Raw genomic sequence first — 576,716 nt, 5'->3', positions numbered from 1 at the left:
CCAACCACAACTTAACTGCATGGGAAGCAGAGTTTTGCTGTGTGCCCTAGGCAAAAAACTGGTGAGGAAACACGTAGCATTATTTTGGCTGCATCCTCTGAAACTTAAATGACATGCCTATTTACTGGAGCTGGGTTTCTTGAGAAACTCTCTCAACACAGTTTTGCTTTTAGTTTAATAAAACATTGAACATGTGTCAAAATGTTTTCCATCACCAGCATTAGGGTGCTCCAATGTTTGCTGTTATTATGGATAATATAGTCTAGCTCCTCTTGGGTTTTGTACTCCACTGGAGAGCCGTACACATGCTTTTGCAAACCAATATAATTATTGGTGCTTTGAGGCTTATTGACGTATAGACTGGCACATGTTTTTCACTTGTTCTGTTAAATTTTCTTACCCCAAATTTGAGGTGAGAAGGGCAGAGGCCTTGCATTCAGTGTTTTTACCAGAGTCTGGCACACAGAAGATCCCAATACATATTTGTACATTAAATAAATTTATCATCATCCACTTGAGAAGGTGGCAGTCGAGATGGGAAGCTTCCCAGGTGGCACTAGTGGTAAAGAACCTGCCTGTCAGTGCAGGAGACACAAGAAATGTGGGTTCGATCCCTGGGTTGGGAAGATCCCCTGGAGAAGGGCATGGTCACCTGCTCCAGTATTCTTGCCTGGAGAGTCAGTCCCAAGGACAGAGGAGCCTGGTGGGCTACAGTCCATAGGGTTGCAAAGAGTTGGACATAACTGAAGTGGCATAGCATGCACGCATGCACAGTTGAGACAGAAGGGAAATTCTTGGGATTCCTGGTGCCTTTGATTCTGTTTATGCCCTTAAACACTGGGGCAGAACACAAGTACCTCTTCCCTTTTCTCTCTTATTTTTCTCCCAGGGCCAAATATAGACATAACAGTTTTTAGTTGACATCAGGGTGACTATGCTCGAATTCCTTAGAAGTCAGGCAAAATTCTTTCCCTTTTTAAATGCCTGATATATGTAAGAGAACCACTTATCAAAAGTAATAAGGAACTCTCTTTTCACTGGAACCTATATAAGTACAAGGAAACTTTTTACATGTATACAAACTGGAAGCAGTTAATAGTGTTTCATTGGTAAACCCAAATCTTTCCAATGAAAGCCTTCATAAAAAGCATCAAGACCACTCTGTTCCACTCTGGATTTCCAGCCAAAATTAATTAGGGCCTAATCAAGAGAAGCACTCACCTTGACTTTCAATGAGCCATAGATAAATAATGAACTAAGTTTTGCTTGATGATAAAAGAGCTTAAAGAGAAAGAAGGTATGAGGCTTAATATTTGGTTTGGAAACCTAGGGCCCATCTCTGTATTTGTCCTCTGCATATCTCTCTGTAAAGCCTCATCATGGCCCTCTGATGTGTCAAGAAAGAGCGTGGGCTAAAAATGTAGGTTTAGATAAAGGTGAATGGGGTTATATTTCTGTCTTTGAGAACAACATGTATGAGACAATCATTCTCTTTTTTAAAAAGCATTTTATTTTGTTTTGGGTGATAGCCAATTAATATTGTTTTGATAGTTTCAGATGAACAGCAAAGAACTCATCCATACACATACATGAATCCATTCTCCCCCAAACTCTCCACCTATCAAGGCTGCTACAGAATTGAGCAGAATTTCAGGTGCTATAGAGTAGGTCCTTGTTGGTTTTTCATTTAAAATACAATAGTGTGTACATGGGGCTTCCCTGATAGCTCAGTTGGTAAAGAATACGCCTGCAATGCAGGAGACCCCAGTTCGATTCCTGGGTTGGGGAGATCCCCTGGAGAAGGGAAAGGCTACCCACTCCAATATTCTGGCCTAGAAAATTCCATGGACTGTGTAGTCCATGGGGTCGGAAAGAGTCGAACACGACTGAGCGACTTTCACTCACTCACTCACTCGGTGTGTACATGTGCATCCCACAAACTTACGGTTACCAGTGGAAAGGACGGGAGGAAGGGATAGTTAGAGAGTTTGGAATGGACAGGACAACCAATCTCTTTTAACAAACCATCTCCAGCAGCCACTGGGAGAAACCATTGCTGGGGGTGACGAGCTATAGTTCTGGACCTTTCTGCACTGAGATTTTGATCATAAAACATTTTTTTTTCCCTTCTAAACTCAGAAGGGCACTTTAATCACAAAATTAGCCAGTTCATATCTCTTTATTATATGCATTTCATTGTGCTTCATATAAAGAACTTTGATTTCAGCTCAAAATAACTCTTGTTGATGCATCTTTTAATAATAAGGCAAAGCATTTATTTATCGAAAGGAGTCCATACGGTGATTTTCATAATTCAAAAAACTGAGTTACAAGTTACTTATTTGGTATGAGAACTTAACCAGTGGACAAGAAATATTGATTCTACAGGTCAAGTTCACATGAGACAGACATGCTGGATCTGAGTGAGAAGTTTGTGGGTTTGGAGTTATCATTTCTCTTTCAACCATGTCCTATTTGGAAGAGGGTAATAGTGGCCAACAGATCTTTTGTTTAGCGCTTCTTATATATAGTAAAATACTGTAATTTAACAGCTTGCTGGGGGAACAAGAATTTGTTCCAGTTCCTGATTTAAATGTTTATGCTAATTGCTATTTATTGGCCCAGATGCAAATGATAGGTTGGCCAAAGTGAAATTTTATGACGAGCAAACTCCCCCCTTTTGTGCAAATTGAAAAAGTGAAACAAGAGGAGGATGAAATGAGCCGAAGATGGTCTTAATGGCTGCTTTTTAATGGGGAAGATAAAATTAAGACTGATTTACGTGGCCAACTCCCCTGTTTTCTCTTATCAGCTCATTTGGCAGGAAAAATGGAAAAGTAATTGTTCCTCTTTCAATGTGGGCCTCAAACCATTATTTATTGGCTGAAATTAATCGCTGTTTATCCTTCATTCACGTGGAAACCGCTCTATCAGCATTATGAATCCCAGCAACTCAACTAGTCCCTTGCAATTTAGTCGACAGCAAGCTCCAATGCTGATGAGGCGTGCCTTAATTTTCTGGGCTGTGGGAGTTAATGAAGACTCCTTTCCGAGGTGGACATATTTGTATTTCTACAACATTAATAACAAAGATCACACTTTCTCTTTGGCAGCAAATAAACTTTTTCAAAAAAAAAAAAGAGGAAAAATGATTGAAAGAATGGTGCTGGGAGGGGAGGGTGGGAAGGAAATAGAATCATGAAGCCGATGTGTTTTTCCTTCAAGTCCATCTAATTGTACAGAGATGTGTAGAGACTTGGAGGGTTATATGTGGACGCAAGTGCTCCTGGGAATATCCTACCAATTGGTAAAGGTGAAATGAAGATGCTGTGGAAGCCACGCATCCAAGAAGAATAACTTCTTAGTTCCTTTTTGCTTCCGCTTTGCCTCTTCTCAACAGTGCTTGATGCATGTAATTGACAGCCTGTGGTTTTTCTGGGGCAGAGTTTCCTGGATTGCCTCCTGCTCTTGCTCAAGGGACCATCTGGAACTGACAGCCTGTCCTCCAGACTCATATCTGCCTCTTTCCAATCAACCAGTCAATCATCAAGCATTCGTGCACACCTTCTGTGCCCAACAGGCCTCCTTTGCTGTGGGATAAGCAGGCAGAGCCAGAGTGCCCTCTGTGTCAACCAGAAGCACAGCGATGTGTCAAGCATCAAATTAAACCTCTAGGAAACTCTTATGGGGGTTGAAATTGCAGGGTTTTCAGAGACACACAGGGTCTTTCTGTGGGTTCCTGTGAATCCCACCTCTGGCATTTTCCTGCCAAATCTAAGCTTTGCACTCTTGCCTGATATTCTAAAGTTGTAATCTAGTAGAATACACGAGGAAATGCTTTTATGAATGCCCAACTTCAACAGTCAGAATTTGAACTACTTTACCACATAGTAGCTTTTTAAAGATTTGCTATTAGAATGCAATTGATTCACAACGTTGTGTTATTTTCAGGTGTATAGCAAAGTGCATCAGTTATACATATATTCACTCATTTTTAGAGTCTTTCCCCATATGGGCTATTACAGAATATTGAGTAGAGTTCTTTGTGCAATACAGTAAGTCCTTATTAGCTATCTGTTTTATGTATAGTAATGTGTATATGGGCGTCATGAGTGGTGCAGTGGTAAAGAATCTGCCTTCCAATGCAGGAGATACAGGAGACATGGATTTGATCCATGAGTTGGGAAGATCCCCTGGAGAAGGAACTCCCCTGGAGGAGGTCCTGACAACCTTATGGACTGTAGCTCGCCAGGCTTCTCTGTCCATGAAGATCCCGTGGAAAATGTCATGAGGTCGCAAAAGAGTTGGACACGACTGAGCACACACAAATACACACACAAACGCACACACACACACACACAATGTGTACAAGTCAATCCCAGTCTACCAATTTATCCCTCCCGACACTTACCCCTTGGTAACAATAGGCTTGTTGTTTTCTACATCTGTGACTCTACTTTTTTGTAGATAAGTTCATTTGTATCCTTTTCTTAGATTCCACATATAAGCAATATCATGCCACACAGTAGCTTAAAAAAGGCTGTGAGCATAGATTCTCACTTAAAATTTTTTTGTTTGGCTTTCAATTTTTTTTCTGAGTGGAAAACAAATAGCATATTTCCTTCAACTTCATAATGACTTTTAAATATAACTGAGCTATAACTGTATGTACATTTTATCTTGCTTTTAAAATCATTTATTTATTGCTTAATTCAACAATATTTAATGACCCCATGGTATGTGCCAAATACTTTCGAGGCAGGCAAGGATGAACCAAGGAGACAAAAGTTCGTGCCTCCATGGAACCTGCATTGTAGTAAATTCTTAATGATATGAGAATATCTCATGGCTTTAAATTATCCATCTTCATAATTATGAATAGCCACATGTTAGTCCATTTATATAACATTTACTTAATTTCCTATAATAGCAAGTCACTAATTTGCTATTGTAAATAATTCAGTGATAGACATCTTTATGTGTATCTGTTTTCTAATCTGATTATTCCCTTAGGATGTCCAGATCCTCTGAGGTCTAATTTAAGCTCTCAGCCTGACTGTACACCAGAATCACAACATCCAGTGTCCTTGGTGGGGTTCAGGCGTAAGTATTTCTAACAGTCAGACTAATTTTAGAATATTATCTAATTATGCTCATGCAGTGTCATTTTGATTTTGTTTTCAATTGCATACTTACAGACTTACTATGTTTATATATTACTTATAATATTTGTAATAGGTATGATGTCAAGTTTCTCTGGTTGTTAATATTGCTGTATATAATAAAACCACTGTTGAACAGCTGTTCTATTGATAAGTTCCGGTAGATGCTGGTACAGTCTTTCTTGTCCTGCTAGAACTCGTATTTTAAATGAAATGCTACTAGAAGAATGATGCACACTTTGCAAGTGAAAAGAAAAAAAGACTTACGTTTATCTCAACAGTTTCTCACCTTCCTTCAGAAGAATTTTCTCAAGTTATATTGCAAAATTGATTTTAGAATCCATATTATGGATTTTTATATACTGATGCTCTCTTTCAACTATTTCTATTGACTCTCCACTCACACTTAACTGTATTAAAAAATAAACAAGCCAAATCATCAATCTTAGTAATTCATAAGATGCTAAAAAAAATAAAATCCTATTTCTAAGTAAGACTTTTCTAATTTGTGAACAAGATAACCATTTAGATTATTAGGTTCGCGATTAAGAGTGGTAGTAAGTTTGTGTGAGTGTGGTAAAATAGGGAAGTTATTGCCTGTGAGAGATTTGAAATCTAACACCTTGGAATTGTTTCAGAAAAATTACATCCTAGCCTGATTTTTAAAAAATTGAGATGTCTTACAATAAAAAAGCAGAGACAAAATAATCATTTGGATTTGAAATTTTGAAAGTATGAATATAGTAAACAAACAAACAAACAAACAAACCTTGGAGATCCATCCATCAATTGATGACTAAATTCACTTAAATCTGCCTGAGAGCCAAGACCAAAAATGGGAAATCTATAGCTCTTATTAGTCTAATGAAGTATAAGATCTTTCAGAAAAGCAGTCTTCCCTCTGGCAGGTTTTATGAAGTGCTATAGTCAAAGCACCTTTGAAGTTAAAGTGGAAGGTGTTTTCTGAGAGTCAGAAAAATTTCCCAAACCTCTCCAGACTTTCTATTCTATTTTGCTTCTCATTTTCTTAATCACTTGTGTTTTCCTCTTTATAATTTGGCATTTCTTGGTTGATTTTTAAGTGCTGCCATTAAAAATGGGTAGACTGACTCCTCAGGATGGCTCCACCTCTGTCTTCCAGGCTCTTGAGCTGTTCAGTGTAAATGCAGAGAATTCACCAGAAAGCAGGTATAAACAATTCACTTTACCTTAACTTAAAGGATCATAAAAATAAACACCTAGGCAAATATAACTATTCAAGTTTCTAGCAGTCATCATCCTGCCCTATATAATTCCTGTATCTCTCTGGTAGTAATGAATCAGAAGCCCAATAGATACTTGTACTTTTCTTTGAATATCCTTAAAGAAGGCTTCACCAGCCCTTTACCTTTCTTTTGACCCTACCTAAAAGATGGGTCTTCATCTAAAAGAATACTTGTCATTTATTTAACCTAATTGCACAGCAAACTATCTGGTGTATGATAGAGTTTCAAAAATATATATTAAAGAGTGGTGCAACCAAGAACCAAGAATATAAAAGGTGCAACTCCATGATCTCTAACCCTTAAATTTATGGTCAATTGGAGTTCAAACAAATGAAAACAACTCTATATCCATCAACTGGTGAATGTATAATAGAATATATTCTAGCTAAACAAAGGAATATTACTTAGCAACAAAAAGGCAAGAACTACAGATACAGACTGCAAAATGGATGAACCCACAAAATATTATGCTAAGTGAAAGAAACCTAAATAGAAGACCACTCACTGAATGATTCTGTTTATACAAGATGTCCAACAAAAGGCAGCTCTAACAGGAAGTAGCTTAGCAGTTGCATGGACTCAGGGTGGGTGGAAATAAAGAATGACCAAAAATGGGCATAAACAGCCTTTTGGGAATGAGAAATGTTCTAAAATTGTACTGTGGTGACAGTTGCCCAATTCTGTAAATATATTAAAAGTCATTGAATTGTATATTTTAAATGGGCAATTTGTACTTCAATAAACCTGTCATAAAAAGAGAAGGGGTGGGAGAGAGAAGGACTGGGAGTTTGGGATTTGCAGAAGCAAACTATTTATATAGGATGGATAAACTACAAGGTCCTACTGCATAGCACAGGGAACTATATTAAATATCCTGCGATAAAACATGGTGGAAAAGAATGCAAAAAAGAAAAAAAAAAAAAAATATATATATATATATATGTATGTATAACAGAGCCACTTTGCTTAGATCAACTATACTTAAATTTTTTTAAAAATTGGAAAAATCAAAGAAAAAATAAATAAAAAGTGAAAGAATACTATCTTCCTAAGGCTGATCTAAGTTTCACACATTCTCCATCATTCAGATCCTGTCCTTTTATTCCATGAATGCAGTTATCATTGATGTTTATCTATTTGATTTGAATATGTCACTATATATTCATTTACTCAAGGAATAGTTATTGCTCATCTAATATGTGCCAGCCCATGATCTGGATTCAGGGGTGCAGCAATGAACAATAGAGTCGTTAGGGAGCTTCCGTTTCAGTGTGGAAAACAGATCCTAAATGAGCGAACAGGACCATCACTGCCTACATTGAAGAGCAAGTTTCTGCCACTAATTTGCAGTGGTCCTCTAGGTGGCCATTTCATCTTCTAGGAATCATTTGCTTCATCTGTGAAATAGGAATTATAAAATCTGTGCTGCTTGCACATAGGACGTTTGAAGAGAATCAAATGAGATGCGTCCTAAAGTTGTTAGAAATACTACACATTTAAGGTGATAACATCTCTGCATATTCAAAGTGTACCAAGCCAATGATTCAATAGAAATGTAAGCAATCACTTGAAATTTCCATGAATCTGGCACCAGAGAGACTTGTTCTCATTCCCATTTCTCAGTTATGTGCTAACTTTTAGTAATGGTGCTAAATTGAATATTTTATCAAAATAGTCACGAGTATCCTTCAAAGTAGTTATAAAATTATCTTCTCCTAACTATGTTTATATTTATATTATATACTCATATAAACTAAATATTTATATTATATACTTATATAAGCTAAATATAAACTTATATAAATATGTTTCTTAAGTTACCTTAAGAAACAGAAGGGCTTCCCCATGAGCCAGATGAAATGATCTTTTGTGAAAATTTAATTTTTTATTTTATATTGGAGTGTAGTTGATTTTCAATGTTGTATTAGTTTCATGTGTACAAAGTGATTCAGTTCTACATGTACCCATTCTTTTCAAGTTCTTTTCCCATATAAGTTATTACAAAATATTGAACAGCATTTCCTGTGCTATACAGTAGGTCCTTTTTGGTTATCTATTTTATATATAGTAGTGTGTGTATGTTAATCTAAAACTCCAAATTTATGAAATACCCTTTATATTTGAGGTACTCACTTAGAAAATAATAAAGGAAACAATTTGCTAAATTCACAGTTTTTCCATCTTAGAACTTTGAGTTTAAATAGCTTGTATGGAAAGCGTTTTTTTACATGGGCCATGTTTAGGAAAAAAACACATCCATCCTTAAAAAATAAAACACAAAATTTTTTTTTTATTGGAGAGAGGAGATTTGTATAGTTTTACAGTTTATCTCTTGGGTCTATTTAATTTTTTTGGAGTTTAAAAATTATTGCCCTGGACACCCCTGTTCTCTTTTTGGATTCCTTTATTTAACCTTTGAATTGAGTAAATAGTTGTCTAGGTTTTGTGACAGTTACAAAGATTAAAGCTGACCTTTACATTTTCCTTTTGCAAAGTCAAAACTTTGGTCACTTTGCCTTTTTAATATGAGATGATTACATAAGATTGATCCAGCTACAAATGATGTAGGAATTTAAGGGTCTCATTGAGGTTAGTTTCTATTAATTAATTATCAGGTGCATCAATTACACTATAAGTGATAATTAGCCTTTTCTGTGACCTATTACTGGTTTTCTCATTGGTTTCATAATTTCTGCAAATGAATATTTAAGCTGGAAACTTTAAAAAGCTACCTGTATTAGTAAAATGTCCTACATTACTCAGAAGTTTTAAAAGTGCTTGATAAGCTGTCAAATGATGATATGACTATAGATTGATAACAGCATTATTATATATTCAATTTTGTTTGCTGATTTATTTGCAAACAGCATCCTCACTATTAAATCATGTTGCTGCTGCTGCTAAGTCACTTCAGTCGTGTCCGACTCTGTGCGATCCTATAGACGGCAGCCCACCAGGCTCCCCCATCCCTGGGATTCTCCAGGCAAGAGTACTGGAGTGGGTGTCATCGCCTTCTCCAAGCTTTGCACTATTCCTCCATTGTCTGCTAACTTCTTTTTCTTGAAATTCTCTTCCACTTTCCTTTCCAATACCACCTTTGTCTATTCTGATTTGAAAACATGCATGTCCTCAGTATTCTGTCTTTGGATTATCTCTTTTTTTTCTGTTTGCTTTTCACAGATTCTTTTTTCTTTAACAATCACTTTCATTTCCTAATAAGTCTCTTGAAATAATTTATTTTACATGTAATTCACTTTTTTTTATTTGTCAGTTCAGGGAGTTTTAAAGTATCATTGGAGTGAAGCATCCAGAGAAGTATCCAACTTCTCTGTGGATTCAACTCCTGAAAAATCACTTTCTCTATGTCCTAGAAAACTTTCCTGTATCTTTAAAAGTGAAAAGTGAAAGTGTTAATTGTTTACTCACACCTGACTCTTTGCGACCCCATGGATGGTAGACTTTCAGGCTCCTCTGTTCATGGAATTCCCCAGGCAAGAATACTGGAGGGGGTGACCATTCCCTTCTCCAGGGGGATCTTCCCAACACAGGGATCGAATCTGGGTCTCCTGCATTGCAGGCAGACTCTTCACCATCTGAGCCACCTTAAAACCCTCCTTCATACTTGCTGGGACTCGTTGCAGCAGTCTGCTAACTGGTATCACCTTTGCAACATCCAAATTTCTTAAGCTGGCATTCTAATTTCATTCACGATCTAGCTTCAACTGACTTTCCAGACTTCTTCCCTATTCATTTTCTATGGTCCAGCCAAACAAAGTTCACCTTTTCGTAAACTATTTCAAGATTTGTGTTTCTTTGTTTATCCATTGACCTTTGCCTTTAATGTGTTCATCACTCTTTCAAACTGAAATACCATTTTCTTCAAGTTCCACACAAATACCACCACTTTCATGAAGCCAATGTGCTCTCCTCTCACTTTGCATTTCTACAGAAACTTATATGTCTTCAATGGCTCTCGTTCCATACAGACTAATACAGTGGCTGTATGTATGCATAGCATCTCCCCCTTTGCCCTTGGGGACTGTGTCTCTCACTGGCTGTCTCCAGTACACAACTGTTGAATGACTAAATCTCTTAATCATGTCATTGGGTCTGATGTTGTGATTATCTTTAGACAATTAGTCATCAGGCCAACTTCAGTGAGCCATCCCATTGGATTTCCTGGATCAGCCGTTCCTAAAGATGAAAGGCTGAGTATTCAGTAATAGTGCTAATATTTTCCTGGACCACATACATTGAAGAGAAAAGCAGAAATAGCCCTCTAGGGAATTTTGAAATGTTCTTGAAGGATGTTAAATGAATATAGGTACCTCCAGGCTTTTAAAAATTGTCTTCTGATACATGAAAAATGCCCATGCAAATTAAAAATCTATCATTCAGGGGATCCTAATGGGAGCAAGACCCGTGGAGGTAAAACACACAATGTAACGTTGCAAGAGACTTCAGAGCAAAATGCAATGGCACCTTGGGACCTGAAGCAAATAAACTTCAGTGAGAACAATTATCAATTATGTCAAGACACGCTCACCCATTATCGCTCCTCTTTGCAAGGACAGGACATGGGCTGCCGGGTCTCTCTTTGAGTTGGATGATTGCATTTGCCTGAGGTGGTCATACACTTAACTTGTTAACTATGGCCTCATTTTAGAATATTAAAAATAATGTTATTTCTTGTTTTCAGAGAGATGCTGCCCTTTGTACCTGATATGTAGGAGATCAGCTATTATTGAAAAACTGCAGAGAGAAGATAGGCATAATACAAACCCTGAGATGTGGAAAATACCACATGAGACAGGAATTACATTAAAGTCCAATTTATAGGGGAAAAAAGGCAAAAGTGAGGCAGTGGGTGCTTTCAAATGATGATTCAGATAACTGGCCTCATCATATTTTAACTTTTTATGATTGACTATTTCAAGTTCCTAGTCTTGCTTGTGTAAATCTATATATGAGAACAGAGGTTAAGACAACTTTGTCTTTTTGTACATGAAACCTCAGTTGTCGATAACCTCAAAGATCTGCTGCCAATTACGTTAACTCTCACCCCACTCTGATCCCTAAGGTGTATTCCTGAGACTCATGAATTCTTTCTTGTACTTTTACGGTTGGAAAATAACTTCTCACATCTGAAAGGAAATTTAGTTCTAGAGTATGTAACTTAGAATATATATTACAGAATTTTCTTTTTTAGCAATTCTGTGATGTCTTTCATATACCATATAATTCACTCATTTAAAGTGTACAATGCAATGGATTTTAGTATATTTACAGATATGTGCAATCATCAACAGAGTCAATTTTAAAACATTTTCATCATCTCCAAAAGAAATGTATACCTTTCAGCTTATCATTCTTCCACCCACCTCTTCCATCTCTCCTCCATCCCTAGGCAAACCAGTAATTTACTGTATGTGTCTATAAATTTCTCTATTCTGGATTTTCATATGAATAAATCATAGAAAATATGATCTTTTGTGGCTGGTGTATTCCACTTAGCATATTTTTGAGGATCTTCCAAGTTGTAGCATATATCAATACAGTCATTCCTTTTTATGGCTGAATAATGTTCCACCGTATGGCTTCCACTGTGGTTCAGCAATAAAGAATCCGCCTGCAATGGAGGAAGTACAGGAGATGCCAGTTTGATCCCTGGGTTGGGAAAAGCCCCTGCAGGAGGAAATGGCAACCCACTCCAGTATTCTTGTGGGGACAATCCCATGGACAGAGGAGCCTGGTGGGCTACAGTCCATGGGGTCACAAAGAGTCAGACACAACTGAACACTAGCATGAATATCCCACTGTATGGAGACATATATATACTGTATTGATTTTGGCTGGTGGACATTTGGGTTGTTTTGCTTCTAGTTTTCAGCTTCCACAGTAGCTCAGTGGTAAAGAATCTGCCTGCAATGCAGGAAACACAGGGTATGTGGGTTTGATCCCTGGGTCAGGAAGTTCCCCCAGAGGAGGAAATGGCAACCCACTCCATTATTCTCCACTTTTGGCTATTATAAATAATACTGACCTAAACCATAATCTACAACTTCTTGCATGGGTATATTTTCATTTCTCTTGAGTATAGGCAGACCTTGGAGATACTGCACGTTTGGTTCCAGAGCGCTATAATAAAGTCAATATCGCAAAAAAGCAAGTCACAAACTTTTTGCTCTCCCAGTGCATATAAAAGTTATGCTTACCCTGTACTGTGGGCTTCACAGATGGCACTAGTGGTAAAGAACCCACCTGCCAATGCAGGAGACGTAAGAGATGAGGGATTGATCCCTGGGTTGGGAAGATCCCCTGCAGGAGGGCATGGCAACCTACTCCACTATTCTTGCCGAGAGAATCCCATGGACAGAGGAGCCTGGTGGGCTATGGTCCATACGGTTGCAAAGAATCACACACACTGAGCGATTGAACAGAGGCACCCTGTACTGTAGTCTATGAAGTAAAAGTGTAGACTAACACTATGTCTAAAAAAGTACATATCTTAATTAAAAAATGCTTTTTGCTGAAAAATGCAAACTGTCATCTGAAAATGCAATGCAATATAATGAGGTCTGCCTGTATATATGTAGAAGTGGAATTGCTAGATCATATGCTAAGTCTATGTTTAATCATTCAAGAAATCACCAGAATGTCATCCAAAGCAGCTGCACCATTTTGCTTTCCCATCAACAGCGCATGGGGGTAATGGTGTCTACTCATTCTTGACAACCTTTGTCATTGTTCGACTTTTTTGATTCTAGCCATTCCTATGGATGTGAAGTGATGTCTCATCGTGGTATTGATTTGTGGTTCCCTGACAATTAATGATGTTGAACTGTCTTCACTCACAATGCTGTTACAATGAAATGTACGGGTTTTTTCCCCCATATCAACCAATTCTCCAGCTCTCCAGACACCAATTCAATTCTGACACTAATTACCTAGAGATAACACAGGTTAAGGGCTCAGTCCCACTAGATTGCTACCACATCAGACAGCTAATCACAAGTTTCACATTGCCACCTGTACTTCTGACCAACTGGCTATAAATCAGGGGTTCCCACAGCCTACTCCCTCTCTTAAAGTTTATTAGAAAATGGCTCATAGAACTCAAGGAAACACTTTACTTACTATCACTAACTTATTAAAAAAGATGTTGTAGAGGATATAAATGAACAGTCACATGAGAAGGTAGATAGGATGAGATTCAGAAAGGCCCCAAACACAGGAGCTTCTATTCTGTCTCAGGGATGTGTTCATCAACCCAGAAGCTCTTTAAAGCCTGTTGTTTAGGGATTTTTTTACAGAGTTTCCATCTTGCAGGCATCAATCTCTAGCTCCAGCCCTCTCATCTGAGGTTGGGGATGAGACTGAAAGTTCCAAGCTTCTAATCAAGGTTTGGTCTTCTTGGTGACAATCCCCCATCCTGAAGCTATCAAGGGATCCACCAAGAATTGCCTCAGTAGAAACAAAAGATGCTTCTATCACTGAGGAAATTCCAAGGGTTTTAGAAACTCTTGAGTCAGAAACAAGGGCAAAAACTAAAATATATATATTTTATTATATCACAATATCTCTGATATGGAGCATCTTTTCATCTGCTTTTTGGCCATTTGTATATATTCCTTGGAGAAATGTCCATTAGATGCTATGTCCATGTTTAAATTAAATTCTTTTTATTATTGAGTTATAAGTGTCCTACGTAATATTCTGCATGTCAGGCCATTAATGGTTATATGATTTGAGAATATTTTCTTTCTTTCTGTTGTTTTATTTTAGTTTCCTGATATTTCCATTGAAAAAACAAAAGCTTTTAATTTTGATGAAATTCAATGTATCTATTTTTTTTCATTTTTGCACATGATTTTGATCTTGTATCTAAGAACTTTCTGACAAGTTTAAGATAATTAAGATATACTTCTATATTTTTTTCTAAGAGATTTTATAGTTTTAGTTCTAACATTTAGTTCTTTGATTCGTTGAGTTAATTTTTATACAGTATAAGGTAAGGGTCTAACTTCATTCTTTTGCATATGGCTATCCCATTGTCTCACTTTTCACTTTCATGCATTGGAGAAGGAAATGGCAACCCACTGCAGTGTTCTTGCCTGGAGAATCCCAGGGACAAGGGAGCCTGGTGGGCTGCCGTCTCTGGGGTTGCACAGAATTGGACACGACTGAGCGACTTAGCAGCAGCAGCAGCAGCAGCATCTTATTGTTTCAGCACCATTTGCTGAAAAAAGCTAACTTTTCCCTATTGAATAGTCTTGTCATCCTCATTGAAAATTAAACTGGATGTGTCACTTTATTTATGGACTTTTAGTTCTATTCCATAGATATATATGCCTATTCATGTGCTAATACCACAGTGTCTTGATTACCATTGCTTTGCATTAAGTTTTGAAATCAGGGAGTGTAAGTCTTCAAACTTTGTGCTTCTTTTTCAGGATAATTTTGATAGAGATTGAGTTGAAGTTATAGATCAATTTGTGGCATATTGTCATCTTAATAGTGTTAGTTTTTCACTCCATGAACATGAGATTTTTTTCATTTATTTGGTCTTCTTAATAACTTTCAATATTTTTTGTAGTTTTCAGTGTATAAGGTTTGTGCTTCTTTTATCAAATTTATTCGTAAGCATTTCACTCTTTTTAAAAGCTGTTGTGGGGACTACTTTGCTGGTCCAATGGTTAAGAATCCACTTTCCAATGTAGGGGACATAGGCATGATCCCTAATTAGGGAACTCAGATCCCATATGCTGCTTGGAAACGGAGCCCATGTGCCACAACTAACGGAGCCCATGGGTAGTAGATTCATGGTGAGCTGAAGTGACAAAGGAAATATAGAAACAGGAAGCACAACTTTAATTCCATCATGGATAGATGCGCCTGTGAGCTGCAAAGAAGATCCCATGTGCTACAACTGATAACTGATGTGTCAAATAAATAAATATTTTTTAAAATGTTTTACAAAAATAAAGCTATTGTTAATGAAATTGTTTTCTTAATTTAATTTTCAGTTCACTGACATTTCAGTGAACTGAAATGTCATTGCCTGTTGTGTATTGATCTTGTATCCTCCAACCTTGCTGAATCATTTATTAGTTCTAATGGTTTTTTAGTGGATTACTTAGGACTTTCTGTGTACAAATGTGTATATGTGTGGATAGAGATAATTGTGCTTCTTCCTTTCTAATTGGAATTCTTTTATTTCTTTTTCTTGGTTAATTACCTCAGCTGGAACCTCTAGGACAAACGTTGAATGGCAGTTGCAAGAGCAGATATCCTCGTCTTGCTCCTGATCCAAAGGGAAAAGCACCAAGGCTTTCATCATTAAGTACAATGTTAACCATGGATTATTAGTCTGGAGTGTTTTTATCATCAAAAAATGTTGGACTTTGTTAAATATTTTCCCCTGTTTATTGAGATGACTGTGTAGCTTTGTTTTTTATTCTGTTGATATGATATTTTACACTGATGATTGATTTTGGATGTTAAACCAACATTTCATCCCTGGGATTAATCCTTCCTGGTTGTGGTGCATAGTTTTTTTATATGTTGCTGAATATACTGTAGACTTTACATTGGGCTTCATCCACTATATCAGTTCAGTTCAGTTCAGTCGCTCAGTCATGTCTGACTCTTGCAACCCCATGGACTGCAGCATACCAGGGTTCCCTGTCCATCACCAACTCCCAGAGCCTGTTCAAACTCATGTCCATTGAGTCGGTGATGCCATCCAACCATCTCATCCTCTGTCATCCCCTTCTCCTCCTGCCCTCATCTTTCCCAGCATCAGGGTCTTTTCCAATGAGTCAGTTCTTATATATATATAGTGGATGTATATATATATATATATATATATATATATATATATATATATATATATATATATCTGCTATATAGTGTGATCATATTCTTGACAGGATAGTGCTGCAAGAGAAATGTAGAAATTACACTAAAGGTTCTGAATTTTATATCTATTACAATCTATTAATATTATTTATTGACTTGAACCCTGATCATTATTGAAAAGACTTAGAATCCTTAAGGATTACAAGGGTGTTCACTTAATGGTCATTTACTGCATCTTTATCAATCCAAATCTCAAAACACATATGAGTAAAAAAGCCTAACCTACAACTTGCTAGAACATAGTAGATCCTCAGTACATATTAGTAGATTAATTAATTGATTAGTCTGTGTTTTTGCAGTTGGGTTAGGGAACAAGCAAGCATCTTGAGCACATCCATCAGCTTTCCATATAGAAAGCACTAGACTCGACAGGGAGTGGTGGGCTCGGAGAGTTGACCCGGAAAGCTAGAAGGAAAACAAAGTAAGCATGCCAAGTTCAGCTTCAAACTTCTTGGGTAGTAGATTCATGGTGAGCTGAAGTGACAAAGGAAATATAGAAACAGGAAGCACAACTTTAATTCCATCATGGATAGATGCCCTTCTTTGAGTTTCCACACTGTATAAGCCTCAGTCAAAACATTTACCACACCTCTCTTCTTGCCACTATAGAATGTCTGCACATCAGAAGTGCTTGACATATAGAAAAAGTGAAAGTGAAAGCAAAAGTCGCTCAGTCATGTCTGACTCTTTGTGACCCCATGGACTATACAGTCCCTGGAGTTCTCCAGGCCAGAATACTGGAGTGGGTAGCCTTTCCCTTCTCAGGGGATCTTCCCAACCCAGGAATCGAACCGGGGTCTCCTGCATTGTAGGCAGATTCTTTACCAATTGAGCTATCTGGGAAGCCCTATCATATAGAAAGTGTGCGATAATTACTCTCTGAATGAATGAATAGTAATCTGGTTGATGCATTGGGTGGGCAACAGTCAGAGAGTGGCCCTGACCAAGTAAAGCAAAGTACTTCCCAGAGAAAGAGTCAGACCTTTACAAATGATTTTTTTTAATAATAGCAGCTACTGTGATCAAATAATAGATTTTGATGAATTTGGCTTAAGTAGAAGTAAATTTTACCCCCTCTATGAGATTGTTTAGAATAATATGAACAATACCATTTTGTACTCCAAAGATCATACCACTGTGCTATAATCTTTTCCTCCCATTTTTAGAAAACAAAAACTAACTCTCATCTAACCCTCAAAAACTGTTTTTCAAGGTTAAAACATACACACAGAGATCAGGATTAAAGAAAGGATGCTTACACTTTTAATTAGGTCACTATAGTTTCCCAATTCCAGGACACTTTCAATTATAACAGATTTTTCCAGAATTAAAAAAAAAAAAAATATATATATATATATATATACGCATATATATATGTGCTTCCCTTGTGGCTCAGCTGGTAAAGAATCCTCCCGCAATGCAATGCAGGAGACCTGGCTTCAATCCTCTGGTTGGGAAGATCCCCTGGAGAAGGGGATCTTCTTTTATATCTAAATATAAAAAGCAATTGCAAGTTGGATCCTCATTTTGGAAATATCCACTTGCATTTTAAAAGCAAAGAAATATAGTCTGTCTTCACTTTTCAATTCATGAGATCACACTAGAAAATCAAATAGCATTTAAAACATGTGTTTAATGTGGTGTGTTTTTATGTTATGTCATATTACGATGGCAATGAGGTACTTTAATGATAATACTGATGACCATAGTACTCTTTAAATCTCACTTGGATACTTATCCAACAGGGTTTAACTTGTGGGTAAATAAGATGTCTGATTACATCTATGCAAACCAGTAGCAATTATTTTTGCCCTTCAGAAATAAGAGCTTCCCAGCTTTGTGTGGTTTCAAAGGAAAGCATTTTGGTCTTTTAAACACAATAACCAGCAGGCAGAAAATAGGACAACAGCATTTAAATTTCTGGGGGAAGGGGTTATCTCTGTTACATGGAGTCAGGGGAAGGATAGCATAGGGCTTCCAACATGGGTTTCTCTGGTTTACAATCTTGGTTCTCAGTTCTTTTGGTTTCATAGTTTTATTTTTTAAAAAATCAATAGAGGGAAATGTTTATCCTCTAAATACACTGTTCAGAAGCAGGGAGAATCCACTTGGGCTTAATAATATGTGTAAGAGATTTTCATTTCACTCAATGACTTCATAGCCTAAAACCTAAGGTAGTGAACACTTTGCATTTAAAGTATCTGAAAGTCCAGTGAAATTTTCATAAGTATCCATTCCTACCCCCCACATATCTACAAGAGATGTTCTAGTTAATCTTCTTTAAGGTCTTATTCACTTAATGGAAATGCTTAGCTGCATAATTGCTTTGAGCCTATTGCTATTCGGAATTGAAAATATAATAATCTAATGGTATTGTCTCTATAAGCGAATGAGAATTTCAGGAGTGGCTGTTGGTGCCACCCATGTGATCCAGAGAGGTTAATGCAGTTAAAGTTATTTCACAGTCCATTAAGGAGCTTACGGTGACCTCGCGACCTTTGCGCCAACAACACGGAATCCATTATCATCACAATGGAGGAGCAGTGGGTTCGGCTGACTTGACAATGGGCCCGGGAAATCCCAAGTTAGTACTTAGTTTAAAAAAATGCACTTTTCTTTCTGCTTCTTGGGTATGGCTATTAATATGCCCTCCTATAATTTGTAACATTAACATTGCTGAAGGTACAGAAAAGGACATTGAAATGAAGATGTCAAAACTGCTGACTTAGTTCAGTGCATGATAATATTGGCTATGCATTGAAGTAGTAGATATCTAGCAGGAAAATCAAGATGAAGAAAGTCAAGAACTCAGTTAAATTAATGATAAATTATCACAGGTTGTGAGATTCACTTAGGCAAATAATAGCTTTCCTCCATTTTTAATGTTACAATCTAAGATTGAATATATGAAGAGAAATAAACACTTTTAATTTACAAGTATAAATGTTATGAATAGCATGAATTAAAACAACATTAAAATATTTACTCTATCAAAGTCCAAATTTCAGAGAAATATGACACACCACATATTCTCAAGAACATGTCACCGTGACAAATAATATCACTCTACAGACACCAAACATTAATCCTTCTTCTGTATGTAATTTGGTGAAAGACATTCCTGTCATTCACATTTAAAAACAGGTTTCAAGCTTGGGGTTAAAAAATAAAGATTTTTATCAAACTACTGATTGGTATGAAAGTGTTAATTAGCATTTTTGCCCTCTATGAACTTGACTGCACAATAGTCTCCTTTGGAGAAATAATAAGCCAGAAATTTGAATCAGATATTGCAGTACTTTGTATCAATAGAAAAGAAATACTAGATCAAAGAATCCCTATGCCCCCCAAAATTGAACAAGATAGTCTCTAGAGAATAAACTTTCGATTGTAAACATATATTAGAAAAGATCCATTGATATTTCCAGAAACCCAAAAGCAGCATTTTAAAATAATTTAAGGAAAGCATTTAAAGGTAATTAAAGAATCCAGCAGTACATTTCAAAGATAGTTATTGCTGATGGAAGCTCACACATCTTAGCTCATTTAAACACAATAAGGTTTCAACACTTATTACAGCTCCAAATGCTGTAATATAATCACACTGAAAAACAGAAGCCAAGATCTTGAGTTAATTTTCAGGAGCACATTGTGATAATGTCTTTTTATGGTTTGCTATTTGAGAAAATAACTGAAAAAACAGGTATCACCTACTTCTGATAATTCAAAAGAAAATAATATGATCAAACAATATTTCCTAAGCATAGCTCTACTTGAGACCTATTTTAAGTATTCAAAGAATACATTCAATTTAGTATTTGAAACTGGTGTTAAAAACCTGTTTCAGAGTATTTAGAGATTAAAATAGAAGTGTCTCATCAGAGGTTTACATCAGGGTAGAATAAATATTCTTCAGAAATAATGTCATAGTAAGTATTTAATCATTTATTATTAAAGAAGTTCTACAGAAACTGTAGTCACTAAACATTAAGGTTTCCTAGATGCTGTTCCTAAAGGAGAATACAGTACTATTCAGTTTTAAATCTTTATGTGGTTTTTAAAATTCTTGAATGTCAAAACCAAGCAGAACTTTGTATTTAAAAAGTCATTGAATTTCATTCTGCAACTCATTATATAATTTACAAAGCAAAAACGGCTAGATAATACACTTTAGATCTGCTCTAGTTTATTAACCTGAAACATTTCGCATGATATTCACAGTTGTCAGGAAATTGTTTTTATTTGTTTCAGTGTTTTATCTAATTTCCATTGTAATACATCTCCTAGTAAGCATTTTATTACTTAAATGAGGCAGAATTTCAGACAAGAAGAGTAAAGGTACAGTTCGAGAAATTGGCAAATAGAAAAATAAAACACAATAAATGGATTAAAAAGTGTTATACACATACACACACAGACTGAATATATATATATATATATATATGTCTATATATATAAAGGTGAAGAGAGAATACCAAGTAGCTGTAGTTCGTAATTTCATGTGAGCAAACTATGTCCAATTTTGATGGGGTCCTAAGATACAATATATAAATGATTCTTCACAATTTGCAAAACAGAACATTAAAAATCATTCAAAATACATTAAGACATACAATGTACTTGCCACCAAAAATGGGCATAACCATTATTAGGCCGACTGTCTCATATTGTGATTGATGTTGTTATTGTTATTGGTATCAGCCTGATCAGACACTGAAGATTCAAACAATTCTTTAACTTTTCTTAGAAAACTACCGGTTCTGAAGGTGCTATTTTCCCAGAGTGTTGCTGGATAGGAGACTTCTCCTATCAAGAAATCTCTCTTCATGAAAGGAAGAATAACGGAAGAGAAAAAAAAAAGCATCAAAACTGTCAAAACATAAACCAAGGCTCTTCGGTAAGGAGTGTGTAGCAGAGTTAGTTTGCTGTTAGGATGCCTCTACTTGACTGAAGAGAAAGTTGTCGCTGAGAGGCTGGCAGAGAGCATGAAAGTGTAAACTGCGGCTCCAAAGTGAGGCTCAGACTTCAGGAGCCAAAAATAAACTGGTTCTTGGCTGAAAGACATAAGTGCAATTGTGAAATTGATATCCCTCCTTGGCCGAGTCCCAGACAATATGTTGCCTTTCGGGGGCTGATCAACGTGATTGATGTGATCTGTGAAATCCAGGGGGGGCACTCCCCTTTAATCAAACCCACCGTCCTCGACAGAAAGGCAGCTGTGGGCTAACAAGTTCTTCAAACTTCCTCCCTCTAGGTCTCCTTAGAAATCTGACAGTCCAGAAGGAGAAAAAGGTGGCAAAAACCAGCCACGGGATGACGAACTCCACCCTGGAATTAGAAGAGAGGGGAAAAAAAAAAAGACAAGCTATTGGGTAAGACATAAGATGGCAGCAACTGAACAGTTTATTGCTTTTCAAAGAGAAATTCAGACCTCTCTTTTAATGTCAAAACCAACTCACTACAGACATGTCGCTAAGTTGTTGGTTTTTTTTCCTAAAAATATAGAATTTTTTTTCTGTTTCTCTCTAGCAAGGATGATCAATGTGTCAGAGTTCACTTCCTTATTTTTTTTAAAAATTTCTCCCTTCAGTTTTCATGTTTGCATCATGTATTTTAAGACTTGTGGTAACTGGTCCCCAGAATAGCCTGTGAAGATAAATTCACAGAAAAACAGCCTAAAATCTTCCAGGGAGCAATATGAAGCAGATCTGCAGATCTGCCATGGGTATCAGTGTGGTGAATTCTAAGCACAAGTTACCTAGTCTTACAGTCATAATCACATATTCACACTCTCCTCAACAGCTGTTAATGAAGGAATAGGAATATCAAACTGGAGTTTTTGCATTTTCCTATGGTAAATGTTTCTAAACCTATAACAAATTGGTACCGATCATTTCTTCTAGAACCATCGTAATGACTCAAATTGATTTTAGCTTAAAAGATCAACACCAGGGTATAATTTACTTTTTCAGGGTTTCCTTTCATGTTGAAAGGCTTCCAAATTGGTTAACCTTACCACCCTCTCCTGCCCTGTTGTCCTATTTGCGCATAATATTCTGGTGCCAGATCGTCAGCTAATTATGTCACAAGCAATCAGCTAACAAAGCACAGGCCTCCTTGCCTGGAGAATGAACCTTGTTTCATAGATACTCCAAGGGAACAAAAAAAAAAAAAATAGACTCCTTTCATTAAAGAAATCTGGGGTGAGGGTTTTATTTAAGCAAACATTTCATGTCAGCACTGCTGTTTCCTGGCTATGGTAGGGATGTTGATTTGATGCTTGGTTATTTCTTAAGCAGCTGCACTGGGGTGGGGGGTGGGGCTGCAGGGGGAATGGTACCCTGGAGTGCCATGGAATCCATGGTTCATCTTGAAAGCACATATAGAAGAAAAACAAAGAAATGTTGATGATGGGAATTTACTTTCAAGGTCTTTCACTAAGTGGGATAAACTAAAATTGTAGATGAGTCTTAGGAGGGTCACGGAAACACTAAGGGATGTTCAGATTAGGAGTATGACAAAATCTTTAGAGGGCTTCCCAGGTGGTGCTAGTGGTAAAGAACCCACCTGCCAATGCAGGAGACATAAGAGGGGCAGGTTTGATCCCTGGGTTGGGAAGATCCCTTGGAGGAGGGCATGGCAATCCACTCCAGTATGCTTGCCTGGAGAATCCCATGAACAGAAGTCTGGGTTTCCCAGCTCGGTGACATGAAAGCTAAGAAACGACTAATATTCTCGAATATAAGACTTAGAAGAAATTAAAGAGATATGATCAACAGTTATAATTTCTACCATGATGGGGAAAATAGGGGGTAAATTTAAAGTGAATGAAAGGGATTGAGGGTAAAATCCTGACGTTGGACTAGACAGGGGAGAATGTTTGTAATGCTAAAGTTTATGACTATAAAAATTCTGAGACTATTTTTCCCTGGGGAGTTCTGAAAATAGAAGAGAAAACATGCATTTTGGTCCAGAATGATTGTTATGTCAACCTGCCTAAAGTCAAAGGAAGAAGTAACTAGAAATGTCCCTTCCTGCCTTTGCAAACAAGGTTATTGTGACATTAGCTTATATTCTTCCAATGAAAGAATATCAACTGGGAAAGGACAATTTGATTTTTGCTGATTGGATAGTGGATGAGTCTAAATTTTCCATTTGTAAATTGCACGCTCCATGGTAAATTTTCTTCAAAGGACTCTTCCTCTCTCCTCTAAAAATTAAAAAAGTCAACAGAGACACAGGAGCTAGACTCAGACCTTCCATGTGCTTCTCAGACCTGTGGTTGGGTAGCTGTTGTAGAGCTTCATCTTCATGGGGCTCTTGAGGTTTGATGCTTGGGAGAAAATCTAGGACTCATAAGACATTGAAATGATGCAATCATTCCCATTTTAGCATAAGTTTGGGGACTTTGTAGGCATTTAGATTTTTGTTCTCTTTTGATAACAGAAAGGAGAGAAGCAAAGATGGTCTAAAGTATTATAGTAGTTCATAATCCTATCTGGTTTGAGGCTGGAAATCTTTAAAGAAATGATCATTTTATACAATTTGCACGTGTGATGGCAATTATATTTTATTGCTGCTCTATTTGAAAACTCAAGAGGGCAAGGTACAATTGCATATCTGCAGTACATAAATTTTGAAATGAAATTTTTTAAAGTTTTACCAATTACAATATTTACACACACATATTAAACAGGTGTTTATATCTTCACACTGTAGTCAATACCCGAGTTCCTGGACTTAGAAACTCCTTAGGGTCCCTCAAGGACTCCCGGTCCTTGACTTTAGTGTTTTAGTCTCTAAGTCTCTTAGTCTTTTAGTCTCTATGACTCTTTTGCGACCCCATGGACTATAGCCCCCCAGGCTCCTCTGTCCATGGGATTTCCCAGGCAAGAATACTGGAGTGGGCTTCCATTTTTTTTCTCCAGGGGATTTTCCTGACGTAGGGGTCCAATTCACACCTCACGCCTTGGTAGGCAGATTTTTTACCACTGACCGAACAGGGAAGCCCCAGGCCTCAGCTTAGGAGTCTCTGTTCTAAAGAAACTAACAGTTGTCCTTTCAGTCATCTTCCCTTCTAGAAGGCACCATTGTCTTTGGTGGAGAAGAAAGTCTGTTTTTTAGGATGAGTTCAAATTTGAAATAAATAACTCTGCACTGATAGGAGATGGCTGGGAGTATAGAGAAAAATAATATGCTATCTACAGTGACAAATTTCACAGTTGTTTAACTGTGACCCATTTTAACCATTTTGGGGAAATGTACTTATGTAGCCACTAAAGTTAGAGATGAAAGAAATCAGCATCTAGAATCACTGAATTTATGTTTTCTCATAAATAAGCATCTTTTAAAAGGCACTTGCTCCTTGGAAGAAAAGCTATGACCAACCCATACAGCATACTAAAAAGCAGAGATGTTATTTTGCCAACAAAGGTCCATCTAGTCAAAGCTATGGCTTTTCCAGTAGCCGTGTATGGATGTGAGAGTTGGATGAGCACCAAAGAATTGATACTTTTGAATTGTGGTGTTACAGAAGACTCTTGAGAGTCCCTTGGACTGCAAGGAGACCCAACCAGTCAATCCTAAAGGAAATCAGTCCTGAATATTCATTGGAAGGCCTGATGCTGAAGCTGAAATTCCAATACTTTGGCCACCTGATGCGAAGAACTAACTCTTTGGAAAAGACCCTGATGCTGGGAAAGATTGAAGGCAGGAGGAGGAGGGGATGACAGAGAACGACATGGTTGGATGGCATCACCAACTCGATGGACATGAGTTTGAATAAGCTCCAGGAATTAGTGATGGACAGGGAACCCTGGCATGCTGTAGTCCATGGGGTTGCAAAGAATTGGATACGGCTGAGTGACTGAACTGAACTGAACTGATGTTTTTTCAAGATGTCTGTTTTTAAAATAATTTATTTATTTTTTGGTTGCACTGGGTCTTTGTTGCTGCCCATGCGCTTTCTCTGGTTGCAGAGAGCAGAGGTTACTGTCTCATTGTGGTGCACGGGCTTCTCACTGCAGTGGCTTCTCTTGTGGCAGAACATGGGATCTAGGGCATGCAGACTTTAGCAGTTGAGCCACACTGGCCTAGTTGCCCCGTGGCATGGCATGTGGAATCTCCCCTGACCAGGGATCGAATCTGTGTCCCCTGCATGGCAGGGGGACTCATCCACTGTACCACCAGGAAAAGTCCTCAAGATGTCTTTTAAAAAGCTAACACCTTATTTATTGCCTAGGTTTTACATCAAAGCTTAAAAGGTCTTCCTTCAGCCTCTGTCAGGCAGGCTTATTAGGAAGTGAGTAAATTTAATAAACACACAACTGCACTAAGTATGCATCACCTCATTTGCATGTCTGTGCAGGAACCAGTGCAGTCAGCGTGGGCAAACAGCTGTCTGCTGTGGGGTTTGCGTGGGTATGTAAATGAGGTTCTCAGAAAACAGCTCTCTATCCAGAGAGCAAGCCGCAGGCTGGAAGCGAGTTTCAGAAGCCACCCAAGACATCCTCAGGCACACCCCACTTAAAGCAACCCAGAGAGCGTGGTTAGTCTGCTTGTGAAGGTCTTTAGACAAGGTTAAGCCTCGAGAGTGGAATATATACACGTAAGGAAAAACGGCTTATGGTGTAGGTTTTTAAATTTGTAACTCTTCAGTCTGATAGAAGATACAGCATTCATTCAGGAAGGCTCATTGTTTCAAAAACTGGAACTGAAAGGGAAAGAGCGGGGGAGGGGGATAATAAATTAGGAGGTTGGGATTAACATATACACGCTACTACATACAAAACAGATAATCAAAAAGGACCTATTGTATAGCACAGGGACCTGTATTCAGCATTTTGCAATAATCTATAAGGGAAAAAAGTCTGAAAAAGAATGTAGATAGAGAGAGAGAGAGATTACTGAATCACTATGCTGCATACCTGAAACTAACTTGAAATTGTAAATCAACTATATATCAATTAAAAAAAACAGGATTCAAAGCTCATTTTGTAGCAGAATGAAACATCTAAATCAATTAGCTGCTACCTTTGCTTTCAACGATAATAAATATATGCCACATATATCATGTGGAGTATAATACAAAATAGAACCCCAATATCAGGAAAAGTAAGCAGGGTGGGGTCCTGTATATTATTTACACTTGATCTCTTGAGATTAGACCAGCTTTAGAAAAAAAGGGATAATCCTCTAGGAGACAAATGTGTAATTGAATCCTATAAACTTACCCTATTTCTGTAGTTGGTAATAAAGTGAAATTGAGCCAGAGAACTGTGTTTTCTTTCTGTAAAGAAATAAATAACAATGTGCAGGGTTTTGTTTGTTTTTTTGTCTTCAAACCACACAGCCTTTTATAGAAGAAAAAAAAAAAAGCAAAGTGTTAGAGTCTGTGGGGGATGGTGAAAGCTATCTTTATCTTTAATTTGAGTGAACAGTTTCATAATGTTGTTATACCAGAAAAATATAAGATAAACATTTCTAATATGAACCAGTTCAGCAAACCACACATGTAAATACATTTGCAATGATCGTACATTAATAGGAATGTTCACAGTTCTGCTAGTGTGCATTCATTGGAAATGCTTTCTCAGTGAATATTCCATTTAATAGTCTCAGTAGTGCCACACTCTGAAAGGTTTCGCATTCTGTTATGAGGGGGGAATCCTTCAATGGATGCTACAGACACCGTCTGATGCATAGTGGCTGAACGGGGCATATGCTGCCAAATTCCTATTTGTCCTTCATGTGAAGTCCATATTGACTGCTGCAAAAACTCTTTGTATGAGCTATTATTTTCAAATTGTTTCCCAACTTATACTGCAATTGAAAACTGGACAGCTTTTCAATTGCTCTCGCATTCCAATTGATTACCAATACAGTTGCTCAAAATTAAGAATATCAGTCTCTTCTCTTCCCTGGAATCATGTTCACTCCATGTGGCTTTCATTTAAATATTGCAGGACAGATTGTGCCTGACTCTGTGCTCAGAGAACGTCCAGGGCAGTCAATTAGATTTATTATCTCTTCTCTCAACTCTATGGTATGTATCGCTGTGAAAAATACCAAACCCCAGACATGATGTTGCCTTCGCTCCAAGGTCTCCTAGGATTGGTATCTGAGCTTCGTTTCTGCTGCGGCTCAAGGTTTGTGATGTATTCTTAGGGATGGGGTAGTTGTAATGATCAAATGACTAATACATTTCCTGAATAAATGTATTCTAGAAATGTTAGGTTACCAGATCAAATGAATAAATATTTATTGAGTGATTACTATGTATAAGGCACTTTGCTTGGCCCTGGAGGATGGGGTCAGGAGGGCACATTGAAACATTTGAAATTCTCAAAAATACTGAAAAGTGAAATCAATAGGAGAGAGGGAGTTCTTTAATTTGTCTAAGGTGTTTCTGAGTGCTTTCAAAAATCACTTTGGAAGTCCTCAGAGGTCCTGTGATCATTAATAATCGTCACCATTTTCAGATGGAACAATTCAAGAAAGGGAGAGGTTAAACACTTTTTTCAAGGTCACACAGCAGTACACATGCAAACGGGGAGACTGCTACTCCAAGCAGTTACCTCCTGGTTTGGTGTTTAAACAGCTTGGGAACAGTTCTTGGTGCTGGGGAACCAGGGAGGTCATGCTTTGGCTTGGCTGTGATTGCTAACTAGCATTTATAACATAATTAATTGACCTAAAACTGCTGGCATTTTAAATTACCATAATATAACTAGCCATAATATAACTATGGGGTGCTATCTGAGCAAATGCTTCTAATCCCTCTGCTTTCATAAGACTAAAGAAAAATAGTATAGTCTCTTCTTAATGTGTACTCTCCCCAACATTTTCTTGTGAAGATTTTCAAATACACAGAAAAATTGAAAGAATTTTACAGCAAATATCTGTATACCCATGACCTCAATATTATCATTTATATTTAATATACTGGCTTTGTAACATATCTATCCACTTTTCTATTCATCCATCAATCCATCTTCATTCTAGAAGCATTTTTAACATAGTCACTCAGGAGGTAGTATATTCAAGAATAGATGCCTTCTACCAGCTCCTGGATCAATGACCTACTCACTAGACCATGCCATCCACTCTCTTGTCAAAAGCTCAAGGTAAGTTTTTAATGATTACTCTAGCAACTAGTGGGCTTGGGTTTCCCTTGTGGCTCAGTTGGTAAGGAAACTGCCTGCAATGTGGGAGACTTGGGTTCTATCGCTGGGTTGGGAAAATCCCCTGGAGAAGAGAAAGGCTACTCACTCCAGTGTTCTGGCCCAGAGAATTCCATAAGCTGTATAATCCATGGGGTCGCAAAGAATCGGACACAACTAAATGACTTTCACTAGTAACTAGTTCTTAAGATGTGCATTTTAAATAGCTGAATATATGCCACAGTTACCACACTAACACCCATAATCTTATTTTATTTGGTTGTTTGATTAAACCTGCCCCCAAATCTTTTTCTTAGAAATAGCTTGAGGTCTGAGAAGCTGTTACATCAACTTCCTGATACTACTAATGTCTTAGCAGTCCATGGTTATATGCTTCTAGATATCCAACTACATTTCTATATTTGACCTGGTGGCTCAGAAGGTAAAGAATCCACCTGCAATACAGGAGACCCGGGTTCAATCCCTGGGTCGGGAAGATCCCCTGGAGAAGGGAATGGCTACCCACTCCAGTATTCTTGCCTGGGTAATTCCATAGACCAAGGAGCCAGGCAGGCTACAGTCCATAGAATCACAAAGTTGGACACAATTGAGCAGCTGACATTCTATGAAAACTTAACTAGGGAAAAACTCATTTATAATTCCATACATGAATCTTCACTTACTTCCATTTTGTCATTCATGTTGAAACTGAGTCCTCCTAAAATCAAATTCCTATGCTTATTTTGTAATTAACCTCTCTAACATTTTCTTTCTTTTCTTGTCCCACAACTCTTCCCCCTCAACACTGAGGAATATCAAGGAAAAGGGGGCATTATAGCTGAGCAGGACCCGATAGTGGCTTCCCAGGACAGACCCCTTGACGATATCCTCCACTGGCCTCTTATCTGGAGAAAAACTCTAGCCTCCTCAGCCTTCTCCAAGTTCCAAAGAGTAAACTTATCAGAGAAGTGATAAAATGCAGGAACAAAGGAAAACAGCCAAGCAAGACAAAATAAAAATAGTTTAGCCACTAAGCAAAATTAAAGACCTTTTAGTTCTTCCTCAAGGGCCAAAGATAATATTCTGAGCCATATCCTTTGAGTTGTTTTGCAGATACTGAAACCTCCACCAGATAGAAGGAGTTAATTGCATGATGACCACAAGCATGGTGGCCACCCCAGACCTGTTGAAACCAAAAGGTTGATAACATAAATTCCCCAAATACCACCTGGTTACACTCACAATCAACCAATCAGAGAATGCCCACAAGGTGATCAGGCACTCCAAAACTCTCTCCCTCATCCTGTTTTTAAAATCCTTCTCCTGGAAGTGATCAGGGTGTTCAAGGCTTTTGAGCACTAGCTGTCCATGCTCCTTGCTTGGTACTCTGCAATAAATGCTGCTTTTTTTTTTTTTTCACCACAACCCAGCAGATTGGCTTTACTTTGTGAGACAGAGCAGACCCAAGCTTGGTTCAGGAGCATTATTTTTTAGTTTTGTTTTAAAATCATAAATATGATAGTGCTTCTCAAAGAAAAAGAAAACCTGAGCAAAACAAAAATGCACAGAGCACTTACTTTAGAATCCTTCCTTCAAAGGAAAACTTTCCATTTTGCATTTTGATTTGTATTCTCCCTGCCTGAGATTACATTGCTTTGCAACTGTGCTTTTTCTCTTATTAGTAAATCTATTTCATGGTTTGTAAAGGATTCATGGAATTCCCAGGTAGCTCAGTGGTAGAGAATCCACCTGCCACAGAGGAGACATGGGTTGGATCCCTGGCTCAGCAATATCGCTTAGAGAAGGAAATGGCAACACCTGTCAGGGGAAGCACACTGATTGAAACCTTCCACCCTGGCCAGGCACCATAGTAACCATTTGCATGAGTTGTTTTACGACAGGAGGTCCTGGTAAGGAATACGGAACTAATAAGCCTCCGCTAACGGGAAGTGTTCGGGAAAGGTCAAAAGGAGACACCACAGGTCCAACCACCTCCCAGAATCCTTCTCGCTAGCATCCATCTTGGCTGAACAAGGCGTGCACCACCGGGAAGGACTCTGAGTCAGAATGATTGGCTAAAGACAACCCAGAAACTAATCCCATCACCATAAATCTGGAGACTGCAAACCAGGCGGCAGAGCAGTTCTCCTGGGCTCCCTTACCCTCCTGCTCTCCACCCAGGTGCCCTTTCCCAATAAAATCTCTTGCTTTGTCAGCACATGTGTCTCCTTGGACAATTCATTTCCAAGTGTTAGATAAGAGCCCAGTTTCGGGCCCTGGAAGGGGTCTCCGTTCCTGCAACACACCCACTCTAGTATTCTTGCCTGGAAAATCCCATAGAGAGGAGTCTGATGGGCTGCAGTCTATGGGGTGGCAAAGAGTCAGACACTACTTAGCAACTAAACAGCAAGAACAAAGTATTCATAGTTTCCCATCTAATGAGTGCATCATGTTTAATCAATCTCTTGTGGCTCAGCTGGCAATGAATCTGCCTGCCATGCGGGAGACCGGGGTTCTGTCCCTGGGTTGGGAAGGTCCCCTGGAGATGGAAACGGCTACCCCCTCCAGTATTCTGGCCTGGAGAATCCCACAGAGTGTATAGTCCGCGGGGTCTCAAAGAGTCAGACATGATTGAGCAACTTTCACTTTCACTTCACTTATGATGGATATTTAGTTTGTTTCTCTTTTTCAGTTATTATGAACAATGTCAAGTAGACAGTCTTGTTTTTTATATTTTGGCCTTTTTTTTGCTACATTTACAGAGGACAAATTTCTGAAACTGTGTGTGATGGAGACAATGAGAAGGGGGGATAGAGTCACTGGGGAAAGAGAGGCACCATTCATGAAGATGAGGGCTGAACTGAACTGAAAGCCCTGGGGAAGGATGAGATGATATCCTCTAGGGAAGAGCATGAAAGAGAACAGAGTCAAAACCCATGGGATGCTCCAACATTCAGGGGATTAGCCAAAGCAGAGAGGGTAAAGGAGCCCAAGCAGGAGAAGACAGACTGTGAGCTGAAAATCTAGGGCTTGTGATGTCTAGAAAACCTGTAGAAGAAAGTGTTTCAAAAAAGAAGTGGCCTAAGTGTCCAGTGTTGCTGGACAGAGGGACCAATTAAGATAAAGTCAGAATTGATTACTGAATTTGCTATGCAATTTATTTTTAAAGCTGCAAATGTCAAATATATATATGATAGAGATGATTGGTCCTTCTATTATTCAAATAAATAATTCAAAAGATGTAAACATTTTGTTTACTATATCACCAAAAAGGGCAAAGTGACAATGCGTGCGTGCTGTCACTTCAGTCTTGTCTGACTCTTTGCAACCCCATGGGCTATAGCCCGCCTGGCTTCTTTGTCCATGGGATTCTCCAGGCAAGAATACTGGAGTGGGTTGCCATGCCCTTCTCCAGAGTATCTTCCTGACCCAGGGATCAAACCCATGTCTTTTATATCTACCTGTATTGGCAAATGGGTTCTTTACCACTAGCGCCACCTGGGAAGCTCCTAAAGTAATAATATCTAATATTAATAAGAATGAGTGGAAATAAGCAATTTTATACAGTTGCTGCTTCCATTTTTTTTAATGTTGACAATTTGGACAATATCTAGCAAGATGTTTCATGTGTATAACTCAGTTCTGATTTTCTTCTTTAGGGATCTGATCCAATGCAGAAATGAGTCCAATTTAACCCCTTTTTCTACCCAACTACTACATCCACCTCCTAATTGATCCCTCAGATTTTGCTCTTAACTTCCTGTAGCCCATTCCTCATATTTCAGATGGAGTGAGCACTTGAAAATGAGTGTCAAATCCTATCATTCACCAGTCATTTTCAATGGTTTCCTGATGTAGATAGTATAAAACTCAGGCCCTTTCCCATCATCCATATTAATCAAAATTTTAGGAATGAAGACTTAACTGAAATAAAAAGGTGTTTATGTCAGATTTGTTATGTTGGCAGCACAGGACACAGATTCGAGAAGCATTACTGTTAGGGAAAGATGTGTGGAGTCTGGCTGCTTGCCACTCAAGAGTCAATAAACAGGCCAGGTTAGTGGAGAGGAAAGTTTGCTTTATTTCAGATATCAGCAACTGTGGGTGGGGGTGGGGGAGAGCGTACATCCGTTCAAAGGCTGATTCCCCCGCACTGGCAACCAGTGGGGCAAGAGCTTTTTATAGACAGAAGCCGGAGGATACAGCAGAAACAGCACAGTCATCTCTGGCGGTCATCTTCAAATTGGTCATTGGTGGTCTGACCAGTGTCATCTTGTTTGTTTTAGGCACAGTTAATCTTTAGTTCCAGGGTCCATTTGTTCACATCTCCCTGAAGCCAATTCTTGGAATTATGGCAGTTTATGTCGTGGGTACAGTCTGATCATCATGTAATTAACTTCTTCCACCTGGGCTTTCAGTATCTATAAGACAGCTCACCAGATATGGCTCAGAATATTATCTGTAGCCCTTAAGGAGGAACTAAAGGTCCTTGCTTATGCTTAATGACTACCTTAGTATTATTTTTAGTCTCCTTTGACTATTTTTCGTTGTTTCTGCATGTTCTCATTTCTCTGATTAAACTTATTCTTTGATTAGAGTCTTCCACAGGCAAAGGAGATGGGGCAGGAGTGGCTATTGTCCGGCCCCCTTTCACAACAAAACTGGGGAAGCTTATCAAGGAAAAGGTTACAGTTAGTTACATAAGATGGAGAAGGCAAAGGCACCCCACTCCAGTACTCTTGCCTGGAAAATCCCATGGACGGAGGAGCCTGGTAGGCTGCAGTCCATGGGGTCGTGAAGAATGGGACATGACTGAATGACTTCACTTTCACTTTTCACTTTCATGCATTGGAGAAGGAAATGGCAACCCACTCCAGTGTTCTTGCCTGGAGAATCCCAGGGATGGGGCAGCCTGGTGGGTTGCTGTCTATGGGTGACACGACTGAAGCGACTTAGCAGCAGCAGCAGCAGTTACATGACATGTTTATCAAGAACAATATCTGCAAGTGGTAAGAAATAAGGGTACTTGTTAAGTAAGGGTTGATTGGGGTCCAAAAAGTTTGCATAGTTACAAGAGGAGACCTTGGAACCAACCCTAAGATAGTGAGCTAGTAGGTGTCGTTCTGAATATGGCTGGTGGTGTCCTAAAGTCTGGGATTGTTCAACAAAGGTGTAAGTTCAGGTTCAAGAGGCGTGTCTGAGACCAGATTCTCAAACACTCCCCAACTCTGTTTTTGTAAGCTTAAACTGCAACTACTCCATTATAATTTCAGTTCATAACCATCTAACCAGTCCTATTTCCCAGGACTCTTTCTCATTTTCTTCTATAGATATCTTTTTCCTGAGAAATTTTTTCTATTTGACATTTCCTTGCAAAAGCCATACACTTTATTCAAGCTTATTATGTGAAACTGTAAAGAGCAATTTCTCATATTACAAAAATATTTTGGAAAATTTATTATAGCTTCTCTTGTGTTTAATGTCATTTATTATGCTGTGCAGTTTGTTCTATCTAGCTATACATGTGTCTATGTAGATTCTCTGTTTTCCATATGAGGGCTTATTAGAACTTTAACTTACTATCTTTTCAGAAATGTTAGCTCTTTCATTTACTAATCAGTTTTGCTGACTTTTCCCCCCAAATCACCATCTGCCTGCATGCATGCTCAGTTGTTTCAGCCATGTCTGACTCTTTGTGATCCCATGGACCGCAGCCATCCAGGCTCCTCCATCCATGAGATTTTCCAGGCAAGAATACTGGAGTGGGTTGCCATGCCCTTCTCCAGGGATCTTCCTGACCCAGAGATCGAACCTGCATCTCCTTCATTGCAGGCAGATTCTTTACTGCTGAACCACCTGGGAAGCCCAAATAACCATTTTGGGGGTTGTTATTGATTATTTCCACGTTATTGATTATTTCCACGTTCCATTATTGATTCCTTCTTTCCACTTAATTTTAATGTATTTTATAGTATGATATTTTACTCATTGTTCACATTTAATACTAAAATTATCTAAGGCTAAAGATTTTCTTTAAAATCTCTTGATCATATCAATATATAGTGTTTCTATTTTCACTGATTTGAAAATAATGTAAACTGTAAGTTGAGTTGTAACTTCCTTCTATGAAAAAAATCATTCTTGTTATTGTACAGAAAATAGTAGAGCAAAAGGATGATGGCAAAGTGACCAGGTGAGGTCATTGGTATAGCCCATGCCAGGTAGGTAGCATGCATGGAGTTGAGACATTTAGGAAAAGAAACAACTTTGAGAGAGATTTAGAAGGGTCACCAACTGATCAAGTTTTCATAACAACAAATTTTTATCACTTAAAAGCAGTCACTTTCTAGAACTTTTATTTATTATGCTCTAAAATATACTTTAGTATATCTTTCCAATTGCCTTCACAGTATCCATTTTCCTTCCTTTCTTGATAACATAATCTTGATTTTGGTAAATAGTATACCCAGAAGACACATTCCCATTTTCCATTGCTGTTAGAAGTGACCAAGTCAGTCAGCTCTGATCAATCTGACATAAATGGAAGTCTGCTGGGGTTTGCAGGAACTTTCGCTTTCCTAAGATAAGATAGAAAACCCTTACCTTTCTTTCCTGCCTTAGAAATGAATGTAATGTCTGGAGTTATAGCAGTCATTTTGTGACCAGGAGTTGAGAAGCATAAAGATGAACACCTCACCTTAAGAATGTCAGAGTAGAAAGGCAAGTTTGCCAAGCATCTGAACCTACACAGCAAATATCTACTAACAAACTTCTTGTGAGAGAAAATTAGATTCCTGTTTTTGTAACCCATTTTTGGGATTTATGTTACTTGCAATTGAACACTTATCAACAGATGCATATTTTTATTGCCAAGTATTCAACTTCCCAGTGAATACCCTCTATTCTATGAGACCTGGTTTTGCCTGCTGCATTTCTGCAAAGACCCTTCATGTAAAGAATACAAACCCTCAAAATGTGTGAGAGATTTCTGTATGTCCTACATATCGCTGCTAAAGTTACCCCATTCTCTTAAATTCTTGCAATATTTTCTCTAGCTTACGTGTCCTATCAATTTTGTCAACCAAGTCCCAAGGTTCTTTTTTTTTTTTTTTTTTTTGCTGTATTCTTCACCTCACGTGACCTGGGTAGTGGTTTCCCCACTGGTTGCCCCATTCCAGTCTTTCTATTTTCTCGACCAAGAGGTTTACTATTCCTCTGCCACCCAAGGCTTTCTATGCCATTATTTGATTCCTCTGCATATAACAGCAAAGATTACTCAGTATGTAAGAAATAAGCAAATTCTTCTGCATGGAATGCTCTGTCCTCTCCAATATCTTCATGATCTCCTTTTACAGTCTTGATTTTCACATGAATGCTTTATTCTAATCAAACTGTTTTTCTGCCCTAAGCACACTTATCAAACATACTTTCCTTTATATGAAACCCACCTTATCTTCTTTTTCCTCTTCAAATCCTACTCATTTTCCAAGATTCAGCTCAAATCCCACCGCCTCTGCCAAAGCTTTCTTGTTCACCACAACTTGATCTTCTCTGTCCTTCTCTTGAATCTTAGTTCTTAGTATCAGTATTATTTTCATCTTCCATCACCTCTGTTCATCTCTAATGTGCCTCAGCTATGTTGGACTAATCAACCATTCTCCAAACATACATTATCTTTCCTCAGTCTGTTCTTGCAGCCTGAAATGCCTTCTCTCCTCTTCCCTTATCAACCATGACCCCTGCTCAAATGCTTCTTTATTCTTAACTCTTTCTTCTTTCCTCTATTCAGATTACCAGATCTTCCCAGTAATTTGTCCATTATGCTGTTTTTCTTCATCTTATCAAAGTGCTATTTGTTCACATAATTTTTTCCTTATGAAGACTTACAGCTATTGAGACCCAGTAGAGCAAATGCTACATCCTTGGTGCATAATTCATCAAATCATATCTCTGTGAGAAGAAATTGTACTGATCACCTCATCCAAATCTCCAGTTTATAACAGGGTAATAAGCCTTCAGACAGGTAGTGACTTGTACAAACTCACAGAGTTCATTTCCACAGGAAGGCCCTATCCTGTGTCAGTGCTCCAGATAAAACAATGGAGAGACGGTTCCATCCCACAAGGAGCTGACAATTTGGTGATGATGTCAGACATTTAATTACTAAGTCATAACTTTATTTTTTAAAAGAAAAATTCTGAACATCGTGTTGTCCTATATATTTTCTAAAGTTTCCAAAATGCAACAGAAGATTAATTCTATTTGGAGGGACAATAGAGAATTTTTAAATGTTAGCAATAAATTAATTTCCTACTAATTTAAATTTTCAAAGAGATGACCCTTGAAAAATGAGCCACCAAGATCATCTGAATCAAATGATATTTGCAATATTATTTTCATTTTGCAAATTTCCCCATGGTTCATAAGTAGTACAAAATTAAACAGAATAAGCAAATGCATCATATTTTCATTTCAAATTAATGTGAATGTTGTTTATTCAGTGCTTGTTTGTTTTGAGAATAAAATAATTCTCATTCATGCCTCCATATTCATGTTTCAGTCCATCTACTCTTTATTTTACAAGAGAGACCATAATGGGAAATGCAAAAAACCCTTAATTATTTAGTTCTGCCTGTTGTTTATTTTTTCTAAAATGGTTTGGTGAATTTTTAGTGCAGTGATAATTATGATTAGGGGACATTCCTTTCTAGAGTCAGAATTAGATAATGGGCCATATGTGCCAACATCAAATTTTTCTTTAAACAGTTTCCTGTTTTTTTTTTACCACTTTCTTAAAGACTCACTTTATTTTGTTGTATAGTTGTGGATAGTGTCTACACCTGGTATATTATTGGTAATAAAAATTATTCTTATTTCTTTCATAACCATTACAGTAATTTCATATGTCTCAATATATTTCTTATAAATCTTTTTTTAAAATTAATTTATTTTGGCTGTGCCTTGCAGCTTGCAATATCTTAGTTTCCTGACCAGGGACTGAACTCACACTCTCTACTGGGAAAGCTCAAAGTCTTAACCTATGGGCCACCAGGGAATTCCCCATATGTCTCAATTTAAATTAAGTAAAACCTATAGTCGTTCATAGAAAAAAAAAAAAGAATTACCATTAGTCTAATTCAGAATTCAATGATTTTCTGATGATCAAATCCTGTTAGAGCTTAAAGAATCAATTTGATACAATTAAATATAACTTTGCAGTTTCTTCATCTGGTGCTATTTCTTTGCAGTAACTTAAATCTGGAACTACTCATATGTCATCATCTCCCTTCAACAGGACCCTAATTTAAGTGGTTGGTAAGAACAGTAGCTTTACTTATTATAATTTAGAAGCAAAGCTCTTTAAAAAGATGAGCACCTGATTTCTTTTACTTTAAACTCTTAGTGAACAAACTTTTAAAGGATACTGAATGCAGAATGGGGAGGCTGGTTTCTAAAATACTCAGCAATTGATTTTCGAGTTATTCTAGCTATTCATGCACTAAGGGCTTCCCCGATGGTTCAGCGGTAAAGAATCCACCTGCCAATGCAAGAGACATGGGTCTGATCCCTGGGTGGGGAAGATTCCCCTGAAGGAGGGCATTTCAACCCACTCCAGTATTCTTGCCTGGGACATCCAGGATAGAGGAGCCTGGCAGGCTTCAGTCCATGGGGTTGCAAAAGTGTTGGACATGACTGAGCACGCACTTATGCATTAAAACTGAAAATTAAATTGATCGATCAATAGTTACTAACATTGCTAGCTTTGGGGTAAGATTTATTAGAACTGAAAACTCTGAACTGGGTTTAGATCTATTTTGATCCTTGGTTAAAGGAATGGGTAATCATCCAAAGTGAATGCTAAAATTATTTGTAAGTGTACATCCCCCCAAGTTGCAAATAAATAGCTCAGAGGTATAGATTTGGGGCAGTTTAGATGATACGTCATAACTTGTCAAGCTCTGAATTGAGCAACAGGTGAGTAAACAGAATCAGAGGGATAATGAAACCTTGATTTTATTTAACCCACCCCAATATTTTTGTTCAGTTGCTCAGTCATGTCCAACTCTACAATCCCATGGATTGCAAGACACCAGGATTCCCTGTCCATCACCATCGCCTGAAGTTTGCACAAACTCATGTCCATTGAGTCAGTGATGCCATCTAGCCATCTTGTCCTCTGTCATCCCCTTCTCCTCCTGCCTTCAATTTTCCCCAGCATCAAGATCTTTTCCAATGAGTTGGCTCTTTGAATAAGGTGGCCAAAGGACTGGAGCTTCAGCTTGAGTATCAGTCCTTCCAATGAACATTCAAGGTTGATTTCCTTTAGAATTGACTGGTTTGATCTTCTTGTAGTCCAAGGGACTCTCAAGAGTCTTCTCCAGCACCACAGTTCAAAAGCATCAATTCTTCAACACTCAACCTTCTTTATGGTCCAACTCACATCCCATACATGACTACTGTAAAAACCATAGCTTTGACTAGATGGACCTTTGTTGGCAAAGTAATGTCTCTGCTTTTTAATACACTGCCTAGGTTTGTCATAGTTTTTCTTCCAAGGAGCAAGCATCCTTTAATTTCATGACTGCAGTCACCATCTGTGGTGATTTTTGGAGCACAAGAAAATAAAGTCTGTCACTTTATTTTCACTTTTTAACCCACCCCAATAATTTAGGACAATTTTTTAGTTTCATTCTCTCTGCTCATTTGTTTTGTTTGTTTGTGCTTTTTTTTTGGTGGTGGAAGAGCATTGGTTTTCTTAACTCTAGTTATCAGTGGGTTAGATGATTTAGTACAATTGGTACAAATGATCAAATGGTCTTATTTCACAAGTGGGGACTAGGCTAGCAATAATTTCACTGCCTGTAGATGTTTAGATGAACACAATCCTTATACATACAATTGATTAAAGAGCCAAAGAAAACTGGAACCCCTTTCATTATAGAAAAATGCAGCCACACACTAACCCAGAAGCTAGACTTTGATACTGAAGAAAGCAGCAGCAGCAGCAAACATCTCCATCCTTCTTGCATTTTTTAAAAACTTTGACTCACAAAATATCTGCAGTCATTCTTTAATCCACAATACATTTTAACTATTTTTAATCTACAGTAAATGTTTACAAATTAGTACGCCTGGAGGTGTAATTGTTTGAATTCCTTAAGATCAAGTAAACTAACTAACTAAATAAACTAAACTTCTCTTTCTCTTTCCTGAGCAGGTTAAGTTGAGCTAAACTGGAAAATGGATTTAAAATGCCACTTGTACTTGAATACATCTTTGATAAGAAAGTTGTAGCAGTTCATAGATTTTTTTTTTTTTTTTTTTTTTTTTGGTTTGTTTGTTTAACTCAGTGATCTCTCCTGCAGTCTGTTTTGTCTGTAGCAGCTGACAGTATCTCCGGGCACCTGGCTTTGTTAGATGGATTGGAATCTCCAACTTAGCCATTTGCTTGCAGGATGGCTACTTTCCCACCTCCTCCTCCCTCCTTCTTTCTCCCTTTTTTTTTCCTTTCTAATGATGTTACATTTGTCCAGCAGATGATGTAGAGCAAGCGGCGGAGGATGAACGGCTGGGCTCCATTGCTCCTCTCTTGGCAAGCGCTCACACTTCACACCAGCCCTCCTCAGCACCATTAATATTATATATAGATACCCTTGTCACCGATTTACCTTTGGCGATCCAAAATCAGGACGGCAGGGTGGAGGGTGTGTGAGGAGGGGGTGGAGGAAAGCCAGTTGATTTATTGTGGTGAATGTTAGGGAATAAAAAGGAGGTGATCAAATTTATATAAATGTCTTGACCTGTCTTCTTCAAAACCGCTTTTTGCTCATTTCAGTGCTTAAGCATTTTGTTGCCTGAAGCTAGAAAGCAGCAAGAAAGAGGAAGAATAAAAAACAAAATTAAGCACTGTATTGTTTTGTTATTTATTTATTCTCTTTATGTACTGGAAAATTGTTCAAGTTATCATCCATGTGTGAGCTTCAGGAGGGAATATGGAGATGGATTATTTCTTTAGACTGATAGGCTCCTGGTCTCCCTGTCCTGGTGCAAGCTGGCAGTAGATGAAGGCCTGAGAGTTTGTAGGCAGGGGTTTGAACCAACTGGCAAATATCATCTATCCCAGCTAATCTCCTTTAACCCAATCCAGAAAGGCTTCCTAGTAGATGAAAAGCACTTTATTAAATGTGGTTCCTGTTCTGAAGGTCAAGAGGAAGATATACTGTCTCAAGTACAGCGATAACATTTGCACAATCCTCCAAATTTCAGGCATGTTTGCTGTGGGTGGGTTGCCAATTTTTCAAACAAAATGAGAAGTAATTTCTCTTCAACTTATTTTTATCCTAAACTAAGGTCGTTAGCAAGGTTCGGAAGTTCTTTTCTATGTTTCTTGTGTGCGTGTGTGTGTCTTTCAGTAAATTTACTGTTCATTCTGTGAAGTTTTGTCAACCCTAGGACTCAGAACTTCTATTTCCCAGGGTGATACTAACCAATCCCCGTTAACTCATTTTGGACACTAATTGGAGAAAGTCTTTAATTGCAGTCTTCCTGTCTCATGCAGTGGCAAGAATTTTTGAATCCGCCAATATGTCCTTATTCAAGATTTGTTATTGAAACCGGTTGCTTAGTCAAAGAACATAATGAGACTTCCTTTCCATTTTTTCAAAGTACTCTTTAAAAATTTGTGTGACAGCTTTCTAAAGTACTTTTCATGTTTATTCCCTTTCCACAGAGACTCTCTATAGAATCAAAATCATTACACGACAGGTATACACAATAGAACCACTGACTAAACAGACATCGGTTGAATGAAAAGTAGAGAGTGAGGAGGTCATTACTGAAAATTCTACCTATTTACAGATCAAAATCATATTTACCTTCAGAAAAGCTTGGTGCTTGTAGCTTGAGATCTAAGAAAATTTTACTTGTGTTAGTTTGCATTTGTTGAAGGTCAATTATATGCAGACCTCAGGTACTGGTATTAGACTAACTCCTAATTTCACTAGTTAGATCTCTGCTCCTTTGTTCTAAGCCTTGTTGTGGTACCTTGGCTATATCTGCTTGCCCTAGCATCTATTCCCTTTTGTAAGTTAAAGCACAGATTGTAGGCATTTATGACACATGTATTTAAAGTAATATTTCTGAGTCCTTTATATTTTTGTGTATGAGTATGATTAATAAAAACTGTAGATTACCATGAATCTTTCTGAGACTGGAATGATAATTTTCACTAGCCATTCCTGTTTCAAAAGCTGCCTTGAAGTTTGAGAGTTTTCTCCAAAGTCTGTGCTCCACTTCTAAAATGGGGGGAGGGATAAATTGGGAGTTTGGGATTGATGTATTCATACTGCTATGTTTAAAATAGATAACCAACAAGGACCCACTATATAACACAGTGAAATCTGCTCAATAGTCTGTAATAGCCAAACTGGGAAATATATTTGAAAAAGAAGAGATACACATATATATATATAACTGAGTCACATGGCTGTACAATCAGTTTGCTGAAACTAACACAATATGGTTAATCAACTAAACTCTGATACAGAATAAAAATGAAAAATAAATTAAAAAAACATTCTTAAGGGAAATAAATGAATAAAAAAAAGCTGTGTGCTGGACTTCCCTGTTCATGGTTTGATTTTTGCAGTAGGTGACTCTGACCCATTATTTGAAGATATGTTCTAGGGCTTTCTAAACCTGACTGCTTTATCCTTCCTTCACAGAGGGGAATGGTGCGCCCCCAAGATTCCTGAGACTGACTGTGTCTATGGGGGTCAGGTAGTGCTGGGCCACCTTCAGAGAATGCCAGGTATTTAATGCAATCGATTCGATTCCCTCTTGGTTTGCTGCTGGGCTTCTGCAGACCTACCAATGATGGGATGTTTTCAGTTCTGCCCTTAGACCCAGGCAAGAGGGCCCTGTGTTTGCATCTTAGTATGCACAGGCGCGCTCAGTCGTTCAGTTGCGTCCTCCTCTTTGCAACCCCACAGACTGTAGCCCTCCAGGCTTTTCTGTCCACAGGACTTCCCAGGCAAGAATACTGGAGGGGGTTGCCTTTTCCTACTCCAGGAGATCTTCCTGACCCAGGGACGGAACCCATATCTCCTCTGTCTCCTGCATTAGCAAAAAGATGTAGCCACCTGGAAAGCGCCTGCATCTTGGCATATCGCAAACACTGAAATACAAGAACAATTTTATTTTTCCTAAGAAAGTGTTTTGAAGGATCTGTAACTAACTGAGCAGATGGGCATTACAGATGGAGCACCTTCTAGAGGAAGAGGTACTCGGTACCCCAGGTCAGAGCACAGAGCTAAGAGCATACAAGTGTCCACGAGGGAGAAGAGCCTGCCCTTGTGCTGGCTCGCCGGAGACAGCGAGGCTGATTTTGCTTAAACTGGGCTGCTCTAATTTCAAGGTGGGTGTCTAGACAGATATTTAGAACTGCCTGAGAATCTTGACTGAGAAAAATACGGGGCGGGGGACGTATCCCTCCCAGCACCCTCAAAGAGTTGGGTCTGGTCACTCTCCACTCTGTTTGGGCTGCTCCCTGCCCAGGTCTATGGTCCAGGTCTTGCCCCAACAGATCCTTGGTTCCATCAGGCTAGCAGCCAGTGGAGCAGCATCCCAAGGAGTGCGCTAAGCTCCCCAGGGTGGGAGCATCCAGATGGGAAAGTGGGCAAGGCCTTTGGGCAGAGCTTGAGTTATAACATTTAAACAGAAGATCTCTCTAGGATGTGAGCCTCCACCTCTCCTACTGCTTTGGGCCCCTTTTTAAATTCTTTCTAATTTTAAAGAATAATTTTATGCATTTGCTTTTTACTATATGCTAGGTCTTTGTTGCTGCGAGGGCTTTTTTCTAGTTGCAGCGAGGGGACTACTCTCTAGTTGTGGTTCTCAGGCTCCTCCTCGTAGCTCAGTTGGTAAAGAATCTGCCTGCAACGCAGGAGACCTGAGTTCGATCCCGGGTGAGGAAGATCCCCTGGAGAAGGAAATGGCAACCCACTCCAGTATTCTTGCCTGGAGAATCCCATGGACAGAGGAGCCTGGCAGGCTACAGTCCATGGGGTTGCAAGAGTCAGACACAACTGAGTGACTAAACGACCACCAGTGTTGCAGTGAGTGGGCTCTAGAGCCTGGGCATCCATAGCTGTGGCTCCTGGGCTCTAGGGCACAGACTCAATAGCTGTGGCCCACGGGCTTAGTTGCCCCTCGGCACGTGGGATCTTCCCGGACCAGGGATTGAGCCCATGTCTCTTGCTTTGGCAGGTGGATTCTTTACCACTGAGCCACCAGGAAGCCACCACAGATTTTAGAGGCGATCTTGAACTTTCTCAACCCCATCTGGATGCTGATTTTTCTGTCTTTGATAATAACCTTGCGATCTTTCTCTCTTCATGTCCTTGATTTCACTTTGCATTTGCATCTTTTATCTTCTCATGTGGGACCTTCATATTTCTGACTCAATCTTCCTGTGCTTAATGGCTTAATATTTCCTATACACTGCTTCCTGTCCTGGCCTAGGAATTGCACACTACGTACCCACTCTAAACAGTTTAGCTAAAGGAATCTACCATCCCCTTACTGCAGTTAACTTCACATGAGTATTCTTCTGGAATGAAAGGGATGGCAGGCCAGAATTCAGCAAAAAAGGAAGAAAGAAAAAAGGCAATCCCTACCAGGATGGTTTCTTCAACATCAGCCACATGCTTTTTGTTGTAATGGTTGATAACATTAATAGCAGTTCATGAATCATTCTTCAGGTACCAGAGTAGAACTTGGCTCAGGCCACCCTAACACTTAGAAGTTGAATGCTAAATGGCAGTGTAATATTAGGGACACTATTTAATTTACATTAAGCTGTCCTTGTTCGGTGGCTGTTCAATGGGGGTTCCCTGGGTGATTGTAAATGCAGGCAGCTAATGGTGCTGGCAACTTAGCCAACATTTTTGCTGTGGGAACAAAAGTTGCACTTGCAAACTGTTCACATTGACAGTAATCCACTTACTTCACAAAATCATTGCAAATTAAGTCAATAGGTCTTCAGACAAAATGAGTTAAGAGTCAATATAAAGAAACACCACCATTTCCCCCTGTTTATCACTTTTTTTTTTCAATATGGTGATCAAATCTGTTGTCTCCTTCTTAAAGACTAGAGAAAGGATGTTAATCAAATTTCCTCAACTTTTTAACAAATATTCGAACAAGCCTCACAACTTGTAAATGACGGTGGAGGCTTTCAGTCAAAGATTGAGCTTTCACTGAAGCATCAGAACCTCAAAGCTTATGTTCGAGGTCTCTGGAAGTGCTACTTGTTAAGGAAAAACTTGTTAAGGTTGTTGCCCACCAAAGAAGACCTCCTCTGAAAAATTATCTTAGGGCTAAAGAGAGCAGCTATTAGGTTGGTTGGTTGGGGTGGGGGGTGCGGATAGGAGGGTACATCTACTTGCATACCTATCTATCTCAGATGGTTGTTGCTTGCTTTCTATTTCCCAGTGTTTTTTTAGCACAGGTAGTGTTACCTCAGGGGTAGCTAGTATTATAGTCAGATCACAATTTACTATTGACTCTGCTATTCCCTAATGGCTCAGACTGAAAAGAATCTGCCTGCAATGCGGCAGACCTGGGTTTGATCCCTGGGCTGGGAACATCCCTTGGAGAAAGGAATGGCTACCCACTCTAGTATTCTTGCCTGGAGAATCTCACTGGACAGAGGAGCCTGGCAGGCTACAGTCCATGGGATTGCAAAGAGTCAGACACGACTGAGCGACGATCACTTTCTTTCCGATTTTCCCTAGACATGTGAACTGGGCATTCTCTTTGCCTCCTCTAAATTCTGGTCTTTCATTTCTAAACTAGAGATGATAGAATTTTCTTCATAAGGATGCTGAGAAGAATAAATGAGATCATTTGGGCTCAGCATGACAGAGAGCAAAATATATTAGAGGTAACTGAAGGTAGAAAGTGATGAAGAAAGGTAGGTGGTGATGAAGAAAGTTCTAAGAGAGTACAGTAAGTCACCTACATACGAATCTTCAAGTTGCAAACTTTCAAAGACACAAGCGTGCATTTCATCAGTGCCAGGTGTAAGCGAAACCGCAGCGTGCCCTCCCTCTCCTATCGCTGACGATCCTTCCCTCTACCGTCTCCCACCTCCTGTCTCCTCCAGTCAGCAGCTCTTCTAGCCCGTTCACTCGATGCCAGCCTCTCTATGCCATCTGTTGCACCATACTGCTCTGCTGTACTTTTCAAGGTACTGTACTGTAAGGTTAAAAATGTTTTCTTTAGTTTTGGTATGTTTGGTTCTTTATGTATTATTTATGTGAAAAGTATAATAAACCTACTATAGCAGGGGACTATATAACAGATCGTGTTAGTTGGGTACCTGGGCTAATTTTGTTGAACTTACAAACTCACTCTTGGAGGAGAACTCATTTGTACGTCGGGGACTTACTGTTTAGGTGCTCCTAAACCTTCTTCTCAGCTCTGTTACTACAGATCATGGTCTATATGCCCCCCAGCTGTGGTCTTTATCTTATTCAATTCTCTTCACCAATGTGTCCCGGTTTAATATAACATGTATACTGAAAGAGATCTTATGGTCTGTCTATCAGGAATTTACCTTATGCAGATATGATTTCTTCTAGGGGAATGTCACACATAAATACTCTCTTTATAGACAAGGGCAAAGACCTGGTCTGTCCTGCTCATTTCTAAATGCTCAGCACACAGATCAGTGCCTGGCATATGCTCAACAAATGTTTGTTACAAGAAATGAAAGATGCATAGACAATTTTGAGATGGGAGTATGGTTTAAAAGGCAGACAAAGCTACTGACATTGGGAAATTTCCATCCTTGCATTATGCCCTTCAGTTGGGACGGGCAACTTTTGTTATTTGTTTGAAAAAAGCAGTAATACTTTATAACATATAGGTCATTCTAAATGCATACATCTCACATTTAAAATAGAAAGAGGGAAAAAAGTCAACATGTCATTATAGGATATGAATTTAGCTGTGCTTGATATATCAAGTAATTATTGTTAATGTGATTAGAGATAAATTAATTTCCTTCAAATTTTGTTTATAATTTTTATAAATGTCTTTTGATGTTTTAAATGTTAATTTTGTTATGAAGTCAGTATATTTAGATTAGGGAATTAAACTGAATTAATTTCAATGCCCAAGATTCTTTATGGCCAGTCACAGTAGAAGTCTCCTCTTGCACTTTATAATCAGCCATAATTACAGGTTCTAACATGTTTATTTATTTATTTAAAGGTTTTTGTATTTTGAAGTATAAAACAATGCAAGGAATATATAAACTTGTGGCCAAGAAAAATAAAAACACACTGTGGTCACAAAAGTTACTCGTAGAGGTAACTAGGACATTATCTGTCTACCTACAGAAACAGATTCCTGAGGCTAAATGGATCTATCAGTAAAGAAAGATACATGTTTAAGTTGCAATATTATAATGCTATATATAAAAGAAAATAAGGAAATGATTTGTCAACCTGCATTGATGGCCATTTCTATTTCTTTGTTAAGCTACCGTGAAATTGGAGAACAGCTTTCTCAGTTCCTTTTCGGCATTCCAAAGGTGAATGGCCACAGTCAGAGAAGGAAAAAGGGATACTGAGAGATGGGAAGTATTGGAAGGAGATAGAATAATTGATGGAATTCACAGGAGAGGGAAAGAATCCTAATTGTATTAAGAACACAGCCAAATCAATGATCTCAAACAACAAAGTCATCTTACCCTCTAACACAGACAAAAGAATGGAAGGAGATATAGACATATTTGTTATGGAAAAGAAGGAAAATGAGAAAACTCTCAAGTGACTTTGTTCTCTTTGCTTCAAAGTTTCAATCAAGTTAATAAAGTTCATAGTAGCTTCTGTGGAACACTGGGCAGGGGGAGATGGGTGCAAGAGTTTAGGAATGAGTTGAAAATTTGAGAATTTATTTTGTAGATGCAGCCTTCATTGTTGTTTTTAGCCACTAAGTCATTTTTGACTCTGAGACCCCATGAACTATACAGCCCACCAGGCTTCTCTGTCCATGGGATGTTCCAGGCAAGAATCCTGGAGTGGGTTGCCATTTCCTTCTCCAGCGGATCTTCCTGACCCAGGGATTGAACCTGCATCTCCTGCATTGGCAGCCTGATTCTTTACTGCTGAGCCGCCAGGATGCAGCTTGAAAGTGAAAGTGAAAGTCGCTCAGTCGCTTCCAATTCGTTTTGACCCCATGGACTGTAACCTCTGTCCATGGAATTCTCCAGGCAGGAATACTGGAGTGGGTTGCCATTTCCTTCTCCGTGGGATCTTTTCAACCCAGGGATCAAACTGGTATCTCCCACATTGCAGGCAGACGCTTTGGCATCTGAGCTAACAACGATGAAGCCTAGTTTAATGCAGTTAGCTCAGAGAGGACCCAGCCTGTGCAATTCCAAACTTTACCAGTAATCTGTAATGGATCCAAATGAAAGGACAAGAAAATTTGAGTTAGATGAATCCATGTATAGGGATGGGACATAAATTCTAGCATAATAAATTGGGAGTAATCTAAAGTGCTGGTGATAAGAGAGTTGAAATAGTGTCTGGTAGCCAAATTAGGAGAGAAAATAAAAGTAGGAAGGACTTGGAGAATCTGAGAACCATGATATTTAAATGACTGGAGAACAAAGAGTCTGTTCAGTGGAAATATGGCAAGGTACCTGGTAAAAACAACCTGCTGTTGGTTAAAAAAAAAAAAAAAAAAGGTCAATTCCAGGATTTGCAATCATGGGAGTGGGTGGCTGACCTATGGTTGAAACAACTGCTAGAGTGGGGATCTCCTAATAGTTCCCTCTCTCCACTGGAGACAATGCTTGGGGTTGAGAACTTGGTGACAGAGGAGATGGTGACAAGCCATCCTTCAAACTCATTATTTCAGTTTTAGATTTTACCTTTCCATAAATGTTTATTTCTGTAGAATAAATAGAACTACACTTACATTCACAATTTGTGCTACTGGATCACATACTATCATGTCCCATGTTTTCCTTCTCATGGACCAGGAAAATACGCTGGGATGTTGAGGGTCATTTTATGCTATGGAAAAAGCGCTAGTTTATCTACATGCTACCTACTACCCCATATTCATGTAAGGTCACTGGATGATTCCACCGTTTTAAGCTCCTTGAAGGCAGAATCTATATTATTTTCTATGTTCCTGACACAGACTCTCTGACACTTAGGAAATAGTTGATTCATCTTTTAAAACCTTTATTGAGGTAAACTTGATTTACAATGTTGTGTTAATTCCTGCTGTATAGCAAAATGACTCAGCCGTACACACACATACTCTTTTTCATGTTCTCCTCCATCATGGTCCATCACTGGATATTGAATATAGCTCACTGTGCTATATAGTAGGACCTTGTTGTTTATCCATTCTATATATAAACAGTTTGCATCTGCTAATCCCAAACTCCCAATCCTTCCCTCCCGTACCCTTCCCCTTGACAACCATAAGCCTGCTCTCTATGTCTGTGAATTTGTTTCTGTTTCATTGATATGTTCCTTTGTGTCATATTTTAGATTCCTGATAAATTGTTGATGAAGAAAACATGGAATGAATGGATTAATTAAGGTCAACAGTATGGATGGAGCAGAAAAGAAAACTAAACCAAGTTTGGAGAAAGTGGAGAAATGAAGATAGAACTCAGTGGATGACATGCAGATGGAAAAAAAAAGTGGTCTAGTTAAGCGACTTGAACATCAAATGACAGAGTGTTATTGAATTCTATTTGCGGAAGGAGCAATGGGAAATGAAAAGAATTCAGGTGTTTCCCTTTAGTTCTGGGGACAGGGCACAAATAGTAACTAGAAAAGGTGGCAATAGAAGAACCCCCATCAAAGAAAGCTGTTGTTATAAACAGTGTGGAAGTCCTTCAAGGAGAAATGATTCATGGTAACGCTATGCACCTCTTGAAAGAATGTGACATTTTCCTTGGGACCTGGCAAAGTGTATATTTTAAGTTTGCCTGAGTGTGGCTTTGATCTTTCAAGAAGTCTAAAGGAAGATTAACGCGTGTTTACTAAATATTTCTGATAGAATTAATTTTTCAATCTTGTTCTTTATATTGCTGCAGTCTGCATAACTTGATTTAAAATTCTGGTCTCATGTGGCTAACTCCAAAGTACAATTTTGATTAATCAGAGAATTGGTTTAATCATTTGTTGCAAGAAATCATAAATTACTGCAGCTGAAGATTTCTACAACTGTCTCTTGAGCCAGGTATATTTTGGCCTGCTTCTAAATATTTGATACCTGTACCACACAATCGTGTTCAAATAGGACTGAATTATGTATAAGCTCTGAAATGAAAAATAAAACAATGGTATGGAGATTAGAAACAGGAAAACATATGAATTATATTAGGTTGTTATTGTCTTACCTAATGAAAGAAGGATAAAATGCACAATCATGGCAAATGCCAGAAGACTGGTTCATACAAGGGTGAAACTAAGAGATTTTATAAAGTGCAAAAGTTAAATGTAGAAAGTTCACAAATCATTGGCCTGTGACTCTTCAAATTCTGAATTTTTGCCTATAAATATCCACTAAGCAAGACAGACACCATTCTCCCATTATTATCATATTCTGTCCAACAGGACAGGTTATTAACTATTTGTTGTAGTCTAATACCAACCACCATAAAAATGGGTACAGTTGTAAGTGTAATATAACATCAAACAAGTTAAACAGCAGAATTAAAGTCTTGCCTTATAAAATATTCATAAAACAGGCTTCATTTGTTCTAACTAATGAGACAGCTGGTAAAACTCACTACAGTTCCTGACTGTGGGTTCCTCAAATCCACGGCCTCAAATTTGTGGGGCTTTAAGAAGAGATTCAGAATTCCTGAGAAAGTGGAATAAGCCATTTTTATTTTGAAGGGAAGTTTCACCCAAATAAATTTCAACTGTCAGATCCCGGTGACATGCAGCAAAAATGAATACCAAACTCATGTTATATATCATGGACCTTTTTATGAAGAATTTTGTTTCCTGTGATGGGTCAGATTTGTAGAAGGAAAGGACAGGAAATCAATGCTAAGAGGAAGAAATGCAATAAAAGTTGGCTTTGTCTTAAGCATGTTGTTTCCTTCCATTGAATCTTGGCATCAATAGATTTTGTTTCTTTCTATCTCATCACTGCAAATAGACTCTTCCTGTTGCTTCTGTGCCCCAGAAATACCCCAGCCTTGGAGGCTGTCACCAACATTTCAGAAGAATCTCTGGTTCACTTCTTTCTAAACTCACTCTGGGTATTGATTAATGGCTTCCCTGGTGGCTCAATGGGTAAAGAATCTGCCTGTAATGCAGGAGACCGGGGTTCGGTCCCTGGCTTGGGAAGATCCCCTAGAGAAGGAAATGGCAACCACTCCAGTATTCTTGCCTGGAGAATCCCATGGACAGAGGAGCCTGGCGGGCTACAGTCCATGGGTCGCAAGAGTTGGACACAACTTAGCAACTAAACCTCCAGCACCACGTGGTTCAGATCTAGGCTTGTGGGGGGCAATCTGCCCCCTTGGGGACACTTTGGATATCACAGTGAGAGGCAGGAGATGCCACTAGCATGTCATCGTTCAGCCCAAGGAGGTTAGATGTAGTCTACGTGGGTTGTTTATGCGTATGCTTTTTGCTTAAGTCCTTGAAATTATGGACTCTATATTATTATTATTACTATTATTATTTTGGCTGTGCCGAGTCTTAGTTGTGGCATAAGGGACATGTAGTTGCGACATGGGAGCTCTTAGCTGTAGCATGTGGGCTCTAGTTCCCTGACCAGGGATTGAACCTAAGCCCCCTGCATTAGGAGAGAGGAGTCTTAGCCATTGGACCCCCAGGGAAGTCTTGACCCTATACGACTCATTTTTGTTCCTCCAGCAGCCAACTCAACAAATATTCCTTGAATGAATGAAGAAGTGAATGAATGAGAAAAATAAGAAGTGTGTGTTGCGCTATAGATGATGTTTGATGGGATGAACATTTTCTTAAATTTATTCTACTTTAAATAAAAGATTGGAGGGATCCTATTGAACTTAAGATGTAGAGGAGTTACAAATATGTGAAGGGATAGGGAACACTTTTTTTTTCAAACAAGCTCTAAGATTTAGTTACTTCAAGAATCATGGACTCTTTGACACTTTTTGCAGTGAATGAAAATGGCCCAGGAAATGATTAGCTAACAAAAATCAAGAGGCTCTTCGATCCCCGCTTTTGAGAAAATCTGTTTTCTTATATGAGGACTATCAGAATTTGCTTCCATGACCTGAGACAGGAACATGTTCAGAATCTTAAAAGCAACTTGAAAGAAAACCTTTCTGGAAGCCTATTTCTGTCAGAATGCTGTAATTTCCTTTAGAAACTCCAGCTGTTGCACAGCACGCAGTTAAATTAAGTGTAAGCACTGTTAAATAGGAGGTAACCACTAGAATATTAAAAAAAAATATGACTAGCATCCAATGTTTTAATCAAATAATTTGCTAATCACTCAGTGTGGTGTAGTCTCCCAATCAGCCTCTTGGTTAACTCCATCCTCACTGTTTCCGTTCCTTCTCCTCCTCCTGTCCCTCCTCCTCTCTGCAGCCCCTAGCCCCTTATTTCTCTTTGCAGTGTTCCTGGGAGCCCATTAAGGAGTGCTTTAATCCAAGAGGATCTAGATGATCAAGAAAAATTAAGCTCCTAATAACAGCAAAATCGGAAGAAATTTGGACAAAATGACTCTCCGCATCACAGATTTTGTTTACTAGTGGGTAATTAATTCTCCACATATGTTGGGAACATCTGTCGCCGTGACCTGCCATCGGATCTGCGAAATGACTGCTGTGCAGTTTCCCCGTAGGTCATTAGCAGAGCTCTGAAAGGAACCGCCTTCCCCCTGCCCTCAGTCCGGGCAACTTTCTCTGAACTGGGAGGTTCTCCATCGAAGTTCCTCGGAGTGAGATGGCCTCCACGACTTTTCCTTCTGTCCCCCGGTGGGCGTCTCTGGCCACCTCTGGTTCTCCCCCAACTAGATGGGAAGCAATCAGAAAGCAGCTACCGGGTCAGAGGGAAAAAGAAACGGGTGCCCCGGGCGCTGGAGGAAGGCTTTCTAGGCTGTCTGGCTGGCTCCATGGAGGCAAACATCATCGAACACAGCTGAATGGGAGCCAGCAGAAATCTGGATGTTTCTGACTTGTGACTTCCCAGTCTAATTGGTGAGAAATTGGCCTCAGATTTCTAGGGTACCGTTGCCAAGAGACCTTGCCTTAATAGAAACTAAAGATGGCAAAGATTGGCTGGGAAGAGGCTTTGGCAGGTGCTAAGAAATGCCAGTCTTGGGTTGGCACTCGAGCAACTCCAAGCAAAAGAGAGGGGAGGGGAGGTTAGTGAGAAGAGGGGCGTGTTTGTCCCCTCACCATGAGGTTCTGATAAAAGGCCAGCTCTCCCCCTGGAGCCTTAAGGTTACTGAGTATCCTGGAAAACCAGAGATGAAAAAAAGCAGATAGAAATTTTAAAGAAAGATGGTGATAGGAGAAGGGACTCTACTGACCACTGATCAACTGAGTTATGAAACTTGCACACGTCCTCAGCTTCCTCAGTGCCCTGACACATATTTAGCCCACTTTCTCATTTGTTCACTTGCCTGTCCTTCACCAGTGCAGTAAACTTCTTAAATACTGGGAATTGGCCGTTTGCCTCTAAATATCTCTAGCATCTTACTATGTTCTCTGTTGCAGAGTGGATTCTCAAAAATGGGTGATAGGTGAAAAGGTGGATGCTACAGTCATTTCTCATTGTAATCCTGCAAAGTAGACATTCTTTCCATTCTTCTAATAAAGGAACCGAGACTCCGAGGGATCAAGGTGAGTCGGTGTCCCAACTCAGCTATGTCTGCTTTCAGTGTCTGTGCTTTGCTCAATTATATCGTTACCTGTTAATACAGCTGTTTCCTGTATTAATTCAGTTCTTTCCTGAAGGCTGGTGATTTCTCTAAGAAAAGAGAAAGATTTGAAAGTTCTAGTTAAGTGATTGAATTACTCTTATTAAAATATTTTTTAAAAGGCACTTACGCTGGCTTAAAACTGAGCATTCAGAAAACCAAGATCATGGCAAGTGGTCCCATAACCTCATGGCTAATAGAGGGAGAAACAGTGGAAATAGTGGCAGACTTTAATTTTGGGGGCTCCAAAATCACTGCAGATGGTGACTGCAGCCGTGAAATTAAAAGACGTTCGCTCCTAGGAGGAAAAGTTATGACCAACCTAGACAGCATGTTAAAAAGCAGAGGCATTGCCAACAAAGGTCTGTCTAGTCAAAGCTATGGTTTTTCCAGTAGTCATGTATGGATGTGAGAGTTGGACTATAAAGAAAGCTGAGCGCTGAAGAATTGATGCTTTTGAACTGTGGTGTTGGAGAAGACTCTTGAGAGTCCCTGAATGGAGATCCAACCAGCCCATCCTAAAGGAAACCAGTCCTGAATATTCATTGGAAGGACTGATGCTGAAGCTGAAAGTCCAGTACTTTGGCCACCTGATGCGAAGAACTTTAGTAGAAGCAACTGGGCTGCTCGTGAAGATACACGCTGAGCTAAAGGGGCTGGTGTACGCCTGAATAGGAAGCAGTAGCTAATTTACTGGGGCTATCTTAGACTCTCTAGTGCTCCCAGTGTCTGACTGAATGATTAGGCTTGTTATTGAGTAAATCATAAATAAACAAGTAAACAAATACTCAGTCAACTCTTAAATAGAATCATCTAATTGCTTCCTCAAATTACAGTTTCTTAGAGAACCTCTTACAGAAGTCCTGCTCAGTACATTGGCCAACTTTGCTGCCAGTCAGCAAGTATGGGGAAAGAGCACAGACCTTCCATATGCCCTTGCAGGGCACTCCCCCACATCTTTACGTGTTCACCAACCAGGAGGCTCTCCTGATCCTTTGGGGCTTTTTATGGAAGCTTCACTACATAGGTAAGGTTGATTAGCTCATTAGCCAACCTCCAGCTCTTCTCCCCTCTTTGGAGGTAGATGGGGTGGGATTCAAAGTTCTAACAGATTGTGAAAATAATAATAATAATAATAATAAACTGAAACCTCAATTAAATAGAGTGGATAGACCACAAGGGGGCGCTCTCACGCCCTTCAATAACAGTCCAACAGGAAGAAGACAGACTCCTCCTCCCTGGTAAATCTCAGCCAATGAAAAGCTGACTATTTGCTACAGTCTCTCAACTTGTTTTCCCCATCTGTGGGAGTTCTCCTCTTGCTGTGCAGGGACTTGTGTGTGGCTCGAAATTGTTGCAGACCCCAAACTGCAATCCTCTGCTTATCCCCAAATAAAGCCATCTTTACTGTAGAAATATCTGGCGGTCTATTTTTCAGGCTAAATCACATGGTTGGCTCTGTTGGCAAGCAGCTCCCATCCTTAGTGTTAGTTGCTCAGTCCTCTCCGACACTTTGTGACCCCATGGACTGTAGCCTGCCCGGCTCCTCTGTCTATGGGATTCTCTAGGCAAGAATACTGGAGTGGGTTGCCATTCCCTTCTTCAGGGGATCTTCCCGACCCAGGGATCAAAGCCAGGCCTCCCTCATTGCAGGTCAATTCCTTACCACCCGAGCCACCACGCGGTTGACTCTGTCCGCAATCAACTCCCATCCTTAAGTGCTTCCCAAAAGGCATCTCACTGACACAATGGAAGACACTTTCATCACCTATCATTTAGGAAATTTCAAGGGTTTTAGGAGCTCTGTGCCAGAAACAGGGATGAAGACCAAATATATATTTCTTAGAAATCATAATTCAGAGAGAGGCTTTGTCAGTTTAACCACAGACTTTAGCATCTTGACTCTTCAAACTGCATGTGAGATATGGGAATAAAGGGATTTCTACTTTTTATGGTCCAGCCATTCTCTAGTGCTTGTTTTATGCTAGTGTCTATAATTAATATCCAAATGTCTTGATGGATGTAAGGAAACTATTTAATTCAGTCTTTTGTAATCATTCCATTCATTTTATTCTTATAATTATGAGGGGCAGTATTAACTGAAAAATCCTCTCCTATTGGGATTAAGCCTGAGCTAAACAAAAACACAAACATCCTAGGACTAACTAAGAGGAAGCTATTTTCTGCAAAGGTGGTGGCGTTTGTAATGCAAACCAAGCTCTGCAGTGAGACATACAGTACCAGGGAATTCATGAATGCCTTGTGTCAAATGCAGTAAGGGCAAAGCCTTCCAAACAGGAAGGATATTCTCTTTTGAATAAAAGATAAGGAGAGGGATGTCTAGCTTATGCTAATTCCTTAGTCGGTGGTGGAGATACTGAAAAAGGAATGAAGCACCTGATGTCCACTGGTTCCAGCTGAGGAAGCCATCCTGCCAGCACCCAGGGTCACCACTGCCCAGCAAAGCTAGAGGAGTGCCAATTAATTGGTAGAATAAAGGAAGAGATGTATCCAGAACTGATGTGCAGATGTGAAGTTCAAGGATGCCTGATTGTGACAATGGAAAAGGAGGAGATGAAGGAATTGGGAAGAAGGGGCTGGAAATATGTACTGGGAACCCTCAACTTTCATAGTCCTGATGACCAAAGAGCCAGCTCAGTTCAATACGGAGTCCCAACCTCTGCCTTGTGCAGATTGAGACTTGTCCTACCCACCCTTCATCAAAGAACTTCAGAAGCCTCTATTAAACAAATGCTTTGGAGTAAAAGAGCAATTTGGTAACATTAAGCAAGGCAGGATTATGGCTAACCTTGTAGAAATGGCCACTCAGCTGTCAAAGGAGGTAACTAGTTGTCTATATCATTTTCAAATGAATAAATATTCAAGATGTGCCTCAAAAATATCCAGGGATTACACATATGATGGTATAGTGTAGTGGTTCTTGGTGAACTTCAGTTCAGTTCAGTTCAGTCACTCAGTTGTGAACAACTCTTTGCGATCCCATGGACCACAGCACGCCAGGCCTCCCTGTCCATCACCAACTCCTGGAGTTTACCCAAAGTCATGTTCATCGAGTCGGTGATGCCACCTAACCATCTCATCTTCTGTCATTGCTCTCTCAAAACATATGGATACGTTTTTATTCATTTATAGCAAAATATTTGCAACTACCATTTTATGTATTGAAGTCACTCAGTCCTGTCTGACTCTTTGTGACCCCACGGACTGTAGCCTACCAGGCTTCTCCATCCCTGGGATTTTCCAGGCAAGGGTACTGGAGTGGGTTGTCATTTCCTTCTCCAGGGGATCTTCCTGACCCAGGAATCGAACCCAGGTCTCCTGCATTGCAGGCAGACACTTTACCCTCTCAGCCACCAGGGAAGCCCTTTATGTATTGAAATACTTGAGAAATAATTGTATCCGAATTTTTTCTTGTAGATGCTAGATTCATATGAATAGAACATAAACTCGATGAGAGCAGGACTTGGCGATGGTGGTGGTGGTGGTGTGTTTGTGCACGTTTGTCCCACTGCTGTACTTAGAGTATCAAGCAGTGTCTGGCACTTGAAAGGCACTCAATAAATATTTATGGAATAAATGATTATTGAGTTATGAGATGGTATTGTGTTTATACCTGTCATTCTTATTCTATTTACATGATGAATTGCATTGATTGATTTTTTAATGTAAACCAAACTTGCATACCTGGCACAAATCCCACTTAGCAATCGAGCTAACACACTGAGCTAACCAACTCACATAATCGAGCTTTACTGATACTTTCAAGAATACAAGCAACCAAGAGGCACAAGCAGGGCAGAGAAAGGTCTGTGAAAACTCACAATTCCCCAGGCACGTCCTTCCTGCACTGACCACAAACTCTCTGGGCCAGAAGAATAGCTGAGGTCCTTAAGTGAAGCCAGTGGTTCATCTTACCAACTGGAACGTCTTTATGTTAGGGAATATCTCCATTTTATATCTCAAATGTTCTTATAGCCAAGGTGAGCTCTCTAGGGAGTCATGTCTCAAATATTACCAAATTATATATCAGGTTGTTTACCATAAGCAATTCTAAATCAGAGACATCTCCTAAAGAATGTTCCCTAGATAAAGACTTTACTCCCAACAAATATTATCAGTTTATTTACCAGGAGTTCCAGCTACACATACACACACACACACACACAAACACACACACACACACACACACACAGAAGGATTCAAGTCAAAAATCTTTTGTTAAAAAAAAAAAAAATCTTTTGTTAAAGAATTTCATATCTGTGTTCATGGTCTGAAATTTTCTTTCCTTTCAATGTCTTTGCTTCAAGTGAATACTGGATTCACAAAATAGTGGGTTTCCCCCTCTTTTATATTCTGAAAGAGTTTATGTAGCATTTGTGTCACATTTTTTTTAAATGTGTGTGAGTTTAGCAGAGAAGCCAGCATGGCATTTTCTTTGTGGGAAGGTTTTTTTTTAATTAATTAATTTTAATTGGAGGATAATTATTTTACAATATTATGGTGGTTTTTGCTATACATCAACATGAAAATTACAAATTCAATGTCTTTAACCAATATAGGACTAGACAGGTTTTCTATTTCTTCTTAAATTACTGTTGGTAATTAGTATCTTTCAAGGAATTTCTCCATTTTACATTAATTGTCAGATTTATTGCATTAAACTTATTTATAACACTCTCTTAATTTCTTTTTAATGTCTGAAGAATCTGTAGTTATATTCCTTCTTTCATTCTCAAATTTAGTAACTTGCATCTCTTTTATTTTTCATTGAGTCTAGCTAGAGAAATATTCCTTTCATTGATATTTGAAAGAAATGACTCTGATTCCATAGGTTTATCTCATTTTTAGTCTTCTGTTTCACCAATAGCCATTTCTGTCTTTATTTTCTTTCCTTCTTCTTACTTTGCATTTAAGATGAAAGCTTACATCTTTGATTTTAGCTCAGTTTTCTTTTCTAACAGAAGTATTTTAAACCATAAATTTCTCTCTAAACACTGCTTTAGCTACATCCAGTGTTAAACTGACTCTCTAGAAAAAAACAAGTTCTAGATTGTAGAATCTGTCAATATCTGTGGTATAAATATTTCCCCTGTGGTTAATTTCAACTTACCAATGTGATGTCATTGAATGCAAAGACAAGAACACATGCATGCAACCGGCTTTCATGAGTCAACATAAGCCAGTTTCAGCACACCACTGGCTGCATCACAAATGTTATGCTGTCTATTTCCACGCAGTTCAAACTATTTCTAATTTCTCTAGTGACATGTCCTTTGAGTTATGTAGACACATAGGTTATGTAAAAGTATATTGTTTATTTTCCAAATATTTGGGGATTCTAATTCTCTTGATATTTTCCCATTATTTCTAATCTAATTCTTTTTGGGCCAGAGAACATAATATATTTCAGTCCCTTCATGTTTACCTAGACTTATTTAGCAAAATATGGCCTAGCATACAGTTTAAGCAAGTGTTTTATGTGCACTTGAAAAGGGCGGGCATTCTCTCAGTGTTGAGTGGAGTGCTCTGTAATTACCAGTCAGAGCTAGTGGGTGATAGTGTTGAAGTCGCCTATATACCTAAGGATATTCTATTTCAGGGGTCAGCAAATTACCCTTGTATGACCTACAAGCTAAACATAATATTTACAGGTTGAAGGATTATTTAAAGTTTTGAACATACACAGAGAGAGAAAGACAATAAGTACTGAATGTGGTCAGCAAAGCCTAAAATATTTATTTTGGCATTTTAGAGTAAGTCCTACAATCTTTCTTAATCAGTTACCAAGAGAAGAATTTTGAAATTCTCAACCATAAATGAAATATTTATCATTCTACTTTTCTCTTTCTCTCTTTCCTTCTTTTTTCCTCTCTTTTTTGCATCCATTCAGGTACATACCTAACCCACCTCTTGAGAAACCTATATGCAAGTCAGGAAGCAACAGTTAGAACTGGACATGGACCAACAGACTGGTTCCAAATAGGAAAAGGAGAATGTTAAGGCTATATATTGTCACCCTGCTTATTTAACTTATATGTAGAGTACATCATGTGAAATGCCGGGCTGGAAGAAGCACAAGCTGGAATCAAAATTGCCAGGAGAAATATCAATAACCTCAGATATGCAGATGACACCACCCTTATGGCAGAAAGTGAAGAGGAACTAAACAGCCTCTTGGTAAAAGTGAAAGAGGAGAGTGAAAAAGTTGGCTTAAAGCTCAACACTCAGAAAACTAAGATCATGGCATCTGGTCCCATCACTTCATGAGAAATAGATGGGGAAACAGTGGAAACAGTGTCAGACTTTATTTTTTTGGGCTCCAAAATCACTGCAGATGATGATTCCAGCCATGAAATTAAAAGATGCTTACTCCTTGGAAGGAAAGTTATGACCAACCTAGACAGCATATTAAAAAGCAGAGACATTACTTTACCAACAAAGGTCTGTCTAGTCAAGGCTATGATTTTTCCACTGGTCATGTATGGATGTGAGAGTTGGACTGTGAAGAAAGCTGACCGCTGAAAAACTGATACTTTTGCACTGTGCTGTTGGAGAAGACTCTTGAGAGTCCCTTGGACTGCAAGGAGATCCAACCAGTCCATCCTGAGGGAGATCAGTCCTGGGTGTTCATTGGAAGGACTGATGCTGAAGCTGAAACTCAAATACTTTGGCCACCTCATGCGAAGAGTTGTCTCATTGGAAAAGACCCTGATGCTCGGAGGGATTGGGGGCAGGAGGAGAAGGGGACGACAGAGGATGAGATGGCTGGATGGTATCACCGACTCGATGGGCATGAGTTTGAGTAAACTCCGGGAGTTGGTGATGGACAGAGAGACCTGGCGTGCTGCGATTCATGGGGTCGCAAAGAGTCAGACACGACTGAGCGACTGAACTGAACTGAACTGAATGAATTAGCACTTTAGCATTAAGAAATGCTCTTTTTAACCCTGATAATATTTCTTTCTGGAAGATTACTTTGTCTGATATTAATATTTCCACTTTCGTTACACTAATATTTTTTCTATTCTTTTACTTTTATCCTTTTTATTTAAAGTGGGTTTCTTATAAACAACATACAGCTGAAACTTTCTTTTTTTATCTAGTGGAAAATGATTAACTTTTGATTAGATTGTTTAGATCTATAATTTGTTTTTTATTTGTCTCATCTTTTTTTGTTGTTGTTCTTAATTTTCTGTTTTCCTTGCTTTTTTGGGTTAAGTAGCATTGTATTTTTTCCTCCATTATTATCTCATTAGCTAAACTTATTTTTTAATGATTACTCTAGGATTTACAGTGTGCATCATTCTGTTATCACCTGTTATCACATATTACCTTCAAATACTATTATCCCACTTAACATTTAATGTAAGAATCTTAATATAATTCAAATTCTCCCTTCATTTATGCTATTGTCTTACATTATATTCTTATACATGTTACAAACTGCATAATATATTTTATGATTTTTGTTTTAAATGGACAATTATCCTTTAGAGAAATTTTTAAATGAGAAAGTTTATTTTATTCTTTTTCACATATTTCCCATTTCTGAATATCTTCGTATCTTCAGTTGATATGAGCTTTCATCTGGTGTAATTTCCTTGCTCCTAAAGAACTTGCCTTAATATTTATGTAGGGCAGGTCTGTTGGCAATACATTTTCTCTGCTTTTGTTTATCTTAGGTACTTCCCCCCCGCCTTAGGTTCTTTTTAAAATAAGTTAACATGTGTAAAGACATATCTTGTAATAGTGTCCTATATGTGATGAAATTTTGTAATATTTGGGGGTGTTTATTATGCATCAGACACTGTTCCAATTGTTTTGTTTAGTGCTGTCATTTAATTTTCCCATTAACCCTACGTGGTGGCAGTACTATGAATATTAATCCCATTTTGCAGATGGAGAAGGTGAGGTATAAGAAGATCAGGTAGAGGCTGAAGGCCATTAGAGCTTGTGTTCTTAAACAAAAAGACATACTACCACTCATATCTCTAAGGAAGGAGGGCAGACTGGGCCAACTCATGGCTGGAAAAGAGCTGAACTGAAAGGTTAAGGAAGGTTGACTGCATTACATGGTTGACTGCATTACATGGTTGGCTACATTATGTGAGCATAACTTTCTTCCCTTATTTTCATGTCTTCCTTGCAAACTTCCTCAAAGCACTGTCTTTCCATCTTGGATGTTGGGTCAATTTCTACAACGCCGAACACTGTGAAATATGAACAGAGAGGGAGCAGGTGCTAGAAGAATGTAGACCAGGTAAAGTTCAATATTTTGTTCCCCGAAGGCAGCTTGGCAACTTATCTGTTGACTTCTCAGACACATTCATGTCTAATTTTTATGCAAAATAGATAACTAATAAGGACCTACTGTATAGCACAAGACACTTTACTCAACACTCTGTAATGACCTGTATAAGAAAAGAATCTAAGAAAAAGTGGATATATGTATAACTGGTTCACTTTGCATACACCTGAAACTAACACAACATTGTAAATCAGCTATACACCAATAAAATTTTTAAAAAAAATTCGTTTCTCTCCTGTGTTTCTTGATCCTGAATTCAGCAAAAATTTTGTTTTTCATTTTGCTCTAAAACCAGGGAAGGAGAAAAGTAAGAAGGGAAGAGAATTGTTCCAATCATCCAGCTATACCTTCCAAACTCTGGTTAATGTGAACATTAAAAAAAAAAAAAAAGACGCTTACACAGATGTAGTTCTTCTGATAAATCACTATTTAATCAGTCATAATTTCACATTAAGTGCTGAATAAATGCCCTTTGTTTCATACTTAAACTGTCAGTGACTAACACAGGGAGAGCAGACTAGTGCCTATCATTAGAACAGGGGAAAATCAATACCATTTTTAATTAAAGGCGGGCTGAGCTGAGCTGTGAGACAAGCAAATCTCCTTGTCAGTTCATCTCCCCTTTAAACTCTTTCAGAAGTTCAGCTCCGAAGAGAAAAGGCGGCCAAATGCAGGCGCGGAGTGACACGATGCTTTGGGGGAGGAGGTGGGGGTGGGTGAGGCTGGAAGGGAGGCAGGGGAAGAAAAACAGAGGGGAACCCGGAGACTGTTCGCTTTTCCACGAGCCAGTCCCTTAGGGACCAGGTTGTGCATTGGATGTGTGCTTCGTCGCTCAGTCGTGTCTGATTCTTCGTGACGCCAAGGACTGTAGCCCGCCAGGCTCCTTCGTCCCTGGGATTCTCCAGGCAAGAGTACTGGGATGGGTAGCCATTCCCTCCTCCAGGAATCTTCCCGAATCAGGGATCGAACCTGGGTCTTCTGCATTACAGGCAGATTTTTTAACACGTTAGTCACTAGGGAAGCCCAGGGGCCATCTTAAGGTGTGATAAAATCGTGGATACTGGCCTACACTATGGAGATGATCTTTTTGCTCGCAGGCTAGGAGAGAAATAAAGGACAGCCAAACAATTCTCATCAGTCATATTTTATTATGGTTTAGAGGCCAGTGCTTGGCATTTTTTAAATAATCCCTTATCTATTACACTTTACAACTTTGGATATTCTTCCTTTGTAGAGCAAGGGTCCAGCAAGAGAGAAACTTCAGTCTTGTCTAACCGAAGAAAAAATGACCCTCCAACCCCTTGGCTGTATTCTGTGTGTTAGAAGCAGGTCAACAGGGAGCCCACCTTCAAGAGGAGGGAATTGCACACAGTTATGAGGAAAAGGAAGGGGGTCATTGAGGACCTGCCCTGAAAGCTACCTTCCAAAGACCCTGGTACAAGATAATTGTAGTCTATCTGAAGAAAGAATACATGTAAATTAGAGCCATATAAGAAAAAGAAAAGATAACATTTAATCCTAAAAGATGATACTATTAAAGTGCTGCACTCAATATGCCAGCAAATTTGGAAAACTCAGCAGTGGTCACTGGACTGGTAAAGCTCAGTTTTCATTCCAATTCCAAAGAAAGGCAATGCCAAAGAATGTTCAAACTACTGCATAGTTGCACTCATCTCACATGCTAGCAAAGTAATGCTCAAAATTCTCCAAGCCAGGCTTTAACAGTACGTGAACTGAGAACTTCCAGATGTTCAAATTGGATTTAGAAAAGACAGAGGAACCAGAGATCAAATTGCCAACATCCGTTGAATCATAGAAAAAGCTAGGGAGTTCCAGGAAAACATCTATTTCTGCTTTATTGATTACATTGTGTGGATCACAACAAACTGTGGAAAATTCTTAAAGAGATGGGAATACCAGATCACCTTACCTGCCTACTGAGAAATCTGTACATAGGTCAAGAAGAAACAGTTAGAGCTGGACATGGAACAGTGGACTGGTTCCAAACTGGGAAAGGAATGTGTCAAAGCTGTACATTGTGAAGCTGCTTATTTAACTTACATGCAGAGTACATCATGTGAAATGCCGGGCTGGAAGAAGTACAAGTTGGAATCAAGATTGCCGGGAGAAATATCAGTAACCTCACATATGCAGATGACACCACCCTTATGGAAGAAAGTGAAGAGGAACAAAAGGGCCTCTTGATAAAAGTGAAAGAGGAGAGTGAAAAAGCTGGCTTAAAACTCAGCATTCAAAAAACTAAGATCATGGCATGTGGTCCTATCACTTCATGGCAAATAGATGGGGAAACAGTGACAGACTTTATCTTCTTGGGCTCCAAAATCACTGTAGATGGTGACTGCAGCCATGAAATTAAAAGATGCTTGCTCCTTGGAAGAAAAGCTATGACAAACATAGACAGTGCATTAAATAGCTGAGGCATTACTTGGCCAACAAAGGTCTGTCCAGTCAAAGCCATGGTTTTTCCAGTAGTCATGTATGGATATGAGAGTTGGGCCATAAAGAAAGCTGAGCACCAAAGAACTGATGTTTTTGAATTGTGGTGTTGAAGAAGACTCTTGAGAGTCTCTTGGACAGCAAGGAGATCAAACCAGTCAATCCTAAAGGAAATCAGTCCTGAATATTCATTGGAAGGACTGATGCTGAAGTTAAAGCTCCAATACTTTGGCCACTTGATGCAAAGAACTGACTTCTTAGAAAAGACCCTGATGCTGGGAAAGATTGAGGGCAGAAGAAGAAGGGGACAACAGAGGATGAGATGGTTGGATGGCATCACTGACTCAATGGACATGAGTTTGAGTAAACTCCGGGTATTGGTGATGGGCAGGGAAGCCTGACCTGCTGCAGTCCGCGGGGTTGTAAAGATTCAGACATGACTGAGTGACTGAACTGAACGGAACATTTAATCAAATTCTAAGGGTTTCCCTAGTGGCTCAGGGGTAGAGATTCTGCCTACCAGTGAAGGAGACGAAGGTTTGATCCCTGCATTAGGAAGATCCCCTGGAGAAGGGAATGGCAACCAACTCCAGTAGTCTTGCCTGGGAAAATCCATGGACAGAGAAGCCTAGCGGGCTACAGTCAGAGGGGTTACGAAAGGGTCAGACATGACTTAGTAACTAAACAAAAACAGTCAAATTCCCAAATAGGATACAGTCAGTGATTCTTGGGAGAGTCAGGAAAGACAGAAGTGACAGAGAAAGTAAATAATAAAGGCTGATGGCACTTTGATAAAGGTGCAAGGATATTCAGAATCCTCATTTCCTTCTGGATAAGTCAGAGTGATTTTCTAAAGGACGCTCAGGGGCTTCTCCCTAGTTTTCAGAGTTTTTCTCAGCTGCCTACTCACTTTCTGCTTATTTCCATTTCCTTCTTAGCCTGAGAAGTCCAGCTCAGGGTGTTTTACAGTCAGTGCTTTTACCGAAGAGGCTCTCTATATTTTTTCTTTTTCTTTTTTTTTTTTTTTAATTTTTATTTATAGTTATTTTTGGCTGTACTGGCTCTTCTTTGCTGTGAGAGCTTTTCTCTAGTTGCAGCGAGCGGAGGCTACTCTCTAGTTGTAATGCATGGCTTCTCATTGCAGTGGTTTCGCTTGTTGGGGAGCACAGGCTCCAGGATACGTGGGTTTCAGTATTGCAGCTGTGGACTCAGCAATTGTGGCCCCTTGGCACAGGCTCAATAGTCACGGTGCATGGGCTTAATCACTCCACAGCACATAGTATCTTCCCAGACAGGGACTGAACCCGTGTCTCCTGCGTTGGCAGGCAGATTCTTAACCACTGGGTCATCAGGGAAGTCCTCTATAAGATTTTAAGTAATAAAATAAATCCATTTCAGACTGGTTTAAGGACTATAAAAGGATCCAGTGGCAGTTCATTTAATTCAAAAGTCTAGAGATAAGTTAAAACATGGCCTGATCAAGAAACAGCTCCTGTTTCTGGAATTTTTTGATCTTCGTCCTCCTTAGTGTTTTGGCTTTATGTTTCGGCAGCTTCATCCTGGGATTCAGATGGCTGTTGACAGCAATCAGGGTAACACATGTCCTCAGTTCACATCCAGAAATCCTTGTAGGCTCGTCAGCCTGACTTGATGTATTGTTTTTGCATTAACCACTCATTCCTGCCCAAATCCCAAAGTTTCTGTGAAACCCAAATAAAATTGGCCCTATTTATGGGTTAAATTAACACCTTCAAACAGAACAAAATCCATTAGGAAATCAACAAATCAGTAGTGCACTTTTTAATTGTTGCTGTTAAACCGCTTTTGTAAAAGGTGGTTGGGAATTTCAGGTTTACTATCCTCAGATCCAGGCAAGGGAACCCTCACCCCCACCTAGCCCTCAGCAGCCCAATGTTCCCCACACCTGTTCAGGAGGGGCTTTCTTCAAAATTTCCCAAGTCTAGCTCTCCTGTCTGGGAGAGAAGAGGTGCCCAGAGCCCAGGCAGGGACCTGCGTGTTGCTTCTCCCTCTGGGGCGCTCTCTGATGAAGTGAAGCCTGTGAACCTTGTCAGCCAAGATGGTGACGACATGCTGAGTGCAATGACCCTCACTCACACAGGACGCAAGGAGGAATTAAGGACTCTAGGCTGCAATGGGGGCTCTAGGCTGCAGGACAGATCTCTTGTGTGCTCTCTGCTGTCAGCAACCAGGATGCTGACCTACCTCCTTACAAGCTTCATGCCACATGCCAGGCAGTCCTTGGGTGGTCCTTGTCCAGCCAAACCAACAGGCTCTTCCAGCAGCATGCCTTCTCCAGCCGACCTTCAGGAGAGAGAGACAGAAAACATTCCTTGTGGGCATGGAATCAATCGCTTTTCTCACAATGGCCACGGGTTGCAGTGAGAAGGCAGGGGTGTGGTCATCACTGAGGAATGCAGAAATGACAGCCAAAGGTTCACGAGCAGTCATGATCTGAAGATCTGTTCGTGTGTAAAATTCTGATTGCTCAATCTCGCATAACCTGAAAATAAAACATTGTTCATGTTTTCCTGCCCACAGTTTATGTCTTGCATTCATGGTCATCCTCGAAAAAGCTAAGTAACAACCTTTGACAGTCACTGTTAACTGACATTCATGGATGGCACCATGGATGCTGGTATTGAATAAATGGTATTATGGAACTGCAAAAGCAAAAATAACCTGTATTATTTCAAAACAAACAGATTCTGAAAAGTCATGGCATGACGAGTGATAACAGTATTGCTATGTTTTAGTAAATTAGCTCGAATGGAGCGTTTGACAATAAGGAAACAAAGGGATGATTTCTGGGCTTGAACAAGAATTGATGATACCTATACAGTAAGGAGAATCTCCGTGGGCCCTGATTGAATGGTAAAAGCGAGTGTGTAAGTACCTTTTCCCTCTTCATTATTTTAAATCTTCATTGATAGACCACTATATCTCACTCAACTCATGAATTTTCTAGTCAAATTGTTTATATAGACAGAAGCCCTATAAAATAAAACATTTGTCCCAGGTTCTACACACTTTAGGAACACCCTATATATCAGATTGCTATCTCTGGAGTGGCTAGTTAGTTGCCATGGAATTTAATGTGATATAACATAATATATTATATGATATCACAGGAAATAGTCACCCACTCCAGTATTCCTGCCTGGGAAATCCCAGGGACAGAGGAGTCTGGTGGGTCTCAATCCATCGGGTTGCAAATAGTCAGACACAACTGAGCAACTGAAGATGCAAACACTCATGATATTATTCTATTACATATTATATTCTATCCTAATATATTATGTCATATGATGTTATATTATATCACAGAATTCCTGAAGCTTGTAATACCCAAAGTATTAAACATATATATACATATGTATATATATATATATATATATATGTGTGTATATATATATAGTTATTGTTCAGTTGCTAAATTGTGTCATACTCTTTTCTGACCCCATGGACTGTAGCCCTGCAGGCCCCCCAGTCTATGGGATTTTTTACAGGCAAGGATATTCGAGTAGGTTGCCATTTCCTACTCCAGGGGATCTTCCCAACCCAGGGATTGAATCTGCGTCTCCTACAGGCTCAACCACAAAATTCTTAATGCTACAGTGCTGGTATTTTACTGATCACAAATTCTAATTCCCAGTGCCTACATGATCATCAGAACTTCCTGGTGGACCCCATGATCTCCTTTCAATACCAGCTCTACCTGCCCATTCTCACATGTAGGTATCCACTCTTCAAATCACAGCAGTCTCTCCTTCTTATGTTACCCCTTCCCCCACCTTTGCCATACTTTTCCTCAGCTCCCAATTTCCCACCTTATTCAAATACAACACTCTTTCAGGGATTGGCTCAAGTTCATCTTTTTTTTTTTTTTCTGTAAAACTTTGAATTGAGAAGTTGCAGTCCCCCTGAACAACCTAGAAATGGTGCTATCTCTTTGTTATACCAGTTCTGGGAAGATGAACCACAGAAGTGTTGCCAATTCCTGTTTTGTCTTAGGATTTTCTTTAATTGTTTATAGTATGCTCTATTCCCTTTCATATTGCTCTCAGCAACTGCACAAAATTGATTGCAGTATGTGTCTATTGATGTGTAGGTCAATGGATTGTCTGGAATTTTAGATGGGCCTTTGACCCAAGAGGTGATTGGATCAACCACAATTATCTTCATGGAGTCGGGTGAAGGGGTTGGGGATAAGATGTTATATGTGTGAATGTGTGAGTGAGTGAGAAGAAGGAGGGGAGAGAGAGAGAATATACGTGGCCACTGGATAATATTAAGTTGGCTAAAAAGTTCATTCTGGTTTTTCCATAATATCTTATGGACAAATCTGAATGAACTTTATGGCCAACCCAATACTATACAGCATTTGTTGATTTGTGAAGAGTGTCCCATTAATAGGTACACAGTAAAAGAAGATCTATAAACAAAAGCAAACTAACCAAAATAAACTTCCTCAGTGGATTTCTTATCATCTTTCTTCTGCAGTTATAGAATAAGACAATAGTTTCAGCTGATGTCAGCAGTAACTAGTCCCTAATTTTTAAAATTTTAAGATTAATTTCCATTAAATTCAATCTGGCAATACTCTAGTGGTTTAATTTTCTGATGAAAAGCACTGAAATCATTGACAGACACACCGCCTGTTATTTCGCTGTTGTTGTTTTATTTTGAGCATTTTCTTAATTTCTGGTACCTGTCATTCAGTTCTGTCTTCCTCCAACTTCTAGTACCTCAGTTAACTCTTTGTTAACTGAATACAGCATGTGTTGAATTATGGTGCTCTTTACTTTGCTGTCACATTTACCGGTAGTTTAATTTGCAAAAACAAGAACGTTTCTGGCTGTATCTCTTGTCAAGACACACATGCTACCAATTTTTTTGGTCAAATATGTTTACATTTCCCTCCCTGAACATTTCTCCTTCTCCATGTCAGTGGCTGGCAAAGATGTCTAGAGACATGTGGGCAACCTTCTCGTGTATTTACTTAAATAATGCAAAGGGCCTTCTGACATGTCAGGAGTGTCAAAGCAAAACTCTCAAAGTTCAAATGACTCAAGGGCCACGTTGGAGGCCCGGACACTGACTTCTCACTTTAGGCCTCACTGTCCCATCTCTCACCGCCAACAGGAGACAAGACACTGACCTGGGAGCTGGAGAAGCAAAGCAAAGGGCCCAGCACCAGTGTGGGTAGATGGATGAAATTTATGTCTTGGGTCAACACAATTCACACTGCCTCCTCCTCCCAGTTCTCCTCAGCCCCCCTAGTCTTGCTTGAATAGACAATGAATTTCCAGGGAGTGTTTTGCCTTTTGATCTCCTCACTGATCTAATGCAATTGTCCACCGGCAGAAGCGCTGCGAGGTGCAGAATAAAGTAATGAAGCTAATTTGATTTGCACTTCACCCCCACCCTTAAGATCTACATGTCTTTATTGTATTAGATTCCTAATGAGATTCTCTGTCTGCACTCCGGCAAGGACCCTGGAGCAGAGTGGCTGTGGGAGGGGTTCCTCTTAGGAGATTTTCCCCCATTTACATCCCATCTTTAATGGATATGGACCTGCCACCCCCGGAGTCAGTAGGTGATCGTCTTTCCCTTGCCGGACTCTCCTGGTAGGAAGTAGGGCAAGTGCCCACTGCGACAGAGAAGGGTGGGCTTCACCCCTTCGATTCCAAGGGGAGAAGCTGGATGAAAGGTCAGTCCTGGGCTGAACGGCTCACAGCAAGAGCTCCAAGCAAATTTTTAGTCTCAAACCCGTGTTTCAGAAAGAGATTTGCTCCTGGGATGGGAAGCCCTCCCTCTTCTGTGTTACCACCAGCGCTATAAATAGTGAATGACAAAAATAGCATTTCAAGGGTATTACCCAGGGCACCAACTTCCCTGAGCCATCTCAGTTGCCCTTGAGGTGGTTCTGTGGATCCCATATGATCTCCTGGCCGAAATCTGGCTGGAGAGGGACCATCTGAGCAAGACACACATTTGGAGCTTATTTAGGGGAACTCTGCCCCTAGTTCCTCCCCAACACCCATGATGAGCTTTAAACCATTTCATAAATGTCTATTTCTCTAGCCTCTCTTTATAGCCAGCAGAATTTTCTCGGTGCCATCCACATTACTCTTTTCTCCTTCTTCAGATCCAAAACATTTGCTTCACCCGTCTCAAATTACAACCTATGGCCAAGAACAGTGCGTGACGTCATTTTGCTTTTTTTAGTCGGAACGCTGCTTTTGAACTGGCTGGCACCAGTGCAGGAAACTGATTTAATTAACAGAGCACACTTAATGATACAGTTTAGTGAATTATTTTAAGAGCCGGGGTGGGGGTGGGAGACAAACATGGGTAATTCATCATTCACAAGTTTATTGTTCCAACATAAATGGGTTTTGGACGGTTTCAGAGATGTCGGGGGCGGGGCGGGGCTGGGCGTAGAAACTGGAGTGCTACCTAAAGAATCACTTTTTTAAAAGCAAACTTTGCTCGGTTTGTCTTAGGCCTCTCTCAGATCCTTTTGAAATCACGGGAGGAAAGGAGAAGGGAGGTGATTGGCATCATGACGACTTTTCTTGGTGGGGGGAGGAAGTAGTTTATGTCTAATCTAAGGTCTTTAAGAGGAATCTATCAGCTTTGGTTTGGCTCTCAGTGGACAGGTGTCTGTATCATAGAAGCACCATACATAATTCACCACCAGAGAGCCCCAGAACTTAGCGAGAAGGCTAAATTACCTGTCACTTCCAGAGGAGGTGTTCCCTTCGGGTCAAGGTTGAAAGCTCTGGTACACCCGCGTGAGGAGGGCACAGCAGCCCCTGTTTCAATGTCAGCACCGTTTCTCAGCTGTTGGGAATGCAAGCTGGCTATCTACCCCTGAAATTTGCCCAGCTCCTTCCTGGGGCCAATTAACATCCGATCACTCTGAAATCAGGTCGCAAAGAAGGAAGTGAGGTTGCTTATTTTAATGATCAGAGACCACTCTGTTTATGGCACATCGCGGAATGGGGGAGCATCGTACTCTGTTCACAGAGGGGTGAAGCTAGGGCTTCCCGCGTGAGCCATTGCAGCTGCCGCTGAATGCAAAAACGTCTCTTCATTACGGGGGACAGGACACCGAGCCTAGTCCCAGGCAGACTCTGACTCCCGAACACAGTTCATGAAAGGCAGGTGCCATCTGGCTGTCATTAAGCTGCGGGCTGTGCCTCTCTCCTTGATTGACTAGTGAATTGACTCTTTGATTGACAGGTGAAGTGGAGCCGGATGCAGCCTGCGTTAGGGACCCAGGAAGGGCTTGTGTTTCACCTCTGTAGTTTTAGGGTACCTGCTGGAGGCCTCGTGCATGCATGGGTTTCCCCTCAGATTTATCAACCTGTATTTCAGGAACTTTGTTTTGGAGGCAAGAAATACAAATAAAAATATATCATAAAACACGGACCCACCACACAAGTTGGGAGGTTGGGGAGGATGCTTATTTCCTGTAAGAAATATTCCCTAGGTTTAATTTTCAGGGCAGCAGGAGAAGGCTCATTGAATAGTATTTTTACCTTTTCTGTTACTTTAAGATGTTTTATATTTATGAGGCAAATTTGTAGTTTCAATTAAGAGTTGAGTTGTTAAAGTTCACTTCTAGTAAGATAAAAGGGTGAATGCTCAAGATTTCTGAGGGGTTTTACAAAGAAGAATGCTTTGTTATATTGACACCTTAATCAAATTAATAAAAATTGAATTTAAGCATCCACTCTGCAATACTTGAGAACCGTATTTGGTAAGGCAAAGTTATTGTGTTTGGTAATGCTGGAAGGAGAAAAATCATAGTCACAAACTTTTTTTAAAGGAAGAAGCAAAATGCAAGGCATTTGGGTGCCAGAATTATCAGATGTTGCTTGATAAGCATTTGCTGGATTTTGTAACTGAGAACTATTCGCCCCAACTTTGAAAAATCTTTTAGTGATTAAATTCAGATAGTTCTCAGCAGAGAAAATTTTCTCAGCTATAGCTCAGTAAAAAATAGTGTTTTCAAACTGTGTGGGGGGAAATTGTCATTTTAATTTGGTAAACTCAGGAGAAGCAGAAATTAAAAGCATTAATTAATTCAACAAAAACTATTTCTGTGTTTTCTAGTGGTACAAATTAATACTCTCTTCACAATTTTATTTTGGGATGATATACATACAATTAACGATGTTAAGAGCTAGTCTTTAATAGACATGTCTAATTTAGAAAAATGAATTAAATATCAAAAATTCTTGTTAACTGTTGATTTGAAAGTAAAAGCTCTTTTTTTCTCATTTACATAAATCATTTGTGTGAGTGTATACTTTATACATAGTTACACAGTATAAATTTTGTTTATATGCATATTCCAAGCTCTTGCTATATTTTTACTTCCAAATAATTCTGTACATAACCAGATGAAAATCATTTTAATTAAAAATTGTCTGAAATCAAACATCCCTTCTATACATATATGTATCTAGATAGATAGATATGGCACGTATAAGCCGCAGATTCCTAGGTTACCTCACAATAAAGTCACTTCTGGGTATGTGCATACATTTGATGTGGTTAATATGAAGTATTTATAATGGGGATTATTATACAGGATCATCTCAGGAAGTAGGATATGAAAGAAGAACTTTCTATTTCTATCATTTCAATACTAATTTCTCAGCTTAAGTATAAATGTTTGGAAAAGCTCACTTCATGCTTCTTGTTGCAATTTCTGGGGGTTAAAGGGTAAGTATATGGCAGCTCAGATCTGCTTTCTGTTTTGCAAGGGTGTCTGCAGCTCCTTTGTTTGGAAAAAGACTTGAATGGATTTTGTAACTGAAAATACCATCTGCATATACTGATAATACCTATATTTATGTTTCCCCTGTGGATTTCCCCCCTGAACTCCAAACTATTTACCAGACATCTCCACTTGAAAGTCCACATTTCAAATGCAACAAATTCAAAAATAAACTCATATTGTGAACTTATTTTCTCTTCCAAACCCGTTCTTCCTACAGACTTCCCCACTATAGTTAACAGCAAATCCTCAATAGACAACATACTATATATAGCAAATAATATTTAGTTAGCATCAATCCAAACTTGGGTCTTCCTTGATGTCTCTCTCACACTCTACATCTTCAGTGATGCAATTCTATTATCTTTAATTCCAGATCTATCTAGAATCCCATCACTCCTCATCAATTCTACCACTACCACCTCAGTCCAGGTCACCCTGTCTCTTCATGGATTGTACTAATCTCCTGATTGGTTTCCCACTTTTGTTTAACACCCCCACAGATACCATAGGTTCTATTTCACAACAGCAGCCAAACTGATCTCTTTTTGTTACTGAGTCCAAGGTCATACTGCTCACCACACAATGGGCCAGGAAATCGAGAGATGAGTTACTGGGGCAAGACGTAGCAATTCCATTTGGAAATCTAGCAGACTGAGAAAACAGTGGACAAGTGTCCCAAAGGCCCATTTTACCTGAGTTAGAATTCAGACTTCTTTTATACCAAAAGGAGAGGGCATGTGGTTAATTGTAAATATCTTCACATCAGAATCCTTTGTCCCTATAGCTGTCCATGTAGGTCTGGTCATGATGTTCCTGTAAACCTTCAGCAAGACATGTTCTTCTCTTTTCTGCAACTTTTTATCTTTATATGAATGGAAAATTGTTATGCCTTTAAAGGTCAGAGCCTTGAGAATGAATTTTCCTGCATATTTCAAGCTAAAAGCAACATCCTTATCTTGTAGCAAAAGCTATGGAATACACAGTATAAAGTAAAAGAAACAGATCTAACAGGGAGTCAGATTTGTTTTCTCCTACTAATTTTCAATGTAAGTTAAGATCATACCGCTCTTCTACTTGAAACCCTCCAATAGCACTCCTCATGCAGAGTAAAGGCAAATCTCTACATTTGTCTAGAACCCTCACCAGACCCACCTCCCTTCCCCCTGACCTTAGCTTCCACTGCTCTCCCTCCCAGCCCTCCAGGCCAGCTATCCCTTCTCTCCTTGGTTTGCACCAAACACAGCTCTCCCTCTGGACCATCAAGCCTTTCTTCCATCTTCCCTAGATAGCCGCAGAGCTCATCCTCTCATCTCCAAGACTTTGTTCAAATGACATCTTCTCAGGGATGCCCTCTCTCTCACCCTGTTCTCTGCTTTGCTTTGTTCTATAGCACTAACCATAATCTAATATAACTTGGCTATTTTCCTTACTGTCTTCCCACACTAGGATGCAAGCTCCCTGAATGCAGATAATTTGTTTATTCATTGCTCTGTCCCCAGGTCCTACCTGTGCCTGGAATATGACTGTTGATGTTGCTGAGTCACTAGGTCGTGCCTGACTGTTTATGACTCCATTGACTGTAGCCCATTCAACGTCTCTAGGTCTCCACTTGGTCTCTCTGCCATGGATTTCCCAGGCAAGAATACTGGAGTGGATTGCCATTTCCTTCTCCAAGGGATTTTCCCAACCCAAGGATCGAACCCACATCTCCTGCATTGGCAGGCAGATTCTTTACCACTAAGCCACCAGGGAAGCCCTGGAATATGGTAGCACTCAATAAATTATTGTTGAATGGATAAATGCATTTCCTTAAGCAAGTGTAAAACTGAGATCTGATTACTTCTATGGTGTATATGCTTTTGAATAGTATTTGAACATTTCTTTTTTAATGGACATAAAGTTGAGTCTGTTCTTTTTAGTATGCAGTTTTATGCATTTGGCAAATGCATATAAGTCACATAACCTCTACTTCAATCAAAATACAGATCAATTCTATTATACTTCAAAAAAATCCTTCATGCTTTCTCTTTCTAGTCAAACTTTTCCTCATCTTTAAACCCTGGCAACCATTGGTCTGCTCTTCATTCTATGGTTTTGCCTTTAGTAGAATGTCATATAAATGCAACCATACTGCATGTAGCCTTTTAGGTCTGGCTTCTTTCATTTAGCATGATACATTTGAACTTCAATCATGGCACTATAAATATTACTTGTTTGTTCCATTTCAGGATGAGTAGTACTCCAGTATGAATAAACCAGTTTGAGTTTTATGTATTTCCATGAGACCATGAGTAAAGGAAATACATCATCAAGTTTTGTATCACAAAATCAGTTCTCTATGAGAAGACACATACTTTTGTAAGCATTACAGAACTAAATTTAGTGCTTGCTTTAAAACCAAGTTTGGAAAAAAAGCTTAAGAAAATTAACGGTGATTTTCTTTGGTAAAAAACTTATTTTCTTTCTTCTAATTTTGTTGGTCTAGTTTTTTTTTTTTTAATAAAAGGCACAAACTGTTATAATAGAAAACTGTACTTTTGAAGAAAGATGGTACATGTTTATCAATATTAAAGTATTCAGGGGATATGATTTGGAGAAATGAAAACATACACTGTTTCCTTCTAAGTGGTATCAAACAATCTCAGTCAGCTACACTTTTAAAGAGAAATGAGAAAAAAATTGGGTTCAGCAAAAAGTTGACTGAACCCAAAGGAGAAAAATGGATGTTCACTTAAAGATCAAATTTACGACTTTTTTCAGCAACAGTTTTTATACCTTGCAATCAAGAACGCTGCTGCTTCTTTAAGAAGGGAGGGTCTCCAAACAGTTTATGAAGTAATAGATCATATATAAATAGGTTGTTTGCTCTCGGTACAGATGCCATCATTACTAACTACTTTCAGGCTCTTTGAGAGCTAAATAATTCTGTAATGCATCATTGAACATTTAGTTGCTTCATAGCAGATGGTTTCAGGGGTCCATCTGCTCACAGCAATGTTTTCAACAAGCCCCCTTCACCTTCACCAAAAGGTTCGGAAGCATTAGAATATTCATTCTCCACTACAGGTGCGTTTCCTTGGTTCCCCTGGATTAAGGAAAGGAGCCACTGTCTCCTTTACCCCCTGAAAGGAGATGCTGCTTCGTGTTAAGTGTAAGAAGTCTTACTGTGAGTGTCAGGGAAACAAGAGAAAGAGTATCTTGATTTAGAGAATTTTTAAACTCAGGTATTTTGTTACAGACTAAGTTATCGTGCGTGCGTGCGTGTGTGTGTGTGTGTGTGTGTGTGTGTGTGTGTGTGTATGCGCATCAGTGAATGTGTATTGATTGCTTTCCTGGACTGTGTTAAAAATGGATACTAGGCAGTCAACTTTGTTTCATTGTTTCTGCCCCTAATAAGTTCCTGTAGAGAATCAGCTTCTTTAGAATTTTCTGGGGGAAAGGTACATTCTTCTGCCTTTGAGGCCATGGGGGAGTCCCTTAGGCAAGGTCAGGGTGAACACAGGAAAGGCAAAAACTCTAGCTAAAACCATCTGGATAAGAACAAACTGAATATAATATCAGAATGCCGAGGCAATCTGGGAATACGAGTTATGGGGACACAGCTAGTTTTATTCCAGAAATCCCAAATGCCCCATTACCTATGTGATCACTGAAATTTGCAGTCAGACTGCTGGAGAAACAGCATGGTGACATGCAATGAATAAGACATGTTTTGCAGCTGCTCCCTAAATATGTAGGATCTTCTTTTCCAAATCGGAAAATACTAAGGAAAGGCAAAGTTGGTGATGGGGAAACACAGACCATTAAGCAGAAGACTTTTTTAAAAGACCACCAGAAAGTAGCAGTCCTCTTAGGCCGATTGGGTCAACAGACAGTCCTGATCCAAATACACAGAACACAGGGATTCAACATCGTGAACTACATTAATATCTTTCTGGTCTTGAATCATTAGAAAGTGGTCACTTTATCACCCATTTGTCAGCAAAAACAAAACAAAACAAAACAAAATCAGCACAGTGAAGAGCCTGTTATTTCAGAGAACTGTGTAAATGTTGAGAAGCCAAGAGTCCCCTGTGCATTCTGTTCAAGTAGCTGTATTTTAATTTTCTTTCTAGAAGGAACAAATGGATTCAGCTTAAGAGATTAGAGAAAATTGTTGGAGCTTTCCAAGTCAAATTTCAGAGAACTGTTTGAAGGCAATTTAATTATCTATTCTCTTTTTAAGAATACAAAATATTAGAGAAAATAAATATCTTTGTCTTATCAAAATGAATGGTACTTGGTCTGTGCAATTATTCTTGGTGGAAGTTCTAGTTTTATATTCATTCATGTGTTGTTAACATTTACTCAGTACCTACTAGGTGCTTATAGGAGAAGGCAATGGCACCCCACTCCAGTACTCTTGCTTGGAAAATCCCATGGACAGAGGAGCCTGGTGGGCTGTAGTCCATGGGGTCGCTAAGAGTCAGACACGACTGAGCGACTTCACTTTCATTTTTCACTTTCATGCACTGGAGAAGGACATGGCAACCCACTCCAGTGTTCTTGCCTGGAGAATCCCAGGGACGGGGGAGCCTGGTGGGCTGCCGTCTAGGGGGTCGCACAGAGTCAGACACGACTGAAGCGACTTAGCAGCAGCAGCAGCAGGTGCTTATAATTGGACAAGGTTTACAGAGGAGACTCTTTATTTTCAACCTTCCGGATCTTCCTGCTTTCTAAGCTGAGGCTCCTTTGCTAAATGCTTGGTGTCACAGGTGAATGATTTATTACCAGCCTCAAGTCTGAAGGAGTGGCCTGTGTTGGAAAACCGGAGTTAGCACATGGCTGATATCGACGTCCGTATCATCTTGATGATCCTGTCAAGAATATCCACTGAAATTGACTTTGCCATCACTCCTACTTTTGCCGTGAAAGCAGAAATACTATACTAGACATACTTTCTGTGTGGTGAAACTTCAAAATTCAGTTAATTTAATCCAATGTTCTTTTCTAGGCATTCATTGAATACTAAAGCGTAGTATTAGCTGTTAGCTCTATGAGGAGCCCAAATGAAGGCCAGGACCTGTTCCACACCCTCAAGTCATTTATAACCTGATTGGAGAAATAAGATAGATCTCCCTGGAACTGAAAGAAGCAACTGTAGGATGCAGTAAGGACTGGGGATACTCTAGACTGGAAAAAGGGGAAGGACAGTGGGGGAATCAGAAAAGCATCCTCTTCTCACGCCCTCATGGACTCTGTCAAACATTTGACTTCTTTAGAGAAGAAAGGGGGCAGACAAAGAGGCCTGGGTTCACCTTAAGGAATTTGGGATTGATTTTTTAAAATACGGAAGGAGCTGTTGATCTCTGTGTTTGATATGTATGGAGGCAGAGCCCTAAGTGAATACACAAAGACAGGAATAGATGTAATGAAGTCAAGGAATAGTTGAGGGTGGAGAGAGGGACTTAGGTGAGGCTAAAGGGCCATATTTTAGGGAATCGAGAAAGAGTTGGAATCTGAAAGTGGTTGGCCTTATATCATAACAATTGAATGTGGGCCACAGTTCAACACAGCACAACTGTTTGATACAGTCAAGACTGGCTGAGAGTCAGATCAGTTCAGGTGGTGAGAAGAACACCAGGGGCCCTCCTTATAATCAGTGTTTATTACAGTCTTTTAGCTTAAATAAAGAACACCGATCACTAAGGATCTGAAAGTAACACCTCAGAAAGCAGATTTGGTTTTAAAATATACAGATGTTATTTCAAGGTTAGAAGGAGGGAAATCACTTACTAGAAAGCATTTTTAAGAAAAGGACAATCAATATGAGTAGAGGGTTCACAGAATCAGGAGATCCTTTCCTTTTTCAGATAGAAAATAAATATACCAGCAAAAGAATTTAACTCTTCCAAAAGGTTTGAAGGCAATAAAACCAGTGATATGACTAGCAGAAGCATTCATTCTTCAGTGTGGATTTAGATATGTCCAGATTTTCATCCAGGGATTTTAAGGGATATTAGAAATTGAGTGACCTCAAAAAAAATGATATTTTAATTAACTTTTACATTGCTCTATCTACTTATCTAACTAAGGCCTACAGCTCTGTAAAGCTGGCAGTTCTGAAGAATAATGGCAGGAAACAGTGCCAAAGAAATGGTTTCATTTATTCAAAGCAGCTCAGTCCCGTTTTGAAAAGAAAGCTTATGCAGGACTCCTGTCCGTGAAACCAGCCCTAAAACAGGAGCTGCTTTAACTGATGCAGAGGAAACAAGCGCGACCTTCACTGCCTACTCTTAGCTCCCTTCCTGCAGATATCTTCCCAGAAACCCCAGTGCCGTCCAATAAGCACACCTGTATCTTCCTTTTATTCACCTTTGCAATAAAGGATTATATCTTGCATCATCTCCAGTAAAATATTCAGTCCCAGGCTATCATTAGCATTCAGTTTATTTGCAGAGTACAAAAATGGCTTTTTCTTAAGTACTCTAAGATTAATATGTTTTCTTTACAATATTTGTATAATAGTCCAAACATATGTATCTTTGTGCCAGCAAGAAAAACAAACAAGAAAGACACCGTTTTCCTTTTCGTTTTAAGTCGAGACAGAAGCCATTTAATTAAAGGCCATTGTCTAGAAATCCTATGTAAGCCAAGTGTATTTGTTTCCTAAAGCTGCTAGAAGGAAGTACCCACAAACGGGGTAGCTTTATAAAAACAGACATTTATTATCTCACAGAAGTTTGGGATCGAGGTTGCAGCAACCCTGATTCATTCTGAAGGCTTTTGCAGGGGACTCAGTCCATGCTTCTCCCTCAGCTTCTGGTGGCAATCTTTGGCCTTTGCTTAGCTTGTAGAGGCATCACCTGCTCTCTGCTTTCCTCTTTGTTTAGCATTTATTTATGCATATTAGTCTCTGTGGTCAAATTGTCCCTCTGGACATGAGGGGATGGGACTGGATGCCAAGATACTCATTTCTTGAAAGTTGAGTTTTAAGCCAGCTTTTTCAGTCTCCTCTTTCAGTTTCATCAAGAGACTCTTTAGTTCCAATTCACTTCCTGCCACAAGGGTGGTGTCATCTGCATATCTGAGCTTATTGATATTTCTCCCAGCAATCTTGATTCCAGCTTGTGCTTCATCCAGCCCAGCATTTCTCATGATGTACTCTGCATATAAGTTAAATAAGCAGGGTGACAACATACAGCCTTGACGTACTCCTTTCCCAGTTTGGAACCAGTCTGTTGTTCCATGTCCAGTTCTAACTGCTGCTTCCTGACCTGCATACAGGTTTCTCAAGAGACAGGTCAGGTGGTCTGGTATTCCCATCTCTTTAAGAATTTTCCATTGTTTGTTGTGATCCACACAGGCAAAGATTTTGGCATAGTCAATGAATAGAAGTAGATGTTTTTCTGGAACTCTCTTGCTTTTTCTAGGATCCAGCAGATATTGGCAGTCTGATCTCTGGTTCCTCTGTCTTTTCTAAATCCAGCTTGAACATCTGGAAGTTCTTGGCTCAGATGCTGCTGATGCTTGGCTTGGAGAATTTTCAACATTACCTTGCTAGAGTGTGAGATGAGTGCAATTATGTGGTAGTTTGAGCATTCTTTGGGATTGCCTTTCTTTGAGATTGGAATTAAAACTCACCATTTCCAGTCCTGTGGCCAGTGCTGTTTTCCAAATTTGCTGGCATATTGAGTGCAGCACTTTCATAGCATCATCTTTGAGGATATAAATAGCTCAACTGAAATTCTATCACCTCCACTAGCTTTTTCATAATGATGCTTCCTAAGGCCCACTTGACTTCACACTCCAAGATGTCTTGCTGTAGGTGAGTGATCACACCATCATGTTATCTGGGTCATGACAATCTTTTTGTATTTTTCTTCTGTGTATTCTTGCCACCTCTTTTTAATATCTTCTGCTTCTGCTAGGTCCATACCATTTCTGTCCTTTATTGTGCCCCCCTTTGTATGAATTGTTCCCTTGGTATTTCTAATTTTCTTGAAGAGATCTCTAGTCTTTCCCATTCTATTGTTTTCCTCTATTTCTTTGCACTTATCACTGAGGAAGATTTTCTTATCTCTCCTTGCTATTCTTTGGAATTCTGCATTTAGATGGATATATCTTTCCTTTTCTCTTTTGCCTTTAGCTTTTCTTCTTTTCTCAGTTATTTGTAAGACCTCCTCAGACAATCATTTTGTCTTTTTGCATTTCTTAACTCCAAATTAGCCTGAACATTTTAAAATGTTTTTTTCTTATAATTCTATAGTATTTTAGAATACTATATTATATATGTACATATACACATACATATCACTTTTCCTATTTTTTAAATTGAAATATACTTGGTTTATAATGTTGTGTTAGTTTTAGGTGTATAGAAAAGCAATTCAGTTTATACATATATATTACCTTTTTTAGATTCTTTTCTGTTATATGCTATTATAAGGTACTGAATATAGTTCCCTTAGCTATGCAATCGGTCCTTGTTGTTTATCTGTTTTAAATATAGTAGTGTGTATCTGTTAATCCCAAACTCCTCATTTATCCCACCCTTCTCCCTTTCCCCTTTGGTAATCATAGTTTGTTTTCTATGTCATCTTAACCTGACTCCATTTGCACTGACCCAATTTTCAAATAAGATCACATTGACAGACACTAAGGATTAGGACTTCAGCATACTTGGGAGTGTGGATACAATTCAACCCATAAGAAAGAGTTCTGTCTATTTCACTGCTGCTCTGTATATGGATCACTATATATCCCCACATGCAAAGGGAGAGACAGGTGCATAGTCACATAGGGTGGGACTTCCAGTGCCTAATTCAACAACAAATAGAAACGTATACGTGTTGCTAACCTGGAAAGCAGCCTTTAAAATATCTTTCAGGAATGATAGAATTGACATTCGGAGCAAGCTAAGATTAGACATTCAGTAAAAACGAAGAGACAAAAGTACTCCCAGGGACTTTTGGGATGTTTGCACAGGGTCTACTTGATCTCATGGCCATTTACACCTACAATTACGGTCCCGCACAAATGTTATTTTTTTAAAGTCTCTGTCTCTTAACCAGAAAACTTAGGGACAATATCAGCAGTTTTCTACTAAGCTTCATCTTTCCAAATGCCGCGGAGGGGCTTATCCCTGCCGCTGTTGGCTGCATTTGCCCTCCTCTCTGGGTGCCTCCTCTATCGTGCCTCCCTTGATTATTGAGAGACAATAATCAAGGGAGTGTGTTAGACCCTGGGGTTGTGAAGAAAATTAAGAGAAAACCTCATACAAGGGGCAGACAGGTAAATGGATGATTGAGATGAAATGGTTGGGGGACTTACTTGGTAGCCTAGTGGTCAAGGTTCTGAGTTTTCACTGCCATGGCCCAGATTCAGTCTCTGGTCAGGAAACTGAGACCCCACAAGCCATGAGGAGCAGACAAAAAAAAAAGATGAAGTGGAGAGTGGGTGCCTACCATGAACGTTGGTGATGGACAGGGAGGCCTGGCGTGCTGCGATTCATGGGGTTGCAAAGAGTCGGACACGACTGAGCGACTGAACTGAACTGAACTGAACTGACCATGAATGTGGCACCATGCCAGTCACTCTGAGATGACAGAAAGAGAAATCATTATTGTGCTGGGTTCAAGACACATACACCAACGTGTGAGGCAGAAGTACCACGGCTGTGAAATTCAAAAGCCCAGACTTCAAACCCTGATTTTGTCATTGAATGACTAGATCTCCGTGAGCAAATTATTCAGTATGTCTGACCATAAGTTAATTATTTTTAATTAATTTATTTTTTTAATGTGAGCTATTTTTAAAATCTTTATTGAATTTGTTACAATACTGCTTCTGATTTATGTTTCAGTTTTTTTTGGCCTCCAGGCATGTGGGATCTTAGTTCCTTGACCAGGGGTTGAACCTGCACCCTCTGTATTGGAAGGCAAAGTCTTAACCACTGGACCAACAGGAAGTCCTCCAGTTCATTCTTTGTGTGTAAATGGGTACCATCTTGCTTTCCTTGTGATTGTGGGAATGATTTGGAGCAGCCTCCTCAGTGACTCTCCAGGACCTGCTAGATTACAGGGACTGGGAAGAGTTCTAGAGAGTTTGACGGGGGAGCTGAGACAAGTCCATACTGAGAGATAATAAGCTATCAAGAGGAAGAGTGTATTTGAATATACAGTGAGTGATTTTTACTTGTTACGGAATTGGGGGAGGGAAATCACTAGGGCTTCACTGATAAGTGGTGGCTTCACAGGACCTAGACAACTACTTTGTGAATAGAAAAATATGGGGACAGCAGTGTTTATTTATCTAGAACATTCAGTTAACAAAAGATGCCCCACGGCACTTACTAGGTTGGCTAACAGATAGTGCATTTAGAAACACTTATAAAAATGAGACACTTATGGAAACGAGCCTTAGACAAAGAGCGACAGACTATCATGTACAAAATAAACTACAAGGACATATTGTACAACACAGGGAACGTAGCCAATATTTTATAATAATCATAAGTGGAGTATAACCTTTAAAAATTGTGAATTGGTATACTGTCCTCCTGAAGCTCATAAAATATTGTGAAGCTACTATACTTCAATTAAAAAATTAAATTAAAAAAAATAAAAATTTTAAAAATGAGAAATTTATAGAAATGAGCCCAAGGATATGAAAATTTATAAAGTTCTTACCTATAAGGTGCCACATAGAATTTTAGTTACTTGTCACACAATGAAGCAAAGAGAAACCTTTGAAACCAAATGGAACTTAGTGCCCTGAAAAGTCCACCATTGGCCAGCCCAAGATATGAGCATGTGTGAATTCATCACAATTTCAAAACAATCTAGCTTCAATTTTGTTAAACATAAGGTTTCCAAAAACCAAGCTCTCAAATAACATGACAAAGTTGTACTTTCGAAGCTACAAAACATGTCATGGGCAAATGACATCATTATTATTATTTGGTTCAAAACCATACTGAGTGCCTAACCTGCAATTCTACTACCAAAGAAGAGTTTCAATTCCTCTCTTACCCGGGAGAAGCTAATTCACCTCTGGCCTCCCAAAAAGAAATGAGTCTTTGCAAAATTTAGGACTACTACACAGGAGAACTGGTGATTTGATTTGAAATATTGCTATTTCTCTGTTTCTAAAATGTGAGTGAAAGAAATGGAAAGTAGTATAGGCATTTCCACTGTAATTTGTATTAAGACACATGGATTTTAATCCACACTCTGTAACCCTGTGTACCTCGCAGCTTTACGTGGCTCTCCATATAACCACAGAGCCAAATGAATAGTTTCAGAAAGTATCCAGATAAGCGACCCTTAAACTACCGTGATGATATCTCCTCTACTTGTGCTGATGGCGGTAAGGTAGCAGGGGTAACTTTAATGACATAGTCTGGTGATAACATAAGAAAAAGAAAATCATGAAATGAAGATAACAGGTTTTCACAGTTGCTGCCAACACCTTAGTCACATCTGTTATAACCACCACTTCATTCTCAGTTACTAATGCAGGCACAGACTGAGAGGACTCGATCTTAAAATCAGGCTCAGAGAACTCTTTGTAGATGGTTTCCTTGTGCTGCATATAAGGAGATCTAATTATATTTATGCTTCATTGATCATTCTCACTTCTTCGGAATACATTGGCTGCAAATTCGAAGGTTATTAGTGGGAAAAATGCTCTTTAAATAAGAAAACATCACTGCCAACAAATGGCTGACCTACATTCACAAAATGACTAAATTACAGTGATTAAATCTGAGGCAATTTAAACATTTTGTTACAATAGGAAATTGAGCTTCTTCCCATGTTTATTTGGTGGGACTAGCTGCTCATTTTAGCTTTTGACTCCATCTCTTTTCTCTCTAAAATTAGCAGGGCTTTGTTGTCTTAGAATAAGTAACAAAAAGGATGCTCACAGCTGAATTAAAACAATTTCTTCACTCAAAACAAAGTTTGATCCAGTCGGATGTGTGTGTACACTCCAAATTGCAAGAGATGATTGCCTGGCAAACCCGCATGGACATTCAGGCAGTCATGTTTACTATTTGGAGTATTTTATTTGGGTAAGTGGAGTCACTTGGTTTCTACCATTAGGCTTTGGATCATTCTGTAACTTCTTTCAGGGCCACAGTCAAAGGAACCTGCCTCTGGACCCTAAAGTAGGATTTAATCTCCTTTTAAAACCTTCTCCCTTCTCCCTGCTGCTTTTCATTTATATACAGAGAATGCCCAACAGGCTCTGACCGATGCCGCTTTTCTTAACATTTGCAGTCTACCAGTATTAGTGCAAACGGAATCAGAGTCATTTCTTTTTCAGTCTGCAATGCCCCTGGTGCCAGACCAGCTGGAGAGGGTGACATGGGCGAGGTGCCTGCTAATGTCAATGGCCCTTGGGTCTTTTCTCTAAAAGACATGGCAAGCAAACATGCCAAACGCTATCTATAAAAAGGTGCAGTGTCACCGCGGCAGAAAAGCACTCATGGTGTAGCGTGTCTGCCACCATGATTTTTGAGATCATGTAAGACTTGGAAAAGCACCAGTGGCAAGAACATTTGCCACTCTGAATCACGGGTCCCCTTTTCACAATACGATGGGGGAAGAACTAACAAAGCTTTTAATTCTTCTCTGCAAATGCATGCAGACAGAGGTCTAAGTCGTAACCATACAAAATGGATCATCTTAATTATTGTCTAAGTGGAGAGACAGGCAAGTTCAGGAGAAAGTCACTTTGGGGACCACTAAGGACCAGCTCTCTTTCCAAAAATAGTAACAAAGATGAATTGTCTACTTTATGATAGATACAATCTTTAGCTGGGTGAGGTAAATAGAAATCCTATAACTAATATGATAAAACCAAATGTGCTCTGAAAACCTCTGAACACCACTGATCTTTAGAAAGGGTCATCTCTTTTTTTTTTTTTTTTGCTGTTTCTTTTGTGTGTGTGTGTGTGATTGTTTCTATGAAACTAGGCTATTTTCACTATAAAAAGTATGAAAAACTTTAGCTATGCTTTAAAATATTAATTGCAGAACTGCTGTAGTTGTTTAACTATTCTAGGAGCTGTAACAAGTCTTGTTTCAAATAAGATAAAAGTAGGTGAATTTTGATGTCGCCATCAAATAAAGCATGCAAATATTTTCATGAATAGCGCTTTTCTAAGATTCACTCATAAAATTGAAAGATTTTCATTTAAATAGTATCCATTACACTAAAAGATAATAATGAACTTCTTTTTGCCTTTCTAGTGTGTTCACAAATTACTAAAAATGAAACATTATAAATGAATTCAAAGTAAAAAATCATAGTTCATAACAATTATAAAATAAATTTAGTTTGGAATTATGAACTTTAAAGGGGTAATATTAGCTTTTACAAAATACTTTTTAATTTCATGAGAAAATTAACAAAAGAGAAATTGAGATGATATAAATTAGTTTGTATTTTTAGTTATTCAAAGTTTGCTTTTTCATTTAAAATAGTCCCTTTCTTGAATTACATGATCACTTTCAGAATTCCCAACTATGTTCACAAGAAAATCATGTTACATTTTATCCTTACTCTAGCTAGTTGAAATTTTTTGTAATTACTTTGTGATAAGTTATTATTTTGTAATCACTCGATGTGATATTACAGAACAGAGTTGCCAGCCTCATAAAACCATTTCAACTGGAAATAATGCAATTTTGATTTGAACAAAATTTGAAAAATATTTTATGATTAACTTTTTTACTGTGCCTCTCAGTTCATTTACACAAAGTAGAATTTCTAAAAAGAAAATGATAATCTTAATTAAACTACAGTACTGTCAGTTACTTGAAATACACAGGATGCCGGCTTTAAAAAAGAAAAAATTAGGATGACTTAAAGTTTCAAACACTAAAGTGATGTTAAAGTGTGCTTTTTTTCTTGATGGAATGCATTTTAAAGTTTGGACCCTTCGTAGTAAAGAAGGGACTTATTGCCCAGTTGACATAGGCGGCAGCCCTTGTGTGCGGGCAGTGGGGGAAGGGGGCGAGGACCGAGGGAGCTCTGTTTTCATTTCCTTTTATTACTTGTGAAATGCTGTTCACCTTTAGTAGCCATCACTTTCTGTCTTAAATAGTTTGGCCCAACAACATCTGAAACCCCATAACCTCAATTTTTAAATGGTGAGCTTCTCTGGCCTAGTTGGGCTGTGACATTATTTCCTCTGCCTTCCGAGTTAAGAAAAATTACTTTGAGCAGGTCCTAGGCAAGGCGGGATTATGACATAATTGGAAGGAGCATGTTCCATTTCTCAGGAACCAGCCGGTATTCTCGGGGTGCGCGTGTTTTCCTTCCCCTTCCCCCATTTACACACGGGCCCTGTGTTCCTTTTGGAGAAAGACAAGACTTCTCAGCACCCAGTTCGCTTCCCATTTAATGAAGTTGTTAAAGTAGCAAGACTGACAGGTTAATTATCCTTTATAAAAGGGGGACAAATTGAACTGTGTCTTTCCATCATTTTTTGATATATCAAGAAGCTCGGAGGTGCCCAGATGCGGCTCCGGTGAATAGCGCAGCTAATCCACTCGGCAACTCTTCGTTGACCCCGCTCTGCCCGCCGGGGCCTCCCTCCATTGCAGCTGGGTTTTGTTTCCCATTCAACAGATTCCACTTTATTATAAATTCAGAAGGATTTTTCCCCCTTCTCTCTCCATATGTTGGCTGACAGCTCCCCTGAAATAACTGATGGCTAAATTTAAACTCTGATGAAAATTAACCCAAGTGTTAAATGCAAACAGGAGCTGCTTGGAAGAGAAAAGAGTTATCATGGTAGATGCCAAACAGTGGAAAATGTGTGTAAATTAATGGAGCCTCGCTGGTGACAAGCCGTCAGGCAGTTTGATGGCTCTTGCGAGCGTTTTAGTCCCACTGAAGTTGGCCAGAGGGCAGCACGGACAAGTCCTGCTTTTCAAAAAGACCGCGGGAAGCTTGACAGTAACGCTAACTAGATCATCGAAAGTTCATGGTCAAATAAGAGATTTTTTTTTTTTCTGCAAAGCTTTGCACTAAACAGTTTGCAGACAGGAGAGCCAGGAGTGAGACATCAAACTGCAAGTGCAGCAAAATGATCAAAAGAGGAAGAGGAAACCAGGGAGAAGTGATTTTAAAAACCAACTGACGAATTTGCTGATTTCCAAGTTAATACTGAGAAATTGGTTTCCTTAACAGTCATCAGCGTTTGACTTGAAACAGTTCCTGCTTAGAGAGCAATTCTTCGCTTGCTTTAGGCGTTTTCACAGAAATTACATTCGTATGTCTCAATTTTTCAGATTAAAATATGTGATTTTAGCGAAGTCTGTTGAAAATAAATGGGAATCTAATCAAATAGAACTCTGTTTTGTATAAGGATGTATCTGTGACACTCATAAAAAGGAAAAAAAAGTTCAGGTAGTCATTCATTTCTCCCCATGAATAAGGCAGTATTTTGCTTCTCTAAACATATAATAATATGCTCCTATTGCTTAATATTAGCAGGATAGAATGGTGAGGTCACCAAACCATGAAGCAGAAAAACTACTTTCAGTCCAGGCTTAATGTCTTAATAGTCAGTGACCTTGAATTGAATGAACCTCAGTTTACTCATTTGTAAATGGGAACAATAGTCACTATAAGATCAAATAGAACTCAGAAGGTGAACGCTAACTTTTCACCAAATGAGCCACAGGACACTTGAATCAACCAAAGGCAAGCATTTGGACATCAAAGAAGAATCCTGAGTGTGGGAGAATGAAATGAACACGAGATTTTGTCAGAAACGTCTAGGCTCTGTTGCCGCCAGGCTGCTTGTCCTTGGTCAATAGCAGAAAGGGGTGTCTAGCTCCCTCTCAGCTTATTGTGAGCACTGAGTGTGATAATGCATGTAAAATGCCTTCTCTGTAAACTGTAATCTTCTATAAAGCTATTAGCTTTATTTTATTGCCCCTCCTTCTAAACTTGTCCATCAAGGGAAGGCAGAATTCAAAGCCCACCTACCTCACCTCCTAGCTCTCCAAACTCCTTTGCTGTGTGTGCTCTCTCCCTCCAGAACTCAGCAGCCTGTGGTTAGAGGTCCAAGAGGGAGGTCCATATATATATATATATATATGTTTGTGTATATTTATATACACATACAGCTGATCGACTTGGTTGTACCTCAGAAACTAACACAACATTGTAAAGCAAATATGCTCCAATACAAAGTAAATTCATTAAAAATATAAAAGAAGATTGAGGTTTTGAAGGGTCAGCACATCAGAAAGACAATCAAATGTGGTAAGTGAAAATTTGAGTTCCCCAAGCTGGTATGGGACAAGATACATATTTTTTCCTATAACTTAATTCAATTCGTATCTTGACTCTCTTATTCCTTTTTTATGGCAAGAAACTTGATCTCATAATTCCAGGTCAGCTCATCAGATTTGCTCATCAGCTCATCGTGTATAGATCATGGTCATTTTAGATCCAAATTCAGGTAAGTTTAGGAATTTTTTTTTTTTTTTGCCCTTCTTCCTCCCACTCCTGGGGTTTTCATAGAGTCATGGCAGCATACAGTGGAGTTGGGGTATCTGGTCAACAGTTGGGATCGTCAGTTCAATATTGTACTACACTGAGATGTAACTTCTCCCAACTGTTTCTGTTTTTTTGTCTTTTTTTTTTTTTTTAGAGTAGTTTTAGGTCATGACAATACTGAAGGAAAGGTCCAGAGATTTCCCATAGACTTGTTGCCCCTACACAACATCCTCCACCAGGATGGAGCATTTGTGACAATTGATGAACCTACCCTGACACATTGTAATCACCCAAACTTCATAGTTTACCTTATGGTTCACTTTTGGGATTGTACACCTTACGGATTTGGGCAAATATATAATGACATTTGGGCTTCCCAGGTGGTGCTAGTGGTAAAGAACCCACCTGCCAATGCAGAAGATGTAAGAGATGAGGGTTTGAGCCCTGGGTCAGGAAGATCCCCTGGAGGAGGGCATGGCAACCCACTCCAGTATTTTTGCTGGAGAATCCCCTGGACAGAGAAGCCTGGTGGGCTACAGTCCATGGGGTCGCAAAGAGTCAGAGTGACTGTAGCGACTTAGCATGCATGCATCATAACATTTATCTATCATTATGATACCATTTAAGATACTATTCAAGTACAAGAAATCTCTGTGCAGGACTTCTGTGGTGATTTAGTGGCTAAGACTCCGTGCTCCCGGTGCAGGGGGGCCAGGATTTAAACCCTGGTCAGGGAACTAGATGCCACATGCCACAACTAAGGGTCCACATGCCTAAATTAGGGGATCCCGTGTACCACAGCTAGGATCAGGCACAGGCAAATAAAGGAAATATTTTTAGAAAAGAATCCTCTGTGCTTCACCCACTCATCTGCTCCCACCCCTAACAGTTTTTCAGGTGTGACATCTCTACATGGCATCTGTTGAGAGCTAACATCTGATCTTTCCTGGCTGGCCCTGACTGTGTCTTCTTTTTCAGCCTCTGCTCACAGTTTGCCTGTGCCCCTAGAGAACTACCAGCCTAGCTCAGCTTCCTCTGGGGCTAGGAGGGGCACAGGGGATTTTTGACACTTTCCTGCTAGTCGGGGGCTGCAGAAGATCCCACCGTCTCACTACTCCCTAGTAACACTTCAGCTAACATTATTCTAGTGTCCTGAGGCCATTCAGGTGGCAAGTTTCCTGTACAATACTTACTTCCTCTAGAGCACTAGATGGAAATTGAGTACTTAGCCAATGCCTTCAGATCCCCAAACAGGGAATTATTACCAGAGAGGCTGCTACCTTGCTTCTCCCAGGACACACACACATCTCATTTCTCTCCTTCCCATTCTTCTTCTTTCTCCTCTCCAGCTGGAATTTTTTTTCCCCCTTGGATAGGCAAACAAAACAAAACAAATTCTAAATCATCGTATATCTTTCCCAGCTTTTCCTATCTGATACTTGTTTTTTATGTTGCTAAGTCATGTCTGATACTTTGAGGCTTTTGAACAAACAAGATAAGAATCTGGTGTCTTCATTCATGAGGGGTTTCTCATGCAGTGGTTGACCCTCTGTCCTGCTGCTTACATTGGGGAAGGTCACAGGCAAGCACATCAATTAAATATTTTATTTATAGGTTAAAGTTTTAATGTTTCTATGCTTGCATTAGGCACAGGGGCAAGATCAGGATGACACAGTATTGAATAAAAGTAAATAAGAACTAGTTATAGAGAGAAAGGGTTGGTTAGAGAGAGAAAGAGTTGAAGACAGAGGGGAAGGAGAGTTAAGAAGACACAAAACTCTCCTTAAGATGAGTGCAGACTAAGTTGTGCGAGAGGAAGACAATCAGAAGGAATGAAATTGTGTTAAGACAGTGATGAATTTTAGTTACTACATCTAAAATGGAAGAGTTCTGCGTATTTCAGGCAAAGTGGATTCCTGAAATGGAGGGGAGGTAAGTCTTGGAATGGATGAAGTCACTTAATGTGAAGTTATAAAGTTAGAAAGTCAGTAATCCTCTGGACTTTGAGCGTGTTTGATTTATCACCCAATTCCTATGGCACCAATTATACTCATACATGTTTTAAAACTTGTCTTTTCTTGTGTAGTTAGTGTCATTTTATGAGTTAGGGAGCTATACAGAGTCATGTCCCTTGGAGTCAGAAACTATGCCTTTTCTTGTTCCCCAGATAAAATTATAAGATGTATCTATATCTAAATCCATATGCATATCTGTATCCATGTCTATCTTGCCAGGGAGTAAAATAAACCATAAACATTGCATTTCAGGTTGCAACACACACTGCATTTGGAGAGTCTATCTGCACCCTATCCACTACTTTGAAGTACCTACTTCCCTACATAACAAAGTTAGACCATCCAGCCTGATTTTGCTTCCTTGAGTTTCTAAACCACTTCACCTCCCAGAATAGAAGTTTGCTCCTAAGTGTGTGGTTGGTTTAGACAAGTGAGAACTAGGAGAGAAGTTTGTTGCTTGTGGTCGTTGTTCAGTCGCTAGGTTGTGTCCGACTCTTTGTGACCCCATGGACTGCAGCAGGCCAGGCTTCCCTGCGCATCACTATATTTGTGCTTGCCAGGTCATTAATATATTCTTGCACTTGACATAAGGGTTTTGAATTCATGACTTCGTTGGATTATATATCCATTTCTCAGTTCAAAGGGAATGAACAAACTGAAGAGCTAATGAAAGGAAAAACCCCAAACACCACTAGTCTTCTGGTTATCGCACCTGTCACAAATTCTATAGAGAGAGTCTTTTGTACAAAACAAGTTCTCAAAACAATTTGTATGGGGACTTCCCTGGTGGTCCAGCAGTTAAGACTCCATGCTTCCAAGGGACTTGGGTTCCATCCCAAGTCTAGCCCACATGCCACCTGGTGTAGCCAAAAAAAAAAATTATGTATGTGAAATATTTGACATCTCCTATTGTATCTTGCAATTTATATGTAATTTTGTAGGACAGACCTGATCATCTACCCACATTGGGAGAGTTATAAAGTAATTCTTTTTTCAACTACATAATGAATTGGTGCATGAGCAAATATAAATGCCTTCTTCCATTCAGAAGTTCTCAAGACAAGAAGCTCCATAAGATGTCAAGGGCATTTCCTCATTCTGCAAATGGCCAGAAAGATATATGCTTATTTTATGAAAGTGCTTCCCTCCACTTCCGGAGCCCTGCCTTGAATTAAAAGAGGCCAGAGTACCACTATCCACTTGGTTCTACATCCAAGAAGGCTTCTGGAGGCCCGTGCAGCACGAGGGCGGTGGGGGCTCTGGTGAGCAATTGTGGAAGAGGCCAGAGAGTGGTCCAGATGCCGGCAAACCCCCCGACCACTCCCCCCTCCCCGGGCCCACAGGAGTGATGGAAAGCTGCTGACATCTGACGGCCCTTTCAATGGCCTCTGCCAAGAGAACGGGGAGGGGCTTTGGTCCTCGGAGGACCCAACTCCACATCACAACTTGCACTAATTGGTCCTCTCGCTGGCCTCCGGCGGCGTCTGTGCGGCTGGCAGCGCGGCAGACCCAGCGCTGACTCCGCCCTTTAAAAAACAGAAATCTGCATCATCTACATTTTTTTTTTTAAGGTTTTGTTTTTTTCATGGAGCATCTTCGTTGTCTCAAACTTCAAACTTGGCGGGTCCCTCCTTTTCTCAGGAACACTGCAACTGTGCTTTATCGGTTTCTTGCAAACAATGTAAATTTCTGCTTGTAGATTCATTTCAGTTACACGTGTGACCTCTGTATCTTTTTTATTTAATTTTTCTAATTTCCCCAGTTTCTTTGAGAACAATTTTGTCTGACATACATTCATATGAATTTTAGATCAGTTATTTCAAAGTGTGCACAAATTATATATATTTCCCTATAACCAGGCACTGACAAAAGAATACTTAATATATCAATATTTAAGTATTCCAACATAAAAGGACTTTTTCCAACTTAATACTTTTTCTCACAAAAGGTGATCTATAATTGACATTCAGGCAATTATATGCATGTAGAAGCAGACACAGTCCCCAAACTGACCATAAGATAAACCAGCACACACATCCTTCTCCTGGATATAATTACATTTCCAGAGGCAAAGGGGTTCAAATGGGAACAATAAGTCAACTTCCTTATGAAATAAGGTACACAGACACAAACTAAGAAGGAGTGAAGGTGCCAAAGGTGAATCCCACAAATCTCCCTCCTTCTTGTCCTGAAAATGCACACATGGGCACTGTGAGCATGTGACACTCGACCAGCGTCGCTGGATGCCAGGCCCTGGCATGGAGGGGCAGTGCAGGCAGGGGCCCGTCCAGAGGGAGAGGTGGTGCAGGTTCCTGGAGGGACGTCTTATTTCACTTCATTATGTTCTACTGTGCTGCTCCACTATTTCGACTGTTCCACTGTTTTTGTAACTGGGGCGAAGTGGGAGGTTTAGCTAGTCTAAGGAACTCTTACCCCATAAACTATCTGAATGAAAGATTTTTTATTTACTCTTTTGCTAAACACAAAGACTGATTTCCATCTACAATTATTTTGTCAGGTGAGAAACAGTGAGTAAGCTGAAGGGAGGGCTGCAGCCTTGGCTCGGAAGGGACACTGTTGACAGTTGACACATGGCCTGGGGGGACGAGCCTGGGCCACAGCGGGATGGCCTGGTCAGCGGACCTGCTCCAGGAAGGCCCTGCAGCACCGCACGCACTGCTGGTAGATGGTCTCAAAGTCTGCGTCGTTGCCATAATAGGGATCTTCAATGATAAGTTGTTTTTGTGGATCATAGCTCCCGAGTAGTTTGATTTTCGCTCTGCAGTTTTTAACTTGATTACTTTTTCTATTCATATCTCTCAGATTGCTCTCATCCATACATAGTATATGGATGGATATGTACTATCTTCTTCTTTGGTAACCTGCTGGGCAATGTGACTCATGGGGATACCATGCTTCTTCATGCAAGCCTGCCCCCGATAATCAGGAGGGCTTCCTAGTTCATATGTGGATGTCGCTGCACTGTCTAGCCTCCAATTATCGGAAATGTTTTGATCAGTTACAAGTTTCCTGAAAACCGCTTCTGCGATGGGTGATCGACAGATGTTACCCAGACACATGAACAGCACCGACTTGGTCACCTGCTCAGCCATCTTCCCATGCGCGCAGAGGCGCCCAGTAATAACGTCCGTGACCTCTGTATCTTGAGTGATAAAAACGTCATGTCTGTCTCACGCGAGATTCGGCGTCTTTCGTAGATTCCCACCCCTTTCTGACGAGGACTAAGAGGAAGTCAGTACTTCAGATGCTCACCAGGGCTAAGGTTGCTGAGTGGCTATGAATTCTGCACACTTTTCTGCCTGTGGCATTTTCTGAGGACCCTGGACCATATAAACGTCCTTGTGCATTTTCCCTTATATACTTACAAGCCCACACATGCACACACACCAGCCCTGGCTGCAGGTGTGAGAAGATGGAAACCCACTTACCTGTGTTTTTGTTCTTTTTAAAAATTTTTTTATTTTATATTGGAGTATAGTTGATTTACTATGTTGTGTTCCAGATATACAGAAAAATTATTAGTTATACATATACATGTATTTATTTCTTTTCTCTTTTCTCATATAGGTCATTAAAGAATATTGAGTGGAGTTCCCTGTGCTCCTTGATGATTATCTATCTTATATATAGTAATGAGTATTTGTTCATCTCAAACTCCTAATTCATCCCTTACCAACCCCCCAAGTCTTTCCCTTTTAGTAACCCTAAGTTTGTTTTCTATGGCTGTGGGTCTGGAAATGACTTACTTCTAATAAGTCACACTATTGTCCTTTCCTAGAAGGTCCATCCCATTCAGGGATCTTAATAAAATAAAAGTCAAATACATTATGGTATAGTCATATAGTAGAATACCATGCAACCATTTAAAAACAGCAGGTGGCTCAATGGTAAAGAATCCTGCCAATGCAGGAACTGCAGGAGATGTGGATTTGATCCCTGGATCAGGAAGATCCTCTGGAGGAGGAAATAGCAACTCACTCAAGTATTATTGCCTGGAAAATCCCATGGACAGAGGAGCCTGGGGAGCTACAGTCCATGGGGTCACATAAGAGTTGGACACAATTTAGCAACTAAACAACAACAGTAGTCTTATTGGATTAAGGGTCCACCCTACTCCAAGATAAACTCGTCTCAACCAATAACATCTGTAATGGTCTTATTTCCAAATAAGGTTGATAGGAGAGGTACTGGATGTTAAGATTTGAACATATGAATGTGGGGGGCTTGGGGACATAGTTCAAACCATAACAGTATCAATATCTGCCTGTGCTCCCAGCGCTGGGTATGGTTAAAGCAGCAGACAAGGTCAGAGTTTGGGGAAGGACCCTTGGGTGGCCAGGCCAGAGAGGGTCGACTACAGTGGCCTGAACATGTCGATCTGGCTGCTCCTTAAACCAGCTGTCCCTCCTTCCAGGGACGTCAGGGTGATAGAAAGCACAGCAATAACTAAACTTCACAAACCACCCAGGGAGGCAGTAGTGGGGAGAAGCTGGTGAGTAGTTCATCATCCTTACAGGCATCACAGTAACATCAGTTTTGGGAAAGTGAATTAAACGAGGATGTGAACTGCTAACGCATTGTTCCAATGCAGGCTGACATTTACTTTAAAAATCATGTGGAAGTGGCTAACAAATTCTATTACAGCATTTACAGAACTTCACGCAACTGCTTTTCCCTGAAAAGGAGGCTCAAAACCACTGAGCGGAGCTCAGACTCAGCCCTGAGATGCAGTGCTGGACAGTGGTTGAGGGCCTAAGTGACTTAACCTTTTAGAGCCTCACTGTCCTCACCTGCAAGAAGATGATGGTAATTCAGTAATTCATGCCTTGCTCCTTCTAGCCTATAGCCAAAGAGTTGTGCAAAAATGGGGGAAATATTTAAAAGGAAAAAGTTCTCTAAAGCAAGTTCATTGAATTTGCAAGCTCCGACCTTTCCTCCCTGAGCCCAGACATCTGTTGCACCTCAGTTTCTCCTTCTATCTGAATATTATGGGGATTAATAGAGACCATGAGCCTTTCATTTTGGGATGGGAGATCATTTTGCAGAAATTGTGGTATGCATATAAAGACATCTGCCAGTATTTATACTTTACATGTGCTCCAAAAGGGTTAAAGAAATGAGATAATTTCTACATAGTTCTTATAAAAGGCAAAAAGGAGCTGGTGTCTAGCAGCCTGGTCAGTTTCTCTAAGACCAGAGCCATTTCCATTTCCATAGATGGAAAGAACTGAGGCCACCTTAGGACTCAGCTTGAGTGCAGTACATTCACGTCCATGGATCAGGAGTCAGAAACCAGGAAGGATTTTCTCACTAGATGAAAGCTGGAGAAGGTGTGGGGAGAGGGAACCCTCCTACTCTCTTGGTAGGACTGTAAATTGGTCCAGCCATTTGGACCAATGTATGGGAGTTCCTTAAAAACCAAAAATAGAGTTAGCATATGATCCAGCAGTCCCATTCCTGGGCATCAGTTCAGTCGCTCAGTTGTGCCTGACTCTTTGTGACCCCATGGACTGCAGCACGCCAGGCTTCCCTGTCCATCACCAACTTCGGGAGCTTGCTCAAACTTACGTCCGTCAAGTTAGTGATGCCATCCAACCATCTCATCCTCTGTCATCCCCTTCTTCCCCTGCCTTTAATCTTTCCCAGCATCAGGGTCTTTTCCAATGAGTCAACTCTTCACATGAAGTGGTCAAAGGATTGGAGTTTCAGCTTCAACATCAGTCCTTCCAATGAATATTCAGGACTGATTTCCTTTAGGATTGACAGGTTGGACCTCCTTGCAGTCCAAGGGACTCTCAAGAGTCTTCTCCAACACCACAGTTCAAAAGCATCAATTCTTCGGCACTCAGATTTCTTTATAGTCCAACTCTCACATCCATACATGACTACTGGAAAAACCATAGTCTTGACTGGACAGACCTTGTCAGCCAAGTAATGTCTCTGCTTTTTAATATACTGTCTAGGTTGGTCATAGCTTTTTTCCAAAGAGCAAGCATCTTTCAGTTTCATGGCTGCAGTCACCATCTGCAGTGATATTGCAGCCCCCCCAAAATAAAGTCTCTCACTGTTTCCATTGCCTCCCCATCTATTTGCCATGAAGTGATGGGACCAGATGCCATGATCTTCGTTTTTTGAATGTTGAGTCTTAAACCAGCTGCTGTCACTCTCCTCTATCACTTTCATCAAGAGGCTCTTTAGTTCCTCTTCGCTTTTTGCCATAAGGGTGGTGTCAGCTGTGTATCTGAGATTATTGATATTTCTCCTGGCAATGTTGACTTCAGCTTGTGCTTCCGCCAGCCCAGCATTTTGCATGATGTACTCTGCATATAAGTTAAATAAGCAGGGTGACAATATAGAGCTTTGATATACTCCTTTCCCAGTTTGGAACCAGTCTGTTGTTCCATGTCCCGTTCTAACTGTTGCTTCTTGACCTGCATATTTCTGGGCATATATCCAGAGAAAAACATGGCTTGAAAGGATACGTGCACCCCAGTGTTTGTCACAGCACTATTTACAACAGCCAGAACATGGAAGCAGCCTAAATGTGCAGCAACAGATGAACGAATAAAGGTGTGATACATATATACAATGAGATATTACTCAGCCATAAAAAGAATGAAATTATGCCATTTACAGCAACATGCATGAACCTGGAGATTATCATACTAAGTGAAGTAAGTCAGACAAAGACAAATACCATATGATATTGTTTATATGCAGAATCTTTTAAAAAATGATACAAATAAACTTATTGACAAAATAGAAACAGACCGACTTAGAGAATGAACTTATGGTCCCAGGAGGAAAAGTAGGGGGAGGGATAGATTGGAAGTTTGGGATGGACATGTACACATTGCTATACTTAAAATAGATAACCAACAAGGACCTACTGTATAGCAGCAAAGAATTCTGCTCAATATTCTATAATAACCTAAATGGGGAAAGAATTTGAAAAAGAATAGATACATATTTAACTTTGCCATACACCTGAAACTAAATAACACAACATTGTTAATCAACTAGACTCCAATATAGAATAAAATTTAAAAAAAAAATCATGTCAACAGAATGAGGTTTGTACAAACTAATGTAATAGGAAGATAAGAAAATTTTAGGAGCCCATGATTTGGGGTGGGAGGGAGGAGACAAAAGGAGAGCCCAGTCCAAGAATAAGGAGACCCAAGAAGCCCAGCTGAGCCACTAAGGACTGGCCCTGGGCATTTTACATTTTATAACACTTCTGCTTTGTTCCTGGCCTTTGAGGCAACCCTATTTTACTGAGGTATTATGTGAACAAAGTAAGATAATCAGAGCAAAGGTGTTACAAGTTGTAAAAGGCTCAGTTCAGTGGAAAGGAATGATTGTGGGTCTCTGGAAAGCCTTTTTCAGGCTTTCTGTAATCAGCATGATGATTTGAAGGCCATGATTAAATCTCTGCATCAAGCCCCTCCTCCCTTCTCCTCTCCCTGCTTCCAACTATGTTGTCCCTGCAGTTTGGGCTGCATTTAATATTCTCAGGATGTTATGTACCAATCCTGGTATAAACTGGAGCCCAGGAATCCCATTCTGCTCCCCAGACTAGCATGTCATTGAAATCCCCCAGAAGGGGGGGCCTCTGAGAAAGTATACAGTACCAGAGACAATAAGGTAAGCAAGGTGGCCTCACCCAACCTAACACACCCCATCAGTTGACTAACTAGGTCAAGGAGACCTGACTCAGACTTGGCTGGTGGCCCCCATTCTTCATGCTCATCTTTTCCTCTTTTCTATAGAAGTCCATACTTTCGAAATCCCAACCATTCTCTTTTAGATATTCATTTTCTTTCTTTTTTTTTCTTGAATACAGGTCTTGGGTGAAATCTTGGGAGACTACAGAAGGGGCACAAAGTGGTTTCTGGCCCAGGGTGGATGAAGATGTCCTAAGGAGACCTAGCAGGCAAAGTAAAGGTGTGGAGGTATTGATGGAGTGTGCCCCTTGACTTGTACCCTTGAGGGGAAAAATGGGCAGAAACAGAATGATCCCTATGAACCCAAGTGTCAAAAGCCAGAGACAGCCCATGGAGTTTCCCCAACCTGGCACAGCCTTAGCACACTGGACTGATGGCTGCGTGTGACCTGTGAGTAAGAAGAAGAAATGGTGCAGCCCATGGAGGCCTCGTCAGCAGCCATCAGCGTGGACCCATGACCGGAAGCTGAAGGAGAGGATGACGTCTCAGCAGAGAGCAGTTTAGACACTTGACGTGAGGACTAATGCCCCTCCATAGGAATCTAAGTCTCCTATACTTCAGTTAATGCCAGAGAAAGGGAGAATCTTGAGTGAAAGAACGTCTCTATCATCCCATCAGGGCGTGACCAGAAAACAAAAACCAAATTCAGTTACAGAAAGAGAAAATTGGGGAGTCTTGCTTGCCTGGATGGGCAGACTGAGATTCATTCGGGGTAAATGAATGAATTTACCTCCCCTTCCTTCTTCTTTTATCTCATCTCTAACCACAGTTTTGGGAAAAGGCAGATGTTGAGAATAGACCCAGAAAAGGAAACACAGGACGGGCCCTGGAGGCCAGCGCAGAGGAATTCCGGTTGCCATGGGCAGACGATGCCATTAGCCTGCATCCTGGGCTTGTTTTGCCCTTAAGTAGGTGGCGGTGCGTAAGGACCGTCCTGAGTGCTCCATCTGAGTGCCCGGGCGACTGACACGCCACCTTTTCCTGGTGTCTCCAGCACACTGGGCTTCTCCACCTTGTTCCCCTCCTGGCCATCTGTTCCTGCTGCTCTGGCAGCCTCTCTGCTGTCCCCCCGCCGGGGCCTGTCTGGGCAGGAGGGTGTGAGGGCCTCTGATGAGGTGGGCCCCGGCCCCTCCATCACTCTGAGCCGCGAGGAAAGCACCAGCTGTCTGGCTTCATTTGCATTTTTCTCTCCCAAATAATGAAATTAGCCATGAGTTTCCTGAGGTGATGCAAGACGCAAATTTCGGCGAGATGTGTCAGTGCGTGATGGAGAGGGAAGGAGAAGGTCAGGGAAGCATTTTGATAACAAATTCGCAGCCCGCAAACAGAAAGGGAAAAACAATAACAAATTTCACTGGAGACATACCTTTTAGCTCCGAGGAAAATGGACCATTTTCGCTCCGAGAAAAGTTTGATGAGGCCTTTAAAAGGTAATTTTCCCCCCTCTGGGAGAGAGGCACAGACATTTTATGAACAAACAGCAAAAGATATCAGCCAAGGCTGAAACAATTCTCAGTTACTGAACATTTCTTTGGCCACAGACAGCATTGTCTTACAATGACAACATTTGCTGAGGTGCACCCACCCGGCAGCCAGACAGGGCTGTCAATATTGGTGAGGTGCAAAAGGTAGTTTCCTTCTCTAAACCACCATCCATTTGAACCCTTCTGATTACAGATAAGGCAAGAGTCTCTCATTGGGGATGAGGGCTTGGTTATCAGCCTTCTGAAGGGTTCCTAAGTTTGTCATCTCTTTTTCATATTTTTAAACTAATTAACTAGATATCATCCCTGAGGAAAAATACAGTAACTATTGGAGAAAGGTAGACAGAGGTATAGATAGGTAGGAAGATAGATAGATAGATGGTTAGATAGATAACAAATAGATGGTTAGACAGATGATATTAATAGATAGATGATAAATTGAGATATAAAACAAGTTCATGAATGAAGATCATTTAAAATTCCATCAGTAAATTCTCAAGAGTTCTTCAAACGGCCTTCTTTAAAGGCAGGGAAAATTGGACCACATGAACTCCTCAGACAGGTGGAGAAAGAATGAAATTCTTCACCCCAGTGAGATGCGTTTACCCTTCTCACCTGGAATGAAATTTAAATCCACTCCAGAATTTAAAAGCCTTCACATAATCCAGCTCCTGACATCTCTCTAACATCCTTCTCTACTACTTCTCAGCCATTCATTCATTTATTCATTCAACAAATATTCTTGAGTCCTTTTTATGTTCTGGGCACTCTACTATGAACATGGGGTATATCAGTGAACACAATAAAGACCTCCATTCTAGTGTGCAGGGGTTTGGGACAGACAACACAGTACTATTTTAGATTAGCTTAGAAGATGTTGATTGCTATGGAGTTGGGAAATAAAGCAGCGTAAAGACAGAGAAATAAAGAAAGAAAGAGAAATAGAGAGAGAAAGGCAGTGTGTTGGGGGGGGCGGGCAAAATTTTAATTATAGTAGTTGAGAAGGTGACCTCTGAGCAAAGGCTAAAATAAATAAAGGAGGGATCCATGAGGATATCAGAAGGGAGGATCATGCAGGCAAAGGATGAAGCCAATGCAAGAGACTGGAAAAGGGTGGAAGAAGCTGGAAGCAACTGAAAGCAGGAATGAGCCTGACACATAAGAGGAGGAATATGGAAGGCAGTGTGGCCCGAGCAGTGTGAGAAAAGGGACACAGAGGAGCAGAGGAAACCAAAGAGGCCCAGGGCCCAGAGTTTGTAGGGCTTCATGGGCTATTGTACGGACTCTGGCAATGGGGCTCCAATCTCTGCCTTGATCTTCACACGCTCTTCTTCTGGGTCTCTGTGAGTCCTTCCCCTTTTCATAAGGTTACCAGTCATTGGACTCAGGGTCCACCCTAAGGCCATGTGGTCTTATCCTCAATGAATTATATCTGTAGAGACCCTATTTCCAAATTAGGTTACATTCTGAGGCCCTGATGGACGTGAATTTCAGAGGGTGGGGTGGGAAACACTATTTAGTCCACTGTGGACAGACAACAAGGTTTCAGACAGGATGAGTGAGCAATGTGAGAGAAAGAGGCCCTGATGGACGTGAATTTCGGGGGTGGGTGGGAAACACTATTTAGTCCACTGTGGACAGACAACAAGGTTTCAGACAGGATGAGTGAGCAATATGAGAGAAAGAGAGGGGTCAGAGATGATTCCTAGGAATCTAAACAGCTGAAAGCAGGACTTCTCTATTTACCAAGAGGGAAAATTTGGGGGAAGAACAGGTTTTCAGTGAAAGTGGGGGTAGGGTTTCCTCAGGTCACAGTGAGGTTAGACCCTTAGTCATCCAAGTGAAGATGTCAAGTCAGCAAGTAGATTTAACAGCTAGTCTTGATGCCTTCATGAATTTACCATTACCATTTCATGTAGAATAAGTGAAAATGCTTTATATTTTGGAAAACTGAAAGTACAAGATGTATTTAGAATGCCCTGTAAACCATGCTGGCCTCCACCAAGTCCAAAGACTGCCTAGTTTGCCCAGGTACTTCAGGTCTATCACCACTGAGCACTTTCAACTTCTCCCATTAACTGTCTGACTTTAGGCAAGTTATTAACTTTCACCTCAGTTTTCTTTCCCAGAAAATGAGATGAAAAGTATACTTATCTTAGAAGAATGTTAAAATTGTAATAGATAAAATTATACATGTGAAGTGCTACCAGGAATTACATAAAATGTTGTCTAGGAATACACTCTGGCACAAGGGAAATATGGGCTTTTGCTGCACACAATGAAGCCTTCATTGAGTCTGCTTCTGTCTTTTCTGAGTTGTTTTCAGGAGACTCTTTCTCCATTGATCCTCAGAATCTAAGTGCCTTAATAGCTGCCTATACTCTAGTCATTTGGTCTTTCAAATGGGGAGCAGATGAAGGGCCTGGTATAGATCAACAATCAGCATACACTCAAGAGATAAAATGTGGTGGAGCAAATAGACTATTCCTTGTTAATAATGACAAGCTATGACAAAACTGACAGCATATCAAAAAGCAGAGACGTTACTTTGCCAACAAAGGTCCATTTAGTCAAAGCTATGGTTTTTCCAGTAGTCATATATGGATGTGTGAGTTGGACCATAAAAAAGGCTGAACACTGAAGAATTGATCCTTTTGAATTTTGGTGCTGGAGAAGACTCTTGAGAGTCCCTTGGACTGCAAGGAGATCCAATTAGTACATCCTAAAGGAAATCAATCCTGAATATTTATTAGAAGGACTGATGCTGAAGCTGAAGCTCCAAAACTTTGGCCACCTGATATAAGGAGCTGACAAATTGGAAAAGACCCTGATGCTGGGCAAGATTGAAGGAGGGAGGAGAAGGGGACGACAGAGGATGAGATGTCTGGATGGCATCACCGACTCAATGGATATGAGTTTGAGCAAGCTCTGGGAGATAGTGAAGGACAGGGAGGCCTGGCGTGTTGTAGTCCATGGAGTCACAAAAAGCTGGACACAACTGAGTGACTGAACAACAAATAGTCTCTGGGACGCTCCTTACCAATCCCAGGCCTGACTACCACCACTCAAGCTTCTAACTAGTCTTTACCCTTCAGGATTATCTTCTGACTGCCACTGGAAGACTCTCTATGAAAAAAAAGACTCGACCATGCCATTCTCCCAAGTTATATATTTGAATGGCCTGCTCTTGCCATATGTCAGAGTCTATATTCAAGTCCTTCCCTCCACCACCAACTCACAACCTAAAACAAAGTTATATCAGAAAGCAAGTACATGAGCATCATTGGCTCAATTATGTCACCTTCTGAGGCATAGCTGCCTTGTCCATAAAGCAGTGGTGACAAGCCTGACCTCACAGGGTTGCGATGAGGACCAGAAGTCAATGAGAAAGACAGTGAGCACAGGGTCCGGTTGGGGAGGAGGCATCTCTGTGGCAATAGCAGCCACTGAGCAAAGGACAGTCTGAGTTCCTGCAGCATCATGATTGACAATTAAATCCTGCTGTCCGGATGTCAGAACAGGGCATCAAACTCAAAAGTGAAAAGCTGAGTAATAAAATTACAGCTCGAGGATATGTGAAGGCACCTAAAGCCCTGCAAAAATCAGTTAAATTAAAATACAGAATCAGTGATATTTCAAAAATAGGATACATTGAACAACATCCTTCTGAAGAAGTCATATGCCCAAATGGTAAAATAGGAGAAGCACAGATATGGGATCTTCTGAACTAGTCTTACATCCCACTGCATATTCCGGTTCAAGGCTGAAACTTTCCTACACAATCACACAGGAAAATTTTGCTTTATTTATTTTTTTTAATCTTATTTTATTAGTTGGAGGCCAATTACTTCACAACATTTCAGTGGGTTTTGTCATACATTGATATGAATCAGCCATAGAGTTACACGTATTCCCCATCCCGATCCCCCCTCCCACCTCCCTCTCCACCCGACTCCTCTGGGTCCTCCCAGTGCACCAGGCCCGAGCACTCGTCTCATGCATCTCACCTGGGCTAGTGATCTGTTTCACCATAGATAATATACATGCTGTTCTTTTGAAACATCCCACCCTCACCTTCTCCCACAGAGTTCAAAAGTCTGTTCTGTACATCTGTGTCTCTTTTTCTGTTTTGCATATAGTGTTATCATTACCATCTTTCTAAATTCCATATATATGTGTTAGTATGCTGTAATGTTCTTTATCTTTCTGACTTACTTCACTCTGTATAATGGGCTCCAGTTTCATCCATCTCATTAGAACTGATTCAAATGAATTCTGTTTAATGGCTGAGTAATATTCCATGGTGTATATGTACCACAGCTTCCTTATCCATTCATCTGCTGATGGGCATCTAGGTTGCTTCTATGTCCTGGCTATTATACACAGTGCTGCGATGAACATTGGGGTGCACGTGTCTCTTTCAGATCTGGTTTTCTCAGTGTGTATGCCCAGAAGTGGTATTGCTGGGTCATATGGTAGTTCTATTTCCAGTTTTTTAAGAAATCTCCACACTGTTTTCCATAGTGGCTGTACTAGTTTGCATTCCCACCAACAGTGTAAGAGGGTTCCCTTTTCTCCACACCCTCTCCAGCATTTATTGCTTGTAGACTTTTGGATAGCAGCCATCCTGACTGGCGTGTAATGGTACCTCATTGTGGTTTTGATTTGCATTTCTCTGATAATGAGTGATGTTGAGCATCTTTTCATGTGTTTGTTAGCCATCTGTATGTCTTCTTTGGAGAAATGTCTGTTTAGTTCTTTGGCCCATTTTTGGATTGGGTCATTTATTTTTCTGGAATTGAGCTTCAGGAGTTGCTTGTATATTTTTGAGATTAATCCTTTGTCTGTTTCTTCATTTGCTATTATTTTCTCCCAATCTGAGGGCTGTCTTTTCACCTTACTTATAGTTTCCTTTGTAGTGCAGAAACTTTTAAGTTTCATTAGGTCCCATTTGTTTATTTTTGCTTTTATTTCCAATATTCTGGGAGGTGGGTCATAGAGGATCCTGCTGAGATTTATGTCGGAGAGTGTTTTGCCTATGTTCTCCTCTAGGAGTTTTATAGTTTCTGGTCTTACATTTAGATCTTTAATCCAGAAAATTTTGCTTTAAATTTAATATTTTTCTTAGAGTTATTCTGAAAAAGAGATGTAAAATAATACGAGTGACGATGTTCTGTTTGGCTGAGACAAACTCTAATTTCTTCCAAGTTTCCTTCATGGGATGCTGAGGGTTTAACTGGACTCCTCCAATCCTTCATCCGGAGCAGGTGCTGAATGTAATCATCAGACAGGCAGTTGCCTGGGTTGTACCAGGGAGGATGCAAATATGTCAAGCAGGGAGTCAGGTCCTTCTCTGGGTTTCCCTTTCCTCTCTCTCCTCTCCTCCTGCCTCACTGTCATCACTGGCAAAGATGATTTCTTCTTGACAGCTCTTCACGTCAGTCACAAGTCTAGGTCAGACACTTATCAATTGACCCAGTGTTAAAGGTAGACACTCATTTCAGCATCTGTCAATAGCCTCTTTTGATTCATTTAGACCACAGCCTGCATCCCTGTAGTGATTTATACCGACGCGTGCATGGACTTTTAAAGACAGGGAAACATTTCCAGAACTCTAGGAATCTGCTGACGTGTGTACCCACCGCTTCTGTTGCTTTCAAACAAAGAAAGTGAAAGAGTTAGTCACTCAGTCGTGCCTGACTCTTTGCGACCCCATGGACTATAGCCCACCAGGCTCCTCTGTCCATGGAATTCTCCAGGCAAGAATACTGGAGTGGGTTGCCATTTCCTTCAAACAAAGAACCCTAGAGAAAAGGTGAGACCTGGGGAATAACAATACCTAGGACCTTCAAAGATCCTGACTACTGTGTCTGCCTCTGAAGCCGGACTCTCTCCAAGGCCAGCATTCAATTTTTCAAATGTTGTGTGGCCTGCGGTCTCACACCCATCAGACTGGGGAGGTCTCCATCAAACTAACTGAGCTAATTCCTGAGTGATGAGGCTGTGGAGTTGCATTTCCAGGGGGCAGAGGCCACAGCGAACCTCTACACTCCTTTGGAAAAGTGCCCGAAAATAAAGGACAAGGGGCCGGTGGGCCACGTCCCCCAGGGCTAGCCCAGCCTGCTCTTCCCTCCGATCTGGCAAAATATCAGGAGAACCTTCCCACTCGAGCTCAGGGGTCTCTCCCCCTCCTGACCCCCCTGGTTCCTAACGGGGATAACGCACACTTCTGTTTCCCAGGTGTCTGTCACCAAGCTGCCAATCCCTCCCTACTTGGGAGACAGGGAAAGAGATGAGAACATGTAAGAAATTCACAGGGGCCGAGGAAATTTTCCTGACGTGCTCCTGCTGAGACACCACGGCAGTTGAAGAAGGCCTGTCATCGGGCTGTCAACCTTTAACCTCCCCCAGACGTACTCTGAAATGATGTGAGAGGCATTGCTGAGCTGTATCACCAGCTCCTTCCAGCTCTGCACGTCTGTCCTTGATGTCAGTCAAGAGTAGTTAACTGGTACCCATGGTGCCTTAAAAAAAAAAAAAAAAAAACCCTCTGCGAAATATCAGTAATGACTTTAGTTAGGGAGACTAGCTCTTGTCAAGTAATGACTCTTTGACATAAGGTATTGTTTACCTAGGCAACGTTCTCTTACTTGCATTTTAATGAACCTAATTAATAATAAGTTAGGAGTCCTCAGCTCTTTCTTCACAGCTGGACCATATGCACTAATTACACTGCGCCTACAAACCTAAAATAATCCATTTGGTCAGAAGAGATGGTTTAAATATGGAGAAAATCTTGATTTCTCTCTATTTTTGCTTCCACCCCTTAAGGATGTCGGCTGTGATATCAAAGCGATTTGCAAATAATGAAGACAGATATCGCCTTGGAAAATGTAGGTTTTGTTTGTGTTGTGTTGGTGAGAGTTTTCATTGGTAGAAACTTCCAGAGTTTGTGTGAACTGAGATCCTAGTTTCGTGGCTCCTATGTACGGAACAAACCAGAATAGTCCTCAAGGGGAAGACTAAACATCAGTGGTAGTAAACAGCATTCTGTAAGTGGAACTATTTCACTTATAAAGAATAAATAAGGGACTTCCTTGGTGGTCCAGTGGTTAAGTCTTCAGGCTTCCAATACAGGGGGTACGGGTTCAATCCTTGGTTGGGGAGCTAAGATGCCACATGCTTCATGGTAAAAAAAAAAAAAAAAAAAACCAGAATATTAACAACAGAATCAATATTGTACCAAATTCAATAAAGACTTTTAAAAAAGCATAAATAACACCCAACGGCCATTTTTGGAGCTTAGGAAAGTCCTGTGTTATATAAAGCATGTTTTTTATTGGCTTACCTTAGTATTAAGTTTCTATTTAGCTTTTGCACTTTCCTCTGTAGACTCTTAGGAACTAAAATAAGTATTTGGAATCAGGGCAAAATGACAACTCCAAAGAAGGCAAAATGCCAGGCCACTTAGATTTTCCAAGGAGGACAGGACACCTCTGCTCCTCACAACCACCTAGCTTGCAAAAGCACAAGGTTCCCCACTGACAACATTCCTCGGGAACATGTAAGAAACTCTATTGTTTCCGAGTTCAGTCCTATTGGTAATCAGACACAGAGTTGCTGGAACTTCTGTGTGATTTTCTGCCTCTTCGGAGCATAGTCATTGGGGCTGTCGCAGGGATGCAATGAGCTGAGGTTCCGCTGTTAAAGGAAAGATAATCTATGATATATCATTGATCACTTGAGCTCAGAGTCAGTTATTTTCTTCCCAAAATAAATCATGCCATTCAGCTCTTAGGTACAGGAAGATCCTAGAGGGAGCAATGATTCAGTGAAGGCATGGCTTAGAACGCCTACAGAGATTCTTCCAGAAGTCACACTGACAACTTAAAACGCGAAGACCTCGAAGCACGTTAAGTGGAAGGGAGATTCCAGCACCAGGGCTGTATTAGGAGGCTCGGTTCTCTCAGAGTGACTTCCGGACTTCACCAGGTCCCCATCCACCCATGTTTTAACAAGACATAGTTCAAGGCAGTCAGAGACGATTCGAGCTAATTGGTTGATTCAGCAAGAAACCCGGGAAAAGGTGATGCTGAGGTTGGAAGGCATCAGGCTGGCAGGGTTAGCAGATGCTACCCACAAAGCGCCTTGGAGTGGAGGTGCACCTGCCAGGCACCATATGTGTGAGGGACGCGACGGTGAGCGCGGACGCCTGAGCGAAGGTGACAGACCGGCTCTCATTTGCACCGAAAGAAACTTCCCTTGGAGTAGACACAAGTGAAATGATGTCCACAAATTGGGCACAGTTTTGGGCTGCCGGCCACTTGGCAGCGTTTTCCCTGCTGCAACCTTCTCCAAGGAGGAAAAAAAGCCTACACTCTTCACCGTGACAGGACACCTGTCTCAGCATCCCCCGGGGCTCTCAGAGACACAGAGGAGGAGTTCCAGAGTGCAGAGAGCCGATCACCAGGCGTGTTTGTGGAGCGTCCTGTAAGCACACGCACATGCCTCGTCTCCTTGAATCCTCACAGCTTCCCAGTTGAAGCAGAGGTGCCTTAGTGGACAGTGGAGCGAGCAGTCACATCTCACCCACGCCACGGCCAGGGCTGGTTTCACTCTGCCTTCTGGGGCTTAAGACAGAGAAACTCGGGAACATACCATCACAAAGTGTTACACTGAAAGCTGCTCTTCCTTTCTCATGGGACGGGGCCATGCTCTGAGGATGTTTGCTGGGTCTCAAATATCACCCACTGCACGCTTCCCTTCCCTGCCTCTGCTGGGAACTTCTTTCCATCTCTGCCCCCTTGCCTGATCTTAGCTTCCTTTTTTGTTTTTTCTAAAAATAATTTATGCATCTATTTATCTGGCTGTGTCAAGTGTCTTAGTTGTGGCACGCAGGATCTTCGTCGAGTCATGCAAATCTTTCGTTGCCATGTCCAGACTCTAGTTGTGGAACACGGGCTCTCTACTTGTGTCCAAGAGGCTTAGTTTTACCACAGCACGTGGGATCTTAGTTCCCTGATGAGGGACTGAACCCTTGTCCCATGCATTGCAAGATGGATTCTTAACCACTGGACCACCAGGAAAGTCTCCTGATCTTTGCTTTGAAAGACAACTTTTTTGAGACCCCACCACATAAACACACACTCAGTTCTATCTCTTGAAAAAGAGAAGATGCTTAAAAATCTCCAGTGTCACAAAAAAAGAAGAGTCATGTGAATGCCCACAGATGAATAGTCAGCAGGTATGTGGTTCTGGAGACTGAACTCAGCGAAGACCTCCAGCAATTTACTGGATGTGGCTTCCAAGTAGAAACCACTGTTGTCTTATTTATCCCCATCACAATCAGAAGACATGTTTCGAGCTCCTATGTGACTGTAGAGGAAGCAGGTGACAGCAAAGTTTCGGGAGCCCAGGAGATCTCTGACTTCCCTTGGGGTGAAAGAGGCTTGCGCGGGTAGTCAGTCATTGGTCGTCTCAATGGGGACACTGCCATCTCTTGTTGTCGGTGACTGGGCATCAGAAGCACCCCCTGAGCCATCATCTCACTGCTCAGCATTGGCCCGTGTCATCTACGTTGTCCATCTCATTTAGGTTTCCAAATTGCCATTCATTCACAGATCCAAAGGCACCGACTGACTCTGCACAAGCAGAAAATGCTCATTTTATCAGTTTGCTCCCCAGTGTACTTCGCAGGATAACAGAACAGTGAGTAATGAGTGGGTGCTGAATATTATTTACTGAGCTGAAAGTCAGGAAGTTAGAGTCCAGTTGGTAGAGGCTCTAGCTAAGATCTTCCCCAAGCCACACAGAGCAAATCCTTTGGCTTCATTTATTCACTGACAAAAACATTTTACTGAGCATATATTATATGCCATGCCACAAACCACAGTCATCTGTCACTCCTAGACCCTCTCTCGATGGACTAACTCTTAAAATATACAGTTGATTCTCATTATTTTTTGTTATGTTACATAACGTCACCAGGAACTAGTGCTCCACATCTGTTAGATGGAATGCTGTGTGTGTGTGTGTGTATGTGTGTGCACGCACGCACGCACGCTTAGTCATGTCTGACTTTTTGCAACCCCATGAACTGTAGCGTGCCAGGCTCTTCTGTCCTTGGAATTTTCCAGGCAAGAATAGTGGACTGGGTTGACACTGCTTACTCCAGGGGATCTTTCTGACCCCAGGATTGAACCCACATCTCCTGTGTCTCCTGCATTGGCAGATTCTTTACCACTAGCAACACCTGGGGAGCCCGGAACACTAGTCATCATCTCACAAATATGGAATCTTTGCTTCTAGGGGAAATACAGGTTTCGGCTCCTGAGAGCCTATGACCACAACTTTTTCATCAACTGACCGATACATAACCTTGTTTTGTGTATGTTTTGTTTAAAGACACCTTCTTTAATATTGTTGATTCATAATATTACTGAATTTACAAGCAACAGCACTATAACTCATATCTGAATGAAGTTTATGCAACACATGTTTTTTCTGCATGAGGTGCATCACAGACAGCCTTCTTATACTTAGAAACACTGCACAGAATTTCTGCATGACATTTGGGATCCATTTTAAACAGCAAAAAGCACAAGAATATGGAAAAGACGGCACTAAATAGACCGTGAAAAGAACACTTGTTTATAGTACATGGAATACGGGGGCAGAGCTGTTACTTCGTCCAGACGCAGGTGACACCAATTTTCATCCTTCTCGTGCGTGTCCTTAAATGATCACAAAATACTGCAAGAATTGATTTGAGGGTCACAAATAAATGTTAGCAAGTAGGTAAATTCACAAATACAGAATCTACAGATAATGAGGACTGACTGTACTTTACATGAAAAGGTACATTGAAAAAACCCATTCAGAGGCATTGTTGTTACAGGTCCTCAAAATGTAATTTTTGGGGGGAAGCAGTGGAAAACAGTATCATTTATGTCTGCACAAAAGGAAACTTTTTCAGAGACAGAATTAAGTATGCTGGAGATTTGGGTTCAGTAATGTTCACTTGGATATCTGAGGCTATTGATTACTTGTCTAATTTGTATCATTTCTCTAGGCTCCTTAGACAAATTGAGCTGTTTTGCCATCTGATCTGCCCTCAATTAGGCATTTTACATTCTCATTCTTTCAGCTTCTCCCAATGCACGGAAGTCCCTAAGTTCATTGAAACCTGCCCCTAGCTTTCTCTGGGTGGGACTGCTGGAGAAATTTGAACCCTCTGTCTGCCTCATGCATTGCACCTCATGTCCTTGCCTGCCTGAAACTCTGGCACTTTCCTAGCACAGAGGGTGATCAGCTACAGAAGGGGGATGCATTCATCCTAGGTTGGGCTTCTTAACCCTAACGCTAAATGATTCTATTTCTGCATCTGTGAAATGAGAGTAATGGTAACTCCCTGCCCTCCTCATGGGGCCACTCTTATTAGGCTGGGGTAGGTTAGAGCATATCAGAGGAACTTACAAACTGTAAATAAATATTAAAATGATTGTAACTTATCTGGATCCTTTCTTGTCTTCTTCTTTTTGGTCTATGAGGCTTTTCACCCTTAGAAAAATAGCAAGCACTCTAATAACCCCATGACATTTTTTTGTGTGTGAATGGTTCTAGCAAAATTGAAGTGAATATAAATCTTCTGACTAACCCAGAGGTTTGGAGATTTTTCCCTTTCTCGTGCCCATAAGTAATGAATATTGTCTGGGTCTTGACTTCGCTTTCCTTATTTGTCAAACAAGCTTTTAGGTCTCGGAAGTTAAAAGCAGTGCTCTTTCGGCAGTCACATCTCATAAAGCAACAATTCAAATGAAACATTTGTCACCAGTAAGCACTTATTAAACACGCAGTGTGCAAGACCTATGCCTTGTGCTGCTGCAGAGCGAAAAGAAATGCTAAGCTATGATCCTGAACTTTGAAGACAACATGTCAGTAAAATATCTAGAGAAGAGTCACACACACTTCTTAATGGCCAGGTGGCACAGTGGTAGAGAACCCCCCTGCCAGTGCAGGAGACACAAGAGACGTGATGCAGGTTCAGTCTCCGGGTCGGGAAGATCCCCTGGAGGAGGAAATGGCAACCCACTCCAGTATTCTTGCCTGGGAAATCCCATGAACAGAAGAGCCTGGCTGGCTACAGTCCATGGGGTTGCAAAGAGTTGGACTTGACTGTGTGACTGAGCACACTAATTTTATTATTATTATTTTTTAATGATTTAGGCAAAGGCAAATGTTTAAGTGAAGTTTTTGGTGCCTCAGAGAACTCTTGGTAACTTTTCATAGTGACCCAACAAGCACACCTCCCCAACACTTGATGTCTAAGGATGCAAGGGAGGCTGGTGGAATGAAGGAGGACAGTGTGAGAATCAAGCAGCCTTGAGTGGAATCCCAAATCTCCCACTAACTTAAGTCTGAGCTCAGGTTAGCTACTCAACCTCATTGAGTAACTTCCTCACTTATAAACATGGGAATTGTTATATTTCTTTCAGTAGGTTTTATGAGAATTAGATACCATTTTGTACTCAAGCACTCTGAGCCTACGAGATGACCAAATAAATATAGATTCCTTTCTCTCCATGAGCCCCAATAGAGCTATCGAGAGTGACTTTGTTTTCATGGTCCCAATCACTCATCAAAAATTTTTATGTTAGCACGCCCCCTACTAAGTATTAGGGATAAAGATAAAATAATCTATACATTCTGTCCTAAAGAAGTTTGCAATCTAGTGAATTTAATCAAAGACAAGTCACACTCACAGCAAACTGAATAAAACTTTGTTAGGAGAAGAAAATGCTTCAAAAAGTCAATTTCAGAATCCCTCATTTCAATCTCTCCACAGAGATAAATGATGATGGTGGAAGTTCCGCAGTACATTTATTGTTTTCCCACAGAGAATTTTTTTTTTTGAATCCACTGATTCTGCCAGAAGAAACTCATGACATGTTGTAAGTTTAATTATGTTCAATTCATTAACACAATTAGAGCTGTGAACAAATTTATTGACACAGCCAGAATCACTTAGGAACAGGCAGTATGTCATAGATTAAAAAACTTACTCTTTTAGGCCTCTAAATCCTGGGAATGAGAAATGGGAAATTCATCTTTAGTTCCTTGGAACAGTTCTAAGAGATCTGACCAGAGGTTGCCACTAATAATTCATGGCAAGAATCATTCACATTGTAAGAATGGTTCTTACATCCCTTGGAACATAAATTGAATCGCCTTGAAATGCTATACTTTTCATTTTAACATAATAAGTGATCCGAATGGGGGAGATTGGATGAATATGGATTTGATTTTAGCTTAACTGAGCTGGCCTCCCTTACAATCAGGAGATGAAGGTTCGCTCCTGCTTCTTTAGTGAAGGCCGAAGAAATAAGAGGGGTTGAGAAGGATCTGGTGACCCACTGCCTTTTCTTCTGAATTAATCCTTTCCAGCTAAATTTTTGTCCTTCTGCTGCAGCTGATTTGCACATACAAATGGTAAAGGAACCTGGTGCACATGTATGAAGCAAAATTCACAAAGAAGGACTTTACAATTGAGGATAGTTTTAAGAATTTTCTTTTGAATGAGAGTCAATATGCCCATCTCCAGGCCAAGAATTTTTAAAGAAGTCTCAGTGAAGTAGTAAATTTTTGTTGTTGCTGTTTACCGATAAGAAGTTAAAGAAAAACTTTTTCCTTAAACACCATGAATAATCAGAAGTGTTTTCCCACCGGAACCATCTACTCCCCTGAACAATCCTTAATTGGTATAACACTGTTGGAAGCTTGACTGTCAAAGAAAGTTTCACATGTATATTTCTGAGAACCAAGGCTAGGTCAGACACTTCACAAATACTCTACCTGAATCTACATCTACTTCCTAAGGCTTATTTATGACCCTAAAATATAAACAGATCTTCAGGTCATTTAGCTGACTGTCTGGGTTTGAAAACCACTCTGAAAGTGAAACTCACGTCCAACTCTTTATGACCTCATGGACTATAGAGTCCATGGAATTCTCCAGGCCAGAATACTGGAGTGGGTAGCCTTTCCCTTCTCCAGGGGATCTTCCCAACCCAGGAATCAAACTGGGGTCTCCTGTATTGCAGGCAGATTCTTTACCAACTGAGCTACCAGGGAAGCCTGAAAACAACTCTATCAACTTAGTAACTATGGAGATTGACCTTGAGTGTGTTTTAAAGTGTTTCTGTGCCTTAGTTACTGTATCTGTAAAAATGTCCATACTATCAAAACTGTGTCTCTCACCAATATTTGTTTTCCGTTTAAATGAGCGATGTGGAGAAACCTTAGAAGAGCACCCAATACTTTATAAACATTTACAAAATGGTAGCAATTGTCATCATGCACAGCCTCTCGCCAGTCCCACCTCCCTCCACGACGGAGGTTACGATTTCAGTTGCCCTTTCCCCGGATCCTGGAACCCAGTGACCTAACAATGAACCTGGGATTCTTGTGTTACTTTCCAGATTTTCTTTGTTATTTATCAGATATTTATCAGATAAATCCTTCCCAGGTACAGCTAGCTTATCATCTTTGAAAATAGGACATTTTTAACTTGAAAATTATCTGCATTTTAGTCCTTTATTAATACTGACATATAGTGCCTTTAAAAAAAAGAGATAGGAAAGAGAATTGTGGCTGCAAAGTTAGACATGTGGCCTTAGATACTCAGAGAGTCATGACCTGGTCAATGCACTCAACACTCAGTAATAGGAAGCAACATCTACAGCAGAATCTGATTTAGAAAAACCCACAGGAGACAACACTCATCAGGAGGCAGCAAGTCATTATGGTTCAATTATAATATATTTTCGAATCTCACCAAATGGTGGGAAGTGGATGTTCTGGGAGATCAAAAATCAGCCAGCATCCTCTACGTGGCACCCAGCTGAAGCTGAATCTCGAATGGTAAAGATGAGTAAAATGGTTCAGGAGCAGACAGGTGCCGTCATATCAGAGAAAATTCCACCGAGATCAATAAAAATGATTAAGGGACTCAGAGAATTGATTTTTGAGAAAAGATTAAGAAAAATAAATGTGCATTTTGACACATAGCCAAGGAGGAATATGATAACAGAGTCATCAAATGAGGTATATAAGATGCTGCAGAGAAGACAGCCTCTAGGAATCCCCTGTGGATTCCGAGGATACAGCCTTCCTCAAGAAGTGATGGGAAGTGTTGCCACCAGAAGTACGGGTCACTCAAGTGGCCAGAAGCCTCTAGAAAGTTGGTGGCAGGCAGTAGAAGTGGACAAGATGGCCATACATGTCTTTTGATTTTCAGTGTGATTTTAGTAATTGGGGGAACAAGAGGACGCATGGTGGCAGAATTATAGATTCAACCAAGCTGTCTATTTTTAGGTTGGTGCCATTCAAACTATCTCAGACCATACAGTTAAAATTAGGAAACGGGAAATTAATTGTAGTCTACACCTTGCTGTATCTTTGCCTGTCACGGGTATGAACAAACCTGACTCCGTCTTAAGACTTATTGCGTTGCCTGTGCTGAGTCATGCTGGCTGCATGCCTTTTGTAATAGAATGTTGTCTATAGCCTGAAATACGGAGGACAGCCTATTCTCAGGGCTCCGACAGTTAAGAGCCCATTCACAGGGAGATAAAAATTGCAGAACAGACAGAAACATTGTTTTATTATTGGAGGCTTACAGGAAGTGACCTGACCCATGTGGACAGCGGCAAGAACAAAGAATTCCTGCACCAAGGAGTTTGCAGCTACTAACTACACCCCTCCCTCACCCTGCCTTTATAAGAGTTCTGCCCAAAGCCTCTGAGGAGTTCGGGATCTGCCCAAAGCCACCTGCCCCCTTGCATGGCCCTGCAATAAGCCTTTCTCTCCTCCAAACTCTGACGTTTTGGTGTGTTTCACCTTGCTGTGCTGTGTGTTGGGTGCACAAACTTGCATTCAGCAATATGCCCTTAAAAAAACACATTCGTACTGTGTGTGTACATATAAACACACCTGTAGTATAAATATATACATTAAAAACAGATAGGTACACGGTATACACACACAGGTATAAATGCAAATATATCAGTTGGAAGGTTTGTATTTAGTGATGTACCATCATTTCTAAAGTGAGCTGGACGATGATGGAGCCCGTTAGTGAATCGCCTCTGTTCTTTGTTCCGGCAGTTTCCAGAAATGGCTCCTATGCCAAGTATGAATCATCTTTTTCTGGCACTGGGAAAGCTATTTTCAGCTCAGCCACATTGCAGGGTCATTATTCTTAAGGCTGCGTTATAGGGCATCAGAGGAAATGACATAATCCAACTCAATTCACAAAGAGTAGCAAGAGGAGGCAGCTTCAGGCTACATCACCCCACCTCTGCATCCTCCCCTAAAGTCACAAACTTCTAAATGCAGTCAACAGGAGAGAAAAATCTCTCTAACAGTAAATGGAGGGAAATGGCCTGAGATATGCCCTACTGGTATAAAACTTCCTTCATGTATTATCATAATGAATGTACATAATAATATACACAAAACAATATAATACATCTTATTTATATTATAACAATATATACTCTATGTTTGGCTGCTATTTTTTACACCTTCCACATAGGGCATGAGACCTTTAAATAATAGAATCATAATAAAATGGGTAGAGGATGAAATGATTGGAAAAGAAGCAGGGAAAAACATTGACCTATGTAATTTTGATGATGTAGCCTCGCATTCATGTAAGGCGTTACTTAGATTTACTTTGCTCATTATTGAAAGAATGCAGGGGATTAACATATCACCTTTTCACTGCTCAGAAACTGAAAGAGAATTTGATTTTCCTCTCACGTGAACTGTGTGTTGGCCTCCACCGAACAGTTCTCCGCAGGCCTCTTACTGGTGCGATGACTTGAAGAGAGCTTAGCACCACTCAGCGTAGATGAAGATTAGGTTAAGTGGCCATGGTTTTAGGGATGCCTGTGCCAAATGCATCAAAGCCAAAATTTAACCCTGGACGGACTCTTGTCATTTTTTTTTTCCTGCAGACTCTTCTATCATATTTTTTTTACTCTTTCTTCAAGTGATGTTATCACTGACATGTTCTGCCCTGGAAGGATCTGAACAATACTGTTTGTAATTAACAGGGTGTGCAAAGTTGATTCAGTCATGTCCCACTCTTTGAGACCCCCTGGACTGTAGCCCACCAGTCTCCTCTGTCCATGGGATTCTCCAGGCAAGAACGCTAGAGTGGGTTGCCATGCCCTCCTCCAGGGGATCTTCCCAACCCTGGGATTGAATCTATGTCTCCTGTGGCTCCTGCATTGCAGGCAGATTCTTTACTGCTGAGCCACCGGGGAAACCCAATTAAACCATAATGAAACAAAAATAGCCATTCCAATCTAAAGTAGCTGGTAGGAGATAAACACAGCAATTATTCTGTGAATAAGCAGAACTTGGGAGGCCGGTCAATGACATCCAAAGCAGGAATGAAAGTTAAGAGTTCCGGAATTTGAGTTTTCAGACAGGTTCTGAGCCACTCATGGTTTTGCTGATTTTCATTATTTCAATTTTGCTGAATCACATTGACACTTGAACTATTAGGAAGAATTACCCATAGTTTGTATAGCTCTGAAAGTTTTATTTAGAGTTACATTCTTAATGCTCCTCTTTCTCCTCTATTCTTCATCTTGCTTCATATTTGCTTCTCTCCACCCTCTGTAAAACCTAAAGTGAAAGTGAAAATTGCTCAGTGGGCTCCGAATCTTTGTGACCCCATGGACTGTAGCCCGCCAGGCTCCTCTGTCCATGGAATTCTCCAGGCCAGAATACTGCAGTGGGGTGCCATTCCCTTCTATAGGGGATCTTCCCAACCCAGGGATAGAACCCAAGTCTCCCGCATTGCAGGCAGATTCTTTACCAGCTGAGCTACCAGAGAAGCCCATAAAATTGAAAGCGGAGAATAAATGAATAGAATTTAAATAAAATCTGTAGGTTAGGGGGAAAAAAATCTTGATTCCTCCCCTACCCCACTTTTAATCCCTTCTGTTGTGTTTGAAAAATAAATTATTTGTAATAAAATATTACATGATTTATCTATGTATGTATGTATGTATTCATTTCAGCTATTTATTCAGGGAAAATTTTTAGATTTATAGAAAAGCCACAGAAATAGTACAGAAAGTTCCCACACCACTCAGCTTTTTTGAAAGTCAACATCTTACATCACTGTGTATGTTTGTCAACACAAAGAAATTAGCACTGAAATAACACCACTGACTAAGCAACAGACTATTTGGATTTCTCCAGTTTTTTTTATTAATGTCCTTTTCCTCTGTTCCAATTCAGGATACCACAGTTCATTCATTTGTCATGTCGCTTTCATCTCCTCTGGTCTGTGATAAGTTTCTTCGTCTTTTTATAACCTTGACAGTTTTAAAGGGTTCTGGTTAGGAATTTTATAGAACGTTCCTCAATTTTATTTTATAATAGGGTTAAGGCTTGGGGGAAGATATCAGTGAAGTGAAGCACGCGTTATATCAGGGAGTACATGTGAGCCGTGTAAGTATCACAAGTGATGTTAATTTTAATTATTTGGCTGAGGTGGTGTCTGCCAGTTTTCTCCACTGTAAAGTTACGTTTCTTCCCCCTTTCCATAGTCTATTTTTTGGAAGTGGGTTACTAAGTCCAGCCAACACTGCTGCTGCTGCTAAGTCACTTCAGTCATGTCCGACCCAGGGACCCCACGGACTGCAGCCTACCAGGCTCCTCCGTCCATGGGATTTTCCAGGCAAGAGTACTGGAGTGGGGTGCCTTTGCCTTCTCCGCCAGCCAACACAGGGAAGGGGAAATTCCTGGGGCTTCCCAGTTAACTCTAGTGGTAAACAACCCACCTGTTAACACAGGAGACGTCAAGAGGTGGGTTCGATCCCTGGGAAGGGGAAAGGGGAATTGAGCTTCTTCTCCTGGATGGGGGAACGTCTGGGGGCGTTGGATATCTACCCATGTTATTTCAGATGCTTCTATAGGGAAAGTGTGTTTGTTCTTCCCTGTTTACATATTTATATCAGTATACACTCATGTTTAAGTATTATATTCCTTGGATTATAGCCCAATACCATAAATCGGATAATTTTTCCCTCCAATCATTCTAGTTTTGTTACCTAAAACCTCTTTCTGGTTGACTCTTCATTTTTTTTGACATGATCCAAGGTTTTTTATCTCTTCAAGACTAGAATCAGCTATTTTCACACATACAGAATCCATGAATAATATGCATAGACTGTACTTGGAAGGTACTTTGGAAAAGATAGCATAAAAGAGTGGTGTTGCCTTAATGCCTGTCTTGAATAAGGCATCTAAACGGGGGCAGAAGAGTTAAACAAATGTAACAGTCCCATTCTTGTCCATCAACTTTACTTCATGGGATTCTACATACCTTACAATATGAAAAAGTGAAAGTGAGAGTCATTCAGTCGAGTCCGAGGACTATACAGTCCATGGAATTCTCCAGGCCAGAATACTGGAGTGGGTAGCCTTTCCCTTCTCTAGGGGGTCTTCCCAACCCAGGGATTGAACCCAGATCTCCCACATTGCAGGTGGATTCTTTACCAGCTGAGCCACAAGGGAAGCCCAAGAATACTGGAGTGGGTAGCCTATCCCTTCTCCAGTGGATCTTCCCAACCCAGGAATCAACCCAGGAATCGAGACCCAGGGGTCTCCTGCATTCTAATATGAACATTTTCTAAATAAGGAAAATTACAATTCACTCTATTGCATACAACTGTGTTTTTAATATGGACATGTTGAAGCACTGTTTATCTTAAGAGGCATCTGGTCCAATGAATCAAAGTTCACATCTTTGAAGAGTAAAAACACGCAGAGCATCCTCAGTCCCTGTCTCTGCAGTCACAGTCTTATTTTGTAAGGGACTTGCCACCACGGTGCTGCAGCGGCCAGACGTACTCCCTTGGCTTTTGGAGCCAGGATGCCCCAGATCTTTTCTTTTTCCCTAAGCCCCAGAATTACATCTATTAGTCGTGGAGTGACTGGGGATGACTCGAATGCAACAGAAGTTGATTGATGGAGCATGGTGCATCTCTTAATTAAGCAGAAGCTCCTAATAAAAATGAACTTCCTGGATGATTTGTGGGGTTCTCTCCACACAGCCATATGTGCCTCACAGCAATAGGAAACAAGAGTGGCACCCAGCTAGTACCAGCTGATAATGGAGACTGACATTTTGTTGCAAAAGAAGGACATTTTTGGGGCCCCTTTGGTTTTGCGGAAGGAAAATTGAGAGCACTTGACATAACAAGTTGTTCATTGTATTCGCGATCCTTTGGCCTAAGAGGAGCCTGCTTACTGACTACACGGCTTGGAGAGGGGCGGGGAAAGTAAGGGAGCTGGAGCGGGAGGTGGGGAAGGAGGGAAACTGGCTGGTATGCCCTTAGTTTGCTGCCTAGTGAAGTTCCAACTAAAGTAGTCCATGGAAAGGGCACCCTGTTTGTCCTGAGAAAATTATTATTCCAGACAAACTCTCGAGTGTGGTCAGATTACATTAGTCCTCTCTTCTTCAAGGAGCTCCTCCAATCTCTCTTCCCCTCTGACACCATCATACTTGAGCACCTGCCTGACACCGCCACTCGCTCCTTGGACTAAGGCCCTGGCTGACACCAGCACTCGGGGCCAACGTCTGATCACCACCCTGCCCTTTGCTCCTGGCTGTTCTGAATGTCTCCGTTGTCACATGTGGGTGCCCACCCACTCCTGAAGCAGTCATCACCACGGGGAGGTCTTAGGAGGCAGCCTCCGGGCGTCCACATTCCTAGCCAGACCACCCCTGACCTCCTGTGTCAAACTCCAGCCCTCCTCCACCCCTTCTTACCACGGAGCACCTTCCCACTCGTGCTACATTTTACCTATTCTTTGAGGTCTCTGTCCCACTGAAATGTAAGCTCGGTGAGATTAGGAATCAGGGTTTACTTTTGTTTATTGGAGCATAATTGCTTTATAAAGTTGTGTTAGTTTCTGCCGTACAATGACGTGAATCAGCTACATGTACACATATGCCCCCTCTCTCGTGACCTCCCTCCCACCCCATCCCACCCCTCTAGGTCATCACAGAGCACCCGAGTTGAACTCCGTCTGCTACAGAGCAGCTTCCCACTCGCCATCTATCACCAGGGAAGCCCAGTGTAGATACGTCAACGCTACTCCCCCAGTTTGTCCTAACCTCCCCATCCCCTCTGCTGTCCACATGTCCATTTTCTATGTCTGCATCTCTATTCTTTCCCTGCAAATCTATCTCTTCTCTTTATCCAGCTTATAGACAGTGCCGTTGGCCCTCAGTACATATTAACTGAATCTAATAAATGATCTTTCCTACAGTAACTCACCAATGATAAAGGATATGTCTCTTTAGTTCACACTACTCAAGCCCTTACGAAAAAGGTCTTTTCATAAATGTCTTTGGTGCTAAACATGAGGACTTGACTTTCATTTCATTTCATTTGTGGTGGTTGCTAAATATTGAGATGAGTAAGCCTGCTGCGTCTGGGCTGTCAGGATGGAAACACATTTTGTTTTGTTTTTCCTTTCCAGATCCTGTCTTTACAGTGAAATCTTCTGCAAAGTCCTCTATTGACTGTAGGGCAGAAAAGGTACCTGGAAATCAAAGCCATCAAATTTTTTTTTTCTTCCAACCTTGAGATCAGGCTACCATCTGGCTGTTCAGAACATTTGGTGTCTGGAAGAAATCTTGAGCCCGTGTTAATGTCAATGTTGTTTGGAATAAAGCTTCCTTTTCTTTTTTTTTTTTTTTTGTATAGTGGTGGCTAACAAACAATACATATTCATAAATGCTGATGAGATGGTAGGTCTGAGCTGACATGCTCTCCAAAGAGCAGACGGACAAGCGTGGGTTGGAGAATGAATGGATGGATAGCCATGAAGGCCTGTGTATTTCAAACAGGGATTACAAGCCCTACTCTATGGACCAGTATTTTTTTCTTTTTCTTTACAGACTGTACTTCCTGCAGTGTACCTATAGAGAAGTTTCAGCCATTTTTGACTTTTGATGGACTCTTTTTCATTTTTTTATTAAAAAAAAATTTTTTTTTGGCATAGGATTATACAGCAAATGTTTCTTCAGTATTTATTCTATAAAGGGCACTGTGTTAGGGGCCAGAAAAACAGTCATACAATGGGCCCACCCTCTCAACTGAGAATCAAGTATTAAATTTTACTTGGGGCCCAGGCAAGAATTAAAGAGGGATGCTCCAAGAATATTAGTAAAATATTTAGCTTCAAAGGGTTTGTAGTCTTGGTAGAAAGCTGAGGTTGCATTCAGAACAAGAGAACAATGCGAGAACGATCCAAATTGACCGCTGCAGTTGGTTGTGTTATTTAAAGTTCAGGGTTTGGAAAAGGACAAGAAACTGTATATATGATGCTATGTATACAAGGCATTTTAGGAGCTTTTCAAAAGAGTAAATTATTGGTCTGGAGTAGTCAGTACCTTACGCTCTAATCTAGAAAATAAGATGACCTAAACAGTCAAATATTTTTGCATAATTTACTCTATATCGCAAAAGTTATAAAACTACTTTTAATCCTTTTCTCCACCTATCTTGAAATCTTAAAAGAAGTAAAAAAAGATAAAGGGGAAATGAGTAGTGCTTCTAGACATGAAAGGTGAGTGTATTTAGATTAAGCGGGTTAATAAGGCTAAGGAGAGAGAGACAATAAACAACCATGAGAGAGATCATTGAAACAAAGTATTAAGTCAAAGCTTGTCATAGCTGTGCTTACACTTCTAGTCATCCAGACTGACTCAGGCTCTAGTTTCAAAGACAGTATTTTCCTTTTTTTTTTTTAATTTAAACTTTTTATTTTCTTTTGTGGTATAGCTGGTAAACAATATCGTGATAGTTGCAGGTGGAGAGCAAAGGGACTCAACCATCCAAATACAAATATCCATTCTCCACCAAATTCCCTTCCCATCCAGCCGGTCATATAACATTGAGCAGAGTTCCCTGTGCGATACAGGAGGTCCATGTTGGTTATCTATTTTAAATATAGCAGAGTGTACATGCCCAGGGAGCTTGGGGTGTTTTCCATTTTAAACACCACTCTTTCTTATTTTCAACTGATTTCACTGTCAGTTTCTGGAGAAGAGGGACAGGATTAATCTACTCCTACTCCTTTGAATAAATGACTCTGCTCACAAAAGTTGGGGACCTTCTCTTAACCACAAAGTTGATATCATTCAAATAAATCATTGGAATTTGAAAGTAAGGAACTTAGCAGAGAAATGGGCTCTAATTTCCAGCAGGAACTGGGAAAGTAGGGCCCTGCCACCGCAGAGGCCCAGGAGGGCCCATCTGTGCAGAGACCAACTCTGGTTCCAGAAACCCTCCAAGTCTCCTTCTGTCCTTCATTTGGTCTCTAGAGTACATTTGCCATCTACTGGTCTGCAGAGCAGAGTGATTTCTCAGAATAGATTAGAAAGTTGGCTTTTTGGAATAATTCTGTCGTGGGTAAGTCTGGGTGAACGGTAGCTCTCTTTTCCAAGGCTAGTTAACCCCCTGGATAAGCAGAAATTGAGGCTCTCAACTTCTTATGGGGCAAGTCATGGTGCTGATGAAAGGTCACGGCACTTGGAGTCAGACAGTCCCGACTTGAGTGCGGTCTGGTTCCACCACTAACTAGATTTAGGATCTTGAACACAATGTGTACTCTATCTGCAAAAAGAATACTATGGAAATTAAAAGTGAAAAAGGTATAAAAAGCCTAATCTAAAAGTCCCTGGTTATCACAGATAATAGAGAATAGTTTCCTTCCTGTCTCAACCAAACAAGGAAACAACATTCTAGAAAATCTTACAGGGACTATAGGAACAGGCAGATTTTTTTCTGAAAAGGGCCAGATGGTAAATATTTTAGGCTTTGTGGGCAATACATTCTCTGTCACAAGTACCCAGCTCGGCTATTGTCCTACAAAAGTAGCTGTGGACAAGACATAATCGAAAAAGCTTGACTCAAAAACCTTTACTTACAAAAACTGGCAGCTGGCCAGATTTGCAAACAGTGCTTCTGAAACTTAAATGAATGGGCCTCTGAACTCCCAAGGATCCTGTGAAAATGCAGAGTCTGTTTCTGCAGGTCTCCAGGGGTACCTGATGCTGCATCCCTAACAGTCTTCCGGGGGCACTGCTGATGCTGCTCTTAATTGGACTCAAGGTAGCGCAGGTGAGGACAGCCTAGGACACTTTTCTGATCCTCAAATTCTAGTTTATTTTATTCAGCTGGTTAAGTGGTGTGCTGTTTAAGTCCTTCCAGGATGCTCTAACAGACATGACATACACTGGTGGCTTAAACAACAAACATTTGTTTCTCACGATTCTAGAGGTTGAGAAGTCCAAGATCAAGGCACTGGCAGATTGTGTCTGCTGAGAGCTGGCTTCCTGGTTCATAGATGGCTGTCTTCCTGCTGTGTCTTCACATGGTGGAAAGAGTGAGGGAGTTTTCTGGGGTCTCTTTTATGAAGGCACTAATCCCATTCATGAGGGCTCCACCCTGATGGCCTAACCACCTCACCAAAGACCCCATCTCCAAATACCATCATGTTGAGGAATAGGTTTCAACATATGAATTGGGGGGGGGGGTGGGCGGTGAGGGAAACAAATGTTCAGTCTGTAGCAGCTGACAACTTCTCAAAATTAGTCAACTAGCTCACATTAAGGACATATTTACCAGAATTCCCTGGTGGTTCAGTGGTTGAGAATCCACCTGCCAACACAGGGGACCTGGGTTTGATTCCTGGTCCAGGAAGATTCAACACGCCGCAGGGCAACTAAGTCTGTGAGCCACAACTACTGAGCTCATGTACCGCAGTTCCTGAAGCCCACGCACCTGGAGCCTGTGGTCTGCAGCAGAAGAGAAGCCAGGGCAGTGAGAAACCTACGCGCTGCAGCTGGAGCCTAGCCCCCACTCCCGGCAGCTGGAAAAAGCCTCCGAGCAGCAACGAACACCCAGTGCAGCCATAAATAAATCAATTTTAAAAAAAAGAAAAAGGAAAGGGAACACGTCTCGATACATTAATAAAAGCATGTATTTACCATTTCTTACTCCATGCATCTTTGATGATCTGTTTGAGTCTGGAACTAAAATCTTAGTGAATTTAATGGTAATTTTGCTTAGGCCCAAAGCGGTTCTTCCCTGGTTAGGTTCTACGTCATTGTCTTTCTCTCATTTTCATAATAGATGAGATCTTAACCTAATGGGGTCATTCTAGAATTATACAAACTATGAATTGGCCATTGCCTCCCACTTTCCAGGATGAAATTTAGTGATACACTGTCCTAGCCTACTCCTGGAGTAATGATTTCTTGTAACGGCCTCCTACATCCGGTAAAGATGCCACTCTATAAGACCAGTGAAGGGGGTATCAGTCAGTTGTAAGGTGATGGCATGTAGTGGATGTTAATTGGCCTCCCCCAAAGTGGAATTAGGGCTTCCTGGTGACTCAGATGGTAAAAAATCTGCCTAAAATGTGGTAGACCTGGGTTTGATCCCTGGGTGGGGAAGATCTTCTGGAGAAGGGAATGGCTACCCACTCCAGTACTCTTGCCTGGGAAATCCCACTCCAGTACTCTTGTCTGCGAAATCCCATGGACAGAGGAGCCTGGTGGGCTACAGACCATGGGGTTGCTAAGAGTTGGTCATGACTGAGCAACTAACACACACACACACACACACACACACACACACACACACTGCGGAATCAAACTTACCTGCTCACCCGGGTACTGATTGCCTTGCTCTTTGAGTAGAAAATTTCCTTCTCTGAGGGTGTGACAATCATGGCTTTCAGATTCATTTTGGCTTCCTTGGAACAGAAACCTGATTCTGCTCAAAACATACCTCTATGTTTTAGCATTTCTTTTCCCAAATAACTTGAATACAATACTCCACAATTAATCCACCTTCAACCTCAGCTGAAACTGAAGTGGGAAGCACTATAAATATGTTCTGTTTACTGAAACATTCTATTCTGCTTTGCAGCCTGATCTGCTGAGTTTATTTTGGATGTGGTTTAGCTTCTGAGCCTAGGAGAACAAGAACAACAAACCCAACATCTTCATAAGCTTAGATCTAAACTTGAACTCTCCAGAAAATTAAAGGAATTCACTTTCTGATTTTTTTCCCCTAGACCAGGAGATTCCATAAACCTTGCTAACTTTTTTAGTTTTTCGTGTTCTTCTTGGTTAGCAAATTGTCCTTAAATTCTTTTTGCTGCAAAACAAACTCATCTCCCTTTTCCTCTTATTTTAAACAGCTGCTAAACACTACTTATCCAGTAGCAATTAGCCTGAACTAATCTTCACAGTCTCCTGAGGGACACTCATTTTCCAGAGATTTGGGTGGGGATATTAGGCAGAGTGGAAGGGCCAGAAGGGAGTGTGGCTTGAGAAAATGTCATTTGTCTTTACTATGCAAAGATAAAGAGAACTATCACTTAACTATAAGAAATACATTAAAAAAAAAAAAGTCTTTGTATTGAGAGTGGTCTTTAAAAGCTTACTCTACTACTGTGATGCTTAACAAAAATAAATAAATAAATGAATCAGTGTGTTCCTTTAGAGCTAGATTATCTTGGTCCATCTTGCCTTAGTTTATAGAGGAAGGCAACTAGGCCAAGACCAAGGTCAAATGATGAATAGTAAAGGATTTACTCAGGATTGGCCACACTGTGCACATCTCAAGGAAAGTTCTGGGTCTTTTCAGACTCCTGAGAAGTAACCCATAAGCCCTTGGACTATTGCGCCCGGTGAGACTGCCCTCATGTCCATGGGGACTTTGGGCCATGGCAGATGTGCCATATGCTAGCATAGCATCACTAAGAGAACACTGTGATTTATGTTGGAGATCTTGGGCCCTGGGGTATCCGACTGACCTCTGGAGGGGGTGGAGGTCAGCCACATCTATGAGACTGATGTCCAGTAAAGACTCTGGACACCAAGGCTCAAGTGAGCTTCCCTGATGGGTAATGTGTCCTCCATGTATCAATACTGGGAGAAATAAGTGCTATCCCTGTGACTCCACTGGGAAAGGACAACCAGAAGCTTGTTCCTGGTGTCATGTGGACACTGACCTATGACCATCTAGGGACAGTTTCAAACCGGGGCAGGGGGTGTGTCTGTATTTAGAGATAGGAATGTGAAGAGTTGGATGGATTCCCCAGCATGTTATAGACATACATATATTGTATTTAAGTTACATACACATATTTGTATAGAAGCTATCACCTATACTGGTGATAAAGATGTGAACTTTGTCAGATGGCTGGAGGTGCTAGTAGAGGGTAATGTTCCCGAGCAGTCATTCAGGTACAAGCATCAGAAAGAACCCTTCGCAGATGAAAGAACACCATCCCATCATCCCAAGTATAGGAGCTGCATTCAAGTATGTATTCTGCCAGTTATCAGTTCGTGACATTTCGGCTCCCACTTCTGTGCCCAACCTGTAAGCAGTCTGCCTTTGTCAGCTGTCTGGTGGGATGTTAAATGCTGTCAGAAGAAGGCAATAGAGAGTCATAGGGAGGAAGGCCCTTCCTTCCTGGCTTCATAGGCAGGTTTCTAGAGTGGGGGCTCTTCCTCCAACTTGGGTGACTTCTCCAGCACTGGTTCCTGCAACCCTCCAGCCTGAGGCTTCCACAGCACATGCCACTTCTTCAGTGCCAGACTCCTATGGTACGTGTGGGTGTGTGATGTGCTCAGTCATGTCTGACTCTTTGTGACCCCAGAGACTGTAGACCACCAGGCTCTTCTGTCCATGGAATTTTCCAGGCAAGAATACTGGAGTGGGTAGCCACTCCCTTCTCCAGGGGACCTTCCAGGCCCAGGGATCAAGCCCACGTCTCTTATGTCTCCTGGATTGGCAGGCAGATTCTTTACCACTAGCACCACCTGGGAAGCCCCCTGTGGTATGAAGTGAAGTGATAATTGCTCAGTCATGTTCGACTCTTTGCGACTCCATGGAATGTAGCCTGCCAGGCTCCTCTGTCCATGGGATTCTCCAGGTGAGAATACTGGAGTGGGTAGCCACTCCTTTCTCCAGGGGAACCTTCCTGAGGCCTGACCCAGATCCCTGACCCAGGGGTCTCCTGCGTTGTGGGAAGATTCTTTACCGTTTGAGCCACCTGGAAAGCCCAGCATCTTCAGCATCTGATTCCTGCAGGATGGGCAGTTTGGCCTCAGCAGTATGGGCAGCTTTCTGAGCACCCAGCTCTTGCACCACAATCTTTCCAGTGTCTGACCCTTGCAGTGTGTGGCAGTCAGCAGCACCGCCAGGAACCCTCACACCCCACAGCAGCTTTGCAGTCAGAGCAGCTCCAGAGACCACCTCCTGTGAAGAGCTTTCCCCAGCACCCTAAATGATAGACTTACAGCAACTTTCTGCTGGTTCAGAATCCTGAGTCAGAGGCAAGCCCACCAAAAGCCCCAGCAGGCAGCTTCTCTTCCTTAGATGCAGTGTATTAACCATGGGGCTAGTGGCTGCTTTTTTGTCTGTTATTCCTATATTCTTTAGAGTTCTTTGTACTTCTTACAGGGCTTCCCAGGTGGCTCAGCAGTAAAGAATCCGCCTTCCAATGCAGGAGTCGCAGGAGAGGTTTGATCCCTGGCTCAGGAAGATCCCCTGGAGGAGGAAATGACAACTCACTCCAGTATTCTTGCCTAGAGAACCCCATGGACAGTGGAATCTGGTGGGTTACAGTCCATGGGGTCGCAAAGAGTCAGACATAGCTGAGCGACTGAGCATGCACACACATGCAAATACTTCTGACTAGCATTATGGTTACATAATGCTATTTTTCTATGTTAAACTCACATTCCAATTGCTACATGGTTTTGTATCCTGATCAGACCCTGACTAATACATTCTGGTGTCTAGGAGTCATTGCAAAGTAACTTATATCAGAGGGATTAGGGATTGCATAATTGTTTTTATTTTTTCCTGTGAAATAAAGTAGCCATGTAATCTGTAAATTTTGTTTCCCTTGCCAAGCCTGCTATTAAAAACGCTGCTCTCAATGATAGGTCAGATTTATTGATGTATTACCACAGAGCTCTATTCAGAAAGCTCCTTCAAATCCATGGCTTTCACTAAGCACAGCCCCAAAGCCAAAATGACTTCACTGTACAAGCCTCTTTGGAGAGCATTATATCAGAAAGCATGTAAAGCTTTGGGAAAGTGATCTCATTCAATCTCCTTTCTCCTTTTAATCACTCTCAGCTTACCAAAGTCTAAAAGAACTTTCAATGCCCTTTTCCATCTTCTGCCTCTGTGGGCCTGTCATCCTGGGCCTTTTTGAGCAAAGACAGGGTGAAAAAAAAAGGTGTCTAAATTCAACCTCTCAAAAACATGACAGGGAGATTAGACATTTGAAAAATCTTCAGATTTCCTTGACAACTGTAATAAAGGTTTGAAGAAGAAGAAATAGCAGGAATGATGTGGTCACGTCCCCCAAAGCATCCTAAATATTAGTGAGTTTACAAGACCTCACGCCTTAGAGACTCGTAGGGGCTGAAAGGTAGTTACATCCCACAGAGGCAGAAACAGACGACCTCTTCTAGACCTTGGGTTATTTGGAAATCTCCTTAAGTAGGTGTAAATATTGTTTACTTATAAACTGCTATGTGAATAGACAGCCTGCTTGATCAGATGCTTTAAATAACTTAAAGCCTTTTTCGAAGACTTATTTAATGAGGAAAAATGAATGCCAGGTTTTGGACATATTCCATAATTTACTACTGTGAATGATTTTGAAGTAAATTTGTTTATTGTTAGAGATCCAGGGTGACAGCTAGTTTTCTCTCTTCCAGTAACCTGCATCAATGCTAGCTTAGGCTGATAGCATATCTGGAACCCAACATTTATTTGGCTGCATCATAATACTCCATGGGCTTCTCAGGTGACTCGGTGGTAAAGAATCTGCTTACCAATGCAGGAGATGCAGGTTCAATCCTTGGGTTAGGAAGATCCCCTGGAGAAGGGAATGGTAACCCACTCCAGTATTCTTGCCTATAGAATCCCATGGACAGAGGAGCTTGGCAGTCCATGGGGTCACAAAGAGTCAGACACAACTTAGCAAATGAACAAAAACATGGAATAACAGTGGTATGTTTGTAAACTTCATGCCTTCGAAGTCACCTTCCCATTCATTCATTCTTGTATGCATTCATTGAGTGATTCATTTGTTTTTTTAAAATAGATATATTTTTAATATTTTATATATTTACATAATGGAACCCTGTCATGGTCTACTGTTTTCAAATGTTCTCTTAAGAGGATGTAAAAAAAAAAACCACATAACTGAGTTTGAGTTACTAAAAATGGTATTTAAATAATGACTTGACTTGGAATAACTCAGATGAAACCAGCCTGTAGCTTTGTAGCTTTGAATATTTCCATTCTGCTCTGGGTTGGTTTTACAGTTTGTACCATGGGGACAACAAATATTTTCTTCCTAATTCTTGTAGTGAAGCACCTCTCTAAGCTCCTTGTCACACGAAGCATATCATTAGATTTGCTTTTTAAAGTGAATTTTGGATAACGAAACACCAGTAGACTTAAGAGAAGTTTGAGTTGGCTCCAACTTTTCTCTACCCAGGTAAAAAAATATTCCTGAGACTTAATATATCACATATGAGTTCTGCTGGATTTACCTGTTGGCAGTTTTAGATGTCTGAGGATAAATGCAAGTCACAAGCAAGCAACGGTCATTTGGCCAACCACTTGAGAATATATTCGTGATTCAGTTTTGTGACTCAAAGAATACGGGATATAAATCTGCTCCTTATTTTCAGAATGAACTCACTGCTTCAGTCCTTCCACACTGCTGCCTTTAATTAGAGTTTCTAATCAATCATCTCTGTGTATTGTTCCACGTCCAGAAGTCCATATTAATAACACGTCTGCTTACTTTATAAGAATTTGGTGAGAAGTTTAATTTCAGGATGTGACTCCATCTGGCCTTGCCAACGGTAGAACTATAGAGGGATGAGTTGGTAGTAAAGGGAACACCATCTGTTTCTGGGAATTTAGTTGATCTCTGCCATGATGAACAGGAACTCAATTGCAGGACTGAAGAGCCAAGATGGAAAACAGAAAAGTGAAGAGTTTACTGGGTCTTCTGTCTAATTAGGAGCACAATTTTCACAACATGGATCAACATCATAACCAATGAGCAAAAACTTTACATTATTCAGCAAGTCACTTGGAAGAAATCACATTCCATATATTAATATTTGTCTTTTCTGTCCTCCTCTTTGCTAACAACCAGTTGTTAAAAGGAACTATATACTTTATATATATATATACACACACATATATATATACACACACACATATATATATATTTCTTTAAAGTAATAACCTGTTGATCCATTAGCATTGAATCAATCAGGCACGTACAGTGCAACTTGAATCAAATGTTTAACTAGTTAGCTCAGTCTGTCGTGGTGCTATGTTAATAATCCCAAAGTACTAAACCTTACTTTTAACAATCAAGTAGTGTTACATTTAAAGGGATTTCATTTCATAACCAGAACTCCATTCTTATCCTTAGCTAAGGAGCTCAGAGATGCCATGAAATAGAGATGATGCAGCCATCACATTTAGTCAAGAGGACTTCTAAGTTCATGTCATCATGATGATGACCTAGTTGAATTATGGACTTCCTTGGTAGCTCAACTGGTAAAGAACCTGCCTGCAATGCAGGAGACCCCAGTTCGATTCCTGGGTCGGGAAAATCCCCTGAAGAAGGGATAGGCCCATTCCAGTATTCTTGGGCTTCCCTGTTGGTTCTGACAGTAAAGAATCTGCCTGCAATGCAGGAGACCTGGATTCGATCATTGGGTTGGGAAGATCTCCTGGAGGAGGGCATGGCAACCTACTCCAGTATTCGTGCCTGGAGAATCCCCATGGACAGAGAAGCCTGGTGGGCTGCAGTCCATGGAATCACAGAGTCAGACATGACTGAGCAACGAAGCCCAGCACAGCACAGCTGAATTATAACCATGGACAGAAGCACATTACAAAAATCGGTGAGAATGGTTTGGTTACTGAATGAAACTGGAAGCAATTGAAAGCATCAGTGATAAAGAAAATCAATGCAAATAAGCTTATTCTCTCTAACCATCTGACATCATATTCATGGATAGTGTTTGAAGGTAATGATAAAGGCCTCTTTGAACTCTCTTTTTCTTAGGCCTCTGTAGCAGTCTACATTATTCCACTTTTTTTCCCTTTACATTCTCTTCTATGCTCTATTCCTAGACTTCCTTTTTAACTACTTTGGTGAACTAATTCCATCAGTGATTCAGACTTAATCTATATCCTGATTGATGCCTAAATCTATATTTTGGGTCCTGACTTTTCACCAGAACCACCACTTCATAACTTCACGTTCTATAGGACATTTTCACTGAAATATCATACACTCACTTCAAAGTAAATTTATGACAGACTTAATCATCTTCCCTCCTAAACCAGGTCCTTCAGCAAGATTTACAAGGTACCAACATTCTCTGAGTCAACAGTACTCTTTATCAAGAATTTTTACCCATTTCGCCACCAAGGCCTTCTTTCAGGCCAACTATCTCCCTGGAGTTTTTGGTTTTGTTTTGGTTTGGTTTTTTTCAATGGAAAATTTACTTACGTAATAGTTTTTCCATTCTTAATAAGCAAAGGCATTTGGGCCATCGTTCTAAGTAAACAAACTCTTGTTATAGTGATTTCTAGCCATAAGCAGAAATACTTGATGTTTATTCGGTCTGTGCCATCAGCAAGCATATATGGAATATATAGATCAAGTGGGGAGAAATTGAGCACTTTGTTATTGTTTGAAGGCAACTTGACTATTAAAAAAAATAAAATAAGACCTAACAAGTTTAACGCTGATTTATCACAGATAGGCCCTCCATTTTCACACCCTAACTTCTTCCCAGAGACTTGCACCCAGAGAAAGAGCCACAAACTTGTATTAATAATTATCCATCCATAAATTGCAAAGGCTTCCTGGTGCTGACAGATGGAGAAATATGTACTCTGGGTGGCCTCTCTGAAGTTTGGCAGTAGATGAGCATGATCTCATGCAACAAAGATAGAACATTCTCCAGTCCTCTTGGCAGAAGGTGATGACGAGTGTAAAAGGAGATTAAGCTTCTAAGCAATATTTTCTTCTAAAAACCTTCTTTCAGTATTTCATAAAGAAATAGCTCTCCTAAATGAAACCTGCTGTGAACAGAAAGCATATATAGCTGTCAAGGGAGGATATTCTAGATTGGAGGTGTTTGACACAAGCTGTGAAATATATGGACTTGAATAAAAATGAATAGAAACTAATTAATCCTTTCTTAAACTAAGCCAAACAAAAGTTCTGACATAATGTTTACAGATACCACTCAGTCATTCACTTTTACTGCCTTGTTCTCTTAATAATCTAGCACCGAAATTCTTGCCAAATATGGGTATTTTGCTTCCAATGATCTGCTCAGAAACAGTTATTTTTAATGGAATCTGCATCATCAAGGGCATGGTTGACATCCTATGTAATTCTTTGATTTAATTCGAAGGAAACGCTGACATCAACCTTGGACCAATACCCAAACTAGAGCATGTTCAAATTATTAAAGAGCTTTAATCCACTCTCCACCTTCCTCTTCACTGAATTTTATCATATTGAAACCAAAATCCCAACAATAACAAATGGGGTTAAATTCACGGTTCAATTCACATTCCAAAGGCTTTCTAGGTAGTTCAGTGGTAAAGATTCTGCCTGCCAATGCAGGAGACATGGGTTCGATCCCTGGGTAGGGAAGATCCCCTGGAGGAGGAAATGGCAACCCACTCCAGTATTCTCGCTGGGATCCCCATGGACAGAGGAGCCTGGAATCTCCTCAGTCCATGGGGTTGCAGAGTTGGGCACAGCTGAAGGGACTTAGCACATCACATTCCAATTCAAATGGGACAGTGGCTGTGTGGGGACCCTGTAGAGGATTCTGAGCTCTGGTCAGTAGAAATGAAGACTGTAATTAGCAATGTCTGCCATGGAGAGGGAATAGCAGAGCCAAATTGAGGATGAAGTTCTTGAACCTAAGGATATTTAAGGAGAAAAGAAATCTCAGGTGAGTCATGGAATCTTTTCCAAATGCTTGAAGGACAGTATATGAACAAGAAACTTAATTCACTGTAAAGCACCGAATTAGTACCAAAACATGAAGTCTTAGACTTCAGATAACAGATAACAAAGAAATCTTACATAAATTTAAAATTCCCGAATGGAACATACTCTCCTGAGAGGCAGTTATTCTCAAGACTTCAGAATACTCAAGCAGGGATATGTATATCTTAGAAACAGTCCCAGCAGGTGTGAGAAGTTAGAATCAATAAATTTTTAGGAAATTTACCACAAGCCATCAAACCTCAAGCAATGAAAAAAATCACCTTCGAGAGCAGTGTTTCTTGTATTGAGATAAAAATAAAGAAAAACATCTAACAATTTCAGGTAAATATGTTCAGTACTTTCACTGAAATTTCATTCTAATTAGAGGCAATGTCTGCACCCTGCCATAGTATTTTAAAAGATTTTTTAAATTAAGAAAATACTGGACATCTTTTAAAATCTCAGAATTCAAGATTCTGGTACTTCCCTCATGGTCCAGTGGTTAAGACTTCACCTTCCAATGCAGGGGTTGTGGGTTTGATCTCTGGTCAAGGAGCTAAGACCCACATGCCTCAAAGCCAAAAATATATATATATATAAAATAGAAGCAATATTGTAACAAATTCAATAAAGACTTTTAAAATAGTCCACATTAAAAAAAATCTTTAAAAAAAGATTCTAATGTGTAAATGTGGATATACCTGAATTAACAGTCCTTGCCAAAATGCAACTTATCAAAGGCCTTGGTACCATAGATTTGAAACCAATTGGTTGCCCTGGAAGGTTAACTATATGATCAGTTAATGTCCCATCAGCAATCAGGGTCTTTGCCACAGAGTGAAGGAGATGGGGAGAAAATCACAGAAGACAGAGATGAAAGCTGTGTAGTCAGAAGAAAAAAGCCTTCTTGATTATGCTGTGGACTTTCTGAAGTCTTTAATTCTCCCTCTAGCCTATCTTCAAACTGGCATGTGGGACGTACTGTAGATGGATGGTGATGCTCATCAGGAGAAGCACACACATATATCTTGTGGGTTGATTTTTTTATTTGCCAGCTCAAGAGGAGCAGGGAGATTTATTTGGAAGGATGGTAATGAAGGTGGGGAGGCACTAGTTAGACTGCAGTTTCTGTTCCCAATATGTTATTCTCACTTTTTTTTCTCTTCTTGATGCTGACTTGGTCTCTTTATTTCTGCTTATTTTTCTTTAAAGGGAGGATATTCTGGTATAATAAGCCAGTGACTTGAGAGAGAATGGCAGTAAAGATGTGGGACCACAGAATTCCCATGTGTAATTTTTGTTGAGATACTTCAAGTGTTTTAATTGCATTCTACATTTTTATTCTACACACATGTACTTATACATAATTATGGACTGTTTGAAATGATTGTTTTCTTTATTCTCAAAATGAGATTTCATGTTCCTTTTCTTGCTCTCTTGTTTTTGCCCTGCCTTATAAAATGAGGTCACTCACTGCAATGAAAAAACAAAACAAAAACAAAACACTTTCTTCCTTCATAACAGTGGCACAAGGAAATGGGCTGGCTCTGCTGAACCTTAAAAAGTACAGCAAACGAGATCACCATCACCACCTTGATCTGCGCCAAAGAGTGAAACTGTTCAAGAAAAGGAAGGAGTAGATTGATAATAGGCTCTCGGTTCCAGGATGCTGTTTCCTGTGAAAGAAACAAAGGCATGGCCTCTGGAGGACTTTTAGCAACCACTACCAGGGGTGCCGTTCCAAAATAACAGCTAAGAGCCTGAGCTGACGACTTGTACTAGGCCTGAGTCCAATCCCAATTTTGCTATTTTCCATGTGACATGTGTTTACTTGTTCTGGCTTAATTTCATGTGAATATAGGGATAACAAATCCTACCCTTATGACTTCGGAAATATTAATTAGAATAATTTGAACATTTGAAATACACCAAGCAAATGATACTTAATTATTGAACATCACTGATTTTCAGTGTAAATATTGAGTCAAACAGCCAGATAGATAAATACATCCAAACACATCTTGAATATCTGAAATCAACTGTAGATGGTTGAAATTTAGTAAAATAAATTTTTGATTCTTATTTACTTTCTCATTTACCCTTAAGGTTTACATCTCTCTGTCAAGGCTTGTCTCTTATTTTTCTTATTTTTGCAGTTGAATATTATCAAAATACAGGATCAGAGATTTTTGAATGTAAAATGCTCTATTTCTTATATGTGTTTGTAGTTTGAGTAATGAAAGATAAAATGAAAATGCAATTACATATGAATTTTCACTTTAGGAGATTACCCTGAACATTTTGCACATGTATGAAATTTAAGTCTTAATAACGTGGCACAAGAAGTCCCATGTCAAAAGACAGGTATGTACCAAATTTTCTTTGAACTTCATTTTTCAAAAAACAATCATTTTTCCCTGAAAATAACCTACCTCTGAAAATAACTCTATATTATTTATTGTGGCTAGATGTCTGGGGCTACTCCAAAAAATCCAGTCCAACACACATCCTAATTTCTCTAAAACGGGAACAAAATTTTAGAAACAAAGGACCAGGTTTCATAGTGTTTCTATGAGGAAAAAAAAAATGAGTTTGGAGACTCAAAGTTGTGTAACAGAAATAGAAATAGATCTTCCAGCTGCTCTACTCCCATTTTCGTTCTAAGCAACTGGTGGTGACTTCTGAGCCTTTCGCAGGGTGATAGCAGAAGAAGATTTAAGATGGGAAGTCAATTACAGGGAGAGGAGAAAGATGGGGGTGACAGGAAAATATGAGCATGGAAAGCAGTAGCTGTGTGTCCTTGTTTCAAGCTAGCGCCCTTTTTTCTTTTCAGTTTTTCTCAGGGAGGACACTGGCATTAAAAATAATAATAACAGTGATCATTTATTGAGACACTTGCTGAATTTAGAGGCATAGTCTTAAGTGATTTTAACATGTAATCAGTCCTCTTAATAATCCTGAGAGGAAAGTATTATTATTCTAGCTCTTACAGATGAGAAAACTGAGGCTTAGAGAGATTAAGAAATGGTGCCAAGATCAGGTCTGGTTGCACTTTGTACCGTTTTCACAGCGTTTTGGCAACTGAAATCTTTATCAACACCTAAAGTAGAGAATTTTCTTGGAAATATGTCCAGCTTCTCTTGTATTGGGTCTGCCTTCTCATAGGTGGGGCAGGGGAGTAGCTGCCATCTTCAGCGAGAATGGTACTCTCCAGGGTTTTGGTTTGTTTGCCTCCCATCCCCTTCCGCTCTTATAGGGGTTCCCCTGTACGGAACAGGTTATTTTTCTCTTGCTGCTGAAGATTCTCTGTTTTTAATGTCTGATTATAAATGTGTCTTGGTGTAGATCTCTTTGGGCTCATCTTATTTGAACTCCCTGGGCTTCCTGGATCTTCTTCCAGGAAGATTAGGGAGGTTTTCAGCCATTATTTATTCAAATAAATTTTCTGCCTCTGTCTCTCTCTCTCCTTCTGAGACCCCTATAATGTAAAAGTTGTTCCACTTCATGTTGTCCCATAGGTCCCTTAGGCTGTCGTCACTTTTAAAATTATTATTTTCTTTTTTCTACTTTGTCTATACTAGTTCCATTGCACTGACTTCCAGGTCACTCATTCTTTTTCTGCTTCATCTGGGCTGCTGTTGAATTCCTCTAGTATTTTTCAATTCAGCTATTGTATTCTTTAGTTTGTGACTTTCATTTGATATTTATTATCCTTTCTATCCCTTTGTTGAAGTTCCCTCCAAGTTCATTTGCTCTTTCTCTGAGATTGGTTAGCATCTTTATGACCGGAATTTTGGACTCTTTATCAAGTAGATAACATCTCCATTTCATTAAGGCTTTTCCCCTTCCTAGGTTTTTTCTTGTTCATTTGTTTTTCATTGCATATATTCATTGCTTATGAAACATGTAGTGACTCAAGATGCTCTTTAAAAAAAGATTTACTTTGTCTTCTGGACAACGGTTAATGGAAGTGCCAATCACCTTAGTCTATTGTGTGATAAAGTCGAAGATAGGTTTCCATCTTTGGGATGATGTTATGGACTGAATGTGACTTCCACCCCCTCCAATTCATATGTTGAAGCCCTATCCTTAAAGTGAAATGCCTTTAAAGAAAGAAACTTTAAGGAGGTAATTAAGTTGAAATGAGGCCTTAAAGATGCAGCCCTAAACTCATGAGGACTGGTGATCTCATTAGATGAGAAAGAGATGTGGAGTGTGCCTGTACAGACAGGAAAGGCCATGCAAGGATACAGTGAGAACAGTCTGCAAGCCAGGAGGAGATGCCTACCAGAAATACTCCATGCCGACGCTTTTATCTTGAACCTCCCACCAACCTAGACAGCATGTTAAAAAGCAGAGACATTACTTTGCCAACAAAGGTCTGTCTGGTCAAGGCTATGATTTTTCCAGTAGTCATGTATGGATGTGAGAGTTGGACTGTGAAGAAAGCTGAGCACCAAAAAATTGATGCTTTTGAACTGTGGTGTTGGAGAAGACTCTTGAGAGTCCCTTGGACTGCAAGGAGATCCAACCAGTCCATCCTGAAGTAGATAAGTCCTGGGTGTTCATTGGAAGTACTGAGTTTGAAGCTGAAACTCCAATACTTTGGCCACCTCATGCGAAGAGTTGACTCATTGGAAAAGACCCTGATGCTGGGAAAGATTGAGGGCAGGAGGAGAAGGGGACAACAGAGAATGAGATGGGTGGATGGTATCACCGACTCAATGGACATGAGTTTGGGTGAACTCTGGGAGTTGGTGATGGACAGGGAGGCCTGGCACTATGCAGTCCATGAGGTCGCAAAGAGTCGGACACGACTGAGTGACTGAACTAAACAGAACTCCCACCTCCAGTACTGTGAGAAGTTAAATTTCTGTTGTTGAAGCCACGCAGTCTGCTATTCTGTTATGGCTACCTGAGCAAATGAATACAGATGATGATGTATTTTTTGTCTGCTCTAACACCAGGATAGAACTTCATCCCATTCTGAATGCTCTCAAGGTATGTGCCTTTGGACATCCACAGTGCTCTTGATGTTTTAGTGGTCAATATTCATACAAAGTTAAGTTTGGTGAATAAGATGGGTGATGGAGTCATCACCAGTTTTCATCAAACACTTGCTAATTTCTTTGAGTAGCTCATATAGGGAATGTAGGAAAGAAAGTACATATAAGTTGATGAACTGACAGTTAAGTTGTTTTTCAGAAGAAACAGACTGCTTCCCCCAGTTATATTTGCTAATAAGATGCCATATCTCATTCTTCTTTCTCTTCAATGTGAAGTCATATTTGGTTCATCTGGATACCTCTATAGTTATCAGAAATGTATGTATGGGGTAGGCAGGGGTGTGGGATGGTGAAAAATGAATATATTACATAGATTGGCTACAGAGCACTTGAATCATTCAAGAGTTTGGGTATCAGTGAGACAGATAAAACTGGCATTCTGAATCATGAAATACTTTGCAGTTCTCAAGACTATGTCAACAGCAGGAATTCTTTTTCTTGGGCGTTGTGCTATAACATGAGAGAGAGAGAAGGATAGAGAGGAAGGTAGATCACTACATGTGAAACGTGCAGACTGGAGCAGGCAATTCACAATTTTCTATTACCCACAATTTTGCTTCTGAATTTCCAGGACAGGTAAATTTGGAGCACTAAGGCTATGCAATAGTTCATAATCTAATGGTGAAAGTTATTTTAAAAGCATGGATTCCCTGAATATTGTGAGTACAAGTAGCACAATTATAATAAGATTCCAGTCTCCTAAGATTATTATTAGAAGAGAACAGGAATTATTGATTCCATTACAATAAAGTAATACATCCTATAAAAAAAGAAAAAAATAATCAGGGTAGAGTGAAACTAGACTTAGTAAAGTTAGAAACCATCACAGCGAGAGGCCAAGTTGTATACTCCCCACTCACCAATAATATCTTGTTTTTTTCTTTCATCAGTCGCTTCTAGAGTAAATGAAATTTGATAGTTGAATCATCCATTTTGTCATCTGGTACAAACTCAATACAGGCTTCCCAGGCAGCGCTAGTGGCAAAGAACCTCCCTGCCAGTGCAGGAGACACAAGAGACGTGACCCTAGGTCGGGAAGCTCCCCTGGAGGAGGGCATGGCAACCCACTCCAGTATTCTTGCCTGAAGAATCCCATGGACAGAGGAGCCTGACAGGCTACAGTCAATGGGGCCCCTAACAGTCAGACAAAATGAAGCAACTTAGCACACATGCACGCACAGACTCAGTGCATCAAGTGTCAAAGGACTCGGATCTGTTCTGAATCTAGTTACTTCTACTCAACTTCTCACACTTCACAGCATAAGATAGTTCATAACACCCGTTAACATATTTTTCTATTCTACTTCTATTCCCCCATCCCGAAGTGTAGCAAATTCCTCCTTGCAATAAATGTCTTATTTTTAAAAGTTTGTTATTATTACTTATTTGAGTTTTCTACAAACCTACACTTATTATAATTCCCAACATATTTACCAAATTTGGCTCTAAATGAATGGTAACTGTTTTTTAAAAGAAAAGGATTGACAATGTTTTTTTTAAATGAATCTTTTTCAGATGTTGCTGTTGTTTGGTTGCTAAGTCAAGTCTGACTCTTTGTAGCCCTATGGACTGCAGCATGCCAGGCTTCCCTGTCCTTCATTATCTCCCAGACTTTGTTCAGATTCGTGGCCATTGAGTCCCTGATGCTACCTAAGCATCTCATCCTCTGCCACTTCCTTCTCCTTTTGCCTTCAATCTTTCCCAGCATCAAGGTCTTTTCCAATGAGCCAGCTCTTCACATCACAAGGCCAAAGTACTGGAGCTTCAGCTTCAGCATCAGTCCTTCCAAAGAATATTCAGGACTGATTTCCTTTAGGATGGACTGGTTTGCTCTTCTTGCAGTCCAAGGGACTCTCAAGAGTCTTCTCCAGCACAATTTGAAAGCATCAATTCCTTGGCACTCAGCCTTCTTTACATCCAATTCTCACATCCATACACGACTACTGGAAAAACCATAGTTTTGACTACATGGACCTTTGCTGGCAAAGTGATGTGTTGGCTTTTTAATCCTCTTTATATAAAACTTCACAAATTATAAGCTCTTACATAATTCCTCATAAAACCAAACAGTTTGAAAAATTCTAGCTTAGACTATCATAATGAGGAGGGCAACGTTACAGACTGAATCATAAGACTTGTCATGTAACTTTGAAGGAGGCAATGTTTAGACTTTTTCTAATTCCGGCAGTTGTCTTACAAGTCCATGCTAAGGTCAGAATTAATGAATACTGGCCCAGGATCTACAAAATACCTAGTAGATTGTTAATTGTTATTAAAGATTCAGAGGGTTAGGAGGAATACTCTAAAATTTCATAATCTAATGAGTCAGATACTTGTTTTTCAATCAGAAGTCACTTACTAAGTGAAGACAATGAGCTGGATAGATGCTCACAAGCAGATGCTCTCTGTTCAGCAAAGAACTGCAAATGTCTTTTGTATCTGAGAGTGTCTACATATCTGTTCCATCCTCATTGGTCTATGTGTCTCAAGTTCAACATCCCAGGAGGGTTCTAACTGGTCTGACAAATCACCGTTTCCCTCAGAGCACAGCCTTCATACCAAACTACTTCAAACCACTCATTCTTCAAACCATTTATCACTCACTCTTCATGCTAGCTGCCCTTTTTCTTGGGCTCCCAACACTGCCTCACCACTTGTGACTAGGGCAATAGTGTCAGGCCATTTCAGTGGAATGAGGCCATTTCAGGGGAATCATTTATGGTACTTCTGGTCACCAGGGGTTATGGTTGTGACAGACATTCTCAGAGGTAAAAGACCCACTACACTATATATATATATATTTTTTTTTTTCCCCCTCACTGGAGTTAATTCATGAGTAGTCAGCTGTAAGATATTACATTTATTGAATCATAATAATTATGGTTTAAGTGTATTTTCTATAGGATCCTCATTTGTATGTTCCTTTTAGACTTGGAGAGTTTTGAACGAACCAGAGACTGTTTCAATTTCTTCTTTGGACAGATGTGGGAAGGAGGAAGAGAGAGAACAGAGAGAGAGACAGGAGAGAGAGAGAATGGGAAATACTTCAGAGGCTGATAGATGTGGGTCAAGGTTATTCAGGCGCCATCAAAGTAGAATCCAGGATCCCATGCAGTGGGGTCTTCTATTCAACACACTTCACACCATAATCTCATTTTTACATTTTGTCTTGTTGTCTAAAATCAAAACAGCAAAAGTGAAAGAAGAAAAATAACAGGAGTTCTCAAATTCTCTATTTAAATATTCCTCACTTAGAGTTAAGCTCAGTTAAGGGTTTGAGCTTAACTGACCTTACTCGTTCCTAACCTTGCTAGAATCACTCTTTTCTCTGATCTCTGTCTACACCTCTGCAGGTCTTGGTCAACAGCATGGATGGTGTGTGCCATTCGTCTCAGGGAGCATTCAGCCAGCGTACCTCAGTCATAAAGGAACTACAGCAGAATTTCTTCCTAAAGGTAAGTGGTTTGTTACATCATCTTTAATCAAAGGATAAAAACACTACAGATATTTTGATTCTTGTTTATTGCCAGTTCACTATGACTAAACTGAGAAGGCTTATGAATTCACATAGTGCCAACCTGAATGACCAGGAACAGCAACTTTCTCGTTGACATAAAAATTTAACCCCAACAGGCACATATGTAGCTTCTATACCTGATTCTTACCCTCCCCTCATGTATCGTCCTTTTTCCTTGCACAGCTGCTGAGACCTTATTTCCTTTGGGGAAAAAACAACAACAATGGGATTTCACCCTTTTCCCAATTCAGGTACTAACCAAACTTATTTTTCCTAGTGATTTGAGTCAAGTCCATGCCAAATTCTTATGAAAAGTGGAACCAAGTACTCTGCTTTTCACACATAACAAATACTTCCATTAAAATTAATCTCATATGGCCTCACAATTGCACTTTTTAGCAGAATGATAGCTTGGGCCAAAGCCCATCACAAAAAAAGACAGGAGAAAAGTGAAAAGCTCATCATGCCAGAAAACTCACACTGATGTTGGACTAACCAATGAGTTCATCTTACGGTGCTAATTTTTCTCCACTCTAACCTTTAAAGAGACGCTTCCACCTGGAAAGATGAATGGAGCTTAAAAGATGGCAGAGTGAGCTGATGGGATACAGCACCTTCTGATTTAGACAAAGGTGCCTTTTGGAAACTATCTAAGGTTCCAAAAGTGAGTGGTTACACAAAATTAAAGAAATTAAAAGGAATCATCCTAATCAGAGAGTAGAGATATATGTGCTTAAAATCTAACTCACTCTGAGCAGTTTCAGAGGCTGAAGTCTTACTGCGTTAATCATAACGGTTAGGTGTTGGCTCTGCTTATCCTAAACTCAGACATGCTAAAAGGAAGGGAGATTAATCTGCTAAAGGCATCAGTACTTCTAATCGGACTGATGGGAAAGTGTAATATGGGTGTATGAGATGAGACAACGGTGGGTGAATTATAGCGAAGTGATGAACTACCTTGAAGCTGAAGCAATCAAATAGATAGCTCTCAAAATTACCAAGGCATCTTTATTCAACACTCTGGGACAAGTATTCCCAACTCAGCCTTCTTTACAAAGAGCAGAAGCACTTTGTTGTATTTGGTGAAATGAAATCTTAATAGAAGAGCATCGGCTAAGGCTGCTACCCATCACTTACCAAAATTAAATGCTAGATATCAATTTCCTTTCTAAGAGGAGGAGGTGACATTTTGATATTATTTTCAATTCACAAAATAGTTAAAAATCCCAGAGAAGAGCGAATGAACAGTTTTTAAAAATGTCTCTCACATATTTGTGTATTGTGCACTCTTTTTAATTAAAAGGAAGGTGAAACATTTGTTGCTCATCCTTGTCTTATAAATAATTTAGCCAGCCATTATTTTGTCTTCAGAAGGAAAAGATAATTGTCTCTAAATTATTATGATTGAGTAGAATAAAGTCAAGACATCTTTGTAATTGGTAGGGAAGAGCAAGTAGTTCCTTCTCGAGTGTTTTGTTTTACAATTTGCTCCTGTCTGACTAAATAAAAATTTCAAAAAATGAGACCATAAAGAAATATCCCCCTAAAAGCTACCCCTAATCTCACTATCAAGAGATGACTGCCATTAACACTTTTGCCTTACACAAATGCATACATACATATGTAATAAATAAATAAGCACATGCAATTATGTTTTTATATATACATATACATTATATGTGTGTGTGCATGTGTACACATACATGCATGCACACACACACACATATATATATATTTAATGAAATCAGACTACACAGTTATCTTTGAATCCGGCTTTCTTCTCTTAGAAGTATATTGTAGGCATTTTTTCAAATTAATAGGGAAAGATCTATGTTAACATATTTAACATTGTCACATTTTATGTGTCTATCATTTAACTTAACATATACTAGTAAATGCTTCCCTGGTGGCTCAGATGGTAAAGAATCTGCCTGCAACGCAGGAGACCTGGGTTCGATCCCTGAGTTAGGAAGATCCCCTGGAGAAGGGAATGGTTACCCACTCCAGTATTCTGGCCTGGAGAATTTCATGGACAGAGGAGCCTGGTAGGCTACAGTCCATGGGGTCACAGAGTCTGAGCAACTTCAATCACATACTAGTGAATATTCAAGTTGTTTTCAACCTTGCCACTATGAACAGGATACATCTCTGCTTTAAAACCTGAAGTCATACAGATATGAAAAATTTTATTTAGGCTACTTCATGCTGTGAAACATGAATACTAGATAAATACTCCAATGGGTAATGATACTTTATAAACCTTGAAACTGTAATTCCATTTGGCATTATATGTATGTTTTTCTATTAGCTCAGAATATTTCATATTTCCCCTTGTGTATTCCTTTGGAGGAGTTACAGAGTGGTTATTCCTCTCTGCATTTAATTATTGACTTCCAGTTGAAGCATCCAGTTATAAAGGGGAGAGAGGCAACACTAACTAAATCTGAAGAACATAGTTGCTTGTATCTACTTTGTGTTCTCTCCAACAGACCACAGCTTTCCCCAGCTGTTCTTGGTGTGGGAGGACCCTGGGGAATTAACTAGCCTGATTGCACATTCCTGTCTCTTTTCCTTCAACTGTAGCGCTCTATTCTGTCTTCATCCAATATCTCCTTTAACATTGGCTGAAAATGTCAGAATACCTCTGATTAGGCTTCCTTTGATTGTAATCACTTCTCTACTCTAAAACACCTTAGTAATTAAATGCAGTATTCATTGAGAGTTTATTTTGTGATCTTGAATTTTATGTGGCAATCTCTGTTCTCCAGTCTGCAAACTCTGCTCACCAGAGACCCAAGATGCTATTTAATTGAAATTCCCTAAAGGAACCTCTCAATTTAAATAACACATTATGAATACAGTATTTTAAACAATACTGTATCCATACAGTAATGAGAAATATTTTAGGTTGCGGATACCATCAATACTTTCTTGCTATATTATGTAAAACTATTTATCTACTGTTTTAATTAAAGAGGAAGGTATTTCAGGTGTTAGTTCTACTTTGAGTTTATTTTGAAGAGATTTGAAATACAAAATCCATGATTTTCAAATGTTGAAAACCATTAGACTAGAATGAAAGAAATATATGGAGCTATATTTCATAAATTATAGTAGTGTGGTTTTTTAAATGCTTCATAGTTGTCAATCTCATTTGATTTTTTATATTATTTACTATAGTCGTTTTTGAAGTACCTTTTAGCAAAAATGCATACCTTTATACAATTTGTCCGGCTTTTGAATACATTTTGCCATACTTTGAGAAGAGATCAAATGACGGCAATACAGTTTGGAAATCCTAGGAGGAAAGACATCAACAATTACCAAACAGGTCTTAACTGATTTACGGTATTTTGTTATAATTTATGTTATATTAAATTGCTAGGTAGATATCATCTAACTGCACAGCAAACTTCCCATCACATCCTCAAAAAAAAAAAAATTAGCAGTTAATTTTTACTAGTTGAAAGCCAGATACATGAAGCTTTCTTAAGCACATAGTTTTTTTTTCTTTTTTTTTCTTTTTTAAGTTTTTAAGACTGTATGGATCACAACAAACTATAGAAAATTCCTAACAAGATGGGAATACCAGACCCCCTTACCTGTCTCCTGAGAAACCTGTGTGCAGGTCAAGAAGCAACAGTTAGAACTGGACACTGAACAACTGACTGGTTCAAAACTGGGAAAGGAGTATGACAAGGCTGTATATTTTCACCCTATTTAACTTACATGCAGAGTACATCAGGTGAAATGCCGGGCTGGAAGTATCACAAGCTGGAATCAAGATTGCCAGGAGAAATATCAACAACCTTAGATATGCAGATGATACCACTATAATGGCAGGAAGCAAAGAGGAACTAAAGAGCCTCTTGACGAAGGTGAAAAAGAAGAGTGAAAAAGCTGGCTTAAAACTCAACAGTCATAAAACTAAGACCATGGCATCCAGTGCCATCATCTCATGGCAAATAGAAGGAGAAAAAGTGGAAACAGGGACAGATTTTATTTTCCTGGGCTCCAAAATCACTGCAGATGGTGACTGCAGCCATGAAATTAAAAGAGGCTAGCTCCTTGGAAGGAAAGCTATGACAAGCCTAGAGAGTGCATTAAAAAGCAGAGTTATCACTTTGCCAACAAAGGTCCATATAGTCAAAGCTATGGTTTTTCTAGTACTCATGTACAGATGTGAGAAAAAAAAGTGAAAATATAAGTCACTCAGTTGTGTCTGACTCTTTGTGACCCCAAGGGCTGTAGCCCGTCAGGCTCCTCTGTCCATGGAATTCTCCAGGGTAGCCATTCCCTTCTCCAGGGGATCTTTCCAACCCAGGGATCAAACCCAGTCTTCTGCATTGCAGTCAGATTCTTTACCATCTGAGCCACCAGGGAAGCCCATGGATGTGAGAGCTGGACCATAAATAAGACTGAGCACTGAAGAACAGATGCTTTCTAACTGTGCAGAAGACTCTTGAGAGTCCCTTGGACTGCAAGGAGATTAAACCAGTCAATCCTAAAGGAAATTAACCCTGAATATTCATTGGAAGGACTGATGCTGAAGCTGAAGCTCCAATACTTTGGCTAGCTGATGTAAAGAGCTGACTTATTGGAAAAGATCCTAATGCTGGGAAAGATTGAGGGCAGGAGGAGAAGGGAGTGACAGAGGATGAGATGGTTGGATGGCATCACTGACTCAATGGACATGGGTTTGGGTGCACTCTGGGAGCTGGTGATGGACAGGGAGGCCTGGCGTGCTGCAGCCCATGGGGTCCCAGAGAGCTGGACATGATTTAGTGACTAAACAACAGCCAAATAACAATGTTGCTATAGTTTCACATGCATAGCAAAGTGACTCAGCCATACATAAACATGTATCCATTCTCCACCAAATTTCCCTCCCATTCAGTCTTCCACATAACACGGAGCAGAGTCCCCTGTGCTATACAGGAGGATCTTGTTCATTATCCATTTTAATATAGCAGTGTGTACATGTCGATACCAAGCTCCCTAACTATCCCTTCCAGTAACCGTAGGTTCATTCTCTAAACCTGTGAGTCAAATACATAGTTTTTGAGAGTTGTAGATGACAGCCTGGAGAAGCTCTGAGCAACACAATGGCATGGGCCCCTGTCTGCATAGAGCTCACAGTCTACATGTTTTACCTTGACCTTGACAATGGTAGATTTAGTTCCTCTGGTGACACAATTTTTCTTCTGCATTTCCCCTCAATGAATTGTCTCTAGCAAAACCTTTGCTTACTGAACACGTTACTTCTCAGTCTTTATAGTTGGAGATGCCTCCAACCTCAATGGCTTTATCTCTGCATCCCCATGATTCATTCCTCCCCTTCATCATATAGCTGTTCAAAGAGAACTTTCGTGACTACCTGCACATAAAATAATACCCCTGGACCTCTCTATCATTTTAAATGGTTCTATTTTCCTCATAGCTATTACTACTCTGTGATAGTATGCGCTTATTTTGTGTCCTGCATGAGATGATAAGCTTCATGCGGGTAAGTGCCTTGTTTTGTGCAAAAGAGTATTTGCTCAGTGAATGAATGGAAAGGGAACATCCAAATACTTAAAACAGAGGGACACCTGTGGTAGGGATCACAGAACTGATTCACACAAATGCTGAAGAAGTGCAGAAGGAAGAGGGGGCAAATCATTTTTCATTGAGTAACCAGAGAAGCAGCATTTGATTGAGAACAGAAATGAATGCTTTTCAAGTACGTTAAACGGGCAGTCATTAGAGAGGTAAAACACTAAATCGACAGTGGATTTTATAAGTAAGTGGTCAGACCATATAAAAGCATGCTTCTCCTTTGCAAAGGATGTTTATCCTCAATGGAAACGATTGGGAATAATTTTATTTAAGAAAACCTCAGAAGGAAGGACCTCTGCCCAGGGTCGACCTCTTTAGAGGGTTCCTGCATTACAAGCACACAGAAAATAAATGTATTGAAGACTATGCGGGAACCTTTGTCACTAGTGATCTGGCTCTCCCCTCTGGTACAATAGAGCCCCAACTCCAAGTATCGGCTTCTATGAATAACGCTATTCAGGCCCCAGGGAAAAGCCCCACATCTGTTGCTTCGTGTTTATGGAACAAAAGCTAAGCCCAAGCGACATGAAGGACAAGAGGTTGTAACAGACACTGCTTTAGAGCATGAAAAAAGTCTGCGTGACAAAACTGCTTAAGTAAAAGACAAATTCATTAATTTAAGCAAAATCCTTCCTTTTGGATAGCATGAACGCAACAGAACTTTATATAACGAAGTATTATTTTCTTGGGGTATTGAAATCCATATTCTGGCTTTCTTTTTATTTTATACTCTGATTCTAGGGGCACTCAATAATCGACGTAGCATTTGCAAGAGTCGCTCATGACAGAGAGGGTATATTTTGAGATAAGTAAGTAATTCATGTTACTTTTAAACTTGAATGTCTGAAGGTAGGTACATGTGTGAAGCATTACTGTGATTTTTTACTGTGGGCAACGATGAACCCTGAAGATGAGGACAATGAATAGCTTGTTTTATAAATATATATGTGCAATAATAATCTAGGTTTCAAGACAGTAAATGAAAATATTAGTTTTGTGCAAATGATCTTAGTTTAAATTTTGATAATTTTAGCTATGTTTTTAATATGTATTTTTATAACTGTATTTATATATTTAGTTTTGGCTGTGTTGGGTCTTCATTGCTGCACGGGCTTTTGTCTGGTTTCGGAGAGTGGGGGCTACTCTCGGGTTGCAGTGATTGGGCTTCACATTGCGGTAGCTTCTCTCGTGGAGCACAGGCTCTAGGGCGTGTGGGCTTCAGTAGCTGCAGTTCCAGGGCTCTAGAGCTCAGGTTCAATAGTTGTGGTTCACAGGCTTAGTTGCTCTGTGGCATGTGGGATCTTCCAGGACCAGGGATCGAACCTGTGTTGCCTTCATTGGCAGGTGGACTCTTTATCACTGAGCCACCAGGGAAGCCACAACTATGTTTTTTATTTTATTATAATAAACAATTTTTGATATTTAGAATTTTTATTTCTAATTTTTTCCTCTTTTAAAAAAATGAAATATAATTGATTTACAATACTCTATCAGTTTTAGGTGTACAGCATAGTGATTCAGTATTTATACAGGTTATACTCCATTAAAAGTTATTATAAGATACTGACTATAATTCCCTGTGCTATATAATATATGCTGTTGCTTATCTGTTTTATAATAGTATTTAGTATCTCTTAGTTCTATACCCCTAATTTTTCCCCTCTGTCCTTCCTTCTCCCCTTTGGCAACCAGTAATTGTTTTCTATATCTGTAAATCTGTTTTTGTTTTGCATTATTTTGCATAAATAAGTCTTTTTTGTATTATTTTTAGTTTATGCATATAAATTATACCTTGTAGTATTTGTCTTTTACTGTCTGATATCCATTAGAAATTTATTTCTACATAAAATGAGGAACATTAGAGAAAAAATAAATAAAGGGAAAGATCTTAATTAATCTTACAAATAACAGTCTTATTCAAAATAATAACAACAACAATATGATCAGTGATTATAGTTTATGGATAAGATAAATAAATGAAAACAATATTATAAGGAATGGGAGGCAGGAGCTGGGAATAATCTGTTATAAGGTAGTTGAACTGTCCATGAAATAATATAGCATTATTTGAAAGTGGACTTGGGTTAGTCATAAACGCATATTCCAAACTCTAGAGTAACCACTAAGAAAATTTTTTTAAAGAAGTAGAATTGATGTGCTAAGAGGAGAAAAAAATGAAATCATATAAATGGCAAATTAAAACTAGCAAAACCAGAAAGAGTGGAAGACAAAACCAAAACAAAAAACCGACAAAGAATAAGGTAATGAATGGAAAAGATAAAAATACATAGATATTAATCCAATTATATTAATAACCACTTTAAGTGTGATTTAAAATATACTAATTAGTATTTAAATAAACTAATAAAAGGCAGAGACTGTGGATACAGAACAAGACCCAACTACACAGCGGCCACATGAAGCCTGTGTGTGTGCTCAGTCACTCAGTCGTGTCCGACGCCTTGTGACCCTTTGGACTGTAGCCCACCAGGCTCTTCTGTCTGTGGGATTTTTCAGGCAAGAATCCTGGAGTGGGTTGCCATTTCCATCTGAGCCACCAGGGAAGCCCATATGAAATTTACTTTAAATTAAAAAAAAAAAAAAAACAGATTAAAAGTGAAGAGATGGAGAAAAATACACCATCTAACATTAATCAAAAGAAAGTTGAAGTAGACCCATTAATTTCAGACAAAACAGACTTCACGACAAGGAGAATTATCTGGAATAAAGATAGGCATTATATGATAAAGGGGTCAACTCTGGAAGAAGACATAACTGTCCTTAATGTGTATGTACCTAATAACAGAGCATCAAAATATATGAAGTAAAAACTAACAGAACTGCAAGAAAAAATAGGCAAATTCACTACTGTCATTGTAGTCTTCAATACTCCTTTATAAATAACTAACAGGTCCAGCAGGCAGAATGTCAGTAAGGATACAATCGAACTGAACAGCACTGTCACTCAAATGGATGTAATTTGCATTTATAGCCTTCTTCATCCAACAGTAACCACACAGTCTTCTCAAGCTCTCATGGAATATTCACCGAGATAGACCACATTCAGAGCCGTAAATCATACCTCAACAATTTCAAAACAGTAGACATCATACAAAGTATGCTTTTAGACCATGATGAAATTAAACTGAAAATTAATAATAAAAAGACACTGTAAAATTTCTGAGTATATTTGGAGATTAAATAACATACTACTAAATAGTATATAGTTAAAGAAAAAAATGTCAAGAAAAAAATATTTTGAGTTAAAACTAAAATACAACCTGTCACAATTTGTGGGATGCAGCAAAAGCAGTGTCTAGAGGGAAATTTATAACAAGGAGATCATATAGTAGAAAAGATGAAAGATCTAGAGTCATTAATCTAAGCTTCCACTTAGAAACTAGAAACTAGTTTCTAGGAAACTAGAAAAAGTGTAGATTAAATCCAAAGTAAGCCAAAGAAAATAAAATCTGAGTCGAATTTGAAAACAGGAAATCAACAGAAAAAAATCAGCAAAACAAAAACCAGTTCTTTCAACAACTGACAAACACCTAGTCAGGTTAAGAAAAAAGAAAGAACATATGACTTACAAATATTAGAAATGAAAGCTGAACCATCACTACTGATTCCACAACATTAAAAGAATAAGAAAGGAATTTTATGAACAACTCTGTTCATAAATTTGATAACTTAGGTGAAATAGACCAGTCAAGGAAGTCACAGTCTACCAAAACTCAAACAAGGAGAAATAATCTGAAAAGGTCTGTATCTATTTTTAAAAAATGAATAAGCAATTAAAAACTTTCCAAAGCAGGCCCAGATGATTTCACTGGTGAATGATACCAAACAAAGAAGAGACAATATCAATTCTTTATAATTCCTTTCGGAATACAAAAGCACGGGAAGCACTTGTTAATTCATTCTGTTTCATCATCTATAAAATGGAGATATCTTGCAGGATTGGTATGAGGGTTAAATAGGATAAAACACTTGGCACTTACCATTAGTTTCTTCTTCTGTCTTTCATTCAAGGGTAAAAATCTACTCATGTTCTACCCACCATGTGCTTTTAAAAGTTAAATAAACTCCATTTACACATATGAGAGACTGATAATGGTACAATAATGCAGTGAAACAGGACTGAAAGGATTTTGATATCTTCCATCAGTAAAAATATTTTAAGCATCCTCAATATATTTTGGTTATCTGTTTGAAATTATATATGTGTAACACTTTGATTAGTAAATATAATGTGAAATAGATACACAAATGAAATAAAGATAAATAGAAGTTGAAATATTTTCTTCCCTCATCCCTTTGGACATTTTTGTGTACTTGGTTCTGGGTTCCTCTGACATAACGATTGAGGCAGTAATGAATTCTCTATACTTTAACCTGCACGTTGCACTAACATTTGAACATCTACAGTGTATCAGCGCCCTGCTACATAGCTTCCAACTAACGGTAAACCAAAGGGCTTCCCTGGCGGCTCAGCGGTAAGAATCTGCCTGCAGTGTAGGAGACCTGGGTTCAATCCCTGAGTCTGGAAGATTCCCCGGAGAAGGAAATGGCAACCCACTCCAGTATTCTCGCCTGGGAAATCCCATGGACAGAGGAGCCTGGCGGGCTACAGTCCATGGGGCTGCAAAGAGTCGGACGTGACTTCACAACTAAACAACAACAATGGTCACCAAATCTTGGTTGTGTCTTCCCAGGATCCCTCACAGGGAAGTGGGAGCATCAGACAACAGGCATTGAGAGTTGTGTAGATAAACAAGGACTGACTCTTCAAGTACCTGTCCTCTACATCCCACAATAGAAAACCTTTCACAAATTCTTTGTCGTTCTTATTTTATTTGAAAACCCCACTTTCTTGTGAAAGTGAAAGTCGCTCAGTCCTGTCTGACTCTTTGCGACCCCATGGACTATACAGGCCATGGAATTCTCCAGGCCAGAATACTGGAGTGGGTAGCCTTTCCCTTCTCCAGGGGATCTTCCCAACCCAGGGATTGAACCCAGGTCTCCTGCATTGCAGGCGGATGCTCTACTAGCTGAGCCACAAGGCAAGCCCTCTTTCTTACCTGGCCCTATTGAACCAATGGACTGTTACCTCTGATATAGAAAGAGCTGGATTTGCCATTAAGACAGCTTTGTTCAGTCGCTAAGTCATGTCCCACTCTTTGTGACCCCATGGACTGCAGCACACCAGGTTTCCCCGTCCTTCACTATCTCCCAGAGTTCGCTCAAACTCATGCCCATTGAGTCGGTGATGCCATCCAATCGGCTTTGGTTTCAGAAAAAATCGGGTGCTGGTCCTCGTTTATAATATGCCTCAAACATATAAAATAGACCACCCTGCCCTGGGAAACTATTTATTAGTTCAAGAAACCACCAGCACAACACTTGTGCATTGTCACTTTTGAAATGAGGGGTGAGGGACGGCTTCTCTGAAAAATAACCTCATCAAGGAAAAACACTGGGGATGTAATTCTAAATCCTGCCACAGCCCTTGCTTGCCAGAGCAGACAGCTTTTGCCATTAGGATGCCCAGCCAAACACAAATAATCCACTGCCAAAATGAGCTCCTTGGGACAATTTAGGACTCTTTGGAAGTGAACGGCTCTTTGAGCTGGAATGCAGCCCAGGTCCATTTTCAAACCCAAGTCAAAATGACAAAGAGCAAATTTCCTGGGCCACTCACCCTCAAAGTGTAAGATTACTTTAGGTTGGCAGCTGTGCTGTTTATCTAGTTATTTAAAGCTTTTCATCAGATACTCACTACCAGCTTCAATGTTGGTAAGCAGGGCAGAGCTGATACACTAGAGTAGAAAAAACCTCCAAGATGAAAAGGGAAGGATGGAAACCAAAGGTTATGCACACATTGGTCAGCTTAAAATATTCTTTTTATATACTCGCATTGCAAAGATTTTCTTTAGAGCTAAACACACACACACACACACACACACACACACACACACACACACACACACAGAGAGACACAGAAAAAAGGAGAATGGCAAGAACTTTCAGCTGACTATCAAATATAGGAAAATATTTCCTGAAAGAGACCACAGTTAAGTCTGGGTAGTACTTGGGATTTTCCATAGTCTATAAACAAGAGTTAATTGGCAGGTTGAAAGATCACCCAGAATTATTCCTGCATGATCAGACCTTGCTCTCATGACACGCAGAAAATTCTGTGATGGCCCGACCATCTCCACTGTTTTGACAAAGAACATACGTGCAATGGCTAAGAGTTGTCAGAGTTATTCTTTTATTTCTGTTCACTGTGAGTTTTCAGGAAGACATCCCAAAGTAGTCTCTATTATTGTGCTCTTTTCAGCTCCCTAGATTTAGGATTTATTAAGTATTCATTCAATTAAATCAGTTGTATATGTTTCCAAACAGCTTTTAGCTGAGTTGATGATGCAACATCAATCTGAACCTAGAAAGGAAACCAAGTTCATCTGTCTGTTACATCATGCTGAGTGTCACCGAGGGTATTTGCAAGGGTTCTTTGAGAACTTTAGGAGTTCTGTTCTGAGGCAGGGTCGCTTTGGAGCCAAGCTGCCAGGGTGCTTCTTTCCTCATTTGAAAGACAGAGATGAAATGATATAAAAATAATGACAGCCCACTCACAGGGTTGTTATTACGATTACAAGAGTGCATAGGTAGGTTTAAAGATCCCTCAGTCATGTCTGACTCTTTGCAACCCCATCAACTGTAGCCCGCTAGGCTCCTCTGTCCATGGAATTCTCCAGGCAAGAATACTGGAGTGGGTTGCCATTTCCTTCTCCATTAGGATTACATGAGTTCTTATTTACAAAGCAATTAAAACAGTATCTGGTATATAGAAAGTACTCGGTGTTAGCTATTTTCAGATAAGAAACTCTCAAAAACCCTCTAACTTTTATAAAAAGTAGCTGTGGAAAAATAACCCTAAACAGTCACTTATTCAAAGGTCATTTATCTTTGGCTTCAGTGTACATATTCTTATTTATAAGTAAGTACATCTAAATTCTAAAGTTTTATATTTTAGTTACTTTTAATTCTTTTTCCATTTTTATATGTTTCTTTACCTTAACAATTTTATCTTGTTCTTATTTAGTTCATGCTCCTTTCCCACCTTTAGAGTCTTGATTATAAATGCAGAAGTGGGAAATGGCAGGCCAATATGTAAACTGGAGCACCAATAATAGGATTTCTTGTTCGACTTTTCCATTGGGTTATGGTGTATATGGATCACAGCCATAGTAAAAGAGATATAACACATAAAGATATGAAAGAAGTAATAGGCCTAGATGCAGAAATATGGATGTACAGATAAAATGTGGCCTTAACTGTTTAATTTCAACTATAAACAATAAGAACGTCATCTAAAGAAAAGTCACTGAAATGGAACACCCAAATGGAGACAATGCTGTAGTTAGAATCATCTGTAGCCTGTGAGTTGTTTTAATAATGGAGCTAATGAAATGATGTCAGGGTAGGAGGTTCCAGTAACATAACTTTCAAACACAAAGGTAGCCCATTTTAAGTAGTGAAGTGCAAGTAGTCTTAGCAACCGCATGGACTATAGCTTGCCAGGCTCCTCCGTCCACGGAATTCTTGAGGCAAGTACAGTAGAGTGGGTAGCCACTCCCTTCTCCAGGGGATCTGAAGTAGAAGGAACCTAAAGGAATGCTTTACTTTAAATAGAAGGAATGCTATATGGGACTGGCTCTAAAGGGGATGTTTAGGCTTGCACCCAGTTAGTGTGCCGGAGAATATGCTGCCAAAACGTTCCAAGATGATATCACAATGGCTTAAAGAGGACCACTTAAGTGGGGAATACAACTGAAGCCAGAATTGTGACATGCCTAAATACTAAGGGCTTCTCTTGTGGCTCAACTGGCAAAGAATCCGCCTGCAATGTGAGAGACCTGGGTTCGATCCCTGGGTTGGAAAGATCCCCTGGAGAAGGGAATGGGCTACCCACTCCAGTATTCTGGCCTGGAGAATTCCACACACTTGGAATCGAAAAGAGTCAGACACAACTGAGCGACTTTCACTTTCTAAATTCTAAGAGTTTTTGTGGGAAAGGAACTGAGTGCTTGTCTCTAAGTAACTAGATCATCAAAGAAAATTGTCAACAGTGGAAATAATTTCTAAAAGACAGGACACATTGCGTTCACAGTTCTACTCCAAAGTTTTGGGGTTTTTTTTTGTCACTATGTCCTATCTGACTCTTTGCAACCCCATGGACTGTAGCCCGCCAGGCTCCTCTGTCCATGGGATACTCCAGGCCAGAATAGTGGAGAGGGTTGCCATTCCCTCCTCCAGGGGATCTTCCCAACCCAGGGATCCAACTCACATCTCCTGCATTGCAGGCAGATTCTTTACCCCCAAGTCACCGTGGAAGCCACTCTGAGCGTTTAGCTGGTACAAAATAAGGACTTGAAAAGTGTTACTTGACTAAAAGAATGACTGAATGATGGATAAATAGACTTTGGCCCTGGGGCAATCAGGCATCATGAACTGGTTGTATATGAACAGAGCTCCACTAATTCACTTCAACAGACACTGCCGCATCCCAGTGCAGGTCACAGCGTGAATGGACGCCACCCCGGCTCCAAGGATCAGCCAGTGAATAGGGCCTCGCCGATAACTTTTCACTTCCACTCATGCATTTATACCCCTTGAGAAGCACTGTCTGAGAGACATTTGGAGAAATAAGACTATTAATAATGATTACCTATTTCTCTCATTGATTCCACAAATGGTGTCTCATGTCAAAAAAGTAATTAGCTAGGAAAAATTCACATAGAAATAATTCGGGGAAGTGGCAGCTGGAAAATTTTTTTTAAGATAGCAATAACTAACTTTAGTCAAGGTCCAGTGTTTTTATTTTTTTTCTTCTGTAATTGTGGGCACCCGTGATCCTCCTCCAAGAGGAGTACTAAGAGAAAATATTTTTTCCTCCACTTTTCTTGAATTTTTGTGATGAAATTTATTATTATTTCTTAGTTATCTGGAGGGAGAGGACTCTGCATCACTTGTGTTGTTCATTTTCTAATTACCTCCTGAAAAAGCAAACACCCTGAAACAATACAATTTAAATGGCGTAGCTAGCTAAAATGAAGGGTAATTTTCTACTTATTTTAATGACTTTGAAAATACAAATTGTAGCCTTGAAATCAGCTAGTAATCAGAACTTAAAATAAAAAAGTAATATTGCCTTGCCTTCATAAAAGCCAGTTTATCTCCTGTATACCATTTTCATCAAACAGTGTTTTCTACTTGTTGGTTTATTCTTTTACTGTGAGAAAGTGTGTGATAATGTGGGGTAGAAAAATCAAGAAATTAGTCTCACAGCAGGCAGTCTGCTAACAACACCATTTTCATCTTATCCTTCAAGCAGTGGCAGAAAACATATTAATTGCAGTTTAATTTATGCACCAAATATTTCATTTTAATTATACTTAATTTTTGTCAAGCTATAAAAATGTCAAGAGTTCTGACACAGTTTTTTTTTTCTTACAAGATTTTTTAAATGAAAGAATTAAAACCAAAAGCTGTTTCTGAAAGAAATTATGAAAGATTTCTAATTACTACTTATGTTCTTGAAAAATTGCTAATCTACCAGCCCCAAAATAGCATCAGGAAACATGTGAACTTGACACTTTATTACTCAATATTTGTAATTCTTAATAATATACATGCATCATTAATATGGTGGAATTCTCACAGGAAGTTTTTTTTTTTTGTAATTATAGGGTATATCAATAACTGTCATTGAATGGTGAATTTTCTTTTTTTTTTTTTTTTGAATTTTCTTTATAGAAATGTTTTTGTGAATTCCTCTCAAGAAATCTAAGATGAGAATAAATGAAACTGATTGCTGCTGATACACCATATTGAAGTAAAGGATATTTACCATCAACAGAAGTGGAAAGAAAAATGTCAAACTACCGAAGCTGAACAGTATCAATTAATTCAGAAAATATTTATTAAGCTCTTACTAGGTGCAAATCCTACCCAAACATTAAGCCTCATATAAAAATGCTACCTCCTCTTGGAAATCCTTGCCTCTTAAGATGCAAATTGCATCTGCCAGGCACTGAAAGTTTTTGGTGCATAATCACATCTTTCTCACAACACTCTTATATTCTCTGTTTTGTGACTGTAATTTCGCTCCACATTTCATCTCCCCCCTAGATGATAAGGTTCCTGGGGGTAGGACCCAGGCTGTCTGTGTTTATATCCTCCATCTATCACATCCAAAAATACTTGAAAGTGAAAATCTATCAGTATGACTAAAATGTTCTGGGTCTTATGTTTTGGGAAGTAACACTATTACTTCAAAAGCCTCTCCATAAAATTTGTGTAACCTGTATCATTTGAAATTATTCAGACAACTTCTAGTTTTAAAATGGCGGAGTACTGAATTTCTTGCCTTATTTTACATTCTCAGAAATGGTACTCCCAAACATGGAGAACTATACAAATCTACAAAACCACATCTTTCATGAAATTAGGAGACAACAGAGACCTCCAATTGTATCTTATGTTGAGAAACAGATAAAGGGTGGTGAAAGTGAAAGGTTAGTCAGTCAGTCGTGTCTGACTCTGCAATTCCATGGACTGTACCCCTCTGTTCATGGAATTTTCCAGGCAAGAATACTGGACTGGATAGCCATTCCCATCTCCAGGGGATATTCCCAACCCAGGGATCAAACCCAGTCTTCTGCATTGCAGGCAGATTCTTTACCATCTGAGCCACCAGGGAAGCCCCATGAAGGGTGGTATCAGACCTAAAAGAAATAGAAAACAGACACACTTTCTGTCTGGAGAGGGGGATTTCCTTGCAATGCCATCCTACTCTTCCTTCCTAAACCTGGAACCTTCAGGCACTGAAATCATCAGACATCTCAGGAGGCAAAGGTGAAGCCCACAGGCTTGGCTGAAAGTCTCCATATAGAACACTTAACTGCTATTAAAATTTTTTTCAACAAATATTTATTTAATTGTGTATCAATCACTTCCTGATGTGTTGAAATTTCATTCATTCATGTGTGGTCATTTCATTTCTTGAAATGACCACAAATTTAGAGGCTAAAATCAACACACATATATTATCTCTCGGTTTTTGTGGGCCAAGAATCTGGACACGGTTTAACTCGGTCTCTCTCCCCAGTTCCCCCTAAGGAAACTCCTTCCCTTTCTCCCCCTGGGTTCAGATGGTTTGTTATCTGAGGAAAAACATTGAAAAACAAAAAGTGAAGCATTCAGGCATCGTAGAGGACAAGGGTTAGGCACTATACTGAGATGTAAGCCGAAGTCTTCATACTGAATGGTGAGAACACCCTTCTACTCCCTAGCCTGTTCCTAGCTCCCAACTCCCAAGTACTTTTGGCAGGGATTAGAGAACTGTTATTGGAAAAACTACATGGCCATAAGCTCCTCCACAGATGGTCACCTCTACAATGAAAGCTAACTCAGTGCCTCATTTTAAATGAATGAACAGCTAAAGATCAAAAGTTCTTTGAGAAAAGCCTCCAACGTAAAAGGCAGAAAGATCAACAACAACTAAACAATTTAGATGAGCTTCAGACAATGGAAGAAGAACCAAATATTGTTAAAATCTAAAACGTACATTCTAAAAGACATTAATCAGAAAGGATATTGCATCCATTAAGCAAGTATAGGATGCTGGGGTTTTTAATTAAAAAGATTAGTGAATTAATAATGTGAAAGCAGAAAAAACAAGTTGATAGAAAAAATTTTGAATTTACCACCAAGGAACTCTCCCAGAAAGTAAAACAAAAGGACAATAAAATGAAAGTGGGAGATACAAGATTTTTTTTAAAAAGTTGAGGGTAAAGGTAGAGAATTTGATCTCTAACTACAGGAGCTACAGTAAAAAGAATCTGAGAAAACAAAGAGAAAAGAATTGGAAAAGAATGCAGGAAAAATTCCCCAAAGCAGAAAGACAGATGGCAATGGCTTAAAGACACCTTTCAACTTAAAAATTCTATATCTAATCAATATCAATTACGTGTGAGATTGACTTTTCAGAAATAAAAATTATACTGAGAGGCTGTTACAAGGTATGGGGAAATTGACAACAGGTGTGAAGAAAAGAGAAAGTGGGGAAAGGCAATGGTTAAAGCCAGGAAAAACAGAGTTGTACAAGTAGGAAATATCTTAGAACACTTCTTAGTTTAGTAGGAAACAATCTTTCCATAGTCAAAAAAGTAAAGTTTGATAATTTGCTGACTCAAAACATAATTACATTCCAAGAAAACATGGAGATGATAGTATGAAACAGCCAAATTCTCATCTTCTATAGTCAAAGATCAGTGACTATCATCTAAAACTGATAAATCAAAAGATAGCATATTATTTAGTTAGAAGATTAGAGAATTGAAAGTGATGATCTCTAGAAAGAAGGACTGGACATGAAGAATGGGAAGAGTGGGTCAGGAGCATTCCAGACATTGCCTTATAAATGTCTATTTTACTTAAACTATGTACATGTTTTACTTTGATATAAAATTAAAACAATTAGTGCACCAGTGTTCACTCTTCTCTTAGAATTAAGTTTCCTTTCTACTTGGACAATTATTTATCAACTACATTCTTCTCAGTCATTGATGCCCCATTATGATCAATTATATATAATACCTAACTACATTTATCCTAAAAACCTAAAGGTACGATTTCTCATATGTTATTTTTTTTTTTGCCATATTGCCCTTTCTGAGCATTTTAACAATGCTTGCCATAAGCAAGTCTATATAAGAAAGCATACTAAAATGCAGATGAGGTAGTCAATGGAAATTAATGTATTTTATAATGCCAACTCCCTTTACAAGCTTTGGGAAAAATTACATACACATTTACTAGTCTATATACAATACTTAATGTCTATATTTGAACTAAAATTATTAAAGATGATGATCTATTTAGTGTCCTTTTCCCCAACCTAATCAAATTAAGAAAGCAATGTGAATTTCCTCACAAGCTATTTCATATTTAGATGCCCTTGAACTTTACTGGGTCTGGACAAAAAAACATGTGCAGGCAAAATACTTTGGTATTTAAAATACTAAAAAATGTTTATTTGCCTTTGCCATACAAAGTACAATTTATTACAGAACACTTACATATAACTCCTAATTTATTTAAAGTTTATAAGTTAAAGATTTTCATTTATAAAATTGGCATATAATACATAAAAGAATTTATTCTCAATATTTAACACATTATTTCATTATTTTTGAACAAGATAAAAATTAAAGATTGAGAAGATGTAAAAATAGAAAAATTTAAACAATTATAGCCTTTGATTATACTGTTGGTATAATCATGCAACATAAGAGAAGAAAGTCTTTTGAATAAAGTTAAATTCAACTGTGTATTATTGTTTTGACTTACAGAACTTCTGTTCTGCAAATAAGAATTTATCAGAAATAAAGTGAAATCAAGTATTTCTCACCATGGCCAATATATAATAACTGCTGATTAGTTGATATCTCTTTTGAAATTGTACTTTTAAAACTAAACCATTAATATATGTCCAATTCACAGTACATAAATTATATAAAGTTGGTACTTACAAACACTTGATAAACTCAGACCTGTTATGTAGGTAACTATTCTTATGAAAGTGAAAGTCACTTAGTTGCTTAGACTCTTTGCGACTCCATGAACTATACAGTCCATGGAATTCTTGAGGCCAGAATACTGGAGTGGGTAGCCATTCCCTTCTCCAGGGGATCTTCCCAACCCAGGAATTGAAACAGGGTCTCCTGCATTGCAGGCAGATTCTTTACCAGCTGAGTGACCAGGGTAGCCCACTATTCATATAATGTTGGTTAAATTATTATTCTATTTCACAAATCATTTTGATAAGAAATATAAAATAGATTCAGCATAAGAAAGGATAAAACAAGTATAAAACTATTAAGCATTCATAACCTTAAATTTGAAGTAATGCAGGTTTGGTTTTGATATGAACAGGCTAAAATAGTTTACTGGGGTATTAAAATGTCTTGTATCCATTAGCAACTTGATGATTAATATGAATTATTAATAGAAAACATCTCTGAATTAAGCTCGATAGAGTAAAAGAGTTCCAAACAAATCAAAATCTTCCAGAGGTAATTCATACTGTCTTTTTAACAAATAATAGCCAGAATGCTCTTGACTTTATTCAATGTTATTAAGTAAAATTTTGACAAGTAATATATTCACTTTTCTTAGGAAAATAAAGGCAAAGTAAGAATTGTTTTATATTGAAAAGTCACATAAGAACTCTACTTTATCACAGATATAATATTAACAATCTCAAAAATGACAGAATGATCTTTGTTCATTTCCAAGGCAAACCATTCAATATCACAGTAATACAAGTCTATGCCCTACCAGTAATGCTGAAGAAGCTGAAGCTGAATGGTTCTACAAAGATGTACAAGACTTTCTGGAACTAACAAACACCCCAAAAAAGATGACCTTTATAGGGGACTGGAATGCAAAAGTAGGAAGTCAAGAGCTACCCGGAGTAATAGGCAAATTTGGCCTTGGAGTACAAAACGAAGCAGGTCAAAGGCTAACAAGAGTTTTGCCAAGAGAACGCACTGGTCATAGCAAACACCCTCTTCCAACAACACAAGAGAAGACTCTACACATGGACATCACCAGATGGTCAACACCAAAATCAGATTGATTATATTCTTTGCAGCCAAAGATGGAGAAACTCTATACAGTCAGCAAAAACAAGACCAGAAGCTGACTGTGGCTCAATCACGAACTCCTTATTGCCAAATTCAGAAATTGATGAAAGTAGGGAAAACCACTAGACCATTCAGGTATGACCTAAATCAAATCCCTCACAATTATACAATGGAAGTGACAGATTTAAGGGATTAGATCTGATAGACAGAGTGCCTGAAGAACTATGGACAGAGGTTCGTGACATTGTACAGGAGGCAGTGATCAAGACCATCGCCAAGATAAAGGAAATGCAAAAAGGCAAAATGGTTGTCTGAGGAGGCCTTACAATTGCTGAGAAAAGAAGAGAAGCTAAGCTAAAGGCAAAGGAGAAAAGGAAAGATATATTCATTTGAATGCAGAGTTTGAAAGAATAGCAAGGAGAGATAAAGTCTTCCTCAGTAATCGATGCAAAGAAATAGAGGAAAACAATAGAATGGGAAAGACTAAAGATCTCTTTAAGAAAATTAGAGATACCAAGGGAACATTTCACTCAAAGATGAGCACAATAAAGGACAGAAATGGTACGGACCTAACAGAAGCCAAAGATATTAAGAAGAGGTGGCTACAAAAAAGATCTTCATGACCCAGATAACTATGATGGTGTGATCACTGACCTAGAGCCAGACATCCTGGAATGTGAAGTCAAGTGGGCCTTAAAAAGCATCACTACAAACAAAGCTAGTGGAGGTGATGGAAGCCCAGTTCAGTTCAGTTTAGTTCAGTCGTTCAGTAGTGTCCGACTCTTTGCGACCCCATGGACTGAATCATGCCAGGCCTCCCTGTCCATTGCCAACTCCCAGAGTTTACTCAAACTCATGGAATTCCAGTTGAGCTATTTCAAATCCTAAAAGATGATGCTGTGAAAGTACTACACTCAATAACCAGCAAATCTGGAAAATTCAGAAGTGGCCACAGGACTGGAAAAGGTGAGTTTTCATTCCAATCCCCAAGAAAGGCAATGCCAAAGAATGTTCAAACTACTGCACAATTGCACTCATTTCCTGCACTAGCAAAGTAATGCTCAAAATTCTCCAAGCGAGACTTCATAGGACATGAACTGTGAACTTCCACATGTTCAAGCTAGATTTAGAAAAGGAAGAGGAACCTGCGTTCAAATTGCCAACATCCACTGGATCATTGAAAAAGCAAAAGATTTCCAGAAAAACATCTACTTTTGCTTTATTGACTACACCAAAGGCTTTCACTGTGTGGATCACAACAAATTGTGGAAAATTCTTCAAGAGATGGGAATACCAGACCACCTGACCTTCCTCCTGAGAAATCTGTATGCAGATCAAAAAGCAACAGTTAGAACTGGACATGGAACAACAGACTGGTTCCAAATTGGGAAATGAGCACGTCAAGGCTGTATATTGTCACCCTGCTTATTTAACTTCTATGCAGAGCACATCAAGTGAAATGCTGGGCTGGATGAAGCACAAGCTGGAATCAAGATTGCTGGAAGAAATATCAATAACCTCAGATACACAGATGATACCACCCTTATGGCAGAAAGCAAAGAAGAACAAAAGAGCCTCTTGATGAAAGTGAGAGGACAGTGAAAAAGTTGGCTTAAAACTCAACATTCAGAAAACTAAGATCATGGCATCCGGTCCCATAACTTCATGGCAAATAGATGGGGAAACAGTAGAAACAGTGACAGACTATCTTCTTGGGCTCCAAAATCACTGCAGATGGTGACTGCAGCCATGAAATTAAAAGACGCTTGCTCCTTGGAAGAAAATCCATGACCAACCTAGACAGTATAATAAAAAGCAGAGACATTACTTTACCCACAAAGATTCATCTAGTCAAAGCTATGGTTTTTCCAGTAGTCATGTATGGATGTGAGAGTTTGACTATAAAGAAAGCTGAGTGCCGAAGAATTGATGCTTTTGAACCGTGGTATTGAAGAAGACTCTTGAGAGTCCCTTGGACTGCAAGGAGACCCAACCAGTCAATCCTAAAGGAAATCAGTCCTGAATATTCATTGGAAGGACTGATACTGAAGCTGAAACTCCAATACTTTGGCTACCTGATGTGAAGAACCGACTCATTTGAAAAGACCCTGATGCTGGGAAAGATTGAAGGCGTGAGAAGAAGGGGACAACAGAGGATAAGATGGTTGGATGGCATCACCGATGTGATGGACATGAGTTTGAGTAGGCTCCAGGAATTGGTGATGGACAGGGAAGCCTGGAGTGCTGAAGTTCATGGGGTCGCAAAGAGCTTTTCATGACTGAGTGACTGAACTGAACTGAATATTAACATGCTAGACTGAAATGATTATGAGTAGGAGCTATCTTTTATGCAAATATTCTTTATTTAGCAATGCAGCTTTGGATATTAATGCATGATACTTTATACATTTCTTATGCTGACATATGTTTAGCTAATATAGATTATGATATGAATGTAAGTCATCATTAATAATATTTCTAGAAACCTGTTAGTTTCCAAGAGCTTGGAAATTAATGGTAAAGTATTTTAATTCATTTTTTCTGTTTCCAACCATATGGTTAGGGCCTATTCAAATTTTCAAACTTTTACTATGATTTAGTAGGTGTTAACCTCACAATGTTCCATTAAGTTCCTATCCATCAAGGGGCCTAGTTAATTAGCCTAAAGAAAAAATTTCCCCTTCCAAGAAATCTTATGGTTAGAGCCCTAAGAAAAATCCTTTCATTTCTACCATCAATAGTACATGGAAGAATTGGTTAGATGCGGGAAGAAAATTGCAAACAAAAACTACAGTACTAAAGTCTACATTTGGTGTTGGAAGTGAAAGTCATCGTGAAGGGATCTGAAGCTCAGACGGATAAACCAGCCATGTCTGTTGAAGATTTCAAATATCAGATAAAATTCTCAGTCCCAGTAAATTTCTCTAAAACTCCTCCTTACTTATTTTTGACTTTACCTCAAGAATTAAATTTGGATTGCTTTTTAGATGATTTTTTTTTTAAATCAAAGGATATGTTTATCTTTTCAAGAGAGTTCAGGATAATGAATGGAGGACACAAAATTGCTGAGCTACAGAGACAAAGCTGTAGGCTAGGCTTTATATGGGTTCTGTAAAGACTCACTGCAGTCAGGACCTCTAGGCTCTGTGCAGAAAATGACTAAACAGTAACCTCAGTTACAAAGGATTTGGAGACCAGAAAGGGGAGCTCTCAGATCCTGCAATTACAGCAGAGCCCAACAGGAAGAAGACCTGGTCTTTAGAAGACCAGGTCTGGGTGCTTTGTTACTGCGGCCCTCCCACAGTAAACAAGGGGCCCTTCCTTTCCCCTCTATAGAAGCATTCTCCTCCCCGTGCCATGGGTGGACTTGCATGTGGCTCACCATTTTGTGTAGACTCTGAATTGCAATTCTTTGCTGATCCCAAATAAACCCATCTCTGCTGGAAAATATCTGGCAGTCTATTTGTTTCAGGTTAACACATGCAAAGAAGAGTTGTAAGAGGCAATACCAGGTTAGAACTGTAAGTTCATCTCTTCCATTATTAGTATTGGAGATCTAGGGAATGGGTTTAAGTAAATTGGGCTGCCTTCTAACTGAAACCTGGAAAGAGGCCTTGATTCAAAGAGATAAAAGAACCAAATCCACCAGCTGCTTATGTTGGGAAACAATGAATGTATTCAGTGTTTTTCAAATGGGAAAATATCATGTTGATGTTCAGGTGTTAAGTCATGCTTGACTCTTCTGTGACCCCATGAACTAGAGCCCACCAGGCTCCTCTGTCCATGGGATTTCTGAGACAAGAATACTAGACTGGGTTGCAATTTCCTCCTCCAAGGAAACTTCCTGACCCAGGGGTTGAACACTCATCTCCTGCATTGCAGACAGATTTCTTTTTCTTTCTTTCTTTCTTTCTTTCTTTCTTTCTTTTTAACCATGGAACCACCTGGGAAGCCCAGGAGAAGGAAAAGCAGGGGGAAAATGCCACAAGACTGTGGTAAGAAAAACAGAGTTGGATGAAAACCAGGTATCTGGAAACTATCAATTACAGCAACCTGAAGAAAATTTAAGGGTTGGAAAATATTTGCAAACTTCAGTCAACTCCTAAAAAATACAGATTCTGTAATACAGAGACAAAGACAAAAGGATAAAGAGGCTAAAATAACAGGACTAGATATTCATAAAAACAACTAAGTCAGAGACATCAGGTGAAGAGAATAAATAAGCTAAGACTACAATAGCAGAATTAAAATTCACCTTAGAGGTAATAATTGGCTATTCAAAGTTGAAGGGGTGGTAAAAGTTATATTTTAGAATAAAGAAAATGATTTTTTTTTAAAGAAAAGCACCCCCTCATGGGTGTATACACACACACACACACACACACACACACAATCACTCTTGTCTCAGATACTTCTTTTGTAACAGTAATTGATAGATCATAAACTAATATCTATAGTTAAGAGAAAAAGGCTGTGAGCCCAGTATCTTATATATACACTGTCAGTTTATATACAGAAGCAATAGAAAGACATTCTTAGTGTATTAATTAGGATTAGATTTAGCTGTAGCTGTTAGAAAGCCCCCAATTAACAATGACTTAAACACGAGTTTTCTTTCTCATTTACACAAAAGTATAGGGTTGGGGAGATACTCCACAGTGAAAGGGACCCAGCATTCTTTCTTATGATGGCTCTATCTTTCATGGCCACGTTGATCCAAGGATTACAATATGATTGAAGATGTCAATCAATCTCTAGCTACCAAACCCTCCAGAAGGAAGACATGAAAAGAATGACACTTTTCTTTAAAAACACAAAGAGAGGCAGTCTACCATGGGACCTACAGATTTTGCTGAATGTGCTGAAATCACGAGGTCTGGATAATTCTTTTACCCAGTGTGAGGGTCACTTCTCAGCATTAGGACTATGCAGCTGTTCACCCTGAGAAATTATACCTCAGTGTGTCCGTGCAGTCCTGCAAAGCACCTGATCTCCCTCTAGATAGAGAAGTCTTGCTTATTGCCTCCCAGGAAAGTGGTGGGTTTCACACACACGGGGTTTCCTCCTGAGGGACACTCAACGAGCCCGTGCAGGCACCGCGGGGCTCTCTGTATCACCTGTGGGACTTGAGGCTCGGGGAACTGGCACAATCATGCTGAACCCCTTCTCCACACTTGCTGTGAGAGGCAGTCTGTGACCTAGGAGGCTTGTGTCTTTTACCTTTTATGGAGACCAAGCCAGTCAATCCTAAAGGCAATCAACCCTAAATATTCATTGGAAGGACTGATGTTGAAGCTCCAATTCTTTGGCCACCTGATGCGAACAGCTGACTCATTGGAAAAGACCCTGATGCTGGGAAAGATTGAGGGCAGGAGGAGAAGAGGGGCCACAGAGGAGGAGATGGTTGGATGGCATCACCAACTCAATGGACATGAGTCTGAGCAAACTCCAGGAGATGGTGAAGGACAGGGGAGCCTGGGAGCTGCAGTCCATGGGGCTGCAGAGACAGACATGACTTAGCCACTGAACAACAACAAATGGAATTTTATCAGACTAATTTATTAGCTTGCATAGGTCTTCTTTGATGAGAGTTCTGCTTTTAGCCATCTTGCACACCATCAGACATTTTTATGTAGGGAAAGTTCTGAAAAATAATTCCTAGAGCAGAGCCCGCACTTTTACTTACTTTCCATTTTCCAGTATCTAGGATCAGGACTATAATTAGCTTTAAGAGGTGACTGATAAATGCAGTCTTAATCTCATGCAATCATGTACCCAGCTATAAATCAGAGGTTCTGTTAGTACCTACTAGGGGTCAGCAAACTACAGCCCACTTTCTGATCCAAACCAGCCTACTTTCTAATTTTCAAATAAAGTTTTATTGGAACACAGTCAAGCCCATTCTTTTATGTATTGTCTGTGGTTGTTTTGTGCTATAACTGCAGACTAGAATAGTGATAACGTACACCATGTGACCTTCAAAACCTAAGATATTTGTCATTTGGTTCTTAAAGTAATACTGATATCAGTAATAGCAATATGATATAGACATCATAAGTAGACATAGAAGATGACTTGAACAATCTTCAGGAGATTGTACCCAACAATTGCAGAAAGTATATCTTTTTTAATGTACTTGGAACATTTACCAAAATTGACCAAATCTTGGACCATAAAGCAACTCTCAACAAATTTCAGAAGATTAAATTCAGAGGATGGTCTTTGACCACAGGTAAGTTATTAAATTATTCATATTTGTATAAAGATTATTTATATTTGTATAAATAATTATACAATTATTAAATTGCAAGTTAAAAAACTATAAAATCTCCAAATGTTAAATAATTCAACTATATGTAAATAAAGCATGAGTCAAAATAAAAAATATTTTTAAATTTGTGATGAAAACTTGTGAGATGTCAGAAAGTCCATATTTTGAAATTTAAGGCCTTATGGGACTATATTATATAGATATTTCTTCATGTCATATCAAAGGACATAGCCTATGAACTTTAATGCCTCTACTTTATTGAATTGTCTTAAATATTGAGGCAGTACTCTGCACATTGTGGGTGCTCAATAGTTGCTTTGATGAACTTTCAACATTAAAACAAGTCTTAATTATTTAGAAATTATAGTCAAACCTGAGAAATAACTGATTCCCTTTTGTAGATAAGGTAAAAGCCTTTAAGCAGGTTTTCTGAGTTGAACTGCAGATTTATGCTAAGTGATTTAACTGGGAATATAGATATCTTTGGTTTAATGCTTCAAAATGCTTGGCTCAGTGCAAAAAGTAGACATCTTATAAAACAATGTTGGATGATAAACAGAGAGTGATCCTTCCCTAGCAATAAACTAACATCTACGTATTAAGTTCATAGAAATTCTTGATGGAATTTTAGTCACATAACCACCAACTATGATTTTCCTACATTGTATTATACATACATTTGGAAAAATGATATACATAGACATGCTTTATTACTACCTTTAGCAGGATTGGAACAGTATATCAACTTTTATTCTTGTGGTCCTTTTATTAGCTTCTTACCACTTGATCAGCTGATATCACTAATAATAAATTTATTTTTACAAACTAGAGTTTGCAAGTCCTGTCCTGAGACTATAATATTTCAAAAAACAGTCTAAGCTTTAGGGAAAAAACCAATTACAGAAAAGGCATTAAAAATGCCAAGCACCGGGCAGAAGCAATTCTGGATCAGTTTAAAAAAGTGATTGATGAAACCCTAATCCAAGCTGAAAGAACAGTTTCACGACAAGCTGTGACCATTCCACACACTTCATTAGCTGCCATAATTAGCCTGGTGTTTCAATTTGTTAGAACTGGTGGGGACAATTTTCCTCAGAATGCAAACATCAAAAAACAGGGTCCCTCAGACTTCAGAAGAGGCTGATGAGAGGCTTTTCTAGTCTCTGTTAACTAAAAGATTAATTATTGCTGATGGGAGGCTGTGCTGTGATTGCCACTCTGTCTATGTGCATTACTTTTAGCATTAGAAGAAAGATATGGTTGACACCGCACCACTCAATCAAGTAGCTTCACATTAGAGCACAAAGTCGGTTTTAATATCCAGGGTATTTTTGATTGATTTTTCTTCCTGTTCTCTGGGTCCAAGACTCACACCTATTTATTTATATCAGAATTTGAAAATAGCCTCTAAAATATTGAAAATTTTGGTTAATGTACTTTGTCTCAAGTCATGCCCTCTTTTTCGAACCATAGATCAGCTCAAGAAGTGGTTTCATATAGTTCTACAATTGTACAGTGACAACTTCTAAGCATGTTTATAAATTCTCTACGACTGCACGTGTTTTAACCAACGTATTTTGTTGTTGCTGTTGTTTAGTCACTATGTTGTGTCTGGCTCTTTTGTGGCTCCATGGACTGTGGTCCACTAGGCTTCTCTGTCTTGGGAGTGCCTAGGCAAGAGAATTGGAGTGGCTGCATTTCCTAACCGACTTATAAAGCCATGTTAATTTTACCTATCTTTATAAATATAGCACCATAATCTTATTCCTGGTTTAAAGAAATATACTGATTTCCCACAAAATAAATTCATGAAATCAAATTAAAAGAGTGGTAGGAACAGGACTACTACTTCATTTATGCAGAACAAAAGTGATTTCTTTTGGTTCTTTGGCCATGGGCAAAGCTGATCCTGAGTCGAGTCTATACATACACTGTCATTAAAAACTTCGCCAAAGCCTTAGTTTAATCCCTTGGCTTTATTATTTAATTATTTATAGTAAGATAAATTGATGCTTTTGAACTGTGGTTTGGAGAAGACTCTTGAGAGCCTCTTGGACTGCAAGGAGATCCAACCAGTCAATCCTAAAGGAAATCAGTCCTGAATATTCATTGGAAGGACTGATGTTGAAGCTGAAACCAATACTGTGGCCACCTGATGTGAAGAACTGACTCATTGGAAAAGACCCTGATGCTGGGAAAGACTGAAGGCAGGAGGAGAAGGGGATGACAGAGGATGAGATGGTTGGATGGCATCACTGATTCAATGGATATGAGTTTGAGTAAACTCCGGGAGTTGGTGATGGACAGGAAGGCTTGGCGTGCTGTAGTCCATGGGGTTGCAAAGAATCGGACATGACTGAGCGACTGAACTGAACTGAATTATATGTAAAAACCCCAAATTTCCACTTCATGTACCTTCTCTTTTAGATTCACTTCTTAGACCTAAAATGAGTGAACTGGGAGGAGTAATTCAGTAGTTTAGTGGAATGTGGAGGAAGCAACTAACATCAAAGAACCCAGTGGTATTTTCAAATCCACTACATTGTAGTGAAAAAATTTTAAAGTGAAAAAGCACAACAACATGAGATAATAATGCTTGCCTGAGCTTCCAAAACCAAATTCTCCACAGGTTCGATTAAAACGAAGCTCCTTGTTAGACTAAGTATTTGCTTAGCTATGTCTTTAGACCTGCACGTCCAGTAGAAATACAATGTGGGCCATGCATGTCATTTTACTTTTCTAGTAGCCAAATTAGAAATAGTAACAAGATATAGGTGAAATTAATTATATGGCAATAAAACATTTAAGCTATGTCTAAACAGTATAACTATGTCATTAATATAAAAATATGAATATTTTACTTTTTTTGTACTACATCTTTGAAACCCAGGGTCTTTGAGACTTATGGAACATCTCAAATTAGAGAAGCTACATTTCAAGTGCTCAACAGCTACACAGCTATCATACTGAACAATGCAAATTTACAGCTTGTGGGGCTTGCTTTCTCAGAGAGTAGTTCTGCTCTTTAGTGAACAGAGCAATTCTGGAGTTCCGTGGAATTACACACACGACACGTAGATCTATATGAACAGAAACAATAGCAGCTGAATCAATTCTTTACAGTGAAGAGTAAAAGTCCTTCTAACTTAATAAATGCACACTGCTGAAATGCATATAGAGTACAAGAATTCTAACAATCAGTGAAGATAATGTAAGACTTAAGAAATCAACAGGCCACGTGCATGACAAGAGACCCAGAATAGACACACACAAGGCCATAAAGATAATGCCCATTACTTGGGTAGGGATGTATGACTATAATAAGATCCTCACTGGAATGAGAGCTGAAATTCTGCCAGCATGCATCAGTATGGGTATACTTGTTATTAACACACTTTAGAAGTGCTTTCACTGTGTTCATATCTGTTAGTAAATGGTTATGAACCCAAGCACTACCTCAAACATTCTTCAAAATCCAGCAGTTAAATAGTTACTATATGCCCCAGCAGGAAGCCACAGGATTATTGTCCATTTTGATTGTCAAATGTCTGTGAAGTATAGCTAGGAAATAAATTCATTATTACTCATGCCTATAATACATACACAATTAGCTAAGCATATTGAACACAATTATTTATCCAGTAAATCTGTGGCTAATTTAGCCATATTGTTGTTTTTGATCTTGTGACCAAATTGCTTTTAAAAAATTTTTTAATTGGAGGGAAATTGCTTCTCTTTAAAACCACAGAAAACATGCTCAGAAACAAAATATCTAAATTTAGTAGCTCTAAACAGTCACAAAAGCCATAAAGAAACTAATCTCAGTTGAGTCTGCCAAGCCATTTGCTATTCAAAAACTATTACAAAGATTATTTCTTTTTGGGTATTGCAGTGTGGAGAAGCTTTTACTTCCATAATTCTAAATCTCTATTATTTAGACTTGATTTAATTTTTAAACAGTGGAGGATATACCCAAAATAACAGCTGAAGTTATACATAATATTCAAAATTGTGTTGAAGCACTCATCTTAATATTGTACCATAAAGAAACAGAGTCTTGAGGTTTAGATTATAAAACAGCACAGTAAATCAACAACCTCTAGAGTAGTGAAGTTGTCACCATTAAAAACATGAAGTAAATACAGCTGAGCATTTCTGCCATTTGTGAAAGTACTTCAGAGAATGGGACTCTCTGTCACAAAACTGGCTTGATTTGAGAAGTTAGAAATTAACCAAACTGTTATTGGCTCCATCCAAAGACTTTGCCTGGAATCCTCTCTTAATGCTCACATGAAGCCACATAGTGCAGGGGAGAAATCACGTATCATGAGAATAAGTGCTGTTGATTTACAGCTTAGAAATAAGGATAAAAGAAAAGAAATATTTCATCCTCTCCCAAATAGTTGATATTTTCTAACAAATCACAGACTAAACCACCGAGGCAACATTTCCTTTGCGTGACCCAAGATACTTCTGAGAGCAATCAACTGATGAAGCGGATCTAGTATGTTCCTACTGACATAATGACAGAAAATATTCTATTCTGTGAGTCCTTTTCAGAAACCGGGGAGACTGCTTCCTGTCTTCAAGAAGATTAACATTTCTTTTGTTGAGCATAACTTCAATTGGAAGGAAAATCTAAAACTTCATGACTGGGTACTGTATCTGCAATCTTTGGAAACATCTGGTTTTACTGTTTGATGAAAAGAGTTCCATGTATCACCTCGGTCACTTCCTATATGAACATGAATTACTACCAAAGATGCTACCTCCAAATCTAGAAATGGATGCATCTATACTCTTTTTCAGCAGTCAGCTTCAGAGAATTTTCATGAGAAAATGCAAACAGGATAGAAAATAAAGTGTCTTGAAGATAAGGAGTCAACTTGAAGTAGACGCTTCCAAATATCTGAGAGAAATAGGAAGCCCTGGTTACAGCAATATGATAAGGAATATAGTAGGTTTGTAATTACTTAGGTAATTGAATTATTATTACTATTCAACGCTCTACTGCCATAGTATGCTGGAAAGTGCTGGAAAGTCATGGCTTCTTTAGAACAAGCCCTTTCTCTGGAAAATAAGATTAAAGGAAGATAATTATGTCTACTCTCTAATTCCAGATGAAGTACTTTTGCACACTGGAAAATGACAGTTTATTTCTGTATAGGGAGAAATCTCTGAATACCCATGAACAATACAAATTTCTGTTGAAGTTCACATCTGCTTCAGTGTCCCTAAAATGACACATAGATCCATGGCTTTGGGTTGTCACAGGGTATGTCAATAAGGCAGACTCTAAAACATGGAACCTCAATGGTTGAAGGACAAAGGAGTTGAAATGACATAAGTTCAATCTCTAGAATCTCTATAGATTCTTAGAAAGCTGTCTTTTTGTTTGGTTGATAATTTCCTTCACTGTGCAAAAACTTCTTTAATTTGATGTAGTGCCATTTGCTTACCTTTTCATTTGTTTCCTTTGTTTGAGGAAACATTAAAAAAATATGGCTAAGACTGTACAAAAAGTATACATTAAAAGGATCATATGCCATGCTCAGGTAGGATTTACCCCAGGGATGCATGAATGATTCAATATTCACAATTCAATCAATGTGACACATCACATCAACAAATTGAAGAATAAAAATCATATGATCATATCAATAGAAGTGCCTTTATTCAACATAAGCCATAGCAGTCAGAGAAGAAAAAGAAATAAAGGAAACCCAAATTACAAAGAAAGAAGTAAAACTTTCACTGTTTTTAGGTGACATGATACTACATACAGAAAATTATGAAAATGCTACCAACTAATAAATGAATTCAATAAAGTTTCATAACACAAAATTAATAAACAGAAATCTTGCATTTCTATACAATAATAACAAACTTTCAGAGAAATTAAGAAAATAATTCCACTTACATGAAAAAGTATAAAATATTGAGAATAAATCTACCAAAATGGTAAGAAACTTGCACTCTGAAAACTATAATACACTGATAAAAGATATTGAAATCAACACAAACAAGTGGAAAGATATACTGTGCTCATGGACTGGAAGAATTACTATTGTTCAAACGGTCACACTACCCAAAGTAATTGACAGATTCAGGGCAATCTCCATCAAAATACCAAAGGCGTTTTTCAAAGACCTAGAACAAATAATTAAAAAATTTGCATGGAAACACAAAAGACCCTGAGTAGCCAAAGAAATCTTGAGAAAGAACAAAACTGGAGGTATCACACTTCATGACTTCTATACTGAAAGCTACAGTAATCAGAACAGCATATTACTGTCACAAAAGGAGACATCTAGATATAGAGAATAGAGAGCTCACAAATAAGCCATGCTCATATGGTAAATTAATCTATGACAAAGAAAAAAAGAATATGCAATGGGGAAAAGATAGCCTTTTCAATAAATGGTGTTGGCAAAATTGAACAACTACATGTGAAAGAATAGCACTTGTATCCCACACCGTATACAAAAATACAAAATGGATTAAAGAGTTAAATGTAAGACCAAAAACATAAAATTCCACTCTATATTTTAAATCAAACTTCCCACATAAAATAAGTACAAGAAATGAGATCAGCAAAATTATTTCTTACAAATGGAAATAAAACCAAATGATTCACTGGGAGAAAGACAGTGACTTGATTTACATTAGTCATCTTTGGAGTGTAGGTAATCAGGACTTGAGCAGAAATGGCCAAATCAACAATCAGGTAACATACACTTGTAATGGATTCTTTGCCTTGGTTACTCTTGTTAATTCTACTTCCATAGAGAAAACCATCATAGCACAGAACATCATTATATGTAAGTTTCAATACAAGAGAGCTGGTTCTTCATTTATTTCCCTTTCCCATCTCATCTAATGATGCCTTTCCTGAATGTGGGTATGTATTCATAGTTGTGAAGAAAAGAACTAGTGAACTCAGCAGGGCAAAGACAAACCTTGAGTACATGCTGCAGACATACTTCAGTTAATGTGTTCTTAAGGTAGCTAACTCTTTGACTATAACTTTAAAAGTAAATAAGTAAATAAAGTAAAATAAAAACAAACATACTGTCATCCCCTATGGTTCATAACATACGATAATGATGAAAATAGTTATCTACCTACCAGAATTTAAACATGTAGAAATTTTGTTTATACATATATAAAACATAGGAGATATTTGAAAAAGAGCACTTTTCTTTGTTTTCTAATAATAGATTTTACTAGGGCAGTGTTTTAAGTTGTACTGTGCCCTACAATACAAAGAAGCTTTCTGGAAAGTGCACTTTATTTTTATGTTAGCATGTCATCAAAAATAAACCCTTCAATCTACCACTGATTATTTTAATGCTACTAAGTCACAAAATTTATATGAATATAGTAGTTGTATTCTGAGATGATTTTCTTCATAGAACACCAAATACTTAACATTTGATATCTGAAAATATTCCAATTTGACAAATTCATGCAACTTCAGATCCTTTGTTATTTGGGGCATTTACATCTATTGTAGATCAGTAACATGAGAGTTAGAAAGTTGAGGCACGGGAAATGTTATCAGTAATGTTTGGGGATAAAAAGCAAAAGTATATATGTGTTAGCTACCAAAATATCTAATATATTTTCTCAACATCTTTTTCTGGGGTATTTTTAGAATTTTTATTTTGAAATTTAAGTAACACATGCCATGCATATGTAAACTTACTTTCAAAACTAAGTATACTAAAATTGTACATATAGCATTTTGAGCACTTAATTATGCTATTAGTACTAGAAAGTACATTCATGCTTGCAGATTAGATTGCTTCCACCCTCACACACTATTTATTTGATATCAAAACATAAATGACATATTTTTGAATTGAATTAGAAAAACAATACGCAGTGTCTCAAGAATCAAGGCAAAGCTTCAAAGAAGTACAACTTCAATTCAAGTACTTTTAAAAAATAGAATTCTGAAAAAAAATACTTCAAATTTTTCATGGTTTATAAGCTTTCACAATATAAATGAGTTTCTATGGAGTATGCTGACAAAATGGAAGTCATTTTCTTAACATAATATATACATGACACAAAGTGAAGGAAAAACGTGTACAGTTAATGCTAGTGCTCCTCATTATTTCTATAAGAATGCCAACATGGCATTAGGTTAGTGAGCTACAAAGAGATTTGCACAGACACCCTTCCAATCCAGTCTTCTCATGACAAATAATTAGACAAATAACAAAAACACATTCAGAAATAATATATAATAAAACAAATAAAACACTGACTACATACACAGAAATTGTATTTTATTTACCATAAGGAAGTTTTGGACTAGGGTGTAATTTTTATATCATGGCTTAATTCTTAAAATACCAAACTTGCCAGTCATACATAACTTCACTTGGGAGAGGCAATGTCATTGGGGAAAATCTTTCCTAAGGAAGAGAGAGAGAAAACTAGGAAGTCTTCCCATTATTTGGCAAAAGTTGAGTGACTGCCTGGGTGAAGGAATTTAAAAGAAAACAGGTGTCAGGGAGAAGATGAAGAGTTCTGCACTAGCTATAATAAGTGTGAGTTCTCTTTGGATAAGTAGAGAAAACAACTGAAAAATACAGCAGCAATTTTTTTTCCTCTAATGCTGCTTACAGACAAGTTACATGATTAAATGAGGAAGGTAGAGAGAGCAAACCATTTATAATACAACAGACAAATGACAATGCATTGATAGTTAAGCAGCATAATAAGTACCATCTAATTTTCTCTTTAAAATCCATTTATTCTTCAAAATCCTAGATCATCATCAAGGGACTACACTTTCCAATTGAGGAATTACAGAGGAGGAAAATTAGGTTTTATTAAATATTCCAATTTTTGTGAGCAAAATCTTTGCAAATAGCTCTTGGAATAGATATAATAAAAAAGTTAGGGTCAACACTTGTATCTTTACAACTATCATGTGAAATATTTTCACTACTTTTGTACTTTAGAGTCTTTCATTGATATTCTTAGTCAGTTGCTACACAGATTATCAAATTATCATTTTTTAGTCATCTGAAATTTCAGTTGTTAATATGTTAACATACTAACAGATGTAAAATTTTCCCTAATAGTTTACAACCTTATCATAACCACCTAAAAAGTAACTCAGAAATTAATCCAGAGTTAACGATGCAAATATCAATTTGGCACTTCTATAATAGAATTCACAAACTGTAGCCTTCTCAAAAGCAGTCTGGGAGTATGGTTTCCAGCATCTTGTTAGGATAAATATGAATGTTTAAATAATTCCATGAAGAATGCTTTTAGGAGAAAATATATTGCATTTAGGTGTAATTTGGAAAATATGCAGTTAAGGATGTTAAGAGAAATTAAATCCATAACAATAATTTTCACAATGGAACAATTTCTTCAAATGAATTCTCAAGCAGGAAATCTGGTCTGTGAAATCCATGAGTAGAGATCCATGAGTAGAGATCCTTGGCACACATTACATAAGTAATATATTGTGATAAGGAAACACATAATTAAGAGAAGTATTTGACTTCTCCTTTATTTTTGTGGTATGTGTTGCTGTTGGTTCCCTTTGCCATTTTATAAGACTTAAAGCCATTTTTTAAGCACCAACTTATAAATTTACCAAAAATTTTTTCAAAATACTATTTTATAGTGATATAAAGTCAATTCAAAGATACAAAAGAATATAAAGTGTTATCTGTAAGTTTAAAATCATCTTGATGGCAAGCTTTCACATATTTGTCTTAGTGTAACACAAGTTAGATGTTTGATATACTTAAACTTCAATATTTAATTTGTATAATATTAAAACATGTAGTATAGGAAGTGAATTTAAATTAATAAAAACAAATTAATCTTTTAATTATCTAGGACTCAGTCAATTTATTAATGTTAGTTTACTATTACTTTCTTCTCTTGGGATTCCCTGGTAGCTCAGCTGGTAAAGGATCCACCCACACTGCAGGAGATCCCGGCCTGATTCCTTGGTTGGGAAGATCCCCTGGAGAAGGAAACGGCTACCCACTCCAGTATTCTGGCCAGGAGAATTCCATGGACAACTCTATGCGACCCCATAGACAGCAGCCCACCAGGCTCCCCCGTCCCTGGGATTCTCCAGGCAAGAACACTGGAGTGGGTTGCCATTTCCTTCTCCAATGCACGAAAGTGAAAAGTGAAAGTGAAGTCGCTCAGTCGTGTCCGACTCTTCGCGAACCCATGGACCGCAGCCTACCAGGCTCCTCCGTCCATGGGCTTGTTCAGGCAAGAGTACTGCAATGGGGTGCCATTGCCTTCTCCATGTTAGTTTCTACCGTACAGCAAAGTGAATCAGCGGTACATACATCCCCTCTTTTTTGGATTTCCTTCCCGTTTCAGTCGGCACAGACCCTGAGCAGAGCTCCCTGAGCACTGATACTATCCCTGAGCTGTTGGATAGCGTCTTACCCACAGCAGCACTTCTTTCAAAATTGGAGATAATCCCTTCAAACCCTGCTACTGCTTTATCAACTAAGTTGATGTCACATTCTACTGATACATCCTTAGTCATTTCAATAATTCTACATACCATCTTCATCAGGAGTAGTTCTCATCTCAAGAAACCACTTTCTTTACTCAGCCCTTAGAGGAAACTCCTTATTCATTCAAGTTTTATCATGAGATAGCAGCAATTTAGTCTTCAGGCTCCACTTCTAAGGCTAGTTCTCTTGCTACCTGAAGTGACTTCCTCCACTGAAGTCTTGAACCCCTCAAAGGTATCCACAAGAGCTGGAATCAATTTTTTCCAAACTCCTGTTAATGTTGATATTCAATCTTCTTCCCATGAGTCACAAATGTTCTTAATGGCTCCTAGAATGATGAATCCTTTCCAGAATGTTTTCAATTGACATTGCCCAGATCCATCAGAGGAATCACTATCTGTGGCAGTGATAGCCATACAAATGTATTTCCTAAATAATAAAACTCGAAAGTCAAAATTACTTAGTTCATGGGCTGCAGAATGAATGTTGTGTTAGCAGGCATGAAAATGATATTAATCTCATTGTACATTTCTGTCAGATCTTTTACATGACCAGGTATGTTGTCAATGAGCAGTAATTCTTTTTTCAATATACTGTTAACATTTATTTCTCATCACCCCATGGAATAGAGTCACAACATGGAAACTTCTTGGGGGCTCCTCTGTGTTGACCATGTCATATTTCAGCCAAGAAAAGTTCAAGAAGTTTGGTTTCTGATCCCCCTGTATAACCACCCTCAAGTCGCCACTGCCAATTAAACCCCTTCCAACTACTACAAAACAATAAGACTTTTTCAAAATAAAACCACTACTGATTTTCAAAAAAAAAAATTTCACCATTGGATATGAAAAGAACATTACCAGGATTTGATTTTCTTTCTCAATGGATAAATTTATGATCACATGAGGTAGGAAAAACTACCTTTAATAAATCCTCTGGTTATTAGAGTATGGATGACATACCAAGTGATGAGTAAAGTATGTCTCTATGCTTCAATGAGCAGCAATATTTTGAGAGGAAATTTTTTTTCTGAGCAGTAGGCCTCAAGAGCGGGCTTAAACTACTCAGTAAACAATGTTGTAAACTGATGTGCTGTCAGCCAGGCTTTGCTGTTCCATTTACAGAGCACAGGCCGGGTAGACTTAGCATAACTCTTAATGGTCCTAGGATTTTCAGACTGATAAACGAGCACTGGCTTCAACTCAGCTACCGACTGCATTAGCTCCTAACAAGAGAGTCTACCTGACCTTTGAAACTCTGAAACAGGCACTGACTTCTCCTCTCAAGCTATGAAAGTCCTTGATGGCATTTTCTTCCACTATAAGGCTGTCTTATTTACACCGAAATTTTGTTGCTTAGTGTAGCCGTCTTTGTTTTAGAGAGATCTTCTTGACAACTTGCTGCTGCTTCTGTTAATACATCAGTACTTGGTGGCTTCACCTTGCACTTTTATGTTATGGACAAGGCTTCTTTCTTTAGACTTCATGAACCAATCTCTGCTACCTACAAACTTTCCTTCTGCAGCTTTCTCACCTCTCTCAGGCTTCATAGAACTGAAGAGATTTAGGAGATTGCTCTGGATTAGGCTTTGGCTTAAGGGAATGTTGTGGCAGTTTGATCATCTATCCAGATTAGTAAAACGTTCTCCATAAAGGCCATAAGGCTATTTCTATATGAACTAGAGCAGCACTTTTAATTTCTTTCAAGAACGTTTCCTCTGCATTCACAATTTGGCTAACTGGTTCACGAGGCCTAGGTTTCAGCCTATCTTGGCTTTATACAAGCATTCCTCACTAAGCTGAATCATTTCTTGCTTTTGATTTAAAGTGAGAAATGCATGATTCTTCCTTTAGAACATTTAGAGACCATTATAAGGTTATTAAGTGGCTTGATTTCAATATTTTTGTGTCTCAAGGAATAGGGATGCCGGAAGAGAGGGAGAGAAATAGGGGAATGACGAGTCAGCGGAGCAGTCAGAACATATACAACATTTATCAATTAAGTTCATTGTCTTACATGAGCATGGTTTCTGGTGCCCCAAAGCAATTAAAATAGTGACATCAAAGATCACTCATCATAGAATAACCATAAATATACAGTAACAATAATAATAAAGTTTGAAATATTGTGATATTTACCAAAATGTGACACAGAAACATGAACTGAGCAAATGCTGCTGGAAAAAATGCAAGTGATAAACTTGCTCAACGAAGGGTTGCCACAAGCCTTCAATTTGTTTTTTAAAAAATGCAATATCCAAGAAGTGAAATGTGGCCAAGTACAATAAAATGAGCTGTGCCTATAGCATTTACTATAACGTCAATATGTGAAAATAGGGCTAATAATGGTTAAATTTTAAATGATACAGATTATTAGAGATTTAGAAGATCATTATAGCATAACTGGTCAAAATACATTAACGAAATAGGAAATTAAAAAGATCATAAATACAATAACTGCTAAATGTACAGTATTTACTTTGTTGGGTATTCTTCTAAGTAATTAATATGATCTCCTAATTCAGTCATCATAACAGTGTAAGGAAGGTAAAATAGTTCCCCTTTCCAAAGATGGGAAAACTCAGGTACAGGGAATTTAAATAAACTGCTCAAAACCAGGCACATAAGCAGTCATTTGAAACTAGAAAATCTGACACGAGAATAATCTGATAGGACTGGTGTCTTTATTAGAAGTGGGAAGGCTACAAACCACAACACTCTCGCTCCATGGATGCACAAAGAAGATGCCTGAGGACTCCATGGGGGAAGAGCCAGCAAGCGAGGCCTCACCAGAAACCAACCCCGAGAGCACTTTGATCTTGGACTTCTAGACCCCTGGACTGTGAAAAAACAAATACAACCCACCCAGTCTGTGGTATGTTGTTATGGCAACCTGAACAGACTAACATAGTAACAAAAGTACATATGAAGAACACAAAAGACTGTATGACAAGAGTGTGTTAGAAAATGAATGGGAAAAAAAAAGAGCTTTTCACAATCACAATAAAATATAAGTTTCTTAGGAATAAGTCTAATAATAAATGTGTAGAATCCATGTGAGAAAACTACAACTTCTATTGAGAGATGTGTGCTCTTGGAGAAGAAAGTTCAACTTCATTAAAATCAAGGAAATGCTAACTAAAACGTAACATCACATCTATCCAATTGGCAAAAAATTTTAAGGTTGACAATTATAAATAATGGAAGGACTACTGCAATATCGCTATTGTAAACTAAATCTGAACAGTTCTTTGCAAAATATAATCTTATGGAACAAATTTGAAAATGTATTCAATATATATCCTATAATCAGTAATACCTTTCTCTCATGTGAACCAGGAGATTTATAAAGGAATCAACATAATAGTCACATCATGCTTGATTTGAGCAGCTGCAAATAATGCACATTCTTCTGCAATAAAATGGATAAATTGTGCAAACTTGTGTGTGGAATACTTTACAACAGTGGAAAAAAATTAAATGCAAGTAAAGGGCTTCCCTTGTGGCTCAGCTGGTAAAGAATCCGCCTGCAAGGCGTGAGACCTGGGTTCGATCCGTGGGTTGGGAAGATCCCCTGGAGAAGGGAAAGGCTACCCAATCCACTATTCTGGCCTGGAGAATCATGGACTGTATAGTCCATGGGGTTGCAAAGAGTCGGACACGACTGAGTGACTGTTACTTTCACTATACATGGTAAGAGGGCTTACCAGGTGGTGCTAGTGGTAAAGAACCCATCTGCTAATGCAGGGGACATGAGACATGGGTTTGATCCCTGGGTGGAGAAGATTCCCTGGAGGAGGGCATGGCCACCCACTCCAGTATTCTTGCTTGGAGAATCCCACGGACAGGGAAGCCTTCTACAGTCCGTAGGGTCACAACGAATTGGACACGACTGAAGTGACTTAGCTATGCATGCATGCATACACAGTAAGTGTGTGGTATAGAAAGCTATCTGAAAAATACACGTGATTTGATTTACACATTTATACACATACATTTATATAAAATGCCTAAGATATGCAAAACTAGCTATTGCTTGGGAATACAAATATGTAATAAAAGCATAAAAGCAAAGGAAGTATTTAAAATTCAGGATAGCAGATCTCTCGTTGGAAACAGAAAAGATGGAATCATTGAGAGTACCACACAAGACTTCTAAATACCAGGAATGTCTTCTCTCTAAGCCAGGTAAAGATTTCATTAATTTATTATTTTATAAATAATATTCTGGTATTCTGTATCATCTTGACACATAATCAAGATATTTTCAAAAGGTACAGACTATTATGAATAAAATAAGCTATAAAGTTATACTGTACAACACAGGAAAAATAGCCAATATTCTACAATAACTATAAATAGAGCACGACCTTTAAAAATTGTGAGTCACCATGCTGTACACTTGTAACTTAAATAATACTGTATATCAACTATACTTCAACTTTTAAAAAAAGCCTTAAAAGCCAAAAAAAAATTCAACAGAATAAAAAATACACAAAAGTTTGGTGCATTAAAGAACAGAGTTAATATAAAATAATAAAGATTCTGCAAAAATTTCACAGCAAATTAAAAGCTAACTAAATGAAGTACATAATAGCAGAACCAATCCCCTTTAAGATAATTCCACAGAATTAATCATTTGTTGTTATATCCAGCAAAAATATTTCCAATATTTGAGATAAAGTATCAGTACTTTCAGCAAACTGGAGGTTTCAAGAAGCCTAGGACCTAAAAATTCTAGATAAAAGATGTTAAGATCTTTTTAATGCATAAGTGACCTGGGGAAAGAATCCCCGAAGGGGATTCTTTGGAAGAAAGAACTGACAAGAAAGTGCATTCCAGTGAGCGTGATAGTCAGCTTATGTCACATGGTATATACACATCCATAGAGTTCCACAGTCTGGGCGTAATCTGGCACATGGTCAAGAAACAGACATCTGGGCTTTGGGTACAGCAAGAGGTTAGACCAGAGAACACAGTATAAAATCCAGCACTCCTGAAAAATAATATTTTCAGTAGATGAAGTAGAAAAAGAAAAATATCCTATTAGGAAGACTTGGAGCATATATAACCATCTCACCCTTGGATCTGAGTTGAGTGGGGAAAAGTAAGTAATTAAGTTCAGGAATCACACTGAGATTAAAAACTTTCAGAAAGAAAATATGTAGGCAAGCTGCAAAACCTCTAGCTGTCAAACAAAGATGGGGTCCTCCAGCATGGGGTACAGCTGCACACCTAGGGCAAGCATCTTACCCGGGTGATGCCAACTTAACAGGCCTCAGAAGGAAACGTTTGCCACAGTCTCTCTTGGGCTGTACAGTTATTAATCTAATGGAGCAATCTCTCAATCTCGGACTTTACTGCAATCACAAAATAAAGTTTTTTAGAAAAATAGTTTACCATGGTTCTTATAAAAATGTGTTACATTTGCTCATCACTCAAAGGTAACGTTTTAGACTCAAACACAAACTGAGTACTTAGGTGGATGTTGTTGTTTAATTGCTAAGTTGTGTTTGGCTCTTTGCGACACCATGGACTGTAGCCTGACAGGCTCCTCTCTTCATGGAATTTTCCAGGCAAGAATACTAGAGTGGGTTGCCATGTCCTCCTCCAGAGGATCTTCCCGACCCAGGGACTGAACCCACATCTCCTTCATTAGCAGGCAGATTTTTTACCGTTGAGTCACAGAGAAGCCCACTTAGGTTGATAATTATAGACTAATATGGTCAGTTCTAATCTACTGAAAATCTTGGAAACATCACTGCACATATTAATATCATATTCATTCATGAGTTAAAATTAAAATCAGAAACTCTTGAACTCACTTTTAAAACTATAATTGAAAATTTCCACACAATGTAACAAACCTATCTGAAACAAAAATTGATGAAAAAGCTAAGGAAGTGTAAATTTATACATCTCAACACTACACATCCAAACTATTCTATAGGTTAAACACTATTTTTCAATATAGTATAACACAATAGTGGTTCTGTCCTAAAGGCATAATAAACTAGAGTATATGCACAAATGTATGCATATTCACATGCATAAGACTTTATAATAAAAACTGTAAAAGCTTATATTTTCCCTGATGGTTGCTGACCTCTGGATTTCAGGTACAAGGATAATCAGAGGGAGAACACTAAAGAACTTCAGTCCCAGATATATCGTCAGAGAGACAGAAAAAGCACTTAAACTGAATATTTGATTACTGAAGACCATCCTCCTAAGCAAGATATTTTCCCTCAATTACACTTAATTATTTAATTGTTTACATTTACTAATGAAATGAAACAAACAAAACAAACAACTGTCGGGGGCTGTTTTCAGCGGACACATCATCATCCATCAGCGTGTACAGAAAGATTCTTAAAATTATATGAAGCTGGTCTGTTTAAAGAGAAAGGCATATTTTATCCCAATCAATGCATAAGAGTAAAATTATCCATAACTGAGGCATGTTCCTCTGATGTACAGTTCGGCTGTAATGATCCCCACACACTGCTCTTGCACATCAATTATGATAATCATAATCACGGTCGTTGAGCTGGGTGTTCATTATTATCAGGATGCTGGTGACAGCAGATTCAATCACCGGGTGCCATGGGCAAGCAGTCACAGTCCCACCCAAGTTTCTGCAGACAGCGACGTGCCACATTAAATCTATGATGTGTTCCACATCCCACTCCATCCCAAACGCCGTCGACGGTAAAGGTCAACTTTATGTTCTGTGCAATATGCTTAGGCTCTCTAAATTAATTCTTTGGAGTACTAGATATTTTTATGCTTTGTAGCTTATAAAATTCTGTTTAGGACCAAAATGCATGTGAAAATAACACAAAAGGGCTGCTCCACTACTGTAATTCACCTATAATAAGGCATAGGAGGAGAAGCTCTGTCAACACGAACCATCTTAAAAGTCTCCTCTTGAATTTTGCAAATAAGGGAAAACATGAAGTGGTTCTATTATAGTCAGTTGTCCAAAATGCATATGAAACTCATTCTTATTCAGATAAAGGCCTGAGACTATCATTTCTGCTTCAGTAAATATGAACATGTGTGGATGTTTTGACAATGAAAAGAATGTTTTTAGTAGACAATTTTTTCTTGGCCAACTCTTTTAGACCTAGTCAGATAGATGAAATTAATAGTGACTGATAGATTGTCCTTATTTAATTTCATTTCTCTTTTAGATATTGAGATCAGTACAACAAAGAATTTATAAATACAAAGTCTTTAGGTGAACTTAAAAAAAGTTTGACCATTTAAGACACAGACCTAGAATCTAACAATTAACTTGGACCATTTTACAGTTAGATAAAAGAAATATGAGTAAATTATATGATATGTATACATTATTATTGATTTCCATAAATTCAAAAAATTATATACATATTATTTTTCATTATTGATTTTCATACTATCAGGAAAAATTATATTATTAGCTCTTAATCTGCTGACTTTGTGATGTCTTTATATACTGTTATATATACATGTCAATAGCATTAAAATAAAACAAAAATTTTAAATACTATTTATTAACTGATTTAATGTGAATATGATTAGAGAAAGAAAACATTTTACTTTTCTCTCAATGTATACCATTTATCATAGTTGTATAACAAATGGCCTGACAGTTACAACGTCCATGCTTAAAGAAAACAAAAGAAAAAAATTCTCCAGGCAGACAAACTTAAAACATGATGCAAAGCGTGGATAACAGGAACCAAATATATTTGTTTCTTAACTTCAGTAAATCTAATGCATTCAACTAAATCTGATGTGTATTTAAATGTTTGTAAATAACCCATCTTCCAACAGAAGCAGTATAAAACTACACCGGTCTTTTCCCTCTTCAACATTTTGAACTCAACAACTTGCTAAAACTATCCTTCATCTACTAATATTGAATCAGTTGAGGTCTCATGTCTCCAAAATCGATAAACATAGTTTTATATAAAATAAAGAAAAATTAGCGGGCTTTTACTCATTTATTGGGTACAAGTTCACCCAAATCACTGAGCAGCAAGTCAAAACATACAATATTTTCATAGAAACAATAGAATGGCTACCCTGTACCTTGTAGAATCTATTGGCTACACAGGAATAATTTGTCAATCTAATAAGGTTATTTTAAGAGATCAGAGGAAGTGGAAGAGAAGGAAATGAGGAATAAAATTAAATTTTCATTTAATATCTTTCTATGTGACTCTGTGCAAGTGGATTAATGATTTATTAAGACATAAGGAATCTCTATACTTTCTTAGTTTTCAGGATCTACAAGAACAATTATTTGTCATTAACTTTTCAAGTATGTATACTTTCTAAAAGTATATAGAGACAACAATGATTCCTCCAAAAGAACAAAATAAACTTTTTTTCAGTGACGATCCAAGAGTCTCTATAACTTGCTTAATCTAGTTAGATGAATGCATAGTCTTGGAATATGTTAAACATATGAATAAACCTATGGCATAAAACCCAAAAGAACCATATTATTTTAGGAAAGAAACAGTGGTGCAAGGATCTTTCTTATACTGAAGTAGCTCAGTGTCCTAAGGTAAGTCATTTACATGTTAAAGAAATGAAATGAGAATTTCCTTGAATTAAATAGAATGGTGATGGCTTAACAGCAAAAAATAAAATTCACGTCAAATAGAAAAATGAGATGTAGATCACATCATGTACATTTAAAATACAAAATTAAAAGGTTTAAAATCATATGTACCCTATATTCTGAATGGCTGCATATTAGGTAAAAAGCAAATGTCTAGCATAATTTTGCTATGAATTTTTATGTAATAAAGTTGTTATCAACTTTCAGGTTTGTCCGTCAGTGGACCAGACTGAACTACTCATTGCACATGTTCCTTATGCCATGGAATTACTGTTGAGTGTTCTAGAATACCATTTAAAAAAACAAAACAAAAAAATATTTAGTAGCTACAGAAGAAAATGGGACTTCCCAAGGAATCCAAGCATGAGTTCCCTCTGACAATGCCATTATTTGCAATGTCTTTTAAAAAGAACTTTTCTTAGAATTTGGTAAAGAAAGGTCTAATTTCCCTTGAAGGTCTAACATGTTTCTTCCACGTGAGCAGTGAGGAGGCCTCTGCACTATTGTTCTCTGCATCTTAGAAACCAGCAGGTCGCATTTCCTAAGTCTCTGACCACCATAGTCACGTGCACGCATGCTCAGTTGCTCAGTCATGTCATACTCTTTGCAACTCCCTGGACTGCAGCCCGCCAGCTGCTTTATCCATGGGATTCTCCAAGTAAGTATATGGGAGTGGGTTGCCATGCCCTCCTCCCAGTCCCCCTTTGTGTTGTGGGCATAGGTGCTCTTCTCATCTAAGATTGTTACCCCTTGTTTAAATTTCTAGAATGTGACCTATGTTGCATTTGCCACTTGATAAGCTGCCTTCAGGGTCTTCCCTGGTCGCTCAGCAGTAAAGAATCCACCTGCAATGAAAGATACATGGGTTCGATCCCTGGATCGGGAAGATCCCCTGAAGAAGGGCATGGCAACCCACTCCAGTATTCTTGCCTGGAGAATTCCATGGACAGAGGAGCCTGGCGGGCTATAGTCCATAGTGTCGCAGAGAGTCAGACACGACTGAAGCAACTTAGCACGCACGCACACAAGCAAGGTGTCTTAAATCCTTTCAGTAGGAGACTGTGTGTAAATGAATACATCCTCCTTGACAGACTACCCATAGAAACAATAGGCCTGGTAGTGTATGGAACTCAGTAGCTCTAACCCTTTCCAGAATATAATTTCCTGCTCCACTTTACCTGTATAATTTTGATATGAGTAAGTTTGAGTTTCTAACTGCTAGACAATAGGTTTAAAACCTAGTAAGAACTTTCCTTGTTACCTCCTATTGTGTAAGACATGTAGGTAGGTGTTTTCCCACTTTAGAAATTTTTATTTAAGTGCTAGCAACTATAATTCTGGAATCCAAAAATAAATATTTATCTGCTTTTTCCTTTTCTATGTCATATATATAGATAGGATAACACATATATCTCCCCTTCCTTCCTTTCTTCCTTCCTCCCTCCTACCCTCCCTTCTTCCTTTTTCCCTTCCTTTCTCCTTTCTTTTCTACATACCTATCCACATATACATGAAGGTTGAAAGAAAACAAAGAAGCACTGATCTCCATGCCTGAGAGTTAGCTTAACTCTATTCCACAGATTCAGACTTGACCCTAACTGGCTTTGCCAAAGCTAATGACCACAGGGTGGCTGAACCATAAAACACAAGAACACAACAGCAACAAAAAATCCACAAAAATACTTAAACCTCTTACTGACACAGTAAGCTGCACTATCTTGCTATAAAATAGCTAAAAATAATTCTGTAACCATGAAGGTGTTAGTTGTAATGACAGTATATTTGCTATAATCAGTGTCCCTTTTCAGCCTTTTAAAAGAAACACTATTTTTCTTTTTAATGTTGCATCAACTCACCTTGTCACAGATCCATCTCTTAGGATTTTCATCTCGGAAATGTTGAGTTCCATAAGCATCACGACCATATTTGCTTGATAAATGCATTGTCGGGACGTATTTTTTGTTTTTATGGTAGGAAGAAAATGGCAAAAACCTGAAAGAACATTCAGGTAATAGTCTTAATTTGATTTGTAGAGACATTTGACTAAAAAAAAAAAAGAATTTCAAGAAGTTATAAATTAGAGGGAAATAACACATGGCTTGGAATCAGAACACCAGATCTTCACTTCAATCTCGGCCACTGACTATCTCTGTTACTAACTTCTATGAATCTTCATTTCTTATTTCACAAATGGAGATACTAAAATTTTACAGAATTCTGTGGGTCTCAAATATTTGCTAAATATAGAAAATGTTAATTAATTAATTAATTGTTCCAAGTAACTCAAAACTCATCACAAAAGTAAAAATGCCCTTAATAAGATGTTATTCCCCAAATGTAAAGGATGGCTACCATTGGCAACTCTCATTGAAATGGGCTTTCTTCAACTCTTAACTTGCCCAAATAATAAAGGCATTCCTGGTACAGAGTATGGATAAAGAAGCTTTTGAGTCAGTCAGACCTATATTTTCATCTTAGCTTTGCCCCTGCTACCTGTGTTCCCTCATGCTACAGAGTAATTGGAAGGACAGTATTAGTCGCTCAGTCACATCTGACTGTTTGAGAATCCATGAACTGCAGCCCATCAGGCTCTTCTATCTATGGGACTTTTTTTCCAGGAAAGAATATGGAGTGGGTCATCACTCGCTTCTTCAGGGGATCTTCCTGACCCAGGGATCAAATCCAGGTCTCCTGCATTGCAGGCAGATTCTTTACCATCTGAGCCATGAGTGAACAATTTAATATACACAAAACTTGGTGCTGAAAACAGTAAGTGTTCAATAAATAATGCTATTGCAAAAGTAGAAGTAGCTTATTGTGACAGCTCTCAGTATCATCACCACTACCATCATTATCACCATTATCATTATCATTATTACTTTTAATGTTATTTTGATCAACATAAAAGTGAAAATTTTAAACTCATAGAACATCTAAGATTGTGATACATTTATAGTGTAACCTGATAAATTGTTTAATCCCTCATCAAAACCTTCTGAAATAAGAGTAAAGGGATTTTTTTTTTAAGTTATAAGTTCATAGGAAAGAGAACAAAAGAGAAAAAAACAGAAGAAGAAAATGCTAACAACTTTTTGGTAGGTGGAATGCAGATAGAAAAGTCGAGTTCCCAAAGAGGAAGAGACCAAAGAGAAATTATGCCATTAGTCCTGCAGGATCCTGGAAGATTCTGGAAGTTACTGCAATGAGTGAGAGTGAAGAATAAAGCTGAAAACAGGTGAGAAACCTATGCAAACCCCCAGGTTTCTCTGCCAGTTCATATATTCATAAAAAGAGTGTATTCTCAGAAATATTATATCAGAAAGCTCTGGGCTCTGGGAAGCAGGCCAGAGTGAGGCACCAAATGGAATATATGAATTCTAATTCAAAGGTTACTCACTGAACTCTTCCCGTGCTCATCTTGAAGTTACCTGGCAGCTTGACTAATAGATTTCGGAAGACTAGTTGTTTCTTCTAAAAAGAAACTGAGAGCTCCCAGCGCAACAACTTCAAATATCAACATTTGGAAGTTTCTTAATTAAAAGGTCATATCCAAGGGTCTATCAGTCAAATAAGCCACTCTCACACACAAATACACTTTTTAATCTGATGGTTAGAGTTTCCTTTTTAATATGAATTTAAGAATGGATTGTCATTTGGGGAAACTACCAAGATGGAGGGCTTTCCTAGTGGCTCAGATGGTAAAGAATCTGCCTGCAATGCAAGAGACTCGGGTTCAATCCCCGAGTTGGGAAGATCCCTTGGAGAAGGGAGTGGCTACCCATCCCAGTATTCTTGCCTGGAGAATTCCATGGTTTAATTAGGCATTGGCTCACACAGTAAAGAATCTGCCTGCCAGTGCAGGGGAACTGGGTTTGATCTCTGAGTTGGGAAGATCCCCTGGAGAAGGGAATGGCAACCCACTCCAGTATTCTTGCCTAGTAAATTCCACGGACAGAGGATCCTAGTGGGCTATAGTCCATGGGGTCACAAAGAGTCAGACACAACTGAGCAACTAACACCAAGATGGAAGAAAAACTGATATCTAAATATAAGAGATAACCTAGAAGAAACATATAATATAGGGAAGAGGAGTAAACATCAGAAAATTTTAATTAATATAATCAAAGGAGACATGGTATCAATAATAATGGAGCTAGATCCTGTTTTAAATACAAGAAACTTTTAGAGGGAAAAAAGCAAGCTCTGGGAAGTAAGTATTTAATTCACAACTAAATTAAATATTCTGCCAAGAAAAATACTTTGAAATTCAGACACAGAAAAAATGAAATTGAGGTTAAACAAATTTTGGGGCAGATGCTGATATTTTCACATATATTATCTTATTTAATTAAGACAAGGAAAGGGCCTTTTTAAAATCCCAATTCAACTGAAATTTCTCCCATTATATTCATGAATTTGTTTAAAAAATAATAAGCTTAGGAAATGTGTTATTTCATCAAGTTTCATACCTCTGTACAACTTCTTTTTAATGTTCATTAAGAAATTCCTTTTAAATATTTTTCCTAAGAAAATACCCTCTACATCTATTTAAGATAAAAAATAAATAGAACACAGAGCTTTGAATATACAAAATTACACAAGCATGTATTATATATGCCCTTGGGAAAAGAGCTCTCATGTAAGACAGATTATGGTCCTTCCAGTGCTAATTTGCACATGGGATGGACAACACTCACACACAAAATTAATGTGGCCCCAATGTCCCTTAGTATACAGAGGGGGTGCTGTGAGCCGGCTGCTACACTTACACTTTTTATCACTTCTGAATTGCATTTTAATAGTACATTTTTCTTTTGTGTCTGGGCAAAATTTGCTTTCTCAAGGGACAGGATGGCTGAAAAGATAAGGCTGAAAGACTAGGTATTTCCCTGCACATGAATTAATTTTAATTCCATTGAGCCATAATGTTTCATTAGAGAAACATGTAGTGCATATTAAGTGCACATGTGTATGTGTATATCTGTACATATAATGAAACTATTTAGATTCACTTTATAAATAATCTTTAAAAATCTATCTTCAAATTCAGAAGAAATTATTTAAGTCTCAGATAGATTGCTCTATAAAAGTACAAACAGCCATGCAAACCCTAAAACTAAATTGAGCTTTCAATCAAAAGTTTAGACAATGATCAATTTTACTTTTAAAATGGTATCTTTTAACAGTTATAAATATATATTCAGATGTGCTTTATTCCTGCACAGAGTACTTTTCAATTAATTGAACATTATATTAAAGAAGAAGGTGTTATGGGTTTGCCTATTAATTTTTATAATTTCCTCAAAGACACAGATCTGGCAGAAATTCTTAAATTCAATGTGGGGATACAGTGGTATATACAAATAAGTCATTACTTGAGTGTCTGCAGAGTTAGAAAAGAATTGGTAGAGGTCTCAGGAAGCAAAAATTAAAATTAATCAACATATACAAAATATATGGAAGTGAGTTAGAGAATGAAACCGGATTCTGAAGAAACTGAAAGAGGCTCAGCATAACTAGAAAATTGAGTTCTTTATGAAGGAAGCAAAGGAGATCATGAACAGCTTTACAGCAGAGATGACTATAGAGGCCCTAGGAGACTAGGTATAGAAATATATTACAGATCTTTATAAATTGTGAAACATCTTTCTCCATATATATTGATTGCCCAAAAGAGTAGTTACCCAAGTCATGATGAACCTTGACTTAGGTAAATCATTTCAAACTGAGCATGGAGATAATGATTCATAGATAGCGAGACACATAGCTAGGGAACAAGTCTCAAATACCTGTTCAGGTTTCAAACATGTCCTAGAGAAGCCTTCTCTCTGTTAAAGGGCTACTAATGAAACATATGTATTAAGCTCAAAGCAGGATTAAGGGTACTTTATTACAAGTTAGGAATTTGACTCTAGATAATAATAAATTCTCCAATGAGTTAAAATCACAATAAATTCTCCACTGAGTTATGCAAAGCATGTGAATTAAGTCTTTTTGCCTGGGCTAGAGGCAGGAAAAAAGAGCCAACTATTCCAAATTTGAATGCAGAGTGCATTTGGAATGCAGAGTTCCAAATAATAGCAAGGAGAGATAAGAAAGCCTTCCTCGGTGATAAATGCAAAGAAACAGAGAAAAATAATAGAATGGGAAAGACTAGAGATCTCTTCAAGAAAATTAGAGATATTAAGGGAACACTTCATACAAAGATGGGCACAATAAAGGACAGAAACAGTATGTACCTAACAGAAGCAGAAGATACTAAGTAAAGGAGGCGAGAATACACAGAAGAACTGTACAAAAAAAATCTCGATGACCCAGATAACCACGATAGTGTGATCACTCAACTGGAGCCAGATATCCTGGAATGCGAAGTCAAGTGGGCCTTAGGAAGTCTCACTACGAACTGAGCTAGTGGAGGTGATCGAATTCCAGCTGCGCGATTTCAAATCCTAAAAAATGATGCTGGGAAAGTGCTGTACTCAACATGCCAGCAAATTTGGAAAACTCAGCAGTGGCCACAGGACTTGAAAAGGTCAGTTTTCATTCCAATCCCAAAGAAAGGCAATGCCAAAGAATGTTCAAACTACTGCACAATTACACTCATCTCACATGCTAGCAAAGCAATGTTCAAAATTCTCCAAGCCAGGCTTCAACAGTATGTGAACTAAGAACTTCCAGATTTTCAAGCTGGATTTAGAAAAAGAAGAGAAACCAGAGATCAAATAGCCAACATTCGTTGGATCATCGAAAAGGCAAAAGAGTTCCAGAAAAACATCTACTTCTGCTTTATTGACTATGGCAAAGCCTTTCACTGTGTGGATCACAACAAACTGTAGAAAATTCTTCAAGAGATGGGAATACCTGACCTGCCTGCTGAGAAATCTGTATGCAGGTCAAGAAGCAGCAGTTAGAACCAGACATGAAACAATGGACTAGTTCCAAAATGGGAAAGAAGTATGTCAAGGTTGTATATTGTCACCCTGCTCATTTAACTTATATACAGAGTACATCATGTGAAATGCCGGGGTGGATGAAGCAAAAGCTGAAATCAAGATTGCTAGGAGAAATATCAACAACCTCAGATACTCAGAAGACACTACTCTTATGGCAGAAAGCAAAGAAGAATGAAAGAACCTCTTGATGGGAAGTGAAAGAGGAGAGTGAAAAAGCTGGCTTAAATCTCAACATTCAAGAAACTAAGATCATGGCATCTGGTCCCACTCAGTCAGTTCAGTTCAGTTCAGTCACTCAGTCGTGTCCAACTCTGTGACCCCATGAATCTCAGCACGCCAGGCCTCCCTGTCCATCACCAACTCCCACAGTTTACTCAAACTTATGCCCATCGAGTCAGTGATGCCATCCAGCCATCTCATCCTCTGTCGTCCCCTTCTCCTCCTGCCCCCAATGCCTCCCAGCATTAGGGTCTTTTCCAATGAGTCAACTCTTCACATGAGGTGGCCAAAGTATTGGAGTTTCAGCTTCAGCATCAGTCCTTCCAATGAACACCCAGGACTGATCTCCTTTAGGATGGACTGGTTGGATCTCCTTGTAGTCCACAGGACTCTCTTCATGGCAAATAGACAGGGAAACAATGGAAACAGTGACAGACTTTATTTTCTTGGTCTCCAAAATCACTGCAGATGGTAACTGCAGCCGTGAAATTAAAAGATGCTTGCTCCTTGGAAGAAAAGCTATGACCAACCCAGACAGCATATTAAAAATGAGAGACATTACTTTGCTGACAAAGGTCCATCTAATCAAAGCTATGGTTTTTCCAGTAGTCATGTATAGATGTGAGTGATGGACCATAAAGAAAGCTGAGAGCTGAAGAATTGATGCTTTTGAATTGTGGTGCTAGAGAAGACTCTTGAGAGTCTTGGACTGCAAGGAGATCCAACCAGTCCATCCTAAAGGAAATCAGTCCTGAATATTCCTTGGAAGGACTATGCTGAAGCTGAAACTCCAATATTTTGGCCACCTGATGCGAAGAACTGACTCATTGGAAAAGACCCTGATGCTGGGAAAGATTGAAGGTGGGAGGAGAAGGGGACAGCAGAGGATGAGATGGTTGGATAGCATCACCAACTTAATGGACATGAGTTTGAGCAAGTTCCGTGTGACAGGGAAGCCTGGTGTGCTGCCGTCCGTGGGGTCGCAAAGAGCTGGACACAACTGAGTGACTGAACTGAACTGAACTGAGAGCAAATTTGTCCCCACATTTATAACAGCGTTTGTGTAATCTGACTTGTCCTGAGTCTCAACAGCCAACAAAAATCAGAGATATGATGAGAGGTGTGATAAGAGATAGGGCAGATGTTCCCCTGGGGAGAAGAGCCTTTCTCTTTAACGACTTGTCAAAAGGGTAAAGGAAGGGATTGGCCGAGGATTCTCCCCATTGAGAGCAACGTCAGGCCAGCACCTGAATAATGGGGTCCACTAATAGGTCAGAAGAAACTCTGAAGAGAGTTAGCCCTCACGGAATGTGACCCCAGGTGGGACAGGTCCCCCCCCAAAGAGCAGCATTTGCCCTCCCTGAGCTGAAGGGGGTGGAGATGGGGGAGAAGGGGAGGCGAGGAAACCAAAGAGAGATGTCCACTTTCCCTAGAGGCAGCTCCTTATAACACAGAAATGAATATTCAATTCTGGGCCTGTATTATCAGATAAGCAAATAAGCAATAGTAAATACCAGGGGACTTGATTCATAATTAATTCAATCCACCATTGTCTCTTGTTCAGTCATGTCCAACACTTTGCGACCCCATAGACTGTAACCCTGCTAGCTCCTCTGTCCACGGGATTTCCCCAGCAAGGATCCTGGAGTGGGCTGCATTTCCTCCTCTGGGGATCTTCTCGACCCAGGGATTGAACTCCTGTCTCCTGCGTCTCCTCCACTGGCAGGCAGAGTCTTTACCTGGTGAGCCATTGAGAAAGCCCACCAGATATGTCTTAATCTGTTCAATAGTACTGTGTTTAGACACTGTGAGTGTAAAAAGGTGAATAAGCAGAAGCCTCATCCTAAGACCCTTAAAATTTAATGAGGGAAAGAGCAAATAGCCGTACCAGTATACAAGGGGAGAAAAACAAAATTTGATGATAAAGCAAAAACAAAAGAGTATGGGAACAGAAAGCACTGGGGAAATAGCTAATCTGTTCTTTAACAAGTGGGTCAGAGTTCACTAGGCAGAAATGAAAACCGAAAAAGAGGATGCAAAAGTCGTAGACCGGTATGAATATAGGCTCAGAGGTAAAACTTGGAACCCACATGTGGGGTCTTGGATGTATGTAGTTCGTTGGCCTTGGAACTAGGAACAATGCTCTGCACAGGGTGCTTGTACTGGCTCCTCTCAGAAGAGGTAAAGCTTCTGCAGCCTTATCTCATCTTCCTTAATATCCCTGTGGAATACTGTCCTCAGTTACTTTAACCTTTCCTCACAGATTCTATCACCAAACTCTGTGACCATCTCTAGGGCTCTGTGTGGCCCTATGAGGGCAGACTTGCCCACAGCACGTTGAAGGCTGATCCACACTGGGGACAGAGGAAGGGTGGCCCATTCTTCTCTCTCAGAACTATGCTGCTCATTAATACGAGTTTTCTAGAACCCATCCACAGGGAAGGAACAGAGATGCAGATGTCGAGAACGGACTTGTGGACACAGTGGAGGAAGCAAAGAGTGGGACAAACAAGAGGAAGAAGCATTGACATATACACATTCCCATGTGCAAATAGATAACTGGAGAGAAGTGATTGCACAACATAGGGAGCCCAGCTGGATGCCCTGTGATGACCTAAAGGGGTGAGGTGGGGGAGGGGAGGAAGGTTCAAGAGCGGGGGACATATGTATAATTAGGACTGATTTGTGTTGTTGTGTGGCAGAAACAAACACAACATTGCAAAGTAATTTTCCTCCAATTAAAAAAATAAATTTAAAAACACTATGTTGCTAAATTGAAAGCCTTGTGATCTTTTGATATCAAATGTCTGATATTTTCCTTCCTTTCACTGGAGGTATCTTACTAATGAACTCTAAAGTGAATACAGGATACTTCAATGCCTTCACTCTCTTCATTTGGAAAAAAATAAACAAAAATAAATACTTTTCCATCATCACAGATTGCATAAAAAATGATTTCATCTTCAAATCTGGAAACCTCCTACACTTCATAGTCAATAAAATATAATGAGATACTAGCATAGCAAATATAGTCATATGAATTGTACTGTCTTTGTATTTGACTAATTGAATTTCATAGACTCAAAGGATAGTTTACTTCTATCTTAAGAGTGATTCTAAGATACTATTGTTTTTTAACTAAAAAATAACCAAAGAATCAGAAAAATTAATTGTCAGTTTTATCATATATGCTACACAGAGTGGGAAATAAGCCAATTATTTTTTTTATTGTTCTTATAGGGGAACCATAGAACATGCTGAAGAAATCACAAACTGCATTAATATAGATCTTGGTCAATGAGCAGCCTGACTTGTTCCAATCATTGACAACACTGGGAGGGCAGACAGGCCTAAATGAGATACAAGAGTCAGTGTGGGTGTTCACCCGAGGATCTCTGCTGAAAGGTCTATCTAAAATACTTGCAAAAGGAGAAGCTGGATTAAGAGTTTAGTAATGTTCGAAATAGAGCAGTTACTTAATTGTGTGGTATAAAAAAAAGAGAATAAAGGGGAAAAAAATCCACTATAGGCTAATTAACAGAAAGGAATTCCCTTAATTCCAGAGGCAATTCCCTCTGGTCTACAAAACTTAATTTGACAAGCAAGAACGCCTAGGTATAAAAGTTTGCAAAGAGGTGATGAAAGAATTAGGAGAGAAAATATGAACAAGGCAAGTCAATTTAATCTAATAAACTAATCAACAAACAAAAATTTCCATGTTATCATAAAAGTACACCTGCTCAAATATTACATATTCTATTAGTATTTCAATCATTATTGTAATATAGAAAATAGAAAATTTAATGTTTTGAGGGCTGAGTTATAGCCAGTTCATTTCTGATTTCATTGTCAGATGACTTAGTTCTCATTAACCAACTGTAGGAATTTTCTTTAAGGTAAAGCATTTTTAAAAGCCACTCAGTTGGAAATATACAAATTACTTATGTCAATTGTATTTGAAATAGGATGAGATATGTTTTAAATTGGTAGTATGTATAACTGACAATGAATATTGACTAAATATAATGAATTAATAGTGAATATATAACATTTCATGATACATGTAAGTGAAATCATTGTTCCATACACCTTAAACTTACATACTGCTGTATGACATATCTCAATAAAACTGGAAAAAATGAAAACTGAATAATTTTAGCCCTTCTAAAAAAATCAGGTCAACTGTCCGATTCATAAGAAAGGGTTATAAAATACTGAATATCTCCTTTTCCCTTTATAACATAGAATAATGTAAGTTTGAGAATGAATTTGGCAATTAAAGATATCTTTTTATAATCTTCAATAGAAATAAAGTGTTTTCACAGTATGTATTAATAATATAAATGTCCAGATAAACCTAATATATATAGCTCATTAATACCAACAGAGGAATTTCAAAAACATCGCCTAATAATCTATCAAGATGTTTTATCTAGTAGAGTTTCAGTTAAAGAGATGTTTGTAAAATGAGTAACAACTTGAAATAGGAATTAGGCAGACCATTTATGGATGAAGACAGCTTTCATTGAGATTTTAATGTAACCATGGCTATAAGCATTTAATATATAAAGTGTTTCATACTTAGAGTAAAATTCATAGCAGAAATTGAAAACTCATAAACTATTCAAGCAGCATTATCAATAACATATATTTCTCCCCCAGGGTGGTGATATAATATTTAAATATAAAAAATGCAAATGGCTAGACTATCTGTTCAGCTAGATAGTTAGCTTGTATTACAAACTTCTAAATTTAAATGGGAAGACCTATTTTGCCCTTCTCCTTACAGTTTTCTTAGTTTAAGAGGACTAGCATTCCCTGGATATATTATTATTATTATTAACAATCTCCAGGCATGCTGATTCAATAACTTCATTACATCTGTGCAACTTTCCGAAACATATTTTACAGAGTTGACTTTACTTTCCTCGAGCTGATTATGGAAAACTTAACCAAAAAAAGAAAAGTCTCTACTAAAGAGATACTGAATTTAAATGCCCCAGCTACATAGCATTCACACAGGCTCTTCTTTTAATAGGCCATTTACAACATTAAATGTTTTAAGCTCAGATATTTTCAGGACTTGTATAATTGATGTTAAAAAACATATAATTAAACAGAGAAATAAGGATGTGAGAAACACTTACACAAACTATCCTTAAGAAAGTAAGAATGAAATAAACTGCCACTAAAAAGAAAAACTTGCTAAGAAAAAATCAAATGTTCTTTGTTGAGCAGCTATTCCAAACCAGTCTGTGGATAAAGGGATTCCATGGCTAACCATACTATCAGCTCTATGAAGCCAGGAGACCTCTGCTGTGTTGTTCACTGCCTGTTCTTGGCATTTAACACAGTGTCTGGCACATATTAGGCTGCAGAAATATTTGAGGAATAACTGAGTGATTAAGTTTGCAAAATGCTATGTAGTATATGACCCCTCTTAGAAGTTTACACTAAATCAAAATATATTTAGGACTGGAAAGCCCTGTAAATGCCAAAAAAAAAAAAAAAAGTCTAACTATTTCAAATATAATTTCTCCCAAGTTTATTTGATAGATACTCATTAATATTTTCCAGGCTAGAGTTCAAGAGGCAGAGTTTGGAAAATGCTGTTCTGAGTAAGAAAGAGGGAAAAGAAAGGAAAGGCTGCCCTATTACTGGGATTGCTAGTATAATGCTAGTAAAGATTAAAGAGCAGTCACACTTGACTTCATTTCCTCTTGCTTGATTTCTCTTTTAATGAGAATGATTTTTGGTGATCAGATGGATTAAAACAAAACAAATAAAACTAGTTCAAGCTCAAGTTCAATATATTAAAAAAAAAATGCTTGACAAGGATTGTACCAAGTGTACAGAATAAATCTTGGGCTCTTTCTTGAGGACCTTATAATCTCGAACAAGTGTCTCCAATGTCTGTGTCTGGAAAGGCCAGGCAGTAACACACATTAAGCAAAACCTAAGAGTGCAAACTTTAATCAGCCATTGTCATGTGAGACCAGGGGCCTGCTGTTTCTAGATCTCCTAATTTTTAATAAAATCCAGAAAATCTGGAATTTTAAGAGATACAATTACCATTTTAAATTACTTTTCGATCAGTGTAACTTTTTGAAAATTGCAGGGTCCAACTGTAACACACTTGGAAGCTATATGCAACTGACAAGTTTCTAGTTAACAATCTCTCTTCAGAATTTATAAATGAGCATCTCCTCTGTCAATGACTTCCGAGGCTCTAACCAAGATACACTATCTCTCAAATTAGACTCAATCATCATTAGTTATTCTTTGAAAATTGTGAATGTACCAAAGATATACAAAAATGTCTTTAAAAGCAGAACAATTTATATTCTGTGATATAAAGGTGGGCTTCATTGTATATTAATTTCAGCAAGATTCTAAAATGGAGAATATAAATGAGTTAAAATTAAATTCTACAAAAATGGTGCCAATATATTTATCTATAAGACACTAATATTATTTCATCTTGATGAAAATAAAGGAGATCAAACCAGTCAATCTTAAAGGAAATATGCATTAGAAGCACTGATGCTTAAACTGAAGCTCCAATACTTTGGCCATCTGATGCAAAGAGCCAACTCTTTGGAAACGACCCTGATGCTGGGAAAGATTGAAGGCAGGAGTAGAAGGGGATGACAGAGGATGGGATGGTTGGATGGCATCAAGGAGTCAATAGACATGAGTTTGAGCAAGCTCTGGGAGATGGTGAAGGACAGGGAGGCCTGGCGTGCTGCAGTCCATTGGGTCACAAAGAGTCGGATATGACTGAGCAAATGAACAACAAAATTTCATTTAATATTCTGTATTTTGATATTCTAAATTTTAAAATTAAATGTAAATTTAGAATATTTCATATATGTATGCTTGCATCTGAGTCTGAAACCCCATGGGCTGTAGCCCACCAGGCTCCTCTGTCCATGGAATTTTCCAGGCAACAATACTGGAGTGGGTTCCCATCTCCTCCTCCAGAGGATCCTCCCAACCCAGGGATCAAACTCATGTCTCATCCAGTCCAAGGAGTGAATTCTCTTTCCCTTTAATTTGTAAAATATCTCTTGGAATTCTTCTTTGCTTTCACCCAGTTTCCTGACTGACTCATTTTCTGCCATACTTTGAATTAATGACTCTTACCTTAACTAGAACTATGCATTAGAATCAGTTGGGCATACATTTCAAACCCATATGCCTGCTGAGTCAAAATAGCTGTGATTGAGACTACGGAATGCATATGTATATAATTTTTAGCCTCAAGGTGATACAGGTAAGCAACCTAATTAAGAATCACTGCCCTCCACCCGATCCCTTTGGTTCTTCCCAGTGCACCAGACCCGAGCGCTTGTCTCATGCATCCAACCTGGGCTGCCCTAATATTAAAGCAATTCCCAGGAATCTGTACTAAATCTTTTCTCTCTGTAGTCTCTCCCCTCCCTGGAAGATGCTTCCCCCACCAAGAATTTAACTATCACCTCTGATCATTTCTAAATTTTTATCTCTATAGACAGTGTTTTTCTTTAACTCAAGACCAGTATTTTCAAATGCTCACTAGGAATAGCTACCTAGATATAGAATGCCGCTGCTAAGTCACTTCAATCGTGTCCGACTCTGTGCGATCCCACAGATGGCAGCCCACCAGGCTCCCCCATCCCTGGGATTCTCCAGCCAAGAACACTGGAGTGGGTTGCCACTTCCTGCTCCAATGCGTGAAAGTGAAGTTGCTCAGTTGTGTCCGACTCTTAGCGACCCCATGGACTGCAGCCTACCAGGCTCCTCTGTCCATGGGATTTTCCAGGCAAGAATACTAGGCAGCTCAAATAGATGTGCCCACAAATTAATGTCATATCCCAAACCTCCACCCTATCATGCCAACAGAGCTTCTTACATTTTTTTTCTTAAGTAAGGACATCACTATCTGACCAGTCACCTCACTCAGAAGCTATCAAGTAAAGGTACTAGATGACCTCTTGCCTCTGCACTCTTCAACCTGACAAAATCTTTGCTCATGGCTGCACTTTCATAAGACACTGTGTTTATAATGTGACATGCTGTCCCCACCCACAGTGGTCATCCATTCATTGGTTAATTGAATATGTCCCTTAACTTAACATGTATTTGTTAAGCATTAACTGTGTTTTAGGCCAATAACTGGTGTGGGACATTTTGATGACATGAATTGAGCAGAACAGATTCTCTTTCAGGAAATTTGAACTGAAAAGCTGAATTAGCTGTGGATTCTAGAGCTGGAAGGTTATACTGAATCAGGCCTGGAGTGGCCATGAAAACTAAGGGCAAACTGAAGATTTATGGAAAAAAACTAAGGCCACAGATAAAGCCAGCCAGTAGAAAGAAGACAGCAAGCAGAAATATAGAGAAAAGTGGAGATGCCACTAGAGAGAGAAAATGACTCCCTTGCAGCCCTAAGGTATCACCTTAGTCTGGCTTGTCTTTGGTTTCTATGAGACTCTTCAATGCATCTTTTAAACATATCCTTAACTTCTTGAATCATCTTGAATGGATCTTTATTCATTGCACTGAGGAAAGCCCTAAGATGCAACTATGCCCCTGACCACACCATCCACATCTGACATATCCACATATCCACACATCCACATATCATGTTGGCCCCTATTTCTGATTTAGGGTTTATAGGATTCCACCTATAAATCAGTTTGCCAGCCTTTCTCTTCCCTCTACTATCACTGTCCTTGTTCCTGGGCAAGTCTTCTTTATTTCAAAATTAGACTATGGCAGTGGTACCCTAAATGCTAGGACTCCCATTTCTTTACCATGGACATAGCTAGTAGATTGATATCTCTAAGATAATTGACATTTTCACTCCATTGGTTAAAACACTGTGATACTTTTACACCATGTTTTATATAGTGAAATCCAGACACTTTATCATGGTACACATTATCCTTTATACTCTACCTTCCCTCTCATCTTTGCCACTTTGCATAAAGTACCAAAGCTCTGAGCTAAGCATCACTAGCTACCTCAGAAGGCAAAATGAAACCCACGTGAGCTCTGCACTTGTTGACACAGAGATGGCTTTGTCCAGGCCACATCCTTCATGTCACCTTCCTTGCTCTGCCTGGCATACTTCTGCTGAGTCTTCAAGTCTCTTCTGATCCTCAATGCACTTTTGAACCCTAAATTGAACTAGGAAAGTCTGGGATGTATAAATGCCATTCCCATATAAGAATGTGAGTATGTCACAGAATGACAGTCTTTCTTTTACAAAAGCAATTCCACATGCCTTGTAAACTGACCGAAAGCTAAGTGGCAAAACTTTACTTAGCGTATGTTAGCTATTGCAGTAGGGGGAATTCTTATAAAATGACAAAATCTAACTAAAAAGACTACAGTGTGCTTTTATGATTTGTCTGATTGCATATATCAAAAGTATATGCAAGATTTTCACAATACCAGTAAAAGTATTCCAGGTTACCACCATTATGTCAAGGTCATAAATATAAAAATTCTTACTTAGGTAGCTGTAAGAACAGAATTCTAGGATTCTGTGGTCAGTTATTTAAAAATCCATGTTTTTTTCAAGGAAACAGTGGACATAAAGAGAGCGTATTTCTCACTGTAGAGTTGAAGTAATAAAGGGCTCTTTTGTAAGACAAATTCTAGAACTTCTTAATTATACACAGGCTTATTATCTGTATCCCCAGTGTTATAAAGTACCAGAACTTCATTAGAAAAATTAAGCTGGAAAAATGAAGGCAGCACTTTGTAAATTTCCACTGGAAATTAGCTGGGAGAGGCAGAGGAATACTGGATCAAAAGAGGGTAATCACGCTTAACCGTGCCCTAGAGCACCCGCATGTATAATACGATTTGCACAGTAACTACCTCTCCTATTACTGCTTGTTTGGAGTATTCTGTGTTAATGGGGTTAGCTAATTTAGTATTTTAACTTAAAAAGGCTCTACTGATTAATAAATGTTGCACACTGTGCTAGTAATTAAAATAAATGGAAGAGTTACAAATAAAAGTTGAATTGTCAAGAAAACATTATCTGAAAATGTATGATAATCCCTATTTATCATAATACAATAACAGTTCAGAAAGTATGCAAATTGTAAAGGTCTAAAGTGTTGCAAAATCACACAAGTCAAAAAAGTTTTGAGATGCGTTAAATTTCCTTATCATTAGTGTTAGTGATAAATAATAAAACCAGGTCCATCTATGTATACACAGTGGTTTTTAAATGTCCTTAAAAAAAAAAAGTTTAGTTCACTATGTTCACCTACTCTGAATAATGAAGGTAGCAAAATATGCTACTCCAAAATAGGCCACTTTGGCCAAGGGTTATTTTGAGCTAAAACCTCTTGAAAACAACAGGTACAAGAAAAGTGAACTTATTCTCTTTTTCCCCTAAAACCAGGAGATTATACCCCCAATGAAAGACGCCTTTCCTAAACCAGGAGGAAAGAAACATTCCCCTCACCAGACATGTGAAGTCACAGTGTAGGGAATTCTGTACAAACAGACCTTGTTAAATAACTTTTATCTTCCTTTGGACTCCTCATATATTTTTGTTATTTTTTACAATTGCTTCTCAGTGCTCACTCAATATAAAAGAACATAAGTTTTGCCATTTCTTTGGGTGTTCATTGTCTTTATGAGGGCTATTGTAAAACCTCTACTAAATAAATCTTTATGCTTCTCTCCTTTTAATCTGTTTTCAGTTCAGGTCAGTTCAGTCGCTCAGTCGTGTCCAACTCTTTGAGACCCCATGAACCGCAGCACGCCAGTCCTCCCTGTCCGTCACCAACTCCCAGAGTCCACCCAAACCCATGTCCATCAAGTCGGTGATGCCATCCAACCATCTCATCCTCTGTTGTCCCCTTCTCCTGCCCTCAATCTTTCCCAGCATCGGGGTCTTATGCCAATTTAATTCTTAGGCCCAGTTGAAGAGCCTAAGGGGAGAGAAGTAAAGTTTTGCCTCTTCTGCAAAAATTATCAGAAAATTGATACCTTTTATTTTTCATTGGACTGTCTGTACTCAGGCTCTTATGAAAGGCTACAAAAGTTTAAAATATAACATTCTGGGAATTCCTTGGTGGTCCAGTGGTTAGGACTCTGAGTTTTCACTGTCAAGGGCCTGAGTTCAATCCTAGTCAAGGAACTAAGATTTAACATGATGTGACCAAAAAAAAGAAAGAAAGAAAGAAAAAAATATAGAGAGAGATAGATAGATGAATAATTGAGTAGCCATTCCCTTCTCCAGGGGTTCTTCCTGACCCAGGGATCGAACCCAGTTCTCATGCAATGCAGGTAGATTCTTTACCATCTGAGCCATCAGGAAAGTCCAATATATATATTAGCCTTACAATATGATTAAATCTTGAACTTCTCTTCATAGGAAAACTCAAGCCATGGTCATATCTTTTTTTAATCCTCTAAGTGTCTACAGAAGAACCTTGAATCCTTGGGGATCTAAGGACTTCCCTCAAATTTAGCTCAGGTTTGTAATTAATCTAAACACCAAAGTCTGATCTAGCAAGCTCCCTCCTTGATTTGAAGGACACTTGTATTAGTTTTGTATTTCTGCTGTAAAAAGTTACCATCACAGACTGAGTGGCTTTAAAAGTATAAATTTATCATCTGAAATCTTTGGAGGCCAGAAGTCTGGGGTGGGTCTAACTAAAACTCAAGTCAAGGCATGGGAGGGCTGCATCCTTTCTGGAGGCTCTAGGGGAGAGGCCATGTCTTCACCTTTGCCAGCTTTCAGAGGCCGCCAGCATCTCTTGGTTGTGTTCTCTTCCTCCATCTTCAAAACTAGCAAAGATGAGTTATCCATCTCACATTGCCTCACTCATCTTTCTCGTAGTCAAATCTCTACTTTTGAGAACCCTTGTGACGACACTGGGCCCTCTGGATAATCCAGGATAATCTCTCCAACTTTAAATCCTGAGTCACATCCACAGTCCCCTTTCTCATATAAGGTAGCATATTCACAGGTTCCTGGGATGAGGATGTGGCCTCTGTGTGAGGTCAATATTCTGTCTACCAGAGCAGAGACTAGCACCAACGTCCACTGCAATGTCCTAACCCCACTCCATGTTGGATGAGCTGTAGTCTGCATAATTACAGTCTCCTGTATTAAGCCAGGATATTTATAATCAATAGAAGGTATTAACATACAGGATCTTAGCACCGCTCATACGTCTTTAGTGAAGTTGATATCAGCCTACATCACCTGATTCATGATCACTCCATTCCATCTCTGCTATCTTAGTGGGTAGGCTAAATAAACACAGCTCTGGTGATGTGGCCTTCCATTTTTTCCATCTCTTAATAATGACTTTTTCCCCTGTGTCATCTAGGCAACTTGCGTGGTCCCATTTCACATCTGAAAATAATCCTTTAAATGCTCTGTGAAAAACCCTAAATCAAATATGTATTGCTCTTTCCACTCTTTTTATTATTTTAAAAAATACTGATTTATGTATTATTTTTGGCTGCATGGGGTTTTAGTTGCAGCATGCAGGATCTTTGCTGTGGCATGCGGGATCTTCCATGAGGGCTCTCTAGTTGTGGCACACAGGCTTGGTAGTTTGATCCCTGACCAGGGATCGAACCCATGCCCCTTTCATTGGAAAGTGGATTCTTACCATTGGACCACCAGGCAAGTCCCTGAACTTTTTAAAAAGTAAATAAACAATTCTTTCCTATGCTTTTAAGTGGATTTGAGCAGACTTAGTAAACCAAGGGAGGTAGGAAACCCCTTAATGGAAACAGAAGAGGGCATGGATACAAAACTGAATGGTAACAGCCCAGTAGCTCTGGACAGAGAGTTTCTTAGAGAACGTGGTGGCAGATTAGCTAGAGAAATAAGCCCGAATCAGATCCTGAAGGGCTTTGAGTCTTGCAATAAAGAATTAAGATTTATCCTGTAGTTGATTTAAAAAAAAAAAAAGCCACAAAAAAACATTTAGGGAAATAACAACTTGCTGAATTTTTTCTAGTGTGGTTGTGGCAGATGCACTGCATGGGCAGACCAGATGGGATTTATAGTATTTAAAAGAAGAAATCACAAGTCCTAAACCAAATCAATAGTGGAAAGGAAAAGATGAGCTGGATTTGAGAGATACATAAAAGGTAGGACAGGATTTGGGAACCAACAGAATTCTGGAGAGGGACAAAAAGATAACTCACAAGTCTCTACTCAGGTAGAGAGGTGGTGCTGAAATACACTCAAGACAAGAAGAAGCAGGCCAACGTGGGGTCTACTGAGTCTGGGACATCTGGAGGAGATGCAAAAAAGATGGCAGTTGAAAATAAGGAAGGTAGGAAAAAGATTTTGAGGCTTAGAGTGGAAACCATGGTCACATGGTTATAGTTGAAGTCTCTCAAACAGAAGCATCACTCAGAGAGATTATGTATAGAAAGGAGAAGGAAGTAAAGAGAAAGAGTTGACTGTTGAATCCTGCCCTCACCTTAGTTCTACCTCTCACCAGGAGAATTGCAGTATTATCCTAGTGGGTTTCCTTCCCTCCAGCATATTTCTTCTCAAACACATCTGTCTCACAGTCAATAAATTCATATTATTTTCATAACATCCTCTTACTCAGAAGCCTTAAATAGTTCTCCATTATCTACAAATAAATCCTCAAATCCTTGGCCCTGAAGCCTTTTAAAATTTTCCTTTCTATGCCTCTCACACAAAAATGAGTTCCATGGGTATACATGTCAATGTATGGCAAAAAACCACCACAATATTGGATAGTAATTACTTTCTAATTAAAATAATTTTTTAAAAATGAGTTTCTGTCAAATTGATCTTCTCATTTTTTCCCATACTATCAACCTACTTTTTATCTTTCTACTATCTTTTATCTTCCTATCTTTTATCTTTTCTTTTTATCTTTCTATATATCTACTACTTTCTCTTCTTTTCTCTGTCAAAATTTTAACCATTTCTTTCCACAGAACCCATTAAGTTCCTTTTCTGTGAAGAGTACCTTCCTAGATTATCAGAGAATAGAGCAAATTCTACATTAAAAAAAAAATCATGGAACTTACTTTCTTTAACATATGCTTGACTCTTTTCAAGTGCTAACTTCTCTAGAACTTCATTAGGTTTTTCAGTTCAGTTTAAAGCTAGAAGCACAGAAGTTTCATGAGAGTAGAGACTTGGTCTATTTAATTCAGTGGTATACTCCAAGAGCCTAGAACTATTTCTGACAGGCAAACATTTTTTGAATCAATAAATACTCCTTTACATGTCTTATGCTATCTGAGAGCTTCTCACATAAAGGTTACTGAGCAATTATTTACTAATTGCTTATTTAATTTCTTGACTTCATAAAAATAGATATGTGAATAAGGAAAATCATTTTCTCCTAGAAGGCATGAGAAAAATAGAGTTTGTTTAGTAATAAGAACAGATAAAGTATTTAAATGACTTCCAAAAAAAACCCCTCCATACATACAATATTATTGTCCCACTTTCTATGTTTATTTTAAAGAATATATTAAAGAATGTGACCTTAATTGAAAATACAGTCTTTGTGGGTTTTATAAGATGAGATCATACTGGAGTTGGAAGGGCCTTTAATTCACTATGACTGGTGTCCTTACAAAAAGGGTAAATATGGACAGACACATACATAGGAAGAATATATATGTGAAGAAGGCGGCTGAGATCAGGGTGCTATTTCTACTGATACAAGCCAAGGACCACCAGAGATTACCAGTCATCACCAGAAGCTAAGGGAGAGACTGGGACAGAAGAAATCACTCTTGCTGAGAACTGGACCCAGGACTTCCACCTCCAGAACTGTGATACAGTAAATTTCTGTTGTTTAAGCCATCTAGTTTATAGTAGTCTGTTATGGCAGCCCTAGCAAACTAGAAGCTTAATGAGAAATCTTCTATGTCTGGTCTCTGAAGAGCTCTGCCCGTGGTCCGCCTTAATTTCTGGTTCTTAGGGCAAGTAGATGAAACCCAGCCTATCTATGCCATCTGTGATTTCCTACCCACATATTTTGATGTCTTAGATGCAGAACTATTGGGCTTGGAGCAGACACCAAAGCATGTTGATAATTATCTTCTGTTAAGACTCTCATATGTTCTTGGCATACTCATTATCTCATTCCATCCTCATTACCATGTTTAAGATAACATTTCTCTCCCCATTTTACAGACAAGGAAATAGAGGCTCAGACTGGCTAAGTTACTTACCCAAGATTATATACTGCTGTTGTGTAATGGAGTAAAGATTTGAGCTCATACAGATCTAGTCCCAAAGTCCATCTTTCTACTCTTACCACAGTGCAATTTTCACAGTGACATGAAAATGAAACAGTTAAATGTATCAAGTCCTCCGATAAATGCTACTTTTTGAATCCCTAAGATTAGAAATGGAACGTTCCATTTTCCCAGTTTGGATAGAGGGGTCCCAGTTAAGGTCCTTGGATGACAAAGGCATCACCCTTACAGATAAAACTGGTAATGTGGGGGGAAAGGAAAAGGATTTTCTGCATTAAAAAACAAAAAACAAAACTATGCATCTTTGTGATAAAAGTAGACTTTTGACCTAATTTCTATCCCAGAATTATTATCTTAAAGACATAAAACCTAAATTTCTAACATTTCTTTTGCCTCACAAGATACAATTAAGTTATGCAGAATGTGGAAACCAAAATGGTTTCAAAAGAAGCTACAAAACAATAGTTTCAGTTCTCTGAAGTTGAAGTTTGCATGCTCCGTTGTGTCCAACTCTTTGCAACCCCATGTACTGTAGCCCACTAGGTTCCTCCCTCCAGGTTCCCCTTGCTTAGAATTAAGCAAGAGTACTGAAGTTCTCTGAAAAAGTGGATTACTCATAGGATGGTTGTTAAAACCCATTACTAAGCTTTTTGCTAAAAATATGATAGCTTCAAATTGATAAGTAATTTCTTTAATATTCCCAACTTGGTTTATCCCTGATTGGTTGGTTATCCTAAAAACACTTTTCAATCTGCAAGTTTCAGAGTAAATTGTTGTTAGCAACACTACAGAGGTTGAAAATGTTTACAAGTATTCCACAGAAAGTACAAGTTGAGCATCTTTCTTTGGGAATGACATTGATATCTGCTCTTTCTAGGTTTATCAAGGAAAATACTAAGAAAGGATACTTGAATATGTTTGATATACAATAATTTCTGTAGAAATATCAGTATGGTTGGGTTTCCCAGGTGGCTCAGTGGTAAAGCATCTGCCTGCCAATGCAGGAGACGCAGGAGACATCGGTCTGATCTCTAGGTTTAGAAGACTGCCTGGAGAAGGAAAAGGCAACCCACTCCAGTATTCTTGCCTGGGAAATCCCATGGACAGAGGAGCCTGGTGGGCTACAGTCTATGGGGTCAGTCGGACATGACTTAGCAACTAAAACAATATGTATGGTCAGTTATTTGTTCGAGAAGTGATTGTTATTTCATAAACCTTGGCATCACTGAAAATAGAAAATAATTCTGAATAATATAACTCTAGATATTCATCACTAAATTGCATATTTTGCTTGGCCAGGTCTGAGCAGCATTAATCTTGTATAGTCTCTTTACTAAAAGAAATCTAACACCCCAAAATAATTGGGGGAAAAGTGTTTATTATTTTTTATTCATTATATGTTGGGTAATATTCAATTATTGAAAGAATCTGCTGAATTCTCTACAGCAAATATCTCACTTCAAGTAACCACTATAAAACGAAAAACTTTATGAAAATTACTTGAGATGCTTGTCATTTTATCTTTCATATGAATTTATTCAAAATTATTTAGCTTTCAAGAGTCTCTTCAGAAATGCATTATTAAAATAAAACATATTATATATCCCTTTTGACTGATAAAACTATCCAAAATCCACTGTGCTGGATAAGAGGCAATTCTAGTGTCTTTATATGTCAAAGGCACACTTTGTAATATATTTTGGAATAATTATTTTATAAATTATTATTATATAACATGTAATATGATTAGTACATATTATATAAGTAAGCAACTGCAGCATATATTATGTAGTTAACTTACCTAATTATTTATAATACATTATATTAAGTTATAATAATTAAAATAATTTAAATTACAATAATATAATGTCTTTTATTATTTATTATACATAATGGTAAACTATTATTATAAGATATTACAAAAATAATTTCAAGATACTTTATAGAATAATAATAATTTTAAAAAGCTTTTCTAGATTTTAAATGGTCTTTTTATAAATTCCATATAACTACTGATGACAAATACCTGAAGTGACAGGAAGTACTTTGGAGAAAGATATATGAATTGAGACACAAATCAATGATGCTAATATAATAATTTAAAATTGCATATGCTCTTAGATTGTCCTTTATCTTTCTCAATCATCTTCACTGTAAAGAAACTAAACTCTTACAATGCACCTGACTTATTAAAATGACAATTTCACATCAATGTATCAAAATAAAATTTAGTTCACTCTAAGAAAAATGTTTTTGTTCTGTTGAATCTAATTTTAGAAACATCAGAAATACGAATACTTTCACTGGATAATGAAGGAAATTATCCTCACAGATACATGGAAAGTGATCACCTATTCCCTTAAAATGTCATTCAATCTTTTCTTTTTTCCCCTGAGCAATATATATGTATTTGCGTAATATGTGTGTGTATAAAATTAACATTGTCATCAATACCAACACTTGCATATTGAAAAATGGATGTCTCTAAATATGTCAGGGGTGGTTTTACCTTTTAACACAAATAAAATGTTAGCAAATAGAAAATATTTCTAAAAACTTAAGGGACCAAATATGGTACAGTTACTTCTTTTAAGCTAAGAACTTACATATTGTCATTGACATTTCGCGCACTTTCCTCCTTCTGGAGCTGTGCTCTGGCCTCAGTTAGCCCATCGATGGGTTCCGCCACTCGCAGTGTCGGTTGCAGAGGCTTGTAGCGCTGTTCCAATACTTCCGAGATGTCACGGAACGGTCCCTGACAAGACAGGAGGACGTAAATATTTTATGATTTATGATCAAGCCTACTGAATATCTACAAAGAAAAGCAAGTAGCATTTCATTTACTAAATTATTTTTATTTTTGTTTTTTTGAAATTTCTTCCTGACATTTCATTAGTCTTTTTTTTTTTTTTACAATATTACAGTGGTTTTTGCCATACATTGACATGAATCGGCCATGAATTTACATGTGTTCCCCATCCCGATCCCCCCTCCCACTTCCCTCTCCAAAACCCTAAATTATTTTTAAAGATGAACTTATTCTTGTTTGAATTAGGAAACACATGAGGTAAGAGCATTTCATCTTCAAGAAAGTGAAGTCTCTCAGTCATGTCTGACTCTTTGCAACCCCACGGACTGTAGCCCCCCAGGCTCCTCAGTCCATGGGATTTTCCAGGCATGAATACTGGAGTGGGCTGCCATTTCTTTCTCCAAGGGATCTTCCCGACCCAGGGATCGAACCTGAGTCTCCCCCATTATAGACAGATGCTTTACCGTCTGAGCTACCAGGGAAACGTTCAGACAAGTTCAAGTGATTATATTAAAAATGTTTGAAAATAGGCAGAATTTCCACTACTTACAAGTTGTTTTTTTTTTTTAGATTTTTTATTTTTTAATTATTTTATTTTTTTTTATTAGTTGGAGGCTAATTACTTCACAACATTTCAGTGGGTTTTGTCATACATTGATATGAATCAGCCATGCTGTTCTTTCGAAACATCCCACCCTCACCTTCTCCCACAGAGTCCAAAAGTCTGTTCTGTACATCTGTGTCTCTTTCTCTGTTTTGCATATAGGGTTATCGTTACCATCTTTCTAAATTCCATATATATGTGTTAGCATGCTGTAATGTTCTTTATCTTTCTGGCTTACTTCACTCTATATAATGGGCTCCAGTTTCATCCATCTCATTAGAACTGATTCAAATGTATTCTTTTTAATGGCTGAGTAATATTCCATGGTGTATATGTACCACAGCTTCCTTATTCTCCACACTGTTTTCCATAGTGGCTGTACTAGTTTGCATTCCCACCAACAGTGTAAGAGGGTTCCCTTTTCTCCACACCCTCTCCAGCATTTATTGCTTGAAAAAATATGGAACGCTTCACGAATTTGCGTGTCATCCTTGCACAGGGGCCATGCTAATCTTCTCTGTATCGTTCCAATTTTAGTATATGTGCTGCCGAAGCGAGCACTACTTACAAGTTTTCATACAAGAATTAGTTAACTTGCAGTTATAAAAGTTGCTTTGTTTTCTAATTTTAAAAAGTCCATTTCTCATAATTTAAAAAGAATTTGCTCCCTTTTTGAGTAAGCAAAAATAGTAGGAAAGATTCTTGGGCACAGCTTTCAAACAGATAGAAATAGGATGGCAAGTTTTTCTTTTTATTAAAATAAAGTTTTTAGGCAAATGCCAAATCTTATGCTTGGTGACCTCCCTCCAAATATGGAAGGGCCACATTTTAAATCGTTTTAAGTGTTTTTATATAAAATTCTAAATTTTATTGCTTAATAATTGTTTTGTTGGATCTAATTTTAGAAGCATCAGAAATATGAATAATTTCACTGGATAATGAAGGAAATTATCTTCACAGATGCATGGAAAGTGGTCATTTATCCCCTTAAACAATTTTATTTAGTCACAAATAAAATATTTGTGATTTATCATAGAATGAGACAAATATATAGCAAAGTCCTTAAGCTGCAATGGTATGAAGTGATTTACACCATATTGAACCTTTAAATTAGCAGTTACTTACAGTAGTTACTAGAAGCTACTGGTTGTCTAGATAGTATCATATGAAACATACTACAAAACAGAAGCAGCTCAAGATGGTGCTGTGCAATCAATTACATTTTGTTTTCACTACCATTGTTGTGCAGAAGTGATATAAAATGGACAAAGATTTCTAGTCATATCCCTTATCCTTAAAGATCTCTTCTTTAAATAGGTTATCACTAACAAGACACAGCTGGAGTTACTGCAAGCACTGAGTGAAGACTGTGGGGCTAATAAAAAGAAATGATTCACGCCTCATTTATGTTCACTTATGTTTTACATTAATAGAAACCAATAATAGGAACCAGTTACCATAAAAGTCATGGACCGTAAATAACACAAATGGCAAATAAGTATCATCTAGTACTTTTCACAGCTGGACAGGAGGATTGCTATATTTGAAAGTAGTTAATGGATTTTTATTGGAACTTTACTTTTTAAAGATACAGTAACATGATGACAAGTTCACAATTAAGAACTCAAATAAGGGTATTGTTTAGATTTTTAATCCTCCACTTGACAAATTCTGTGATTTGAACAACATTTGGTTGTGCTCTCAGGGGCAAATTACTTCTCTAGACCCTTTCTCTTCAAATGTTCAGGTAGAATAATAACTATCTCACAAAATTGCTCTTGAGATAATGCAAGACAATATAAGTAACACTCAGCATTGTACTTAGAACATATTAATAATAAATACACTAAAATTGTAATACTAGCTTAATCATTATTATTCTACTACTCCTAGTTTTGAGAGAAGTTTGAAAAAGATTTTGAACAATGGTAGCATCTAATATATAAACAAAAAGCCAAGGCTATGACTTTGAAGGAACTGGTGTTCACAGGGGGTAAAGTCTTCTTGGTGGTTAAATCCCACCTTCTGACCTTTGTTGATGTATCAATGGAATACATACCCATTTGGAGGCCTATCCTACTACTCTTCTGGAACTTGCTCTTCCCAACAAGATTAGGAAATGAAAGAGGAGAAATTTTACTTAAGCAAAATTTAGAATAAAAATAGACCCACTCTTCTTTTCTCATTCACTAGAATCTTCAGGACCACAGTTCTTAATAAATGTCCATCTTTCTATGTGTTTCGGTGCCTGGTCCATACATGTATATCTTAGACAATTAATACCTTGCCTTTGAGCTTAATAGACTACCTTCCTGGTTGGCATACTTGACAGCTACTGTCAAGGTTCTCTTGTGCCAAGGCTTCTACTGACTTGTGTTTTTGTTGACAGGCTCTTTTAGACCTTAAGGGATCACTTGTACCAATCATACCTGGAGTGAGATGGCATCCCAAATTTCAGACAAAACTTCAAACGTCAGCTCCTCTCATTGTACTCATTTACAAATACTCAATCCTAGAATGTATAGACCATTCAGGATTCAACCTGAACCTGCAAGTCTTCTTGGACTCTTAGCTATAACTCTCTAATATTTGAGAATGTGAGTCCAACTATAAGTCAAATAAATTCATCTATATTTTTAATAACCCACATTACTCAATAGTCATCTTATATTTATAAATTTTTCTCAAAGCTTGCTTAAATAATAGTGAAAAAAGTTTAACTTATTATTGTCTCATACATCTAAGAAATTCACCTCACAAGTACAGACAGACTGTCAGAGTGTAAATATTATTATTTGGGCTGTAGCATATAGAATCTCATATGTCCCCAGTCACACATGTACATTTTCATTATAGCTAAGTACAGGAAATTGGTTTCCCATCCTGTGAAAACAGGGCAGGAAAGAAGGGAGTAAGAAGAAGTCAAAGATGATAAGAGAGAAGGTGGGAAGAGAAGATGAGTGAAGAAACAAAGTGAAAGGAAAATAAGAGAAAGAAGGGAAAGAATGTATGATGGGGGTGGGGGCAAGAATCAGGGGTAAGAAGGAAGGAGATGGGGAAAGAAGGAAAGCGAAAGGAAATTACTAGCAGGGGTAATTATTTTGTTGTATGTTAGACAAATGTATTCTATGATTATGTGCACATGTGTGTACACCTATATATGTATATGTGCATGTACACACATACATACAAAATCAAATCTTCCATACAGATGTGTATTCCATATATATGAATGTATATCTTTATGTAAATGTATATATATTTTCCATGTATCTTCATATATATACCACCGTGGTACAGTAAGAAATATTTGGTCTTTGTCCCTGGTTCCTGGCATAGAGCTCCTAAAATCTTTGCAATTTCCCAATGACAGGAGTATCGTTTGTTGCTCATGGCAAGATTACACCTAAGTTTATGCTAATACGATGACCTAGGCTGGAGCCCCTAAGTCTCTCAGCCTCCGGATGACACGGGTCACCAGAAAGACCAAGTGATTGGCAGACTGGCACTTCCAGCCCCCCCTGTGATCTCCAGGGAAGGGAGCGCTGTAGGGACTGAGTGAGGAGAGACAGGAAAACAACCACCAACCATGTGAGTGACCCTGGGAGAGGATCTCCCCACCCTCCTCTCCTCCCACCCGCTGCCGAGCTCTGAAACGAAATTACAGCCCCAGCTGACACCCTGACTGCAACTTCATGAGAGGTCTTCAGTCAGAGGCACTCACCTAAGCTGTACCTGCAACGCTGACCCACAGAAACTGAGAAAAGAAACGTGTGTGTTGGTTGATGCCATCAGACTTTGCAGTAATTTGTATAGCGATCGATACACAGGGGCAAGTCGGTAGCAGTTCTGGAAGCCTGGCTGCATGAACCCGAGTCAGTCCACTTCCGGGTGGATGCTTCCTGGCGGCAGTTGTCTAGTCCAGTTTAAATAGTGGTGGGGGCAGGGAAGAGCAACAGAAGTGGTGTTCTCTGGGACTTTCAGGACAGTGACAATCATCAAAACTCACCCCATTCCACCCTTTAGACATAGAAAGTCATTGACTGATCCTGCTATATCCTACCTAATCCATAGTGAAGATATTTTTGTCTTTGCTTGAATTTTGCATTGTTTGGGGGCCCCCTCTAATTTTCCAAGTTATACTTTTTCAGTGACTTCCATCCAAATTATGTTGATAATTATATATGATTACATGAACCATCAGGCTTCCCCAGCAGCTCAGCAGTAAAGAATCCACCTGGAATGCAGAAGAGGCAGGAGATATGGATTCGATTCCTGGGTCAGGAACATCCCCTGGAGGAGGGCATGGCAACCCACTCCAGTATTCTTGCCTGGAGAAACCCATGGACAGAGGAGTTTGGCAGGTTCCTAGTCCAAAGGGTTGCATAAAGTTGGCCATGACTGAAGCAACTTGGTATGCACACATCTACAAGAACCACCAGATGAGAGGCTGATAATATATAGGATTTTACTAGCAACAACAGGTTATTAACAAATGCCATTACCACAGTATTGTCACATAAAAAAGATACATCCTAGCCCCAAATTCTATGTGTTATTTTCACAGTCAAAACAATAAAATTCACTACCAAGGAAACATTTGAAGAGTTCTTTGGTTTATATTTTAAATGCACTTCATTTTTATTATTTAAAATTAGATTTTGGGGAATTATCTGGCAGTCCGGTGGCTAGGACTCAGTGGTATCACTGCCAAGGGCCCAGGATCAATCCCTGATCAGGAAATAAGATTCCACAAGCTGCACCTCATGGCCAAAAAAAAAAAAAAATTATTCAGAAAAAAATAATTTTCCTTTCTATTCACAAAGACAAAACAAAACACAATAACTAGAAAAAAAAAAACAAAAAACAAACAAACAAACAAAAAAACCCACACACACACAGAAAGAATACGATCACTGGGACAATTCTTAGGTAAGATTAATGAGTACCTGACAGCGTTTCCGGTCAATAGGGGGCAGAATTCCAGACCGAGGAAAGGAGCGGGCGCTGGTGCAGGCCAGCCAGTTGCTAAGGCTGACGCAGGGCTTCCGCTTCACGTTAGGGCCTCGGTGCGTTAGGGGCTTCGCCTTCTGGAGCCTCAGCTCCCATGGGTCAGGATCTTTTCTGAACGGTGAATTATATATTCCTGGAATCTAAAGCAGAACCACATCATTTTGATTTTATCTTTCATCTTCACATAAAATAAAGGGAAGATAAAGCTGTAACCAGACAAATTTGACTATTGTAAACTACAGAAGAGGTGGACTTCAGATTCATCGAAGTGAAAGAAAGACCCAGAGGGATGGGCTGGGGAGGGAGGTGGGAGGGGGGTTCAGGATGGGGAACACATGTACATCCATGGCTGATTCATGTCAATGTATAGCAAAAACCACTACAATATTGTAAAGTAATTAGCCTCCAACTAATAAAAATAAATGAAAAAAAAAAAAAGTGTTAGTCGCTCAGTAGCTCAGTTGCTCAGTGTTGGACTCGTTGGGACCCCGCCACACTTCTTTGTCCATGGGATTCTCCAGGCAAGAATACTGGATTGCCAGTCCATTTCCAGGAGATCTTCCTGATATAGGGATCAAACCCAGGTCTCTTGCATTGCGGGCAGATTCTTTACCTTCTGAACCACAGGGAAGTTCAATTTGTCTAAAGAGATTTCAAAAGATCCTTTGTCTCCAGGCCAACAGTTTCAGAACCATTCATGGTTGAAAACTAAATACACTAAGAACAACTGAGCTATAGTTTCTGCCACACATGACATATTTGACATAATTGTACCTGAGAAAAAAACAACACAAGGACCTTAAGGCATTCATGCTGTTTTTCTAACCATTAACTATATATATGTATATTTAACCATCTCTAGAAGTCATACATTCACATACAAACTCAAATATATAATGTTTGAACCAGTTTCAGGTACAAAGTATGAGCTTAAAAAATATTTGATTATTTGAATGATTATTCATTATACAACCTAACTAATGGTAGTAATTTTAAGTTCTTTAAAATAATAATCTAAATGGTATATATGTAAAAATACATATGCATGTACATATATGTGTATATATATGTGTGTGTTTGTGTTTATGTATATAATCATTCAAACATCCTATTTTTTTATTATTGGAATATAATTGCTTTACAATATTGTGTTAGTTTCTGCTGTACAACAAAATGGATCAGTTATATGTATACATCCTTTATTTAATGAGTTGTATCCACATGGTTCTATAATGTAACATTACCCTTATTGTTTTATGACTGGCCTTGTCTCACTCTGCATTAAAATAGTCAACACTTATTTAATACAGTTCCTGTTATGAAATAGTGGTTCCATAGGTGTACATGGAATAAGGTTAAATTCAAGTTTATAGTCCATCTTCTGAAAATTAAATGATGTTTGAATACACAAACCTTATAGAGCTATAGTTTTTACTCTTTTCATATATACAAATGCATATTCATGAAAAAAAAAAACCCTATAGTTTAAAGGACAGAATGACTTGTTTGGTTGTTCTGTAGACATTCAACATAAAGAATGTATAAATTTAAGCCTGTGCTTTTCTCTTAAGCCACTATCAGATTCATAAATATTTCTAGTTGTTATATTTACCTCTTCAGAATAAGCAAGTCTAAAGTAGTATGATTAACTATAGTAGTTGCCTTTGAAGAGTTGTCCTGGGGAATAGGATATTTTTATATTTCATAAAATAAAATATATTTTATTTTATATTTCCAGTCTAACTCTTCAGTAAGTATTAACCTCTGTGCGTGTGTGTGTTCAGTTGTGTTCACATGGACTATAACCATGCCAGGCAAACCCATGGACTATAACACGCCAGGTTCCTCTGTCCATGGAGTTTTCCAGGCAAGAATACTGGAGTGGGTTGCCATTTTCCACTCCAGGGAAACTTCCTGACCCAGGGATCAAACCTGCATCTCCTGCATAAACATGAGGATGCTTAGCCCACATTAACCTCTATCTAATTTTGAACTGTGATGTTGGAGAAAACTCTTGAGTGTCCCTTGGACTGCAAGGAAATCCAACCAGTCCATCCTAAAGGAAATCAGTCCCGAATATTCACTGGAAGGACTGATGCTGAATCTGAAGCTCCAATACTTTGGCTACCTAATGTGAAGAACTGATTCATTGGAAAAGCCTCTGATGCTGGGAAAGATTGAAGGCAGGAGGAGAAGGGGACGACAGAAAATGAGATGGTTAGATGACATCACCGACTTGATGGACATGAATTTGAGCAAGCTCAGTTGATGATGGACAGAAAAGCCTGGCGTGTTGCAGTCCATGGGGTCACAAAGAGTCGGACATGACTCACCTGACTAACTAATACCAAAGGAAGGGAATTATCAAGCCATGATAGGGTCACTTTTCCCACAGATTGACTTGTCAAAGTATCAGCCAGTGTATTCAGAAAAGGACAGAGAGAGAGTCACAGAGTGGTACATAAACTCGAGCAAACTCTGGGAGATGGTGAAGGACAGGGAAGCCTGGCATGCTGCAGTACATGGGGTTGCAAAGAGTTGGACATGACTTGGTGACAAACAACAACAGGATCAACTCAGACTAGGTTTCATGTCCTATCCCCAGTGCTTCCTTAATTGCTTGGGGATAGTGCCGATCACATTGTTTCATAATTATCTTTGTGTGTGTCGGTCTCCCCTAAGCAAGCAGCTGGAGCACAAGGACTCTGTTGTAGGTATTTTTGCATCTCCAGGGCCTACCAAAGTGCTTGACACTCAAAAAATGAATGCTAAATGCTTATCAAGAGAAACAAGGCACTGTTAAGGAAGGCCCATGAAGTTTATTTTACTTTTACTTTCCCAAGCCACGTAAATATCTTAGTAAAATTCAAGTTTATTTCAAAGTCTTACTGACTTCTTTTAAAGTTTTAGATTATATCCTTTTCACCTTTCTTGACACTTCAGTGTCAGTTTTCTTCTGAATACACTGTGATCTAGAACCAAATAATTCTGGACCTAATGAGTCACCTCCAACTCAATTTTTCCTATGCTAAGGAAAAAGTTAATGTAAGTATATTTACCTACTTTAAAAATGTTTTGAATTGACTCTTCTTTGAGAATTTTTCCCTATATAATTCATACAAGTAAGAAAGTATTGAAAACATTATAGGCATTGTATAAAGCCATTTTTAATGCCATGTTAACATATTCTGACTATAATACTAAGTACAGAACAAGGTGGAAACATAAGCAGATATTTTTAATGATGCTAATATAAGAAAATCTATACATACATGTATTCAAAATAGCTTTCAGTGGATAGTAACTTCTAAGTGGATGGCAATTTTAATATGATTTTTTGGGTGATTTTCTAGGATGAGACTATGTATCAATTGTAATGAGAAATAACAATAAATATTATACTATTATATTTGGTATAATAGTATAAAAAGACTAAATAGACTAAAAAGACTAGTCTGACATAAAGCAGAATTAAATCTTCATAGTTTATGAAAGACATACAAGAGAATAGAATTCTGTTTTGTGATGATCTAGTTAACTGAAGTCTGTGAGCTTATCATTTCCATAATCTTAGAGATTAAAATGGTAAAATGCATACAATGTAACTAAATTATAATGTATCATTTAAAAATATCTATCTACCTGAATAACAGCAACCCACTGGTAACTTTACCCCATTAGAAATCTTTGATCTCCTTCACATTTGCATGCACATGTATACATAGGCTAGATGGGAAATGCAAATAGATCGGTAGACATGATAGCTTTCTTAAATTATATTTTGCAACCTATATGGAGACCTCCTCATGTGTATTCTCTTTGCAATTTCAATCATATATAGATAGAAAATATATTTTAATTGAATGGAAAATGTATCATTTAAAATCTTCAAGGTGTCAGTATTTTAGAAATTAATTTAATACATTTGCCTAACTTTTGTCAATGAAAATGGTCCAACCCCCCAACCCCTATAGCAAGGAGATACCCTATTTATATTAATACAGTATTCATTTAATTATTATTTTCTTTAAGTAAATAAAACAGCCTAACTACAGTCTCGATGGCTATATGTCATTAACTTGCAAGCCACTTTGTGACTAAGAGTTTGTTGTGGATTTTTTAAAAAAAAATATTACTATGAGTCACAGTAATAAGTAAAAAGTTAATCCTCAGGGACTATGACATATTTTTCCGTTTTCACATTTTTCACAACTTAGAAGGGCTACTGCCAAGCTTGCTTTGGGGACTTCATTTTCAGCAATAATTTTCTAGAGTGACCAACACTATTGGGAAATCTGTGCTAACTGTTTGAAAAAAAAAGAAGCCTACAACTGAGTTATTTGCAGTACTGTCATGCTAACATTCAACTCAATAAGACCCAAGAAATCTCAGGAGAGGACGCTGCTAATAGCTTCTTACTGACCTCCCTGGATCAGGCCTGGCTGCTGACTGGTGGCCCAGTGGTGAATACGGCAAATGAGGTGTGAAAGCACTGATTTTTTTTTTTAAAGGCTATGATTCTGACTCGTCAAAAGGAAAGGAAAAAAAGGCAATGAGTTATATAATAGATATATATTTTTCTTGAATTTCCCCCTTCAGACCCTCCATCATGGGAACTTAAGCATGACCTGGAATATTAATTATGTCAGGTTGAACAACGAGCAAATGTACCATTTGTTACCCAGTCACCCTTAGCATTACATTAATATTTTGAACCATTCCATATTTTTAACAATCTATCAGTTGGCTCTCCTCAGTTTCTATCCTCACACCAAAGTATTCTAAGGGAAAGTACCTTAAAAATGCAATTGATTTGAAAGCAAATGGATATAGTTGTTATATTTGGCAAATCTACTGCTGTATTTCATGAAGAATGTTTTTATGGTCATTTTCCACTCATATGCTGACCTTTATTTTGTAATTGCCTGGAGGAAGCCATTGTCTAATTTTTTTCTCTTCTCCTTGCTATTGAAGTTTACTTTTAAAACAAGTTTCTGAAAAATAAAAAGAATTTATAACCGGACCACATACACCTATAATTCCCATAGCACAGATACTAGTGCTTCAATTTGAGATTTTATCAGATGAGAAACAGTGATTTCTCATGATTTCAAAAGTGAGTGAAATCACTCAGTTGTGTCCGACTCTTTGTGACCCCATGAACTATAGCTTGCCAGGCTCCTCCGTCCATGGAATTTTCCAGGCAAGAATACTGGAGTGGGTTGTCATTTCCTTCAAAGTAACTGCTTATTCCAGGCATGAAGGACTCTACAGGTAGGTGGGGGAATTTAACTTTTACTTCTGCAAATGACAATTACATAGCAAACAGGAGCCACTGACTGCCATAAATAAAACAAAATCGAAAAGTATTTTTTCATATATACAATACTATATATAAAATATGCAAACAAGGAGCTACCTTATAGCAGAGTATACTCAATTTCTTTTTTTTAAATTATTTTTATTGATGTATAGTTGATACACAATGCCGTGTTAGTTTCAAGTATAAAGTGGTTCAGTTATACATACATATGTATATTCCTTTTCAGATTCTTTTCCCTTATTGGTTATTGTAAAATATTGAACATAGTTCTCCTCAATATCTTGTAATAACCTATAATGGAAAAGTATCTGAAAAAGAATATATATATATATATATATATATGTATAACTGAATCACTTTGTTGTACACTTGATACTAACACAACATTGTAAATTTTATTATGCCTCAATTTAAAAACAGATCTTAAAAGAGTGTTTTCTTGCCCCATTAATTAGATTATGTGAATACCATGAGAGACGAACTGTTCTAAATGGAGGACTGTCTAAAATTTGTGTGGGTTCTAAGTTTTTGTAAAATATGATTTTAAAAAATAATTTAGGCAAGCACGCAGAAGAGTAGCAAAGGTCTCTAATAACTGGAAAAGTGGAAGTGGACCAGGGAAGTGCGAATGAAATACCTGCCAGGGTGGGGACTACTGAATCAACACTGACCAATGCACTTCATCATAATTATCGGGACATACTCGTGCCAGCGGATTTATAAAACGCCCACAGCAAACAATTGCCCTGCCATTAAGAGATAGTCAAGGGTGTTAACACTGTCACAGGCCAGCATTTAGTAAGATATTCTACATTCAATTACTCTTGCTGAGAACAAAAGGGAAACATGGTCATTTCTCAGATACAGACAATAGTCATGTTAACCCTCAATACAGCACTGCAGAAGGAATAACAATTTCATGGAAACACTAGGGATTCACAGAGAATATATTTGGAATAGTTCTTACCTATCCAAGGCAATATTTTTTTTAAAAAAGTATTACTGCCTACAAATGCTTTTTCTCGTCTTTCACTCTATTAAGAAATAAAATGTTTAAATGTCTTCAGTCAAAAGAAAGAGGGGTCATGTCATGTTAAATGCAGATCCCAGGTATAGCAGGCTTTATTAGTTAACAAATGGTTTCTATGAATCATTAGGATATCCTAATCATTATTATCATATGTTAAAATATTCTCATGAAATGTTGATTAAAATGAAGAAATTTTAATAAGAAAACATTCTCTATATACAAATTCAGTTCAATAAATATAGAGCATCTACTAACTTTAGAAACACTTTGCTGGATCTCAGGTGGTACAGAGATGAATAAAAAATGATCACTCCCATCAAGCTGTTCTTGGGCGGAGGAGGTGGGAGGGATTAGAAAAACAATTTTGTTACTGATAATAACATAACCAGCCTGTGGTAAGTATCCTCTAATAACTTGTAAAGAAGCATACACCAAAGATTATGGTAAAGGTATGTATCCTTTAGAAAACCCTGTGGAAAGAGGATCTGAGTTTGTTCTAAAGATGAGTAGAATTTTCATAATAATAAAAGGAAAAAAAAGTAGTTCAGGCTAAGGAAATGCTAAAAATAAAGACATATGGAAAAAAACATAGGGCACGTGTTCAATGAACATTACTTTGGCCAATTTATGCATGAAGCCATAGTCAGAAATGAGCCCGTGAAGATAAATCAGGACCAAATTCTAGAAGGTTGCAAGACTGCACTTAATTCTGCATAAATGGGAATCTCTTGATTTTTGCAGTCTCCTTTAGAAAGCAAGCTCAGGGGGAAGTATGAAGCAGGACCTACTGGCACACAAAGCCTACAGAAACAGACCCAGTGGGAACAGAGGCAAAAAATACAGTTTAAAGAGACAGAGCAAGCATCAAAACCAGACTCTAACACAGGAAGGATATTGGAATTGTCAGACCAGGAATTTCAAACAATTGTGATTAATAAGTGAAGGCATTGAACACATAAAGTAGGCAGCATGCAGGAACAGATGGGCAATGCTGGCAGAGATAGGGACATTCTAAGTAGGAATCAAACAGAAATGCCAGTGATCAAAAACATTGTAACAGATAAGAATGCCTTGATGGATTTATTTGTAGACTAGGCAAGGCTAAGGAAAGATTTCTGACCTAGAGCGTATTTCAGGAGAAACTTCCAAAAAGCAAAAGAAGAATAAAGGAAGGAAAGAAAGGAACAGAAGAATTATTTGAAGAAACAATGACTGAGGATTTCCCCCATATTAATGTCAGACACCAAATCACATATCCAAGAAGCTCAGAGAACACCAAGCAAGATAAATGCCAAACAAAACAAACAAAAATCCCTCAAGACCCTACACCCAGGTGGGTGTATCATATTCACATGTCAATAAAATCAAACATAAAAAATCTTATAAAAGGCAGAGCAGATAAACATCTCACTTAACAGAGGTGCAAAGATAAGAATTACATCCAATTTTTCCTCAGAAACCACACTAGCAAGATGAGAGTGGAGAAGAATATGCAACACAGAGTGAACTCTCATTATGGAGTCTGGGTGACAATGATATGACACCACCCTTATGGCAGAAAGTGAAGAAGGACCAAAGAGCCTCCTGATGGAAGTGAAAGAGAAGACTGAAAAAGCTGGCTTAAAGCTCAACATTCAGAAAACTGAGATCATGGCATCTGGTCCCATCACTTCATGGCAAATAGATGGGGAAACAAAGGAAACAGTGAGAGACTTTATTTTCTTGGTCTCCAAAATTACTGCAGGTGGTGACTGCAGCCATGATATTAAAAGATGCTTGCTCCTTGGAAGAAAAGATATGACCAACCTAGACAGCATGTTAAAAAGCAGAGACATTACTTTACCAAGAGCGTTGAAGAATTGATGCTTTTCAAGTGTGGTGGTGAAGAAGGCTCTTGAGAGTCCCTTGGACTGCAAGGAGATCCAACCAGTCAATCCTAAAGGAAATCAGTCCCAAATATTCATTGGAAGGACTGATGCTGAAGCTGAAACTTCTATACTTTGGCCACCTGATGTGAAGAACTGACTCACTGGAAAAGACCCTGATGCTGGGAAAGATTGAGGGCAGGAGGAGAAGGGGATGACAGAGGATGAGATGGTTGGATGGCATCACCAACTCGATGGACATGAGTCTGAGTAGGCTTAGGGAGTTGGTGATGGACAGGGAAGCCTGGTGTGCTGCAGTCTATGGGGTCGCAAAGAGTCGGACACGACTAAGCGACTGAACTGAACTGATGTGGGAGGGGGTAGAGAGTACAGTCATTCCTTGGTGTCCTTAGAGGATTGGTTCCAAGATCCGTCTCCCCAATCCTGCAGCTATCAAAGTCCAAGAATGCTCAGATCCCTTATATAAAATGGTGGAGTATTTGCATATAAGCTGCACACACACACAATCATACGTCAAATCATCTCTATGGTACTTACAATGCCTAACACAATGTAAATGCTATGTAAACAGTTGCCTATGCACAGCTAACTCAAGTTTTGCTTTTTACGAACTTTCAGTAATTTTTTTTGAGTACTTGAATCCATGTTTGGTTGAATCTACTGATGCAGAATCTGAGGATATGGAGGACTGATTTTATATGGCAACTTCTGGCTCAAATTTGCTATGAACCTAACTTTGCTCAAAAAAAAAAAAAAGGTCTATTTTTAAAAAGTTGAATACATGCTTCATATGTAATACAACAATCCCATTCCTGGGAATCCAGACAAGGGATATGAAAATATACGTCCACACAAAGGCTTGCATGCAAATGTTTATAGTAGCATTATTCATAGATGCCAAAAACTGGATGTAATCCAAATGTTTATCAATAGGTTAAAAATTAACAGAATGTAGTTATACATTCCATAATAAAAAGAAATTAAATACTGATATACGTTGTCACATTGAAAAATCTCAACAAGATTATGAAAAATAAAGGAAGTTAGATGCAATACCACATACCACAAATTGTGTTTATATAAACACCCAGAAAAGGCAAAAGTAGATAAAGAAATGTGTAGAACCATGAGGAACATGAAAATCCTTCTGTTCAATTTTGTTGCAAACCTAAAACTGCCCTAAAACAAAGTCTATTATAAAAAAAGGGTAAATGGCATCATCAGCTCTCACTCAATATCTTAACCCAAAAACCTTGAGAAACATCCTTGATGATGAGTGATCTTCCCTCATTGCTTATAGCCACTCCACCAACAAATTCTATTAATTCTTCTTTCAAAATATATATCCAATCTGTAAACTTCTATTAATATCCGTGGCCACCACCTTTATCCAACTTCAAACTTATATTTAGTCTCCCTCCATCTGCTCTGTTTTGAACCCCTGTTACCCTCTACAGGGAAACTGGAGTAAAGTTACAAATTTAGAAATTGTTTTTGTCTCTAAAATACTATACATGGCTTTTCAATGCTCCTAAGAAAACCTTTTTTCGGTTCCAACCGCATTTAAGTCACTCTTCCCGTCCCTCACCACATGCTATCCACACTGGCTTGCTTTTATTTCCTCAAAGCATGCCAGGCTCTTCCATGACTCAAATTCATCAAAAATGTTTTTCTTCTCATCTGCTTACTTGCCTGGCCAAACTATACTCATCCTTAAAAATCCACATTAAATATCACTCCTTTGGAGAGACTTGTGGTTTCATACACATTGTCCTACTATATCCTTTCTCTCAAAGTTCCCTGTTCATTTTCTTCATGGCACTTATCACTTTTAATTTTACACATAATAGAGTCTGTAATTCTCAACTCTGGCTAAATGTCAAATTCATTTGGGGAGTTTGAAAAATACTAATGTCCAAGCCCCACCCTAGACCAATTCATTTGGAATCTCTGAAGCACGTGTCCAGGCGTTTGTTTAATTTTGTTTTTAAAGAAGAGTTGAGAACCCTGACTCATTACCTTTCTCAATGCCTGGCTCAGAGCAGACCATCAAGTCATGTTAATCTGCATAAGCGATATAAGACCAGAAGTCTGTGAAGGAGGTGAAGCTTGCTTACCCAGAGGGAAGAACAGAGATTGGTGGGAACAGTAGAGTGACATGGACAGAGGGCATTTTATAGAAACGGAGGCAAAAAACATGGATAACAGGTTAATCAAGAAGAATATAAGGGACTGTAGAGTTGCGGGAAAATCTTGCCTTTAGAACTCCGGCAGAGAATTAGCAAGAAGAGCAGTTATGTGGGAATATTCACCTCTGATTGGCGGACATTAGGACTGAGCTTCCCACAAAGCATTCAGGTTGAAAGGTCTAATGTGTTGTCGTCAGAGTAGGTCTGGAACTTAAGAGAGCGGTCACAGCCAACAACTGAAGTGTTTCCTGAATAAAAAATGGCTGAAGGTGTGAAAATGGATGGAGTCACTGAGGGAGAGCAGGGAGACTGAGGGAATTTTTTCCAAGGAAGAAGTCTTAGTGTATATTTATAAGAAGTAAAAGGGAGAAGAGAAGCTCATGAAGTGAAGGGCACTGGAAAGAGCGAACGGCAGGGGTTGGAGGGGTCGGGCATGGCGTGAGGGAGAAGATGGCTTCGTGGAGGAGGTCACCAGGGCCAGATGCCAGGGAGGGTGGAACAGCATGAGGACAGACGCCACACACATAGAGTGGTAACTGGAAGGTGACAGCTGACCTCTGCAGAAGCAGGTTCTGTTCTTGTGGCAGAAACATCGTGACTCATTGAATGTGAGAGGAAAAAAGAAGTGGAGGCTGGTTTGAGGTTTCCAAAATATAGCATTATCATGATGACTCGGAAAATCTTGGGACTGAAAGAATATCTTCCCCCTCCCCAGTCAGGATTTCCTTTAACCGTATTGAATTTTGAAAGATTTTCTGAGAAAGATTTCCTGGGAAATCTTCCCCACTATACTACTCCTTCCTCTCTTTATCTCTAAATGTTACTGGTCCCTGCAAAAACTGATGAAAGTTCCTTGTTTTCTTCGCTAGGCATTTCTCTAGACCTGCTCCTTCCCCCAGTCTGTAGCAAGCCCCACCCACCATCACCCCCACCACCCCTGTGACCCCCAGTTTGGCTTCCTTAACGTTTTCTTCTGCCTAATACCTTGGCAGGTCCTCCAGATTTGGCTTTGCTTCCTCTCTTTCCATTTGAGTCACAGCCTCGATAGTTTATAAAACAAATATAAAATACTGAAATTACTGTTGACACGGACAGAAGGCCATCCTGGAAAGAGACCATCTTGCGGTGGGGGTGGGAGTGGGGAGGATGCCCAGTGTCAAGCAGGATCTTGAAAGAAAAGATGGGATTTGTTTGGTGTGTAAAGTTGGGGAGAAGTCATTCCCAGCAAACAACAACACAAACACAATATACAAAGGAAGAGAATCTTAAATAACTTTGATATTAAAAAACTATAAACAGTCCCATATAATAAAAGAGTAAACAAGATACACAGGAATTACTGGGGAAAAAAGTGAGAAGAAATGATCAAAGAATGGGAGGAAAAGCTGACCATATTGTCACCAAGGCCAGAGGAGGCCACAAGATCACTGGAGTGATGGGCAGTGTGCAGACCTTTGAGAGGTCCTATGGAGTTTACAGCTCAGAAATTCCTGGGTGACTAGATCAAGAGTTATTCTCAGTAGAGCAGTGAAAGTGGACACTCCATTCACAATGATCTGAAAACTCCCTACTGTGACTCCTCTGATACACAATTGCCACACATTCTGAACTGGCTTATTATACACACGAATGAAACCTGAATCCCCTAAGGAAAATAGAGGAAACAGAGCAAATGATGTTTTTATGATCACCATCCCTCTAGAAACCTTTCGTTACACACCTTTTTAACTCTCTTTGGAAACCCCATGTTTTCTCTTGCTTGGTTCTTCAACAGAGGATTTGGTTTGAAGATGATTCCATAGTTTGGGGTTAAAAGGTGACTTCCAAGAAATTAGTAGCTAAGAGAAAAATGCTTGGCATTATAGAAACAGGCAAGTAAATGAAAATTTTCTTTTGTTAAAGAAAATGTACCAATGGAATGGAGCATTTGTCAAGCATTACTTCCAGTGTTCTATGGGACTCTGCAAAAAAACTGATATCCCATGACTCATTGAAGAAGGATTATTTTTTAAGGAAACAAGAGAAATTCATTTTAAACTTTATCAAAGTCTTATCAAAATTTTTAATTTTATCGATGCTTCTTGGCCATAGAACACTAAAGTCTTATCAAAATTTTTAATTTTATCGATGCTTCTTGGCCATAGAACACTATGTTGCCTTAATCTGGTTGGCTACAATCTTGTCTCTAGATCCTAAAGGCCACCTCCTTTTCAGACCTCTGTGTTCTCACACAGTTTTGTTCTGAAGATCTGTGACTTCTTGGATGGGAATTATTAACTAGTAATTACCAGGTACAAGTTATACCTGTCACTTTGTGACAACTGAGCTGGGTGATAACAATTTTTGTACTTTTCTGTATATTTCCAATAAATAAAAATTTTATTTTAGCTTTTTAAAGTTATCTTTTTGCATTCCAATTTTTGCTCTAGTGTCCTCAATGGCAGGGAGCTTAGAAAATTCCATCCCATACGCTTCATGACCCTATTATCTTTTATTACTACTTAAACTATAAGTCCCTCTTGTGGTAATATAATTTGATAACATAATTTTTTCAAAAGAAGTTGGCCAATTAATATTTTGATAAAGAAACTGATCTGTTCTAAAACAAATAATAGTCTAGTCTCTGTTTGGGGCGGTGTACTACTGCATTGTTTTACAAGTTTGTATGCATTTTTGGCTTTGTTTTCTTCAAAATTTGAGGAAATAGTACTACCCTTGTACTTTTTAATCCATAATTCACTTCCACTCTATAATATCACTGGAATAGCTGAAATAAAAAATAGGCAGAGCAACTTAAATTTCTCCACAATAGGGTACAGTCGGATCAAGCAATTATTTGTCTATTTGTTTTCTGGTGAAACTGAGTTTGCCCAAATAGTTTTCTACTAAATTAATCACAGCTCTCCTTTACATTTCTGGTATATCCATCCTCAACTACCCTGTTACTCTTCCCAACACTCCTCATTCCCTTGCCTAGAATCTTTTCAACCTTGCCCTGTGGAACCCATCTCCTATCTATGCAAACCCACTCAGTTATGCCCTCAAACTTTTCAATAAATACATTTTCTACTTTTTAAAAAAATTATAACTAAAGCTGCCTTCTCGTCTAGAGCACCACTTCCCTTGCAGCCCTCCTGAGGAAAACATTCAGATCCAGTACTCCTCTGGATCGCCGTGACCAGGGATAGATTTACATTATCTCAGTGCCCCAATGTCACTTTCAAATCATGATGCATCTACCTTCTTGCAGTCTGAATATCTCTTCTTGTGTCCTTCCTTATGGTTATTATATACAGACTCGCTGGGCATTCCTCCATATTCATGATGGCCTTTGACATGTCATTTAGGCTTCCCTTTTACTTTGTGTTCTGGCAAAATTTTAAGTGATTTTCATGTATAGATAGGCAACTATTCCAATAGTTATCTTCACAGATCTTTGACTCCTTCACCTTCACTGACCTTCACCCTGACACAATGTTAGCCATGCCCTACATATCCTCGTCATCCAAATCTGCTCTGTGTTAATAATTCAATAAGCTTAGACACAAGCATCTCATCCTCTTAACTTCCTAGTCTACTAGATCCCACATCCTTAGTTAACTGTAAGATTGATTCCCGAAAGATCTCAAGTGGAGTGACCTCTCAAGTTTTTCCTAATCTATTACCTCTTCTTGCCCTCACTTTTTTCCCCTAGTAATCTGAATCACATGGTTGGTTATTTTAATGACTCAGGTTCCTAACATCCACCATCCTGGCCATGCCCCAAGCCATAATCCATTCAACTATGCAGTAGAACTTAGTGGTTAATTAATTAAATCTGAATTCCCAACTCTATCTTTTACTTCTTCTGTGATACTAGCCTGTATTACTTAAATTCACTGTAACATGGATACTATGCTAAATCACTTCAGTCATGTCCAACTCTATGGGACCCCGTGGACCCACCAGGCTCCTCTGTCCATGAGATTCTCCAGGAAAGAATACTGCAGTGGGTTGCCATTTCCTCCTCCAAGGGATCTTCCCAACCCAGGGGTTGAACCCAGGTCTCCTACACTGCAGGGAGCCTGAGTGTCTCCCTGTCTGAGCCACCAGGGAAGCCTCTGAAATAACAGAACTATCCCATCAGGTCATATGTGTGCTTCTGGGCTTAGTCGCTTAGTTGTGTCCTACTCTTGAGACCCCATAGACTGTAGCTCGCCAGGCTTATCTGTCCACAGGATTCTCCAGGCAAGAATCTGAAGTGGGCTGCCATTTCCTTCTCCAGGGGATCTTCCTGACCCAGGAATCGAGCCCAGGTCTCCTACACTGCAGGGAGATTCTTTACTGTCCGGGCCACCAGTGAAGCCTCTGAAATAACAGAACTATCCCATTAGGTCATGTGTGTGCTTCTGGGCCTAGTCGCTCAGTTGTGTCCTACTCTTGAGACCCCATAGACTGTAGCCCGCCAGGCTTCTCTGTCCTCAGGATTCTCCAGGCAAGAATCTGAAGTGGGCTGCCATTTCCTTCTCCAGGAGATCTTCCTGACCCAGGAATCGAGTCCAGGTCTCCTACACTGCAGGCAGACTCTTTACGGATTGAGCTATGAGGGAAGCCCCATTAGGCCATATGTAAGTTTAAACATGCTAATATAGCTAAAGCACTGTGAAAAGTGCCCAGGACATAGAATTTACTCAATAAATGCTAACTGTTTAAAAGAGGCAGTACTGAATGGATAAGGAAGCTATGGTACATATACACAATGGAATATTACTCAGCCATTAAAAAGAATTCATTTGAATCAGTTCTAATGAGATGGATGAAACTGGAGCCCATTATACAGAGTGAAGTAAGCCAGAAAGATAAAGACCAATACAGTATACTAATGCATATATATGGAATTTTAAAAGATGATAATGATAACCCTATATGCAAAACAGAAAAAGAGACACAGATGTACAGAACAGACTTTGGGACTCTGTGGGAGAAGGCGAGGGTGGGATGCTCTGAGAGAATAGCATTGAAACAAGTATACTGTCAAGGGTGAAACAGATCACCAGCCCAGGATGGATGCATGAGACAAGTGCTCAGGGCTGGTGCACTGGGAAGACCCAGAGGGATGGGATGGGGAGGGAGGTGGGAGGGGGGATCGGGATGGGGAGCACATGTAAATCCATGGCTGATTCATGTCAATGTATGGCAAAAACCACCACAATATTGTAAAGTAATTAGCCTCCAACTAATAAAAATAAATGAAAATAAATAAATAAATAAATAAAATAAAAGAGGCAGTACCATGCACTCACTGTGAATGTGAACTTTGGTCTAGACCATCACACACTAACACTGACCTTAGGTCCTTAATTTCTCTGTGCTTCATCAATGAATTGGGGATAACTGTCTACCTTATAGGGTGGTAATGAGAATTAAGAGAGGTAATTCATGTAAAACAGTTAGAATATTTAGCTCATAGCAGGCCTTCAATGACTGTTAAGTGTTGTTACTGTTATTCTCCATGCTTACAAGCTCAGGCTGCTGATGACTGCTGGAATGAATCATATAACCAGGCAGACTGGAGACACGACCTATTTGTGGACTTAAAATCTAGCCCCTGTCTGTCTCTGATTCTTCTCAGGATGATTTTAGGAGATCAACTAGGATTTTGAAGTCCTCAAAATGCAAATTTACTTCAACTTTCAATCATCCCTACGAAAGTATATGATCCAACACTTGTTTCATTCCTTCTGATTTACAGGGTTAAATTCTCCTTCCATCTATTTCAGCCTTCAACTTTATGCTTGTCAACACATCCTCTCCCACCTTTATTGGGTCCATGCTTACTTGGTTATTTCATCTCTCCTGTAAACTTTCAGTCCAGCTCTCACTGCTAATAAAACTAATGCTATTGATTTCCATCTATTCTTTTCTCAATTTGTTCTGAACTCAAGCAGGGATAAGTGGGTTTAAATATTGGACTCTATGTCACCTTTCTTTCCCTTCTCTGCCAATTTTCTGTCCTGACCATTCCATCATGACTCTTGCCAAATATTGTTCCTCACTTCTACCATTAACTATACTATTTGTGACCCCATGGACTGTAGCCTGCCAAATGCCTCTGGAATTCTCCAGGTCCAAATACTGGAGTGGGTAGCCATTCCCTTCTCCAGAGCATCTTCCCAACCCAGGGACTGAACCCAGGTCTCCCACATTGCAGGTGGATTCTTTACCATATGAGTCACCAGGTAAGCAAGAATACCGGAGTGGGTAGCCTATCCCTTCTCCAGTGGATCATCTGAACCCCGCAACAGAACCAAAGTCTCCTCCATTTTAGGAGGATTCTTTACCAGCTTAGCTAAGAGGGAAGACCCCTACTGAACATATCAATAACTATAGCTTCAGTATTATCATTTGGGGCATTGTTATGTCCCAGTTCTTTCACTGACAAGAGCATTCATCATGAATGAAACATTCATTCATTCATCATGAATGAAACATAATGAAAGAAACATTACTAGTCAGATTGACAGTGAGGTGTCAGACATTTGTGTTCTTAGAGCTATCTCTTGATCTCAAATAATATGATAACAAAACAATGTGTAACTCCATGTAGAATAGGATTTCTGTTGTCTCAGAATTTCAGCTGATGCCTCAGAGATGAAAATACTTAATAGATAAGTACCCAGACTGACTCTTCTCTTTCCTTAACAAAGCATACACATTGCGTAAAAGCTACCCAGAAGTGCCCCTTGTCTTCTTGTGAGAGGATCTTGCATCTTAGACTTATGCCTTCTACCTCCTGGTGTTTAAAGGAATTGATTAGCTAATTCACACAGAGATTAAAGGTAATGATACTGAATATGTTGTCTACTGTTGTTGTTGTTGTGTTTAAGACCCCATGGACTATAGCCTGCCAGGATTCTCCGTCCATGGGATTTTCTAGGCAAGAATATCGGAATGGGTTGCATTTCCATCTCCAGGAGATCTTCCCAACCCAGAGACTGAACCTGCATGTCCTGCATTGGCGGGCAGATTCTTTACCACTGAGCCACCAGGGAAGCCCATGTTGTCTACTAGATACCTTCAAATAAATAGAACTTCAAAGTATGACTTCAGCCATCATCCAAGAAAATGTTCTTTGGGAACTTTCTCTGCTGCCTTCAAACTATAACATAAAGAGAAAGTGTGGTTTTGAAGGCAGCCAGATCTGAGTTTGAAATTCACCTCCATGCTATCTGGTTGTAAAACCTGGTTTGATTTGGGACTTATGCAGCCTTTAAAATTGTTAGTTTACTCTGTGTATTTTCATTGTATATAAAATTTCCCCTTTGAAATACATAATATATTTTAGCAATATAGAAATCAGTTACTAAAAATTATTACAGATTTCAAAATAATTGTTTTTAATAATTTTTTAATGCAAAGAAGGACTAGTGAATAACTGAGATGGAGATAAAAGTTTCCTTTCTTATTTTGAATCTGAAATTATTATAAATCAGAATTAGGACATGTATATAACCCATTCATTTATTAGTCAATCGACATTACTTATGAACCTATTTTGGTATTGGAGATGTTAAAACAGCATAATTGCTTTCTTTTATAAGTTCACCTACTTTAGGCCAAAGTAGATGTAACCATAACACCAGTGGTAAATGTTATATTAAGACACAGAGGGAGAAAAAAACAACTCTACCTTGGAAGGTTAGGGAAAGCTCAATGATGATTCTGATATAATTTCAATAATAGTTGACAGAGAAGTTGATTTTGGTATGGCTATATAATTAATAATTCAGGCAAAATAAATTGAAACATTTTAGTGATGTGTGTTCAAGAGTAATACAGATGATCATAAAGCAACTTATGAACATAAAGCATAAATACAAATAATTAATAGAGGTACAACAAAATTATATTATCAAATGATCACAGGGCTGGAAAAGGTCAGTTTTCATTTCAATCCCAACGAAAGGCAATACCAAAGAATGCTCAAACTACTGCACAATTGCACTCATCTCACATACTAGTAAAGTAATGCTCAAAATTCTCCAAGCCAGGCTTCAGAAATACGTGAACCAAGAACTTCCAGATGTTCAAGCTGGTTTTAGAAAAGGCAGAGGAACCAGAGATCAAATTGCCAACATCTGCTGGATTATCGAAAAAGCAAGAGAGTTCCAGAAAAACATCTATTTCTGCTTTATTGACTATGCCAAAGCCTTTGACTGTGTGGATCACAACAAACTGTGGAAAACTCTGAAAGAGATGGAAATACCAGACCACCTGATCTGCCTCTTGAGAAACCTGTATGCAAGTCAGGAAGCAACAGTTAGAACTGGACATGGAACAACAGACTGGTTCCAAATAGGAAAAGGAGTACGTCAAGGCTGTATATTGTCACTCTGCTTATTTAACTTATATGCAGAGTACATCATGAGAAATGCTGGGCAGGATGAAGCACAAGCTGGAACCAAGATTGCTGGGAGAAATATCAATAACCTCAGATATGCAGATGACACCACCCTTATGGCAGAAAGTGAAGAAGAACTAAAGAGCCTCTTGATGAAAGTGAAAGAGAAGAGTGAAAAAGTTGGCTTAAAGCTCAACATTCAGAAAACTAAGATCATGGCATCTGGTCCCATCACTTCATGGGAAATAGATGGGGAAACAGTGGAAACAGTGGCTGACTTTATTTTGGGGGGCTCCAAAATCACTGCAGATGGTAATTGTATCCATGAAATTAAAAGATGTTTGCTCCTTGGAAGGAAAGTTATGACCAACCTAGACAGCATATTAAAAAGCAGAGACATTACTTTGCCAACAAAGGTCCATCTAGTCAAGGCTATGGTTTATCCAGTAGTCATGTATGGAGGTAAGAGTTGGACTATAAAGAAAGCTGAGTACTGAAGAGCTGATGCTTTTGCACTGTGCTGTTGGAGAAGACTCTTGAGAGTCCCTTGGACTACAAGGAGATCCAACCGGTCCATCCTAAAGGAGATCAGTCCTGGGTGTTCATTGGAAGGACTGATGTTGAATATGAAGCTCCAATACTTTGGCCACCTCATTCGAAGAGCTGACTCATTTGAAAAGACCCTGATGTTGGGAAAGATTGAAGGCAAGAGGAAAAGGGGACGACAGAGGATGAGATGGTTGGATAGCATCACCGACTCAATGGACATGGGTTTGGGTGGACTCTGGGAGCTGGTGACGGACAGGGATGTCTGGTGTGCTGCAGTTCATGGGGTCACAAAGAGTCTGACACGACTGAGTGACTGAACTGACTGAACTGAATGATCACGGTTTATTTCAATGGGATATTAGAACTGAAATTTGCCTGCAATGTCTGAGAGCTGGGTTCGATCCCTGGATTGAGAAGATCCCCTGGAGGAGGGCATGGCAACCCTCTCCAGTATTGTTACCTGGAGAAACCCCATGGACAAATGAGCCTGGTGGGCTACAGTCCATGAACTGAGCGACTAAGCACTGCACATACATGGTTTAATTTAAAAGTAAATGGAAAAATAAATCCAAATAAATTTAAGAAAAGAAATTGAAATTCACCTCATTAGGGAGACAAACTAATAAACATCCTGAAAACATAACTTTTCTCAAATTAAGAAAGATTATATCATTTTGGCAAATCTTTCAGTATAATAATAGCTAATTAAGATGTGCAGTTTATTTATTTTAGGTCCAAGGGATATTCACAGATTAAGATTTAAAGATAAATTCTTTCCCTTTCCTCCTTTCTCCATACCTTCCTTCCATTTTCTCATCCTTTATTTTGCTGTCTGTTGTGATACTGTGTGGATAACATAACTCACTCTTTGACTGAAATACTTCCAACTCAAGACATACAGTAGATAGAAACAGCAATTGACAAGACTATTGGTTACACAGGAAACTTTCCACTTTATATGAAAATTCTTAAAATCATGCTCTATACATCAAAATGAAACATTTTATATACATTTTAAAATAAACAATTGCAATTCCTCTTTTTTTTGCGACTATAATAAAAACATAAAATACTGAGAACACTTTCTGTGTCTTTTAAAATATTTAAATAATTTATTCTGCATAGAATCTTAGGGTCATAGCTAATTTCTTGGGTTGGACTATGCATGCTGTGCTTCATCGCATCAGTCCTGTCCGACTGTTCATGACCCCATGGACTGTAGCCCACCAGGCTCCTCGGTCCATGGAATTTCCCAGGCAAGAATACTGGAGTGGGTTGCCATTTCCTTCTCCAGGGGATCTTCTCAACTCAGGGTTTGAACCCCTATCTCCTGTGTCTCCCACACTGCAGGTGAATTCTTTACCACTGAGCCACCAGCAAATATTGGACTATACCTTAGCTTAAACTCAAAAGTTAACAAATGCTCATGTTCTTAAAATGATCTTGACCAAATTAGCTACACTAGACAATGACTGAGTATCTTAACCACTGCCTTAGTTAAGAGTTCATTTTAAGGAAACATTTGAAAGTATAATTTCTCTCCCTATGTTCCTACTTTTAATACAAAGTGTTTTTGATTATTGGATATAAAGGCTGGGGAAAGAGGTGTGGAGGAAGAGTAAAGGAGAAAAGAGAAGGGAAGAAAGGAGATGAATTATACCAAAGCCTGAGATTTTAAAATTTGGCCACCAGATACTCAGTTGAAAGATTTCTGAAGTTTTCTAATCTAGAAGAGGGAATTAAATAGGGAGAGCAGGGCTTATCTATACATATAGTTATTCTGGTCTTGCAGAAGACCTAGGATGAATCATGAGCTAACAAATTCCACTTCTTCATTGTGTATCAGTTATAACAACATCTAACTTAGAACTGGTCTTAATCTAAAGTATCTATGAAAGTGAAGTGAAAGTCTACCACTAAGTCGCATCTGACTCTGTAATCCCATGGACTGCAGTCGGCCATACTCCTCTATCCATGGGATTTCTCAGGCAAGAATACTGGAATGGGTTGCCACTTCCTACTCTAGGGGATCTTCCCTACCCAGGGATCAAACTCATGTCTCCTGCTTGGCAGGCAGCTTCTCTACCACTGAGCCACCAGGAACGCCCATAAAGTATTTATGAAATATCCTAAAAGCAGAAGAGTAGTCAAAACAAGAGGAATAAATCTTCAAATCTACAGTATAAAACAGACCCACTTATCAGATCTAGTCAAACCAATGATATTAATTTCCTTGGATTTCTAGATTTGGGGTTTCATTATAATATTAATAAAATTAGTGATATCAAAAGGAATCACCCCAAACTCAGTCTTGTCTAATCAATGAAGAACTGGATAGGACTGATTGCAATTAACTTACCAGCAACATTAACTTTATACAAAACCAACAAAAATAAGTACATAGTAGTTAGCTGTAAATTATTTTCCATAAAAGATTCATATACAATGCAATTTAAACTCTGGTGTGCTGGGGACAAGAATAAATGGAGGAACATTTTACACTGAGGTAGGAAATGGAAATTCATTTTTGTGACACAGTTTGTCCTAATTCTTTCCTGACTTGAATTTTCTATTAAAACTGTATCGGATACCATTTCTAAGTGAAAAACAGACACACATATACGTACATGTTATATATAGTTATCTATAATATATATCTATCCAAGCATATAAAATTACTGGAAGAACATAAACCAAATTTTTAACAGTGGTTATCTTTGGGATGGTACAATATGAACAAATTTATTCTTCTACTTTTATCCTTGTATTACCAGGTTTTGGTACTGAATATATTTTAAGCTTGTGATTAGAGAATAGTCCCAATAAACATTAGTTAAATATTATTTAAAAAAAAAAACAGTATTGAAAATTTTACATGAGTCTAAATTTGTATCTTTGTATACATACATACAGGGCCTCCCAATATGTATGTATATAGCTCAGTTGGTAAATCATCTGCCTGCAATGCAGGATATGTAGGTTCAATTCCTGGGTTGGGAAGATCCCCTGGAGAAGGAAATGGCAATCCACTCCAGTATTCTTGCCTGGAGAATCCCATGGACCGAGAAGCCTGGCAGGCTACAGTCCATGGGATCACAGCAGTCGGACATGACTTAGTGATTAAACCACCAAACCACCAAACATACATATGCATATAAATACATAATATACTTATGTATATAGTTTATTTTTTAATATCTAATGAGAACTCTCTCTATTCCATAACCCAATACATTAAAAACTTACCAATGTACTGGATGGAAACAAATGGACCCCGAGTTTATAAAATAAAATGTAAAAGAAATAAGAGAGATCCAAAGAAAATCAGGTGCTTCAATTTTAAAGACAGGACTAAAATAATACAATTTATTTAAATGTCTGAATGCTAGATTGGCTATCTGATTAAGCAGATGATTAGCTAAAGCACATTATCAAAAGACATCTGCCCAAATTAACTCAAGAAACTCAAAGAAACTGGATTAAAGTCCTACCCATAGCTTTAATGAGGGCTCGAACTGCCCCAAAAAAGGAGGGGCTGTCCCCCTTTGAATGTATTTATGCAAGGCCTTTCTTACACACAGACATTGTTATAGATCCTGAAGCCTTGGAGTTAACTAATTATGTAACTCAACTCTCAGCTTTTCAACAGGCATTAACAGAACTCCGGGAGATGACTCCTGACCCAGCCTCTGAATCCAGCAAGCCTCTATTTGAGCCAGGAACCGAGGTCCTCATAAAAACATTGGGATCTGGGGGCTCATCCCTCGAGCCCCTCTGGGAAGGCCCTTACCAGATGGACCTGATAATCTATGTGAGCCTACTTCTGCTGACTCCAGAAATCCTGAGTCTGCCGTTTGATCCTCAAGACAATGCCTTCCTGTCCTGGGCTCACTCCTATGCTGTATTCCACAATCGGTCTAACTGCTGGGTCTGCGGAGCACTCCCCTCTTCATCAGTGGAAGGCGTCCTATGGTGAACATCTCCACTTCAAGGAAAGGACTTTCTCCAAGTCTGCAAATACCTTCAACAATCGCATGTGATGCCTCTTCTTAAACTGATGACATCTAACAACCTTAGGATGGACTGATGTAACTATGGACATAATGTGACTTTTCATTTTGATTTTAACTTGGTTTAATGACTATTTTGCCTTACATCTGTAACTGTATAATGGGGTTTTCTAACCGTCTAAAAGCTTTTAATTTACAAATAGTTGTCCGAGCTCCTATGAGTGCCACAGCCTCCTCCAACTATTACTTGGAGCCCCTGGATCAGACATCCTCACTATGAGGATTAGGAGAATATGTTGCCTCACCAATTTAGGGACAACGCCCCTTGTCAGCTGGGAAGCAGTTATGGAATGAGAACGACTCCCCTTTTCCCTAGGGAACATAATTCTCCTAAAAGAAAAGGGGGGAATGAGAGTCATTTCCTAGGCAGGTTGATAAGAAGTCTAGGGTTCCCCAAGGAGAGAGAGGCCTGGGATATTCAAGGAGGAAGAAAGGACAAACATTTTTACTTTTTCTCCTCTACATTCCTTAGGATTATATAACAATAATGTATCCTGCCTGAGGACAGTCTTTGGATTAAACCCTCCAGCTAATTCTGTTATCTTAAAATGTAAATTACGGGAGTGGGTCTGGTCTTTACAAGGATGTATCCTGCCTGAGGACAATCTTTGGATTAAACCTTCTGGCCAATTCTGTTATCTTAAAATGTAAATTACGGGAGTGGGTCTGGTGAGGTCTTTGCAACCTCCAGACATTCTTTGGATTCATTGGAGAGTATATAACTCCATTGCTAACACTAGCAAAGGGGGTACTCTTTTGCCCCCTTCTGATGCCTATGTCAGAAGCTTTTTCTATCTCCTTTATACTTTAATAAAACTTTATTACACACACACACAAAAAAGTTAAATTTAATGTGAGCAAGATTAACCAGAGCAGCAAGGTTTGCACACAGTACAAAAATGAAGTCCAATCACAGGTGAAATAAGAATGAAATTGATGAGCATAACCTTTGGGCCCCTCATTTATGATAGGCCCTCTCCAAGACAAGGGGAGGGACCCTGGCAATGTGCTCACAAGATTGTGTGTTTTGGTAAAATTTGAAAAAAATAAAACAATCAGTTAATTCCACTGATTCTCTATATTCTGCCTTATCCTTTATCATGCCTGGGTTGGGTGGCATGAGAGTGGTGCTGTAGACATGTTCGGGATCAAGCTAGAAAGAAGGCAGATATATATTTAAGTTTAGTTGGATATATTTGCATATATTGGAGAAGGAAATGGCAACCCACTCCAGTATTATTGCCTAGAGAAGTCCAAGGACAGAGGTGCCTGGCACGCTACATTCCATGCGGTTGCAAAGAGTTGGACACGACTGACCAACAAACACTTTCACTTTCATATATTTAAGTTTAGTTGGATATATTTACATATATATTTGTGGATTGTTTTTTTTCTGGTACTTCCAAGTATACTTAAAATTTGTTAGCAATCCCAATATAGGAATAACTTTCAGGAATGTTCCTGCAACTCACTGTGCAGACTCACCAGGCATCACAAATAGAGACGCAGATCTAGAGACTGCAATCCAACACAAACTTCCTGAGGTGTGTGGCCCTGGAAGTGTGTGGGCAGTGGACAAGAAACAGGGTTTGAAAAGGGGTATAAACTGCCAGAAACTGGACCATGGAAAATCATCCTAAAATTCACATGTGTGATAAATGGAGAATTTGATTCTCATCATTTACCTTACAAATGGAAGTTCTCCCTTTTCAAAACCAAGCTCAATAATGCAGCATGAGCAAATAGAAATACATCATTTAAGATTTTTTGTAGTAATAAGAAATTTAGGTCAACATTCCTCGAGAAAAGAGTGATTAAAATTTCCCTTCTTACTCTAGAAAATATAACAAAATTACTGTCAAAAGAAGCAACAGTATGAGGCCAAAATACAGAGAACACATATTATAGAGCAGTCAGGCAGTTAATAAAACTACTGTTCTGTTTTGAGATTGTGAATTCTGGTATAGTACACATTAACACCTGAAATGTGTACGAAATGATTTTTGCTCACTAAAAACGTATTCCTCCTCTTGTATTTGTAATTGTACACTATCTTTTTTTTGCATCTGTAACTATTACTTTTATTTTAACTTCATTTACTGTTGGCCCAGAAGAAGTCTTCATACAAACCCAAGGATACCCTTAAATGAAACACTCTGCACTCCCTGGTACTTCCCCTGCAGTTACAAACACCATTCGCCTTCAGAGACACAACAAACCCATGTATCACAGAAGACACAGGAGAATAGAGACTCGTCATCTAAAAACTCATGTTGCTCCAGAGATGTGGCTGTCATCAACAAGTAAAAATACCTCCTGAAATTGTATGAAGTGAAGTGAAAGTGTCAGTCACTCAGTTGTGTCCCACTATTTGTGACCCCATGGACCATAGCCCGCCAGGCTCTTCTGTCCATGGAACTCTCCAGGCAAGAATACTGGAGCAGGTTGCCATTTCCTTCTAAAGGGGATCTTCCCAACCCAGGGATCGAATTCAGGTCTCCTGCACTGCAGGGAGGTTCTTTACCATTTGAGCCATACTATCTTCTCAAACGTGGATCCCCAAATTGTATAAGCTTCAAGCCCCACAACACATAAATCCACCTCAGCTCACATGTACAGGAGAGATTTATAGGGTATTGGCTAAAGAGAAAAAAATTAAAATATCTTTAAAAATACAGTATATTGAAAAGAAAAAGTATAAATAATAAAAGTAGATAGGCACTTTTCTACTTAAGAAGTCTTTCTTTTAATTTACTTTTATTTTTGCTTCTATCCATATTTTTGCCTCTGTTTCTTAGATGTGGGTAGTTTGATAATAGCAAGGAGACAAGAGTGGAAAATGGACTCATTCTGGGGACACAATAAGATATTTTCTTTCACCATTTCATCTGTCTCTTCAAAGAGTTCTGATAATGGATTATTTTATCCCTTTCATATATTACAGGATAATAAAAACTATAATGTTAAAGAGGAAGGAAATAAAATGTAAAAGTTAATAGCTAATTCATTCTTCATGGTAGTTCAGTCCTTGGCCTTTTCTGAACAGAGACTGCCAATAGTAACAAATTATATGATGATTTCGTGATATGGACAGTTCACCTGGGACCAAGAACAAATGACCAAACTTCAAGACCTGCCTCTTAAACTGCAAATCCAAAGATCGTAGGTCAAATCTTTATTCACTACATAATCTTCCCAAAAGAATGTATCTGTCAAGTGTCCAGGGAAAAATGAATACCAAACAATGGCATTTTAGTCACCAGTAAGACAACTGCTACTTTATAGAATATTGTGAGGATAAATAGAATAAAAGTACTTTGTGCTATTCACAGGAAGGCACCATAGAAATCTACACGATGTTCTGGCTTGCTTTTACCCTTTCATAGGCAGGATCTAGTTTTTCTCTATCTTTGTACGTGAACTCACTTAGAATCAGTTTCTTATACTACTAAGCCATTTCAGAGAGAGGGTGAAAATGGTGCAATGAATTGTGGGTAACTCAAGGAGCAGTACATCAAGAGAACGCTGGTGTTTTCCAGAAGGATAACTGGATGGTCATAAACCTAGAGAGAGAGGGAGAGAGACAGAGATAGAGATCAACCTAGAAACTGGGATCGAACAAAATTAATGTTTTAAAGTGAACAAATAGGTTTTATAAGGATCAAGAGGTCTAAAATGAGCCCAAGAGAATTTCTTATAGGGGTGTGTTTTAATATCACCCTTGAGTTTCCCAACCATTGCTGTGGTACACCTTTGTCTAAGAACAATGCCTGATGAGATGCCTTCCCAAAGGCACTTTCCAAGCACACCATGTGTGCGAAGACACATCACACACACACACACACAGAGGGAGGTGCACGCTGAAACACTGCAATTCATCTGTTATCTCATCACCTCAAATTAAAAGTCAGCAATCACATGAGAAAAAATGGGGGGGGGGGGGTTGTTCAGTCATATCTGACTCTTTGTGACCTCATGGAATTCTCCAGGCCAGAGTACTGGAGTGGGTAGCCATTTGCTTCTTCAGAGGATCTTCCCAACCCAGGGAGTGAACCCAGGTCTCCCGACCTACAGGCAGATTCTTTACCATCTGAGTCACCAGGAAAACAGTCATATATTAAATATTTAATATATGCAAGGCATAGATCTTCCCACTTATGATACTAGAAACATAGAGTTGAAAGCAATAAATGATTTGGAGGCTTTACTATATTTCTTAATTTATGCATTCTTTCATCTTATAAGATTTATCTTATAAAGATGTTCTACATATCAGCAGACTACCACTTAATTTCTGGCATATCAAATTTAATTTTTAAAATGAAGATATTTTCCTTCTGTATACAAATAAGATTTCATGCAATTTTAAAGGCAAAGTAGCTGAAACCGTTTGTTTCTCTAAAAAATATAGCAATTAAAAGTAAAGCTTTGTCAATATTAATTAGAGTATGGAGTCTTTCTAAAGAATCATAAATAACTGAAAGTCATTATCTCAGTATTGATAAGATAATTTTAACTGCCCATTAAAGGAAAAACATTAAAAATCTATTATATACCGATGAAATGAAAGATATTTCCACAAAACATGTATTTAATTAAGTATATACCTTTAATTAAGCATATATTTTTTCATTTTAGTTCTAATTTGAATATGTATAAACTATTAAATTCCATAACTAAAATAAAATGCGGAAAAAGTGGGTGTCAGTGACTCAGTCATGTCTGACTCTTCGTGATGCCATGGAGTGTAGCCCATCAGGCTCCTTTGTCCATTGAATTCTCCAGGCAAGAATACTGGCGTAGGTAGCCATTCTCTTCTCCAGGGCATCTTCCCAACCCAGGGATTGAACCCAGGTCTCCTGCATTGCAGGCAAACTCTTTACCATCTGAGCCACCAGGGAAGTCCAAAATAAAATATGCCTAGTTTTAATATACTGAGTTCTAAATATATTTTGTATTTATTTATTCTTTTATTGGCATATTAAATTTTTTAAAAGGGTAATATTTTCAGGAAACTATTTCAGGAAAATAATATAATCAGAAAACTATTAATGTCTATAATTTTATATAATAATCTATATTTCTAAATATTATTTTTTCTGAATAGACCTTGAGTTTTATGTTTGTATCTGTAACTTTGCTGACCTCCAGGAAGATCCTCAAAAATCTGGCAACACTTCAGAGGCAGAATCTTCTAATGACTCCAACAATAGTCCTTTGCATATATCTACCAGTAGGTGGAGCAGACAACATAATTTATTACCCAAGAACAAGGACAAGGGAATGAAAATCTGTTTGTTTGGAATAAAACAAATTTGCAAATGAGATTTTCTTCAAAGGAAATATGTCTTATATGTGTTAGATTTAGTTTGACTGGTTACTGAATCAAAATAAATAACTTTATTAAATAATCAATCTTTGCAGAAAGATAAATTAAATTTACAAATGTGAGCAGTGTTTGCATTTTACTTACTCAAATCAACTAAAATTAGCTTTCTTTTCATAAAACTTTTACAGAGACAGAGATTTTTTGATGTGTTCATTTAATAAGGGCACTAAATCCAATCCTGTGTTACAGGTGATGAGGTGCATAACAAACAGTATTTTCTGGGAAATATAATTGACTAATCCTATTATGTCTGTAGCAACAAATTAACCTTATTACTACTAGTAAATGGTGATTGATTATTTATGCAAATAAGTTACCATGTTCAGTTTTCTCATTGAAATAAACATATACAAAAGGTGCTTTAGTATGACTTGAACTTTTTAATTAATAAAACCCTGAGGGGTCTATTAATTCACTCATTGTAATATTAGTTATTTACCTGAGTAATTCCTATTAGTGTTAATACATTTGCTTGCATAAAGATGAGATAATTATTACCATTAAAAATTGGTAATAGATACTGGAACTATTTTAAGATGTATATTATTTGTACTAGAAACATACTTAAAACTGACTTTAAAACTATGCTGGCAGTATGAGTACATCAGTATATCAGCATAATTATCTTAAAATTAATACATTAAGTAACACATGACTTCATTTATTATCTATATATGAATTCACAAATACAATTTCAGTTTACAGAATTCTTCACATTTTCTGAAGCATGGTCTGAATGTTTTATTTCAACTAATCTAAATTAAGCTATAGAATTATGAAATTAATATGAAAATTATTATTCTAGAAACTACATTAATGTCAATTCTAAATTATTGAAATCACTAATAAAATATCATCTTTCTCCTGGCTAAAAATACTATCAGAAGACCTCAACAAAACTTCTCTTATCCTCCTATACTTCTTATAAAAGTTATTTAGGTTTGAATATTTTTTCAGTAAATTTTCAAATATTTGAACAAATTGAGAGTTAAAATTCACACAAACCTTTCAAAATAATTTGTATTTTGTTTTTATTTTGTACTTAAATGTGTATTTAAGATAATTTGAAAACAAAACTCTCAAAACAGGCAATGCAATTAATCTATAAACATTTGACTTAGGAATATTGTTATTTCTGCAGCTTCACTTCTTCCCAATAGCCAAGTAATCTTGAAAAACATCATTAACAATACTTGAAAGTGAAATATTATGCCTTTCATTCTCTGAGTCTTGCTTAGGTTTGAACAAGTATGTAAAGATTTTTATTAAAATAAAATAGTAAATGGAATCAACAAAATCATAAACATAAGATGTTAATTTCAGTGAGACTACCTACATAAGCTGTATAGAAAGTTGGCAATTTCCTTCTACCCCTTCCAAAGAGACTAAAATTGGAGGGAATTCTTGTAGTTAAGGAGTATATACTATACATTTATATGACCTGATCCTAGTCCTAGCATAGTATCAGAATGATTGTAGGTACAGAAAAATACATTATTTGGAGTAACTGATGAATTCTAAAGTTAAGATTTATATTCACTTTATTTAGTAAATATCAGTGTTGCATATTTTTGTGAAGGTGAAGCTGATTTATAACTGTACCTGTAATATCAGTTTTAAAATTCAACTTTTTAATTTCATGATGAAAAGTACCTATTTAAAGCTAAGGAAAGCAATTTGGTGGATATAAGGAATAAAACATTTAAAATTTCCAGTACCATCCTGTTGAAAGTGAAAGTCATTCAGTCGTGTCCAACTCTTTGCAACCCCATGGATATTCCATGAAATTCTCCAGGCCAGAATACTGGAGTGGGTAGCCTTCTCCAGTTGGTACAACTAATCCCCTGACCAAAGTAAACAGATGAGACCAGGATGATGTCACTATTCTATTAGGGAAGAAAGAAAAGGAAAGAAAGGAGAGAGAAAAGAGAAAGAAAGAAAGGAAGCCGGAGTTTGCCTTGGGATCAAAAATGTGTCTAGTAAAAGTGTGTCTATAGTTTCAAAGGCCTGTCCTTTTATTTTCAGTTACTTGTGATCAAATAGTAAAGATCAGTATGACAAAATATATCAACTTGCAAGATTCAAATGAAAATTCCTGACATGTTTACAATATTCCTCTCTTAGGGAGGTGATTTAAAAACATCGTTTCCCTGTATTGCCCTCAGGTCGGTGAAGCCAGGTATGAAATGCAGAGGTAGGCGGCATCATTATGAAAATTTCTAACTAATTTTCTTTAATAATTAAAGGAAAGCAAAGAAAGGAAATGAGAAAATGAGAGTTCCCAACAGCTAAAACAAACAGAAGAAAGTCAAAGTGTAGAGTCTTAGTTTATCCTTGACAGCTTAAATTCTAATAATACGATTGTTATCATTTACTGAATGCTCTCTAAGGGCCTGGAAACATTTTAAACATATTAAATTTAATCCTCACAATGTTCTTTCAAGGTGCAGAGTGAAACAGAGGCTCAGACAATTCTAGGTAATCTCCCAGTGATTCTTCTTTGAGGCTATGGTACAGTAGAAAGAGTGTGGGCATTTATATCAGACAAAGCTGAGCTGGCAGCCAACCTCTCACTTAGGGTAAGAATCATTTCATTGGATGCCAGGAAGTTCTGGGGACAAGTGATCACTAAACTGAAGTTTATATACACAGATATTACTAGCAGTCAGGATGGGATAAACAAGGAGAAAAATGGGATACAGCATTTTTGGTTTGTATTGTTAACACAAACACAATAGTAATTTGTTTGAAAATTCATAAAGGTCCATGAGTCAAGTTACTTGGTCGCATTTGTGAAATGATTTGTTAAACCAGGCACCTAACTGAAACCTGAAAAGAAATCAAAATGCTTTAAAAAATAACATGTATAAAATACCTACCATATTCTCTGACACATGGTAAGCACTCCATGGATATATACTATTGTATTATTTTTATTAGTAAAACAGCTAAGCCTTTATGGTGTTTCCAATTTATTACATTTATACCCAATGTGTATACAGCTCTGGATAAAACAGAATTAACAGATGCTTCAATTAAATGCCACTTCATCATTTTTAAAATTGCTTTCTCTATCATACTACCAATCATAAGTATAAACCACACAGAACTCAGATTAAGAAAGTTTATAAGTATAAAGGGAGTTCAAAATTTTCAAAAGAAAAAAACTGTCACCAAGAATGAGTACTAGGTTTAAAGAACTACAGGATATATTTATAGCTGCCCTTAACCTCAGATATGCAGATGACACCACCCTTATGGCAGAAAGTGAAGAAGAACTAAAGAGCCCCTTGATGAAAGTGAAAGAGCAGAGTGAAAAAGTTGGCTTAAAGCTCAACATTCAGAAAACTAAGATCATGGCATCTGGCCCATCACTTCATGGCAGAGAGAAGGGAAAACAGTGGAAACAGTGGCTGACTTTATTTTCTGGGCTCCAAAATTACTGCAGATGGCGATTGCAGCCATGAAATTAAAAGACGCTTACTCCTTGGAAGGAAAGTTATGACCAACCTAGAGAGCATATTAAAAAGCAGAGACATTACTTTGTCAACAAAGGTCCGTCTAGTCAAGGCTATGGTTTTTCCAGTGGTCATGTATGGATGTGAGAGTTAGACTGTGAAGAAAGCTGAGTGCCGAAAAATTGATGCTTTTGAACTGTGATGTTGGAGAAGACTCTTGAGAGTCCCTTGGACTGCAAGGAGATCCCAAATGAGATCAGTCCTGGGTTTTCATTGGAAGGACTGATGTTGAAGCTGAAACGCCAATACTTTGACCACCTGATGAGAAGAACTGACTCATTGGAAAAGACCCTAATGCTGGGAAAGATTGAGGGCAGGAGGAGAAGGGGGCGACAGAGGATGAGATGGTTGGAAGGCATCATTGACTCGATGGACATGGGTTTGGGTGGACTCTGGGAGTTGGTGATGGACAGGGAGGCCTGGAGTGCTGCGATTCATGGGGTCACAAAGAGTTGGACAAGACTAAGTGACTGAACTGAACTGAACTGAATTAACATTTGAAAAAAAAAGTTTTGTTAAAAAGGTTTGGAATTGTGTCTTTAAAATGTAGCCCATTAATCACACAACTAAAATGTTTACATTGCTATGGATTTTATAATAAAAATTGAAAATACTTTTATTTTTTAGTTTTCAAATTATCTTTAAATTAGTACCTGAGTATTTAAGAGTAGAAAGACCTCAGTTTGAACACCAGAGCTATTTATTACTACTAATTTTGTGTCTATGGCCAGTCACATAATTACCTGAATTTCAGTTCCTTGCCTGTTAAATGAAGACAATTCAGCTATCCAAATTAAAGTAAATATTAAGATAGTAATCATTACTGAAAGTGTCGTTGTTTAGACTACCAAACAGAAGCCAGAAGTACAAGAGACCTGTGCTCCAAATGTACACAGCAGCCCAGTATTTACTATGGTTTTGACCTTCGATACCTCTAAGGAAGACATTCAGTCTCAGATTCACTCTCTCCCACTGGGATTGGACTGGCTTTCCCTGTCTGAAAAGATTTGCATATGCAACTCAGCGAGAACCCTAAAATTGGGCTTGAAGTCTAGGAGAAAGACTAAAACCCAAGAAATTGCTAGTTTCCAGCCTCAAGCTCCCATTGGGCTTGCTCCCATGGCTCAGCAGGAAAGAATCTGCCTGCAGCGCAGGAGATGCAGGAGACTCGGATTCGACCCCTATCAGGAAGATGCCCGGGAGAAGGAAACGGCAGCCCACTCCAGTATTCTTGCCTGAAAAATCCCATGGATAGAGGAACCTGGTAGGTTATAGTCCGTGGGGTTGCAAGTGAGTCAGACATGACTGAATGAGCACCGCTTCAGGCTCAAGTAACAAAATACTTTTCAATCCCTAAATTCATGCTTTTTTAAATAAAACAACAACAATCTTATTCTTTGTGAGCAAAATGTTCTACATGTAATGTATATTTTCTTAGCAACCATGAGGAGATCTGAGTTACTGAAACCTACTCACATATCAGAAAAGAAACATCTTAATATTCCAGATTCCACATGCACATCTCTATATGAAGATGCAACTGTTCACGCAATTTGATTAAAAGCTACACCTGAAAACTTGCATCAGAATTTAGGAAGGATGGTTTGAATCTCAACATTTTCTCAGTTCACAGAGATAACATGAAAGTGACCTGAACTTAATAACTTCTTGGTTTTTGATCAATTCACAACACAACCACGAGCCACTCAGTCTGGGTTTGGAAACGGAAGTTGTGCCCTTGGCGGTGGACCTGGACCTTTCTAGCAGCCTGGCCCAGCTGCCTCCACAAAGCCGCTGTCACAGGGCAGCCGAGGTGCCTGCGCGCACCTACAGAGCAGCACAGAATTGAACTCGAAGTAGTGTCTTTGCGGTATCTTTTCAACAAGTCATGTCCCATTCAGCCTGCTAGTTTATCTCTGTCAGGCCGGGGGCCCCAGCGGCTTCCGTGAGCTGTCAGGGACAGGTAGACCAACCTGCTTTGTGCTGAGGAGGTAATGCATCTTTCGAGCCTGGTAATCTCTTTCTTTCTCCTCCCTTTCGAGGTCTGCCTTCTTTTCTTCCCTTTCTTTCATCTCTGCAAACTCCTCCAGGGCCTCCCTGCAGTGAAAGTTTGCGGTTATTTGTGATAGGAAAGATACACTAACCTTTTAATTCTTTCACTGATGAGAATCAAGTCAGTTTTTGAGGGGCAACCTTCCCCCACATTCATCAAAATCAGTGGAGTAATCAATCTTACCAGCACATTCTAGGTGAATCTTTGCAATCCTTAAAAAAGCATTTAAGTGATCTTTCAGTGGTGAAATTTTGAAAATCAAATATCTATATATTATAATCAGTTCAGTAGCTAAGGGACTATATTAAATGCAAAATAACTTAATTACTGTGCTATCATTTTCCTTGGCTGAAGATTAACCATTTTAGACTTAAATATTCTAAGAAAACATCTAAACTACTGATTTCCTTTAAATTTGGTATTTACAAAGCTCTGGTTGTTTATTTTACATACTTATGGGCTAATTTTAAAAATATGATAGATTTTTAAACATATACTTAATTTAGTCTAAATTTACTTCAGTTAAACACTTCGAATAATCAACAATATTACATGTACTATCTTATCTTTTAAAGGCTGACATTTTATTCAGTTATACCAATAATTAGAATAAAAGTCAAACTGTACACAGAAGTTCACAGCATTATAAGTGTAACAAATTCCATTAAAATAATGAAACTTTTAATCATTTATATACATATATCTAAGAAATTTAAACACAAAATTAGCTCTTAAAATATACTATGTGAAAAATACCTACTAAATAGAATAATAATATCAAACTATGGGGGAATAATCCTTTATTTTCAAAGAACAAGTTTAACCACTCATATTAAAATAATGTTTTGAAATTGTACTTTATTTTTTTTAAAATATGTAAAATACTATCTAGTTCTATAAGTAAAATTTTAAGTAAATCTTCTAGGCACATGCCTCAAAGATAGCAGGGAAACTGGAGAGGAGAATTCCAAAAATTAAAAAAAAAAAAAAAGAGTCCTGTTCCTACTGCAATGACTAGAAATATTTTTGTTGCAGTCTTCTGTTAAAGGCTACTAATACAATACTTCATACAAGGTTACTTATGAAACACACTGACGTTTAAAAATCACCATGCCCTGCTATTGCAGCAGAGCTATTTTTTCCAACATAAGATTAAATTGCAAAATAAATGAATTACTTGGAGTGGCATGGCCCTCATTTTGCCACCCTTCTCTTGAAAATTGCTTATTAATATGAAAAAAGGTGTCAGAAAATAGCCTGTTTTACTTTATGCATAGTATTTTGGGGGCTTCTGTACCCACAGCGCAGGGCTGGCTGCACATTTAGATTGTGCTGGCAAGCTGGTACAATGACCTTTCTGACCTGCATCTCAAGGCTATTATTAATCGCTAAGTAACCTGGTAAAGCCAAACAAATTTGTTTCCATTGAAAGGATCTCTATCTGTGTCTGAGAATTTGTTCTGTACCAAACAAACCTCATTAACTGTGTCCATTTTTGACAAAGAACCAGGAGTTAGAGGGATTGGTGACCTTTCTTTGTCCTTAGGTACAGATTTCAAGGCAGTTACGTATGAATAAATGAGAATTTTTACCAGGAAAAATAACAATCAGGTGTTACATAAAAAAATGAGCACATCATTAATTTTCATCTTTACTTTTGATATTATATAAAAAATAAATATCTCTTCAATAATTCCTCTTATAAGTCTTTAAGAGAATTTAAAATAGCCAATGAACTGCCACTATTAGGATAATTACTCAAATATGCATGATCCAATTTTATGTTACCCCAAAGATAAGCACAGCAATATTCTGAATGATCACAAAAATTAAAAAACACATCTATAAAGAAGTTTGTGTTCTATAAGTAATTTAATGAATATGAAGAAATCTAACATAAGAACAAAAAAGGCCCAATAAAATTGAACACATACACAAACAGGTAAGGTACAAAGAAGTAAATAGGACTTGGATACAAAATCAGCAGTGGAAATTATTTAAAGAAGTAAAAACAGTTCATCTTCAGGATATGGAAACATAAAATTAAAACCATTTGTATCTTCTCAAGAAGCTTGACAAGGAGAGTTAAAACTGAGAGGAATGTAAGAGAATGTTAGTTTCCAGCATATAAACACAGAGTAAATCCAGAAGGAATTAGAAAACCCCACAAAATAACCCAAGAAATTTGAAAAACCCTAGAAAAAGTAATTGAGGGTAATTTCAAACCACAAAATTAATTAACTTAATAAATTCATACAATTACTGAAAAAATCAATCTTATGCTGATTTATTGCTCTGGTTGAACATGTACAGTCGTACTGAACATCACCATTATATTCATGTTAAATATTCTTTGTTAAATAACTAAGTAGGAAGAGCTGAATAAATTATTTATCCTTGATATACAGGTTTTTTGTTATAGCAATAGAGATGAAGATATGGCTCAGTGTAAAGGATGCAATAGAAAATTATGATCCCATTAAAGATTAAAAGCTGGAAACCACTGTAACTAGGGTTCCCTACAAAAATATAAAATTTGCCTATTTTTTCAATCCAGCAGTTTTTAAAATGTTTTTTAAACAATTACAAACTTTCCCAAAAAGCTTCAGACTATTATGAATATGTTTTTACATTTCGGGTATATAGTCTAATTTCTATCTGAAAAAAAAATCCTGTGATAGATACAGGATAGGTATAACTAACTGCCCTGTTGTACAAATATGGAAACACATAAAGAGATGAAATGAGCCAATCTGAATAACAAATCAGTTAATGGCAGAAATGGAATTAGAATGCCTAGATCTGCAGAGCCTCTAACCTTATATTTGACTGTAGTTGTCCTAATACAAGAAATACTATACAGGAGATATTTTTATTGAATGAACCACACATATTTTCCTTTATCTTATGATCTTGTTTTCTACTGTATAGTTAATGAAACTTGGATAAGTCCCAAGACTTTCTGCACCAGTGTTTATATGTACAAAACATTTTGAGACATTTGTAAAAATAAAGCCAAAAATTACTGAAACTATCTAAAGCTTTACATATTTGAATACATTTTGCTAATGATATCTATAATGATAATAAAATATTTACATAGTCTAACATGATAATAATAATAAAAATAGTAATAGCCACTTGGAGGCAATATAAGCAGAGCAGTTAACGACAGAGACTCTGAAATGACACCTGGTTATAAAATTTCTGCCGGGCTACTTATTAGCTGTTTAATCTTTGAGCCTTAATATCCTCATCTGTAAAATGCAAATTTATTATCAGTCTCAGGATCTTCTCCATCAAGCTATTGTGTTGACGAAATTGGTTAATCTCTGTTAAAGTGCTCAGAGTAACGGCTTGCTCAAAGTAACGGCTAGGTGTTACGTTAGAGAATGTTTCCTGTAATCGGGGTACTAGGCTACTTGCTTTATCCACTCCACTGAATAGGAATCTTTCATGCTTTTAAAAATCTCTTCAATGAGCTCCTCCTTTCTCTCTCCACACTAGTGTGCACCTTGAGGATAAAATTCCGTGAGGCAGAGCGCAGAGTCTAGCTCCCTACAAGGCAGGAAGCATGGGACAAATCTTGAACAGTGGGAAGCGAGGGACAGGGAAGATTCATGCAGAGAAATTTCCCCTTTTTTTCTGCCTTACACGTACTGCTTTAAGAGGTCTCTCTGCAAATTGGGAGCAAACCTGTGTGGCTAAAAACAGCAGACACACCTGCTGTGCTGGGTTGAGTCACTCTGGGATGTGATGTGAAGCAGTGGTCTGGGACTGCAGGAGTCACCCCATGGTCTTCCCTTCGGTCCTCACTAAAGGACCAAAGTACCCAAGACAACTGCCCTGAGTGTTAGTGGCTGACAACTTGACCTAAATACATTCCACCAGAGAAAAGCAGCTGCCCCATCCCAGGTTTTGCCACCCTCTACCCCAGCTTGCACCCAATAGCTGGTGATGGAAGGAATACAGAGGCCTCTGTGTCAACGTGGCACTACCCTCAAAACCCATCTGAATCCCAGAGCTTCCTGGGACTGATGGAGACTTCTGATGTAGCTTAGCTTCTCCCTCTGCTTTCCTCTTCCCCTCCCTTCAAAATGTTGTTCCCCAAATGCCCCCCAACAACACTCATGAACCAAATCCCTGTCTCACAGTCTGTTTCTGAGACACTTCACTCTTTCTAAGACACTTCACTCTCCCTTTTCCTCACCCTCCCTGCCCTGGACTAGAACCACCCAAATAAAGGATCGGTTGTTTAATCCTTGACTTACATTTTGTTTCCAAGAGCTTCCTGGCTAAGACACCTGTGTACTTATTCAGTTTTGATCGACTCTTTTTTACCCATGGACACCAGGCCCCTTTGTCCATGGAATTTTCCAGGAAAGCATACTGGAGTGGGCTGCCATTTCCTCCTCCAGGGGATCTTCCTGACCCAAGGATCAAACCTGCGTCTCTTGCATCTTCTGTATTGACAGGTGGATTCTTTACCACTGAGCCACCTGGGAAGCCCTTTAAGACATCTACATACCTCATTTAATCCTTCCACAGTCTTGTGAGGCAGATATTACTCCTCCCATTTTATAGATTAGGAAAGGAGATTCACTGAGATGACATCTCTGCTCAAACGCTCAAACTAGAAAGTGGCAGAGTCAGAATTCAAATCTAGGTCTGAGCAAAATCCACATCTTTAAGCACAATACTATACTCATATCATACATTTTGCCCAATCCAATATTTTATTTAAATACTGATAAACTTTTTTTCTGAGTTGGTAACTTTGACGGTAGCAAAAAATCCATATTAGTTTTCCAAAGTCCGCAAAAGGGAAAAGTTGATCTGTTTTGAAAAAGTTTAAATTAATTGAAACTCTTCTTCATAATCAGATGATAGCATTAATAATTGGGGAGTTAACCCTGAATACTCACTGGAAGGACTGATGCTGAAGCTGAAGTTTCAATACTTTGGTCACCTGATGGGAAGAGCTGACTCATTAGAAAAGACCCTGATGCTGGGAAAGATTGAGGGCAGGAGAAGGGGACGACAGAGGATGAGATGGTTGGATGGCATCACCAGCTCGATGGACATGAGTTTGAGCAAGCTCCAGAAGATAGTGAAGGACAGGGAAACCTGGCAAGCTGTAGTCATGGAGTTGCAAAGGGTTGGAAACAACTTCGCAACTGAACAGCAACAAAGTGACCATGGAATACACAAACTTTTGCATTTGCAGCCACACATGTCCTCTCTTCTTAACACACATTTTCCACTTGCTACTCTTTGTGTGTGTAAAGAATGCTAGCGTACATCATTGTTGTTGTTTAGCCGCTAATTTGTATCCGACCTTTTGGCGACCCTTTGGACTATTGCCCACTGGCAAGGATACTGGAGTGGTTGCCATTTCCTTCTTCAGGGGATCTTCCCGACCCAAGGATCGAATTCGCCTCTCAGGCACTGGCAGGTGAATTCTTTACCACTGAGCCACAAGGGAAGCCCAGTGCACATCATACTGGTGTATAAAAAAGGACGGAAACTGAAAAGATGCTTAAGAGCTAGTCAGCACAACACAACTAACAGACCAAAAAACCCACAAGGCCTTTTGGGAACAGCCCTGCTCATCTCTCCGTCTCACTTCACACCACATTCTCCTGTCACTATTATGCCTTAGTCATCATGGCCTTATTTATTTCCCAGCAAACAATTTACCCAATGATCCTATTTCATTTCCGAGCAAACGATTTACCCCAGAACTTTTCACTTATATTCTGTTTTCTGCTTTGAACTCGCTTTACAGCAAGCTGAATTTTCTCTCATTGTTTTCTCACTCATAGTACCATAATTTAGCTTTTTCCTCTATAGAATTTAATATTTTTAATTATGTCTTCATGGATGAATTTGTTTATTATCTTTGATCTGAAGAGAAGCCAGAGTATTTGCTTATTTAATGTACCTCACCCATTAGACTGCAAATTTTGTAAAGACGATGTCTCTTTTGCCCATGTCTATTTGAATGAATAAATAAATAGATTTTACAAAGATAGTCTTGGACAGTAGAGCCATTACACTGGATATAATTAATATTGTAAAGAATTTACTCTGTTGTCTCCATGTAAGTGTGGAAGTTGTCATCGTACGAATGATGACTGAAACTTGACAGAAGTGATTACAAAACAAGTACATGAGCCTGCTCAGTTCTGAACTCAAATGAAAGCTTCCTGTCAAGTAATCACACATGTTTTCTTACATTACACATTCTCTTTCTCTTGTCACAATGACTTTTCCTTTCAAAAAGTGTTTCTTGGTTTTTTTCCTAAGGTCTGAACCAAAGAAGAAGAACATATCGTCATAAACTATTGAAGAAAATAAAGCATTCTGCTCAAAATTGTTTTCAGAAGCAAATAATATTTATAAAAGATGAAAAATATCCAAGCTCATAATTAGGATTTGGGAATTAGCCCCTTCTATATATTACTGATTAAATTATTCAATATTTGTTTAGCAGACTCATGTAATACTTTTTTTACCCTAATAAAAATGATTTAGATGGCCATCTATGCCATTCAGAAGAGAGCAATATATTTTGCTATTCTATTTCATTGCCATATTCATTTCAAAATATGTACTAAAAATTTTGTGTTTAAAATTTCTCTCCTCTCTTCTAGTCCAGAACAACAACAACTCCTCCCCACCCCCCAAAAAAGACCCCAAAAATCTAACCTTTCCTCTAAAAGAGCTTCAAGATTCCCTTAATAATCACTACTCTCTAGCTGCTCCTGCTCTCACAACCCCTTGCCTTTCTTTTCAAGGTCTACTACATTCTACAGCATATTATTCCTATAAACATGCATCACTTCTGTATTCCCCCTACCAAGGATAGGGTTAAGATGTACTCATTGATGTGCCCCTCCCAAAATAGTTGGCTTAATATCTGGTATAAATTAGGTGAATCTCCTTTTTATTTATTTCTCAGCTGACTACTAGTACATTTCATCACTTCTGATGGTTTAACTACAAGAGGAAAGAAACCACAATGACAAAGTCTCTCTTAGGGAGGGGAGGGGAGAACCTGGACTCTGGCTCTTTGCCAAAGACGTGGATGGTTCTCAGGATGTGATCCCCCGAAGAGCAGCATTGACTTCACCTGGGGACTGCTAGCAATGCACACTCTCAGGCTCCAGCCCAGACTGATTCAATCAGAAATTCTGGAGGGTAGAACTGTGAGTCAATCTCTTGCCTGTTAAAGTCTGAGAAGCAAGAGAGTACAGTGATGACAATGTAAGCTCTGTTAGAAAGTAAGATGATTCAATCCTACTCGTGAAGACATCATGAAGAGATGAAATTACATTCAGTTAATGATCTTAATATGAGTATTGCCTTATTGGCTAAAGCACTATGAAGTACTACAAGGGAGACAGGATATATATATCACAGTACTTTCATAGAAATCATAATTTTGACAGAGGAATTTTAAAATTATATGGAGATCTTTTAAAAGCACAGATGTCCCCAATTCCATAATTTCTCAAATAAAAACAAAAAGCTATCACCTGCACCATCTTTAAGAAAAACAATGATAAGATAGTGAATTTAAACAAGTCTCTAGCGTCCTTACTCTGTTTGATGGCAGATGAAGTCAGTGATATCTTCTGTTGTATAAAGCCTTCAAAATAAAAACAGCTGAATAGCAGAGTTTCTGCTGTGGTATGTTATGTCATAGAAATATTTTAGTTAAATTTATTCAATGTTTTATGTTGTATCTCTAGGAAATGGCAACCCACTCAAGTGTTCTTGCCTGGAGAATCCCAGGGATGGGGGAGCCTGGTGGGCTGCCGTCTATGGGGTCGCACAAAGTCGGACACGACTGAAACGACTTAGCAGCAATATGTTGCATCTCTAACGACTGTCTGCTCTTAATCTGTACATATTCATGTAAGTGAATAAGTAGGCAATAAAAGAAAAGAGAGAAGGCTAAGTCTAAAATATAAGTAAAATCACTAATCACAAATAAAGCAATTACAAGCTTGAAGTTGGTGTATGACATCCAAAAATATTTTGAGACTGATAAAACCTTAGAACAGATGATTTGAAAGTCATTAAGATACCCCAAATATTTCCATTTGAAACAAAAGCTTCACTTTCAGGCAGTCAAATCATTTAAATCACTTACGCTATCTACCTGGCTACCTGGGCCCTGGCATGCTGGACAAGTGTAAATTTCATTAGGGTATCATTTTCAAAAGGGGAAATGTGCTTTAAAAGTAAGCACTCCACAGTACATAGTCCTTGATGCTCCAGCACTCAGGCTGCTACTTACTCTGAAATCTAGAGCTGAGATTTTCACATTTTGAAAAGATTTAGAAAAGTGCTCTCATAAAACACTTATCAGTTACTCTTGAAAATCCTTTGTTTGCAATATAGATCAATTTCTCTTCAAAACGTTTAAGCTACTTTAGGAGTTAGTGTCATGAAGAAAATTAACACTCATTTGGTTATTCACTCAGGCAGTCATAAGTACATTTAAAATAGTAACAGAAATGAAGATGTAGCAAGTCCAAACCCTGCCTTCAAGTAGCTTACAAATAAAATAGCTGACAACTAACTAGCCTATAGGCAGAATAAGTCTATGAAGAAATATATAAGCGATTCTTGAGTTCAGGGAGCGCGCTCTGATTAGAGGGGTTGGAAAAGGCACTGTGGTTGGGAGTTGAACAATGTGCAGGCTTTCACTGAAGTGAGTGAGCTGTGGTGGAGGGGCGTGGTAATGAAATGAAGCTGGATTATGCACAGGAAACTCCAGCTTTCTTTGGTAGACTTGAGCCATCAACAGCAAGCAGGGGGTGGGATAACGCACTGTAGAGCAGAAGAAAGGCTTCCTGACCAAGGGAGAATGGGCTCTCGAAGGGTAATGCTAGCAAATCTGTACTCTATAGAGTAGATATTTTGAGAATGAAAAAAACTAAAAGAGAAGATAATGGTCAATGTTATAAAATTACAATACTATGCCTTCACTCTGATCATAAAAAGGGAGCATCCAATTGCTCCATTATTTCATTTGCCTACTTTGCATGATTTTAAAAAGCAGTCAAACTCCATTCAAAGATCATTCATGAAAATCAATTTTTTTTCTTCTTCTGGCTCTTTTGAATAGACTTAGTTGAAATGACATCTTGTATAGTATTCTTTCTAAAAACTATGCACATATATTATGGTAAAATTATTTTCTTTTTACTATTCTGAATAACTTCTATAAAAGGAAGTAAAATTTTATGTAATATATATGATGGCCAATAATTGAGAGTAACATTGAGCTAAGTACAACAATAGGCATAATAACAAGTATATTGACTTAGTGCATCATTTTCAGGAGCTCCAAGTGCTTCACAGGCATTAATTCTTCACAACATCTCACTGAAGTTGGAAAAGGTGCAGGTATCATGAATAAGCGTTCCTGATCTTCTTTGTGAAATGAAACGACTTCACAGATGGTGTCTTTGAGACACAGCATGGGGGCTTTCCTGAAAAAAGGTAGATCAAGGCACAACATATTCTCTGTCCCTTGAGAGTGTATCGTCACAGTGAATCAGTCAGCCATGGAGAATGAGGACCAAGCTAGTGAAGTTTTGTTTTGGGTAGAGGTCAGAGTTGAGTAGCAAAAATTCCCACTTCATATGAAAATACCTGCAAGATCTTATTTACTTCGTGATTACTCCAAAATCACACATTGTCTCTCAATGAAATGTGTTAACTTCATTTTAAAGCAAAAATAATTGCAGCCGCTTTTGCATACAATCCACTCAACACAGATGAGGGATGTCTCTAAACTAATCTTGATGCTATCATAAAGCAGTGACTGACTACAGGATGATGGCAACTATTTCCAAGCAGTATATCACATGTAACTTCAGTAAATTATCTAATGAGTTTGAGAAAACTATTTATTGACCAACGAATCTATAACTGATCTTAGATATCACTTTCATATGAATGTTAAACAAAATCTTATCCTATGTACCATTAGGCAGGGTAAGAAAAGATAACAAAATAGTAGTAGAAAGAATGGAGATAGAGACAAAGAAACTGGGTAATTTTCTCTCAATTCTCTTCAATGTCACTCCTGTGAAAGGAAATAGATTAAAAGGGAAACAAGAGGGGGAAAAGCTTAGAAGCATTACAAAACAGGGATGAAAAAAGTATTTTTTTTAAAGTGATGATTTTTTAAAATGTATTTATTTTAATTGGAGGCTAATTACTTTACAATATTGTATTGGTCTTGCCATACATTGACATGAATTCACCATGGGTGTACATGTTGATTCACTGATTCAACTGCCTATATTTCTACTTTATCACAAAACTTCTATTATATATATATGTATTATTTATACCTCTCTCTTTATAACATACACTCTTTAGGAATTCCTATTCTACAATAATATTTTAACTAAGATACATGCTAATAATTTTTCAAAGATTCAAGATTTTATGTATTATAACTATTTCAGAATACAATGCATTTATATTTGGGGTATGCTTAATTCTTAAGCTAAGAATAGACTTTAAAATATAATCCTAGTGTTCATACTTGACATATTTCTAGGACTTCTAAGTCATTTTTCCTATGGAACCCTTAAAAGGAAGGTAATACAACAGATTACATTGATCAGATTTGTATTTTAGAATCATTCAGGCAGCAGTAGGAATGAGGAAAGAGAACAGAGGGCTTGAAAAATAAGTGAAAGAGCTTGGTCATCAATAGAATGGAGAAAATCATCTTGAGTATGAATCTCATATTTCTGGCTTGGGCACTGAGATGAAATGGTCCAATTCACCATAAGAAAAAGGGATTTGCAGGGGGAATTATTACTTCACATATAAACATGCTTAATTTGAGATATTTGTGGATTTCCAAGTGTGGATGTAGTGTTGGCAGGCATTTGAGTAAATGTTTATGATAATCAGAACATTCTGGGCTGGAGAATATTCAGATTTATAAATCATCAGAATACAAGTGGTAACAGAAGTCACTGAAGTGGAGGAGATTGTCCAGGGGATAAAGAGTAAAAACACTAGTACATCAAAGAGAGAATACTGATATTCAAGATCAAGCAAATCAAGGTGAGTATAAAAGAAAGGGCTTCGCCGATCACTCAGTGGTAAAGAATTCACCTGCAATGCAGGAGCTCCAGGTTCATTCCCAAGGGTGGGAAGATCCACTGGAGAAGGAAATGGTGATCCACTTCAGTATTCTTACCTGAAAAAGCCCATGAACAGAGAAGCCTAGAGGGCTAGAGTCCATGGGGTCACAAACAGTCAAACACAATTAGCAACTAAAACAACAACAACCACACAAAAGAAACTAGAGATGAAACAATCAAATAAAGGATGTGAAAAGAGACAAAGAAGGACACTACATAATGATCAAAGGATCAATCCAAGAAGAAGATATAATAATTATAAATATATATGCACCCAACATAGGAGCACCGCAACAGGTACGGCAAAGGCTAATGAGTATGAAAGAGGAAATTAACAGTAACACAATAATAGTGGGAGACTTTAATACCCCACTCACAACTATGGATAGATCAATTAAGCAGAAAATTAACAAGGAAACACAAACCTTAAATGACACAATGGACCAGCTAGACTTAATTGATATCTATAGGACATTTCACCCCAATACAATCAACTTCACCTTTTTCTCAAGTGCACACAGAACCTTCTCCAGAATAGATCACATCCTGGGCCATAAATCTGGTCTTGGAAAATTCAAAAAAATTGAAATCATTCCAATCATATTTTCTGACCACAGTGCAGTAAGATTAGATCTCAATTACAGGAAAAAAATTGTTAAAAATTCAAACATATGGAGGCTAAATAACACGCTTCTGAATAACCAACAAATCATAGAAGAAATCAAAAAAGAAACCAAAATGTGTATAGAAATGAATGAAAATGAAAACACAACAACCCAAACCCACGGGACACTGTAAAAGCAGTGCTAAGGGGAAGGTTCATAGCATTACAGGCTTACATCAAGAAACAAGAAAAAAGCCAAATAAATAACCTAACTCTACACCTAAAGCAATTAGAGAAGGAAGAAATGAAGAACCCCAGGGTTAGCAGAAGGAAAGAAATCTTAAAAATTAGGGCAGCAATAAATGCAAAAGAAACAAAAGAGATCATAGCAAAAATCAACAAAGCTAAAAGTTGGTTTTTTGAAAAAATAAACAAAATCGACAAACTGTTAGCAAGACTCAGTAAGAAACAAAGGAAGAAGAACCAAATTAACAAGATTAGAAACGAAAATGGTGAGATCACAACAGACAACACTGAAATATAAAGGATCATAAGAGACTACTACCAGCAGCTCTATGCCAATAAAATGGACAACTTGGATGAAACGGACAAATTCTTAGAAAAGTATAACTTTCCAAAACTGAACCAGGAAGAAATAGAAGATCTTATCAGAACCATCACAAGCAAGGAAATCGAAACTATAATAAAAAATCTTCCAGCAAACAAAAGCCCAGGACCAGATGGCTTCACAGCTGAATTCTATCAAAAATTTAGAGAAGAGCTAACACGTATCTTACTCAAACTCTTCCAGAAAATTGCAGAAGGTAAACTTCCAAACTCATTCTATGAGGCCACCATCACCCTAATTCCAAAACCAGACAAAGATGCCACAAAAAAAAAAGAAAACTACAGGCCAATATCACTGATGAACATAGATGCAAAAATCCTTAACAAAATTCTAGCAAACAGAATCCAACAACATATTAAAAAAATCATACATCATGACCAAGTGGGCTTTATCCCAGGAATGCAAGGATTCTTTAATATCCACAAATCAATCAATGTAATATGCCACATTAACAAATTGAAGGATAAAAACCCTATGATTATCTCAATAGATGCAGAAAAAGCCTTTGACAAAATTCAACACTCATTTATGATTAAAATTCTCCAGAAAGCAGGAATAGAAGGAACATACCTCAACATAATAAAAGCTATATATGACAAACCCACAGCAAGCATCACCCTCAATGGTGAAAAATTGAAAGCATTTCCCCTGAAATCAGGAACAAGACAAGGGTGCCCACTCTCACCACTACTTTTCAACATAGTGTTGGAAGTTTTGGCCACAGCAATCAGAGCAGAAAAAGAAGTAAAAAGAATCCAGATAGGAAAAGAAGAAGTGAAACTCTTGCTGTTTGCAGAGGACATGATCCTCTACATAGAAAACCCTAAGGACTCTTCCAGAAAATTACTAGAGCTAATCAACGAATATAGTTAAGCTGCAGGATATAAAATTAACACACAGAAATCCCTTGCATTCCTATATACTAACAATGAAAAAACAGAAAGAGAAATTAAGGAAACAATACCATTCACCATTGCAACAAAAAGAATAAAATACTTAGGAGTATATCTACCTAAAGAAATAAAAGACGTATACACATAAAACTATAAAACACTGATGAAAGAAATCAGGACACAAACAGTTGGAGAAACACACCGTGTTCATGAATTGGAAGAATCAATATTGTCAAAATGGCTATTCTACCCAAAGCAATCTATAGATTCAATGCAATCCCTAATAAGTTACCAACGGTATTTTTCACAGAACTAGAACAAATAATTTCACAATTTGTATGGAAATACAAAAAACCTCGAATAGCCAAAGTAATCTTGAGAAAGAAGAATGGAACTGGAGGAATCAATCTGCCTGACTTCAGACTATACTACAAAGCCACAGTCATCAAGACAGTATGGTACTGGCACAAAGACAGAAATATAGATCAATGGAACAGAATAGAAAGCCCAGAGATAAATCCACGAACCTATGGACACCTTATCTTTGACAAACGAGGCAAGGATATACAATGGAAAAAAGACAACCTCTTTAACAAGTGGTGCTGGGAAAACTGGTCAACCACTTGTAAAAGAATGAAACTAGAACACTTTCTAACACCATACACAAAAATAAACTCAAAATGAATTAAAGATCTAAATGTAAGACCAGAAACTATAAAACTCCTAGAGGAGAACATAGGCAAAACACTCTCCGACATAAATCTCAGCAAGATCCTCTATGACCCACCTCCCAGAATATTGGAAATATAAGCAAAAATAAACAAATGGGACCTAATGAAACTTAAAAGCTTTTGCACTACAAAGGAAACTATAAGTAAGGTGAAAAGATAGCCCTCAGATTGGGAGAAAATAATAGCAAATGAAGAAACAGACAAAGGATTAATCTCAAAAATATACAAGCAACTCCTGAAGCTCAATTCCAGAAAAATAAATGACCCAATCAAAAAATGGGCCAAAGAACTAAACAGACATTTCTCCAAAGAAGACATACAGATGGCTAACAAACACATGAAAAATGCTCAACATCACTCATTATCAGAGAAATGCAAATCAAAACCACAATGAGGTACCATTACATGCCAGTCAGGATGGCTGCTATCCAAAAGTCTACAAGCAATAAATGCTGGAGAGGGTGTGGAGAAAAGGGAACCCTCTTACACTGTTGGTGGGAATGCAAACTAGTGCAGCCACTATGGAAAACAGTGTGGAGATTTCTTAAAAAACTGAAAATAGAACTGCCATATGACCCAGCAATACCACTTCTGGGCATACACACCGAGGAAACCAGATCTGAAAGAGACACGTGCACCCCAATGTTCATCGCAGCACTGTTTATAATAGCCAGGACATGGAAGCAATCTAGATACCCATCAGCAGATGAATGGATAAGGAAGCTGTGGTACATATACACCATGGAATATTACTCAGCCATTAAAAAGAATTCATTTGAATCAGTTCTAATGAGATGGATGAAACTGGAGCCCATTATACAGAGTGATGTAAGCCAGAAAGATAAAGAACATTACAGCATACTAACACATATATATGGAATTTAGAAAGATGGTAACGATAACCCTATATGCAAAACAGAAAAAGAGACACAGAAGTACAGAACAGACTTTTGGACTCTGTGGGAGAAGGTGAGGGTGGGATGTTTCGAAAGAACAGCATGTATATTATCAAAGGTGAAACAGATCACCAGCCCAGGTGGGATGCATGAGACAGGTGCTCGGGCCTGGTGCACTGGGAGGACCCAGAGGAATCGGGTGGAGAGGGAGGTGGGAGGGGGGATCGGGATGGGGAATATGTGTAACTCTCTGGCTGATTCATGTCATTGTATGACAAAATCCACTGAAATGTTGTGAAGTAATTAGCCTCCAACTAATAAAACAAAGTTAAAAAAAAAAAAAGAAACAATCAGAAAGGTAGCAATGAAGACAAGTGAGTGGCATCAGAGAATGCAAGTTATAAGAGAGCTTAGAAAAGAAAGTGATCAACAGTGTCATGTGATTCAAAGACATCAGATAATGTGACGGCCAAATAGCCCACTGGATGGTACTTTCAATAAGCTTTTAGCAATAGACCCATTTTCTCGATAGACTTTCACAATAACTTAAATATATCTTCAAGTACGACTGAAAAAGTATATTAACAAGATATGAAGTACCCAAATCTGATTTCCAATACATAAAGTTACTCACAGCCAGTAATATGAAAAGAAAAAAAGGAACTCTCTTTCACCTGCCTCCTGTCAAAGGATCAGCTAGGATAAGTGAAAGAACTGCTAATCCATTCATTCCTCAAAGTGGGACAACCGAGAGGCTAAGTCCACAAGCCAGCATATTTGAGACCCTTGCTTTCAAATGAGTACAGTTTACTGCTACATTCTGGCTTCTTTCCCCCCTTGCTCCAACGTCCCCAAGATATCACCACAAAAAAAGAAAGACTTGAAATTCAGAGAGCTTTTTTCTGTTTAAAAAAAAAAGTTTACAGAAGTCGCTGTTCACTACATTACTCAGTGTCTCCTCTTGAAGATTCATATATGAAATTTCCAGAAACTTCTAGAAAAACTTTCTTATATATATAGCAAGATTTTCTCCTTTCTGAAAATGGGACATACTTAACTAACTTTATCCCCTGATCAGTCATACCGTTAGAGCTGTCATTTTGCATTTTCCTTTACCATGGTTCATAATTTTTACTCATAAGTATCTTTTGTACATTGCTTGAAATTCATTGTATAAAGAGTTAAATTTGAAAAATGTTTAAATATATCTGCATATATAGATATACATAGCATAATTATACCCAATATAATAAGCTTTTTCTTTTTATTAATTCTATATCAGGAATAGTTATTTTTTCCTTTTTATATACTTTGCTTTAAAAATGTTTTGAAATAGCAAATTGTTAAAGATAATGCCTTCTTGTTAACAATAAAAAGGCTGTGATCAAATAGTTGATATCATTTCATATTTTAAGGTGATTATATGGATTATGCTTTTAATTACTAATTATGGATAAGTAGTAGTTTTAAAAGGAAAGATTACACATATATTTTAAGTTAGACACTCTAGTACATTATTATCTAAATTCTACCAAATTAATTGCTATAATCATTGTATCTTCATATATGAAGTGATTATACAGAAGAAAAAGTCATGTGCATAGTTAACATTACAGACTAATTTTGTCCTTGAAAAGTAAAATGTTATTTTCTTTACATGTTAAGCTAGCCCTTACTAAAAGAACCTGTCATCTAGATACAGTTCGATAAAGCCAAACTGCTATGATTTAGTTGAGATCAGAATATTATATTTTTAAATGCAGTTTATTGAAACATTATCTTTTGGTAATCATATTTATTCTCCTTATTTACACAATATCTATGGTGTGCCACTATGTCCTTGAAATCGGGAACAGGGACACCCTACTATGAAAAAGTGGCCTCACTGCTGGAGTTCATAAATTTTGTTCAGCTTTGGATGAGTTCAAAGAATTGCCATGTAAGAAAAGCCTTACAGAGGGAATTTATCTGATTATGGCAGTAATAATTACCCAGCTGTTTATTGCAGATAGAGAAATAATTCATGTAGGCAATAGGCCGTGGTGGCAATGACACTCTGCATTTAGTAAATATGCAAACTGTTCACTTCTAATTAACCAAGCTAGAGGATGCCCTTATTAAATGTATAAACTAAAAGTGCCTTCCTGACAAGTGATGAATTGTTACATTGCACAAACTCTTGCCACAGAATTATTGGAGTGAACTTGGGGCTTAACTTCATTAAGAGATCTTGTGGGATAGTTAAATGAGGATGGACAGCATAACAAGGCTCACCTGACAGCCAATGATATGTTAGAGTCGAATGGAACTGCACCTTTTCGTCTTACCTACTTAACTGCTCAGATTCATGAGAGATAAATGGTGAGACTGTGTAGTTCATTTGAGTTCAAATAATAAAAATAAATGCAATAACACGACAGCCCATTTGTGGAGGCTGCCTGACAGTTTACCTACCAAATGAATCTATGAAAGAGCCACATTTTCTGATTCAAGTATCTTGCGTTTATCAACAATGGAAAATCTACCACTCCTTTCATTAACTCAAAATAATTTGTTTAATAAAAATAAGTGGTTTTATTGACTAGCTTTAGTATAAAATATATTTCAAAAAGGAAATCAATTTGACTTTGAATGGGTTTTATTTAATTTTACCAAATAATTATGAGATAGTTTAGGGCCTATATTCTACTCTTAGCCTTACTTTAAAGTAACTATTCATTCTTTAACTAATGTCTATACAAATATTTCCATCCCAGTTAAGGATCTTATGAAAAATTATACTTAGAGGACAGTTGTAACAAAACTAAGCTATCTCTAGCTGAAGTATAGAATAGGTGATAATATCTACCTCACAGGTTTATTTCGAAAATGGAAGGAGATAATAAGGATCAAAGGTTTAGCACAGTAGTTGGTATACCATAAGTGCTCAATATATCTTATGCCTGTGTGCATGCTAAGTCACTCAGTTGTGTCTGACTCTTCATGACCCCATATTTGACGTGTACTTGATTTGTGTGCTATGTGCTCACTCAGTCGTGTATGACTCTTTGCAACCCCATGGACTGTAGCCCGCCAGGCTCCTCTGTCCACAGGATTCTCCAGGCAAGAATACTGGAGAGGGTTGCCATTCCTTCTCCAGGGGATCTTTCCGACCCGGGGATCACTCCCACGTCTCTTGCATCTCCTGCATCAGCAGGCAAATTTTTTACCACTGTTCCATAATATGCTTGGGTTCATAGGGTTGCAAAGAGTTGGAAATGACTGAGCGATTAACGCTAACATAATGTGCCTGAGTGACAATACTTCTATTTGACTGAAAAATTAGTCCCTAGTGTTTTCAATGAGAGGTTCATGCTGAGGCCTAAGACTCTACACTTGCTCTTTCATCTGCATCCCAGAGCCTCTGAGAATATAAAATGTGTGAATTGGCATTTCAGATAATATCAGAACATTATTGTAAATGCTTAATTATACATTTACTGTAAGACATGAAACAATATATAAAAGAATGAACATGCAAAGCAGAAATAGAGGCATAAACAGAGAGAGAGTGTGGACATGGGGCAGGGGGGGCGGTATTGGTTGGGAGTTGGAATTGACATGTATACACTTTTATGTGTGAGATGAGTGGCTGGTGAGAGCCTACTTATAGCACAGGGTGGGGGAAATGTACAGTCTGTCTGTAGGACATATATTAAATTAGCCTTTAAAATATGTTCCAATATACAGTAGGTACAGACAAACACTGTTTGACTCCATTTACACTAGGTACCTGGAATGGTAAAATTCACAGAACTTGAAAAGTACATTGGCAGATGACATGGGCTGGGGGGCGGGGAGAGGTAATGGGTCTGTGTTTAAGGCACACAGGGTTTCCGTTTAGGAAGGTGAGAAATTCGAGAGATGGATAATGGTGAGAGCTAAGCAACAATGCGCTGCACTTAATACCCTTGAGCTGTACAGTCAAATCTGGTTAAAGTAGTATGTTTTGTATTATGTGACTTTTACCACACACACACAAAAAGTTTTTAAAAAGAAGCATTATGGACGGTAACAATGACCCTACATGCGAGACAGCAAAAGAGACACAGATGTAAAGAACAGACTTTTGGACTCTGTGGGAGAAGGTGAGGGTGGGATGATCTGAGAGAATAGCACTGAAACATGAATAGTACCATATGTGAAACAGATCGCCAGTCCAGGTTGGATGCATGAGACAGGGCACTCCGGGCTGGTGCACTGGGATGACCCTGAGGGATGGGATGGGGAGGAAGGTGGGAGGGGGGTTCAGGAAGGGGAACACATGTACACCCATGGCTGATTCATGTCAATCAATGTATGGCAAAAAACCACTACAATATTGTAAAGTAATTAGCCCCCCAATTAAAATAAATTAATTTAAAAAATAAGTAAAAAGAAGCATTATGCATTTTAAGAGAATCAGACTTTGCCACTATTGAGAGTCTAATATGGATCCTCCAGATTTATAACACATAACAAATATTTATGTACTTTAGCAGAATATATGATCCCATCTTCAAAATATTTATTCATTCACATATTTACTTATACACAGACATATTATTCAATGAATACTCTATGTTAAAAACTCCAGGAAATAGAAAATTGGTCAATATTACTATAAAGATAAAACTTTCATATCTTAATAGAGAACACTAGAATCAAGGGTTAAAATAAAACTGGTTAAAATAAAACAAAGAACCATGTATATGAATAATCAAAAAGGGGTTTATAAAGGCATTATGCATGCAAAACAATTTAGGTTCCACACCTTGAAGGAAGAATAAGACTGAAAAAAAGTAAAGAAATGACAATAAATGCTAGTAGTGAGTGCTTGCTAAAATAACGACATATGGCTTTCTGGGCCTCCCAGGTGGCTGAGTGGTAAATAATCTGCCTGCCAATGCAGGAGATGTGGGTTCAATCCCTGAGTTGAAAAGATCCCCTAGAGAAGGAGAGGGCATCCCACTCCAGTGTTTTGCCTGGAAAATTCCATGGACAGAGGACCATGCTGGGCTTCAGGGGTCATAAAGAGTTGAACACAACTGAGTATCTGAGCATCCATAAGCGCACACACGGCCTTCTAGGAAGATAGTAAATGTATGCTCCCTTGTCGTTCTGAAATCAGCCAAACGAACAAACAGAAACAGAAACATATGGGGGGAAAAAAACAAAACAACAAGGAACAGCCAGATTCCCATTATAAACTCAAGAGAATAACTAGGAATTGAATAAATGGAGAATATCCGTTATATTCAATTAAATTTTAAAGTACAAACTCAGGGTATTTGCCTTAGTCACAAAGTAGTATGTGGGAAATAAACGAACAGGTAAAGAACCTAGTAACTTTCCCCAGCAAGAGGGATGAAGACACGGGGCTGACTGAGTGGCATGCAGGACGGAGGGGGAGAATTTGAGGGCAATAATTTCCCCTGATGCTGGGAAAGACTGAAGGCAAGAGGAGAAGAGGGCGGTAGAGGATGAGATGGTTAAATAGCATCACTGACTCAGTGGGCGTGAATTTGAACAAACTTTTGGAGATAGTGAAGGACAGGGAAGCATGGTGTGCTGCAGTCCATGGGGCCACAAAGAGGTGGAAGAGATGGCAAAACTGGACTGGAGGAAAACGGGGAAAAGTAGCCCGAGAGCTGCTGAATAAAGTAAACCGAAGAAAGAAAAGACAGCCCACGAGTGATGGAACTTCACCCTAATCTTGCTTCATGACATCAACTTCCACAGGAGGTCAGAAGACTTGGGAGGATAGTGGCAAGAGCACCGCTGCCCACAGCTCCAGCTCACTCTCCACCCCTTGTTAGATAGGTGAGTGAATGAATAGGAAACAAACCAATAATATAACTTAAGTAACTTAAGAATTTGAGATCCAATTACAATTATCAGTAAGGTATAAAATTACTAGGTCAAAATATGTGATTTTTAGTCACTAAGTCATGTCCGACTCTTTGCTATTCCATGGACAATAGCCCACCAGGCTCCTTTGCCCATGGGATTTCCCAAGCCAGAATACTGCAGTGGGTTGCCATTCCCATCTCCAGTGAATCTTCCTGATTCAGGGATACAACCCAGGTCTCCTGCATTGCAGGCACATTCTTTACCAACTGAGCCAACTTTCCTATATGTAAAAAGGAAATACTTAGAAAAAGAAAGAAAATATGCCATTAGCAAATAGAACAGAAAAATATGAAATTCTTAGAAATAAAATTAGCAAAAAGTATGTAGCCTCTGTATAACAAAATTTTATTAATAGACTTTTTTAAAAAATTCACACAAATGAAGAATGGCTCATTCTTTGTCAGGAAAACTCAAATTATAAAAATATTTTTCCCTATACTACTTAAAAAATATCTTCCCCTATACTACTTACATTTTCCCTATACTACTTAAACTAAACCCATTTAAGATCCTAATTTGGTATTTTTGAAACATGCCAACACGACTCACCATTCAGTTGGAAAAAATTAATCAAAAATATCCACAACTGAAAAATAAAAGTAATTTATAGCTACTTAAGCCATGTAATACTATACAGGATTACAAAGAGAGACAGAAATCAGATGGCATTGATAGTCAAGAATAAGCCTGAGTACATGTGAGGACTTTTAATACGTGATAAGATGCACTTAAGAGTGAGAGATAAGTGAATTATTGAATAAATGCTACTGGAATAGCTGGTTAGTCATTAAGAAAAAAATCTTAAGCTGGATTTCAAACTGCTTATATCAAGTAGATTCCACATGGATTCAACATTAAAAGGGACAAAAGAAAGCCTAAAATATCAAAAGAAATGAGTAACTACTTTTAAAGTCATTCAAACTAGAAATCAAAAATGAAATTTTTGAAAAAAGCAACCAGAAAGAATTAAAGGCCAGCATATTTCAAAATCTCCATAAATATGGAAAGACCACAGCAAACAAGGTTAGATAATTGCATCACTAATGACAAAGGGTTTGTTTCCCTAGCATTCACAGGGATTTTTCACATCCATATGAATAATAACAATAATAAAATGAAATAGGCAAATAGAACAAATGTAAATAGGAAGAATTTAAATCAAAGAATTCAAATGGCCAATATATATTCAAATTCCTAAAAATAAAAAAAGTCAGATAAAATTTAGAATTGTTCACTTTATTAAATCGGCAGTGATTAATTTAAAAAAGTCAACCTCCAGTACTGGCAAAAGAAACAGAAACTTCTACATACTGTTTTAGAAGTATAAATTGATACTTTTTGCATGGAGAATTAGCTAATATGCATCAAGCTATAAAATGCTTAAAATTTCATAAAGTCCCACTTACAGAATTATGTAGGAAAAAAAAAAAGATAACAGTACAAATGCACCAAAAACCTATGTAGAGGAATGTTCTATTAAATGGCCACCAATAAGGAAAAAAATTTCCTAAAGATATTATGGTAAAATATCATATACATATACACACACTATAGGCACTCAAAATTTTGACACAAATTTGTATCTATTGACATAGATGTTACTTGTTGTAGTGAGGGGATATTACCCACCCGTCTTGTTTTCTTCACAGGAGAGATGTTTAATCTGATTAGAGGATAGTCCAGCCTACCGGAAGAGCAGGTCCCACCTTAGAATGAGGAAAAGATGAGCTGGGGGAAGACTGGAAGAAGGGAGAGTGACAAGTCTGTCCCTTCCAACCCAAGGGACTGTGGAAAGAAGGGCCTGTAGGACAGGGGTCAGAACCGAGTGACCTGTGCCTGACCTCTGAACTCCAGGTCAAAGTCTTGGAGGCAGAGAAGGATGAGATTGGCAGATTGAGCAGGATGCCAAAGACAAGTGTAGTTTTTCTGCCTCCTGTTTGGGATCCTGGAAGGATCTCAGTTGTGCAAGGCAGCCCAAGAAAATAAGGGGCAGCTCCAGGCCAGGAAAGAGGATCAAATAGTGTGGTTAGGTAGGGAAGGTTTGCTTAGCACTGGGGCAAGTCTTTCTTGGCTCCTATATTATGCTTAGCTGTCCCCAACCTTTTTGGGACCAGGGATTCATTTCATGGAAGACAATTTTTCCATGGACTGGAGGAGGGGAGGAATGATTTAGGGATAATTCAAGTGTATAACATTTATTGTGCAGTTTATTCCTATTATTACATCAGCTCCACCTCAGATCATCAAGCATTAGATCCCAGAGGCTGGGGAACCTCTGCAAGAAGAAGGAAGTTCATATATATACTTTTAGGGACAAGAAAGATCTACATTAAGAGCCAGGGGTCAAGTCATAAGGACCACAATGGCAAAAATACAAACAACCTTGAATTAGAGGCTGCAGAGTAGCTAGCCTTGGTCAAGGTGTCATCTGAAGCCTGTGGAAGATCTCAGAGAGATTGATAGAAAGAGATGATGCAGGGTCAAGTCAGCTAGGCAAAACCATTAGAACTATATCAAGCTGTGATTGGTTACATCAAATTGCAGGTTTTAGTTGCACATACCAGCAGAATGGGCTTCCCTTGTGGCTCAGACCATAAAGAATCTGCCTGCAATGCAGGAGACCTGGGTTCCATCCCTGGGTCGGAAGGATCCCCTGGAGAAGGGAATGGTTAGCCATCCTAGTATTCTTGCCTGGAAAATCCCATGGACAGAGGAGCCTGGCGGACTATAATTCATGGGGTCACAGAGTCGGACACGAGTGAGAGACTAACACTCACTTTTCTCCACCAGCAGAACACCTAGCAACAAAACAGATAACCACAGAGCTTCAGACACCCACCACTGTTACCCAAAGGTAAGTCAGGTAGCCCCTAGGGCCAGAGGTGATACAAGTCCCTCATACGCCCATAAAACACATTGGAGAGGATGAGGAGGAACTCAAGAAATTATGAAAAACTGACATTTTAAAAGGTTCTTTACACTATTGGGCCAAATGGGACTTTCAGTTCCTTGCTCTCACCTATCCAAATGCTGGGGCATCCCCAGTAACTCAGGGGTAAAGAATCCACTTGCAATGCAGGAGACGAGGGTTAGACCCCTGGGTCAGGAAAAGCCCCTGCAGAAGGAAATGGGCAATCCATCCCAGTAATCTTGCCTGGGAAATCCCACGGACAGAGGAGCATGGCAGGCTACAGTCCATGGGTCGCAAAGAGGCAGACATGACGGAAGTAACTGAGCATGCACACAATCCAAATGCTAGAAGGATGGAATGGAGTTGAAAAATTTGTAGACAATATTAAAGTTAAAGGAGCAAAAAGTTATATGATATAGCTGAGTGTGATTTCATTTTAAATAAAAACAATGGCTAAACTCACAATTTATAGCATATTATATAGATGAATTTTGTAAATCTAAATATATATCCATTTAGTAACATTTACACACTTACATAGACTCAGTGAATATCATTAAGAAAATTATTTTATAACATAAAATTATAAATATATATATTTAATTATGTTGAGGTATGATCATCATAGTCTTTTTCTATCACTGGTAAGATGGTTGTTGCTGCCTCAGTCATTCTATGCACATGCCAATGAAAAGGGGAAAAAATGGAAGAAGAATTAGCATATCTCATGGGAAGAACTAAGTCACCTTGCCACTCTTAGCTGAAAGTTTTAGAAAATCTAAATAATAACAGAAGTTGCCAATGTTGGACTGCAAGGGTTAGAATGATCAAATCTATGGAATTTTCCATAGGTCACCTCATTGCAAAGTCAAAATTTGTGTCCATTATCAATTTTTTGCCTCTTGGCTTGAAATCTATCATTCTTTGCTTGATTTGGAAAATTGGCTCTTTGGATCCATAAACATTTTCCTTTTGCTGGCTAGCACACCATTAGCCTGAAAACATAGGGTACTGGAGGGCTGTTTAAAGGCATAGCAGAGGCAGGAGTTTCTCTTCCGGGTTCCAATACACCTTGCTCATTGCCTCCCTGGCATGACTGCCAGCACCATGCAGGGCATTCAGTGGGCTTTAGCTTATTTAGCTCTAGTGGGCTTTAGCTTATCTGTCCCTGTCCATAAGCAAAACAGTGGGCAGTATTCTGCTCATCTGGGCCTGGCCCGCCAACTACAGAACAGCTCTGGTCTGTGACATCTCAGTTCAGTTCAGTTCAGGTGCTTAGTCATGTCCAACACTTTGCAATGTCATGAGACTGCAGTACACCAGACTTTCCTATCCATCAGCAACTCTCGGAACTTACTCAAACTGATGTCCATTGAGTTATTGATGCCGTCCAACCATTTCATCTTCTGTCATCCTCTTCTCCTCCTGCCTTCAATCATTCCCAGCATCAGGGTCTTTTCCAATGAGTCAGCTCTTCCCATCAGGTGGTCAAAGTATTGGCATTTCAGCTCCGAAATCAGTCCTTCCAATGAACACCCAGGACTGATCTCCTTTAGGATGGACTGGCTGAATCTCCTTGCAGTCCAAGGGACTCTCAAGAGTCTCCTCCAACACCACAGTTCAAAAGCATCAATTCTTTGGTGCTTAGCTTTCCATATAGTCCAACTCTCACATCCATACATGACCACTGGAAAACCCATAGCCTTGACTAGATGGACCTTGGTTGGCAAAGTAGTGTCTCTGCTTTTTAATATGCTGTTTAGTTTGGTCATAACTTTCCTTCCAAGGAGTAAGCTCCTTTTAATTTCATGGCTGCAATAACCATCTGCAGTGATTTTGGAGCCCAGAAAAATAGTCAGCCACTGTTTCCCCATCTATTTGCCATAAAGTGATGGGACCGGATGCCATGATCTTAGTTTTCTGAATGTTGAGCTTTAAGCCAACTTTTTCACTCTCCTCTTTCACTTTCATCAAGAGGCTCTTTAGTTCTTCTTCACTTTCTGCCATAAGGGTGGTACCATCTGCATATCTGAGGTTACTGATATTTCTTCTGGCAATCTTGATTCCAGCTTGTGCTTCATCCAGTCCAGCGTTTCTCATGATGTACTCTGCATAGAAGTTAAATAAGCAGGGTGACAATATACAGTTGTGATATACTCCTTTCCTGATTTGGAACCAGTCTGTTGTTCCACGTCAGTTCTAACTGTTGCTTCTTGACCTGCATACAGATTTCTCAGGAGGCAGCTCAGGTGGTCTGGTACTTCCATCTCTTTCAGAATTTTCCACAGTTTGTTGTGATCCACACAGTCAAAGGCTTTGGCATAGTCAATAAAGCAGAAGTTTTCCTGGAACTCTCTAGCTTTTTCGATGACCTCTCAGAAAACTCCACAGTTGAGTGGGCTGCTGCCTCATCCTCTCAAATGATGTCTGAATCTCATCATTAATGGAAGAGGGTGGCTCTTTCAGAAACATTCCTTCTTACAATACCCTTCTTTAAGCCTAGAGATGGCAACTTCTCTCAATTTTACTATTTTTGTTGTCTTTAGAGTGCTCTTTTACCCTGTTAAAGTTACTCACCTTTTATCAGTTATTAAGTCTTAATATTGTAAGTATCCACTTACAATACACCCTGCACTCCACAGTGGAGGAGGAAAGGAATAAGCCAAACAGAAACTCCCCACTAGGATAAAAAGGGGAAAGATAGCAGATACTGATCCATAGCAAATATCAAATATGCTACACAGCTTTGGTTTGAGAGGTGGATTCTTGAGGGGACAAACAGTGTTTCTGGTCCAGCATCTCCCATGACCACAAATGAGATGGACTTTGGACAGGATGACCATTCTACGCAAATTCAGAACTTATGATTGCCTGAGGGTAGTTATGCTGCAGCTGGCCAGGCTGAGATTTCTCTAGCAACAAATACTCTTGACAACAGAGTAGTCTTTGGGTTTTTTGCTTCTGGTCATTTCCATGCACAAGTAACCACAACCAAGGATCTTTTCTATACATAGTTTTCAAGCCCAGGGACTTATAGTCTTAGATACTGACTTCTGTGGACACACAATCTTTCATCAGCCAGTGTGTTCATTCACCCAAAACAACAGATTTGGGCGGGAAGATGGCAGTTTGCTAATCTGCCAAAGTTTTCTAAATTAGGTTTATTCTTTAACGGTTGGTTTGGCTGGTTTAGTCTGATCCTGGCAATTTTGACATACTAATGCTTTGTGATTCTGTTTCCTTTTGTTTTCTATTTCTCTCTCTTGGTGTCTTGTTTTTCCCTGGTACTTTCACCGTGCATGGCATTGCATTCAAAAAGTGGTTTGTAAGAATAAGTTTAGGCCTAGAATTATGGCATCTTCTCTCCAAGAGGCCTTTCATGTGCTTCTGTCTTGGGTCACTATTATTCTAGGAGCTCCTAAGCTCAAATATAAGACTTGAGGTTTCTTGAATCACTCAGGTAAATGGCAGTTTGACCTCCAATCTCTTATTAGGCTAGTTTATTTCCATTGCTACTTACTTACTTTAAGGTTATGGCTTTGGGGGATTCTGGATAAAAGAATAGGGGGAAGTTAATCCAAATTCCTATACTGGGTGGCCCTGACTTAGAATTTGGTTTCCTCCTGACCCTGCAAGGCTGCCCAAAGATTGTTCTTTCAAAAGGCAGGTGCCTTTAAGACAAGAGCATTTCTGAGTGTAGACTTACATCTCATCTTCTCCTATTTTTGGCCAGTCAGTTATTTTCTATGTTAACAGTTCTTTGATGCTTAGATGTCATCATGAGGATGGTTGGTCTGAATCATCAGCCATTATGAGACAAGATGACATCCTCAATCTGGTATTTGCCTTGAGATTGCACACTTGCCAAGGCTTAGATTTGTCTCCAGCCATGCCCCTAAACTTCATGTTGCGCTCAGTCACATCTGACTGTTTTGCAATCTCATGGATTGTAGCCTGCCAGGCTCCTCTGACCATTGGATTCTCTAGGCAAGAATACTGGAGTTGATTGCTAGCTCCTCCTCCAGGGGATCATCCTGACCCAGAGATCAAACATGCGTCTCCTGTTTCTCCTGCATTGGCAGGCGGGTTCTTTACCACTGAGCCACTTGTGAAGCACTTAAACTTCACAGTCACTGCCTATAAACACTTCAGTTTGAGATATGGAAGCAGCTGGACGTTTCAGTACCACAAAGTTCCAAATGATAAAACTCATTAAATATACACTGTGCACAAAGAGCACTTCCCTTTGCAAAGCAGTATTACCTTCTATCTCTGCTTCAGGTTGCCTGCTGACTACTAGTCCAAGTTCACCTACTTTTTTTTTTTTTTTTTTTTTTGCTTTTCATATGAATTTGCTGAAAGAAGCTAAGAGCAGGCAGCAGACACCAATATTCTGAAATGTACCTACTATTTCAGCTAATGTCAAAGACTCAATTGTTAATAATCTATAGTAGGGGTCCCCAATTCCCAGGCCATGGAATGGTAGAGGTCCAGGGCCTGTTAGCAACCAGGCTGCCCACCAGGGGGTGAGCAGCAGGCAAGTGAGAGAAGCTGCATCTGTATTTATAGTCGCTTCCCATCACTTGCATTACTGCCTGAGCTCTGCCTTCTGTCAAACCAGTGACAGCACTGGATTTTCATAGAAGCACAGCTGTGAACTGTACATGGGAGGGATCTAAGTGGTGTGTTCCTTGTGAGAATCCAATGCCTGATGATCTGAGGTGGAGCTGAGGTGGTGATGCTAGCACTGGGGGGAGGCTGCCCCATCTCCCATTATTCCCAGATGGAACTGTCTAGTTGCAAGAAAACAAGCTCAGGGCTCCCACTGATTTTGCATTATGGTGAGTTGTATAATTATTTCATTATATGTCACAATGTAATAATAATAGAAATAGAATGCATAATGAATGTAATGCACTTGAATCATCCCCAAGCCATCCTCACCTACCTGGTCCATGGAAAAACTGTCTTCAGTGAAACTAGTCCCTGGTGCCAAAAAAGGTTGGGGACCACTGATCTATCACACACAGTTGATTAGATGGGTTCTGAAAAAATACTTTACACTACATAATAATGGTTTCTAATCTTACACTCAATTACCTCCAATAGTCAAATTCCTGTTTTTAACTGGTTACTTTTAACACTTCACTTCATTGGTCATGACCAAGTCACATGGTACCTCCACTGCAAGGAAGTCTAAGAAAGTGAGTTTTTAGTCTTTTAGTCTCAAGAGGAGAGAAAGTGGTTTATAAGAAGTTTGGAATACGTATTAAGTGAGCCTAGTTCTGCTATATGGCACAGTTGAAATATAACTGATATAACTTGTAATAATTCAAAAGAAAAAAGAGGCATGTTTTGACTAGGGATTTTGGGACTGACATATACACACTGCTATATTTAAAACAGACAACCAACAAGGACTTACTATATAGCACACAGAACTCTGTTCAATACTCGGTAATAACCTAAAAAGGAAAAGAATTTGAGAAAGAACAGACTCGTGTGTGTATATTGTTTATATATATATAAAACAGAATCACTTTACTTTACACCTGAAACTAACACAACATTGTTAATCAATTCTACTCCAATAAAATTTTAAAATATTTTTTAAAAGAGTTAAAAAAAGAAGACTGAGTTCAAATCTCCACATCCACAATACTTAGGCATACGAACTTATCCAACCTACTGAAACCCTGAGTTTTAGTGTCTCACCTTTAAAATAGAGTGGTTCAGTTCAGTTCAGTTCAGTCCCTCAGTCATGTCTGACTCTTTGTAACCCCACCGACTACGGCATGCCAGGCTTCCCTGTCCATCACCAACTCCCGGAGTTTACTCAAACTCATGTCCATTGAGTTGGTGATGTCACCCAACCATCTCATCCTCTGTCATTCCCTTCTCCTCCTGCCTTCAATTTTTCCCAGCATAAGGCCCTTTTCCAATGAGTCAGTTCTTCTCATCAGGTGGCCAAAATATTGGAGCTTCAGCTTCAGTATCGGTCTTTCCAAAGTATATTCAGGACTGATCTCCTTTAGGATGGACTGGTGGGATCTCCTTGCAGTCCAAGGGACTCTCAAAAGTCTTCTCCAACACCATAGTTCAAAAGCATCAATTTTTCAGCACTCAGCTTTCTTTATAGTCCAACTCACATCCATACATGACCACTGGAAAACCCATAACCTTGACTAGATGAACCTTTGTTGACAAAATAATGTCTCTGCTTTTTAATATGCTCTCTCAGTTGGTCATAACTTTCCTTCCAAGGAGTAAGCGTCTTTTAATTTCATGGCTGCGATCACCATCTGCAATGATTTTGGAGCCCAAAAAAATAAAGTCAGCCACTGTTTCCACTGTTTCCCCATCTATCTGATATGAAGTGATGGGACCAGATGCCATGATCTTAGTTTTCTGAATGTTGAGTTTTAAGCCCACTTTTTCACTCTCCTCTTTCACTTTCATCAAGAGGCTCTTTAGTTCTTCTTCACTTTCTGCCAGAAGGGTGGTGTCATCTGCATATCTGAGGTTATTGATATTTCTCTCAGCAATCTTGATTCCAGCTTGTGCTTCCTCCAGCCCAGCGTTTCTCATGATGTACTCTGCATATAAGTTAAATAAGCAGAGTGACAATATACAGCCTTGACGTACTCCTTTTCCTATTTGGAACCAGTCCATTGTTCCATGTCCAGTTCCAACTGTTGCTTCCTGACCTGCATATAGGTTTCTCTAGAGGCAGGTCAGGTGGTCTGATATTCCCATCTCTTTTAGAATTTTCCACAATTTATTGAGATCCACACAGTCAAAGGCTTTGGCATAGTCAATAAAGCAGAAATAGATGTTTTTCTGGAACTCTCTTGCTTTTTCGATGATCCAGTAAATGTTGGCAATTTGATCTCTGGCTCCTCTGCCTTTTCTAAAACCAGCTTGAACATCTTCAAGTTCTCGGTTCACGTATTGCTGAAGTCTGGCTTGGAGAATTTTGAGTATTATTTTACTAGTGTGTGAGATGAGTGCAATTGTATGGTAGTTTGAGCATTCTTTGGCGTTGCCTTTCTTTGGGATTGGAATGAAAACTGACCTTTTCCAGTCAATCTTATTGTTATTTACTAAATATACATAGATATGATATACCAACAGCCAGAAATTTTTGATGAGTCTTATAAAGTATTTCTTTCATTTATGTTTACAACATTTAAGCAGCTACTCAGTTATAATGACTTTTGTCTACACTGTACATGTGTTTAAAGGGGAAGTTATTATTATCAAGCATGTATGGAATATTGATACAGTAGACAGATTCCTGATTCTTAGTGTGTTCATTAGTATTTTCCCCACTTAATATTAATTCTGACTTTCTAATAAAGTTGATGAAAGTTCTGGAGAATCCATACGTGACAGCAAAAGGGAGGCAAATACCAACGCTACCTTAACTGATATTTTCACTCTAGGAGTTCTGGCTTTGATTCTGGGGGCCTGCACTTGTTATTGGTCTGAAAGGACATGCTGATTTTCTTCGTGTTTGCATTTCTTTGTTAATTAAAGCACAATTGGAAATGTGCCGCCAGACTAGTTTTAAAAAGCCTTCAACTCCAAAGAAGTGGAAATCTAGTACTGTGCTTCCCTGATGCAGAATGTTAAGCAATCTCAATGTTCTTCAGTTTTGTCATTAGCATAATGCATTTGTAGACTCTCTATGATTTCCTGCCAGAGTCAGATCACTTAAAGACAATCAGAGTGGCCATATTGAGGTTTACAGATAACCATTTTAAGGATGAGAAACTGTTCAAATCTTTTGAATTCAGTTTCCTAAACACTAGATGCATATTTATAAAAATCACTCAAGGTGTTGTTTTTTGGCTTTATCCTTGAAAACAAATGCAAATCAGAAGATTACAAGGATAATATTTAACACAAATATTGATACAAATATTATGAAACAGCAAGCTGTTAATTCTGGATTGTGACTGTCGTCACTGGGAACAAACCCTGTTTAACAGGAAATATAAAGAGAGAGAGGAACTGTCAATTTTAAGATCTAAGAGAATTTCTTAGAGTTCAACAGGAAGTTGTTCACACAAAAAGAATAGCAAAGGACCAAGGACAGAAAGTCAGAGTTTAATAAGCATAGTTTAATAAGTTTGTAAGTTTAATAAGAGTTAAGCATATGGCTGCATGGATTCCAGAATAACCAAGGGGACCAAGAATACAGACAGGTCAGTTCATGTCAATATGGAAGAGCAGCCTACAGACCTTGGAAGCTCCTGAGGGTGTTCTCATTAATGTCTGGTTTCATCAGCCCCACCCAGATCAGAAAAAGCTGATAAGGCATTTAATAGCCTTGGCCTTCTCCAATCTGGCATTTTGGTAAGTGTATCAATGAATATCGGACACAACTGAGCAACCAAACTGATCAATGAATATAAGAATCTTAAATATAATATTAAAATTGGGATAATGGTCATATTAATGATAAATACATTAGTCATTCTTCTTCAATACTAGTGATTTGTGGGGGTGTTGCCACTCTGAGACAACCTTTTCTAGCTCTGGGAATATAAAACAACCTTTATGCTTCAGGAATATACAAGTTATTTCAAAAGTATCTTTTAGTATTACAAATATTTTTTAAAATTTCATGATATGCTAGAGCACTATTATCTTTTAGATAAATTAAGGATTTAAAATACATAACTATAATATAATGTGTGTATACTAAATCTTTATTTATACCTATTATTATATCTGTCTTAGTTATGGTAAATGATACTTTAATACAGTATACTTTCCTATGAATTCCTTATGCTATAGATTAGTCTTATTTAAATCGTCCTAGCATTTTTATGGAATGAAAAGTGCTTTGAGTTTTGTGGCAAATATATAGATTTGTTTCCTTCTAAACATATTTATTACCATATGAAGCAAATGATCTCGGATTTAAAAGGAGTTTGGGAATCTTCTAGCCTGTCATCAAATGCAGAGATTTTTTTTTCTACACAAATGTGTACCTGACACTTAAGATGAATCCTTTGTTGGAATATTCTGTATCTCACAAGTGAGTATGTCAGTCTATTATTCAGTAGTATCTAATTATTGGAAATATCTTTTTCATGTTGAATGCAAATCTACTCATTTTTATTTTTATATAATTTTTATTTATTTATTTATCACTGTCCTGGGTCTTCATTGTTGCATTCAGGCTTTCTACCCATTTTTCTTAAATTTTTCCCTCTTGATAAATGTAGTACATGACGGTTCTTTAAAATTTGTAGGCTGACATTATGCCTTCCTTTAGACATAATGTTTTTCAGTCTCAGAACTCCAACTCTTGATGGTTTCTAAATCCCTTAAACTCTTGGTTGCTTTCTGTTGGATGCAGATTTTTGGGTCAACATTCAACATACACAGTGGCATTCAGAATTAAACACTATGCATCAAACATAGTCCAACGGAGAAACTTTTCTAAGATTTTTGTATAATCTTATTCATTTTGTGTATATTCCAATAGTATAATATACTGAAAAGAGCACCATTTATGAGGCCATAAGATCTGGAATCCCATCTCAGTTCTGCTACGATTTAGCAACTGAAACTTGGGGTACACAGTCACAATGGTCAGAGACTTTTGTGTGTTTTTTTTAACCGTATGTGCAGAGAATGGTGGCATCCTGGTTTCAATCACTTAGATCAGGGGTCCCCAACTCCTAGGCCATTGACTGGTAATGGCAAAGCTTCATCTGTTGCTTCCTGTCACTTGTTCCCCATCGCTTGCATTACCACCTGAACTACCCTATCCTCATCCCTTTTGCCTCCATCCTTGGAAAAACTGTCTTCCAAGAAACTGGTCCCTGGTGCCAGAAAGGCTGGAGACCCCTGGCCTAGGTGAGGGATCAAAAGTGTGCTCTCTGAAGAAAGGACAGGAAAGGCATAGGATTCAGAGTGGTCATTAGCAGGTGTGAAGTACAAGGCCATTCTTCTACAGTTCACTCAAATGCAGCTTTGCCTCCCTTGATAGAGTCTCAGAAACTTCTTCTTTGGGAAAAGTAACTAGCCTAAAAGAAAGACCTCTACACAATGGCATTTGGGCATCACCCCCCCCAATCCCACACCACAGTGAAATGGGACAGCTTCCTTGTCCAATCACTTTAAAAGCAACTGAAGCCTGCCAATCAACAAGATCTGCACATGTATGTTCACAAACCGGCACTCCAGTTTCTCATGCGCATGTGTAAACTAATAGGGGAAGATTGCCAATTGCATAAGGAAGGCTCCAACATAGAAGAGAAGATGAAAATAACCAATTAAAAGAAAAACACCATGGAGAAAATCAATAACACAGAGACTGAAGAAAAGTGAACCTCTGAACTTGAATTATTATCTGTGCTGATTATTTTTCACTGCCACACCTCCAATCCATTCTACATACTTCTGTGCCCTGCCCTGGGACCAAGTCCTGCAAACTGTGTCACTTTGGCAGGTTTCCAGATGGGTTAAGTTGTTTGTTTGTTTGTTTCTAGGGTTTTCTTTGGCTGCACTATGCAGCATGTGGAACTTCCCCAACCAAGGACTGAACCCTCACCCTCTGAACTGGAAGCACGGAGTCTTAACCACTGAACAACCAAGGAAGTCCTTCCAGATGAGTTTAGTCTAACAAAACACTAGTGTCCAGGAGGAAGAAGTTAGTGGTATTTCTTCCTCATTTCTCTCTCTCTTTTGGTGAGGAGAGGCAATAGCTGAATTCCTGGCAATAACTGAATTTCTCTGCAAGTAATAAAAAGGTCACAGCCAGCGGTAGGGGCTATAAACTTCTCCTTGGCTCTCACTATAACCATTAAAGCTACTTCTTCCTTTAATTCTTCCACCCTGGCAGCAGCAAAGTCTCAACTGCGGTTGTACTCTGGAGTCCAAGACTTTTCTGAGCCTTCACCCTGTTCATATCTCTGCATGTTCCCTCTTCTTTTTTTAGCAGTTTGAGGGATTTAATCTTGCTTTTTGGTTTATTGGGATATAGTTGCTTTACAATATCATGTTAGTTTCTGCTGTACAATGAAGTGAATGAGCTATATTTTTAACACTATGTGAGGAATAAACCCTGAGGTGAATTTTGCCTCCCGACCCTATGTGCCCCAGTATTTCAGAGAAATATGAGATATTTTATTAATAAAATCAGAACTGAGAAATATGAGATATTTTATTACTTAAAACAGAATGCTACAAAAAAGGAATGATCATAACAGTAGAAATATTTCATGAAAGTTAAAAAGCTATTGCTAAAATATTCATCAAAATTTCATTAGAAGGGTAGAAAGGAAGTCTGTCACAAAAATAGAATGGGAAAGGTAGAGGCCCAGGGTGAAGGAGAGGACAGAGAGGTTTAAGAGACTCAACATATAATTCTTATAGGTTCAACATCCAGCCAATAAGAACCACATGAAGAAAGAATAAAAGAAAACAGAAACAAGGAAATGACCACAGAAATAAGTTAAGAAAATCAACATGCTGAAACACTAATTTCTTTTGATGTATTACAAATTTATATTTAAAACAGGCTGACTGCTATGCACTATTAGCAACCAACAAGTATACTGAGGCATTAAAGTTGGGAAAATATATTATTTTTAGTTTGAATTTCAAAAAGAGTCAGTTTCTGCACTTGAAGTTAACAATGTTTTATTAATGCTACCAATCTGTAACTCTGTTGCTAATTTTTAATTTCATTATATAATTTTCTCATTCATAACCTGGGGCAATTTTTGCATATACAGCTAGATATTATAAAGAAACATGTCTACCAAATGCAAATTCAGCCTTAAATTAATCAATTCCATTTATCTTTGTGATAGGTCCACCTTGGTTATAAAAGTATGTACTTGTATATGTACAAAATTATTTATTTTTTTACTATTAACTATAAAATAGTTAAACTATTTATACTAATGAAAGAGCAGATGAAGTTAAGTCCAGGGTTGTCTGGTCTTGAATTGTGTAAAACAATTCAAATGCAAAACACATTTTGATATAGACTATTTTACTAATTTATTTTCTGTAAATGATTTTACCTTGCCCCAAAACAGAGGAATGCATTTGAAATCCAGAAACTACACATTTTAATGCTTGCTGGTATAAGTAATTGGGCTATATCATAATTGCTTTGATGCAATAGTAAAGTCTGAAATATAATCTTGAAAATGCATCACATAAAAATATTGCCCCAAGTAAATGTAAAGTAATTTTTGTCCTAGGCAAATGCTGAAAATCAACATGCTGACTAAACAAATACCATATGCAAATCACTGCATATGAAAAGTATCCTCTAAAGTGGCGTCCAACAATCCCCATTCTGGAATTCACCCTTGTGCAGTCCTCCCCCTTGAGCATGGAATGAACCTAGTCTCTTGCTTTAAATGAACAGGAACATAGCAAAAGTGATGAGATGTCACTTCTGACATTAGGTTATCAGAAGAATGTGCCTCTCATCTTGGCTATTTCTCCTGTTCTCTTGTTCACTCACTCTGAGGGAAGCCAGTTTACAAGTTATAAGCTGTCCCATGGAGAGAGAGGTCCACACAGCGAGAAATGGAGGGATGCCAGTGGCCAGCAGGCAGAGGAATTGAGGCCCATGTGAGTGAGCTTAGAAGTAGATCATCCCCCAGTTGAACCTCCATATGAGATCCCAGCTCAGGCTGGGAATAAGAGGGTAACCTCATGAGAGCTGAGGCCTACAGCAAAGTCCCTCTCAGATTCCTGATGCACAAAATGATAAGGTCATGAATATGTACTATTTTAAGTTGCTTCAGGTGGAATTTGTTGTGAAGGAAAAGGGTAAAGTTCTGATTCCAATAATTTTCAATGAAAAATGGAATAAAGTTACAATCCCCCCCAAATGTTGCATATTCTGTGAAAAAGAAGAAAACTTTCTCTCAGCAAAATTAATAATCCTAATTGGTGACTTTAAAACTTACCATTCTATTTAAATGTATTATGAACAATGTAATTGAACATGCATGCCAAAACATAGTTATAATCATGCCACTGCTCTTCTTAAAAAGAAGTCCACTCCAATCTTAAATGTGGCCTAAAATGCCCTGGTGTGGTAAGATCCCATCTATATTTCAGTTTAGTTCAGTTCAGTCGCTCAGTCGTGTCCAACTCTTTGCGACCCCATGAATCACAGCACGCCAGGCCTCTCTGTCCATCACAAACTCCCGGAATTTCACTCAAACTCATGCCCATCGAGTTGGTGATGCCATCCAGCCATCTCATCCTCTGTCATCCCCTTCTCCTCCTGCCCCCAATCCCTCCCAGCATCAGAGTCTTTTCCAGTGAGTCAACTCTTCGCATGATGTGGCCAAAGTATTGGAGTTTCAGCTTCAGCATCAGTCCTTCCAGTGAAAACCTAGGACTTATCTCCTTCAGGATGGACTGGTTGGATCTCCTTGCAGTCCAAGAGACTCTCAACAGTCTTCTCCAACACCACAGTTCAAAAGCGTCAATTTTTTGGCGCTCAGCTTTCTTCACAGTCCAACTCTCACTTCCATACATGACCACTGGAAAAACCATAGCCTTGATCAGATGGACCTTTGTTGGCAAAGTAATGTCTCTGCTTTTTAATATGCTATCTAGGTTGGTCATAACTTACCTTCCAAGGAGTAAGCGTCTTTTAATTTCATGGCTGTGATCACCATCTGCAATGATTTTGGAACCCAGAAAAATAAAGTCTAACACTGTTTCCACTGTCTCCCCATCTATTTCCCATGAGGTGATGGGACCAGATGCCATGATCTTAGTTTTCTGAATGTTGCGCTTTAAGCCAACTTTTTCACTCTCCTCTTTCACTTTCATCAAGACGCTCTTTAGTTCCTCTTCACTTTCTGCCATAAGGGTGGTGTCATTTGCATATCTGAGGTGATTGATATTTCTTCTGGCAATCTTGATTCCAGCTTGTGCTTCTTCCAGCCCAGCATTTCTCATGATGTACTCTGCATATAAGTTAAATAAGCAGAGTGACAATATACAGCCTTGACGTACTCCTTTTCCTATTTGGAACCAGTCTGTTGTTCCATGCCCAGTTCTAACTGTTGCTTCCTGACCTGCATACATGTTTCTCAAGAGGCAGGTCAGGTGGTCTGGTATTGCCATCTCTTTCAGAATTTTCCACAGTTTATTGTGATCCACACAATCAAAGGCTTTGGCATAGTCAATAAAGAAGCAATACATGTTTTTCTGGAACTCTCTTGTTTTTTCAATGATCCAGAGGATATTGGCAATTTGATCTCTGGTTCCTCTGCCTTTTCTAAAACCAGTTTGAACATCTGGAAGTTCTTGGTTCACGTATTGCTGAAGCCTGGCTTGAGGAATTTTGAGCATTACCTTACTAGCATGTGAAATGAGTGCAACTGTGCGGTAGTTTGAGCATTGTTTCAGATTGGCTTTCTTAGAGATTGGAATGAAAACTGACCTTTTCAAGTCCTGTGGCCACTGCTGAGTTTTCCAAATTTGCTGGCATATTGAGTGCAGCAGTTTCACAGCATCATCTTTCAGGATTTGAAATAGCTCAACTGGAATTCCATTCCTCCACTAGCTTTGTTCGTAGTGATGCTTTCTAAGGCCCACTTGACTTCACATTCCAGGATGTCTGGCTCTAGGTGAGTGTTCACACCATTATGGTTATCTGGGTTGTGAAGATCTTTTTTGTACAGTTCTGCGTATTCTTGCCACCTCTTCTTAATATCTTCTGCTTCGGTTAGGTCCATACTGTTTCTGTCCTTTATTGAGCCCATTTTTGCATGAAATGTCCCTTGGTATCTCTAATTTTCTTGAAGAGATCTCTGGTCTTTCCCATTCTATTGTTTTCCTCTATTTCTTTGCATTGATCGCTGAGGAAGGCTTTCTTATCACTCCTGGCTATTCTTTGGAACTCTGCATTCAAATAGGAATATCTTTCTTTTTCTCCTTTGCATTTCGCTTTCTCTTCATTTCAGACCTATTTGTAAGGCCTCCTCAGACAACCATTTTGCCCTTTTGCATTTCTTTTCCATGGGGATGGTCTTGACCCCTGTCTCCTGTACAATGTCACGATCCATAGTTCATCCATAGTTCATCAGGCTCTCTGTCTATCAGATCTAGTCCCTTAAATCTATTTCTCACTTCCACTGTATTTAGCCCTTTCCAATTCTTCCATCATGCTCCACGCACCAACCTCAGTCAAATGTCATGTATTAATATAATTTCTACACAAACTTCAGGGCTTAGGTTCATGGCCTCTGAGAAGCAACCTGAATCCCCAGCTTCCACTTCACTGGTGTAGTGACCTACACCAGTCACTTCTGCCGTGGGTGCTCCTCTATTCTACACAGCCACATTTTTACTGCATTCATAAAATTATTGATGTAACAGAAAGGAAAATATATTGTGATTTACTATAAAAAGTTAACTGTATATTTTCAACTTTGAGATAGAGTAAAATTATCTCTACTCACTTCTCTCTTAAACTTCTATAAAATAAGAAAGGCAATAAGAAACACAAAATACAATTTTATCACCAATAAAATCAGGAAACACTTGTAATAATACATATGTATGAAGAAGTGCAACCAAGAATAGGGAAAACTCATCTAGGATTGGAAATATCTTAAAGATAAGATACTTAAAGGTGCAGACATCAGACAGATGTGCCAGGTGCAAAATTCTTAAGACTAGGTGGCATATCCTGATGAGAAAAATAGCACTGCCCACCTTACTGAAGAGAACAAGACTGTGGAGCAAAGTTTGGCTATGGCTAATTCCGTGAACTATACCAGAGCCAAGCAGAGCAGGTAGGACTAAGTGATGAGATGCACAGGAATGTCATCTACGCCACAGATCTCTAAGAAAGGAGAGTCTAAAAGCAATCAGCAATCCTGTAACTGCCAATCACTGTCAACTTAAAATGAACCAAAAAGCTAAGCCAGTTTACATACACAGAGACACATATATATGATCATGTAGGGCTGTACTGTGAGCCACAGGGCCCCCTCACCCTTCCTAGAGCACAGCCTTGGCTGTTCCCCTACACTATCTTCTTACAATATCCATTTCCAGATACAAATAACAATGATGACAATAACAACAAAGAAATTACAAATATTCTATCAATAAATACAAGAATACAGAGGGGGTAAATGATTAGGAAATTAATCACTGATGGAAAATATACACCTGAAAAACATGTGGCCTCTAAGGTAGAAATGGTGAGGGACAGAGCAGTCTGGTGTGCCGCGGTCCATGGGGTCACAAAGAGTCAGACACGACTTGGTAACTGAACAACAATAACCAAGGTAGAAAGAAAAGAATAAGTCAGTATTGTGATACAGAATATGAGGCTAAACTAAATTGCCAGCATGGGTGCACCAGACTCTCTAGTGACTAGAAACATTCTCAGTAAAATCAGGAGCAAAACAAGGATAAATGGAAATACCTACCGAACGGGAGAAACAGGCCTTTCTAAAACCACCTTGCACATATTTGTCTCTTTGAGTATCTTCTCCCATTCAGGGACAGGATTTGTGTGCAGCAATCAAGGCTTGCTTCAAAAGTACAACATTTAAGGATACACTTACAGGGTTGAGGAAGTGCAAGGTTGGCACCTCATGACCTTGACAGTAAATGCCTCCTTAATCCTGGTGCCTTAAGAACCCCCCCTTGCCTCATTCAGGCCCAGTCCTGCTCAAATTCTCCCTCTTGCATTTTCCACTAGCTCTTTCCTCCTGACAAGCTCAAGTATGCCATTTACAGATAGCCAGCTCATGTCTAGAGTCTGGATTTCTTAGATAGAAATTAAGGGACTTCCCTGGTGGTTCAGGCAGTCAAGAATCCACCTGCAATGCAGGAGACCTGGATTCAATTCCTGCATCGGGAAGATCCCTGGAGAAGGGAATGGCAACCCACTCCAGTATTCGTACCCGGAGAATTCCATGGACAGAGGAGCCTGGAAGGCTATAGTCGGTGGGGTCACAAAGAGCTGGACATGACTGAGTGACTAACACACACAGGAAGAAATTAAATATCAGTCCCTGTGGTCCACATGTTTCTGAGTCTTCCAACTTCTCTCATTAACTAAACCCTATTCCAACCTCCTCAAATTTTTATTGCTGCTTCCAAAGAAATAAATTTTACAAATTCCCCAAACTTGATCTGCAAAGACCAGACCCTTTTATACAGACACATATGGAAGAAAGTTAAAATTTGGGAAGATAGTTTCCAGAATTTTCTTATGATACATATGATTGTAAGGTATCAGACAACAACTTTGTCTTAACAATTTAATATTGACTGTTTTCTCTAGTTTAAAAAATATTGAGTAAAATGAGATAATGTATGTGAAAACTGAAAGTAAAACTATTACATAAATGCCAACTATGATTCATCACTATTTCCTTTTTGTCTAAATCTATTATAAACATATGTCACTTCTAAGTTACTAGAATGAGGCAATATTATAAGAAGAAAAGATTGGCTATTTTTGAAGAAATGTGAAAACTTACTACACAGAACTTTGGTAAAGCTGATTGAACAGTGTTACAATAACTTAAAATCCATAGAAAACATCATCCTAAGGCCTAAATTCAGGTGTTTTCTTTCTATGTGCTTAAAGAAATGAAAACTGACAGTAAAACAGTCCATTTTAATGTGTTCTGAAATATTTTCTTCTTTGAGAGGCAAGTTCTTGACACAGAACATGTTTTGAGGATTGTCATACATAAGGCTTCATCTATGTAATTATTTACAGATAAATCCATTTCAAAATGAGGTAATTGTACTGAAACTAAGCTATTTGCATAGTACAAGACAGGCCTGCTATACACACAGACAATGTAATTTACAGTCACAAGTACAAGACATTTAAAAATACAATAGCCATAAATGGATAAGGTAAAAAGAAAAATATATCTCTTATCTTATCAAGAAATTTCTGTCTAAAATATCACTTAGCTTTAGAAAGTATTCCTAAGTCTGATAATGATCCACACCCACAGAGTAACCTTTCTAAAATTGTCACTAGTGGACTGGTAATCATATTACTCACCTAATTGCATCATTGGTCTCAGAAACAGCTTTCAGGTACTCCTTCAAATAATAATAATTAAAGCAGTATTTCCGAATCTTATACCCCCGCCATCGCCTCTGAATCTATTGAAGTAAATAAAAAGATAAAATATGCCAGTGAACATTTTTAGAAAAATAAAATTAATAGTTCTTCAAAATCAAGTTAATGATGGATGATTAAATCCTATCAAATAAATTCTTAGGCTTTTCTACTGTTGTAAAGAATCCACCTGCAATCTGGGAGACCCCGATTCAGATTCTGCGTGGGGAAGATTCCCTGGAGAAGAGATAGGCTCCCCACTCCAGTATTCTTGGACTTTGCAGGTGGCTTAGATCATAAAGAATCCTCCCGCTGTGCGGAGAGACCTAGATTCGATCCCTGGGTTGAGAAGATACTGTGGAGAAGTACATGACAACCCACTCCAGTACTCTTGCCTGGAGGATTCCCATGGACAGAGGAGCCGAGCGAGCTGCAGTCCATGGGGTCACAAAGAGTCGGACATGACTGAGAAGCACACACACAAATCTAACATTTTATTTTGTGGTGCTAGTTGTGTTTCTTTTTCGACCCCCTGGACTGTAGCCTGTCAGGCTCCTCAGTCCATGGGATTTCCCAGGCAAGAATAATGGAGTGGGTTGTCATTTCCTTTCCAATAACAGAATATATAGTTGCAAATATAGGTTTGCTCATAGATTTATCATACAATATTATAAAGACAAAAACATACTTTAGGTTACTATAATTTATTTTATAACATTTATAATGGTTTTACAAATATTAAATGTGAAATTAACTATTGAAAGATCAAAAATTTGCTTTACTGATTCCTACCACTTTCACTTCCTGACTAAATTGATTTTTTATTTTTTTTAATAACCAACTAGCTAGAAGATTGTATTTTGTCTCATTGAAATAAACATTTTTAAAGGACTTTTTAAATACAGTTGTATCAAAATCTTTAAACAAAATGTTTTATTGTACCTTCATCATGACATTTTAATTCTTCTTTAACTAAATCACTGCAGATAGTGAATGCAGCCATGACATTAAAAGACGCTTGCTCCTTGAAAGAAAAGCTATGACCAAACTAGACAGCATATTAAAAAGCTAGAGACATTACTTTGCCAACAAAGATCCGTCTAGTCAAAGCTATGGTTTTTCCAGTAGTTATCTATGGATGTGAGAGTTGGACTATAAAGAAAGTTGAGCGCCAAAGAACTGATGCTTTTGAACTGTGGTGTTGGAGAAGACTCTTGAGAGTCCCTTCGACTGCAAGGAAATCCAGCCAGTCCATCCTAAAAGAAATCAGTCCTGAATATTCACTGGAAGAACTGATGCTAAAGGTGAAACTCCAATCCTTTGGCCACCTGATGCAAAGAACTGACTCATTGGAAAAGACCCAGATGCTGAGGATGATTGAAGGCAGGAGAAGAAGGAGATGATAGAGGATGAGATGGTTGGATGGCATCACCAACTCAATGGACATAAGTCTGTGTAAACTCCAGGAGTTGGCAATGGACAGGGAGGCCTGGTGTGCTGCATTCCATGGGGTCGCAAAGAGTCGAACATGACTGAGCAACTGAACTGAACTGAACAGTGACAATATTTAACATTTATTGAGTTATTATTATATGTGGGGCACTATTCTAAGGATTTTGCTTGTATTTATGCATTTAATCTTCAGACCACTCCTATGAGATAAATAGAGAAGGAAATGGCAACCCACTCCAGTATTCTTGCCTGGAGAATCCCATGGGCAGAGGAGCCTGGCAGGCTTACAGTTCATGAGGTTGCAAAGAGTCAGACACGACTGAGCGACTGAACAACAACAATGAGATAAATACTCTCTTCACCTTATTTAGAGATGAGAAACTGCTAAGAGGAAAATTATTCAGTTTTCCCATAATTATACAGCTATTAGTGATGGATTTAAGAATCAAATTAGAACTTCAGGGGGCCCATTCTCTAAACCATTTCAATACAGAACTGTGAACGAGGTGAAGTGTAATTTTCAATGAAGAAATATTTGTTTAAAGTATCTAGTTTTTTAAATAAGAGGAATGTTGGTGTCTAAAAGAACATACTTAAATGGACTACTAAAATGCCTTCAAAGCCCCAATAATCATAAGAAATATCAATCACTTTAAGCTTTATCTTTGCTAATATAATCTCTATTAGAAAAACTCAAAACAAAACTTTTAATATGTAGATTCTAATTTTGTGGAAAACCGAAAGTCTATAGTACAAAATACCTCAACTTCTTTAAAGGAGTAGAAGAAATAGAAAAAATTAGAAAAAACATTGACTTAGCCTTGCATAAAGACTCAACTTCATTCTTTAAAATTTTCAAGTAGTTTGCCTATATTTATAAATTATTCACACACTCCAATACTTTGGCCACCTGATACAAAGAGCCAACTCATTGGAAAAGACCCTGTTGCTGGGAAAGATTGAGGACAGGAGAAGAAGGTGGTGACAGAGGATGAGATGGTTGGATGGCATCACCGACTCCATGGACATGAGTTTGAGCAAACTCTGGAAGTTAATGAAGGACAGGGAAGCCTGGTGTGCTGCAATCCATGGGGTCACACAGCTAGACACGACTTAGTGACTAAACAACACACATGATGAGCAATTCTCTTTTGGATATGAAGTCCTTCCAATGTTTTGCACAGTTAGCTAGGCTAGGAACACACATCTTCTTTAAACAACATTTTTTTTTCCATAGGAAAAAATGACTAATAAGAGACTGGACTTTAGTCCACTGAGTTTTATCCGAAAAGCCTAAGATTTTTAAACTAAATATGTTGAGTTTAAAATCTTTATAACGTGAATGCTGGATCTATATGAATAATCAGGGGAAAAAAATGTCTTACTTGAATTGTGATCCCTTAATTTTCTCTGTTTTAAAATAGGGCCATTTAAAAGGTATTTTACAATCTGAAACACTTAATGTAAAAATTTTGAAGAAATGTTTAGTCAACTGCCTACTATAAGAATGACTAAAATAATTGAAGAGATGCTAAACCACTTATTGCTCATATTGTAAGAACAATTAAATCGGAGAAATTAATTCTGGAAAGTAAAACAAAGTAGAGTAACAAGCTAGCATAACAATGCTAGCGTAACAGTGCCTTTCTAAATATTTCTCAAATGATCTTATTTTAGAGCTTAACTCTTTAAATTAAGAAAAATTAATTTTTCTAAAGTTCTACTTTACCATCTGAGCCACCAGGGAAGCCCAATTTAGAAACTATCTTCCTCTACTTTGACAGACATCATATTATGGCTGGCAAAGAAATGGGAGGGATTGATACAAAAAGCATTTTCTTAATGAAAAGGAATAATCTATTGGAATACATATACATATATAAATCATACATGCAAATAATGACTATTTTCCTGGCTTATTTAACTTAATCATTACAGTATCATTCTGAGGTGGAGATTATCATTAGCTTTCTTTGATAGAAGAGGAAATTGATGCTTAGAGAGCTTAAATAAATGCCTGAGGTTATACATTAATAGCTGGTTGGATGGCTTCACATGAATCTCAGCTTACTTTTATTGCATATACAGTAATAATTATATTAAACACAGGAATACTTGCAAACAAAAGCACTGATAGACTATCCATCATCGGCAATAGAAATGACTCAGGAAGAATGGAAAACATTAGGATATCAAACAGTGTTAAGGGGTGGGCCACCTTCTATGGACTACATAGAAACACCATTAAATTCTAAATAAGATTAGATGTGTCAGAAAACATAAAAGATGCATGCTGAAGTCCTGAGAAGGAAAGATGGTGGTTTATGTTTAGGCCACGGCAGAGTAATGGGGATTTCCACTTGGAGAGAAGAAACTGAAAGAGCAGAGTCTGCAGCTGGCTGAAAAATTTGTGCCAATAGCCAGGGAACTAAAAGAAGCCCAAGGGATGGACTCCTTCCCACTCCACAGGGAGCAACTACTAGAAACAGCACCAACCACAGCCACAGAGTCCACAATTGCACTGTCAGAGTCTCATAATGTCCTCAGTCCCTAGACATCCACCCCAAATCACGCTACAATTCCTTTCCAGATATTATACTAACTGCCTTAATTCTCATAGTATCCTCGTGAATAGAGCACGATCTCCAGGTTAAAAATAAAGAAACTGAGGTTAAGTAACTTGATCAAGGTCACAGCATAACCAGTAAAACAGTAAAGGGTAGAATTGGGATACAAACTCTGCTCGGTCTTATTCCAAAGACCAGGCTCTTTCCACTAAACCATCTGATTAATGCACTGTATAAAGAGAAAGAGTGTATGCATGTTCTTTCATTTTAAATGCATCATTTTTTTTTTTTTTTTTTACATTATAAGGAGTCCAGTTTAACCAATATTTATTTAAAGGACATGAGTTTAAGCAAACTCCAGGAGATGGTAAAGAACAGTGAAGCCTGGTGTGCTGCAGTTCATGGGGTCAAAAAGAGTCAGACACGACTTACTAACTGAACAACAATTGATATAAGATATAACATAGCTGGGGTTCCACTATACTTCTTGCTATAGGAACAAATGTCATCTTAATTTTTGCCTAAATTTCCTGTTGATATCCCAGTACTAGTGAATAGACTTTTAATTTTTTAAAAAACAAAATATTTTCAAAAGGCAAGATAATTTTTGATAATGTTCTTCTTAATTTCAAGGTGAGTGGGTTACATCTTCCCAAAAAAGGGCTAGTGTTCATGTCCTTCAAAGTAATTAGCAACTTTCAGAAGTGATAGGTATAAAACAATTATTGTCATTGATCAGCTCTGAATAGATAATTTTAAACAAAGTCACTGCATGCTCAGCAGATTACAGCTTGTTAACGGGCAAGTTCTAAATGACCTCTTAAGCTAGTCAAATCAATGATGCATATTCCTCATTAAGTAACATCAAAATGTAAGTGGTCTTATAAATAATGTTTATTTTAAGCACTAAAATAAATGGCAAAACCTTGATATATCAAAAGCCATCTGTTCATAGAAAATATTTTCCCTCCAATGGGTTTATTATTATTCCTTAAAATTCACAGTAATTTTAATGCTGTCAAAAGAGAGAAAAAATATTTTCATACCTAACATCAAAATATGAAAGACAAATTCACTGATGATAACCTGCCTAGGACTAAAGCTCTAGTTGTACATGAGAGCATATAAACAGGACTCTCATTCATAACATTACTTTTACTTATTAGAATGTTGAATACTCTGAAAAGACTATACAGTGAACACAGAAAAGTGGGTTTACCAAATTTTCAAAGATAGGGTGTTTAAAACTAGTAATATCAAAGTTTTCATTCAAATGTCACCATAGTATCATGTCAATACATAGGAAAATAGATATGCTTTTAAACTAGATATATGTATTTTTTAACTAGATGTTTTTAGCTATCTGGAGATTTTGGATAATTATTCCATATGCAGTTTCTTCTCTTTAATATTCTGTTTCCCTACTCTACTGACCTTTGTACTTCTTTTCTCTACAAATTTCTTTAATCATTTCACAAAGACATTGATACCAGAAGTAGTAGGAGGGAGAAAGAAATAATTTTTTGCATGGGGATGGAACATTTAAATCTGCCTACCATCCAGCAAAAGCTAGGATTTATCTAGAGGATCCCTTCCCCTCTTATTCCTTAGGCTGACGTTTGGGGATAGCTTCTTCCATGTGGATAACACTGTGTCTTACTCGTTTTGTATTCTTAGAACCCAACATATAATCTAGTAAGTAAGAGAACATCAGGGCTTCCCTGGTTGCTCAATAATAAAGAATCTTCCTGCCAACGCAGGGGTCATGGGTTCCAACCCTAGTCCGGGAAGATATCATATGCTGAAGGACAACTAGGCCCAAGAGCCACAACTATGGAGCCAGTGCTCTAGAGTCTGTGAGTCACAGCAACTGAGCCCATCTACTGCAATTACTGAAGCCCATGTGCCTGGAGCTCAAGCTCCACAACAAGAGAAACCATTGCAATGAGAAGCTGGCACCCTGCAACTAGAGGTATCCTCCCCTCGCCACAACGGGAAATGGCCCGTGTGCAGCAAAGACCCAGCGTAGCTATAAATAAAATAAATAAGTAAATCTTTTATTTTTTTTTTGAAAGAGAGAATCAGTATTTTTTTCCTGAATTATTTTACCTATTTATCTCTATCTGATTTTGGAGTCATTATTCTAAACATAAATACTTCATAGTAGTATAAATATGAAAACAGGGTTATAAATAGTTTAGGAGATTGAGATGGATCCTTATATATCTGATACATATTTAACTATTTTCTGATTAAAGCCAGAGAATATAAACTTTCCTTATATTTTTCCTACTTTAGACACAAAAAGGAAACAAAAGAAAAAGGTCAATTGATGCTTTGAGTTAGACTTTTGTAAACAAAAATTTTTATTACATAAAAGAACCAATAAATATATGCTTATTTTGAAAATTGATTGTGTTAAGTTATCTTTAAGTCTAGTGGCCCTCTTATTATTACTGCTCTTACTTTCCTTAAAGTGAGGATTTCTATCTGAACTAAAATGTGTTAGGACATTAATTTTAAGTGAAATCATTTAAAACAACTGCAACAATAAAGGTTCAGTTCAGACGCCCATGAACACCATTAAGAAAATATATTTGATTGAGGTTCATTGAGGATAAGGATAAAGTTTCTAGGGTAAAAGAAATTCTACCTTAAACAATTAATTACATCTGTAGTTCTTTAAAACTTACTAAGTTTTAGATTATTATCATTTTTCATTCCTCACAGATCTTTGAAAACAAGAGGGAAAAGTCTAATGGAATATACTTTTGAAGAGAAATCTCCAAGATACTACACAGTAGCACTTCTTACAATCTGCGTGCATATGAGATTATTCTGGTTGTCCAAGGACAGACAGACAAATGAGAACTCAAGATGTATCAGATGACCCACAGGAGGCTTTTCAAAGGTATTGCAAGGAACCGATAATGCTCAGTCTGCCTTTGCTAACTTCCAAAGTCTGTGCCAGATTATGGCTCCTCATTAAGCTGAGTTTATTGAAGACCAGTATATTCTAAGAGTTAATGTATAAAGGGAGAGAGCTGCGGTTGAAGAATAGCAGTCCCAATAACTACTTGGTGGGGCTTCTAAAGTTTTAACAAAGTTGGGATCCTCTTTCCCATTAATTTTTCAGGGTCCAAAACAGGCTTGGAGGAGGCTCAAATACAACCAAATTACAATTTTTGAATCACAAAACTCTATGTGATTTGCTTCCTGTTGTCCAAGTAGGAAAGAAAAGACAGTTTCGCTTTTAGTTTGCTACATCTTATAAGAAATTCACTTAAAATTGTATTAAGAATGGTATTTTATCTGGGGTTATGATGGATGTCAAATTCTGTGTTAACAATAGCAACATGTGAAGACTACAGCTCAAATATTCATTTATAAGGTGAGGTTATTCATACTAAGCCATTCAATTCTGCCTACAAGGGAAAACACGTGACATTGAACTGGGATGTCTCAACTTATTTTTCTACAAATTATCACTAAATTTAGAATTCCCTGAATGGAATGTGCTACCAGTAAAAACGCTCATGAATTACCAGGGCAAGGGGGTCCGTTTAACTGAGTGAAAGTAATAAAATTTCCCTAAGAATTTGGTCTAGGGTTCATATAATAGCTCTCACCTAGATTTTTGAAGAAAGGGGAGGAAGACTAGAAGTAAAGGCAAGACTATAAGTGACTAGAAATAACAGGAATGTGGGTACCAAACCTCCTGGGTTCAATTCCTAACACTGCCACTTACTAGCTATGTGACCTTGGGCAAGATATCTTTCCATTTTTCCATCTTCCAAACTGGAATTATAATGATATCCAGAGAGATGGCCAGAAAGCGAAGAGGAAGTAAAGAGCCTCTTCATGAAGGTGAAAGAGGAGAGTGGAGAAGCTGGCTTAAAACTCAACACTAAAAAAAAAAAGATCATGGTATCTGGTCCCATTCAGTCAGTTCAGTTCAGTCTCTCAGCCATGTCTGACTCTTTGAGACCCCATGGACCGCAGCATGCCAGGTCTCCCTGTCCATCACCAACTCCTGGAGTTTACCCAAACTCATGTCCATTGATTCGGTGATGCCATCCAACCATCTCATCCTCTATCATCTCCTTCTCCTGCCTTCAATCTTTCCCAGCATCAGGATCTTTTCCAATGAGTCAGTTCTTCGCATCAGGTGGCCAAAGTATTGGAGTTTCAGCTTCAGTATCAGTCCTTCCAATGAATATTCAGGACTGATTTCCTTTAGGATGGACTAGTTGGATTTCCTTGCAGTCTGAGGGACTCTCAAGAGTCTTCTCCAACACCACAGTTCAGAAGCATCAGTTCTTCGGCACTAAACTTTCTTTATAGTCCAACTCTTATATCCATACATGACTACTGGAAAAACCATAGCCTTGACCAGACAGACCTTGATTGGCAAAGTAATGTCTCTGCTTTTTAGTGTGCTGTCTAGGTTGGTCATAACTTTCCTGCCAAGGATTAAACGTCTTTTAATTTCATGGCTGCAGTCAATATCTGCAGTATTTTGGAGCCCCCAAAAATAAAGTCAGCCACTGCTTCCCCATCTATTTGCCATGAAGTGATGGGACCAGATGCCATGATCTTAGTTTTCTGAATGTTGAGTTTTAAGCCCACTTTTTCACTCTCCTCTTTCACTTTCATCAAGAGGCTCTTTAGTTCTTCTTCACTTTCTGCCATAAGGGTGGTGTCATCTGCCTATCTGAGGTTATTGATATTTCTCCCAGCAGTCTTGATTCCAGCTTGTGCTTCCTCCAGCCCAGTGTTTCTCATGATGTACTCTGCATAGAAGTTAAATAAGCAGGGTGACAATATACAGCCTTGACATGCTCCTTCTCCTATTTGGAACCAGTCTGTTGTTTCATGTCCAGTTCTAACTGTTGTTTCCTGACCTGCATACAGATTTCTTAGGAGGCAGGTCAGGTGGTCTGGTATTCTCTCTCTTTCAGAATTTTCCACAGTTTATTGTGATCCACACAGTCGAAGGCTTTGGCATAGTCAATAAAGAAACAATAGATGTTTTTCTGGGACTCTCTTGCTATTTCAATGATCCATTGGATGTTGGCAATTTGACCTCTGGTTCCTCTGCCTTTTCTAAAACCAGCTTGAGATTTGGAAGTTCACAGCTCACATATTGTTGAAGACTGGCTTTGAGAATTTTGAGCATTACTTTACTAGTGCATGAGATGAGTGCAATTGTGCGGTAGTTTGAACATTCTTTGGCATTGCCTTTCTTTGGGACTGGGATGAAAACTGACCTTTTCAAGTCCTGTGGCCAATGCTTAGTTTTCCAAATTTGCTGACATATTGAATGCAGCACTTTCATGGCATCAGCTTTTAGGATTTGAAATAGCTCAACTGGAATTCTATCACCTCTACTACTTTTGTTTGTAGTGATGCTGCCTAAGGCCCACTTGACTTCACATTCCAGGATGTCTGGCTCTAGGTGAGTGATTAAACCACTGTGATTATCTGGATCATGAAGATCTTTTTTGTACAGTTCTTCTGTGTATTCTTGCCACCTCTTCTTAATATCTTCTGCTTCTGTTAGGTCCATACCATTTTTGTCCTTTACTGAGCCCCATCTTTGCATGAAATGTCCCTTGGTATCTCTAATTTTCTTGAAGAGATCTCTAGTCTTTCCCATTCTATTGTTTTCCTCTCTTCCTTTACACTGATCACTGAGGAAGGCTTTCTTATCTCTCTTGGCTATTCTTTTGAACTCTGCATTCAAATGGGTATATCTTTCCTTTTCTCCTTTGCTTTTCGCTTCTCTTTTCACAGCTATTTGTAAGGCCTCCTCAGACAGTAATTTTCCTTTTTTGCATTTCTTTCTCTTGGGGATGGTCTTGATCCCTGTCTCCTGTACAATGTCACGAACCTCTGTTCATAGTTCTTCAGGCACTCTGTCTATCAGATCTAGCCCCTTAAATCTATTTCTCACTTCCACTGTATAATCATAAGGGATTTGATTTAGGTCATACCTGAATGGTCTAGTAGTTGTCCCTACTTTCTTCAATTTAAGTCTGAATTGGCAATAAGCAGTTCATGATCTGAGCCACAGTCAGCTCTTGGTCTTGTTTTTGCTGATTGTATAGAGCTTCTCCATCTTTGGCTGCAAAGAATATAATCAATCTGATTTTGGTGTTGACCATCTGGTGATGTCCATGTGTAGAGTCTTCTCTTGTGTTGTTAGAAGAGGATGTTTGCTATGACCAATACGTTCTCTTGGCAAACTCTATTAGCCTTTGCCTTGCTTCATTCTGTACTCCAAGGCCAAATTTGCCTGTTACTCCAGATGTTTCTTGACTTCCTACTTTTGTGTTCCAGTCCCCCATATTGAAAAGGATGCCTTTTTTGGGTGTTAGTTCTGGAAAGTCTTGTAGGTCTTCATAGAACTGTTCAACTTCAGCTTCTTCAACATTACTGGTCGGGGCATATACTTGGATTACCATGATGTTGAATGGTTTGCCTTAGAAATGAACAGAGATCATTCTGTCATTTTTGAGATTGCATCCAAGCACTGCATTTCAGACTCTTTTGTTGACTACGATGGCTACTCCATTTCTTCTAAGGGATTCTTGACCACAGTAGTAGATATAATGGTCACCGGAGTTAAGTTCACCCATTCCAGTCCATTTTAATTCTCTGACTTCTAAAATGTCGATATTCACTCTTGCCAACTCCTGTTTGACCACTTCCAATTTGCCTTGGTTCATGGGCATAACATTCCAGGCTCCAATTCAATATTGCTCTTTACAGCATCGGACCTTGCTTCCATTACCAGTCTCATCCACAGTTGGGTGTTGTTTCTGCTTTTGCTCTGTCTCTTCATTCTTTCTGGAGTTATTTCTCCACTGATCTCCAGTAGCATATTGGGCACCTACCAACCTGGGGAGTTCATCTTTCAGTGTCCCATGTTTTTGCCTTTTCATACTGTTCATGGGGTTCTCAAGGCAAGAATACTGAAGTGGTTTGCCATTTGCTTCTCCAATGGACCACATTTTGTCAGTGGTCCCATTACTTCATGGCAAAAAATGGGGAAACAATGGAAACAGTGACGGACTTGATTTTCTTGGGCTCTAAATCACTGCAGATGGTGACTGCAGCCATGAAATTAAAAGACACTTGCTCCTTGAGAGAAAAGTTATGACAAACCTAGACAGAATATTAAAAAGCTGAGACATTACCTTGCCAACAAAGATCTGTCTAGTGAAAGCTATGGTTTTTCCAGTAGTCATGTATGGATATGACAGTTGGACCATAAAGAAGGCTAAAGGCTGAAGAATTGATGCTTTTGAACTGTGGTGTTGGAAAAGACCCTTGAGTGTCCCTTGGACTGCAGGAGATCAAACCAGTCAATCCTAAAAGAAATCAATAGTGAATATTCATTGGAAGGACTAATGCTGAAGCTGAAGCTCCAATACTTTAATCACCTGATGCGATGAGGTGACTCATTAGAAAATCAGACCCTGATGATGGGAAAGACTGAAGGCAGGAGGCGAAGCGGACAACAGAGGATCAGATAGTTGGATGGCATCACTGACTCAATGGACATGAGTTTGAGCAGACTCCGGGAGTTGGTGATGGACAGGGAAGCCTGGTGTGCTGCCATGTCCGTGCAAAGAGTTGGACACAACTGAGCAACTGAACAAAAGAAAAGAGAGTTGATCATTTCAGGAAATAGTTAAAAGTATTTAAAATACTTAGGTGCCTAGAGAGCAGTAACTGCTAGGTAATTGCCAACTCTTAATGTTGCACAGTGGTAAAGAATCCTCCTGTCAATGAAAGAGCCACAGGAGACATGGGTTCGATCCCTGGGTCAGGAAGACCCCCTGAAAGAGAAAATGGCAACTCATTCCAGTATTCTCTCCTAGAAAATCCCATGGACATGGAGCCTGATGGGCTATAGTCCATAGAGTCACAAAGAGTCAGACAGAACTAAGCGACTGAGCATACATGCACATTATTATTATTTACCAATGGTTCTGATTTACTAAGATTTGGGAATATGTGGTATTGCAATCTCTTTCCTCAGAGACATATAGCTCTCACTGGCAGTTGGTTTGACTAAAGTATATTCAAGTTATCTACCAGCTATATCCATTCATGCTCGGGTACTAAGTATGAGAATCTGGAACCATTCTATTGCGGAAATGGGGGCTCAAAGACACACTTGAAGCTGAATGAGTGTATCCCTAGAAATGGAAGAATTAGCTATATGTGCCATTGCATACAATAGGCTTCACTCTAGATGGGTTCAGCGAGTAAGCAAAAGCCACAGAGAAGCAAAAAATTCTGGATGTCGCAAACTGTAAATCAAGTACTGGAGAAAAGGAACAAGTAAAAAACCTTTAGGACAGATGAAAGAATTCCACTAAAGAGCACTTTTTTTTTTTTTTTTAAACTATGTGTGGGTGTTTTTAAGTGGAGTTTCTACACATAAAGTAATATTGCTGTTCATCTTTATATTAGTGCTATTATTAGAACACTGATTCTCTGAGTCACCTGTTTGGAGGGTCTGAGGTGATACCCTAATGCTTAAGTCAATGCTCACTAGCATCTGAAATGGAGGGTCAGTTCTATAGTCTGTAAAAAGATACACTATCATACATCTAGATGAACCCGGGAGAGAAAGAAGTTGAGCAAATGAATCAACTCAGACATCTGCATAAGATATTAAAAGCTGTTCAGAGAGCAAGAACTGAAAAAGAAAATGTTGGAGGACAAATTTGAATGAGATCCACAATGGAGTAGACAAGATGCTGGAGGAAAAGCAGAACTCTAATCTGGAGTAAATTCAAATTAAAGACCAGAAAGGCAATAAAGTGGTGCATGGAGAAACACGAGGAGTAGGGCCTTGGGAGCTAAGATAAAAATTTACTGAGCAAGTTATTGCTGTATTAATTGACTGTCACTGGCCAAGCTGCAAATCAGTAGCAGGGGGTTTGTACAGACACAGTGTGGGTGCTAATAGCAGGTGATATCATAGCAGACCTCCTTCAAGCCTGTAAGTCTTATAACACTTTGGCAAGGTCCCAAAGCTCATGAGACCTTCCATTCACATGTGAATTACACTGACCAAATATTATCTTCCTATATGCAGTTTACCTAGCCTAATTTACCTAATTTACCTAGCCAGTTTACCCACCAAGCCTAATCAAGCACTCAAGAAAGCCTTAAAGATCTCCCAGTAAGGGCTTAGATAATTTCCAATAAAGCCACTAGGGGACTTAGACATGATTTTTTGTCTTTTAAGGAGTACTTGAAGCAAGCAGTTTTTGTTTTTGTTTTTACTCCTCGTTTAAAAAAGCATGAGCCAATATCCATTGATTTATTCAGGGCCATTTATTTAACCACCTAGTATAAGCCAGGAACTGTAGATTTAAAGACTGAATAGATAGGATCCGGGCCCCAAGGGGCGTACAGTGTGTGGGGAGTGGATACAGGCCTGTAAATTAATAAAGATAATAAACTGTTACAGGTTCTATAACAGAAGTATGTTGACGGTAAAACAGGGACATAAAAAAAGAGAGTGATCAATTCTACATGGGTAGGGGGATCATAAAGTCTTTAGAGAAAAGGTGACCCTTTAAAAAATAAATGCAGCAAATCGAGATATGAATAACTGTGTCATTAAACAATCACATATATATATATATATATAATTTATTCTTCATTATACAAAACTGACATCTATTTAGGAATGGATAAGCCACAAATGAAAATTTTCAGTTCCTTCTCTTTTCAGAAATGCTCCACTGGCCTCTCACAATTGAATATAATTTGTCATGCTAGGAGTCAATAGTCAAATACATAACTTGCAATTGACTCAGTATATGAAGCCGAGTAAGACAAAAGTGGTTTTTTTTAAATTTTATACTATATGATTTAGGTGCATATATAAAAGTATACCTGTCTGACTATTATTGGCCATATATATTTTCTGTAGTTATCAGTTACTGTTAGAAATTCTTCCTCCTATACACTTACTGTTACCCATCCATATTTAAACTACTAAAAGGGTAACTCTTGAGCAAAATTACTTGGCAGCTTATAAACTGAAAAGGTAGAATTGTAGAGATTAGAAGTAAAACTTCAGCTGCTGGTATCCAGTGAGGGTTGTAAGCTTCAGATGTGTACAACATAGAAGGAATGTGGACCATGCATTGGTCTCTTTAGCCTCTCACTACCGCAGAGAGCAAAATTTTCAGAGCACCCTCTTGCAAAGAAATCCACTTACAAATAGGTGTGCCCATGTCCACTCACAAGTAAGTTCAGTTCTGGCCATGTGATCACCCCATGCTAAAAATTAATCTTTGCTAGGCAATCACACCAGCCTCTACGCAAGTGAGCCTTATTCCTGATTCCTCATTACCAAGTTACCAAATTAACTCATCCAAATCTCTGAAGGAAGTCTTTGGACATCTTTGCAGAGAAGTGTTTCTATTTCAAATTTCCCACAGTAGTATTTATACACTCCACAGAGCCTCACAAGAATTCCTCAGTGGATCATTTCAACCTCCAGGTAATGCTCAAGTCTTCCTTCTTTTCACTTAATGACCACTGCATTCCCACCTTTATCCTTGTCTCCCCAAATGTGTCAAAAAAAAAAAAAAAAAAAAAAAAATCTGGACATAGCCAGGAGAGACTTGACTTGAAAGAATTACTGCAAGAAACGGGGTGAATGACTCCTGCAGGAGATGGAGGTGGGCTACTGAGACACGGAGAATCTTTGGCCATGACAATTGCAAGCAGGGTGGAAATTAGGCAAAAAGAGTTTTTCTTTTATAAGAAGGTGTGAACATGGCTGGGAAGAGCCTGATACGGGCAAGTGGGAATGAAAGGGTGGCATAATCAGATAGCAGATCAGAGAATGCTTTACCCTAAAGCCCATAGCAGATCAGAGAATGCTTTACCCTAAAGCCCATTCTCAGGAGAAGGAACTAAGGAGACTCCACGTGCTGACTAAAGTCAAAGAACCTGGGAGAAACACAGAAGCTTACCCAGAGCTTGGTTAATAAACCTGTTTTTTTCCTGTTGATCAGTGGGGACAAACAGTTCAGCTAATCAGTTCTGAGGTGAAGGAGGAATTTGGGGCACTGTTTCTGGCTTTGCTATAAGTGAACAAGCGGGCATCTGTGCCCCTTATCTAAGTCATGTGGGAAAGGGTGGTTTTGGTTTTTGTTTGCAGGAAGCTGTTTCCAAAACACAAGAGTTGGCGGGGGTGGTGCGTTCAAGTTTGCTGTTTTCTAAGATCACAGGACCAAGGCAGAGTTCAACATCATCCACTGATATTAATCAAAGAAGAGGTGAGGCTAGGCAATGCTATTAGGAGCAGGATCCTATGGGGCCTTCATGGAAAAGAACCCCACCCCACGTCCTCCAACTGCCTCTTATTTGTAGAAAAACTCTAGCTTCCTAGGCCTTCCCTGAATTTTGAAAGAGTACATTTAATCAGAGAGGTGAGAAAATGCAGAAAGAAAGGAAAACATTCAATCAAGAAAAATATTAATAATAATTGTTTAGCCATTAAACAAAGTCAAAGAACTTTAGCTCCTCCTCAAGAATTATAGCTAATATTCTGAGCCATGCCCTTTGACATGGCTGCTTTGCAGATACTGAAACCCCCACCAAGTGGGAAAAGTGAACTAGATATTGCCCACAAGCATGGAGACCCCAGACTTCCAGACCCGCTGGACCTGGAAGGTTTTCTTGACTCCCAATTACCTTACCACTAACCAGAAGAATGTCCATGAGCTGACCACCCACCCCATAACTCCCCACCCTCACACTGTCCTTAAAAACCTTTCCCTGAAAGCCTTCAGGAAGTTTGGGCCTTTTAAGCACTAGCTACCTAGACTCCTTGCTTCGTTCATGCAGTAAACACTGCACCTTCCTTCACCACAACCTGGTGTCAGTAGATTAGCTTCACTATCTGGGGGCAAGTGGACCCAAGTTTGGTTTGGTAACATTAGGAAATACAGATTTTAGTATGATGTTGCTGCTGCTGCTGCTAAGTCAGTCGTGTCCGACTCTGTGCGACCCAATAGACGGCAGCCCACCAGGCTCCCCCATCCCTGGGATTCTCCAGGCAAGAACACTGGAGTGGGTTGTCATTTCCTTCTCCAGTGCGTGAAAGTGAAAAGTGGAAGTGAAGTCGCTCAGCCGTGTCCAACTCTTAGTGACCCCATGGACCGCAGCCCACCAGGCTCCTCCATCCCTGGGATTTTCCAGGCAAGAGACTGGAGTGGGGTGCCACTGCCTTCTCCGAGTTTGATGCTAGAATAACTCAAAAACACTGCCTTTTGAGTGGTTTGGGTTGATGTGGATTTCTTAGACATGCCTGCTGTTATTGTTGTTGTTTAGTTGCTCAGTTGTGTCTGACTCTTTTGTGATCCCATGGACCGTAGCCTGTCAGACTCCTCTGTCCATGGGATTTCCCAGGCAAGAATACTAGAGTGGATTGCCATTTCCTTCTCCAGGGCATCTTCCTGACCCAGGGATTGAACCTGTGTCTCCTGCATTTCTGGCAGATTCTCTACTACTGAGCCAAGTGGGAGGCCCTAGACAAGCCTAGTCAAGGTAAAAGATTAATGATTCAAGCCAACTCTGAATTCAATACAAAATTTGGGGCTAAAAAATAAACACGAGAATGTGTTTTTCTAGCCCTGACTCCTGTGCCTCTGTCTCCCCTGAAGATCTCTAGGAACCTTTGAGCCTCCCATCATCATTTGCTTTAGACTCTCTGTTATCTATTGCTTTTTACTTTACAGGAATATCTAACAAAGGTGCGCAAAAAAGAAAAAAAAAATCTAGCATTATTTTAAGCTCAGAAGTTAAGCCTTTAGCTGAACTGTACAGAGAATTAGACTCTCCTAAATCCCCAGACTCAAGCATTCCTGTTAACAGAGGAAAACCAGATTATTTTCTTATATTACTGTATTTCTAAGAGAGGTAAATATAGCCCAGTGCACCTGGAGTTTCTCCTCTGGCTCAGGAAAAGCAATAACAACAACAACAAAATCTACTTTTTCTCTTCTTTTTTTCCCCTTAACCTACGGAGACACAGAGAGGTAGACAGATACTGGAGATGCCCCTGGGCTGGGCTCCCATGCAGTCACACTTGCATAAGAAAGCCCTTTCCCAAAGCAGTATAAGTCATCAAAGTAATGCAAATTTCACTGCCTTAGTTCAACACAGGACTTTCTGAGAGTATTTGCCAATCTTGCTTCACCCAAAATAAAATCCATTATGACAAGAAACAAGAATTAATAGATCAATGAAAGAGAATATGAAAAGGTAAAATTAAAATTAAAACATGGGTTTTAAGGATATTAATGAAACTCACCTAAGTAATTTCCCCATTTACAACAGCTTCACAAGTAAACTATTATCATACTGATACAAAAGAAATAATACTTTTGCTGTGGCTCTTCCCCAAATCTGTGCAGAAACCAAGGAAGCTTCATAATCACAAAATTCAGCTTCCTATTAGGCAAGTAACACATAAAAATGAACACAGAAATGACAGAAATAAAACGTCTAAGCTGGAAACTGACTTTATTACTGTGAAATCATATGAATAATTTCTAATTGATTTGTATTGGGCAGGAACCTTATATTCCAGAACCATGCTCGTCTATTTATCACAATATTCTATATGACATATGGAAACTAATACATTGCTTCATTAATATTTACAGTCTTTCTCTAGTCATGGCTCAGAGATATTTAACATTCTAAAACATAAGCATTGATAATTACGTGTTTTACATTTTACTCTAATTTTTAATACTGCCAAGACTATTTAGTATAACTAACTTTTTAACTATGTACTCTTTTCTCTCTTTACCATTAGCATATCAATCAAATTTGCATTATTCTGGTTTGCTCATTTTATTAAAAGCGAATTCAGGGCACAATTGACTTTTCATTTGTTTAACAAGTGAAGAAATATTTACCCTGACAGCCATTGCATTGTAGAGATTCATCTTCATAGTGTAATACGCTAACTGTGAATCAAGAAAAAAAAAAGATGGCATATATTTTAGTTTTACACAAAGACAGTGCAGCCTATTTTTACATATAAAACATAAGAATCTTTATACATAATACATAATAAGAGTCCTAGGCTTAGAAAAATGAAATCAAACTTTGTATTGAAGAGATAGGCTTCCTAATACATAATGCAGGCTTAACCAGAAAAATCTATGGTAGTCAAACTAGGAGCTAATGGAGATATATGATCATAAAATGCTCTCCGCTGAGTTTGATAATCAATGGTGCTCTACTGAGAATAGAATAACAAAGCAGAAATATTCACAAGTGCTGGTGACACGTAGTATTGTATGATTTATTCACTGGGGTTCTTTTAGCCAAAACTCACAGAAACATAAAAGGAATTCATATTTCAAGACGTCTGGTTTAATGAAAAATTCAAAGAAATGCTGTCTTCAGTCGAAATCGTTCAAGGATATGGATGCAGTGATGGAGCAAAATTGTGCCTTCCAACCATCTGTACAAAATGTTATGTACTTAGCAGCCTCCTGAGTAATCCTTGGGAATTTTCTTTCATTTAATATTCATTTCAACACCATAAAATCATAAATACAATGATATCATGTTATAGCAAATCCTCTGATATAATGAAGACTTCCTAAAGTCTTGGTTTCTTTCTGGTACAGACACATTTATCTATTCATATACAAATCTCTGTGACAGTAAATATTTAACAACAGAGCTTATTTCAATGAAAATATTGCTTTAAATAAAACTTTCACATCTGTTCTTTCAATTAAAAAGATATAATTAACATAATTCATGACAGCACAATAAACATTGAAATTGTATTTTTTTCCACACAAAATACAACTTTGTCCATTTTTATTTAATCAAAACTGATCAGACTAATAAAACTTGAGCCTGGATAATAGTTGTGAGGTTTCAGCAAAAATCAGAGGTAAGTGTCTTAACCTTTCATATAGGGGTTTTCTTCCCTGCAACAAACAGGAATTCATACAAAAGGGTTTCACTGTAATTAGTATTGTTTGAATTGCCTGATCTGATCCAAAGCAAATTGTCTGTGGAGAGCAGCAGGACTGGATTATTTATCAACAGTCTGAGCAATTAGGAAACAGTTGGCTGCAATATGTTATTTACAAATGAACACAATGATGTTCCTTCATTTTAAATTCTCTTTCTTCCTTAGAGCAAGCATGGCATAATTCTTGGTGTTGAGGTGAATTTAAAATATTTACTTAAATATAGCATTTCCATAGGGCAAATATAACCATTAAATATTTTTATACAGAAGAAACACACTGGAAGTTTTCTGTTTGAGAAAGTTGGGTTCAGAAATGAGATTATTTATCTTTTTTCATGCTGCTCTTCAGCCAGCAGCTGGGAGCTTTCCAGCCACAGCCCTGAGTTCAATTCCTAACTTTGCTCTTACCAGCTGGGTAGCTTGAATATGGTACTTGAAGTCTCCCAGTCTTGACTTTTATCCTCATAAAATGATACATCACATACTTCACGGAGTTGTTGTGAAGAATAAAATGAGATAAAGTATTTAAGGTGCAAAGCTGATGGTCATTAGGAAAGGGATTGTCACTGCTATACACTTAGTGGTTCAAAGTATATCATTTAACTATAAGTAAAATTCCAAAGAGGTTTCCCTTGTAGCTCAGTAGGTAAAGAATCTGCCTGTAGTGAAGGAGACTCCGGTTCGATCCCTGGGTTGGGAATATCCCCTGGAGAAGGAAATGGCAACCCAGTCCAGTATCCTTGCCTGGAAAATCTCATGGACAGAGGAGCCTGGTGGGCTGCAACCCATGGGGTCACAAAGAGTCGGGCACGACTGAGTGACTAACACGTACTTACTTAAAATTCCAAAAGGTATAAGAAGCTAAATTTTATAATGAATGAAGAAGAGAGAAATACATTTGAACATAAACTTTAATTTTCTAGTTAAAAGGTAGAAAAGTACTTTGATTCTAAATTATCATTCTTATATGAAGCCCAGATTGACACTGCATCTATTCTCAATCTCTAGCCCAGATGCTTCTGAAAATACCAGCAAAACTTGGCAGAAAACATTGCATGATTCATTTATTATGAGGTACCTGGAATAGTCAAATTCACAGAGACAGACAGCACAACAGTGGTTACCAGGCACTGGAGGAAGAAGAGCAGATCCTGTTTACTGGGTACAGACTTTCCCTTTGAGATGATGGAAGAGTTTTGGAGCTGGGCAGTGGCGGCAGTTGCATGACAATGCAACTGGACTTAATGTCACTGCATGGTACAGTTAAAAATAGTCAAAATGATCAATTTTATGACACATATATTTTATCACAGTTTAAGAAAAAATACTAAAAAATAATTTTTGATTGTGACTTGTGCATTTTCACAAGTTATCTAGGAGACACACTGGACACTTCCAAAGTTTTTAAAATTTCATCTTAGTCTCTATGTTTCTATTCTTGTTATGCTAATATTTGCCCTTTTGGTTACATGAGTAGTTAAATGATAATTCATACCAAAGCCTATGTTCTTAATATTATTTTTCAGGTTTCTGTGTGTCCTAAAAGTTTCTTCCATTCATTCCATGAAGTTCGATAAGCAAAGCATATCCTAAGTACTAAATATTAATAATATATCTAGGAACCACAGACAATAGTAATTCATCAGCAGATATTCTCAAGTTTCCTTACTATAAATTAATTTTATATCTTATTGCTAAGGTACCAAGTCTATTTTAAAGAGGAAAAGTAAAGATCTGGGGTGAAGCTCAAGCATAAAATATAATTTCAATGCAATGAAAACATGGCATTCAATTTTAGACATTCCCAAAATATTTGTGAACAAATGAGGAAAGGAAATGAGAGAGTGAGAGGGAGAAAGAGGAAAGATAAACAGAATCAATATGTTGCTTTTACAACAGCTAAAGTAGAAAGGATTCCTGGGATGAAACACAGCATTTGAACACTGAATTAACCACTTGTTCACCATATGGCCTTTGTCATGTCACCTAGCTCAATTTTTAAAAGGCTTCTAAAATTTTTTCTGGAAGTTGTATTCTTTTATTTATTTATTTTTTTTGAAGTTGTCTTCTTTTAAAAGCAATTTTCTGAGTGCTTAATATCCATGTGGACCTTTCAGACAGGGCTGCTATTTGGTGGGAATGGATCTGTGATATTGATGGGAGCATGTTTCGTATTTGAGTTTCTTTTTTTTTTTTCTATCAGGTGAATTACAGTGTGGAGCGAGGGTGGGGATAAATGAGAAACACTCTCTTACAGGTCAAGTGATATTCAAAACTCACCATATCAAGTCCCAATTTTGTTCTCCAATTATCTTTCACCTTGTCTTTTTTTAGTCGATAAGTCATGTCTGACTCTATGCAGCCCCATGGACCGCAGCCCTCCAGACTCCTCTGTCCTTGGGATTCTCCAGGCAAGAATACTGGAGTGGGTTGCCATGCCCTTCTGCAGGGGATCTTCCTGACCCAGGGATGGTACCCACATCACCTGCACTGGCGGGCAGATTCTTTACCGCTGAGCCACAGGGAAGCCAATCTCTCATCAGGCCACTCCTTTAAAACTCATGGCTGATTCATATCAATGTATGACAAAACCCACTGAAAAATTAAAAAAAAAAAAAAAAAGGAAATTGGGAGGTAAAGCTAGGAAAAAAATAAATAAAATAAAATAAAATGGAAAGTGAAAAAAAAATCAAGCACCAATAAACAGTGGAGTCAGGATTCTCACAAGTTTAAAGGCTTGATCCCATTTTATTAATAAATTACTTTCCTGTTTTCAGAAAAAAAAAAAAAAAAAAAACTCAATCTGATCAAATTATTTTCTCTTCACTTCCAGGCTCACACTATTCCCTTTGCTTGAAATGTCTTCTCATTCTTTTCTAACCGACCAAATTCGCTCTGTTTTTCTTGTAAGTATTTACAGGAGAAACTACCTTTTCTCTCCCACTCCAAGAAGCAGCTGACATTCTCTCAGCTCCAGTGGATACTTGCAAACCAGTTCAGACAAGGAGGAAGTACTCCTGGAAAAACTACAACCACAACAAAAACCCAAAGAACAACGACAGCAAAAAAAAAAAGAAAAACAACAATAATAATAATAATAAAACCTCACTGTTAGCTCTCAAACTTCTTACATTTATCGCTCTCCCTCCGTTTTCGGAGTTGTCAGTCCTCTCAGGGACACTCTTCCTTTCCTCCTTGTTGCCTCTCTGCCCTGCTCCAATAAACCAGGCAAAAGACCTAACTCTTCACATCGCCAGCCGTTATCTCGATACTTTTCAAATCCATGTACCCACAACACTCTCAAATACTTGTTCTCACAACTGCCCCGTTTTTCTCAGTCCCAATGCTGTCCACTTACTTTCATAGCCATGCTCCAGACCCTGGGAACTAGACATGTTCCACCTCTTAAGTCTTAAACTCAGCAAATTCTGCTCCTTAAATCCCTGATGCCTTAATTTCTAATAAAGGTTTTTAGTTTAGACAGACCTAGGACAGGTGTTTCCTTTTCCTCAGTTTCAAACTTCTTTTTCACATATTTTTATATGCAACAGCTATATTGATATTTTGCTACATGAACATACCATAAATTAACCAATCTCTTCTGTTACTGTTGAGCCTTTAGGTTGGAGGCCAAGAAAATCTGAGCTTCAAATGCTCGATCATTTTCAAAAACAGAAAGTAATACATATTTATAATAAATCTGAGTGGTGTGTGTGTGTGTATGTGTGCTCTGTTGTGTCTGACTCTTTTGTGACCCCATGGACTGTAGCCCACAAGGCTCCTCTGTCCATGGGATTTCCCAGGCCAAGAATACTGGAGTGGGTTGCCACTTCCTCCTCCAGGCAATCTTCCCGACTCAGGGATCAAACCCACATCTTCTGCGTCTCCAGCACTGACAGGTTGGTTCTTTACCACTGGGTACCCAAGAAGCCTAAATTTGAATGATGCATCTACACAAACCTGACCAGATTAACTGGCTTTTTCTGCTAGGCCAGGCAATACAGAGGAACTATTTGCAGTAAAGTGATGACACTGGAAATTTTAGAAGCTATGCACATATGGATAACAGATCTGGGGAGCCTGTGCCTTTGTTATTTTCCACATCAGTGCCATCCTCATTTTATAATTTTGAGTATGATCATTAAAATGATTTATTATCAAATAATCATGAGTATTTTGTGCATATGCTTTTCCTTGTTCGCTGGCCACTGATAGCAATATGGTCATTATCAACAGTTGATTGTTAAAATAACCTTTCTTCTTCCACCACACACAAAAAATTAAAAGCCAATTATATTGCTTCTCAAAGTTAATATATCCTTAAAAGAAAGTAAACTAAACTTATATTCATATAATTATAATGAAAATGTTAGTAAAGCTTTAAATTAATATTAGGAAGTCAGAGTCTTAAGTTATCTGGTCTTTGATATTTAAAATGCCAGATCCTGAGGGGGAAAAATAGATCATGTTTCAGTTTTCTGCTCTAACATTAAAGAGAGATAAATGTTGCCTTAATGTATAACTGACTTGAAAGCCCGACAAACAGCTTTGTAAAATGAGTTGGGCTATATATAGTACACTCATTCATCTAATGAAAAGAAATAAAAATATCTGTACAAGCAACCATGTCAATCTCACCAGTTTTAAAAATAATGACCAAAATTTTATGCATTTTTACTATCCACTAAAAAACAAACTTGCTGGTATTTATCATGACATCACATAATGAGAGTCGATAGTAGATGATGCCCTTTGTTCCACTTAAAGCTAACAGAATCTTTCTATTTTTACTTTTCTAAATATTAATCAAATACAAAAATTTTGAAAGAAGAACAGTAAAATGATAAGAAGTATATACATATTCTGAGCCTTTTTGGCAATAACATTATTTTTATAATTTGAAGGATATTCTATTTTTTAATGCGAGTTATTTTTATGAATTAAATGGTTCTATCATAGGCTAGTAATATTACATTAACAAAAAGTTTTAATCAAGTTCTGTTAATATGGTGGCCATATATATTATTTACTGAATGAACTCAATTTAAAAACATAATATTGAGCTGTTTAGATCTATAGTTTTCTATATATATTTATTTATCTCATGATAATGTATATAGAATTAATCATGTATATTAGGGTAGCTGCTTTCAGAGTGTATACTTGATATTAAACACAATATAAACTATGTAATGGTAAAACATGGGCTTCCCAGCTGGCACTAGTGGTAAAGAACCCACCTGCCAATGCAGGAGACCTAAGAGATGCAGGTTTGATCCCTGGGTCAGGAAGATCCCTTGGAGGAGGAAATGGCAACCTACTCCATTATTCTTGCCTAAGAATCCCATGGACAGAGGAGCCTGGAGGGCTATGGTCTATGGAGCCACAAACGGTTGGACACAACCAAAGCGACTTAGCACGAATGGAAAAAGGAAACTGAAAAGGATAACAAGATGTACACAGTTATCCTGTATAGGTTATATTGGTGAATTCACTCAGATAACACTCAGAGTGCTAGTTTTCCAAAAGAAACAGATGATACATTTCAGTATTATTCTGGTACTATCATCTACAGAAATGACTGTATTCACTTCACCATTTATGAAACAAAACAAGGAGTGGTTAAGGACAAGCTACTTAGAACATTATACAGTTGAAAACAAGAAGGGGACCAAAACAGGAGGACCATCTGAGTACCCAACGGGAAGAGCAGGTTGCGGGGAACCCACAGCAGAAATCCAGCAGGCCTGCAGTGCATATCAACTGAGCACACCCCAGGTGCCTAGAAATCCACTGCTAATGGAAAAGAAGAGTCAGAGTACATCCTTATTAACAGGGGAGAGTTTCAAGGTTATGAATCAACAGTCCTCACTTCTTCACATGGACAAATTTGGGTCATGTTGCCAGATACAGCATTATAAAAGTCAGCAGGAAGATCAGAAGTGGAGGTTGAAAATTAAAATAAACAAAAATAGCTGTCATCCAGGAAGGAAAAAGGAATCAAATCATAAAGGAAAATTGGGATGGTTCTGTTATTTCGGGTTAGTGAGGGAACGATAGTGGAAAACGCATAACACTCCTGGACTGGATAAGTCAGCTGGTGTTGCTTTGAAAATTATTTAAAAGCTGGATGGAAATATTTTGGTATAGTAGAATTTTAAGGGAGAATTTTAAGGTTCTGTCTAAAAATACAGGACCTATCTAAAATAGAGATCCTAGGACTTCTGACTTTCCACAATTTACTTTCCGTTTGACCTTTGCCATATGTGAGACTGATGATAACTCCAAGATTTCTAACAGTTTTCTCCTTTGGTTCCTGTGATATTGTGTCTCTGCGTTTCTGTTTATTATCTATCTATAATTCCCTTCCTCTACCTAAATCCTACGAATGCATTCCATAAGCCTCAATTCTTGGCCCTTTGCTCTACTGTTCAGATACTTTTCCATCAGGTAGAAAATCCTGCCATCTTATACTGATGACTCTAAAACCTTTTTCTCCAGTTCTGACTCTTCAGCTAAAAGTTCTCTTTAATAAGCATTTGTTCAGTGCTAATTATAATGTGCCAGCCACTCTGCTGAGAGATAGCACAGTCGCCTTACAAGATACCACCACATGGAGGTGTCCTAACATCATCACACACTCAAAATCTCAGAATTTCATTTTGCAAAAGCTTCACTGAAGGTCCAACTCAGAATGTTTTCTTATCAACATCCATGCTTTTGTTGTCATTACAACCATTAATCAGCTTTGCTGAGAAAAAAACAAAAAAGAATGCAACTATCTCAGTAGCTTATAAAACAAAATGATTATATCTCACTCACATTACCTGTGGGCTAAGCTTCCCTGTGGTTATGGTCCACAACACATGGCTTAGCCCAAAACCAATGCGATAGGGAGGAATCATTCCTTTACAAGGAAAGGGGTAGGGAAGAATTTTTGGCACACATGAATACTAAACACCTGCTATGTTGGCCATAGTAACGTCTCCAACTTATGTCCCTATGAGTAATTAATTTATCCAGCTAGCAAAAGATTCTGCAGGCTTTCCATGTAACATTTACTGTGATCGTTTGAGATATAATAACTAGAACAGTCCTTGCCTCTCAGGAGGTCCCAGTCAAATGAGAGATATCAGTAAACAAATGGATCACAGTGACACAAATACCTACAGGAGCAACGCATGAGGAAGGCACCCCTGATGTCTTCCCTCTCCTACCATTCCATGTTCAACCTCAGATCAGGGAAGGTTAATCTTTAAGTAAAGTTTTGAGGCATGAATAGGCATTCAGACCAATGGAAAGCAGGTCAGAGTGAAGAAAGGCATCCAGGCAAAATAAATAGCATTTGCAAGAAGCCTGTAGGGCACAGCATATCTTAGCAACGGCAAATGGCTTATTTACAATGTTGTGTTAGTTTTAGATGTGCAGCAAGGTGCATCAGGTATGCAGACCCATATATCCACTCTTTGTTTAGATTCTTTTTCCCATAAAGAGGTCATTACAGAGTATTGAATAGAGTTCTCTGTGCTACACAGTAGGTTCTTATTAGTTATCTCTTTTATACACAGTAGTGAATAGAGTATATTTATAGAGGTGTAGCAAGAAGTAAGGTTAGATAAGAAGGGATCATGAGACAATGAAAATCCACCATGTCATGCCAAAGAGTGTGAATTTTACACTGTGTGCTATGGCCAGGACTGCAGGCATGGGAGTAAAATTACTCTTGATTCCTAGTTTAGGTTGGAATCAAGAGACTTTTCTGAGGGACAATGCCAAGTAGTTGATGACTGAAAGGAGACAGAAGGTGGGGAAAAGAGTGTGGCGAGGAGTCGAGAATGAGTTTGGATTTCTGGCTGAATGGCTGTGCCATTTACTTGAATAAAAGTATACAGAAGGAGGAATAGCTTTGGGGTGCCTCAGGGACCTCCAGAAAAAGAGTTTTAGAAGGTAGGTAGCATATGGATATACAGGGATCAGAAACTGGGAACCTTAGTCCCATCCTTTAAACTTCTTGAGTCTCCATGTCTTCATCTATAAAAAGAAGATAGAACACTTGCATATTCTACTTGACAGGCTATTACTGGAAAATATGAAGCAATGAGTGTAAAACATGTTTTTAAACAAGAAAGGCCCTTAAAAGTGTAGGAAATTATTTGATAAAAATCACATTCAGCTCCTTACCAATCTTCTGCTAGTCCTCAACCTCTCTCCAGCCACCTACATCAACATCCTCACCTCTTCCTGTTACACCACGCACATTCCCAGTTTCAAACCTTCATTCACATGGTTCTAATTGAAATATCCTTTCCTCTCCCCAAGCTATAGTCTCCTGATCCCCAGAGGTTCAGCACAAGCCTCACCACTTTGACCTTCAGAGATAACATTAACTTCCTACCTGAGCGCTTATTATCTGCCTGTGTGTGTTTGGTGGGGGAGTATCCTTTAAATTGACTAGCCTTTTTAATTAATTTTCTGTATTTAATAGATAATATATTCACATTCTTTAAAATTCAAAACCTACCAAAGGGTTTACAGTAAAAAGTCTATTTCTTATGCCTAGTCCTTAAGTACTCGGTTCTCTTCTCCTCCAGGCAATTAATATCATTTTCTTGTGATCCTTCCTCAGAAAAGCAAATTAAAATCAATGGCTTTCAGATCATGCTCTGCTGGCTCAGATGACAACAGAGGCCACAAGGAAAGAGACCAAGCAGTTCTGTTTCCAGTTTCCAAAATAGCTGTACTATTTGCACCTGTTTTTGGCATACGGGGATTAAAAAGTTTGCTAAACTTTATTTAAGGGGGAATTCTATTACAAAAGTTTTTAAATCACTAACTATGCCATTCATTTTATAACCTAATATATACTATATGGCATTATTATTATTATTGTATGCAGCTGTTAGGCAAAAAAATTACGCAGAATAAATTTGGAAATGGTGGTTTAAAGATAGCTACTATAGGACTATATGTGTGACAATATATACTAATGTGCATGACAGGATAATTAACATATTTAAACACTATCCTTAATTCATGCCCCACTCCCAACTCATGAGAGTAGCAGTTCCTTTTATGCATTTTTGCTTCAGTCAGTTTATATATGACTGTCCATCCCCAGCATTGCTCCCCTAAAACCTGAGCTCTGAGAAATCATACTGAAGGGGTAGGGGACATTAATGGGAGAAACGTGGGCAGAAAAAGAGAAATAATGAAGAAAATATTCCACACGCCTGGGAAAGAGTGGGGCATTAGCTTTTTGTAATAATACAACATTTGGCATTCCTTTTGCTCCTGAAAAAGTGAAAGAAATTGTTAGTCATTCGGTCATGTCTGATTCTGTGACCCCATGGACTGTAGCCCACCAGACTCCACTGTCCACAGGATTATCCAGGCAAGAACTCTGGAGTGGGGTGCCATTCCCTTCTCCAGGGGATCTTCCTGATCCAGCGATCAAACCTGGGTCTCCTGCATGGCAGGCGATTCTTTACCATCTGAGCCACAACAGGGAAGTCGGGGATGTGGCTAAAACTAGGGATAAATTTGGTAGCATCTGTGGAGGAAACAGGATTCTGAACACAGGCAAAGATACCAGCTCTGGCAAAAATACCCTTTCCCTTTATGTGGCGAAATTGTCATGGAGTCCTTGAAGGATGAATCCTGAAGGACTAAACACATGAGCTTGGACAATAGATATCTTATGAATGAAGATTGGACAAAGGTGAGGATTTCTGCTCTGGTGGCACTATTTATGCCTCACAGGACCTCTCTATAAACTCGAGAAGGGAAATCTCCAATAATGATTGAGAATGAACTGCCTACCTCTCCATGTAAGGGTTCTGGAATCAAATCAAATTGGGTTTAAATTTTTCTCCACTTATCACTAACAATGCATCCTTGGGGAAGTAACCATCTTTGGGCCTAAAACTATAAAATGGTGATAATATTCACAGGACTGGCATAGACTTCAATTGGTATTTTTGTTGTTTATTTGCTAAGTCACGTCTGACTCTTGGGACCCTATGGACTGTAGCATGCCAGGCGCCTCTTCCATGGGATTTTCCAGGCAAGAATACTGGAGTGGCTTGCCATTTCCTTCTCCCGGGAATCTTTCTGACCCAGGGATCAAACCCATGTCTCCTGCTTGCAGGTGGATTCTTTACCACTGGGCCAACTGGGAAGCCCTTAGTTGGTATATATGTTAAGTATATAAAATGCTTAGTACAATATTTCACTCTCCCTAGTCAGCCAGTAAATGGCAGCTATTTTAATCTCATTCAGTAATTATATGCCAAGATGGGATTATGTTATTTACTGAGATCTTTATGTTAGGTACTATCCCTAAGATCATGCCATCTGGTCCCATCACTTCATGGGAAATAGATAGGGTAACAGTGGAAACAGTGTCAGAATTTATTTTTTGGGGCTCCAAAATCACTGCAGATGGTCATTGTAGCCATGAAATTAAAAGACTCCTACTGCTTGGAAGGAAAGTTATGACCAACCTAGATAGCATATTAAAAAGCAGAGACATTACGTTGCCAACAAAGGTCCGTGTAGTCAAGGCTATGGTTTTTCCAGTAGTCATGTATGAATGTGAGAGTTGGACTGTGAAGAAAGCTGAGCGCCAATAAATTGATGCTTTTGAACTGTGGTGTTGGAGGAGACTCTTGAGAGTCCCTTGGACTGCAAGGAGATCCAACCAGTCCATTCTAAAGGAGATCAGTCCTGGGTGTTCATTGGAAGGACTGACGCTGAAGCTGAAACTCCAATACTTTGGCCACCTCATGCGAAGAGTTGACTCACTGGAAAAGACCCTGATGCTGGGAGGGATTGGGGGCAGGAGGACAGGGGGACAACAGAGGATGAGATGGCTGAATGGCATCACCGACTCTATGGACATGAGTTTGAGTAAACCCCGGGAGTTGATGATAGACAGGGAGGCCTGGCATGCTGCAATTCATGGGGTCGCAAAGAGTCAGACACAACTGAGCGACTGAACTGAACTGATGCACACAATGGCAAAAACAGATAAATAAATAAAGTAGATACATTCAAAAGCACCATACAGATTAACAGATTTAAAAACCATCAAGAACCAATTTAACTGAGGAAAATATCCCCTTTTTTCCCCCAAAACCCAAAGATAATCAGATCCAAATCTGGAGAATAACTTGGTGATCATGCTGAGTGACATTCTTTGTGATCCAGTAGAGATCCTAAAGTAACAAAACAAATTTTCTTGGGTGGCTCATTACTTGAACTTTTAAAGATATTTTTTTCAGCAACTCCAATATCATTAGAACAAATATATTCCAAAGTTAAATATTTTGACAATAGTCACTGAAATGTATACATTTTCATATGCTTGATTAAAAGGAGGTGTCAATCATTCATTCATCTGGATGGTAACTTGTGAGTAGAAATAGCAGCATGAAAGTTAAGTTGGTAATGTTCATGGAAAGTCATACGCATAAGTATACGCTACAGTCTTGTCTACACAAAGACATAGATCTCATGATGAATAATAATAAATAATGAGCCTGAAGATGCTCATTATTCCATAGAAAACAACTTAATTTTTGATCATTCTGTTTATGTAATCTGACTCTATTAAAAATTGACTTGCAGGAGCTCCGACTCACCGAATCTGGGAAAATTTGAGCAGCAAACCAATTAGTGATAATTTATTATAATCCATTATACAAAATAGGAACACATGAGTTAAAACTGTTATAAATAAATGAATGAATAAAGAGGAAAAAGGCTCTTTCTTATACAAAAATGCTAACGAGAAAATGTAGAAGAAATGACAAGGTTAGGGAAATCACTATTTGACAAATATAATAATTCTCACTCTAGTAAGAATCATAATGACGTGGTAAATCTAGAATAAAAAATTTTAGCAATGCTGAAGATATATACCCAGTCTTAAAACTCTTTCTCATAAGACAAAAATAGCAAGTCTAAAAGTATGAGATATACCACCTTAAATTAACAAATTTAGCATCAACTGCCACGAGACAAACTGACATCATATGGTTCCTAATATGATGTATTGACATGTTTTATAATATGAAATGTATAACCTCACTCTAAAAATGAAGAAATATAAACCAAAACTGAGGAATAATATAAAAAATAACTAATCTATACTCTTCAAGAGTAAAGGTCATGAAAAGCATAGATAGACCAAACACATTAAAGGTAAGTAAAGAGAAACAACAACTAAATACAATGTGAAACACTGGTTTGTAGCCTGGAAATGATATGTTTGCTATAAGTTAAATTATTGGGACAATCAGTGAAATATGAATAGAATCCAAAGAACAGAAAATTGATTTGTATAGATGTCAGTTTGCTGATTCTGATCATTTTAATATGGTTATGTAGAAAACATCCACTGATGAACTGAGAGGTAAGGGGCACTTTCTATAACTTTGTCTAGATGATTCAAAATAGCCATGGAAAAATAAACAAAAATACATATAGAAGAGGGAGGAGCTAAAATGGCAGAGGAATAGGACGGGGAGACCACTTTCTCCCCTACAAATTTATCAAAAGAACATTTGAACGCTGAGCAAACTTCACAAAACAACTTCTGATCGCTAGCAGAGGACATCAGGCGCTCAGAAAAGCAGCCCATTGTCTTCAAAAGGAGGTAGGACAAAATATAAAAGATAAAAAAAGAGACAAAAGAGCTAGGGATGGAGACCCGTCCCAGGAAGGGAGTCGTAATAGAGGAAGTATCCAAACACCAGGAAACCCTCTCACTGGCGGGTCTGAGGGAAGTTTTTGAATCTTGGAGGATTCAAATATAGGGAGGATTTCCTCCCCTAACTGGGAGGAAAAATAAATAAAACCCACAGATTACATGCCTAAAAGCAACTCCCAGCAGAAAAGTACCCCAGACGCCTGCATCCGCCACCAGCAAGTGCGAATAGAAAGGAGAGGAGCGGGCGGCATAGCTTAGGGTAAGGACCGGGCCTGAATGCCCTGAGGGTAATCGGAGGGAGCTAACCATGAGATAGCAACTTAAACTGTGGGATAGCAAGAGAGAGAGAGAAAATTAAGCAGCCTGAACACAGTGCGGTCCGTTTGCAGACCAAAGGAAGAACTGAGCGATCTCAGAGAAGAGCTAGCTGGCGGCGGACCGGCCCATCCCCGCCAGAGGCAGGAGGCAGCGGGGAGGGGAAAGGGGCAAACTCTGCCCCAGAGACGGCGCCCCTACCAAACTGCACACAGGCTCCCAGTTTCTAGCCAAAGTCTTCCTGAGATTCTGGATGGTTGACATCCGCCGGGAGGGTCGCAGCTAGAGACCAGGTCCCCAGAAGAGACACAAGGTGCACCCAACCAGCGCGCGAAAACTGAGCCTGGGGCCGCGGAGGGGAGAAGGCGCACCACACCCAGGGAGAGTGCGCCCATCAAGCTCCTGGCTGCCTGAGCTGCTCTGACTGGGGAAGGAACAAAACGCAGGCCCAACCGAGTCTGCACTTTTGTGGAGAACCCGAAAACTGGAACTGCACGCAAAGCAGGGCCCGCTCCCTATAGAGCAGCCTAGAGCCTGAGCAGTGTAGATGGGTCAAACTCAGTGTGGCCGGAACACTGCGAGTGCTCCCCACACAGGCCACTGACATTTGTCTGCAGCGCCCCTCCCTCCCCGCAGCATGACTGAACAAGCGAACCTAAACAAGAGGCCACCTCCACCCGGTTGTGTCAGGGTGGAAAGTAGACACTGGAGAGACCAGCAAACAGAAGCCAAATAAACAAAGGGAACCGCTTCAGAAGTGACCCGTGCAACAGATTAAAATCTCTGTAGTTAACACCGACTACACTGGAAGGGGCCTATAGATATTAAGAAGTATAAGCTGGAACAAGGAGCTATCTGAAACTGAACCGAACCCACGCTGACCGCAACAGCTCCAGAGAAATTCCTAGATATATTTTTACTTTTTTTTTTCCTTTAATTAAAAAAAATTTTTTTTCTTTTCTTTTATAAATTTTTTCTCTTTTATTTTCTTTTAAAATTCCCTATTACTCCTCTATTACTCCTTAACTTTCATTTTCAAATATTTTTACTATTTTTTAATTAAAAATTTTTTTCTTTTTTTCTCTTATTTTCTTTTAAAGTCCTCTATTACTCCTCTATTACACCTTAATTTTCATTTTCATTTCACTATAACCTTGCAAAAAAAAGAGGCCCTATTTTTAAACTGAACTTCATATATATTTCTAAAATTTTTTGTGTTTTTGTTTTTGCTTTTAATATTGTATTTTTAAGAGTCTAACCTCTACTCTAGATTTTTAATCTTTGTTTTTCAGTATTTGATATCAATTTTGGACATTTAAGAATCCAATATTCAGTACCCATTTTTACTCAGGAATGTGTTGATTACTCTCTCCCACTTGTGACTCTCTGTTTTCTCCCCCAGATCACCTCTATTTCCTCCCTCCCCCTTCTCTTCCCAATCCAATTCTGTGAATCTCTGTAGGTGTCTGGGCTATGGAGAACACTTAGGAAACAGAGAACTGCATAGATCTGTCTCTCTCCTCTTGAGTCCCCCTTTTTCTCCTCCTGCTCATCTCTATCTCTCTCCTCCTTCTCCTCTTCTTCATGTAACTCTGTGAACCTCTCTGGGTGTCCCTCACAGTGGAGAATCTTCTGACCATTAACCTAGAAGTTTTATTATAAGTGCTGTATAGTTGGAGAAGTCTTGAGGCTACTGGAAGAATAAGACTGATATCCAGAGGCAGGAGACTTAAGCCCAAAATCTGGAAACACCAGAAATCTCCTGACTACAGGGAACATTAAGTAATAAGAGATCATCCAAAAGGCTCCATATCTAACTGAAACCAACCACCACCCAAGAGCCAATAAGTTCCAGAGCAAGACATACCATGCAAATTCTCCAGCAACACAGGAACATAGCCCTGAGCGTCAACATACAGGCTGCCCAAAGTCACACCTAACACAGAGACCCATCTAAAAACTCATTAATGGACACATCATTGCACTCCAGAGAGAAGAAATCCAGTTCCATGCACCAGAACACCGACACAAACTTCCCTAACCAGGAAACCTTGACAAGTCAATCGTCCAACCCCACCCACTGGGTGAAACCTCCACAATAAAAAGGAACCACAGACCTCCAGAATGCAGAAATCCCACTCCAGACACAGCAATCTAAACAAGATGAAAAGGCAGAGAAATACCCAACAGGTAAAGGAACATGAAAAATGCCCACCAAGTCAAACAACAGAGGAGGAGATAGGGAATCTACCTGAAAAAGAATTTAGAATAATGAAAATAAAAATGATCCAAAATCTTGAAAACAAAATGAAGTTACAGATAAATATCCTGGAGACAAAGATTGAGAAGATGCAAGAAATGTTTAATAAGGACCTAGAAGAAATAAAAAAGAGTCAATTAATAATGAATAATGCAATAAATGAGATCAAAAACACTCTGGAGGGAATCAACAGTAAAAAAAACGGAGACAGAAGATAGGATAAGTGAGGTAGAAGATAATATGGTGGAAATAAATGAAGCAGAGAGGAAAAAAGAAAAAAGAATCAAAAGAAATGAGGACAACCTCAGGGACCTCTGGGACAATGTGAAACGCCCCAACATTCAAATCATAGGAGTCCCAGAAGAAGAAGACAAAAAGAAAGGGATGAGAAAATACTCGAGGAGATAATAGCTGAAAACTTACCTAAAATGGGGAAGGAAATAGCCACCCAAGTCCAAGAAACCCAGAGAGTCCCAAACAGGATAAACCCAAGGCAAAACACACCAAGACACATATTAGTCAAATTAACAAAGATCAAACACAAAGAACAAATATTAAAAGCAGCAAGGGAGAAACAAAAATAACACACAAACGGATTCCCATAAGGATAACAGCTGATCTATCAATAGAAACTCTTCAGGTCAGAAGGGAATGGCAGGACATACTTGAAGTAATGAAGGAGAATAACCTACAACCTAGATTACTGTACCCAGCAAGAATCTCATTCAGATATGAAGGAGAATCCAAAAGCTTTACAGACAAGCAAAAGCTGAGAGAATTCAGCACCACCAAACCAGCTCTTCAACAAATGCTAAAGGATCTTCTCTAGACAGGAAACATAGAAAGGTTGTATAAAGGCGAACCCAAAACAACAAAGTAAATGGCAACGGGACCACACCTATCAATAATTACCTTAAATGTAAATGGGTTGAATGCCCCAACCAAAAGATAAAGACTGGCTGAATGGATACAAAAATAAGACCCCTATATATGCTGTCTACAAGAGACCCACCTCAAAACAAGAGACACATACAGACTGAAAGTGAAGGGCTGGAAAAAAATATTTCACGCAAACGGAGACCAAAAGAAAGCAGGAGTCACAATACTCATATCAGATAAAGCAGACTTTAAAATAAAGGCTGTGAAAAGAGACAAAGAAGGACACTACATAATGATCAAAGGATCAATCCAAGAAGAAGATATAACAATTATAAATATGTATGCACCCAACATAGGAGCACCGCAATATGTACGGCAAATGCTAACGAGTATGAAAGAGGAAATTAATAGTAACACAATAATAGTGGGAGACTTTAATACCCCACTCACAAGTATGGATAGATCAACTAAACAGAAAATTAACAAGGAAACACAAACTTTAAATGACACAATGGACCAGCTAGACCTAACTGATATCTATAGGATGTTTCACCCCAAAACAATCAATTTCACCTTTTTCTCAAGGTGGAAAAAGGTGAAACACATGGAACACATGGAACCTTCTCCAGAATAGATCACATCCTGGGCCATAAATCCAGCCTTGCTAAATTCAAAAAAATTGAAATCATTCCAGTCATCTTTTCTGACCACAGTGCAGTAAGATTAGATCTCAATTAGAGGAAAAAATTATTAAAAATTCAAACATATGGAGGCTAAATAACACACTTCTGAATAACCAACAAATCATAGAAGAAATCAAAAAAGAAATCAAACTATGCATAGAAATGAATGAAAATGAAAAGACAACAACCCAAAACCTATGGGACACTGTAAAAGTGGTGCTAAGGGGACGGTTCATAGCATTACAGGCTTACCTCAAGAAACAAGAAAGAAGTCAAATAAATAACCTAACTCCACACCTAAAGCAACTAGAGAAAGAAGAAATGAAGAACCTCAGGGTTAGCAGAAGGAAAAAAATCTTAAAAATTAGGGCAGAAATAAATGCAAAAGAAACTAAAGAGATCATAGCAAAAATCAACAAAGCTAAAAGTTTTTTTAACAAAATAAAGAACATCAACAAACTGTTAGCAAGACTCATTAAGAAACAAAGGGAGAAGAACCAAATTAACAAGATTAGAAATGAAAATGGAGAGATCACAACAGACAACACTGAAATACAAAGGATCATAAGAGACTACTACCAGCAGCTCTATGCCAATAAAATGGACAACTTGGAAGAAATGGACAAATTCTTAGAAAAGTATAACTTTCCAAAACTGAACCAGAAAGAAATAGAAGATCTTAACAGACCCATCACAAGCAAGGAAATCGAAACTGTAATCAGAAATCTTCCAGCAAACAAAAGCCCAGGACCAGATGGCTTCACAGCTGAATTCTACCAAAAATTTAAGAAGAGCTAACACCTATCTTACTCAAACTCTTCCAGAAAATTGCAGAAGAAGGTAAACTTCCAAACTCATTCTATGAGGCCACCATCACCCTAATTCCAAAACCAGACAAAGATGCCACAAAAAAAGAAAACTACAGGCCAATATCACTGATGAACATAGATGCAAAAATCCTTAAAAAAATTCTAGCAAACAGAATCCAACAACATATTAAAAAAATCATACATCATGACCAAGTGGGCTTTATCCCAGGAATGCAAGGATTCTTTACTATCTGCAAATCAATCAATATAATACACCACATTAATAAATCAAAAGATAAAAACCATACGATTATCTCAAAAGACGCAGAAAAAGCCTTTGACAAAATTCAACATCGATTTATGATTAAAACTCTCCAGAAAGCAGGAATAGAAGGAGCATACCTCAACATAATAAAAGCTATATGTCAAACCCACAGCAAGCATTACCCTCAATGGTGAAAAACTGAAAGCATTTCCCCTAAAATCAGGAACAAGACAAGGGTGCCCACTCTCACCACTACTTTTCAACATAGTTTTGGAAGTTTTGGCCACAGTAATCAGAGCAGAAAAAGAAGTAAAAGGAATCCAGATAGGAAAAGAAGTGAAACTCTCACTGTTTGCAGAGAACATGATCCTCTACATAGAAAACCATAAAGACTCCACCAGAAAATTACTAGAGCTAATCAACAAATATAGTAAAGTTGCAGGATAGAAAATTAGCACACAGAAATCCCTTGCATTCCTATACACTAACAATGAGAAAACAGAAAGAGAAATTAAGGAAACAATACCATTCACCATTGCAACAAAAAGAATAAAATATTTAGGAGTATATCTACCTAAAGAAACAAAAGACCTATACATAGAAAACTATAAAACATTGATGAAAGAAATCAAAGAGGACACAAACAGTTGGAGAAATATACCGTGTTCAAGGATTGTAAGAATCAATATTGTCAAAATGACTATACTACCCAAAGCAATCTATAGATTCAATGCAATCCCTATCAAGCTACCAACGGTATTTTTCACAGAGCTAGAACAAATAATTTCACAATTTGTATGGAAATACAAAAAACCTCGAATAGCCAAAGTAATCTTGAGAAAGAAGAATGGAACTGGAGGAATCAACCTGCCTGACTTCAGACTATACTACAAAGCCACAGTCATCAAGACAGTATGGTACTGGCACAAAGACAGAAATACAGATCAATGGAACAGAATAGAAAGCCCAGAGATAAATCCACAAACCTATGGACACCTTATCTTTGACAAAGGAGGCAAGGATATACAATGGAAAAAAGACAACCTCTTTAATTGGTGCTGGGGAAACTGGTCAGCCACTTGTAAAAGAATGAAACTAGAACACTTTCTAACACCATACACAAAAATAAACTCAAAATGGATTAAAGGTCTAAATGTAAGACCAGAAACTATAAAACTCCTAGAGGAGAACATAGGCAAAACACTCTCTGACATGAATCACAGCAGGATCCTCTATAACCCACCTCCCAGAATATTGGAAATAAAAGCAAAAATAAACAAATGGGACCTAATGAAAATTAAAAGCTTTTACACAACAAAGGAAACTATAAGTAAGGTGAAAAGACAGCCCTCAGAATGGGAGAAAAAGCAAACGAAGCAACAGACAAAGGATTAATCTCAAAAATATATAAGCAACTCCTGCAGCTCAATTCCAGAAAAATAAATGACCTAATCAAAAAATGGGCCAAAGAACTAAACAGACATTTCTCCAAAGAAGACATACAGATGGCTAACAAACACATGAAAAGATGCTCAACATCACTCATTATCAGAGAAATGCAAATAAACCACAATGGGGTACCATTACACGCCAGTCAGGATGGCTGCTATCCAAAAGTCTACAAGCAATAAATGCTGGAGAGGGTGTGGAGAAAAGGGAACCCTTTATCTTTCCTCTTATTATTTAGTTGTCTACTTATTTTTTCTTTTCTCTCTCTATATCTTTTAACTTCATTTAAATGCCTCTAATAAAGAATAAATTGAGAACAAATTTAAACTCTTATAGTAGAAAGCATAACAAATCAGAAAATTAGTGAAGTAGGAGAATGATTAGAAACCTCCTCATTTTATATCAAAAAAATTATTTTTTCCTAATTTCTAAAATCTCTTAACTGAAGTATAAGTTGGCATGTTATCTCAAACTTCTTCAAGTCTATTTGTGAATATAGATGACTGTGTTATGCTACATTTATTAAGGTAAATTTTCAAAGTTTCCCAAGAGTCGATCAAAGGGAATGATAAGTAGCACAGAGAGAAACTGCCTTACACTTTTCCTTTGTAGAATTAATTTGGGGCACTTTAACCAATGTTTACTGTTTGATGAGCCAGAGACTAGTCTAAATGTCGGTGGAGCAAATATGAACAAGCCACAATGCTTACTCTGAAAAATCTCACCATCTAGAAAATGGAAAAAATCTTCAACAAATAAGTACATACAAATACATATGCTGTAAAGATTACTTTAACAAAAATAAAATATCTGATATAGTTTGGGTACAAAGAAGTTAGTCATCAATTCTTCATGGAAAAATCAGGAAAGTCTTCTCTGAAGTCTCATTCTAAAAATTAAGCTCAATTTTGTTCTCATATAAATATTATCAATAACTCTAAAACTACTATAAATGTGACTGATGTGAATAAGTTACAATAAATTATATAAACCAAATGCTAACATATATAAATTTCATAATATTTACCTTGACAATTACTTGATATTGTTGTCTGCCTAAGTAACCTCTCCATTGTTTCTGAATAATTGTTGCTGCTCTGTGCAAATACCTAGGTAGAAAACATGCTTATTAGTATGCTTTCATTGAAACAATGATATATTTTCAATTTCTGCCTAGGACATTCCTTTCCACAATTCAAGAAATCAAATTCAAAGCCAAGGTTATGCATACTTTTAAAGAGAGTATGGAGGTTACCCAAAAAACTAAAAATATAACTACCATATGATTCAGCAATTCATTCCCGGGTATATACCTGAAGAAAACAACAACACTAATTTAAAAAGATACATGCACCCTGATATTCATAGCAGTATTACTTACAATTACCAAGATATGGAAGCAACCTACGTGTTCATCAAAAGATGAATGGGTAGAGAAGATACTATATATTTTACACACACACACACACACACACACACACACACACACACACACAAATATTGCTCAGCTATAAAAAAAGAATGAAATTTGGCCATTTTCAACAACATGGATGGAACTGGAGAGTATTATGCTTAGGGAAATTAGTAAGACAGAGGAAGCCAAATACTATATATTATCACTTATATGTAGAATCTAAAAAATAAAACAAGCTAGTGAAAATTAAAAATAAAGGCAAAAAAAGAATTTCAGACATAGAGAATGAACAATAGTTATCAGTGGGGAGAGGGAAGAAGGGGAAATAGACAGGGGTAGGGAATTAAGAGGTAATACTGTGTATAAAATAAATAAGCTACAGAGATATACTACAGCACAGGGAATACACCCAATGTTTCAGAGCTACGAGCTGTGCTTAGCTGCTCAGTTGTGTACGACTCTTTGCAAACCCAGGGACTGAAGCCTGCCAGGCTCCTTTGTCCACCGGGATTCTCCAGGCAAGAATACTGGAGTGGGATGCCGTGCCCTCCTCCAGGGGATCTTCCCAACCCAGGGATCGAATCCAGCTTTCCTGCATTGCAGGCAGATTCTTTACCTTCTGAGTCACCAGGATGGAATACAATCTATAAAAGTTTCACATCACTATGAAACTAATAGAGTAAATTACTTCAAAAAATAAACCAAAAGTAAATTAAGAAGAATACAATGAAAGATTATAAAACAGGTCATAGTGACATGTTGAGAAATAAGCCAGGCAGTATTGATGTGAATCACTACCAGTACTTTGAAATAATTCTTGAAGTCAAGAAACACTTTCCTTTTTCATACTCATGTTACTCAGTCTATCCCAAGTAATGTCATTTTAGTCTGTTGAATTAAAAAATATTCTGCTGCCATGTTCCTATTTGGCATAGTGGCCAAAAGAGAAACCTCATCTTCCTGCTTTTACTTCCATGTCGGGCTCCTACTAGTTAATATAAGAAAGACTACAGTATAACCCCTAGCTCACCATCTGACTAATAATGGACTAGTCATATTCTTTCTCCACCTCTTCAAGGGCAATATTTTTCAGAATTGATGAGAAACTGAAGGAAATTTGAGTACTGACGAAGTAGAAATAGTTAAGATGGGGATCAACTTTGGTCTCTGTAATCAGAATGGTATCATTTTGGCACCATTTGTCTTTATTTACCAACATGTTGGAGAGGATTGGAATAGCTTCTGTGTTGTTTCATTTTGCTCTGTTTTTCTTTCTTACCAGTCAATAAATTCACTGCTATAAAAATACAGGTTCAGTCATTTGTCACATCCTATGGAACCTACAGAAAATAATCTGATCAAGTATACTTATAACATTGGGAATTTTCCAGAGATATGGTCAATATCATTTAGTATTTTGATACATAAGAAACAAGGAGCAAAAAGAGTTATGTCTTTAAATGACATCATATAAGTTATTAACTTAATTACAAGTAAAAAAAATTATTTGCAATGAGAAATACATGAATAAATTACATTTTCTAAGGAGTATATTTTTTATGGTATATCTGAGGTTTCCATGGCAAAATCAGTATACCTGATATATGCTCGAACTTGACATCCTCGAAACCAGCTCTGGATTTTAATTGCTGCATCATTCTCCTTTTTTCGAAATATATCCACAACACTAAAATCAAAATTTTTAAAGCATTTCATTAGTAAGTAATACAATTCTAAAGCAAATCAACCTGTTAAACTTAATTTTTAATTTCTTCCAAAAGGATAATTATAATTCAATGTTATTTTACATGAAATTAAAATGCTAAATTGAAGAAGGAAATGGCAACCCACTCTAGTATTCTCACCTGGAGAATCCCATGGACTGTGAAGCTTAGTGGCCTACAGTCCATAGCGTCGCAAAGAGTCGGACACAACTGAAGCTACTTAGTACAAAATGCTAAATAAAGAAAATATTTCAGAAGCGATGAGCTATGTTTAAAAAATTAACCTTTCTCTGAGAGGCCACGTGCTTTCAATAGCTTTACTTTTTTTATTTTTATAATCATCTATTTTCAACTAATTAATTTGCCAGGAGTGTTTATAAGGAAATTTAGAAGGCAATGTGCTATTTTGTCATTATTTTTAAACATAATTATTTGACTTTATTTTTTTAATGCCACTACACATATCATGCAAGATTAAAATCCTCACATATTTCACTCACTACATCAGTTAAATGAATTGCCTCTAAGTAAAATGAATCCATCATTTTGCCTGTTCTGGATAGAGTTCTGAGAAGGTCTACTTCAATTAGGGAGCCAGGGGGCAGGGTCATAGGCCTCAAAAAGAGACAAGAAATTCAGTCTTTTGATTTTACTGACTTACAAGGAAGAAAAAGGTTTACTCAAGACAGATCTCCATCTTAATTTTTTCGGTCATTACAATTCTCTCCCCATCCCCATTTGATAAGGTCCTAATGCTTATGGAAATTACTATGAAACGCAGAGTAATATCTCTCCTGTAACATTGGCTGGCAAAAAATTAGCACTCTCTGTCTACTGAATAAATAAAGAATTGCTAGCCATTTACTTTTCACTTTTTAAAAAATTCCCTCAGGAATTCTCTCAAGATTATTTTTTGTTTTCACTGCTAGATTAAATATATAGATTTCATTGAAAGTGAAAGTGTTAATCACTCAGTCCTGTATGACTCTTTGCAACCCCACGGACTGTAGCTCACCAGGCTCTTCTGTCCATGGGATTCTCCAGGCAAGAATATTGGAGTGGGTAGCCATTCCCTTCTCCAGGGGATCTTCCCAACCCAGGGATTGAACCTGGGTCTTCTGCATTGCAGGCGGATTCTTTGCCATCTAAGCCATCAGAAAAGCCCAATAAATTTAGACAATTAGAACAAAAAACAGAATAGAAAAAAGAATACTTCAAACAATACTATGAAGTTCACTGGGAGAGAAAATGGCAATTAAACCATCAGTGACAAAGAGTTAAAGAAACAAGCAGAAGGATTACTATCTACTAAATAACCAGGAAATAGAGTTATCTAGAAAGCCTAATTGAAAAGAATTTACAAAAGCCGAAAGAGGAACAAAAATTATGTATCAAGTCAGTGACCCAGATGTTGAAAATAGTAGTGAAAAATCATACAAATTATTAAAAGGGTTAGTAGAAGTAAAGCATAAACTGTAAAACCTACACAAGAGAATAGTCACTCTACCAGATCAAGAAAGGCACCGAGATAAGACTACTATTGTTGTTGTTGTTGTTGTTTAGTCACTAAGCTGTGTCCAACTCTTTGTGACCCTCATGGACTGTAGCCCTCCAGGCTCCTTGGTCCAAGGGATGTCTCAGGCAAGAATACTGGAGTGGGTTGCCATTTTCTTCTCCAGGGGATCTTCCCAACCCAAGGTTAGAACCTCCATCTCCTTGCAATAAAATTTACTGGACATCATTGTGTGGTGACACGCTAGACAATTAGGAGTAGAAGAAAAAACAGTTTGGATCTAGAGACATAATGGATATAATTCCCCCCCCCCTTTTTTTTTATTGGCCACACAGTATGTGGGATCCTAGTTCTCCAACCAGCAACTGAACCTGTGCCCTCTGCATTAGAAGCATGGAGTCTTAATCACTGAACCCATAGGAAAGTCCCAAAGGATGTCATTCCTAACACTCAACTTTTGTCTTCCAGAGCCGCTTCCTCTAGGGGACTGCATGCCACCTGCTGCATTGAATCTCTGTGAAGAATGCCACTTGCAAACTCCCTGACTTTATCTTTCAGGGTATGGACATCTACCCGAATTTAGGATGACAAGAGCTGCTGAGGACTCAACAGAAGCCTGCACGCTCTTAGAAGCTTGAAGCCAGGGGTGATTATGGGTAAAAGACAGGCAGATCTCTGAACAACTCTGTTAAAAGAAATGAAGACAATAATAATATCCTGTGCATGCTAAGTTGCTTCAGTCATGTCCAACTCTTTGCAACCCTATGATCTACAGCCCTCCAGGCTCCTCTGTCCATGAGATTCTCCAGGCAAGAATACTGGAGTGGGCTGCCATGTCCTCCTCCAAAGCATCTTCCAGACCCAGGGATTGAACTTGCATCTTTTGTGTCTTCTACAATGGCAGGCGGGTTCTTTACCAGTGGCGCCACCTGGGAAGTCCAATAATATCTTAAATAAATTAATACTTCATGTGCCAGCACTATTCCAACCATTTTACATACCACTGAGTTAACTCACACATAATTCCTTTCAACACCTCAATGGAGTAAATAAGCATGTCCATTTGACAGAGGAAGATACTGAAGCAGAGGTAAGTGTAGTGCTATGCCCAAGATCCCATATTAGTTGGTGACAGAGTCAAGAGTTGATTCTAGGTAATCTAGCTCTTGAGGCTGCATTCCTAACCATCACTTTCCCTAAAGGGGAAGAGGAATGATGAGAACAGGAGAAGGGAGGGAAGTAAAAAGGAATAAAAAGCAAGAAGGAAAAGGCAAGAGGCGAAAATGCATGTAAGACTTTTCCAAATATAATATTGAAATTTTGTGGCATAAAATAGCATCAATATCCTTAAAATTATAAAATAAACTAAAAGATGAAAATGTGGAAAAACACCAATAAAAAACAAAAATTTCTCACTATGCTAACTACCATGAGAAGGCAGTACAATAGCTTGCTCCTTGGAAGAAAGTCTATGACAACATACTAAAAAGCAGAGACATTACTTTGCTGACAAAGGTCCATATAGTCAAAGCTATGGTTTTTTCAGTAGTCATGTACATTCAGTCAGTCACATGTACAGATGTGAGAGTTGGACCATAAAGAAGACTGAGCGCTGAAGAACTGATGCTTTCAAACCGTTGTGCTGGAGAAGACTCTTGAGAGTCCCTTGGACTGCAAGCAGATCAAACCAGTCAAACCTAAAGGAAATCAACCCTGAATATTCATTGGAAGGACTAATGCTGAAGCTTCAATACTTAGGCCACCTGATGAGAAGAGCTGACTCATTGGAAAAGACTGATGCTGGGAAAGAATGATGGCAAGAGGAGAAGGGGGTGACAGAGGATAAGATGGTTGAGTGGCATCATTGACTCAATAGACATGAGTTTGAGCAAACTTCAGGAGACAGTAAAGGACAGGGAAGCCTGGCGTGCTGCAGTCCATGGGGTTGCAAAGTGTCAGACATGCCTGAGTGAGTGAATAACAAGGCACTCATGTGTGTGGCCAAAAAGAAACAATTTGGTCTTTGAACACATACAGGAAACTTTCACCTACCCATGTTCAAAGTCACAAAACTTCAGAAATGTTTGTTACAACTGCACACATATACACATGGTGGTAAAAATATAATGGAATGATGAAAATACAAATCTCAGGACAGGCCATTTCTAAAACCTGTCGTGTCTTCATACACTGGGAATTCTATAATGGGAAAACGAAAGATCTTGTGCTATTGTTACTACATTTGAAGGAAAGAAAAATTAAAGAAAAAAGAAGAAACTGGAAAAAATCAACCTAACTGAAGAGCAGCAAAAGACAGCCAATTTACAGAAAAGAAAATACAAGCAACTTTCACTTTTAGAAGCCCTTGACCTGGGTTCTAGGTATATTTTCACTTTGAGACCTATATATAATAAATCCATCTTATAAATGCCAATGTATATTTCAGGAAAATTTATATTAAAACAAACGCTTCCTTAGAGCTTTGGAAAACAATTTTCTTTAGTCAAAAAGCTGAAGGTAGGCATTGATGAATGGTTTCCAATGTTAAATTTTACTATTAAATGTCATCACTTTTCCAAAAAATGTAAGCAATTTAATTTTGTTCTGAACAGTGAAGTGGTTAATGTTACTTCCACAAAATATGTGAATTTTCTGTTCCTTTAAGGCAATATGAAAGAGGAAGTATTACCTTTATATACAAAGCTATTTATTTATAGAATTTTGGTGCAACATACATAGAAAAATATGTAAAAGATTGAAGTAACTAACAAATGGCATCTAAGTGTCTTTAATAAAGTGCATTTAGAAAACTGTTTTTTTTAAAAGGCACAAAAAGATACTTAAGATGACTCAGGAAATTAGTTTTTATGATTTATCATTGTACTATTAAAATTACAGAAACAACCAAAATAAGCAATAGATATAGTATAGTACATCCATAAAATGGAACACTGTTTTGTCCTTGAGCTTTCCAAGTGGCTCAGTGAAAAAGAATCCACCTGCTAATGCAGGAGATGCAAAAAATGTGGGTTTGACCCCTGGATCAAGAAGATTCCCTGAAGTAGGAAATGGCAACCTACTCTGGTATTTTTGCTTGGAAAATTCCATGGAGAGAGGAGCCTAGCAGGCTATAGTCTATGGGGTTGCAAAGTGTTGGAAGTGGCTGAGCACACACACATTTTGTCCTGATAAAAATTAAATGGATCAGTATGTCTTCACATAGACACAACATGTAATGTGAAAACAAAAGAAGATACAGCATAGTGTAATATGATCCCATATTTATAGAAAATTGAAACTATATTAATATGGGAATGTATACACAGAAAAAGTCTTACTTTGAACAAAGCTATTAAAAGTGATTGCCTTTTTAAGGACTAAAATTTGAAAGGAGAAATTTACTTTATTAATTTCTGAATTTAACAAATCATTTTGTGAGTTGTGTAATATTATCAAAAAAATTAAGTAAGACCAGAAACTATAAAACTCCTAGAGGAGAACATAGGCAGAACGCTCTCCGACATGAATCACGGCAGGATCCTCTATGACCCACCTCCCAGAATATTGGAAATAAAAGCAAAAATAAACAAATGGGACCTAATTAAACTTAAAAGCTTTTGCACTACAAAGGAAACTATAAGCAAGGTGAAAAGACAGCCCTCAGATTGGGAGAAAATAATAGCAAATGAAGCAACAGACAAAGGATTAATCTCAAAATTATACAAGCAACTTCTGCAGCTCAATTCCAGAAAAATAAATGACCTAATCAAAAAATGGGCCAAAGAACTAAACAGACATTTCTCCAAAGAAGACATACAGATGGCTAACAAACACATGAAAAGATGCTCAACATCACTCATTATCAGAGAAATGCAAATCAAAACCACAATGAGGTACCATTACACGCCAGTCAGGATGGCTGCTATCCAAAAGTCTACAAGCAATAAATGCTGGAGAGGGTGTGGAGAAAAGGGAACCCTCTTACACTCTTGGTGGGAATGCAAACTAGTACAGCCACTATGGAAAACAGTGTGGAGATTTCTTAAAAAACTGGAAATAGAACTGCCATATGACCCAGCAATACCACTCTTGGGCATACACACTGAGGAAACCAGATCTTAAAAAGACACATGCACCCCAATGTTCATCGCAGCACTGTTTATAATAGCCAGGACATGGAAGCAACCTAGATGCCCATCAGCAGACGAATGGATAAGGAAGCTGTGGTACATATATACCATGGAATATTACTCAGCCATTAAAAAGAATTGATTTGAATCAGTTCTAATGAGATGGATGAAACTGAAGCCCATTATACAGAGTGAAGTAAGCCAGAAAGATAAAGACCATTACAGCATACTAACACATATATACGGAATTTAGAAAGATGGTAATGATAACTCTATATGCAAAACAGAAAAAGAGACACAGATGTACAGAACAGACTTTTGGACTCTGTGGGAGAAGGTGAGGGTGGGATGTTTCGAGAGAACAGCATGTATATTATCTATGGTGAAACAGATCACCGGCCCAGGTTGGATGCATGAGACAGGTGCTCGGGCCAGGTGCACTGGGAGGACCCAGGGGAATTGGGTGTGGGGGGAGGTGGGAGGGGGGATCGGGATGGGGAATACATGTAACTTCATGGCTGATTCATGTCAATGTATGACAAAACCCACTGCAATGTTGTGAAGTAATTAGCCTCCAACTATTAAAAATAATTGAAAAAAAATTTTTAATTGTATTGAAATAAACAAATTTATTTTTTATATTTTTAAATTTTATTTTTTGTACTTTATATTTTTATTTTTATATTTTAAATTTATTTTTTATATTTTATATTTTCTAAAATTTATATTTTAGAAAATATAAATACATTTTCAATGTTAAGGAAAGTATTAGACATATCTAGGCATTAAAACCTAAGGAACTTGACTATTTAATGTAACATGAACCACAGCCTAACCTAGTTAAAATGTTAAGATATTTGCAAGCTCTTTAGCTTTGTACAAAGGCCTTAGCTTAAACTGTGCCACTTACTGGCTGGGTTTATCTTAAGCAAACTTTTTAACCCAAAATTCCATTTCTTCTGTAAAATTTCAATAATAGCAATCATGAGTATGTTTGCAGGCATATCATAAAAAACTTGAAAGACTGATAATGTGTTTTCACTAAGCTATAATGACAATTATTACATTATTACACAATAGTGGGCATCTATGTAGATTGCAGTAAGAAAAAAATATACTAGTCTGTCAATATCTTATTAATAAATCAAAAAATATTTACTGTATGTAAATTATGTGTAAGTTAGTATGGTACTTATTATTGAATAAATTTGATGTGCATTGTAATATGATTGATGATACAGCAGTATTTATCACATTACATGATTATAGTACAATATTACTGTCTATATTTATTATATGTTCTTGATCTGGATGGCTTACTCACTACTCATTTCAAGTTTGTACCCTTTAGTTCAGTTCAGTTCAGTTGCTCAGTCATGTCCGACTCTGCAACCCCATGAACCACAGCACGCCAGGACTCCCTGTCCATCACCAACTCCCGGAGTCTACCCAAACTCATGCCCATCAAGTCGGTGATGCCATCCAGCCATCTCATCCTCTGTCGTCCCCTTCTCCTCCTGCCCCCAATCCCTCCCAGCATCAGGGTCTTTTCCAATGAGTCAACTCTTCGCATAAGGTGGCTAAAGTATTGGAGTTTCAGCTTCAGCATCAGTCCTTCTAATGAACACTCAGGACTGATCTCCTTTAAGATGGACTGGTTGGATCTCCTTGCAGTCCAAGGGACTCTCAAGAGTGTTCTCCAACACCACAGTTCAAAAGCATCAATTGTACCCTTAAACACCATCATTCTTAGCCACCACCTTTCTCTGGTAACCACCATTTTCACCTCTTTTTTATGTCTAATTTGTTTAGATTCCATATATAAGTGATCTAATACAGTACTTGTGCTTCTGTTTGACTTATTTCAAGGAGATAATGTGCTCAAGGTCCATCCATGTTGTCACAAATGGGAAGATATCTTCCTTTCTTATGACTGAACAATATCACAGTGTATAATACCATATCGTTTTTACCCATTCATTCGTTTATGTGTGTTTGGATTGTTTCCCTATTTTGACTATTATGAATAGTTCTGCATTAAGTGTGGAGTTCATATAAACTGTCAAAAATCCTGTAGTCATTTCTTTTAGCTTATACCCAGAAGTGGAATAGCTGGATCATATGGTAGATCTATTTTTAATTTTCTGAGGAAACTTTACATTGTTTGCCACACTGGTTGGGCCAATTTACATTCCCACCAACAACATATAAGGGTTCTCTTCTCACCACAGACTTGATAGCATCTGTTTTCTCTTGCCTTCTTGATGAGCATCATTTTAACAGATGGCAGATGAGGATAGCTCATGGTGGCTTTTATTTGCATTTGCCTTATGATTAGCGATGTTAAACATCTTTTCATGTGTCTGTTGGCCACTTCGATGTCTTATTTAGAGAAATAACTATTTAGTTCTTCTGCCCATTTTTTAATTGGACTGTTTGCTTTTCTGTTATAAGCCCCTGTTGAGTACATGATTTGCAAAATTTGTCTCCCATTCTGTAGATTCTTTTTCATTGTTCATGATGCTGTACAGAAGTTTTTGAATTTGATATAGTTGCAATTGTGGATTTTTTTCTTTGTTGTTTATGATTTTGGCATCATGCTAAAAAATTATTGCCAAGACCAGTATCGATGAGCTTTATCTCTATGTTTTCTTCTAGTTTTACAGTATCAAATCTTGTGTTTAACTCTTTAATCCATCTTGAGTTAACTTTTTTGAGTGTTGTGAGATAGGGGTCCAATTTCACAGCTCTTCATGTGTTTCTCCAGTTTTCCCACCACCACTTATTGAAAAGACTTCCCTTTCCTACTGAGTATTCCTGGCTCACTTTTCAAATATTAGATGACCATATCCAATGGGATTTAATTTTAGGGTTTCTATTCTGTCCTATTAGTCAATGTGTCTATTTTTGTGCCAGAACCATTCTGCTTTTCTTACTATGACTTTCCATTATACTATGAATGAAATCCAGATGTGTGATACCTCCAGCTTTGGTTCTTTTGTCTCAGGATTGCTTTGGCTATTCAGGGTCTTTTGGTTTCTCATAGATTTTAGGATTGTTTCTTCTATTTCTGTAAAGAATACCTTTGGTGTTGGGTGGGGATAGCACTGAATCTATAGATGGTTTGGCAGTTATATGGGTATTTTAACATATTACCTCTTCCAATCTAAGAATACAGGATGTCTTTTCATTTGTTCGTGTTCTTCATTTTCTTCTAGCAGATTTTTGTAATTTTCACTTTGCATATCTTTTACTTCCTTGATTAAACTTATCCTTAAATATTTTATGGGTTTTGATTTTACTGTGAATGAGATACTATAATTTTTTTTCAGCTGTTTCTTCATTAGTGTAAAGGAATTCAATTGATTTCTGTATAAATTCAAACCCTGCCACTTTACTGAAATTGTTGATTAAGTCAACAGTTCTGAAGAAATTCTTTGGGATTTTCTAATACAGGATCAGTTGTTATTGTTCAGTCATTCAGTCATATCCAACTCTTTGCAACCCAATGGGCTGCAGCACACCAGGCTTCCCTGTCCATTATCAACTCTTGCAGCTTGCTCAACTCAAGCCCATTGAGTCAGTGATGCCATCCAACCATCTTGTCCTTTGTTGCTCCCTTCTCCTCCTGCCTTCAACCTTTCTCAGCATCAGGGTGTTTTCAAATGAGTCAGTTCTTTGCATCAGGTGACCAAAGTATTGGAGTTTCAGCTTCAGCATCAGTCCCTCCAAAGAATATTCAGGACTGATTTCCTTTAGGATTGAATGGCTTGATCTCCTTGCAGTTCAAGGGACTCTCAAGAGTCTTCTCTAATGCCACAGTTCAGAGCCATCAATTCTTTAATGCTCAGCCTTCTTTATGGTCCAACTGTCACATCCATACCTGACTACTGGAAAAATCTTACCTTTGACTATACAGACTTGTTGGCAAATAAATATCTCTGTTTTTACATATGCTGTATGTAAACATATGACATACATATGACATATGACATACATATGACATATGACATACATATGACAAACATAAGTTTGTCATAGCTTTTCTTCCAAGGGGCAAGCATCTTTTAATTCCATGGCTGTAGTCACCATCTGCAGCGATTTTGGAGCCCCCCAAAATAAAGTCTCTCACTGTTTCCATTGTTTCCCCTTCTATTTGCCATGAAGTGATGGCACAGAATACCATGATCTCAGTTTTTTGAATGTTGAGTTTTAAGCCAGCTTTTTCACTCTCCTCTTTCACTTTCATCAAGAAGCTGTTTAGTTCCTTTTTGCTTTCTGCCATAAGGTGGTATAATCTGTGTACCTGAGGTTATTGCTATTTCTCCTGGCAATCTTTTTTTTTTAATTAATTAATTTATTTTAATTGGAGGCTAATTATTTTATAATACTGTAGTGGTTTTTGCCATACATTGACATGAATCAGCCATGGGTGTACATGTGTCCCCCATCCTGAAACCCCCTCCTACCTTCCTCCCCATCCCATCCTTCAGGGTCATCCCAGTGCACCAGCCCTGAGCACGCTGTCTCATGCATCTAAGCTGAACTGGGAATCTGTTTCACATATGGTAATATATATGTTTCAATGTTATTCTCTCAAATCATCCCACCCTCACCTTCTCCCACAGAGTCCAAAGGTCTGTTCTTTACATCTGTGTCTCTTTTGCTGTCTCACATATAGGGTCATCATTACCATCTTTCTAAATTCCATATATATATGTGTTAATATACTGTATTGGTGTTTTTCTTTCTGACTTACTTCACTCTGTATTATAGGCTCCAGTTTCATTCACCTCATTAGAACTGATTCAAATGCATTCTTTTTATTTATTTATTTTTAATTTATTTAATTGGAGGCTAATTACAATATTGTAGTGCTTTTTGCCATCCATTGACATGAATCAGCCATGGGTGTATATGCGTTCCCCATCCTGAACACCCCTCCCACCTCCCTCCCCATCCCATCGCTCAGGATCATCCCAGTGCACCAGCCCTGAACACCCTGTCTCAGGCATCGAACCTGGACTGGCGATCTATTTCACATATGATAATATACATGCTTCAATGCTATTCTCTCAAATCATCCCACCCTCGCCTTCTCCCACAGAGTCCAAAAGTCTGTTCTTTACATCTGTGTCTCTTTTACTGTCTCATATATAGGGTCATCATTACCATTTTTCTAAATTCCATATATATGTGTTAATATATTGTATTGGTGTTTTTCTCTTACTTCACTCTGTATAATAAACTCCAGTTTCATCCACCTCATTAGAACTGATTCAAATGCATTCTTTTTAATAGCTGAGTAATATTCCATTGTGTGTATGTACCACAGCTTTCTCATCCATTCGTCTGCTGATGGGCATCTAGGTTGCTTCCACGTCCTGGCTATTTTCAACAGTGGTATGATGAACATTGGGGTACACGTGTCTCTTTCAATTTTGGTTTCCTTGGTGTGTTTGCTCAGCAGTGGGATTGCTGGGTCATATGGCAGTTCTATTTCCAGTTTTTTAAGGAATCTCCACACTGTTCTCTGTAGTGGTTGTACTAGTTTGCATTCCCTTAAACAGTGTAAGAAGTTTCCCTTTTCTCTGCACCCTCTCCAGCATTTATTGTTTGTAGACTTTTTGATAGCAGCCATTCTGACCAGCATGAGATGGTACCTCATTGTGGTTTTGATTTCAAATGCATTCTTTTTAATAACTGAGTAATATTTCATTGTGTAAATGTACCACAGCTTTTTTTATCCATTTATCTGCTGATGGACATCTAGGTTGCTTCCATGTCCTGGCTATTATAAACAGTGCTATGATGAACATTGGGGTACATGTGTCTCTTTCAGTCCTGGTTTCTTTAGTGTGTATGCCCAGCAGTGGGATTGCTGTCTTCTGGCAATCTTGATTCCAGCTTGTGCTTCATCCAGCCCAGCATTTTGCATGATGTACTCTGCATATAAGTTAAATAAGCAGGGTGACAATATATAGCCTTGACGTACCCCTTTCCTAATCTGGAATCAGTCGGTTGTTCCATGTTTGGTTCTAACTATTGATTTTTAAACTGCATACAGGCTTCACAGGAGGCAGGTAGGGTGACCTGGTAGTCCCATCTCTTTAAGAATTTTCCACAGTTTGTTGTGATCCACACAAAGACTTTACCATAGTCAATGAAGCAGAAGTAGATGTTTTTCTGGAATTCTCTTGCTTTTCCTATGATCCAGTTGATGTTGGCAGTTTGTTCTCTGGATCGTCTCCCTTTTCTAAATTCAGCTTGAACATCTGGAAGTTCACAGTTCATGTACTGTTGTAACCTAGCTGGAGAATTTTCAGCCTTACTTTGTTCGACTGTAAAATGAGTGCAATTTTACGGAAGTTTGAGCATTCTTTGGCATTGCCTTTCTTTGGGATTGGAATGAAAACTGACTTTTCCAGTCCTGTGGCCACTGCTGAGTTTTTCAAATTTGCTGGCATACTGAGTGCAGCACTTTCACAGCATCATCTTTTAGGATTTGAAATAGCTCAGCTGGAATTACATCACCTCCACTAGCTTTGTTCATAGTGACACTTCCTAGGGCCCACTTGACTTCCATGATGTCTGGTTCTAGGTGAGTGATCAAACCACCATGGTTATCTGGGTCAGTAAGATCATTTTGTATAGTTCTTCTGTCTGTTCTTGCCACCTCTTCTTAATATCTTCTGCTTCTGTTAGGTTCATGCCATTTCTATCATCAGCAAATAATGACAGTTTTACTTCTTCCTTTCCAATTTGGATGTCTTTATTTCTTTGTCTTGCCTAATTACTCTAGCTAGAACTTCCAGTACTATACTGAGTAGGATTGGTAAGATCATTTCCTTGATCTTGGTCTTAGAGGAAATATTTTCAATTTCTCTACATTAAGAATAATGTTAACTGAGTTTGTCATGCATGGCCTATATTCTTTTAAGGTATATTCTTTCTATACTCAGTCTGTTAAGGGTTTTTATCATCAAAAGATGTTGTATTCTGTCAAATACTTTTTCTGAATTCATTGAGATGACCATACAATTTTTGTCTTTCATTTTATTGATGTGATGATATATTATATTTACTAATTTGCATATATCAAACAGTCTTTGCATCCCAGTGATAAATCCCACTTGGTTATACTGCCCAAAGTGTTCTTGAATTCCGTTAACTAATATTTTGTTGAGAATATTTTCATCTATGTTCATGAAGGGTAGTGGTCTACAGTTTTCTTTTCTTATTGTATCCTTATCTAGTCTTGGTATCAAAATAATGCTTGCAAAATGAGTTTGAACATGTTCTTCAATATTTTGGAAAAATTTGAGAAGTATTGGTATTCATACTTTCTTTAAATGTTAGGTAGAATTCTCAAGTGATGCCATCTGATCCTGGAGTTTTCTGTTAGAAGTTTTAAAATTACCAATTCAATCTCTTTACTCGTTATTGTCTGTTCAGATTTGCTTTTTTTTTTTTTTTTTTCTAATTTAAACTTGGTAGATTTCTTGCTTGTAGAAATGTATTCATTTCTTCTAGGTTATATAATTTTGGGTATAGATGTTCAATAGTAGTCTCTTTGGAGTCTATGTATTTCTGTAGCTTCAGTTGTAATATCTCTTCTTTCATTTCTAAATTTAGTTGAGTCCCCTTTTTGTCAATTTTGCTAATCTTTTTTGAAGAATCAGCTCTTAATTTTGTTGACCTTTTTTATTGTGTTTATAGTCTCTAGTTCATTTATTTCCATTCTGATCCTTATTTCCTTCTTTCTACTAAATTTGAACTTAATTTGTTCTTTTTCTAGCTCCTTGAGAAGTAAAGTTTGGTTACTCAATTGAGATGAAATTTCTTAATATATATATTTATTGCTATAATCTTTCCTCTCAGAACTACTTTTGCCGAATCCCACAATACTTGTTATATTGTGTTTTAGTTTTCATTTGAGACAACTTTTTATTTCCCTTTTGAGTTTTCTTTTGATCCAATGGTTATCTAGAAGTATGTTGTTTAGTTTTCACATATTTGCAGTTCTTCTCACTTTTCTCTTGTTGATTTCTAGCTTTATACTATTGTGGTCAGAGAGGATAGATATGATTTCAATCTTCTAAATTTGCTAAGTTTTTTTTTTTTTTTTTTGGTGGCCTATTATATGATCTATCTTGGAGAAGATTCCATGTACCCTTGAGAAGAATGTGCATTCCATTGCTGTTGGATGGATGTTCAATATATGTCTAATAAATTCATTCCTTTTAAAGTGTTATTCAATTCCAACATTGCCTTGTTGATTTTCTCTCTGGACAATCTATCCATTGCTAATAGTGGGGATTTAACATCTCTCACACTTTTAGTATTATTGCCTATTATATTGCCTTTCTGAGTTTCCTTGTAGCCCACTGAATTCCTTCATAACACTTATTTTAAATCTTTATTATGTTTAAATTGTAATATTCCATGCCTTTGGATTTGGCTGCTGGAAAATTGTCATTTAATTTTGTAATATCATGCTCCCCTTACTATTTATGGTGGCTGATGAAAAGTATCTCTACTGTTGTATTTGAGGTAGACTGTCTTATTTTGCATGCTAAGTCACTTCAGATGTGCCCAACTCTTCACAACACAATGGACCACATAGGGTCCTCTGTCCATGGGATTCTCCAGGCAAGAATACTGGAGTGGGTTGCCATACCCTCCTTTTGCAACTACAACTTCCAAAGGGATTCATCTTTATAGTACTCTGAAAGTTCTTCTGTATACTAATCATAATAGTTATCTTCTTGAGAGTAAGGCTCACCTTTTATTTTATCTGTATCCCAACAGATACTAAAGTGTCTGACTCATAGGAGAAGCTAAACTAATGTCTGTGGGAGGATAGAGAAAGGAAAAAAAGAAGGGAGGAAGGAAGATAAGTAATAGCTGAAGTCAAGGCAGAAGGCAAAGTTCTTAACTAGTTTTCAGAGTTCTGTGTACAATACAAAGGGACATTAGATTCCCTGAATATCATCACTGAGGCCTTGGCAACACACATCACCAAAATGTAACAGTCTTTGGTTCAAAAATATTTATAGTGAAAGATGGCAAATAACAGGAAAAAACATAAGGCCCAAATAAAAGACATAAGTATTTTGCAGTTCCTAGAAATTACTGGAAGAGCATCAGGAAGGGAGACCATGATTAAACAGTGTCAAATGCCATGAATCAGTCATGAAAACAAGGCCACTATTTCATGGGGTTTCAGGGTTAGAAGGAATCTTTCATTTTTCTTTCAACATTATCATCCTAGTCAATATTCTATTCTAGTACAGGAAATAAAAATGTCATTTAGGGCAAAAATAGAGAAGATAAAGTAACACAATGTCTAGTAGAGAAGGCAATTCAAAGAAGATAGAGGGTAAAGAAGATAAGGAAAGAAACATTTATTCAAAAAGGCTGATATAAAGTCAAATTCATGATAATAGATAAAATGGTTTTTCATGGTTATTTAACCCTTTTCATCATTAAAATCTTTTATTGGAATATAACTGCTTCACATTGCTGTGCTCATTTCTGCTATATGACAACATGAGTCAGCTATATGTATACATAAATCCCCACCCTCTAGAGCTCCCCTCCCAGCCTACCCCCCAATCCCACCCTTCTAAGTCATCACAGAGCAGCAAGCTGAGCTCCCTATGCTATATAGTGGCTACTCACTAGCTATTTATTTTGTAGACGGTAGTGTATATACGTCAGTACTACTCTCTCAATTCACCCCACCCTCTCCTTCCCCTGCTTCCATGTCCACAAGTCTGTTCTCTACATCTGTGTCTCTATTCCTGCTCTGCAAATAGGTTAATCAGTACCATTTTTCCAGATTCTGTACCCTTAATATTTAAAATGCCTGTAGTAGACCTGGTTGACCCTTCATAATGAGGCTGTTCAGGGCATCAACAACCCACTCAGTCAAAAATCCTATGCATAATCTTACATCAGCCCAAATACCTGCAGTTCTATATGCATCAGTTCAGTTCAGTTCAGTCGCTCAGTGGTGTCCACCTCTTGGTGACCCCATGGACTGCAGAACGCCAAGCTTCCCTGTCCATCACCAACTCCTGGAACTTGCTCAAACTCATGTCCTTTCAGTCGGTGATGCCATCCAACCATCTCATCCTCTGTCGTCCCCTTCTCCTCCCACCTTCAATTATTCCCAGCATTCAAACAACTGGGGATTGTGCATTATTATAGAACACATTTGTTGGAAAAGGTATCTGAATATAAGTGGACTTTGGTAGTTCAAACCCAAGGAGTTCAAAGGTCAACTGTACTCTATTTAAATTAATGAAAACATTATTCTCTCCTTCACCAGCAATAAACAGCTGACCACCTTACAAAGGAGAGAGAAAAAGTATAGGGTATACAGATATGCCTAATACTTTTTTCAACTAATATATTAGTTTGAGCTTACCCCTTATGTGTAATTATCACACAAGATAAGCAATCACATTATCTGTCTTGAGTTTATGCTTTTTAAACTCTCCCAGTAATAATGTTAACATACAATACTTAGTCAAAAGGAAGATTAAATAATTTCTTTTTGCAGTTATTAAAATCTCTGGGTTTTTTAAACAGTCATTTAATTAAAAGTATATATATACTAATAAAAACTATACATTAAATTAAAGGGAAATGTTTTTAAATAACTTGTAGTTAGCTTAGTGCTAAATTTTAAGTTATGGACTGAAATTTGACTTCTACGCACATTTTTCTGTTGCCATTTTTTAAGTGCTTAAAAATGAAATTTACAGACACTTGGGTTACCACTGGGATGCTGCATACTCATACAATATGTCATGAACTGCTAGACATTTTATGTTTAAAATGAAAAATGTGGGAAACACTTTATTTTAATGGTATATTAATTAGTTCCAAATTACAATGAAAATCCTATAGCTGTGAATAAAATATGACATCTACATGAATTTGAAATAAATTTATTATGATCAGTATTATCACAATGAATACTAAATGAATTAATAATGATGAAAGACCAAAAGTATTACCAGGAATCTAATAAAACACTGAGAAAAAGCTGGAAGTTTCCAGTCACTTCATCATCAACTAGAAATAAGTATTATAACCCTGTATAACACTATGTGCATATATATCATTAGTGGCCAGAAAATAGCTGACAATAATTAAAAAATGAAAAAATGTGATTAAATATTTTTCCTTAATATGCAAAAAATATGCATTTTACACATCAAAATACTGTGCTTAGTCTAACCTTAGCTATTGAATAAATGCTAGACTAAAAACCCAATACCCTTTGCTTCTTATTGTCATTTAACTTGTAGCTATTTTAGACATTAGGAATAAAATTCCAATATTAGCTGTCAACCCACTCCAGTATTCTTGCCTAGAAAATCCCACAGACAGAGCAGCCTGGCAGGCTACAGTTCATGGGGTCACAAAGAATCTCAGGTGACTGAGCAGCAGGAAAGGCATGGCATGGTTATAAGACATATTGATGTGCAAAATGATTATTTTTTCTATATCATTTCACTATTAGGCCTTAAGGATTTCAAACTCCTTAAATGCAAGAATTATGCTTATTTTCTACTTTGGATTCTGATTGTTATCTATGTTTCTAGTAAAAGGTCAGTTACTACTGAATGATGAGAAATAGGACATTTTAGAAGGTACAAGTTCAATGAATCATAGGTTGTAAACACATTAGCATTATTTTTTTTTATGACTGCATGGCATACAGGATCTTACTTCCCCAACCAGGGAGGATTGAAATTGTGCCCCCCACACCCCTCTCCCCCCATAGTGAAAGCAGTGGAAACTCAGAGTCCTAACAACTGGACTGCCAGGCAGTGTGTTTAAGAGTTAGTCACTCAGTTGTGTCTGACTCTTTGTGATCCCATGGACTGTAATCCATCAGGCCCCTCTGTCCATGGAATTCTCCACGCAAGTATACTGGAGGGGGTAACCATTCCCTTCTCCAGAGGATCTTCCTGACCCAGGGGTTGAACCTAGGTCTCCCGCATTATAGACAGATTCTTTTCACTTTCATTAATAGTTTTCATTATAGCTCTTGTTACTATTATTACCTCACAGTCCAATGAATCAGGGGTTGCTAATACATAAGCAATTTTTTTTTTCCAGCTGCATAGCATGCAGGATCTTAGTTTCCCAGTCAGGGATCAAATTCAAAGCCCCCTGTAGTGAAAGCAGTGGGAGTTCTAATAACTGGACTGTCGAGTGTCTAGCACTAGATCATTAAGTAGAAATTATCATAGCTTGTCATGTAGATTTATACTGCTAGTGTACTTTTAAAATATTTTATATTTACTTTTCTTCCTCCTCCTTCTCACTTCACTGAAGAAATCAACAGTGGGAAAGGAAAGCAAAGATCTTTGTGTGGTGGGGTGGGGGGAAGGGGAGGACCCCATGGCTCAGCATGGGGTATTAGAGCCTGTGTGGGGTACAGTGGGCATCCACACGGAGGGGCAGCCTGGGGTATGATGTCCCATCTGAGCAAGGAAGTGTTCCCATGGAGAAGAGGCGTGGCTTCAGGGTGTTGAGGAACGGTGAAAGCGGAGTACACGCGGAAGGGCGCCAGCGCAGGGAATCAGAGACCAAGAGTGATGAAAAGTTATCCGAGCTAGCTGGGAACTGGCAGTTCAGCCCAGAGAGGAGGCCCTCACACAGAGTTAAAGGTGGTATCCCTACAGGAGAAAGCAGTCACGGTGGCAGGAGTGTGATTATACACAGAGGGATTGTTCAAATAAGTGAATACATTAAAAATAACGAGCCAGGCTTCTCAGTTAGAAAAGGGGGAAAATACTAGAACGAACTCTGTAGTGCTGGATGAAACAGAATTGTTAACATAAACTCATGGATTTCAATAGCCACGTGGATGGATTAATGGGTAGATCAATCAACAGCTAGATATCTAGATAAAGTACAGACGTAAACTCTGTGCCAATGCACGCATACACATATTTTCTTGCTCTGTCCATTTGACAGGCCTGAGAGCAGCAACACCCAGCGACACAGGCATCTGCTAAGAAAACAAGAGGTCCTGGAAGAAATGAGATAGCCCCAGGGTTGGGACAGGAGAAGTAAAAGCTTAACCTCGACGTTTTTTGTGCGTCAGAAAGCAGGAGAATATTACCATGATCAGGACACAAAAGGAAGTGGCTTCTCCCCACTAGACAAATGTGGGATAATGCTAGCATAAAGACAGGTGAGGGTAATGGGGTCTAACCCATGGATTAAAATAGGAACACATGAGTCCACAATGATATAATAAATAAGAAAATAAGTAAATTGAAAGTTAGAAGAGGAACAGAATACATGTATAGCCTCAAGCCAATTGCTTTTAAAAACTACCTACTACCAAAAAATAAAGAAAGAATGTCACAGTGGAGAAGCCTAGCAGACAAAATCTTAATGACATTATCCAAATGTACTCCATCAGTAACTGGATGAATCAAAATGGTACAGAATCTGGTAGATGTACTGAGAAGACTATAGCATCACTTCTGTGATATTTCTGACAAAGGAACATACCCTGAATCTACTGCAGGAAAAATTAGACAAACCTAAACTGAGGGAAATGCCACAAAATAACTGACCTGTGATCTTCACAGGTGGCAAGCTCATGAAAACTGAAGAAAAACTGAGAAAATATTCTATATTAAAGAAAACTAAAGAGACAAAACAAGATTTTTTGCTATAAATAACATTATTGGGACAATTGGCAAAGCTTGAATGCAGTCTGAAGATTGAACAGTAGAAGTGTACAAATGTTAATTTCTTGATTTTGATGGTAGCACTGCGATTATATGTCCTTATGTGGAAAAAGAATTTGGAAGGCAATGGGCCATCAGATTGCAACCTACCCTGATTTCAGTCAGTTCAGTTCAGTCGGTCAGTCGTCTCCGACTCTTTGCGACCCCATGGACTGCAGCATGCCAGGCTTCCCTGTCCATCGCCAGCTCCTGGAGTTTACTCAAACTCATGTCCATTGAGTCGGTGATGCCATCCAGTCATCTCATCCTTTGTCGTCCCTTTCTGCTCCTGCCTTCAATCTTTCCAGCATCAGGGTCTTTTCAAATGAGTCAGTTCTTCGCATCAGGTGGCCAAAGTCCTGGAGCTTCAGCATCAGTCCTTCCAATGAAAATTCAGGACTTTAGGATGGACTGGCTGGATCTCCTTGCAGTCCAAGGGACTCTCAAGAGTCTTCTCCAACACCACAATTCAAAAGCACCAATTCTTTGGCGCTCAGATTTCTTTATGGCCCAACTCTCACATCCATATATGACTACTGGAAAAACCATAGCTTTCACTAGACAGACCTTTGTTGGCAAAGTGATGTCTCTGCTTTTTAATATGTTGTCTAGGTTGGTCATAGCTTTTCTTCCAAGGAGCAAGCATCTTTTAATTTCATGGCTGCAGTCACCATCTGCAGCCCCCTAAAATGAAGTCTGTCACTGTTTCCACTGTTTCCCCATCTATTTGCCATGAAGCGACGGGACTAGATGCCATGATCTTAGTTTTCTGAATGTTGAGTTTGAAGCCACCTTTTTCACTCTCCTCTTTCACTTTCATTAAGAGGCTCTTTAGTTCTTCTTCACTTTCTGCCCTATTTAGTTTTTGTAAGAAGTCTCTCTGTATTGTATTGCAACTTTAAGTTTGAGATTGTATACACACACACACACACAAAAAGGCATCTCAATAATGTTTTAAATTCTTCAAATACTTTTCATAGTTTAAAATATATTTTTAATATTTAAAGTAGACTTAAGAAAAAGGAAAATTATCATGTATAAGGAGAACCATCTTATAGTGATAAAAATGTTAATTTATCAAGCAGATTTGATATTTTTAAAGGCATATTCAACTAATAATAAAACTTTAAAATACATGAAGTAAAACGTGACAAAACTAAAAGGAGAAATAGACAAATTTAGGTTGGGAATTATAGTGGGGAATTGCAACATGTCTCTCTGAATAATTAATAAGACAGTTGTCAAAACATGAACATTTATCAGCCAACCTGATCTAATTGACATTTACAGAACATTCTACCCAGCAATATATATTTGGTATATCTTCAAATTCACTGATCTTCTATTTGAAATATTTTAGTCTGATATTAAGTCCATTTAGTTACTGCTGGTACTAAGACAAATTACTGATTTTTTAAAACTTTGCTTTCTAATCTGACACTTTACCAAATTCATCTTATTTACAAGATTTTTTTTAGTAGATTATTTTACATCTTCTCAGCTTTATAATTTCATGATCCGTAACCAACTTTTATTCCTTCCCTTTTAATACTTACTCATTTTTTCTTGTATTACAGTATTGACTATATTTCCAGAAAAAATAGTTCCAAATAGTAGAATCAATATGCATTTTTCTCTTGCTTTTGAATGAAATCTATATTGTATTTCATCAATACACAGGATGTTGGCTATTGGTTTTAGAAACATATTCTTTATTACTAAGTACATTTCCTTTTATTTCTCATTTACAAACATTTTCTAAACACTTAAGAACTTTATCTGAGAGATGGTTACACAGATATACACATATGTAAAAGTTATTGAGCAAAACACTTACAGTTTATGTACTTCATTAAATGCATATATCAAAATGTTAAGAATTTTTATAAAGAAAGGACAAATACTCAGAAATAGACACTAAATCTATCAACTGCCTTTTTTATACCCACTGAGTAGATCATATATTCTTTGATCTACTTTGATCTTAGATCATATGATCCTTTGATCATATATCCTGAGTAGATCATTTTACCCTTTGCCCTCCTGTTGTGACTGCCTATCATATTATGAGATTACTGGGTGTTAACAAATCTGCCAAACAATTATTTAGTCTTCTTAGCTGACATGTCAATAGGTATTATTATCTCTTTCAGAGATGAGAAAACTGATATTGAAAGTGTTTAAGTAAGGAAGAGCATAAATTTAAGAGCTGAAGTTTAAGTCTAAAGTGACACAGAATTAGGGTTTTAACTCTTCCTGCATTCTGGCATAAATCATCCTTGCATACTTGGCAGAAGCCTTGCTAAATGTCACTGGTTAGAATAGAGTATAACTGAACAGAAGAAACAACCAGTAATTAATTAGAATCAGAGGAAGGAACTCATGTCTATCTGATTAAGCTATTATCCATTTAGGTTACTAGGACCAAGATGATTGTCCAAAGAAAAGGACACCAAACCAAGTAATTAGACTAAGAAGGCAGTCAGGAACCTTTGACTATGTTGCAGTTAGAAACAAATTAAGTTCATGGGAATGAAGGATTCTAGAATCAGGCCAACTTAAAGAACATTCTACTTTAGGTTGACACAAGGTAATAAAGTCCACTCTAATCACTGGTCTTGTACAGGAGAGTACTTGCCATATCAGGTGTTTGCCTTTCCTCAAACTGACCTTAGAAAGGCAGGTTAGACCTTATGTATTTGATGTACTTATTTCCATGCTGGGACTTGATTTAAAATCCCCATACTCCAAGCATGGCTTCCCTGATGGCGCAACAGTAAAGAATCTGCCTGCAATGCAGGAGACATGAGTTCAATTCCTGGGTTGGGAATATCCCCTGGAGAAGAAAATGGCAACCCACTCTAGTGTTCTTGCCTGGGAAATTCCATGGACAGAGGACCCTGGCAGGCTACAATCCATGGGGCCACAAAAGAGTTGGACACAACTGAGCGACTAAATGATAAGCAATCCAAGTATAACTTTGGACTGAGATAGATCAGACTTCATTAGATCTTTGTTCCTACTGAACAAACAATTTACACTTTAAAGATTTCATTTTCCTCCAATGTAAAGTAGGAAAAGTAAAATCACTTCATATGATTATTGTGAAAATCAACATAATATTTGCGAAAATATTTTACAGAGTTCTCAGCACATAGCACATATTCAATCCCATTTATTCCTCTTTTTCCTCTCTCCTCTCTAGCCTCATGCACTCCCCATGCCCCATTTAAGAGGGTGAGAGACCTGGAAATCTGACAGTTGACCACTTGGTCACTATAGTGTCTCTACCAAACTTCCAGCCCTCTTCCTGAGCACCTGCTTTCTCTATATTCCCCTACACACACTTTTCCCTACAGCTAAATTAATTAATATATTTGACATTAATTAACTAATATTTTGACATCTATTAGGTTAATTTCTGCTTATATATCCTTAGAAAACTATATATTAGAGTGGGTAGCCATTCCCTTCTCCAGGGGATCTTCCTGACGCAGAGATCAAACCCAGGTCTCCTACATTGCAGGCAGATTCTTTCACTGTCTGAGCCGCTAGGGAAGCCCACATACAGTGTCAAACTATTTCAAATGTTATTTTTTTTAATATATGCAAATTTGACTGAAATTTTCATAACAAGCAAAAGACGTCACAAAGAGTTAAATGATGCAATTGGAGGAGTGCAGGAAAAAAAAAAGAAAAATCAAAATGCTTTATCCAATTTAAAAATAAGTCCAAGTTTTCTTTATCGACAGAGTAAGATCAAGTCACTCCTCTATCGAAAATCCCCAGTGACCTCCTACCTTAATCAGGGTAGAATCCAGTATCTTTATTATGGCTTAAAAGCCCCAAATGACCTGGCCTCCAACACTGTTTTGCAACACATATATGCAGGCTTCTGACAACAGGGCTATAGCACTTATTCTTATAACTCCTAAAGGCTGTAACATCTTTTAGATCTCTACCTAGCAGGCCTGCTCATCCACTTTTATTAGGACTCTGCTCAAATATCTCCTGATCAGAGGAGCCTCATCAGCTCACTCTATTTAAAACAGGATATTTAGTTCACTCTTTGCCTACCCTGCTTTATTATTTGCTGTTATAATCATCCTAAGACAAAATATCATATGTAAGTTAGTTTATGCTCTGTTCGCCTCATGACTTTTTTGTTCACTGCTATATCCTCCCTACCTGGAACAGTCCTTAGCACATAGTAGGTGCTCTGTCAGTATTTAATTAATCAGTGAATACTGAATTCGTAAACATAGAACTGAGAATCTAAGTAAAGTACACTAAGTCCTCATAAGAAATGTTAATGTTAAAAAATAAGTTTCTTCTGAACAATGTTAAAATCTAAAATAAAATAAAACATAGCTTATACATGAAAAGTCATGACAGAGAAGGACAAGAGTCACAAAGTAGCTTAACACAGGGTGATGGTTTTATATCAGTATGTATGTATATGTGTAGCTGAATCACTTCACTGTACACTTGAAACTAACACAACATTCTAAATCAACTATACTCCAACATAAAATGAAAAGTTAAATTAAAAAAGAAATTAACTTAATCCATCACAAACTTCCTGGATTCTAATTATTTAAAACCTTACAAAGTGCTGCTTTGTGAAGAGAAATACACAAAACAATATGATTAACCCGTATAAAGGAGGCTCAATATTAATGTTACAAATTTTATGTTACTGCATTAAATTTGCTTAAAGAAATAATAAAAATAATTTTTAACAACTTAAAGTGGGATTCAAAGGTGTAACATTTTGCACATCTAAAAAAAAACTATAGACCCAATAACGAAGAGATATGCACTAGAATACATATATAATCTAAATAACATGACATAAAAAGATACCATGCAGTGGAAACTCAGTGGAATTCAGTGGAAAAGGGACATTTTGAACTCACTCCTTTTAGTATTTGACACATTAAATAAGGAAAAGGGGGAAATGAACAATGATTAATGAACATATCCCAAACTCTTCTTTCCACAAATAGGACAGTATAAATGATCAATAAGTCACAAAGAAATCTCAATAGTTTGGAAGACTAGAAATGAAACTAGGAAGTAATAGTGAAAGTTGAAAAAAAAAAAAAAGGCCAATATTTAGACATATAACAACTGGGTATTATCTTCGTGCTGCCCTGTAACATCCTAGACAGGATTTTCAGCCTCTTTGATGAGTAGACCACCAAATATGAACACCCACAAAACGTTTCTTGTGGAACAACTTCCCAGAGGGCATGGGTGGGTCTGATACTGCACAAATCTATCCATACCCCTAGCTTTCTCATTGTATCAGCCACTACCATACTTCTCCCAGGTAGCGCTAGTGGTAAAGAATCCGCCTACCAATGCAGGAAATACAAAAGACACAGTTTGATCCCTGGGTGGGGGAAGATCCCTGGAGGAGGGCATGGCAACCCACTCCAGTATTCTTGCCTGGAGAATCCCATGGACAGAGGAGCCTGGTGGGCCACAGTCCATCGAGTCACACAGAGTCAGACACGACTGAAGCAACTTAGCACACACCATACATCTCACTTCTTGGAGTTTCAAATCTTTCCCCTCTGTTAGGCAGAGGAGCTTGCCTCTTCTTCAGGGGACTGGAGGATTTAGGTGCTAATCTAAGCATTTAGTCATAGTTTATTTTTCCCAACCAAGTCGTGTTTCAATTTAAGAGGCAATCTGGTGCCATCTGTTAACCACTTTTTCCACTGTCTTATTACCAACAGAGATTGAAGACATTAAAACAACCCAAGAAGAATTCAAATGGTTTCCTCCCGCTCTGTTGCCTATATGATAATAGATTTGGCCAACCATGTGCTTAGGCCATTTGGACTTCCAGATCTTGGTGCTTCTTGCCCCTTAATTCAACAAAACCAGTGTGGTGCGAAAACAATCTTGGCTAAGGTGGTAGTGAAGATCACAGGCCTTAGAGTTGGGGTTTTGGTTTTGAGACTTAGCTGTATGACCTCATACAAGTTACTGATTTGTCTGAATCTCATTTTCCTTGCCTGGTATAAAGAAGGAATAAACATACAACTTGTACAGATGTTTATGAATTAAATAATAGGCTCATACACCATTTTTTTTTTTTACAATGTCTCCCTTTTTATGCAAAATGGCACCTGATAAGAACCTATGTGAGAAATGCAGACATGCTGGCCAAAACTGAGACCCACAGAATCAGAGTCTGCATTTTACCAAGACCCTTGGGTGATTCTGATGTACACAGAAGTTTGCAAAGAACTGATCTGGTCAATAACATATGGGAAAAAAAAAACTTCTTTCTTTCTTTTTTTTTTTTTTTTAAGAAAACAATTTCTTAAGAAAATTACCTGTTGATTTTCTCATATGTTAACATTTTATATGTGTTTTTCTCCTATGCTATTCAATACCTTGTTTTTTTTTTTTAACTAGGCAAACTTGGGAATTTCAATTCCTTCTTTAAAGACTTTCATTCATATTGAAAATATTAATAATAAATCAAATAGAAGAAAAGTCAGCCTATTCTTTTCATGGCCTTTGTACAGCCCTAGTTTTTTACCCAGGCAACCTCCAGTTTCAAGAAAATGTACATATTGTCAAAAGCCACGAGACAGGGACAAGGATTAACACTGAAATCTGCAGAAAAAGTTATGTCTGCTCGCAGTTCTGTGACACTTCACCAGGCTTTTCTAGAACACTCTTCTCAAGCTCTAAAAATACAGATTGATACGTTAACTTGTAAATCTGTGAAAACCAAATGATTATTATACAGAAAAGTTCGTAGTGCAATGCCCAGTGTATAATCAGTACTTAAAAAAATGTTAGTCATTTCCCTTCCTGTTTACACTTACTCTATTGTATTTATCTTTTAATTGTCTATATTCCACATTAGGTTGTGAACATCAGAGGGATGAAATTTATTTTTTTAGATATCTATGTCATACATATCTTTATACATACCTTTAACATACATACATACACATGTCATACAAACCTTCAACAAAATTTACCTACTACAGATAATACAACATTTCTATGTTTAGCTCTTTTTAGTACATTTAGGTAAACCAGGACCAATAACTGAGTGAAAGATTTATTTATTGAATTATTAGACAAATAATTGTGCAGCAAAATTAGGTGTCAGAAACTAAAACAGACAGTGGAGGCAAAAACAATGATAAGCAAAACCCCCACTTCTAGTTTAAAAAGGGATGATACATATATTATCTTAACCAGAATGCAAAATTAAATTGTGGTAAGACCTGTGAAAGAGGCACAGGGTACTCTAAGAATGTACTGAAAGAAAGTGAAAGTTCATCAGTCGGTCCGTCTCTGCGACCCCAAGGACCCCAGGGATCGAACCCAGGTCTCCCACATTGCAGGTGGATTCTTTGCCAGCTGAGTCACAGGGGAAGCGCAAGAATGCAGTAGGTGAGATAAATGTTAGAATTTAAGAACCGCTCAGCAAGATTGTCTTCTTGCCATATTTTCCATTGGTCTGGTATGTCACTATATTCTACCAATGTCCTTTTCACTTTTTTGGAATTTCTCTTAGCTTAGAAAATGTCCTGAGGCATCGCTTCCCGGAGACCATTGTTCAAATGAACCTTTTGTAAGATGTTTAGGTGTAGAGAGATGGATAGGGCCGCCGCCAGTGTCTTCTTCAGCCCTCTTAACAAACTGGTATTGATTATCCTGTCAGAATAGTTCACATACTGCCACTCTGGGAAGACAAGTGAGTCATAGAACAGTTGCGTTCAGCGACATTCGTGACATAATGGAGGTAGATGGGGGACACTCCGAGCTCACCCAGCTAAGGAGACAGGGTGAGCCTAGTGAGGCCATCAAACTTTCCATAAGAGGACACAGGTTTCATCCCATTGTGGCGTGATGAAGTCAAAGGAAAACACTTTTTCTACTGGAATTTTACTTAAATTATCTCCAGATGATAACCATGGCCCCCCTGCATCGGGAATCCCCCTGTATGCCAACACTAATTCTAAATTCGCGATTCTGTTTGCGGTCTACCAACGAGGAAGAGAGGTGAGTGGCACTCAGTGAGTCAAGGAATGAATTCACAGGACGTTCAGGCTGAGTAGTAACCGGCTGGGGCTGAAGCCAGGCCTTTTCGCGCTCCCCTAATTGATGCCCTACCTGTTCCGGTAGTAGTACTGCTGGGCTAAACTCTTCGACCGGGCTTGCAGCCTGGCTAACGTGGCCATAGCCTCGGCTCGCCCGCGGCACCTCCGGAGTTACTCTCGGTCTCCTAGGCAACCGGGCTAAACCATTCCACCGATCCCGGGGATTCAACTTTCGTTGACGTCACATTTCCCCCCAAACACACACTCTTTCAGCCTCCGGAACAGCAGAAAGAAAAACTAAGAAACTTTGATTATTAAAGATTTCAAGTTATTGGCCCCTCTCCCTTCTATGAGCAATAAAGAGGAGATTTTCAGAGAAAGAAGCAGAGGAGGGGGGGGAGGAGAACTAATGGTTGCTCCCAGCTTCCGGTTTCCGCTTGCTGTCGGCTTCCGGAAGCTCAGCTCAAAATGCTGAACTGCTCCTGGGAAGTCGCTGGTGGTGCGGTAGTTGGAGTCTGTTCTCGGGCCTGAGCCTCAAGGCCAGGCTCTTGGGTGTCGTTAATGTTCGGGGCCGCCGGGCGCCAACCGATCGGAGCTCCAGCCGCCGGGAACAGCTGGTGAGGCTGGCCACCCTGGGGATGGGAGATCCGGAAAGGGTGTGATGGCCGGGGGCCGCTGGACCTGGAATGGAAGGGGGAGGGAGTTGTGATGGATGATCTGAAGACCTGTAGGCCTTGCTCTCTTTTCGTTCCTGGGATGGACGCAGTTTAAGGAAGGCGTGGAAGTGTGTGCTAAAGATTTGCGAAGGAATACAGTCAATGCTTGCTGATTGCTTGTCTACTACACCACAATAATGTAGAAGGAAAGCTTTCTGTACGCCCGGAGCAATTCATTTCTTCGTTGACTGTTGACAAGAGGATTACAGAAGAATCTATCTTACTATAGGCATCATTTCCTCATTTTCCTTTTTAAATTTGCAAGATTGTACCAGGTGTTTTCGAAGATCAATTCCCAGAAATCTAGACTTCTGGAAGTTTAGAAGTGGAGGAGACTTTGCCTTCTTACCCCCTTTTTATGGAGTAGGCGTAACCTACCAGTTTCTGTCCCTTGAACGTTCTATTCTAGTTCAAATGAGATGTACATGGGATGTCCCCTGAGAACTTACAATGTCAGGGTTAAATTTAGGATTCGACTGCATTGTTATACCGCTAAACCACTTTAGAGTAATAAACTGCTTTGACTTGGCAAAGTTCTTTCACAAATTGCTACGTTTTATCTTTATGAGGGCTCTATGATAGGAGATTATCAGGAGATAGGATAGGAGATTAACAGAATATTTAAGGGACTTCTTCAGTGTTGCCATGCAGCCTTTAGCCCTAGAGCTGAAAGCTGGGTTTTGAATTTCTACTTGAGAACTATTTCTACTCCTGTTTTTCTCACAAGACGTTTTCCTCCAAGTATACCCAAGACGAGCAGTGAAACAAACAAAATTTCCACTGACATTCTCAAACATAAAGTTGAACAACAGGTGAAATGCAGCTGAAATGTGTCAGTCCATTCCTAGATTCCCCAGCAAATGAAAATCTGAGGGATTCTAGTAGTCAGTGACCTCCAAGAATTTCTTTTGCATCACCTATGATTGAATAAAGAATGTCTTGCTTAGAATGTTTTGAATGAGATCAGATCATTCTGTAGTTCATTTTATAATGAATAGACTTGGTTATGCTCTTTTGGAATTTTTTTTTAGTTGAAATATAGTTAATTTACAATATTGTATTAGTTTTAGGTGTTCAGCACTGTGATTCAGTATTTTTACAGATTGTACTCCATTAAACATTATTACAAAATAATGGAGATGGGGCAAATTCGGGGTATGAGGTTGAAATACAAGCTACTATGTACACAATAGATAAGCAACAAGGATACAAGGTATAGCACGGGATTATAGTCATTATCTTGGTTATGCTCCTTTTAAATACATTTTCCTGTGAGAAAAATAAGGAGCACTTTTTTTAAATGAGCATTTTATTTTAATGATAAAGTAATTAGCATAAAATAAAGCACATAGTTCTTAAGTGTTTAGTATTTTTAGTTTTGGCAGTTGTATATGCTGTGTAACCACAACACAAAGCAAGATACAGGACATTTCCATCATCCCAAGCACGAATCCCTCTCCAGATGACCTTTCTTAATGTTTCAGCATCTTTTTAAGAGGGGGAGACAAAATGTGCCCTGTAGATTGGCCTGCTCTTGCTGTAGTGATACTGATTTGTAGGATAGATGACAATTTAGTGGAAAAATATGACTTTTTAAACTCCTCTTCCTTCTTCTATCCAAATCATGGTTAGGTACCTCTTTGTAAGGGAAGATCATTTGGAATAGGAAGTGACAACCCACTCCAGTATTTTTGCCTGGAAAATTCCATGGACAGATGAGCCTGGGGGGCTGTAGTCCCAAGGGGTCACCAAGAGTCAGACATGACTGAACACACACACACACCCTTTTTGTAATATAGAGAACCTGCTTTCAGTTCTCTATTTTACTTGAGATGGAATACATCCTTTCTTATGGCATCAGAGTATAACATAGTGCCTAGCATGTTATTGGTGTTTTTGAATGAAATTCTTGAATTATGCCTGATTTGACAGAATGAGTGTTCCAGAGGTTTAGATCCTGTATATTCTAGTTTATCTGTGCCACTATCTTGTTATTCAGACTTTCTTAATGGAATTTTCTTTTTCATTCATTCATCAGACATTGACTGTACTATACATGTGTGTTTTATTCCAATGACGAAATCTCAGTGCCAGTCAGGATGCTACTTAGTTGGTGTAGTTAACTGGTGCCAGCTTTTGCGTATATGTCATCTCATGTATTGGATTGCCAAGAAGTTTGTTCGGGGGCTTTTTCTACAGTGTTATGAAAAACCTGGGTAAACTTTTTGGTCAACCCAATAAATTTTTTGAAATAGGTGCTGTTATTCTTTGCATTTTAGAGAAGGCAAGACAGGAGCAGATATTGTTTAAATAAATATTAATAACTTACCCAAGCATCATATTTGCAGTATTATTCTAGTCTATCTGGGCTTCCCTTGTGGCTCAGCTGGTAAAGAATCTGCCTAAATTGCAGGAGACCTGGGTTCAATCCCTGGGTTAGGAAGATCCCCTGGAGAAGGGACACTTCTAGTATATCTAAAAAAAAATTTCTTAGTTACCTTAGTGTACTGCCTGTGTGTCTGAATGAGATACCATATCACAAGGAATATATAAACTGGAAAGCATATGCACAGGTTTGTTAACTTGGCCTAATGTAGTTAACTCCCACCTTGACTTCAACCTTTTCTCCAGTGTCTAGGTTAGTTTTTCAATTTTCAGGCACCAGGTGGGTAACTGTAGAGGATTTCTCTCTTTCTTAATCTTTTGTTAAAAAGATATTTTATAAGTTAAAAGCCTAAGGAAGAGAAGCTTTATGCAGTTTAAAAAAGAAAAGCTTTATACAGTTTTAAAAAATCCCATGATTATTGTGTGTGTCAGGAAATATGTTTTTTGTACAAGTTATTCTTGTAAGTCTTGATAGTTCATGTATTTATAAAATCTTTATAGCTGAAAGTGTCTGTCTGCCCTTCCTGCCACCTCATACACATTTTTGAAAGTAGGGTCGAAGAGTGAACTAAGTCAGAAGGAGAATGACAGATGTATATTAATGCACACATATGGAATCTAGAAAGATGGTACTGATGAACGTATTTGCAGGGCAGCAGTGGAGACGCAGACATAGAGAAGAGACTTGAGGACTCAGTGGGGGAAGGAGAGGGTGGGATGAACTGAGAGAATAGCATGGAAACATATACACCACCGTATATAAAACAGGTAGCAAGGGGGGAGTTGCCGTGCGACACAGGGAGCTCTCACCCCAGTGCTCCGTGACAACCTAGAGGGGTGGGATGGAAAGGGAGGTGGGAGGGCTTAGGAGGGAGGGGACATATGTATACCTGTTGCTGACTCATGTTGTTTTATGGCCGAAATCACAATATTGTAAAGCAATTATCCTCCAATAAAAAAAAAAGAACGTAAGGTCTAAAAAGTATCTCTTGGTACTTAAAACGTTAACCTGCCTTTTCAAAATTGATTTATTTAATGAACAAATCACACTTAGAATTTTACATGCAGTTACTACTTTTTACTTTACTAGTAATTTTTATTTAAAGTCAACTTTTGAGCTTTTGGGAAAGATTTTAAAGCTTGAACTCAACAAATTTTTTAAGTTAATTATTGATAATGTAGTTATCAAATCATTATTGATGTATGAAGCTGTAGTATCTATTTGTTTCACTTTATGTGTCTTTGCTTTAAAAATAATCATGACAAATAAACTATATTGATTCTGGACCTTTTCTGCTATAATTTCATTTCGATTCGGTATTTTGATTTCTTTAGGTCTGTAAAACTGCATAGTGAAAACTTTAGGTCTGGAAAACTACTTTTCAATAACTGCTTTTTTTTTTTAATCTGACCGTTTGTTTTAGAGTCCATTTCATACTCTTAGGTTTGTCTCAGTCAGTTTTCCATTTCAATTTGAAATCTGAATTGTCCAAATTTTCAGTGAAGACATATTTTTCCTTTGTTATTTGTTCATTCATTTAGTCCTTGATTGATTTGTTCACCTAGCTGTTGTTTAGTCGCTTAGTCTTGTCCGACTATTTGTGACCCCATGAACTGTAGTCTGCCAGACCCCTCTCTGTCCATGTGATTTCCTAGGCAAGAATTCTGGAGTGGGTTGCCATCTCCTCCTCCAGGGGATCTTCCCAACCCAGGGATCAAACCCAGGTCTCCTGCATAGGCAGGCAGATTCTTTACCTAGACTTCTTTTTAAAATGTCTGTCAAGCATTATTTTAGGTACTTGTAATTAATATTCAGTGGTCTTCATTCTCATTCCTATTCTAAGAATCCAGAATATGTTATATATTCAAAAGTATTGAGTAGTAACCATGTATAACCAATGCATGAGACTCATTTCCCAAATATTAGAAGTTTGCCTAGATGTGTTTATTATATGCTATGAATATTATTATTATATTATGAAATGTTTTTTAGACTTTAAATCATTTTTATTTTAGACTTTGACTTTCTTTCACTTAGGCAGTTTTTTATTCAGTGGTTTACATCTCAAAAGTGAATACAGTGTAAGGAAAAACGTTTGAATAACTCCTGAAGTCATTAAATGAAGAAAAAGAATCAAAAGAATGATCTTCAAATTTAAATAATGAAGGAGCGGTCTTATTAAATCACTGTTTGGAAAGTTGATTTAGAAAATCAGAATGTGAAAATAGAATTTGATTTTTTTTTCTGAAGCCTTCCATGTATGATCAGTTTTTTGTCTTATTGGCAGTAGAGTAAGGAGGAAGGCAAAGTTTCTGAGGGTTCTCCTGTGACAGAAATGACAAAGTAGCAGCTGCCAGCAGTACCTCCAGTTGAGAGCAAGTCAGTAGAACTTTTGCTCCCATCATGGGAAATGAGTTTTTCTGTTTGATGGCAAATCTTGTGACTCTTTACTTGGAAGGATGATATCCTTTCTTTACTTTTTTTTTTCTCTTGTACCTGTATTATTATGATAGGAATAGGTCAAACACACAGCATTACTTTTTCTTTTTTACTAAGAGGGTTTTTTTTTTTTTTTTTTTTAAATCAAAAGTCTTTAAGGAAGTGCTTGGATTTCTTGAAATTCCATGCAAGATTTTTTCAAGTATCTTTTATCTTCCCTCTCTCCATCATTCAAAGAGGTTCAAGAACTCAGAAAGGTTGATGGTCTTAACTTTTATTGTGATATACTCAGTGGTCATAGTATAGTTTGTACCTTAAAAGAACAATGATTTGATATTTCAGTAACAATTTCCTCTTGTGTGTAGAGGTTGTTAAAAGATGAAATAACTGCTGTCACACTTAAGTACTCATTCTTATCCTCCAAGAATCCCCACAAGGTACTCATTAAATGATGAATAGAGTATAATTTAGCTTCCAGATTCTTGCTTTGACTCTTAAAGCTCATGTTCTTTACAGTTTTCTCCCAGCCTTTTTCTCCCACTAGAGAATTTTATTCCATGTTTATTGCCTAGTGTCAGTATAACATTATAATTAATCATTTGCATGTTTCAGAATAAGGTAGATTCCTCCCACCCCCATGCTACTTTTTTAAAAGAGAGAAAAGTTTACTTACGATTGATGGTTTTATACAGATAGGTCATGGAGAAGAAAATGGCAACCCACTGAAATATTCTTGCATGGAAAATCCCATGGACAGAGGAGCCTAGTGGGCTACAATCCATGGGGTCACAAGCGTCGGACACAATTTAGTAACTAAACCACCACCACCACCACCATATACAGGTCAAGGAATTTCTAAGTTAGCCCAAGTATTACCATTTAATGTTAGAATTATTCTTAATTTCTTGTCCTAAAATACATAAATAGAGAAAATTGAAGATATATCTCTTAATAGGTTACTAGACTGAGATTAAGACTTATTTTAACAAATAATATTACCTTTAAGGAAGGACATCTATAAATCCCTATGAGCAGCAGAAATCTTAGTCAAACTTTAGATAATTCTTAGGAATCATATTTTGTTAAATCAATCATAAAATTTAGCCGTTGATGTATGGACTTCCCAGGTGCCTCAGTGGTAAAGAATCTGCCAAGCAGTACATGCAAATTCAATCCCTGGGTTGGGAAGATCCCCTGGAGAAAGGTATGGCTACCCACTCCAGTCCAGTATTCTAGCCTGGAAAATCCAATGGACAGAGAAGCCTGGGGACATACAGTCCATGGGGTTCCAAAGAGTTGGACACAATTGAGCAACTAACACATTCACTTGTGATTTTTTTTTTTTCATGCTATATTTTTCTTTTCTGGGAATAGTAGTTATTGCTTAATACAGGCTTCAAAAAAGTAGTATTTTGCCACTGACAAAATAGTTAGTTGTTGGTTATTGAGGGGCATTTGTTTTCTGGGCTTTCATGGTCTTCAGCTCCTGCTATGCTTTCCTCTACATTGTTGACGCCCTTTAAGGCCCTTGATTCATTTGTCAACTTGTCAGTTCTTCAAGGACATAGGAGAGGTAATTTAGAACTAAGGCAGCTTCCTCACTTTTCTACCTTGAACCAAAAACATTAGTGAAAACCCTTAAACTCAGTTGCAGGTTTTTCTGCTTCATCTGATCTTCCTCACTCCAGATCGGTGGTCCCCAAACTTCATGGCACCAGAGACTGGTTTTGTGGAAGACCACTCTTCCATGGACTTGGGGAGGGAGGACTAGGGGGAATTGTTCTGGAATGATTCAAGCACTTGACATTTATTATGTACGTTATTTCTAATTTAATGCCACCACTGATCTGACCTGAGGTACCGGTCCATGCCCAGAGGTTGAGGATCTTTGCTCTAGAACATACATTTTTTTAAGGAAGGCCTTTTTTGAATTAATTAGAACTTGGTGTTAAAGGAAACCAGCAAGAGCTATTGACTCCTTTAGTGGATGTTTAATGTTGCCTGGAGGCGAACAAACAAATAAACAAACTTGACCTTTGGCCATATATTCTTGTGTAAAATGGGCATATCAGATTCTGGATTGATTATACGTTTTAGATTGCTCAGCATAATCTAATATGAGCTGAAAAAATGCTTGTCAAGTCATTTCCTCTGAAAAAGTCCAATTTTATATAAATAATGGGGCAGTAATTTTATTCTGTTCATTTGGACTAGCTTAAGAACGATAAGTGAGCTGTCCTCTTAAGACATTATACTCAGTGCAAACTAAGCCCAAAAGATTTCATTTCCAGTGGGTCCCAAATGAAGAGGAATTGTTTTATAAATATGAATATAAAATTTTCAAGTTAGCTTAGTGGTGATTCACTGGATTTTAGTATAATTCAACCTTTAAAACTATGGTTGCTTAATAAAGAGATTTTTTTACTGGAGAGTAACATATTTCCAGTGTTCACCTCCATTAGGAAAGGACTTATTTAAGAAAATATCTTTAGGATAGCATGTTTCAGGGCAGTGGTCTTTAATAACTGCCAAGAGAAGGGGAATGAAGGAGCTCCTGATCATCTGACGGTCTCTTATAATGACTTTATTTCTGTGAAGCTTGTTGATGCCAGTTTTACCTGAGAGATATGAGTGAAGCCACTTGACAAATTGTAATAGTACTGGCTCATTTACAGAATTTTGGTTGAGATTGACTTGCAAGACTGGTGAGCTGAAACTAAAGGGAAAAGGTGATTTGAACTTGCAACTGAATTGTTGAGTCACTCAGTCGTGTCCGACTCTTTGCAACCCCAAGGACCGCAGCACGCCAGGCCTCCCTGTCCATCACCAACTCCCAGAGTCCACCCAAACTCATGTCCATTGAGTCGGTGATGCCATCCAACCATCTCATCCTCTGTCCTCCCCTTCTCCTCCTGCCCTCAATCTTTCCCAGCATCAGGGTCTTTTCAAATGAGTCAGCTCTCTGCATCAGGTGGCCAAAGTATTGGAGTTTCAGATTCAACATCAGTCCCTCCAATGAACACCCAGGACTGATCTCCTTTAGGATGGACTGGTTGGATCTCCTTGCAGTCTAAGACTCTCAAGAGTCTTCTCCAACACCACAGTTCAAAAGCATCAATTCTTCAGCGCTCAGCTTTCTTTATAGCCCAACTCTAATATCCATACACGACTACCAGAAAAACCATAACCTTGACTAGATGGACCTTTTTTGGCAAAGTAATGTCTTTGCTTTTTAATATGCTATCTAGGTTGGTCATAACTTTCCTTCCAAGGAGCAAGCGTGTTTAATTTCATGGCTTAATTCCATGTTTTAATTTCATGACTGCAGTCCCATCCGCAGTGATTTTGGAGCCCAGAAAAATAAAGTCAGCCACTGTTTCCACTGTTTCCCCATCTATTTCCCATGAAGTGATGGGACCAGATGCCATGATCTTAGTTTTCTGAATGTTGAGCTTTAAGCCCACTTTTTCACTCTCCTTTTTTACTTTCATCAAGAGGCTCTTTAGTTGTTCTTCACTTTCTGCCATAAGGGTGGTGCCATCTGCATATCTGAGGTTATTGATATTTTTCCCGGCAATCTCGATTCCAGCTTGTGCTTCTTCCAGCCCAGCGTTTCTCATGATGTACTCTGCATACAAGTTAAATAAGCAGGGTGACAATATACAGCTTTCACGTACTCCTTTTCCTATTTGGAACCAGTCATGTCCAGTTCTAACTGCTGCTTCCTGACCTGCATACAGGTTTCTCAAGAGGCAGGTCAGCTGGTCTGGTATGCTCATCTCTTGAAGAATTTTCCAGTTTATTGTGATCCACAGTCAAAGGCTTTGGCATAGTCAATAAAGCAGAAATAGATGTTTTTCTGGAACTCTCTTGCTTTTTCAATGATCCAGCGGATGTTGGTGATTTGATCTCTGGTTCTTTTGCCTTTTTGTCACTTAAATTTGTTTTTTCCATATGTTTGTAATTTTTTTTTTCCTGAAAAGCTTTTTAAAGTAGTTTTTAGCTGATTTGTATTTGAACCACATGATAGAATACATTAGATTCTTCTTGTTAAAGTATTTTTTTTGTTTCTCCTGAGAAAATCAATATAAGATCAGATAAGACTAGCACAATTTTAATAATGTTTTAAAGAAAGTTTGCTTTCATTTTTAGTGATACTCTTGGTTATATTTTGTTAAATTACGTCACAGCAGTACTAATGAATTAATTTAAATGAAAATAGTTAAGTAGTATCAGAATTTCAGTGGATTAAATCTCATGTGCTAATCTTTTTCTAATGTTAGGACCATTCCCATCACATTTTCTCTGCTGAAGTAAAACACTAAATTGTCACTTTCAAAATAACCTGCATTTTTAGTTGGAGGTTATATTCATGTGTTGAGTTAATTAATTTCATGTAACTATTTAGAGCCAGTCTTTCACCTATGATAAGGAAACAATTTCTTTAAAAAGTAAATTCCTCCAGAATCAGGTGATTCCGAATCTTCTTTTAGACAAAGGGTCTTTATTGTGGTATGTGTTACACTGGCTTGTTGTTTGCTGTTCAGTCGCTTAATTGTGTCAACTCTTTGCAACCCCATGGACTGCAGCACACCAGGCTTCCCTGTCCTTTACCATCTCCCAGAGCTTGCTCAAACTCAGGTTCATTGAGTCGGTGATGCCAACAGACCTTTCTTTAAGAATTTTCCACAGTTTGTTGTGATCCACACAGTCAAGGGCTTCAGCGTAGTCAGTGAAGAAGAAGTAGATGTTTTTCTGGAATTCTTTTGCCAGCCAGATGCTCAAGCTGGATTTAGAAAAGGCATAGGAACCAGAGATCAAATTGCCAGCATCCATTGGACCACAGAAAAAGCAAGAGAATTCCAGAAAAACATCTACACTAGCTTACAGTGAGTTATTTTAAAGGTACAGTATTGCTTTCAAAGATAATAATTCTCAGACAACATTTCTTCCAAAGAAGTAATGTTAGAGGAAAAGAACAAAATACTCTTTGCAATAAAGGGAAAACAAAAAAGCAGTTATTATAATAACATATAGGCATTGGAAAAAAGATCCATTTAGCTTATCAGTGTAGTTGGAATTTTAGCCCTTGTATTGACTTACTACTCGTTTCTCTGTGATGCATATTTCTCTTCATCATGTTCAGTGTTCTGAAACCCCAGTACTATACAGAACCTTTATAAAGGAAAAAAGAAAAAAGTATTAGTAGCCTTGCAGAGTTCATTAAAAATTGTTGTTGTTCTGTCACTGAGTCATGTCTGACTCTTTGTAACCCAATAACTGCAGCACACTGGGCCTCCCTGTCATCCTCTATCTCCTGGAGTTTGCTCAAATTCATGTCCATTCAGTCAGTTGTGCTATCTAACCATCTCATCTTTTGCCACCCCCTTCTCCTTTTGCCTTCAATTTTCTCAGCATCAGGGTCTTTTCCAGTGAGTTGGTTCTTTGCATCAGGTGGCCAAATATTTACTTGAATCACCATGTTTTTGAAAAATGTGTGTCTCTTTAGACTTTTTGTTTACTTATTCAGAATGTCAAAGGACATAGATATGGAAAATACAAACCCACATTAACTGGAAGATAATGTCCTGTTACTTAATTGCTCACAGAATGCATTTTATTGAGGCATCATTGTTTTTTTTAATTTAAGTCTGTCATCCCCTTTTTGTGTTCAGGAGAATATAATGCTTAACTGTGAGGCATCAGCTTTATATAGATACATATTAAATCTGTCCCTATAGTAAATAGTATCTCCTGCTACTAAATCAGTTATAAACAAAAATGCAAACTGGATACTGAAATTGTGGAGGTGTTCTTGGGTATAATTGGGTGAGCATTCCGGCTCTGGAACCAGACTGTCATAGTTTGAATCCTGCGTTTCCCACTTCCTACATGTGTCACTTCGGGCCAGCTGCCTTAAATCTCTGTGTCTGAGTGTTTCATCTCCCACCTTACAAGGTTATTATGTGAAGATGAAATGAGGTCCAGTAAGTTGCCTACATATGAACAAGTTCCTTTCTTAGAGTGCTTTCATAAGTCCAGCAGACGTAGCCTAGGTACCCAACTAACCCAATCGGCTGTATGGTACTGTACTGTAATAGATTTCCAGTGCTTTTTACACAAATAATACACAATAAAACATTTTAGAATCTTATAGTACAGTACCTTGAAAAGTACAGTAGTACCAGCTACGTCACTGCTGCTTTTACACTTGCTTCTGAACATCCTGTGCTTAAAACAAAGATACTATACAGTACCATACAGTAACGTACACAAAAACACAACTACTTCTAAAGGATGCATGCACATGACAATGTATGCCAGACATGTGAACTAACTCACGTGATTAGCCAGCCATGTGAATACACGTTTGCATCTTTGAAAGTTTGCAACTTGAAGGTTTGTATGTAGGAGGCATACTGTAATGCATATGAAACACTTAGAAATGGGTCTGGCATGTAATAAGTACTCAGGTTTTGGAAGCCTTATATGTACCTCATATTGTAAGTGTTAAATCCAGTTGAAGCACCTGTGTGTTCCTTTTCAAGTTATTATTAAAAGGAAAAGACCAGGTTGAAAGTTATTAAAGGGATCTTGTGAGGGCCTGAAATTATGGCCTATGAAGACTATGTATAGACCATAGATCAACAAACTATCTGGCCATCCCTTGGTTTTATAAATAAAATTTTATTAGAACACAGCTATACCCATTCATTTCTGTATTCCTGATGATTGTTTTGGGCTTACCATGGAAAAAGTTGAGTAGTTTTGACGGAGACCTAATGGCCTGCAGAACTAAAATATTTTCTACTGGGTCCTTTATGAAAATGTGTCTTGCTCCTCTTTTTTTTTTTTTCTTTTTATTTTTTTGAGTGTCTTGCTCTTCTTGTTCAGTCGCTAAGTAGTTTCTGACTCTTTGCGACCCCGTGAACTACAGCATGCCAGACTTCCCTGTCCACTATCTTCTAGAGTTTGCTCAAATTCAAGTCCATTGAGTCAGTGATGCTATCTAACCATCTCATCTTATGCTGCCCTCTTCACCTTTCGCCTTCAGTCTTTCCCAGCATCAGGGTCTTTTCTAAGAAGTCGATTCTTCACATCAGGTAGCCAAAGTATTGGAGCTTCAGCTTCAGCATCAGTCCTTCCAATGAATATTCAGGACTGATTTCCTTTAGGATTGACTGGTTGGATCTCCTTGCTGTCCAAGGGACTCTCAAGAGTTTTCTGCAACATCACAGTTCAAAGCATCAATTCTTCAGTGCTCAGTTTTCTTTATAGTCCAATTCTCACATCCATATATGACTACTGGAAAAAACACAGGTTTGACTACATAGACCTTTGTTGACAATATGATGTCTTTTGCTTTTTAATATGCTGTCTAGGGTGGTCATAACTTTCCTTCCAAGGAGCAAGAGTCTTTTAATTTCATGGCTGCAGTCACCATATACAGTGATTTTGGAACGCAGAAAAATAAAATCTGTCACTGCTTCTACTTTTTCCCCTTGTATTTGCCATGAAGTTCTGGGACTGGATGCCATGATCTTAGTATTTTGAATGTTGAGTTTTAAGGCAAGTTTTTCAATCGCTACTTTCACCTTCATCAGGAGACTCTTTAGTTCCTTTTCACTTTCTGCCATTAGAGTGGTATCATCTGCCTCTCAGGTTGTTGATATTTGTCCCGCAAAGCAGAAAGCAGAAAATAAGCCCACCCCTGCTATAGACTCCAGAAAGTCTATAAACCTCTGTAATGGAGAATATTTTGATCCTACATGCTTCTAGAACTCAGTTTAATAAATAATTGTTAGTGATCTTCATAAGAAAGGTGCATATTTGAATTACCTCTAATAAAACAATAAAATCATGTGTCTGCATCCTATATCTTACCACCTTACTTAGAATCTTTGAGAGTTGGGTTTGGAAAGGACTCACGTAATTTACAAGAGTTCCTAAAGAATACTGATGTTTATCCTTGCTGACTGGTGGATGATTTTTTCACATAGTTCAGTGTTTTGGTCTGTTTTTTTAAGGCCTAAGCAACTGCTTCAGATTGATTGTAAACAAATTATGGGCCATAGTAGACCAGTGGGGCTCCAGGTTAAATTATGAACATAGTTTCTGCCTCATGGGTTGTGAGATCAGCCCAGGGCTTCCCTAGTAGCTCAGCTGATAAAGGATCTGCCTGCAATGCAGGAGACCTGGGTTCAATCCCTGGGTTGGGAAGATCTCCTGGAGAAGGGAACAGCTATCCACTCCAGTATTCTATTCTGGAGAACTCCATGGACTGTATAGTCCATGGGGATCGCAAAATGTTGGACATGACTGAGCAACTTTCACTTCACCTCAAATACATGTCCTGTGTTTGGTTAAATTTTCTTTTCACATGTATTACAAATCTTGAATGTACCTGCCTGTCTGTCTGTCTGTCTGCCTTGCATATCATGGCAGTGCCTGAGCAGGGCATGTGGTGAGTAGAGGATTGTATGTTTCCTTAGAAATTGGTGTGTGTTTGTGTGTGTGTGTGGTGGGGCAGCAGGGGATTGAGAAAGTTCTCTCTACTCTTGTATCTGCTGTAGAAAAACTGGCTCTAGGGAAAGGACAGGTAGATACTAAAGTATGGAGACTTAAGGAGAAATGTTTTCTATAATTAGACAATAAAAATATAAAGTTACTGAGCTCTTTCATTGTGGATATTATGCTTACTCTATCTTGAAGTAATTCTTATGTTTAATAAAAGAACTTATATAAGAAAAAGCTTAAAAATGAGTCAGAATATTTGGAACTGTATTTTCTTGAGTAGAAAAACTAAGTAGCTTTTAAATATTTCTTTATAATAGCTATTAATTCTAGTCAGATTTAGTGTGAATTGTGTGCAGCAATAGACTATGTTAGTATGGTTAACTCTGACTATTTAATTTTTTTTTTCTCTCCTTAAAAAAAATGTAGGCATTTCAGTCGAACCATGGAAGAACTGGTTCATGATCTTGTCTCAGCCTTGGAGGAGAGCTCAGAGCAAGCTCGAGGTGGATTTGCTGAAACGGGAGACCATTCTCGAAGTATCTCGTGCCCTCTGAAACGCCAGGCCAGGAAGCGGAGGGGGAGAAAACGGAGGTCGTATAATGTTCACCACCCATGGGAGACCGGTCACTGCTTAAGTGAAGGCTCTGATTCTAGTTTAGAAGAACCGAGCAAGGATTATAGAGAGAACCACAATAATAATAAAAAGGATCACAGTGACTCTGACGACCAAATGTTAGTGGCGAAGCGCAGGCCGTCATCCAACTTAAATAATAACGTTCGAGGGAAGAGACCCCTCTGGCACGAGTCTGATTTTGCCGTGGACAGCCTTGGGAACAGAACTCTGCGCAGGAGGCGGAAGGTCAAGCGCATGGCCGTGGACCTCCCGCCGGAGAACCCCAGCAAGCGGACAATGAGCCAGCCGCTGGAAGGCTGCAGAGATCCGGACATGGACAGTGACAGCAGAGCTTACCAGTATCAAGAGTTTACCAAGAGCAAAGTCAAAAAGAGGAAATTGAAAATAGTTAGACAGGGACCAAAAGTCCAAGATGAAGGAGTAGTTTTAGAAAGTGAGGAAATAAGTCAGACCAATAAGGACAAAATGGAATATGAAGAGCAAAAAGTCTCAGATGAACTCATGAGTGAAAGGTGACTTTTCTATTCTCTAAATCTAAAAATATGTCTCCAGTGTTTGTGGTTGATTGTGTTTTGGATTTTAATTAATTCTATTTGAAAGTGATTATAAGTTATAATAACGGTAGTGATACTACTGTTTAACCACAGTTATGTTTACTTATAATTTATGATGTTTCTCACAAAGCAAAATTGCTTGTTTGATTTATACAAAGTCTTTTGATTGTGTCCTAATGACTTAATTTTCAGCTACAAAGAGAAAAGGAAGTGGATTTTTAATGGGAAAGAATGCTTTTGAATAGCAACACATTTATAACTCTTAGAATTGTGTTTATAATTATTTATTTGTTTAATTATAGAGCTTTAGCCGTTGGTGCTTTTCAGTGTCACGATCCATCGGTGTATTCTAATTTCTGAGAACCAAACCTTGATACCACTTCACAGTGTGTGACTAGATATTTTAGGAATTCTGTAGATTGCTAGAAATTCTGATCACTTATGAACTGTAAAACCCAATATATAGTCCAGAAACTCCTGAGCTTGTTTTTATACAAATGGGAGAAGGAGCGATCCTTTGGCAATTAGTCTAATCAATCCATTCTAGAAAGCAGGTGTATCACAATGAGAGTTGTTAAGGGCTGTTTTGACACCTTCAAAAGGTAAGTGATCACTTTTCTTTTACACAGAACTAGTGTTACCTATAGGAATGAGAAAACAGTGACCCTGTTCATCCTTTTAAGCATATCCTTAAAATCAAATGCAAAACTACGATCAGAAAAAGTATTCTTTAAAAATGGTCTGGAAAGAGTATTTGATTTTTAGTTGGTAGAATTGGCGTCATTTTAATGATGTGGAGTGTGAGCTATGGATCTCTCTCTCTCTCTCTCTCTCTCTCTCTCTCTCTGTGTATATATATATACATATACATATATATATATATATATATATATATATATATTTTCTCTCTTGTAAATGTGGTTACTGATATGATTAGGACCTAGTATAAGTTTGTAGAATGTACCTTTTATTAGAGGTGGTTTGCTATTTATGTAATTTTTCTAAAGAACGAAAAATTACTTAAATGTTTTACGAAGATTTTGAAAACTTTATCTTACCTGCATTTCTTCCAAAAAAGTTGTCATTTTCTACTGGAATGAGAATTATTTGTATGCTAGTATTGGACCATTGTGGCTGAGGACCATCCAGCTTGACTTGAAAGTAATTATCTTGCTCAGTTGCTGGGAGAGGGGATGTATGGCATTTGAGATAAATCCTCATTTCTGGATTATTCACAGGCTACCTGCTTTCTAGATGGATTGTGTAAGCCCCTCCTTTTATCGATGTCTGCCTTTTATTGACAGTATACCCTGGACTAGAAATGAGATGAAACTCTTTCATTTCTTTTCATTGTAAAAAGTATTTGAGTATTAGGTTGTAATCAGGCTACCCATCAGTCATCAGTCTAACTACAAGTTTCAAAAAAAGATGTTTTCACCCCTGAGTAAATTATTTTTTTTTCCTTGTATTTTAAACTTATTCATACAACTATTTCTTATGGTCACTTAAGAATTTGGATATATTCCTTCTGTGGGAAGATTGCTAAATATTTAAAGTGCCTTCCCAATGGGAATAATTGCCTTTTGAGACTACTTCCAACACTTTCCCACTGTACAAAGCTATATATTGCCTTGGAACTAATTTGTAGATAAGAATGGAAAACTTTTCTCTGTGTGTGTGATTTAGGGCTTCCCTGGTGGCTCAGATGGTAAAGTATCTGCCTGCAATGCTGGGGACTTGGGTTTGACCTGGGTCGGAAAGATCCCCTGGAGAAGGAAATGGGCAACCTACTCCAGTGTTCTTGCCTGGGAAATCTCATAAACAGAGGACCCTGGTAGGCTACAGTCTTTGGGGTCGCAGATGACTTAACACACATTTGAATAACTACTGCGTACTGTTCACTCATCCCAAGACAAACCTGATTCTCTGCAACCTCATAATCAGGGATAGCCACACAAGCACATGGTGATAAAGAAATGTGCTAAGCAGAAGGTACTGGTGATTGGAAGCCTTGTTCAGACATTGGAGGATTTAAGGCAGGTCATGCCAGGTAGACAGAATAGCTCATCCAGAGGCGTGGGCTGTGAGGCAAGTGTGATGTATGTGAGAAAGGATATGTAGTTCCTTATTACTCCAATATGAAGTGGCAACAGAGGCTGCGTTAGTAAGTGCACCTTGGGGGCCTCTGAGCTCTGGTAATTTGAATTTTGTCATATAAGTAATGAAAAATCAGTGAGGAATTTTTAGCATAATTAGATTTACATTTGATCAAGATCCCTGAACTTGACCACAGTGTCTTGTTTAGTTTTGGCTGACCTTCAGACCATCCTTAAGAGGAAGGTTAGACCATCCTTAAGGCCATCCTTAAGAGGAAGGTGATATGCTTAGTCACTCAGTCGTGTCTGACTCTTTGCGAACACATGGAATTAGCCCACCAGGCTCCTCTGTCCATGGGATTCTCCAGGCAAGCATTCTGGAGTGGGTTGCCATGCCCTTCTCCATGGGATCTTCCCAACCCGGGGATCGAACCCAGGTCTCCTGCATTGCAGGCGGATTCTTTACCATCTGAGCTACCAGGGAAAACCATGGTGATGATAGTAAAGGAATAAAACTATGGGAGCAATTTTAAGAGTTGGAATCAGTGGAAGGTTGGCTGACTGTACTTTGGGGCAGATGAATGAGAAAGAGAACTCTCAGATGATGCCCAGGTTATCAAGAATAGAAAATACAGGCAATGAGCAGACTGGGACAGGATTTTAGAGTTGATGTACATGTATTAATTCAGTAAGCATTCATAAGTCTGTTCTCTAAATACTGTGCTATCAAAGTCATACTAAAAAAAAAGTAGGAAGAGGTATCTTTGGAAATAAGCCATAATGACTCTCAGCTGTTGAAAATGAAAAATGCCTTCTCCTTAAGCTCTTTTTCTGATTTGTTAAGCTCACTAACAGCCACATGATATGAGCACTGCTAGATATCAGTTAGAGGAAATGTAAATAAGAAAGCGTGTTGTTGAAAACAGGGAGAAACATCTCAAAGCAGTACAAGGATCATTAAGGACTAATTGCTGGTCTTAGGGAATTCCGATTTTCTTATATGTTTAAGAAGAGCTTCAGGCAGAGAAGAAAGAGACAGGGATACTGCTTGGAGAAAGAACATAAGAATCAGAGAAGGGATGGAAAGAATTTAGGTGGGGACCTATCCATGGAAAGCCTTGAAATCTACACTTACTCCAGTAAATGTGAGGAAGTAATTCAAGAATTTTGGTAGAAGACTTTCTGTTTTACATAGACATGTACATACATGTACGTATATGTACCTGTGTGTTTTATAAACTTTCTTTAGAATAGTTCTAGATTTACAGAAAGGTTGCAAAGATAGTACAGAAAGTGTGGTCTGTATACCCTGTTCCCATACATCCCACACCCAGTTTCTCCTCTTGTTGGTATCATCCGTTTACTTTGATATTAATGCATTTGTCAGAACTAATGAGCCAGTGTTGACACATTTTCGGAAGTCAGTACTTTATTAGAATTTCTTTGGTTTTTATTTGCTGCCCTTTTTCTGCTCTAGGATCCTGTCCAGGATATTATAATATTAGTCAACCAGTTATGTTTTGAAAAGATGTGCCTGGCTATCTGTAGAATAGATTAGAGGGGATAAATCTGAATTCAGAGAGATTGGAAAACCATTATACAAAAAGGAAAGCATATAGGTTCACACTCCTTTATCTGTAAATCTAAATTCTGAAAACTGTGAAAAACTAATGAATTTGTGACCAGACCTAACTTGACCTGTATTTAATGTGGATATTCCTTCATTTAATTGAAAAATATGTTAGTATATTTGATTACAAAGTGCTATCCCAGATCTGTTAGGCATTTTGGAATGAACCTTTCAAAAGTGTAAAAAGTATGAATTTTGGATAATTTTGCCTCGAGGGTTTCAGAAAAAGAATTTAACCCAAGGTATGTATGATAAGGTCCTTTATAAGTGTTTGTGTTGATGGGGGAAGACAAGAAAGCACTACGCAGTCACAGAGGAAAAAAATATCTATAGTAGCTTGGGCAGCTAAATAGCAGAAAGATAATGTTTCTGAAGTGTATTTAATACTCTAATATCACTATGTATAGAAGAGCATACCTGATTGTAAACAGGAAAATAAGTATGAATGTGATGCTTTTAGAAAGTATTTGTTTTATTAACACCTGTGCAATATAGTTTCATACATTCACTTAATTTGAAGAGTTAAAGAAAAAGGTGCTAAATCAGAGGTCCTTAGAAGAATATGCCACCTAAATTCTTAACCTTTTTGTTCGTATTTATTTTTTAAAAAATCAAACAAAAACTGAAATATTTTATATTCAGAATTTAGAATTTCATTTGTAATTTGAATCCTGAACTCTCAATTGAAATATTGTTAAACAGATTAAGATGATTTTTTTAACTAAGATTACAGAGTTCTTCCTGTTGATGAAAAAACATAATTTAAAAAGTGCTTGGGGTGAATTCCTGATTGGTTAGAATTAAGAATTACAGTAAAAAAGTTTTTTTTAAGAACATCACTCAATATTCTTTAAAGACCAAAGCCCTTATCATCTGACCTTGTCCTTGTGATTTTTTAAACTAACTAGATTCTCATATAAGCATTGCTTCTAGTAAAACTAACAGTGACAGTTTAATTCATGTCAGTGGAATATTTCCTATTGTTTTCATTTATATGTTAAGTTTGACTCTATCATACACTCCAACTCTTTTGAAGTAGAGAACCTGTTATTTTTGTATCCTTTCTCCTTAATAATTGTCAGTATTTGTTTTCTCTTCACAAAGACCTTAGCTTTGATTTAATGGATTGTTGCCCTTGTAAACTTTTTTCCTCCTTGCCAAGCAATAGAGTTGTTGGGAATTCCTAAGTAATGTCTTTCAGGAATATTTGCAAATGTGGTTATGAAAAGTAATTCCATCCCAGGCCCTTGTATTTATTTCATGTACTGAAGAAAGGCTGAGCTTGCTTTTGACTGAGACTTCCCCATTTTATTGAGCAGTGTTGTTCAGGGCTCAAAGCTGAAATGCGTGGAATAAGAAAGGAGCAGTAAGCATTTGATGAAAGCTGATAATAAAATGCATCAATTGTGTCCGCACCTCAGAGCAGTCACATCTGGCTTGCTGTCAGAGTCCCATTAGATTCCCGTGGTTTTATGTGCCAAAAATAATATGCTCTGTAGTTAATGGAACCAGGATGTTTGCAGTTTGATTAAAAAAAATCATCTTATTTTCTTGCAGATCTTTGTCAAGCTTAAGTTCCATCTCTGAGCTGCCATGTCTCTTTAAAATTTGATGACTGAGAGATCAATTGTTCTTTTGATCTGTTTTTTTCTTTTCCCTTATTTTAGTGATTCCAGCAGTCTCAGCAGCACTGATGCTGGTTTGTTTACCAATGATGAGGGAAGACAAGGTACTGAGATGCTATTTTTTTTCTTGCTTTGGGAAAAACGCCTTCATTTTAAAGTTGTGCTTATTACTAGTTATTTCATAAGTTGATGACTTCAATCCATTTACCTCCGTGCACTCCACACACTACTTAGCGGACTGGGATTTAGTTCCTTTCCATTCTATGTCTTCATAACCTAAAGTAATTGATTATCTCCAAAAGCTAGTCTGGGGAGCTAATAATGTTAAGGAAGGATTATCTTCCTTGAGAAAGATTTACATACCTCAGTCTTTTCAATTTTGTCTCTTAGCAAGTTCACAAGACCCTGGTTCTCATTCTCCACCTGATTCCATATGTATTTGATTATGTTTAAGCATTAATAAAAGTGGATTTGCAAGTCATTTTTCATTTTTATTCAGCTGTGACATTTATTCATCCTATCCAGTTTGTAAGTAATTAGACCATTTTCATGAATTCAGTATTGTACACTGTTAAACAGTAGTCTTGCAACTTACATCTTTCCCATCTTTGAAATTTCCTGAAACTTCTCATACTTCAACATGGCATTATTTTGAAACTACCTGCCCTGGTAGAAATTATGAAAACCTTAATAAGGGAACAGGAGACATACATACAAATACAAGTGTTTTCTCCGTTTCTGGAGATCTTTAGAGGAAAGCAGTAACATTTAAGGGAAAAAAACCCCACAAAATTTATTTTTTTAAAGTCTAAATAGTTTAATGATGTTATGAAACAAAGAATAAAATAATAGATGCCCCATAGTCTTCTATCTTAGTCTTTTCCTCCTCTTGGCAATACAGATTAAGTAAATTAAATTATTACTCCTTTCTGCTTACTTGTAAGACATTTGTCCCCAATAAGTAGATATATAACTGTTTTCAAGACCATAGACTTCACAGAAACATGTTAGAACCTTAGGACTGAGAGTAAGCTTTACTACCTTAATGTACACGAATTTTTGTTAAAATACCTATGTCTACTTGAAGTTATATTATAAACATTGGTTTTGGCAATGAAATGAAATGGGAAAACTTTTTAAAAAAGAACTCTGACAAGCCTCTCAATCTTTGAGAAGCATTGAATGGCTTCAAATAATCTGCTAGAATTTATTGTGAGCCTCCTATGTTTCACATTGCTAAGTGTTTTGGGGGGGTTTTTTTTACATTTATTTTAAGTTCTTATTTTATTCTGAAAACAACCCTACGAGTTCCCCTCCCCACTTCTTTTGTTTTTAGACAATGAAACTCAGCCTAATACATTTGAAGTTATTTCCCCAGTGTCACAAAACGGGAATTCTATTTGGTCTCTCTGACTTTAGAATCCAAGTTCTTAATCTCTAGCTATTTCACTTCTTTATTAAGAATAAAGTTGTGCATCACATCAAAAATAAGATAACCCCATTTTTCTATGATAATATTGTCTAATTGGAATTAAGATGTAGGGTAGACAGTTTTAAGTGATCCCCCTTCGTTTGTTATGTTTTTACCTGATCTGTGATCTTTTAGTGTAACTCTCAATGAAAGTACCAATGTATATGTGCTTTGAATTGTGCTTGCTTTTTGAAAAATATTTTTTATGAAATCCTCAGTTGAAATAAACAGGTGACTTTGATTTCCCAAGTGTTTTATATTTTTCATTCCTTTATAATTTGAAATACAGCCATTCCCCATAAAATCATTTTCAGTTAAAGTTTAAGGGCATTTTTTGGTTTATGTTTAAAAACATTTGTAGTAAGAGATTTTGGGAATCAGAAATGTTCTGTAAAGGGAAAAAGTTTACAGCAGTTCTGATGACCCTCTTAGAATCTGAAATTAGTAGCTTTTCTAAGAATCATGAAGAAGACCAGTGAATCTCAGATCTTATTCAAAATGCTGTTTGTTATTTTTAAAACCATCTGCCTTCTCTCTCTTTTTTATTTTTTTGACTGCTTATACATATTTTTATTATTTCTTTAAAAAAAATCACAAAATACTGCCAATTGACACAGAGGGCACATTTTTCATGCTGAATTTCAAATTGATCATTACTCCATGATTACACTCAAAGATGTTCCCAAAAGTCAGACTTTCTATGAATAGTGTTCTGTTTTAAAAATACTTTGCTTGTAGTAGTTCAGTGTAGTTTCTCTGTAAACTCTGTGGTGTTGTCACTTTTCATTTAAAATCAAGTTTTTCACAACTATTTCTTAATGAACTTAATCAGATTAATTTCATTTAGTCACATCTGTTCATGATTGTTTCCCCTTTTGCACTCCATACAAATCATGAAATTAAGCTAATTATATACCATTATCAGCTGCAAAGAACAGGTTCTACAATTTTATACCTTTTAATTCCTGGCAGGAGATTAAGGCTTGTTTTTCCTTAACATGGAAAGAGTAGTAACTTAAATGGATTTTCCTACAATTTTTGCCAAAGAATTAACCAGTGTATTATTGTTTTCACATTTTTAAACTGGTTCTGAAACATAACACTTTGTGTTCTTGTTGATGGAAATTCTTGTTATAATGTTAAAGTAACGTTTAAGTGAAAAGTTTTCTTTATAGATTATATAGATGATTTCCAGATAAAATGCAGGATCCTCAGTTAAATTTGAATTTTAGATAAGTAATTACTTTTCATTATAAGTATGCTCCGTTTTGTATTTGGTCTTTCCCTGTGGCTCAGTGGTAAAAGAATCTGCCTGCCAATCGAAACACAAGAGTTCAATCCCTGGGTCAGTAAAAGCCCCTGGGGGAGGGTCAGGCAACCCACTCCAGCATTCTTGCCTGGAGAATCCCATGGACAGAGGAGCCTGGAGAGCTACAGTCCGTGGAGTCACAAAGAGTCGGACACAACTGAGTGACTGAGCACATTTTGTATTTGGACATATATTAAAAATTTTATGCAACCACTATACATTTATAGTAAAAATGAGTCATTTATCTGAACTTCTGGTTTAATTACCATCTCTTATTTTTTAAATCTGAATCTGACAGCTCTGTTTTTTGGGATGATGAAACTGAATCTTTGGGGGTTTCTTGTATTTGCACAGGTGATGATGAGCAGAGCGATTGGTTCTACGAGAAGGAATCAGGGGGAGCGTGTGGCATCACCGGAGTCATTCCATGGTGGGAAAAGGAAGATCCTACTGATCTAGACAAAAACTTACCCGATCCTGTCTTTGAAAGTATCCTAACGGGTTCTTTCCCCCTTATGTCACATCCGGGAAGAAGAGGTCAGTAGCACTGCCCGACTGGTGGAGAAGAGGGGATCTGTAGTCAGTTAGGAATAGTCATGACAGAGGAGATGCTAAATAGAAGTGAAAGACGAGACACAAGATGCTGGGAAGAAACGCGGTGACCAGTAATTCAGCTCCCGTACTTCTCCGCTTTTGTTAGGAAGGTTGACTTGCTTTCTTGATGGGCCCATGGTAAAAATTTTGAAATGATAGATAAATTGGGAGGAAAGAGAAACTCTGGATAATACTCTGACACTTAAGTAATTGATTGTCATGTGCTGGCTGCCTTAGAACCCTACTAGGCATTGCTTTGGATCTTTTAAGTGTGAATTTCACCTTTTCCTCACTACTGTTCAATGTATTTCACCCTCCAACTGACTCTGATTTCTGAATTGATAGGATGTTATTCTCCAGTGATCATAGACTCTGCTTCAACTGAGAACTTTGATTTTCCAGGTTTCCAAGCCAGACTGAGTCGCCTCCATGGAATGCCTTCCAAGAATATTAAAAAATCGGGAGGGACCCCACCTTCAATGGTAGGCATGCTTTCTTGTTTATTTGTCATGTTTGGAAATGTATCCATTTCTGTGGAATAAAAAGCCACATCCTCATCCTTTATTCATATTCTAATGTTATACTTAAAAATAATCCATTTTTTTGTAGGCTACAAACTGGACCAGTGAGATTCCCCTATAAACCAAATCTTCTAATGCTAATAAATTAGTTACGTTTTGAACATCTGGGGAATGACTTTCGAGGGAACCTGGCTCCTGTCCTCTTGCCCTGGAGGAATATCACTGAAGTGAGAGCCTCTTTGATGAAAGGATGGGGCTGTTTTTGCTGGAGGACTGGTATTCTTCCTTTAGTCAGAAGTGAACCTGATGGGCGAGGCTTTTAGGGATCTAGGTTGGCCCAGGGTGGGTAGAAACTACTGTAAATTTATATATTTTTCTCTTTTATGATTTTTTTTACATTGAAACCATATATGTATCACTTGCTTTGCCAAATTGCTCACAAAAGCTAGAGAATTAAAACTTTCCAGATTTCACATCAGTATTCCTTAATGTTTATATTGTGACTGGATAAAAACTCATTTTTACATATCTGACTGTTGTAATTTAAAAACATGATGCATTGACGTTTATGGTTCATTTTTAGAGAAATCGTACATAGCCAACATTATTTAAAATATTTGCATTTTACTCAGGGTATTTTAATAAGGGCTAAGATGAGTCATAGGTAAGGTTGATAATCTACTAGAGTTTGTATTTTGTTCAAGTTTGCTTTCTACTTGGATAATCTGCTCTGTATTGCAAACCCATTGTATTTTATAGTATAGTTTTTATTGTACTTGGAAAAATTCATCTTTAGTTTTAACCTAGTCACGGTGATACCTAGTCTGTTCTAGTGGAATCATTTACTCTTACCTTTTAAACTATCTTCTCTGTCTGATACCTGAAACCAGTTAAAATGATCATTTTGGCTTAGACCATGTTGAAATGGTATTGGTATTGCAAAATACTGATATTGCAAAAAATACTGTATGACTGAATCATATTGTCATGTTTAAAAGTGAGACCTGCTTACACATCCTTAGAATGGAAAATGTGTGTGTCAAAGATGCTTGCTGCTCATTTTTACCAAGCAGAAGGGAAAATGTAACATTTCTATTGATGGTATAGACACTATACTACATTCAGACCATTTGAGTTCTTCAAAATGGTTATATTGCAATGATTACTATTTTTATTATTTCCAATAATTGATGAAAATTGTGATTCAATACATGTATTTTTATATTATTGTATAGATTCATTGTTAATTCAGCATTTAATGGCTAATTTAAATATGATCATTGGAAAAGAAACTTGAAGTTGACATTTTCTTTCCCTAAAGTTGTTACAGTCTGAAAGATTCCAGCAAATGTATCAAGCAGGAATGTGTGACATCTTTTAGATGACTTGTCTAAACCGGAGAGATTAAAAGTGATAAAGTGTGACTTTGAGTCTCTTTACCTTTGCATATTTAAAGCAATATTTTAAAGGTACAATAATGTGGTATTTGGTCATTGTAAGTAAGCGTTTTTGTGCTGTGTCCTTTGGAGTGAAACTTCGTGATTTTTTTTTTTTTTTCTGAATTACACAAATGCTTTTATTTTATTTTGTATAATGACTGTCTTTTAGATCTGAATAAGTCACTTTAAAAAAACCTTGGCCTATGAACTTTGCCTTACCAATCATGAATCTAGATGAATGCTCTCTAGTTCTTGGTTCATTTTTACCTATTTTTATATTTGGTTCACTGCTTGCTTGAGCATAGCTGGGATTTGTAGCCCATTTTCTAGGCTTATTGCAATCTCACTGTGGTATTTTATAGAAGCTATTACAACTGATAGGCTAGCTTCATGGTATTGATGATACATGACTTAACCATAGTAAAAGCTGCCTTTCCTCTCAATTGTAAAAAGGTGATTAAGTTTCACTTGATGGAGATATACTATATACGTGTGTTTATCATGAAACTAGTGCATTAGGCCATAAACTGTTTTCCTGGTCCATGTTTTTTGTATTCAAAATTTTACTGAAGACAATGAGCTCCTTCCAGTTTTCTTTCTTTCAATTCTGAATTGTCCTTGTTTGGATTTTTAAGTACTGTAATCATTTTTTTTTTTTTCAATAAAGTATCTGACTTGGGCAAGAAAGGTAAGAGTTCCAATTTGTGCTGATATTTCTAAATTCCTATGCTAAACTTTCTTTTGTTGTTGTTGCTTGTACTGTCCATATTATGTGTAATGATCTAGTGTTGAAAATCATAACCTTACAAAACAGTCATCTTTAAACAGTGGCCATAATATCCGGTAGTAAGAAGTGAAATTTGATAGCCTAGACTTTCACTTGGAAAGCCAGATTGCCTTACAGAGAAATGAGTTTCCTGAGCAAAGTTAGACACATGTAGCTGCAAACCCATTAAATGGAATGGCAGCAAGGAGTTTCTTAAACAGATGGCTGATGACTACACAAATATAATGTTCTTTGAGAGAAATGACAGAAGGAGAATCTCCTGCTGAAATATTAATGTAAACATTTTTGGAGAAAAACTTCCAATCAGATTCTCTTATTCACCATAGTAATGTTCTATACACTTCCCTGAATTAGTGAAGGCTGAACCACTGCTCCTCAGGTAAACCGCAGGGTTGGGTTCCTGTGCACTTAGGTCATGACATCATGCAGTCGACACATAACCTTGTGTGTATGTTTGTGTTTTAAAGCACCTTACTTGATATGTATTGTTGATCTGTTAACATTGAACTCATGACCAACAGCCTTATAAGTCATGCCCGAGCAAAGCTTATCTAATTTGTGTATTTTCTCCATAAGGCACATGACCGCCTTCTTGTGCTTGGAAACAGTAGACAGCACTGCAGCGGTATGTTTGGGGACCACTTAAGATAGGGGATCACCAAAAAAAGCACAAAAAGGTTTGGAAAATGTGCGACTAAGTAAACCGCAAAGAGGACACTTGTTGACAGTATTAGAGCTGAAACGAGAAAGCAGATCGTTGCCTCACTTGACCTCGGTGGGGAATGCACTTGTGCCTCAGATGATTCACATTTTTTCCACTGCTTTACTCATGCCTGTGAATGACCATGAAAGCACTGTGTAAGCGTTGACTTAGGGGTTACAAATAAATTTTAGTGAATATGCACATTTGCCTATGTAGGACCTATAATTAATTAGGAGTGAGGATCGACTCTAGCTGGTTTTGTAGAAGAGCAGAGTGGTACTGCCTAATATAAAGTTTACAGACTTTGAAGTCAGATGTTGGTAAATTCCCACCCGGGTTCTTCTCTTCGCTTGTAATTACAATTTGAACCTCATTTCCTCTTTCTGTTAAAGAGAAACAATGATTGCTTTGCAGAAGTGTTATCAGGATTAAATGAGATTATGTTCCCATAATGGGCCCAGCACCATCTCTGTTACAGAGTGTTTATGAAATAAATGGTCATCACACTTATTAGATATATGAAGCATAGAAGCTCATGATGTAGAGAACATTTGTATCATGGGTCCAAGTACAGAATTTTAGACTTTAAAACTTACCTGTTCATATTTTATATATAATATCCCTTCATATTTAATATTTAAAATGCTTTAGATTACAGCCTTTTTATGTTTCTTTTATACCTGATTCATATTTGAGCCAGTCTTTGTCTTTAATGTGGTCTGTGCAGAATGATTTTGAATGAATTTTAGATTGACAGACACTGCATTAAATCTTAAAACTCAACTGCAAACTAAAAAGCTTGTCTTAAGCTTCTTTTCTCCATTCCCCTCTTCCTCCTACCACAATTATTAAGCTATTAATATTTATTTGTAGAAAGACCAATACTGGTCAGGAGATTTTGGTCCAGAGTTATCTGATTCTTAAAAGTAATTTTGTCCATGTGCATGAAGGGAGAATCCAGACAAAGTCCTGAGAATTTAATGCTGAGAGGAATTAACTGTTGCTGTCTTCTGTTCGAATAGGGCACTAATTTATTGGATCCTAGCTCTCCAGCCTCTTATATCCACCTCTTTTAGGAGAATTAAGCAAATAATAATTAATTCCAAGGAATACCCTGTGGCTGTTATCCAAGAGATTCAGCTTGAATCTCTTGTATTTTCAGAATTTGTGCATCAAGTATAATTCAGATAATAGTCTTGAGAATAATGATCCATCCCAGAATCAGTTTTGGGATACCACTGTACTTGCAAAGTAAATCTGATTAACCTGAGTTAAGCATAGCATTTAAGTTAGATAGCATGTGCTATCTCTAAGCATCGTAATTAATCAGTGTGTTATGCAGGTGAGAGATCTCTATCTTCTTTTTTTGAAAAGGGATGCTCTTTCTACAATGTTACATTTATCTAAATTAGCATTCAAATTGAGTAATCTGTTGAAAGATCAGAAAATAAATGGCTCCATTTAAAATATAGTTCCTGAAATCCAACATAAATATTACATAAACAATTGTACATAAGGATTCTATCTTAAGATTTTACAATTATTTCAGTCCATTTTTTGTATGGTTGTAAGGAAAAAAAGTGTGATGGTGGTGGTGGTTATTCTGTCAAATGAATCTGATTTTACTGACTTTTTATTTAATATACATTTATCAAGTTTAAATATTTGAAAAAATGTGAACATCAGTCCTTTATCTAAATTGTCATGCTATACAAGTAAGCATACTGTTTGTAATCAACAATGTAGTAGCTTATATCTGTTCAGACACTTGAGTCAATTCATTCTGTAAGAGAAAAATAATATTATATTTTTTCTTCATTTATAAAGTCATAGACGACAGGATTTCATAAGTGGCATATTGATAATGTTACTGTAATGATTTACTTTATATGTTTTACTAAACTGTTGTTTTATTGTTTCTTAGGCTACTAGAGTAGGAATATTTAGTCTGATTTATAGGCTTTTATAACGGGAGGGCCATTTTAAATGGACTTGGTTTAAATAAGGGAACTACATAAAATTTTCTTTTAGCCTAGTCTGAAATTTTATGATGGAAACAGACCTAAAATGATATTTAAAAACATTCCCAGCATTTGTCCTCAACTGTAATTTGACCATGTGCTAGTTATCTATTTTTTTCAATGGAGTTTGATAACTAAATGCTTAATTATAACCTATGAATTCATACTCATTTGTATCCTTAAAGAATTTTTGGATACCTTGCAGAATATAGAAAGGATATATATTTAGAATTTTTATATTTTAAATATAAATTATATCATGTGTATTCTAATCTATCACTATGTATGATAATAATTTAGTTTTTATCTGATCTTGAAAATTTCACACTAGAAACTGATTTTTTTTCTTAGAATTTCTTTTGAGATAAAGTAGCTTTTGTATCATAGAAAAGTGACTGCTTAATAGATGTGTAACAAATATTTCTTTTACAGAAGACTTTTTAACAGTGTCTCTTGTTTGAATTAAAATTCTCTATTTTGATGTGATTATTCACAACTTTTTATTTCATGTCATGTAAATTTAGTATCCATAATTAGTATTTGAAAATATAAATTTAACAATTTTTATTCTTTTCCATTAAAATAGTATTCATATTAGTATTGATATTTACTTTTGTTAATTACACTTTACTGGTGTGTATATATATATATATACATAAATTCAAATAATACAGATATATAGTAATGCATTCATTCATCCAACAAATATTTGAATGCTTATTCTGTTCTCCATATTTAATCTTAAAATTCCTTTAGAAAAAATTGCATGAGCATATGTTTAGTCTTGGTATTTTGCTGTTATCAAATGTGACCACTTGATACATTTTTCCCCATATATTTGAAGTCCTTATGCTTCCTTCTCCAACAACTTATTACTAGAATTGCCTTGACTTCGTATATTGTTTTTTTGGTTTGTGATGCCTCAGAAGCCTGGAACTTGGCAAAGCAAATGTTAGCAGTGAATGCAAGCACTTAGGATGATGCTTACTATATGCCAGACATTTTTCCACATTCTATTTATTTATTTTAATTCATTTAATTCTAAGAAAATCCCTATAATAGGTTAATGTTTATGATTTACACATTTAACTTTTCCATTAGTAAGCCAGTTTATTCTTTTGTCATGTTACTAATAAATAAAAAAAGATTATCTTCATAAAAAAATCTTCCTTTCTAACAAAATCCTGTTGGAAGTGTGAGTTAGTTTGAAATCCTTGCCGTATTCTGTGTTGTCTTGAATAGTGAGCACAATCAAGGTGTGTGCCATAATAAAAGTAATAATTGAGATGTTTTACTGCTTCCAGCAGACTAATCACCATGGACCCACATGCTCTGTTCTGACCCTTCTCTGTGTTTCTCTGGTAGTTTATGATACATTCTCCTTGATCTTTTGCATCATCCATTTCAGGTCTACTTTCTTGCTCTTTGTTTCAGGTGGTTTTCCCTACCTGCCTTCCAAGGTTCCTCAGTATCTCTCCAGCCATAAACAGTGTGCCTAGCAGCTCTCACATTTCTTCTTCAGTTCAACTGTGATAATATCCTTTCTGTTTCTCTTATTCCTTTCCTCCCTCTAATGGAGCTTGGCAAAATTCCGGGTAGACTTCACACAGGAGGAATGTCTGCAAGTATGAGTTGGATCTCACTCATTGGGGATGGAATTGGCAGACAGAGAAGTGTGAATGGGCAAGGCGTAAGTTTGAAACAGCATGGAATATTCAGGAAATTGAATCCAGAGTTGCTAAAGTACAAGATACACTTGTGTTGAGTATGTCATAGACAGGATTTGGTTAGCGAGGTAGACAGGAGTTAGATCATTTCAGACTCTGTGTTCCATGGGAATGCGTGTGAACTGATATAATCTCTGAGGCGTTAAGGTAATCCATTTTGTCCTGTTGCATGGGCAGTGGTGTAGCGTGTACACTGTCTGATTACAGGTTAAGACTGTATTCGGAATCTAAAGCTGTCTGCCTGTTTTCCCGGTAGGTGGGATCCACAGTAGACCAAACCCTTTATTTTACCAGACTTCATATTCTAATTGACCTTTGGATAGTATCCATTCATTCAACAAACATTTATGGAGCCTCTACTATATGCAAGATACTTATCTAAGCCTTGGGTTTACACTGGTGAACAAAGCAGACAAGATTCCCTGAAGCTTATATTTTAGTAAGTAAAAATAAGCTTGATTGTGGAGGAGGATGAGTAAGTAAAAATGACTGTGAAGAAAAAGATCCCCTGAAGGAGCAAATGGCAACCCGCTCCAGTATTCTTGCCCGGGAAATCCTAGCAACCGAGGAGCCTGGTGGGCCACAGTCCATGGAGTTCCAAAGAGCTGGACATGACTTAGTGACTGAACAAAAGCAATGTAATAGTGAACCACAGGATGTGCAGGTGATTAGAGAGAATATGATCGCAGGCTGAAGTAAATGTTCAGTTCAGTTCAGTTCAGTCACTCAGTCGTGTCCGACTCTTTGCGACCCCTTGGACTGCAGCACGCCAGGCTTCCCTGTCCATCACCAACTCCTGGAGCTTGCTCAAACTCATGTCCATTGAGTGAGTGTGCAGCCTTGATCAATTAGTGCCTTTCTTCTCATTGCTTTTATTGACAATGTGGAAAAAGAAACAGGGGATTCTCACACTTGTTCATTCAGTAAGTTTGGTTATGTCCTAGACATCTCTCCTGATTCCAGACCAGATTGACCACTGGTTTTAAATGTCACTGGAGGTGGGCCTGCAAGTAGCAACAGGATACTTTTATTTATAAAGTACAGTCTTAATACTGATGCTTTCAAATGTTTGTTTTGTTTTTTTACTTAAAAAAATTTTGCAAGTGTCAAATATTTATATAGCATTCTGGTTTTCCTGTTTAGAGTAAATCATAATGTTTGGAAATGTAATATTTTAATATTATATCATTCTGCTTTTATGGCTACTTGAATATTGTGCAGGGCAACCAGTCTTTTTATTGTATTTCTAAAGATCATGAAATGCCATTCTTTCTTCTTTTCATTTTCTTTGCTTTTGTGCTTGCATACAGATTCAGTTCCACATCATTCACGTTTATTAGTAAAGAAATGGCTTATCTTAAGATTTTTTTTTTTTTAGGAAATTATCTTGGACTTTTTAATGATTCTTCTTAAAAGTATTGGGTTAAAAACATTTGAGGTTTTTTAAAAATACTTTTTTTAAGATGTTACTTAACATTTAAAGTTTTTTCTTCTCTTTTGTATTCTAAAAAACCTTTGCAATATGTTGTAAAATGTTCTTTTTAGAAATTAAAACTGATGATTGGTAACTATTGGACTCCATAAATGAAGATTGAGGACCCATTTCCTTGTTGCTCTTTTTTTTTTTTTTGTAGTGTACAGCATGATTTTTATTGAGAAAAATCTTGAACTAAGATATGTGCATAGGTAATATAAATGTACAGTTTACGGAATAACCAAAAAACAAACCTTATTCTCAACACCTATCTTCAGAAACAGAACTTTCTAATTCCTCCGTGCATCTCAAACTTCTAATATTAAAGATTTCCACTTGCATATGTATTCCTAAACAATATGTCAGCTTTTCCTGTTTTAGTTCTTTATGTAAGTTGTACCACATTGATTGCCCTTTTGTGAGATATATATTTTTATTGAAGAATAGTTGATTTACAGTATTAGTTTCATGTGTATAAGAAAGCAATTCAATCATATATGTACGTTTTTAAAGGTTATTTTCCATTATAGGTTATTACAAGATACTTAATGTAGTTTCCTGTGCTATATAGTAAATCCTTGTTTCTTATCTATTTTATGTATGGTAGTTTGTATCTGTTAATTCTGTACTCTCAATTTATCTCCACCACCTCCCTTTTCCCTTTAGTAAACCATAAATTTGTTTTCTGTGTGTTTTTATATAGAGATTCGTTTGCATTATTTTTTACATTCCATCCCTTGTTGCTCTTTAAAATTGTGACATTGCCAGAGTTTCCAATTTTTTTCTTGCTTTCCTTTTTTTTTTGAATCAAATCAGGGAAACAGAAATGCTGCAAACACTTCACTTTCTTCAAAGCTTCTACTCTGGTTTTCTGCCTTTTATGTTGCTGATAGAATTATTTTGATGGTCTATAAAACTCAGTTTTCTAATTTGCCTTCAGATATGTCAGGTATCTAATAGCAGAAAAGTTCAAAATCAATGATGGGTAGAACACTTCCAAATAATATTTAACAAGTGCTTTCTATATTGAAGTCACCTGCAAATCCTCCAACTGAAGGTCAATTTGAACAACTGAGAATTCACTAAGAAGTCTTAGAAATAAAAGGGGTCCGTATGCTATAGTTAGCCAATGATAACCAGATATTTTTTACATGTCATCCAGTCTCGTTTGGATTCTGACAAACAAGAGATACATGCCAACAAGTATATATGCTTTAAATCAATAAAACTTGTAAAATTTTTGTTGTTGTTAAATCACAAGTGTCCAAAACATTTACCAGTACCTTAATAGAGGAATAACCTAAAAGTTTAATGATGTCTTTGTGTACCAAGAAGTGATGACTTATGCCACTCACAGTAGAGCATCTTCCTTTTAGAACTTCATATTTAAACCTGATCTTTGTTTATAACAGTTCACCATCATAGTAATATTCAATGGCGTGTACTTGGCCTTTTTGTTTGAAGTCTTTCAGATTTGTATAGATATTGAAGTATGTAGTATAGATTTTACACTGTATAAATCCCTGGGTTGGAAAGATCCCCTGGAGGAGGGCATGGCAACCCACTCCAGTATTCTTGCCTGGAGAATCCCATGGACAGAGGGGCCTGGCGGGCTACAGTCCGTGGCGTTGCAAAGGGTCACACACAACCCGGTAACTAAGCCCAGCACACAGCAGCAGTCTAGAAATGTTTCTTTTAAACCTACATAATCCCCAAAATAAAATTATTACTTAGATTTTATGTCATCCCTTTTAATTTATATGTATCTTTGATAGATTCCTCTAACTTTTTGATCCCCAAGAATGTTTTAAAGAAGTATTTCATTTATTGGATGAAAAAGTAAGTGCATGTTACCTCTGACTCAGAAACTTGATGTCTTGCTTAATTGTGTTTTCAGCCATTGACTTCTTGGTTTAGTTCTATGCACATGTAGTGAAGGCATGTGGTATCTTCACTGTGGGAAATAAGATATGTCTTGGTCACCTAGTAGCTTGTTGTTTGGTTAGTGAAAATTAATTGGGACAGGGAGAGAGAGAAAGGAGAGACCTATTTGCTAAGGGACGCACTGATCCTGTTATTTTTCATTCTTCAATTGCACTGACCCTAAGTTGTTTTTCATTGTTCAGTTAATATTTTAGTTTTATGTGTTATCTTTGTTTTCCTCCACTCTTTCCACATCTAGACATGTCTGTGTCTCACTCCTTTCCTTATCTATATTTTTAGCCCTTTCTTCCCAGTTTTCATCTCTCAGTGCCCTATTGTAGTTACTCATAACCTTACATTTTGATAGTACCTTAGTCTCCTTGCTGGTCTTTCTTCCAGTTTTCCTCCCTCTAATCCGTATGACATGTGACTCCATGTAAACATTTTTAAAACATGGTTATACCCTAGCCAAAAAAATAGTTTTTACACCCTTTATCATCAAAGTCAGGTTTGTTCCTTCTGACTTTCCCTGCTCACCTGTGACCTATAGATAACACTTCACTCTCTTCCAGATGGTACGAGATCATAGCATCCCTACCTCTCCCTCAGCCTGCCCTCACTCAGCCATGTTCATTCTTTCTATACTTTTGCTCACAATAGTGCACCCATCTTCTTACTGTTAGATTCATGTTCTGCAAGGAATAGTTCAGGCTCGATACCTTTTCTTCAAAACCTTCTCCAACTCATCACACTTCAAAGATCACTCCATCTTCTGAAACGCCATTCTTTCATTCATTCATGGGTGACCTTCCTATTTTACACTGTTACTCATCTTCATGGGGCTTCCCTGGCGACTCACTGGTAAAGAATCTGCCTGCCAATGTAGGAGATGCAGGAGACACAGATTGTATTCTTGCCTGGAAAATTCCATGGCTACAGTTCGTGAGGTTGAGGTAGGGCATGATTTTGCAACTAAATAACTCATCTATGTTTGCATTATATCCCCAAGCACATAGCACCCCAGTGACAGGAGTCCAGCTCCTAGCCCAATAGTATGTGCTTAATAATATTTTAAATGTTGATAAGGATCTAATGGGTATTACCTTATACTTTTTAGGGACTTTTCCACCACTACAACCTTTTGTCCAATTGCTAGTACAACCTTAAGTGACATCTTTTCCTACCAATGTTGGTATCTAAGTTCCTCGTTTTTTTTTGTTGTTGTTGTTGTTTTTTAATATTGGCCATACTGCACAGCTTTTGAGATCTTAGTTCCCAGACTGGGGATTGAATTCAGGCCTTTGGCAGTGAAAGCACCATGCCCTAACCACTGGACCTCCAGGGAACTCCTTCTTCACTGTTATTCATTTGTCCTTTTATGTATTTCGTGATGTGATGCAGGTAAGATTCCATCCGAGAGGGCTGCTTGGCTGCCCCGTGTTCAGATGCTCACCTTTTGGTTGGGGGATCCTTAAGTGTTGTTATCTGTAGTGATTTCCTTTTCATGGGCTATACTCAGTCATTCAGTCATATCTGATTCTTTCCAGCCCTTTGGACTGTAGCCCACCAAGCTTCTCTGTCCCTGGGATTCTCCAAGCAAGAATACTGGGGTGGGTTGCCATTTCCTTCTCCAGGCATTCCTCCTGACACAGGGTTCAAACCTGTGTCTCTTGCCTATCCTGCATTGCAGGCAGATTCTTTACCACTGCACCACCTGTGAAGCACAATAATCTCCTGATAAGTAATCTCCTATCTCAAGCAGGGTAAGGATGTCGGGGGCTGGGGAATGGGGTGGTCTCATGTTTGACTCTACTCACCAGCATTCTGATTGCAAAGCAGAGGGCAGGGCACTCTGTCTGCAGACTTTCACTGAATTCTCTTAATTCTATTAAAGATCTGTCAGAAGGAAATGGCAACCCACTCCAGTGTTCTTGCCTGGAGCATCCCAGGGACAGAGGAGCCTGGTGGACTGCTGTCTATGGGGTCGCACACGGCCGAACACGACTGAAGCGACTTAGCAGCAGCAGTGGCCCTTTCTAGTTTTACATCGTCTTACGATATATTTTGTGCTTCAACTGGGATATAGGGAAGGGGTGATAATGTTCTGCGACTGATAGGCCAAGGATTGGGACCAAGAATCAACTTTAAAAAATAGGCTTTTGAGCAGTTCCCTATTTAAGAGGTATCTGGAGCCTCCAGTTTCTGGAACTTTGTGGAACCTGTTGCTTCAGTCCATTTACTTTTTATTGCCACCCTCCCCCTACCCCATTGCTGGAGAGTGTTACGTAGCCAGCCACACGTTTGTTGTTTTCTTCTTCTGTGATTTTGTGAACATAGATTGCCTGGTGGTATCTTCTTTCCTGTTTCCTTTGTCCTTGTGAAGTTACACTTTTTTATTCCTTACTGTCGTTTTAGTGGGGCTTTGAGAGGGAGCCGAAATGTATGATTAATGGGTGGGTTACGTTTATTGGTAATTGCTACCTAGCATTTTCTTCTGACTTTTTTTTTTTTAAGTCATAGATTCACAGGTTTTAAGAGACAAATATGACAAGAAGTGCTCTATATCCAATTCTTCCCATACCCATCTATACAAATACAGCATCAGTTAATCTGCACCATGGTTTTTAAACTTTAAAGAAAGTCTAACAGACTATAAATTATACCTATTTTTATTCTTTTGTTTGGCTGCATAATGTTTCATTTTAGTATATTATTAGATAATTCTGCTTTTACTTTATGTAACTAATATGAAAGGACAGAGATATTTGATTACTGTTAATTATATTAGCTAGCATTTATTGAGTTTTTATTTGCCAGGTGGTATTCTAATCTATGTATGTTAATTTTTTTAATGTTCACAAAAAAGCCTATTGAGATAAATATTACTCTCCTCTCCACCTTATAAGCCAAGAACAGGGGCAGATGGCTTAAATGACTTATTCAGGGTCACTGCTTGTAATTGTTAGTATCAGAATTTAAACTCTAGCCCTGTGACCCACTCCCCAAAGACTTAGCTATCAAGCTATATCTCTTCCCCTTCAAGGGTAAAAATATTTCTAATTAATTTTTAATTTGTAAAAAATTGACAGGCCTAATGGCCCACTGAAATACTACACCTTAGTTATATATAGTTTGGTCAATCTAGTGAATATATTGGGTACATAATTATTCTGTGTTTGGTTGATCAAGTTAAATCTACTGAATTGGATATATGTTGTATTTTTCAGTGTAATAATTTTCATCATGTAGCTATGCTGTCCATGTCCCTTATCAACTCTTCTGTTTTTTTCTCACAAGTGTTTCTCTCTCCTTTCCTTTGGTACCTGTTGATTTAACTTACTAGGTCCTTGCTGACATTTACGTCTTTTCTTTCTCATCATCAGTTAGGTTCTTCATATCCAAAAAGGTGAGTGACAGCAATAAATATTTAAATAGAATGGAATATTTTGTAAAGAGCATCTTTACAAACTCCAGCATCCTGTGATTTAAGTATTACTGTAATTTCATTTTGTGGACTCAAGTGATTTTCAAAGAATTAACTTCATCATAAAGGATCAGATCCAGGTCTTCTGAACTCTGATCTTCTTACACATGAAAATTATCAGAAGTCACACTCTTTGTATTTTTAGCTGGATTTATAGTGATTTAGCTTTTTTTGAATGTTAACTTTTGGTACCATGAGACCTGACCCTTAAATTTCTTGTCAGCTTGAAAAGGTGATCTATTTCAAAATTTGATTGGGCTTCCCTGGTGGCTCAGCTGGTACAAAATCTGTCTGCAATACAGGAAACTTGGGTTCAATCCCTGGGTTGGGGAGATCCCCTGGGGAAGGGAACAGCTATCCACTCCAGTATTCTGGCCTGTATAGAATTCTGTACGGTCCATGACATCCATGGGCTATACAGTCCATGGGATCGCAAAGAGTCAGACGCAGCTGAGAAACTCACTCACTCACTCACTTATTTTGGGGAAAGATTTGTGTTTTTATTGTTAATTCTTAAGTTGTTGCAAATTACGTTGAAGGAAATAATTCATGCAATGAATTTGGCATTAGCTTTCTACAACTTTCCCCTAATCCTCCTTCCTCAGTTAGGATCTTAAAGTACTAGTACAGGTCTCATACAGTCTTTGGAATTGTCTGTTTTATAGAACAAACCAGTTAATCTGACTCCTTGATTGAACATCTTGTTTCTTCAGTAAGTTGCTTCATATATATTACAATTTCTTCAGCAAATTGTACATATATGTTACTAACACATTTTAAACACATAATTATATATCTTGGTCATATGATTGTTCTTGAAATGCCTTTACTTTCCATTGTAATGTTACTTAGAGGTGCTAGCTGTCTAGCTGACTGGATGAATTTTCCTTCCTCCTGTTTTTCTCACTGTGTAATTCCAAGCTTCACAGTCTGGCACTGTGAAACCAAGGGCAAGGCAGACACTTTATATATGAAAAAAGGGCCTTAACAAACACATACATACATACACACACATTTTCTTTTTAGATTATATTATTTCTGGTAGGTGGTTCTTGATTTCATTTAGATACCTTGAGGACATACACTTATTTTCATAACAGTCATCATAAACTTAAAAGTGAATTAAGATATGAATATGCATGAAGAAATTAGATGTTCTAACCATGAATATATTGCATCAGTGTGTCTAGAGTGAATTACAGACTTTACTCATTTCTGGACCATTTGTTTTATATATAGATTAAATATAGATAATTACTCATTTGACAGGTTACTTTATTACTTTGATGTATCTCAGAGTACCACGTGCAGTTATAGTGTGATTATTGTAATGATTTGGATTCACTAATAACCAAGTGAACATTTCATTAAATTAAAATTTTAAAAGTGGAATTTGATTTTGTTTAAAGTCAGTTTTACTTCCAGTAGTTACTTTGATTTCATAGCAGAGTTATACTTTTTAATTGAAATTTTTAATTCTTTTTAAGTTCACATGGTAAATGTAAAAGTGTTTTGCTACTATTCTAAATTATAGTTAGAAACTTCTGTAGGTTAATCATTTCATTTTCATCTTGTGCCTCACTTGTATGAGAAAAAGACTGAATTCAGTTTAATTTGTTGGGGACAAATGTGTACCAGATAATGTACTAAACTTAAAATTTATTTTTACATTTATAGAGCACTTAGCCAAATACCTAGCACTCTAGATGTTTAATAATTGTTTTCCTGTATCACTCTAATACTTTGTCTCTCAATAGTCTGTGGTTTAGATGTGTATTAAATGGTTAAACTGCTTAGAAATAATTTGCACACACATTAAGATTCATTACCCGAGGGAGTAAAATTAAAACATTCTAATCAAGTATCATGTTTTAAGCCATATTTTTTTTTGTTTGTTTTACTTTATTTTGTTTTTTTGTTAGGGGACTCGTGTTGCTAGTTCAAAGTGATCTTTATCTGCTCTTTTTGGTTCACACAGTTCTTTAGAAAAGCAGATCTATTCTGGCTATGTAATGCATTTTATTTAATTTTATAGTTTTTATGGTATCATATATTAGAGATTGCCAAAAATATAGAAAAATTTTAGAGAACATTTTTGGATTTGATGGATTACCACTCTTGAAAGGGAAACAAAACACTAAATATTTCTAATCCCGCATTATTTACCGCATGGGTGGTTAAATGCTACTTTAAGCCTCATAAAATTAAAAGGGAGAAACCTGCCAACTGTAGCAGGAATTGGATTTAGGAAGAGTGGTACAGAGCCAAAATATTGCTACAGAATTAAATGTCAAAAATCTTCTTTAATAGTAGATATATAGTTCACAGTGCCTGGTTATGATTAATACATTTAATCTAAATCACTGAAAGTTGCACTCTCCTTTTCCATAAAATACAATAGGACACAAATCAGTTTTACTGTAGATGGATAACAATTGGAAAATAATGCATCTTCCCGCCCAATAAATTGTCAGTTATACCTTTTAACTAAAATCAATTCATCTTTCCAAAATTTATTGCAATTTCTAATAATAAATCTCCTCAAATGTTTATTCATTTGGTTTTTGATACATTTGTGCCACTTTTGCTATGGTCTAATGTTTTCTCTTTTGATTCATTGTAAATTAGAAAATCTATTTTGAGTCAGTTTTCTAGTTAAGAAGTTAAAATCTATAACCTAGCACCTTTTTCACTCTCCACTGTACATTTTAATACCCTTGAACTTGAACTGAAATGCAATCCAGTAATTCTTTTCAGAAAGAGATTAAAAGACTTTTCAGTCTTAACTTCTTGAGGAAGGGCCAGATTCATAAAAGAAGCACTTTGGCGATTATTAGATGATTGTTGTCATAGATCCATTTTTTGAATCAAAATGTGGGGAGAAAGACAGAGTAGCAGCGTGATTCCATGTAAGTATCTGGTACAAAGAAGATGGAATACTCGTTTGGATTAGGGTCATATTGGGAGCCTCCTTTTATTTTCCATTCATAGCAGTAACCCAAAAGGGAACACAGCAGTCAGCTATATTCTGTGTGTCTGACACAGAGGTCTTCCCTTCATTAATCTCCAGATTTATTTTTTGAATCTCTATGTATACATTTTCAGATTGCTCTTTTTTAATGTATCCTAAGTGTGAAATCAGATTGGTTTTTCACATGGTATTTTAGAATGTAGTTGTTCTTGTCTTTTAATTTAGTTCATGATGCATGAGCATTTCCCGTTCTTTATACTCCTCATATTATCATTAGACTTAAAGTAGATGTTCAGATACTAGATGGTGAACACTGATTTTGTCATTTTAATTGTGTACCTCTCTTTGTTTATTTCACAGTGAAGTCAGATTGGTATCCCCCCCCCCCCTTTTTTCTCCCACCTGTACCTTTACTGTGCTATTACATAAAATTTAAAAAGGAAAATGAGAATCAGTTTTCCTTCCCACAAATCTACCAAAATGTGCTTGCAGTCAGCATGTTCTGAGGCTTGGTGTTAAGTTGACACTTTTTATATCAGTTAAAATTCTAGAATATATTTTTGAAGGTGATACTATTAGGAATGAAAGTTACATTAATTTGAATCAAACCTGTAACTCACTGGCAAATTTGTATCATCACTAATGTATAAGATGTCATATGATTAATTTAGCAGGTAAAATGTAATTTGTATAGCTAGAATAGCTGAAATAGCTTTCATTAATTGAGCTAACTGGTAAAGAAAACAGATGCTTTCTAAGGCAAAGATCAGACATGAATTACAGGTTTTCTTCATCTAAAAGTAGTGCTACTTTTTTTTTTAATCTGTGAACTTATTAATTTTTTGATATATGGATTCTTTAATATAAAGTGTGTTAGTCATTGGTACTTACCAAATTAATTTCTATGTTAACAAATTAGAGGTTTTAATAAATTTAGCTAGCTGTGAAAACCTTAAAAGTAATCTCTGACTTATGTGTACCTTCTAATTTGATTTTCACATCACATTAGATATGAAAGTAAATCAAATAATGCTCTTTTACATAAAAAAAGATCAGCTGAAACACTTAAGCTTTGCTTTTAAATACCAATAATAGATTTTAGTGGTATTCCTCTGGTGGTTTTATAAACATTGGCTAGTAATACAGAGTCAATTTATTGCTTAAGTGGTAATAGTTTTTTTCTATTACTCTCATTAATGAAGATTTTAACAATAACTGTAAGATCACAGTTGTTACCTTTGCCTGGTAGCATTCAGTTTTGCAAAGGGTAACAGCATTTTTTTTCAAAAAAGGAAGTTAAGATTCTGAAGAGATAAGTAACTGACTTAACTGATAAGCAGAGCAGGGTCAATAGTCTGATTCTTGGTCTAGAATCCTCTTCTGTTTTCCCCACCTGCCTCTCCATAGCCTTTCTAGTTGAATGTGGATTCATCCTGGAGACTGAAATTTTTAGCATGTTTAACCATAGTTTTTGGAATTGCCAGGTAAACTTTACCATTTTCAAGCAAAATATATGTTTTTAAATAGGTCAATTAGCAATTAGTTTTCTCCAATTCTCTAGTTCAGTGTCTTTGACCGTTGATGTATCCTCACTAGCCTCCTTTTTTAATCTTTCCTTCTCTACTTACTTTCTTGCCATCATCAACTTTCCTCAAATTCTAGCGTGATCTTTGTGCCCTATTTGGCTTCTAACATTAAACCTACTAGTGTACCAAAAGCATGTAAATTCCTTTTCTTCTTGTTCTAGGTCTCTGCCATTAGGACTTCCGCTGTCTTCCCATCTTCACATCCTAACTCCCCTGCATTTGATGTATTGTAAATAAGTCTTGAACTTTCCATCATCTGTCAGTTGGCTCCTGCTGCTTTTACCATTTGAAATGTCACCCTTTTCATGTCAGTCTGGGGAAATCTTGCCCATTCATCAAAGTGCGTTTTCATTAAAATCTTACCTGTAAACTTCCCTGCCAGGAGGCATGTCTCCTCTCATTCAGAGTCCCCACTGCCATCGCTTTATCAGTCAGAGAACCACGTGTTAGCCCCTTCTGGTACAGTGCCAGCCAGAAGCACAGAACCAGAAATCAGAATAGCCTCCCTCAGATTTACTGGCTATGTGACCTTGGAGAAAACACTTTTGAGCTTCAGTTTCCTCATCCCTAAATAGGGGTAATAAAAGGTAACATGAAATAAGATATGTCATAGGACTTTGTGAGCTGTAAAGACACTAGTATCACACATTAACTTCAGGAGTCCAAATTCAGATTCCTTCAGGGGCCAGGCAGATAATATAGACACATATGTGGGAAGTAACTTGGTGTCGGGGAGACAGCTGCATACTAACTAAAGATATTCAGATTCAAAACATTTTAAGATTTGATAGCCAACAAAGGAAATAAACCAAAACACTGCACTTGATACTGACCATGGGAGTAAGAGGGATTAAGGGAATAAAACACTTACCATTTATTCTTGTCTCTTTGATGGCATGCCCAAATCTTTAATTGAAAAAAATATAGTTCATACAAATGAATACCACTTATTTTCACTATATTTAAAGGTATATTTGAAGGTAGCGTTCTATAGTGCCATGGTTAGGAGATTTGGAGTTAGAGCTCTGTTTGACTCACACTGTTGCACAGTCTTAGGCAAAGTTACTTTGATCACTTACTTCTTCCCTCTTTTACTTACTTCCCTTTATGTGACCTTTTCCCTTTCCTTTATAGCATCTAACTTAATCTGAAATTTTATTTCTTTTTTTTCTTGTCTGCTATCTCCAACTGCTAGAATTTATGCTTCTAGGGTCTGGGACTCTTGTCTGTCTTGTTGGCCTCTCTCTTCTGTATCTAGAGCAGTGTTTGACACATTGTAGGAACTCAGTATATTAGTGAGACTACTGAATGAATGAACGTGGGCTTCTTGTGAGGATCAACATACATTTGTTTGTAGGTATCCCTTTTTGCAGAAACTTAGGTCATCCAATTCTAAGTCTAGTACTTTAGGTCAGCAAACCAAAGGTGAAGAGTTGTAAAAATGCCTGACTGTTTAAGAAATATTAATTCTCAGCTGTATGTTAAATTTAAGGTATGTGGGTAATGTTGGGACTTCTGACAATACAAAGACCATAAAACTAATTTTGATCATACTTCTTCAAGCCAAAACATTCTCTTCCTCTCCAATTTTTTTAGTTTTATAAATTTATGAACTAGATATTAATATTCATATATAATTTATTTAGATTTTAAAAGTCTACCAGATTCTTAGCATTTCTTCTTACATAGTCTTAGATTTTCCTTGCAAGATCCCTTTCTTCAATATGTTCTTAGAAGGTATCCTAGTGCCTATAACTGGTAAATTTGCTGTTTTAAATCTGCAACTGGATTCATTTCAGTTTTCTTTATGAACAGTAGTTTTTCTGCGTATAGAATTCTGGGTTAAATCATTTTTCTCTGCACTTGGAAGGTACTCTGTGACTGGCTCCTGGCATTTGTTGCTGATAAGCAACTTGTTGTCAGATTCATGTTAGACCATGTGGTTTTGTTTCCCCCCACTCTGGCTGATTTTTTTTGTCTTTGATATCTGTAGTTTCACATTATGCATAGATATGAATTTATTGACCCCGCTTTTATGTTGTCTTTCCTACAACTAGTAATTTCTGTCTAACCAGCTTTTTAAAAATTTCAGCCCTCAGCTAAATGTTCTCTTTTGTTTATTATGCGTCTTCTATTTCTCTAGGACTCCAGACAGACGTGTGTTGCACTTTCTCATTTTACCTTCAATATCTCATAACCTTTTTCTCCTAGTTTCCATTTCATTGTTTTTCTGTCCCACACTGTCGGTAATTCCTTCAGCCTTGTCTTAGAGGTAACTAACTCATCTACTGTTTAATTCTTCTGTGCTATTAATGGGGGGAATGGGAGTAATTAAATTCAGTGACTGTTTATGAGACATTAGTAGTCTTTCATTTATCCATGTTTTACTGCATCCTATCCAAGGAGTTTAGTTTCCAAAGTTCTAATTTCTATTGCTTTTATAATAAAGTTATCCATATATGACATTCTTACAATGATTGGTATATTTCAGTAGTTTATTTCTGTTGTAGTATAAACTCTACAACCTCTAGGTGTGCCTGTTAATTATAGTTCAGTATATTTTATACTCAAATGTTAGTTGAGAATAAGGCTCAATAAGTAACCAAGGCAATTATTTAAATCATTAAAGTTTTCTACGTTTAATAATTTGTTGACTGGTTATATACTGTGAATTGTTTACATACTGCCACTTTTTTCTGGTCTTTGATAGGACATGATGAAATTCATCTTTTAGCTTCACTCTATACATATATATTTTTTTTTAAACAGGTATTTTTGCTTTTTTAAAAGTAAAATTTTATAAATGTAGTGTTGCCTTTTCTGTTTTTTTTTTTTTTTTGGTCTTATCGTGCAAATATTTTTTCTCTTACAATTTTTCATAGTGTGTTATTAATTGAGAAAATGTGAGCAGATTTGCCATGTCCATAAAATGTCTTTATATGGAGTCAGTCTTTATATTCACTGTCATTACCAAAAGCATTTTGACATTATGGTATTGTGATAGCTTTAAGAAAATTTTTCTGAAAGTGCTCTATAAACATACTTGGTACAAAATTTAAAATACTATACAATTGTAAGTTATGATTTGTAATAATTTGGGTAGTACTTTTCTCCCCAAGAGTGTCAAGCATTGTATAAGTTACTTTTTGAACTTCGTCTTTTCGGTGGCAGTTAAAGAGAAGGAGCAAGGGCAGTGGAACAGGAAGAGGGTGACAAAGAGGAAGAAGCATATGAAGGAAAAGAAATAGGAGAGATGAATAGGGGCCACCTCGAGTAATAGTGCCCAGCTAGTTAAGGCTGCTGCGTCTGTTTGCAGTGTACCTCATGTGACCTTTACTCATGACCTCCTGATTCCCACCTCTCAGCTACCTCAGATATGTTTTGATAGAAGTGAAGATGATCAAAGACTGTAGAAAAGAATATTTAACTTTAAGCTGAAAAAATAGATGCCATATTTGTAAAACTTGAATTTTAGGCTTTAAGTGGTTATTAATAACTGTTGCTCTGCAAAGCACTCCAGAACTAGGCATGCACGTGTGTTCCCATGAGTGTCCACATGTATGCACATACACCTAGTCCCAAGAAGCATGCGCTCTTACACATCCCAGCAAGGAATGAGGAGGGCTGGAATCCCTCCAAAACTCTGGCCCTGTCTTGCTAGTAGCCTCTTGTATTGAACCGAGCATTGGGCATTGGAATCAACATGAGACGTAGATTGTTGTTTTATCCCTGCAACTAATTAACCATATGAACTTGTGTAAGACCTTAATCCCTTTCAGCTTCAATTTCTCTTCTTGCCTTTGTCTGGCAACTTGACATTTATCAGTGCCTTTTTATGCAAAGTTCTTGTGCTGGGTGTTACTACTTATTTCTAGTGTGCCTGTCTGTAACATGAAAGTTTGAAATCAGTGATTTCTAAGATGCTTTCTAACCCTATTATCCTGAAGACCAGTCAAGACCTGTAAAGGGTAAGAACAAGAGAAACACACTGTGAAGATGGATATTCTTTCCAGCAAGTCTAAAGGAATACTCCTTAAATTTAGTCACGGAGCAAATCTTGGAGCACGGGTGTGGTGGACTTTGTTAAAATGTAAATTCTGATTCTGTAAGTCTTGGGTGGGGCTTCAGATTTTTGCATTTTTAAGAAGCTTCTAGAAAATGTTGCTACTTCTGGTCTGAGGACCCTTCTTTTAAGTAGCAAAGCTTGAGAGGATGATTGGGGAAGGGGAATTTTCAAAAGAGAAGGATGACAAGAGTAAAGAATGATTACTGAAGGAAAGTTATATACTAACTATAAAGAGAAATTATAGGCAGGATGTAAGACACAGATCTCTTTACTGTGATTTTGAGATAATTGGGAGATTTTGGCTCTGGTCATATTTTAGTATACTCTAGTAAATATAAACGCGTCTTAATCCTTTTTTGTTTGAAACAGAATTTTTAAGGGTATAGCATTTCCCTATTAACTTTCAGATTTGTTGGTTGAAAGGTTATTTTACCAATGATCAGAATTATGATTATTACTTTTCATTTCTTTATAATATCTGATGGGCAGTATGTGGAAGAGAGGGATTCGCAATCTAAAGATCATTTAGATTTATGATGTGATTGACCAAATTAAACTTGTACACTAATGGTAAATTTATTTAAGAAGATAGAGAAACTATATTCTTATGCTTGTCTAAGTCTAGCTTTCTTGTGTAATACATTTTCCTAAGTGAAACACATGATTTCCGGCTTTGTACCCTGAAAATGTGTGTATGTACTGGTAAAATTATTTTAGCAAAAACAATAATGAGATATTTGATATTTTTTGTACTCAAAAATCTATTGTGTATTTCATATTTTAACCCATATTAATTTAATTGTTGTTGTTCAGTTGCTAGATCATGTCCAGCTCTTTAGGACCCTATAGACTGCAGCGTGCCAGGCTCCTCTGCCCTCCACTATCTCCCAGAGTTTGTTCAAAAATCTTAATCAGCCTACCATATTGAATACCAGTTAAAGCTGTGGACTGCATTAAAAAATCACTGAGATTAGGGGATACTTTCATTTCTTTTATTTCCCATTTTATTTGGAAAAATCACAATAGCTTGCTAGTTGTATATAAAAATAGGACTTTTTATAAACAGCAGGTAGGTGGTGCCCTGGTTGCAGGCTTTGATGGATTCTCAATGAAATTCAGCTTATCTGTTGCTTGTAAATATATTTCAGTAAATTTTGTAAAGATTGCCTTAACATGCAGTCTAAAAAGTCAAAATTTTGGTGGTAGAAATGTAGTATTTTCATTCACCTAAAGGTGATGTTTAGCCCCAATACTATACCTCAGCATTTAAACTCTTGATGATTTTTATGTACTAAGTGCATAGATTTACTGCTGCAGTCTGAACATTTTTAAATTAAAATATATCTTTCATTCTGAATGTATTGATTTACACATCTCTGTGTCAATATTAAGTCAAGCGAATTTTCCAATAAGTTGAAAAGATCTGGCAGGGCAAGTTAAATTTATTAGATTTGCTAGAGGTTTTTTTTTTCCCTTGTCTGTGTTTAGGCATCTCTTTGCTTTTTTATTCTTGATTACAATTTTATTTTTAAGCTAGAGCTAAAGTTTTAGTAACACATTTTCATGCTTCTTAGCATTTTTTGTGACTTTTCTCTTGAGTGAACTTCCATTGGAAACCTTTACATTCCTTACTATGTTCTTGGCCTTTTTTGCAACTGTTTCTTTAAACAGTATATTTTTATTTTTTAATGTTATTGTAAAATTATTTTTGTTTGAATTTTATTTGAATTACAAAACTAAGTCATATTCCTTTACATACGGTTTTATGAATTTTAAGTTTAGGAGAACTTATACTCTTAAAAAGATCAGACTGAGAAATGAAGTTACCTCAGTTTATTAAAAATAAGAGTTTCGTGAAGATTTAAAATGGGTAGGCATGATACACCCTAATTTCTAAGTGTGAATTAAGTTACTTTCTGATATTATAAGTGAAAACTCTGTTTACATACTTTAACTAACCTAGAATATCAGTCATCATAGACCTAGGTTGAATGAGAGGATCACTCATATATAGTCACACACTAAGAAGACAAACAGGTTAGCATCAGATGATGATAGATCCAAGTTCAATGATATATTCATCCGATTACTTTTCACATTGATAGTTTAGCCTGGCATAAGTACACTCATCTCTTATATACCATCTAAACTTGACTTTAAAGAACAAAGACTGTAATGATTATATTTAATATTAAAATACGTGAGTTTTGTGTTAAGGGGAAGGTGACAGTGTTACTCAATCAGTAAAGTCAGTATAAATGGATAAAAACTTAGACACAGGAGAAAATGGCGAAAAAATCATACCCGAAACTTAGTGTCTTGATGTAATGTTTGCAGTTTAGGCCAGTAATTCTCCCCCTGCCTTTAAATCAAATCTGCCCTATGCTTTGTGATTTCCCCCCCAACTAGTGGAGTAGGGTGTGTGGTATAGAGTAAAACCAGCCTCTAACACAGTACCTTGGCATTGATGACCACTACTTTTATGACTTTTTCTTGACTTTGACCACTTAGCAACCGAGGAAATCCTAATCACCATGTAACAAAACTGAACTTATCTGTAGAAAAAATAACTGGGTGAGTTCATAGAACTATAGCTCTAACTTTTTATAATAGCAAAAGCTAACAATAATTGAATACTATGCAAGACTTTTTTACACAGGCACAGTCGTTTAATCCTCACAAGCCATTTGACATGGTATTGTATCTCACTTTTACAGGTCGGAAAAGTAAGACATGAGTTAAGTAATTTGTTTAAGATCATATTATAGCAAATGGTAGGGCCCAAGCTTAAAACTAGGTCTCTCTAAAGTCAAAGGTCACATTCCTAAGTATTATACTGCTTCCTCATGCAGTACAACTAATTTGGTTTTATAATCAGTTAAGTTGTATTATCCTTACTTTTGCCAAGAAGATTCAGTTCTCAAAGTAAAATTGGGGTATTTTCTTCCTTGAAATATTAGCAAATTAAAATATTTTCTTTAATCTTTCCAGGAGTCCTTTTATTTATAGACTGGTACAGATCTCTAGTAAATCTGTGCTAAGCTATTGAATATATGCTTGTATAAAATAGAACCTTATGTAAAAATATTTGTGCATCATCCAGTTAGCAAAGATATTAAGATTTGTATTTTGTCAGGCATATTAGCAGTAGTTAATCACTTTGCACATTCCTGTTTTAGAAATTTTTTAAAAACTTTGTACAGCAAAACCAAAATAGGGCTAAAAATCCAAACTATGATCACCACTGCTTGTGATATATTCAGTCATCTGCTTAATCCTTTTCCCCTTCGCATTGTCAATACCCATCTAATTCCACTTTAACAACAGTAATTGGCTGATGGAGTAGAAGATATAGATTTGTTTTCTTGATGACTCCTTGACTTTTTTTCCTCTGGTAATACTAATAGAATTCCAAATCCGTACTGGTGTGATCATGTCATGAGTAGGTCACCAGTCATGTCAAGGTCCTATTGGAAACCTCATAGCCAACATCTTAATTTAGACTTAGCTATCTTTTTCACTTGTATGTGCAATTGTAAGCAATTTTTTTCAAGTCTCAACTCTTCATTATAACAGAATTCATTTAGTTCAAAGGGGGATAGTTCTGCATGTGAATTATGTGGCCGGCTACTATTGAGTACATAGAATATATAAAAATCTAGGAACCCCATTAGCATGGATGTGTACATCTGATTCTTTTTTAAGAGTCACATAGGTTGAACAAAAGTAGGAAGAGTCTTACCCAGTTTCTTTTGCAATCAGTATTTTATAATATTATGTAATTTGAAGTACTGAAACATTAGTGGTTTAGCAATATTAAGTTCTCGGAACCTATACTTTCACTTTAAATAGATTATTGAATTATTACCAGCCAATTTGTCATCACTATTCCAATTATTTCATTCCACATGACAGGAACAATATGTATTCATAACAAGAAAGTGCATTTTAAAATTATTATACAGCTTTGATTTAGGGGGATAGAAGATATATGATCTAAGCAAAAGCATTCCAAATATTGATGTATATAAATGTATATGTATATATATACACATATATGTATTCATCAGTGTATAGGTATATGCTTTTATATATTTCCATTTTTTTCTGCTCATAACATTGACTATTAAACATATTCCTATCAATTTATACTATTTTCTGTGTGTAAAAGGATCATTGTATTTACCGTGTTTTGGATAGTGATAGAGGATAATAACTTGAAGCTAGGTTTGTATTTTTAAAAGTTGAAATTTTGAAGAAAACATGAACTAGAATAGGAACAAGAGGGTAAGCTATTAGCTTTTAAGTCAAGTAGAAATGGATTTTGTAAGGCCTTAAAGGAAAGGCAACCTGATTATTCTAAAATTGAAGGAAATCTGCTTATTATAACATTTTTAAAAATTTTGCCTTTTATAATTAGTTCAAATATTCTTTTATTGAAATCTGGAGCAGATCTTTACACTGATTTTTGTTTGTTTGTTATCCTCCAAGCAAAGAGATTGTACACATCCAGGAGCGAAGCTTTATTATCATACTAATAGGTTTCTGGTACTTCCATGTATTTGTTTGGAAGGCCAAAGCAATCAAATTGGAAGCACATAAAGAATCAGTAACAGTTTTCTCATGTCATGATGCATTGATTTTTTACATCAGTTATATTTTAAATCTAAGCTATCTGGAATTTTGACCTACAAATCCAAATTTTATTTTAGTTACGAAAACTTATCTAGTTTCATCTTTTTCTTAATACCATTTGATTATTTTTTTTTAAACAAAACAGGTGATTTGTTTTCTTTTTAAGGCAATGATTGAATATACTAATTTTTGAGAGGATTTTTATGACATTTTCATGGTTGTATCATATTCTGATGATAACTAACAGCTACAGCTTTTTCCAGAGCTGAGGGAGAAACAAAACTAGCATAACAAAAACAAAAAATCCCAGTACCTTGTAACTGAAAGAAGCATTGGCCATGGGTCAGATCTGAGATCTAATCCCATCTTTGCAAAAATCAAGTGCTGTGATTTTGAGCAAGATGTTTAAGATGTCTTTGTCTCTTCTTGTGTAAGAATCAAGAAGTTCTTAAGATTTTCCTTGTTTTTCTTTTTTTAGCCTATGAATGTTATGATTCTAAGTGCAAAAGTCACCATAGGCCCAGTCAGTCCTCAGACATCGGAAAAGGCCTGTGTATTAGACTCTCAAACTTCTGTGTAAGTTAGTCAGAAATTAAAGAGGGGAAAAAATGATCCTTTACACTTCAAGTATGCACATATGAGATTGAATTTTGTATTTACCTTATCTCTGAATTGATCTTGATTTTTTGCTTTTCTTTGTACATTGCTAGAGAAAGCATGCTCTTTGCAGCCAAAATGACCTGGCAGGTTGGACCTACCACTTACTGAGTGAGTGATTTTGGATAATTTACTTAATCTTTTTGCTTTTGCAAATGAGGATAATAATATATATCTTACAATGCTTATGGGAGAAGAGAGGTTGAATGAATATATTATCCTAGCAACATGGCTAACCCATCATACATGCTAAGAAAAATTCATTCTTTTCCCCTCTCTAAATTCTATGATGACTTCATTTATTGTTTTATTTCACTTTGACAAGTTACATGCTAGCTGTTCACAGACAGATAACCCATCCAGAAACTAAATGCAGTCATCGAATGTCACGGTGCATCTCAGGCCCCAGGGGAAGGGCTCATCCTGGACTTAGACTCGTCTTGGAGCTCCTGGAAGTTCCAAGCCAGCTCTCAGTTCCAGGTTTTCCCTGGGGCAGTTATGGGCTTCTTGGTTTCAATTCAGATTTCCATGCCCTCTTCTGGGGCACTGTCTGGGATGGGACTTGTGGAAATATGGACCACTAAGAAAATAAGAACACTGTAATTGAATACATAAAAATGTTTAAAAGGCACATTTTGTAGCAGTACCCTTCAGAAGACTTTTTCTTGGTCCCTGTGTTTCTCTTACGTGTCTGTTTCTCAATATTTGAGAAACCCCCTAATCTAAGAAATAATATTTCAGTCATGCGTACTTCTAAGAATAGTCAGGATTTGTCTTAATATCCAAGCTGTGGCTCCTATCCTGTACCTGTGTCCAGAAGGTACATATTTTTTTTTTTTTTAATTCTTCTCTTCAGGTATCACTTTGGCAAAAAGCAAATCATTCTCATGTTCTCTGCAAAATAATTAAGTAAACATATTTAGTTCAGTCATTAATTGAGCTTTACCTATAACTTGTTCTGTGAGCATTAGAATCAGACCATTAACATTATTTGAACATATTTCTGTAATATAATTAACAGCCAGGATGGGTTGATTCTGAAAAGGACATCGGACAGTTTTGACACTGAGAATTAATTATAAGAGAAGACAAGATTTGTGCTCCAGCTAAAATTAACTAGCAGTTCAAAACCTAAGCAGTCACCTTGGGCTCTTATAACAAAAAATGACACTCCTTTTCTTAATATCTAATAAAGTTTGTTTAGACAACTCACTTGCTTGTCAGCTCTGTCTTTTTCTATATAATTAAATTTAGAAAATAGTTCTTTGCTTTTGCCCACACCGAAGTTCGTATTTGTCGAATTAAAAAAAAAAAATCACATTTTATGTGTGTTTGTGTTTGAATGGTTCAGATACTTATCAGAGGTCATTCATTCTAGGAGGAAAGGGATGACATTCAAGTTAACATTTCTCCTCAATTTTAAAGAATATCTCTTTAATTAAAGAGCTTGAAAACTGTGTTAGTTGTTTGCAAGAAATGGCTTCCATAAAATGCTGCCCCTGTATTTTGCTGATTTTTTTTTTCCCTCCAGGTGAGCACAATTATTTTAATGCTTTTAATGCAACTTTTCTCATTTTGCAACAACAAAGACCCTCTTCACATATCTTACATTGGTTAATCCAAGAAACACTGTGATAGTGGGGTTAATTTTGAGTGCACAAAGAGCCGTTGGAGGGTACAGAGAGGGCATCTGTGGGATAAGCGTTCAGTATGATGAGAACGATAACAGATCTGCCACTTGTGCAAAAGACAAGCAATCTTTTACAGTATTTGACTTTAAAAGTGTCATTTTATTTGTTTAAAAAGCATATTTCAGATGAGTGGGTCCTGAACTTTACTTGTCCACTGCCTTTCTTCTTGTACTTCTAATATTTTGCATATAGATCTAATATGTTAGATCTAATATAGATCTTAACATTTGGATATCCGGAATAATGTAATATTTGGGGATCTCAGGTTTGTTTGAATATGTCTTACGTGGTTATGAAATATTTTTGTGAAGATGCCTGATCAGGCTATTTGCTATTTTCTTCTCACTTTTCATGGTTACCCTTCCCCTCCCCCCAGAGAAGTATTAATAGCTTTTTTGTCCTGTGTGTATGGCTGAATCTGTACCCAGTTGTCGGGAAGACATATCCATGTCTCAGCAACTGACCTCATCTCAGAACAATACAGTCAAAACTTCTGGTATTTTTTAAAAGGCATTAGGTGATTTGAACATGTGGCCAAGGTACCAAACCTCTAGGAGAAAGAACCAAGAAGACTTGTGATTTTCACTGATTCGCTGTTTATTCTCTTTTAAGGTATTCGTCTTAAAACCTTGTGGAAGTTATTTTTAGTATTTAGTAGGATTCTGTCGTTTCACTGGGGTTGTTGGGCAGATTAAGGGATTGAGGAACACCTTGCATAACGGTTGTTCACTTTATACAGGTGCCCATGATGCCTGGAAACATAGATGACATGTTTTTATAGATTGAAGTTGTTCTTGATAACACTGTGTGGATTTGCCTTTGTGTCCAGGCTTCATGGAAACTATTCATGTTGAGACAGGTTTGGTTGTTATTTCTTCCTTGGAGTGACCTGAAATCTAGTTTCATGGTATAATTGGTTCTAGTTTCACTCTCTGGCATTACACAGCATAAGGTCAGTCACAGGACCTAAATTTACGTTCCAGTTCTTCTACTAGCTATCTGTGTAACCTCTCTAAGCCTCAGTTTTTTCACCCATAAGATGGGTGTTCAGGTAAATGAACGGTACTAAGAGTTGCCACATGATAGTCCCACAAATACTTGGGAGAATTTTACATCTTATCTTTTTCATTCTAGCTCACCAGTTATTTTTCACATTTTCCCAAGCCCTTTCACCTTTCTGATTGTTCTTTTTTAAATGTGCTTGTATTTCAGATATGGTATACAGATGTAAAATACCACTGGAGTCATGGGATATTTATCTTTTTTTCCTCTGGAGACTGTGACATGAGTTATTTAGTGCTGCAGTGCTAAGTGGCTCAGTCCTGTCCGACTCTTTGTGACCCTTTGGACTGTAGCCCACCAGGCTCCTCTGTCCATAGGACATGAGTTACCTTCAAACAGCCTAGAAGTGCTTCATTTGGGGATGGAGGTGGAAAGGAGGTTTGCCACATCACCTTTAGGCTAATATTTTTGTTGAACATATCTATGAATTTGCAATTAAAATCTCTAATGTACATAAACTTCTATCAAGGTAGAAATCTTCCATTTTCTCTAGAGCAGTAAGAAGTTGGTGTGTAAGAAAAATGCACATCTTAGTGTTTTTATTACTTTCTTTCTGTCACCTGTTGTGATCTTGTTCAAGTTTAAGCAACAAGCTCTCTATGTTTTTATTCCAATACTTTCATAATAATGACTAAACAGGAGGAACCAAGGATGTCTGTCATTGGAAGCTTCTTTGCAAATTTATTCCAATCTGTTAATCTGTTAACTCTATGATTCCACCTAACTCTTCACCAGCCATAGTTAACTCTTAATGCAAAAAATCCTATTAAAGACTTTGTGAGATACTGTTCTGAAGTTATAATATACCATATTTTTCCATCTTCCTTTCAGGCTAGTAGCCTTGCCAGTGAAATAAATGCCATTCTCTTGACAAGACTTATTCTCAGTGAACCCATATGAGCTCAGAGTGATTATTGTCTTCTTTCCAGGGCCTCACAAATTCTTTGTTTAATAGCCTGATACAGAATTTTACCTCCACTCGTCATCACTTTGTTGATTATTAGTTTGTAAATTTCCTGACATTTTATCGATAAAAAGAAAATGCAACTCCAGGATTATTTTTGAAATATTTGAATATTTATATGAGCCTGGTGATTTGAACTAATTTAAAAACAATAAATGTTCTTTTGTCTCTGTCTTGAGCTGCAGTATTTGTAGAAGATTTAGAGTAGAAGTGGCATTTGGGCTGGCGAAGGGAATAAAAAAAACACTAATTTCCCTTTCAAGTACCTGTTCTAAGCTGTATTTATCATCTCGTTTGTTGTTTGAAATACCTTTTCAAGGTAAATATTGTTACCTATACATTTACTGATGAAAGCGAGGCCTAGAGAGATTGCATAATTTACTCAAAAAATCACATTACTGCTTAAGTGTGAAACACAGATTTGAACCTAAGTCTTTCTGCTTCCAGAGCATATGTTCATTCTTTTATACAATCCTAACATTAGAACTCAGGATTTTCCATTTGTAGCTTTTCATCTGTCTTCTTATTACCTAAAACCTGTTTTCTTCTCTTCATAACCTCATTACATTATGGAGACTTCTATGATTCCTTCACTACCTCTTATGTCTTGCCTCACACGTTTGTTAACGTGTGACAGTACCTCTTCAGAACTAGGTGTTTGTCCCGTGTGGTGACTTTCCTGGTACACAGCACATTGAACTGGGCAGACTGTGTCTGCTAGGATGTGGTACTGAGCAGTTCTTGTGCCTCAGACTGGACAGGTGGCGGCTCCAATCAGCAAATTGACCTTCAACAAGTTTTATAACCTTTGTAGGTCTCTCTATCCTTATATATGAAGTTTGTTGTAAATATTAGATTACGTAAGCTGTAATGAAGTACTTAGCACATTGTTAGGAAAGGATCTGACACATGGTAGTTCATTAAGTTATACTTCCAATGAAATTGCAAAAGATTGTACTGATTTGAGCAATTACTTTATTATTGCCTCAGTAACCACTGAAAAACCAGATCTTTTGCACTTGGTTAATTGTCAAGAATATTCCTCTACACTGTGTATCACTGATTCTTTTCTAAATGTGGCTTTCTTGTTTTGCTGTTTAAATGCATATTGTCAGTTTTGATAGTAACTGTACTTGCTAAAGGTGCAGCCAAGTGTAGGTTACCAGACTCTTTCCTTGAAGTTAGTCTGAGGCATCAGTTACTAGTTTTTAGGTAACTCTAGCTATAGTTTCCTGTGCGGTACAGTAGGTCCTTCTTGTTTATCTCTTTGTGTCTATGTCAATCCCAAACTCCTGATTTATCCCCACTCCCACCCTGCTATCCCCTTTGGTAACCATGTTTGTTTTCTGCGTCTGTGAGTCTGTCTCTGTTTTGTAAATACGTTCATTTTATCATTTTTTTTAGATTCCACATGTAAGTGGTGGTATATGATGTTTGTCTTTTTCTGTCTGACTTTCATCTTGTTGCTGATGTAACAGCTGCTGGCTTTTGCCTTTGCTCTCTTACAGTCTGTTCTCAAAGCAGCGCTAGTGACCGGTTTGATGAAAGCCCCATTACATCATACCTTTTCTCAAAACCCTCTAAAGCCTCCTCTCTCACTAGAATAAAAGCAGAAGGCCTGCAGTAACTTAGAAGGCAAGGCGCTGCATCGGCACAACCCCCTCCCCGTCGCTGCCCTCCCCCCAAACCTCTCTGACCTCCTTCTGCTTGTCTCTTTGCTCACTTCTCTCAGCAAGGCTGGCCTCCTTGCTTTCATGCTCCCAGCCTAGCTGTACTCGCTTCTTGTAATGTTCCTCCACCCCACGCTCACCCTTTCACTTGTTTGAGGCTTTCTCTGACTAAAACCACATCCCTCTTGTCCCAGCACTGGATCTCACTTACCTGAACTACGATCTGTATTTGTTTACTGTATGTTTCTTCTTGTTAGAATATACGCTCCAGTGAGGGCGGATATTCTTGTCTATTTTGTTTCATTGCTTGTGCCCATAGCCTGAATTAGACATGCAGTCAATGTTTGAATGAACTAAGAAATGAATGAATGAATGTGCGCTGTACATGCAGTTTTGAATTATGCATTTTACCTTAACATATGAGTGTATATTCATAACCATAGATTTTAATAGTTATGTAATATTCCATCCTGTAGATCTGAAGTGTTTCCTTTGTTTAGGTTCTCATTTTTAAATTGTTATGAATAATACTCTGATGAGCATCTTTGTACATGAAGGATTCTCCCTTCTAAGACACACATACATACACGCACTATTATTTCCCTAGAATAAATTACTTCAATGGAATTGCTTTGTTGAAGACTACAGGTATTCTTAAATATTTAAAGCCAAAGAATTTATACCAATTTATCCATAGTGTCTAAATAAATCTGTTTCATCAGTTACTCCTCAATGTTGCCCATGGTCATTTCTCCTGAATTATGTTTGTATGTTCACAAAGCCAGTTGGATGCAACAGAATATTACTTGAATTAAACCAACTAAGGTAAGGTATCCCATACATTATAGCTGCATTGTTTTAGTATCTTTGTGCTTCATTAGAGATGATTTTTAAAAATGTCTAAGGCACCACATTAATGACAGTGCTGATCATGAATTGATAAAGAAAGGCCAATACTCTGATGCCAAAGTGAGATATAATTAAGAGCTGTATTTGCTTAATGATAGTTACATTTTATAGTTCTATATTCATACCATAAAAAACCTTTTAGTATTTAACTATTTGCCTGAAAATAACTATGTTATTGTGAGTCTCAAAGTAATCCTCCAACCACATTTCCCAGTGAAACAATTGTTTTAATTACATTTTAAAGATTGTGAAGTTTCTTAGAAGAAAAACTCCTGCACTAGCAAAAGTCTGTTTCATGTTTTATCTATCTACTTTGTGTTAAATGCAGTTATAGTATATCAGTGTTTTTACTGTATATTTAATTGCATGCTTTAAAGATAATTCATATCCATCTTTTAAGTTCTAACTTAAGTATCACGTTTGGATACTTGCCTGTCTTTATCTTTTCCAAAAGCCAGTTTAATGAGTAATGAAAGAGAAGAATGAGTATTTCGTTATTTATTTCATTAGTGATTGGATTGATGAATCAATTTTCCATATACTGGATGTAATGTCCGTTCATATTTCTTTGACCAAGTGTTGATTTGTGTTCACTGTGTATAACAAAGATAATATAATTCCTTATCTTTCATTTTGTTTGTAATTTACTATTTCAGTATACAAAATGGAATCCTAGTGGTATAGTGGTAATACACACTCAGTTTTAGTGCTAATGATAGAAGAACATCTACAGATTAAACATTTTACCCTCCTCACAGCAATTGGATGACTGTGTGATTGGTAAGACCAGGAAAGCGCAAAAAAAAAATTTAACTTTCCCTTGTCTTCATTTCGTATCTTTTTCTCTGTGTTTGAATTGTTGAAGCCAAGGCTGGGTGACTCTTAGTCAAGTATATAAAAGATTTTTCTGAATTGAGAAGAAATCTTCACTCCTAAAATGCTTTTGTGAGAACTGGAAAAAAATAAAATTGGTTCTTTCATCTTCTTCCACTTGCCATCACTTTGACTAGAGATATGAGACTGGTTCAATCATATAATGAAGCATAGAACATTCTTTTTGATACAGCTTGTCTATATGTTAAGTGTCAAGCCTTAAATCTGTTTCGTAGAACAGTTGGTTACTGAAAGCATGGTGATATTGATGAATTACTTAATGCTTAAAGAATAAAAACAAAAATCTAGTATATCATGGACACTTATTTGCTAGCTTGTAAGGTTAAAGTAACCATTTAGCAATGAAACTTTCTGTGAAGTGTGCATACATATATCTTTTTTCTTCCTAATTCCTGAGAGTATAATGTAGTTTTCCACAGATATTTTTGCTAATCACTCTTATGTTAAATGAAATAAAACTCTTAAAAGTATTGTTTTGCTCCTCAGGAATTTCCCTAAATTTCATGAGGACTAGTGACTGTTTATTTTAAAAATTGAAATCCCCTATTTTGGAATATTTATATATACACTTAGAGAGTTAATTTCCTTCTTTTTCCTACCGTTGTACGTTGCTGCTGCTAAGTCGCTTCAGTCGTGTCTGACTCTGTGCGACCCCATAGATGGCAGCCCACCAGGCTCCCCCGTCCCTGGGATTCTCCAGGCAAAAACACTGAAGTGGGTTGCCATTTCCTTCTCCAATGCAGGAAAGTGAAAAGTGAAAGTGAAGTCGCTCAGTCGTGTCTGACTTTTCACGATCCCATGGACTGCAGCCCACCAGGCTCCTCCGTCCATGGGATTTTCCAGACAAGAGTACTGGAGTGGGGCGCCATTGCCTTCTCCGACTGACATACATTAGTTATAAATCAATATACTTGACGACGTATTTGAATGTTTAAAGCTCAGCATTCGTTGTATGGGTTTGTCTTCTTGTACTGAAGCAGTTCTAGGGGACTTGAGTCTTGTGAGGACTTTAAGGTCCTCTCATATTGTCAGTAGTGAAATGTTCCTTATGTAAAATCTCAAATAACAAGTCAGTAGTCAAATTAGCAGTACCTATTAGAGAGGAACGTGAAATTTAATGACAGGCCCGTTCATGATAGTACAATTCTTGGTTTCTGTGCTCATGATGCTTTAAACATTAACACTCTTCTTTTTTAAAATATTTTCCTCAACTGTCCCTGCTTTTAGGAGCAGAGAGTGGCTTTTAAGTTCATGCTTAGGAAAACTTTTTTAATGTAAAATGTGGAAAGAAAAATTAAGGAGATGATGAAGTCATTTTGTTCAGGCTATTATATAAACATATCAACCAGCACATTTAAAAAAAAAAAAAAGATTTCTTTCCTAAAATGTCTTCTGGAAATATGTTAATAAATTAATATATGAGTGTGCCCAGGTTAGAAAGGGGCTTCCCTGGTGGCTCAGATGGTAAAGAACCTGCCTACAATGCAGGAGACCTGGGCTCGGTCCCTGGGTCAAGAAGGATCCCCTGCAGTAGGGAATGGCCATCCACGCCAGTATTCTTGCCTGGGGAGTCCCGTGGACAGAAGAGCCCGGTGGGCTACAGTCCATGGGATTGCAAAGAATTGGACACTACTGAGCGACTAATGCTTTCACTTCACTTCCAGGTTAGGACTTGGCATTATTTGTCTTTCTTGATTTTTCTTTCTGCAACAGGAAAACACCTCTGAAATCTATTGTAGGCATAGGGAATTTCACCTCTGTGACGGCTGAACACAGACACACCTACTGTATTGTTTGGACACAAACCAGAGAGAAGTGGTAGCTAAAATAGAAGCATGGGAGACACTATGGCATTGTGAATATGCTTTCAAAGGGAAGGTAAGCATAGACGCAGTGATACAATGTGTGGAGTCAAACTGAGTGTTTGCTGTGCTAGAGAAAACTAATGGAAACACTCACTTGGGGTAAGACAAATGGTATTAAATGAGAAAACACACCATGAATTGCAAATGGGGCTGAGTTAATTTGTTGCTACAGTAGTGTTGCCCTACTGTTAAATGAAGGCTGGGTAATTATCTTGCTGGCAGAGATAATGTCAAAACCTCATTTCTCCTTACATGCCTCGTTTTTACATGAGGGCTAATTGAGCTGCAAGGTGACAACTGATTATATATGGCTATCATCGGGTCCTCTTGCTCAATTTGCAAATACTGTTACCCTTTTTTGAAGTGAGGATGTTTATCAGACTTCAAGGAAGGTATTAAAGAAACTTTTTGAACTGCGTGAGTAATTTGCAACATGCTTTTCTATCTGTAAATTATTCTGGAATAAATTATCCTTTTCACATATTCCCCTTTAAAACTTTCTCTTCGCTTCTGTGACATGTGTATACACTATAAAGAAGGGTGCTGTACTAATTTACTTTTTATTTTGGAGAATATTATAGTTAGGTTCAGTCAAAATGGATTTGTTTTCTATTTCTGTAATTTCTGGAAATGTAGGCTTCTTTTAGGTATTGAAAATTCAACATCAGAAGTTCCAATAATAGCAGAAAGGTAATTTGTTCATCAGTTAGTTGAATTAAAATTCTTTTTTTTTCCCCATTGTAAAGACTATTCATGAGCCTATATTTTCTGCCTCACTACCACAGTAGGTCTTAGTAGAAAGAGATGTTTGTTCACCTTTGAACCAGTCTTATTAACAGCATCTTATTAACATGTTAACAAGGCAGCGTTTTATACAGTAGAATTTTCTATTTGTTGCAAATATGAAGAGTTGAACAGTGTAACTAGTTTTTGTGGTTATTGATGTTCCTGAATATATGCTAGCCACCATTTACTGTCTCAAGGAAAACGGTTAGTGGCCATATAGCTATAGTTCAAATAAATGGGCAAATTATTGCTCTGTTGGAGAACCTCCTGGCTTGGTGTGAAATTCTGAAAAGAAATTCCAGCTGAGACTATTAAACAAAAGGAGTAAGAAGGAGAGAGAGAGTACCCCTTATTGGTGGGCCAGCATACATTTGACAGTAAAGATTAGACACATGGGGACTCTTTGGAACCTAAGGGTCCACTGGAACTCGAAGGAAGTCCCATAACAGCTTAGCAACTGTACCAGGGTCAATGTGCATAATAGCAGCAACAAGAAAATAATGCGTTGCAAAATATTTTATAGTACTTCCATAGTTTTCAAGCTTTACTGCTAGAAAACAGTAGGAGGAAGAGCTGATCTTCACTGTTTCCTTGTGTGCCAAGTATCTCAGTTTATCTTTACCATAATCTTGTGGGACAGATGATATTGCCCATTTTCAACAAATGAAGAAACTGGAGCACAGAAAGCTTAAGTAGCTTATTCAGGATCACACTGCTAGTAAGTGACTCTTGTATGTCCAACTCTTTTGCAACCTCATGGACTGTAGTCCGCCAGGCTCCTCTGTATGTGGGATTTCCCAGGCAAAAATACTGGAGTGGGTTACCATTTCCTTCTCCCAAGGCTCTTCCCCACCCGGGAATCGAACCCAGGTCTCCTGCATCGCAGGTGGATTCTTTACTACTGAATCACTGTGGATGCCAGTAAGTGACTGAGTTGACCTAATCAGATCCCTTGGTTTGAGCAGATATGTCTGCCTAGCTCATGAATGAGAAAATGAAAGGGCAGTGAGTTGAACCGTGTGCTTCAGATTAGACAAAGAGAAGTTCTTGCTACGAAAACTATGACAAACCTCGACAGTGTGTTGAAAAGCAGAAAGATAGTCGAGGCTCTGTTCTTCTCTGTGATCTCATATGTTTGTGAGAGCTGGACCGTAAAGAAGGCAGAGCACCGAAGAATTGATGCTTTCGAACTGTGGTGCTGGATAAGACTTGAGAGTCCCTTGGACTGCAAGGAGATCAAACCAGTCAATCCTAAAGGAAATCAACCCTGAATACTCATTGGAAGGACTGATGCTGAAGTTCCAATATTTTGGCTAGCTGATGTGAAGAGCCTACACTGGAAAAGACCCTGATGCTGGGAAAGATTGAAGGCAGAGCAGAAGAGGGCATCAAAGGATGAGACGGCTGGATGGCATCACCGATGTGCTGGACATGAACTTGGGCAAACTCCAGGAGAGGTGCGGGACAGGGAGGCCTGGGGTGTTGCAGTCCACAGGGTCACGAGGAGTTGGACATGACTCAGTGACTGAATAGCAAGAACCAAGATGCAGAACTGTGCTTCACATACCAGTCTTTTGACTCTTAAGTCTGTTGTTGTTGCTCTTGACTTTGTTATTTTCCATTCATGTTCTGAAGACCAGGCCTTGCATTTTCTTGATCAGTGTTTTCCTGTCCTAGTAGTTTTCCAACTGTGTTCTGTGGAGCCCGTGAGTCCTCTGAGTTGCCTCAGGCGTGGCTAAGTTGCCAGAATGTGGTTAAGAAGACAGGAATCCTGCCTGCTGTCTGTCATAATCATTCATTCACCCTGAGGGTTCTGAGCAAGAATTTATTAGGAAAATTCCCTCTGCCCGAAAAGTTGTGAAATAAGCTCTACTACATTAAACATTATTACTGGAACTCTGTTCACTTGCTGATGAAGTTAGTATAAAATACACACACACACACACACACACATACACATATATTTGAAAAGAGGCATCTCTAAATGCCACTTTGCAGTATAATTTCCAAACCTCTTGTTCCCCTCCACAACACTGGAGCATTCTTCAGTCACTGAATTGCTAACAGCTGAGACTGACTTCTAGGTCACAGTGTGGCTGTTGTTTTCCTGTACCCTGGCACCTGTTGGCAAGGAGAGGAATACATGTATACACCGGGGCAGAGATCAAAACTGAGCATGCCTGAAAGAAGAGGTATATTCCTTTTTGAAATTCCAGTACACTTGCTTAGAGAAACCCGAACCAGAAGCAGTACTCAGAGAAATCTTCTGTCCTTAAGGGCTTGACGTGCCCAGAAAAGATCTTAGGGGTCAGTTCAAAAGCAAAGCAAATATGTAGCCAAACCCTGCAGAGGAGGGATGTCTTTGAGCTGGGCAGCCCAGGGCCTGGGCATAAAGATGATGATCCGGTTGATGGGTGATTAGTCTGTAGATGAGCCACTCACACCTTCAGTGAGCCTTCTGGATAACTGCTGTCATCTCAGAAGAAACTGGGAAAAAAGAACATTAGTGGAAGAGGAAATAAGTACCAGTCTGGGAAGATCCAGTTTTGAAAATGAACTTGGCACAGATCAAAATATGAAAAGAGTAATGGGGTCATCTTATACAGTTAAAAAAGAGAGAGCTGAATATGGTAGGCTTGCATGAAATGCATTTAATACAACACGCACACACGACAAATGTCATCATAAATCTTCCCGCTGCTTGAAGTGCCACAGATTTTTCAGTTTTTTACCCTCCAAATTTAATTTGATCCCAGTGACTGCTGTGCATATGTTTTTAAATAAACCTTTTCCTCGTTTCTAATGACATCAGAGCTCCTCCTGTCAGCAGAGCAGTGGTGTCGGTGATTATTTTATTAAGTTTGGTAGCAGATGCAGTTATTTACCCCCATGTTGAGTTGTAATTTTAAATGTCTGCTTTGATTCTGCCCATAAGGAAAAAATCAAGTATATTGCAGAAATGACTTTGAAAACTGCAGCTATCCCCAAAGGTGTCAATAATCCACACACAGTATCTTTTTTTCCAAATGTGAATGGAATTACTCATATTATCAAAACTTTTTTTTTCATTCTTCTTTTTCTTAATTTGAGACAAAATTGGCATATAACATTGTGTTAGTCTTTGGTGTATGTTTTTAAATGATTACCATAATCAGTTTGGTCAATATCCATCAGCATACATAGTTACACCTTTAAAACTTTATTCTCAAACTTCTGGTATTCCTTTGCCTTGTTAAAGAAAGTTGGGCTAATCAAGCTTTTGTCCCCCTCTACCCTGTCAAATACCCATACCACAGTCCGTGACAAGGTTAAGATGTTAAAATGGAGCTATCCTCTTTGGAATGTATAAAATGATACTTTAACTCATTCAGTTCAGTTCAGTTCAGTCACTCAGTCGTGTCCGACTCTTTGCGACCCCATGGACTGTAGCACGCCAGGCTTTCCTGTCCATCACCAACTCCCAGAGCTTACTCAAACTCATGACCATCAAGTCAGTGATGCCATCCAACCATCTCATCCTCTGTCGTCCCCTTGTCTTCCCGCCGTCAATCTTTCCTAGGATCAGGGTCTTTTCCAAGGAGTCAGTTCTTCATGTCAGGTAGCCAAAGGATTGGAGTTTCAGCTTCAGCATCGGTCCTTCCAGTGAATATTCAGGACTGATTTCCTCTAGGATGGACTGGTTGGATCTCCTTGCAGTCCAAGGGACTCTCAAGAGTCTTCTCCAACACCACAGTTCAAAAACATCAATTCTTTAGCACTCAACTTTCTTTATGGTCCAACTCTCACATGCATATAAATGACTACTAGAAATACCATAGCTTTGACTAGACAGGTCTTTGTTGGCAAAGTAATGTCTCTGCTTTTTAGAATGTTGTCTAGGTTGGTCATAGGTTTTCTTCCAACTTTAATTCATTTGTACCTGAAGAAAACAAAGATTACTGTAAGTCAGTGATTCCTAGGCACTAGCGATTTTGATCCCTGAAAGAGACCAGGCAGTTGTGATCAGAACAGGGAGGGGGTTGGTGCTAATGGCATCTAGGGGGGAGAGACCAGGGGCGTTGCTAAACCTCCTGCAGTGTGCAGGACCACCCCAGCAAAGAGTTGTGGTGTGTGCGTGTGCTCGGTCACGTCCGACTCTTTGCCGCCCTACAGACCCTAACCTGCCAGGCTCCTCTGTCCATGGGATTCTCCAGGCAAGAATCCTGAGTGGGTTGCCATTTCCTCCTCCAGGGGCTCTTCCCAACCCAGGGATGGAACCCAGGTCTCCTGCAGTGATAGGCAGATTCTTTCGTGCTGAGACACCTGGGAAGCCCAAATGTTATCCGTCCCCAAATGACATGCATTAGCACAGGGACTGAGAAACTGCTGTAAGTGAAGCCCATGCAAAAGCCATGGTTCATAATTACTGGGCCATTGTATTTAGGATATTTGAGTTATCTCATCATTTATTTATTTAAGCTGATCAGGGTGGAGCTTAGCTCCCCTACCAGAGACTAAACCCATGCCCCTTGCAATGGAAATCAGAATCATAACCACTGAACCTCCAGGGAAATTCCTCACTTAATGTTTTATTTAATACCATTTCATCTTTTAAAATTAACTAGTTTATTTTTATTGAAGTATAGTTGATTTGCAGTGTTGTGTTTCAGGTATACAGCAAGGTTATTCAGTTATACGTACACATGTATCTTTTTTTTTTCAGGTTCTTTCCCTTATAGGTTATTACAAAATATTGAGTATAGTTCTTTGTGCTATAGATGATACTCAATCATGATGAAAGAAAAAATATGTTTGAGAAAGTGTGTGTATTTATGTGTGTGTGTGTTATAACTGAGATTAGACGGTGTGTTTATGTATTCTATTTGGAAAACATTTGTTGGAAAAATTGAAATACTGGAGTTTTTCACTCATTGAGCACTTATTGAACCTCACTCACTATATGCAAACCATTGATGATTAAAGATGGAAAGGAAACACTCCTGAGAAATTGGCATTTGAATGATGAGGAAAGTCATAGGGGAACTTACACTGCCATTTGTGCTAACTGTAAGGACTTTCCTGGGGGTGCAGATCAGACCGGAAGGGCAGTGGTCCACCCTCCTGGGTTGGGTGTGGAGACCTTGAAAAGGTCTCTGAGCTGAGCCACAGAATATAAGTCAGATATAACCAGGATCTGGAGGAAGGAGGAAGAAGAGAAGGCAAGCCAGGCGCAGAACCGCCCGCCTGGTGAGGGGCCGGGGGGTGTGGGGCTCTCCCTGCCCTTGGATTTCTGTGTCTTCCCATCTCTGTTGCTCACTCACATGTGCTCAGAGTTGCATAGCTCTCCGGCTGTCTCTCGTCTGGGGCTCTTGCTTGCTCTCTGGTTCCTCTTTGGCCAAGTGCGATCTCTCGTTTGTCCTTGAATGGTGCTTCTTGTCGTCTCAATGTCTCATTCACATGCAAGCTTGGGCTCTCCTGGGCCCACATTCCCTCTGGCTTTCAGTCCTGCCTTGTTGTCGGATATTTTTAACCTCCCCTTTTTCCCATTCCCTTAATCCAGTATATATGTTTATAATGTAGCAAGATAAAGGTAAGGCGAGTCCTTTATTAAGGACTGAGGAGTATAAAGTGGGTGATAATGAGAAACAGGACTCCCGGAAGGCAGTGGCCAGCTCTCAATCAAGTATTGGGAAAAGGAGTTTGATGTTTCATGTCATAGGTAGAGAGGTGCCATTGAAGACCCTGTATTCAGAATATATCTAGAACCAGTCAGTTCTCACCACCTTGTGAAGAATTCAGAGCAGGGAGGTAATAGAAACTTATAGTGGGGAAAAATAGCTCATGGCATAGCATGGTGGGTGGGAGGTTTATTTTGGCATTAGCTGATCTGGTTCACATTCTGGGTGTGAGCTGACGTGGCATTTAACCTCTTCCTGCCTCTGCTTTCTCAGCTCTAAAATAATTGTGTTGTTTTCCTAGAATTTTGTTGTAACTTTCAAGATTTGGAGTTTTTAATTCATTGTTTAATTATTTCTTTATACATACAACTGTGGCAGTGTGGGGACGTGAGTCCAGTTGGAGTTGAGGAGGGAGACATTGTTTTTGAGAGAGATTTAGTGGGTGTGATGAGCAAGATTTGATTCCCGCCAAGCATAATTCCCAGGTGGTGCGGTGGTAAAGAATCTGCCTGCCGATGCAGGAGACGCAGGAGATGTGGGTTCAATCCCTGGGTAGGAAGATCCCCTGGAGAAGGAAATGGCAACCCACCCCAGTGTTCTTGCCTGGAAGATCCCATGGACAGGGGAGCCGGGCAGGCTGCAGTCCGTGGGGTTGCAAAGAGTTGGACACGAGTGACTGATGACAGCACAGCAGCACAGACGTAGCTGAATGAAGTGAAAGGAAGCTTCATGCAATTTGTGAATTGTATTCACTATGTGCTTCCATTTAAAGTTAACCTAGAACTACTTTGGGATTGGATGGGGTGAATATGTGAGCTCTAAACAGGGCCGATATCAGAGTTCAGGTTTTTTTTTTTTTTTAATGATGCTGAAGGACATGAATTATGTGGCATGACAGCTGATGGAGTTCTTGGGTTCGTTCTTGACTTCTTAATAGTCAGTTGAATGCATTTAGTCAGCTTAAGGGCTTTTATTGTACATAGAAGTTCAGCAGCAGATCATTAAATTTGTCCATTTGATGTCTGACTTTATTGTTATTTAATATTACTGTAGATTAAGCCCTATTAGTAAAAGGTACATGATTCACATGTATTCAATGTTAAAATATATATAATTTTTTTAGAGCTTACCCTATGTCAAGCATAGTGCTGCTTGTTTAAATATATCACCTCCTATGTTCAGAAACCCTTTAATGACAGTAGTGATGAATGCTGTGTAGATCATGTGACCTTCAGCCTCAGGAAGGTGAATGACTTGCCCACGATTATGGACTCAGTCTCTATAGAGCCCTATTTCTAATTGTTTATTGATATGACTCTGAAGCCTATACTTTTTCCACAATAATCTCAAGGCATTTTATATAATCAGCCATCATTTTAGGTTCAAGATGGTGAGATAACATGAAAATGCTCTGAAATATCAGTGAATTAGAAAATCATCAGTTGGAGGATCATAAGATGTGGATTGTGATTCAGAAGCATTTTACAGATTATCTTGTATCTTCAGCTTGTTAACTTGTTGAAATGGTAATAAAGTTTGACTTCTGCTTGTTTTACTGCATGAACAGCATGTACTGAAAATTTTTAGAATTCAAAATAACATCTTAGGTACAGTAATGGACAGTGTGCAAATGAAACAGAACAGGGAGCCCCAAACAAAACCACATAAATAGTGCCATTGGACATATGACAAAGGTGGTATTATTCGTCATCAGAGAAAGGATGGACTTTAGTCAGTGATTCAGGGCCATGAGTTATTCATATGGGGGAAGTAGAACTGGAGTTCCCTATGTCACAGTTCATACAAAAGTCAGTTCCAGGTGGATCCAACACTGCAGTGGAACGGCAGAACTGTAACACTTGCAGAGTAAATATTGGCACACAGCTTCCTCAAACCAAAAGAATTTTTAAAACGATATCAAAAGTAAAATATAAACGATAAAGGAAAAGGTGGATAGATGTAATCAGATTAAAATTATGAGCTTTACATTTGTGGAAGAGAGTGAAAACATACACACGTGCACATAGGTGCCCCATGCCTTAGGCAGAGAAAAACTTTCAGGGACACAATTAACTACCAACTTCAAAGTGTAAAGTATATAAAGAATATTAATTAGTGAATAAAAAAATAAACACCTGATAGAAAGATGGGCAAACAAAAAGAACAGGGTGTTTCACTGAAGAGGAAGTATAAATGGCCTATAAATGTGAAATATGTTCAACTTCATTAGCATTTAGGTAAATGTCATTGAAATCACACTGAAATATGATTTCTCACTCATCAGGCTGTCAGAACTTGAGAATAGACGGTACCAGTTGTTAGCAAGATAATGATTGATGGGATCCCAGAAACATTGCCTCTAAGTGTACCTTGTTATTACTATTTGGAAAAACGCAATAACCTTTAAAGAGTACCTGTCTCATGAATTTGCAGTTGCCCTAGATGCCCTAAATAAACTTCTGACACCTTAGAGAAACTTTTGCATTTTGTGTTAGGAATCATGTCAAAAAAGGTTCACAATAACAGTCTTTGTAAAAGGAAAATTAGACCCCCCAAAAAAAGACCTATAAATGTGTATTAGTGAGAGAGTGGATGAATTGTGGTATATTCATTGAGTACAGTACTGTATCAATAGTAAAAGTGAGTGAACTGCAATTATATGCATCAACAGCAGTAAGTATTAAAAATGGGAAGAAAAAAGCAAGTTGCAGGGTTATACAGTCATACAAGTGTGATTCCATTTATATGAAGTTCAGAGATTGGCAAAACCAAACCATATTGTTTAAGGAAGCATGTATATGTGTGTTAAGTCACTTCAGTCATGTCTGACTCTTTGTGACCCTGTAGACAGTAGCTCCCAAGGCCCCTCTGTCCTTGGGATTCTCCAGGCAAGAACACTGGAGTGGGTTGCCATGCCCTCCTCCAGGGGATCTTCCCGACCCAGTGATCAAGCCCACACCTCTTATGCCTGTCTCCTGCATTGGCAGGTGGGTTCTTTACCACTAGCCCCGCCTGGGGAAGCATAGTGAAGTGAAGTGAAGTCGCTCAGTCGTGTCCGACTCTTTGCGACCCGGTGGACTGTAGCCTACCAGGCTCCTCCATCCATGGGATTCTCCAGGCAAGAACACTGGAGTGGGTTGCCATTTCCTTCTCCAGGGGATCTTCCCGACTGAGGGATCGAACCCCGATCTCCCGCATTCTGGGCAGACGCTTTAACCTCTGAACCACCAGGGAAGTGAAGCATAAACCAGTAGTGATTACCTCAGGAGAAGAGGAATGAGGAAAATGTTAACAGTGTGGACCGAGGCATCTGGAATTTGTTAACCTTCTAGTTCTTGGCCTGGATTATTGTTCCTTAAACTGATCCTGTGTTTTCATACAGTGTTAACTATGTATATTTCACAGCTTTCATCAAAGGAGCACATATGTTATTCTTTATTTTTGTTTCTTTTCCATTAGTAGTTAGACTCATGTTCTGGGCAGTGCAGGGAGTGGGGAGATAAGCTTTCTTGGAGAAAATATAAAGTTGTAGATTCATTCATTGCATAATCTCAAAAATCTTTTCAGTCTTAGGAAGGAAAGAGCAGTTTTTCATCAGATTGAACGACTTTTCTTCTGCCTGGTGTTTAGTACCAAGACTCGATGGACATGCGTTTGGGTAAACTCTGGGAGTTGGTGATGGGCAGGGAGGCCTGGTGTGCTGCGATTCATGGGGTCGCACAGAGTCAGACATGGCTGAGCGATTGAACTGAACTGAACTGAAAGAATTTGGAGTAAGATCTGTAATTAAGGTCTAGCTCTGTGACTTAGCCAGCTGTGTGGCTTCCCTTCCCACTCTGAGCCTCAGTCTCTCCTTATCTAAAATGGAAATTAATCCCTACCTTACAAAACTGTTATGGTAGAGTAAATGTAAAAGGAGTTCATAGTGGTTAAGGTGAAGGACAAACATTAACGTTACTTTAAAACCTGTACATGTATGAGATCGGAATTCCAGTCACGCTTCCTTGTTGCTGAGTGCCCTAGCTAACACCTAACCAAAATACGAGTTTGGTTTGCTGAATCTGATTTGAAAATCGGAAGTGTCTCTTTTTTGAGCCAGAGGTCAGCAGAGGGGAAAAGTGAAGGGGAGAAGGGCTTTCAGCATCCAGTTCTCGGCAACCTACCAGCAAGTGACAGCCCAGGACAGCTAAATGAGGTGCTTATGGTCACGTTACGGTTTGGGAGAAACAGTTTAAGAAATTATCACAAGCATTTTCACTTCTTACCTCACGGTGTTCCTGAGGTGAGTGGCTGAGACTCAAAATGGGACCAAACTTCTGATCATGAAAAGAGCATCGTAACCTTCATACCCTAACATAGAAGCAGGAATCAGATGGGAAATATGTTCTCTCGAGCTGACCTTATAGTCAGTGTGGCAGAGAGCTACAGTATGTACAAAACCACTCATAAAAGAATTTGCAGACAGAAACTTGCCACTTAGAACTTTGATTCCTCTTTAACCTTATAAAATGAAATCATTGAATATCATTAGACTCTGGGGAATAAAATAAGATATGGACAATCTTTATAAATACTTGAGGCTTTATTTTAAATTATGAGTTTAACTTACCTTTTTTTTTTTTTCTGTATTACCCGCAACGTTGATTTTTAAAAGAGGATCTGAAACAAAAAAATACCTATCTCAGTAAATCTTGGCTTTAGAAATCCATTAACAGTGAGGATGTAGAAACCACGCAATGGCATAATACCAAGTATGAAAAGATTCAGCTATAATATTTTCAAGTCACCTATACACTGATGAGTGAATCATGCATTTTAGAAGAATGGAAACCATGTAAGTTTCTGCTTGTTTTTAGCACTGGCTGTAAACCTTGAATGCTCATTAACACAGGGAAAAGCTCTCAGAAAGTTTTCCAGCAATTCTGGAAGGAAAATTTAAAAAAATAAATAGTTTATATTTTTAAATGAATAAAACTAATAAATACAGGAGAAAAGGCTTAATTTCAGAATAAAAAAGTTTGCTTTTATTATTGCCTTTTTTCACTGAGTCAAACTCATTTAACTGGCATGGTTACATTCAAATCCAAACTGTATGAATTTTTTTTTTTTTTTAATATCTTGAATGGAAGCAAAATAATGTCTTTGTGTGTAATTTTTGCTTTCTTGCTGATTCTACCAAAGTGCTGGGTTGTTTAAAAAATTCATATAGGATTTATATTCTGCCTGCTTTCAAAGCAGATTTGCAGTTAGACTAGTTTGATTTCTGAAGAAGAGAAGATTATATCAGTTTAACTGAAAGAAATGTGCCTTGTTAATGGGTGTGTATATTCCTGAATCAAAAACATGGTAACTATAGCATTTATAACAATAACAATAATGCTCAAATGCTACACATCTAATAGTTTCATGATTTTGTTTCTGTGGCTGTAAGTAACCTTTTAGTGTTTGCCATGGAGCAGGCTGTACTACAGAGAGGATGTAATCAATTGCCAAGCAATGTAGCATTTTTAATGTGATCTCAAGAGGTACTCAAGTGAAGATAGGGCCTGAGTATTTTATCCTGGAGGCTTCTGTGACTTTGGGGGCTCCGTGAAGACTAGGCTGCCCTATCTAGTGACCCCATAATTTCCAGAAGCAGGTGGAGGTGGCAATTACAGCTTCGGCCACTATCTTGAACTTTCTGTAGTAGGTGATGAATTGCAAATGGCTAGCCCCTGTGCACAACAATAAACTCAAATAAATCTTCAATGTGTAATAATGACAAGACCAAAAGACTGGCAGCTATAACAAGGCTTCTGTTGTCAGGCACTTCACTGTAGCCTTGATATTCATCATTATCAGCTGGAGCTGGCCCAGGAGCTGGACAAGAAGGTCCGAAGAAGGATGAGTTGTTTGCGCTGAAGCGTCCAGTTGGTCCCATCTGGATGAGAGCAAATGGATTTTTTTTGCCTGTTCACTAGGCCAGAGCTGTCCATCATTTTAGGCAGGTATCTGATCACTTCATGCTGGGGGACAATATGGCTTTACACTGCTCGGTTCTGTCTTGGTAGCGCAATATAACATTTTTACCCTGTTTGAAAGCTTTTGGTTACTTTTCAGTTGCCTTAAAAATGCCATTGTACTTCACAAAACTGAGGTAATATTTTTCATTGTTAACAAATGGCTTCTCAAATGGGAACATAATTTTCATACAGCCTGAATCACATTTGAAATCTGTCCTGACTCCTATGAGGTTACGTTGAATAATATTTTTATGTTTTCTTCAGCATAATATAACTTTTAACACTTATAATTTCAAAAGCAATGAAATAGAGAATATCAAAAAACTGTTGGAACTTTAAAATTATTGTTTAAAGTGGCACTTAATACTCCTTGAACAGTTTACTATTGTTGGTGTAGATAGCATGCATATTCTTAGTAATGTGCCCTGTGGCATTACTGTCAAAATTGACAACTGAATACTGTTTTGATTTCAAATGAAGCCATATTCACTCGGCTCCTTCAACATTTTGGCTCTGTGATAAGATTAATCAATATAATATTATTCTTAGACTGATTGTTCTAACCCTTAGAGACATATCCAGTTTAAAAAAAAAAATAGAGTTGGTTCAGCATTCATTTAATGAGACCATATAATTATATGTTTTGTATGTTGTCTTTCTTGTGGTTATGATGTTCTCAACATGAAAATTGGCAAATTTAGTAACTGCAAACTTGGATGATTGATTTCCCTTTCTATTAATCACAGCCGTCTTTAATAAAGACTGTGAACATCCTCCTAGTCTGTTTTTTTTACCTTTTGTTTTTCTGTTTACTTTCCATTTTTTTCAAAAGATCATATAACTTTCTTAACATTTTAGATTTGCTGTTGGCCTTTAAGAAAAATGAACTCATTAATAACAGACAGTGGAATCCTTTGAGCTCCTTTGCTTTTGATTTATGATATTCCTGCTATTATCACTTCAGTGTATATTTTTAGATAAACCAATAATTGCATAATTCAAATTCACTTTAACTCCTAAAGATGATGAAAAAGCAAGACTTCTGAGGTTTCCATTTCTCCAAAATGCAGGTTCACTCCCACGGTTCAGGCCAACTGACATGCCATCGTTCATTTTGTCTTGCCTTCCTAATAAATCTGTAAGCCTTGAGGCACCAGACTCATGCAGATTTCTTTGCATTTGAGTGTCTTGATGGAATAACAACTTCCAATTTCAAAGCCAGAGCATATTGTATTTCATCTCCGTAGACCTCACTTCACCCAGTCGTGGCCACATGAAAATATATGTCAAGAACATTGTTTTCTCATATTGGAATTTAGGCAATTTGTTTTCGGACTATGAGCAGTTTCAACCTATTTTTGGAACCCCTTTGTGGCCTGACCATCCGTTCTCACATAATTTATGGTGGCACTATAGCATATGGACTGTTCATCACTGTCCAGATGAAATTCTCTGTTGAACGTAGACTCTTCTCCCTCTGCCCTCTGGTGGCTCCTTTCTCTACCTTGGCTGTCTCTGGAAGGGGTCCACCAGTAAGGGATTTGCATTAGGTCACATACGCCTTCTGCTAGATAAGTTACTAAATTAAAAGACAGAATATATTTTGAATAGCTTAAGTATGGTTATGGATAAGTCATATGAATCTGCTTAGGAATCTAACAAATAGCTGTGTATTTTAAGTGTCTCCTGTTTATGAGAAGGGGGTACTTGAGTTCAGGATGCTTCAGGCACTCGAAAAGTATGTGAAGTTTCACTCATACATATTAAGTTGGATTATGGGTGTGGCAGTCCGTATTTCCTCTAGGCACTCCCCATCTAGGCAAACCACTCATGGATATGTTAGAATGGGATATTATTTAAGAATTGATTTTAATTTCTTATGAAAACTCTTGGCATTTAATGCTGAGAAATGATACCAATGTCATCTAAGACTGGTAACAGAAAATTTTACACGAAAGCAGGTGATATTAAGTCATTGTAGTTTTTTTTTTGTGATCTTCAAGCATGCTATTTCATTTTCTAATCATCTGATGCTATACAAGTTACATAAGTCCTCTAACTGGTGCTAGCTTTCCCTTGTAAAATGGGTGAGTAATAGTACTCCTCTCATAGTCTTTTATTGTGTAAATGGATATAAACTGTCTCACATGATGTCTGGCACAACATCTTCGAAAGTTATCAGACATAATTGTTCAAAATACAACATAGAATTACATTTGTGTTTCTGTTTCTCGGTGTATGGCTCAGACTGCTAAAACTACTTGGCACAGGGAACTTTGGGGGCACCATTTTCAAGGCTAAAATAGAAAGGATTAGCAGTCTGGATGCTTTGACTTCATTACCCTGGAGCCCTGTACTCCTCTGTACGTCAGAATCCCCTGGGGGCTGGTTATACCGGAGGGTGGACACCACTCGCAGGGATTCTCATCCTCCGGTCTGGGTTACAGTCTGAGAATACGCATTTAAAGCAATTCCCAAGTGATGCTAATGCTTCCAGGAGCACTGATCTAGAGAAATTCTTTCTTGCACTGGTACTGAGATGGAAAGGGACTAATCTATGAGACTCTGTATTTGCTACTGAGAGACACTGGCTTCAGGCAGAACACCTGTACAGTCTACAAAGAGCTGACTTAGTTTCCTGATGAGATATCTTTTTCTGTATCTGACTTACCAGCCTTGTATTCCTGACTGATTCAGGTTTCTCTCTCTGTGTTCCATCAGTGATTAATGAAAAATTCTCATTTCATTTTCTTAAGAAGTTGGGGGTTCAAAAACAATTTAAATTGAAATACACTATTATATCAAATTATGAATCTTTTTAGAGATTTATGCTATAACACAGAAGTATGTGAAAAATTATCTGTCCATGTAAGCAAAAATTACCCATAATATCTCTGATTGTATGCTATATAATTGCACTTACTAATCATGTAATTGCATATTTTAATTATCATGTCTTACTTGCCTTCCTACATGTATTTAAATAATTATATTAGTATAATATATAATTATAAAAATACAGCTCAGTATCATTTTATTGCTCATAGTGAAAATATTTGTTCATTAAGATTATATAAAGCAGAGAGTCATCTTTGACTGGCCAATAGAAGTAAATGGTTTTAAAAGATCACATTTTAAAATTAGTTGATTTCCAGTACAAAATAAGCTATACTTTATTTCTGAAAATAAATTTTGTGAGTTTCTGTTTCTGAAACAAGTTATTAAACACTTTTTATTTATCAATAGAACTTTGTTAGTCAATTTATAAACCAGGAAGGTAGCAAGAAAATTTGACTTTCAGTTGTGAATGAATATCCTTCACTAAAAAGAATTATACTTGATGATGGTAGTGTAATCAGTTTGTATTTAACACTATCTTAAATGATTTTTTTTTTTTCGTGTGATTATAGTCGATCTCCCTTCATGGGAATGACAACTTCGAAGACAATGATTGTCTTCTCTGATCCACACTGTGTGCTTAAGGTCCAATCATACCCGGCACTGTGAGCAGGTACCTGTAAATATTTGATGTGTAAATAAAATCATAGAAATTATTATTATTACCTTTTATTGAGCACTAACTAGATGGCAAGTCTTTTGCTAGGTAACTACACATGTCTTCAATCCTCATCACAACCTATAAAAATAGATATTAATTATTGAGGAACCTAGGCTTCGAGAGATTAAAAACCTTCCCCATATGGCAGCTAACAAATGGTAGTTCCTTGTCTTTCTGCTACAGAGCCTAAGCTCTTGCCACTAAACTGTGCTGCATCGAAGTTTCATATTCTGAAGGATAAAATCTGAAGATGTAGAGTATTCAGGGAGAAAAGAAAGGAACACTTGAGATGAGCATTTAGGAAGATTGGAAACTGACTGGGAATAGATAGTTATTCCTTGCAGAGCTCTCCCATTAAAGAACTAATCAGAAGGAAATGAGGTTTGATTTTTGTTTGCATATAATTTAAAGCAATTGGCATTCAACTAAAGCATGACTGTTTTGCACCCAACTAACCTGTGAACTTAAAGGCAGTGAAAGTTTTCAGATATTAAACTTTTCCCTTTTTCTAACTCCTCTAATTTGCATAGGACTAGTTTTTGGATTCACTTGCTGATGATGTCTTGTGTGTTTTCTTTACCTTGGTGATTTATCTAAATTGACTCTTTCCTTGTTTATCCTCATATGTAGTTCTGAAGGGATTTATCTTACCAAGGGATATGAGTGACCAGTAAATGCTTGTTGAATGATAAATGATTATTCATTTATTAACAAGGTAGTTAATAAATGACAAGAGTCCATCCGTGTTTCATTGTTTCTCTTTCAACAGTCTGGTATGAGCTGTTAACTCCGATGGAGTGGGACCACTCATTTGTATCATAAGATCAAAGATGGAAAAGGAAGATATCAAATCAAGCAAATTTTTCTCAGGGGATCCTGAGCTTCCTATACACTGTACAGAGCAGGAATACCTTAAATGCTTCTGGAGCATGTTCACCCCAGAGCAACATTTACCATCTTCATTTCACAATTGTTGGGTATGACTGACAGTCCTAAAACGCATATTCTAATATTTGAGTGAGGATATCTAGTGGAGAAAGTTTCTAGCCTGAAGGGAAATATAAATTTATAACCAGATTGATAAAAACCTTAAAATATTTATATGAGTTATCATTTATCCTTTGGTCATTACTTGAAATGAATTAATGTCTCCCATGGTGCCCAGCCCATAATAGGTGCTCAGGAAATGGTTCCGTAATTGACCTGAGAGACTGTGGCCTTAGATCAGTGATGCTTGAAAAGACCTGGAGAGAATAAGCCAACATTTAAATATTTTGAAAGAAGGTGTTTAGGTACTATTAGACACAGCTAATAGAACAAGCAGTTGTATACAAAGGCAAATGCATATCTGTGCCTGGCAGTTAAACCTCTTCAGGTGTTAACTCTTAGCATGATTTTTGTTTGTTTGTTTGTATTTTTTTGTTTTTTGTTTTTTAAAGAATGGAGCACTATCTCCAAACCACAATCCTCCGAATCTCGGCAAAAGAAAAAAAAAAAAAATCTATAAAAAATTGAATTAAAGGAACAAGTTCTTGAGTCCATTTTATAAAGCCTGTGAATGTGCAAAGTATTTTTTATTTTGCATAGATACAGAGAAGCAGGTGTCACTGAGTGTTTCTGCAGCACATGTTCACCATCGTTTATCATGTAAAAACTCACTGGTAAGAGAGTCTTTATTTCACCAGTAAGGCCGTAAGAGTTGGCATGTATTCAGACCCACCATTCATTTCACCCATTTGTCTAGCTCTTTAGTCAGAGAAAGAGATTGAAATGTCATCATTGGCTTTATAAGATAACAAATGTCTGTTCAACATTTATCCATGAACTCAGAAAATATATATTACAATCTAGTGTAACATACTTTTATATTTTTCTGATGCATCACAGCTTGTAAAACTTCTTATGTACTTTAAACATACTGTAAATATACATCAGTTCAGTTCAGTTCAGTCAGTCACTCGTGTCCGACTCTTTGCAACCCATGAACCACAGCACGCCAGGCCTCCCAGTCCATCACCAATTCCTGGAGTTTACTCAAACTCATGTCCATCGAGTCGGTGATGCCATCCAGCCTTCTCATCCTCTGTCGTTCCCTTCTCCTCCTGCCCTCAATCCCTCCCAGCATCAGGGTCTTTTCCAATGAGTCAACTCTTCGCATGAGGTGGCCAAAGTATTCAGCTGAAGTTTCAGCTTCAGCATCAGTCCTTCCAATGAACACCCAGGACTGATCTCCTTTAGGATGGACTGGTTGGATCTCCTTGCAGTCCAAGGGACTCTCAAGAGTCTTCTCCAACACCATAGTTCAAAAGCATCAATTTTTCGGCACTCAGCTTTCTTCACAGTCCAACTCTCACATCCATACGTGACCACTGGAAAAACCATAGCCTTGACTAGACGAACCTTTGTTGGCAAAGTAATGTCTCTGCTTTTTAATATGCTATCTAGGTTGGTCATAACTTTCCTTCCAAGGAGTAAGTGTCTTTTAATTTCATGGCTTCAATCACCATCTGCAGTGATTTTGGAGCCAAAAAAAAAAAAAAAAGAAGTCTGACACTGCTTCCACTGTTTCCCCATCTATTTGCCATGAAGTGATGGGACCAGATGCCATGATCTTAGTTTTCTGAATGTTGAGCTTTAAGCCAACTTTTTCACTCTCCTCTTTCACTTTCATCAAGAGGCTCTTTAGTTCTTCTTCACTTTCTGCCATAAGGGTGGTGTCATCTGCTTATCTGAGGTTATTGATATTTCTCCCGGCAATGTTGATTCCAGCTTCAGGGCCCCTCAGAATTCTAATTCGGCCTTGTGATTCTCTGGCTTCTTGTTTTAACCAGTTATGCTTGGTGTGATGAGCAACACAGAGAAAAATGGTGGATAGTGTGCTGCCAAGAAGCTAAAATCAAGACTGAGGTCTTTAGACAACTAGCTATTAAATCAAGTTACTGTTTATTAAATGTATACCTATTCATTGAAGAACAGATAATTTCTGATTGAGAAAATCTGTGTTTTTTTCCTTTTCTTTTCTTTTTTGGAAAATCCTTTTGTTTTCCCTTTATGTAAGAAGAGCATAATAAAGATGCATCTTTATGCCCCCAGACTCTGGGTGCTTCCCCAGGGCCCTGCATGACGAGGACTGCAGAGGTCAAGACCTCGCCCTAAGCTCCCTCCAGCCAGTCCTCTTCCCAAAATCTGACATGTGCTCCTGGCACTGTCACTGCTGATGGCACTCTGGTGTGACCTCAGTGTTGCTCTCCACTCACATGTCTGAGCTAGAGGGTCCCCAATGCTGGGAAAGATTGAGTGCAGGAGGAGAAAGGGCAACAGATGAATGGTTGGATAGCATCACCAACTCAATGGACATGAGTTGGGGCTTCCCAGATAGCTCAGCTGGTAAAGAATCTGCCTGCAGTGCAGGAGACCCCAGTTCAATTCCTGGGTCAGGAAGATCTGCTGGAGGAAGATTAGGTGACCCATTCCAGTATTCTTTGGACTTCCCTGGTGTCAGACAGTGAAGAATGTGCCAGCAACGTGGGAGACCTGGGTTCAATCCCTGAGTTGGGAAGATCCCCTGGAGAAGGGAAAGGCTACCCACTCCAGTATTCTGGCCTGGAAAATCCCATGGATAGAGGAGCCTGGCAGGCTTCCGTCCACTGGGATCACAGAGAGTCAGACAGGACTGAGCAACTTTGACTTTCACTTTTGAGCGAACTCCAGGAAATAGTGAAAGACAAACAAGCCTGTTCACAAGTCCGTGGGGTCACAAAAAGCTGGACACAACACAGCAACTGAACAACAACAACCAATGAAACTGCTGAACTGGTCATTTCCTCATATCTGTTCATTTAATATGCTTTTGTAGAATATTTCAATTTCTGTTTATCATGGCTCAGTTTCAGGCTTTGCTATGAGCAGCACACAATATGCCAAATATTGAAAAAAACATTTGATGTAACTCTGTTCCCATAGGTCAGGTTAAAGGATCTTTGCATTGCAAGTGGGGAAAATGAGCCTTCAGTTCAGTTGCTCAGTTGTGTCTGAGTCTTGAGGCAGCACACCAGGCCTCCCTGTCCATCCCCAACTCCTGGAGCTTGTTCAAACTCATGTCCGTTGAGTCAGTGATGCCATCCAACCATCTTATCCTCTGTCATCCCCTTCTCCCACCTTCAGTCTTTCCCAGCATCAGGGTCTTTTCTAATGAGTCAGTTCTTCACATCAACTGGATGAAGTATTGGAGTTTCAGCTTTAGCATCAGTACTTCCAATGAATATTCAGGAATGATTTTCTTTAGGATGGATTGGCTTGACTTCCTTGTGGTCCACGGTACTCTCAAGAGTCTTCTCCAATACCACATTCAAAAACATCAATTCTTTGGTGCTCAGCTTTCTTTATAGTCCAACTCTCACATCCATACATGACTACTGAAAAAACCATAGCTTTGACTAGATGGACCTTGGTTGGCAAAGTAATGTCTCTGCTTTTTAATATGCTGTCTAGGTTGGTCATAACTTTTCTTCTGAGGAGCAAGCATCTTTTAATTTCATGGCTGCAGTCACCATCTGCAGTGATTTTGGAGCCCAGGAAATTAATGTCCCTTACTGTTTCCATTATTTCCCCATCTATTTGCCATGAAGTGATGGAACCCAATGCCATGATCTTAGTTTTTTTAATGTTGAGCTTTAAGCCAACTTTTTCACTCTCCTCTTTCACTTTCATCAAGATTAAAAACACTTGCATGATACATGCTTTGTGCTGTTGCCTCTGATGACTCACAGTGGACACACCCAACCATCGCTCTGTCCTGAATTTTGATCGGTTGTATTCTTTGACCTCAATATGTGTCTTTCTTCTTCACAAAACTACGGCAGGTAGAAAATAAGGTTACCTAAATGGTAACCCACTCCAGTGTTCTTGCCTGGAGAATCCCAGGGACGGTGGAGCCCGGTAGGCTGCCATCTATAGGGTCGCACAGAGTCAGACACGACTGAAGTGACTTAGCAGCAAACTAAGGTAAATAAAACAACCAGAGTGGTGTGTGGCTCACGGCAGGTGCTTGGTAATATTATTAATTCCTTTTCCTGTGCCCTAATGCCACCTGCACCAGTTCTTTCAGCTCAGGAATGTCGTTAACGCTTTTAGTGAGGTGTGCAGATGGCTGGGTTTCTCAGACATCACTCTTCTGCCCTGTGCTGCCAGTGAGAAAGCAGAGGGGGAGAAAAAGAAAGTTGAAGATGAAAGAAAAGTGAAAAAGCCTGTGGAAGAAAAGAGCATGCTGGCAAATTTAGGGGAGAATACTAAACCATAGGCACCATCAGAAGTTTCCACTTCAGGAGGGTTGTATTAATCCTTAAGGCTTTTTGGTTGCAAGAGACACAAACTTAGTTTAGCCTGCCTTATCCAGCTGAAAAGAGATGCTTTCTGGCTCAGGTAACTACAGTGTTGGGTGCACAGACAGACTTACATTGCGCCATTGGGACCAAGTCTGGCTGCCCCAGATTGACTCCATTCTTACCCAGGCCCTCATGGAGGCAAAATGGCTGCGAGCCCTAGAAGCTTGTAGTTTACGTCTGTAATCCCACCCCTTCCCCTTGGAATGAGGAATCTTCTCTTCACAATACTTCCAAAAATATCCTGGAATTGACTCTTAATGACCTTGCCTAGGTTGCATGCACCTCTTTGAGTCAAATACAGTGAACATGGGATGGAAGTTGTGAATGTCCAGGCGTGAGCTTAAGAAGCAGGCAGAGCTTCACTGTACCTTGTACTCTAAGGATAGAAGAAAGGTATTCCCATGTGGAAAAAGACAGAGTACTATTAGAAGAAGGAAAAAAATGATTTTAGCCAACCAGCAGGCTTAAAACAAGCAAGTATTCCTTAAGAGACAAAGCTTATGTGTATAAACTAGACCCTCTTGACCTCAGGATATATAGCACATCTTAGAATTCTTTACTGAAAAGGAAATTCTTACTTCATTTTTGAGTATGAATGATATATTTGGACCATAGGACATGCTAAATAAGAAAATCAGGAAGTTTGGTCTTCATATCGGAAACCACTTTACTCTGCCCAGATGGAACATCTAAAATATAACTTACAAAAGGGGTAAGTTACCATAATGTTAAGGTAGCTTAACATTTTATTCAAATGAAACTTGGATCTTCTTAGCATCTGCTGTGTCATTCACCTGAAAGGTTTATGTAGTGAACTGACAGAGCAGATTATTGTGTGACGTAATGAGTTACCCAATCCATTGTCCTGCACATTGTAGTCATAAATAAATATTGTCAAGGATTAAGAAGAGAATTGGATTTTCTCCATGTGTGTGCATTTAGCTGTTGCCAGTTTTTAGGGTATTTATGAGGTTGAACAAAAAATATGGAAGTTTACATTTTCTGAGATTGTTTCCTGTTTTCTTACTATAGGGTACATTGTAGAAACTTGCTGAAAAAAAAATGGAATGATCGCTTTTCTCAGATCAAGGACTTTTGGTTTTATCAGACTTTGAGAAACTCAACTTGTCAGACCCCTAGTGACTCACAGGACTGTACTTTTTAACTGCTATGACAGGACATCTGTACAATGTAAATTTGAAACTGCAGGGGAAAGAAACAAGAGCCTTGCTGATTTGTCTCAGGAAGTACAGAGACCCAGTCTTTTCTTACTGCTGGACTGTCTTGAGTCCAGTGGAATCAGAGATATATGAAATAGCATAGGTTTATTGCAGAAATAAAGTCACAATTTAGAAGAAATTGACAGCCTTTTCTCATGTCATGTTTTTCTTCTCCGTCTTAAAAGATCAAATCTTAGAATGTCAATTAAAAATAGATAAATAAAAAATAAAAACTTTGAATGATAGAACTAATGTCAATACAGTAATGTTGCAAAAGTTACGAATGGACCCTAATCGGAGTTGCTTATGAAGGAAAGAACTCATATATTTGTCCCAGGTTTGTGTAAGTTCTGCCTTTGTAAGCAAAGCCTGTGCAGTGCTTAGATCTGTTGGAATCAGAACCGTTGTCCCCTCAGGACGCAGGACACTTTTGCCTCTTGAGTACTGGTATTTTCCCTGAGTCTCCAGAAAACCAGATTACAATAAATCTTTGTGAGAGTCCCCTGTCTCAAGCTCATTGTTAGAATCATCAGCAAGCGTAGATTTGGGGGTAATTAGCTCTGAGATAGGTCTGAAGAGAGAGATTGGAGAAGCACAGATAGAAGATGACACTTGGAGCGTTTTTTTTAAATTTTCACCTTCAACTCCATCGTCCTTGGGGACACCTGCTTCAAGTTTTGTAGACAGTCGGTCCCTCACTGCTGAATCAGAATGCTTTTTCATATTATTCATTTCATTAAAGGCTTATCCTGAATGTTAAGTCAAGTACTTTTACCACCAGAATGTTTCAAAGTATTCACATGAACTAGAGTCAGAATTGATCAAAGACTTGGTCTATCGTGCCGGCACTGTGAGCTTTGGTGTAATAACATTATTAACAAAATGGGTTTGCTATTTAGAGAAGAATAATCACTGCTGTATTACAAAACAAAAAGATTAAAAAAGCTTAGCAGGTTATTATTTATCACTGCTATGAACATAAAAATTCATGTTATTCCACCAGTAATTACATAATGTTTTGTTAAAAACCCAAAGACTCTAATGCTTTAGGGTCAGTTGTTATCACAAGGTTCTAAGACACTTACAAGGAAGAGGGTAGCCTGAAGCCATATACCCAATGGCTCCCTGTGGGGCCATGGGGGGGGGGGGGCACTTAGCTGCAGGTTTTTCTGCTGGTTTTATACCTATCTGTTTGTCCTTCTGCTTTTCTTCCCCTTCCCCTCTTCCTTCTGCCCTCCCTCCTTCCTTAAATTTCCATTTAAAAAGTACCTGAACCCCTTTGTGGAAGTACTCTCCCTTTCAGTTATAAAATTGAAGTCTACTATTTAATTTTGAAATAGCTTAACCTCCCCCACAAATTTTAATGTTAAAAAAAAACAAATCCAAAGAAATGGAATTATCATTTAAATATTGAAACTTTTTAGGTTGAAGCTGATATGCTAATGTTTCTCCTTAGCAATTTTTATGTTCCACATTTTAATTCAAAACTAGGTGCTTGTCATCAAAGTAGTGACTGTTTCAAAAATACAGTAAACATAGATGTGCATTCATTAAGTTTTTATATAAATACATATACAAATAAATTGTAGAAACAATCAAGAAATCAAGCCTTTCAGGGTTATCTATTGCCATCGTTTCCTATGCATTGAAGCTCTCACCCACAGCCATTACTATAAAACGTTCCCTAAGTACATAAAGGCTCTGATCGTTAAGATTTTTATTGCCAGCCACACATACAGAGCTGCAAATTGCCTTGTTTCAGATTTATTATGTATTACTCCAGAAATTCTATAAAGATCAAAAGAACTGATTACAATGTTGACCTTTGCATTAACTCATCTGAATTTAAATTCAAGTGTTTGATTTGGGAAAATAAGTCCATTTATCATAGCTCTGCTACTGAGGGGATTGCCCGGCCCTGATTGGGAGTGCTGAGACCAAATTTATTTATTGAGCCAGGGCTTGAAAATTGTTTGTAGGACAAGAGGAACGAAAGTTTGACCTGCCATTGTTACAGTACCGGGGGAGCAATGTGGACGTTGCCCTTTGCAAATTTCAAGTAGTGCGTCGGTTTCAGTCTTGATAGAATCTACACTATTAAATTGAGCAAATATATATGGTTTTAAAAATAAAAACTTTTTTTGATTTGAAATTAATGACCCCCTTCTTTTTAACTGAGAAAACATTTCTTCAGCATAATAGGTTACATTTTGGAAGAATATTGGAACGCGTCTCATTCTGAAATTAGCCTTTATGTTATACCTGAACTCTCACTTGTCAGGTTTTGTTTGTTTGTTTTTCTGAATTACTGAGAAAGAACTGTTTGTTAGTAATGTCTTTCTATGTAGAATAGTGGATTTAATTAACTATCCACTGATTCAGAGGACATGAGTTTGAGTAAACTCTGGGAGTTGGTGATGGACAGGGAGGCCTGGTGTGCTGCAATCCATGGGGTCGCACAGAGTCAGACACAACTGAGCGACTGAACTGAACTGAACACCTATTGAACTGTTCACTTTTCACTACACAGAAGTTCTAGATTTTAACCCATGCACTCGGCACACCCACATTCACTCCCCAAACCACTGCGTGTCTTGTCAACACTGGTAAACCATCTGGTCTGCCTTTCGATGGGCAGAGAGTTCTAGAAAGTGACTTGGGAAGGAAAGGATAATGGCAGTCAGCGCAAGGCATGGGCATGAATCTGTCCCTGTACTGATGCTTTTCTATAGCATATCTTCATAACAGTGTGAAAAATTAGGGTCCAGCACAGTTACGTGTAGCAGTGATGGACATGACTTGGTCCATAGTGACCCGAAGAGCCAGTTGGCAAAAAAACATGCGATGTGGTTTAGGATTTTTGCCCAGCTTGATGCTGAAGGTTCAGCTTTTCTGCTCTTTGTGATGATTAACCCTCCAACCGAAATCACTGTCAAAATGGAGAGGCCAGAGTATCACCATTTGCTAAGTTTCAGTGGGTAGACAGGAAACAATTACAATAGACCCTTTGAAGTCCACAAGAGATTCGTCTTGAGACATTCAGGTACTGCAACTGGGAAGTGTAACATAGCATGCAAGGAGATCCAACCAGTCAATCCTAAAGGAAATCAGTCCTGAATATTCATTGGAAGGACTGATGCTGAAGCTGAAACTCCAATACTCTGGCCACCTGATGCGAAGAACTGACTCATTGGAAAAGACCCTGTTGCTGGGAAAGATTGAAGGCAGGAGGAGAAGGGGACAACAGAAGATGAGATGGTTGGATGGCATCACTGACTCGATGGATATGACTTTGAGTAAGCTCCGGGAGCTGGTAATAGACAGGGAAGCATGGTGTGCTGCAGTCCATGGGGTCAAAAAGAGCTGGACACTAAGCGACTGAACTGAACTGAACATAGTATGTTATGTTCCCTGTAACATCCATTCCAGTAAAGAAAAACTAAAATATGAAGTATGCCTTAGGCCATTAATGATTCTGTACACACAAAACCAAAGTGTAAAGCAATTAAAGTAAAATTTCCCACCAAAATAAATTTCACACCACATAAAAATATTATTAGTAACATTAATCCCAAATTTATAGAATCTGCCAGTTGTAAACTGTATTGGTGTGATGGCATTTAGAGAGAACACTGAGATACAAATTCTCAGCTTTCTTGTTATGAGCTTGCTCCATGCATATGATTGACATTAGAACTGCTACAGAATTGAAGTAGGCAATAGCAACCCACTCCAGTATTCTTGCCTGGAGAATCCATGGACAGAGGAGTCTGGCGGGCTATAGTCCGTGGGGTCGCAAAGAGTCGGATACGACTGAGCAACTAACACTTTGACCTCACTTTCAGCCACCTTTTGGTGGCCACCTTCTGCTTTTCTCCATCAGAGTTCTTCCGGGTGGGATCTGCCCGGAGGATCGTTGACTTAGCCCCGTTCAGCTTTTGCTAAGGGGATAACGATCACAGTTCTGTGCTCAGAGAGCAGCAGCCCTCAGTGGTGTGTGTGGATGGGAGAGATGAGGTCCCTGGGATGGCAGGGATCCTGCCTCCTGAACAGCTCTGTCCCAGCACAGGGCCTCATGTGGCCAGTAAATACTTGAGGAATGCAAAAAAAAAAAAGCTGCTTTAGAATTAAGAATGACTATATCACATGCCTTTTGGGACTCTTGAATAAATTCTCTTAGAAAACTTCTTAGTTCAATTTTTTTTTTTTTCTAAAGGGTTTAGGATCAATGTGTTTTATGATGAAAAGGCAAGGCTGAGATAATGCTTTTATACTTATTTCATCTTTATACAGTCTGAAAACCAGAGGTCCTGGTAAGGGAGAGATAAAGTCTGTGATTATAACCCAGCGTTTGTCTGAAAGAAGGAAATCTATAAAGTATTCGGATATTATAATCTGATCATTTTTTAAAGTTTTCCATTAAAAAACATTTTTTTTTTTTAGTATTTTATTTAGGAAGAGTTTCTAATTTGGGTGAAATTCTTGAAGAATAAAATTCCTGTATCATTGTCAACTTGAAATTCTTGAAATTATCCAAATTATTGAATTAGTGGGAAAGTTGTATTTACCAAATTAATTGATGCATTTCCTTTTTGTTCTTACTTAATTCGTATGGACATTGAAGTCCTAAATGATTTAATTGTACTTTAATGAATTTGACTCTTCTGTTTGATGTGGTTTCATGTACAGTGGTGATGATTATTTTATTTCCTATATTTTAATATTTTGAGTAATGTCAAGATATTATAGCAGTGAGAAAGTCGTGTGGTGGCAATGAACAGGGTTTTTAAGAGAGATTACCTGTGTTCAGTACAAGGCAAATAGCCTTATACATTCTTTGCCTTTCTCAAAACTCTTGATTAATTTCAGTTTAGCAAATACACATAAATGCCTACTGTGTGCCAAATATCGTCTTCAGTAATCTCAGGTACACTGATTAATTGAAACAGAGTCTACTTACTGTCAAGGGAGTTGCTGTCTCGCGGCGTTGTTGTTGTTCCTTAGCAAAGTCCAACACTTTGTGACCCCATATACTGTAGCCCACCAGGCTCCTCTGTCTTCCACTATCTCCTGTAATTTGCCCAAGTTCATGTCCATTGAGTTGGTGTTGCTATCCAACCATTTCATCCTCTGCCACCCCCTTCGCCTTTTGCCTTCAGTCTTTCCCAGCATTAGAGTCTTTTCCAGTGAGTTGGCTCTTCGCCTCAGGCGGGCAACGTAGAGTTTGGCAGGGTGAACTTATACTTATTCTAATGTGGCCAGGTAAGTTCTTTATTAATGGAGTGAACAAAGGGCTAAAGAAATCCAGAAAGAAGGAAAGAGCCAAAAAAGTCCCGGACTCCTTTTCTTTTATTTCTAATCCAAATGATCTGAAAACTCAACTTAGAATGACAGAATGCTTTTGATGTAAAGGATTTTAGAGAAAATATTGAATTTTTTTTTACAGATTAAAAACTGAGGTCCAGGGCCATAATGTGACTTATCAAAGCATCTGAATTTTGCTTTTGTTTTCTTTTTTAGAGTAGTCACTGATTAAGGATTTAGTGTACTCACAGAGGCTGCCATTCAGGCTAAATCTTCCTAATGACTGGAGAGCAAGCAATTAGGTTCAGAATTGTATAGTATTTTCCATAATTGCTAATTGCCTCACTTCCCAGATTGCTCAGTTGGTAAAGAATCCGTCTGCAATGCAGGAGACCCCAGTTTGATTCCTGGGTCGGGAAGATCCACTGGAGAAAGGATATGCTACCCACTCCAGTATTCTTGGGCTTCCCTTGTGGCTCAGCTGGTAAAGAATCTGCCTGCAATGCGGGAAACCTGGATTTGGTCCCTGGGTTGGGAAGATCCCCTGGAGAAAGGAAAGGCTACCCACTCCAGTATTCTGGCCTGGAGAATTCCATGGATGTATAGTCCATGGGGTCACAAAGAGTCGAACACAACTGAGTAACTTTCACTTTCCATAATTGCAATATGATTTCAAAGAAAGAAGAGAAAAACATAGACTGATATCAATAAATAATGCACTGTAGGAATTTAGTCTTATGTGTAAGCAAGATTTGGATTCACCAGTTTACTCTGTCTGTGGGATTCTCCAGTCAAGAACACTGGAGTGGGTTGCCTTGCCCTTCCCCAGGGGATCTTCCCAACCCAGAAATCAAACCTGTATCTCTTACATCTTGTGCATTGGCAAGCTGGTTCTTTACCACTAGCGGCCACCTGGGTAGTCCAAGGTTTGGATAGGTAGACAGTGTAAGAGGCACCCTGAAAATAAAAGAAAAATGAAATAAGAGGCTGGAGTGAATTTGAAGTATGAGTGACAATTCCTGGCACAAAGTCTTGATAAAATATTCAGTGTTTGTGTGTGCATATGTGTGTTTGCTGTGTGCCAGAGTGTTATGCTTCCTTTTCCCCTGTGTTTTCTCTGTTCTGAATCTTTACAGAAAACCCGTGAGATCGGCAGTAGGCCCAATTTATGGATGAGACTAGTTGAGACACAGAGAAATTATTTCCTTAGCTACATGGTTAATATGTGGCAGAGCCAAGATTACTTCATCTTGCTGCAGAGTATTCATTCTTTCTTTCTTCCATACCATGACCTTAGTTAGATGACTCCCACATTTTCTCATGTGTGAGACTAGAAAAATGCTGTCACTTCCCAGTAGCCAAAGATAAATGAGTAGACAATAAAAAAATAAGTAAAAATTGAACTTAATGAAGATAAGCTGATCTGAGAAGGGTGATAATGAATTTTTTATGGATATAATGAGTCTAAGGTGATTCTAGCATTTCCAAGAAGAGATATCCAAAGGGTTTCTGGAAGAATGGGATTAGTTGTTGGAAGTATGGAACACCAGATGAGAAAAGACTGTGTATATGTGACCAGTCAATAAAGAGATAGTGATTGGAGCTTCTTGGTGGCTCCGTGGTAAAGAATCCACCCGCCAATGCAGGAGACATGAGTTTGAGCCCTGGTCCTGGAAGATCCCACATGCCATGTGTCACAACTGTTGAGCCTGTGCTGTAGAGCCTGGGAGCCACAACTGCTGAAGGCAGCAAGAGAACCCATCACAGTGAGAAGCCTGCAGACCACAAATGCAGGGTAGCCCCCACTCGCCATAACTATAGAGAGAAGCTCACCCAGCAGTGAAGACCCAGTACAGCCAAAAACAAATAAGTAAAAGATAATGGTTGAGGCTAAGAAGCGATGCACTTTTCCAGAATGTAAGTGTGTACAGAAAAGAAAGAGCAAAAGATATGACTCTGGAAAACTGAAAGAGAGTGTTTCCATTGCAAGAGATAAATAAATGTGTTGGTATGAGGGTTTTATCTTCATGTTGGCAGGGTTTTCTTTGTTTGTTTGGTTTTTGTTGCATGCTGATGCATCATTGTTATGAACCACCAGATTTTATTATGCCTTAATTATGTCTGCCTTCTTCTGTAATCCAGAAATTTTCTCATGCCTGATGATACACATGTGGGTTTGAAATTTGGATAATTGTACAGAGAGGCATAGCGATTAACCACACAAACAAAGTTCTGCAGGGTTTGCAGTAAACCATCAAAGAGAGACGAAAGTGGGGAGGGGGTGGGCATAAAGTAATTTGGGGAAGGAAAAGAGGGTAAAATGATAAGGAATAAAAAACTTTTTACACATTTTTGAAATCTGAAATCAATAGAGGCGATGACAGTGAATCAATCAGAGTTTGTAGTAGGCTGCTTATTCCTTTCTTGTTGATTTCAGTTCTGATTCCGAGTATACTGAATGTCCACCTAAAACCTGAGTCAGCTGTGCATCCATTCATTCAACAGATGTTAGAGGTACTGTTTTAGATACACAGATTGCCTTTTGAACACTCTTTTCTGTTTGGCTTTGACTTAATTTTGCCCATTAACCTAAAAAGAAAATAACTTCCTCCTTATTAGTTACCTCAACGTGAAGTGCTCATCTACTCAAGTTGAGTGAGTAGACACTTGAGACTGAGTTAACAGTCTAAAAGGAAGTTGTCTTTTGGATTAAGTCAGGTGATTAGAATTAAACAGTAAGAACAAAAATTTGACTAGCCCTAACAATGCAGTCTGATGTAAGATGTCAACCCTGTTGGTAAAAGAGATTGAGGCTATAAAACCTGATGTACTGCTATGACTAATAGCCATCATCTACTGAGTCCTTAGTATGTGCTAATAAGCGTTTTTCTAAGCATTTGAGATGCATTAATGCATGTAATTCTCATGAGAGACCTGTGAGGCTGTTATTACTATTGCCCTATGCCCTCCCGCACAGAAGTATAATGTGAAGTAACTTATACAGCTAGAAAGTGGCAAAGCATGAATTTGAACAAGAGAGTATGACTTGCAAAGCCACACTAACCTCCATTATTAAATGCCAAGTTGAGCTGCATAACTGAGCCAGCTGTCTATAATAGCCCAAGCTGAGTGTCGTTGGTACCCTTACAGCTCATGTTACAGTAAATATTGAGCCCCAGCCAACTGTGTGGTCACGTGACATCTGCTCACCCAGTGGGAATGGGGAGAGAACCAAAGCCATGCAGGTTTAAAGATGATGGTTAAGTGCTGCTTAATCCAGGTAGTGGTGGCGCAGAGGGTACCAGTTGTGAGCTTTTATTTCCTCTAGACATCCTGAATTTTTTCACAGGTGATAAATAGTTTATTAAACAGAAGGAGCAGTTTAAGGCAGAATTTCATTTTGAATATAAAGTGTAGCTTTGCTTCATGTGGACCACTGAGGTCCTGATCACTAGTAAGGACATGAGTAGATTTTAGGTAAAAAGCTAACACTTTACTCAATGATATTTTTAAATTGCAGCCTAAGGTTTCTGATGAGAATTGAATAGTGTTTGCTCACATTTTTATGGCTGCTCCTACATCTTCAAAATGAAGTGGTGTAGATTTTTTTTTTAGTATGGATAGAGGGCAACTAACTGTAAGATCTGTAAGAATCTTTTTGATCTTATTTTGAATTCATTGGAAGATTTCTATATATAATTAAAAGAGCACATTGAATTTTCCCCACTATTTATGTTTTATTCCCGTTGTCATTTACAAAAGATATATGTGTGTATTCAGTAAGCAAGCACTTATTGAAAATGTGTACCTAGGATTTTGTTATATGTGATTCAAAGCAATTAAAATATCAACTCTGGCCTTTGAGATTTTCATGTAGGTGTCCAGGTAGAACATAAACATTTAAATCAGCAAGTGAATACTGTTTCATTTCATATCTAACCATGTAGGAGACATGATGTAGCATGTGGGAGAAACAAAGTTGAATAAGGCATGGTTCCTGGTCCTTAGATGCTTATAGTCTATGGGAGGGTTAGATAAGTGAATAGCTAATTAAAATACAATGTAATAAATGATAAAAGTACAGTGTTTACAATACAGAGAGGTTGTGGGGAAGCCAAAAGGGGGATCTTTATATCATTATGGATATAAGTACATCGTAATATTATAGGACATACGTAAGATACAATGAAAGGAGTCAAAATATTATTTGGTACACAGTGACAGTTTTTAAATGCATTAAGATATTAATGTGTATCATGTACCAAGCTCATTCATTTATTCCTTTGTTGTGCCAAAAGGTTTGATGAGTTATTTATAGTTATTCTCTTTTAAGAAAAAATTGTGAGAACTGAAATATTTCAGTAAAAAGTATCTTTATCTCTTCATAAATATATTATCTTGGTTAGCATCTTTGATACCATTTACTGTCTATAGCCATCATATGCCCAGGACCAATACTTCTACCTTTGCCCTTCTGGTATCATGTACTCATGAAGATTGACATTTGGGCTTGCTGCCATATGTATTTGCAGAATCAGTCAGGGTTTCCAGTTTTGCCTTTTCAGTTTCCACTTGGCCTGAAACCTTTATTGAAAAAGAAATTTCTCTTCTATTGAATCTCTATCTTGCTTCAGCTTTTAAAAATTTTCTTCCCCTACGTTCCGTTTCAAGCTTTTCCTCTATGCTTACGACAATCAAATTTTGCATGGTGTAGAAGCATCTCTTACGACTCCCTGCTGGTGGTTTTCTTCCATTGTCCTGGCTTCTTCGATAAGGTTTATTAGCACAGTGGTGCTCAAACCTCAGTGAGCATCAAAATCATCAGCAGTGCCTGATAAAACCCAGGTGGTAGGGATTTACCCACCCACCCCCATCTCTGCTGCCCAGAGGGTCTCATGCGGTAGGTTTGAGGTGACGCCTGAGAATTTTCATTTCTGACAGATTCCCAAGTGATGTTGATACCTCTGGCTTGGGGACCACACTTGGACAGCCATGGCAGAAAACAGTGCTTTTCAAAGTGTAGTCTGGGGATTCCCGGGACTCCTTCAGGGAGTCCAAAAGGGCAAAACTGTTTTCATAATAATACCAAGATATTTGTATTTTTCACTTCATTTTTTTCACAAGTATATGGCAGTATTTTCCAGAGTCTCCATGAAGTGTGTTGTATATTCCTGGGTTTAAAAGAATTAAGGCATTTTTTAAAATTCCAGTATGATCGGTATACATAAAACAAAGACTCTTGGAATCCTCAATCATTTTTAAGAAGAGCTTGAGAACTGCCAGCATAGAGAAATGAGCACAGCTTCTTAAAACTAAGGTCACCGGGACAGTGCCTATTCTGGCTCCTTTCTGCTGTTTGTCCTCCCCCAGACCAGGCTGCCCCTGGGCTCACTGCCCTCCAGGCTACTCCTTGAACATCTCTTCCTTGCTTCCCGCTCTTCCTGTGTGATCCTTCTTCTGATGAGGGATATTCCCACCTCTCCTCTCCTTGGCTCGAGTGCTCCATCTAGTCCCTTCGGACTCAGCTCACCTGAGTTTCCCCTTCCCCACCACCTTTTCCTTCTTTATTTCCTTCACAGTATTTCCCAGCAATCTGTAGTATTTATGCACATTGGTTTGTTTTTAATTCAGTGTCTCTCTCTATCCTATCAATGCAGGGCGCTCCTCATTGTTCGCTAGTATTTCTCCTCCTATTCCTTAACCCAGGGCACACGGTAAAGGCTGAATATTTTCTTCTTTTTCTAATATTTTTACTTTATTGGAGTCGAGTTGATTTATAACGTTGTGTTAGTTTCAGGTGTGCGGCAAAGTGACTCAGTTACACGTACACATGTGTTCGTTCTTTTTAAAATTCTTTTCTCATACAGGTTATCACAATATTGAGTAGAGTTCCCTATGCTATACAGTAGGTCCTTTTTGCTTATCTGTCTTATAAATATCTGGTTCCCTTACTCAACAAGAAGATAATATAAAGGCTCAGTATTTTCTTGCTAAGTAAAGGAACCAGATATTTTTGGACAAATATTGGCTCGGCTACTTGCGAAGCAGGTGGTCTTAGGTGGATTGTTTTCATCTCTCTAAGTCTTATTCATGAGCTTGAGAGAATAATTAGAATCTTGCAGAATTGTGAACATGAGAAATAATGTCTAGGTGGCCTCTGAGAACCTGGGCGACCTAGAAAGTGCTCAATCAGTGTTTGGTGAAATTAGTAATAATGGGTACTGTTTACTGCATACATACTGAGTTCATCACAGAGGACAAAAAGAAAAGAATAAAACAGTATCCCAGTACTTGCAGTTTTTCACTATCCAGTGGGGTGTGCTACTTGGCAGGTATTCTGATTGTGTAGTCAGTTTCCAGGGAGTTGGGTTGTAGTGACATCCTGAAGGTATTTCACAAACTACCCATGTGAGAAGATACTGTTTGAGATTCCATGGTGTGGTGTACTGTCTATCGAGCTTGTGGTTATTACCATGAGGTAACTCAAGAATAGTTAGTGGCATCTAGTCTCTTGGGTATATTGATGCTTAGACGCTACCATTGCTTTATGGATAGCTTCCTTCTAGAATGAATTTTAGGGGCTTCCCAAGTGGCTCAGATGGCAAAGAATCTGCTTACAATGCAGGAGACCCAGGTTTAATCCCTAGATTGGAAAGATTCCCAGGAAAAGGGAATGGCTACCCACTCCGGTTAGTGGAGAATTCAATGAACAGAGAAGCCTGGTGGGCTACAGTCCATGGGGTTGCAAAGAGTCAGAGATGATTGAGTGACTAACGCTTTTGTTTTTCAGAATGAATTTTAAGAGCATGTCCTGCCATACTCTTAGAATATATGCTAGTCCTTGATAGCTTCCTTCTGTCTATGAATTCATTTAATAGTGTGCTACTCCGGAATGATAACTGAGCAGCTTTCTTTCTTTTTTCTGGAATTCTCTCTACATTATTTTTCACACTTGGGTGAAAGTGTTCTAGGAATTCATTAAAGATAGTATTTGCACCTTTTTCATTTTCTGTATTTTTGAAAAATTATGAACTATTCTTTAGGCAGAACATCTAGTAAATTATAATTCATTTTTCAGATGACTCCACATACTTCCTACCAAGTTTTGGGTTTATGCTATTTAATTTTATAAAATGGTATTAGAATAGTTTTAGCTATACAGAGGGTGACATGGCTTCTAAGACAAACTATCCAGATGTTTGAAAGACTATAGTATTTAACCTGTTTGTGAATTCTTCTGAATATATACTAAATTGTTTTGCAACTATTGCAAAATGCTAATGGGCTCTAGTGTATGTATCCTTCTGGTGAATTCGACACATGGGTCAGTATAGACAAATGTACCAAGTTCTGTTGGTGATAACATCGATAAATTAGACAGTAACCTCTGCTTTCCAGAGATGGTATTTTCATGTAGAGGAGACAAACATATAAATTTTAATATGAAGCAGTCTGTTAAGTGATATAAGAAAGAGACAATGAAGTATAGGAATTCAAAGTGGAGAGAGAAATTATTTCTGTTGTGTGTGATCAAAGAATCCTAATGTATATGTGTGAGTGTGTGTGTGTGTGTGTGTGTGTGTTTCATCTGGGGCATGGGAGGCAGTGCATTCCCTTTATTACTTTAATAACATGAATTTGAATAGTTTGCCCGTTCAAGTTTCTTTCAGGCCCTTAAAATTGGCCAAGAACAGCAATTCAGCTATAAAACATTCAATTTACAGACCATTATTATAGATAAGATACTTAACTCTATTTTATTTAAACTCATGACCTTTCCACTAATTGAAAAGCATCAGAAAAGCACCAGCTTATGTAGTAACTAATGATGTCTTTGTGGAAATTACTGAATTAAGTTTTGTGATTTAGACTGGCTACCATTTGTAAAGTAACTCTTCTTTATAATTTGATGTGTTTTGTATATTAAATATGTACCAGCATTTCAGATATGTTCATGGGGAACAACTGCTCAACTGTTTCAAGTAATTCTCTGAAAGGAGTGATTGATGGTCCCAGTAATAAACATCTCCAATTGCACTCTTCCCCTGCATGCATACTCTCCTTGCTTCCAACTCACAGCAGTGCTACAAAAGCTTATTCTCGCTTACATCTATTGTAATATTTATTGTGTTATCTTATTATTGGGAGTGTACTTTGCATTAGATTTTTTTTTTAATTGGAGGATAATTGCTTACAGAATACTGTGTTGGTCTCTACCATTCATCCACACGAATCAGCCATAGGTATACATGTGTCCCCTCCCTCCTGACCCCCCCCTCCCCGTATCCCACCCCATCCCTCCCCTCTAGGTTGTCACAGAGCACTGGGTTGAGCTCCCAGTGTCAGACAGCAGATTCCCCCTTGCTCTCTATTTTATATACGGTGATGCATATGTTTCCATGCTATTCTATCAGTTCGTCCCACCGTCTCCTTCCCCCACTGTGTCCACGAGTCTGTTTTCTATGTAAGTGTCTCCATTGCTGCCCTGCAAATAGGTTCATCAATATTATCTTTCTAGATTCCATACACATTACATCAGATTTTGAGACAATACAAATGATGATGATTAAGAGACACTGATCTGTGTGTTTCGCAGATTATCTCATTTCATTCTCTTAGTAGCTCTGTACAATGGGTACTACTTTCATCCCCATTTTATGGATAAAGAAGTTGAGGCAGTCATACTGCTGAAACATGGGGGAATCAGTATTTGGACCCAGGTTATCTGGCTCCCAAAGCCCACACTTTTAATGATGATGTTGTTCTCTCCTAAGAACTGGAGAAAACGAAAATTGGAGAATACTAGAGAAAAAGGAAATGAATGAAATCTATAAATTCTAGTTTATTATTTTAAACCTCGTGGATGATCCTATCCCATTGTGATCACTGCTTCATGAATTACAGCAAGAATTACTAATAGGACTCTATATCACTTTGTTTTCTAATCTTATTATAAAAGAGATGTCTTGGTCACAGTTGATTTTGTAACCTGCAGATGGAAAAATATGGTGTACATTATGTGGAATTTTGCTATAAAATACTGTGAAAGCTTAAACTACGGTTAATACTTTACTACTTACTTATGGATCACACAGAAAGATTTCCATCTATTCTAGTGTAAGGATAACTCTTCTGTTCATGAATATATTTAAAGGTTGATGTCAATTTGTAAGTGTAGTGGGGCAAAAGATGAACACTTGGGAAAATGAAAATGTAGCTTCTTTATTTATTATATTTGATATTTCTCGTGAGTTTCCACTTATTAGTGGGGTCAGTATGGGGAAGGATTGTGTGAGTTAGGATGCAGGAGTCAAGGAACGTGAAACAGATTTTTGCCAGTTACCATACCTCAATATTAAGTGTTTCTTCCAGCTAGGAAACTTAGTCTCTTTCTAAGGAATGCTTGGTCTTGCATTTCTCCTCCTCCGGCCCATCTGCTTCTCCCCAAGAGGGCAGTAGGGAATTGATGTGCCCTGGGGGAGACGGAGATGACTCTCAGCCACGCATCATCCTGCTGACCACGCACTGCTCCTTGGTCCCTACTGATCTCTGTCTCGCTGATCTGATCTGCACCCCAGCACTTTACTCACTTGTGTAAGTCTAGTTCCATTTGGAGCTTGGAGGTACTGTGCTGGTACCCGTTACGGAAGCCCAGATAGTCCAGCCCTTTGTCTCTGATCTTCAAGTTCTCTGCTTCTTTGGATCCCAAAACTCTGCTCATCCACTGGTTCCCTATTAGATTACCGAAGCACCTGGGTTACCCGTCCAGCACCCCCAGGCCGTGGGGGAGCCAGTGGCATTTTCTCAGGCTGTCCATCTAGCCCTATGCACCCTCCACCAATGCAACGTTTTTACTTCTGTTCCAGTTTGGGCAGAGTGCCAACTCCAGCTTGGGACTCTCCTAGAGACTCCCCTTCTCCCCAGCTGTGCGGGAGCTGAGCAGATATTCCTCAGTTCCCCCTCATTTTACCCCACAGGAGTGGGGGCAACTACCAGAGTGGTCTCTATCTTACCCCCCTGTTTCAGCCTCCGTTCTCCTTCCCATGCTCTACAGGAATGGGAAGGCAGGAGCCTCTAGGCCCAGCCGTCATCCGCAGAAGGGCTTGTCTGTTTCTGCTGCAGCGAGAGGAAACTGTTTTGCATCTCCTAGGCTCTTGATGATAGGAACCCTGAAGCAACAGGAGTTGGGATTTACTGAAGATGAAAGTACAGCGACTTAAATTATGACAATACCAACTTTTTGTGTGTTTCTTTTTGATGTTTTGATTGGAGGCACCCTTTTTCCTATTGGAGTCTGACAATACCAACCAGTCAGGATACCCTAGCTCAATGTTTGGAGCTGCAAACATAGACTGTGTTTTATAGAATAAACCAGATTCCCAGATTGCTGACACTTTATTGCCTATTCAACTCTTATTTCTGTCAGACTCCTAGTCTAGTCAGCTTATATATTTTCAGTTTGTAACATATTAGCTAGCAGGGTTTATATTATGCAGTTCTTCTAGATCGGGGGTCCCAACTCCGCTCACGGTCTGTGGCCTGTGAGGAACTGGACTTCACAGCAGGAGGTGACAGGCAGGCAGGCAAGCAAAGCCTCGTCTGTATTTCCAGCCGCCCCCCATCTCTCACATTACCCCCTGAGCTCCGCCTCCTGTCAGATCAGCAGCAGTGTAATAAATATGCTTGAACCATCCCGAAACCATTGTGCCACAAAGGTTGGGGACCGCTGTTCCCTTCACCCAGCAGAGTGCTGGGCATATCAAGCAGAAGTTCAGTATCTCCTGTTTTTGTGGATTCCTGACCCACTGGATGACTTTTATTTTTTTGTTTTTTTTTAAGGAATAAAGGTAAAACTTGCTGGATACAATTAGCATTATTGCTATTATTATTATTATTAATTAAAGATTGGGCTTGGAGCATGTAACAAGATGCCCAAGTAAATGGTGACTTGAACAAAAGAGGGTTTTGTTTTGTTTCTTCCTAGTGTCATGAGAAGATATTTGATGGCTTCGTTATCCAGATAAAGGATGGCAGTGTGGAAGCCTTTGATTCTTTTGATCTTTCACTCCTAGTCAAAAAGTGGGTATTGTTGCCTTCATCCGAGACATCCTGAAGTACAAAGACAGGTACAAGGTACATGCCAGCTAGTAAATCCCGCTGAAAGAATCTTCCGTAGAAGCTCTACCCAGTGATTGACATACTTCTTATTGGCCAGGCCTTATCTCACATGACCACCTCTGGCTGTCTTACTGATAGTTTTATGATGTAACCAGAGTTACAATAGATATTTACTTCTTTCAGTTTATAGCTACCTCTACTAACAAATATCCCCCAGATATGAAGGTCTAACTCTGTGGGGGTTTTTTTGTTTTTTTTTACTTGATATTAGTCAACAGATATTATTGGTCAGAGTTACAGGTTATTATTTGTGCTTTGTATAGCCATTCATTGAGAAAGATAGTTTGTAAAATACTAAGGGTATATTGTTATCTATTCACTAATACTTGACTTGTTTTTCATTCATTCATTTATATATACTTTAAATAATAATTTGCTTGTTTGTATTTGTGATCTTCTTCTTTCCCCTCTCAAGTCATAGTTATGTGGTTTTAAATTATAGACATGTTTTAGTGCAATTAACAGGATAATAATCTGATCTTGATCTATATTACACAAGACTGGGTGGTTGCCTGAATCTTTACTCAAGGAGAACAGCTTGTACAATATAATATCTTAAGTATTTTATTTGTTAAATATGAACCATGTTAAGATAATCAGTTTTTAAGTGTGGAGACTCTCAGCATTTTTCTCATAAATTACTATCAATATATCCTTGATATTTTCAGAAGCAACCTTTTAAATATCAAAACCAGCTGTAATTTTTTTCTTTTGATATAAAATAAAATTTCATACATCACTGTCAGCTTACAGTAGGAAGAAATAAGCTAGTTTTAAAAAACAGCTTGAAAATATGCATTTTTAAAAGGGCATATGCACACCTGATAATGTTATAATAAATTATCAGTAATTAGTGTGGAAAGAAATAATTTTAGCTCCTGAAATGTTGATCATGTTTTCCAAGATTCAGAATAACTTAAGTATTTTAAATAATAAATTTAGTAAAATTTACTATTAAAAATAATAAAATAGTAAAAATATTTACTAAATGTTTACTAGATTTACTCAAAAATTTATGGTAATTTTACAACTAAGAACCGAAAAGTTTTCCTAGCCTGCTTATATTCCCAAAGTAAAATTTTAATGTATGTGGTAGAATTTTTGTCCAAAAACCTGTCTTCATAACTTTTTTACGTTATCAGTCATGTTTGCTGAATATCTTCACTGCATAACTATCTTCACTGCCATGTTACCCCACAATCTCTTCTACTACCAAAAAAAAAAAGATTTTTTTACATGTACCAAGTTTTTCAGTGTATTATAATTCTTGTTAGAAATGGGAATTATTAACTACCCTTTTTGTTTTTCAAGTGTGTTCTTTATCTAATGTGTAAGCTAAGCTCCAAGGAGGAAACACTGTCCAGCTTCTATTTCCTGATATGACTCCTTATTTTATTTTTTAGATTCTGCAAAATTGTGAGAGATGGAAGGAGAAGCTCCAAAACATCCATTAGAATTTTTTTTTGTTTGTTTGAAATTCCTTTAAATAGTTGGACAATTTTTAAAAAGCATTTTGAATGTCCAGAGAGATAAAGGAATTTTTATAAACAAATTCCCTGGCAGGAGCTGCGTTCTGTGCTATGTATTTCAGGCTAATAATAAGGGCTTACTGTGGGTCAGTATGTCATATCCCAGTGGTGTCTGGTGAGATGGAGGGTTATCTTATATGTCAGCTAGCTAACCCTGTGAACAATTTTGAGCAGGCAAGATAATGGGACTGAATTCTAAAATGAGGGTTGAAATGTACTGGAATATTGTCAAACATGAGAACAATAACTTTTTAAAATAAATGTAGTCACCTTCTGACATCATTAGGCATATTTGATAATAATTCTTAATGGGGTATATTTTAAGTGGATAGATCGAGTCAAGTATGAAAAGAATCATATATAATGGTATGTTTAAGATAAAAAAATCACAAACTCTATCATGCACAAGAAATTTTTATTAATAGAAAGCTGCTGAGAAAAAAAAATTGAAACTTTTTTTTCTTCTCTATTATGATTACCAAATTAACAGTACCTGTTACTAAGTAAGTTTTCAACTTCTTACTTACAACTTTAAGTTTTGAGTATAAAATTACTTCTACTCAAGCATAGATACAATAATATAGAAATCTTTAAAATTGTTTTGCTTTACTGTGTTTCTTGGTTAGTATCTTCGTCAACCATTACATAAAATGTTAATGTGTTCTTTTTTTAGATCACTAATTCTTTGAAAAATTTTTTAAATTCAGTCTTTATTTTCATTTCCCTGAAATTTTACACTTAATTTTGAGAAAAAGTTTGTGTGTATGTGTATAAAATGAACTTTAAGAAAATACTTTAAATGTAGATGTGAATCACTTGATGTGGATTGAATAAGATAATCCACATTAATACACTTATAGCTTATAAACTGGAATTTTAAGAGATGTATAGATTTGGTGTGTAATCGAAGTATGTTGAAGTGGGATAAGATGATAAAGATTTTTACATCATCTTATGCACCTTTTATTACTTTGGCATTTACTCTTATAAAAGGCAGTTTTGTATGCACAATGGATTTTGTGTAAACATGTGTAGACCTGTCCTTATATTCTTGAAGCCCATGGTATTGTGAGCATCATAAATGAGTGATTTAAGAAGCCTTTGGTCAGCCAGCAGAGGCCACTCACAGCTTGCTACTAAAACAGGACGGCAGAGTGAAACTCTTTCTTTAATCACTATTGACCATCATCCTGAGCTGGTTGATTTTTAGTTCCCTACTCAAAAAAAAACAGAAAAAATATTAGCATGGAGCAGTGTGAAAAACAGTTGTCGCTGTATTTGTTCTTTAATTATATAGTGATTAATCTTTTCTATTAAATCTTTTAGATCATCATTTTGTAGACCAGAAATGAGGATTTATGCACTTAATAATTAGAAGCATTATTATTCTAATAGGCCAATAATTCTAAATTCTTAATTATTAATGCTGACTTATTTGAACTAGGAAAAAACTGTTTAAAGTGAAGATTTAAAACAATTACAGTTTAGTCTTAGAATGAAAATATAAGATTTGCTAATGTTGTCATGTATCTATATGTATGTTTGTTTGTGTACTTCCACATCTTCATCAGCTTAGAATAACATGCATTTTAAGAATTATTTTAAAGATATATATGCTCTTACTTGAAAAGGTACTAAGATTACTTCCTGGTTACCTGGAGTCTGTCTGTAGTCACTACTTGATGTGACGCTAGTAGCTGAAAGGTTAGCATCTTCCCTTTGACACATACGATTTCTGCCAGGATGACTAATCCTCTATTGAAAGCCTTGTGCTTCTCTGTGCTTTATTTCCTGTGATTTTTTTTTTATTCTTTATAAAAGCTTTCTGGTTTGAAGGTGTAATCTCACATTTACATTGTTGTCTGCTTTTGAAGGAAAAAGATAGCCCAACTTCTCTAATTCTCCAGGTTGCTTCACATATTCTCATCATGAAATGTCTACTCTGCTCCAATGCAGTTTTTAATTTTTTTCACTACTTTGCCTGTAATGACTTGTGGTGGAGCCATTTGTTATTCTTGTTAGTCTATCTGTAACATGGACTGACAACCTTGTTTGAGATGCCATGCTCACACTTGCCTATATTTAAAATAGCCCCATGGGGTACCCCGAAGTCACAAGTAAAGACCAGAATGTCCTTGGATGTATATTTATAGGCTGAAGAGTTTCCAACAATATAATCTCCATTCAAATCAACATCTCCTGTGGCAAATTCCCCCACACAGGAAACACTTGTTTTGGTGTATCATCTCCTTTGTTTGGTCCTCTGTGGGAGGCAATTGGGAATAGAACAACTGAGGTTCAGGTCTAGCTCTGTTTAGTCTTGGTAATCTGAGTGTTATGTGCTCTCACCTCAGTGGGTATTACTTTCTTCATCAAGTGTTTGAGAATAATGATGTCTATTCACTTTAGCTATCTTGCCTGTGAAAACTTACCTTATAAGCCGGCAAAACTGATAAAGACTGATGACAGTGTAATTGTCATCATTAATCACAAAAGTATTTCTACAAATTCTGTTAATTCTTGATGTGTCATTGATGGTCATTATCACACTTTATTTGTTGGGTTGTTCATGCTTATATCGTCCCAGGAAGGGTTAAAAATTGCATAGTAAAAGTATAATGGAATAGTGTGGACCCTTTAACCTTAGACAATCAGGTAAAAGTCGTCAAATTCACTCACTATGTTACATCTCTACTATGAAAGTGAAAGTCATTCAGTCGTGTCCGACTCTTTGTGACCCCATGGACTATAAGACAGTCCATGGAATTCTCCAGGCCAGAATACTAGAGTCAATAGCCTTTCCCTTCTCCAGAGGATCTTCCCAATCCAGGGATCCAACCCAGGGCTCCCACATTGCAGGCAGATTCTTTACCAGTTGAGCCACAAGTGAACCCAGGAATGCTGGAGTGGGTAGCCTATCCCTTTTCCAGTGGATCTTCCCAGTCCAGGAATCGAACCAGGGTCTCCTACATTGCAGGTGGATTCTTTCCCAACTGAGCTATCAGGGAAGCCCTACATCTCTACTATAATATAATCTAATTAACACAAAGGTTAAGAAAGTAGATGCTGCTAATAAGATGGTTTTTTCCCCCCTGAAAGTCTTAACCAGTGTGAACTCAGCTGATAAGAGCAAGATTGCTTATGAATGTCTTATACATAAAGATATGAATAATGGTGAGAACCTAGTATATCTTTCTGTAAGGTTACTAGATTTTATAAAATCCCAAATTCTGAGGCATCTTCTTAGTTGGAAAACCAAACTCCATTGTAGCTACTACTTCTGGTGGGCTCAGATCCAGCACCTTATCTGCACACATCGGGCATTCTACTTTTGCCTATTACCTCTTTAGTTTCTTTTAGCCAGTGAAGAAGATTTTTTGTAGTCTACTATGTGAATTCACGGAGAAGGCAATGACAATCCACTCCAGTACTCTTGCCTGGAAAATCCCATGGACGGAGGAGCCTGGTGGGCTGCAGTCCATGGGGTCACTGAGAGTCGGACACAACTGAGCGACTTCACTTTCACTTTTCACTTTCACGCATTGGAGAAGGAAATGGCAACCCACTCCAGTGTTCTTGCCTGGAGAATCCCAGGGACGGGGGAGCCTGGTGGGCTGCTGTCTATGGGGTCGCATAGGGTTGGCCACAACTGAAGCGACTTAACAGCGGCAGCATGTGAATTCACAGGGCTTCCCTGGTGGCTCAGTGGTAAAGAATCTGCCTGCCAACGGAGAAGACACAGGTTCGATCCCTGGGTCAGGAAGATCCCGTGGAGAAAGAAATGGCAACCCAATCCAATATTCTTGCCTGGAAAATCCCATGGAAAGAGGAGCTTGGCAGGCTACAGTCCATGGGGTCACAGAGTTGGACACAATTTAGCAACTAAATAACAAATACAACTTATAAATTCACATTTACTTTAATAGTAGTCTAGACAAATGAAAGTTAAATATGGATTAGTGCATGAATTATTTACTGACCTTTCTTAGGGGGAAAGGAAAAAACCTTCAAATTAGAGGAGTCTCAACACAGGACTTTATCATGATATCATAAAGACTAGTGGTCTTTGTAACAATATAGCTAAATCACTGTAACAATCAATGTAGATCAATGTAACAATATAACCAAAATCACCCAACTGAATGGAAACCACATACCACTCATTATATAGTAAATTTCAGCATGATTTTATGTGCACAGTAATAACTAGTAAATATCTGTTGAATTGTTTCCAGTAGAGCAGTTTGGGGTTTAGAACAGGGAGGAATCAGCTATTGCGTCAGAAGCTAGAAAGAGATCACAGTGGAAAGCAGAGATGAGATTAGAGAGGGTTTTGAATGCATTTCTTATTAGCTTTAGTTTTGCTTTCAGTGAAGAGCTATGGATGGCTCTGGCATGAGAAAATCAACACATTGAAAAGCAGTGATTTAGAAAGTTGAGTTTGGTGAGTTGGTAAGATGAATTGGAGAAGGGAGAAAGAAATTGCATACAACTCCCTTCTCAGAGGTGATTTTCTTCCCCCTTATTCCTCTGAAATCAGATTACTACTTTGTTTCCCCTTAATCTTGTAAATGATATCCATTTATGCCACCTGAATTTGTCCCTTTGTTGTATTTACTTTCAAAGTTATCCTAAAGTAATTTCCAATCTTGTATATGTTATGCTAAAAGTGATTCTAATGTTATTTTCTTGAATGTTTTCCATCCCCAAATAAATTGCACCTTTTGTGAATTGTGACCATTCTGTAATATATATGAGAATAGATAACACAGTGAAATATTTTATTCATTCTCCCAACTATCTTGTACCAGTTTTTTAGAACACCAATATAAAACTCAGTTGCCCTCATGGGAAATACTTTTGGAGAATCTTTCTCTATCCTCCTGTGTGTGATTAAAAGATGGGCACTTGACACATTCATTTTAACAACTATGAGTTAAAATCAACTATTCCAAAGTATTTAGAATATTATTTTCTTCCGCTTATTTGTAAATGAAGATAAATGTATAGACTAGCAACTACAGTAAGTTTCCTTCCACCTCTTTGCTTTTGTCTCCTTAACTTCTTGCCCCTAGGTTTTAAAGTTCTATTTTTAAGCTCCTTTTTGTTGAGTTGTTTTCCTTAATATCTGTCACATATATTTGACTGACACATTTGTTGAATGTACCAGGGGGCCTTCATGCAGAGCCTGCTAAAGTTAAAAGGCTTGTTTCTTTCTTCTGAGAAGTTGAGTCAAATTAATAACGGTCCTTCGAGAAGTAGAAAACTTCTGGGTCTTGACAAACTGGCAGGGAGGCTCAGACAATGTCTCCCTGCAGCCTGGAGGCCAGGCAGATTTGATTGAGCAGTCCTCACAAAACTGAAAGGCCTTCTTTTGAATGGCAGCCTGCCACCCTAAGTGTTTGTCAGTGTAGGCACTGAAGCAGAATAACATTTGGAAGGCAAATAAAATGTAATTGTAAGTGAGAGAAAAGTTGGAGGAGAATGGCTCTACTAGAGGCAGAGAAAGAAGGCTGGACGGATGGTTTCTTGGGTTTGTGTGGAGACGTAACACGTCATGAATTTATAGAAGGAATCTTATTCATGGAGCGCATAAGTAAGGTATCATCCATATTGAACAAACTCATTATGAATCTCATAAGACCATAGTGTCTCAGGTAAGTCTACCAGATTTGGAAAGTAACTCATTCAACCACCTTAACTATAGAAGAATGGGATGAGATGCAGTGGGTTTGGTAATAGTAACAAAATGAAAATGAGGTTTAAAGCCAACTGTTTTGTTTATCTTAGAGGGAAAGTCATAATATCAGTGTTTTTAAATCAGTGATAGAAAAGAATAAATTTCTTTTAACATGTCTAATAACATTGAGAATGATATTTTGTCATTGAAATCATTTGGCTAAATTTCCCTTATATGGGTCCATGTTGACCTTATGAATTTTGATGGTGGCGTACAGCTACTATTACAGTTTCATCTAGCGCTACTATATTGTGATCATCAGGTTGATAAGTTGATTGTAAATAACCGTAGTAAAAACTGAGACCCCTGTGGTCTTTTAGCATTATAGTGTATTTCACAGTCTAATAAGGTCGGAAGTTGACACAAACGCTATGCTACCCAGAGACTATTCATTCCTATTGAACTTTAGTTTTTTTTAATAATTTGCATATGAGTATAGATAATGAAAAGAAATATGCTTACTTTATTTAGGATTGTAGTCACTATTGATGCAGTAATGTGTAACAAATGAATCCTACAAATTCAGAGCATATACTGTGGTGTTTAAGGTTATTATCAGTAAATATTGGCTAATTAGATAAACGATTGTCTCAAGAGTTTTAACAAACAACAAGAATTGGATTGTGGAGATACTGTTTCTCATGAAGAACAAAACACCTGTTTCCTATCTGGCCTTATGAAATCAACTTTTTGTAACAAACTTTACAACATGAATATCTTATAGGATATTTAAAGAGTTATAATTTTTTTTTAATTTGTCGTTTCTTTCTAAGACATTTTTGAAATAACTGGAAGACATCTTTTTTTAGAGAATAAAATAATCACATACTTGGATGTTTACTAGAAATTAATACTTTGACCTGATATTTTAAATTGCTTCATTTTATTTTTAGAAAGATTAACCCTGAATTATAATTTTTAGGGAGAATTCTATAAGAATGTTTCTTGATATTTTATAATTCTTTGAAGTAACTACTAATAATCAGTTGTATTAAACACATGTTTTCAAGTTTAAAATACACTGAAACTCTAGCATAGCCCTGCTTTTTGTAAGCTGAATTCTGTACTAAGATCTTGTTGTCCAGTCACCAAGTCATGTCTGACTCTTTGCAGCCCTACGAACTACAGCATCCAGGCTTCCCTGTCCTTCACCAATCTCCTGGAGTTTGCCCAAGTTCATGTCCATTGAATCAGTGATGCCATCCAACTACGTCATCCTCTATCACCCTCTTCTCCTTCTGCCTTCAATCTTTCCCAGCATCAAGGTCTTTTCCAGTGAGTCACCTCTTTGCATGAGGTGGCCAAAGTATCAGAGATTCAGCTTTAGCATCAGTTCTTCCAATGAGTATTCAGGGTTGATTTCCTTTAAGATTAACTGATTTGATCTCCTTGCTGTCCAAGAGACTCTCAAGAGTCTTCTCTAGCACTACAGTTGGCAAGTATCAATTCTTCGGCAATCAGCCTTCTTTATGGTCCAGCTTTCACATCCATACATGACTACAGGAAAGATCATAGCCTTGACTATATGGACCTTGGTCAGCAAAGTGTTGTCTTTGCGTTTTAACACACTATCTAGGTTTGTTATAACTTTTCTTCCAAGGAGCAAGAGTCTTCTAATTTCATAGCTGCAGTCACCATCTGCATGATTTTAGACCCCAAGAAGAGGAAATCTATCACTGCTTTCAACTTTTCCCCTTCTATTTGCCATGAAGTGATGGGACCGGCTGTCATAATCTTAGTTTTTTTAATGTTGAGTTTTAAGCCAGCTTTTTCATCCTCCTTCATCACCCTCATCAAGACGTTCTTTAGTTCCTCTTTGCTTTCTGCCTTTGGAGTGATATTGTCTGCATATCTGAAGTTGTTGATATTTCACCCGGCAATCTTTATTCCACCTTGTAACTCATCCAGCCCAGCATTTCGCATGATGTGCTCTGTGTATAAGTTAAATAAACAGGGTGACAATAAACACCTTTGTCATACTCCTTCCTCAATCTCTCTCACCTTTTTGGTAAAGGTGTCTAATCCCCAATGTAGCAAAAGATTCCCATTACTCCTGAGGCAGACCAGTGTCATTGACCTGAAAAGATTATCATAGATAGATCTCAGTGTTTGTTTCATTTAAAAAAAATTGAAATTATGCCTATTTGAATATCTTTAAAAGTAAAACCAAATTGACTTGAAATAATGAAATGGGATATTTACATCTTTTTCAAAAAGGGGGCTATGTACTAGGTAAATATGTAGACTCATTTAAATGTCTACATTTGCTATTATAAATCTTTTGTGAGTTGTTTACAGCAATTGAATTGCACTCATATTTTCTACATATGATTTCTGAGAAATACATAGTATGATTATTTCTGACTAGATTGAAAGCTTACATTTGTATTGTGGTATAAATTAGTTATAAATTCTGTTTTATTGTATTCAGTTGCATTGTTTTTCATTGGGCAATTTATCACATGGGTGTATGTGAAATTCCTTCATTTATTAAATTTCAGATTATGTATCTCAAGCCAGAGCAAGACTTAAACATTTTTCCATAAGTATAGCTGCAGGTAAACAAGCAATTTTAGCCCTGAAAATAGCTTCTGCTTCTGTCAACATGTTGTTTATTTTTTCTCTGAGATAAAAAGTTCAGTTTTCTGATATTTGTACCAAGATAAAGTCAGTAAACAAGATTAATATAGTGTGGAAAAGGTTGTCAGCAGCCCTGGCAAAGGAAATAAGTTGCCTGTACATAGAACATACTGTAAACTGAATAAAAGTGTCAGGTCCACCCTGAGATAATGTGATCATGAACCTCTAACAAAGCATGACATAGGCACAGTCGGCTTTTCTCATAGCCACGGTGTAGAAAATGGATTACTGTATTCCAGGGTTACCCACTGGAGAAGCATGAAAACCTCATTCTGAGATGAATGCAGGATGTAGTCCTGGAGTCAAGCCACATGTTTACCTGTGGCGCTCAAACCGTAGGGTTATTAATGTCATCATCTGTGCATATTTGCAGTATTTGCAATTCTTGGAATTTCAGTGTGTGCTGGCATCCTTGTTACCCAAGTGAAAGAAGACGAAATACATTTTTGAAAATGTTTATTTCTTTTCAGAGGCATTTGTTGCCTCATCATGCCTTTCTGGATTCTGTATGTTAAGTGACACTCCTATAATTATAGACGGGTTTGTTTTTGTGGGTTTCTTTTTAATATGATGAAGCATTAAAGCCTCAAGTTGTAACTTTGCCTCGTCAGTTGTGATTGTGGATTCATTCTTACATGATGCTATGTTTATGCTCCTGTTGAGAACCCTCTATTAGATAGAAAAGTTGTGACATTTTCTTGGAACATGGGAATAGCTTGCATTTATCAAAAAAGTTGAATCTTTAATTCTTTATCAGGTTTTTACTTTGATTTAGAGATAAAGGTATAAAATTTTTTCTCTTAAATGAAGTTATTGTTCTGTGTAAATACACAGATAATTCCTAACTTTATGGGAAAACTATAAAAAGTACTATTCACTGCTTCCTTGATTTAAGCTTTTGTATGCGTTTTTTGAAGTACAGATGATTTATAATGTTGCAGTAATTTCAGGTGTACGGCAAAGTGATTCAGTTATATACATTTATATGTATATATCCTTTTTCATTGTGAGTTATTACAAGGTAATAAATATATTTTCCTGTGCTATATAGCAGATCCTTGTTGCTCATCTATTTTATGTAGAGCAGTATGTATATATTAATTTGTACGCATTTAAATGTGTTCATTATAATACATGTCATTTACATTTAAGAATTAAATACAACCTATTTCCTAGGTTATTCCTAGGAAATACCATCTTCTCAACACTAATTAAGTAAACCTCTTTTTTTTACATACAGTTAAATATATTTGCATTTGTGTAGTATTTGGAAATGAGACTCAGTGGTCTAGTTCTTCAGAAAGTTTTTTTTTTTTCTATTATAAAGATACTTTTTAAATAGTCTTAAAATTCTAACAGAGGAACCATGCTAGACTAAAAAAAGTAGTTCATTCTTACCAGGAATTTAATTATACTTTTGGTCCATACAGTTGTGTCTTAGATTTTGAGAACTGTTATATTCTGCATTTCAGAGTGGATGTCTTCAAATGAAAACATCGCTGTTATTCACTGCCTTTTTACAGACTCACCTGTGACTGGTTTTGGTTTTACATCTCCTTTCAGGTGACAGCTCCTGGCCCAGTCAGTAACAAGAGAATGGTTCACTTTTCTCCAGATTCTCATCACCACGAGTGAGTGTGCACTGTATTTGTATAATCTTGTTGGACTATTCTGCATCTTTTTGGGGGGAAATTGGTAACTATTGCTAGTAAAGATGGTTTAATTTAAGTCCACCTTAAAAAAGAGTAAACATCATATGCCCATAACAGTAGTCCAATGGAACAATTTAAATGAAACCCATGGCAGAAATTTAAAGAAAGGTTTTTAAATACTGTCACTCTTTTACTTGTGATAAAATTTGAAATTCATGTGTTATTGAAATTCATATATTATCTCAGAGCATTCACATTTTCATTACATTAAGTAGCATCAGGCTCTCACTTCCTTCCTCCCACAGCCCTTTCTAAAGTATTGAAATGAAGAGTGAGTGATTCTTATTCTCATTAATTCTGTACCCTCTGCTCCTGTCCAGCGTGAGCTGTGAAGGAACCAGAATGTATTTTCATTTAACAACAGAAGGAAGAGACTAATTTACTAGATAATTCGAAAAAATTAAAGCTTCGGCTTAGTGAGTTTGGACATGAATTTGAGCAAACTCCGGGAGATAGTGGAGCACGAGTAGCCTGATGTGCTACAGTCCATGGGGTCTCAAAGAATCGGACTCAACTTAGCGACTGAACAACAACAAATTAGTGAGTTATGGGGTGGCCTTCCAGGTGCTGATTCTGTTTCTAAGTATATCTTTGTTGGAAAACCTTAAATACGTTGTGTATTTTGTCCCAATACCCTATGTCTCCCATGAATCTGGTTGAACTTGAGAAAGGCCATTAAAGTATGGAATGATATGAATTAATTATTGAATGAATTTTTTTTCTGATAATCCCATTAGGACCCACTAGATCCTATTTTTTTAACCTACTTTTTAAAAATTGGAGTATAATTGCTTTATAATATTGTATTAGTTTCTGCTGTACAACGTGAATCAGCTACATGTACACATATATCCCCTCCCTCTTAAATTTATTTACTTCTTGTATGAGACATAAATTATTTGTTCAGATGTAGCTTAATTTATAAATTTTGTTAATATAATTTATGTGATATAAGATTATATAAATTATTTTATATATTTATTTTTATAGCTTATTATATCACAATCTTCCCTTTTAATAGCTTGTCTTATTCATTTTTTATTATCCTATAAGACCTTCTCTCTTTTTTTCCCTCAAACAACAACAAAAAAAATGGATAAAGCATTTTTAAATCTCAGAACGACAACAATTTGTATGTTTTCATCTCAGTCTTTGTTCTGATATAAAACCAGTACTCAAGAAAATAGATCTGGAGCTATATTTAAATAAAAAATTGCATTTGATAAAGATTTTAAATGCTCCGAGGGCAAACGATCTCTTTATCACCATCATAGCCCGGTACTAGTTACTAAATGAGTGAAGACATAGAAGTTTGTATTTAAAATAGGACAAACTTGGTAATGTCAGTCGAGCATTGCTTCTCAAATTAGGAGGTATGACCCTCATTTGTAATATCCTGACATCCTTCCACACCCATCTCCCAGTGGTTCTCAATCAATTAAAAAAAGAGTTTCTGGGGATGGAACTTAGATGCCACTATTTTCAGAGTTTCCCAGGTCATCCCAATGTTTCATTACCATTCTCTCAGCACTCAGGATAATGTCAGTCAATGACTAAAGTGGTCACTTTACTACCTTGCACTTTGCATGCTACTAGTCCACTTTTTCTTAGTAATCTCATTCTGACCTCCTCTTTTCCTTATCCTGCTCCATTATTTTAATTAAAACTCCATTATATTTTATATGTATCTTTCTGCCTGTACTCTCTCACTATTTCAGTACACACTACTTACTTCTACTACTTAATTTCAGTTCTGATCCTTTTATTCCCCTGTGAAAACTTCCAGTATTCTTCTTGACAGTAGAGAAACCTTAGCATATCATTAGACACCTTCCACATTATGGCTCCAGTTTCCCTCCAACTTGGTCCCATTGCTTCTCCCTCGAAACACCCATGTTCCAGCTGTCCGCCTCTGTGCCCTGAATATAACCTCTGCTTCAGTGGCTTCCTCAGCCACTGACTTTCTTTGCTCAGTTCATTTCTTCCTACCCATATCTGTCAAAACCTTAAAACCTTACTTGTTTTCAAGGCTGTTTGAAAAAACATTTATTTATAAGATGTACTAGGTACAAGTAACAGAATGTGAAATTAACACTAGCTCAAACCAAAAGGTCCCCCCCCCCAACCATGAAAAGTTAAGAGGAAGAAGATCCTAGAGTTTGCCACTAACCATAAAGATATCATCAGTGTCCAGACTGTTTCTCTTTTTCTGTTTCATCATCTGTATTGTGTACTATTAGGGCTCTTATAACAAAATGCCACAAACTGGTAGCTTAAAAAACAAATGTGTGGCCTTATAGTTATTTTCTTTTTCCATACTTTTTATTTTGTGGCAGAATAACATTCCTCTTGTGTTCTTGTACTCTCCCTTTGATTTTTTTATATTTTTAAATTTTTTTTTTCATTGAAGTATAGGAAACATACAGTGATACATTAGTTTCAGTTATTGAAGAGGCTGTCTTCTCCCCACTGTAAGCTCTCACCTTTGTCATAGATTAATTGTCTGTATAAGTGTGGGTTCACTTCTGGGCTCTCTACTCTGTTCCTTTGATTTGTGTAACTTTTTTTGTGCCAGTACAGTACTGTTTTGATTACTATAGCTTTGTAGTATAGTTTGAAATCAGGGCGCGTGAAACCTCCAAGGTTTGCTCTTTCTTCCTTAAGAGGGCTTTGACTGCCTCACAGTTCTGAAGGCTGGAAGTTCATGATCAAAGTGTCAGCAGAGTTGGCTCCTTCCAAGGGAACTGAGGGAGAATCTCTTCCTTGTTCCCGGTTTGCATGTGGGTGACTGGCAACCTTTCTCATTCTCTGACTTTTGCTGCGTCACCCCAGTCTGTGCCTCCACTTTCCCACAGCCTTTTGCCTGTGCCTGTATCTGTGTCCAACTTTCTGCTTTTTGTAATGACACAAATACATATAAATAATAACATTTTATAAGACATTTTATAATAACATTGTATTGAATTAGGGCCTACCCTAGTGACCTCATCTTAACTTGATTACCTCTGAAAAGACCCGATCTCAAAATAAGATCATGTGTTTTTGTACTGGGGGTTTGGACTCCAACATATCTTTCAGGGGGATACATTTCAACATATAGCATCTTCCTGGTCTTTTTCTCTTACATACATATTTACTGCCTCATAGTCTCAAAATGGTTCCACATATCATGTTTGCATTCAAGACAGGAAGAAGAGGGAAGACTAGTGCAAGCAGCTTTCCTCAAGAAGCAAAATTATTTTTCAAAATCACTCACCCACCTTCCCTTAATTCTCATTGGCCAGAACTGGGTTACTAGGTCACCTGTAGTTGCAAGGGAGTTTAGGAATATAGATATCTAGCAGAGGTTTAAATCAGTCATGATAGGTTATTTGAGTATGGCACATGAAAAAATGAAAGTGAAAGTCTTAGTTGCTTGTTCGTGTCCAGCTCTTTGGGACCCCACGAACTGTACCCCACCAGGCTTCTCTGTCCATGGAATTCTCCAGGCAAGAATATGAGAGTAGGTATCCATTCTCTTCTCCAAGGGATTTTTCCTGACCCAGGGATCAAACCTAGGTCTCCTGCATTGCAGGCAGATTCTTTCCCATGTGAGCCCCCTAACAAAGTGAGGATTAGGATTAGAAAAGGAAGCTATCTGTTGGGTAGTAGCTAATAAAATTTGTCATATGTAGCTCATTGACTTTTTAACACATACTCTTCCTTTCATGCATACATACCGTGTGAAATGCCTTTCTTGCCTTTTCCAAAGAAGACCACTTCAAAGTCTCATCCAGTTACTTTACCTGTCTCAAAATCTCAGCAAAGTCCTCCAAGTGACATGAAATTTCAAGCAGATCTGGCTATGGCTCCTTGTAGTATGTAGTATAAATTAAAGATGCCTGCATACAAGATATGGAATTGCAGAAAAGCCAGGGTACTTCACAGAAGTTCTAATTTACTGAAGAAAGCACTTAGTACTCAATTTTTGCTACAGCACATATATCCAGTTTGGCAAGCAGTCCTGATTTGTTTTCTTGGAGGACTTCCGTGTATTTATATTGTAAGATCACAGCTGATCTGTCCATTGCAGCAGATGCCCTTTCAGGGTGCTACACAGTTTTTGCAACACATTTCTCTTTTCCTTTTCAGCTTTACTGAGGTTTAATTTACAAATAAAAACTTGTAAAATATTTAAAATGTACATCATGATAATTATACACACACATTGTGAAAGAATTCCCACCGTCAAACTAATACATCCATCAGATCACATATTTACTTTTTTCTTTTTCCTGGTGAGAACATTTAAGATCGATCTCCTAACTTTCAATCATATAATATTAATTATAGTTGCAATCAGTGTACATTAGCTCCTCAGGCTTTATTCATCTATAACTGAAAGTTTGTGCCCTTTTATCAGCCTCTCCCTATTCCTCCACCCCACTCCCCATCCCAGCCCCTGTCAACCACATTCTAGTCTGTTTCTACAAGTTCAACTCTTTTTTTTTTTTAAGATTCCATATATAAATGATATCATGCACCATTTATATTTGTCTGTCTGGCTCATTGCACCTAGCACGATGCCCTCCAGGTTCATCCACGTTATCACAAATGGAATTATTTCCTTTGGTTGTTTCCATGTCTTGGCTATTGTAAATAATGCTACAGTGAATATGAAGGTGCTTATATCTTTTCAAGTTAGTGGGGAAAAAAAATTTATCAGGCTAATGATTTTGCTTCCTTCAGATAAATACACAGAAGTGGTACTACCGGATGGCATAGTAGTTCTATTTTTAATTTTTTGAGGAACATTTATATTGTTTTCCATAGTGACAGTGCCTGTTTGCATTACCACTGTCAGTATAAAAGGGTCCCCTTTTCTCCACATCATCACCAGCATTTGTTTTTCTTCCCTATCTGATGATAGCTTCTTAACAAGTGTGAGATGTTCTTATTATGCTTTTGACTTACATTCCCCTGATGATTAGTGATGTTGAGCACCTTTTCATGTACCAATTGGTCATTTGTATGCCTTATTTGGAAAAACATCTATTCAAATTCTTTGCCCATTTTTTAATTGTGTAATTTTGGGTTTTTTTGCTGCTAAGTTGTATGGCTTCCCTGTGTTGCGTATCTTGGATATTAAGCTTTTATCAGCTGTGAAAGTGAAGTGAAAGTGTTAGCTGCTCAGTCGAGTTCAACGCTTTGCGACCTCATGGACCTCACGGACAGGCTCCTCTGGGATTCTCCAGGCAAGATTACTGGAGTGGGTTGCCATTCCCTTCTCCAGGGGATTTTCCCATCCCAGGGATTGAACCTGGGTCTCTGCATTGCAGGCAGATTCCTTATGGTCTGAGCCACCAGGAAAGCCCATTATCAGATATATGATTGCAAATATTTTGTCCCATTGAGTAGGCTGCCTTTTCATTTTGGTGATGCTCCCTTTGCTGTAATAGAAGCTTTTCAGTTAGATGTAACCCCACTAGTTTATTTTTACTTTTGTTGCCTTCTCTTTTGGGGTTAAATTTTTAAAATATCATTGCCAAGACCAAGTCAAGGAGATTACCACCCCCCTGCCATGTTTTCTTTCAGAAATCATAGGATTTAAGTTTTATGTTAAAGTCTTTAATCCATTTTGAGTGTTTTTTGTGCATGGTGTAAGATAGAGGCCCTATTTCACTCTTTTGCAGTCGGCTGTCAGTTTTCCTAGCACCACTTATTGTAGAGACAGTCCTTTTTTCATTGCATATTCTTAGCTCCTTGTCATAAATAACTTGAGTATATATTCATGGATTTATTTCTAGGCTCGCTATTCTGTTCCATTGATCTATGTGTCTGTTTTTAACCAATATCATACTGTTTTGATTGCTATAATTTTTGTGTGAATATATGTGTGTGTATATATATATATATACACATATATATATTCAGTATGTATGCTTTGAATATAGTTTCAAATCAGGACGTGTGATAGCTTCAACTTTGTTCTTCTTTATCAAGATTACTTTGTATATTTAGGGGGTTTTTTGGTTCCACAATTTTAGGATTTTTTTTTCTTCCGAAAAATGCCATTAGAGTTTTTATGATTCCCTTCATTCTGTGGACTGTATGGATATCTGTGCATAGTATAGATATTTTAGCAATATTAATTGTTCCTACTCATGAATACAGAATCTCTTTCCATTTATTTGTGTCTTCTTCCATTTCTTCCATCAGTGTTTTATAGTTCTGGGTGTATAGAAGTTTTACCTCTCTGGTTAAATTTATTCCTAAATGTTTTATTCTTTTTAATGCTGTTGTATATGGGATTGTTTTCATAGCTTCTTTCTCTGATACTTTGTTGTTAGTGTATCCAAACACAACCAATTTATGTATATTGATTTTGTGTCCTGTAACTTTACTGAACTTGTCCATTTGTTCTACTATCTTTTTGGTGGAGTCTTTAGGATATTCTGTATGTAATATCAGGTCATCTGCAGAGACAGTTTTACTTCTTCTTTTCTGATATGGATGTTTTTACTTTCTTTTTCTTGCCTGATTTCTCTGCCTAGAACCTCCTATATATGTTAAATAGAAGTGGCAAGAATAATCTTTTTCCTAATCTCAGAGGCAAAACTTTTTCCTAATTTTAGAGGCAAAACTTTTTCCTAATCTTAGAGGCAAAACTTTTTCCTAATCTTAGAGGCAAAACTTTCAGCTTTTTACCATTGACTGTCAGGTTAGCTTTGGACTTATCGTATATGGTCTTTACCATATTGCAGTACATTCCTTCTATTTGTTGAGCATTTTTATCGTCAACAGATGTTGAATTTTATCATATGCTTTTTCTGCATCTATTAAGACAATCATGACTTTTATTCTTCATTTTGTTAATTTGATGTATCACATTTATTGATTAGCAGTTGTTAATTTTTTTGGATGGTTTTTGATTACCATTCAGTCTCCTCCCTAGTTATTAATCTTTTCTAATTTTCTATTTTTTCATGATTGCAGTAGGTAAACTGTGTGTTTCTAGGAATTTTTTTCATTTCTTCTAGGTTATCTGATTCGGTGCAGTATAACTGGTTATAGCATTTCCTTATGATCCTTAGTATTTTTTGTATGATCAATTCTAATGGCTCCTCTTTCATTTCTGACTTTACTTATTTGATGCTTATTGATGGTAGCTTTCTAATAAAATTTTATTTTTATGTTTAGTATTATCAAAATGTATTTACGTTTGTTCAGTTAATTGTGTACCGATGAGTCTAGTCTTGTGTAGGAGATGCTCTTGGCTGTCTCACAAATCTTTGTGATTGGCCAAGCCACCATCTTTGTTCTCGGTGGCTCCCAGTAATTGAGGGTGTGCCAAGATCATCAGTGTCCAAAAGGGAAGGATTACAGTCAGCCCCTCAGATGCAGGCTAATTATAAGCCAGCCTCTCAGCAACTGGGAAAGTATGTAGTTAAGCCCCTTCCCTGGAAAAACAACCCTGGATGTTTTGCCTGCTACCTCTGCCCTGACCTTGAGGGGACGCCGTGTTGCCATAAGTGGGCATGGTTCCTGTGCCTGTTTAAAAACCGCTTCTTTGTTTCCTGTGGTCCTGTGGACCAATGAATGCAAGCTCAGTTGGCTGGCAGAACCAGGAAATCCAGGGGTCTGTCTCTCAGGTGGCCGGTACAAAAGCAGGGCAGCAGACCTGTGAACAAATTCCTTCCAGAGAGGCGCTGTTTTTATTGTTTATATTGTTTATGTTGTTGCAGCAAGCAGGAGTGGGAAGGCAGAGGAAGTGTCCACCACGCCCCGAACTCTGGGGCGGCTCACCACCAGCCCCTAGATGCATGCTAAATTACACTCTAGAACCTCAGACAGCAGCCTGTAAAGTGCGCAGTCAGAACCGTTCCAGGAAAAGACTGGGAGATGGACGTTTCTGCTCCCTGTGGGCTCAGCCTTGAGGGGTAGCCGCAGCGAGTGCTCTCGTGACCATTAAGAACTGCTTCTTTCTTTGCTACACACCTTTGACTCTCAGAACTGGATGCTTTGGGTGGGAGTCTTAAAATTGCCTCTCTTCCACTTTAGAAAAAAAAGATGCCCTCTCAGTTCTAATTTTATTTTGGCACATTGCCCTGAGGTTTAAAATCCTCTTGGGTTCCAAACAGGGGGTCATTCATATTGCACTGATATTGATGTTGACAGATTAAATCAAATGACTAAGTCACAAAGCTTAATGCAATTTAACTAGATAGTTTCTAATTCTTTGTTTTCAGCATCTGGTAGATGATTTAAAATACCCCTGAATGGTGAAATCATTGTGTGATATTTTAGGCATAAAACTCTGAAGGAGTTCAATAATCAAGTGATGGTTTTAACCAAATTCCTTTTATTTCCATCTGCCAATTTGTGTGAACAAGGTTTCTGAGCACTCAAGGTATTAAAAATAACAATAGAATTGATGCCAAAGTAATATTCATCAATGGGTACATGAATTAATTTGGGAAAAAGCTTATTAATGATAGCTTTCTAATAAAATTTTATTTTTATGTTTAGTATTATCAAAATATATTTATGTTGGTTTGGTTAATTGTGTACTAATGATAACTGTTTCAGATCTTAGGTAATTGATGGTTATCAACTAACAGCAATTTTTATTAGCTTGACTAACTTATAAACTTCTCAAATTTTTTGTTCCAGTATTATAATCACAAATCTTTAAGAAAATGTTATAGGTGTATGTGTGTATATATGTGTATGTATGTGTGTGTGTATATATATGTATATATATATGTATATGTATATATACACACACAAATGTGTGTCTGTGTGTATTCCGTGAAGAAGGGAATGGCTACCCACTCCAGTATTCTTCCTTGGAGAATTCCACTGACAGAGAAGCCTGGCAGGCTACAGTCCGTAGGGTTGCAAAGAGTGGGACACAACTGACCATGCAAAAGAGTCAGACACGACTTAGAAGTTGAGCACTCAGGCAAATATATATATGTGTTTGTGTGTGTGTGTGTATATATAGATATACACACAAATTTTTGTTGCAGAAGACTATGATAGGGTAACTAACAAAAGGCTTTCAAGCGTAAAATTATATTACGTTAGGATACACTTCTGTGAGGGAGTGAATTGGAAATTCAAGGACTTGCAGGAGAAAATTAAACCTTGTAAAATTTTCAACTTTTAAAGAAATGCCTGTCCTCGTATCTCTTTTTAATGGATTGATGGCTGGTATAAAAAGCACTGTGATATTTAGATTCCAATGTATATATTCAAAGAGTGGTGCAATTATTTGACTTTAAAATATCTATATATACATATATGTAAAATGAATCCTTTACAAATATTTACAGTGAAAATTTTAGATGTCTGCATAAAATATGCAAGCAGAAGATATTTTCATAACTGTTTCAGACACTATGTGCTCAAAAATGGTTGAAGATCACTCTTTTGTAGACCCTTGTCGGGAAAAAATAACAAAATATCCTACAAGTAATGGTTTAAACAGGTAGCTGTTTAGTATACTGACATAATCAGAAATCTGGAATTAGAAAGTTCTAGAGCTATTGAGGAGGCCATAGCAGTATCTGCTACAATATCCTTCAAGGAATCTTTTTTTTTTTTCCCCTCAAATTCCCACCAGCAATTCTCAGCACTTTCTCTATTCTGCCTTTAGGTCTTTATTTCTACTGGATTATAATATTTGTTACATTATTTTCTAGACTGTAGTTATCATATGCATATAATTCCTTTAACGGACCATGAATTTGCTAAGGATGGAGACTTTTTCTTTTTCTTAAATTTCTCAAAGTATACAACACAACGCACACATCAAGAGTCACTGGCTCGGGACTTCCCTGGTGGTCCAGTGGGTAAGAATCCACCCTGCAATGCAGGGACACAGGTTCGAGCCCTGTGTCCCTAAGCCCAAGGAACTAAGATACCACATGGTGGAGCCTCTATGCCTGCATGCCCCAGCTAGAGAGCCCAGGTACCACGATGAAAGATCTCACATGATGCAGTGAAGATACCGTGTGCAGTAACTAGGATCCAGCTCAGCCCAGACCCAGTGCAGCCAAATAAGTAATAAATTAATTAAAAAGTCATTGGCTCTGTGATCAAGGTTATCAAGTTCCACTACTGCCTAGTGATAAAGAGACAACCCCATTCCCTTCCTGATGCTTGCACAGGGCATAGGGAAAGCATAGATGAACTGTGGCTTTTGTGTAATCCTCCTACACTCTCCTCAGAGCTGTAGTGACCACCTGAAAATAATCAGTTAAAATCATCTCTAGAAACTTCTTACTGGTTAGTAGGCAACAATTATGACTATCAGTTGATGACTCTTCTAAGTCAGTGTTTGTTTTGTTTTGGAAGGTGAACTACAAAAAACAATCTGATACAGGAATCCTCAAAATTTTACTTCATAGAATTTCAACAATTTTATTTTTAATATATGTGGGGAAATATTTTACAGGTTCTAATGCAATAGCATTTAGGAATTTTCAGTAGCACTGATCGCATGGTTAATAAAGTTTGGTGTGGGGGACTTTGGAAATATCAAATCTGAGAAACAGAACTGCTGAACTAGGGAACACAAAGGGATAGTTTTTTGGTTTTCTTTTTTCTTTTTTTTTTTTTTAATTTTTATTGGAGTATAGTTGCTTTGCAATGTTTTGTTAGTTTCTTCTGTGTAGCAAAGTGAATCAGCTATATGTATACCTAGGTCCCTTCCTTTTTCAGATTTCTTTCCCATTTAGGTCACCACAGAGCACTGAGTAGACTTCCCTGGTTATGCACCTGGTTCTCATTAGTTATCTATTTTATACATAGTAATGTATGGTTTTAGAGTTAATAGAACAGTACCCAGCATGGGACTCAGTATGGAAAATTTCACCTCACTGGAAGTTTTCAGTACAGTATATGAGAATAGTGGAGGTAAGTCATTAAAATCTTAATAGTTTCCAGAAAGATGTTTTACCAAAGTTTCAGGTATAAAATAAGACTACTTGTAGAAATCTGATGAACAGCCAACTTTGCTGCAGACATGTTAGATTATGGCGTCTTGGTTTTAAAGATAAACTCACATGTGCTCTGTACAGATGTTAAAAAGCCTTGTAGAGTATAATAATTATGAAAATATTATTTTTACTATACTACTTGTTTTGTGTGCTATGCTTAGTTGCTCAGTCGTGTCCAACTCTTTGTGACCCTCTGCCAGGCTCCTCTGTCCATGGGGATTCTCTAGGCAAGAATACTAAAATGGGTTTCCATGCCCTCCTCCAGGGGATCTTCCCAACCGAGGGATCGAACCCAGGTCTCCCACATTGCAGACAGGTTCTTTACCACCTGAGCCACCATGGAGGCCCATACTACTTGTTTTATATCCCATCTAATCATTGTTTCCGTGGAACATGTACTTCTGTGATAAAGGTCCAGGTGTTAGTAATATACAGTGATGTGTGTGTGCTCATTCTCTCCGTAATGTCTGATTCTCTGCAATCCCATGGACTGTAGTCCACCAGGTTCCTCTGTCCTTGGAACTCTTCAGGCAAGAATTTTGGAGTGGTTGCCATTTCCTCCTCCAGGGGGTCTTCCCGACCCAGGGATCGAACCCATGTCTCCCGTGTCTCCTGCACTGCAGGCAGATTCTTCACTGCTGAGCCATCAGGGAAGCCAATAATAAATGCTAAGTTTCTTTCAATTAAAAATATAATGCAGACAAATGAAATATTCATTAAAATAACTATAGAGAGGTACACAAAATGTGACAAGAACCTCAGTCTTATTAAAGGAGAAAAAGTAGTATCTAATGTCTGAGTAAAAATAACATGCTAACTTTTGAAATTCACATTTAATTATTGGGTTGACTTTTTGAAGATACAAGTTTAAAAATTTGCAAAATAAAAATCAATTTATGACTACCTAGTTTTAAAAAATATTAAAGGTATCAAATGGATTACTTTTTATTCACTCCATATCCATTTATATACTGACTGTAAGTGGTCCAGAATTTTTTTCTTTCCAGTATTTTTCTAATTATTTATGAGATACTTGTTTTTAACTTGAGTAAATATAATTTATAATTGATTTTTACATTGATATTTATATTTTGCATTTATTTCATTTGGAAGTCTAGGAAATTTATGTGAGAAATTGTGTGTAAATCCAAACTTACTTTAAATGCACACAAGTAACTGCTTACAGTCCTATGATAAATTCCTTTATAAAGCAGATATTCACCCTTTATATTATCTTCTGTGTAAATATCGAGTTTGCTTAATGTAAGATTTGCCCAGATTAAAGGTTAGGGTCCTTGGGAATACATTTACATACATTTAGTTTGTAATTTAGCATCTATGTCTCTATGCTGAAAGTAGCTTCAACTTTAGATTATGATAAATAAAACAGACTGGATCAATTCCTCTTCTGATTTGCTGTGATTCCCTTGGAATCTTGCTATGTCAAGAACATTCTTTTTTTTTTTTTTTTTCATTTATTTTTATTAGTTGGAGGCTAATTACTTTACAGTATTGTAGTGGGTTTTGTCATACATTGACATGAATCAGCCATGGATTTACATGTACTCCCCATCCCGATCCCCCCTCCCACCTCCCTGTCTACCCAGTCCCTCTGGGTCTTCCCAGTGCACCAGGCCCAAGCACTTGTCTCATGCATCCAACCTGGACTGGTGTTCTGTTTCACTATAGATAATATACATGTTTCGATGCTGTTCTCTTGAAACATCCCACCCTCGCCTTCTCCCACAGAGTCCAAAAGTCTGTTCTGTACTTCTGTGTCTCTTTTTCTGTTTTGCATATAGGGTTATCATTACCATCTTTCTAAATTCCATATATATGTGTTAGTATGCTGTAATGTTCTTTATCTTTCTGGCTTGCTTCACTCTGTATAATAGGCTCCAGTTTCATCCATCTCATTAGAACTGATTCAAATAAATTCTTTTTAATGGCTGAGTAATATTCCATGGTGTATATGTACCACAGCTTCCTTATCCATTCGTCTGCTGATGGGCATCTAGGTTGCTTCCATGTCCTGGCTATTATAAACAGTGCTGCGATGAACATTGGGGTGCACGTGTCTCTTTCAGATCTGGTTTCCTCGGTGTGTATGCCCAGAAGTGGTATTGCTGGGTCATATGGCAGTTCTATTTCCAGTTTTTTAAGAAATCTCCACACTGTTCTCCATAGCAGCTGTACTAGTTTGCATTCCCACCAACAGTGTAAGAGGGTTCCCTTTTCTCCACACCCTCTCCAGCATTTATTGCTTGTAGACTTTTGGATAGCAGCCATCCTGACTGGCGTGTAATGGTACCTCATTGTGGTTTTGATTTGCATTTCTCTGATGATGAGCGATGTTGAGTATCTTTTCATGTGTTTGTTAGCCATCTGTACGTCTTCTTTGGAGAAATGTCTGTTTAGTTCTTTGGCCCATTTTTTGATTGGGTCATTTATTTTTCTGGAATTGAGCTGCAGGAGTTGCTTGTATATTTTTGAGTTTTGGAAGTTTTGGCCACAGCAATGAGAGCAGAAAAAAAAGTAAAAGGAATCCAGATAGGAAAAGAAGAAGTGAAACTCTCGCTGTTTGCAGATGACATGATCCTCTACATAGAAAACCCTAAAGACTCTACCAGAAAATTACTAGAGCTAATCAACGAATATAGTAAAGTTGCAGGATATAAAATTAACACACAGAAATCCCTTGCATTCCTATACACTAACAATGAGAAAACAGAAAGAGAAATTAAGGAAACAATACCATTCACCATTGCAACAAAAAGAATAAAATACTTAGGAGTATATCTACCTTTTAAAGAAACAAAAGACCTATACATAGAAAACTATAAAACACTGATGAAAGAAGTCAAAGAGGACACAAGCAGATGGAGAAATATGCCATGTTCATGGATTGAAAGAATCAATATTGTCAAAATGGCTATTCTACCCAAAGCAATCTATAGATTCAATGCAATCCCTAATAAGTTACCAGTGGTATTTTTCACAGAACTAGAACAAATAATTTCTCAATTTGTATGGAAATACAAAAAACCTCGAATAGCCAAAGTAATCTTGAGAAAGAAGAATGGAACTGGAGGAATCAACCTGCCTGACTTCAGACCCTACTACAGAGCCACAGTCATCAAGACAGTGTGGTACTGGCACAAAGACAGAAATATAGATCAATGGAGCAGAATAGAAAGCCCAGAGATAAATCCACGAAACTATGGACACCTTATCTTTGACAAAGGAGGTAAGGATATACAATGGAAAAAAGACAACCTCTTTAACAAGTGGTTCTGGGAAAACTGGTCAACCACTTGTAAAAGAATGAAACTAGAACACTTTCTAACCCCATACACAAAAATAAGCTCAAAATGGATTAAAGATCTAAATGTATGACCAGAAACTATAAAACTCCTAGAGGAGAACATAGGCTAAACCCTCTCCAACATAAATCACAGCAGGATCCTCTATGACCCACCTCCAAGAATATTGGAAATTAAAGCAAAAATAAACAAATGGGACCTAATGAAACTTAAAAGCTTTTGCACAACAAAGGAAACTATAAGCAAGGTGAAAAGACAGCCCTCAGATTGGGAGAAAATAATAGCAAACGAAGCAACAGACAAAGGACTAATGTCAAGAACATTCTTAAGTGAAACTGGCTTTTTTTTTTTTTTTTTTGGCCCTTGCAAGTTCATGGCAGTGAGGAATGGAAAGACCACTAGTTCAGTATTCTGGGGACCTCATCTCTCCAAACCAAGACCAGACTTCTCTCTGCTGCCCAGGGCTGTGTAGAATACACTTTGAAGACAACACTTTGAGAATCACAGGCAGAAATAGAACCAAAAGCACCAAATTTCATGTGTCATCCTGGGTCATGTGTGAAGGGCCTGTGGAACTCCATGTCAGCATCTTCTACATTGACACATGTGCCTTGGTCTTTTGGCATCCTCAATTATAGTTGCTACAAAAATGTAGTTCTTACCTAGCCCTGTGGCTTCTTCTTAATACTCTCTCTTCTCACCTTAATTTTTATTTCCATGTCTTGACCCATGAAACCCTATTATAGGATATTGAGTTAGGAGTTTGACATTTCTTCTTCCCCATTCCTAAACACCCCCACATTTGTTATACACTTATTCATACTTAAGAGTCTCTCCAGTAAAATAGTGATGGTTCACAGGGAAGATGTTCAGTGTAGAAGATTATATACACTTCCAAAGCTAGTTCAAATTTTCAATGATAACCTATTTATACTAGTGCTATCCTATAGAACTTTTTGCAGTAATGGAAACATTCTGTATCTGCACTACTGATTATGGGAGCCAGTAAACATGTGTGTCTAGAGCACTTGAAATGAGGAACCTAATTTTTCACATTAATTTAAATAGCCATATCTGGCTATAATATCCATATTATTGTTGTTTGGCCACTAAATCATGTCCAGCTCTTTTGCAACAGCACAAACGGTAGCCCACCAGGCTCCTCTGTCCATGGGATTTCCCAGGCAAGGATACTGGAGTGGTTTGCCATTTCCTCCTCCAGGGGAGTCTTCTTGACCCAGGGATCGAACCCAAGTCTCCTGCACTGACAAGCAGATTCTTTACCACTGAGCCACCTAGGGAGCCCCAGTACCCATATTAGAGACCACAGATTTAGACCATGATGTGTACACAGCACACTAAGCATAAAATTATGCTGCTGAGTCAAAAAATAGAAACTCTATAAAAAATAGAAACTCTAAAAATAAAAATTCGTATCACAAACTGCTGTAGCTCTTCCCTTCTGAAAAGTACATTTTTAGGAGAAGACAAAATTTGAGTTTGGTTTTGTCCTTTTGCATAAATGTAATATTATTTGACTTGTCACAGAATCCTATACAATGCCGCTACTTGTAGTTCAACGCCGTAGGTGGGGGCAAGGGATTAAGTGAGAAAGAATGAGTGTGGAACACTACATCTACAGAGATTTTAGTTCAAAAAACCTTGTTCCCTGAAGCTTTATTATCTAGTTCTTACTTAAAAGAAAAACAAAAAAATAAAACCCCCTTCTACTCCACAGTTACCGACCACATTGCTGTACTGAAAAGAGGGCTGTAGAGAGGGCTCCGTAGGTGATGGCTGTTCCCATTATCACCAGGGCAGCGGTTGTTCAGTCTCTTAGTTGTGTCCAAGTCTTTGTGAGTTTTGTGACCCTGTGGACTGCAGCACGCCAGGCCCCCCGTCTCTCAGCATGGTAGGTGAGGATTAAAGGAAATCACGTGTAGCAGGCTTAGTTCTTAGACATCTCCCAAAGGCATCCATGTCCCAGAGGGAGAGGTGAGCCCAGAAACCAGTTAGCCCCTCGGAATCTTGAGAACAGACAGACCCTCCCTGGCAGTCGGTCAGTTTCACTCTTTTGTGCCCCTTCCTCTCAGGTGTGCCTTTCACTGTTAACCCCCTCCTAAGTCTGCTTGGGAATCTCGGCTCCAGTGAAATAAGTTCCTCTGTAACATCTTCCTCTTTCTTGCCCTTCATTCCTCTGCTGTCTTTATATAAATTTGATTATTTGACTTTCAAGGACATTATTTCCTCTATATTTCCTGTTTTGCTCATGTTTTCACTAAAAAATTAAGTAACTTTTATGTTTCATGAGGACATTAATAAAGAGAAAAAAAGGAAACAGAACAAAAGAGAAAGACTCCCCCTCCCCCCCAATTATAACAACTGAAGGCAATGAAGGAGAATGGTGGTTAAGAATAAATATAGGGTGTGCAAGGAAACCAGGATTGAAAGAGACATGTGTACCCCAAGGTTCATTGCAGCACTGTTTACAATAGCTAGGACATGCAAGCAACCAAGATGTCCATCGGCAGATGAATGGATAAGGAAGCTGTGGTCCATATACACAATGGAATATTGCTCAGCTATTAAAAAGTACACATTTAAGTCAGTTCTAATGAGGTGGATAAAACTGGAACCAGTCAGAGAAACACCATGACAGTCTATTAACGCATATATGTGAAATTTAGAAAGATGGTAATGATAACCCTATATACAAGGCAGCAAAAGAGACACAGATGTAAAGAACAGACTTTTGGACTCTGGGAGAAGGCGAGGGTGGGATGATCTGAGAGAATAGCATTGAGCATGTATATTGCCACATGTTAAATAGGTGACCAGTGCAAGTTTGATGCATGAAGCAGGGCCCTTAAAGCTGGCGCTCTGGGAAAACCCAGAGGGAAGGGATGGGGAGGGAGGTGGGAGGGGTTTCAGGATGAGGGGACGCATGTACACCCATGGCTGATTCATGTCGATGTACAGCAGAAACCACCACAATATTGTAAGTAAGTATCCTCCAATATAATAAAGTAATTAATTAAGAAAAAGAAGAATACAGGGTGTAGAATTAGACAGACTTAATCCCAGTCTTGACTCCAGCCAGCTCTGTGACCTTGAATAGCCATATAACTCTTCCATAAGGTTGTGAGATTTGAATGAGATAATCTTCGTGTGACCATTAGCATGGTTCCCAATACATATCTGACATTTGTTATAATATTTTCTTATCACAGCCTACTGTTCTTCCAGCTCTTCTCTTTTCTTATGCTCACTGTATTAATACTTTAATAAAGATTGCATTCCGAAAACCCTCCATTTTCTGCATCATCCTCCTTGGGGCTCCCTATTCTTTCGTATTTATTCTCTGTCCTTTATTGTATCACCTCCAGTGTCCTCACTGTGTATTCGTTTTCTATGCTGCATAACAAATTACCACCAACTTGATGACTCAAAGAATACCTCTTTACTGGCTCACAGTTCTCTTGACTACTGTAATCAAGACTCTGTGTGTTGACAGAACAGTACACAAATAAATCAGCGTAAGAGAATAGAGAGCCCAGCAATAGACCCACTCTAATAGCAGCACGCTCAACTGATTCTTTAAAAAGTATGAAATCAGTTCAATGAAGGAAGAAGAGCTTTTCATCAAAATTAAAACTTTTGTTCTGTAAAACACCCTATTAATAAGATGAAAATATAAGTCGCGCACTGGGAGAAAGTATTTGCAAATCACACATCTGAAAATGGCAGAGCTCAGCTGGGGGCCCTGCTCGGTGTCTGAAAAGGCTGAAGTCACAGCATGCATCAGCTGTGTTGTCATTTAGAGGCTTTTGTAAAAGGAATCCACTTCCAAGTTCTTGAAGGTTGTTGGCAGAATGCAGTTCCCTGCGGCTGTACTACTGAAGTCCTGGTTTTCTTGCTGACGACACGTCAGCCAGTGATCTCTCTCAGTTCCTAGAGGCTCCTTTCAGGTCCTAAGAACATGGTCCTTAGACTACAAAGCCAACTATGGAGAATCTTCTTCACATTGAAACTCTCATATTTTGGATCTTTCACCAGGAAGAGTTCAGTCCCTTCAAAGAATCACCCGCTAAGCTTAAGCCCACCAAGAATGAGCTCCCTTCCTTAAAGGCAGTTGTGCCATAAAACACACCCTAATTATAGCACTGACTATCCCATGATATGCACGGGTCCTTTCTACACTCAAAGAGAGCAAGTTGTACAAGGGTATGGATCGCTGGAAGTCCTCTTAGAATTCTGCCTGCCACCCTGCTCCATAAACTCCTAACCTTGGATGAATCAGTCCATCTACCCACCTCCATAGCTCCTCTACTGAGCACTGCTGAATAAAATCACAAAATTATCTGATTTGTTGCTACACAGATTTATATTAATAATCTTGAACAGTAGATCTTTCAGCAGTGCTTTCGTATGACCTTCCATAACAACATTTTCTGTTTCTGTTGTCCCAAAAATGTTATCCTATGTCTTGTCACCAAGTCCCTGTAATAAACTGCCCACATCCTCTCCCCCACCCCAAGAACCTGACTTTGTCTTCAGCTTTCCAAAGTAAGGCTATTAGTCCACAAATGTGGATGAACTTATCCAAATCAGGTGGCCAGAGTGTTGGAGCTTCAGCTTCAGCATCAGTCCTTCCAGTGAAGAAAAGTCGACTCATTGGAAGAGACCCTAATGCTGGGAAAGACTGAAGGCAGAAGGAGAAGAGGGCAACAGAGGATGAGATGGTTAGATAGCATCACTGACTCAGTGGTCATGAGTGTGAGCAAGCTCCAAGAGATAGTGAAGGACAAGGAAGCCTGACGTGCTGCAGTCCATGGAGTTGCAAAGAGTCAGATATGAGTTAGCTACTGAACAACAGCAACAATCCAAATATACCTTCTTCAGCTCTCCTTTTTCTTAGTATTAGAGGAAAAGAGCTTTCCTCTGTCCAGGGCTGATTCCAGCATCTGTGTTTTTTGATTGGAAAAAGTTTGGTTGTCTTTTTTTTCCAATAGCTTATTTTATATACTACATTTTTAAACCTCTTCTTTCCATTTCTTTCTGATCTCTCTCATATTTTGAAAGCCTAACTTCTAGATAGAGTGAATTATCCTATGCCCACTTCACTTCTTCACATCCCATTTCTTTTACACCCACTTATAACACTATAATTCCAGAGAAGGCAATGGCACCCAACTCCAGTACTCTTGCCTGGAAACTCCCATGGATGGAGGGGCCTGGTGGGCTGGAGTCCATGGGGTCGCTACGAGTCAGGCACGACTGAGCGACTTCCCTTTCACTTTTCACTTTCATGCATTGGAGAAGGAAATGGCAACCCACTCCAGTGTTCTTGCCTGGAGAATCCCAGGGATGGGGGAGCCTGGTGGGCTGCCGTCTATGGGATCGCAAAGAGTCAGACACGACTGAAGCGACTTAGCAGCAGCAGCAGCAGCATAACACTATAATTCAGATTCTTTCTACAGCACTTCCTGGAAACTTTTTTGGGAAAGATCACCAGTACATAGAAAAACTAGCAAAGGAAGAAAAACAGGTTAACTCTCAACTGTGGAAGAGGCAAAAAGAAAAATTCAGCTGCTGAAAGTGTTCATGTAGTCATAATATCTGTACTCACTATTGACTAATCAAACATGGTGTTTATAACTTGAAATAGAGGGTTGGGAGCTATGAAAGAGCTAAATTTACAGTAAACAGAAAGTCACTTATTAATGTCTAAAATTAATCACAAAATGCCAGTATAACCATATTCTGTAGAAACACATCATTAAATACCAAAAGAAAATGCAGAAAGAGTTGACAGTGGTTTCTCTAAACAGAGTTTAGGGGGTCAGGATAGATGAAACAAAGACTGCTATTTTTCAAATTTTTTTGATTTGTTTCATTTAACTGCATGTATGCATTTGATTTTTTAAAACATTTTTCTTTAAAGGAAGAGGCACAGTCCAAGCAGAGGGGAAATTTATCAGGCAAGTTTTCGGGGAACTGAACTAAATGATTAGTTTCTAGTTGCTGATTAATACACATGTCATTTACAAATACCAATAAGTGTCGATTCCCACAACAAAAGTGGAATCTGACCTGCCAAAGAGCATCAGTGTCTCTGAGCCTGAGAAATGTCCAGGTTAAGAGCATGGCCACATCCTACTAATGTCGAGGCTGTTTATTCCCAGGTTTTAATACCACAGAGGCCAGAGAACACATAGCCGTGTTGGAGGGAACCAGGAAATGTGCTCATTCAGTGTAAGCCCCTCACCTTGGGCAAATAAACTAACATCTCCACCTCAGTCGTTCCTGTACCTGGAACACGAGCAAAACCTCGTAAGGTTTTTCTGAGGATAGAAAATAACACATACATGTCATGTGTCTGTAAAGAGTGCGTGGCACACTCATGTGTTCAATACGATGATTCATGAAAAAATAGATAGCATTAATAATAACGTTGGAGACTTCCATGGTGGCTCAGATGGTGAAGAATCTGCCTCCAATGCAGGAGACCCAGGATCAATCCCTGGGTCAGGAAGATCCCCTGGAGAAGGGATGGCAACCCACTCCAGTTTTCTTGCCTGGAGGATCCCATGAACAGAGAAGCCTGGTGGGTTACAGTCCATGGGGTCTCAAAAAGTCAGACACGAGTAAGCAACTAACACATACACACACACACACAATAATAATGTTAATACCGTTCCCTATGTTTGTGGGATTTTACTGGTTTATTTCAGCTTCCCAGGTGGCACTAGTGGTTAAGAACCCTCCTGCCAATGCAGGAGACTTGAGAGATGCGGGTTCGATCCCTGGGTAGGTAAGATCCCCTGTAGGAGGGCACGGCAGCCCACTGCAGTATACTTTTCCTGGAGAATCCCATGGACAGGGGAACCTGGCGGGCTGCGGTCCATAGGGTCACAGAGATGCTAAGTCAAGTGATTTAGCATATACAAGTGCACACTGGTTTATTTCCCACATTATCTCTCTCAATTTCCTTGATGTTTTTAGTTAGTTAGTTTCTAAGCAGAATACCAGGCTTCCCCTGTGGCTCAGCTGGTGAAGAATCCGCCTGCAGTGCGGGAGACCTGGGTTGGGAAGATCCCCTGGAGAAGGGAAAGGCTACCCACTCCAGTATGCTGGCCTGGAGAATTCCACGGACTGTATAGTCCATGGGGTTGCAGAGAGTTGGACACAACTGAGTGACTTTCACTTTCATAAGCAGAATACTGGTCAGAGAACTGAGCACACAACTTAACGATAACTCCTGTTTTTCAACAGGAATACCTTTTCAGGTATCATCAGACGCATTAAAAGTCCAAGTTGCCTCTAGAACAATAGGGGATAAGTGAGGCAGGGCGAGGCATAGTGTTAGACCAGAACGCTTCAGCTGAGCCATGACTTGCGTATTTTCAGTGTTGTTGGATTTGCTGTGAACCAGAATCCAGGTGTTATAACTATGGAAGGAATGGGTTCAAGGCACCTTCGACTGATGCTTTAGAATTCACATCAAGGGCTTTGTGTGATTGTTCCTGGAGGCAAAGGCAGAGAGTATAATGTCCTTGTATTTTTACTGTTTTTTTAAAACTCCAACAATCAGAAGGTCATCGTTTGTTGTGATGATGCTATAATTAAGTTGTGGTAAACGGTAGCATTTGTAGGTTTTCTCACCAGAATTGATTCATAAAATGAATACAGTCCCAGCAGTTTATGTTAACATAATTAAATGGAAATGTAATTCCGAGTTTGCTTATTTAATTGAAAATTACTGGGTTATGAGCACTTTTACGTTTCTATCAAAATTGGTGTAAACCTAGAATTACGTGAACTATCCGTTCAGATGCAGCGTCTGTAAGGCTCTGTTGCTAGGTGACAAATATGTTTCCTACAGCACGTGCAGACTGATCACACGAGAGCGCGTGCTTTTCGTGAGTTTCCTGCTAACTGCTTCTCTCTTTCCTCTGCAGCCATTGGTTTAGCCCTGGGGCTAGGACAGAGCATGGCCAGGTAAGGAACATTCTAACCCAAAAGGAGGCTGCTCAGTCTCTCGAATATTTAACTATTGCCCTTCAAGATGGTAGAGCAACTTTATGAGAAAGGATAACATCCTAGCTTATTTATAAAGGAGTTCATTGTGCTGGTGCTAATACACTGACCAAGTGAATGATCATCAGGAAGCATCAGAGTTGTTTACCTCACCTCTCCCTTCGTCAGCACACAGGTCACCTCCGTGGAAAGGATCTAGAGTTCACTTTAGAGTTTATAGGACTTCCTCATTTCCATATGCTTTTCACAAAGGCGCAAAAATAGTACATATGCCTTAAACAATTGTTTTATTATTAAACTAGATTAGCCAACAAGAGAATATTTTTATTTTTGAAGTTTAGAAGGTGATAAGAGTTTCTTACACTTTATATTGTATTCTAGGTGAGATTTTTCTTTTTTTAATTTCTTGCTAGTTTCATGGCAGCACAATGATTAGATGACTTAGCAAGAACTTAACATTCATCTTGATTAACTTTACATATAAAATAAGTTGTCTGTTTTCTTTGTCTGTTGAATGTGCTAGTTCTCTCTCTGCAGTGTGGTAAGGTAATTTAGGGCTTAAAATATTGATAGGTTTGCATTCTTGCTAAGCCTTTTTTCTTTTTTCAGTGTGGATTATATGTTATTTTTTTAATGAGTCAATAATATATGCATAGAAAAGCCTCAAGTTCTCAGGGATCAATTCTTCTGAGGGATATGTAGATAGGTAGAAGATGAGATTGCCCTTGGTAATGGTAACTGGTAGCATTACTATATGTATTGGTGATGTCTTATTTCTTAAGTTGGTCAACAGGTTTTAGAGTTGGTTGCACATGCCATATTTCTTTTTTTGTATAAAAGGAAAGTGCCATGTACTTCGTTATAAACTATAATGTATTTCTTAATACACATGTACCTAATCAAAGAAAAATATGTCAGTGCAGATTTAATGATTTTTTTATAAACTTGGCTCTTTTCCTTGAGAGTGATGTGCACTTTTAAATATATTTCTCACATTAATAATAGAATATATACTACTATTTCTGGACTTTCCTGGTGACTCAGTGATAAGGAATCTGCCTGCCAATGCAGGAGATGAAGGTTCGATTCCTAGGCTAGAAAGATCCCCTGGAGAAGAAACTGGCACCCACTCCAATATTCTTGCCTGGGAAATCCTGTGGACACAGGGGCCTGGTGGGCTATAGTCCATCAGGTTCCAAAGAGTTAGACGCGACTTAGTGACTAAATAACAACAACCAGTATATGCTTCTAAAGTTTTGCAAGTTAACTTGACTAAGCTGCTTCTGGGGTATGTCTATTCAGAATGTAATTATTATATAATTATCTCAATTATTCAGCATTCCCAAATGGTTCATACCTTCTTTGTTTATATAAGATTCTGCTTCCAGTAGTAAGTTACATCAGGATATAGTTTATCCCCAAGTAAGATTTTTTAAATGAATAATTTTATATTCTCTGTTGTCCTCTAGTCACTAAGTCATGTCCACTCTTTGCAATCCCATGGACTGCAGCATGACAAGTTTCCCTGTCCTTCACTATCTCCAGGAGTTTACTCAAACTCATGTCCATTGAGTCAGTGATGCCATACAACCGTTTCATCCTCTGTTGCCCACTTATACTCATGCCATCAATCTTTCCCAGCATCAGGGTCTTTTCCAGTGAGTCAGCTCCTTGCATCAAGTGGCCAAAATGCTGGAGCTTCAGGACCAGTACTTCCAATTAGTATTCAGGTTGATTTCTTTTAGGATTGACTGGTTTGATCTTCTTGCTGTCCAAGGGACTCTCAAGAGTCTTCTCCAGCACCACGATTGAAAATGAAACAAAGAATCAGTTCTTCGGCATTCAGCCTTCTTTATGGTCCAACTCTTACGTCCATATGTGACTAGGGGAAAACCCATAACTCTGACTATATAGACTTTTGTCAATGACGTGATATCTCTGCTTTTTAGTACACTGTTTCATGTAGGCTTATCATGGCTTTTTTTCAAAGAGCATTTCATGGTTGCAGTCACCATCTGCAGTGATTTTGGAGCCCAAGAAAATAAAATCTGTCACTATCCACTTTTTCCCCATCTATTTGCCATGAAGTGATGGGACCAGATGCCATGATCTTTGTTTTTTGAATGTTGGGTTTTAAGCCAGCTTTGTCACTCTCCTCTTTTACCTTCATTAAGAGGCTCTTTAGTTCCTCTTTGCCTTCTGCCGTTAGAGTAGCATCATCTTCGTATCTTAGGTTGTTGGTATATCCCCTGGCAATCTTGATTCTGGCTTGTGATTTATCCAGCCCAACATTTCACATGGTATACTCTGCATATAAGTTAAACAAGCAGGGTGACAATATACAGTATTAATGTGCTCCTTTCTCATGCAGTGATTTTGGAGCCCAAGAAAATAAAGTCTGTCACTGTTGCCACTGCTTCCCCATCTATTTGCCATGAAGTGATGGAACCAGATGCCATGATCTTAGTTTTTCAGATGTTGAGTTTTAAGCCAACTTTTCTACTCTCCTCTTTCACTTTCATCAAGAGGCTCTTTAGTTCTTCTTCACTTTCTTCCATAAGGGTGGTGTCATCGGCATATCTGAGGATATTGCTATTTCTCCCAGCAATCTTGATTCCAGCTTGTGCTTCATCTAGCCTGATATTTTGCATGATGTATTCGGCTTATAGATTAAATAAGCAGGTTGACAATATACAGCCCTGCCATACTTCTTTCCCGATTTGGAACATCCATTGTTCCATGTCCAGTTCTAATTGTTGCTTCTTGACCTCCATACACATTTCTCAGGAGGCAGATAAGGTGGTCTGGTATTCCCATCTCTTGAAGAATTTTCCATAGTTTATTGTGATCCACACAATCCAAGGCTTTAGTGTAGTCAATGAAATAGATGTTTTTCTAGAATTCTTTTGCTTTTTCTATGATCCAGTGGATGTTGGCAATTTGGTCTCTGATTTCCTCTGCGTTTTCTAAATCCAGTTTGTACATCTGCAAGTTCTTGGTTCATGTACTATTGAAGCCTAGTTTGAAGGATTTTGAACATTACCTTGCTAACATGTGAAATGAGCACAGTTGTGTGGTAGTTTGAACATTCTTTGGGATTGGAATGAAAACGGACCTTTTCCAGTCTTGTGGCCACTGCTGAGTTTTCCAAATTTGCTGGCATATTGAGTGCAGCACTCTCACAGCATCATCTTTTAGGATTTTTAAGTAACTTGACTGGAATTCTATCACCTCCAGTAGCTTTGTTCATAGTAATGCTTTCCAAGGCCCACTTGACTTCACACTCCAGGATGTCTGGATCTAGGTGAGTGACCACACCATCATGGTTATTCAGGACCTTTTTTGTGTAGTTCTGCATATTCTTGCCACTCCTTAATTTCTACTGTTTCTGTTAGGTCTTTGCCATTTCTTTCGTTTATTGTGCTCATCTTTGCATGAAATGTTCCCTTGAAATCTCCTCTTTTCTTGAAGAGATCTCTAGTCTTTCCCAAACTGTCGTTTTCCCCTCTTTCTTTGCATTGTTCACTTAAGAAGGCTTTCTTAACTCTCCTTGGTATTCTCTGGAACCCTGCATCCATTTGGATCTATCTTTCCCTTTCTCCTTTGCTTCCACTTCTCTTTTTTTATTAACTATTTGTAAGGCTTCCTCAGACAACCACTTTGCTTTCTATTTCTGATTCTTGGGATGGCTTTGGTCTAGAATTTGAGAAATACTAAAGTGATATTATAAATCTGAGCTTTAGATTATAATCTAACTGCAGTTAAAAGTTTTTTCTGTATTTAAAAATTAACAAATAGCTACTATGATATAGACAAGAAAGTTGATGCATCATTTTAAAAATTTTTAAATATTTGAAACAGATTTTTGGATTAGCCTTTGGCTTAAGCTCTGATATACCATTTCAGATTTTAATCCTATCTAGATAGGTTATTAATTAAGGAACACAGTTGATTCTTGTTTTATTGTAGTAGCTATAGTTTATGAGGTGGGTAAGAACTCTAAAGTAGCAAATACTGAAAAAACTGCTTCCAGGAAAAATACAGGGTTAGGTTCCTGAGAACCTCTGGCCACATTTTCACCAACAGATCAATACATATCCTTGTTCGATGTGTATTTCTGTTTAAAGACACCATATTTAATACATGTTATTGATTTGTTAGCATTAAACTCATGGCCAACAGCACTGTAACTTATGCCTGAAGGCAGCTTGTCTAATGAACATATTTTCTCTATGAGGTCCATCACAATTCTCTTACACTGGGGAAGCCTATACTGCAGGTTAGCCCTGCACTAGGAGGCTATTTTAAACAATGAAGATAAAAACAAGAAGACAGAAATGCACAACAAACAAATAAATAAATAATGTAGCACTGAACGGACCAGGCAAAAGACTCCTGTTTACAGTATGAGAGCGGAAGTGAGAAGATGGATGGCGTCTTGTCCGACCTCAGCTGAGAACGTGCAGTAACGGGAACTCAGATTTCTCCCGCTCTCTGCGTGTCTGCCAATGACCCCAAAGCACCGGAAGTGCTGATTTGGGCATTACAAGTACATTTTAGCAGATGGGTGAATTTGTGAATACAGAATCGGTGAATAATGAGAAACAGTTTGCACATGTATGTGTCTGTATAAAAGCACATACAAACTACTCCTGTTTTGAGGGATTTAAATGTCTTATTTCAACTTATAACTAGCGCAGTGAAAGTGTTAGTCGCTCAGTCGTGTCCAACTCTTTGCGACCCCATGGACTGTAGCCCACCAGACTCTGTCCATGTGGATTTTCCAGGCAAGAATACTGCAGTGGGTTGCCATTTCCTTCTCTAGAGAATGTTTTCAACCAAGGGTTCAAACCCAAGTCTCCTGCATTGCAGCAGATTCTTTACCATCTAAGCCACCAGGGAATCCCAGTGAACTACTGGCTAAATCTTAGGTCCAAGTGATAAAATGCAAGACCATGAAGAAATGAAATCCTTCAATATATTGTTGAATGAATGACTATCAGCATGCATGATCACCCCTTTTTTTCCCCACATCAACTTACCAAGATAAAGAAATGATAATATTAACCTCACTTTTGAAATCCTACCCCTCACTACTTTCCCACATCTTATGATTCCTTTTTGTTCTCTAATGCAAAGTCCCATTTCATTTACACCATGCTCACTTAATATTTCTTTTTTACGCATTTAGTAAATCACTATTCTCCATCAGTCACTACCTATCAAGTACTCTTTATTTTTACAAAAAGAGATATTTGTTTTTAAAAAAAAAAAAAACATAACTTTTCCTCTAAGGTGGTTAAAGTCTGGGGTAGGAAAGCAGTAATCATAGTATGTTGATAAATGTTGAAGGAAACCACTGAGAAGGTATCATGGAGACCACAGAAGCGACATGTGAAAGTTGGTTTAGAAGTGGAAGTAAGGAAACAGAAGCAGCTACAAGTAGCCTCATTTGTGTGTGTGCATGTGTGTTTTAATGGTGAGGGCTTTCCTCCTTGAATATCTAATAGTATGACATTTTGAATGAGTTTACTAGTATGTTAAGGAGTCATAGGTATTGTTTAGAGATTTTTAGTCCTCTTAAGGTGAGGACCCTGTGAAAGGCCAAGTGTGGAGAGACTTGAAATTCTTTTGTAGACATTTGAGAAGGTCCCTGAAAAGTGGCTGCTAACAAACAGTCTTGAGCTTGAATCCCTTCTGAATATTAGGTGGCAAAGAGATTATTGCTGTGGAGCAGGAATTCTGCTCTTTGCTTCCTTCTTCCTCTTGTGTTAGGAATGTGAAGCTTTTAATAATCTTTTTAAAATAATCACAAATAGCCACAGAAATCCTCAACTCCCTTTCTGCCACAGGAGCACCCATGATATACATGAAACATTTCTCTTCCTTGTTTTCGTTCAGCAGTTTTTAAAACGGTGTACCTTTTGTAAGACCTCACATTGTCCTAGGTTTTGTGTTTATGAATGTCTGTCATTCTTACGTGAGTCATTTTTTAATATACATCTGCAGGTCACTAATAAGGGACTTGTCTCTCCGCTTGGCCTAAGTCCAGCAATCTGAGAGCTGGAGGTAAGAAGCACTTCGCACCATATTCAGAAGTTTGTTATTAACTGGAGTTGACATTGTTGAGTCAGAACCCTGAACACTGACCTCACTTGTGACACTGATAGGAGTCCAAGGAAGACAGGAAACGTTAGCAATAAGAGGAATGAAGACTCTCCCCAAACCTGAGGAGCTCCTCTTGCTTGTCAGAGCAGAGCTCCGGGCCTCTTGTGTCTTATCATCAATTCCTGATCTGATTCCCCCAACTCCCACCCCCGCCCTCTGCCACCTTTTTTTTTGTTTGTTTGTTTGTTCTTTGGGACAGAGCAGACACATGTTGGGAATCTTTCAAATACAAATACATGTTTTCTATTCAAATAACACTCTGGATTAATTTTTTCATCTTTGCCCCCTTACAAGATCTAGGTTCCCATATTAACTTGCTGAATTCATGACCCAGAGATCTGAGCCTGTATTTTTTTCTCTGAGCTTCATTTTATGTGATGACTTTTTAATATAGGTGAATTATATTAAATAATTCCAATATTTGTCCCTACAAAGCCCATCAAAACTATACATTTGAGGAAGAAATTCTCGTGTGACTCTAATAGAAGGATCTCTGACCTCAGAGTTCCATACATAACCTAACATTTATTTTGATCATTGTAGTTGCATTTATTTTTTAATTAAATTGTTGAATTCCTTCATTTCAGAAAAGTATGTTTGGGACCTTTTGTGTTCTTTGTTTAAACTGTTTTAACACAAATACCAGGAATAGTGTTCCCATATCTATCTTTTATCTAAAAAATTAGAAACCTTAGCTAACTACTACTATTAATTGAAGTCAGTGGTAGAGATTTTATCATGTCACCTCTAGCTATCTGTGTCACAAATGTTGGTTTGAATATGGTTTTTTACAAAGGCACTAGAATTAGAAATGCCAAAGTAATTAATTTTTTTTTTATTTTCAGAAGCAATTTAGTTTTCATGGTACGAAGTGTTTCTACATTGAAACACTTTCAGATTAATGGACTTAAGATAAACTGTTGCTATTTTCTATAAGTAGTAATAATGAGATACTGTTTCAGCTACATATCAGATACTAGATTCCATTGCCTGTTTCTTTATCTCATTCATTCATTCATTCATTCAACAAATATTTATTAAACACTAAAAATGTCCCAGACACTGTGCTGGACTTTGGAGACGCAGGCAGATTGAATGACTGAAGCAAAGGGCCAAAGGTGAGCAAGAATATGGTACACATTCCAAACTAAGAAGTTCAGAATGGCTGGGATATATTATTTAGAAGTAAGGAGGTTAGGTTGGGGTAGGAAGAAGCATAATAAATTGCAGTTTAGAAATAACAATCAAATTATGTCGGGCCATGAGAACCTTGTGTAAGATTGGGGGGGGGGGCGGTTATCTAAGGCGAATAATGCAATAACATCTAGTTTTAGAATGACTGGCTTCAGTGTAGAGTGGACTTAGATGGGAGCGAGGCTGGAGGCAGGGAGGCCACTGGAGAGCCCACTATAGGTGAGGGAAAATGACGGTTCAGACTGGAATGTGGTTCGTGGGGATGGGAAGAAACAGATATTTAGGAGAAATTTAAGGTAGACTTACTGAGTTGACACATTCCTGAAATAATGATCTAACAACATTCTTTGTGATCTAATTAAGTTCTCTTCCTTCTCAAAGATGGCCAGAGGTGGCTAGCAATTGACTCTAAATGTTGTCATTAGGTAGTTCAAAGCAGTTATATCATCAAATGTTATGATACTGGTCAGACAATAGCCACTGACAGTCAGGTTCATTAATTATAATTGTAGCATTTGAACCATTTACTCGGCACTTTTTATGTTCTGGTCTTAGTGCTAACTGTTTTACATGGTTTATCTTATTTGACACTCACAGCAGCCTTACAGGTGGATAGTATTGTTATCTCCATTTTCCAGGTGGAAACTGGGACTTAGAGATATTACACAGCTCATAAATTTGGCAGACCTGTTTTTAAAACCTAGCGACTTGTTACTGGTACACCTGGGATTCGAACCCAGATCTCTCCTGCACTATTACTGCGCTAAGATTTCTGTTTTTATTAGGGTTAATTTCTAATATGCTGTACAACTTCTCATTAGCCCAGTCTTGCATATAATCACATTTCTGCATAAACCGAGATAAGCTACAGTTTGAGTGTACACATAGCAAAAAATATTGACTACTTGCTTTTTTTTCTTTCCAATTAGTTAGAGTGAAGCAAGTGTGAAGGGGAGTTGGGTGGTGAGGCATTTTGAGGAGGCAGTCAGATATATATTTTTTCTAATTATATATTTCCAAGCCAGTAATTTCTTTGAAAAGGAATGTTTTTAAGTGTTTCTTTACCATGTTGGGCCCCTAAATACAGAGAAGTAAGATTAGATATTTTATGTCATCGGAGGTGACAAAACCCCAAAAAACTCACAGCTGAATGCAGTGGTAGAAGCATTGGAGAAGAGAGGCTACATGACTTGAACCAGGACCACCCAGAGAGCCAGAAGTAGAACCAAGTTCTAGACCTCCAGCTCTAGGCTGTCTATTACGTGATTCAGCTGTCAAGGAAGCATTGCCGTCTCTTAGGGACATTTTCAGAAGTGTGTCCGTGGCATCTCTAGCAAAATTAGTTGTCTTCATTTTAAGAAAAGCCGGTAAATAAAAGAAAAAAGTAATGCAAGTGAATAAATACAGTCCCTTTGAATGAGAAGCATACTTTTCTACTTACGAAATAATATAATGAAAATATTTTTGTTTCTACAACTTTGTTCTAAACACTTTGGATAGCATCAGCTCCTGAGAGATAACCGAGCTGAAAGAGGACACAAGAAAAACTGCTCTGTGAAAACAGCCAGCAGGTAAGCGATTTAAAATCACCTTTTCTCCTGAGCACTGACTCGTGTAATTTCTTTTTCCATACCAGTATGAATAGAGGTTTATTCAGTAAGTAGTGTCCTACTCTTGCAGCCTCATGAACTGTAGCCCGCCAGGCTCCTCCGTCCATGGGATTCTCCAGGCGAGAATATTGGAGTGGCTTGCCATTTCCTTCTCCAGGGGATCTTCCCCACCCAGGGATCAAACCCTGATCTCCTGCATTACAGACAGATTCTTTACCCGCTGAGCTAGCGGGGAATCCAGTATGAATATGATGAGTTATAGCTAGGGTGCCTTTGGCTCTAAAGTGTCAGCATTATTTTTTGTTTCCTTTATCAGAATCTACTTCAGGATTACTAGTAATGAATAGAAGTATATCATCTTATTTGTAGTTTTTTAAAGGTGATGAAAAATAATAAAGAATGCATTTTTAGAGAAAATCTCTGTTCATAATCCATGAGTTTTAGATAAGGGTTAGGAATAATTATTTTTAATTATAAAAAATAGAATTAATCTTTTCCCCAAAACTTAAATGGTTTTGTGAAAGAGCAACATGTATATTTATTCTAATAATATATAAATAAGTATATAGAAAATACACTCTTTTTTAAAAGTGCTTAGAGTTACATTGCTTAGTCAATGCTATACTTTTTTTTCATGTTAGAAAGAAGTGCCCCCAGTTTATTGTTTTAGACAGCGCATTTGCAAATTTTGCATGTGGTGTTTCTAAAGACTACATTTTTCCTTTGGTGAAAATAGCTATCAGAATATTGATCAGAACGACTGCCCTAAGATTTACACTAACCCAACTTTTAACAAGATAACTGACCTTGGCAGCCCTCCCTCTGTCTCATTGTTAGGGTGCTTGCCTCTGTTTTTAACACTCTCAAGCAAGCTGTGTAACTTCCAAGTATCATGTTGTACAAACTAACCCTGACTGAGAACGCACTAGGTATCTGCAGAAGCTAACATAAATCCTATTTAGACAGTCAAAAACTGTCACACATAATAAGTTGACTGTCAGGTCAGTGATAGTCAACATAAAACTAATATAGTCACCCCTAAGAAGGTCAGATCCTAAAATTATGAAGTATGGATTAAAGAAATTTTAGACAGATTATAAATAACTATGGATGACATGTTTATAGAAATAAAATAAGCAAGCAACAGATCACTATTAGAATTGTTCAAGCAGAATTGAATCAAAAGCATATAATTATTAGAAATGAGAAGTGTGATTGTGAAATGGAGATACAGCTGAAGAAGTAGGCTAGAATGTAGCGTAAAAATATTGAATAAGGTGATGGAAAAATGAAAGAGTGGTTAAGAGACACAGAAAAGGTCTAAGATATAAATATATCAGAGGTTTTGATGGAGAGTATAGAAAGGCTGAAAAAAAAACATGATGTTGAAGAGATGTTGGCTGAGAATTCCCATAACAGCTAAAAGTTATAAATCTATACAGAAATCACAATGAATACCAGCTAGAACAAACAAAAAGAAATCCACACCTAGTAGCATACTGTAGTACTCCAAAAACAAAGAGATCTTAAAAGAATCCAGAGATAAGAGATGAATTACTACAAAGGAATGTACATCATCAGATTTCTGGGTATCAACAATGATACCAGGAATAGTGGACAAGTCTTCAGGGTACTGGGTGAAAATACATTGCCAGCCTAGAACTATGTACCTAGAAAAAAAAAATCTTTCATATATGAAGATGAAGTAAAAACAGTTTAGGATTTTCAAACACTAAGAAAGTTTCCTCCTGACACTTGCTAGAAAACTTTTTAAAAGATGTATTTCAAGAGAATGTTCTCTCCAGAAAGTCTAAGATGAAAAAATGAATACTAAGCCAATAAACGGTTAAAGATTTCAGTAAATTTAAATAACTATTATTTATATAAATTGATAATTATAATGTGTAATTCATAAGGCTTTTCAAAACACAATCTAAGATAATGGAAAATAACAGCATATTAGATTGACAATGCTGATGATGATAAAGTCCAACTTAAAGTCTTTGAATTGTTTGGGAATGTTTACTTCATTGGTCAGTTAAGATTATATTAAGTATTCATGGCAAAATATCATAAATAACCACTAAAATTTAAAAAATAGATTATGTAAATTCCAAGCTGGTAAGCAGGGGTGGGGTTGAATGGAATAAAATATTACTCCCCCCAAAAAAATCCATTTACAAAGTCAAGAAGGAAAAAAAGCATAGAGAAAATGGGACACAGAGGAAAACAAAAATTGAAAACTGATCCACGTATTAGTCACTATGGTAAATATTTATGGATTAAATTTGTTTGTTAAAAGCAAAGCTAAGCAGATTTGGTTTTTCTTTTAAAGTGCAACTATATGTATTTTATAAGAGACACACCTGAAATAATGCCAAAAGAAAGTCGGAAAACTAAAAAAGCATGTATCAGATATACTGTAAAAGAGAGCTCTCATAACAAACCAACTGACTTGACAATGAAAGACTTAACAAGCTTAAGAAAATCATTATTTAATGATAAAAAGTTCAACTTACCAAAAAGATTAATGATTTTATTATTTTGTATATTAAAGTAGCTGCAAAAATATATAAAGCAAATATTAATATCAATGAGTGGAGAAACTCACTAACCCACCATCTTGGCACTCCCACTTCAGTAGAGCATTCATATTACTGATAGCTTAAGCCATCATAAAATTTGCATAACAAATGATTAACAAACTTAATGTTGTTATATAAGCCCTTTCACCCACATACATTCTTCTCAAAGACACATGTGATATTTTCCAAAATTTACCACTTTTCAGACCAAAGCTACTACCAACAAATTTTAATGAATATATATCATAAAGAACATATTCTTTAACTTGAATATGATTAAGGAAAATCATTAAGAAAAAGATAATTTCTTTAAAGTTTAAAATTAAAAATACATTTTAAAATAACTCATTTCAAAAAAATCATAATTATCATTATGATATCATACCTTAACTTGTGGGTGCCTTAAGATGGTAGATAGAGGAAACTTGACTACTTGAAAGTTTTATATTAGAAATTTGGTCCCAGTTCCTGTTGCAAGTTCAAGATTCTGAATTATAAGATTACTGATTCTAAACTATAAGATGCCTGCTTTTGTCTTCTAAGATCAACCCAGCAGGTATTTAGAAAGAGAAAATAAGCAGAAATCTACAAGAAATTTCCAGTATTAAGGTAACCGTGGATGCATGCTAAATCGCTTCAGTCATGTCTCTTTGCGACCCCATGGACTGTAGCCCGCCCAGGCTCCTCTGTCCTTGGAATTCTCCAGGCAAGAATATTGGAGTGGGTTGCCATTTCCTCCTCAGGGGATCTTCCCGACCCGGGGATCGAACCCACGTCTCCTAGGTCTGCTGCACTGGCAGGCAGGTTCTTCGCCACTAGTGCCACCTGGGAAGCCAGAAGGGGGATGCTACTTTGAACTGGCGTTTTTGAGATGAGGATACACAAAATGTGCGTGTGTGCTCTGACCTGAGGCAAGAGGCAGTTCAGCCTGAGTGAGGGAAGAAGGCGATGTGAGCAGAACCTTTGGAGTTCTTTCATATCATGGGCCATGGCCAAGGGATATATGCCACCCGCCCCTTACAGAAAGACTCAGGTCTCTGGTCCAAGCGTTTTCAGGGTTAAAGTCAGGGCAGCTCACAGTGCTGCATTTGTGAGGAGCTGGGAAAGCTTGATGGGACCAGATGACAAATTATCGTGTCTTCACTCGGCCCCCTGTAAACCGCAGGGCTAGAGGATTACAGTTCTCATTTTCTCTGAGAATGAGGAAGGGGAATGTTTTTCTGACAGAGGAATTATTTTGTGGAGAAGACTGTGGTGATTGTGGTTTTCTGGTGCTTGGACCTCTGTACTCTTAAGTCAGGTTCATTCACCTCCAATTTCTGAACTGCTTTGGACTGACACAGAAGACTGGCCTTTGCCTATAGCATTGCCTCACAGAATCAGTTAATAAGACATTGAGGAGAAAACAGCCTTTCGAAAGTAATAACAACAACAACAACAATATATTGGACTACAGACTCCAACAGAAATCAGAAATGTTAGGACGAGTCAAAAAATTTTTGATTAGCGTTATCAATATTAACTAAAGGAGATAAAGGAAGAAAATAACAATATAAAGCAAGAAATACAACACATAATTAAGAACCAAATATTTAAGTCTATTTCAGTTTTTTCCTCAGCAGTATTTTAGAGTTTTCATTGTATAGGTGTTACACATATTTTATCAGATTTATCCATAAGCATTTTACCTTTTTTTTTTGGTGTATGAGAATATTGCTGAGAGAAATGTTAAAAGGTCTCTGTAACTGGAGAGATATACCTTGTTCATGAGTCAAAAGACTCAATATTCTTAAGATGTCAGTTCTCCAAAAATTTATCTACAGATTCACTATAGCCCAAACAAAAATCCCATGAGGCTATTTTGTAGAAATTGACAAGCATATGCTAAAATTTGTATGAAAATGCAGAGGACTTAAATAGCCAAACTTTAACAATACCTGATGTCAGGATTTAATTACAAAGCTGTAGGAATCAAGAAAATGTGGTAGTGGTGCAAAGACAGAAAAATAGATCAAAGAAATATGCCCATGTATATTACATACAGTTGGTTCTTGACAAAATATGAAGTTACTTTAGTTGGCGGGGGGGGGGGGGGGTGGGTGGCTAGTTTCAACAAATGTTACTGGAAAAACTGAGTATCCATTTGCAAAAGAAAAAATTGATGAACTCCAGTCTATACCTCATACCATAGAGCAAACTAATTTATAGCGACTAAAAGTGGATCCGTTGTTACACAGGCGTTAGATGAGGGGCAGGGAGGTACTGGAGGAAAGGATTACAAAGGGGTATTAAGAAACTGTTGGGGTGATGGGTATCTGCATAATCTTGATTATGGTGAAGGTTTCACATGTATATACATAGTTAAAACTTGGGAAATTACAGACTTTAAAAGTAGCGCAGGACTTCCCTAGTGGACCAGAGGTTAGTGCTCTGAGCTTCAACTGCAGGTGTCAGAGCTTCAGTCCCTGGCCAGGGAACTAAGATCCTGCAGGCCTCACAGCACGACCAAAAAGAAAAAATCGGTGTGTTTTGCTTATGCGAACTACACCTCATAAAGATATAACAGATATATATACTTAGTAAATGGAGAAGGAAATGGCACCCCACTCCAGTATTCTTCCCTGGAGAATCCTGTGGACAGCAGAGCCTGGTAGGCTGCCATCTAGGGGGTCACACAGAGTCGGACACGACTGAAGCGACTTAGCATGCATGCATGCATTGGAGAAGGAAATGGCAACCCACTCCAGTATTCTTGCCTAGAGAATCCCCGGGACAGAGGAGCCTGGTGGGCTGCCGTCTATGGGGGTCGCACAGAGTCGGACACGACTGAGGCAACTTAGCAGCAGCAGCATACTTAGTAAAATCTTAATTGGCTTTCTGTTCCATTCCAAGTAAAAGCCAGTCTTAGCCTTGGCCAATAAGGGCAAATATGATCTGACCCTACCCTTCTTTGCCTCCTCCTTGACCTCATCTCCTCCCACTTCAACTATGTTACTCACCTCCTCGAGGTACAGTGCCTTCTTTCCTGTTCTCCAACATCCCAACCCCACTGAGTCTCAGGGCCCTTGCACTTCTCTTCCCCCCACCTAGAACACCCTTCCATGTGGCTTACTCCCCACTTCCTCTAAGTCTGTGCTCAGTGTAAGAAAGGCGCCTCTCCACCAGCTCTGCTTTCTGTGCCTTCCTTCTCGCCTCTGCTACCCCTCACTGTCACTGTTAGCTTTAAGCTTCTTGAGGGCAAAATCTTTGCTTTACTCACTGGTGTATCCCCAGTACCAGAAGCAATGCCCGTCACGTCAACAATAAATATTGCTGCACAAAATATCTGCCGAATGAATTTAAAATTGATTCTACAGCAGTAGACCGAAGCCTTGTCTCTCTGCAGCCTCTGCAGTTCCGACTTCTGATCCTGGCTTCACCACTCACCAGCTGGTTGACCCTGAGATAATACTCAACCTCTCTGTCCTTCAGTTTATCTATCTGTGAAATAAACTCATTAGTTGTGTTTATCTAATTACATTGTTATAAGGAATCTATGAATTTATGCCCATAAAACATTTAAAATATGAGTTCTTAAGGTTAACTGTTATTATAAGTCTATTTCCATCTGTATGCTTCCTAAGCACTTGTTAAATTTTATTTTATCATGTTTTTCTTATGCATAATTTAGAACATTAAGTCATTCTATAAGATATAACAGAGTACAGTAGGCCCCAGCTCTGCTTTTCCCCATTCTCTAACTTCTTACTCCAAAAGAACCTACTTTTAACTGTTAGCTCTTTCTTCCAGTATTGACCTAAATTAATTACATACTTATATTACTATTTTTTGCAGGTTTTCGTTTAGTATTACCTGTTGACTTCCTGCTCTGCCCTGCACACACACACACCATATTTGCATTTCTTTCCTTCTTTTTCCCTAATGGTTATATCATAATATTTAGACCAAATTAATATTCATTGTTTGCATTGATATGATTATATATGTAGATACTATTTATAGATGTAAAGCTTTTCTGTCGTTACATAATTATCTTGTTTTTCATTTGCTTTGTTTTCTAAGTTTGTGCCAACCACAGTTTATCAACCACCCCTACACCAAGTGTAACTCCCCTCAATTCTCTTTCTTGATGGCACCCTTTTTTTGGAGCCGCCCATTTTTCAGATTCATTATGAAATATTCGCTGTCTGGACCAGCTGTACATCTGAAGTCCTAGGGTCCCTCTTGACTTATTACCCTAGGGATTTCCTCATCTCGCTCCTATGTGGAATTTCCTTTTCCCTGGATCCCGTGCCATTTTTTTTCCTGAGCTTTCTGAGAAAGAGAACAGGTGTGGTTACATTTGTGAGATTCTGCGTCTCTGAAAATGTCTTTATTCTAGTCTCACATTAATTGATTTCACCAGGGATTGAATTCTGCTTTGGAAACCGTTTTGCCTCTGAATTGTGAAGATGTTGCTCCCATGCCTTCAATTTCCAGTGGTTGCCATTTTCTCTCTTCTCCTTTTATTTGGCTGTTGGAGCACCCTTAAATGACCCTCCATTTTTTTAAACTTTTCTATACTGTTGCCTTCAAAGATTCCTGGGCAGTTTTATTAATGGTATGTCTCAAAATCTTTTCTGGATTTAAAAAAATTCTCTAATACATTGCCTTTCCAAGAGCTCACCTTGCTTCTTTGAACATGCCTTCTCCACGTCCTCTCACTCTTGTCTGGTAGAACCTGTCTTTCTGAAGTTATCAGAGGTATTAGGTATGAGGCAACCCGTAAAGGTGAAATAAATATAAGGAAAGACTCAAGTTTAAATTTTGTTACACATTTATTAATTGCAAAATGAAAAATTTTTGTCTTCTTTATCTGTGTGAATTTTTCTGTTCCTCCCTTGATGCCATTTTTTCCTTGGTACTTTTATTATTGTCTTGACTTTTCTTACCCCTTTTGGTTGAGTGACTGCACTTCTCTTTTTCAACTTATGGAATCATATAAAGGTTAGAGAAGAGAACTGTAATGCATTGAATCAATAAATTTTAGGACCATTTACTCCCAAAACGTACCAGGCACATAAGAAAAGATAAATGCACAAGTGGTCCGCTGTTAATGACTCAAAGCTGAGATTTTGACATGCAGGACTGCAGTACGCACTTGAGGTGGGCATTCCTCACTGTAGCTCTGAGTGTACAAAGGGCTGTGTGGTTGTGGCTTTAACCTCTGAAATGTAAGACATCGCACCCTCAGCTCCCAGGGGAATGGTCAAGAGCTCCATAGAAGGGTTTTACCAATGCCACTAACTATAATGCAGTTTGGCAGTTTTCTGGGTTTGCAGTTTATGGCATATCTCCTTTTGTTGCCAGATCCACTTTAATGTTCAGCTAGGCTCTTAAAATCAATTATGGATGCTGGGGAATTGTCTCTTTTCCAACTCCTTAGACTGTTTTATGTCTGACAGTACCAAGGAGGGAACAACCTGAAAGTCTCCTTTAAACATCTAATCCACTTTCATAGTTTCAGTCCATTATCTCAGGAAGTTCTCATCAGTGATGGACTTTGTTTTCCAAGGTTTCCTATACCTCCGTCTCCCCAGAGGGCAACGTTCCTTTGAATTTCCTACTTGTTTCTCATTTGCAAACGTCCACTCACCAGCTTCATTCACCATCAACAGTACCTGTCATCACATGCCATTCCATCATATCCATAGTTACTCATGAAATGTTAATGCATTTTATTTGTTTATATACTTACTATAAACATAATTAACATTGCCATTCTTTTATGATATACTTCATGGGTCCTATCTTCAAAGTTTTGACTGACTCACGAAAGTTCAAAAAAAAAAAAAAACGGGAAAGGTTAAAATAAAAGTAAAAAGAGAAAAAGGTTTATATAATTTAAAACTCTTTGTGACTCCCTGGATTGTAGCATGCCAGGCTCCTCTGTCCATGGGATTCTCCAGGCAAGAAAACTGGAGTGGATAGCCATTCCCTTTTCCAGGGGATCTTCCTGCCTCAGGGATCGAACCCAGGTCTCCCATGCTGCAGACAGATCCCTTACCGTCTGAGCCACAGAGAAGCTACATAATTTAAACAAATTGATTATTGACAGAGGTATAATTTGATCTAATTGATTCTAGTGATACTGATCTTAGACATCTTTTGGTTTCTTTCTTCATTTTTAATCTCTGTGGGGAGCCCTTATTATAATGTAGGTGTGTCAGATATTGAGTGGTGTGAACTTTTTTTATAATGACATTATCCTCATGTATTTAGTAAATGTGTTCTCCCAATATTTTGCATTACAGTGCTTAAAGTTACATCTTTCCTGTCTTACATTCCTCTTTTATTTATATTTCTTTGATTATTCCCATCGAATATTTCTTTTTTTTTTTCATTTATTTTTATTAGTTGGAGGCTAATCACTTTACAATATTGTAGTGGTTTTTGTCATACATTGACATGAATCAGCCATGGATTTACATGTATTCCCCATCCCGATCCCCCCTCCCACCTCCCTCTCTACCCAATCTCTCTGGGTCTTCCCAGGGCACCAGGCCCGAGCACTTGTCTCATGTATCCAACCTGGGCTGGTGATCTGTTTCACCCTAGATAATATACATGTTTCGATGCTGTTCTCTTGAAACATCCCACCCTCGCCTTCTCCCAGAGTCCAAAAGTCTGTTCTGTACATCTGTGTCTCTTTTTCTGTTTTGCATACAGGGTTATCATTACCATCTTTGTAAATTCCATATATATGTGTTAGTATACTGTAATGGTCTTTGTCTTTCTGGCTTACTTCACTCTGTATAATGGGCTCCAGTTTCATCCATCTCATTAGAACTGATTCAAATGAATTCTTTTTAATGGCTGAGTAATATTCCATGGTGTATATGTACCACATTTTCCTTATCCATTTGTCTGCTGATGGGCATCTAGGTTGCTTCCATGTCCTGGCTATTATAAACAGTGCTGCGATGAACATGGAATATTTCTGTTTGATTAGTCTATGGGGTTTTATTTTCCAGTCATTCTTCCATTTCTTCAATGTTCTCTGTTCATTTTCCTACTATGACATTTCATCTTAGTCTTACTGTATATTATCTCTCCTATTGAATGAGGGGCTTCCCTGGTGGCTCAGTGGTAGAGAATCCACCTGCCAATGCAGAAGACGCAGGTTCAATCCCTGGGTCAGGAAGATGCCCTGGAGAAAGCAATAGCAATGCACTCCAGTGTTCTTGCCTAGAACAGAGGAGCCTGGTGGGCTACAATCCATGGGGTTGCAAAAGAGTCAGACATGACTTGGTGACCAAATGACAACAGTACTGAATACATGTCTAGAGTTTGTTCACGCCATTCTGTTTTCTTTTCATATCTTTAAGCCTTTGAAAACATAAAACTCGGGGAAACAGAGAGCTCTTTCAGCATATAAATGCATGAAAGCATATACAACTGTTACTTTTAAAAACCATCATGTATTAACTGTCACTGTCAATATTTAATAAATAACAGGCATGGTTTTTGAGTGATCATTGCATGCAGCTCCTTATTAGCCAAAGTGGAACACACACACACACACACACACACACACACACACACACACACACACACACACACACACACACACACTCAGCTGAACATTTAAACAATGCACCCAAGTGTTTTATGGACTTCATAGGTAGCTCATTGATAGACTGTGCCTGCCAATGCAGGAGACACAAATTCGATTCCTGGGTCAGGAAGATCCTCTGGAGAAGAAAATGGCAACCCACTGCAGTTTTCTTGCGTGGGACAGCCCATGGACAGAGGAGCCTGGCAGGCTAAAGTTCTTGGGGTCACAAAGAGTTGGACACAACTTAGCAACTGAGCACACACACACCTAAGTGTTTGATAAAACTGCTAGTAGCATCTTAAGTTATTCTTTCACCTGTATCTTTCTCTTAAATTCCAGACTTGATATTCAAACCCTTTTTTTAATTTCAGTATTCAAATTTTATGGTTCTCAAATTAGATCTTTTTCTCTCCTTTTACCTCATTTGAATTTATAATTAAATAATTCCACACTGTTTCTCATTCTCATAATCTTTGATTAGTATGAGAAAGTTCGGTATAGACTTCCCAATTGAAAGTCAGTAAAAGATACATGGAGCAATGCCTGACACTAACTAAAGTGCCCTTCGTGAAAAGATAAACCCATTTTTTAAACCCATTAACCCATTTTTATGTTATCTTTCTAAGAAAGTGAAAGTCACTCAGTCGTGTCTGATTCTTTGCGACCACATGGACTAAACAGTCCATGCAGTTCTCCAGGCCAGAATGCTGGAGTAGGTAGCCTTTCTCTTCTCCAGGGGATCTTCCCAACCTAGGGATTGAACCCTGGTCTCCCACATTGCAGGCCGATTCTTTACCAGCTGAGCCAACAGGGAAGCCCATCATTCTAAGAATCCATTCAAAAAGACTGATAGTAGGTCAAGTCATAGTTTTAGATCTGGTAACCTTTTTCAAAAATTTGTCCTGCTCCCTTACTTACACCATTTACATTTATTCTTATGATGCACAAAAGCTAACTTATCTCGTCTGATACATAATTTGAAATCAAGTAAAAACATTTTTATTGCTGATATTATTAAATTTGACTTATATTTTTAAATATCTTTTAGAAACTTCTATTTGTTAATTCACTTTTACTTAGTTCTTAGGAGTATTATACTTGTCATCTGCTTAGTGTTAAATCAGTGCAAAGAAACAGAGGAAAACAATAGAATGGGAAAAACTAGGGATCTCTTTAAGAAAATTAGAGATACCAAGGGAATAGTTCATGCAAAGATGGACACAATCAAGGACAGAAATGGTATGGACCTAACAGAAGCTGAAGATATCAAGAAGAGGGGACAAGAATAAACAAAAGAACTATACAAAAGAGATCCTAATGACCCAGATAACCACAATGGTGTGATCACTCACTTAGAGCCAGACATCCTGGAATGTGAAGTCAAGTGAGCCTTAGGAACCACCACTATGAATAAAGCTAGTGGAAGTGATGGAATTCCAGTTGAGCTATTTCAAATCCTGAAAGATGGTGGTATGAAAGTGCTGCACTCAATATGCCAGCAAATTTGGAAAACTCAGCAGTGGCCACAAGACTGGAAAACTCATTCCCATCCCAAAGAAAGGCAGTGCCATAGAATGTTCAAACTACTGCACAATTGCACTCATCTCACATGCTAGTAAAGTAATGCTCAAAATTCTCCAAGCAAGGCTTCAATAGTATGTGAACCGTAAACTTCCAGGTGTTCAATCTGGATTTAGAAAAGGCAGAGGAATGAGAGATCAAATTGCCTACATCCGTTGGATCCTAGAAAAAGCAAGAATTCCAGAAAAACACCTACTTCTGCTTTATTGACTATGCCAAAGCCTTTGACTGTGTAGATCACAGCAAACTGTGGGAAAATCTTAAAGTGATGGGAAGGCCAGACCACCTGACCTGCCTCCTGAGAAATCTGTGTGCAGGTCAAGAAGCAACAGTTAGAACTGGACATGGAACAACAGACTGGTTCCAAATTGGGAAAGGATTACGTCAAGGCTGTATATTGTCACCTTTGCTTATTTAACTTATATGCAGAGTACATTATGCAAAATGCCGGGCTGGATGAAGCACAGGCTGGAATCAAAATTTTGCCGGGAGAAATAGCAATAACCTCAGATATGCAGATGACACCACCCTTATGGCAGAAAGTGAAGAGGAACTAAAAAGCCTCTTGATGAAAGTGAAAGAAGAGAGTGAAAATGTTGGCGTAAAACTCAACATTCAGAAAACTGAAATCATGGCATCCAGTCCCATCACTTCATGGCAAATAAAATGGAGAAACAATGGAAACAGTGAGAGATTTTATTTTGGGGGGCTCCCAAATCACTGCAGATGGTGACTGCAGCCATGAAATTAGAAGACACCTGCTCCTTAGAAGAAAAGCTATGACCAACCCAGACAGCATATTAAAAAGCAGAGACAGTACTTTGCCAACAAAGGTCTATCTAGTCAAAGCTATGGTTTTTCCAGCAGTCATGTATGGATGTGAGAGTTGAACTATAAAGAAAGCTGAGCGCCAAAGAATTGATGCTTTTGGACTGTGGTGTTGGAGAAGACTCTTGAGAGTCCCTTGGACAGCAAGGAGATCAAACCATTCAGTCCTAAAGGAAATCAGTCCTGAATATTCATTGGAAGGACTGATGCTGAACCTGAATCTCTGATACTTTGGCCACCTGATGTGAAGAACTGACTCATTGGAAAAGACTCTGATGCTGGGAAAGATTGAAGGCAGGAGGAGAAGGGGACGACAGGAGATGGTTGGATGGCATCACCGATTCTGTTGACATGAGTTTGAGCAAGCTTGGGGGTTGGTGATGGGCAGGGAAGCCTGGCGTGCTGCAGTCCATGGGATCGCAGAGTAGGACACAGCTGAGCGACTGAAATGTGCCGAAGTAGTGGTAAAGGACATGAAATTCTCTGGACGCTGTGTACTCTAATTTTTTGTGTTATCAATTAGTAATGAGGAGGGGAAAATGAACTTCTTTTTTTTGCTATCACCTTCTTACCCAATTAGTAGTAAAAAGAGTCTTCTAAAATGAAAAATGGCAATAGATTTAATCAGAGGATCAAAAATCCCATCACAGCCACACACATAGACCAACACACACATACATTCATGTCAACCTTCTACCATCAAATTAGAAAAAATATTCTTATTTACATTCATACAGAGCATATTTGTTTTCACGTCATGATATAAGTCACTGTGTTTTGTTGCAAATGCAACAAATAGAATTACAGCTGTTTTTTATTTGATCTTTTAAAGATCCAAAGATGTTCAAGGATTCAGTTTGCTCAGCCTTCCCCATAGTGTCATCTGTTATTTGGGAAGGAGACCTAATTTGCACAGATACAAAACTATTTGTCATTTTGCAGGTTTGCCAAAAATAAATGAAACTATTAATTACTACATTCTTGAGCAGCTGTTAATAAATTGGGATAACTGTTCATTAGAGTACTGGTTAATGACATGGACTATATTTGGTTAGTGTTGCTTTTCACAGAAATGTATCAACAAAATCAAATGTATCAGCAAACTAAGTGATGCTTTATTTTAATTATTTAAAATGAGAATTACCTATCCTATGGTAGGAGAGATTTAATTTAAAACAAATTCTCTTTTGTCATATAAAACTAATGATTCAACACCATATTTTAAAGCAAGTTATATCAGTCAACATTTTGTGTACTTAATATTTACATTCCAAAATAATGGCTTGAAACTGCTTTTAAATGGTAATTTTAAAAAATTATAATCCTTTATTATTTTTTCTTTCCAAACCTAAAATTAGCATTAGATTTTATTGTTCTAAAACAGTTTACTCAATCCTCCAGATAGAAAACTATCTTTCAGATTATTTTAATTCATTCATCAATATGTGTGAATGAACTATTAGGAAGTAGTCACATAGTCACTTTAATTAGAATCTATGCATTCCATATTTATTTAATTGAAATACATTTAATAGCAAATGTGTTCGAATTTTTTTAAAAATTCAATAGCTTCTAGGTAGAGGAAGTATTTAAACTAGAATAATTGGAAACATCCCATATATGCAGCATAAATGCTTTCTAAGGAATTTAATTAATCTATTTTTTTTATATGACCAAATTATTTATTTTTAAAAGGCGATATTCTTAGAAAGTCAGTTCTGCCTCGTGTGCTTTTGGCATCCTAAAATTCTAAGCTACCTTGCCAAAATTTTAAACTAATGATTATAGAGAGTTGTTTTAAATTGTTATTACACCTAAAGAAAATTATCAGCAATTAGAATTTTGAGCGATTGCTTTTCAATTTAATGTGAATAACCCACACAGAAAAGAAAAAGGGGTTTGCCATTTGGAATATGTAATACGTTCAGGGCATGGTAAATAAAAAAGCAATCAAGTACTCTGGGGAAACATTCATTTTTACTTCCCTGTTTTCTTGGATTCTGATAGATGAGCTAGATATTTTCAAATGACTAAAAGTATGCCCAGCCCCTCACCTCTGGAACAGCAGTTGAATTTAGCCACGGCCGCTAATAATGAAGAATAGTTAATTAGCATATGAAAGCTGTTGCAGTGACCTGTAGCTGAAATAAATTTGTCGTCTGAAGTCCACTTCCTTAAAGACTGGTGTCTGTCTCGCAGTTGGCACTCTCCAAATTGGCCCTGTGATTAAATGGGCATGGACACTGAGCTAACCCTTAACTCCCAGAGATGGTTCCCCCAGGACGCGGTGCTTGAAGATCTGCAGGGCCACACCGCAACAGCTTGTAGCTCCCCTGCGGCCTGCATTAGAATTTCATTACAGGGACATTCAAGGATCTGTTCATATAGTGCATATATGTGCCGGAATGCTTCCCAGGCCAACAGGCATCCCTAACTGATTCATAAAAGAATTGATATAAAAATTAATGTTTTAAACCAGCAGTATAGTAAGCAAAGCATCTACTTGATAATTTGTACCTTCCAATCTCCAGAATAAACCTAGTAAATCCATCTGCCACATAGAAAACACTTTCAATTTAAAATACTATTTTATGTCTATAGAACAGAAATTATATCCACTCTTATTTCTGAGGTATGTAACTCTTCATAATATAACAGGAATCATCTGCAATCTAAAAAATTTAATGCAAATATAAGTAATTAGAATTTTTTAATGTTTCACCTAATAATTTATGAACAGGTTTCTTATTTTAAACTATTAACTATCACTTTTTAGCTAATAGTAACAACCTTTCACTTCTAAGCCCTTTTAAAAATAAATTCAAGTATCATAAAATAATGTCCCATAGAGTTAGAACTATGTTTTTAAAAGACTCAATTTCCTTATAATCAGTGGTGTTATCCTTGCCCTTACTCTTTAGAAATATTTTTCCATCACTCCAGAGTGATTTGTTTGTATACTAAGATATTTTGGGGGAATTTACCTTTTGTTTATTTCATATACTTTTGATCAGTTCCAACTCATGCCCAATTATATTACACTAAATTAACATAATTCAACAGATGTTGATATTTAAATGTTTTCTGGCATTCAAATCTTGGACAGCTGTCTTCGAGCTTGGGGAAAAGGCAAACATTTAGAGTTAAATGCTGAACATATGCTTAAATTACTAATTAGAAAGATGGAATAAAAACTATGCATTATCCTTTCTAAGGACAATAAACCTCAGAGAGGGATTTCTATAATCCTTTTATATCAAGTTATAGTCTGGGGTGTGTACAGACTAGATAACATGGACTTCATGGATAACTTTATTTAATTTCAGATCTGATCACTTAAAACTCATGGAGAGTCTCACTGATATGTGAAAAACCTATGATCATTTCATACTTGCAGTCTTAAGTGTTTAAAAGATGCCTTTGCACTTGGAATATCAAGATGGCAAAAGCAATTTTTGACAATATTTTATTATGGAAAATGTCACCATAAGCAGAAATACAGAGAAAAATATAAACTGGCTTAGGTAATTACATGTATCAACTGGCTTAGGTAATTACATGTGGCCAGCCTTGTTTCATCTTTATCTTATTTCAACTGAAATATGTCAGTATATTTCTCTAAAACATAACAGTCTCAAAGAAGTCCCATTGTACCATTATCACATCATTAAAAAAGCAATAATTCTTTAATATATAGGAATATATGTTTATGTGTGTTTAATTATAGCTGATACACAGATGTCTCCAATTATTTTATAATCTCTTATCTTACACATTGTTTGAATTGGGATCCAGATGAGATCTATCTGTTAAAATATATAAAACTTCCCATTGATTTATAAGCCCTCCTCCCCTTTCGTTTTTTCCTTGAAATTTTTTGTTTGAAGAAGTCAACTTATGTGTCCTATAAAGTTTCCCACATCTGAGGAATGTTGCTGATTTTATCCACATGGTGTGATTTAACCTATTCCTCTGTCCCTTGAGTTTTCTGCTGTGGGTATTTCGAGCTAGAGAATCGATTTGATTCAGGTTCGGTTTTGTTGGTGTTTTTTGTTTCAGCACAACTGTTCGAGGGATGATGGCCTAGACTTCCCTGTCTATGCATCTCTCTCTCTGTGATTTATTAGTCATAAGGACCGTTGCCCAAATTCATTCACTGAGGGTCCTGGGATGGTGATGTGTTAATTCTGTCCTCACACTTTGGTTCATTAATTGGATTACATCTGTTTCAAACTTAGCCCCTTCCAATACTTGATTACTCTGAGGTACAGATCACATAGGAAAAGCAAGATGAATACTTGCTCCTTTCCCTTTAGCTATCAGTTTTCAAAATTAATTGATTCCTTACACTTTCCAGAAGTGACCGATGAAATTTTATTCCATTTAACTCATTGATTTAAACACATTTCATATGTTTAAATATGTTTGACTCCATTTGTTATCATCCTAATTGATATTAAATTGGCCCATCTTTGGGCCGCTGCTGCTGCTGCTAAGTCGCTCAGTCGTGTCCGACTCTGTGCGACCCCACAGACGGCAGCCCACTAGGCTCCTCCATCCCTGGCATTCTCCAGGCAAGAACACTGGGGTGGGTTGCAGTGGGAGGTTATTTAAATGGGTTCCTAAGTCTTTCCTTGCTAGGAGATTTCGCTTTCTTCTTTGCTGTCTGGTATGTTTATATTTCCTAGGCTTTCCTGGACCTTTTCTGGCCTAGACCAAGAATCAACCATTTCTTTAAGAATTACTGATTCATTTACTGGGATATAGTTTTAGAAACCACAGTCTGCATATGAGGGGTGTCATTATTTCTAGACATTTATAATGAAATGACCTAAAATTTTTTAACATGTTGGCTTATACTAGTTAGTTCCAGTTCAAATGCAAGACTTCATTGTAAAATTTTCTGTCATTAATTTTAATGTCCTTTTTCAACATTAAAAATATTACCTCTAGTGACACCATAATAATTGTTCATTTTATTGATCATACCATACATACATAATAGTCTCAGAATCACCATACTATGATGACCACTAATAAAATTATTACTGAAAATAGTTTAGGTTTTTTCTTTTTTGTATTCTTTTTGTACCTAGTATTATATTTCATTAGAAATGCACAAATTCATGTGTTTTAAAGTCACTCGAAATAGTTTCTAAGGATAGATATACTAATAGATATAGTAGTAATAATACTAATATGTATAATATACTAGCTAATAGATATACTAGTAATAATACTAATAGATATACTAGATATAATAGATATACTATACTAATCCATAGTTAGGTTTAGAGACTGTTTTTTAAAATTTTACTTGCTTTATAATAATGGAGAAATTGTTACAATTTTTGTAACAATTGTTACAATTTTTGTAGCAAAAAAAATTTGTTACAATCAAATCTCATCAGGAAATTTCTTTCAAAGAAGTCTGACTTCTATTCAGTTCTCACCACTTATTCCTGCCTCCTCATACAGGTAGCTGTTGCTTTGTTTGTTTGTTTGTTTTTTATGATTTATCTTTCCTTTGGCTTTGTTTTTCTATTTTTAAGATAAGCAGACATGTCTTCCTCACCATACTTCCCCATTTCCTTTTTTCTCTCACTCTTAACTCTCACTCCAATGTACTCTTTGATTTTTAGGAAGGTTTATTTTTTCTAAAAATTACCTTTATATTAATATTTTTATATAATAACCACAGGTGCAAAACTTGTGGATACTGAGTGCAAACTGTATTTTATTTTAACTCATTTAATTTCCATAGTTACCCTGTGAGATACAGATTCTTATTATTCCCATTTTGCACATTAGAAAACAGGAGTTAATAACTTTCCCAGGTTAAATTGTAGACAACTTACACAATAGTCTTTATTGTTTTTACCCCCAAGTCTTCTAAGGCATATAAAAATTAACTTGACCATTTTCTCAAATCTAGTATCTTGTTTGTAAGAAAAACCACTGTCTTCTGAAATAATAATTTTTTAGCATTATTTAGATTACTTATACATTATTTAGAGAAAAAGTGACATTTTGACTGATCACAGCTAATATGACTTTGGTTTGATCATTTGGCATTTGTTTTCTGAAAATTAAAAAATTGTCAGGGCTACCATGGTTTTCCAAAGAAATTGATTGTGTAAATGAGAAGAGGAAAGGATTTATATTTGCCATTAATTTCTCTTGGCTATTTCTCATGGACACTTAGAGGCGACAGACCTCCCAGATACAGAGGCAATAAACCTGATTTACCAAAATTTCATAAGATGTTTGGTTCAAAGATTTTGATGCAAAACTAACCCTTGGTATAGACTAATGCATTCCAAGTTTATGAATATTTCAATTGAATTGAACTGGGAGAATCCTGAAGTACTCTCCCTCCTGATTTTTGAGCATAGTCACCATCAGTCACCACAAGCTTCCCTAGTAGCTTACCTAGCTCTTACAGTATATTTCACAGTCTAGTAAACATTTGCTAACAAGTCAGGTGGCTAAGTGGTAAAGAAATCTCCTGCCAATGCAGGAGATGCGAGTTCGATCCCTGGGTCAGGAAGATACCCTGGAGAAGGAAATGGCAACCCACTCCAGTATTGCTGCCTGGAAAATCCCAGGGACAGAGGAGCCTGGCGGGCTGCAGTCCATGGGGTAGCAAAAGAATCAAACACAACCTAGTGGCTAAATAGTAGCAGCAACCGCTGCAGAAATTTTACATTCGGAGTTCATTCATCTGCCAGAAACTACCATGGAAGAGGAGTAACTGAAAGCATTCTTTTCCCAAAGCTACACTTAGTAAAATGCAAAATTATGTAGAAAGGTAAAACGCTTTACCACCAAGGTGCCTGCATGCACTATAAAGGCTGGTTTATGTGTACAAGCTTGATTTTGCAGGCCTTTGTATCCCAGAGCCCAGGATATGGGCCTCTATTTCCATAAGGAAACGTTTATTTTAGAATATTGATTATCATAAGAGCAAGTTACTCCAAAAACTCTTGCATGCCTTGTTAAATTTCATTCAATAACTGTTTAATAAATGCCCGAATTATAAGGCTTGAGAGAACCAAAGGGATTTTACTTAATAAGTCAGATGTAGACGCCACTGCCTTCAAGGACTAAACAGTCTGGGTAGAGTCTTAGCTCATGTACATATATATAGCTGTACTTTAAGGTAGAAAACGTTTTCTCTGAGGAGTGGGAGATTGTTCTGGCAGTGGCAATTAGAAAAGGCTGTATAAAATGGAGGTGGCATTTCACCTGGGTCACAGACTCTCAACTGAATTCTATCAGTAAGCAATAATTTAATCTAAATTTAAGTAAGTTACATTAAATGGTAATGTTCAGTGCATGTTCAGTCACTTCAGTCATGTCTGACTCTTTGTGACCCTGTGGACTATAGCCCGCCAGGTTCCTCTGTCCATGTGATTCTCCAGGCAAGAATATTGGAGTGGGTAGCCATGCCCCTCTCCAGGAGATCTTCTGGACCCAGGGATCGAACCCACATCTGCTGCATCTCCTACATTGCAGGTGGATTCTTTACCCACTGAGCCACCTAGGAAGCCCAAATGGTAATGTTGTCTGACATATTCCAAAGTAGTACATCTTTCAGACGTTTGAGACATTCTGACCCATTATTAAAAAATTCAGTCTTTATTACCTCCTCAATCTGGAGGTAAAAGTGACAAGCATATTTTCCTTTGCTTTTCCATATTCATGCTCAGCCAAGGTACATTACAGCATATAGAATTATGACGTTACTGTAAGTCCCCTCTCAACAAGCAAAGTCATGGAGCCGTCACAAGACGTAAGCTGCACTCAGTCTTAAGCCTATATCTGCCAACTCAGTCATGCGAATGAATTGTAGACTCTACTGAACGAGCAAAACCTCTCAACTTCAGGAGCTGCCTTGGAAAGGGATCTGCGTTTGATTCCATCTCTTCATTAGTGCAGTAACTTTCTGACTACAGCTGCAATGAAACCCAGGATTATATCTATAAAAAATTATGATCAGGCATTTTCCCACTGAATTTAATCATCAATTTAGTTGATAAAATGATTAATTCAATCAAACAGGCAGCTGCATTCTTTTTCGCTAGAGAATTTAAGATAGTTGTGAATGGACAGATTGGTTGGATTTATCAGCACTCGATGCTCCAAGGAGACAGCCTCTCCTCCGTCTCCTTCCTACGGTCCAGCTCCCGCCATGTTGAATTGCTTACAGAGCCCCAGTTACAGCATCTCCTGTGTGCGTCTCAAGGCATCTGTGTCTCTTCAGATATCTCCTCCCAGCAAGGGGCCTGGAATGCCTTACATGCTGGTTTGGAGTTCTCTTTGAATATTGAGGGGAAATCATTTCCCCACATGATCAGTAGACTTTAACCCCTAGCAAATGAAAGCCATATCTTTTTTATTTCTCAATCCTGTTTTATGGCATAGGGCATGGCATGCATTACATTTTCAGTAGATGCTTATTAAATGGAGTATAATAAACTAGGTTGAATGAGGTACTGTGGTATAGGAAAAAAAATGATTCTTTTGAGGCAAGCATTTCTTGCTTCAAATATGAGGACTTTATTTTTCATTTATGTGATCTTTGATAAATAACTGTTTCTGTGATCTCAGGTTCTTCAGACCTATATCAGGTTTTTGTGACAATTAAACAAGATAAAGTATGTAAAATATTTGGCATAGCACCCCATATATAACTGAAACAGTCAATAAGCTTGGATGTTCCTGGTAATTTAGATAATAAATTCTGTAAAACTTAAGAAACCAACATGTGTTCAAAATAATTTTTAAGATAATAAAATATATTCTCTGTCCTGCCCTTTTCACACGAATATTCCCTGAAGCTAATAAAAGAAAGAAACTCAGCACTTATGTTCCAGAATGCTACTGAACTAAAAGCTCTGTTCAGAGTCAGAAATCATCAAATAGGACAATAGGTGAAAAGTCAGTTCAATAAACAAAGTCAAATATTATATATGGTATTGGATGAAGTAGATCTGAAAATGAAAAGTGCATGGACTTCACTTTTAAAAGTTAAGAATATTATGAATACTCATAATGGTATTAATCACTAAAAATGGCAACTATCAAATACCATCCTGGGAAGCATTTCATACTGTCTGATCAGAGAAGGAATGTGGAATTCTATCTGCATCTATAGTCTGATCTGGTGGTTCCTTTATGTCAGATGCAAGATGCTATCAGGAATAGACACATATCTCATTGCATTTAATGGAGATATCCAAATTATTTTGAGTAAGTCTCTCTCTTGAGTGTCAATACTAGCTTGATCATTTTTTAAGGGAATTAGAATAAACTTATTGTTGACTCTATACTAAATATCAGTCAATCACAATCAGATTCCAGAAATATATAGTTATAGCTAGGAGTCAAGTAAATCAGTATCAGCTTACTAAGGGCCTACTATTTCATAGATAGCTTCCCTGATAGCTCAGTTGGTAGAGAATCTGCCTGCAATGCAGGAGACCCCAATTCTATTCCTGGATTGAGAAGATCTGCTGGAGAAGGGATAGGATACCCACTCCAGTATTCTTAGACTTCCCTTGTGGATCAGCTGGTAAAGAATCCTCCTGCAATGTGGGAGACCTGGATTTGATCCCTGGGTTGGGAAGATTCCCTGGAGAAGGGAATGGCTACCCACTCCAGTATTCTGGCCTGAAGAATTCCATAAACTGTATAGTCCATGGGGTCACAAAGAGTCGGACACGACTGAGCAACTTTCTCTTTCACTGTGGTGTGAAGAATAAAAGAATATTCCAAGGTGCCTCAAATATCTTAGATTCTGGCTGAAGAGACAATATCAAAATTTGAACTCAGGTGGAATGAGTTTTCTGCAGTTTCCCCAAAGCGGTGGCCTACTACTATAGCTATGTGGGTTTATTACATCGTATAGTGACTTTCTTATTCATGTGTGTCTCCTGCATTAGGCTATGAGCCCCTCCATGGTAGGAGTTGTCTTATTCTTTGTGTTTCGTTTATTCTTGTGAATTACATGATTCACAGTCAAGTTTTGTTAATTGTTAAATAAGTGTTTTTGAATGAATTTAAATAACAGTTCAAGAAAGTGTTATCCTAAGAAAATGCATGATTGATTGCCAAATGAAATGTTGAGGCAACAGTTGTTACCATAGTTTGATTTGTTTTAGTTCAGTAAACATTTGTCCTGTTTCTCAGAGATGACAGAGGCAAAGCTAGGTTCTGCGAATTAGACATGGTGCTTGGCCTCCAGTTGTTTCCATTGTATATTTAACTGACGTCCACTCTAATCTGAAAGCAACTTGAGGCCATACCATAGGATAAGTGTAATGACAGAGACACACACAGATGGGTAAGAAATATAAATAAAAAGCACTTAGAAAAATAATGAGCTCAGGAAAGTTTGAAGAAGAGAAAAAAACATTTAGATTTAAATGAAGGGAGAACTTTGAAGGGAGAAAGTGTAGGCTCTCAAAGATGGTGGAATTAGGGACCATGAAAAGGAAGCTTTTTCAAGTGGGTAGAACCTATTGTCTCATGTGTTAGCTCATGTACGTAGACTTGGTGACTGGTAGTTCTTAAAACAAAATCTGAAGAAACTAAACACATATGGAAAGGATGATGGCAGTGCCAGGGAAGCTAAGATGTAGCAGCAGTTCTCCCAAATAGAAATTTAGAAACCTTCCTGAATAATTTGCTCTCTGAAAAGATTAACTTTCCTCCCAATGTGAGAATGTCCTCATTCACATACACTCAGAACATTCTAATATCTACCTGAATTGCATAAAATAACCCTCGCCACCTTTCAGGTACCATTTGTTTAGAATAATGAAGAGGTAAAAAAAAAAAGAATAAGAAGAAGAAGCATTTAAATGAGCTGTTTGGGGATATAGAAGTGATATCACCGGAATCACAGACCCCCAAGGCTTTAGCTAAAGCGCAGAACACACAGTGGAGAAGCAAGTCATCTTTGAAGTGGGAAGTACCGAGAGATGGCCAAGAGAAAGTCCGTGGCAGTGGGCTGACCTGAGAAAGTCAGTGGGCTTCAGACTCCCGAGAGGCTCATGGGATTTTAATGAGTTTTTGAAATGAAAATGAGCACTTTATTCTTACATGCTGTGACACCTTTAAAGCCAGCAGAATCAGTCTAAGGAAAAATTTAGCTTTCCTATTAACTACCAAAAAAATTCCTACTTGTTATTTAGAAATGGCCTTGATTTATACCCTTATTATATTGATACTATCTTTATCATATTGACAGCATTGAGATGAAATGAACTTGTACTGTCGTCTGTTTCCTGGCACTCTACACTAGGCATCCTCCCGGCTACCTACCGTCATGTCCCCTGTGCTGTGACATCCAGGGCAAATTACTTTACCTCTCTGTGCCCTGGGCTTTTTATCTGTGAAGTGGAGATGATAATAATAGTAAATTGAACAGCTGACAGTTTTCAATTGCTTACTGTGGGCAGGCTTTGTGCCAAGTGTTTTACACAAATAATCTTTAAATAAACTCTTCAGAAAACCTTTGAGGTAAATACTAATCCAATCACAATTCTTGAAGGTAAGGAAGTTGCATCTAAGGGAGCTTATATAACATGCCAAAGGTTAGGAAAAGTCCTTCTCAGACATTGACAAGATGTGGTAATCTTGGCCCTTTGAGAGAACTAGTTGAGGAAACAGAAATAGTGGTGTCAGACCTTAGGGTTAGTCGAGGACTCAAGCAGATCAGGCCAACAGAACTAAAGCTTCATCTAATACTTCAGCTTCCACAGTGGGAAAAGTTCCACCTGCCTTTGGCAAAGAAATACCTTCAGCTGCCAAAACCACTTGCATTGATTAATCCTGTTGTTTGCTGTTTTCTGATTCACCTCATTATAATTCGTATTTTTTTGTTCCATGCTCATTGTAAAGATAAAGTCCAACATAAATGAGAGGCATAGAGAAGACAATTTCCAGCAAATGGGAGATAATCATCACCAGTATTTGTTGCATGGTTTCCATACTTTTCAGCAAATACCTTTGCATGGTCATTGACTTGGAGATATTAATTTAGTTACCATGAAGATGGAGAAGGTAATGGCCTTCTTGCCTGGAGAATTCCATGGACAGTGGAGCCTGATGGGCTGCACAATCCATGGGGTCACAAAAAGTTGGACATGACTGAGTGACTAATACACACACACACACCATGAAGAAGAATAAAACAGGGTGAGACGTTGGAGAATGGAGGGGGTTGCTTTTCGGAGAGAACATATCCATAGATATTTGGATAAAGCTTTTTTTTTTTAAGTTACATTATTAAATTCTATTCTTTGTGATACTGTAAGTAGAAAAGGTAGCCTATGTGCTTAGAATATTTTAAACATACCACAGAAATTTTAAGGTAGGTATTTTCTATTTTAGATTATGAATACTAGTTTAGTATCAGTCTATGGTGTTTGGTATTAACGTCTCCATTAATAGTTCGGAATCAGTTAAGAACCATGGATCCTATTGTTTAAAAAGTGCACACATTTTGCATTTGGGTTCGTGAGGCTCCTGGCCCACCTGAATAGTGAAAGTCGCTCAGTTGTGTCCAACTGTTTGTGACCCCTGTAGCCTTCCAGGCTCCCCTGTCCATGGAATTCTCCAGGCAAGAATACTGGAGTGGGTAGCTGTTCCCTTCTCCTAGGGAATCTTCTCAACCCAGGGATAAAACCCAGGTCTCCTGCATTGCAGGCGGATTCTTTACCGTCTGAGCCACCAGGGAAGCCTGAAAGCTCCCAGTGTCTCCGCCATGTCCCCACCTCCCCTTCTCTCTCCCCCACCCCTCGTTCACTCCAGTTCATCCACACTTGCTCTCCTCTGAGGACCCTGGGAGTCCTTAGCCGGCGGGGCAGTGATGCTGGTCCCTGAGCTCCCTGGGAACCCCTGACACACAGCTTCCACCCCTCCAGGAGGTCCAGAGGGGAAGCCTTTATTGGCCTGTAAGCTGGCACGGAGGAAACGCAGGAAACAGTGCCGGCAGCAGCCGCCAGTTACCTGGGTATAGCAGGACAAAGCGGATTGGGCAGAAGCAGGTGCAGACTCGACCTCTCAGAAGAGGTGGAAGAGGCAGAGACAGCACAGATCCTTCAGAACCTGTCGGGAACTGCACACTGGCAGGCAGGCCACTGTATCCAAGGGCTGGCCCCTTTGACAGCAGGTAACCTGGGGTTGATGGATGCAGAGTAAACCGAGCAGCTAGGTAGTGAGGTAGCAGGTAGGCATGGGGACCAGGAGTAGCTGATGCTTGAAGAAGGTCAGCCCACAGTGTTAAAGAGCAACCCGGTGACTAGATCCATTTTAGCATCTGGGGAAATCTGGGCAATGACCTAAGACAACAGAAGGTTTATAATGATGCAGGGTATGTCCGGAATAAAGCAAGGGTTCGATTCCCAGGACACGAGTATCGCACGCAGTGCACTGAATTATAACTTAACATCCCCCTTGCTGAAGTCAGGATCGTTCCAAAGGGAGGGGAAATGGGCTCGAGATGAAACAGGATGTCACATGACCAAAGAAATGAGAGAGAAGGTGCCAGAACCAAAGACTGATGAGGGTGTGAAGGACATACCGAATGCAAAGGGTTTTCATGCACAAGATGGGGCTTTGAAAGAAACCATTAAGAACAAGGATGTAATATGATCCTAGAAGTTGCAAAATAAATTTATGCTCAACGGTACTTGACATTGTGCATATTGGCACAGGAGGAAAGAGCTAGATACTGATGTTTACTTGTTCAGTTAACAAGCTGAGACATACTGACACCAAATAAAGGGGAATCGAGGGTAATCTGGATCTAGCAGGGGGTTCACACAGGGCTGGGTTTGCACTGCTTGCTCCTCCAGTGACACCACAGACCCGCTTCATCTCTGCGCAGCTGATGCCCTGTCCAGCCTTATATTTTTCTAACTGACAGTGAGTGTTCTTGCCAAATGCCAGGGCCCATAGTCACATCTGTTTGTCTCTCTCTGCAGCTTGTCTGAGGCTGCTCGGAAACACATTTTATCCAGGGGGCAGCTTTCAGGAGGCCTAATTCTCTGAAAAGCTCCATTTGTAAATGTGTGTACCACGAAGGGACAAGTTGTTACTGTCTCTCCTTTAATATTATTGTATTTGACACTTCCTGTTTCAGCCCTTGTCAGCCCTTGTCAAAAGCCAGGTTCTCGGGTCCTCCCCAAGATTTTTTGTTTCTGCTTTGTGTTTATTTATTTGTTTTTTTCCCCAGACTTTTTGTTTGGTTTTTTTACTTTTTTTTTCCCTCTGGATAAAAGCCCCCATTTCCTCCCACCACCTCACCTAAAAGGATGATAGCTATCTGCTATATTTAAAATAGAAAACCAACAAGGACCTACTGTACACACAGGGACCTCTGCTCAATGTTATGTGGCAGCCTGGATAGGAGGGGAGTTTGGGGGAGAATGGATTCATGTGCATGTATGACTGAGTCCCTTCGCTGTGCCCCTGAAACTATCACACAGTGTTAATTGGCTATACTCCAGTACAAAATAAAAAGTTTAAAAAGATAAAAAAGTGTTTAAAAAAGAGAGAAATGATGAGATAAAACCAAGTGAAGTCTGTTTCAAAAGCAAAACAAAATGAAAAGATTTCTTTTTGAGCTCTACTTTTGGATATTTAACAGGAAAGTTTTCAGCATGAGTACAGTGGGAAATGATGTTTCGAATCATAACTCAGTGGCATTGCTTATTTAATCCATCACAGAAAAGCGTTATTTCTTTATCCTTTCCACTTAAAGGTGCATGTGTGTCTACACCTAGTATTTTAAGGTGTCATTAGTCATCAAGTGATCAGGTTCTGACTTTCTCCTCACTTTTCCACCCAAACCAAGGATCTAACTGAAACAGATAGACTGCTAGAGCTGATTGGTAATTTCCTAGTAGCACCTTACAAAAGGAACTTAACATTTTTTAACAATTTCGAGTCTGTTCATAGGACAGTGTATGGTCATTTTTCAAAACACCACAGCAGAAAAATAAAACCCCAAAATTGCCGGCTGTCACCTTGAATAATAATCCGCATGTTCTGCTTTGCAAAGACAAATGACTCATTTAGGCTAAAGCAACTAGGCTGCCTTTGAGACGTTCATTGATTTTTAAATTAAAAAATAACTGCTCTGTTTTACATTAAGAGTGACAACTGAATAACAGAGTAGACCTTACTTAGTGTTATTTGTAGCAACTCTATTGCACCTCTCTGAAGGGGGGCGGGGAGGGGGACATGCTTCAACAAGGTAATCTTAGTGATCAATAATCCCGATCTCTCAATGTGCTATAGCAGGTAGTCAATTCTTGATAGAATTACTGAAACACAGCTGGCTGTTTTTCTCATGGCTCAGGTCTTTGGGTTCAGTGTACTGACTTTATTAACTTTAACTTTATTCTCCTTGAAAGGTTTGTCTCTTTTACTTTATGTAGCTACATTGGGGGTAGGGGAGGGGAACTGAAGGAAAATGATCTATCCCACTTGTTCTGCAAAGACACCCACAAAGGGAATTGGGGGCCCAGCAGAGGAGAAGAAGGCTTAGAAGAGGGAGTTGTTCTTGAGATTTGTTTTTCTCTCTCTTTGCAAGCAGACCTTCCTAATAAATTTGAACCGTGTAAAAAAGTTAAAAGTTTTAAAGGCAGCATTGACTTGGGAGAGTGATTTTTTTTCAAACAATTAGAAGACTCCGGTTCCATACAACTAGTACAAGAACACTGTAGGTAGAAGTCAGCTTTCTTAAGAGTCACAAAGAGCAACTATTAATACTATGTATCAGACCCTCAAGTATTTCTTCTAATGATTTCTAAAGAGGTATTTCTTAAAAAGGACACCCTTGGCTAATTTTTTAAAGTGTAGTTTGAACTTTAAAAGTAATCAAAGACAAGCTTAGTTTTTCAAATATTCCAGAATTAGGACTTTTTGTTGACTGTCTTCCCACCCCTGCCCACCTCTTCATTCAGACATGTTCACACAAAGAAGCTTCACTGTGTGGCCATTTGGTATTATTCTTCATTATAACAGAGACCAATACCCTGGGAGGAGCTGTGTGTCTGAACCACCCGCAAACCTGGTTACCCTCCCAAACCCCAGTTCATCAGCATCCCATGAATCTGACCAGCTTTCTTCTGCTCTGTGACCTTTCATGACCCCACATCAGCTATAAAATCCAGGCGGCTTCCCGGGGCACATGAGACACACTGCCCGTGGTCCAGCCCAGCGTTCTTCTTCCATCATATGTGTGAGACAGTCCCTTCTGCAAACCCTGCTCCCCAGACATCTGAAGTTACTCATAAATCTCAGAACAGAGCAATCTCTTCACCATTTAGGAATACTTTCAGCAGCAGGTATAGAAAACCTGCCCAGCAGTGGCTTAATCTAAGAATATTCATTACGTTTTAACTGGAGGGTCAGAAGTAGAGAGTCAGTGGGTTGGTGTTCGCGGCTCACTCAGAGAAGAGCCACGCTGCAGAATTCAGATTCCCACTTTATTCCCGACTCCGGAGTGTTTCTTTCCCTTCCTCCTCAGCTAGTCCTGGTGTCAGAGCCTGTTAGGTGCATGCCATGTGCAAGGTCCGCTCCTCTAGTCTTTTTCTAGGGGAGAGGTTCCAAGAGGGACTGGAGATGTTGGAGGATAATGTACAAAAAGGTGAGGTCAGGTCTCTCTTACAGATATAAAATGAATAAGCATTTGAGATTTTCTTTAACTCATCGATTAATGAGGGAACCAGGCAGATGTTATAATGGGCTCAAAGAGAAATGAAAGAAGCACAAATGTGTGTGAAGTAAGGAAGATTGAATGACCGTGCAGATGGATACAAACTGGCGTTTTCCACAGGAGGGAGGATTGTCCTTCCCTAGGACAGAATTCTTCTGTATAAATACAGACAAGAATTATTTTCCCTTGTTTTCAGTTATCTGTTACTTAGATAGCGCCCACAGACTCGGAATCACGTGACTGGAAAGGTGTACCCTATAGTTTTCTACTGAAGCACAGATTTTTTTTTTTCCTATAAAAAAAAATGGCATATTCAATAAACATGTTTAGGTTTGTTGTAAGGACTAAATACTGTAATCTCTAGTAATATTAAGAAAGTTCATTGTGCCTGCCACTACCACTGCTGTTCCTAATTATTTCATATACTTACGACCTAATCTCCTCACTTGGATTTAAAACTCTTCCAGTAATAAGAACTGAACATTCCACTTCCTGTTGTATCTTCCACCTCCTTTTTCCTACTCATTTCACCTCCTCCATAAGGTCTTATGCTAAGTCAGTAGTGGATACTAATAACTGCTTGCCAAATAAGTGAATTCATTGATTTTTTTATGGAAATGATGCTGGCTTTATTAAAAGGACATAATTTTCAATATTTAAAATTTCTATATAGTTTTTAAAAATAGCTATGATTGTAACTATTTTTTTCTTGGCAATATGAGCCAAAACTCACATCTCAGAATCCAATTAAAGGGACTTCCCTGGCGGTCGAGTGGTTAATAAGACTCTGCCTTGCCAATGCAGGAGGTGTGGACTCAGTCCCTGGTTGGGAAACTAACATCCCACATGCTGTTCAGTGCAGTCAAGAGACAAAAGATTTTCTAAAACAATAAAAATGCCACAGTTATGCATGTTCAAACACTTCAACATATATATACATATATATATACTATATATACATGTATATATGTATTTCTGCAAATTAGTCATTAATTGAGGTGAACTAATTTTTTAAGTATTTTAATAATTATATTTATTCCATAAAAGAGAACCAGTATGCCCTCAATACCAAATGGAAGAGAAAACTAGTTAAATATTTACCCACTTGTTTTTACCTATATTGATAGATTATACACCCATCGGATTAGCCAGATCACTAATTATACTTTGTGTGTTATAGATAGACTCTATATATCAAGTAATTTTACTCTCCAACTCCAATTTTTCATTATATCTAAATACCTGGGTGTAAATGTATGGTTTTTTTTTTTCACTTTTTTTTACCTGAATTAATTTTTTCCTTTTACATTTTTCTCTAAAATATCTAGTTTTCAAATCGGACCCTATAAAACTTCAGGATACTACCACATATTTTTCTGAATTACTAAAATGTCATGTTTCCTCATAAACTTGCTTTATTTTATTTCTGCTTCATGACCCCTAGACACCATCCTAACCCCATATCAGGGATTATAATCCAGGAAATTAACACAAGAGTTCCCTATAGCCTGAAATTTTTGAAGGCTTTTAAATTTTTTCCATCTTATTAGTTTGTCTTCATTTCCAATTGAACCATTTCTATTGTACTAAAACTCTTAAATTTAGGAGTTCATGGTTAAACAAAAAAATCTAATTCAGACTTACTCCAAGAATAACAGAAGGTCTGCTTCTTAGTTCTTATAAATCATGTCTTTACAAAGGTAATCCAATATCATGTTAGCCTGTCTAGTATCTAGTAGACCAGCATTAATGCATTCAAATTATGTTTCCTTACCTAGCTAATAAATAACTAAAGAATTCTAATCATGTGAATTATAAGGAAGAACATCACTGTTTCCTTTCTATCTACGTAAAATGTTTTAAGAGAATTCACTGCCATATAATATCCTAAAAGAAATTGATCATACTTTTCCTGTAATAAATGTTGTTCTGACAGTAAAGCATTAGTAACCAATTGATAACCTAGCAACAATATTGTGATCTCTTTAGATAATTAATCTTAGCTATTTTCCTGTCAGAAGCAACAGTGCTTGATTTTATGTTGAGCCAGAAAGATTGCCAGTTTTGAAAATTAAAAAGCATTCCTTTTATATTACTCATTCCAGTAACAATTTATGATGGCGCATTTAGCGGCTGAACGCTTGTCAACAAACGTAATTATGTTTCGATATAAACAAGATTGGTGGTTTGGCTAGGCTGCTCCATCTTTGTTGAGAATGTTTTGATTTAGGTTCAGATTATACAAGCTGTGTATTTATGTGTCATTTTTTTCCTCCTTTGTTAATAGTTTTTTTTCTGATAATTACTTGTAGGCAAACAAGCATGCATTTAGGATCTCTGTGCACAGGAGACATCAAACGGAGAAGAAAAGCCGCACCTCTGCCTGGACCTACGACAGCAGGTAAAAGGAAGAGGGCTCGGGGCAGAGCACACATGTAAATTTCATACGTCATCAAGGGTGAAACTCGGATGATCCTTAACTTGCACTGAGGAAGAAGCGTGGTTCTAAGAAACACGTAAAGCAAATCATTTGCCTTTGTTGTCAGGATGTATCGAGTGTTCCTTGTATAAGTTTTTTGGGCAGCCAATCACTAAAGTACTTACTTGCTGTTGTTGCTGTTTAGTTGCTGAGCCGTGTCCAAATCTTTTACAGTGCCATGGACTGTAGCCCACTACACTCCTCTGACCATGGGATTTGTCAAGTAAGAATACTAGAGTGGGTAGCCATTTCCTTCTTCAGAGGATCTTTCCGACCCAGGGATCGAACCTGCATCTCCTGCATTGGCAGGCGGGTTCTTTACTACTGAGCCCAAGTACTTCCCACACATTTGCACACTTGGGCTTCTCAGGTGGTGCTAGTGGTAAAGAACCCGGCTGCCAGTGCAGGAGGGGAAGGTTCATCCCCTGGGTCGGGAAGATCCCCTGGAGGAGGGCACAGCAACCCACTCCAGTATTCTTTCCTGGAGAATTCCATGGACAGAGGAGCCTGGTGGGCTTAAGTCCATGGGGTCGCGAAGAGTTGGACATAACTTAAGCAGCTTAGCGCACACACACACACACACACATACCTGCAAAACTGTTTGAGGTATTATAGAATACAAAAACTTCAAAGGCTGTCTTTGGCCTCAAGAAAATTATAGACTTGGAAAAACAAAGCATAAATAGATGGAAAGGCAGATCCCCAAGAAGAAATTAATAATAATTAATTCTAAAGTACTGAAGCACTCTCAATACACAAGACCCATGTCTCAGTAGATGGCAGCCTGGCCATGAATGCAGCAGTCTGGTTCCTAGACCCAACTCTGCAGCAATCTTAGATTGATCTTTCCTTACTTAAGACAAATTGTCTAAGTTAGAATTAGAATAAAAAATCTCTCATCATTTCCACCTCAAAATCCATGTCATTCGAATGAGTGTAGTTTAGGGAAAACCACAAGTATTGAGCCAAGACAAGACACTGGATCAGAGGGAACAAGAGGTCTTCTTGAAACACAGCAAAGACCTAAGCTGGTTGGGATGGATATGAATAAGATTAGCATGTATTACAAGGTCTCATGCAAGAGCAGTGGTAAGGGAGGCAGAGACGAGAACCTGTGATAGGAGGGAGCCAACTGGTTATTAACGTATAGACACCTAAAAAAAAAAGTATGGACACCTACATGGGAATAAAGGCTTCCCTAGTGGCTCAGTTGGTAAGGAATCTGCCTGCAATGCAGGAGACCCAGGTTTGATCCCTGGGTAGGGAAGATCCCCTGGAGAAGGGAGTGGCTACCCACTTCAGTACTCTTGCCAGGAGAATTCCATGGACAGAGGAGCCTGGCGGGCTACAGTCCACGGGGTCACAAAGAGTCGGACACAACTGTGCAACTAACTTTCACTTTCAGTTCATTTCAGTTCAGTCGCTCAGTCGTGTCCGACTCTTTGTGACCCCCATGAACTGCAGCACACCGGGCTTCCCTGTCCATCACCAACTCCCAGAGTTTACTGAAACTCATGTCCATCGAATTGGTGATGCCATCCAACCATCTCATCCTCTGTCATCCCCTTCTCCTCCCACCTTCAATCTTTCCCAGCACCAGGGTCTTTTCCAATGAGTCAGTTCTTCGCATCAGGCTGCCACAGTATAGGAGTTTCAGCTTCAGCATCAGTCCTTCCAATGAATATTCAGGACTGATTTCCTTTAGGATGGGCTGGTTGGGTCTTCTTGCAGTCCAAGGGACTCTCAAGTGTCTTCTCCCAACACCACAGTTCAAAAGCATCAATTTTTTGCTGCTCAGCTTTCTTTATAGTCCAGCTCTTATATCTGTACATGACTACTAGAAAAACCACAGCTTTGACTAGATGAACCTTTATTGGCAAAGTAATGTCTCTGCTTTTTAATATACTGTCTAGGTTGGTCTTAACTTTTCTTCCAAGGAGTAAGCGTCTTTTAATTTCATGGCTGCAATCACCATCTTCAGTGATTTTGGAGCCCCCCAAATTAAAGTCTCTCACTATTTCCATTTTTTCCCCATCTATTTGCCATGAAGTGATGGGACCCGATACCATGATCTTAGTTTTTTGAATGTTGAGTTTTAAGCCAACATTTTCACTGTCCTCTTTCACTTTCATCAAGAGGCTCTTTAGTTCTTTGCTTTCTGCCATAAGGGTGGTGTCATCTGCATATCTGAGGTTATTGATATTTCTCCCAGCAATCTTGATTCCAGCTTATGCTTCATCTAGCCCGGCACTTCTCATGATGTACTCTGCATATAAGTTAAGTAAGCAGGGTGACAATATAGAGCCTTGACGTACTTCTTTCCCAATTTGGAACCAGTTTGTTATTTCATATCTAGTTCTAACTGTTGCTTCCTGACCTGCATACAGATTTCTCAGGAGTCAGGTCAGGTGGTCTGGTATTCCCATCTCTTGAAGAATTTTCCACAGTTTGTTGTGATCCACATAGTCAAAGGCTTTGGTGTAGTCAATAAAGCAGAAGTAGATGCCAAAAAATACTTTCACTTTCAATATGGAAATAAACCACAATGAACCATAGTAGGTCTGTGATTCAGCAAAATGACTCTGAGAAAATGTTTTCCATGTAGATACTGAACAGTTGGGCTTCCCTGGTGTTTCATTGCTAAAGAATCCTCCTGAAGTGCAGAAGATGTGACTGATCCCTGGGTCAGGAAGATGCCTTGGAGAAGGAAATGGCTACTCACTCCAGTATTCTTGCCTAGAAAATCCCAAAGACAGAGGAACGTGGCAGGCTACCGTCCTTGAGGTAGTAAAAGATTCAGACACAACTTACCCAGTAAACAATAGGGACACAAGATCAATTACAAAGTTACTATTATAGCATTGGCCTATTGCCTGGGATCCTTAACCATTCAGATTTATAAACCATCTCTCTCAGCTTCATTTAGGAATTCTTTCATTGGAGGAGTTATTTTGGCCATGATGAATTATACAATATGAAAATAAGATTTGTATCAACAGGAGAGTAAGCAGTGAGAAGGGGAAAATACAGACATAAATACAGATATAGATAGATATCTTGACATGGTTTCAAAGGAAATAAAAGATATGAAGCTTAAATTCTCTTATTTCAGAGACCTTTTCCAAAGTTCAACACTAAAAAATTGAACAATAACTTAAAATTGGAGCACCCATAATACAGTTGTTCATTCACATAAAAGGTTACCTTATGAAATTATGCATGTAGTTGCAAGTTTAATATCTGATCTTCCTCCTCTAATTTCGTTGAATTTTGGAATTTGGAAGTAGGAAACAGCTACATGCAGAATATGTTCTTATGGATGGAGGTTCACAGCATTGTACAGGAGGCAGTAACCAAAATCATCCCAAAGAGAGAAATGCAAGAAGACAAGTGGTTGTCTGAGGAGGCCTTACAAATAGCCAAGAAAAGAAAAGGCGAAAAGGAAAGATATACCCAACTGAATGCAGAGTTCCAGAGAATAGCAAGGAGAGGTGGGAAAGCCTGCTTAGGTGAAAAATACAAAGAAATACAGGAAAACAACAGAATGGGAAAGACTAGAGATCTCTTCAAGAAAATTGCACATATCAAGGGAACATTTCATGCAAAGATGGGCTCAATAAAGGGCAGAAATGGCAAGGACCTAATAGAAGCAAAAGAGATTAAGAAGAGTTGGCAAGAATACACAGAAGAATTATACAAAAAAGGTCTTAATGACCCAGATAGCCATGATGGTGTGGCCACTCACCTAGAGCCAGATATTCTGGAGTGGGAAGTCAAGTGGGCCTTAGGAAGCATTACTATAAACAAAGCTAGTGGAGGAGATGGAATTCAAGCTAATCTATTTCAGATCCTAATAGACAATGCTGCTAACGGCTGCACTCTATATGTCAACAAATGGAAAACTCAGCAATGGCCACAGGACTAGAAAAGGTCAGTTTTCATTCCAATCCCAAAGAAGGGCAATGCCAAAGAATGTTCAGACTACCATACAGTTGCACTCATTTCACATGCTAGAAAAGTAATGCTCAGAATCCTTCAAGATAGGCTTAAACAGTATGTGAACCAAGAACTTCCAGATGTTCAAGCTAGATTTAGAAAAGGCAGAGGAACCAGAGATCAAATTGCCAACATCCGTTGGATATAAAAAGCAAGGGAATTCCAGAAAAACATCTGCTTCATTGACTATGCTAAAGCCTTTGTGTGGACCACAACAAACTGTGGAAAGTTCTTCAAGAGATGGGAATACCAGACCACCTGACCTGCCTTCTGAGAAACATGTATGCAGATGAAGAAGCAACAGTTAGAACCAGACATGGAGCAGTGGAACAGTTTCAAAATTGGGAATGGAGTACATCAAGGCTGCATATTGTCACCCTGCTTACTTAACTTACATGCAGAGTACATCATGGGAAATGCCAGGCTGGATGAAGCACAAGCTGGAATCAAGATGGCCAGGAGAAATGTCAACAACCTCACATATGCCAATGATGCCATTCTAATGGCAGAAAGTGAAGAGGAACTAAAGAACATCTTGACGAGGGTGAAAGAGGAGAGTGAAAACGCTGACTTAAAACTCAATATTTTGAAAAACTAAGATCATGGCATCTAGTCCCATTATTTCATAGCAAGTAGATGGGGGGAAAGTGGAAACAGTGACAGATTTTATTTTTTTGGTCTCCAAAATCACTGTAGACAGTGACTGTAGCCATGAAATTAAAACATGCTTGCTCCTTGGAAAGAAAGCTCTGACAGACCTAGACAACGTATTGAAAAGCAGAGACATCACTCTTCCAACAAAGGTCTGTATAGTCAAAACTGTGGTTTTTCAAGTAGTCATGGACAGATGTGAGAGTTGAACCATAAAAAAGGCTGAGTGCTGAAGAATTGATGCTTTTGAACTGTGGTGTTGGAGAAGACTCTTGAGCATCGCTTGGACTGCAAGGAGATCAAACCAGTCAATCCTAAAGGAAATCAACCCTGAATATTCATTGAAAGGACTGATGCTGAAGCTGAAGCTCCAATACTCCTGAATACTTTGGCCAACTGATGCAAAGAGCAGACTCATTGGAAAAGACCTTGACACTGGGGAAGATGGAGGGCAGGAGAAGAAGCAGGCGACAGAGAATGAGATGGTTGGATGGCATCACTGACACAATGGACATGACTTTGCTCTTCGCTGGGAGTTGGTGAAGGACAGGGAAGCCTGACATGCTGCAGTCCATGTGGTCACAAAGAGTCAGACACGGCTTAGAGACTGAACAACCACAACAAATATTTATGTAGATAAATATTTACCACTTACTGAGTGCCTACTGTGTACCAAAGCTTTATTATTGTTTTTTATCTTTGCAACAACCTGGTGTTTTACATGTTATTATCATTCACTGTGCAGCATAAAACGAAGATTCAGACATGTGTGGGCTTCTTCTTAGCTGTCTGTGAAGGCAGAATGATTGAAGGACGAAGGGAGGATTCAAGCCAATGTCTGCATTACTCCTAAACCCATCTTCTTTTAGTGACAATATACTTAGCCCCCTTTGTAAGAATATATAGGTAAAGACCTTCATATTCCATGATACAGACTATTATATATCTGAAGTGCCAAACACATTTATCTAAATTTGCTGTGCATAAATACAGAATATTCATTAGTATACTTCTAATATGTGTCTTTATACAGGAACATATAGCCACTTTTAGATTAAATACATGTCATAAGTTTTTCAATTCAAATCACACATAAGGCAGGTGTAGGATTCTTTAATATGCCCATTCTGGTTGAATGGTCTCCTGAATTCTTATCTTTCAATGATTCAAACATTTGTGGCAGAAATAGTACAAGAACAATCTTAGGAATATGACTAAAGCACTTCAGAGCCAGCAATAAGTGAGAGAGACTGTCAGGGTCAAGTCCTAACACTCTGAACATATGTGAAGTGAGAAGGAAAATACATAATGTTTGGGGAGAGGATAATATAATTATATCTACAGGGTGATTTTTTATGTGACAACTCAACAGCATCAGAAGAAATCATTTTTTATAGAGTATGGGTATAAAGATTAAACTTTAGCCTAAAACATTCTTAAGCATCTACCAGCATATTCCAAATGTTATTTTTCAAAATTTTTGTGATTCTCCTTACAACTCAAGATTTTGATTCTATTACTACATTGTTTTACTTAAAAAAACATAATTCATAGAAAGTTAATGCATTTTTGTAATTAATGAAATAGTATTGGAGTAGGAGAATTATGTTACTCATACATTTTTAAAATCCATGTGTAACTGTTCCTCTCAAGGAGGAAGAGAATGAGGTTATTTAAAAATCCTTAGTTTTAAAAACAATATCTTCTAATACTAATGAATCAACTCTAAGGTGAAGATTATCATCCAAATTCACATAAGAAATGCTTTTGCATAAATACACTTTGTTAATGAGGTCCTAGATCATCTTGTCTCCAAAAATGATATTTTTCAAGTTCTGGAATATATAGTAAGTCACTTAACAAAGAATCTTATCTTCATAAGCTTCCAAGGCAAGTTAGAATGTAGAATGATTTGGAGGAAACTATCTCCCATTGTCTCGGCCTTTGTAGACTTCCCCAAAAACACACTGCAACTGAGATGTGTTTTCACGGTTCTTTTACCTTCAGTCAATACTCAACCTAAGCTGGAAAAAGGCAAATGAGGGTAATGCTTTCAGATTTGAAATCAGGAATAAGAGCTAAAAGGCTGACAGTCTGAATATTGTTCAGTGATCCCCTCTGGTGTATATATGAAATAGGATGGAGACAAAACAGCAGGCTTAGGAAAGGTTTAGCAAAAAATTGTCAGAAAACTATAATTAGGCACTTTAACTTTATAATCCCAAACTATGTTTATACAATAATTTAAGATGCTAAAGATAAACAGTTACATATTTGGTATTCATAATAAGTCATATATTTTTTGAAGATTTAAAGTCCCCTGTGAAATTAATCACCCCAAATCAGATCATTTTTATCTGCTAAATGTATTGAAAATTTTACTCACCCTGTGTAGCAATAACATTGAAGCATAATTTTGAGTCGCTTTATAAAGCTATAGACCAGCCAGCAATGTTACCGGTTGAACATTTATTAATTGTGACAGGAACACAGAATTTATTTCAGTGCTTTAGCTTATTTACTGCTCTTTCACCTTTGTATTTTGTATTGACAAAGTAAAATGAATATTGATAAGGTTAGGTATTGATTTTTAAATGTACAACTTGTTCTCTGCCTCATTCAAAGTCACACACCAAAAGACAGTGGGTGTTTCAGTAGCAGAGGATGTAGACTTACTGTTATAAAAGGGAGAATTGTTGAAGCGAGAAGGTTTGCCAGCAGAGTACATTTTATAGTTTGAAAAATGTCATCAGTAAAGGTGAAGAAAAGAAATGAACAAAATAGGAGGGATATTATTAACATGATTTTAAAGGCCATCAGCAGTGTTGGTTAGGGTCTTGTGTTGGGGTAGAAGTCATAGCTTACTGAGGTTTTGATAGTTAAAAAGATTTCAGTATGTTTATTGAGATATTGTGGCTACCGTATTTTTTAAATGTTTGGTCTTCTATGCATTACTGAATTCATTGTGATCCACAGTTAGCACTTGCTATTTGTATGTTGTTTTCTATTGAAATATTACCATAGGGAAAGTATTCACCATAAGTAGTAGACTTTCGTCTCTACATTTTAAATTATGCAGAGAAATACCTACTGAAGTTCAATATTTCAGTATAGATATTGCTCCAGAGTAATTATGTCTTTGTGGACATGCAAGTTCTTAGCAGGGAGTTACATTACAGCTTTTTGTGACTTTTCTGTTTTTTTCTGTGCATCCTACTGATACTTCAATAATAATATTTATAAATATTGAAGGTGATAAAGGCAGACTGTAAATCATAAAGAGTGAAAATTTTTCAAAGGTATTCTTTTAAGTCATATTGAACATAATCAGGGAAATGTCTGATGTACCCAAGCTCCTTTCCAAGGTGCTGTAACTCTTTAGTTGCTCAAATTTATCTTATCAATAATTATGTTTTTACTTTCTTTTATCCCTGGATCTGCATGAGCACTGTAGATTATCTTATCTCTTCCCGGATTTTAAAACAGGCAGACTTGGCGGGGGAAGGGGGTCGTTGTTATTCATTTTGGAACCAAGCTACATCCAAACTTATAGCAAAAGCCTAGGAAATACATAATCCTCTCCCTCTTGGATATGTGAACCACCTTTCAGTTCTGTGTCTCAGAAGCATTTTCAATAGCTCTCCATTGTCATATGATACAAGAAACACTTAAGGAAAGAGTAAGCACACATATTAGATAGAAAGTAATTGCATACATATGCCCTGATGTTCACTGCAACACTATTTCCAATAGCCAGGCTATGGAAGCAGCCTCAATGTCCATTAACAGAGGAATGGATAAAGAAGATATGAGATAGATAGATGGATGATGGAATATTACTCAGCCATGAAAAGGAATGAAATCGTGCCATTTGCAGGGATGTGGCTGGAACTAGAGGCTGTCATACAGAGTGAAGTAAGTCAGAAACAGAAAAATGAATACTGTGTATTAACACATCTATGCAGAATCTAGAAAAATGGCATAGATGAACTTATTTACAAAGCAGAAATAGAGACACAGACATAGAGAACCAGTGCTTGGACATCAAGGGGAGAAGGGGGGGTGGGATGGATTGGAAGATAGAGATTAACATGTATGTACACTGCTGCGTATGAAACGGACAACCAGTGAGAGGCAACTGTAGCACAGGGAACCCTGCTCCATGCCCCGTGGTGGACTAAACGGGAGGCGAATCCCCACAGAGGGCCTGTATGTACATGCGTGGCTGATTCACTTTGCTCTACGGCAGAAACTAACGCATTGTAAAGCAACTATACTCCAATCAAAAAGAAAGAAAAGAAAAGAACTGCTGTTCCTGACAGTATGAAAGACTAATGGGAAAATATTCAAACTGCAGAATACCTGGACATGCTGAGTAAAATATAACACCATCTATTTAGATGCATTACTGAGACTGCGGGAAAGGAAGAGAGAACTGGGTCTAAGGAACCAGTATAGGAAATGTGGAGGCATGTTGGTTCCTTGTGGAAAGAGCCAAGCTGGGGAGCAGAATATCTGAAAAGCTCTGTCTTCAGAACAGGGCAGACTAGAAACAAAACTCACTCACAAAGACAGGAAAGTAAACAATCTGGTTTCTACCTGGGCTCTAACTGGAAAACTCCGAAGATCTGTAACCAAGTGCCAGCCCTACCTGAGACTCTAGTTTAAAACAACACTATGCCAAAACTTAGCAGCAAAGCTGGTCTTTGAAGGAAATGCAGAACCACTGTGGAGGTACTTGCCTTCAACCCAAGCCTCAAGAATCTCCGCAAATGAAAACCTACTGAAGATGGTCTCACAGTCCAAAACTAACAGAACTGATTGTAAAAACAGATTAAAAAATGAAAGGGAATAGCTGGAAAGAGAAAAGACAGCTGTGGTTAAAAAAAAAACAAGTAGAAATTTGAGATTATTTTGTTTTGAAAAAATCTTAAAAATCATAACTTCACTTGATGGGTTGAATAGCACATTAGATACATCCAAACAAACAAACAAACTACAGCAGCAAAAACACAGTGAATTTGAAAAGTAATCTGAAGAAACTTCCTAAAAGAAGTGTGGTCTCAGTTGCTCAGTTGTGTCTGACTCTTTTTGATTCCATGGACTATAGCCTGCCAGGCTGCTCTGGAATTCTCCAGGCAGGAATACTGGAGTCGGTTGCCATTTCCTATTCCAGGGGATCTTCCCAACCCAGGGATCAAATCCACGTCTCCTGTGTCTCCTGCATTGGCAGGCAGGTTCTTTACCACCGAAGCCCAAAAGCACAGAGGGATAAAGCATGGAAAATGTAAAAGAATGGTCAGGGCACTTGAAGGAGCATGAAGTTCAGTATATATCTAATACAACTTTCAGAAAAAATAGAGGAAGGAGGTACACCGTTCCAGGAGAATATTTATAGAGTTCAATAATAACAGAATTTTTACAACTGAAGAAAACTTAAATCTTCTTGTGCAAAAGTACAAGCCTTTATCAGGAAATATAAATGAAGTCATACCTAGACAGACCATAATAAAACTTTATAACACCAAACACAAGAGAAGACCTTAAAGGCAGCCAAGGAGAAAAGATATAACTTACACAGGAATGAAATTATACTGGCAACAAACTTAAAAAGAATGATACAATCCAGAAAATAAGAGATAATATTTTCAAAGTGCTGAGATGATATAACTGAATCCACCTAGAGTTTTCTATCCCAGTTAAATTATTTCCCAAGAAATGAAACTGAGCCATTTTCAAGTAAAGACCCATCATTACTAAATTTAATAACTTTTGTAGGAAAAAAAAAAAAACAGAATCCATAAAAAAGAATAAAAATCAAGAAGGAATTGGGAGCAAAGTAACCGTTAAATATGCATAAAGCTAAACTTTACACTGAATATATAAAAGTAATAGTGATGATGGTGACAGTGACCCTAAGGTGGATTAATTTGGGTGTATGAAGTAAGATGGAGTAGCACTGAAACATACACATTAACCTGTGTAAAACCAGACAGCCAGTTGAAATTTGCCGTATGACACAGGGAGCTCAAATCCAGTGCTCTGCAACAACCAAGAGGGGTGGGGTGGGATTTAAGGTGGGAGGGACGCTCAGGAGGGAGGGGACATGCGTATACCTATGGCTGGTTCATGTTGATGTATGGCAGAAGCCAACACAATATGATAAAGCAAGTATCCCCCAATGGAAAATAAATAAATTTAAATAATAAGAAAGTAAGATGGAGCTAAAACTCTCAACAACAATAAGATGTAAAATATGAGGGAATAATAAAGCCGGGTATGCATGTTGATGTTTAAAAATTAAAGAATAGAGAAATAATATATAGTTTTCAAGCTAGTATAAGCAAGCAATGGATGCCAGAAAAGAGGAAGTAAAAAGGATAGAGAAAGCAAGGTAAATATCGTTAAGTAACATTGTAAAAATAATCCAGATATGTCAATGATCACAATAAATGTAAATGGAGTAAATGCATCAATTAAATTCTGGGATTATTATGATGGATAAAAGAACAAAACTCAGTGTATGCTGTTTACAATCAATACAGCTAAAACAAATTTCCATTTAAATATCAGCCAAAGAAAATGTAGCTGGGTTAGTAACAAAGTGAATTTTGAGGTAATTCAGGAGGGTCGAAACACTCTTCAAGCAGACTTGCTATGTTAACTTAGATGAACAGTTTTTTCCAGAAAATTTGTGAATATATTAAAATCTCTGTCATTTGGGACAATGTGGCAGAAGAAATGACATCATAGAAACTAATGGTGATAGGCTATTTTAAGATCACTGTCCAGTCGGTGAAAGGGTAACATTAAGACTCAGGTGTACTAAATTCACACTCTAACTAGGGCACTTTCTAACTGGGTGACTTTGGGCAGGTGCATTACCTCTTTAAGGGCTTCCGTGGTGGCTCAGTGGTAGAGAACCCACCTGCCAAAGCAGGAGACCCGGGTTCGGTCCCTGGGTCGGGAAGATCCCCTAGAGAAGGTAATGGTGACCCACTCCAGTATTCTTGCCTGGGAAATCTCATGGACAGAGGAGCCTGGGGGGAGGGGGGCTGCAATCCATGGGGTCACAAAAGAGTTGAACACGACTTAGCAGCTAAACAACAACAATTATTATTACCTCTTTAAACCTTAGTTTGTTCTGTAAGTGTTGCCAGTAATAACATTGCACATTGCTGAGGAAAATCAAAAGAAATCACGGCCGCAGAAGCACTGGTAATCTCTGAGACAGACATTATATTGTAAGTTATCCAAGTATGTCATTGCGAGTACTATGCGTATCATCCAAATGCAAATTGAGAGAAGTTGATACTACAGTTAACATGTAACCCAAATAATTTTTTTTTAATAATTTATAACATCATCTCCACTGAAGTTGTTTGTTTGCCATTAATTCTTATAGAAAGGCGGTGTAGGTAATGGCAAGTATGTAGGTTTTTAGAGTAAACTTCACAAAGTTTGAATCTTATCCTACTATGTGGTAATGGTCAAGCAGTTCATCTCTCTGCGGCCCATTATATCAATACTTCCCCCCTTGCACAATTGTTATGAGGAATGGAGATTATGAATGCCGCACGCCTAACAAGTAAAGCACAGACCAGGTACATAGTATGTAGACCATAAATAGTCCTGATCATATTATAGCAAACAGATATCCCTGTGTGCCTTCAGAACCAATAGTTTTAAGATGTTTTTTTAGTTTTCTGAAAACACTATTCTTTGATATATTAATATACTCATCCCATAAGAAATATATCTGTATAAGCAAAATGTGTGTGCTCAGTCATGCCCAACTCTTTGTGACCCCATGGACTGTAACCTGTCAGGCTCCTCTGTCCGTGGAATTTCTCAGGCAAGAATACTGGAGTGAGTTGCCATTTCCTCCTCCAGGAGATCTGGGCCCAGGGATCAAACCCACATAGCTTGTGTCTCCTGCATTGACAGGTGGATTCTTTACCACTGGGGCCACCTGGAAGCCCCTATAACCAAAATATCTGTTAATAAAAACTTTCCCTTCTCCAAACATGTCAATATCAACCATCTCTTTCATTCCCTACTATGCAAAGTTTTTTTTCACTTAGTTAAAAAAAAAAACAAGAAACTAGTTTTACATTTCATTGTTTAAAAAACAAGAGCCTTGTATTTTTAAGCAGTTGGCTATTTGAACTGATTTTATTTCGCAAAATTCACATGAAAAACATCTGCATTATTGCAGATAAGATGTATAATGATCTCAGTGAGGCTTTTCTGTATTAAAAAATGAAACAATTAAAACATTTGACAAAAAGCACTAACCCTCACCACTTTCTCACAGCCAATCTGTGTTCAACGCTGTTTCTTAACAGCAATCAAAAGCCCATGTCCCTAAATTAGTCACTGAGGCCAGAGGACAGTATGAGAACTGGCAATTCTAATAATGTCACAAATAATAATAAAAACAACAATCACCGTGCTCTTCAGCTGACTAGCAAAGTAATGGGGAAAGAGGGTGGGAAGAGAGAATGAGCACAGACCACCGAAAGCCTTCTGAATACGGGGTCAGGACTGACGCGATGCACTGTGTTATGTGGGAAGCAGCATGTGTCACCTGCCCTTCCATTGGCTGTTTATCCAACATCAATACAACACTTTAGGAGCCAAATTACTAAACAAGCTGCCAATTAGGCTTGCAGTCAGCTGGATAGATTAGCAGCTAAGAGAGGCCGATACAAGATTTTCATCTCTTGAGCCAATTACGCAAGTGAATTACCATCCACAATGCTCTTTGGAAGATTTGAGGGGAAAGGACCGACTCCGCTGTAATAGATATAAGAGATCCAGAATAAAGAGGGCTGGAGCGGGAGCTTGCAGAAGGGTTAGCAGGCTATGTATTGCTAAAATTGCCCGAGCAGGAGGAGAGCCTCCCAGGAAAGGACTTAAAGGATTTAGCACCGCCAGGAGCAAAAGAAAAGGAAATTATGGTTGTCAGATGCTGTGCTGAGACGGAGTTGTTCCACTCCCATGTCTTAATCTCATAAAAGAAGGATGAGAGACCAACAGTAGCTCTCACGCCAGAGTCATTTTCCATGAAAAATGAAGTATCTGTTTTTTCTTTTTTAAAGTTATATAGAACAGCCATTGTTTTTTGTTTGTTTCAGAAATCTGTGTTGCTATGGGGAAAGATTTAGCATTTAAGAAATCAAATGGTCTTTGTTTTAACATAATGATAATGCTTCATTTTAATTAAGAGAAATAGACCAGCATTAAAAAAAATAGAATGAATTCTGCCTGTATAAAACCTAAAGCATGAACTTATGGTTACCAGAAGAGAAAAGGAATGGGAGAGGGATAAAATAGGAGTTTGGGATGAGCAGATTTGGATGTTCAGTCAAACTGCTATATATAAAATAGATAACAAAGCCCTACTGTGTAGCACAGGAACTGTATTCAGTATCCCGTGATGAACCATAATTGAAAAGAATATAAAAAAGAATGTAAATATACTAAATATGGATGTTTAACTGAATCACTTGGCTGTACACCAGAAACTAACACAACATTGTACATCAACTATACATCAATTTAAAATATAAATAAAAAAGCAGGGTGGAGTCCAGTGGCCACTACTGAGCCACCACACTTGAAATGCCAACATTTTAAAACTACAATCATGAATCAGTTATTTGCTGTTCATTTCAGAACTCAAAACTGACATGCAGTTTTTGCAGAGATGGTTTAAATTGACTTTATATTTTCTCTTAAATATTAAAGTTTAAACTTGAACCTTTGCAATCTCTTGTATCAAAAATATAACAGGTATGTAGCCTGAAGCCTCGTTAGACCTCTGATCTGCCTTAGCTTATCAGTGGATTAAATTAATTTGTGGTGATCACAGAAAAATTAGGGATATAAGACAAAATGCTAGTATGCCATGTAACCTGACACATCTGCAAAGCAGCTGTTCAGAAAAAAATTAGATGCCTTGGTAGTCTGTTGTTACCATTATCATAATTTCAAAGTAAAAATTTAAAGAAAAACCTTAATTGTCTTTTTGTTATTAAACAAGTTTTAACAAAAGGCTTCTCTTTGTTTTGTTTGTTTGGTAATTAAGAGACCTATTTTTATATCTTATATGTTTATGTATATTTTTGTATAATTGGATAAATATATAAAATCTCTATGTATTTTTATTTTGCCTTTGTCAAGCAGTAAATAATGTTAGTCCAGAGTTTTTCTTTGGTGCCAGTCTTTGACCATTCAAGCTGCTGGCAATTGAAGGTTTTTTTCTATTACATGTTAAAATACTTGCTTCAGTGAGCTAAAAACCAATCTGACAAGTCCAAAACCAACTCATTATTGTGGTAATCCAGTTCTCACTCCCTGTAATGAAGTTAGCAATGACAGCAATGTATTCTGTTCTCAGTCTGAAGATGCTCTGAAGATTAAGAATATCAAAATGTTCAGTAAAGGTCTTGCAAAAATCCATTGATGATTACTCTATAGTTTGTTATAAAACTCACCAGTTTTAGTTATAAACTCATCAGTTTCAGTTATATAACTCATCTGTATCACTTTGCAATTCCCCTCTGTAAGTTAGAATCCACTTTTCTCCAGAAAACCAGATACAAATTACCAGATTAAACATACTGTTGGTTCAACTCTGACATGTCTTTTATTACTTACTGTTATTTTATGTTTTTACTATGAAATACATATACCAGAGACTTCCCAAGTGGCCCAGTGGTGAAGAATCCACCTGCCAATGCAGGAGACTCCGAAGACACGGGTTCAATCCCTGGGTTGGGAAGATCCCCTGCAGGAGGAAATGGCAACCTTGGTAAGGAATCGGCCTGCAGTGCGGGAGACCTAGGTTCGATCCTTAGGTTGGGAAGACCCCCTGGGGGAGGGAAAGGCTGCCTACTTCAGTATTCTGGCCTGGAGAATTGCATGGACTGTATAGTCCATGGGGTTGCAAAGAGTTGGACACAACTGAGCGACTTTCACTTTCCAGTATTCTTTCCTGGAAAATCCCACGGACAGAGGAGCCTGGCAGGCTGCAGTCCATTGGGTCACAAAGAGTCGGATATGACTTAGCAACTGAGCAGCACGTGTACAGAGAATGGAATGAAATGTGTAGGTGGAGTTTTAGAGAACAATAATAAATTGGTCACTACTGTGGCCGCTAACCATATCAAGAAACAGAACACTATACACTGCGGTCCCATAGGTAACATTTTTGTTATCGTTATTGGCGCGTAAAAGGATCCTTATATACAGTCTTAGAGAAAGAGGAGGATGGAAAATCCCTATTTGGGGGCTAGAGGTGGGGTAGAAGGTGCTGTTAGAAACCCAAACAGGGAGGAAAGATGGACGATGATGGGAAAGGGGTTAAGGGCACAAGAGAGACAGCTGACTCTCAAGCCTTTGACAGCAGTGAGTGATGTCGTCAGCACCTGCGCATTTCAACTCTCAGACTGCTCTCGGAAAACACAGCCCTCATTTCAGAACAGAAACATGCTGGACCCAGGACGGGGCTCGTACACCACAGGCATCCTGCGGACCTTCGGAAAGTGAGCCAACTTCATCCCTGGAACCCTAGGGATGGAATTATGGGCAAACACTATAGCCCAGAGTTCTACAACAGACTTTCAAGGAAGCCCCAATATAGGAGACGGTACTGAATATGTTCTCCCTAAAACCAAGATGGTTTTAAGCTGTTGTTTAATCCCTAAGTCGTGTCCAACACTTTTGCGACCCTTCAGACTGTCCAGGCACCGCTGTCCATGGAATTTTCCAGGCAAGAAAACTGGGGCAGGTTGTAATTTCCTTCCCCAGGGGATCTTCCCGACCCAGGGATCAAACCTGCGTCTTCTGCATTGGCAGGAGGATTCTTTACCACTGAGCCACCAAGGAGTCCGTACTTTGACCCCTTTTCTCCCTACACAGTCTGTAACATTAGCTTGCTTGATGATCACTCCCTTAATTATCAAGGAAGAATAACCACAAGAAATGATCTGGTTAATTTGAGTTTTGATTGCTTTGTATTATGCCTGTTTTACAGATCAGAAAACAGAAACCCAAAGAGGTTAAATAACTTAATCAGCTACTAAGTGGAAGAGCTGAAACTAACCAGGATCTTTTTGTCCATTGAGCCTTCTACTACAACAAGCTCTTTATCCAAAGATGAATAAAGAACCCTCCCCAGTACTTTGTTGAAAGGAAAACTTGAAAGCATGTGCTTTTCTTAGCCTAAGAGGGCCTTCATCTGTGTTCATACTAATGTGGGATTTTGTTTTTTTGTTTTTGTCGTTTTCTAATTCCAGGATTTGTAGGAGAAAACGCTCAGCCAATCCTAGAAAACAACATTGGAAACCGAATGCTCCAGAATATGGGCTGGACACCTGGGACAGGCCTCGGACGAGACGGCAAGGGGATCGCTGAGCCGATTCCAGCCCTGCAGAGGCCAAAAGGATTAGGGCTTGGGTTTCCTCTACCAAAAAGCACCCCTGCAACCACTGCCTCCAATTCAGGAAAATCCGCCTAAGAGGAAAAGCAGAGGAGCTGTTTAACAAGTTTTATTCGCTCGCTATAGTCCATTGTTCTAAAATGACAACATAGCTTCTGTGGTTGAAGCTGAACTCGAACATCAAAGCCTCAGACTTGCCCCTCTAGCTTCCTAGCTGCTACAGTTCTGCCAGAGTGATAGAAATGGGATTTCATCACAGTTCATGGTGCTAAAGTAAAAACCTTCACCTTTTAAAATTTTTCAGTGACTCGCATTCTAGGTGTAAAGAACAGCTCGTTTCTCTTATTTATTTTGATCTTGTGTTGTCAGTAATTTCTCATGTTTTAGCTTGATTCATTCCTGTGTGCGCTCGATGCCCCAGCGGCCGAGCACGCCTACGTGTTTCTAAAATAGGATTGGCCGGAAAGGGTTATGTTTCACCTCATCCCTGTCTGTCCTAACCGAAAACACCTGTCATCACATCAATGAAGTCCTAAGCACATCTTTTTTTGAAAGGCTGGCCAATTATACCTTGAATTTGACTTTTTTGTTAGGATTCCTCAACAGGGTGACACCCATTCATCTTCTATCCTTGGACACTGTAGTATGAAGTTCACAGCTGACAAACAGCAATTAATGTTGCCCTCTGACATGTCGACAAAAATAAACCTCATCATTGTGATCACCACAGTGCCCTCAACATGACTTTACTGCAGATCTTATCAATTTTACCTCATTTAGAACATAAAATAATTATGGAAAGAAAAATGTATTTTTTAAATTCACCATGACTGAGTTGTAAACTCTATTAATAATCTAGACTTCCTTCTACCTCTTTGTTCCCAAAGGTTGATATTTTTTTTCAGATCAACTCAACTGTAGTAAACTGATTTTAAATTTTAACCATCAGAGTAAGTTAGAATATCAGCTCAATTTATTTGAAGATTTTAATGGCTCTCCCAAGAATTCAGATTTCTGGCAACGATCCAGCCCGTTTACAAGGTGTACAAAAAAAATAAATAAACGGTACTGTTTGCCCTTTCTAACACCTAAGTAGTTACTTTAAAACCAAGCAAAACAAGTCAATTTTTATTATGTGCCTAGTATTGTTACATCTGAATCCTCTGCTTCATAATGTCCAGGATTCTGAATTGCTGTTAGTTTAGATGTTGGTTTGTTATTGTCTTCATTAGTAAGAACTAATAATGATATTCTCTTTTGTAATGACCTTTATTGGTTGAGTGAAGGCCAAGATAACACATGTGAATCAACCTTCTAATGTTTTTTAAGCTTTGTTTTTCTAGGGCAGTTTTAGATTCACAGCACAATTAAGGGAAAGGTACAGAAATTTCTCAAATATCCCCTCCCCACACACATGCATAGCTTCCCCCACTATCAACATCCTCCCCCCACCCCAGAGTGGTATATTTGTTACAGTTGTCAAGCCTACACTGACACATCAAAATCACCCAAACTCCACAGTTTATATTACAGTTCACTCTTGGTGTGGAACATTCTATGGGCGTGGACTAATGTATAATGACATGTCTGCCCCATTATAGGATCGCACAGAGTAATTTTACTGTGATAAAATTCCTCTTGGCTCCTCTCTAACAGGCTTTAGGGAATTTGACAGTCCCCAACAGTGGGGAAAGGAGGTTTGTGCATGTAGTAGACCTGACCCACGTGGTCCTCTAAAGAAAATACTGCTCGTTAGGGAGAGGAAGTTCAGCGTGCTATCTGAAAGGCTTCATGGTTTGCCAACTTACAGGTTCCTTTTCAGAATTATCTTCTTTTCTAGGGTTATCATGGTAAGAGGACAAGTTGGCTAGGGAACCATAGGCTACCAGGGGAGTTGGTTTTCTCATGCCCTTCTTAGCCTACCAGGTGAGCATTCTTACTGCATAAAGTTACTGTTTGACACTTTCCTAAATGTCTGTTACTTGAAAATTCACCATTTTTTAAAAAATATTTTTTATTGAATACTCATCCATCTACATAAGATGCAAAAAGCTGGGGGGGATTGTCTATATTTCGGTTTAAAACTTCGTTATGGTAGCGTATAGCACTCTAAGGTCTGTTCATAAGTTTGTTTTGGTTCCATTGCCTGAAGATCTTTTAAAATCCTAGAATTTTGCAAAGCCAAATTTGGAGCCACAGGTAAAACACAATGAGGTTTTTGTGAGACTGACTGATCCCAAATTCCCATGGACTTGACCATTCTTTTTCACTTCACCATGGTCTAACTCTCAGGAAGAGCAGACTTGACACGAGCTGGCACAGGGGAACTCCTTAGCTAAATGTTGCAGCTTTATAAATATTTTTCCTTGTTCTCCTGGATGGGCATCAATTTTCTGAAGAAACTTTCTAAGATATCACTGAGCTCAGGTGTTCTCTAACTCCACCTACCAAAATAATTCATCTTTATATTTTCCCCTAATAGAAGAAAGGTCTCAATGTTGACATCTTGAGCCCTGTCTGTGACTCACAGAAGATTTCAAACATGGCTTATTCTATTGGAGTATTTACGGAATACGTGAATCAATACTCAAAGCAGAGAAGTGGTGACTTCCCAAGCGTTCCCCTGCTCTCACACAGACCTCCCTTCACTTTTCAGTGAAATTTAAGAATGATCATTGCACACCTGAAGTTCTGCTTGGACCCGAACTTAATCAGAGAAAAGAACACAATTGAAAAATGGAATTTTTAATGTACGTCAAATATCTTTAAGATATGAAGTTCACTAATTTACGTTTGTTGTAAAGTTAATTTTTATCAGTTCCTATGCCTATAGAACCCAAAGCATCCAAAAGAATTCATGTTTTAGAATGTATCAATCATATCTCTGTAAAAAGGCAGTTAGATTTTTCTCTTGTCCTTCATAAAGCCAACACTTCTATAGTATCTAAGCCTCATATCAAATTAATTGCTTGTACTAAAACTTATAGAGAATGCGTAAGTCTCTTCCATTACTATCCAAATTATCTATTCCCCAGCAAGTAGCCAAGAGGCTGAGTGTGGCTACATTAGCAATTCAACATTTTGCCTTTATATACTTGTTATACTTGATATTAACCAGATTGTGTGCTGGTGTCATTTACTTCCTCCCTTCCTTCTTTCTCCCCAAATACAATTTTTAAGGCAATGTTATCCCCCTCAAGTTTCTTTGTTTTTATTTTTTAATTATATGGTCTCCTTTAAAAGAAAATCATCACTGTTAACTAACATTTACCAGTTAATTGGTATCAGCATTTGAAAACAGATTTTATAACTCATACTGTTGCTATCAAACAGAAGTTAAGACAGTAGGGTTAAAGATATGCCTAATGTATACATATAGGTATGTTTACAGGGCATGACTGTGCAATTTACAGACATGATTGCAAAATAATTGCATCTTATTAATATCTTAGCATTGTGAATTGATATTCTTGCAGTTAATTGAACTGACAATTGCTTCTCTTCAATATGTTTTCATTTTGAGCAGATATTTCATGAAAGAGAAAAATCACTCCTGACATGCTTTTTAAAACCATTTCCTCCTGTCCTCTGTTTTTCTTAAAAAAAAAAAAAAAAAAAAAAAAGTGACCTAAATGGTATTGTAAAACGAAGTTGTTTAGCAAAGAATATTTTGGATTTTTTTTCTTTTAGTAGAAAGATATAGTACAACAAAGAATGAAAGAATAAACATAATGTTTAAGAATGTTATTTATAAGCAGTCATTGTCTTTGTGCTTTAAATGTTTCCCTCTTGAAATAAATAAAAAATAAAGTTGAAAGGACTTTAATTTTTTTTCTTTTTTAATTACTGAAAGTCGCTCAGTCGTGTCTGACTCTTTGCGACCCCATGGACTGTGCAGTCCATGGAATTCTCCAGGCCAGAATACTGGAGTGGGTGACCATTCTCTTCTGGGGATCTTCCCAGCCCAGGGATCAAACCCAGGTCTCCTGCATTGCAGGCAGATTCTTTACCAGCTGAGCCACCCGGAAAGCCCAAGAATACTGGAGTGGATAGTCTATCCCTTCTGTAGTAGATCTTCCCGACCCAGGAATCAAACCAGGGTCTCCTGCATGGCAGGCTGATTCTTTACCAACCAAGCTACCAGGGAAGCCCTGCTAATTACTAGCCATTGACAATTAACATTGAACAGCGCCATTAAGTGTTAGTTGCTCAGTCATGTCCAACTCTTATTTACCCCAGGAACTGTCACCCACCAAGCTCCTCTGTCTATGGAATTCTCCAGGCAAGAAAACTGGAGTGAGTTCCCATTTCCTTCTCCAGAGGATCTTCCCAACCTTGGGATCGAACTCAACTCTCCTACATCACAAGCAGATTCTTTACTGTCTAAGCCACCAGGGAAGCCCCAAATTCATTATTTATGTTTCAGTCCTAGAAAATGTCAACATTTTCTAAAGAAATTTTAGGGGAAAAAATTGGAAAACATATTTGATTTCATTTATTCACAGCTGATTGTGACCTGTTATACCACATTTCCCTGGTTTTGTTTTCTCTGATGCTGGGCTAGAATCTGTCTTTTTCCACCCAAAGATTCTGATTCTAAAGGAACAAATGCAAGTTCTCATTGAAACAAGTGCAAGTTATCTCTCTGATAACCTCAAATACAGATCAGAACCATATGTGTTACTCCATTTCCTTCTGGGGAATTGTGCTTCTCAGAAACCTGCTTGGATATTTTAAATATTTTATAATACTCTTTAAAGTGTTGAGTTCCATTGCTTATAGGAAGCATCTCATTATGTTAATAAAATACTCTCTTTTCTCCCCAAAAAAACTGAATTGTGAGTTGAGTAAGTGGATTTTTTTTTTTATCCAATAGGTATTAAATACTCATTTATTTAACAGGCTTGCAGTAATATATACTCAACTGACAAGTGGACCATGAAGGCTCCTTCTGCTGGGTTCCTACTAGGCAAAGACTCATTACTTTACCCACCTGACATTTTAAGTAGATCCAGATTTGTCTCTAGCGAGTCAGTGCCATTAACTGCCAGGAGTATGATCTACTATTGCCACTTTCGGTTTTATCTGTACATTAGAGTTGTCTTCTGTCTTTGAATTGTCATGGAGTTTAAATCATTCTCAGATTCACCGACCTCACTCCTATTGCAGTGTCAGAATGTCCCGTGTTTACTCCTTCATCTTTGAAGGATGAAGTTAGGCAACAATTGAAGGCTATGTTTGTGTTTCTTTAGTTGTTTTTCTTTTTCCCTTAGTTTAAATATTCAAGATACATTAATAGCATTTTAAATTTGTGTATAATTCTTGATCTTTCAGCTATAAAATGGTAAAGGCAAGCCTGTATTATGATAGCATCCCAAGCAAAAAGAACACTCAGACCTTTTTTCTACCTGTTTTCATCTTCTGATTAAATTTCGAGGAAATGTTTATTCCTTCCTAAAGGTAGCATTCTATAATAAGATGAGAAATAGTATACTAGCTCATTACATACTTAAAAAAGATGCTTTCCAAAAGCAAACAAATTCTTACTTAGTGAAGTAAATTTCTTCAAATGCCAGAATTTCATAGTTAGGATGAGCAGATGAGTTTCAGGGGGAGAAATTAAGGCTTCATTAGATACCTGTGTGGCTAATCTAAGTCTAAAGTTCTTTTCTGATGGCTATAATTGATTGTAGAAACTACAGATAATCCATGCTGCAGGTAGGGGGAATGGAATACACAAAACAATTTTTAAGTGAACGTGAAGTACTTGGCAGAACACGCTGAGATTGTGAAATGTCAAGTTCGAAACCACAGTATTTCTAAAACAATGATCATGGTGTCTTTAGGCTTTCAACAGTCAGCCAGGTGGTCCAGAAACTGAAGGCCTGGTTCTTGACCCTCCCCCATCTTTACACCCGTTTCCTTTTGTCACATCACTCCTGATTCCTTTCCACACATCTTCATCTCCTTCACCTAAGCTTAACATCACAGGACAGCCTTGCAAAATGGAAACCATCGCAAGCACACAGGAAACCTGCCTGATTTGACTCCCGTCCCATTGTGTTTCTCCATTATGTCCCTTAACAACTCAGCTAGAAACAAGCGGCAGATTTTTTCCCCACTCACTGAGTAATTGTCTGCGCCGCAGTGACAGATGTGCAATATAGCAGCTTCTTTAGGAAAAAATTAACAGTTTGTCCAGCATGTCAGCTCGCTCTTTTTAGTGCTTGGGAGGTCTTGGCCCCATTATGGATGATTTAGAAATTGAGGCAAGCAAAAACCAGCTGCCTGCGCTGAAAGCCTTCGTTAGTCGCCCTCATCTGCATTCCAAGACTCACTTACATCTAGAAATTGGTAGAGCCCCTCTGGCCACGCGATGAGGATGGGCTGACAATGCCTTGATTTGTTGAGAGAGAGAATAAATGGGTTTTTCAGAAGATGAGGAAATATCACCATTACTGGCCAATTTACAGCATTTTATCTGTTCTTCAAACATGTCACTTTTGTTATTGTTGCATGGTAATTACATAGTGAAACGGAAAGAAAACAAATTCAGGTTACGTATTCAGATGGATTGCAAAATCATATAATCCTGATAAATGCCCATTTATGATACACATGGATGAAAGGTTCATTTTAATTTTGAATGGCTAGCTCAGCCATAAATAGGATATAGGATTAAATTCCAGAGAATCTGATTACATAAAAGCAAATAGTCTTTTCACTTTTTTCAGATCCAGGAAATTCAGAGTGATATAGCACAGTATATTCACAAACAGGATTGTCCTCAGACAAGACAAAAAGTAAATTCAGACTTGCATTCTGAAAAGAGTGAGAACTTTCCATGAAGCTGGAGAGCTATCTTGTTCTAGTGATGAGTCAGTCCTAAAGGCTTCTCAAGAGGCAAGGGAGCCTAGGCTGAAATAGTTCCAGTTTGGAGGAACAACCCTACATTTTAATCTCTACTTTCCTGATCACTTCTGCATTCTCACCAAATATTGGGATACTAGAAATTCAATGCTTTTTTCTTGTGTTCCTCTTTCTGAGGTTATTTCTCCTTCATCCTCAGACCCTATTATTGTAACGGAATGTTGCCTGGAGAAGTTTAGCTGAGCACAGATAATGAAGATTATTGAGTGGAAAAGAACAAAGGGGCGGCACTCCAGGGCTGCTACTGAAAATGTCAGGTGTATAAAGCAGGAGAAGGGAACGGCTACCCACTCCAGTATTCTGGCCTGGAGAATTCCATGCACTGTATAGTCCATGGGGTCAGAAAGAGTCGGACATGACTGAGCGACTAATATGTTGCTTAGTAGGAACCCAAAAGAAGGAACCATCATCATGCACTTATCAGGTGAGCATATATTACCATAAACCTGTTACATAAATAAGTTGTTGTTATTCTCAATATCTCCAGCACCACTGAGTCCAAGCTATCAAGTTTTACCTGGAAAATTGGAACTTATCCTTTTACCTTCTAACTTGAATCCACATATCATACTGCAGGACTAGAGTGACCATTTCAAAGTTCAATTCTGAATTTTTAGTTATTCTTACCCTTTGCTGTTGTTCAGGTGCTAAGTCATGTCTGACTCTTTGCGACCCCATGGACTGTAGCCTCCCAGGCTCCTCTCTCCATGGGATTCTCCAGGCAAGAACACTGGTGTAGGCTGCCATTTTCCTTCTCCAGGGAATCTTCCTGACCCACACTTCCTGCACTTACAGGCAGATTCTTGACCACTAAGCCACCTGCTGCTAAGTCACTTCAGTCATGTCCAACTCTGTGCGACCCCATAGACAACAGCCCACCAGGCTCCCCCATCCCTGGGATTCTCCAGGCAAGAACACTGGACTGGGTTGCCATTTCCTTCTCCAATGCATAAAAGTGAAAAGTGAAAGTGAAGTCACTCAGTCATGTCTGACTCTTCACGACCCCATGGACTGCAGCCTACCAGGCTCCTCCGTCCATAGGATTTTCCAGGCAAGAGTACTGGAGTGGGATGCCATTGCCTTCTCCGAAGCCACCTGGGAAACCCTCAAATAAATAAGTACTTAACATCTATTGGCTCCTAAGTTTGCTGTGGCTGGGATAGAGGGATAAAAGAGGCACACCAGGACTTAATTGCCTTGGCCCAGGGGTGACAAGTGTTACCTCTGTTCAGGATTCATTGGCCAGAACTGGTCACATAGGCCCAGCTGATTTCCAGGGGAGCTGCTGGAAGTAGGGGAGCATGCAGATGTCTGAGTTGTGGCACTAGTTGTGCCATAGTTATACTACTTCTACATGGTTTCCATATAGCATGGCCAGACCGTTAAATACCCAGGTAACATCTATTCCATTCAGTCTAGGATGCCATCAAGTTTAAGATGCACCTTAATTTTATGTATCATTACAAAGAAAGAGTAGAAAAAGGCAACCCACTCCAGTATTCTTGCCTGTAAATCTACATGGATGGAGAAGCCTGGCGGGCTACAGTCCATGGGGTCACAAAGAGTGGGGCACAAGTGGGCATGCATGCAAGAAAGAAGGAAAAAACACAAACTACAATCCTCTAACCCCGGCAAGGTGCCTCCACTCCAATTTCAGGACTACTGAAATGTGAGAAAATGATAAAGTATGTTCATGAGTATCGAATGAAGGTGAAGATAAAAAAAAAAAAAAATCTCAGGAATGCCAGGGAATGCTGCATGAATGAACAGATGGGATTGGAGCTGCTCCTTGAAGAAAGATTGGGTTCAGCTAGAAACAAGGAGGCTTCATTTTTACCCAGAGGAGCTTCTGTTATGTTGACATGATATAACATAAATGGCTCAGGCACTGGAATTATTCCAAACTATATTCAATGCCCAGCCCTAATGCCTTCTCTGGCCTTCCCTGGTGGCTCATCGGTGAAGACTTTGCCTGCAAAGAAAGAGACGCAGGTTTGATCCCTGGGTCAGGAAGATCCCTGGAGAAAAAAGTGGCAGCCAACTCCAGTATTCTTGCCTGGGAAATCCCATGGATAGAGGAGCCTGGCAGGCTGCAGTCCATGGGAACACAAGAGTCAGATACAACTTGGTGACTAAAGAACAACAATGCCTTCTGTGTGTTTTGAGACTAATCTCACAAGTTTCACATTTTTGTCTTTATTTTATTTTGCTGAAGTTAGAAATAATATCTACCTCATTAGATTATGAGGGTGAAATGTAGTAATGCACAGAAAATATCCTATCTTTCTCTAGCACATAGGAGATGCTCTGAATTGGGTACCATTTCTTTTCTAGTTTCTGATGAAGTGATAAAGTGTCTTTGTTTACTCTTCTGGGTGAGGGAAGGTCAGAAGTGTTAACGTATTTTTACTTTGCTAACAGTTCCTAAGAAAGACAAGCGATATTAAACAATCTTCCCAATTTCATAATCATTGATGGGCATACCGTTAATAATAAACTTCTGCTATGACTCCAGATGGTAAGTTTTTTTAAAATTCAATACAACACAACTAGAACTATAATCAGTAAAAATACAGAATTCAACAACCTGCACTCAATCATTGTCAGTTGACTGAAGATCATCTAGGAATCACTGGCCACACCCATCAAGGCCTTGGGAACCTGGCATGGCTCTAGTCTATGCTACTGATCTCACAGAACTGGTCCAGGACTGATGCTCACGCTATGACAAATTCCTTCGACAAATTCCTTGCTTAAGATGCTTAATTTGAAATTCTATCTTTTCACATAATTTTTTGAGAATGTATTCTATGACAGTGGAAACTTCAGCATAGGAATCACCAGAAAAGGACTTAAAAAGTGAGATTCTCAAACTCCATTCTCAAAAAGCAAGAGCCTTGAGAAAGACTGTCTTGGAAGAACCAAATCAGACTATCTCCAAACTGTCTCCAGGTTATCTTTGCAAACATCTGAGCTTAGCCTTCTATGGCAGACCCTACTGAGTCGTCTGCCCCAGCTCTCTTCTTCTGGGAAATGTTTTCAACACCACCACCCTTCCACCCTCTCCTCAAGACAATTTGGAATTAGAACTAATTTGGAATTAGAACTAATAGGTTTCATTCTGGCCCTGGTGTAGCTGGTCTCTTGAATGAAGAAGCTATCTGACTGGGCACAGAGGAAGTATGTAAATGAGGTAAAGAATGGAGGAGAGGAACAAAGAATTAAGATGAAAAGAAGAAATGTATGAGTTTCCTACAGAGCTGGAGCCTAATGTAAACTTGCTGAATGTTCTCTCAAAAAAGACCAGAGGACCATTACTGGGGAGGTGAAGAAAGCAATCCTTTCCTATACGAGAGGGTGACATCTCTTTGCATGCAACTAGCCTCATATGAGGAGAAGGAAATGGCAACCCACTCCAGTATTCCTACCTAGAGAATTTCGTACGTGGACAGAGGAGCCTGGTGGGCTGCTGTCCATGGGGCTGCACAGAGTCGGACACGACTGAAGTGACTTAACATGCATGCATGCATTGGAGAAGGAAATGGTAACCCACTCCAGTATTCTTGCCTGGAGAATCCCAGGGTCAGAGGAGCCTGGTGGGCTGCCGTCTACAGGGTCGCACAGAATCGGACACAACTGAAGCAACTTAGCAGCAGCAGCAGCAGCCTCGTATGGGCTTCCCAGGTGGCGTTGATGGTAAAGAACCCACCTGCCAATGCAAGAGACATAAGGGATGCAGGTTCAATCCTGGGTCAGGAAGATCCACTGGAAGAGGGCATGGCGACCCACTCCAGTAACCTTGCCTGCAGAATCCCATGGAAGGAAGAGCCTGGAGGGCTACAGTCCATAGAGTCACAAAGAGTCGAACATGACTGAAGTGATTTAACACGCACAGCCTCTTATATTACTGGGAAGAATACTTTCCGCATGGGTCTCAACTATAAACCAGAGGGTGAATCATTCACATTACACAAAGCTTTGCATGTTGTAGGAGAGCACAGGGTCCCTTTAGGTAGCATTTTCTCAAGTACTTATTTACAGACCATTAAATACTTAACAGAGGGAAAAAGTAAAAGCCCAAGTGCTTAAGCCAGTATTTGTTAAATATCCATCATAGATTCAGATAAAGTAAATCTAAAATCATAATGACAGTTAACTGTCCAGTTTTTAGATTTTTATATTAGGAGGAGGAGCTAAAATTACAGCCTGTCCAGGTGAATACAGTACTCCTGAACATTCTACCATGGTTTTAATTATTTTTTGTTATCTTATCCTCAGTCCCATAGGACACTCCTTTATCTTATAATAAATGTTCTCTTTTTGTACGACTTAAACTTTCTGTTATTTCCATATAGGGCTAATTTTCTGCTGGATGTTGGCTAAGATGTAAATGTATTATAAAACAGAAAAATATTACTATAACTTGACCAACTGAATTTTCTCTGGTTGTGCAGTTATCTAAGAATTTACAGTTTTAAAGTAACTAAACTTATAATGCTTTAATAAAGTTCCATCTTGTGGCAACAGAGTATTCTAAATGACTTGGCCTCATCTTCCTTTTATTCTTTTGTCTTTATAAACTGAGTCCAGCTCTACCAAATTCTAACCCAGTAATTCCTATCAATAGAGGAGGCCCATGACTTCAAGAGATTCTCATTAGACTAGAGAAGAATTCTAAATATTACTTTACTTTTCAAATATGCTAATGAAAATATCGCAAATGATATTTTTCCCTGAGCTGTTTTACAATTTCTGTGTCATAGAGTAGAAGAGAGCATGGTAAATCTGTAAATGATAAGAAGCCACTTTCTTCAGTCTTTTTATAACATCTTATGAAAGTGAACGTGGTGGTTGCTCAGTCATGTCTGACTCTCTGCGACCCCATTGACTGTAGCCTACCAGGCTCCTCTGTTCATGGGGATACTCCAGTCAAGTATACTGGAGTGGGTAGCCATTCCCTTCTCCAGAGGATCTTCCCCACCCAGGGATCGAACCCAGGTCTCCTGTATTGCAGGCAGATTCTTTACTGTCTGAGCCACTAGGGGAGACCAAAGCCCATTGCATCTTACAGTTGCATGCTTATCACATTCTCAGGCTACCAAGTTCTGCTGTTGGTTGTTGGGTGGACATGGCTATAACTGTTAGGCTGGTTCCCTTGAAATCAGCAGCTACCCTGTTCACCATTCTACCTATCTCCAGCCTTTCAGACAGGAGTTCCAGGGCCTCTGCTATAGAAAGGAAGCAACTAAAAAAGAAAAAAAAAAAAAAAAAAGACAGAAAACAGAAAGCAACTCTTTAGCCCTGGTAGTTTGATTGCCTCTTTTCCAAAAATATTTAGCTGTTCCACGTCCTAGTTGTGTCATGTGGGACATGCAGGATTTTCAGTTGCAACACTTGGGATCTAGTTCCCTGACCAGGGATCAAACCCGGGCCCCCTGCATTGGGAATGTGGAGTCTTAGCCACTGGACCACCAGAGAAGTCCCCATGCTTGTCTTTTGCATCTGGGACACAGAAGCAAGGAATACAACAGAAGTAACACCGGACCAAGAGTTAGAAGACTTGCATTCAAGTTTGGTTCATCCCTTACCAGTTCAGGGGCTTCCCCAGTAGCTCAGCTGGTAAAGAATTTGCCTGAAATGCAGGAGACCCAGGTTCAATTCCTGGATTGAGAAGATCCGCTGGAGAAGGGATAGGCTACCCACTCCAGTATTCTTGGGCTTCCCTGGTGGCTCAGCTGGTAAAGAAACCTCCTGCAAAACGGGAGATCTGGGTTTCATCCCTGGGTCAGGAAGATCCCCAGGAGAAGGAAATGGCAACCCACTCCAATATTCTTGCCTGGAGAATTCCATGGACAGAGGAGCCTGGTGAGTTACAGTCCATGGGGTCGCAATGAGTCAGATACGACTGAGCAACTAACACACACACTCGCCTTCTTGATTCAAGACACTCACCTAACTGTTCTGGTTTTTGTATCCAGATTTATAAAAAGAAGTGGTTGTTTGTGAAAAGGAATTGATGTTTCTGAGTGCCTGCTCTACACTGGGGATTTCTTACATAGTTTTCAGGTGAAGTTTACAGAAAGGTATCCATACCTCTTGTTGGTCTTTTTCAGTTGTAAAGATTAGATGACACCTAACACTGATAATTCAGTCTAATAGGGAAAAAATTACTCCTAAACCAGCACAAAGTCCACATTATCTAATACTTAAGGACATGCAATGTTACCCTTATAGGTAAATTACTATTTAACAATAAATAAAACTTTACTTAAATGAATTAATATTCAAATCAGTGTTTAAATGCAAACAGTATTTATATTGTATCATTTAAAAATTTTTAATTTCCTTAAGTACTTTATTTCCCCTTTAACTTCTTTCTGCTGTTAATTTAGTTGATCAAACTATCAGAATAATGCACAAATATACAAGCTCATCCTAAGTCTCAATAACCACAAATTCAAATTTTGTGGGGTCTGTATATTAATAACTAACATTTGACAACATCTCCTGGTATATGTCTCATGACATGTCAGGCTCCTAATCAGACATACAGGATAAAACTAACTTGACAACATGACCTTGGGCAACAGATTATGCATGATTTCCCAGAACAATGAAGAATAAAGCGATTTTTTTTTTCTTTTAAAGAACTGGGGTTCAGTGTAGTGACCTTAACTCCATATACAGTTTGAAGAATTGGAATAGGTTCAGAAAAAAATCAAGACAAATGATTAAAGGCTAAAAGGACTGACTTTAAGAAAAATACAGACAAGAAATAATGGAGAGTTTGCTAAATAATAACCACAGAGAGGGTCTCATCATCTCAAAAATATTTTAAAGACACAAACATCCAGAAGAAACAATGATTTCAAGAATTATCCTTTAGGAAAAAGACTCACTGACTTAGAAAATGAATTTATGCTTGCCAGAGCAGGACAGCAAAAGCAAGGGGGTGCAGAGGATAGGGGGAAGGGACAGACAGGGAGTTTGGGATGGTCATGAGCGTATATTGTATATACATATAAAACATGTACATATGTATAGAATTGCTATATTTAAAATGGAAAACTAATTAGGACCTACTATATAGTACATGTAACTCTGCTCACTATTATGTGGCAGCCTGGATGGGAGGGGACTTTGGGGGAAAATAAATACATGTATGAGCTTCCCAGGTGGATCTAGTGGTTAAAAAAAAAAAAAAAAAAAAAAACCCACCTGCCAATGCAGGAGACATAAGAGCCACGGATTCAATCCCCTCAAGAAGATCCCTTGAAAGAGGAAATGGAAACCCACTCCAGTATTCTTGCCTGGAGAATCTCAAGGACAGAGGAGTCTTATGGGCTACAGTCCATAGGGGCCGCAAACAGTCGGACACACCTGAAGTGACCTAAGCACCCATGCACAAATACATGTGTGTCTATGGCTGAATCCCTTTGATGTTCACCTGAAACCATCACAACATTCTTAATCAGATATTAAGAGAATATCAGATATTGACCCCAATACAAAATTAAAAGTTCAAAAAAATTTTTTTTAATTAAAAATAAAAATTACCCTTCAGTTCTAGAATGGGAAAAACATGGATTGGTTGGTTTCAGATTTTTTTAAAAAAGGAAAATGGTGCTTGAGTAAAAAGGAACAGAAAAGCATCTCTTCTCGAGGAAACCAGTAAAGTAATCAAAGGAAGAACTCACAGGAAATCTCAGTCTGAAGTCATTGAAGCCCCTTGTGAATCAAATGAAGACTGCCACTGAACCCAGCTTGGGGGTGATAGGCAGTAACATTCTACCCCTCCAGAGAATCTAATCTCACTCCACAGTGTGAAATCACATACGCAGCAGGTGAGGCCAGGACAGGGTTTTGGTGCATCTTCACCCTGGGCACTGGCCTTCTGTCCACCCTTTTGTTGATCAGCACAAGGTTGGGCTTGTAAGAAATTTTAAAAGTGGTCCATTTTCAAAGATAAGTGAGCACCAGCCTGCCGATGCAGTAGTAAGGGATATTCGCGGGGGAAAGTCTGGGCAAACAAAGGGACAGTAGAATGCCTAGGATTTTCAGGCAGGCTCATTCTGTTGGTAAATTCAAAACATAAGAAGGGGAATAAGTGTTTGGGGGGTAATAAATCTAGGCAAGGGGAAGACTATTAACCCCGTAGTACTCAGCCAATGAGGAACGGGGGAGGGACTTGAGTGCTAGGATAACTTGCTCCATGTAACCACTCTGGGTGTGCCTGCCCACCAGACACCCGATCTTGCAAGACAGTTATTAAAGCCTTGCTTCCAGCTGCACCTCCAAGTTCATTCTTTGGACTTGGGCGGGTGGGCTTTATTTCCCACAGGCTGTGGCCCTTTCTGGGTGTATTTTTTAATCTGACTCTTGCAGCTGTGAAAATAACTGAAGTATCTCACAGGTCATTAGGCTAGGTAAACTGCTCGTTACAGAGCAAAACGAGACCAATGACAGTCATTTCAGCCAAAGCAGGCTGTGTCTACATCCTACCATCTGATTACATGCCACTTGCTAAGTATTTATGGAGCATCTACCATATGCTTATCACTGAGCTGGGTACTACAAATATTGGTAAGAATTTCACGGCCACAATGACTCCACTCACTGGCCACAATGGACTTGGAATCTTTTTTGGAGAAATCCAATAAATATTCAGAAATTATATTTAAATATTTCATAATAAAATTGGCACAGGCACTGGCCATTGAGAGTAGATACCCATCTGATTTGAATAGATGCCAGCTATAAAGACCGATATAGTATAATGGTGCATGTTGGTAAATACCATCCCTTCTTATATCTGGGTTTTAAGCTGGAGGGGAAAAAACCACTATGTCTAAAATGTTGTATTGGGTTGTAGAGAAAAGGGAATCCTCATACACTGTTGGTAGGAATATAAATTGGTGAGCCACTATGGAGAATACTCTAGAGGGTCCTTAAAAACTAAAACAGAGTTATCATATGACCAAGCACTCCTGGGCATATATCTGAAGGCAACTCTAATTGGAAAAGACACATGCACAATGTATGCTCATAGTAGCACTTTTAACAATAGCCAAGACATGGAAACAATCTAAATGTCCATTAAGAAATGAACAGGTAAAGATGTTTTATATATATATATACACACACACACATATATATATATACATTTGTGTATATCTTATTATGGGCTTTCCTGGTAGCTCAGATGGTCAAGAATCTGCCTGCAATGGAGGAAACGCAGCTTCAATCCCTGGGTTGGGAAGATCTCCTGGGGAAGGGAATGGCTACCCACCCCAGATATAAACATATGTGATGGAATATTACTCAGCTATTAAAAGAATGAAATAATGTCACTTGCAGCAACACGGGTGCAACTAGATATTATACTAAGTGAAGTAAGTTAGACAAAGACAAATGTAAGGTATCATTTATGTATGAATCTAAAAAAAACCCAGCACAAATGAACTTATTTACAAAACAAAAATAGACTCACAGACATAGAAAACAAATTTATAGTTACCAGAGGGGAAAGGAAGGGAGGGATAAACTGAGACTTTGGGATTAACAGATACAGATTACTATATATAAAACATATAGACAAGGACCGACTGTGTAGCACAGGGAACGATACTCAATATCTTATAATAACCTATAAGGTAAAAGAATCTGACAAAGAATAGATGTGTGTGTGTGTATAAGATTGAATCCCTTTTGTACACCAGAAGCACTGTAAACCAAGTACACTTCAACTGAGAAAAGAAAAAAAGGTTACATTGAATACAAACAAATGTCGATGAAAAAGATGGAACATAAATGTGTGCATTCTGCTTTTCCCTATTGGTGCCAGATATCATCAATCCATCACCATACTCTTTCATGATGAAACCAGGTGCAGAGTCCTTGGCCGTGAAAGTTAACTAGAGTAACCATCCAAGTTAACTAGTGTCATGAAATCCATTTATTAATACAATTCCATAATGACATCATAAGTGTTGGTCACAGAAGGGGGGTAATATCAAGCCCAGCTGGGTTTCCTTGGTCCCTCAGCAGTAAAGAATCTGCCTGCTAACGCAGGAGACACAGGCTCAATCCCTGGTCCAGGAGAATCCCACATGCTTCAGAGCAATTAAGCCCATGTGCCACAACTTTTGAGCCTGTGCTCTAGAGGTGGGAGTCACAACGTCTAAGCTGGCACACCCTCGAGCCCGTGTTCCACACCAAGAGAAGCCACTGCAGTGAGAATCCCATGCACCACAAGTAGAGAAAAGCCCACATAGCAACAAGACCTAGCACAGTCGAAAATAAATAAAATTACAAAAATTTTTTAAAAGATACCCTTTGCACAAATTTCTCCAATGATAGTTTTCTGATTCTTTTCAGAAATCTCTTCCTGCTTATCTCTTAATCAAATGGATCTTACTTCTTTCAGATGTTCACATATTGGTTTTTCTCATTCCCATTCTTTTGCTTATGGCCTTCGTTTTGCCTGGTTAAAATGATTCCCCAGTAATCTGTGTCCATTTAGAATCAGGTTAAATCTCATCTCTTTCCACAGCTCTTACCCTTATAATATTTTTAGGCATCTTTTCTAAGCACTGATTAACAGAATAAAAATAATATAATAAATAATATTATTTTGTTTAGGTAGGGGTCACTTTTTAATCATTCACCCGTGGTGTATTTTAGATAGATATCTTAGCTCCCTATTTAAGCAACTCAACACAAAATTATATATCCACTGCTAGTTACACCATTTATACAATAATAACTGATCCATAATTGAAATTTGACTAAATAAATTAATTTTTTAAAAGTCTACAGTCCTGAAAGCTATGTGCAAAAAATAGGGATGTTTAAAATTGCTTCAGATTTTTTGAGAAGTCCAAAATCAGAATAGCTGTTTGCCCAGTTTTACTTAAGGGAAAACACGTTTTCAAGCAAATGCAGTAGAAACGACTGTAACTATTTCACACAGGGCTGCCTCCGGCCAATTTTCTTAACTAAAAGGAAAAGTTCACGGAAATCTGTAAACAAAATGTCTACCAGAGGTGACAAGAAAACATTAACTCACATCCCCTCCGGTGAGCGTAATCTCTTAGGCCAGCTGGCATTTTACAAAGGTTTACCTGGTGTCAAGCCTGCTGGTACCTCTGTTATTCTGATTTAGAAATAAAGGATTGACTCAGAGGTGTCTATGAAATCATTCTGCAGGATGGTAAATCCCAACTTTAACACTGGAATAAGCGATGAACCATCAGCTCCGGCTGCTTTGGGAGCTGTGCTTAAGTAGATCTTCAGGCTGTCTGTGCCGCCCAGGGAGAGGGTAGCAAACTCGCTCTCCGCATGACGCTGCCGCCCGCGGAGGTTACCCCCATCCGGGGTCTGTGCGAATGAATGGTCCTTAAGTCCGCAAAGTGGTTTTTGAAATCTGAATAAGAGCTCGGCTATCATCTACAAAATTGTGGCTCGATGAATAGAAATTATGAACAGATCCCGTTTTCCACTTTGTTTTATTGGCAAGCATCCTTAGTGAAACTGACTCTTTCCATAATAAGCTGTCATCGGCAGCAATTGTTTTGGAATATGGTCTCCGTATTTGATTGCAGGGTCTGCCGGCTTCAGACGGCAGGAATGCAATGCTTAAGCCTCTTCACTTATTGCCTGCTGGTGTACAAATATAGGATTTGGCAATTTCGCCTGAAGCCTTAGCCTCTTCTGCTACATACACCCACTCTGGGAGGTTCTGAGGATCCAACTTTCCCCAGGCTCCAAGACAAGAGGAGGCACATCAAGCTGAAATCAGAGCAGGGGTGTGGGTCGGCCTCATGCATAATCAACCCACAAAATACAGTCTGATGGACCACTTGCTATAGATGAACTCTAGACTCCCCACCACAGAAGTAAAAATAAATAAGTAACAGCCAAATCCTCATAAAAGCTGAAAAGAAGCAGTTGGTAGTCCAAAGACCACTTTAATAATAGGAATAAAAAGAAAACCAAAGCTGAGTACAAAAAGGTTGTATCTGTTTGAGAGAAAAAGAAAAAAAAAAAAAGATTTCACATAAGGAAAAGAATCAAAGCCACTTGTATATCACGCATCCCTGTAGCAAAGGAAGCCTGGAGAAAGGAGGAAATTTCAGAATCTGAAACCCTTCTGACACTCCCCAGATAACAGTACACAATATATTTTTTAAATCCCTGTGTTAACATATTCTGTGAGGGTAGGTATCGAGTTATTTCAGTGTCCTCTGGCAGTAGAAGAATCTCTATA

The 576,716-nt window shown here is 38.1% G+C and overlaps 2 protein-coding genes, 1 non-coding gene and 1 pseudogene across 9 annotated transcripts; 1 reads left to right on the top strand and 3 right to left on the bottom strand.

Annotated features, from left to right (window-relative positions):
* Positions 1-94,243: 94,243 nt before the first annotated feature.
* Positions 94,244-94,811, bottom strand: LOC136169675 (low molecular weight phosphotyrosine protein phosphatase pseudogene; annotated as a pseudogene).
* A 36,996-nt stretch (positions 94,812-131,807) lies between these two features.
* On the bottom strand, positions 131,808-365,729 carry SPATA17 (spermatogenesis associated 17). 4 transcript variants are annotated; one of them, XM_065936726.1, is made up of 11 exons: positions 365,638-365,729; positions 337,939-338,028; positions 335,955-336,036; positions 314,474-314,524; positions 296,419-296,522; positions 254,498-254,621; positions 220,127-220,330; positions 214,371-214,519; positions 191,209-191,344; positions 146,840-146,922; positions 131,808-131,959 (listed from the first exon to the last, which is right to left on the bottom strand). In XM_065936726.1, exons 1-10 carry the CDS (start codon positions 365,703-365,705, stop codon positions 146,842-146,844), a joined length of 1,089 nt encoding a protein of 362 aa, XP_065792798.1. In that variant the 5' UTR covers positions 365,706-365,729; the 3' UTR covers positions 131,808-131,959; positions 146,840-146,841. The 4 variants fall into 4 exon arrangements, with proteins under 4 accessions (XP_065792798.1, XP_065792799.1, XP_065792797.1 ...); XM_065936725.1 differs by lacking the exon at positions 131,808-131,959 and adding an exon at positions 143,037-143,283; XM_065936727.1 differs by lacking the exon at positions 146,840-146,922.
* On the bottom strand, positions 215,632-215,738 carry LOC136170023 (U6 spliceosomal RNA). The gene has a single exon (XR_010663483.1). It is a non-coding gene; the product is annotated as a U6 spliceosomal RNA (small nuclear RNA).
* A 288-nt stretch (positions 365,730-366,017) lies between the features above and the next one.
* GPATCH2 (G-patch domain containing 2) lies at positions 366,018-561,262 on the top strand. 4 transcript variants are annotated; one of them, XM_065938336.1, is made up of 10 exons: positions 366,018-366,181; positions 380,049-380,768; positions 386,204-386,265; positions 389,296-389,478; positions 389,938-390,017; positions 477,147-477,214; positions 499,565-499,604; positions 508,506-508,576; positions 540,257-540,345; positions 557,376-561,262. In XM_065938336.1, the coding sequence occupies exons 1-10, from the start codon at positions 366,126-366,128 to the stop codon at positions 557,594-557,596; spliced, it is 1,590 nt and encodes a 529-aa protein (XP_065794408.1). In that variant the 5' UTR covers positions 366,018-366,125; the 3' UTR covers positions 557,597-561,262. The 4 variants fall into 4 exon arrangements, with proteins under 4 accessions (XP_065794408.1, XP_065794411.1, XP_065794410.1 ...); XM_065938339.1 differs by lacking the exon at positions 508,506-508,576; XM_065938338.1 differs by lacking the exons at positions 499,565-499,604; positions 508,506-508,576.
* Positions 561,263-576,716: the final 15,454 nt, after the last annotated feature.

The sequence above is a fragment of the Muntiacus reevesi genome, chromosome 5 (assembly GCF_963930625.1).
Source record: "Muntiacus reevesi chromosome 5, mMunRee1.1, whole genome shotgun sequence".
Taxonomy (NCBI): Eukaryota; Metazoa; Chordata; class Mammalia; order Artiodactyla; family Cervidae; genus Muntiacus; species Muntiacus reevesi.
The sequence above is the reverse complement of the archived record's forward strand: the minus strand, read 5'-3'. Positions and strand labels throughout refer to the sequence as shown.

Excerpts from the sequence above, each read along its gene's own strand:
- SPATA17 (XM_065936726.1), bottom strand. The coding sequence starts at position 365,705 with ATGGCCACGTTAGCCAGGCTGCAAGCCCGGTCGAAGAGTTTAGCCCAG. Across the intron at positions 336,037-337,938 it reads CAAGTTCGAGCATATATCAG|GTATTTGCACAGAGCAGCAA; the intron begins GTATACTGATTT and ends TTTTCTACCTAG. Across the intron at positions 214,520-220,126 it reads TTGACCGGAAACGCTGTCAG|GGACCGTTCCGTGACATCTC; the intron begins GTACTCATTAAT and ends CTGTCTTGTCAG.
- GPATCH2 (XM_065938336.1), top strand. The coding sequence starts at position 366,126 with ATGTTCGGGGCCGCCGGGCGCCAACCGATCGGAGCTCCAGCCGCCGGG. Across the intron at positions 366,182-380,048 it reads CCAGCCGCCGGGAACAGCTG|GCATTTCAGTCGAACCATGG; the intron begins GTGAGGCTGGCC and ends AAAAAAATGTAG. Across the intron at positions 477,215-499,564 it reads CCAGATTCTCATCACCACGA|CCATTGGTTTAGCCCTGGGG; the intron begins GTGAGTGTGCAC and ends TTTCCTCTGCAG.